At 34.7% G+C, this 576,716-nt stretch overlaps 3 protein-coding genes, 1 non-coding gene and 1 pseudogene across 9 annotated transcripts; 4 read left to right on the top strand and 1 right to left on the bottom strand.

Annotated features, from left to right (window-relative positions):
* Window positions 1-19,537: 19,537 nt before the first annotated feature.
* Window positions 19,538-47,938, top strand: LOC149568653 (protein CTR9 homolog; annotated as a pseudogene).
* A 1,574-nt stretch (window positions 47,939-49,512) lies between these two features.
* Window positions 49,513-53,018, top strand: LOC149568652 (kinesin-like protein KIN-8A). The gene is made up of 8 exons (XM_089816756.1): window positions 49,513-49,633; window positions 49,715-50,447; window positions 51,101-51,374; window positions 51,458-51,511; window positions 51,600-51,692; window positions 51,800-52,039; window positions 52,262-52,384; window positions 52,488-53,018. The coding sequence occupies exons 1-8, from the start codon at window positions 49,513-49,515 to the stop codon at window positions 53,016-53,018; spliced, it is 2,169 nt and encodes a 722-aa protein (XP_089672882.1).
* Window positions 53,019-217,785: 164,767 nt separating this feature from the next.
* On the top strand, window positions 217,786-217,858 carry TRNAR-ACG (transfer RNA arginine (anticodon ACG)). Its single transcript has one exon. It is a non-coding gene; the product is annotated as a tRNA-Arg (tRNA).
* Window positions 217,859-303,895: 86,037 nt separating this feature from the next.
* On the top strand, window positions 303,896-544,214 carry LOC149568649 (uncharacterized). Of its 6 annotated transcripts, none has more exons than XM_089821524.1 (22): window positions 303,896-304,031; window positions 305,736-306,008; window positions 306,168-306,596; window positions 328,060-328,314; window positions 348,941-349,065; window positions 349,241-349,285; window positions 381,451-381,532; window positions 381,644-381,712; window positions 381,809-381,979; window positions 382,082-382,147; window positions 408,376-408,444; window positions 408,592-408,738; window positions 408,906-408,982; window positions 409,401-409,673; window positions 428,674-428,777; window positions 428,888-428,958; window positions 477,531-477,653; window positions 477,763-477,814; window positions 477,933-477,994; window positions 543,248-543,309; window positions 543,400-543,451; window positions 543,596-544,214. In XM_089821524.1, exons 3-22 carry the CDS (start codon window positions 306,429-306,431, stop codon window positions 543,674-543,676), a joined length of 2,154 nt encoding a protein of 717 aa, XP_089677650.1. In that variant the 5' UTR covers window positions 303,896-304,031; window positions 305,736-306,008; window positions 306,168-306,428; the 3' UTR covers window positions 543,677-544,214. The 6 variants fall into 6 exon arrangements, 4 of the variants coding, with proteins under 4 accessions (XP_089677650.1, XP_089677649.1, XP_089677652.1 ...); XR_016362597.1 differs by having other exon boundaries at window positions 303,898-304,031; window positions 428,893-428,958; XR_016362596.1 differs by having other exon boundaries at window positions 303,898-304,031; window positions 477,523-477,653.
* Window positions 364,490-366,983, bottom strand: LOC149568650 (uncharacterized). The gene is made up of 2 exons (XM_089821528.1): window positions 365,167-366,983; window positions 364,490-365,081 (listed from the first exon to the last, which is right to left on the bottom strand). The coding sequence occupies exons 1-2, from the start codon at window positions 366,364-366,366 to the stop codon at window positions 364,593-364,595; spliced, it is 1,689 nt and encodes a 562-aa protein (XP_089677654.1). The 5' UTR covers window positions 366,367-366,983; the 3' UTR covers window positions 364,490-364,592.
* Window positions 544,215-576,716: the final 32,502 nt, after the last annotated feature.

Below are 576,716 nucleotides of genomic sequence, written 5' to 3'. Positions count from 1 at the left end.
ACAAAATCCATACTCAATTCATTCCATGGTTCAGTAGGTACTGGTAAAGGCATGTATAATCCTATATTCTATGAATGTCCTTTAGCCACTTGATAGATTTTGCACCTTGCCACATATTTAGTGATGTTCCTCTTTATCTTGGGCCAATAATACTTATCTTCAACCAAGTTTATTATTTTTTCCTTTCCAAAGTGTCCAACTAGTCTATCAGTATGAAATTCCCTGATAATGGTTTTCCACATGGATCTTCCTAGGATACATAGTTGTTTAACCTTAAAGAGATAACCATCCTACATTAAATAGTCACCCTTCACATGATTCAACTTACCAGAAGATGAAGCCTTTAGTTGTTCTACAATTTCTCAAAAATCATCATCAATTTCATACAAGGCCTTATTAACATCAAAGTCAATGACCTCAGTTTCCATTATGGTTAGTAGTGTAGCACACCTACTCAAGGCATCAACAACTTTATTTTGTTTTCTATACTTGTGTTTTAGGAAAAAGGTATGTCCCTGTAAGAAGGATACCCACTTGGAATGTCAACTATTCAACTTCTTTTGTGTGTTGAGATATTTTAGAGAAATATGATCAGTAGATAGCACAAACTCATGTGGGTCCAAATAGTGCCTCCAATGTCTTAATGCTTGAACAATTGCATAAAACTCCAAATTATAGGTAGAATATTTTTTTCTTACTTCATTCAATTTCTCATGAAAGAAGGCCACAGGCTTACCTACTTGGCTAAGAACAATGCCTATCCCAACATGTGAAGCATCACACTCTACTTCAAAAACTTTGTCAAATTTGGAAGTGTCAATATAGGAGCTTCAATTACCTTTTTCTTCAAGAATTTAAACCTATCTTCAAGATCTATTGTCCATGTGAACTCCCTTCCTCTGGTACAATCTGTTATGGGTGCTACTACACTGCTAAAATTTTGGATAAACTTTTGGTATAAAGTTGTTAGCCTATGAAAGCTTCATACTCATGTTATACTAGAAGGATTGGGTCATTCTAGGATTGCTCTTACCTTTTCTGGATCCATTTGAACACTAGGTTGAGAAATGGCAAAGCCTAGAAAGGTCAAACTAGTTTTCATGAACCTACACTTCTTCAAGTTTGCAAAGAGCTTCTCCTTCCTTAAGACACTCAAAATGATCCTCAAGTGTTTAAAGTGTTCTTCCTTGCTTCTACTATAGATCAAAATATCATCAAATTAAACTACAACAAACTTACCAATGTAAGATCACATCATTATATTCATCAACTGCATAAATGTGCTAAATGTGTTCAAAATCCCAGAAGGCATAACCATCCATTCATACAAACCATTTCTTATCTTAAAGGATGTCTTCCATTCATCTCCCTCTTGAATGTAGATCTAGTGACAGCCACTTTGGGGATTAATCTTGCTGAAGTACTTACCCCCCCCCCCCCAAACTAATTCATCCATCATGTCCTCTATCCGAGGAATAGGAAACTAGTACTTAATGGTAATCTTATTGATTTCTCTACTATCAATGCACATCCTTCATGTGCCATCCTTCTTTGGAGTCAATAATGTGGGTACTACACATGGACTCATGCTTTACCTGACATGACCCTTTTGCATCAGTTTTGTTACTTATTTATTCAACTTTGCATGTTGTGTTGGATTCAACCAATAGGTTGCTTGATTAGGTAGATTTTCTCTAGGAATAAGATCAATATGATGTTGAATATTTCTTTTGGGGGGGAGACAATCAGGTAGTTCATCAAGAGCAACATCAACAAACTCCTCCAACACCTTTATTACTTTGGGTGGTACCAAGTTTCCTTGTTCTTCTCCTCCTTTTAGTACTAATGCATAAAAATAGCCTATTACTTTCATTTCTTTGACAAATTCTTTTGTAGACAACATGGTTTCACCCTTCTTTTCATCCTTAAGTGATAATAGGACCACTTTAGAGCCATCCTTCCAAAATGTGTAAGTATTTGTATCCCCATCATGTATGACCTTCCTATCATACTAACATGGTCTTCTCAACAACATATGGAAAGCATCCATAAGGATAACATCATACCATATCTCGTCCTTATAAAAAATTCCTATGGTAAATTTCACTAAACATCTTTTATCAATAGTTACTTCATTCCCTTTATGAAACCATGCAATACAATAAGGAAAAGGATGCTTTTCACATTGCAAATTTAATTTCTCTACCATTTCTCTAGATACCAAATTCTCACAACAACCCCTATCAATAATAACTTGACATACCTTTCCACCATATGTGCAACTAGTTCTGAAAATGTTGGTCTGGAGCCATGAGTCATTAGAGTTCTTTGGAGGAACTTCATCTCTTTCTAGAATGATCATTGATCTTCTCATCATGAGGGTTTCTCCCACATCTGGGGAAACTTCTTGCTCCTCTTCCTCTTCTAGCTAAACCAGGTTCACTCTAGGTTTTCTTCCTTAATTTATTTCTAACATTTTATAAATTGAGCATTCAAAGGCTATATATCCTTCTTCTCCACATCTGAAACATGTAAAGGGTCTCTGTTGGTTTTCCCACCCTCTTCTACTACCATAACCTCATCCTCACTAAAATCCCTTTCATCTTTCCTATTTTGTAGGATCTTTTCTAGAATATGTATTTCTCTCAAATCCTTGGGAGGATTCTCCTCGACCGTAATTAGAACCTCCTCGAAACGGTGTTGAGGAACCCCTTCTTTCTCCTCTATTCCTCTAATTGTACTATCAATTATGTTTTTCTTTAGCCTTTAGAGCTAATTGGTAGCCTTCCTTCATACTATTAACACAATGCCTACTCAGCTCATCTTGGATAGAGAATTTAAGTCCATTCATGTATCTAGCAACCACCTGGTCATCATCTTCTTGATGCTCTATTCTCATAGATAACTTATAGAACTCATTTGTGTACTCTTGTACAAAAGACAAATTTTGCTTCAAATTCTAGAACTTATGAAATAAAGTTTGTGTGTAATCCAAGGGTAAGAACTTTTCCCAAAGCTTTTTCTCCATCTTGCTCCACGTTTTGATCATTTCCTTTTATTCTCTAGTCTATTCCTTCTAGAGGTGATCCCACCATATCATTGCATGTCCTTTTAATTTTGTGCATGCAAACTTCATCTTCTTTTCCTCGTGGAATATTGTCTCACAGGCTTTCCTTATGGATGTTAAAATCTTATCTATCTATGTGCTTAGTAGATTCAATCCTTTTAAACTAGAAAACTTCTAGTTATACAAACCACTATTCTATAATTTATTTTCTCATGCAAATCTCTTGTTTCAACCATTTGTATTTCATGAGTCAACAAACTAAGAGGAAATCCTTCTCTTGAAGATAAAATGCCTTGATTTCTATTACTAAAACATCCTTATCCAATTTGTTTGAGAAGATATGTCGTTTTAATAATTTGATATATTTGTGTCAGAATCTACATTAGTGTCATTCTCAAAGATCCAAGAAAAACCCAACGTAGAAAATGAAGCTCCTTTTCACCATTAAAACTAGAAACAAATCTTATTGAACATTTATTAAATCCATCTTGGTTGATATCAAATGATAATGATAATCTTCTATGATTATTCATTATTGAGGTGGATCATATCAAAATTCACTAGGTATATATATATATATATATATATATAACTAGTTCCACAAGTACAACTACAATGCAATGTGTATTGTACAAAGAAACCGGTACATTATTATATAGACCAAAATATGTAATGAATGATTGAGTTTATTTGAATAAAAGAAAGAAGAAAGGCATTGGCTAATCTCCCCACAAAATATACTAAAGACAACAATAGAAAATCAAACTTGTTTTCTTTTTCTTCAAGAAAATACAATGAATTATTTCCAATTTTGTTGTTGTTTTCTACCAAGAAATATGTAGATCACAAAGAACATGAAATGATGAAAATTTCAAAATAATCCACTGCATTTTTTATTTTTTGAAACTTAATCAATAGTACATTTTATATGGAGGATAGTGGCATTCAAAGAGAAAAGAAGATAAGCTAGACCTAGGTGTCGGACCATGTGATATTTAACACTTTTAGTATAAGAATCAAACATTAATGTGTGATATTTAAACAATCCGCTACAATGCAATATTTATGAGACAAAGGAAACCACTACTTTATAGACCAAACAAAACCCCAATATGTAATGAACGATTGAGCTTATTTGAAGAAGGGAAAGAAGAAAAGGGATAAGCTAGACCTAGGCGTCGGACCATGTGATGGTTATGGTCCACTCGCAATGCTCTCCATACGCCCGGAGAAGCATCCATGATATTGTTTTGGCAAGGGGATTGGAAGTCATGATCCCCATCACACCCAGAGAAAGAGTCACACTCGTCCACCACCATGGCCCGCGCACTTCTTCCATTCTTTGGATCGGTGATTTTGATATGCTTGTGGCACTGGCTACCGCCCGCATACCACCCGGTTGAAAGGGCCACTACGAGGTCGCTGTCCTTGTGGAACTTTCCATCACACGCGGCAGCTTCTCCTCCGTCCTCCTTCCTCTCGAACCCATTCAAAGTCAGCGTGCCTCCAGTCTTTCCTGTCACTCTCGGCGAGCATTTGAATTGTGGGTATCCAACCCCCGACCTGCAGTACTCCGAGTCGTGTTGCCCTTCAAAAAACTGCTGGGTTTACATGTTGATGCACCGCGCCTACCGCGTTCCGCCATTGTCAAGCTCGGCAGCAACGCAAATGCTATTGTTAACATCTTCCTCTTCATCATCTTCGCTGCATAAGCGGCCAAGACAAACATTTGAGCTGGAATTATTCAGAAGAGAAGAACAATGAAAAATGAAACATTTAAAGGTTGCATATTGAAAGCAAATAAGATCCATGTATAATCTGCATAATTATATTAGCGAAAGCGGAAGCAGCTGCAGTCCAAACTTAATACCCTTTGTAAGAGACAGATTCTGTGATGATTCTGCTTCAATGATCCTGTGCGAAACAGATTCAGTGATGATACTACTTGTAGCCAGAACCCCATATGTTTTTCTTCGTCTGCAACGCCTAATTTGATTTAATTATTGTTTTTATTAGTTTTAGATTGCTGTACATTTCTTGCTCCGAACGTCCGATCAATGCTAACTTTTATTGATATATTGGATGCAACGATTTCATGTAAAATGAAAGTTTTTTAGCGATCATACCGAAACCGTGAGTTGTTTCTTGGTCAAGGCAAGAATGGGACAGTAGTTGTAAGTTAAGAATTAGCTGTCATATAATTTGTTGACATCAATATAATAAATATGGAGCGTGATACTACTCATTTTTCGTTTGAGCTAATGAATCTCATTAATTGACAGTTATAAATGTGCATGCGTAGGAGAATCTCGATGCATCATAATTTGGATTTACGAAAGCGAAGAAATCTCTACGAATTACATATAGGAAATTAAAATTTATTATAATTTTTTGATCGAATTTCAACACAATAACATTCTTTTCCCCGGCATTTAAAAAATTCAAAGTGCAATTTTCATATATTTTTCCGTTAAGTTGCATTAAATTTCACCTCTGGTGGAGGATTTGTGTCAAAATGTAATAGAAATTGGCGGTACTGGCTGCCTTACGACCATCTCCGACAATTGACAAAAGCACTTCACACAGATGCAAAAAGATTTGGAGAAAACCTTCTCTGAAATATAAAATAAATCACGACTTTAATATTTTCACTCGGTACTAACTATTGTCGAGTGCCAGTTTTGCTCGGCACGTGAAGGTGCCGAGTGATAGGAGAAGGTGTCGAGCTAGCTTGGCACAAGAAGATGCCAAGTGAACTCGGCACTCAAAGGGCAACTTGGCACCAATGGATGCCAAGTAAGCTCGGCTTGAACTGTAGAAAAACTACTACCAAAGACACTGTCGAGTGACAGAACTTGTAACGTGAATGTTTCCACCATTAAAACCAAAGAGCCAAAACTTAAAATATTCAACAATAATCTTCTCAAATGCAATGTATAGAAGAAGAATAATGGATTTATGTATGCTTGCTTTCTATCTATTCAACTTTGAATTAAAACATTACAAAATCTGGGAGCATTCGGCTTCAACCAGAAAACCCTAAAATAACCCCTGAACTTTAAACTGATAAAACTTCACACTTGCAACTCTAATGGCTGCATACAATAACACCTAGAGAAATCACTGCTTCACAGGTCGAATCAAGCAATGATAAACTTATAGAATAACTAGAAAGGAAACACGTGCAACTACAGGCACAAAACAAGCTTCCTTCTGTCTTCTGCACGACTGATCTACTGATCACTTTATTTCTTCTTCTTCCTTCTCTACAACTACTAATTTTCTCAACTGGCTCTCTCTATCTGATCTGTTGAATCTAAGACATTCCTTTTCTCTTACTGGTAAAATGTTTTCCCTCTCATTTCTCAATTTGAAAACTCACCTACGCATAATAAAATTTTTGAACGTTCAAGGGTGGTAGGTGGGCATTTGGCTCCAGGGGCAAATGACTATATGCAATTAATGTTTCAACACCTTCAACTATTTGCAGGATTGAAGGATATTTGTATTATGTAGGACACTTGCCTTTTATAGGTCCAGGCAAGCACTTCATGTTGTTTCAGGGGTTAAATAAGAATGAAGTGATGAGAAGCAAGATTGAAGTGAGACAATCTCTGGAGAAAATTTCAGGTCAGAGGTTGCCTCTTGTGTCGATTAAGTCTGTTATGACTTCTCGGATTGCTCTTGCAGCGGCTACAACAAGTGGATATTTACACGCTGCAGTCTTCTAGAATAAAAAACATGGCAGTTAAAGCAGTTGTAATTGCTTCTGTGTGCCTTTCTTGGTTGCTATATAGAGCTCTACCAATATGGGTTTGAAGCATATATTATATTTCACATTATTCTAATTTTAATTTTGTAAATTAAACAAGGGATTAACATATTCCCAATCAATTTACAGGTGAAACAAATGGGAGTGGAACTACAATTTTCAATTCTCATTCTCATTCCCCATTCTCATTCTCATTTCCAATTCTATTTCTAATTCTCAATCCTCATTCCCATTTCAATTCTCAATTAATAGATCGGATTATCAATTAAATTAAACTATAGTCTAAATTCTATATATAATAGTTTTCCACTCAAGTAAGCCTTAAAAAATAAGGACATATTAATAGTATAACATGTCGGTGCTAATATACTCTATTAGGGTCCTTTTGGTTTGTGGAATTTTAAAAACAAGGATCTCTACAAATCTTGGTTTAGCCAAATCAAGGTTTTGCAAATCTTCTTTCCGATTTTTGGGATTTTACTTGAATCATTTGTTCCACTCGGAAGATGCATGTGAAGACACATTTTTATACGTAAGCTTGGAGTTGAAGGCAATTTTCAAAAAGTAGTCCAATCTAATGTTTTTTCACTCCTTAAAAAACATAACTGGGTTTTGATTTTCAATTCCTACTTGCTAGTAGGAAGTTGGAAAACTTGGCTTTGAGGCAAAATTGGAAGTCTGATATGCTAATTCCATTTTGTCAGTTTTGAAACAAATGCAAAAAAATTCAAATCCTAATTTTGGAAAAGCCAATTCCTGTCATGTTCCAACAACCAAATGGACCCTTAAGCTAGTGGATGTTAACTTGTCTAATTAGAGCAACATTCACACAAGCATGCAACAGAATTAGAATAGTTGCAACATAGTGAGAATAGTAGCATTAAATTTTTACTGGAATTTAAAAATAATAATTACAAGAACATCATAGAATATTAAAATTCACCATTAGAACATGTTGGATATTCAAGTAGTGCTATTCAAATAGAAATAAGTGATTATTAGGTGCTTTCAATTATAAAATTACAAAATCTATTTTGCTTTCTTCTAATGATAATACTAAGGAAATGTTGAAATGATTATATTACTTATAATATAGTTTATGTCGATCAACAAATTGTTATGTATATTAAAGTTGAAGATGACATTGTGATACATGTACATCAAATTGAGAAAACAGACTATGTTTTATAAATTCGATGAGAGTTCATGATGATAAATGTTAATACTTTATCTTTTGATGAATAATATGTAATATTTAAGAAATATGAGAATGCATCTTCCTACAATATCTATTGTTTCAATTCGATGTATCTAAAAATATAAATTCATTATTTAATTAGAATAAGAAGGGGTATAATGTGTACACATTATCACACATATACAACAATTTTAGAGAATACTCTCATGTGTTATAGAGCACATGCAATCATGTGACATGATAAATGTTACACTTTTATATTTGATGAATGATATGTAATGTTTAAGAGTGGCAAGAATAATTTTTCGACAATTTCCAATGTTTTAATTTGGTGTATACAAGAAATAGTAATTCATTATTTAATCAAAATAAGGAAAGGCATATGAGTAGGTAAATATAGCTCTCCAATAATTCAAGTTAACTTTTTATTAAGATTATTGACTTATTTATAGTATGGAATACATTGGTGGTCATCCAAATGATATGTAATGAAGATTTTCTAATTCATATGAATTGGGAAATTATTTTCTAAATAATGATCATGTGCATGATGTGTGGTCATATGCCCAATTTATGATATTGCATGGAGATGATATTTTCTTATGAGAACATATTGATGTATGATAATTACTATCATCAACTAGTAGTAGTACATCTATTTTTTGTTTGATTTTTTAGTTGATTATACATCCTTGAATTATAGTATATGCATGCAAATTAAACATAAGAATAGTAAATGACCTCATATTTTGATCCTACATTATGATGTCTTGAATATGTTCCTAAAGCCTACAAAATATTATCTCAAAATTCAAGGATGTAAGAATCAAACCTAAGACGATAAAATAGAAAATATTTTTATGAATACAATATTTGAGAAAAACTAGATAGATTATGTTTAAACTTGTGGTACTAAACTTTGCACATGTAGTTTTAAATAATAATTTATGATTTTTTTCATAATCATACAATAAACATTAAGTGTTTCATTTTTATTTTCTCCTAAAATTCAAATATTTTTGTATTCCTAATTCGTTGAGATTTTTTCTTGGTTTTCCATCTTATTACTAATTCGTCTCCATTTACAATTTTCTTCTCATGAACTTTACCCACATGCTTCTCCATGGTTTCAATTTTTAATTGCAACCTCTTTTCCTTTTTTATGTATCTTAATGCATATCTTGCATCTTCACTCTACTAGAGGCTTGCCTTCAATTGGATTATCCACAGGTTCAATGAATAGCTACTTTGAGGCTCATTCTATTTGAAAATTCTTGATCAATCCCACTTCCAATCTTTTTTCGTTTCCATATCATTTTTAATTTGTATAAATTATTTTTTCCCTTTCATCTTAGTGCACCATCGTCATCTTTTACATTCTCATCCAAGTTGATTATATCATTGTTGTAACTCTAGGTATTTACCTGAAAAACTTCTTCAAGTTCATCATGATCAAAGATATTGTTGAAAACAATTATTCAATTGTATGTTGTCTTTGATGTTACACAAAATGTTAAGCCTTTATTGAGCAATTAGTTATACTGAGCTTACTCAAGCATCAAAGACAGTTTCTTGCATATGTCAAACATTGAGTGATGACCAAGTTTAGATCTTGTATTAACTTATTTGTGCTGATTAACGTTAGAACTCTTGTTCTAACCAAGTTTGGTCGGTTAACAAAGGGATCCTTGGTGTTGACTTAGTACTCAATTATGTATTAGCCAACTATTAGCATACTGAGTTTGATAAATTTATTGGTTAATACAAGCCAACTTAAGGGTTAATATTTGATTAATTAAAAGATTATTCAAGCTAACTTGACAAGGTGAATCATATATATGAAAGGTCAGGTTGAGAATTGATGTAGAAATTGAAGACGATGAATTAAGGAAGAAAATTTGAAGGAGATCTGAAAAGAGCCAGAGGATTCAAGTTGACGTAGCTAGAAAGAACATTTTGATCAAGGAGGATCAAGTAATGAAGCTAGAACTAAGATCTAAATTAGCAAAGTTAGTTTCATCAACAATTAGGTCAAATCATTGTTACTCTTTAATAATAGTTACAATAAATCAAATCTCTTAACAGAGTCTATTCAACAAATCTTCTAACAAGGTGGCATTTCTAGATTGAAGTGCCTAAAGACCTTTAACAAGGCCACTCCTAACAAGGTGAATTAAATCCTTTAACTGGATCACACCTAAAAGTGTGTTTTGTAACCTTTTAATAGGGTTTGCTCCTAACAAGGTTCACTTTAGAAGAGTGAAAAATAGTAACTAATTACAATTGGTGGTTTTCCCAAAATGGGTTTCTACGTTAAATCTTGGTGTATCTTGTGTTCATGTTATTTCCTTTATATTTCTACAACTAAGTTAATAAAGGCTAATCATATTAATATCTTATGATCTAATTATATATGTGCTAACCGAGTGATAATAATATATTAAGTGTTAGCCAAGTTACGATAGAATTTTCAGTGTTAATCACATTACAACAGGATTTGGTTTTATATTGTGTTGACATCTTAAAAGGGACTTGAATTTTTTTTGTAGTAAATGATTCACCCATCCCCTCTCAATTACTCCTTTCCATTTCCAACAATTAGTATCATAGCTTTTGGTGCTTGCAAATAAGGTTTCAAGGACCTAAGCCAAAGATAAAGATTTCTTACAGAAGGGAGATGAACAAAGATGTAGTGGGAAGATTTTCCATAATAATCAATGTTCCTTTCCCACTTGAACCTTATTTAGTGGGAAGATGTTCCATTCTCAAATAATCTAAATAGAAAATTTATGAATCTTCATATCTAGATAAGAAAATAAAGTTGGTACTTTATGTACATGCTACCAAATATTGTGTAGACTAAATCTAATGATAGTAGTTCCAAAGACCCTGATGATTTAGATGGATAAAGTGAGGCTTTTCACTTCTTCGAAGGCAACATAGGATCTTAGAAGATTCATACTCAGAGGGAGTCTATAAATACACATGTCTAACTATATGATTTTGATGGGCCTACTCTCATGTATATCATGAGGAAGTAATGACTTACCACTAGAAAGTTAGAAGATTGATATCAGATTTAGAGGGAGTTCAAAATACATCCCTGAGTGAAGAGTGTTTCTATTGGAGTAAGTAGAGGACATGACTTCCCAAGATCATTGTTCAAAGGGAGAATTTCGAGGTGCACTCCTTTGTTAATGATATCTTCTCTATGAGGAGAAGTCCTATGCAAAATACCTTGTAATGAATTTTTTTCAGCGAGACAATTAGGTGAAAGCCTTTGTACCACCCTTTGACTAGGTTCATGGTGGTCACTATTTCACATATGATATATAATGAAAGGTGATGATCTTTCATTGACATATATAAACATAAGGTAACCATTAATATAAGATGACAATCCTATAAATGGTAGACTTGTTATCATGGTTCTTTGGGTTGGATTTTATTAGACACCATGATAGCAAACACTTAGAAGGTAACCATTATAAGATGAAAATCTTATAAATGGTAGACCTATTATTATGTTTCTTTGGGCTGGATTTCACTGGATGCCATGATAACAAACAGTTAGAAGGTAACCATTATAAGAGGATGATCTTATAAATGGTAGACCTATTATCATGGTTCTTTGGGCCATATTTTGTCGGACACCATGATAACAAGCAGTCAAAAGGTAACCATTGTAAGGTGGTGATCTTACAAATGGTAGACCTATTATCATGGTTATTTGGGGTAGATTTTTTCAAACACCATGATAATGAACTTGTTATAGTTCTTTGGGCCAGATCTTGTCAGATATCATAGTTGCTACTATAGACCACACTTAAGGTCGTGTTTTTTAAAAGTAATAGAAATTAATTCAATTGTATGTTATGAAAGGTGAGAAATTTAGTCTTGTTGTGAATTGAATATCATACTGGGATGATATCTCTTCTTATTCTTGAGAGCATAATGTGTTCTATTAATCCTCCCTAGCTAAGAGGGAGTGTTAAGGTTGTAGCTTCTATCGTATTGATTTTATCATGAGATAACTTGTTGATCGTAAATCATCTTTGAGATAAATATCTTATATATTATTATATAATAATATATTACATATATGGTTAATATATTAATATTACATATATGCTTCAAGATGAGTTATACATATAGTTATTTATTAACTAATGATGATTAACTATAGAGACATGTCTCTTCATGAGACATGTCTGCTCTCATATTTAGGGGTCTTCAAATCTACATTTGGAAGACATCAATCACATTGGCAGCGTCAATGCATTTGCAGAAAGTGATTCTAGTTGCATAACAGGTAAGAAATCTTGTTACATGGCTAAAGACTCTAATAGTAGTAATGAAGATGAAATGGTCTACATTGTTGTTAAAGGTGAATTTTAGATGATAAAAATGATAAGATGACCCTTATTTCTCATATTATAAAAAATAACACATGGATTATTGATACTAGTTGTTCTCACCACATGACTGGTGATAAATCTAAATTTGAGCACTTGGAACACTATGATGGTGGGAGTGTCAAATTTGGAAATGACAAACCTTGTTATGTAAAAGGAAAAGGTTACATTACATTGACTTATGAACTCAAATGTGAAAATGCTTACTAGGTTGAAGGACTAAAACACAATCTACTTAGTGTGGCACAGTTGAACAACATTGGATTCAAAGTAGAATTCATGAACGAAAAGGCCAAGCTACTGGATGGAAAAGGAAATCTAGTTGGAACTGAAAATCAAACAAAAGGTAATCTATTCTATCTAGATCTAATTGAAAGTTCATGTTTCCTAGCTCAAGTAGAGGAAAGTTGGTTATGGCATAAAAGGTTGTGTCATGGGAATTTTGATACTTGGTCAACATAAGCAAGAAAAAAAGAGTGAGAGGTATTTCAAGTCTAAAGAAATCTAATATGGGCATGTGCAAAAATTGTCAAATTGGAAAGATGGGAAAGACAAGTTTTAAAAGAAAGAACTATTATTCTAAATAATTTTTGGAGCTAGTTCATATAGATCTTTATGGACCCACTGGCATAGAAAGATACTGTGGAGATAAGTATTTCATTTTATTTATTAATGATTATTCTAGGATGATGATAGTGATGTACCTAAAAGAAGAATTTGAAGCCTTTCAAAAATTCAAGTGGTATCTGGTTGGAGTGGAGAAAGAAACATGAAAGAAACTAAAATGTCTAAGGTCAGATAGAGGAGGGGAATTCATCTTAAATGAATTCAATGAATTAACTGCAATCAAAGATGAATCAAAAGACATGTATCTGCACTTGGTACACCTTAGCAAAATGGCATAACAAAAAGAAGAAATATCTATCCATTATGGATTGTGCAAGAACACTGATGATAAAGAAAAATGTTTCAATAAAACACTGGAAGGAAAAATTCAGCACAACAGTTCATACCTTGAATTGACTTAAGCTAAAGAAGGATATAGATTAAACTCCTTATGAACTATGGATAGTGAATGTCTTTATTATAGTTAGCCACCTTTCTTCCCATGGTTATTATTCAATCAATCAATCTCCTCATTTGTTGGCACTCCCATAACCTATTGACTTATTCCCATGAGAGATTAGCAGCACATGCCATATTTTACAACATTAAATTATACCATTTTTTAATAAAAATATATTTATTATAGTAAATTATTCTTGCACACATGAGACACTTGGTTGTAGGAACATTTACCCAATAATAACTTACATTAAAAGATAATGAAATCATCAATACATATGCTATTGATTATCTTTTCATTCATAGCCATAAGTTTTGACTAAAGCATTATATCAACAAAATATCAAACCATGATAGGTACATAAAACATGAAACTTTATAAATGATAACATTTGAAAGAGTCTTTAGGTTCAAAATAATAGTGGTAATACTCACATTAAAACCAGAGAACTCAAGGCTTAAAATATTCAACAATAAACTTCACAAAATGCAATGAACAAGAAGCAATAGATTCATGTATGCCTGGTTGCTTGCTATTTAACTTCTATTGAAACTATTACAAAATCTAGGAGCATATGGCTTCTACAAGAAAACCCTAAAATAACCCTAAAACTGGTAAAACTTCAAACTTCATAAACTTTAAACTTGTAGCTCTAATGGCTACATACAATGGTGCCTAGAGCAAACACTATTTCATAGGACGCACTCAACAAAACAATAAACTTACAGAATGATAGGTAGAAGCATGTGCAACTGCAAGCACGACAACGATTCCTTATGTCTCTGCAACGACTGATCTACTGATCACTTCCTTTCCTCTTTTTGTTCTCTGCAACTCTCTTTTCACTTCCCATGTTCACATCAGCCACATTTTTTTGTCCTAACTGATCATTTTTCTTCTTCCAGTATTCACTTGCATAATGCCCATATTTATGACAGTAGTAGCATTCTACATTACTCCTATGCTCATGGGTTTGAAGAGTACCCATTACCTCATCCATTGTCATAACAATGAGGTCTTTTGCCTCTTCTATGGTCATGACCAAAATGTCATATTTATGAGGTAAACTCCTCAATATCTTTTCCACTATCCTCTTCTCTTGATAGTCTTCTCCATTTGGCTTCAGTTGGTTAATCACATTGGAGGTCCTTCAACTAAAATCTGCAACTGATTCATTTTCTTTCATCTGAAGGTTCTTTGTCATTTGAACTACTGCAATTAAGTTCTTGCCCTTTCTTTATACCATGTTTCTTGCAAAAATTTACAAAATAATTGGAGGTATACTTCCCTCCTCTATCTAATCTTAAGACTTTGATATAGTTTCCACATTCTCTTTCAACTTGAGCTTTAAATTCTACAAATTTTTCAAATGCTTCAGATTTATTCTTTAAGAAATACACCCATGTCCTATGACTAAAATCATCAATAAATGTCATGAAATAAGTACTCCCCCCAATGGATGAGGGTGGTAGTCAAGGGCTACAAACAGGAGTATGGCAGAGGTTATGATGAGACCTATGCCACGGTCGCAAGAATGGAAACCATGTGTGCTGTCATAGCAACTGCAGCTCAACACAAATGGAAGGTATTTCAAATGGATGTGAAGTCTACCTTCCTATATGGTATATTGAAGGAAGAAGTATATGTGGAGCAGCCACCTGGTTATGAAGTTGCAGGTGAAGAGAATAAAGTATATAGATTGAAGAGAGCTCTTTATGGGCTCAAGCAACCTCCAAGGGCATGGTACAATAGGATTGACTCATATTTGATGAGCAATGGATTTAGCAAAAGCAATGGTAATCCTACTCTCTACATCAAGGCAGCAAATGGAAATGTGTTGATTGTTCACTAGTAAATTTAGGCTTGAATTTCGACGCAAAAAGGTCAAAATTTTGACAAGAGTAGGTCGATAAGGTGACCAAGCTTGCCATCGGTCTTTTTTGGTTATCTTTTCACCACATACATTTCGTGTCAAAATTTTGACAACATAAAGGTCGACTTATCGACACGAATTTCGTCACTTTCCCTGGTCCAAGCTGAAGTGATATTACCTCATTTGGCAGCAGTGCTTGTCAAAATTTTGACGTAAACCTTTATAGTGGTGCGTCAAAATTGCAACGAATCCAATTCACATTTATCCTCTGGTGGCATATATGCAATGCCAAAGTGGGCCAGTTTTGCATCAAAATTTTGACCAAAATATTGCATTTTCGTCGAAATTGCGACGAAAGCGTTTTACATTTTTTTGCCGATGCCATACTCGCGACACCAAAGCGAACCAGTTTTGCCTCAAAATTTTGACCAAAATATTCCATTTGTGTTGAAATTGAGACGAAGATATGTAGAAATTTCGACGAGCTATCTCATTTATTGTAAAAGCTTTGCTCTCATAGGAGCCTTCTAAACTGCACAAAACTTGATTCTAAAGCATAATTTCTCGGCGCAAGAGTCAGGATATCGTGCACATTTCTACCTCCACACCATTGTTTCATTTGTCACATGATTTATTTCAACAAAATAATGGGAAGGAGGAAGAAATGTGCACGATATCCTGAGTCTCCACTGAGCAATTATGCTTTACAACTCAAATTTTGTGCAATTTAAAAGGCTCCTATGAGAGCAAAGCCTTTGCAATAATTGGCATAGCACCTCTAAATTTTGGTTCCTACAGGGAAGAATAAAATTAGGAAAGAATTATTTATCAGGAATGAAAGCCAATAATTTTATCTATTTTTCAAACAGATAAATGTGACAAAAAAAACTTACAGTCCCAATCACATCATCATAAGAGCGCATATATAACTATAACTATGTCTAAAACCAACATAATTTACAAATATCCACAAGTCAAATATTATCCTTTGACGTTTTCTTTAATGCAAAGTTTTAAGTCAACTATGTTATCGCCTTGGATGTAATACCAAACTGTCATTAGGCTAAAGACTGTAGCAAGATTTGTGATTTACAAATGCAAGGAGAACTACCCAACCAAAGTAGAAAATGACATGAAAAGTTAACAATCTATCAATTAACAATCTAGATGAAATATTTCTAGCAATTGAACTGTACATTATAGAAACAAAAAAATTGCCTTAAAATTGACACCTCACCAGTTGTTCATTTGCATCCGTAATGGCTTCACAAAAGTTGAAAGCTTATGATTTGTCAACAACACAAAAGGCACTCATAGTTTAGCTACATCAATAAAACTAAAGTAATTCAATTGCACGGTGAGGGCAAGAGACTGTCAATATCAATTGTGGAGTTGTAGATAGGTAAGCGATAAACATAAAAAGGTAGTACAAGATTTTAATAGCAATTGTGTTTATTTTATTATTTTATTGGATGAAAAATTTAGTGCTAATGTGTCATTTGTCTTGTTAGGTGTGTTGATATTTGATTCAGTTTAGTTTGGATCACTTTTCAATTCATTATTCTTGCATATAGTTATTGCATTTTTTTGCAACTAGAAAAAAAGATTTAGTAAACTAACTAAACCTTTCATAAAATGAAGAATTACATGGATCTTTTAGAAACTCAATAATTTCAATTAAATAGTTGAAACTTGGACATCATGTATCATTCAGGGATTGCAAATGGATTTAGAAATTATTCTAAAATATTATGTTCGTAGAAAAACACAAGAAAAGATGTGCAGTCAATAGACACTTAATAAAACTGATTTAAGTGCAAGTACTATGCAACCATTGAGAAATCCAAGTATGCTTAAGGGTTGAGGGTAGTAGGGAGGAATTATGTACGTAGTTAATAGTAGTGCAGCATAGACTAGTTATGAGGGGCACTATGTTATACAAAGTTCTACGTTATGAGCACTTTGTGGAATAAGCAATGACAAAGAATTAGGGCATCATTTAAGTATTCTAGGTGGTACTGCAAAATTGCTAAAATTGTTGCCACATGGTCTTGAGAGAGAAAGAAATTCGACATCCTTCAATCTAACCTTAGTTCTCTTTTGAAACTCTGAGTGGATTTGTGTGTTAAAGCTTTGCTAGCATTGATTGTAATAGCAAGAATGGATATTCAAAGACTATTGCAATGAAGGAAGTATGCTAGTAGAGATACAAATGGTTTTGGGGAATATCAATGAAGATGGAATACAAGCCTTATGATCCTCTCAAGGTGATGGGAGTGGGCCTTAAACTCATCTTGTACAATGCTTGAGAATATCCCAGTGTAGCTCCAATAGACCAACCAATTGATCCATACTACATCTGAAACTCATACCTACAAAATCAACATTAGAATGAATCATTCAACATTGACACAAGCCTTAATAAAAATAATGTCACAAATTACTGATTCTTCAAACTAAACCTAATAACCAATTCCAAATAGGGGCATAAATAATTGCAATAAATTGTAGGAACTATTTCAGCACAAATTTGTGACTTACAGGTAACAAGCTAGTCAGTTAGACAAATCATGTATTATAATATTATGAACTTTGTTGTTCAAAATTTTGTTGTTCAATAGTTTCTTGGTTAGATCAACATTTTAAATCATACACTATGATCCATCATCAAAATAAATGAGTCAAAAATTTAATTATATAAACTTTTGCAAGAGATTTTGCATTACCTGCATTTCTCTGGGAGTTTAAGCTTCTGGAAGTTGAACCAAGAGTCACTAGTTTCTATAATGACAACTATCTCATTTCATAGCATGGCCTACAAATAAGAAGTGTTTACTCATTAATCTATAGGAACAACAACAAAACCAAGGATTGAAGTATCGACTGAACCATAAGTCATTTTATGATATGTTGTGATTCTCAATAATTTTACCTGGATGTGTTTGAATAACAATTTGACTCTAAGAGCCTCATTTGGAGCACCTTTCAAGGGAACACCATGAGGCACAAATATTTGCTAATAATTATCGAAGGCCATTGTATTGTGCTTCAACTTCTTTGTGATGGCTTCTAAGAAGTCTTTCATTAATATACACCCAAAAGTAGGTCCATTTGTGATAGTTACCAGATTAGGCCACACAATTATAGCTTTCTCCTTCTTCAAGAGTAATGAATGTCCCATTGAGCTATATTCATTAAAAATGGGCCCTACAAATAAGTAATCATCTATAGACTCAACTATTTCAGCATAGAATGCAGTATTGACTACACCCCAGTAAATTCTTATGAAATGTGGAAGAGTCTCTGAAACTTTACCCTTAGTCGATGGCATTGCGGCCACAACATAACTTGAAGCATTTTTCAATTCCGTAAATGCATCTTTTGCCTTAACAACCCTCAGCTTTGGACCCCTGACCAACACTTGCTTAACTGTTGCATTTAGGAACTCTATAGTTGTTTGCACAGCTACTTCCAAACTTCTTGGATTGCTTAGCCTATGGTTCATGCTAGCCAAAAAAATGATTAAAAAAAAAGTTACAAGTGGCTTCAAATGCAATGAGCAATGCAAGAGTTTCATGACATACAAACCTTGCTTTCAATTTAATTAATGGATTTTGTGACCCACCAAGACCTTTCAAACATTGGAAAACTATAAGAACATGTCATGGTGAAACAAAACAAAAAGCACACTTCTAAATTCATTTTGCAAAGGGTACACACACATTAAGAAACAATGAAAAGGGAATAAATTTTACACATCAACCCAATGTCTTGAATGATAATTTAAACCTCACTACTGTCAAACAAAGTATTGGAAATAGTGTGTGTGGTGAACCTCGCATGCTAAAAGATATACACTAGATCAACTAAGGAAGAGTTGAATATAGTATAATGAGAAAACTAATCTGACAACATTTAAAATAATATGAATGAAAAGACCCTCAAATGTGTTTCATTGATTCTACAAATGAAAATGCTGATCAACCAAACCAAAGTAAACCTACAGACATTAAGATCTTGAAAATACAAAAAAGACAGGAGGCCAAAGACTAAAAAATCTTGATCACCCCTCAAAAGAAAATTTTTAGTCGAAAACAAGTGGCCGAGATCCACAACATGAACAACTCACACATTTAATACGTAGACATGTATGACATTGTACAAGTACAAAAATTAAAACTAATTCCAAATTAATCAAATTTCCACAGTCTATTTAAATATTATGTATGGCTTTTCGATTTTGATTGTGTATGTATTTTGTATTTTTTAATATCAATGGTTTAGATCATACTATGATCCATTTTCTGAGCATACAAAATATGTAATATGAGAAAAAAATTGCAATCTGCAACTACAAAAATACATTTTACATATTTTTATGTTCTTACATTCTGATGATGGATCAAAGAGTGAGATTCTAAATAATGATGCTAAAAAAAGTAGAATCAAAACAAAAATTCCATGTAGAAGAAACTAATTTACCTAAAAGGAAGAAAAAAGCCCACTTGGGAGTGAGCCATAATGGAATAGGATCATCATAGAACGTATGGTGTGGAATGCCAGGGAGATTATAGCTAATGCTGATATAAACTGGCTTACTCTCAATAAACACTACAGAAATGGCATGATCAGTACCTTCACAATTTTTCTCAGTAGTTTTGAGTCATTAAATTGGATAGAAAATTGATAGTAAAATGTAAAAGATAACACACATAATGTCACATCAAAATAAGTTTGCATCCTACATATGAGTATGCATCAAAACTGAATTTTTACCTCCTCAATCTATTTGTATCAATAAAGAAATAAGACGTTTTTGTAATACAAAATTCTTGAACCCTATTCGATTGTAATCTTTCAAACCTGCAAAATAAAACAAAAGCCATAAGAACTAAAATAAAGGATTTATTTCTAATAAACAATCACATATGCTTTGTATATACCTTAGGACATGATACAAGCTATTTCACAAGCAACACTAAACATTCCAATTTTTTTCTCGTTTACTAGAGTGATGATAAACTATATGCAAAGTAAAAATAGTGCAGCATAATAGATGATTAGTATCTAGAATTTTTAATACTGAAAATTATAAAGAATGTAATACTCACAAGTGTCGCTGCCTAAGAGAATGCAACCCAAGTTTATCATGATCTCTGTAGCATTCATTGCATTGGGAATATCCTACTTATTTGCAAACACCAGTAACACTGCATCTCATAGTTCATCTTGCAAGAACAAGAAACTTAAATGATAAAAAATAATTCTACAGATAACATGAAAATAATTGTTAAAAGAATGAGGCCAATTTTACACATAATAACCAAAGTTGCCACCCATGAGAAAGACATGAAATCTTCTTGATCCATTTTCCAATTGTGTTTATACAATCCTAAAAATTCACTTTGATAGTTCTGACTAATTATTGTTGGAAGGATTTTATTTGCTTCATCAAACAAGTGTATATTGTAGTCTTGGCTTCTTGTATTTTTCAAGATAGTATCATTACTCGTCTAGTATTGTTCAATCTGAAAGGATGATATTGATATGTTGTTTTTCTATAATAGCCAAAACAAGGGGTTGTTAACCTTTACACAAACAAGGGATGAAAGCATAAACATAGGGCATCAACAACACAACAAAATAAACCTTTTCCTATGCACTTGGACAAAAGTCTAAGCAACACTATTGTTAGGATTGCAACAAAGGAAACCCCGCTACAACCTGTCAACAAGGCCCAAGAGTGATTATTTAAGAGTCAGCATTATCAGTAGAATTTTGTTCAAAACAAAAGTGGGAGCAGTAACTTCAACAACATAGGCCACAAGGCTAGCGGGCATTGCACTTGAAATATGGTCTAACATCCAAAATTGTGACAAGAATGGAAGCGATGGAAGTCTAGCTCAGACCAGCAGCATGAGAAGCATCAATATAATCAAAAAAAGTTTCTTCTTCATTAGAAAACAAGTCCTCAAAAGGAAAATCTAAAACAGAATCAAAAGCTATAATTGCAAATGGTCATTTTCCACGGCCCTCCATCAAGTGATAGCACCTATCCAACACAAAATGGAAATCATTAGGCATGTATCCTATAGAGATGCAATCTCTACAACAAAATGGAAAACCCTCATATTCAATGCTTCACCTGTGGCCTCTCATCAACCATGATTGAAGTGGAGAGATCTCTATTTCAACTAGAATACAAACATAGAATAGCCCAAAATTGTACTAGATCCATCCAATTTTAGGAACTAGCAAAGGGAATTTCCAATGGCCTCAGGCAAAACAACTCACAAAAGTGAAATGAAAATGGGGAAGGAAAACCCAAACATAACTCACATAGGTATAGCTCAATGTCAGCAAACATTAGGGACTTCAAAGAATTAGTCACCCAACGGTGTAAATCTTAGAGGCACTAGAGACTCTAAGAATTTATAGACCATACTTTTGCACTAATAAAAGTTCATGTTATCACCACAAAATAGGACAAACTTTGCATAAGCCTTGACAGCCCAAGCATAGCTCCTTCAACCAAAATTTGACAAACAATTATCTAGAGTATTCAGCGGGTCTAGAACCACCAACAAGAGCAAATATCCTAGCACCTAGAAGCCTAGCTTAGCACTACACCAGGAGAGTCAACCCCCAACAAAAACCATCCAATGGATCTCTTCTGATGGGGTGTGTTACGAGTATATTAAGTTCCCCTCTTTCTCCAGAGTGGAAAACATCATGAATTTTGAGTTCAAATCTATGTTATGTAATACTGCTTTACTCATGTTTAGAGACCCTTAAAATATATTCAAAGATAATTATTATATCTACTCTATAATAAATGGCAATGTAATAGCATACTAGCATCAAAGTTCATAACCCACATCAAAAGTGGTTAGTTACACAAGAAGAAGCATCAAACATGGGACATGAGAAACAAATTTAGATTGATTTGTCCTCTATTATCAGAGGATCATAGTAAGGCACAACACAAATTCTCAAATATAAATAATAGTCAACTATCATTTTACCTAGATCCCTATGAAAATGTAGCACTAAAATACAAAATACATTGGAGTTAGGAATTTGGTTGACAACCAAAATCAATTGAATTGAAATAAGAAACTTCACCAAAGAATCAACTAAATATGTAATTTTAAGCATATTTTGCTACTCAAAATGTTACGACTTCTTCCTTCTTGACCTTAAACTTGTGACATTTTCTAGTTTTACAAGGGGAAACACGATCTCTCCAACTGTTAGTTCTAAATGGCTTCCACCTTAGGTGCATAGAGTCTTTGAACTAGATAGATAAAATACACAACCATGCTGAAGACCATGGAAATAGAGGATAACATGGAAAATACCAAACAACAAGTTGGATGATGATGAAGACTACAGTGAAGGTAGAAGATCCCAGACATCATCAATTAATACCAAACTACCAAATGGAGTATACAAACTTGAAAAGATAAGAGACACCTTACAACTAAATTAAACTCTAGAAGCTACCATCAAATGGCATGACATTGAATCATTACCAATAAATGAATACAACATAGAGAAGCTACTAGATATGGTATTTCTATTCATTTTTCAAACGAAAGAGTGCAGTAGCTATGCAACCACGACTAAGGAAAGTGCAATTTCACACCATTTGCCATGTTGATGTTGAGATACAGACTTGTGCAATCCAATCTCCCAAAGAATAGACAGCACCACGTATCGCCATCTTTGCCAAAACAAGATTTTTCATAAAGCGATGTTAGAATAGTTACTAAAATGGTCATAAATTATGTTGTTATAGTAAAAGAATACTTTAACTTAAGAAAAAAACTATACAATATTAAAACATGATATTGTGCTTTAAAAACTAAAAAGGTACCTGTAACGAAGAACTTTATTTCGACTTGCTAATTGGTTGTCACTATTAACTATAAGCTTTCATATTAAAGTTTGAGCTTCACTTGGTTTCAAGAATAGTTAAATATTCTCTACTTGGGCCAACCACGTGAAGGTGGAAGCTCATTTGCCCCCCCCCCCCCCCCCCCCCCCCCCCCCAAACATCACTCTAAATTCCCTATTAACATTTAATAACATTCAATTCATCCATTTTTGAACTATAAAATTCAATCATTATAATCACATGATAACATTCATTAACACATAAAATTCATAAACACATAACATTCATGAATAATTCAAAAGTAAGTCATTCATGAATAATTCATTAACACAATATTCATTAACACCTAATATTAATGAATAATATTCATTAACACAATATTCATTAACAATATTCAAGAGTAAGTCATTCGTGAATAATCATATCTTTTTTTCTTTCTTGCCGTATCTTTTTTTCATAAAATTTCTAAGAGGAATATCAATGTCCTCATCATCCCCATTAACATTTAATAACATTCAATTCATCCATTTTTGAAATATAGCATTCAATCATTATAATCACATGATAACATTCATTAACACATAAAATTCATAAGCACACAACATTTGTGAATAATTCATTAACATGCAACATTCAAGAGTAAGTCATTCCTAAATAATTCATTAACACCCAACATTAATGAATAATATTCATTAACACAATATTCATTAACAATATTCAAGAGTAAGTCATTCATGAATAATCATTTCTTTTTTGCTCTCTTGCCGTTTCTTTTTTTCATAAAATTTCTAAGAGGAATATCAATGTCCTTGTCATCCCTCTCCTGTACTAGTTCTAACACGTCTCCTCCTCATCCGTTCGGGAACATCATGAGGCCGTTGCACCAAAGGGGGGTCCACTGCAATAACAAGTACTCCATGAGTTAAATTCGCACCATTTTATATTAGTGAATTACAAGTTTTTATTTAATTAAAAGAACTATAAATCAATAAATTAATTTAAAAGAACAAAACATAGATTTTCTTTACCTGAATGTGCGACATGATCTACCTGCTAATCAATCTGAACATCCTCCAGCACTTTTTCAGCATGATATGATTCTATATCCTCAACACAAAAAGGTTACACCAAGTTCAATTAAAGATGTTAAATTGTATTAATAATTATATAATTAGTTTTAAATAACAAATGAGCACCTCCGTCAATAGTACAATGCACATCAAGGGCTTCATGATGCTACGTATGATCTGTGTCATGATTAACAGGCTACATTGCAATGTCATGCACATTATTATCAAATAAATTGTTGCTCAAGTATTCAATTTCTAATATATATGTTGGCATATTTACCTGTGCACATGATGCAGGAGACTATTCGATTGGGGCAATAGAAATTTGTCGTAGGCATTCAGCCACCGTTGCATAGCCTTGCTTGAAGGCAATTTTTTTGTGTTCTTCTATGGCCTCCAGATTAAAATCAGCGACCTGCATTTTTTTATTAATTAACAAAATTATTTGCATTTTATAAATCATTTTTCTTTGCAATTCATTTATTGCTACTTACAACGCGTGCTTTGATTTTTGAATATCCCCCAGAGCTAAGTCTATGCTGCCCAACCTTTTCCAGCCTCACCTTTGTTTCCTTTGATGTGTCCTACAACCTATGAAAAGTTTGAAATATATTAGATGATATAGATATAAAGATCAGTACTAAATAGTGGATTATTATATGGTATGAAGGTTTTAGCATAAAGTAGCATGTTCCACCAAAAATATGAAAAAAGGGAAGAAATTATAGCATCATACCTTTAATTGACATGTGTAATCATGCTATTTATCCATGGACTTCATGCTAAGTATTTATCCATATTCTGACATGCCTCTCCATAAAATTACACATCAATTTCAACAGTCTATATTATCCATTGTCACACAAAGTAAACGATAAGCTAAAAGTTGAAACAGCTAGTAGATTTTATAGATTAAATTTTAATCCCTACGTTCCACACTCAAAGTGTTTTTATCTCCAAGGCTACAACAGGTATAAACTTGAGGGCGAATGTGAAATTTTAGATTGTTTTAGTAGCATTCCTTTTTACCCGTAGCTGAAAAGTCAGTATTTTTTTGTTTTCAATTTAAAAGACATCACCTTTGTGCATCAAGTGCTTCTTTAGCCTCCACACTACATGGAACTGATTTTATAAATGGTGGTTGTAACTGAAACAAAATCCCCACTGATTTGCTAAGATAACTAGCAACTAACAGGAACTACCTAGCATTGTTCCAGTAGAAGACTCATGACTTAAGACTTGTCTTAATCTAGGTTAATTTTGATTGCTTCCAGCAGTGGAGCACCATTCAAAATGTTTGAGAAGATCAGAAACATTACATCATAGTTTGGAGGATGTTTCATATAGTTTGCATCCACAACAAACAATTTAAAAGCTAACACTTGGATAGAAAACTGTTTAGATGAGCTTCAACTATTCTTAAAAGTCACACAGTAAAAGAAAAATTAAGGATAGAAAAAAATAAAAAGTCAACTTTAACAATTTTACTGTAGAAATTAAGAAAATTAGTATGAGAAGGAATTCTCACAAGAACTACCAGTGGCCATTATAATGGTCTCTCCTCCCTCAAAGGATGTTCTTGTGGTTGTTGAACATCAGGGTGTGGTGCCTGACTAACTACCCCTATAGGATTAGTTATATAAGGAAATGAATGTGTGGCCAAATGCTCTATGTACTAGGGAGTGACACCATCATTCACTACATCTAGAAAGTAGTCCCACCTATAAATGGTAAGGCCACTAACATCTTCCATACATCTAATTGGGTCCAATCTAGGAGAACAACCTTTCTTTACCTCCTTGGTGAAGCAGGTGTAACTACAGTACTCCTGTGATATACTGTATTGATAGTTGAATTGTCTCTAGACATAGGTTAGCGGAAATATCTCTATCTTCAATGAAGAATGGCCATTCAGTGGCTAAGATACCAACATGAATCCTATCTAGGAGAAGACATCATCTTATGGCTATATGCCTAGCCATGGTCTATAGGTAACATACATAATGTCATCCAAATGAAGTCTCAAATAGTTTGTCTTACCTAGTGTAGGCTGGATCATCTCTCCACAATACCAATAAATATAAATCTTCAAGTGTTTTTGTCAGTCCTCAAAGATAGGAACGTGATTGTTGTCATTAACTTGTGTTTCTGGCATTGAACGTGATGCTTATTACTTTTAGGAGACTGACCATTAGTAAAATTCTTGCAAAGTTTTTCAAAAAAATTGTACTTGTCATTACAATTACTGAATATCATTTATCACCTATACTACTAACACATACAACTATGGTACATGTAGTTGAGCATTACTATATTTTCAAGACATAATATAGCTATATGTGAAGTTACAAGTGCACTATTTATATCTTATGTAGGATTTATGCCTAGATTGAGATATATACAGTTGTGTCAGCATTGAGATTGAGATTTATAAGAAATTGTGTCAGCAAATGAATTTAGGATTTATAAGCATTTGTGTCAGTTATATCTTATGTAAGATTTATGCCCAGATTGAGATTGAGATTTATAAGCAATTGTTTCAGCATATGAATCACATACCTTTCATCAATAGATAGATTAAACTGAGCTAGTTGAAATTGTTGATACTGAAGTTGAACCCTAAATTTGCTCATTAATGTACTAGTAGTTAATACTATTGCATAGCTTTTCGGATTTGTTGGTGTACTTTCTTTTGGATTTGTTGTTGTACTTTCTTTTGGACATTCCCTTTTCTCCTTTGCATCCAAAATGAACTCATTCTAGTCGCTCACTGAAACAAAGAGAGGACGCTCGTACTTTAGGTTTAGGACGAGGCTCTTTCTATTTGTGTCCCTCACAACCTTAAGATGTCTGGAAGATTTTTGTAACAATTTCTTATGATCAAAAATATTACTACCAAACTCATGCTCTATGTCTTTGATGAGCTCATCTTTTAATTTTTTATCTTGGTAGTTCCACCTTTTAAGAAAAAACACAAAATTGTTAGATATAGCTAGTATAAGAAAAGACCCAAATGAAAGGAAAAATGTTGCACCAATTAATGATATGAAAAAAAATAATGGGATAAAATTAGTTCAGTTATGATGTTCCACCTTTTACGTATGGTGGGCCCAAATCTTCACAACGTGAACTCATAAAGCCTCCTATAAAATGTATCATTTCCTACAAAAAATGTCATGGGATAATTAATAGTAAGAACCATTAAAATGAATCATGCAAAGAATACTTTTTATAGTGAATAACAAATACATAAAATGAGATACATTTCATCTTTTTAGTGATCTATTTCAAGGTTGGAGGATCAACTTGACCAAAATTGACCAAAAAAGAAGTTTGGAAAAAAATTTAAAATGTCTAAAACCAGTCAAACTCTACCAAGGTTCTATTGCTGATGTTCTAAAACTAAAAAATGTACTATGACTATATTAATTAGTATACCTTGAAAAAAAAATATAGTGCATAATACATATAACTTGCCATGACCTTCATTTTTTGTCATTCTTAATTGATGTTGTCACTGATCATACTTGGGATATTATGGAAAACAAATATGGCTAAAATAGACAGTGAAGCTAAAAGTGATAACTCTAAAACTCTAACAGGCAATAGCAATGATGTGGGAAATCATTGAAAACTGAACATTGAATATGAAAGAAGACTCCCACTTTTGGTTCTCTATACAAAAATTGGTTAGTATCTTCTACTAAAAGCATGAAATTGCAATGTACCGAATTACTAAACTAGAGAATTACTGGTATAGACAAAAGGTCATTGATAATTCAGATGATCCTATCATGTTTACGTCTTGCAAGAAAATCCTTATTACAATATAAAACAATATTATTTAAAGTACCTAGAATCTTAGGACATTTCAAAGGCATTGATTCGTCATCATCAATCAACAACGATGTATGCATAGCTACCATGCTAGAAATATAGGTAGCTCCAGGAAATGAAGGTGAATTATCACCAATACATGCACTATGATCCGCATTTGGTGGAGTACCAAACGGTGCATCTCCTAACACAAAAAAAACAATACACTATGTGATGCACCCAAGATTAAAGTACATATTATCAACTCATAATTAACACAAAACCAAATATAGCAAAACAAGGATTTACTAGCTAGACGTCCCCTTGTTGCCAACATTGCAGTCAGCAATCTCGTACGAGCATCTATCAACCTCTTAGGAGTCTCCTACATTGGATGACTTGAACAATACATTGTTAGCAAAGACATTCTGAAATAATAAAAGTAAGAGTTAAGAAGTTTTGAATGTTTGAAATAAAAAATTCCTTCTAACTTGTCAAGTAAAAGATTATTTTACCAGTGGCAGTCGGAGCTCTACTACTACCAGCCTCACCGTGTTGTCCTTGACCAAGTTGTGGATCAATTGCCAAAAATTCCTGTATAACAAGAATTTAGTAGTTAAAGTTTCTTACAACTCTTTAAAAAAATTGCATCAATAAAGTATTTTTGCCAATATTACATATTTTACTTCACAACATAAAAGATTATAAAATACAAATCTTTATTAAACCTTTCTTATAACTAAATATTCATTGGAGCTTACTTCATAACGATGAGCTTGCGCTCTCAAATCTGATAGCCTCTTCATCATCTCCTTGGATTCCATATTTGCCTCATCCAAAATTTTCATTGCTTCTAAATTATTATTTTTTAATTTTTTCTTCAACATTTTTATGAAATTGGGAGTTTCAGCAATATCCTCATCAGAAGGCATAGCTAGTGGCTCAGCACTTACTGATACTACTTTACCCTTATCCTGAACATCAAATTGTGAGAGAAATATCAGTTAAACTATCATAAAAACTAAAAAACTGTAAATAAAATAACGTAATAATATAACATTTTTCAACTATCTAATTTCTAAAATTTCAAAAAGGTTTACCCTCGTTGAAGAAGGGGTGGGAGTAGCATCCTGGTGACCTCTATCATCTATCGGATCCATATCGTCCTGTCACAAAGATTAAACATAAAAAATTCAGCTAACTAAAAGCAATAGACAGCAAAAAAAAACTTATTAACAAAATGGTAAATAGTACTTACATCGTAAATAAAATAACATAATATTATAACATTTTCAACTATCTAATTTGTACAATTTCAAAAAAGTTTACCCTTGCTGAAGAAGGGGTGGGAGTAGCATCCGGTGACCTCTATCATCTGTCGGATCCATATCCTCCTGTCACAAAGATTAAACATAAAAAATTCAGCTAATTGAAAGCAATAGACAGCAAAAAAAAAAACTTATTAACAAAATAGTAAAGAGTACTTACAGCCCTCATGATAGTAACTTTGTTTGTATATATGCGATTTAAATGGTAATCAATTAGCAGTTCTTCCCCTGCATTTATTGATTTTATTGCACAAACAAAAACTTCATTCCCCTCACGCACCTCAAATATGCAATTGGGTTGCTTACTAGTTGAAGAAGGTCACGTACTATTTATAAAACCCGCAATATTACCTATTGCTTTTGGTCTCCCATCAATGTACATAGCAAATCTTTTACTTTGATCATTTTTTTCTGTTGAATATAATTAGCTGATACCCCATACCTACGCATACTTTTTTAATACCGAACAATCTGCATCCAATCATTGTAATTGTAACATGGACTGACATACTTGAACAATTCAACAACTTTGTTGTAACCTACGTTTATCCCATCCATGGAAAATAGGCCCAAACCATGTAATGAGGATGGAGCAATGCGATATATCCTCTCATTAACACAAAAATCTGTGTTAATTGGAGGTAGCTCATTGGGTACCCATTCTTTCTCAATGTGTGAGTACCGAAAGGGCACCTTGATGTCGCCTTTGGTCTCATCATCATAAGAACATGACCCCCCATTAGCAAGGAAAAATTTTATGCGTTTATCAATTTTTTTTCTATTCTTTTGACCTCTAGTTGATCTCTCTATTTTAGTCGTACTACATGTAGAGCTTTCATCTACCAGTTCCTCATTTCCCTCATTCAATGTAGATAGATCCAACAACTACCTATTTGGTGGGTCCTGCAATCCATCAAATGGAAAGTGAAAGTGACAAATATAAAATGTAGTAAATTGAAAGTGATCATACAATTATATTTCTATACGGACCTTCTTTGTCTATATATACATTATATGATTATATAATATGTCTATTTATAACATACGTGCTCAATGATAAACAAGAAGAATATAAGAAAATTATGTCTATTTATTGACTTATACCTGCTGATCCGTGTCACTATGCACAATCCATGCCAAATGGGTCAAATTTCCTGTAGTCAATTGACTGTTTGCAAAAAGGGTGACAATCAGACACAATATAAACATTGGTAATTATAAATAACATATGTTGTAATCACTAGAAATGAACACAATAAATATGTAATCAAATTTCCTGAATATGTTAATCATTTACTTTAAGTTAGCTAAAAATTACATGATACACATTTGCTACAAATAACTTAGAAGACAACATGAACAATAGGCAACATCACAAACATGAACAAATTTCTTTATATATGGAATGCAAGATCGTCAATATAAGGGGTGACGATGTACCTGTAGTCAATTGACTATTTACAAAAAGGGTCATAATCAGACACAACATAAACATTGGTAACTATAAATAACATATGTTGTAATCATTAGAAATGAACACAATAAATATGTAATCAAATTTCTTGCATATGCTAATCATTTATCTTAAGTTAGCTAAAAATTACATGATACATGTATGCTACAAATAACTTAGAAGACAACATGAACAATATGCAACATCGTAAACATGAAAAAATTTACCTTAATATATAGAATGCAAGATCATCAATAGAAGGGGTGACGACGTTTGTAGTCATTGATTATCTTCTTCTTCATCATCATCATCATCATCATCATCGCCATCATCACCATCATCATCGCCATCATCATCGCCATCATCACCATCATCACCATCATCACCATCGTCATCATCATCATCATCACCATCATCATCATCATCATCACCATCACCATCATCGTCATCACCATCATCTTGATCTTCATCATCTGCTTCTTCATCATCTTCAATATCTTCTTTTCCATAACATTATACTTTATCAGCCTTCATCTTGGATCATGTCTAACAAAAAATGACCAACCCTGTTTATTTGGAACCTCTGAGTAAAACACTTTCTCGCATTGTCTTGGAAGAACATAGGGCTCATCTCCAACTGGCTCAAAGGACCTTGTATTGATCATTGTAAATCCATTATCATGTTGAATAACCGTCCTATCTGGCTCATTTTAATTTAGTCGTAACCTGTACCATTTGACGATGAATAGAACTACTTTGAAGGTGTTAAATTCACACTCAATTATATCATCCAAGATGCCATAGTATTGATTTTGAGATTGTTGAGGATGTATGTCGTTTCTAGATGATATATTGGTGACCTCAAAAATTGCAGTTATCCCAGAATCACAAGTTTTCTTTGTGTCATCCAACCTTTTTATGTGGAATTTTTGGCCATGATAGTACATAGCTTTGTGGTGCTTGACCTTTAATTTTTGAAGTGTGTGTAAATTATTTGCATCGTGAGTTGATATAAAACATACGTCGAGTTATGATAATTAATAAATTTCTACGTACCTCTCCACCTCTTAAACCCTTTACTAGATTAACTACCATCGGCATAACATTGGAATCTCCATTACGATGAGCTTCTGTAACCAATGAAGCAACACCTTCCCATGTTAATGAGCAACCATTTTGTTGACATCGTTCAATCCATTCCATCATCCAATCAAGATTGTTCGCAATATACAAATGTATTGCATCCCACTCTCGACCACCTATTTCAAAAAAATACACCAATTAAAAATAACTTATATTGAAGATTTATATGAATTAATTAACTACAATAACATCTTAGATTCACCTCTCACTTTCCTTGATCTACCTTTTCCCATCAAGTACTCCCCTTCAAATTTGTTAATTGAGTTGAGATCCCAAATACAATCTACATGGATGTTTGCTGCAAACTTAGGAAGATATTTAGTAATGTACACCATGGTCTGGTATACCATATATCCCTCCACCATAGAACCCTCGAGATGTGCTCTCTGTCGAACCAAGCCTTTCAAAAATTTCAAGTGCCTCTCAACCATCCAAATTGACCTGGTTGTACAAGTCCACACAATTCAATCTCCTCAACTTGATGTATGAGGTAGTGTTCTTGTGCATTGAAAAAACTTGGAGGTAGACACTTTTGCATTTCACACATCAAAAGAGGAATTTTTCTCTTCCAATATTTTATATCTTCTTTATTGATTTCTTTAGATGACAACCACCTCATGTATTTTCCAAGATCATATATAACTTATTTGACATTGTTGGCAAAGTGGTGTGGGAGAGATAGAGGTAGAACGTACTGCAATATTTGTAAAATGATCTTGTCAATATTTTATAAAAGAATGCAATTGAAACTACATGCAGTATATAAATATATAGTGAATACAAAATAACATGAATTACCTTAATAAATGTATGCCAATCGTGTGTTTTCAACCCTGGCCCAAATTCACTTTTATTTGATATGACATTGTTTATGTTCCCAGCAAATCCTGTGGGAAATCGTATTTTTTTTATGACTTCTTTTATAGCATTGCTCTGCTGCTCTGACAATAACCAACTAAGGGCACTTGTATCAATTCGGTCTTCATTATTATTTGGTCGAATACCATTTTTCATTGCATGGTTGGATTCTTCATTGTCACTACAAGTTTTGACAATTTGATCTTTGTCACGCATTCCATCCAAGATTTTCCATAATGTCTCTACTACATTCTTTCCAATATGCATAGGATCAAACAAATGCACAATTGGGAGTTGCTCATAGTATGGCAACCTAGTAAATTGCATAGGATAAATTTTTAGTCCTTTTGGAATTTGGACATTGATGTCTTGACGACCTTCACAACCATCAATCACATCATCAGTAAACAAAACACAATATCAAAATATAAATTTGAAACAAAAAGAATCAAATGGAATGACATTACCTCAATGATTTATTTTATTGTATGCCAACTTCCATAGGCGAGGTGTCATTCTTTGTAGCTTTGATGTAGTCTCTTCTAGACCATTGAAAAGATGTTTTTTGGTAATTCGGTACTTATGATTTCTGTGCAAAAAGTGTCTATTCTCATCAAACACCTGCTTTCTTAAAAATTTTGAATGACGAGATTTTTTCTTTGGACCACAAACTAGACATGCAAATTTACCCTTTGTCTGAAGACCTACAGGATCGTGTATAATTGGATTAAATGTGTTAACTTTGACATACCAAAAAAGAGGTGTCAAGAAGAGAACATACCACAAAAATGTGTTAGCCTAGGGGCATGGTGTATTGTCCATACAAGCATTGCATGAAATTGAAATTGTCTTTGTCCTATTGGTGTACAAATGTCATACATAGTAACCCCATTCCATAACACCACCAACTCATCGATAATGGGTTCAATATATACGTTGATATCTTTGACTTGGTACTTACCTAGTTGAATGAGCAAAAACATTACATAATTATTTTGACCATTTGATGGATTAGTAATGATAAATTAATTTAGATGACCACTAAATCAAAAAATAACTGGAACAATCAGTGTCAACATTATGTGCTCTCTCTTTATGGACAACCAAAGAGGTATGTTATTGTTGATAACAAAAATAGGCCATACTGAGTAAGTAGATCGCATCTCTCCATAAGGATTAACACCGTCTGCTGCCAATGAAAGCTTGAGATTATGAGGTTCTTCTTTAAATTATGGCCATTTTTCCTCTATTTTCTTAAATGCCGAACCATCTGTAGGAATTCGCATAATGTCATCTTGACTTCTATTGTGTGCATGGTAATCCATAAATTGTGCCAAGCTATTGCACTTGAATAATCGTTGCAGACGTGGAATAATGGGAATATGCCAAAGAACCTTGCGAGGCACCTTTTTTGTTAATCGATTTGATTGATATCTACTGATATGACAAGTAGGGCATTGTGTTGCAAATTCATGCTATTTATGATATATAATGTGATTGTTCAGACATGCATCTATTGTTTGATACTCCATTCCAATATCTTTCATGATGGTAGATAATTCTCGATACGAGCGAGGTAGAATGTTTGATGGTGGTAACAAAAACTCACCTATCAACCTACGACCAAAAATATAATTTCTTAATTTAAAGAATATTAATTGCTACACGAATCCAATGTTAATTGTAAGGGAACTACGAGTAAAATAATGAAAGAAGATGGCATACCTTAACATACATGTCATTGCTACATTGGATAAACCATTCATAACCTTCAAGTTCACCAATAGCAATACAGTGGCAAGAAGAGTTGTTTTGGAGCCTTCATATAGGGACTGGTGTGCCTTCTCAAGTAAAGGTACATCAAACTCTGCATCATCATCACCATCATCATCATCATCATTATCATCTTGATCATCGTGATCATTTTGATCATCGTGATCATTTTGATCATCATGATCTTCATCATCTTGATCTTCTTCCATGGTATCGTTACCTTCTACTTCAATATTCACACCTCCATGTTCCCTCGTTTGGAAATCTGCATTCTCTGAATTGTCATGTTCCATAACATGAAACTCAGGGATGTTGACCTATATGAAAATTATGACCTTATATTAACCGTGGCCATGATGTCATCAACAAATCATGTCTTATGTAATTTATAAACTATTAAAATACATACCAATGGGCGATACTCGTTTCCTCCTTCAATGTGACCATGTTGCCTACAATGTTGCTCAGCTGTTGTGATTAGATATCTTCGAGTCTTTAAGCCCTTACAAATTTTGCAAGGACAATAACATTTTCCATCACCTTTTCTTTTTAAGTTAGACCACAGTCTAGCAATTGTCTCCCTATTTTTTTATGCGTTGATATCGTCAGACATGGTCTTTCTTGAATAGAATGACTCGTTGGTGGAAGAAGGATGATTTGTTTGCAACCTGCAGATGGAGTAGTAAGAGGAAGACACATATAAAAAGGAGTTAGGTCTCTGAACCAAGTAGGAGTTAGGACATGTTGGAGTGGGGTCAGCCCAAGATATTTTAGAATCTTGAAGAACCTGGTAAATGGTATCTGGAAAGGTGAAAATAAACAAGTATTTTTACAGCTACAAAGGAGGAATCGAGAGCATTATAAATATTGAAGAAGAAACTTAAATCCATACAACTTTACCTCTATTTACAATTTGATCTTTCTGCAAGTGAAATATGACAATATACAAAATTTCCAATCACATTTTCACTTAAAAAAGAACACTAAATATACCTTTGCTATAATATCTTCTTCAAATTCTTCACTATCAGATTCTTGAGAACTGCAAGGTCCTGTGCAAAAAAAAGATGAGATGTAATAAGTAATTTTTGATGGGCAATATTTAAACAAATCAACTATCAAAAAAAAAATTATGAAATTCAGTTGCTTTATTATGTACTGAAGACTTGGCAAGATGTTCCCAAGTCTATTTATAGAATGCCTATCTTCATGGTTGTTTGCAAATAGTCTAGTATGGTGTCGCTTTTGAACAACAACAAATATCACTGGGGCTGGTAATTTGGCTCAAGAGATGCACAAGCCTATTGACACCACAGAATTTTTAGTTCATCATATAGCATTCAGCTATCTTCTTTAACAAAATCCAAAGAGAATACAAACAAACTAATGAGCCGTGTCTATCTCAATTGAATAGCAAGTACTATAGTGAGTATTAGGAAATTGACCTTGCGAATAGCATCTAGTTCATAAAGTATTAGGAAAGTGACCTTGCTAATTAGTTTAACATAGATTAGTGAACAGAAAATTCATAATAAAAATCTAATTTTTTTCCACACTTGTTCAAACCATATAATGAAAAGAAAAAATGAATTTTATACAAAGACCATATTGTAGGCTATCCAAGTTGAAAGTGAATAGATGACCTTTATGGGGTGTTGTACCAAGTGGAGCAAGTATGTGAGAGCTTGAAGATGAAGGGCTCCTATTTTGGGGCCAATATTTGGTGGTTTCGAGGTGCCTAGGGAGAACCTTTGATGCTAAGTCTTAGTTATGTAGACTTTGGCAAATTTGGTGAGCTTTCTACGAGTTTGTACCTGTTGCATCAGCAGCCACTGTGCCCTATTCTAGACCTTCAGCATTCTGATTGACATCAATTATAAGTGTGCATCTAGATGTTAGCTACAATTAATTGGGGTGGCTTTTAGTGTGTATCAGTCTAATTTGACATGTGTGATGGCAGTATCAATGTGTTATCAGCATCTTACATTATTTAGAAGAGGTGTAGTTCAGTGGGTAAATATTTGGTCATTGTGGGAATGGTATTCTATGCTTTCTGTTAGGTTAATTTGTGTTGTTGCAGCAGTCTGATTTTATAATTTGAATGTTGTATCAATTTGTTTCAATAATGTTCTTTTTATTTTTCTATATTGTAATGCATCTCACTATAATGTCCCCTTTTTGACATGACATTCAATAATAAAAATATAAAAAATTAAAATAACATGTAATATAAATATATTTAATTAAGTTTAGTGAAAGAATAAAATGAATGTAATAAAGAGTTATGAGTATTGAAGGATTAAGATATAAAGGAGAGACCATTCTATGAGAAGAGAACATGAAGGAAGCAAACAATCATTTGGAAATAAATTATTATTCTGTGAGGTAGCAATGAAGGGTGGTGACTCAATTCCTTTTGAAGGGTGGCAATTCTTTTATAAATAAAATATAAAGGGAAGATCAATAGAAATTCACCATCAAATGTCATTTCATTCAACTAGATACAAAATCAGAAATCTATTCAAGAATCAATTTATGAAATCATTACACACCAATACATCAAACCAGCATTCATTCAATCATCACTATCAACATTTGTTAAATCATCAATCCTAAATCCATCAAAGTAAACCATTCAATTGTCCACTTATCATCAATTGGGAATCAAATATCAAAATAACCAAACAATCAGACCAGCAAGCAAACAATCAGTCACTTATACAAGCAAATATCAACTATTCAAGTATCAACCATTCTAGCATCCAATTATTTAAATATTTATAATTAAGACATCAATTGGTTAAGCATCCACCCATCAATCCTTCAAGAAATGATAATAAAGAGAAATCAGACAATTGACAATGATCTATCAAATACATCAAGATATCAGTTTTGAATTCTAGTTAGTACTTGCAAACTGGACAAGTTCTAGGCCCATAGGGTAGGCTAAGGATTTGAGGCAATATTTATGATACATATTCCAAAAAAATTAGCATAATTGGTATAAATACTAGGTCCTTACTGCAAAGCATAAAAATTGGTTGATTAGGACATTTAGCAATTCCCGATTTGGGTACTCCATTTCAATTTGTTTAAATTGTTTTGTCCAATGTAGGTTGATGCTTTTTAGTTTCAACATTGAAACCCAAAGTGTCATATTTGGTAGGCATGTTTATTCTTATAGCCTTAAATTCATTGACTGTGATTTTAAGAAAAATCTACGAGCGAGACTTATTTTTCAGATGCATGATGAGAAACGATTTCCACATTGAAAAGTTTTATGAGAATTCCTAGGTTCAACAGCTATGTCTTTTCTAGGGCTTATATCATCTCTTCTTTTGAGCTTATGCAAGTGACAAAGTATGATAAGGGTAGACTTTAGAAATGGCTATTGCTTTTATTATTATTCCATTGTTTATTATTTTTCTTATCTCATATCTATGTTTATTTTACATTTTTTCATTTCCACATAAATTGTGGCCTGAGGGGCCACACCTTTTTATATTGATTTAAGAAAAAAGATCACACGGGTATGTGCAGGATCATGGTGTACCAAAAAGTGGTGATCTGAAAAATATGTAGTTCTGAAATGCCTCAAAGAATTTCAAAATCTATTCCAACTTTTTTCCCACCCATCCTAATACTAAATGAAAATAATTAATACCTTTATAATTCCTACTATATCTTTCGATACCAACCTTATATGGTCATCTTTAAAACATCCCAAAAATGTGTTTTTGGCATGTTCTTATGTGTTTTTTACTTCAAGCATGTAGCTGACGACTTTTTTTTAACCAAAATTTGATGTAATGAAAAGGGTTTCTTAAGAATGTTCTTAGCTTTTCATAAATTTAAGGCTTGTCAAATTACAAGTTCAATAAGTAATTATTACTTATTTTCTAATGGAGTTAGCTACAAAGTGTTGATTGACATACTGGTTGAAAAATAGCTATAACTTTCAAACCGTATAAGATTTGTGAAATCCAAAAGATGCGTCACATTCTATGCTTCAAATAGTATAAGAAAAAAATAAGAAAAACTTAATTTTGATTTTTTTTGAACTAGTTAAGGTGGTTAGACACAAGAGTTTTTAAATTCTAAAAATAGTATAGTAGAAAATTCATAATTAATTATTTATTTGGAATAAAATTTCTCAAAAATATGTGTCACATCCAAGCATGAGTCTACTTTTTATATCTAAAATTATATTTAAAAATATTATCATTTGATTATGATTAAGGTGGTCAGACATACACCTACTTTTTATTTTTGCCCTAAAAATTTTGTAGTACTGCATTAAAATCCAAACTTTTGACCAATTAAATAATTTTTTCTCCAGATAAGGCCTTGTTGTTTAGAAACTAAATTCAATTTTCTATAGATATTTTCTTACAACTTTTTGATATAAATTCTAGAACCACTTTAAAATTATGTGTCAAGTTGACATAACCCTGATTTGCTAGTTTTTCACTGCCACTTAAGGCCATAGTTTGGTACACCATGATCGTGCACATACCCACACATAAGGGTGCATCTATAGCTAACTACTTAAAATCTAGAATCATATTAACAAAAAGGTTCATATTCATTCTCAAACATATTAAATTGTACATCAGGATAGCCACCAAGGCTAGCCTCCAAAAGCAATCTAGAAAATTTCCACTATTCAGAAGGGTGACAAGAATCATAGTCCATCTTGCAAAAATCATTTTCCAGACTGATACATAGGCTTTCTCAAGAGTATAGAGAATAGCCCAAGCTTCCATCTAATTTTTAGAATGAGTACTTAAGGAAGTAGAAAAGAAAAACTTAAACAGGGCTTAAAGTTCCACTACTAGTACCACCCATTCCTGTTGGACATGGATTACTCCTTGAAAACCCATCTATATTGATTTTGAGGAAATAATTTTGGAGGGGAGTCACTAACCTAAATGGTTCACTTTCTTGACTTGCTAAACTTTGGGACCAAACCTATTTTGTGAAGAAAGAGAAAAGCATTGATCCAAGTGATTAGCAATGTGGAGATCCAAATGAACAGTTGACTGAGATAGCTCTTGTTTCGACAGACCACCCTCTCATGAAATCTCATTCATATTATAAGCTTGCATGATCTTATCATAGCAAAGGTGATTATGAAATTGCTGGCCTCTACTACATGGCATCAGTCAAGGAAAGCCAAAAGCCACAAGATTTTGTGTTGCCATACTTTGGGTTGGGACAAGTTAAATGAAATTGGGAGATCTTAAAAGTTCTCTCTCAAATTTTGAAAAGGTTCTGGAGGTTCACCCTCAGAACTGTGAGAGCTTGAAAGCTGTAGGCGATATATATGCTCAACAAGGGCAGCGAGAGAAGGCTTTGGAAATTCTTAGAAATGCAACTTGCATAGATCCACATGATGCTCATTCCTTTATTAAGATGGGTGAGTTATTGATATCATCAGACCCCAGTGCAGCCTTAGATTCTCTTAACACATAAAAGTCTCTTCTGAAGAAGAGTAGAGAAGATGCACCCATTGAATTGTTAAACAACACTAGGGTTCTTCATTTTGAGCGTGATGAACTAGAGTTGGCTCAGCAAACTTTCATGGAGGCATTAGGAAATGGCATTTGGGTTGAATTCATCAATAAAAGCCCCAGTATCAATTCAGAGGTTTTTCCTGTGTGTTTAAAGGACATGGAATTCTTCCATCAACTAGAAGAAGAAGGTGTTTCACTTGAGTTGCCATGGGATAAAGTGACAACACTATTTAAATTGAGTTGCTTTTTAAATACTATTTAAATATAATTTAAAATATGAATTTATCCATGAGAAATCCAATGAATAGGTGCTCCTGCATCGTAGACGGAGATGCTGATGCAAGGTATGATGTTACTGACTTCCCTCTTAGTGCCCTAGTCCACCAACTCATACATGAAACCATTGGAAAAACAAGAAAAAATGTTGGATTTAAAAGCTTTTCCAATCGGTTAGTAGGAGTATGAACGAGGTCTACATGTCAGATTCGAATGAAGCCCTAAGATTCATTCAAAGCCCCCACACCAATATCGGCATGGAGGATTCAAGTGAAGCCCCTTGGAACCTTCATTCAAAGATTTGGCTTCATTTGAAGCCCCTAAAATTTAGCTTCCCCACTTTCTATCTGATTTCTTCATTATGGAAAGTGGGAACCATTATTGTGGCCCTACCCAGGAACAAAATTTTATCACCTAATTTTCCTTTTGTTGACTTCATGATCTTTGTATGAAGCAAATAAAATAATAACTAACATTTTCTATGTTTCAAACTTCTATGTTGACTAAAAAAACATCTGCTGAAATAACTTTATTTGACAAATTCCATTAAAAAATTATAACCTTTTTCAACCTAGACTTATATTAGACATTTTATAAGTTACACTAGATTACCATGTTTAAAAGTAACTATACATATCTAAATGTGTGCACTACATAAGTGTGCGATAAAAATATATATGTATATTTCAATCTATCTTGACATATGTTCATAATCACTCGTATGGAAAGGAATGTATTCAAATATTTCAAGCTCATCTTTGTCATTTGGCTCCCCAAAAATGTGCATACAAGTAACAAAATATTATAGAAAGTCAAGTATTCAAACTATTTGCTAAATGTTACAAGAGAACGATAGATCGTTCGTTGTTGAATATATAAAATATTTCATATACCACAGAATAACTATTATATAAATGAAAACTTTCATACATGGGATGAAGCATTCTGGTTGTTTGAAAGTCTATTGGACATTGTGAGCTTGCATAAAAAATATCACAATAGTCCTTGAATGCTTGAATGTTCTTTTTTCACCTATAAGTAGTGGTGAATATAGAAATAATGAGACATTTTATTTAATCTACTATATGGATTTGAAGCAAACAAAATTATTATAGCAACTGAATGCAAAGGAAAATCAATATATTTAATTTAAAAGTCTAAATGTGTTCATACAAAAACTATAAATGATTATCCCTATTTAATTGATCTTTATATATTCCTAGTTTTTCAGCTAATGACCAGCCAAATGAAGCCCATAAAGACAACAAGACATGTAATTTATACCCAAATTAGAATTTTAGAATATTATGAGTGAACCACATTTCTTTCTTTGTAGCCTATTTTATCTTGGAAATAGGATACCAAATCATGTTGTTATCCTTGATTTATAATCTTATCCTGGTTGATATTTTCTAACAAAAAATTCAATAATCTATTTAGATAACTTGTCTTTTATAGTGTTAACCATTCTCCAAAAATACATATTTTTTTTCTAAAAATATCTTCGAACTCAATGGAAAGCTCATGATTCAACTACCTCTTGTCTCCTATTGAGGTATTTTGGGGATGATATAATAAATAATTCATTCCATCCTACATTGGTAATACTTCTTATTTGGTGAATACATCATTTCATCAAAAAGACTCTTTGTGTGGTGAAACTTTAGTATTTTACCTATACAGTAGATAGATCAAAAGCAACAACATATTTAAATAAACTAAATATCTCTAGAAACATATATGTATATATGTAATAATGTAAATCAAATCAATCTGGAATATTTTCAAGATATAAGTTAAATTCTCATGGATCATTTAGAAGTCATATGTCACAAAAATCTTCAAGTGGGTTGCAATTTCTTATTTTTGAAAAATAAATCAAATATTGAATAAATTTTAACCTAAGATTTATTTAAAATAATTTTAAGATATATATTCAATAAAAAAATAAAAGATAATAGAACTATATCATTGAACATAAGAGGAACAAAATTTCATCACTAGATTTTCCTTTTGTTGACTTCAAAATCTTTCTGTGAAAAAAATAAAAAACAAATAACATTTTCTATGTTTCAAACTTCTATATTGACTACAAAACATCTTCTCAAATAACTTTATTTGGTGAATTCAATTTAAAAGATTAGAACCATTTTCAACATAAACTTATACTATATTTTCAACAATTTTCAAACTTCTATTTTGACTACAAAAGATCTCTTGGAATATAGATCATCCATTGTTGAATATGTAAAATATTTCATATACCATACTATTTAATCCTGCCAGGCTATTTGAATAGCTACATGACACTGAAAAAGAAAATCTTTTGTACAGGCTAATATTGTTCAAGTTTCCTGATTATGTGGATGCATATCTACGACTTGCAACCATGTCCCAGGCTCGAAATGAGATCCAACTAAGCCTAGAATTGATTGGGGAGGCACTTAAGGTGGATAAAACCTCAGTAAATGCGATTACCATGCTTGGCAACCTAGAACTGAAAATAGATGACTGGCTTAAAGCAAAAGAAACAATTAAAACTTCACAAAATGTATCAGATGGTAAGGATGCTTATGCTGACATTTCTCTTGGAAACTGGAATTATTTTGCAGCTTCACGCAATGAGAAGAAGGATCCAGATGCAGAGGGAGTACATCTTGATAAGGCTAGGGAACTGTATTGTAAAGTGTTGGCTCAAAGACCTGGAAATGTCTATGCTGGAAATGGGGCAGGCATTGTGCTAGCCGAAAGGGGTCATTTTGATATTGCAAAGGAAATTTTCACACAGGTTCAAGAAGCTGCAGCAGGAAACATCTTTGTTCAGATGCCTGATGTGTGAGTAAATTTAGCACATGTTTACTTTGCACAAGGACAGTTTGGGCTTGCAGTGAAAATGTATCAAAATTGTTTGAGAAAATTCTATTTCGGCACTGACACCCAAATTTTATTATATTTAGCTCGATCACATTATGAAGAAGAATAGTGGCAAGATTGTAAAAGAACATTATTAAGAGCAGTACATTTGACACCCTCAAATTACATGTTACGCTTTGATGTTGGTGTTGCTATGCAGAAGTTTTCAACTTCAACACTTCAAAAGAAAAAATGTACTGCTGATGAGGTTCGTCAAGCAGTGTCTGAATTAAAGAATGTGTTTCGTGTGTTTAGCCAACTGTTAGTAGTGCCAAGCCCTCATACACATGGCAAGTTTCAAGGATTAATACAGGCCGCCCACGTTGCAGCCCTATATGATTGCTTTCACAACCTGCCATATCCGTGCATTTTTTCTATATGTATGCTAATTTGATTTAAGGAACTGTCAAGCTATGTAATTGTATGATTTGATCATGAGCAAAACTTTGTGGAATAATGAAATATGATACAAGAAACAAGGAATATGCACTATGTTTCAATGAATTTTTAAAAATGTCAAGGTTGATTTTGCAAGATGAGCATCATAGAACTTTACAAAATTATGAAGACAAGGCAGATTTTGTGTTGCTGAACAAGAAAGCATATTTCTAACTGAAGTATTGACATAAAAAGTTTAGTAACTATCCTAGAAAGTAATCTTGATGAAAGAGAGCATATTCTTAAAGTAGTGGCTTGGTAGAAATCCATTAAAAGTGTCCATTAAAAAACACAATACAACCTGAATATGTCAGTATATGGCAAAGAGTTTTACATGGCATTCCTGGGATAAATAGAATAGTAGTCAAGCCCTATTCAAGAATGAAAAAGCTTGTTATTTTCCAAGGAGAGGACTTCTATCAAGACAAATCATTAGATGTGGAGTGCACTTTGTCACAAACATAAAAGATTGCATGAAAGTTGTGAAAGGGGTGCAGAAGATGCTCACTTTTTCCTTGCAGAGTAACAAGTAGTTGGTGTTGTTGTTTCTATTAGTGTGAATTATGCAAAGTAGCCAATTGCATTTGATAAGAAACTCAGTGTCAATTTAGACGACATCCATTTCAAAGGAAGAAGACCTGATAAAGATAAGGCTCTTCAAGCCCTAAGGAGATCAAAAGCATTCAAAATTCTAGAACCCTACACAGTCGAGAGAAGACAGAGTGTGCAGAGTTTCCCCTAATAGTTGAGATCATGAACATAATCCAAATAGGTAGTTCATGGAAAGTCGCATAGTATGAGTGAAGAATCTAATGAGATGATACACTACATATCATAAAAAGTGGGAAAAAAAACCCCAAAAAAATATTAAAATACCATGTGATCGAAGCATGAAGGAGGTGGCAAGAACAAGAGCTAAAACAAAAGGGAAAGCACAAATGGAAGTCTACAATCATAGCAATAAGTCACAACAAAGTTTTATTACAATGTTCTACAATCAAACGCACCCATCAATGATCTGTAGCAAACATACCCTTGTGCCCTTTTTGATGGAGACCAAACTTTTTTGCTTCCCTTGCGCCAATGTTGATGGAGACTGGACTTTTTTGCTTCCCTCGCGCCAATGTTGATGGAGACTGGACTCGCAACTTCCCTCGCACCAATGTTGATGGAGACCGGACTCTCACCTTCGCCAAATGAAATGTGAATTACATTTTTGCCCTTCTTTTTTTGTTTTATGCTGTCGTGTGTGTTGCAATTCTGACGTAATTAATTTGTCGCAATTGCAACCAACACGAGCATGTTATTAAAAAAAACAAAAATTTTCTTTATAACGCGACCAACCAACCCATTTTAAAAACTTGGTCGCAATTTTTGGTCGCAATTTAGGGTGAAATGCACTAGTGATATAATGATAAACATCATAATGCATAGAAAACTCAACATGAACCCTACAAAATGTAATGCATGTATGATTTATCTTAACACAGAATGGTTTGGTCATCTCAAAATACCTTTGGCTGATTTTAATTTGAGAAAATTCTTGAATTAACATTTCATAAAAATGTGTTTGAGTCATATCAAAATAATGTTTTGCATGTGCCTCATGGTTTGTTTTTCCAATTAGTCTTTTGACAACATCTTTTTTGTTTGGTGTAGCCATTGTGTTGTCACACCAAAAGGTTTTCAATTAATGTTCTTAGTGCATCAACAATAACTTTATCCTTATGTGAGAGTCTACCTTGGAATGACCGAAAAGAAGTATCATTAGAACTCTCAAATTTCTCTCATCTCACTAAAGCTTTAGCTAATGATGTTCTACTTATCTTTAATGATTTACTTGTTTAGCTTACCATACAAGATTTTTCCATTTCATTTCCCATTATGGTTGATGTAAGGACATGTTGACTTGTATTATGTGATTTTAAACCAATGGATTGGTATGCATCAAAGAGATTTCTAACAATTCTTCTATCACTACTATTTTTAGATTAACCCCTAAATTCTCATTGTCTCTCTAAATTTAAGATTTTTAAGCACTTCAACAACAAGTTGGCATCTTCTTCTTTGATTTAATTTTCAAAATAGTTATTCCAAATATTTTTAACAATTCTTCTACAACTTCTTGCTGACATTTTATCATGTACTGGCTTCAAAATATTTTCATCAATGTCAATTAGAAACTTTGGTTTTCTACAAATTATTTGAGATGTTGATGTAGGTGCATGATCTATATTTCCATTACTTGCATTGTGTACATTCATCATTTCAACTTGAGATTTCACATTAGGTGCATTAGGTGGTGTATGTGTATTTGTCATAATTATTACAATTGTTGTATGTTTCAAGAACATTTTTGTTTGTTGAATTAGGTGCATTTGTGACATCAATATCAATAGTTGCATGCTCATGATTTTCATTTGCAACTTTAGGTGCATTGATCATGTCAATTTGAATTGGTAGACTTTCATCACTTACATTGGAGGTATTTGATGATGCACCTTCACATAATCTCCTCATACACTCTCTTGTTTCTGCCTTTGTTGCCTCTCATTTTTCAATAGTTCCTCTCTTAGCCTTTCCCATGATTGTAGATGCAAATCACCCTACAAAAAATAACATGAAATAAATACACAATCAAATACAAAATTAAACAAATGTGAAACACTATTTTATGCTCAGTCACAAGATACAAACATCTAATAACATGTGGACACAAGAAAATAGATCAAATTCATCATTTCCAAGAAAATTGCCATATAAAAAATAACATGAACAAAAATACACGATCAAATACAAAATTAAACAAATTTGCATCATTTTTTTATGCTCAATCACAAGATACAAACATAAAATAACATGTGGACACAAGAAAATAGATCAAATTCAACATTCCCAAGCAAAAATGACTGAATATTTGCATACCTGGTGTAGAAAGACATGTGAAAAAATAGTAGAATCTTGTGGCCCACAATGAAACAACATAATAATCACTAACATGTTCTTTTAATTACACTTTTTAGTAACTCGATTGGGTTATTGAGTCCTAACTACATTATCCATAGTATCTCAAAAGTCAGTCAGGTCTTACTAAACCTAATCGAGTTATGTAGAACTAGTAAACAAAGAGAGATGGGTGGTTAGTGAAAGGTAGAGGGAGGGAGTGAGGAGTTAGAGGATTAGGGGTTTAGGGATTAGAGAGAGGGCGTTAGGAGTTAGATAGAGATAAAGATAGAGATTAGGGGTTTGAGAGGGGGAGAGGGAGGGAAGGAGGGTTACTGATATCTTTGTGGGTACCATCCCCATTAGAATATTTTTCTTAACCGAGTTTCCCTAAAAAAAAAATATGGTGTTACAAGTTCTTTTATTGCTTGTGTATTATGTTTTAGTTTAATTTTGACATGTTTGATATGGTACTTGTGCAATCGGTTTGACATTATTAAAAGAGCTAGAATACCTTATTCACCCTTGCACTCTCACCCTAGCGCTCTCAGTATTCTTCAATCCTAACATTCCCTGAGGAATGGACATGATCTTTTGTCCTCATAAATTAAACAACTACCTAACTTGATAGGCAATTGTTCTCGATCTTGGTATGTCTTCATTCTTAATCTTCTGATGGGCTCTTCTATGCTTGTGTTGAAAACCCAAAAACAAAGTACCCAAAATGATAATACACAAAGGAATTGAATTGAAGAGTGCAATTTATTTTCTTCTTCTTCCCTTGAATTGCGATTGCTGCAAATTGAAAGAAGTCAATCTCATGAACAATGTCTCTCCCTAGGATGAATTATCCTTAGCCTGCATACTCAGTAGATCGCCAAACCGTAATTTACAAATAACAGGATTGGAATCAGTGAGGGCCAAGAAGGAGAAATTATTGAGGCATACACTTTTACATCCTTTCAGAATAAATCTTTGTGTATATTGAGTAGCTTGTTCATCGGCCAAAGATACATTGGTGAATCGGAGGAACCGCCCTGCCATTATAGCATTTGCACAGCTCAATGGATTCTGCCGAACACAGCTACTCAACCGGCACTTACGTGAATTCCACGCTTGATAATTTGCAGGATAGAATGCTTAATTACAACTACAGAATTCAATGTCTCTTGCACTGAAGCACACCCCATGAGCATAGCAGACCCCATGCACACCACATTTTAGTTGAGCTCTTGGAAAGATCATGCTCCATTGGCTCTTATCAATTCACTAAAACAACAGTTAGTATCCATCATAGTTTTAAACTTGCCTGATGAATATCGAACTACCTTCAGATGTATGCGACTATGTGTAGTAAATTCTTGCAGGAGAAAATTTCACCACTTCGTCCCCAAATGAGGACTAAGGAATCACATCTGACGCAGTGGTGTAATTAGTGTTGTAATATGAAACACCATTTTTGTAAGGTGTTCCAAGTGAGATGAAAGGGAGAAAAAAGTGATATATATACACCATGAAATTAGTAATGCGAAAGGATAAAATTATTATAGAGAATCATGTGGACTACATGAAAGTAGAGAGGGATATCTTGACATAGGTGGAACATCCTTTTATAGTTCAAATTCATTCAAGACAAAATCAAGATTGTATTCGACTCTGGATTTAGATCTCGAATAAAAGTATATGGCCACACATAGTATTGGATCTTTGTTCAAAAGAATTGTACAATAACATCCAAAGTTGATGAATAAATGTGGTCCAATTCTATGTGTGGGACAATAGTGTATATGGCACCTAGATTCATACTTTCTAAAGGTCATGATAAAATTTCCTATTGGTGGAGTGTTGGCATACTTCTTTATGAAATGGTTATTGGTCAGCCTCCCTTGAGCTACAATAATAGGCAGATCTTAGTAAGCCTCAAGGGCTTTTGCAGAAGGATCCTAGTAAGCGTCTAGGGAGCAGATTTAATCGCAGCAATGAAATTAAGTGTCACAAGTGGTTTAAAATTATTAACTGCAAAAAAAAGTGGTCTAAAATATTAACTCAAAGATTCCTTGTTGGGACTAGATTCATTGCTATCAAGTAGTTTTAGGGTTAGGGAGGAATTATGTGGATGACAGGTGAGAAAGCTCAAGGGAATGATGACAGTGAGTTTGGTTAAAAAATAATGTTTACTATAATCTAGCAATATTTTTATAGTAATATAATAAAATAATGTAAGGCAGTAAGAAAAATATAAGATCTCAATAACTGTGTAATTAAATTTTAAAAACTATATTGACACAATCTACATCAACACTCCACGTAACCATTGCATAATTTGCAGTCATATAAGGTTTCCCTAAGACAATTCACATCAACCACATAGAATGCATCTCAAAAGCCAACAACAAACGTATTTCTCAGTGTAACCAATGCACCTACTTTCACTGCAAAAACTAGTATTTAAGCATTTATAAAATTCAATATGGAGACAATGAAATGTATCTTATAGTTGGATATTACTTCCAAAATTAGATTTAAATGTAGTTTTATATTTATATATTCAATCACTTTAATGCTGTTCACTGTTCACTGAGAAATCAATGGAGCGATGAATGGCGGATACTCTTCACGATGGAAAATAATTACGGCCAGCAAAATCCGCAGACATTTTAACGTTCACTGCTAACTTTAAATTGAAAAGCAATTATGGACAGCAACATTGTATTGCCCGAACTGCAAGCGAAATCCTATTGTCAGACCTTGGAAGGCCCGGAAATAATTGAGAGACGTTTTCTATCAGCTAACTTTATGCTGTTTGTCAAAGATGGTGGCCGACTGATTATAAATTATGGAAAATGTGCTTCAAATTTCAAATTCTTCTTCTTTGTTCATTGACTATATGTTCAAGGACAGAGCGAGGCATTCTTGAAAATGAGCCCTGTTTATGATAGCATGGAATTCTGTTGTTTAAATTCTCTGGTTTTCCTGTTTCCAACGCTCTTCTTAGGTATCATATGTGCTTGTTCACTGTGGAGCTGCAGCACTTCTAAATCATCTCCGGAGAAGGCGAAGAGCCATTCTCATACGGATTCATATAAAAGGACATGTTCTTCTGCTTTTGCTCTTTTCAAGGAGGGGTTTAAGAGCTTGAAGCAGAGGCAAATTCACTCGGACAAAAATGCCGAGCCCCTCAGTGAAGCCTCTGAAGTAGCAGAACCTCCAAAGTCTATGCTTGAAAGAAGATTGGAGCAGAGTAGCACAAACATTTCAACGACAGTGGCAGAAAAGGAACTGTTGACTCCGCTTTGCAGCAATTCTCTCAGTGTGGAAAATTCAGGGCTCTGTTGTGACTCTACAGATGGACGATTTCAAGTTAGTGGCAAGAGTAGGAAGAGCAGAAGGGAAAACGTTTCCGAGCTTACAGAAAGGATTAAGGTTTATGTAAGGGTCAGACCTCTGTCGAAAAAAGAAGAAAAAATGGGTGCCCGTAGTTGTGTTGGTGCCGTGAGCGACAAGGACCTCTTGCTGAAAGAAATTAGAGACAAGGAAATTTCAAGCTCCAAGAAGAATAGTACTCAGACGTACAAATTCGATGCAATTTTCCATGAATCTGTTGAGCAACAAGAAGTTTACAATGCAAGGTAGTGAATTTCCTCATTTGCCCCACTTTCTTTGCATACTTCGCGTTGCATAAAATAGGCTTCATTTTCTCCAGGAAATAATGCATGCATTCCAACCATGCAAACTGAATTTTCTCCAGGAAATAATACACGCATTCGAACGATGCATAAAATAGGCTTCATTTTCTCCAGGAAATAATACAAACTGAATTTTCTTGGCCCTTTCTCTTAGTTTCTACTCTCCCGCCCTAGAGAATTTCTAAGAGCTTATTGAGCACCGTATATTAGAAGTTTATTGCCGGTTTTCTATGTTGAATTGATTTACATGTCAGAAATATCTGTGATACTTACACTAGAAGTGAATAATAGATTCCGACTAGGCTACTGTGTCGATAGTTGGTTAAGTGTTTGTATTTAATTGTCACTAATATATCTGATATTTCTTGTGATCTAATCTTGTTTTGTGACAAAATTATTTCAATTACTAAGTATGAAGCGTTTGAGAAAAGCAATTCAATTAGACATTACTCAATTCCTATTGTGGATAATACAATATGCAAACATGCAGGCTGTCTAAAAAAGAAAAATTCAGAATAGCTTGCATTTTAATATTGTTTGTAGTTGTACTGAATTCTATAGAATGTTGTGTAATTCATTGGAATGAATGTGTGCAGCACTGGAGAGCTTGTTGATGCTGTTCTCCATGGAAAAAATGCATGTGTGTTTTGTTATGGAGCTACAGGGGCAGGCAAAACTCATACAATGTTGGGAACCATTGAGACCCCAGGTGTGGTGGCCATGTCAATAAAAGATATCTTTACAAAGATTGGGCAGCAAAAGTGTTACCAAGAACCAGTGGTTGTGCTTTCATATATTGAGATTTACAATGAATCTGTGAAGGATCTCCTCTCCCTCGGCAGGCCTCTTGTTCTGAGAGAGGATAAACAGGTTTTCTTTAGTCCAATCTCAAGCTCTTTGTTTTAGCATTTGGGGTTTCTTTTATTGACCAAAATGAACTTTCGTTCTTTCAGGGCAATGTATCGTTGCTAGGGATCACACAATGCAGGACTTATTCAACTAAAGAGGTGTGATTTTCACTTTTCTGTTAAATTTGGATACACAATAGAGAATACAAATCATACAACAAACGTGTCTAAATAAGCTTGCATGCAGGTAATGGAATTACTTCAACAAGGAAATAAGAACAGAACTACAGCGTCCACTCGAATGAATGAGACTTCATCTCGATCTCATGCTATTATTCAGGTTTGCACTTCATAATAAAAGTCCTCTAATTTGGAAATTTTCAGTCTTCAAGATTATGTAGGATCATAACTTAAATTGTTTTTAAATTGTTTTGATTATTGTTGCAGGTTATGGTGGAATGGAAAGTGGATGGGGGATCAAACACTGAAACTTGCAAGGGTAAACTATCTCTGGTAGATTTGGCAGGGTCTGAGAGGGCTGCGGCCACAAATCAAAGGACAGTCAGATGTGTGGAAGGAGCCAACATAAACAAATCACTCTTGGCCCTTAGCAGCTGCATAAATGCTCTAGTAGAAAGGAAAAGACACATACCTTACAGAGATTCAAAACTAACTCAACTTCTCAAGGTATGAAAATTATTATCCTTAAGATTTTTCCCAATTTCTACTTTTCTCACTTGTAAGCTTTTAGAATGACATTATAAGGAATATGATGTAAGCCATTATAAGGAATTTGCACAACATATATCTACATAACAATTGAAAACGTTTGAATATAAAAAAGAAAAAACTATCTTGGCAGGATCTTTTAAGGGTCGACTGACCATGATAGGCATTGCATGATTGCAGGACTCATTAGGTGGAAATTGCCAAACTACCATTATTGCAAATATCAGTCCAAATAATTTAGCTTATACAGAAACAAAAAACACTCTTCACTGGGCAAATCGAGCAAAAGAGATTCCCACAAAGGTAAGTTATGACTAGATTTTAATCAAGCGCTATTTCACAGTTTAGTTTTATTTGGAACTGGTCAATAAAATGATCTTTGATGGGGAGTATCATGATATTACAGGTCAGCAGTATTGCAAATGAAGGGGAAGTCAAAATTGAACACTACGATCTTCTCCTTGAAATGCAAAAGGAGATTCAAGAGTTAAGAATGCAGAACGATCTATTCCAACAAAAGTTAATTGCCCTTGAAAACCGAACAGAGAATTCTACTCCATATGGACCTTACCCATTTCCCCTACTCCATTTTCCTTGTACTATCCATACTCAAAGGCCTGAGTTATCCAACAACAGGCATTCTACAGAGAAACACGCCAAGGAAGTTAACAGTCAAGGGCTGAAGATGAATCTTCATGCTTTGAAAAAGAAACAGCCCACATCCCACCCTTTGTCTCTAAAATCTGATCATTGTGAAAGAAAACTGAGTTCCCCACATGCAAAACTGAAGAGACTGTCTCCCTCTTCCTCTGCTGTGTCTAAGTTTCCCACATCAAGGAAAAAACATGCCTTTGGGGGAAGCACCAAAAGACCTGCAACTCTAAAAAGCACTACTAGGAACTACACCAAGGATTGCATTTTTTTTGGACATGAATAGTGCTTGCCGACTTATTCATTGCTCCTTGTACCCCAAGTCCATATGTAGACAGAAGCAGGGCAGGCCAGTAGACGGACTGGTTTATGCTAATCTACTAGTGGAAGATTAGCTCTTGAAGACATCGGTTCCATTTGTCCTCTATCAGGCAACATAAATTTACCAAGACACTTGAGGATTTGTGAAGGCGGCCCTTTAAAGATGAGGGTGAAAATTTTGAGTTATGAAGGATTTGAGGAGTGCCATTTATCATTTGTTATAGGTCCCTTGGTAAGGTGGTGATATTTAATCTAACTATGCCAAGTCAAAGAGATCAAAGATTGTAAGTTTTCTTGGAGTGGTTTTACGTACTAATTTTTAATAGTGATGATTATTTGTCTGCAATTGGTAAGTTTTGTGAGTACCTTTTCCTTGACATTTCTTTCAAGCGACTTTTTCTTCTTTGCATTATACATGTAAGTTTTCACTGTACTCAATCACCTTCTCACAACTAACTTTTTAAGAATTCGCTAGCTTGAAATCAAATGGCACAACAGATCAAGGATATATTCATGGTGTAAGCAGAAGTGCTTTTTGGGGCAAACATACAGATTGGCAACCAAAAAGATTCAAAGAATTGAAAGATCCCTGCAAGCCATCTTAACAGGAAATAATTATTTGTCTTTGCTTTGCTAGAAACAGTTCATAGTGAAAATAGTTTAATCTTGCATACTAGAAAGTACTATTTTGCAAAATGGAGAGGTAATTAGTAACTAAAAGACACTTTTGATTTATGAAGTTGGCAAATCCTGTGTTCGATTCGTGCAAATTTGGTGTGTTTAATTTTCTTTCAAAGTTCATTGAAATATGAGATCAGTATCTGTCGATTTCTTTTAAAGCAGAGTGCACCAATATAACAATAATTTGCATCTTAAATGGATTTCTGGTCATCTGTTAAAAAAAGCTCGCATGGTTAGAATTTAAGAGTACTCTCATAATCACTGTGAACTGTGAAAAATTCTGGTCTACTATTGCTACGATGGTATCTATATATCAAACTTCGAGAGAATATAGTATTCATTGGATTATGATTAGTTTAGATATATCAAATATGTAAATTCACAAAACCAAGAATTGAAAAAATTATATAACCATTCTTATCACTTGGTAACTAGATAGTGGAAGAATTTTTATATGAATTTTTTTAAATACTCAGAGATGCACCAGTTAACAGGGCAGTGCCATATAACTTAGCAATTTCATATGAGTGCCAAAAGAGGGAATATGCATAGAAGTTTACTGTACTATTGAATTTAAAAAAACAAAAATTTTGTTATAATGATAAATGGCTTCAACTTGGCTTCAACTAACTGCCAAGAATACAAAAATTGAATCCAAAAATTTCCTTGTACTATGAACTAGATAACCAAATTTGTTTACTTTGACCAGGTAGCACGGATTAAAATGATCATGAATAATCACCTAAGAAGGATTATCAAATATGAAAAATGTAAGGATCGTAATATGGTTGAGAAAGCATGAAATGATCAGGGTATCAATGTTTTCAACAATAGCCTAACATTTTTATTTAAAAATAATGGAAAGGTATATTTACAGTTATAGCAAGGATTTATCATATGTTAGTTTTAGGTAGCTTGGACAGTTGTTCGTCCATATGTGAGTAATTAGCGAATAATTGTTAGAGTTAGGACAAATAATTGTTAATTAATTGACTCCTTCTAGAAGCAACTAGAAACTTTTTGGTTAGGAAGCAACTAGAAGCTTCTTGGTTAGGAAGCAACTAGAAACTTCTTGGTTGAGTTGTCTTTATCAAGAAGCAACTAGAAACCTCTTGGTTAAGTAGTATAAAAGGGGATCAAGGGAGGCATTTGGAGAATAGAACAGAACAAAACAGAGAACAATAAGAGTTGTAGAAGCATTTGCAATGTTAGCAAATGAGTTTGCAGTGATAGCAAACAATCTTGTAGTGTTAGTAAGGGCGCAATGATAGTCTTGGGGATAGCAGTGGAGAATATCAACAAGACAAATTAGAAGGTTGTTTGAATTTTACCAATGAGAGGAAAGGAAGTTTGTATCTCTTGATTTGCTAAAGTTAATGTAATTTCCATTTGTAGAATTGGTTTTCCCTTAGGGGTTTTTCCAGGGACGATTTGTCCAAAAATATTGTGTTCTTTGTGTTCTGAATTTCTTTCCATATTTTATTGGTGAAGTTGCAGTTGTGTTATTTTTCGATATTAGTTGTGAATTTATTTTCGATAGTTTAAAAATAATTTACGATAGGAGATTAATAATCAGTGACTACAATAGTGTTAATTTTCACACAATCAACGACCTATCATATAATGATCCTAAAGAATTAGTATGATAATAACATAGGCACCAAAAGAAAATGCTTTATCCTACAAGATTGCAATTAATACGAAAGCAAGAAGGTGAACTCAAAAAAAAAGACTTATTGAAAGTTGATAAAAAGAAATAATGACGATACACACACACACACACACACACACACACACACAAAAGAATATTTTGCACACTTTATCAACAGAGGATAACCTCCACACATGGGGCCACAAGCACAAACCTGGTGGTCCCTCAACTGGGCAACACCACGATGGGGTGGGCAAGGGGGGCAGAGTTGGAACTCAAGACTTCTTACTTCTAAAGTTTAGCCAAACACCAAAACACCAGAGGCCAGTGTTGGTGATGGACCTTAGTTTCATTGGACTTGTATTCCTAGGCATATTTTTAGCTTTAGATGTTTTGCACACTATATCAGTGGAGGATAACCCCCTCACATGGGGCCATAGGCACAAACCTAGCAGTCCCTTAACCAAGCAACACCACGATGGGGGGTGGGAACTTGAGATTTCTTACTTCTAAAGTTTAACTAAACACCAAAACACATAATGATTTCATTTTTTTAATATATATGCATGAAAGTTTTACATATACAAATGCATGAGGCTAAATAATATCATGTATCACTTTGAAATATTTTATATTTGTAATGTCCCATTTTTTTTGAAGGAATTAATTATAAAGTTATCAATTAAAAAATATATATTACAAGGTAATTTTATAAATTAAATAAAAAAATCTTCTAGAGGTTGCTAGAAGAAGCGGAGAAAAATTAAAAAGGGAGGTCGACCTATCAAGGAAAAAAGAATAAATAGGCATTGAGGGCTCATTGCCTATCATCGAGATTTATTATTTCTTTTTGCTGATGTGCGTTGTGGAGCCTAGGGTTTCTGCAAGTAGTCACAATTGGCCATTGAGAACAAAAACTCTCAATTGGTACACAATTTTGAGGGTGTGAAAGATCACCTAAATTATTGCAGATGTGGGAAGGATATTTTAGTCCTTTCACTTGTGCTTAATTGATGGTTTGGAGTTTCAGTTGGAATTTCACTTTCATCATATCATCTTTAGCATTCAGTCTCCACCATTTGATCAATCCAGGTTCTTCATTTCAATCTATAGTTGCAACAAGTTCTCAATTGTATACAACCAGTTAGGGTTTCTCTCTAATGTGCTATGTCATAATGTTTTGGTGTTGAAATTTTCCATATCATTTGTAAAAACATTTGGTTTTCATTGAATGAATACATTGGCACTGTTATTTCTTTTATTTCAGCAATATATTTTAGCAGTGTATTAAATTTAGGGTTTTGTTTAGTGGCCTATTAGTACGGGTCATTACAGTGGTATCAAAGCGGTTTCCTACCAGCCTGATAGGGTTACCCAGCCACCATTTAATTTAGTTTACAAAAGAACCAACATAACTGAGAATATGGCTGAGAAACATTCTCAAAGCCCATCCAGAAGTGTGCGAGATGATGAGACTTTACAGCAACAGGAGAGGCTTCTACAGTCAATAGAGGCAAGTACATAGGCAATGATGGTTATGATGCAACATTTGATTGGGGAAAATAGGAGGAATAATCATAATAATGACCAGGATGATAGGAGCATAGCAGGATCACAACATAGGACACGGTCTGGAATAGTTGATAGACCCAGACGTCCTACATTCAGAGAAGAAACTCCAACACGCACACCTGATGCTATGGTAACAGATATTGTAGATGAACTCCGAGAAGTGAGGAATGAGTGGGATTCATTACCAGAATATGTACTGGATGGATGAACATTTGACAGGTACCTGAACTATAGAGTTGCCAGGCAGAAGCAAGTAGATAAACACAATGAGTTGCAACAGTTCACCAACAAGTTGGTATTACCCACATTTGATGGCAGTGGAAAAATGACTACTCATGCTTGGATTCATCAGGTGGATACTTTCCTATCTTTGAAGATGATGACAGAATTTGAAGCACTCAAGTATGCCACTTTACACTTAGATGGGGCAGCACATTATTGGTGGACACATGGCATGATCACATTGCAACACAATCAGCTAACCACTTATTAGGATTTTGTGGATAGATTGATAGAAAGGTTTGATAAAAAAAATCCTGAAGCTTATTTTCGGGAGTTAGCCCAGTTGAGACAGTTAGGAGGCTTAGAACAATTTATCAATGACTTCCAGAAGCTTGCAGTGATGGTGCCTGACATTTTAGAAAGGAGGCTAGTTATTTTATTCACAGAGAGATTAACTAAACCACTCAAGGGGTGGGTAAAGGCCTTTGATCCTCCTACATTATAGGAAGCCATGAAGAAAGCCCACAGTATGGAACTTGCAGCTCCAACAAACCAGTTTAGTTCAAAGAGTTCTTCATCATTTAGAGATATCAAAGGAGAATTCAGCAAGGGTAAAGAGAAGGTTAGTGACTCAAAAGACAAGCTAGCTACACCTTGGGATAAGGAAACACTTAATGACCTACGTAGGAAGAAGCTATGCTTCTTTTGCAAAGGTCCCTATGAGTTTGGTCATGATTGTCCTATGAAGCCTAAGGGGAAGGCTAATCGGGTGATGTGGGCTTATTACGAAGGTTCAAATTCAGACATCTCAGAGCACCATGATGAGGATCCTAATGAGGCAGAGGGTGAAAAAGAGGTAGATATTGCTGAGAAAAAAGAGGCTCTAGAGATACATTTGCAGGAGGCACGTTTGTCTAGTATTCAAAGAAAGGGATCTTTCAAATTTCGGGGAGTCTTGGTAGGACAAAAGATTATTACTCTGTTGGATACAAGTGCCAAGCATAATTTCATTGATGCAAAATTTGTGGAGAGGCATGGACTCATTACTGAGGAGTTCAAGGGACTAAGAGTTAAGGTAGCTGATGGATATACTCTTCGTTGTGATAGGATGGTGCAAGATCTACCTTTGCGCCTGAACAACTATGAGTTTAAGGCAGACTATCATGTGGTCAACATGGGTGACATGGACATAGTACTTGGGATGCAATGGCTATATTCTTTGAAGGAGGTTACCCTGAGATTTGGAGGATATGGAGATACGATTCGTGGTGGATGGCAGGACTCATGTGTTGAAGGCTATCCGTAATGGTGATGTCAGGACTATCTCATTTAGGCGGTTGGAGAGATAAAGCAAACATAATAATATAGAGTGGGCGGCAATATGCACTTTGATGCCTACCTAGGAGGGGCAACATAAGACTGAATATGATCCAAATATTCAGAAATTGAGAATCAAGTGTAGGAAGGTATTTAGTGAGATTCCACCAGGCAGGCCACCAGACAGAGGTATTGAGCACATTATCGAGTTGGAGGAAGGTGCTAAGCCTATCATGATCACACCATACCGACACCCAAAATGACTCAAAGATGAGATCGAGAGGACCATCAACGAGTTGCTAGCAATGGGACACATCAAAACAAGTAAGTCACCCTTTGCATCTTCTGTTGTTTTGGTAAAAAAGAAGGATAGTACTCTACGAATGTGTATTGATTACAAGGTGTTGAATAAGAGAACTATAAAGAACAAGTATCCCATCCCATGCATCGATGAGCTAATAGACGAATTGCATGAGGCTTGTTATTTCAAAAAAATTGATTTGAGATCAACCTATCACTAGATCAGAGTTTGAGGGCAGGATATAGAAAAAAACTACTTTTAGATGTCATTACGGGCATTTTGAGTTCGTAGTCATGCCTTTTGGTTTGACTAATGCACCTGCCACTTTTCAATCCACTATGAACAAGGTCTTCCACCATCAGTTGAGGAAATTTGTTCTAGTGTTCTTTGATGATATTTTGATCTATAGCAGGACATGGTAGGAACATTTAGAGCACTTAGAGACAGTATTAAGCATTTTATAGAGCAAGTCCTTGTATGCCAAGGAGTCCAAATGTGATTTGGGGATGACAGAATTGTTGTATCTTGGACACATCATTAGTGCAGAAGGAGTGCAAATGGATCCTGAAAAGATCTGTGCTATTTTTGATTGGCCACCACTAGAGAACCTTACACAGTTAAGAGGGTTCCTTGGTCTATGTGGATTCTATCGCAGGTTTGTTAGTTGCTACTCATGACATGCAGCACCCATGACAGATTTGCTGAAGGAAGGGGCATTTGTGTGGACTCGAGAGGCACAAGAGTGTTTTATGCACTTCAAGGAAATAGTGACTACATGCCCAGTATTAGCATTACCTAATTTCACAAAGCCATTTGAGCTTCAATGTGATGCTTTTGGAGAGGGAGTTGGTGTTGTACTCATGCAGGACAAGCATCCTATAGCTTATGAGAGTAGGAAACTCAAAGGGGCTGAGAGATCATTCAACATATATGATAAGGAGATGTTGGCCATCATGCATGCCTTGGCCAAATTCAGATAGTATCTTGTGGGCAAAGAATTTTGTATTAAAACTAATCATAATAGTTTAAAGCACTTTTTGGGACAGCGAGACTTGAATGATCGTTAGTAGAAGTGGGTGAGTAAGTTACAAGCATATGATTTTGATATCACATATGTTAAGGGGACATAGAATATTTTTGCAGATGCTTTATCCTGTAGGCCACACCTCACTTCTATGATTTCGATATTAGAGGATTGGCGACACTTGATTGTAGCAGAATATGCCAAAGAAACGTGGGCCTCTGCTATAGTGGAGGGGACAACAATCGACACTAGATACACTCTAATAGATGATTTGATCATTTACAAGAATAGGATTTACGTAGTCCCAGGATCAAAGTGAAGCAGATGATTTTGAGAGCATTTCATAATTCACCTACAGCAGGCCATCCTGGGTATTTCAAGACTTACAGGTTAGTATGGGAACAATTCACTTGGAAGGGACTTAAGGCTGATGTTTTGCAGTATGTGCGTGAGTGTCATGTTTACCACCAGAAAAAACAAAAGCACACTTATCCAGCAAGGTTTCTACAGCCACTTCCTATTCCTGACAGGAACTGGGAGTGCATCTCTATGGATTTTATTATGGGCTTGCCTAGGGCCCAAAGGCGCAATTTTTTCTATGCAGTGGTGAATAGGCTGACAAAATATGCTCACTTCTTCCCTATCACTACTACATACTCAACAACTCATGTGGCAGAGGTCTTCTTCAAGGAGATTTTTAGATTACACAATTTTCCTCCGAGCATTGTGAGTGACAGGGATAGCCGCTTCATGAGTCACTTTTGGTAGGAGATATTTCAGTTGTGTGGCATTGAGCTTACACCTAGTACCAGTTATCACCCACACACTGATGGTCAAACAGAGATTGTAAACAAATGGGTGGAAGGGTATTTGAGGAATTATGTGGCAGATCAACAGTGAGCTTGGGTCAGATGGATATATCTCTATGAGTATTGTTACAATACTACATATCATATGACTATACAAATGACACCCTTCATGGCACTTTACGGTTATGAGGCACCTAGTTTCTTAGATTTTTTGTTGGGAGACAGTCGAGTACCCCGTGCAGGTGAACTATTACAGGAAAGTAAAGATATAGTTGCTACTCTCAAAGACTCAAATGAATTTAAGTTGATAGGTTATACTGATAGTGATTGGGCTAGAAGTATAGATGATAGGAAGAGCACTTCTGGATACATGTTTCATATGGGATTGGGTACAATTTCATGGGCATCCAAGAAGCAATCTATTGTTTCTCAATCTATAGCAGAGGCTGAATATATAGCAGCAAATGCAGCAGCATGTCAAAGTATTTGGTTAAGGAGGATCTTGACAGACTTGAATGAAAGGCAAGAGGATGGAACCACAATTTATTGTGACAACATCTCATCAATTGCATTATCTAAGAATTTAGTCTTCCATGGGAGAAGAAAACATATAGAGATCAGATATCACTTCATTAGAGAGTTGGTGGAGAATCGAGATATCAAAGTAGAATTTTTTAAGTTTGAGCAGCAACTAGCAGACATTTTTACCAAGCCATTAGGGATTGGAACTTTTGTACACCTAAGAGAGTGTCTTGGTGTAGTTGATTTGGATCAGCAGTGATCCTTGTTTGTTTGGCTCGGGACAAAGGGGGAGTGTTGACATATTAAATGCAGTTAACATTTGTCCCTGGAGCCAAACGCCCACCTACCATCCCTGACGACCTGCACAATAGTCATAAACATTTATTATAGGTAGGTGAGTTTTCAAATTTGCAAATGAGGGGGAAAACATTTTTTGGCAGAAGACAAAAAGGAATGTTCTTTTCCATTTGACCAGTAGACAGAGTGAAGGTGAAGAAGAGAAGATCAGAGAGTTGTAGAGAACAAAAAGAGGAAAGGAAGTGATCAGCAGATCAACCATTGTAGAGACAGAAGGAATCATTGTCGTGCCTATAGTTGCATGTGCTTCTACCTGTTATTTTGTAAGTTTAATATTTTGTTGAGTGTGTCCTGTGAAGCAGTGTTTGCTTCAGGCACCATTGTATGCGGCCATTAGAGCTGCAAGTTTAAAGTTTATGAAGTTTGAAGTTTTACTAGTTTTAGGGTTATTTTAGGGTTTTCGGGTAGAAGCCATATGCTCCCAGATTTTGTAATAGTTTCAATCAAAGTTAAATAGCAAGCAAGAAGGCATACATGAATCCATTTCTTCTTATTCATTTCATTTTGTGAAGTTTATTGTTGAATATTCTAAGCCTTGAGTTCTCTAGTTTTGATGGTGGTAATACTCACATTGAAATTATGTCACTCAGTTTGCTCTTTATTTGAGTTTTTAACTTTATAGTTATTGCTGAGTTTACTCGGCATTTTCTTCTACTGAGCTCCACCCTCCTGTGGCTATCAAGTTCACTCGGTAATCACACTACCGAGCTCACTTGGCATTCATTGGTGTCGATTTGCCCTTCATTTTCTGAGCTCTCTCGACATCCATTAGTGACGATTTGCCCTTCATTTTCCAAGCTCACTTGGTACTCTCCTGTTACTCGGTTCCTTAAGCTACCGAGTAAATCCAGCACTCGGCAATAGTGAGTGTCGGGAAAATTTTTAAGTTTAGGGCTGATTTTTTAAAGTTGTCAATGATTTCTCACAAAAGTTAGGTGCAATATGGAGAAGGAAGATTTTTGCAAGGTTTCTCACTTGAGAAGGGTCTCATCACCAAATATCTGTTGTAGCATTAGTCTCCAACGTGGACATGGAGCACATTGCAAACCTAGTTCAAACACTTGGGTGCTCGATCCAAATCACAAAAAATTGGACATTCCTACTTGTCTCTATGATTCATCACCTCAACACAAGCCAAACAATGATACAATTTCACCCCGATCAAGCATCAGTAAGTAAATCCCTCGATTGCCACCTCCTTCTGAGTTCACATCCTTTGTGCATATGATGACTACATTGATTTGTTTCCATTTGAGGTAGCCCACAAAAAACTTCAAATGCAAAGGAGTGCCACTTGGCCTCATGACTATTCAAATCATTGTCTTCCCTGAGCTCCACTCCATATATGGAGGATGATGATCATGATGTTTTCCTCTCCCTATAAAGTAGACTACTCACAATCCACAATCCTCTGGTTTCAGGTAATAAGAAAACCCTTGAAAAAATAACTTTTGAGGAACGCTCAAGTGTTGCCACTCAATTTTTGTATCCGCATAAGAACAATAACACTCATCAAATGGATAGAAGGGAGAGACGCAAGTAGTCCAAGAAAAGGAGAAGATCCCCAATTCCTTTTCCTTCCATACCCATGAATTTTGCACTTCCCCAAAGAGTGGAGGGGATCTCGGCAATCTTAGTATCGGTTTTAGTACCTCATTTTGTGATGGGAGCAAACCACATTCTCCTAGGTAGGGAACCCAATTTAGAAGAGAGTTTAGCAAATCTTGGTACAAGAAGATGATTCCCTTCCCCACCGAATTCCCTTCTAATACAAGAAACTTCAAATTGTAAACCAATTGAAGCTAAGGATTCTAGGGAATCTTTGAGCTCCTACAAAGCATTGGCATATAGACAAGGGAGGAATAATATTGATATGGTAAATTGATGAATGATCTGTTTGCAGATTAGGTAAGTATAGCTCATATTGAATTTGATTATTACTGTATTGAATGCAATTCGAAAGTCTTTAAGAACTTCTTAGAAGAAGAAGACAAGATCTTCTTTGGAGGATCCCTATTTTTATGCTTTGATTACCCTACTTTCTTCAACCCTAAGGATCGTGTCATGCTAAGAAAGGTTGTTTAGTTCAATTTAGGGTAATCCCAATTTTCCTCCTTAATATGGATGTTCTACATCATATTGGCAATTGCTTTAGGAATTTTTAGGGCCGGTTATCCCTCGTTCCTCTTATGAGGGGTGCTTAATTCTTACCCTTTTTAACCCCCTCTTATGTCTTTCAATATTCACAATCCATAATGATCATACTTCCTTTAGTATTTTCTCCAAACCCTACTAGGACACTATAGAGGATAGAAAAGGTTCTTTGATTGATGATTTTCCCTCCCTCCAAATCTATTATGCAATCTTTCAAGTTCAAGAAAGAGATTCCTTCCATACCTCATGCAACTACGAAGCAAATCTTGGTGGTACAAGATGGACTAGTTCACAATGGAATGACACCCATCATCTTAGAGGAAAATTTTTCAAACCTTCCCCTATTGGTCAAACCTCCCCATCCCTAGCTATGCACCCCATCATCATTTCTAGAAAAATATTGAGATGGCTAGTTCTTCGCCCACTCCTTTAATTGACCTAGAAGATAATGAGATCACTAGACCCTGTAACCCTTCGAATCAGCCTCTCCCCTTTGGTGTCTCCCTCTTGGATATGAATTTCCCACTCTCGCTCCTCATATCATTCCCCCACTTTATCTATTAGCACATAATACTCCTCTTTCCCATCCCATTGCCCAGAGAAGCATTTTAAACACAACTACCAAAGAGGAAGCTAGAGAAATTATCAACTCCCTCCAAACTAGACTCCTACAGTTCTCAATGACTTAATAGGGGAATTTACATTCACCATTAAAGAAATTCAACAAGAACTTCTTAGGTGGAAAAAATTTTAAGCTAACGTGTTTGCCTTTGAATCTATGCTACACATAACTCCTTAGGAACATTCTAGCAATGAACAACTTCCCATGGAGCTTGAATCTATCTACGATATGATTGGTATAAAACAAATGGAAAATTTGGAAGATGTCATATGTTCCTCTCTAGATAATATGATCCAATCTATAGGCATGACATTTCTAGTCTCTCCCTAGATTCATAGCAAGGAATGGGAGATCAAATACCTGATTCAAGGAATGGGAGATCAAATACCAGATTCTTCTTCTCCCCTTCTCTGTCTTGGGATAGAAGAAACTAACCAAGGGGAAGATACTCCAGATTGTGGCAAAATATCTAGAAAATATGGTAGAAAATCTAAATTTGATCTTAGGAAAAGGGATGGTGAATTTGGGAATCAAGCTAAACTTACTTCATTATTTCAAAATGGGAAGGGGAAGAGCCTTCCACCCTCTCAATGATCATCACATCTTGGAATTTTAGGGGTGACATGCCCCAAGTAGAAAACATTTGTTAAAACACCACCTTAAAACTTAATTCAAACTTAATCCTCCTTCAAGAAACTAAACTCAACTTGGAGGAACTGAGGGCCCATTTGGTTGCTGGCATATGCATTGAAAATTAGAATGGAAAAATGGAATGAGAATGGAAATGGGAAATGGGAATAGAAAAGGGCAATTCCAATCTTGTTTGGTTCACTTGGAATTTGACTAGGAATATTTTAATCCATTGTTTGGTTGTACAAAAATGGAATAGGAATAAGTTTAAGTTTTGTATTTTTTAAAATATTTCCCTTAAATTTTTTTATTTTAATTTATTATTTTTTGGTTAACTTTTTCAATAATGGTTAAATGGTTAATTTATTTTTATTTTTATTTTATGCATTGAAGTTAATGAGAAATATAATTTATTTCTTTTTTTAAAACAAATAGATATAATAAAAAAATATGTTAAAGAAATTGTTTTAAAAAATTAAAAATTTAAAACATATATATGAGTAAAAGTACAAAGTTGTGTCACCTTTTAGGCTAACTTATCAGAATGACTGAATTTGAGTATTTTTATCTAAAACTCAATTTTGTTCAAACATATGATCTTCATAAATTTATTTGAGCTAAGTTATATCTGGTATCACACTTTTCCAATTGGAAATGTCTATTAAATGAATATTTTATACTAGTTAGTATCCAATTACTAAAGAAATATAATTATTTCAGAAAACTAATGTTTCAATAACTCTTACTATTTTTTATGATGTTTTTTTAATAACATATAAACACCATTTTATGAAGCTCAAAGTCAAGGATATTCATTTATAGAGTTCATAGTGTTTTAATTAGATATAGTATTTTGTAATTAAAAAATTCTACAAGTATGTATTTTAACACTCGGAAAGATGTCGATTTTGAGAAAGAAAAAAAAATATTAAATCTAATCAATAGAAATTAGAAATGATATGGTGTTCTAGAGGAGAGAGTCCTCTTTTAGAATCTATAAGTTTTCTTTTGGTTGGAATAGAATTATTTTGAAAAATGTTGTGGGAGATGAAAACTATTGATTTGAATAAGTTGAAGTTTGAATCGTTATAAAAGAGAAAATATAGGGGTAAATCCAATTTTTATTTTTGATTGTTTTAGCTATATATGTTATCTATAACATATTATGAGATCAAAGGGAAATAAGCTTATTTCCATGTAATTTTGTGGTAGGAACTAGAACCCTTATTTCTAGCATTTTTCAGCAACTAAAAATTTATCATTAAAAAATAGGAAAATATATCATTTCTTATTCTAAATAATTATTAAAAAATATAATCCTAACCTTCATCCATTTCTACACATTTCATTAGTTTACTTAATTTTCAAATTCTAAATAATAATACTAGTTTTATGTCACTAGAGGTGAACAATTATACTTTTGTTAGCCTTTTCCTTTGTAAAATGGTGACACAAGTTTTTGATAGGAATGGCCCATTCCAATAACAGATTTTTTAGCATAGACATATGCTCATTTTAGGGGCAAAATTGGAATATGTCTTCCTATTCCCAATTCTAATTGAGCATACCAAACAATGAATATAAAACATATTCTAATTTTTTCTTCCTATTCCAGCAACCAAACAAGCCCTAAAGAAACTTGATAGGAAACTAGGAATGTGGAAAGTGTGGGGCTACCCAACTATTTCAGCATCAAGAGTTTTTTTTTTTATTGAAACTCAAAAAAGGTTTTCTTCAAACCCATCGCTTCTCAACCAAATCAGATGTGTGGCCTAGCTAAAAGCTACTCTTCCAACCTAGCCTTCACCCTTCTCAATATTTATGGATCCACCTCCTCAGCTAGGAAACTTGTAGTATGGGGTGAAATCATCAATTTTCTCTATGTAAACTAGGAGAGAAATGCCATTTTGGGTGGGGATTTTAATGCCATCAATGATTTAGATGAAAATATTGGTGGTATTAGAAGCTTAAGCCAAGCTTCTAGGGACTTCAATAGTATGATCATGCCATGCAATCTCTTGGATATTTAAACTAGCAATAGATTGTGCACCTAGAATAATAAGAGGGTGAGCACAAAGTTCATTATAGAAAGGCTGGAAAAAATTCTATTCACTAGTGACTTGGCTTCTTTTAACCATAACCTTTTAGCTAAATTCATCACCACATCAGGATCACACCATCTCCCCATAAAACTAACCATTGCAAATAGCCAAACCAAGTAGAACCCCCTTCAAATTTGAAAACATGTGGTTTCAAGATGTTAGCTTTCCTTCCCTTTTGGAACAATGGTTAAATGAGGAAATTTTCTAGGGCTTGAGAATGTATTGCCTTGTCTCAAAACTAAAATATCTTAAAGGGGTGGAATAACAAGTCCTTTAAAAATATATTCGAAGAGCTCAATAATGTGGAATTAGACATTATGGAGCTTAATGAAGAAATATTGGATAAATTTATGGATAATGATACTTAGTTTTTGGAAACAGACCTTATTGCTAAGAAAGCAGACCTCCATACCAAAGAAGAAATATTTTGGAAGTGGAAATCTAGAGAAACCTTGCTATTTGAAGGGGATAGAAACACCAAATTCTTCCATAACAACTCCAAGATGAGATATTGCATTAATAGAATCTATAAAATCAAAAATCCACAAGGAATATTCATAGAAGAGCCTAAGGAAATAGCGACAAACACCATTAACCATTTTAGAGTTATTCTCAATAACTAGAACTCCTCTCATCTTACTGTCTAAACAACTTTGCTCAATAAAATCGCCAAAATAATCACAAAAGAAAAAAAAATCTCTCCTTAACAAAAATTTTACCAAAGAATAGATCAAAATGACCCTCTTTTAGATGCACCTTGATAAGGCCCCAAGCCCAAATGGCTTTTAGACAAGCTTCTTCCAAAAATGTTGGTATTTTTCTGGTGATAGCCTATGGAGAGCTATAGAAGGGTCTAGAAATTTGGGAAGCTTCCTAAAAGAAATAAATTATGCCTTCCTTACCTTGATCCATAAGAAGAATGAAGCCTCTCACACTTTGGGAATACATGCCTTTTTCTCTTTACAATATAGTGTACACAATCCTAACTAAAGCCCTAGCCAACAAACTCAAACTCATCCTCCCTTGCATCATTTTGGATGATAAATTTGGATATATCACCGATAGATCTATAATGGATAGTGTTGAGAATATATTGAAGAATATCATTAAAGAGGGAGATTATTGAGAATAGATTGATACAAGTATGATCAATATGCTTCAATCATTGTTTTGTCAATGATGTCAAACTTGCTATTTGCTGGTAAGACAACTACTTATATGATTTAATTACTATCACTCATTTGATGATGAAGAGGATTTGATCAAAAGATGTAACAATAGCACCTAGAGGAAAGGTTGAGTTATGATTATGTAAAGGAGTATAAGAATCAGTTAAGAAAATGATAACATGATGTATTGATAATCTACTTAAGGTTACAAAGGTTGGTTACACTAAGAAAGTTTAGAAGAAAAAGTTAAACAAAGTTTGTCTTCCAAACTTGACTAAGTCAATAGTAGGTGTCAAATAAAGTTAGTGCAAGCTAAGAAAAAAATCAATTTGAGCCAAGTAAAAGTCTATTCTAGTGTATGCTAAGCAAAACAATGGATGGCAAGTAAAGTTTAGTTGATGCCGAGCACTAGTAAACTTTAGTTCATGCTGAGTGATTTTACAAAGGATGCCAAGAAACGTAGTATGTGCCAAGCATCAAAAGAAAGTTAATGTTGAGTGGCTACATTATTTAAAAGATCATGAATTCGATGGATCTGAGCTGACTAGTTTGTTTTCTTGGATTGCATGAACTAGGTGGATGATAAGACTGATGAGTTAGTGGCACATTATTGAAGGTAAACCATTTTTAGGCAAATTCAAAGAGGATTGAAGAAGAAATCTTTAGAAGAGATATGAAATATGGGGTAGATTCATTGTATCCTACCTTATCCATCCTAACCCTAAATTGGAAGATGGAGAATGAGTAATAAAATATCTTAATTTCCTATTTATAGGAATGACTGGTCAAAAGCAAGGATTGTCATGTGTGAGAATCTAAGTAAGACAAGGAGTCAAGAGTTTTGCTTCATCAAGCGACCTAGAGAAGAGTCTGCAATGTCATGTTAAGCTAGAAGTCTTAAGGGTATGAATGCTTGAAGGGTGAACAAGCTATTAGAGCTAAAATGTGTGAAGGCCAAGCAGAATGTAGGACTGGAACAATAATCTATAATCTGCAAATGGAGTTGTAAGTTGTTATCAGATCAAGCCTTACTATTACTCTCTAATAATTGTATCAATCTAGGGTAAATCCTTTGGATTAAGGTTGACCTAAAAATCATTTGTAAATCCTTTAACCGAGTTACATTCCAAGTGAATAGTCTAAATTCTTCTAACAAGGCTCACTTCTAACATGGTGATTGAAATCCTTTAACAGGGTCACATTTAATAGTGTGTATTGTAACCTTAAACAGGGTTGGCCTTTCATAGGGCATCACTTCAGAAGAGTGAAAAAGAGTAGCATGTTACTGGTGGTTTTTCCCAAATTGGATTTCCACGTAAATCATTATGTCAAGTGTGTTGATGAATCTATTATGTTTCATGTTTACATTCCTGCAAGTTGATTTGACAATAACCTACATAATCTAATGCATGCATGCATGATGATAAATGTTTATGGATTCACTAAGCTATGAAATGTTTTATTTATACATCTGGACCTTGAAATAATTGATTCATGCCCCCCACCCCCAACCCACAGTTATTTTAAAGTATTCCAACAATTGATATCAAAGCCATCTGCTTAAGAGGACTAGTGGTGTATGTTGTAATGAAGTGAATCTAATGAAAATGAGACAACTATACTTGTTACTTGTGTGAACAAGAATGACAAATGGATCATTGATAGTGGGTGTTCACATTACATGACTAGAGACAAAAGTAAGTTCATTATCCTGAATTGTTATGATGGAAATAGTGTAAGATTTGGTAATAATGCATCATACTTGATAAAAGGAAAAGGTTATATCAAACTTACAGATAAGATTTTATGTGACAATGCTTACTACATTGAAGAACTTAACTATAAACTGTTGAGTGTGTCACAACTAAATAATTTAGGATGCAAGGTTGATTTTAAAATTAAGGTTGCTAAGATATATGACACAAATGGAAAATTGATTGGAAAGGGTGATCAAACTAGGAGTAATCTATTCTATCTTGATATAGAGGATGCTACTTGTCTAATTATAAAATCTAATGATGTGTGGTTGTGACACAAAAGGTTATGTCATGTAAATTTTGATAACCTAGTCAGTATCAATAATATGAGAAAAGTTAGAGGTTTGGCTAAGTTGAAGAAACTTGATAATATAATGTGCAAACAATGTCAAATAGGCAAAATGACAAAGTCAAGTTTTAAGAGTAAAATTCATACCTCTAAATGTATACTAGAGATTGTTCATACTGAATTATGTGGACCAATTGAAGTGCAAAGCTACAAAAGAGATAAGTATATTATTTTGTTTGTTGATGACTATTTTAGAATGATAACAATTATGTTTCTGAAATAGAAATCTGATACTTTCCAAATGTTTAAGTGGTACTTAGCAAGAGTTGAGAAGGAAACAGGTAAAAGTCTAAAGTGTTTCGTAAGATCTGATAGAGGAGGAGAATTTATATCAAATAAGTTTGAGATGTTCTGTAATAATAGAGGAATCAAAAGATAGACATCTACCCATAGAACCCCTCCACAAAATGGAATAGCTGAAAGGAGGAACAAATCTATAATGGACTATGCTAGCACACTCATGATGGAGAAAAATGTTTCTTTGAAATATTGGACAGAAGTTGTAAGTATAGCTGTCTATACCTTGAACCGTGTACAAGTCAAGAAAGGTACTCATTCAACACCTTTTGAACTATGGTATGGATACACGCCCAATGTAAAATATTTTAAGATATTTGGAAGCAAATTTTACATTCTTAAAGACTTCAAGAATGGTAAACTAGATGCAAAAAGTCAAGAAAGTATATTCTTGAGATATTCCACAAGAAGTAAAGCTTATAAGTGTTTAAATACTAACACTAACATAGTTGTAGAAAGTGCAAATGTGAATTTTGATGAATATATAGAAGTATATGAGGCTGAACCTATGAAAGAACCAAAATAATGTAAATCATTTGTATACTCTTATGAGGGAACACCTGCTGAAGAAGATGTTGTAAATCAAGCTACAAACCAACAACAAGTTTCAATGACTATCGACTTGCATTCAAGAACTGAGCTACATTCAAATGTCGAGTTACAAAATGAAGTGGAAGCACATTTTGATTCTAAGAATAGTGTACATGAAAGAGATGTTGACCTACCTAACAAAGATGTAATAGTGACTCTGAAGTTGAAAGAAAAAATGAAGAAACTAGAGTTAAACTAAGATTATCCAAATATGTCAAGAGACATCATCCTACTATAGAGATTATTGGAGATAAAAATGCTAGACCAATGAAAAGAAATAAATTGAGAAATGATACATGTTTGATGAGCATGAAAGAACCTAAATCAGTGAGTGATGCCTTAGAAGATGTGGACTGGAGTAAATCCGTGGAAGAAGAGATTGGACAAATTCAAAAAAACAAAACATGGATTCAAGTTTCTAGACTAGAAGACAAAAATGTGATTGGTACCAAGTGGGTATTCAAAAAAAAGATAAATGAAAATGGTGAAGTCACAAGGAACAAGACAAGATTAGTTTGCAAAGGATATGTGCAAGAAGAAGGAATTGACCATGGAGAGACATTTGCTCCTGTTGCTAGATTGGAAGGAGTAAGAAATTTACTTCCTTATTTTGCATACAAAGGTTTCAAAATTTATCGAATGGTGTTAAATTTGCATTTTTGAATGGCATATTAGAGGAAGAAGTTTATATAGAACAGCCAGGAGGTTTTGTTAATGTTAACAATAAGAACATGGTATTTGAACTATACAAAGCTCTATATGGTTTGAAACAAGCACCAAGAGCATGGTATGAGAGACTTTATAACTATCTTGTGAAGATTAGATTTGAAAGGACTGATGATAACAACAATCTATACATAAAGAAAGAAAAAGGCAAAGGGATTTTGTTTTCTGAAATTTGTGTTGATGATATCATATTTGGAGGTCAAGATGCTTTATGTAAGGCTTTTGCAAATGAAATGAGACAAAAAATTGAGATGTCTATGTTTAGAGAGATCAAGTTCTTTGTGGGTTTGCAAGTATATCAAATGAAATATGGTACATACATCACTCAGTCAAAATATGTCAAGGAAATATTGAAAACATTTGGATTAGAGGATTCCAAACCAATAAGTATGCATATGGTGACAGGACACAAGTTTTCAAAGAATGATGATTTAACTAAGGTGAATCTAACATTATACAAGTCTATGATTGACATATTACAATATGTAGTACATAGCAGACTTGACATTGCATTATTTGCAGGGATAGTTGAAAGATTCTCTACTAATCCCAGAGAGAATCACTTGATGGCTATAAAGAGAATAATGAGATATCTGAAAGGAACAAAGGAGTTTGGTCTATACTATAAGAAAAATGAGAAATTTGGATTAAGAGCCTATACTGATGTTAATTGGGCTAGAAACATTGATGACAAAAAGAGCACCAGTGGAGGAGAATTTTTCTTAGGCAAGAGGCTGGTTACATGGACTAGCAAGAAACATAATTACACCTCACAATCTACTACTGAAGCCTAATATGTTGCTACTACTGTAAATTGTACAAACATTGTATGGATCAAATAGTTACTTAAAGGTATGAAGGAAGAGATCATAGAACTAGTAACACTTTATTATGATAATACAAGTGTTATCAATATATCAAAGGATCTTGTGACACACACAAAGACTAAGCACATTGCAATCAAGTATCATTACTTGAGAGAATTAGTTCAAGATAAAGAGGTGAAGATGAAATATGTTAACACAAAAGAAAAAATTATCGATATCTTCTCAAAAGAATTACCTAAGGATTCTCATGAGTATCTAAGAGGTAAATTAGGGGTAATACCCCTGTCAAAGGTTAGCTAAGTAACAAAAGGAGTGTCCTGCACCAAATAAGTTGATTTCATATGTTACACATTGATGTAGAGGATCTTACTTTAGGAGCTGCCTAAGATAATCAAAAAGATGGAATTACAAATTAGTCACAATTAAGGTGATAGAGGGAGAAATTGAAGAAGTTCATATTTGCATGATTAAGATGACAATTCTTTGGCATTATTTTCAAAGAGGGAGATAATTTTTGATCAAGTAGTATATACAAGAAAGAGGAAGATAGTAACTGATTAGGAGAACAAAGAAAGAGAAATCTTAACATCTATCTAGTAAGAGGGAGATACAAGAATAAATTTAGAGGGAGTTATAAGGAAGAGTTTGGTAACCTATTTAGAAGATGGAAGTTACTGTTAGAGGGAGAGATTTCAATACAAAGATTTATTTTCCTTTTGGTATTGTCTTACTATTTTAACCTAGTCAATTTGGTTGATTAGTTTGGTTTTCCATCAATGTTAAAGAGGGATAGTGTTGAGAAAAGATTGAAGAAGATTGTTAAAGAGGGAGATTGTTGTGAACAGATTGAAGAAGATTGTTAAAGAGGGAGATTGTTGAGAATAGATTGATACAAGTATGATCAATATGCTTCAATCATTATTTTGTCACAGATGTCAAACTTGCTATTTGTTGGTAAGAAAATTGCTTATATGATTTAAGTACTATCACTTATTTGATTGATGAAGAGGATTTGATCAAAAGATATAACAATAACACCTAGAGGAAAGGTTGAGTTATGATTATGTAAAGGAGTATAAGAATTAGTTAAGATAGTAATAACATGATGTATTGATAATCTATTTAAAGTTACAAAGGCTGGTTACACTAAGAAATTTTAGAAGGACAAATTAAACAAAGTTTTTCTGCCAAGCTTGACCGAGTGGATAGTAAGTGCCAAGTAAAGTTAGTGCAAGCTGAGCAGAAAATTAGTTTGAGCCAAGTAAAATTATATTCTAGTGTATACTGAACAAGATAGTGGATGCAGAGTGAAGTTTAGTTGATGGCGAGCACCAATAAACTTTAGTTTGTTTCAAGTGATTTTACAGAGGATGTCAAGCAATGTAGTATGTGTTGAGAATCAGAAGAAAGTTAATGTTGAGTGGCTGCATTATTTGAAAGATCATGAATTTGATGGATCTGAACTAATAAGTTTGTTTACTTGGATTGAGTAAACCAAGTGGAAGATAAGATTAATGAGCTGGTGGCACAAAATTCAAGGTAAACCATTTTTAAGAGAATTGAAAGAGGATTGAAGGAGATGTCTCTAGAATACATATGAAATATGGGGTAGATTCATTATATCCTATCTAATCTATCCTAACCCTCAATTGGACAATGGAGAATAAGTAGAAAAACATCTTAATTTCCTATTTATACGAATGATTGTTTAGAAGAAAGGGTAGTCATGTGCAAGAATCTAAAGAAGACAGGGAATCAAGGGTTTTGTTTCATCAAGTGACCTAAGAGAAGAGTCCACAATGGCATGTTAAGCTAAAATGCTTAAGGGTATGAATTCTTGAAGGGTGAACAAGCTATTAGAGCTAAAATGTGTGAAGTTCAAGCAAAATGGAGGATTGGAACAATGATATATATTCTGAAAATGGAGCTATAAGTTGTTATTAGATCAAGCCTTACTATTACTCTCTAATAATTGTATCAGTCTAGGGTAAATCCTTTAGATAAAGGTTAACCTAATAGTCATTTGTAAATCCTTTAACTAGGTGACATTGCAAGTGATTGGTCCAAAATCCTCTAACAAGGCTCACTTCTAATAGGGTGATTGAAATCCTTTAACAGTGTTACATTTAACAGTGTGCATTGTAAACTTTAACAGGGCTGGCCTTTCACAAGGCATCACTTCAGAAGAGTGAAAAAGAGTAGCATGTTACTGGTGGTTATTCCCAAATTGGGTTTCCACATAAATCATTGTGTCAAATGTGTTGATGAATCTGTTATGTTTCATGCTTACACTTTTTCAAGTTAATTTGATAGTAACCTATAATTTTTAAGTGATTTCATAATCTAATGGATGCATGCATGATGATAAATGTTTATGGGTTCACTAAGCTATGAAATGTTTTATTTATACATCTTGACCTTGAATAACTGATTCACCCCCCCTCTCAGTTATTCTAAAGTATTCTAACATATAGTACCATCATTATTTAGGATCTTATACATTCAGTCCAAGATAACAAGTCCCCCTACATGTTGGTCAAATTGGACATTCAAAAGGGATATGATAAGGTAAATTGGAGATTCTCTTGAAAATGTATGGAGGCTTTTGGTTTCTCAAGACAATGGATCCACTTAATTTTTAGTTATATCTCTTCCCCTAAAATGTTTATCCTTATTAATGGTGCCCCAGAAGGCTTCTTTAAAGTATCAAGAGGAATCAAATAGGGAGACCCCATCTCTCCCTTCTTGTTTGTTATCATGGCTGAAGCCTTTGGTAGATTAGCCAAGGCATCCCATAACCTAGGCATTATTCATTGTATAAAAGTAATAAAAGGGACACAAAATATTACACACCAACAATTTTTTGATGACACTGTCAATCCAGCTAATGGTGTCATCAATAAAGCCAATGCTCTTAAATCCAAGTTGGAATTATATATGAAGGCCTTAGGTCAAGTTATTGAGGCATAAAAATTAGAGGTTTTCTTCATTAATTCCAACCCTAGCCTCAAAGATAGGACATGTAACATTACAGGGTCTAAGAAAGGAATTTTTCTCTATAAATATCTAGGAATGTCCATGGACAAAGGGACCTAAAAAAATAGTGGATAATCTCATATTATTTCAAACATGGACTCAATGATGGAAAGTTTGAAATCAAGATGGTTGTAAAGTGTAGGGTGTCTCACCATGGTCAAAGCTGTCATGTTTGTCCTTCCCTTCAATGAGATGTCATGTCTTCCCCTAACATTCAAAGCCAACATGGAGCTTGAAAACAAGATGAGGGTGTTCTTCTCACAAGGCATGTCCTAGGATAAAAAAATGTTTCTCTTGTAAAATGGGATACCATTTGCAAACCTACAAAGTATGGTGGACTAAGAGTCAAAAACCTTCTTAGGTAAAGCAAGGATTTTGGGGAAACACTAGTATGAGGCCTTTTTAAAGAGAATGATAGGAAATGAACACAAATAATTTACCACAAATATTTTTCCCCACAAGACCCTCTTAGCATATTTAGGATAGTTTCTCCCCCAAGATGGTCTAGGGTTAGGAATGTAATGTTGGATAATAGACATATTATTATCCAATATCTTACATGGAACATTTGAGATGGATAGTTTTCTAGATTCTAGGATGACTCATTGGGTGGCTACCCCCTTTTGAATCTTTGTTCTCCCCCAACATCATCAAAACATCAAAGCACTCTAGGGTCCAAATGTTAGAGACTATATCTCTATTATGAAAAACCACCATATAATTGAGTGGTCATGAAATTCTTGGGAGGATTCTTCTATTCCTCTAGAAGTTAAAACCTTCCTTACCAACACCTTAAAAGATAGACAAATCTTCCTCAAAACCAAGGTAGACTCCTTACTTTGGGCTACTACAAATTCAAGGACCTATAGTCTCAAAGAAAAATGCAAGGTTGTCTCCTCTAAAGGAACTAGGCCTTGTCTCAAATCCCCTTACACCTCTATTGGGACTAAGCATGCCTTCCCAAGGTGAGTATGTTCCTATGTGGTTTTTCCTACGAGAGAAATCTCAATGCAGATTAGTTTCAAAAAATTGGTTTTGAAGGACCCTTTTGCTATGTTTTATGCAAAAACCATGAGGATTTAATTGACCACATCCTCCTCCTCTAGCCATACACCCACAAAATGTGGTCCTAGCTTTACAACAAGTTGCACCTCCAATCTACCTCCCCCAATAATCTCTTGAGTCATCTTCAAGCCTGTCCCATTAAGGCCAATAAAAACACATACAATCCATTATGGAAAATTACTCCTTCTATTGTAATATGGGAAGTATGGAAGGAACACAACCACAAACTCTTCCAAAATGTGGAAATACACATCCCTTCCCTCTGTAACAAGACTTAAGCTAGCATAGTAAAAAATATTATTAACAATATATTCTAGGGGTTTAACTAATTGGAACCTGGCATCTTTTCTGAGTGGAACTCTCTCATGAATAAGGAATGGTTTTGTTTGATTGCCCCTATTTATGTTGTAAAAGGTAGGAAGCTCTCAAAGAAGGATAGGAAAAATTGTGTTTGGTCCCCTCCCCCCCCTCTTGATTCAAGCTTAGTTTTGATAGGACTTCTAGAGGAAATGGGATAGAAGGTATTGGCTTCATTATCCATGAATCCCAAGGAAACATTAGAGGGTGATATGCAAAACAAATTGATCCCACCACTAAAAATATAGCTGAAATAGAGGCTTTTGTCAAAGGTCTCAAATCTTGTACCTCCCTCAAGACTGATAATTTGATCATAAAGAGAGACTTACAAATAATTCTTAATGTTCTTCATAAGGAATCTACCCCAAATCATTCCCTCAACTCCATATTGAATAGAGCCCTAACCTTACTAAAATGTTTTAATTCCTATATTATTACCCATGTTTATAGAGAAAGAAACATGTTAGCTAAAACCCTTGCTAATCTAGGGGCTAGTGATACCATAACCCAAGACTTACCACATATTAATTAACCCTCAGTTTTCCCTTCTTCTTTAATCATTCCCTTGTTAAAATTTTCCATATTTAATCTTAGACCCTATCTCTATCATTATCACACTTAATCATGCTTTGATCACCCTATTTGTACCCCCAACCCCTCAAGAATTGCATTCAATTATATTTTCATATGTATGCATTAAGGCATGAGTGAAATCTTATTGTAGGAATTAAAGCATCATTGTTGGTAATGCTTCTATTTTTTGGTACTATCTCAGGGATAGATTGATATCTTACTCATTCTTCTTGCAACCCTTTATCTTTTTAATCTAACCCTCACCTCGTTTAGCATCAATGGAAAAATAGATACCAACATTAACATGTAGAACGGTAAATGATTGTTGCAATTTTGGGTAAAATAGAAATCCTTAGGATGGCCTAGGGGCTTGTTTTTGACTTCTTTAGATGGTAAAATGGAAATCCTCATGATGGTCTTTTACTTTGAAAAGTCAAGATCAATAATTTGGAAGTTATATATCTTATGGTTTTATTATTTGGAAATATCAGTCTCCATGGAAAGAGGGCTCCTCCTTACCCCAGAATAAGGTAGCCTATATTAGGGCCCTGAACCAACATCCTTCCATCTCCACATTCCAGCCCTCTTGTGAAAGGAGAGACTCTTTTATGGCTCTTGCATCAGTATTAGCAAGTAAATGGGTTTGGTAAATATTCCATGTTCAATTGGTAAAGTTTCATGGATATCATATCATGTTATTTCTTAAATAGCTCTGCCTTCAGTTAAGAAATATGGAGCTAGTTATCATGTAATAGATTTTCATGTAATAATGGATAGCATGTAATTTTTATGCAATGCCTCTCCCAACTTTGAGAACTTCCCCATTCCCTTTTTTAAATGGAATCCGATGAAATGGATGATTTTTGCATAGTTGATATTATATCGCCTACAAAATTCAAGTCTCCAGTTAGGGGACTCTCACTCAAGGGGGAGTCCATAATCACTCTTTATTCCTCTTTCCCCCCCCCCCTTATCTCACCCTCTTGAGAATATTTCTATTTTCCTATGGATCTCCTCACCCCTATGAGAACTTGCTATCATGGTTTTGTACATCTTTCCAACTTTTCGCTTTATCTGAGCCTTATGATTTCTATAACTATGCTTTCATTATTACTATGGGTTGGTCAATCCTAACCTGAAAATCCCACACTTTAGATTTGGATGCGCATTTTCTTTATGTATTTTGTGTAGGTCATAGATTGTGAGATGTTTCCTCTTTTCTCCTAGAAGGGCCCCTTTTAGTTACCTATGTAGATAATCATCCTTGTATAATGCATCTATTTATTTAAGGGTAGGTATACCTACCCAATGTCATCCATAGAGGCAATATGTAAAAAGTGTTATGCCACCTTCTCTATTGACTATGACAAGTGTAAAGTGAGCATATGACCTCCTAATATTTTAAAAGAGGTCCATTTTTCTACCTCTTCTTTTACACAAGGCTTCAACCCCATTCTACACTGAGGGTTTTCTTCCCTTTTCTTTTTTCCCTAGTGCCTGCACTTGAATAAGGTTAAATAGTAATTTTTTATAATATTAATAAAAGAGTCGTAAGCTCTTTATTGATTAAAAAAAAATTAGATGCAATGTATAAATCAACTAAAGAATATCAAATATTCTGTTGAGGCCACCCACAAGTCAAGATATTGATTATGTTTGAGGATAAATATGACATTAGATCTATGAAAGATAGATGATATTTATAAGACAATTTGCAAGTCAAGAATATTGATTATGAGGTAAAATATGATTTTAGTATTATTGTGGGAGAGTGGTTAGAGATGATAGTGAAATTTTCCTTTTAGTAGTGGCATGATGGGTATGTAGGAGTGGTCAAAGATGATACTGATAGGTTTCTTTTAGAGCTAAATTTTTCCTTGAGTTGTTAGACTAGGACCACTTTGTTGAAGCTATTGTAATCTTCCATAGAATAAGACATGCTAAATTTATTAATTATAAATTGGTATAGTTTGAAGTGGATTTCAATAATAATATATAATTCTTCAAAGATGTCCAATAATCTTCCTAGACCATTGAAATTTGGACTAAAAAAAGTTATTGGATATTGTCAACTTGTTTGACGAGGTGTTTATATTTCATTATTTTTTGTTAATTGAACATGGTCATCGAATTCTTTGCTAACAATGGGTTTGTGATTACAAATATTTTTTGTAGAAAAAGGAAAATAACATAAATGAGGAGGTCATTTATTTGATGAGGTGTGGCAAGACATGTTCACAAACTATCCATCTATCTATGGGTTAATTATATATCATGTTGCCAATGCTAGCATTTTTCTATCAATGATATGTTGATTCAATAAGAAGTCATGTGATATTTTTTGATATTATTTTTGTATCTTATCCCATGATTTATGGGTAATCTTTTTATATTACTTAATTTGTATTGATAAAGTCTTTAAGTCACTATGTGATGATGAGTGGCAATAGAAGAAGAATTTGAGGATTTGAGGAGCAACATAAAGACTTGGAGAATCCTAGTAGGGAGGAGTGAAACCATTTATTGAAAATATCAATAGATGGGATCCTAAGGTTACTTTCAATTTTGTGAAGAGTTGGAAAGATGGGAAAATTTTCCCATTTGAGAGATATTTTAATATTAATGAGAATCTTAGTGGAGTTCACTAACTTACTTCTAGATGGTACAAAATTCTTCAAGGAGAGAAAATTTTTAGATGTGGCAATCAAGAAAATTGCCTAAATAGAATAAAGAGGGAAAGAAATTGGTAAGGCTTCCAAGACCAACTATGAATCATCTCAAATTAAGTTGGTATAGTGTATATTACTTAAGGTAATTATGTGTAACTTTACCTTGGATGGTCATTTCATGAGGGCTTTTGAACACCACTTTGTGCTTCAGAAAGTGAGAATTTCATTTCCTTTTTTTTGCTTTCCTTGACAAATTACAGTAGTATGGAACATAGGAAGATCCCTAAGAGTAATTTTGTAATCCTTGAGGTTTTATTGTTTCTAATCTATGAGAAATTGAAGTCCCTTCCTTGTTCCTCTAACACATCCCCTATATATGTTTATAATAATGAAAAGTTGGGTACTAGCTATTAAAAGGAGGTGATGGCATGTGTTTCCATCATGTAAATTTTTTTTGAAAGATATTTTGAAAATTAGGTGATTGTGTGTAGGGGGTTTTCATGTATTGTAGTATGATGATTTTAGAAGAAAAATCCTAAGTTAATAAGCCTTTTCCCTATGTTGTTTTAACTTTGAGTTGTATTTTATAACACAAAGTTATGGCTTAATTTTTTAATAAAGGTGACCATGTCGTTTTCCTAGTTGAAAAAATTTCATACTATAGTCAACACATTACTTATTTCTCCTTGATATAATTCACAAGTAGGATGTCATAATTATCAAGTGGAATATCCTCTTTTATTCCCCAATCTCCTGATAAAATGTTGAGCATAAATTCATAAGTGCCAATCCCATATTATAATTCAAGTGTCTCGACCTTATGCCTAGGTATTGAGCATATCTCTGTAAATTTTTTACCATAGGCATAAAGATGTCTTCCAACTTTACATTTCAAGTATTGCACATAGGGTCATAGGTAACAGCTCCTAAACCTAAGTGTGATCTTCATTGTTACGATTAGTTCTTGAGTATAATTTCATAGGTTGTAATACCAATAAGATGTCAGGTCCTTCGATGCTATGACTAAGGGAAGGGGTAAGATCATAAATTTTTTTGCAAAGGTAACATAAAATTTCTTTGACCCTATAATAGGGTGATGTTGACTGCTAGCATAAGTTGACGACTAGGAGAGAGATGCAATAGTTAAGGCGTCCAACTTCATGATGGACTACAAAGAATAATATTAGAGGATTTCTAATTTCATTTATTTTCAAGATCACAAGGTTAAGAAGAGATTAATATGTGATGGAGTGTAATGATCAAAAGTGATAGGAGGGTTCAAGCCAATCAAAGAGTTTAATATAAAATAAAGGGAAGCTCAAATGGCTGTTAACATCACCAAATTCTAAAGTGACACTCATAATATGAATAATAAAGCCTCATATATGCATACTATAAATGGAACTAATGAAGTTGATGGAGCAACACCTACATAAAGACATTCCTTATGATAAAGAAGAGTATTAGTTGTCAAGTTAGAAAATCTTTTAGTTATAGGGTGTCCAAATTATCGAACTATTGAATTATTTCTTGTGAAATTCAAGGTTAAGGAAATCATTTTTTAGGCAAGATGTGTGAGGCTAGAATTGATGAGGGTCAATCTAAGGACACAGAGGTTTTCCAATTGTCAACATCAAAAGTAGTCAAAACTAGACAAAGGAAACCTAATAAGTATGCAAAAGAATAGATTAGACTCTTACCTGGATCATCAAATGGTATTTCAATAAATGACCATGATTTTAGGGATCCATATGTTTACTATAGATATTCTAAATGCCTGGGAACAAATTGATATGAACTATTCATGTTCTTTTATAGTAATAGATTCAAGAAGTCACTAAACTTGAATCTATAGGAAAGAAATTTAGCATGAAACTTATATTTCAGAGGTGTATGTGGATATGAATCTATTGAAGGCTACCATACCTTCTTACAACCCTCCAACAAAATATTTTCATACACAAGATAGGAGCATAAATGTTAGGTTTTATACTAGAAAAGTGATGTTGTCTCATATTCCCTATGAACTCAAGTCAGTGAGAAATATACCAAAGAAGGCAGAGAAGGTGCTCTTGATAAATTATTTCAGCAGTTATCTTCAAAATACAATCTATGGCTTGCATAAGGTTCTTGAAACTCATGGTCTAGATGTGGTATATGGAAGAATCCATCTCATGACTCTCAACATTCACAACCCATATAAAAATTTGAGTATGACTATGTGAGATATATTATTGAAAAAATGAAAGAACAAATTGAAGTTGCCCAGAGAGGAGATTGAGGAATTTAAAGTTTCACCATTACTCATTATTGACGCATCTGATTTTATATTAGAACATTGCCTACTTTAACTTATAATCCATTTATCAGACTTTAGACCTTAATGGATATTTGACAGATTATCTATAGACCCAGGTATGGGATAGAAACTATTCTTATTTTAGTTATGTGTCATTTTTCAATAATTTTAGTTTTGTTGTTATGAAGATGTTAGGTGCCCCACAAGTTAGGTTCCTAGATACTTTTAAAAAGACCCTCCTTATTGCATGATGATGGAAAATTAGACCATAACTAGGGGGATGTGTTTTTATTTCAAAAAAAAATAGTTTTGAGAGTTTTTTCTTTTACTCAACTACCACATATATTGCCAAGATACATACCTACTAGATAGGAGATAATAGAATTCATGTGGAAGATTATTATGATGGACATGGAATATTTAGGCCCTAAGTTATACAAAGAAACTTTCTTGTGTAGGTGTTTTAAAATTAGTGATTTCTCAATTAGGAAAGATGTCATAGATCAGATACATGGTTTTTTAAAACACTATAACCTATCCCCTACTCCTTATAGGATCTATGATTGTGAGAATGTAATAAAAAATGCTCTAAAAGAAATAATGAATTTCACTCTACCAAATAATAAGAAGTTGCACCAAGAAGATATAATAAGAAATAATCTAATTTCTTGAATGATGTGAAGGAAAGGTTGAGGAAGTATGGACATATTCAAAGGGTGAAAAAAGAATTGAAGAGGAATGATCCCACCTTCAAGGGTTTTGATTTGGATATTTCTTATCCTTTTGAATTGTAGAAATATTTAGAGAATTATGACCATATAATTTCTCAGCTGGTTGAGAACCCAATAGGAGAGGAGGAAAGAGTGAACCCAGATTCCCCTAAACCAGATGTAGCTCTATAGGAAATAGATGACCAAATTGGGGCATCTACCTAGGTGGCAGAAGGGAACAAAAGGAAGAAAATTATAAATATTCCTGAGAAGGTTAAGGAGAGAACTTTACAACTAATGCTTGAGAAAAGTAAATACTTTGCTGATATTAGGAAAATTTTCCTACAAGAAAGGATTAAGGAAGCTAAGAGATCTTTGACAGATCTATAGTTAATTGTTGTAAGACTATATTATAGGATCATTTAGGCTAAAACATTCCTAAAAGATGATGATTTCATTAAGTCAGAAGAATTTAAAAGCTTCTTGTATAGAGTCAAACAAAGTGAACTAACACTAACATTAAAGCCAATGGAGTCAAAAGAAAAGACTAAGGATCTTATTGAAAAATTGCTAGAATATGACTTTGATAGTGAGATGATTAAGGTAAATGAGGCAAGAGACCTTGTATAGAGGAGTGGAATGCTACTTGTACTTGGATGGGATCAAGGGACAACATTTTTTCTAGACTAAATCAGAAGACATGAGAAGTCAATTTCATATGAGGCATTTGGTGCACAGGGCTTAGAGAGGGGTTATGGTTTTAACATTGAAACAAAGATACTTGTTGTGTGGAACATTATTCCTGAATCAAATAAACATAGATTCATGGATGTGCAAGACACAACTTAGGGAAATGTGTTAAATTCTAGATATTATAATCAATTATTTGTAAGGAGATTTATAGCATAATGAAACATTTTTCTTTTTTGAATGAAGCCAAGGTTGATCAAATTGAGAATCAACTTGCACAAAAATTTTGGGAATATATCTAAGAGATTCCAGGAAGTTATACAAAGAAGAGCTTAGGAAGATTTGTGTATTTGAATAGAGGGTTAAAGAGCTTGAGGGTAAAGTACAATAACTAGAAAGAAGTTGTCTCTTTGAAGGAGGAACTCAAGGCTCAGGAGGAGAGTGAAGCAGAGGTGATAGCTTAAGAGCTTGAAGGGAAAGATGAACAAGCTGCCCTAATGTTCGAAGAAAAGCTAGTTGAAATTGTACAAACAATTTCTAAAATGGAGATTGATCTGCCAAGTCAAAGCATTCAATTGAAGGTGGCTATGTTGAAAAGGGATGCTATTTAATAGATTGAAGTCATTGAAAATAATATCCCAATAGGTTCATAGTATCTTCATTTCTTTACAAAATGAAGAACATGTCTGCAATGTGGATTTGACATGGCTTTCCCCTATTTTTAATCAATGTGGCCCTTACATCAATTCTTTGACAGACTACTTGTTTTGATGAAAAATAAGCCATAACCTCTTGATAAAATATTCACTATGAAGGAAGAATTAGAGATGGTGAGAGAAATAATTGGATTCTTTAAAATAAGTTTTAGATAATTCAAGCGAAAATGAAGATAATGAGTGAGGGTATTGAAATTTTCATTCCTTCCATTTCTCATGAAGAAAATAAGTTGAAAAATTTGTATGAGTGGCCAACATCTTTTGTTAATATTCTAGCATTAGAGAAAGTTACAACAAGTTTTGATAAGGATGTTAGTGAAGAATCATTTTATGATTTGATTGATGCTATCTTCAAGATACAAGTGGATATGAACAAATTTGGTGAAGAATTAAAGGGAATCATAGATGACATGTGGAGAAGGTTTTTTAATGATCTAGATGCAATTAGAGGCACCGAATGGCCAATAAAGAGAGAGGTTTCGGTGTGGGAAGCCATTGGTGAGATCAACGTTTTTCCCATGTGAAGTAATTAGAGGAGAGTTGATGAAGATGAATTAAATAAAAAATAAAGAAAGGGTGGGAATCATATTAGGGTATCTTATCTTTGCATTAACTTGCTACAAATATGCCTGCACTACAAACAAAGACTATACCTGAACATGAAGGTGCCAACTGTCAAATTTTGAACTACTTCCCAATTCAGTCTAGTTGCAAAGAATATTTGTAAAAAAAAATTGTTTTCTCTATGACTTATTTTATAGCAAGTCATGTAGTGACATGTGTCTTTCCAAATCGGAAGCTTGTTACAATCATTTTATATAAAGGGATTTAAAATATTGGAAAAGAGGATCCAAAGTCTAATGATAGGCTAAACATTGTCATTTGAGTAAATCCTATTTTTATGTTAAGTCTTGAGATGTTTTATCCTTTTTTCTTGGAATTAAAAAGTTAATGGAAAGTTAGTATTAATTATATTTTTTGTCATAGCCAAGGATCAAAATCATGTATATTTCTCAAAGATATTAATACAAGGAACATTGCAGGGTATCTATGTCTCAAAATCTATCTCTATTTTCATGCTTTGTGATTTTGAGGATGAATAAACATGTTTCAATTTGTTCAAATGCAACTTAAATGGGTTGTATATCATTTCAAATTGCTTCTATGGAATGATAGGGTCATTATAAGTCTAAGAGGTATATTGTAAGTAGATAATTTGGAGGTCAACAGTTGATACATTTATTTGTAAGTCAATTAAATAGATCTATTCATATTGAGTGATGTGACAGTGTTATGAAAATGGATTAGGCACTAGTCATTACTGGAAGAATCAAGCAAATCAGTCTTAGCTTTGCATGAATTAATCTTTAAATCTAAATCATTTTATATTGTTTCTAAAATTGGATATAAAGTTTGTCATCACTTGTTGCAATAGCATGTCAAGTTTATTGTTAGGTACTATAAGTTTATCAATGAATTGCAATTATGAGAAGTTTTAAGGCCAAATCTACTATGAGGGATTTGTGAAATAAAGTTTTATACATGAATTGTCAAAATCATATATTGACCCACCTTGGCTTAGTAGAGCCTAAAGAGTAGAAAGCACCAGTACTTTTTTAGTTGGCTTACACTCAAATAGGATGTACTAGGCATGAGAATTAGTAAACCCATATGTATTATTATATTTTTTGTCTCTTGGTATTACTAAATCTATCATATCATAATCCAACAAATGATGACTTTACTAGGGATAAACACTATAGAGGTACCATCAAATACTAAAATACTTGTTAGATAAGTTTCTTGTTGGGTAAATCAAACTTTTTTTGTTTCCAAATATTTGCTTCATAGGTGATCTCTAGTAAAAGAGAGTCATGTGTATCTTGTGATAGGTGACTTAAAAGACTCTCGAGGTTTTTTTATTTAAGGTCACAATTCCCATAAGTCGTGGGTCATGGCTCAAGAGGTTATAGAACCAATATCATTTTAATTTGAACTATGGATAGAAAGAAGAATACACAAGCTTTTGTTAGAAAAAATCTAGAAATAAGTCTTCAAAGGGAGCTTCCTCCAAGAGAAAGGAAGGGTTCACCGGCGAAGAGAAATGAATCACCAAGTATACCAAATCCTTAGGAATGAGATAGAATTAGTAAGCAATCACATCTTTCTTTGAGTGAGAAAGAGCCATTGTATAAAATATCTAAGTCCATTAGTGAGATTTGTGAAGATAATTTCTATGATAGCTTGGAGGTTATATGTTAGGAGAAGGTGATACATCAAGAACCATTGAATATAGAAAAAATGAGAAATAATAATTTGTTCCACACCAATCAAGCTCCATCTCTTTTAAATCCTCCTCATATGGAGTTTAGACATATCCATTCACTTCATGAGAATCCCATGGATATTAACACAATTTATGATTCTGAAGATGTTAAGCCAAACCCAAATGATTTGGGAATATTGAGAATTCAACTTGCTAAGCAATTAGCAATAGATAAATATCTCCAAAATGAAAGAGAGGAAGAAATAAAAAAAGTAATAGAGGAAAGGGAAATTTTACTCAAAATAATTGTTGCTCCTTGGAAACCAATAATGTTGGATGGCATTGGTGATCTTAGGAAGGAGAGGGAACACTTGTTGAACTACCAAGAATTTGAGAAGGAGGACCCTATTATTAGACAAATGAAAAGTTATAAGTCCACATCTATTGAGACTCATGAAGATAAAAATGTAGAATCCTCTACTATTGAGAAGGATAAAGGCAAGAAAAAAATGATTGGAATTATAATCAATGAGCTTGTCAAAATGAAAAAAGCTCAAGTTACTGTGTTGGCCTCTAGTATAGAATTGGAGAAGAAAAGGAAGGAGAGGGAGGATTTAAAAGGATTTAGAGAGAGCAGAGAATGACATTGCTATTACTAAAATTAGGATGAAGATCCAATTTATCAATAGTACTTCCAATGTCTAGATGACAACTACTCCTAGAATAGGTATTCTTTTAGGTTCCATGTCAAATACTACTACAAATAAGACTATTACATTTGATAGTCCTTCTTCATCTTATCCAAACAAGGATGCTAATGTTAATATAGCCTCAAGCTTTAGTACTAATAGAAATTTTGATCCTAGTAGTAATACTAGGGTGGGATTACAAAGAAGGCCAATCTAGTTAGAGGGATATAGGAAATTGTGTTGTAATGAGATTCATGGATATCCAAATGTTATTGCACAAGAATTGAGGAATAAATTGAATAAATTTTTTCTAGGAACATTATTGTTTCTTCTGAAGATCATTTGAGATTTTTCTTAGATATGATAAATGACCATGAGGTTGAGCATGAAGAGGTGATTTTGAAATTGTTTGTACAGTCATTGGCTAAGGATACAATGGTTTAAGAGATTACCTAAAAGATCCATATATTTATGGAAAGAGCTAGAGCATTTCTTTAAGGACCACTATGGTGATAAACCTAATGCCAAATATATATTGAACAAATTCAATAATATAAAAAAGCTCTAGAATGAATCTATCCCTGAGTTTAATGCTATATTTCAAAAGGGAATGTACAAATTGTTTCAAGTTATGAGGCTTGATGAAAAAGTTTGTCTTACCACTTATTTTAATACTTTTGATGGTTTAATAGGGTACTAGTTAAGAGATAAGGAACCAAGAATTCTCAGAGAGGCTTTTAGGACTGCACTTAAAATTGAAAAAAATTTAGAATCTTTAGTAAGTTAGGGAGTAAAAGAGATGACCCCAGATTGTTTGGGGGCAAGAATAGCAAGAGAGATGATCATAAGCCTACAAGGAAAAAATTTAGGAAGAAGATAAGATGGATAAAGTTCTTAGTGCCATCAAGGATCTCAATGGTCCCACAAATAGAAATGATAAAGGTCATTCCAAAGATAGACCTCAATTCCAAAATAACTTCAATAGACAAAATAAGCTTCAAAACTATCCTTACAAGACCCAATAGAAGGATAGTAAGCCTATTGTTCCTCCTCCCAAGAATATAAATGAAAAGATCACCCCTAATCCTTTGCAAATAGCTTTTGTCAACATGGTAGATGATTCAAAATGGTGCATTGTATGTTAATTATCCCATTCAACAAAGCATTGTGTTGTTGCAACATCTTATTCTACTTGTTAGAGTGAAGATGATGAGTGATCTAACAAAGAAAATGATACTAATGATATAGGGAGTAACATGGTTGAATCTTACTACGATAATGTGTCTGATTGTGATAATGTTGATAATGATGTATATGTGAAAAGATAGATTCATGATATTGTACACCAACAAGTTTTCTCAAATGAAGATGAATCAAGTGATGTAACTTGAAATATTATGTCTTCAAAAAATTAAGTGGTCTTGTGAAGACCTTCTAAGGAATAAATTCATAGGATTACTGATGTAGAGTGTTAGCAACAAAAGACAGTTTCACCCAAAATTGGGATGTCACACAAATGTTTGAAGAAATTGCTTGGTATTCCAAAGGTGTAAATGCAAATGTTTATAAGTTCCAAATCCTTGTCTACAATAATAATGGATCACCCTTGACAAGATCTTGCAATAAATTTCTTCACCGATCTCCAAATTGTGAAATTTAGAAAACTATTCTTTTAGGCCTAAAGCCCAATTAGTCATCCTAACTCGATGTTTCACACATAATTTGATATTTCTCCAAAAGACTTGGAAAAAAAATTAGAGATTATAATACCATTTTGGGAGTCCTTAGAGACTAAAAAGTTATAGACTTAAACCCTACTCTAGCATTCCAAATGGTTGCAAGACTCACAAACCCAATTGGCCTAATTAGATGTGGTTTCTTAAGGAACTACTCTAGAATAGGTACATGGGATTCGATTACTGACATTAATGGATTATTTGAACCAAAAATACATTGGTTTCATCACTTCTTTTCCAAATCAATACTTCTTATTCATCTAATCCTTCAAATTCAATTCCTAGTTGCTAAATATATAGGGATATTTAGCCTAGGGCAAGGAAGGAAAAATAGAAAACCATACTTCCTTGGTTTTTTCTTTTGAAAATTGTTTGGACATCATCCTAACTTGATCCCCCCAAGTAGCCATACAAATCCACTAGTGGGAAGTAAAGTTAGGGCTATATCTTTGATGGATACCCTAGATTTAAGGATTGAATAGACTAGTTTTGCAAGGATGGATGTAACTTCTACCCTACTTAATGGAATGACTTTAAATAAATTTATAAAACATGTTAACTCCTTACCCTATCCAACCATATCATTTTCATACTTCATAAAATTCTGTATGAAATCGTACCAAAAGCAAATACCTTGGATTTTTGCACAAAACAAAGTTTATTTTATTGATATTAGTAAATCTTCCATACAATGATGCTCTCCTTTCTAGAGAGAGATGAAAAAATCTTAAATGTCCTTCCTCTAATGGATACAATCACATTTTTGGCTGTTGCATGTAGTTTTCAAGTTTTTTCAACTTCTTGGCTAAGAGTTGATAATTAAAAACTTTTGTAAAAAGTACAATTTTTCTATATAAACATCAAAATTGACTCCTACACTTCCTATAATCTTTATATATATATATACACCTAAAACTTAATTTTTAAACCATGGTGGTCTTATTTAATCCAATACTAACAAAGACTCCTAACTAAGGGTCATATGGGACTAATGCAATTAGGATTTGTAAAACATCCTGAAGCAATGTTCTTCACAAGTCAGAAAGACCAATATCTAACATTTCTAAACATTATCAAATCATTGTTCTTATCATCTTGGTTGGTTGATGTAGACCCTTTCTCCTTGTCTTAGCATGGGTGCCTTGCACCAACTACTGCTAACATGGTTGCATAGGTACAAAATAGAGGTATGTTTCCTAGAAATGATGGTCGTAAAGAAGCCAATATCTTTGTCAAGAAAATTGATCATAAAGAGTAGAAGACAAGCAATCCAAAGGATGGTTATGATATCAAGATTAATAATGTGAACAAGAAGTGGGAATCCAAGAAAGAGGATGTTTCAAAATTTCCTAAGGCTCAAAACAATGATAGGCAAAAGGGAGAAGAAAAGTCATCCAATACAACTGTTGGGAATGAAAAACCAAAAAAAAATGGTGTTGTTGATGTTACTGAAACGGAGGAGGTAAAAGATATGTCAATAGAAGCTCCTCTAACCCCTCCTATTTATATGTTATCTATGTTATCACATATTATAGTGAAGGTTCCAGTCTTAGAGTTGTTAAGAATCCCATAATAGAAGGGTAAAGCCATAGCATAGGTTGGGAGTGTTAAGGAAAATGTTGAGCTTAATTGTAATTCAAATGAATCTTCTAAAGGAAAGAAATAACTAGTAGAAGTGGAGGGTTTTTTTTCTTGAACCTCACCTATGTACTTAGATGATTCAATGAATCAGTGTTTGGGGAATATTGACCCATTGTTTTAAGCATTATTGTAAATGAAAAGACACTAAAAAAATGTATGATAAAATTTGGTGCATCAAATACAATAATTCCTTTTAAGTTCATGGAAAAGTTAGGATTAAAGGTAGACACTACCCAAGGTAGGTGTTGTGCTATGGACCAAAGATAAATTGTTATGATAGGGACAATAATGCATTGCCTTTTAGAGTGTCCGCTTACCTTGTCAAAGAACTAACAATTAGTGTTTTAGTTTTGGACATCCCACCTCAGTATGGTATGTTGTTGTATAGAAAATGGAGTACACTGATGGGTGGAAGCCTCTAATGTGACTTGTTTCATGCAACCTTTCACATTGATGACAAATTGGTCAACATCAACACAAAACCAAAAAGTGTTTATATGATTGAACAAAATGTTACTAATGAGATGACATGTTTTGTAGATATTGATATTAGTGCATTTAGAATTGAAGTTATAGTTTTAGAGAAGGATTCTAATAAACCATCTATTGTAGTAGATGTTGGAATTTAAAAATTGTAAGATTTACTTCTGAGAGGGGGGGTGAATTAGAAGTAACTAAATTTAACCTTTTCAAAACCTTTTAACTGAAAACATCCACATGCATCTAATCCATCTAATAAACATGAAAGTAAAGTCATGCATGAAAACATATAACACAAGAATTTGGTAACCCAGAAACCCTCCAAAATGAGAAGGTAAAACATTGGTGGGGATGACACCCACAAAGTATCATTGCATTAATATGTAATAATTCAAGTTTACAAAGTCTGACCACTTCCAATGGTCTACCCTATGAAAGGCTTGTATTTTTAAGACTTTACACCCTATTAAAAGTGACCTAGTTAAAGGATTTACAAACACTCACTTGGAATGTTAACCTGTTAAAGGATTTGGAACCTTGTCTAAAGACTTATAATATGGCTATTAAATCAACCTATCATCATAGGATTTTAATTCCTAATACAATTTCTAGAGAGTATTAGAAAGTCTTGACCTGATGACATGCAATCCTTAATTGCTAATTCTAGATCCTTGTTTTGCTCTAACTGCTCTGATCTTTGCTTGATCTAATATGTCTCTTCTCAAAACTCTAATACTCTGTTCTTGATCAACTAAATTCTAGAATATTGTTCTATTCTTTCTAAGTCTTTACACCCCTCTGCACTTCACTATAATTCACCCATACACTTCTCACATCCATGCATACAATGGGGTATCATCCTCCTTTTAAAGGCTTCAAAGACTTAGGGTTAGGTATGAATCTATGATCAATATTTACTCTTCATTTCCTGCTTAATTCTTTCACTTTTCCTATTGGTTGCATGCCTTCTCCGTTTTCCTTATTGGTTGCATGCTAATTACATAGGTAATGCAAAAGATTCAATCTTATCTTCAAGATCCTTCGAGATTCATCCTAAGTTGGCTCAACAAATGGTTTACATTTGAGTTTGTGAAGACACATACTCATATGCTAATTTTGTGTTACTCAGCACTTATTATTTGTTCATGCTTAGCACATATAGAAATTATGTCTCACTTGGCTCCTATACAAATTCTATTTCACTCGGCATCTATACTTTGCTCGGCACCTATAGTGACTCACCATCACTTATCACTTGGCACTTGAACTTCACTCAACACCTAAAGTTTACTTAGCACCTAAAGTCCACTTAGCACCTATTGAATTCTTTGGCTCGACACACATTGTAGTTTAGCTTCTGTATTATACTCGGCATTATCTTGAAAATTGGTTAAGTGTGTTACCACTCAATTGTCAAAACCAATATGAGACCAACAATCTCCCCCTTTGACGTGAGTGGAAAAACACTTAAATAAACATTATGAATCTAGTCTCTATGAGTATACTACATAATATGTTCGACTTATGTACAAAAACTTCAAAAAGTTGTTCAAAATTCTATATACCTCAAAAATTTGTAACTCTTCCTGAGCTGATGTGCCAATTCTCAACCAAAGACTCTTGTGTTGAATTTGTCTCATGTTGATGTGTCTGATACTCTTTGCCTCTATTTTTGTGTACCATGTTTCTACTTTGTTTGTACTCTCCCTTTGTTTATGCTCCCCCTTTCACATGTTCTTGCAATTTTTGAATCCTTTTGGTTGTATCTCCTTATTACTTCCACAAAATTTGAATATCTCCCCCTTTGGATATCCTTTATTACCTCCATCAAAGAATGTAGTATCTCCCCATTCTTATTATATGCAATAATAAATATCTCCCCCTTTTTGACACATATGTCAAAGGGTCCTAAGAATGAATAGAATATTTAGCCAAAAAAGTTTTGTTTACCTCCATAATCATCTTTAGAGAAGCATCCCAACTGTCTAAAGCAATTTCTAGTGATTTGTGTTGGATGGTTGTCTATGTTGCAAGATGTACTAGGCCTTCTAGAGTAGAAAGATTAGGATCTTTCTTTAGAACATTTTCTGCATAGGCCATTTCCTTATGTAGAACTTTGAGATGTGGGGTAATAGCAGATTGAATCTGTATCAATTTGGCCTTGAAATTAGCCTCTTCTACTATCAATATAGCTAACTCTCTTTGGGTGTGAAGCGTAGTTTCAAAATGCTTCTCACTTTGAGCTGGATCTTTAGGTAGTTGTGTGCTAGAAATTTTGAGATTTTGTTCCAATCTTAGAATTCCTTGGCTAGTTTCTTGTGTGAAGTATGATGAGTCACATCATTTGTAGTACAATGAGAATATGTTCTCAAGTACTATTTTCACTTTTTCAACCTTCTTAACCAATTCAACTTGTGAAAGTGCTATCTCACTAGATATTTTCTCATTAACTTTCATTTGAAACTTCTTTTTTGACCACTCTAATAATTTAACATTTGTATCAAGGTCTTTGTTTTGTACCTGGTCCACTATGTTGGACAATTGCTCCATGATGGGTTGGGTTTCATTAGGTACTAGCAAGAAAAATGTATCAAGGAATATGTCTTTTATTTCAACAAGTGCTTGCTTCTATCTATACTCATTTTTTAGTATCTCTTACTTCTTCCTTCTCTCTAGTGCCTCTTGCACTTCATTTATCTGTGCTAGGTTCATTATCTTGGAGTCATAACTTGGTATGACTATTTCCTCATCAAGTATAAGGTCTCCATAGTGAAGTACCCTTGCTACCTTGGTGGAGCTTGAGCCTAGTGCTGAAATCTATAGTGGTACTACATTAGTGCTCGGTTGTTTGGTAGGAGTCCCCATAGTAGGAAAGTTTACCAATGTCTGTGTTGCCTCCTACTCTTTTTCCTTAGTGGTTTTCTCCTCTTCCTTCTCTTCTTCTCCACTTCCTTGATCAATAATGATGATTTGAGGAGGTGCACCTTGGCTTTGTGTTGTAGGAACATCTTGTCTTGTTTGTTCCTTTGTTGACTCATCAGCAGTTGTTGTTGTTGTGACTCTATGATCAACCCTAGAAATTATATCTTGTGCTTCTTGCTCCATAGGTTGATCCTCTATAGTTGTGGGAGGTTGTGAAGGTGGTTCTTGTGTGTTTACCTTCTCCCTTGTAATTTCTGTTATAGCCTTCTACAACTCTTCCACATTCACAAAAATAAGATTTGTGCATAGCTGTGATTGCAATGTAGTTTAGTGAAGGATCTTTTTGAGATTATCTACAATCAATGGATTGATGTTCTAACCTAAGGTGTCAGGAACATCCTTTACAATTACTATTTCTATAGGTGCTATATGTGGAGGACTTGGTGTTTGCAGTTGGGTGTCTTGGACACTCTGTTCTGGCTATTGCTCTTTAGTTGTTTCCTCTTCACCTTGTGTCTTCTCCACTATTACCTCTTCTTTTTCTTTCTCTCCTTCCTCATCTTTTTCATTCTCCTCTTCTTCTCCATCATTTCTTCCTTCAAAAGGTTCTTCCTACCCTTCCTTTACTATAGTCAATCCATAAATTAATTTCCACATCTATGTGGACTTTTGCACAACATCTTCAATTTGATTTTGCAAAATTCTAAAGGCTTTATATTTAGCTGAAAATTTGCTCCCATGTTTCTTGCTAGCCTTAGTTATTTGACCTTTAGTTAGGTCAGGCATTACATGAGCCAATGTAGACTCCCTTATTTCCTTCTCCATTTTAAGATAGTAATGCCATTTATTCTCTACAATGGATCTTAGCTCCTTATGCATTGAATTCTCTAGTTCAAGTGGGGTGGTCTTCCCATCATAGTGTAGATGGACTCTTCCACTATGTTTTGTTTTTTGCTGGAAAACTTATTAAAATAAATGGTCTTTAAACTAGTTAGATCTACATTATCTCTAATGTTATTACAAAAATTTTCCAATTTAGACTTGGTAGAATGCCTTACCAATCTGAACTGATCTTCATCAGACTCTGTCTTTTATTCATCTGATTCTGGAGGTGCAACATATTTTCTTCTCTTCTTTGGTTCTACAGGCCCTCCTTACTTTTTTCCTTTTGTTTCCTCTATTATTTTTCCACTTGGGTTGTTGCCCTGGTATCTGCCCTTGTAGTTGGCTTGGTTGGGCTTGGCTTTGTCACTTTCTTCTTCCCCTTTTGTTGTGCAACTAGTTGTTTTTGTGCTTTTCTTTTCTTTGGCTCTTGCTTTGGTGCTTCTTTCTTTACACCTTCCTCTTCTTCTACATCCTCCACCATTCCTTGGGTTAATGCAAGTGTTTCCTAACCTTGTTCTTCTTCATCATTCTTGGCTTCTTCACCTTCTTCTTCTTCTTATGTCATGCCTTCACCAAATTTTGCCTTTAACTTCTTCACAAGTTTGTTTTTCTTCTTTAGAGTGGAGGTACTCTTTAGTTCCATGTCCACCTTTGACCTAACCACATCATAAGTTCCAAAGTGTGGTGCACTTTTTTCTAATTCCTTGGCTAATAATGTTGTTATAGCTACTGATGCCTCATATATATTAATTTCATAATCAAGAGGTCTTAGCCATCTAACTCTTGGTATGGTAGCTTTTATATAAGTATAATCGATATCTACAAGAAAGCGTACATCATTTACATGTTTCTCTACCAAAGAAACTAGAATTCTTAGCCTTTTCTTTATGGTTTTCTTGAAGTCTTCAAAATAGCTAGTCATAAGGGTCTCAAAATTAGCTCCCATTTGTTCAATATATTCATTGACTTGAGCTATGATTGATCTATTTTCCTTCCAGACTACTTTACCAAAGGAAGGAAACTCATTTTGTACATAAAAGAATATATAAATCAAAATAGCCCCAAACTTGTATTGGGCTCCCTTGGTTCTCCTTATTGCTACTAAATTCTCATAAATTTGTTGTAGTTGTAGTTCTACAAGATCATAGGTATGATCCTTTTTCACCAATTTGTAGCCTACATCCACTGCAATGCAAGGCAAATTGTTAAGTCTACTATATTGATAGAATTTGTGTGCAATGACTCTAACATCAAAATCAACAAGAGGGTCTTGAATGGTGTATATTTTCATACCTCTCTTGTTCTACTTAGCACCAGTATTTTTCTCAATTGCCTCCTTAGTATCACACATAAGGGTCTTTGGTCGATCTAGGGTTGGGTACCCTATCACTCTATGTGCAATTCTCTTTGTGATTTTCATTGGGCCATCCTCCAACCATAAGCTTCCATCATGTATTTTACTAAGCACTAACCTGATCCATTCAGTCTTTAGAACTATAGGGAATTCTAGGGCTCACATCAAACCCTTCTTTTCAACAACCTGATACTCTTCCTTCAACACTCCATTTTCACACAACCTCTCATAGGCTTCCCTCATTTCCATGTCTCCTATGGCTCTAATTTTGCAATTGTAATATCGTCTAACATCCTGAACCATAACTAACTTAGGGGGTATGATAGATAGGGCTCTGGCTAGGTCATTTTTATATGCTACCTCTGGTATTGGCTAGAAATCAAGTTGTTTTACTTCATTGGACACTAGTTGGACTTCAAGAGGTTCATTTTCCTATGTTTTCCTAGAGCTAGAAGTCATTTGTGTGATCTAGGGTTTGTACACAAAGAGAATATGAAACTACATAACTCAGCACAAACATAAATATCTCAAAATTGATGAAATTGTGTTGAATCACTACTAAAATCTACTCAAACACTGGATTCTCTATTTTGAAGTTGTTTTGCGCTCTTGTTTGTCTTTGTACTTTGTTCACGATGAAGAAAAATGATTGAAAACATGATAATATACCCTATTTTCATTGCATTTAATGCTTAGTGCACTTACAGCTATCCACTCAACTTCTTGAGGATTTCTACATTACTCAGCTTCCATTGACTTTTCATCACTCAGCTTCCATTGGCTTTTCATCACTTAGCTTCCATAGGAGTATTGTTTAGTTAGCTTCAAATAAATTTTCCTCTTCACTCAGCTTCCACTACCAACTTGGCTACTACTAATCATTTGGCTTCTACTATTTTTTGGCAGTCAGCTCTAACATGTACTAAGATCTTACTCGGCATCTAAAGGCAACTTGACAACACTTATGAAAAATTGAAATTTTAACTTTGCATCTCTATTCATGCTGATCTCTTCTTTTTAGTACTTGCTTAATTAGGAACTAATTTATGATAAAGCTTTGTAAATCAATCCCACATGCCTTTTGTTGCTTAGTTTGATGAAGTGTGACCACTTGACCTATTAGGTGAAGTGATCCCTTCATTTGATGTGCTACACTCATCTTTCTTCTTCCATGTCTTATTCATTTCTCCTCTGATGTGATCAAAATCTACCTTCTCTTTACCTTTGTTTTTCTTTGAATTAGGTGCCTTTGATCTTGTTGGGAAATTCTTGCTGATATGACCAGTCTTCAAGAAACTGAAACATGTGGTTTGGCTCAACCATCTACTGTGGTTTCCTCTGAAATGTGTTCTTATGCAATTTTCAAGAATGTGTCCATATTCTTGATAGTAATGATAGCTATACCTAGTGTTATAGTCCCAATTGTAGTGATGTCTATGGTTATTTCCCCTTGCCGGTTGATTAGGTGTCCACATAGGCTTTGATCTACACTCAAAAGCTTTATGTCCATACTTCTTGCAATTATAGCAGTGACCCTCAAATCTTGGTGTTCTAATAGTCCTAGTCCTTCAATCATGTGCTTTATGTCCTTGCTTTTTGCACTTACAACAGTTACTCACATTCTTAGGTTTGTCATGTTGATGAGCATTATTTCTTTTGCATACATTAGAGGTATGTCCTTTTTTAGCATAGAAATGACAAATAGATTTAGTGTTCTTACCTTTGTTACTCCTTTCTTCTCTAGTCTTGGATGACTCTCCTTGTTCAGTGCTAGTGTATCCTAGTCCTAAAGTATCATTGTTATCCCTTGGTGATTTTAGTAGCTGCTTAAAGTACTTGATGGCCTCATTTGGTTTGTTGAAGCTCTCTACAATCTTCTTCTCTCTTTTCAGGTCATTTTGTAGTTGTTCATTTTGCATCTTTACTGTAGAGATCTCAATATCCTTGACATTTAGTTCATGGTGTGCATTCATCATCTGGCTTAGGGTGTCTAGTTACATGTTTAAAATTCTTGCAAGCTCAATTGACTTTTCTTCCAATCTGTTGGTAAAATTTCTCTTGTCTTCTTCTAGCATAGCCTTATCTTCAATGGCTCTTTTCTTCTATTTAGTTACCTCACAAAGCATCATGGCTTGTGACTCTTGTTCAAGTTTGAGTGTTCTAATTTATTCTACTTGAGCTCTATTCTTCTCCATTAGGTCTACTATTGTTGCATCAAACTCTTTGGAATTTCCATTTGCAAACAATTTTGAGGTGTCAATCTCCTTGTATTGTGTGTCATTCTTAGCTATGGCAATCTCTCTTCTTCTCTTTAAGGATTTTCTTAGTTCTTCTCTAGCTTCTTCCAAAGCATGTAAAGCAAGTTATATATTAATTTTCTAATTCTCTATGATCTTCCCAAGTTTGTAGACTTTCATTTCCAGATCTTTTCTCCAAGTTGTAAGGCTTCTCCTTGTGAGAACTTGGCTCTGATACTAATTGTTGGAATTTACAAGTAGGAAGATTTACTTCTGAGAGGGGGGGTGAATCAGAAGTAACTAACTTTAACCTTTTCAAAACCTTTTATCTGAAAACATTCACATGCATCCAATCCATCTAATAAACATGAAAGTAAAGACATGCATGAAAACATATAACACAAGAATTTGGTAACCCAGAAACCCTCCAAAATGAGAAGGTAAAATTGGGGTGGGGATGACACCCGCAAAGTATCACTCTAGCAATATGTAACTAATCAAGGTTACAAACTTTGACCACTTACTATGGTTTACCCTATGAAAGGCCTATCTTGTTAAAGACTTTACACCCTGTTAAAAGTGACCTAGTTAAAGGATTTACAAATGCTCACTTAGAATGTTACCCTATTAAAGGATTTAGCACCTTGTCTAAAGGCTTACAATATGGCTAGTAAACCAACCTATCATCATAGGATTTTCATTCCTAATACAATTGCTAGAGAGTATTAGAAAGTCTTGACCTGATGACTTGCAATCCTTAATTGTTGATTCTAGATCTTTATTCTACTTTGATTGCTCTGATCCTTGCTTGATCTAATATGTTTCTTCTCAAAACTCTGATACTTTTTTCTTGATCAATTGAATTTTGCAATTTTTTTCTATTCTTGATAAGTCTTTACACCCCTCTGCACTTTGCTATAATTCGCACATACACTTCTCACATCCATGCGTACAATGGGGTATCATCCTCCTTTTAAAGGCTTCAAAGACTTATGGTTAGGTGTGAATCTACGATCAATATTTACTCTTCATTTCCTGCTCAATTCTTTCACTTTTCCTATTGGTTGCATGCCTTCTCCATTTTCCTTATTGGTTGCATGCTAATTACATAGGTAATGCAAAAGATTCGATCTTATCTTCAAGATCCTTTAAGATTCATCCTGAGTCAGTGCAAAAAATGGTTTACATCAGAGTTTGTGAAGGTACATACTCATATGTTGATTCTGTGTTACTTTGCACTTACTAGTTGTTGATGCTCAACACATATAGAAATTCTATCTTACTCAGCTCCTATAGCAATTTTTTGTTTCACTTGGCATCTATACTTTGCTTAGCACCTATAGTGACTCAGCATCACTTATCACTTGGCACTTGAACTTCACTTGACACCTAAATTTTACTCAACACCTGAAGTTCACTCGGCACCTATTGAATTCACTGGCTTGACAGACACTGTAGCTTGGCTTCTATACTATACTTAGCATCATCTTGAAAATTGGTTAAGTGTGTTGACACTTAATTGTTAAAACCAATCTGAGACCAACAATAGAGGTTGATCTAAAGTTAAATAAAGGAGACTTATGGACTCCGAATTTTCATGGAGCATGTTGTAAAGATGGATCTGGGACAAGTATTCTTTTGATCTCTCATTATGGGATTACTTAGAAGTTTTATTTTAGCTTGAGTTTCCCATGTACAAATAATATTGTAGAATACAAGGCTTTGCTATTAGGTTTAAGATTAGCATATAAGCATGGAATTAAGTGTTTATATGTAATTAATGAATCTAAATTTGTTATTTCTCAAGTGAAATTAGTCTATTTTTCTAAGAATAAAAGGTTAAATTAATATAGAAATATTGTATGGGATATGATAGAGAACTTTGATGCATTTGGGATAGCCTAGATGGAAAAAAGCAACAACAAGATGGTTGATCTATTATAAAACATTTCTCTAAGCCTGATGAAGTCACATTTTCTAGCATATGAAAAGTAAAAATGCAAACTAGACCATCTATCCCTAATAACATTAATAATTGGCAAGTTTCTAAATATGGCAGAGACATATTGAGATTCCTAAATTGTGAGAACCAATTATGGGGTCAAGAAATTGATTGTGTCACACTGGTTGAAACAATATAGGGAAAGAAAACTATCTTTGGAAATTAAGTGGTTAATTTAGCTTAAAACAAATAAGATTCCCAAAGGATTAGTGGTCTTGGAAACTATCTTTGATAACTAAGATAGATCCAAGCTGAACATAAAGGAACAAAATACTAAGGATTTAGAGGAGATCAATCTTGGGACTAAAGATGCACCAAAAACAATATATATTGGTATGAGATTATCTCCCCAAGTGAGAAAGGTCTGATTGATTTTTTGAGAAAATATAGACATATGTTTTCTTGATCTTATGACAATCTAAAGGCCTATAGAGATGACTTATTTCAGCCTAAAATCCCACTAAAATAAGGTGCCAAACCTTTTAGATAGAAGAAGAGGCCTATTAATCCAATTTTGGCACCAAAAATGCAAGAAGAGTTAATGAAGTTGAGGGATGTTGGAATTATCAAACCAATAAGGCATTCCTCTTGAGTATCTAATCATATCCCTGTCAAAAAGAAGAATGTAGATATAAGATTGTGTTTTGACTTCAGAAACTTAAAAATTTCCTCATTAAAGGATAATTATGGCTTGCCCAATATGGAAGCCATGCTACATAAGGTTACTAGGTTAGAATTGATATCAATAATGGATGGTTTCTCAAGATATAACCAAGTGGTTGTTAAGGAATCAAAACAATATAAGACAAATTTTACAACACCTTGGGTAACATATGTATATAGTAGAATTCCATTTGGTTTAACAAATGTTGGTGCTACTTTATAGAGAGCCATGGATGTGGCTTTTGTAGAATTCATAGATAAATTTTTAGTAGTATATCAAGATGACTTGATAGCATATTCAAAGAAGGAAGATAATCATTGTATGCATCTTGAGAAGGTGTTTACTAGGGCTTTGGACTATGATATTTCCTTGAATACAAGGAATTTCTCTTTTGGGGTTACTGAAGGTAAAATTTTAGGGCATATAGTTGGAAAGGAAGGAGTGGGGATAGATCCTAAGAGAGTGGAAGCCATTGAGAAAATCTAGAAGCCAAAGAATGTGAAAGACATTCAGTCTTTCTTTGGGAAAATTAATTTTTTGAGAAGATTTCTTACAAATTTTATGGAGACAAGTAGACCTATCTCTAAGATGCTCAATAAAGGTTTTGAAATCAAATGGGAGGGTGAACCAACCATTGTTTTTTAGAGAATAAAACAATAAATTAAAGATGCCCCTATTCTAAGAGCCCCTAATTACTCAAATCTCATACACATATTTTCTTTTGCATTATTCCATAGTGTTGTAGCAATTTTGCTACAGAAAAATGAGGAAGGATTTGAGAAACTCGTTACATTTTTTGGCAAATATCTTCAAGATGTAGAGCTAAATTATGAAGTACATGAGAAACAAGCTTATGCACTGGTTAAGATTGTGAAGGCATTTAGATGTTATCTCATGGGAGCTATTGTAATTTATTTTATTCCAAATGCCATAGTAAAAGATATATTCTCTCAACAAGAGGTGTTAAGAAGGATGTGCAGATGGATCAATAAGGTCCAAGAGTTTAATATAGATATTCAAATTATTAAATTGGTAAGGGAACAAGCACTTGAAAATCTAATGGTAGAACCAAATTATTTTACAAAATGGGTTGAAGCAATTCCTACCAAGAGGGCAATTAGAAAGGTGGTCATGGACTTTATCCTAGATAATATTTTTGTTTGATTTGGTTGTCCTGATAAGATTATCATAGATAATGTCATGTGCTTTAGATCTAAAGAGTATGACCAATTTTTTGATAAATATGGTATTACTAGATTTATATCATCCTTATATCATCCCCAAAGAAATGGGCAAGAAGAATCTAGTAACAAAAGTCTATTGAAAATCATTAGGAGGACTTTAAATGAAAATAAACAGGCTTTGGATTCCAAATTACCCCTAGTAGTGCAGGTTGAAAGGGTAAAAATAAAAAAGGCAATAGATTGTGTACCTTGTGACCTAGTTTATGGAATACAAGCCAAACTACCACAAAAAAAAATAAAGTGGAATGTACAAGTTTATCCAATAATATGATGAAGATGTAATAGATGAGATGTAGGTAAGATTAGATGGTATTTTACAATTAGATGAAATGACGGAAGCCTCTACTAGAAATGCTAATTTTCAATTATAGGTAAAATATTTGTCTAATAAAAAAGCATCAACAAGGAAATTTGAGCTAGAAGACTTAGTATTACTCTGGAATGCCAAAATGTAGGATAAAGGTAAACATAAAAAAATTGACCCCATTTGGCTTGGTCCTTATCTGATTTATGAGAAGTAGGGTGAAGGCTCCTATTTTACTAAGGAACTATCAAGTGATATTTTGGAACTGCCAATTCATGGAATGTTCTTGAAGAAGTACCTATGTTAAAGGTATTTTCTTTTCCATGAATCGTAGCTTTAGGTCTCTATACATTTGTAAATCTTTTAGGTTTTGTTAAATATGTTGTGGTATTCCATAGTTTGATCAAGCACTTCTCTCTATTTAGTTTTCATTTTGTCAAGTGTTTGGTTTTCTCTCCTAGAAATTTTGAATTCTTACATAGATGTGTGCCATCCATTTTACCCAAAAAGAGACAATGATGGCTTGTGTTTTCACCACGTGATTTTTTGAAAGATATTTTGAAAACCAAGTGATTGTGTGTAGAGAGGATTTCATGTATTGAAGTATGAAGATTTAAGAAGAAAAACCCTAAGTTAACAAGCCCTTTCCCTATGTTATTTTATGTTTGAGTTGTCTTTTATTACTCAAAGTTATGGTTTAAGTGTTTAATAGGGTGACCATGTTATTTTCCCAATTCAAAACATTCCATACTATAGTCAACATCTTACTTATTTCTCCTTGGTCTTATTCACAAGTGGGATGTCGTAAGTGTCAAGTAAAATATCCTTTTTTGTTCCCTGATCTCCTAATAAAATGTTGAGCATAAAGTCTAAGTGTCAATCCTATAGTACAATTCAAGTTTCCTGACCTTATGTCTAGGTCTTGAGCATATCTCTGTAAGTTTTTTCCTATAGCCATAAAGATTTCTTCTGACTTTATGTTTCAAGTATTTCACATAGGGTCATAGGTTATAACTCCTAAACCTAAGTGTGAGCTCTGATGTTATGATTCGGACTTGAGCATAATTTTCATAGGTTGTAATACCAATAAACTATCAAGTCCTCTGATGCTATGAATAAGGGAAGGTGTAAGATTACAAAGTCTATTAAAAAGATAAAATTAAATTTCTTTGACACTATGATAGGGTGATGTTTACTACCAATGTAAGTTTGTGACTAGGAGAGAGATGCAACAGTTAAGGTTTCTAACTTCATGATGGACTACAAAGCATAATATTAGAGGGTTTTTACTTTCAGTTGTTTTTAAGATCATGAGGTTATGAAAAGATTAAGATTTGATAAAGAGTATGATTAGAAACCTAATAGGACAAATTACATAAGATTATTTCACTAAAAGGGAAGGAGCAAATTTACAAGAGGGTTCTAGCCAATCACAAAATTTAGTATAAAATAAAGGGAAGCTCAGCTAGTTGTTAATGTCACCAAATTTCAAAGTGACATTCATATTGTGAATAATAAACCTCATGCATGTAAAAGAAAACTTGAACTAATAAAGTTGATTGAGCATGTTCTTGCATGAAGACATTCCTTATGATAAAGAAGAGTAATAGTTATCGGGTTAGAAAATCATTGTGAGTTAGGGTGTCTAGATTACATAACTATTGAATTATTTCTTTTGAACTTCAAAGTTAAGGAAATTTTTTTTAGTCAAGATGTCTAGGGCTAGAAGTGATGAGGGTCAATCCAAGGAGAAAGAGGTTGTCCAATCATCAACATCAAAAGTAGTCAAAACTAGATAGAGGAAACCTAATAAGTATGTAGAAGAATGGATTTGACTCCTACCTAGATCATCAAATGGTATTTTATAAAATGACCATGATTTTAGGAATCCATAATTTTATTGCAAGGATGCCATTTTCCTAGGAACAAATAGATATGAACTATTCATGTTCTTTTATAATAATATATTCAAGAAGTCACTAACCTCGAACCCTATGGGAAAGAAATTTGACAAAACTAATTATATTTCTAGAGGTGTATGACGATGTGGATCTATTGAAGGCTCTCATAGCTTCTTACAACCGTGCAAAAAAATCTTTTCATAAACAAGGTAGGAACATATTATGTACATTGGATCATGCTTCTTTTATCAAAGCATTTTGACTTGAAGGCCAAATAAGTGTAGAGATTAATATTCAAGATTTCAAAGAGAAGTTTGAGAGAAATATCATGTTTTATATTGGAAAAATTATGTTGCATCATATTCCCTATGAACTAAAATCAATTGGAGATATACTAAAGAAGGTGGAGAAGGTGCTCTCAATGAATTATTTGTGCAATTATTTTCAAAATACAATCTATGGGTTGCATAAGGTAATTGAAATTGATGGTCCAGATGTGGTATATGGAGGAATCTTGTTGGAAGCATGAATTTTTATGATATTCCTATGGGGGAGGATTGTAGAAACATGATTATATCATTATCATGATGATAGGTTACATTCATGACTATGTTTGTCATTGATGCAAACATAGCAATTTTATGTGGTATCTGATAGAAGAATAGCAAAAAGATCAAGTTGGTATAGACAAATCATTGAGTATTTTCAGTAGAAAGGTTAAAGGGAGATTATACCATGTGTCTATTATACATAGCTAACCTCAAATGCATAAGATAATAAGTCTGGAAGAAGTTATGCAAGTTTTGGCGAAGATTGTTCTAAGATAGAGTTTACAAAGACATGTTTTGGTAAACTTTTTATATCTCCTAGCAAAGTTGTTATTATGAGAAGCTAAAGTTAAAGATGTGAAGAAGAAATTTTGGAGTTGGTGTAGCTAAGTTTTCTCATCATAATGGTACATGTACGTAAATATATTTAATTTGTTAGGCAAAAGATTAATGTTATCACTAAGTGTAATGTGTTCTTAGTATGGTCCTATAATAATTAATTGAGAAGGTGTAAAAGCTGACTTAGGGAATTTTTTTATGGATTCAATATAAAGGAAGGACATTTTCCTTTATCATGTATGATAGATGTATGAGAATGTGAATGATTGCAAGCAACACAAAGAGCGAAATGTGAAGATAAGTAGAGTAGAGCAAATATGAAGGAAACTTCATTACTAAGGTTTTATTATGTGATCTAAAGTTGGATACTTGGATCTGAGGTTCATGACCTGGTCTACAAGGTCAGACAGTGATTAGTCTAGTTGAGAGGATAGAGGACAGAAGTTAAAGTACATTACATACAATTATTCTACAAGAATAGTTAAGAAATAAGTTGGATAGTGAGTTCAGTGATCTTGCCCCATAAGCTATTTGGACAGTGGGTCCTTCTATCTTCTACACTCCTAAAAATGTTGGCACGACTCCTAATAGGGTCCATCCTCTAACAAGGAATATTTATATTAGTAGATCATCTTATGGGCATAATTCCCACTAGGGTTTTTCCTTTGATCAAGGATTTCCCTAGCTAGTGCAATTGCATATGTGCATCTTGTTATGGTTATTATTTACTTTGGTTGAATGGTTAAGATTATTTATGGTGGATAAAATTTTTAATTATTGGATAACTGATTCACACCCCACCCCCTCAGTTATCTTAGTGGACTATTATTTCTAACAATTGGTATAAGAGCATCAGGTCATTGAAGATAAAGTTTAACAACTTTGGGAGATACATGGTGAACATATTCAGGAAAGATAGTTTAAAGTTTGATGGAACAAATTATGATAGTTTGAAGGAAAAGATGAAGACACATCTATTGTGTATGGATCTTAGATATTGGATCTTGAAAAAATCAGAAAAGATAGTCATTGTTGAAAAAGATTTGGAAACTTGTATCGAGGAAGAGAGAGATCTTTTTATGTGCAACATGAGAGCTAGAGAAGCATTATTATCTACACTTTCTAAAATTGAGTACAACTAGGTAAAGTCACTTTTTACTTCTCATATGATATGGAAAGCTTTGGAAAATAGTTTTGAAGGTGATGAACATTCTAAGAAATTGAGGCTACAAAGTTGGATTTGTGCATTTCAATGTGCTAAAATGATGAAAGATCAATCTATAAGGACATATGTAAGCAAGATGTCTAAGATTACTACAAGCATTAGATCACAAGGAGGAACCAACAAAAATGATGAGGTAAAAAAGAAGATATTGAAGAGCTTAACACCACCATTTAAGCTAGCAGTTCAGATGATATAGTTGTTGATATCTTGTACCAAATATTTCACAAAGGAAACATTACTTGGAAGACTTGAAGCGAGAATGAGCTTAGATAGTTCAAAGAATTGACCAAAATAAAAACAACTTTCAATGCTTTGAATATTCAACCTAGTTTATCAAGGAGTACAAGTGCTAGAGGAGACTTTGTTAGTAGTAGTAGATCTAATGAGGATAGAAATATTGAAGAAGAAGTAGCCCATCTAGTAAGAATAGAAAAGGATCATAAGAAAAAATTTAAATTTTGAACTTGCAATGAATTTGGTCATTATGAATCAAAGTGTCCTATAAGAGAGAAAAAGTATAGAGGAAATTTTAGACCTAGAAAAGATAGGGAATGTTTTATGTAAATGAAGAAGATGATTTTGATGAAGAAGCAATAAGTACTAGTGATGATGAAATTTGATTTGTAGCTACTAAAGAAGAAAGTCCAAAGAAAATGGCTTTGGTATCACAAGTTGAAAAGAAATTTGATTGGATAATTGATAGTGGTTTTTCACATCACATGACTAGTGATATGAACAAATTTGTTAACTTCAAAAATCATGATGGAGGCACTGATAGAGTAGGAAACAATGCAGTGTGCCAAGTTAAAGGTATTGGATCTATAACTCTTGATGGTAAGACTAACACTAAGGATGTATATTTTGTTGATGGTTTGAAGCACAATCTTTTGTGTTTTGGACAACTAGTGGATAAAGGATATCAATTGTAGTTCACATAGAAGACACGCATGATCAAAGACAAAGATGGAAAGGTAATTGGAATAGAGGCAATGTATTCCAATTGAATCCTACTGAAATGGCATGTTTGGTTGAAAAGGTAGATGAGAATTGGTTATGGCATAAGAGATTTTGTCATATAAACTTTGATAGCATTGTGAAGACTAGTAGTATGTTTGAAGTTAGAGATTTTTCTAAGATTATAAAGCCTACTAACACATATTACAAGGAGTGTGTTTTGAAAAAGCATAACAAAACTTCTTTTCCTAGAAAGAAGTTTACTACTACAGCAAAAATGGAGATTGTACATACAGATCTCAGTGGTCTTACGAAGACTAAATGATTCTATGGTGAAAGTATTTCATGATTTTAGTTGATGACTTTTCTAGAATGATGTGGTTTGCATTTCTTAAAGAAAAATATGGGGCATTTGATAAGTTCAAGATATTCAAGAATAGAGATGAGAATGAATTAGGCATGAAGATTAGATTTTTAAGATTAGATAAAGGAGGAGAGTTTACTTCAAATGATTTTAACATCTTTTGTGAAGCTAATGGAATCAAAAGACACTTATCAGTTCTAAGAACCCTTGAACATAATGGTATAGCAAAGAGAAGAAAGAAGTCATTAACAAAAGCTATAAAAGCTATGTTAGCTGAGAATGATGTATCTAAGATGTTTTGGAGAGAAGTTGTGAATACAACAATCTACACTATAAATAGAGTGCAAGTCAAGAAAGACACAAACAAGACCCCTTATGAACTATGGTTTGGTCACTCACCTACAATTAAGTATTCAAGAATTTTTGGCAATAAGTCTTATATCAAAAGAGATGATGATATTGGTAAGTTTTTGATAGAAGTGATGAAGGTATGTTTCTTGGTTATTCATTAAAAAGAAAGGTTTATAGATGTTATAATCTAAGAATTAAGACTATTATGAAAAGTGCAAATGTGAGAGTTGATGAGAAATTAAGGATACAAGAAAGAATAGTTTATTACAATTTAAATGATGAGAATGTTGTTACTAAACCAAGGAATGATGAAGTATTCTTTGAGACTAACAATGATTTGTAGAATGAAGGAGAGCTAAGATAGGAACAAAGCTCAGAACCTTCAATAGAGCTAAGAGTTGAGATAGAAACTCCCACATTGGGTAAGAGCATGACAAAGGTGTGATGACAAGAAGCAAAATCAATGAAGAACTATGTTTGATATCTTAAGTTGAACCAAAGAATGAAGATGAAGCATGTAAAGATGACTATTGGATGCAAGCTACAAAAGAGGAATTGGATCAGCTAGTAAAGAATGAGACATGGGAATTAGTTCCTAGACTAGTAGACAAGAATGTGATAGGAACTAAATGGGTATTTGTAAACAAGATGAATGAACAAGGTGAAGTTGTATGGAACAAAGCAAGACTAGTATTTAAAGGTTACTCACAACAAGAAGGAATGGACTATGATGAGACCTATGCTCTTACGGCAAGAATAGAAGTAGTAAGGTTATTCTTAGCATATGCAGCATATAAGAAATTCAAAGTATATCAGATGGATGTTAAGTTAGCATTTCTGAATGAAGAACTTGAAGAAGAGGTATACATACAATAGCCTAAAGGTTTTCCTTTGATAGATGACAAGGACATAGTATGCAAATTGAAGAGAGCATTGTATGGGTTGAAGCACGCACCTATAACCTGGTATGCAAGGTTGGACAAGCATTTGACAAAGCTTGGATATAACAAAGGTATGGTAGATAGTAATCAGTATTGGAAAGAAAATGATGATGGATTGATGATCTTGGTAATATTTGTTGATGATATCATATTTGGAGGAAATGATGATGAAAGTGACAAGTTTGCAAAAGAAATGAAGAAGGAATTTGAAATGAGCATGATAGAAGAAATGAAATATTTTCTAGGATTACAAATTGTGTAGGAAAAAGAAGGAATCTTTATTTCTCAGACTAAGTATTTGAAAGATTTACTAAAAAGCTTTGGTTTGGAAAAATGTAAACCCATTGGAACACCTATGGTAATTGGAAACAAGTTATCTACAAAGGATGAGACACCAACTATTGAGAAAAAGAAGTACAAATCTATGATCATGGGATTACAATATCTGACCCACACAAGGCCAAATATGGAAAATGCAGTTGGAATTGTTGAAATATTTCAAGCTAATCCCAAAGAAGCACATTATGTAGCAGTCAAAAGGATATTTAGATATCTGAAAGGAACACTAGATTTTAGATTGTGGTATGATAGATCTAATGATTTTACTCTATATACTTATACTGATGTTGATTTGGCAGGTAGTATGGATGATAGAAAGAGCACCAATGGTGGAGCCTTCTTTCTTGGAGGAAGATTGATTTCTTAGCTAAGAAAGAAGTAGGATTGTAGCTAACAAAGTACAATAGAAGCATAATATGTTGTAATAGAAAATAATTGTAATCAAGTTTTTTGGATGAAGCAAATGCTAAAGAATATAAGGATAGAATTCAATGAACCTATTGTCATACATTGTAACAATACAAGCACAATAAATATGTTGAAGAATCTAGTGTTGCATATTAACACTTAGCACATTTCTATCAAGTATCACATGTTGAGAGAAAAAGTTCCAAAAAAGGAGATTAGATTGGATTATGTAAGAACTAAAGAGAAGATTGTAGATATTTTCACTAAGCCTCTTCCCAAAGAGACTTTTGATTATTTCCAAGGTATGCTAGGGGTTATGCCCTTTTCTACATTAGAGTAGATGATGCAAGAGTTCATCAATCATGTGTAATAGAGCAATATTATTTGTCTAGATTGAATGTTGATCCTTCCTATATGGAGGAGTATCTGTGATGGACAAAGTCATCTAGGACTCTTGTTAGATGTTGTTTTAACAGTATCTTTGGACACTTGAGCAAGTCAAAAATAGTTGCTACAGAGTTTGATGGTTGTTAAAACCATTGAAATTGATGTCAATGGGGGAGAAGTACAACATTTTCAAAAAATTAGTTGGAAAGAAGTATAGCAAGAAAATTATAGCATGGAAGAATGATTGATGAAGAGGATTTGAAAAGAATGGTTAATAGTCTTTTGCAGTTGGTATTCTTGGAACTAGATGTTTTTCATCTATGTTGCCATTAATGCCAAAGGGGGAGATTGTTGGAAGCATGAATTTTGATGATATTGCTATGGGGAATTATTGTAGAAACATGATTAGACCATTATCATGATGATATGTTACATTCATGTTTGTGTTTGTCATTAATGTCAACATAGCAGTTTTTTGTGGTATTTGATAGAAGAATAGCAAAAAGATCAAGTTGGTATAGACAAATCATTAAGTAATTATAGTATCAAGGTTAAAGAAAGATTATAATATGTGTCTAGTATACTTAGCTAACCTTAGAATCATAAGATATTAAGTTTGGAAAAAGTTATGTAAGTTTTGGTGAAGATTGTTCTAAGATAGATTTTATAAGGGCATGTTCTGGTAAACTTTTTATATCTCTTAGAAAAGTTGTTATTCTAAGAAGTTGAAGTTGAAGATGTGAAGAAGACATTCTGGAGATGGCATAGCTAAGCTCGCTGATCATAATGATATGTGTATGGAAAGATATTTAAGTTGCAAGGTGAAAGGTTAATGTTATCGCTAAGTGCAACATGTTCTTAATATGGTCCTATAATAATTAATTGAGAAGGTGTAATAGCTGACTTAAGAAAATTTTTTATGGATTCAGTATAAAAGGACATTTTCCTTTATCATGTATGATAGATGTATGAGATGTATGAATGATTGCAAGAAACACAAAGTGCAAAATGAAAAGATAAATAGAGCAGAGTGGAAGTGAAAGAAACTTCATTACCAAGGTTTTATTGTGTGATTTGAAGTTGGATACTTGGATCCAAGGTTCATGACCTAGTCTAAAAGGTTAGACAATGATTAGTTTGGTTGAAAAGATAGAGGAAATAAGTTAAAGTATAGTACATACGATTATTCTACAAGGAATAGTTGAGAGATTAGTTGAACAGTGAGTTCAGTGATATTGCCCCAGAAGCTATTTGGATAGTGGGTCCTTCTATCTTCGACAACTCCTAATAGGGTTGGAATCTTCTAACAAGGATTCAATGTGTCCTAACAGGGACTCATATGTACTAAATGTTTTAATAGACTCCTAATAGGTTCCATCCTCTAACAAGGAATATTTATATTAGTACATCATCTTGTGGACATCATTCCCACCAAGGTTTTCCCTCTGATCAAGGGTTTCCTTAGTTAATAGATTTGGTGTAATTGTGTATATGCATCTTGTTATGGTTGTTTTTTACTTTGGTTGAATGCTTAAGATTATTTAAGGTGGATAAAGGTTTTAATTATTGGATAATGGATTCATCGCACCACCATCCCCTCCCTCGTTATCTTGGTGAACTATTGTTTCTAATAAATCTATCTCATGACTCTCAACATTCATGACCCATATAAAAATATTGAGTATGACTATGTGAGATATATTATTGTTAAAATGAAAGAACAAACTGAAATTGCTTAGAGAGGGGAATTGGGGAATTTAATGTTCCACCACTACTTATTATTGATGCATCTGATTTTATATAAGAACATTGGCTACTTTCACTCAGATATCACTGATCAAACTTCAAACTTTAATGGATATTTTCCAATTTAGCTATGGGCCTAGGTATGGGATAGACACTATTCTTATTCTAGTTATGTGTCATTTTTCAATCATTTTAGTTTTGTTGTTATGAAGATGTTAGGTGCCTTGTAAGTTAGGGTCCCAAATACTTTTAAAAGATTTTTGAGACCTCCCTTATTGTATGATGATGGAGAATTAGATGATAAATAAGGAGATGTGTATTTTTTTTTTAAAAAATAGTAATGAGAGTTTTCACTTGTCCTCTCCACACATATTTCCAAGATACATACCTAATAAATTGGAGATAATAGAATTCATGTTGCAAATAATTATGATGGATAAGGAATATTTAGGTCCTAAGTTACACAAAGGAACTTTCCTATGTATGTGTTTTAAAATTAGTGATTTATCAATTGAAAAATAGGTCATAGGTTAGATACATGTTCTTTTAAGACACTATAACCTATCCCCTACTCCTTATAGGATCTATGATAGTGAGAATGGAGTTAGAAATGCTTTGAAAGAAATCATAAATTTCACTCTCCCAAATAATAAGGAGTTCCCCCAAGAAGATATAATAAAAAATAATCTAATTGAGAGTGATTTGGATGAAAGGTTGAGGAAGTATGAAGATATTTAGAGGGTGGAAAAGGAATTGAAGAGAAATGATCCCACCTTCAAGGGTTTTTATTTGGATATTGCTTATCCTTTCAGATTGGAGAAATTTTTAGATAATTATGACCATATAATGTCTTAGTTGACTCAAACTCCAATAGGAGAGTATGAAAGAGTGAACCCAAAATCCCTTGAACTAGATGTAGTTATAGAGGAAATAGATAATCAACCTGAGGCATCCACCAAGGTGGAAAAGGGGAACAAAAGGCATAAAAGTATACATATGCCTAAGAAGGTTAAGGAGAGGAATTTGCAACTAATTCCTATGAAAAGTCAATATTTTATTGATATTAGGAAAAGTTTCCTACAAGAGAAGATTAAGGTATTAGAGAGCTCTTTGATAGATCTATAGTTAACTACTACAAGATTGGATGACAGAATTATTTAAGCTGAAAAATTCCTATAAGACAATGATTTCATTAAGTCAGAAGAATTTAAAAGCTTCTTAGATAGAGTCAAAAAAAGTGATTTAAAACTAATAATGAAACCAAGGGAGTTGGAAGAAAATAAAAAGGAGCTTATTGATAAATCACTGGCATATGATCCTGATAGTGAGACAATGACAATAAATGAGGTAAGATACCCCATGCAGAGGAGTGGAATGCTATCTGGGGACAATACTTTTTCTAGACCAAATCAAATGATAGGAGAAGTCAATTTCATATGAGGCATTTGAAGCATAGGGATCATATAGGGGTTCTTTATTTAACATTGATACAAAGAAACTTGTTGTGTGAAGCATTTCTCCTAAATCAAATAAACCTAGATTAATGGATGTATAAGATACAACTCAAGGAAATATGTTACTATGGACATTACAATAAACTACTAGTAATAAGATTTCTAGCATAATGAAACATTATTCTTTTATGAATGAATCCAAGGTTGATTAGATTGAGAATCAACTTGCAAAAACATTTAGGGAATATACAGATATTGAGAAGTTGAATGAAGAAGAGCTCAAGAAGAATTATGTGTTTGAACATAGGGGTAAAGAGCTTTGGGGTAAAGTACAAGAACTAGAAAGTGAAGTTGTTTCTTTGAATGAGAAACTCAAGGCTCAAGAGGAGAGTAGAGAAGAGGTGAGAATTGAAGATCCTAAAGGGACAAATGAATAAGCTACCCTAATGTTTAAAGAAAAACCAGTTGAAACTGAACATATAGTTTCTAAAATGGAGATTGAAGCAAGAGTCAAAGCAATCAATCAAAGGTGGATTTTTTGGAAGGGATTCTATCTCATAGATTGAAGGCATTAAAAAGAATATCCTAATAGGTTCACAATTTCTTCATTTCTTTACAAAATGTAGAACATGTGTACAATGAGGCTTTGACATGAATTTTTTCTATTTTTAATCAATGGGTCCCTTACACTTAATTCTTTGATAGACTAATTATTTTGATGGAAAACAAGCCAAAACTGACTGATAAAATATTCATTGTGAAGGAAGCATTAGAGATGGTGAGAGAATCAATTGAGTTATTTATAAATATGTTGCAAATAATTAAAGGGAAAATTAAGATAATGAGTGAGGTTATTGAAATTTTCATTCCCTCCATTGATGATGAGGAAAATAAGTTAAAATACTGGCAGCAGTGGTCAACATCCTTTGATCATGTTTTGACGTTAGAGAAAGTTGCAACATTTTTTATGTGGATGTTAATGAAGACTCATTTTATGATTTGATTGATGTTATGTTCAAGATAGAAGTGGATATGAATAAATTTTTTGTAGAATCAAAATCCATGACAAATGTCAGGTGGAGAAAGTTTTTTAATGATTTGGATGTAGTTAGAGGCATTGAATGGCCAACAAAGAGAGAGGTTAATGAATGGGAGGCAATTGGTGAGATCAAGGCTTTGCCCATGAGAAGTAGTTAAAGGAAAAATGAGGAAGAAAAATGTAAGACAAAATAGAGAAAGGGAAGGAATCATATCAAGGTATATTATCTTTGCATTAACTTGCTATAGATACACCTACACTATAAACAAAGATTGTACCTGAACATGAAGGTGCCAACTGTCAAATTTTGAACTACTTCCCAAATCAGTCTTATTGCAAAGAATATTTCTAAAGAAATAATTTTTTTCTTTGTAACTTATTTTATAATGAGTCATGTAGTGACATTTTTCCTTCCAAAACTAAATCTGGTTGTAATCCTTTTCTAGAAAAGGGTTTCCAAGATTGGGAAAGAGGGTTTGAAGTCTAATGATAGAATGAACCTTGTCATTTAAGTTAGTCCTATTTTTATGTTAAATCTTGAGATGTTTTAGCTTGTTTTTCTTGGAATTGTGAAGTTAATGAAAAGTTAGAATTTATCCTATATATTTTCATAGTCTCGGATCAAAAAGTATGTACACTTCTCAAAGAGATTAATACAAGGAATGTTGCAAGGCATATGTATCTCAAATTTTTGTCTCCATTTTCATGCTTTGTGGTTTTGAGTATGAATGAGCATGTTTTAATTTGTTCAAATACAATTTAAAAACATTGTATATCATTTCATTGTTTCTTTTAATTCAAGGATTTAATTAATTTCTTCTATGGAATGATAGGGTCATCATAAGTAGAGAATTTGGAGGTCAAAAATTAATACATTTAATTGTGAGTCAATTAAAATAGAACTATTAATTTGAGTTATGTGACTTTGTTATGACAATGGATTAGTCACTAGTCATTAGTTGAAGAATCAAGAATATGAATCTTAGGTTTGCATGAGTTAATTTTTAAATCAAAATCATTTTATATTGTTGTCAAAATGGGATACAAAGTTGGTCACCACTTGTTGCAATTGCATGTCAAGTTTATCGTTAGCTACTATAAGTTTGTCATTGAATTGAAATTACAAGAAGTTTTAAGGAAAAAAAATTATTGTGAGGGATTTGTGAAATAAAGATTTATACATAAATTGTCAAAATATTAGGTTGACCCCCCTGGGCTTAGAAAATCCTAAATATTAGAAATCATCAATACTTTGTTAGTTAGCCTAGGCTCAAATAGGATGTACCAGGCATGTAAAGTAGCTAACCCCTAGGTATTATTATATTTGGTGTCTCCTGGTATTATTAATCTATTAAATCAGAATCCAATAGGAGGAATGGAATACCTAGATGGAATATTGGTAATCTAAGCATCAAAAGAAAAAGTGAAGTCTAAAGTGGAGAAGAACATATCCCCTATCTCTAAGAATATAACTACTTTGATCCCTTCTTCTCATAGAACCTAAAAAGATTCTCATCTTGTGACTAATAAGGGAGAAGCACTCAACCTTGATTCTCATTATCTTAACCTAAGAAAGAACATGCAAATGATTTTTTAACCCATGCCTCATAATGTTGTCATAGACTCTTTCAATTTTCACAAGTGGCCCTTCATTGAGATTAAGGAAATTATGTTTAAGCTCAAGAACTTACCAGTAAATAGGATAAAATAAATTATGGTCTATGGATTGAAGAGGAAAAGAAATCTCTCATTGAGTGTTTGAACAAGGTAGATAATACCATGAATACTATGAAGAAGGACCAAGATGGGAGAACAAAAGAAATATTTAAGGTGACTTTTAAAGCTTAAATGATGATCCCATTTCACTTATGATCCTAAGTGATGAAGTCATTAGGGTCATTTCAAATTCTCTAACACTATAGTCACCAAAATGGAAAGTACCCACTAAGATAGGGTTGTTCTTGATGTGGATGATGTTGATGAGGATAAAGAGGGTGAGGGTACTAGACCTAGAATGAGAACTAGGAAAATTTTGAAAAGGAAGGAAACTATAACTTCCTAGGACATTCAAGACATGAAGAGAGTTTCCCTTAACATGAATCAATTGGAGGGTGAAGTTGTGTAGGCTATAAAGAATTGATCTTAATGTTTCTTGGCATGTTCCATGTTTTGGTCTATTTACTAGCTTAATGCTAGTTTTTTTTTTTTGGTACTACCAATGTTAGATATATCTTTTTTTTCTTTGTAGCCTTTTTTTTCTTAGGGTTTTTATCATGTTTTTCTTCATGAAGATATTTTTTTGTACACAGGGTTTTGGGTCCCTTCAAAATCTATTTGTTTTGTAATAAAAGACATTAGAACAATTTAAAGAGTTTCCATGAAGATATAAAGGATTGATAATAGATATAAGTTATTTGTTGTTGATTGACAGATGTTTATAGTAGGTAGAAAAAGTTAAAATTTTATCAAAAGTAAATTTGTTTGAAGAGGAATGTGAACTTAAAAAAGCTATTCTTAGAAAATAAGTCTTATTAATTGTTAAATAAAACTAAAAACATTTTTTGTTAAGAGAAACAAAAATATTTGTAACATTTAATAAAGTACATACTATTTGTCAAAATCTAATTCTAAAGAGATGCAAACAAATTAGTAGATCATTTTAAATAATAGAAAATTGAAGACACACAAAAATGTCAAAGTAAAGTGATTTAAATAATTATTAGAGTATCATTTTAAAATATATCAACAAGGTGGGTGAATTTAAATGTTTTATTTAATGGGAGAGAGTGGTAAAAGGGAGAGCAAAAAAATGAGAATTTAATGTATGTGAAAGATGATTTGAATAATAATTAGCCAATATTAAAAAGGAATACGACATTTTAAAAGAATAAAATAGGTCACAATACAAATAAATACTAATCTTAGAGAAGAAATTAATTTTTGATCAAATGACTGAAGCATGTATGAAGGAAAATCAATTTCTAAAGTTCACATGAGAAACTTTACTCCATTCTATAATTTTACTATCATATTTTAACTAATATTTATGCTTTGACTTTTTTTAATACTTAATATTTTATTCCTTTTTTATTTAATGGTATACTATACATACATACATGTATATTTAAGTATTGTATTTAAGTTTGTCTTAGAAAGTAAAGTCCACCCACATAACTGGTGGGGTAGGGGGTGAATCAATTTTGAGAAATTCAAACTTATATATAACTTATTAGCTTTGATGTTAATAATTGAAACAATGAAACAAAACAATAATTAAACCATACATAGTGACACAATGATTTCTTAGCTAGGGAAACTATCAATTAGAGGGAAAACCTTAGTGGGGATAGCACCTACAAAATTATGTACTAATATAATTGTTCCTTGCAAAATGAAGTGACCCTATTAGGAAGCAATTACAATGTAATTAATACATTAATCCCCTAGGATACTTTGAACCCTTGTCAAAAGGTTTCAACCTTGTTAAAGGTGATATGAAGACAACTAAACCTACTGTCCAAATTGCTTTAGTCAATAATGAAATGTAGATCTTTAGGATAATATATCCAAAAGATTGATACATAGTTGTCACACAATAGCTATAATATCCAATTACTCTAACCACCAAGGAAAGCACGTTTCATTTATATGGGCTTGTCTTAAAAAATAATTAAGTCATCCTGTTAAGGAATATACACATTCTAATATAATAATAGTTTTCCCACATGCTACAATATATTTAACACTTTCCCCAATAAAGATCAACACATTTTAATAATAATATTAACTGGCAGTAAAACATATCACATATTTTGTGTATACAGCCTCTCCATAATGATCTTTAAGATATGTCATCATAGTAGCATCATGAACATGTTTTGAATCACAATCCAAGATTGCTAACCTTTGTTTCATCTCACTAATAAGATAAAACCAAATTACCAATAGTTATCTACTAGAATTTCCTACATATAGTCTACTACTATTCTTCACCAAATAAAGTGTAACTCAATATGAATGTAAGAAAACATACATGTAGAATCTATACTCATATGTGAAAATAATCCTAAGCTCGCATATCTTAACATGTTCTGTGCCAACTTTGTTGACTCATCAAATCTCTTTAATGTACAAAATATTTGTCTATCATGAACTCAAACATGTATGTTCTCATTAATGAAAAACTTGTCACTAGCAACATATCCAAGTGCCAACTAGACCTGTACAATCCTAAAAATATCCCCCTTTAGCATTGATGGAAACATATGATGAAAAACCATCAAACCAGAGATTTTTTGAAATTCTTTAGCATATTTAGCTTCCCAAACAATCTCTTGTACAAATACAATTTTATGTATATTTTATATATCAGTAGTTCCTCCCCCTTTGGATTTATCTACACCTTCAGGTTTATCTCCCCAATTAATTTTTTCATTACATATTTCCCCCCACTTTGGCATCAATGACAAATGTGTCAATATTCTAATTAGAGAATATGAAGTACTCACATTATTGGGTCAAGCCAATCTAAAAATGATACAAGGTACAAATAGACACTATTGTACTACAAAACATTTCACAAAAACACTTGTGTAATTTTTCCATTATGACCACTCTCCCATAGGAGTAGCAGCAGGAATCACACCTAGATGTATGGATAATGCTCTAATATTACTAGACTGATGGAATGCTACATCATTTACTCTATATCAAGTGGGGGCATTAACCCCAATCATACCTCTAAGGTACTCAAAAAAAAATTTAGCCAATGTTTTTGTAAATATATCTTCTATTTGTTCCTTTGTACTCACATACTCTAGTCTAATCTCCTTTTTTATAACACTTTTCTCTTAGAAAATGATACTTAATAGAAACATATTTAGTCTTTAAATATAAAACTAGATTCTTTGGCACACTTACAGTACTTGTGTTATCACAATGAATAATTATAGGTTCTAATAATTCAGTGCCAATATCATTCAACATTTTTTCATCCACATAATTTGATTATGTTTTTTCTCTACTATAACATATTATGCCTCTATTGTGGATCTTGATATACAATCGTGTCTCTTACCAAGCTAAGAAATCAATATTTCTCCTAAAAGGAATGCACCACCACTTGTAATCTTCCTATCATATACATTACCTACCCAATCAACATCAGTATATCCACATAGGGTAAAATCATTAGATTTTTCATACCATAAACCAAAGTCTAATGTTTCCTTAAAATATTTGAATATGTCTTTTAGGAATTTTTGCATTTATGGAGCTCTATATAGAAGTCATAGAGTGCAAAGTGGTTGAAAAGAGCTATTTTAAAATGTTCCCTAGGAACTTGTTACAATCACCGCCAAATAGTTACTCACAAAAAAAAAGTAATTTTTGCACAAATGGACCAATTAGCAACCAAGAAACTAAAAAAATGATCAACTATTAGTACATATGTGATCAAGTATTATAACATGTTTTATCAACTAGTATTACATGTATTATCATTTTTTGGGGGGCTTTTTAAAAGTAGTAATTAGGGGGATCTATAATGATATTGTATCAATCATTGGACCCCCGATAGCTACTAGGTCTCTTCCCCTAGGTAGCTTCTAGTTCTCTAGGGAGTTCAGTTATAATTGCACTAGCAACAATATTTATTGAAAAACTAAAAATAACGATAAGGTTTACATCAACTGTCGTACTCTTGAGAGGAGATATATCTAGAAGAATGACTACCTACATTACCACTCTGGTTGTTAAACACACATAACACAAATATATATAGTTGGTTAAGTGGTTGAATTTTCATTTGGATGGCTCAATCCCTTATGTCATGTCACCATTTGAGGCATGTAAATAATCCATAATTTAGGGAAATATCAAATCAGAAGTTGATGAAGATAATATTTTTGGTATGCATATGGGACGTAGCAACCAAGTCAGGGGGTAGATGACCACTGCCTATTTCTAGAATGTCATAAAACCTTATTTATGATGACAAATCTAGATGTGCCTCTTAAGATCTCATATGGTTGGGATAATATGAGATTGTATCAATTTTTTACAATGGGGCAATGCAACTCTCTACTATTGATCTTGTTTAGTTTAAACTTATGGTCAATAGTCATCGGATCAAGCTTTATTACAAACCTTATAGTAAAAAGGAGTTCCTAAAAAAAATTCAATTTAGAGAACATCCTACATATTTTACAACACAAGACTCTAGCTCACATGCTCAAATTATGGCCTCTCTTTGAAATTATTTGAAGGTTTCATAATAAACATTTCCCCTTATATATGAAAGTAAATTTCTTCATAATAAATGTCACTTCATCTTTTGTCCACACCACCTTCCACATCATATCATTATGCCAATGAAAGGAAAATGTGTGACAAATATAATTTCACATCAAGGAACCCAAAAGGATAAGACAAATTGATACAAATTTTTTTAACATCTTTTGCTTGCTAAGTTCACTTAATCATAGATGTAAAGTCCTAATTGATTCCCTAATGCCACCCTTAAACAACATTATTTAATTTCCTTCCCAACTTTTCATCCTTACTACTTAAGTTAATTTATCCATTAGTTTTAAATCTACTTAGGAATTAATACATTATCCATCCTAATATCCCTTTCCAATTTAGGAACTAATGTCCCAGTCCTTACAATCAAATGTATCTACTTAACATGCAATAAATATACATGAAATATATTTAAACCATCAACCATGCATGTAAACGAAATCACCTTCTACTTTCTAATAACATTATGAAGAGTACATGGCTCTTTATTTCATCATACATTCATCTAAATCCAAAACATACAATATTCAATATTTCTCCTAGAGATATCATTTACCCTCATTAAATATCTTTTCATTTCATTATATAGATACATTTGACTTGTTCTTTCTTCAAGGTTTTATAATACAATATTACATAAACTTCTTCCAATGAAATGCAACAAATAGAATTCAAAAATCAATCTTCAACAAATACTCAACAAGGATCCATATAAGCCATCCATGAAAAATTGACCACTACCTCAAAAATATCTTACCACCCAATCACGTGGAGCCATAAATGGTCCATTCATGTAAGCTAGGAGACAATACCATGATCCTCATAAGCTCTAAGATAATCTAAGGCTTATACCCCAAAAATCAAAGTACAAAGATATCATAAGGCCACACAATGTCCAAAATGAAATCATAAGGCAAATAGATGACCAAAGGAAAAATCACATGTGAGAGGTTTGACCACATCTAGGTGAGTGTCATCATAGTTTCCTATATGTTGGGATTAGCCTTCTAGGGAGCCAAATCATCATGAAACATAGAATGTCCCTACATGAGTACTCCAATGGGGATATGTATGACATGCCATAGTACATTTCTATAATATTAGGATGAACCTTCCAATCAGCCAAACCATCCTACAACACAATGTCCCTACCCAAGTACTCCAACATGCATGATATCTAATTATCTTGATTAATGTGAATTATTGAACCCCCATAACCCATTAATTTTATTAATGTTTCCACTTGATTACAAAAACTCACATGTAGAGCTAACCTACACACGACCAAGTAGTATCTAAAGCATAGGATCCTCTAGTGGCCACTTTTGTACCCCAACACTTATGGTGAGCCACTCACCTAGAGCATATACCCTAATCACAAATATAAAACCACAAACATAAAAGAGTTTAGGGAACAACATTCCTAGGGTCCCATACCCCTAGTTTAAACAACGCCCAAACTCATCATATATCCATCACAACACATAAACAATCAAAAGACACGTTGATGATAAACATATGTCTTTACTATATTTTTCAATGATAAATATAAATGGTATACATCACATAAAAAATTACATGCCTCTGATATCTTAAACAATAATTAAGAGCATGAAAACCCAAGTAAGAGGTCAAACCGGTCAAAACCTCCTAAATCAATCACATAAAATTCCAAAGCTTATAATAAAAATATATTATATGTACAAGAAAACATAGGTAGAAACAAATGGAATTTATCATAGTACAATAATGTATGCCTCTAGGTATCAAAAACCCTCTAACATAAAATAACATATTCCAAAAATAGTAGCCAAATACCATAGGAAAATACATACCTATTGTCACAAAAAGGAACTTAAAACCTTTAAATAACTATAGAAATTAAATGTACAAATATAATACATCATGAGAACATATAATTAGATCCATATTTTATAAATAATAAAATTAATAAGTTCAATCCATACCTCAAGTCCTACAAAGATTTAATGGAAGCAGGAGAAAGGAGTCAAACATAGAAAAGTAAATCTAACTTGAGATACATCATTCAAACCCACTCCAATATCACAAATCGCCATGGTAAAAGAAGAATGAATTCTATAATTATAAATACCTCTATCAGTCCTTGAAACTCTCACATATAACTCTCACCACAAAAGGAAAGAAAATTACAAATCCTTACAAAATTATACTCATAAACCCTCCATCACATATCATTAATTTTTCTCTATAAAAATAACAATGAAAAATACAACCAATCTCCCATCTACCTTTTAGCCATCCTCCCCCTATATTTACATTTTACACCACATATATATGTTCTTGAATAGATTTCCCTTTAGGTGAAAAGACACCACTCTTTTAAATTAAAGTAATTATAAAATCCAAAATTGTCTTAATTTATGCAATTAACTACCATTTCTACAAGTTATTTAAGCATATTAGGGGTAAATTAAGGATGTTTTAGGGGCATATAATGAATAAATGATGTAAATAGCTTGTCTAGTGTTTTATAACCCATTTTTTATGCCCATCATTATATTTATGATTTGGTCTCATATTCTTCCATATGTATAACACATATTTCTTTTTGCTCTTGAATGTATGTTATTACTTCTCTTCTAAATACTTGTGTTTTTTTTTAATCCTTTTTTTAAATTATAATAAATTTCTCTTTATATCTTTAACAACAACAATTGTGTTTTTTTTCCATCTCCTTTTTAACAACAATTGGTTTGAGGATTTTTAGGCATGCTCAGCCCTGTGTAGCCCAATGGAGTCAATGCCTAGTACTTGCACCAACTTGAATCAACAACCAAAAAGATACAATGAATATGCATACATATAGACAAACAATAGCATGCAAGGAAGGAGGAGTGTGACATTGTGTATATCTCTCAAAGAATTGGCTATGACTTCCTTCCCTCATCCTAAAGACACACCAAGTAGAGTAAGCACACACACACACACACACACAATGGGTTAGTTGGGTTAACATGAAATCAAATAATTAGAATGTTATAAAAAAGGTACTAAAGTCATAATAATGAATTTAGAATAGTATACAAATAATTATACAAACTAGCTATAATATAGAGTATGCAAAGCAATATATAACATCATAAGAAAGAATGGATGTATATGATAAGTATAGAAATGTTTATACATATATAATAATATAAGTACCTAGTTTATTATCAATTTTAGAGTAAATAGGTAACATTATTTGTGTTAAGAGTGTAGACCCAAAATTAAAGCAAGAGGTTGGCTAAATTATCTTTAGAGGCTTGTGGCATATGATGAAGATGTTTCAATTCAATTCTTGAATGCGTTAGGGTATGTGTAGGATCATTGTCAACCAAACTATGACCTTAAGTGGTAGTGAAAAACCAACAAATCAGGGTTATGTTAACTTGACACATAATTTTAAAGTAGTTATAGGATTTATATCAAAAAGTTGTAAGATAAAAATTTGTAGGAAATTGAATGTATTTTCTAAACTACTAGGCATTATTTGGAGAAAAAATTATTTGATTTGTCAAAATTTTGGATTTTAATGCAGTATTACAAAAATTTCAGGGCAAAAATAAAAAGTAGGTGTATGTCTGACCACCTTAATCAAAATCATATGACAATATTTTTTAATATATTTATAGATATAAAAATTAGACTCATGCTCGGATGTGACACATATTTTTAGGTATTTTTATTCCAAATAAATAACTCAATATGAATTTTCTACTATAATTTTTTTAGAATAAAAAAACTCTTATGTCTGACCACCTTAACTAATTGAAAACTTTATAATTTTTATTTTTATTTTTCTTATACTAGGTGAAGCATAGAATGTGATGCAACTTTTGGATTTCAAAAATGTTTTACTGTTTGAAAGTTATAGCTATTTTTCAATTAGTATGTCAATCAATAATTTACAAACATCTTCATTGAAAACTAACTAATAAATTATTATCAAACTCAGAATTTGATAGCAATTATATCGATGGAATCTTGAGAGTGTTATCAAAAAACCCTTTTCATTTCATTGAATTTCGATGAAAAAAATATTGTCAGATGGCTTCTCGAAGTCTGAATGTCACTTAAACATGTCTCAAACACATTTTTTGAGTTGACCAAAGAGGTTTGGTAAAAACCAAGCCTAATTGGGTACCTAAAATGTGGTGGCAAAAAAAATTCAAAAATTGAGAAGGTGGGAAATAATTGTACATTTTAAACAAAAATTTAACAAACATGTTTAAATATGTTTTCACATCTAGTTGACAAACATATTTAAATATATTTTCACATTTAGTTAACAAACATATGTAAATATGTTTTCACATTTAAAATATAATGATATATTTGAATGTTATCATTTTATATATTTTTATTTTTTATTATATAACTAATTTTATGGTTATAATATTAAATATGATTAGATAGTATATTAGTATCATACTACTATATATTATTGTATAGTATTATATATTATCTATAATATTATATATATTATCCATATATTATTATTATATTAAATATATATTATTACATAGTATTAGAAATTATTGCATAGTACTATATAGTTTATTAAACTATAATATGATCGATTACCTTATGTCCCTAGGACCCCTAGGGACATAGGGTAACCAATGTTATGGGTTGAATGGGTGTGGGCTAGCCCATGACCCCATTTGACCCATTGCATTGTGACATGTGTCCCTAGAGGTCCTAGGACCCTAGGGACATAGGGTAATTGGTGCTATGGGTTGAATGGGATCATGGGCTAACCCACAACCCAATTGGACCTATTACATCACAACGTGTGTTCATAGGGGTCCTAGGACCCCTAAGGACATAGGGTAATCGATTTCATGATGCAATATGTCTCTAGGACCCCTAGGGACATAGGGTAATTGAAACCATGGGTCGAATGGGGTCATAGGCTAGCCCACGGCTTAATTTAACCCATTGCATCATGACATGTATCCCTAGGAGTCCTAGGACCCCTAGGGACATATGGTAATCAATGCAATGGGTTTTCCATGACCCCATTCAACCCATTGTATTGTGACATGTGTCTTAGGGGTTCTACGACCCCTAGGGACAAAGGGTAATCGATGTTATGGGTCTAATGGGGTTGTAGACTAGCCCATGACTTGTAGACTAGCCCATGACCCCATTGGACCCATTGCATCATCACATGTGTCCCTAAGGGTCTTAAGACCCCTAAAGAAATAGGTGAATCAATGCAATGGGTCGAATGGGGTCATGGGCTAGCCCACAACCCTATTGGACCCATTGCATCGCGACATGTGTTCCTAGGGGTCCTAACAAGGTAATCAATGCTATGTTTTGAATGGGGTTGTAGACTAGCCTACCATCCCATTCAAACCATTTCATCATGACATGTGCCCCTAGGGGTCCTAGGACCCCTAGGGTCATAGGGTAATTGATGAAATGGGTCAAATGGAGTTGTGGGCTAAACCATTACACCACTTGACCCATTGCATTGTGACATGTGTCCCTAGGGGTCCTAGGGACATAGGGTAATTGATGTTATGGGTTGAATGGAGTCATAGGCTAGCCCATGACCCCATTCAATGCATTACATCACAACATGGGTCTCTAGGGGTCCTAGGACCCCTAGGGACATGGGGTAATCAATGTAATGGGTCAAATGGTGTTATAGGCTAGCCCACAACCCCATTCAACCCATTTCATCATGACATGTGTCCCTAGGCATCCTAAGACCCCTAGGGACATAGGATACTCAATTTTTGGAAGGTATCAAACAAAGAGATTGCAACATATAGGAAAAGGGACAAGGTAAATCATCAAAGAAAGAGACAAGGTAGGTTAAATGTAAATCAAGTTGACAATGTATTGATCGAAGGTGAAATCATAGAGTCAAAAATTGAATATGTTTAGTTTGGGAATGAAAAGTACCAATTGATAATGATAATGACAAGATAGAAAATTTGGAAAATAAAAATTTACCACTTCATAATGTAAATGCTATGATTGACCATGTCAAAAATGAAAATTCACAGGAATTTTACATATCTCCTAATTATAATCGACATGAAGGTTCTAGAACACCAAAATGGATAATTGAAATTGATGAAATGATTATTACTAATTTGGGAGGAAAAAAATCACAAATAACCATTCAGATATGGGCTTCAAGGCTATATAAGATGTTTTTTAGCAACAAGACAATGGTGGAGCAATGTCAATATTTTATGCACTTATTAAAGATGCAAAATATGAGATGTGCTTTCCAAATTGAAGATTCATTTCAATAAAAAAATAAAAATAAATGTCATTATTGTGAAGAATCTTTCCAGTGCTCTCAATAGCATTGGAAAAAATAGCAAGAAGAAGGATAAGAGAGATGCTCAAAGAGTTATTACAACCTCATTGGTAAGTCATCAATTGAGAAAGGGTAGATATATGAGACAAACTTGTATTGACTTGAAGCTAAATCATACTGCTTTGAGAAGAGCACTTACTAGATAAGAGAGAATTGATGATCCTCTTCAAAATGATACATGGGCTTTTGGTGGGAGACTTCCACATTTTGATAAGAAGATAACTAATGTTGTGAATTAAGAAATTACATAGTTTTGGAACTCTATATCAAGAGTATCACCCAATGCTAAATACATGTTGAAGTTGATAATTGGCATTGGAGACCGCATGCCACATCCTAAACATTAGTTGGAGGTAATTCAAAATATGTTGTTCAAATAATTTAGAGAGAGTCATCCAAGATTGCATATATCAGAAAGGGATTTTGAATCCTTGAAGCCATTTTATTGTGTGCCACTTAATATTTGAATTACATGTTGTTGCAAATATCATGTGGAGTTTTATATGCACCATAACCTATTACACTCCATCTGTTCTACTTTGCATAGTAAAGAAATGTTGGAGAATTGTGAACCGATGATTATCTTGTTTAATACAATTATTTACTAATATTTGTTATGATATTAGAATGTAGGTAATTCATGAAGAGTAGCCATGCATGAAGATAAAAACTAAATAAGGAGCATAAAGAAGAAAAATATATTCTATTTTTCACACTACAATTTTTGGTAGTTGTGTATTGATGTACTAATGATGAAACACTTGAGATGTTGTGAATGTAAACTTTTTGATTTAATGTAAGAAACAAAGATGTCTTTACTTAATGTAATTAATGTGGAGGGACCTAAAAAATGATGATTTTAACTAATACTAACACCAAATTTGCACTGTGCCCAATGAAAAAATCTTGAGGGATCTAAAAAATGTTTTTACTTAATACTGAACCTAGTGACACCCTTGTTCGAGTCACAGAGAGCCTCAAAAATTCATGGTCACCCCGTATCAAAGAATCTCTAACGTGCTCTAAGTGCGTTTGGATGTCCATCTTCTGATGGTTGTAACTCATATCTCATTGGGGCTATCAGTAAAATGTTGAGCACTATAGGATGGTCATGTCAAGGTCTACCATAACCTATCTCATTTCAAAGAGATCAAATTTTGTTTGAATTCGTACAACAATCTCACTCGATGCCAAAACTTGCAGTGTGTCTCAGTTCATAGGTGCATCATTACATAAATTTGAAACTGTTGATCTTGGCATAAAATCATTAGCACATTAGCTCTAGATAGGTAGGTAAGCCCTAGTAAAACCACTTTTTTGGCCGTAGAGAGCCTCCAATGTTTACAGATACCCCGTACCAAAGAGTCTCCAAGGTGTTCTAAGTGTGTTTGGAGGTCAATCTTTTGAGGGTTGTAACTTAGAGTGTGTGGGGGCTATGGATGAAACTTCAAATATTATAGGATAGTCATGTTAAGGCCTACAATAAACTATCTCATTACAGAGAGATCACATTCTGTTTGGATTCGGCACATCGATATCACTTGATGCCAAAACTTGTAGTGTGCCTCAGTTGATAGGTGCATCATTGCATAACTTTGAAACCACTAATCTTGGCATTGAAACATTAGTGCCATTAGCTTTGGATGGTAGGTAAAACCTAGTGACACCCTTGTTCCAATAGTGGAGAGCCTCCAGTGTTTGCGGCCACCCCATACTAAAGAATCTCCAAGGTGCTCTAAGTGCATTTGGAGGTTGATCTTTTAATGGTTGTAACTCGGAGATCATGGGGGATATCAATGGAACATTAAATGCTACAAAATGGTCATGTTAAGACCTAAAATAACCTATCTCATTTTGGAGAGATCAGATTCTATTTGGATTTGGCACAATGATCTCACTCGATGCCAAAACTTGCAGTGTGCCTTGGTTCATAGGTGCATCATTGTGTAACTTTGAAACCATTGATCTTGGTATCAAATTTTAGTTCCATTGGCTCTAGATGGGTGACACCCTTGTTTTGGTGATAAAGCGCCTCCAACATTCACAACCACCCCATACCAAAGAGCCTCCAAGATGCTCTAAGTGCATTTAGAGGTCCATATTCTGAGGTTCATAACTTAGAGCTTGTGGGGGATATCATTGAAATGTTGAATGCTATAGAATGTTCATGCTAAAGCCTAAAATAACCTATCTCATTTCAGAGAGATCGCATTCTATTTGGATTCAGTACAGTGATCTTGCTCAATGCCAAAACTTGCAGTGTACCTCAGTTCATTGGTGCATCACTGTGCAACTTTGAAATCGATGATCTTGGCATCAAATTATTAGCACCATTAACTCTAGTAGGGAGGGTTAACCCTAGTAACACCCTTGTTCTAGCCACAAAAAGACTCCTTGCGACCACCCTATACTAAAGAGCCTCCAAGGTGCTTTAAGTGTGTTTGGAGGTCAATCTTCCAAGTGTTGTAACTTGGAGCTTGTGGGGATATCCGTGAAAATTCAAATGATATAGAATGATCATGTCTAGGTCTACAATAACCTATATCATTTGAAGGAGATCATATTCTATTTGAATTTAGCACAGCAATCTCATTCAATGCCAAAACTTGTAGTGTGCCTTAGTTTATTAGTGCATCACTGCGCAACTTTGAAACTAATGATCTTGGCATCAAATCATCAATGCCACTAGCTTTGGATAGGTGGGTAAACCCTAGTGACACCTTTTTTCCATCTATAGAGAGCCTCCAATGTTTGCAGTCGCCCTGTACCAAAGAGTCTCTAAGGTGCTCTAAGTGTGTTTGGAGGTCAATCTTTTGAGGGTCATAACTCAGAGCTCATGGGGGCTATTAGTGAACCATAAAAAGCTAAAGGATGATAATGTCAAGGTATACAATAACCTATCTCATCTCGGAAGGATCACATTCTATTTGGATTCAGCATAATGATCTCGCTCGATACCAAAAGTTGTAGTGTGCCTCAATTCATTGGTGCATCACAACACAACTTTGAAATTGTTGATCTTGGCATTGAATCATCAACTCTATTTGCTTTGAATGGGCAGGCGCACATAGTGAAACTCATGTTCTATCCATGGAGAGCCTTCAACATTTTTGGCCACCCCTTATCGAAGAGGTGCTCTAAGTGCATTTGGAGCTCAATCTTTCAAGGGTTGTAACTCAAAGCTCATGGGGGCTATTAGTGAAATGTCAAATGCTATAAGATGGCCATGCCAAGGTCTACAATAACCTAGTGACACCTATTCACATCTCCATTTTGATCATACAGCCCCAATAATGTTAGTGACTAGTACATACTAAAATGTCACATAACACCAAAGATGGGCTCCTAAGACCAAATTGGCCATGGATTTGGATAACTATAGATATCATAAGGGATTGAAAAGATCATTTCAAATTAAACATATATGATATAATTTCAAACTAAACATTGCATCAAAATTTGATAATAAATATTGTTAAAATGTTCTTCACAAATTATTGCATTTGAATCGAATATAACAAACATGAACAATACACATGATCCATAATAAATTGAATAATAGTATACTAAATTAATATGTATATCATTGTGCACATAAATGATATATATCAAAATACATTTTTCCATATATAAATTACACAAATACATGTCAAAGTTCATGTGTCCATAGACAAATTACACAAATACAAATCAAAATAAATAGATCCATATACAAAATATGGTTGATCATGCCATCAAAATGTGTATAATATCAATGTTTCTGTATACAATGTGGCATATGCCATCTCAAAATGTCTAATGACGCATCCTACGACAACTATATTATCCTATGCTACTAGTAGATGATCAAAATGTAGCCTCTTTGCTGAACTAGGTGGATTAGATGCCTCCTACATAAACAGAAAAGGAAAACCCAAATTTACACTACCAAATTTATATGATTCTATGTATCTAACATTAAATTACTCAAATGCATAATGATCCTTTTATTAATGAAGATTTATGGTATTGAACTTTCATCATAAATACCTCTCTCATCGACCTCTAGTGCTAGTCAAGAGTCCTCTCATATGTCAAGATACCTAGATAATTCATAGCATACTAAATTTATAACATATAATCAAGAGTTCAAACTACAAGTTGTCTCTGCCGACTCCTCCTCTAGATATAATGGCTACATGAACAAAGATACAAAACTCTAACATCAACTCATGTGCATTAGATGTTTCCTATGAGACACAATAGCCTAGTTGTTAATATCATGGAAATTAGTTTTGAATTTTTTTATGAAAATAAAGAAAATAAAAAATAAATGATACTTATAGATATGATAGGGCTCTTACTATGAATGGAAATGCTAGAGGGTTTGTGATGCCAAATCTTCCCAGACTCATCACTAGCAGCCACACCTTGTACAATAAAGAACATAATTAAATTTCATTAGCACAAATATTTACAAGAATTTATCGATATTTAATCACTTTAAAATAATCTAATTACCTTCCCTTGTCAATGGGCTCCATCTCACCCCCCTGCACTTTGCCTCCCACTAACAAATGATACCTGCAAGAGAAAAGAAATATTAGGAACCATATATGCTCCAATATCAAATAGAAAAACAATGAGAACACAACATAATAACAAATAAAATAGCTAAGAGTGTGACATTATCAACTTTTTTGAGCTCCTCCTCAGTCATCAACTAAATATGAATGAAGATCACATACTTCTATAAGTCAATATGGGTTAGAATTACTCTATTACAAAGATTAACTTTGAATCACATATTTTTTAACAAAAAAATGTATACACGTATGAACACAAAAGGATCCCATGCCCCTTCTCTCTCACATCATGGTGTGTAGCCTCTATACACATGTCTAGTGTACCATCCTCCTAAAATAAAAATCGATACTTAAGATCACTTATGGGACCTAGACAAATATTCTTGCATGGTATACAAGTATGGGGAACACAAACATGTGATGAGCTCATCGATGATGAACTTGTGCCAACATCATCAACATGGGGAGGCAAAATTTACTTAGCCTAGGATATCAATAGGCTACTAAATTTATGGATGGATCTAACAGTTTGAGAGCTAGCCCCTACAATTATATTAGGATGTTACACTAGAGGAGGGGGGGACATTAGTAGTGGGAAAAAAGTGCTAGCTTTCTTCTATTGGGAAAAGGGCCTATCCTGAGGAGCTACTCCTCCTACACCCATGTTGGACCTCATGCTCCAGTAGTTGACCTTGAGGTACAACATAAATTTGGCATACAATTTTCTAATGAAATAGAATGGAGCCTCTAAATTGTTGTGTGGAGGTTCGTCAAAAACCATCTACCATTGATCCCAAAAGTTATCATGTATAGCCTCATTTTTCACCATTTAATTGATAATTTGGGATTTTTGTGGTCTACTATTTTAATGGTTTTTGGTTTTGCAAAAGGGTTAACTATGTCATTTTTACTTATGTTTAGGGCCACAACCTCATCATAGTTGAACCAATCATCAAACATGGCATGTATTTTCTTATGCCAATGAAGAGCAACATTTTGTTCATTGGTAAGTGTTTGAATACTATCCACTATGGTGTTTAACATGGATAACATAGGAGCCAATGTAGGTAAATTGTTATATGTGGTTTGCAAAACCTTTAGTTCGGTGAGATTTTTTTCTATCAAATATTCAATTCGAGGAGGGTTTTGAGGGGGTAGGGGATTGTTCGGTGGATGGTTTGAGGGTGTACTAGATCATTTGGTGGAGGGTTTCAAGGAACATTGTTTCTTAGCTCAGTGTCATCATTCGAGTCAACCATACCTATTAAAATGAAAAACAACATTTCTATTTTAAAAACCTAATTTTCAAGAATTTATATTTAAAATACTAAATTTATATTAAAATTCATTTAAAATCATAAAAAAAAAATTAAAAATGTTACCTATGTCCAATACTTGAAATGGAGGAAACACAAACCAAACTCAAATGCAAATGCCTAATATCCAATCTCATATGTTTCAGGTATTCGATCTCATATCAGATACCTGATATTATATAGGATACCAAATATGATATCAAGTACTCGATAATGGATTGGATACCCAATAAGGTTTGGCCCAACCTTTTTGCCTTGGTATCAAGATGGGTGGAAAAAAGTCAAAGTGGATTTTGAAATGCTTTTAGATGTTTTTAAACTCCACTTTTTTCACATCACCACTTTTTGGCACAACATGATCCTTCACATACCCATTATGTAATGGGGAAGTAAGGGTAAAATTTTTTAAGGTTAAGTGACCAGTGTGAGTACTAGAGCTAAGGTCTTAGGATTTCTTTAGGAAGGAGAAACATTCACAAAGGATATGGACCCTCATAAACATACATCACATTTCCTCTCCACATAGACCCATGGTTGCAAGTCAATAAAAAATAAGGGACAAAAAGAGTTTTTGTACCAAAACTTACAGATAATGTGCATTGTACATCATATAATAACTTATATGTGAATGTTGACATGCATATTTGCATGGGATGAATTTTAAATTTCTTACTTATTTACATCATGACAATAGACTATTAAATATTTTGAATTTTCTATTTCATCTATTAGAGAAGCATGTAGGCCGAATTCAAAAAGATAAGCCCAACTTCATTTCCCACCATTTTTTGATAAAAGATTGCTAGTGGAAAGAGATTTATGTAAAAAAATATATATATAGTTTCTTGGTATGAATTTCTTCTATATGATCAATTTGAACAAAGACTAGTAGGCTGAATAGAGGTAGGGGTAGGGATGCAAATTCACACTAAACAAGGTACTATGAATGTGATAGAAAGATTTGATCCCTCTTCTTCTAGTTCTCCTTCTACCAACCCTAGGCCTACCCAGGTTAAAGAACTTCTAGGGTCTACTAATGCTCCAATTTCTGAATAATGTAAAAAGAAAATTGTCTCTTCTAAAAAAATTCAAACCCCTAAATCCACTATTATAGCTAGGGATTATGATAAAAAGGAAGAAGGGAAATCAATTGATAGGGAAGATCTTCTACAAGAGGAAGAACTACACAAGGATAGGGAAGAAATTCAAAATATATATCTTACTGTTGACACTCATCTTCTCTCTAAATGGAAACAAGTCTAGGGAGAAACTCCTAGATCAACTGCTATAGGAGAATACTCTCTCAAAAAGAAGAAGAAAGATCCTAATCCTATAGAAGAAAACCCTATTAGAGGAGTAGTTTCAAAGAAACCCTAGTCAATATGTTTCCTAGGAAATTTCAAAAATTAATGTTGAATCCTCATAGTCTATGGAGCATAGGATGATCAAATTAGTAGTAAACATTGAGGTTGACGAAAATTATGCACTGAGAAGTCTACAACAAAGGGGTGAAACTATAAGGCAAGAGTAGTTAGCAGAGAAATGATGAGGGCATTCAAAGGGGAGATGAGGGAGAAAATATAGAATATGGAGGGACTATTGAAATTATAATTGAATTGATCCAAATAGTATAGATACAGAGAAACAAAAAAATTATTAAAAAGAAGAGGAAAGCTTCAATGAAAATGGATGTTGATCAAGATTCCTCTAGTTCCCAAGAAGATGAAAATATCATAATAGAAGAACTAGTGAAAGGGAGGACTCTATGTTTGAAGAATAAAACATCTGGGAAGACATTCCTTCTACTGTAGGTGGGCATCTTTTTGAAGAAAATCTTGATATTGATATGGATTGTATAAACAAGGTGGTAGATCAAATTTTTAATGAAGGATCGAATACTTTAGCTCAATCTTCACAACAACTTGAAGTTGATAATCTAGAGAGGGAAATTATATATTAGACAAGAAAAACCAAGTGGGAAGATACAAAATAATGAAAAACCTATCAATCTTGGACCTAATGGATTAATATTGAGAAATAGGGACCTTTTCCACCACCAAACATGTCTATGCCTTTAACTTCTAGTCTTAGTTTGTACTAGAAAATGATCATAGAAAGGGAAGTGTGGAGAGAGAAGAAAATTAAAGAAAGATGTAGAAGATAATTGATAATCAATATCACGAGACAGTTGAGAGAAAAAAAGAAATAATTGTGCTAAAGGAGAAGGTTACCCAAATCACATCTATGATACTAGAGTTAATTCAATGTAGGTCACCAACACAAGTATATGCATTGTACCTAAAAGAGAAATTTTTGAACCTTAAGTTGACTTATATTATTTAGGGACAATCCATCCCTTGACACTACACATGAGTTTTACTCTTCTTTTCAATCTTCTCTTGCTACCATTAAAACTTGATTGTGAGAGCTATACCTACACAACCATGCAATTCCAAATGACATGGAATAGAATCCCCTGTTGGAAACAATTATTCAATTATATGTTCTCATTGACATTACACAATTGTCAATATTAACCAATTAGTGGAATTTTTCAATATTAACCTTGTATATCTTAGTATTAACCAATAACTCAGGTAAAGAAGGCATTCCAATATTAACCAAGTAGTTGGTTAAAGAAGGAAATTTGTCTTACAGTATTAATTGAGGGATCATACATTAGAGGAATCATAGTGTCAACTAAGCATTCAATCCTAGTATTGACTGAGTGACAACATAATGCATTTGTCTAATATTTAATTGATTTAGGTCAACTATTTGGATGTTTATTGATGTTTTGGAAGGGTATTTAAGCCGACTTTTCCTAGCTCATGATATATAAGAAAGGTCAAGTTGTGAGGATAAATATCAAGAAGTGGAATATGAAATAAGATGGATATGCGAGCAAAGGCAAAGGCAGAGAAGGAAAGTGTGGAAGATAAGCTACAAAGAACATCTAATTAGGAAGGATCTAGTATTAAAGCTAAAATAAAGATCAATCTGAATCTACAAAGATAGTTGCTTCATAAATAAGGTCAAATTTTTGGTACCTTCTAACCATTGTAGCAGTAAAGAAATATTTTAATAGAGTTGACTTAACAATCATATTGTAAATCCTCAAACAAGGTGACATTTCAAGATTGAAGTGTTTGAAGACCTCTAACTAGGCCACTCCTAACAAGGTGATCTAAATCCTTTAACAAGGCCATACTTAACAATATGTTTTATAACCTTTAACAGGGTTGGCTCCTAATAGGGCTCACTTCAAAACAGTGAAAATTTGTAACTAGTTGCATGGTAGTTTTCAGAAATTGAGTTTCCATGTTAAATATCGGTGTCATCTATGTTCATGTTATTTTCTTAATACTTTATGTTTCTACAACTAAGTTACTAAAGGTTATAGTAAATTAATAATCATAAGATTTATTTGTTAATCGAGCAACAATAATATTCTAGTGTTAACTGAGTTGGTCAGCATTACATAATTAGTGGAAAGTTTGAATTAACATCTAGGGACAGGAAATTATTTTTGTGGTAACTTATTCACCCTTCCCCTCTTAGTTACACTTTTTATTTTTGTTAGAAAGGTTAATCTTCCCTTGGATGTATTTAATTGGGATATTCCAAGGATCCCTAAATGTAGTTTGTCCTATTGTACACATGTGGAGGACATGTCATTATTTGTCCTTTATTCCACATGTGAGGACAACTCATTTTTATAATTCTTTTATTAAGGAATTTAGTTTATCCTCCTTAAGAGGATTATGGCACTTTGCACACACCTATTATGAATGTGGCATTCATAGAAATGGGAGTTACACATACGAACACATGCAACTCCTTTCTCATCTCTTTAAAAGAGATGCTCTTCTCTCTTTCTTCTCTACACACATCACTTTCATGTTATTGTATTGAGCTATTTTGCTCCACCACTCTCTCTCTCTTCTCTAGGAATTTTTCTTCATTCATAATACTCACAAGGGGTTTTCTTTGCTTTCCCCTTATAAATCCTTGTCTCCATTGTTGAACCATCTTGGTGTATGCTCTTGGATTTTGCTTATCTCATGGTAACATTGTTTCACACTTATCTTACTTGGATTATTTTTCGTTCCTTGCTCTATTTTATCGTTTCTTACATGGTATCAGAGCTTGGTTACTAATCCTCATTTTAAGTTTTGTGTCGAAGTTTGCCATTCATTAGAGCACACCTTATTTGGAGATGTTATTGAGAGAAGAAGTTTGTGTTGTGGTTGTTTGCTCATTCTAAATCTTTTGTGTGTAGGTTTTATTTTATCATCTTGTATCATTTTTTTACTAACCCTCTTTGGAAGGCTTGCCGCCAAAGGGTTTTCCTATCAAAAAAATAAAAAAATTGCTCTTCTTTTTGAAGGTGTGCCACCAAAACAAGGAACATTTATCATTCATATTATAGCACTCATTTAATTTACTTTGTGCATTTTTTTAATTTTAAATATTCTAAATATTTATTCTTTCTTTCGTGTCGGGCTAGGGTTTGCTAAGATCCGATTTAATCTGACTTTCTATTTTTTGACTGGCCCAAAACTTGGTGTTTTCACCTTTGCTGTGATAAGCTTTCAGCAGGGTTTGAACCTACATTTTATTGTTGATGTGACCCACCCCGACCCATTATCGTTACCTTTGCCATTATCGTGACCCAATGTATCAAGCTGAAAGTTTTCAATTTTGTAGAGGAAATCGTAAGAGGCCAGGGTAGGCGAGATTTTTTTAAGTCTTTTTAAAATGTTTTATTAGTTTTGTGAAAAGCATTTCCTTTTGAAAGTTGTTTAAGTCATTTTTAGATTTAATATGTGTATTGCATTTTTTTTTCAAAACTAGTGTTTTACGATTTAAAAATGTTTGCAGGTTTCTTGTGGTGTATTACAAAGTTTGGGTACAGTCTTTCATTCCGTTTTTAACAAAGGCAGTATTTCATTTTTTTTTAAACTATTACGTTTTTAAAAATAGTGTACTACGTAGCACGATTTCTCAAAAGTATTTTACCTTTCTTCAAAAAAGGTGTATTACGTTTTCATACAAGCATCTGAAGGTTTTGCGTTTGAAGTTTTTTTATTTTAAATCGCTTTCTTGGTTCTATAATAACGTATTTTTTGTAGGCTTATTAAGCTTTAATTTTTTTTTAAACAGTATTCTATTTTTTTTTAAAGTGTTACGTTTTTTAGAGTTTGAGTATTGCATTTTAGTGTATTAACGTATGTTAAAAAAGGTGTATTAAGTTCTTTTGAATTTTGTTTCTTTTAAAACTTTTAAGGGTTGTTAAAAAAAAAAATTAACTCTTAAGACTTATTATCATCCTTTTTAATCCTTTTTTTTTTAAATCAAATTTTTTTTAATCAAAGCTTTTGCCTTTGATTTCAAATCAATTTTTTAATAAATTTTGTAATCAAATTTTTTATATATATAACTTAAAAATCTGACCTTTAATAATTCTTTATAAGTTTTTTTTTTCCATCATTCTGTATCATTAGAAATACTAATTATAGGTCGTCAAATTCATTTTTTTAAAACATTATTATCATTTAATCATTCTAAAACACCTCTGTATTATTCTTTTCTTACAGATTAATAATTATTTCTAATATCTGCTTGCAAGGTTCTATCATTTTGTTTCAGACTAATAATTATTAATCATTAGTCTAACATTTCTTTGCAGGGTTGTATCATTTTTTCATAAACTTAATCATTATTTCCTCAGCAAGTTTTTTAATTCATTCTAGTTATTTTTTGATTCATATTTCTATAAGGGGGACTTTTTTTTCCCATAAAAATGTCAACCTTAATTCCAGAAATAAAACTTAATCATACTAATTACCATTCCTAGAAAACACACATTTCATTTATTTTTCGTTTTAAGCACCTATTCGAGATAGCCACTGATCCTTCTGTTGAACCTAGTTCAGTGGCTACCCAAGATGAAAAAGATACATAGAAACTTAAAAATGAAGAATCTTTAGGGTTAATTGGTATTTCCATTATTCCAAATTTATATGTTTTAATTGCACATTGTTCTAAAGCCCATGACACCTGGTCAATTTTACAAACCAAATATGACAGTGCAGATGAATCCCGTAAAATGCAATTGTAGGATCAACTTGAAGATCTCATGTATACAGATTTTAAGACCATGGATGAATTTTTGTTAAAATTTGATTCTATTAAAAGTCAACTTGTTGCTTTAGGTGTTCAGTTAGATAACATTCGCTTAATTCATATTATTCTTAAAAAGTGTCTTCCTAGACAGTTTCAACAATTTATAACTAATATTCATGCTCAGCTTGCTATTCCTGCATTAACTGCTCAGTTAACTTATGTTATTTTTCAAAATTTATTGAGACAGGAAGAAGCTAAGCTAATTCAGTTTGGTACTCTTAAATCAACTGAACATGCATTTATGTCTCAGAATTCAAATAATAATAATTTTCGTTCAAATAATAATAATAATAATCATAATAACAAACACTACTATAATAATTCTAATAACTTCAATAATAAATCTCATGCCAAATATAACAATAATAACAATAACCATAACAATCATCATAATAATAATTAAAGGAATCATTCAAATTCCAAACCTCATTGTTCTTATTGTGGCAAAGATGGTCATGTTGTCATTAACTGTTTTAAAAAGCAAAATGATAAAAAACCTATGAATAACAGTAACCATAATAAAAAATCAAATCATAAAAAAGGTAACTCTAATGGTTCCAATTCTCGTCATGCTTTTACTTGTAGCTTTAATGTTTGTAGACCTTTAGAGTGGATTGTTGACAGTGGTGCATCACAACATGTAACTTCTCATAAAGAAATTATTGACTCTCTGCAACCTGACATTGCTAACATTCCTATTCAGTTAGCTAATAATCAGACTTGTAAAGTTGAAGGTTTAGGTGATGTCACTATTCCTAATGGTAAATTGCATGATGTATTGTATGTACCTAATCTAAAAACTAATTTGGTTTATGTTTCAAAGTTATGTCAGGACTATAAAGTTGAATTCGATAAAGATACATGTTATGTCATAGATCCTCAAACTAAACAAATGATTTCTCATGCTAAAATGGATAATGACAACTTATTTAAATTCAATGAATTTGCTAGTTCACGATATTCTTTACATACTTCCATTGATTTCAATAAATGGCATGAAAGACTTGGCCATTTAAATTCGGATTATATTACTTTAATGCACAAAAGCAATATGGTTGATGGCTTGCCTCACATTATTCCTTCTAAGATTGCTTGTACTGGTTGTATGAGTGGTAAGATGCATAGGGAGCCCTTTCCAAGTGGTAAATCATGGCGGGCAACTCATAAGTTGCATCTTGTCCATAGTGACCTTTTGGGCCCCATGAAGAATAACTCCATCCAAGGTTCTCAGTATGCACTTACCTTTGTTGATGATTTTTCTAGATGAACTTGGATCTATTTTTTGTATAGCAAGGATCAAGTTCTCAATATATTCATTGAATTTCAGTTATATGTTGAAAGGCAATCTGGTTTTAAACTTAAAATTCTTAGAACTGATAATGGAAAAGAATATGTGAATAATGCTTTTCATTCTTATTTGAAATCATGTGGAATTAAACATGAGCTTACTATTCCTTATACACCACAGAAAAATGGTGTGGTAGAAAGAAAGCATCGGACCATTGTTGAAATGGCTAGATGCATGTTGCATGCTAAGAATCTGCATTATAAATTTTGGGCTGAAGCCATGTTTTGTGCAACTTATATTCTTAATAGGACTCCTACCAAATCTTTCAAGGATATAACTCCAGAAGAGGCATGGTCTGGTAGGAAACCTAATTTACATCATTTGTGGATTTTTGGATTTGTTGCTTATGTTCATACTCCTAAACAGAAAAGGCATAAATTAGATGCTAAGTCTTCTCCTTATATTTGTGTTGGTTATGATGAAAACACTAAGGGTTATCATATTTATGATTCTACTACTAACAAAGTTCACGTTGCTAGAGATGTTTGCGTTGCAGAAAATGGTGTACATGATTGTTCTACTACACATGATGTAGAATTCAGTGGCACTAAAATTGTGCTAGTGGAGGACCAACTTCCTTCTCTTAACCCTACTCCTTCTCTTAACCCTATAGCTTAAACACCACCTATTATTTCTGCTTCTATTAGTAATGATACTCAAGTAGCTACTAATGATGCTTCTATTGATAATGATTCTTCCTCTAGTGATGATTCTATTACAACTAAACGTAAACCTAAATGGGCTCAAAACTTAATCAATGAAAGTGATGACTACATTTCTAGATTTGGTGGAATTAAACATAGAAGGATTAATTATTGTAATTATGCTTTGATGACTACTATTATGAATTCTAATGATCCTAAGTCTTTTGATCAAGCTAACTCTCAACCTCATTGGCAAAAGGCCATGCAAGAAGAATATGACTCTTTAATTGCTAATCAAACTTGGGACTTAGTCAAGTTATCTCATGGCAAGAATATAGTTTCATGTAAATGGTTATACAAAACAAAATTGAATGCTAATAATGAAATTAGTAAATTTAAGGCTAGATTAGTTGCTAGAGGTTTTTCACAAATTGAAGGATTAGACTATAATGAAACCTTTGCTCCTGTTGCTAAAATGCCTACTATCAAATTAGTTCTTTCTTTAGCATCTAAAATGAATTGGCCCATTCATCAAATGGATGTTATAAGTGCCTTCTTAAATGGTGATTTACATGAAGAAATCTATATGGCTCAACCTCCTGGATTTTTTAAGAAAGGTAGTGAAAATCTGGTTTGCAAATTGAAAAAATCTATTTATGGTCTTAAACAATCACCTAGAGAATGGTATTCTAAAATTAATTCTTCCTTTATTTCTCAAGGCTTTTCTAGAAGTAAGAATTACCCTAATTTATATATTAAACATACTGAAGATTATATTATCATTATTATTGTTTATGTGGTTGATCTAATTCTCACTTCTAGTTCAGATGCTTTGATTTCTGATATTAAGTTTCAACTTAAATAGAAATTTTAGAAGACTGATTTAGGTATTTTACATTACTTTTTAGGTATGCAAATTTTCCAAACTCCTAAGGGTATCTTTCTTTCTCAAAGCAAGTATGCTCATGACCTTTTAGAAAAATTTAAGATGAATGATTCTAACCATGTTTCAATTCTAGGTGAATTAGGAACTAAATTAATGGCTAATATGAATACTCCTTTTGTTGATGAAACTTTGTATAGGCAATTGGTAGAAAGTTTAAATTATTTAACTCTTACTAGACCTGATATTGCTTATAGTGTTGGTTTAGTTTCTAGATTTATGTCTAAACCACAACAAACACATTTTAAAGTTGCTAAAAGAATCTTAAGGTACATTAAAGGAACTATTAATATGGGATTATTTTATGATGCCAATTCTAAATTTATTTTACATGGCTATACTGATTCCAATCTAGGTGGAGATCCCAATGATGGGAAATCCACTTGTGGCTATTGTTTCTTTGTTGGTTTAGGTGCAATTTCTTGGAAAACTAAAAAAGAACACTCTATTTCCCTTTGCTCAACTGAAGCTAAATACAAAGGTTGTACCAATGCAACTAACGAAGCTTTATGGTTTAGAAGACTTCTTGAAGATTTGGGTCTACCTCAAAAAACACCTACCCCTCTACATTGTGACAATCAAAGTGCTATTGCCTTGGCAAAGAATCTAGTTTTTCATGCAAGGACCAAACATATTTCACTTCAAAATCACTTCATTTGAGAACAAGTTGAAGACAAGCAAGTTATTCTTCTTTATTGTAAAGGTGAACATCAAGTGGCAGATATTTTGACAAAACCACTTTCTAAAGAGAGATTTCAATTTCATTGTAAAAATTTGGGTTTACAACCCTTTGATGTAAACTCCCCAAGTAAAGATTAAGGGGGGGTGTTAGAAAGGTTAATCTTCCCTTGGATGTATTTAATTGGGATATTCCAAGGATCCCTAAATGTAGTTTTTCCTATTGTACACATGTGGAGGACATGTCATTATTTGTCCTTTATTCCACATGTGAGGACAACTCATTTTTATAATTCCTTTATTAAGGAATTTAGTTTATCCTCCTTAAAAGGATTGTGACACTTTGCACACACCTATTATGAATGTGGCATTCATAGAAATGGGAGTTACACATGCGAACACATGCAACTCCTTTCTCATCTCTTTAAAATAGATGCTCTTCTCTCCTTCTTCTCTAAACACATCACTTTGATGTTATTGTATTGAGCTATTTTTCTCCACCACTCTCTCTCTCTCTTCTCTAGGAATTTACCTTCATTCATAATACTCACAAGGGGTTTTCTTTGCTTTCCCCTTATAAATCCTTGTCTCCATTGTTGAACCATCTTGGTGTATGCTCTTGGATTTCTCTTATCTCATGGTAACATTGTTTCACACTTAACTTACTTGGATTATTTTTTGTTCCTTGCTCTATTTTATCGTTTCTTACAATTTCCAACATCCCCTTCTTTATGTTGGGGATATTCAATTAAGAGCATGCATTTCTTGGATACAAAATGAATTAAATAGGAAAAACCAAGCTTTCCCATACAAAAATGAGGAGGTAGATGTCCCTTTTCGCCAAAAACTAGAGGTGCTTGTAATTACTATTATGAATAGCTAAAGATTGCTAAAATTGATGCAAGAAGTAAGAAAATATATCCCCTTAGAGAGGTTGTATATAGGGATTATGAATAAATGGTTGGAAGAGAGGTATAAAAACTATAAGGATCTATTACCCAAAGATGGATTAGATTTCTTGAGAACCTAAAAATTAAGGAACCACACTCTATTAGTTTGTGGTGACTAATCAAGAAAGTACTATATGTACTTCATAAATTCTTTAGGGCTCAAGCCATCTCCCTGAAGAAGAAAAATGTGGGCCCTATTTTATCAAGATTTGGGGTCGACATTTAATTAGATAACCCTAAAATGGTAAAAATACTTGTATAAAAGGGCTTAGGGTTAGGGATTGCTTCAGTGTGGTGATGCAAAAATTAGTTCTTGTGGTGATATTGAGTTGTAAGGGATTACGGATTGTAATCAAATTGTAATCACTGGATCGTAATAATATCAGACTTGATGTTTGGTGGGCATAGCCCAAGGATTGGGTGAACCATATTAAATCTTGGTGTCTTGTATTCTTTTTTGTGTGATCTATTATTTGTTAATATTGTTTATATCTGCATGTAATTGTTATTTATGTTTTTGGTTTAATCCTAACAAAGTGTATCAGAGCAAGGTTGTTTTTCAGTTATCCTCTACATGAAAGTCTCACAGCTGAGTGGGAGTCTCACAGTTGACTGGGAGTGATGGAAGATGAGGGTAAGCAGAGGGTTGATAGGTTTGATGGACAGAACTTTTAGTTATGGAAGATGCAAATGGAAGACTATCTTTATCAGAAGGATTCATGGCAGTCGTTGGAAGGAAAAACTAAGAATCAAGGATCTATGTCAAATGACTATAATGGAGCATGCAAGGAGCATGAGGTTGCATGTTGGGTTTCCCTTACACATGTGGGTAGAGGCTATCAATACTATTGTATATTTAATTAATAGAGGTTCCTCTATTCCTTTGGGTTGTGGTATTCCAAAGAAAGCATGGACTGGTAAGAAGGTGGGTTATTCTTTTCTCAAAACCTTTGGTAGTGAAGCATTTGCTCATATAGCTTCTGAAAATAGAACCAAGCTAGAAGCTAAGTCAAAGAAATGTGTATTTGTTAGATATGGTATTAATGAATTTGGTTATAGGCTTTGGGATTTTGAAAATCATAAAATTGTAAGAAGAAAGGATGTCATATTCAATGAGAAAGTGTTGTACAAAGATCTGTTGAAACAACATGAGAAGAAAGAAGATGATTATGTAGTGCTAGATGATACTCCAAAAGATGATGTTCCAACCATTCCTCATGATGTGTAGTAATCATAATAATAAATACTACACACCATTGAATTTTAGATAGTCAACAAGGAAAATTAGATCTCCACAAAGATTTTCTCCCTCTTTGTATTCTATTTTACTTACTAATGTTGGTGAACCTGAATGTTATGATGAAGCTATGTAGGTGGATACTAAGATTTAATGGGAGTCTGCAATGAAAGATGAAATGGACGCTTTGCTGATAAATAAGACTTTGGATTTATGCAAATTGCCTATAGGTAAAAGGGCTTTATAGAAATGGAGGTAAGAAAATATTTAAAGCCAAGTTAGTTGTAAAAGGGTTTGCATAGAAAAAGGGCATTGATTTTGATGAGATATTTTTTTCTATTATTAAAATGACTTCTTTTTGTACTATCTTAAGTATTGTGGCTACTAAAGATTTGCATTTAGAGTAGCTTGATGTTAAAATAGCCTTCCTTCATGGTGATTTGGATGAAGAGATATATATGGCTCAACTACAAGGATTTTTGGTCAAAGGTAAGGAGAACTTAGTGTGCAAATTGAAGAAAAGTTTATATGGCTTGAAGCAAGCACCTCGACAATAGTATCTAAAATTTGATAGTTTTATGCATTAGCATGGATATATTAGGTGTCATTTAGATCGTTATGTTTATTTTAAGAGATTGGATGATGACAGGTACATTATTTTATGATTATATTTTGATGATATGCTTGTAGTTGGGTCTAACATGGATCACGTTAAGGGGCTAAAACACTAGTTAGCACATGCATTTTCTATGAAGGATTTGGGGGGAACAAAAAAAAATCCTTGGTATGAAAATTTGTAGAGATAGGAAGAATAGGAAATTGATGCTATCTCAGACTGATTATGTTGAGGACATGTTGCAACATTTCTCTATGAAGAATGCTAAAGTTGTCAACACACCTTTACTTGGTCATTTGAAGTTGACTAAGGAGATGTGTCCAAAGACACAAGAAGAGGGGCATAAGATGTCCAAGTTACCCTATGCTTCATCTATAGGAAGCTTGATGTATGCTATGGTATGTAAAATTTTAGATATTGCACATGCAGTGGGAGTCGTTAGCAGGTATATGAGTCATCCAAAAATTGAGCATTCGAATGCAGTCAAATGGATTCTCAGATATTAGAGAGGAACATCTAGTAAGTGTCTACACTTTGGGGTCTCTACTACTGATTTACAAGGCTATGTTGACTCAAATTTGGTAGGGGATATTGATACCAAGTGGAGTAGTACAAGTTATGTATTTAATATTGGTGGGGCACCCATGAGCTAGGTTTCTAGGTTATAGAAGGTTAATGCTTTATCCACTATAGAGGCAACAAAGGAGATGATATGAATTTAGTTCTTCTTGAAAGAATTGGGATGCCTTTAGAAAGATAACTATTTTTTTGTAGATAGTCAAAGTGCCATTCATCTTGCAAAGAATTCAACTCTGCATTTAAAGACCAAACATGTACAGTTGCAATACCATTTCATTCAGTCAGTTTTGGATGATGGATGGTTAAAGCTAGACAGGATACATATAGATGAAAATCTAGCAAATATTTTTACCAAGGTAGTGACAAGGGAGAAGCTAAATTCCTCTTCAGCTATGATTGGTCTTGTAGACTGAACATGAATAAAAGAACAATAGAATCCATGGTGTTTTCATCCAGTGGGAGCCCCATGTGGTAGCGGTATTGCTACAGGATCAGTCCCCAAGTGGGAGATTGTTGTTTAGTGTGTAGCCTAATTAGTCCCCAAGTGGGAGATTGTTAGTTTGTGGTGACTGATTAGGAAAGTAATATACATACTTCATAAATTCTTTGGGAAAAAAAATTGGGCCCTATTTTATCACAATTTTGAGTTGGCATGTAATAATTAATTATAACCCTAAAATAGTAAAAATACTTGTATAAAAGGGCTTAGGATTAGGGATTTCTTTAGTGTGGTGATGCAAAAATTGGTTCTTGTCGTGATATTGAGCTATAAGGGATTATGGATTGTAATCAGGTTGTAATCACTGGATCGTAATAATATTGAACTTATTGTTTAGTGGATTTAGCCCAAGGATTGGGTGAATCACATTAAATCTTGGTGTCTTGTGTTCTTTTCTATGTGATCTATTATTTTTTGATATTGTTTATATTTGCATGTAATTGTTATTTTTGTCCATGGTTTAATCATAACACAATCTCCATAGAACTACATCATGGCTAGCAGAAGATCACCTTGGTACATCATGTTAGGAAGGACTAGACTAAGTTTCTAGATTCCCTTAAAGTTCCAACCTCCACTCCTTATCTCTCCACTTCTTGGAATGAAGATGTTGATAATCATGATATGGTAGCAGAAGTATGACAATGGGAGAATTTAAAAGAGAGCAAAGGATACTATTAAAGCTATGTCAATAGATGTGTAGGATAGAGTTTTCCTATAGATTTCATAATAATGGTTTGAGTTAGGAATTACATAGTTGTTGGAGGACCAACATGGATCTAAGTTTGGGGAATGATGTGGTGAATCTATGACCTATATATTCCTTAGTTTAGATGATAGTCTAAGTGTTTTTTTTTTTTGTTTCCATGAGAATATTTCAAACATTATCTGGTATAAACTTTCATGGTGCATGTACCTATCATAGTTTGATGTTTTTTTGATATATTGATTTGGTCAAGATTATGGCTATAAATGAAAAGATAATAAACTGTATACATATTAATGAATTTATTATATTTTAAACTAAGTTCCTACTGGATAAAAAAATTTGCAGCCGAGTGTCTCATGTGTGCAAGAATAAGTTAGCGAGTTATGGGAGTGTCAACAAATGACGAGATTGATTGATTGAAAAATAATCACATGAAGAAAGGTGGCTAACTTTCATAAAGACATTCACTATCCAATGAGTGATTCAATGCAATAACTATCCACCTAGATGTAAATCCAACACCATGAATTTCTAATTCTGGTTAATTAATAGTAGAAGGATGCTTTCTATGGAAATGAGAAGAAATATCATATTATTTACGATAAAAGTAAAAAGTTGTGTCACCTTTTAGGTTGACTTATCAGAATGACTAAATTTGAGTATTTCTATTCAAAAAATAATTTTGCTCAAACATATGATCTAGATAAATTTATTCTAGGTAATTTATATATGTTCTCACACTTTTCCAATTATAAATATTTATTAAATACATGTTTTATATTAGTTTGTTTCCAATTACTAAAAAATAAAATTATGAAAATATATCAAATTGTTATTCCAAATAATCATTAAACATAATAATTCTAAACTTCATCCTTCTCTACACATTTCATTAGTTTACTTTATTTTCAAATTCTAAATAATAATACTAGTTATATGTCATTGAAGTTGAATAGTTATACTTTTGTTAGCCTTTTCCTTTATAAAAGGGTGGCATGGGTTTGTTTTTTTACCCATTTAACTTGTTCAAACTCTGTTATATCCTCGTGGATGGAAGGATCTTGAATCTAGGAAGTTTGTTTGAGATATTTTGTTATAAATAAGATGCCTCATGAGCTTCTATTAGTTAGTCATGAGAAGTCATATTGTAACTTGAAGTAGCAATAGTCTATAAAGAATTTTACATTTCAGTTTGTAATTGATGTCTCAAGTATGAATAAAATGAAGGTTTTAATCTCCACTAGTTTATGTTGAGCACTTTTTCTATTTACTCATCCAAGAGGGCCCACTTAGTGAGTGAATTTTGTTATTATATTTACTTTCCTACTTTCTTAGGAGTAACTTGGCACTCTGTTGTTCCTACAACCATGTGGAAATAAAGCCCATGGTTGTTCCTTTAGAAAGGTAGGAATAGTAAAATCATGTCTATAGTTGAATTTCATTCAATAGGGTAGATGTTTCTGTTTTCCAAATTTTAAAATGGGATTAAAGTTCTAGATTTGAGCTTCAAGCATTTTGTTTCCATGGCATAGTGATGACAATTTCCTTGGCTTAAAGCATATACTTTGCTTCACCATTTCAATTTAACGTCCTAAGTATGATACTATAAATGATCTTAAGAAGTCAATTGGTAGCTACTTTGAGGATGTCCAATGCACAAGTAATGAATAATTAACTCTCATTTCAAACCTGATTAATTTAGCAAGCACTAATATTGCAACTTAATTTCTAATACAATTCCTTTGAAGTTCAAATCCAACATCCAATCTCTATCCCTATTCCACTTTGATTAAATTCAGATCTTCAATTCACAATTATCATACAATAGCTATAATATCCAATCACTTTAACCACAAAGGAAATATCTTAAATTTATACCTAGTCCTAACAACTAATTAGGTTAATTTATTCAAGCTTTCCTATTATACAATGATTACATAAGATTGCATTAAGGAAAAACACATTCTAAGAAACCATTACAATTTTAACAGTAATGTTCCCACATACTATAATAAAATTAACACTTTCCCCAATAAACGTAAACATGTTTCACTAACACTATTAACTGCTAGTAAAACATATTGCACTTTTTGCATCTGCGACCTCTTCAGAATAGTCTTCAAGATATGCTATAAAAAAATAACACCATGAATATGTCTTCAACCACAATCCAATCTTGGTAACCTTCATTCCATCTTGTTGCTAAGATACAACCAAATTACCATCAACTATCTCTACCAAAATTTCTTGTACACTAGTCTGCTACCAGTCTTTCCCAAATGAACTATAATTTGAATCCAATGCTCAATCTAAATGTAAGAGAACATATATGTAGCATCTATACTCATTTGTGAACATAATCATAATTTCACATATCTTAACCTATTTTGTGTCAACTTTGTTGACTCATCAAACCTCTGTGATGTATAAAATATTTTTGTATCATGAACTCAAACATATATGTTGTCATCAATGATAAACCTATCACCAATACAACACATTACCTGTATATCCAAGTGCCAACCATACCTATAATCCTAGTAGATTTATATTTTTAAACTTAGCCATGATGCAAACTTCAATTTATGTTTTTTAATCTAGTTTGTTTTATATTGTCTGTTATATACATACTTTGTGCAAACCATAAGGCATGTTAGTGGTATAGGAATATCTAGACTATTCTACAATATGATCTTCATTATGAGACTAAAATTTATTTATATCTTCAAAGGAGAGTCCTTCACATGGCTTAAGTTTTTTTAATTGATGTATGGTGTATTAAATAGGTATCATAGTACTTGAAAACCTTGGACTAGGCAACAAAACGATATTAAAGACATATTTTATTTTATTTATGTTACTACTGAGAAAGACAAATGATTAAGAGAGATATATTACTATTCTGTAATAGTAACAAGACTTGACTTCTTGAAGATAAGAATAATAAATAATGAATTGCATTATTTGGATATAGGTTACTCAAATTGGAATTTATCATAAAAAAATTGAATAAAAGAATTAATTAGTCCTTAGAGATTGTAATGGGAAAGTGTTAGCATTTACAACTACCCCCTATCAGATGGTATGAATAATTTAGCAAAAGCTCAAGCTTTGTTTGCAACATTAGTCCTTGCCAAGAAAGGAATTTTTTAGTGAGTGTAGATTGAAGGTGACTCTCAGGTAATTATTAATGTCTACATTAAAAGATAGGCATATACCTATTAGCTTAAGTATATCCTCCATTAGATTTAAAACCTATTAGACTAGTGTTAGGGAATATGTATTTATCATACTCTATAGGAGGGAAACAAAGTTGTTGATTACCTTTCAAATTTAGGGTGTGAAGGCATCATGATTTCAAACTTTCAGCTAAGTTCACTCATTGATCAGTACGAGGAGCTACAAATATTGATCAAGTTAGATATAGACAAGTGTTAATGCTAATTATCCTTCATTTAGGCTCTTATGTCATGATTGCATTGGTAGTGTATGCAATAATCTGGTGTCAATTTTCTTTTCCAATGCAATGGATTTATAACAGTCAGTTACACTCTTGAAGATTCATGTAGCCAAAGTCATTCACCAACAATTTTGGAGTGAAAATAAGCTAAAAATTGAAATACAACATTATGATTTTTGGGTAGATCATGCTTTTTTGGGAGGTTTGTTCCTATGGTCTCAACTTCTATAGAAACATGAATTCATGGCAACTTATGATGCACTCTAAAAATATTTTGAAAAATAGAACCCTTGGTTCATGAAATCCACCCTACAAGCCACTGTGAGGGCTTTGGGTTTTCAACTTGAAGAGCACATAAAGTGTACAAGGTTTGCATTGTTGGACCTACTAGGGCTTCCAAATAAACACTTCTCACTATAGCCTAGTCATAGGAATTCATCTCGGTCATTACCTAGTTCATAGGGTGTGGGTACAATAGCTTCACAAGGCCAACACATTGAGACCTTGGGTGTGCATGTTGGAAGCCCTCCCAAAGTTGTTCATATTACGTGGTGCTCAAAAGTATGGATGGGACGTGGTAACTATTGCCATACCTACTTTCACATGGGGTGCAATTCGTGGGTTGGGATGGGATTCTTCACCTTAGCCCCTACCAAACTCTGGTTGGGCTAGTGTTGCTCAAGCTTCAAATGCTTCAGTTTCATGTGATAAGACTAAATGTGTAGAAATGGAGTGAGATTTCTTGACTACTAAAAGTTAATCAATTTTTGAAATTTTGATAATTAGTCATTTAAAGCTTGATTTTATAATTGGAGGAAGTATTGTCTCCAAATTGTAAATAGGGTATCTTTCTTCCATTGATATGGTAATTTTGTAAATATCAATGTTTAAATCTTTTTGTATTCAGCAATGATTCTAGGTTTTTGTACTAATTCTTTCCCGATTGAGCTTTTGAATCAATTTTATTTAATAAATATATTCAATAGTTATCCCACTTTTGCCAAAAGAGATATAAATTATGTAATTAGTATACCTTCAAAAATATAACATTAACACATTAAATATATTCATACTTAATAATTTTATTCCACTATTTTTTAGATTGAAATAAGAGTTCGATGGAATGAACAAATTTTTCTTTCTTGAAACCCATTTTAATTGGAATAAGAAATGCTCAATTATACAGTTATATAAAATATTATTAAGAAAAATAGATTTGTTTAGATGAATAATTGAAATCTATTAAAATAAACATGAAGTTGGGGCTATTACTAGGTCCAAAGTACATAAACAAATTATAATTTACAAAGTTCTATAAAGTTAAACTTGTGTTTAATTTGGTTTTATGTATAGTAAAAACTACTACTCAAGAATGTTACAATGCTAAAATATTAAATGTTCAAAAATTAGGTGAAGGTATCATTTTAATCAATATGCATCCCATTTACAAACATAATTGAAATTAGTACTTATTAAACAAAATTAATTACATATAATGCAAAATATATATAAATAGATTTATGAGGCAAATAGAATGGAAAATAATAGAAATGTTTCTTAGAAAAATTAAGGAAATAGTATTTTCTCTTTACTTATTATATAGAATACTATCCAATGGTATTGTGATTACTAAATATAAGAAATAATTATCACAATAAAAAATAATTACTATTACAATTTCCTAGAACTCAAAACAAATGTTTTATGACTTGAAAACATATTAGAATCTAATGAAAATGGTCTAATTAGGAGGACATGATCAATTTTAAAAACTAGAAAAAATTGAGTGAAATGTAAATCTATAGTAAGACATATTAACACTAACATTTATGTGTGGGATAGTTTAAACAAGGGGTTGTGTAGAATGTTTCTTTTTCTTTTTCTTTTTTCTTAATAGAATGGGTGATAGTTGTAATTACATTGGAGAAATAATAAATATTGATAGTTTGGAATTTTATTTTTTGGATCTAATAGAGTGTCCAGATTTTCATTCATAGAAGATGTGGCCTCTAATTATTATCATGACATTATTTTATAAAGGTATGACTTTTTCCTTGATCGTAGTCATAATTTTACTAATTGGTTCATGAACATCATGTATGGTTCCAATCCTTCATATCGTGTTTTACAAGTCTTCAATTGATATTTGATTCAATTATGTTTTCTTGAATATATTTATACTTTAGTATTTATAAATAAATTGATAGTCATCCATTCTAATTAATTGTCTTTAAAATTGTCCAAGACATGTTGTCAAACTTCAAGATACAATTTTGAATGAACTTCATAACTTTTAGTTGAATGATCTCAAACTCTCCAAGATACAATTTTGAATGAACTTTATAAGTTTTAGTTGAATGATATAAAAGATATAATAAAGAAAAAAAAATTCTAAAATTTTGAAAAAAAATAAATTAAATTATCCATCCTACTCATCCACCATTATGATGATCAATTTATGAGATTCATTAGCTCAAGGGAAAGAATGACTGCCATCACTATTATCATCAAAAAGGTCATACCAAAAGAACAAAATCTATAATTACCAAATCAATGACAATAATTAACGTGACAATTAAACCTTAGCATACATCAAGCATCTGATTCTTGCCTTAGTAATTCAACAAATGTAAGAATAGAAAATAACTCATAATCTCATCTATAATTTGTGATCACTTAGGTTCCATTTGGCAATCGAAATATGAGTGGAATAGGCATATGTAAATTCTTAAAACTATAAATCCTCTGTTTGGGTGCACCAAATCAGAATTGTGAATAGGAATACGTATTCCAATTTTGGTCCAAAAATGAGCATTTGCAATTCCACCTAAATAGGTGGAATTGGAATATGTATTCCTATTCCTATTTTATTTATTTTAGAAAACATAAATTTTTGGGTCCGTGAATTCCCATCTAATTCTAACTGAACCAAACAAGAATAGGAATACATCTTCTTACTTTTTATTCTACATTAACAATTCTAGAATACATATTCCTATTCTCATATTCTTATTCCCATAGCCAAACAGACCCTTAGGGCTCGTTTGGTTGCAAGCGTAGGAATTGAGAATTAGAATAGAAAATTTTAATGAGAATGGAAAATGAAGAATAGAAATGGAAAAATGCAATCCAATCTTGTTTATCCCTTGTTTGGTTATGCAAGCTTAAATTGGAATAGGGTTAACTTGCAATCGGCGCCATTTGAAAATATTTTGAAGATGCAATCGGCGCCATTGGAAAATCATTGAAATATTTGAAAATATTGAAAACAAAGTTCCCGTGCTCACCCTAGGTCAAAGGGGATTTGAAAATTTAATCAAATTTGAGAAAGTGAAAATGAATGCAAGAATAGCAATTCCAATTACAGGGATTTTTTGGAATGGACAAAAGCTCATTTTGGGGCTAAAATGAGAATATGTATTCCTATTCCACGCACCAAACAAAGAATACAAATCATATTCTAATTTCCTATTCCTATTCCGGTTGTATTCTAGCAACCAAACGGGCCCTTAAAGAATTTCATGTTATTTCAAATCAATGTTGCCAATATAGTCCATCTAATTTACCATTCATTGGATTTTCTGAGTGAAAAATGTGTATCAATGTAAAACTAATAATACAAACAATAATTTAATTAAATTAGGCATTGTAGATGAAGAAATACATATGGTGTCTTAGCTATAAGTAGTATCATCAATTAATATGCTATGTAGAGAATAATTAAAGCATGTATTGTATGACAAACACCCTCCCACATGATGGGAGGTGCAAGGCCAAAAGGTTTGAGGGATTCAAATTGATAATCTATGCTCTAATACCATGTAAAATTTTCCATCACACCAATAACACATACTAGTGGTGGAGAGGGATCTCACATAATTAAATCAAATTAGACATTGCAGATGAAGAAATACATGTGGTGGCCTAGCTATAAGTAGTATTATCAATGAATATGTTTTGTAGAGAATAATTAAAGCATAATCATCACTAATATTTCTCTCATATTATATATTAAGTTTGGACATCTAGAATTGCTTTTCCTTTTAGTAATATTATGCAAATTATACATGATTTTAGAGATCTATAGTTGCTTTTGCTTTTGATAATATTATGGAGATTATACATGATTTTAACTTTTTGATTTCAATAAAATAATGTGTTGGATTCCTTTGTCTAGTAGCCATTCCATTGTCTAGAATAATTTAGCTAGGGGTCCCATGAGAGGGGGATGGAGGTTTATTTTTAGGTCTAAGAGGTCCCATGAGAATTTTTTGGGGGACTACAAGATTAATTAGAATATTATCCTTCAAAATAGGAGCTTCACTTTTTTAAGCCTCTTATTTTGGGTGAGTGAAAATGGGGTCGGGCTATAAATAGCCCCATGCTCAGGGAAAAAAATTAGCAACTTGTCAAAAAATGACACTTTATTCTCATCAAAAATTTTAAAAAAACAAAATATAAAATTTAGAAAGGTTTTCCTTAAACATAGGAGCTAGAACTTCTTAGTACAAAATTCACAGGGCCACTCACTTTACAATTTTACTAAAAAATCTTAGTGGGGACAACTCTATTTTTAAGGAAGATGTCATCCAACTCAACTTTAGTTCACCATGAATTTATATTGAAAATAAATGCCACGTAGTGGCATGTACTTGCTAGTATAGTTTTAATTAATAGAATGAATGTGTATTTTGTATAATTAGAAAAGAATTAATAAAATTTATAATTATAGTTAATAAAATGAATTTGTATGATTTGCAATTAGAAAAGACTATTAAATTTCTAAAATTTAAACAAATTCAATTAAGAAAATTTTAACTTAAAATGGTTTTAAAAAACTATGACAATTACAATTATCTAAACAAATAGCTACTAATATTTATTTATTTTCTTAAGAATCAAATGTTTATTTCAATTTTGATAAGATATAATTGATAAATCATAATTTAGAATTGATTTTAATTTTTATAAGATATAACTAATAAATTAAAATTTAGAATGCAACATTTATACACACCATATGCAATTTGAAAATGTTAATAAAGTAGTTTAGCACATAAATTTCCATATTGATTTTGGCAATGTGGTAGAAAAGAGTATTAATGAAATATTAACAAGTTGATTGACAATGTGATAGAAAATAATATTAATCAAATAATGAACACTACAAGATGTATACAAGTTGATTTTGTTGGAAATATTCAAGACTAAGCTAAGTTACTAAGAGGGGAGGGGTGAATCAGTAACTTCTAAAACTTTAACAATTTCAACCTTTAATCCAACCATTCAATCAGCATTTATCCATAATATAAATTATGATCTAATTTCATGCATAAGAAACTAAAAGCATTCATAACACTGAGACACAAAGATTTGGTGACCCAAAAACCTTCCAAATAGAAAGTAAAATCGGGGTGGGGATGATACCCACAACTTTAGTATTGCAGTATAAAGTTAGCCTGTTAAAGCTTACATTGACCACTTCTAATGATTTTCCCTGTTACGAGCAATAAGGACTGCTAGGTCCACCTTGTGAAAGGATTTACAAATATACAATCAAGTATGCACCTGGTAAAGAGATTCACAAAAAACTATTAGGTCTACCTTGTGAAAGGATTTGACTGATCCACCAGTTAGGATGAAGCGGTAGTAGATCTCTAATCTGTAACTTAGTTTGTTGAATGATATTCCTTAGTGTACTAATCACCTTTCTATGATAGTTATGTCTCTGTTGCCTTCTTTTGGAGGAGTTCACCAAATGTCTACATTTGTTCTGGAGTAAGCTTATAAATATTCCAATTGGTGATTACTATTTCCTCATCTAAATCAATGTCTTCCTCTATCTCCTTTTCTTTTCCCAAAAATTTTGTGCTCAGTTGAACCTTGGACTCAACTATCCTTGCACTTATTGCTTTTGTATCCGGAATAGAAAGAATGGTAGAGATACTAGGGCTTGCAGTCAAAACTAATACTGTACTAACTAAAGGAATACTTATAGAAATGCTTGAGGAACCCAAAATTGATGAGTTCAAAATTGAAGAAGTCAAAACTGGTGTACTTACAACTAAAGAAGTCAAAATTGGAGAAGTCAAAATTGAAGTACTCAACTTGGTAGATGAAGGAAGAATCTATAGCTCAGTGGATGAAGTTGAATTCACTTATGTTAGTGATTTTCTGAGCTAAGTGGGAACAAAGAGTGATTGGACATTTGATATATCACTAGTGGTCATAATCAAACTTGTTGATGTTGTCCCCAAACTTGATGTTGACACTGGCTTGCTTGAAGAGTGAGGAAGTGAGGCAATGACTGTTGTAGCTATCTTAACTAGGTTAGTCTCCTCATCATTTTGATTTTCTTCCCTAGAAGCCTCTTTTCCTTGATCCTCTTCATCTTCTTCATTGTCAAAGTGAGTTACTTCTTCAACATTCTCTCCTTCATCTTTCTCCTTATCTTCTTCTTCATCATCATCTTTGACATTGACTGGAAAATTACTTGGTTTACATAACAAATATATATTCTTCCAAGTGTTTTTTGAATTCCTAACAACATGCTCAATGTCCTTGATTAAAACTAAACTAGTATTAACTTTAGAGTCAATTTTTCTTCATTTTTCTTCAATGACTCTTTTACCTCAACATCTGATATGCTCAGTAATAATTTCCTCAAGGTTTGTCCATATATGTCCTTGATAGTTTGCATAGCAAAATCTCATCTTGGCTTTAACTTTTCTAATAATTCACTAAGAACTTGAGAAGCGAGCTGATCTGGTGAGTATTCCCATTTACCCATTTTATTCAACACCAGGGCTTCAACTTGCTTTTGCTCTTTTTCTATCCTAGTCTCATATTTCAATGATTTAAAAAAATTTATGCCTACTCCTTCTACCAATTGCTTTAACTTGTCCTAGAAGGTGGGTGGAGATTTTCTAAATATGATGTCTTCTCCTTCTTTGTCATCTTTCTTTCTTGACCTCCTTGTAAAAATTGCAGTGGATGGTTTTGTTGGCTTGCTGATGATCACCTTTCCTTTTTTCTTTAGTGGCTCTTCTTCCTTAGACTCTTCCTCATCCTCTACTTCTTCACCTTGCTCATCCTCACCTTTTCCCTTGGTTAAAAAAAGGGGTGAACTTGATTTCAATTTCGCGATCCTTCTTTTCCCTTTGTTGACTACCTAAGGGAGCTTTATTTCAAGTTCAATCCTGACCTTTGCTTCATCATATGTTCCAAAATATGCAGCCTTAGGATCAAATGGTTCATTGATAAGAGCTTTAATGATATCTTTTGCTTCATCAATGTTGACCTCATATCCAAGAGGTTTTACCCACACTATTCTAGGCTTAGCTGCTTGAATATACACCTTGTCACTATCCACCATGAAACATATATCATCTTTGTAGTCCTCACCTAGCTTCTTGGGGATTCTAAACCTATTGTTCATTTTCTCCTTAAATACATCAAAATAATTGTCCATCATACTATTGTAGTTCTCACCCATCTCTGCAATATACTCATTGATTTGATAGAGCACAGGAATATCTTTCCTCCATACAATAGTGCCTTTAGAAGGAAAGAATTTATGTACATAAAAGAATAGACAAGTCAACAAGGAACTAAACTTACATGGATTTTTCTTTGAAGTTCTTATACTTTTCATGTTCTTGTTAAACTATCTTAGCAATAGTTTGGCAAGGTCATATGATAAAATTTTCTTAACCACCTTGTAAGCTAAGTCCACATCTTCACATGACACACTATTTAATCTACTCAAGCTGTATATCTTATGTGCAATGACATGAATACCAAACTTTAGTTATGCATCAGTGATATTGCTGATTTTCATTCCTCTTCCATCCCATTCAGCTAGGGTTTTTTTTAAAAAAAAATTTGGCCCGATCTATGGGTTTTTTTCATTTTGGCTTTGGCTAGCATAGAGAGGGTAGTGATTCGATGAATCATCTTCTTTGTTATCAAAATTGGTCTTTCTAGCCATAGCTACCCATTATGCACCCAATTGAGGATAAACCTAATCCATTTGATTTGAAATTCTTGGGGCATGTGAGGGATGTGTGTCAACCCTTTGGTTTCTAGATGTTGATGCTCGACTTTTAAGAGTCCATTCACACATAACTGACCTATGGCATCATCCATTTCTAGAGTACCAATCTCTTGAATAGCACATTTGAAATAAGTGCAAATATCATCAATAAGAAGTACCTTGGGAGGAATTTAGGATTGCGCACCGCTTGGATCTAGGGTTTCAACAACCATAGGAGTGAGCTTGAAATCTAACACCTTTCACTCAACTCCACAAACCAACATGTCAGATCATTGCTTAACCTTGTTGCTACTGGATGCCATTTTCACTCGGTATGGTTTGAGAGAATTCGAAAATATTTCACTAGAAATTCGCTCAAATCACTTTGATTGCACTGAAAATCACTCTTTGCAATATCACTCAAAATTTCACAATAAGAAATGATTTCAATTTTATGCCTTTTGTTGAAATTTTGACATTAATGCTCAGTACATAAGTAGATATGTTGACAGACTGTCATCCACTACTTGGCATTGAACACTCGAAAAAGTCTTCGTGACTTGGTAACCATATGAATCTTCATTACTCCCAACCTTGCTCGGTAGAGTCTATGACTTGATCTCATTTAGTAGAGAAGTAACTCGGTAGTAACTGATGCTAATCTAACTCAGTGATCCCTTTATATCCTGAATACAGATTGGGTCTTTGCCACCTTTCAATTAGAACTATTTTGGATGTCATCTTTGATAGCCTAGATCCAATTCTTCTATGAGAACTTAATTAGAAATGGTAGAGTCACCCAATTCTTGAGTGACTTGACCATCATTGCTTGAACTTTTATCCTCGATAGACTTAGGAACCCATTGCTGCCTCATCTGCTTTCAAATGTTATTAGCTTTTTCCTTCTTTTCATCTTCAATTCTACCGGTATTCATGCAGTTCTTGGTAAGATGACCAAGTTTTGTACAAATAAAACATCTTTTAGTGGTATCTCTTTTCCTCATATGATGTTTAACACAATTCATACCAATGTGTCCAAATTCTCCTTAGTAATGACATATGCACTAGGTGTTGTAGTCCCATCCAAATATTGTTTTCACAATTCGCTCTGCTAGATTCAATACCTTGGTTTTGCATTCTAATGACTTGTATCCATGTTTCTTGCATTTGTGACATTTTCCTTCAAATCTTGGTTTCTCTTTGCATTCATTAGCTCTATGACCATGTTAATTGCAATTGTAGCATTTTCCATTGAATTTTGCTTTTCCATTACTACAACACTTGTTTGATGTATGACATATCTTACCACAGTGATTGCAAGTAGGTCTTTGGTTCTTTTGAGCTCCTTGCTTGGATGATTCTCCTTCTTTTGTATATCCAATTCCTACTTTTCCTTTTTGCCTATAGAGGTTTTTCTCATTCAATTGATTCATGTATTCTTGAGATTTCATCATTATTTCATTGATTTGTTTCTCAGAGTTTAGATCATTCCTCAATCTTTCATTGATTTGTCTTTCAGATTTAAGGTCATTTTTCATTCTTTCATTGATTTGCTTCTCAGAGTTTAGATCATTCCTCAATCTTTCATTGATTTGTCTTTCAGATTTTAGATCACTTTTCATTCTTTCATTGATTTTCCTTTCATAATTTAGATCATTCCTCATTCTTTCATTTTCAAATCTTAGGCTCATGATTTCTTCATTTGCATTGGAAAGCTGATCAACAAGATCTTCTTGCTGAAGGGATTGATTATGGATTTCATTGTTCCTTCCATCCATCTCTTCTTTTAGCTTGTTTCTCTATTTCAAGACTTCACATAACCTTACTGACTAAATTTCTTATTCTCTTCTTAGCTTTCTTACTTCTTTCAAGGAACCATTCTTTTCTAGGAGTTCTTTGATTGCTTCATTGGCTTCATCTGAATTTCTTGAATGAAGGTCTTCAATTCTTTCTTCAATGTAGAGTTGATCATTCATTTGAATTGCAAGTTCTTTTCTTCTTTTCAAGGATTAAGAGATTTTCTCCTTTGCTTTCTTGAGTTGGGCAATGGCCATTTCTAAATCCAACTTTTCATTGTCAATGGCTTTTTCAAGTCTTAATATTTCCATGGCCTTGATCTTTTCTTAAGTTGTTAAGCTTTCTCCTAAGAACCAAAAAGCTTTGATACCAATTTTTGGAAATATTTAAGAATAAGCTAAGTTACTAAGAGGGTAGGGGTGAATCAGTAACTTTTAAAACTTTAACAATTTTAACCTTTAATCCAACCATTCAATTAGCAATTATCCATAATATAAATTCTGATCTAATTGCATACATAAGAAATTAAAAGCATTTATAACACTAAGACACAAAGATTTGTGACCTAGAAACCTTCCAAATAGAAAGTAAAACCAGGGTGGGGATAATACCCACAATTTTAGTACTACAGTATAAAGTTATCCTGTTAAAGCTTACATTGACCACTTCTAATGATCTGCCCTATTAGGAGCAATAAGGACTGCTAGGTCCACCTTGTGAAAGGATTTACAAACATGCAATCAAGTATGCACTCGATAAAAAAATTTACAAAAGATTGTTAGGTCTACCTTGTGAAATGATTTGACTGATCCACCTATTACGATGAAGTAGTAGTAGATCTTTGATCTGCAACTTAGTTTACTGAATGAGATTCCTTAGTGTACTAATCACCTTTCTGTGATAGATATGTCACTACTGCTCCTTATGTTGTTATGGACTTTACAATTTGCTCCTTTTTCTTTTCTCTGATGTAATTCACAGTCATATTTCCACACATTACATATATACATCATGCATACATTGGATGTGATACAATGCACTACATATATATCAATCCAATTATACAAATTACAAAGTTGACCATCATTCAAGTTAACACAAATGTTACAAAGTTGGCCCACATGAAGACATTCAGGTTTTGAAGAATGACTCAATAAGGTTCTAATACTTAGCATCCACTATCAATACTCGGCATTTTCATGCACTCAGTTGATGTAGAAGCTTGGTCCATATTGATCACTTCTAAGTAGTCCTAAACTCAGTCTGCACTGGTGACTCGGTAGACATTGTGAAACTCGTCATATAAACTAAGTCTCTTTATTTACTTAGTAAACATTCTCAACTTGAGCTCGGTATAAACTGAGTCTATTGGTTAACACTGGGAAACTCAGTTGACACTGGACTCTCATCACATAAACTATGAACTTGATGAACACTCCACTGCTTGGTAACCATTGAGATGTGTCCAAAGGACTCGGTAGTGACTGTAGAACTCGGTCAACAATTGAATTACATGGCAAATGTTATCAAATGTACAATGAGCTCGGTAACCATATAGAATCTAAATAAGTGTGAGTCACTAATAACAAACTTGATTGATATGTCATTAGATTTGACAATGCAATAGAAAATAATATTAATCTAACATTAATGAACACTATAAGATGCATGCAAGTTGATTTGACAATGCAATAATAACAAGTGCCATGTAGAGGCGTAATTGCCTTACTTATATGATAATAAGATGAGTTGCTCATCCTGATAATATTTAAGTAGTTTGATTAATATATGATTATTATTATAAAAACTTTAATAGATAAATCTTTTATACATAATTCATAATTTTTAATTTTAAAATGATTGAAAATTTATCATTCCATGTTTTTATAAAGTACATACATATGTAAATATCTAGAAAATAATATTTTTACTAGAAAAAATTTATGATTAAAAATATTTTCTAATTTAATATATAAATGTAATTTTACAATATTATATTTTCTTAAAATATTAAATCACTAAAATTTCATTCATATTCATGTGTAGCTATTTTTATTTATTTGATCCTATCTTTTATGTGTTTCATATATATATATATATATATATATATATATATATATATATATATATATATATATATATATATATATATATATATATATATATATATATATAGACACACACATGTACGTATACATGTACATGTATATGTATATGTATCTAGTAGTGCTTCTTGATAGAATTGTATTAAATATCACAAATGTTTTTTTTAATTATATTAGACATTGTTGTGAGACTAATCAATTACAAAATGGGAATCAATTGAGTAGCAACATATATTTATATTGTTTATTAATTCTTAAGCTTTGCTTTGAATATATTTATAAAGAGTTTTCATACATACATATTAATAATATTAGGTTTTCTTGATTATCATTTTAATAGATTTTAATTTCTAAATCAAAAATTTTAATTTAATATAAATTTTGACATCTTATGTGTCATTATATACATATATTTTTGTTTTCAGAAAAGGAAAGAAAGAAATTTTTGATTTCTTAATTCAAAATTTAAACCCAGCTATTTTGAAAAATTATGAGATATTTTTATATGCTTCATATTCTTATATAGTCATTAAGTATATTGCACTACTTCTCAAAAGTGGCTCCTATAGCACCAAAAATATATCAACCAATTGTTGGTTAACAGTTTATCTTCCTGATAAGTAGGAGATGATTTCCACAGCTAGTCAAATTGTGATGTGAATATCAGAATTTAACTGTGTGATTTTGAGTCAAACTCGATGCCCCATGTTTCATGAGTAGTGATTCAACATGAATCCATCTCTCATGAGAATAAATGGAACACTTAGCACTCATTGGATCTAGGTGATGCTCACAGGGGTGAAGCACTGGGACTTCTCGGGAGGTCACCCATCCCAGTACTACTCCAACCTGAGTGCGCTTAACTACGGAGTTTCCTCCACAGTTAAACCCAAAGCTTGCAACCCCATTTGCAAAACCTTCACTAAGTGTTGTGCCTTATGAACCATTCATTAGAAAGCCCCTTAAGCTCATCAATTGATAAGTAGGAGATTCACATCACAATTTGACTAGCTGTGGAAATCATCTCCTACTTATCAATTGATGAGCTTAAGGGGCTTTCTAATGAATGGTTCATAAGGCACAACACTTGGTGAAGGTTTTGCAAATGGGGTTGCAAGCTTTGGGTTTAACTGTGGAGGAAACTTCGTAGTTAAGCGCGCTCAGGCTGGAGTAGTACTGGGATGGGTGACCTCCCGGGAAGTCCCAGTACTTCACCCCTGTGAGCATCACCTAGATCCAATGAGTGCTAAGTGTTCCATTTATTCTCATGAGAGATGGATTCATGTTGAATCACTACTCATGAAACATGGGTCATCAAGTTTGACTCAAAATCACACAGTTAAATCCTGATATTCACATCACAATTTGACTAGCTGTGGAAATCATCTCCTACTTATCAATTGATGAGCTTAAGGGGCTTTCTAATGAATGGTTCATAAGGCACAACACTTGGTGAAGGTTTTGCAAATGGGGTTGCAAGCTTTGGGTTTAACTGTAGAGGAAACTCCGTAGTTAAGCGCACTCAGGCTGGAGTAGTACTGGGATGGGTGACCTCCCGGGAAGTCCCGGTGCTTCACCCCTGTGAGCATCACCTAGATCCAATTAGTGCTAAGTGTTCCATTTATTCTCATGAGAGATGGATTCATGTTGAATCACTACTCATGAAACATGGGTCATCGAGTTTGACTCAAAATCACACAGTTAAATCCTGATATTCACATCACAGTTTATCTTCCTATTAGATTTTATAACCTGACTCTTTGATACCCACTATTTTGAAGAGACAAAAGGATGTTTACCAACAAATAGGTCAGTGTATATATTCTATCATTGCCCTCTAAATTACTAGGTACATCTCCCTTATGATTTGCAATGATATGCAATGAATATGTTTTTATGAGATCAAAAGTTTTTGACATTATAAGCTCTTAACCTGAGAGCAGTAAAGGATAACCAAATTATTTATAGACACAAATAATTTAGGCAAAATATATTTGAATAACCTATCACACCCAATGGAATGATTGTAGTAGATTATCTTGAGACTTCTAATTCTTACTTCTATTCTAAATGCAGATTAACCATCTAAATGTAGAAGAAAAATGGAAGATGAAATGCATATGAAGACAAGTGGAATTATTTTTAACTATCGGCCTTGAATGAAATCGAATCCAACAAGTAACTAATAGATTCATACACATTTATCTGTCACTTCCCAATGAAACTATCCAACATGTTATGAAACTAGCAAGAGAGGAAACACAACTAGATATGAAGAAAGTAAATGGAATCACCTTCACTGTAATTACCAAAATGAAATGGAATCCATATGATTATCACAAAATCACATATGATTTTCTTTCAAATCTTAATGCAAAACTAATCTATGCATGGGAAATAAAACATGATAAGAAAATAGGGTAAATAGAATTACAGGCCAATTCACCATTAAGTTTGTCGACCTTTATATTGTCAAATGAGATTACATTTATAGTTTTTTTGTCATCCCTTAGTTCAGTAAAGCAATAGTCATAAAATAGAAAATAAAATAAAATATGAAATTATCTAATAATATGAACACATGGCATCTTTTCTATTGATGATTACGAATCCATGGTACTTTTGAAAACACATGATGAATATTTAGCTTCATGCAATCTCAGAAATCCTATAGAAAATCGTTGTTTTCTTCATATTCTATTGTCTTGCGCCAAGTCTATATAATTCATAATACAACGGTCACTGTAATTTTGAATTTCCATTGTTGATCTCAAATAAATGGTCAAGATTTAATCATTATGAACCTTTTTATCTTTTCCTTTACATTTTCCTTTGTGGGTCCCTTTGTGCACACATGTTGAACTATCGTTATGTCACTATAACTAATAGTCAAGAAACTTTCCATGGTGATATAAAAACAAGCATTGATTTCAAGTTTGATCTACGGTGATAATTCTTCTAGTGATGTTACCTTCAGTTGGATCTTGTAGACAGATGTCAACTCATTGCTATGTCATTATAATTATCATCCGTGCAACTCTCCATAGTGACATAACAACGAGTGTATATTTTAGAAGATCTAATGGCTAGGAATGATAAATCTGAGAACCATTATAATTACATCACAAAATGCCATCTGTCGATTTGGTCATCATTTGATGATCTAGATTTAATTTCTGATCCATTTGACCTATCAACTTTGCAACATAGACATGTAGATTAAATATAAGCCATTAATTTCATTATAAAAAGAGTCATACCACCTTTGACTGGGTTCTTTCACCATTTATTTTCTTCTCTTCCATTCAATCTTTGATCATCTACAATATCTTCCATGAAAAACTATTACATGAAATGAATCCTTGTCTTCAACATGATTAGGGACAAAGAAATATGGATCAATAGAATATCCAGACCTTCTTCTCATTAGGGAAATGCAAAACAAACCCTCCAAAACCTAATCACCTAGCCATTGGACTTGTGCATTACCCATATGATTTCCTACATCTAGTTATCTCAAAGGAATGATGAGAAGGGGAGCCATCCTATAGGAAATCTAGACTCGTACTAAAGACATTGACATTAACATGACTCAAACCTAAGACAAGAAGAGATGAACTAAAACTTGGGCGATAGTTGGCTCTCTCTGGGGATTTGAGAATGATAATGATTGAAAGAACTCTACCAATCTCTGGTTCCACACAAAAGGTGACAACTTGGAAACAAAAAAATAGATTAAACTAGGAAAACAACAAAAAACTACCTAGGGAAGCAAGCAACTAAGCTAAAGCAAATTGCATAAAAGGAAAAATTACCTATCTACCTAATATACTATGCAAGGGTTACCTGCTTTCAATTTGGAATTTGATACAACTTCAAATCCATCCCATTATAAGATAAATAGTAGGGTTTCTCCAGTAGTATATGCCAATTTGAAATAATTATCCTAATTCACTTGTATGATTTGAAAATGTACTTTCCACAAAGACTAAACTTAGAATGCATACCTCTTGTCTCATGTCTCTTATCCCATAGCAATACCAAATCACCTTCCATGAATTTTCTAGGACTTTCTCTTCTATTAAACAACTTCTTTACGCTTCCCCATTGTTCAATTATTTTATCAACCATCTCTTCCCTCTCTCCTTGCAATTTGGTAAGATACAAGATCCTCTTTTCCAATCCATCTTTGAAAACATCCTCTTCAATCACAGTCTTTAGTTTACATGCATCAAGTTCTAAAGGCAATGGAAAATTAGCTTCCACTCCACAGACCAATTCAAAAGGTGAGATACCAGTAGCTCTTTTAGGTGTGGTTCTATTAGCCCATAAAGCATGATGTATCTTCTTATGCCAACTCTTATGATTATCTAAGACCAATTTCTTCAAAATATTAATTAGATTTTTATTACTAGACTCAGCCTACCCATTTCCTTGAGGGAAATAATCAGAGGAATACCCAACTTGAATACCATTATCATAGAAAAATTCAATAATTTCTAAAGAAGAAAAATAAGATGCATTATCCATTATCAACTTTACAGGAACTCCAAACCTAACTAGATTATGTTCCTTGAGAAACTCACATATCACTTCTAAGGAAGTCTTCTTCATTGGCTTTGCTTCAACCCATTCACTGAAATAATCTATGGTAGTTAATATATATGAATGTCCTTTATTGGAAGGAGGATTAATTGGACATATAAAATGCAAACCACATTGATGGAAAGGAGATTCAATTACCACTAGCCTAAGAGGTAGGGCAGCAAGCTGAGGTTTACTAGTAAACATCTTTCATTTCTCACAATTAGCAACCCACTTATATGCATCTTTAAACATGCCAGGCCAATAATAGTATTTCCTAAAAAAATTTAATGCAGTGACAGTAGAAGAGAAGTGTCCTCCACATGCCTCATTATGAAAAGATGTCAACAATTTTACCTATTTCTTCTTATCCACACATCCTCGAAATGTTCCATTAATTTCTCTCTTGTTTGAGAACCAAGGATATTGAAGACCAAGGTCTTAGTAGTCAATCCACCAAGGCATTCACCATATGTCAAAAAATAAGCAATGTTTGAGAACCAAGGATATTGAAGACTTACCATTAGAACTTTTGGAGTATCTTCTTCTTTGAATTACTGATCTTCTGCTAAGGCTTTACAAAGTGCATTACCTCCTACAACACTGGTTGGCTTAATTTCTATATCATATTCTTGGAGTTTTTCTATCCAAACTCCTCTATTGTTACAACCAACATCTTATTGTGTCAAAATACTTTTCACTACAAGATTTAGCACATATATTGCTGAATGAGAATGCAACCCATAAAACCTTACATTTTTAAGGGCTCTCACCATTGCATATGCATGTTTTTCCATCTATGAGTATCTCAGTTCTTGATTATTTAATAGTATACTCATAAAATCAATTGGAGCTTGTATTCTTTCTTTATTTTCTTGCATCAATATAGCTGACATAGTATGTTGTAAGGCATAATAGTAAATGATGAACTCTTTAGTGTAATTAGGATGGACAAGCATAGAGGCTTTGGAAATGGCACCTTTGATATCTTCAAAACATTTTTTCACAATATCACTCCATTTGAAGGTTTTATTACCTTTCATCATATCAACTATACATTTAACAATTTTAGAGAAATTAGGCAAAAATCTCCTTAGGAAGTTTTCTTGGCCAAAGAAGGACTTTGCACTAGTTTTACTCAATGGAAGACTTAATTGATGGATGGCTTTAACTCAGTCTAGATCAATCTTGAGATACAATATGAGAAATCAGTTTTCCTTCTATCACACAAAATACCATCTTCTTTGGATTTAGTGAGATGCCATGATCTCTACATCATTGTAGCACTTTTTCTAGATCTTTGACATGATCTTTTCTCTTCTTAGAAAGACTATCAAATCATCAAGATATATGACAATGATTCTATCTTTCAAATCACCAAAAGCCAAACTCATGCCATGTTGAAAGGTTGTAACTACATTAATTAAGCCAAAAGGCATCCTATTATAAGAAAAAGTTCCCCATGGTGTGGTAATTGCAATTTTTAATTGATCTACTTCATTTACCTGAATCTGATTATACCCTAAAAAACCATATATTGCTCCTTCAACTATAGCGTTATAGTTTCTTTGTTTCTACCTAAATGATGTTGCTTCTAGTTTAAGAGGGATTTCATGTTTGAACTTTCCACCCATGAAATTTTTAAGTTCTTCATAGCTCCAAGAAAATACATCTTGAAATGCAATGAGTAATTTCCTAATCTCTATCTTCTCTTCTAGTGTTCAACACTTTCTTATATTAATCATTTTTGGACTAACCTCTATCCCTATATTGATTCCATCATATTCACCACAGGTTTTTCCTTTCTTATCTCTTTCTCTCTTTATGTATGCATCATGCCTATCAAAAATCCTTTCTAAAATATTAATGAGGTGGAATCGTATTACCCTTCAATTGAATTATATAAGGCTGTGATTTACTTTGTCACCTGTCACTAGATCACCCTGAGAATTAGTGCTTCCTTCAAAATAAAAGCCTTCAAAAGGTGTAGCCCCTTCAATGAATTTTAGTATGTTCTTATAATCTTTTAATACATGCCTCAAATCTTCATTATCAGGGACATTAGGCTTGGATAGAACTTCTACTTTATAAACTTGATCTTTGAAATCAAGATGTGGTAAGAGCAATGATGCAGAAACTGCCAAAGAATCATCTCTTGAATTGAATTTCCTTGGTACTAATATAATTGAGAAGGCATCCAAACTCTTAATTTCATCCCACACCTTATTACGATAGTTCCTCAATCTTGAGTTCTTTACTGCATATTGGTTTTTGAATTGTCTCACCACCAATCTTGCATCTCCTTAAGCTTTGAGTATCTTGAATCCTTTTTGTTTTGTTGTCATTATACCAAGGAGAAGGGATTCATACTCTATAGTATTATTAGTATTTTTTAATCTAACTTGTAAGCCAAGAAAGTCATTTCCCCACTAGGTGATGTCAACACTATTCCTACACCTAAACAAACATTAGCACAACTACCATCAAATTCCAAAATCTACGACTAATCATTTTTAGTTAGTTCTGATTCTTTTGAAATATTAGGGGTGTCAAAGAACAACATATAATTACAAAACTACATTTCATGATATAAGATTTGAGACCTAGGATCATCTAATTTTAGGACAATAAATTTTTCCTTTTCTTGTGATTCTAGCTTCACTTTTTTATATCCAACTTGGATAATGACACAAGACCGATCTAGTATTATCTCTCCCCCCATGTCTTTGCAAGAAAATTTTCTTAGGAGCATTCCATAGCTTGCAGGGATGTCTGCCAATAGAATAGTGAGTTTAAGTCTTTTGGAAGGGTAAGCAACAAGGGCAACTTGAGCATCTTTTATCTTTCTAAGCAAGGGCACTTGTTTTGAATCCATTGAATAACATCTACCAAAAGTTATAGTCAATGGAAGGCCTAAAACCTTGGCTACAGAAGAAGGAATTACATTATTAGAGGCTCTTGAATCTATGATGTAGTTACTCAATCTATTTCAATTGATAAACAAGGAAATGTAGAAGGGGTTTGGTTTTTGATTTGGGCATGTGGCTAACACAACAGGTTATTCTTCTTCAAACAACTTAGGGAGCACAAAATCTTCATTAGTCAAAGAAGTTCCACTAGTGCTAGCTTGATTGTGATGATCAACATTAGCATTAATATTGACATGGCCCCATCTTTATTATTGTAGTGTTCCACTAATCTTTGCAATTGATTAGGATTAGACTTTTAAGTAGTCCAGTGGAGATATTTGAATTCTTACCTCTTCATAATATTGTATGATGTCAAAGGAATTAGTTGACTTACCTTTGTGTTCCTTTTGTGAAGATGAATTTTCCATGCCACTATCTTTATCAACTTTTTTTGATGGTGCATTACTTTTGATAAGAACTGAATTGTTGGTCTAATTTTTATCTTCTAACCTCTGGTCATCACTGTTAACTGATGTCCTTCTATAGTTGCAAAACATTCATCTCCTACTTTTGAATCTGATTCATACTCCAAGAAAAAGCTTTTAGAGTCACCACGAGGAGTATGATCATCCTCACTTTCAGGATATTCAATTGTTTATTCTTTATTATCCACCATCTTCCTATATCTGATCATATTAGTACATGTATCTCCATCATGATCTTCTTTTAAGTGAAAAGCACACATATTTTGTCTTTTTGGGGTAGACTCAATTGCTAATCTCTATTGGATAGGTGGTATTTGCAATGTTTTACCTCCATTTGGATTTCTAGAACCTTCTTGTTGAGGCTAATGGAAAGAATGAGCAGGTCTATTGATTTGTTTCTTTAATGAAATGAGCTCATTAGACAGTTTTTGAAGCATGGCTTCTATATTGTTTGAAGTACTAATTTTATTACTCATGGTTCCAAATTGGAATTCTCTTTTTCACTTACCAGATGCTATCATGTCATCCTCCATCTCCATAGCTAGGGTCCAAGCAGCTTGTAAATTTTCTACATGTGCTCTTCTAATTTGATATCCTAGATCAAGTGGCACAAAGCTAATGTAGAAGTCTTCTTATTATCATTTATAGGTGCACTTTTAGTAGGTATTCTTTTGATGAGTTTATTTAACCTTGCATTAAAATCTCTCATAGAAACTAATGGTTCTTTCTCTATCTATGTCAATTGCAACAACAATACTTGTGCATCCTCTATACTTTTGTAACATTCCTCAAACCTTTGTCTTATAGTATCCCAATTTGTGATGTATTTTGTAGGTAAGTCTTGAAACCAATCAACAAAATTTTCTACAAGTGTATCTACAAACATTCTAATAGCCACATCCTCATGTTGAGGATTTACTACACCACAGGCTTTATGGAAAGCACTTAGATGTTGTTCTACAAAGATGGTACCATTGCCATTAAATTTTGGAAAATTCTTCCTTAATTCTCTTGGAAAATCATTATTAGCTCCAAGGGCAAGAGGACTAATAACATTTCCCCAAGGAAGTGTCATAGTTGTTGGTATAGTATTCTAGTTTATCTAAAAAGTAACAGAAATTGGAAGTGTTGTACCAATCAACAACGAAGCATCAAACACAGGAGGAATAGAAGTCCTGGATATAAGGGGAGAATAATATTGATTTCTCTATGCTCAATGAGGAACAACTACAAATAGGTGAGTATCTTGGAGTTGCTTACTAACAGATACCCTTGCATGCCTTCTTCCTCTTCTGCAAAGATCTTCTAGGATAGGAAAGTTGTCTTTCTTGAGTTCTTTGTATATGGGGTCAATCCTTCCTCTTTCCTTGGAACTCCTAGTATATTTGGAATCCAAGATGTATCAAATGTTTAGAAAAATAGTATTTTTGAGTTTACAATAATCCTAGTGATCAAGGAAACTTTACTAGTCTTCAACTTTGAATTTGCTTCTTCTCTTTAGCAGGTTGAGGCTGTAAAATTGGTATCAGGATCTTATGGAAAACACCTGATTTCCACAAGACCTTTTCTTGTACCTCAAATATGTAGAGTTAGGGTACAAATTAACATGAAGGGAAATTCTTCAAATCTTTCACTTGAATTTCCTCGACAGAGTCATCAAAAACTGTTGGTTAACAGTTTGTCTTCCTATTAGATTTAATAACCTAACTCTTTGATACCCAATGTTTTGGAGAGACAAAAGGATTTTTACCAACAAATGGGTCTGTGTATGTATTCTATCACTACCCTCTGAATTACTAGGTATAGCTCCCTTATGATTTGCAATGATATGCAATGAATATGTTTTTATGAGATCATAATTTTTTGACATTATAAGCTCTTAACCCAAGAGCAGTAAAGGATAATCAAATTATTTGTAGACACAAAGAATTTAGGCAAAATATATTTGAATAACCTATCACACCCAATGGAATGACTATAGTAGATTATCTTGAGACTTCTGACTCTTACTTCTATTCTAAATGTAGATTAACCATCTAAATACAAAAGAGGAATGTAAGAAGAAATCCATATGAAAAAAAGTGGAATTGTTTTTAACTATCAGCCTTGAATGAAATGGAATCCAACAAGTAACTAATAGATTCATACGCATTTATCTTTCACTTCCCAATGAAACTATCTAACATGTTATGAAACTAGCAAGAGAGGAAACAGAGCCATATATGAAGAAAGTAAATGGAATCATCTTCACTGTAATTACCAAAATGAAATGAAATCCATATGATTATCTTTCAACTCTAAATGTAGAACTAATTTATGCATAGGAAAAGAAACATGATAGGCAAATAGGGTAAAAGGAATTAAAGACCAATTCACCATCAAGTTTGTCAACCTTTATATTGTCAAATGAGATTACAGTTGTAGTTTTTTATCATCCCTCAGTTCAGCAAAGCAACAATCACAAAATAGAAAATAAAATAAAATATGAAATTATCCAATGATATGAACATGTGGTGTCTTTCCCATCGATGATTATGAATCCATGGTACTTTTGAAAATACACGATGACTATACAGCTTCATGCAATCTCTAGAATCCTATAGAAAATCATTTTTTTCTTCATGTACTGTGTTGTTTCACACCAAGTCAATATAATTCATAATAAAATAGTCACTGAAGTTTTGAATTTCCATCATTGATCTCAAATCAATGGTCAAGATTAAATCATTATAAACCATTTTGTCTCTTCCTTTACATTTTCCTCCATGGGTCCCTTTGTGCACACATGTTGAACTATCATAATGTCGCTATAAATAACAATCAAGCAACTTTCCATAGTGATATAATGACAAGTTTTGATTTCAAGTTTGATCTACAGTGATAATTCTTCTAGTGATCTTACCTTCAGTTGGGTCCTAGGGACAAATGTCAACTCGTCACTATGTCATTATAATTATCCTTTGTGCAACTCTCCATACTAACATAATGATGAGCATAGATTTTAGAAGATATAATGGCTAGGAATGATAACTCTAAGAACCATTACAATTACATCTCAAAATACCATCTATCAATTTGGTCTTCATTTGATAATTTGGATTTAATTTCTGAGCCATTTGACTTGTCAACTTTGCAATGTGGACATGTAGATTAAATATAAGCTATCAATTTTATTGTAACAAGAATCATACCACCTTTGACCGGTTTCTTTTACCATTTCTGATGATTTATTTGCTTCTCTTGCATTTGATCTTGATCATCTGCAATATCTTTCATGAAAAACTATTACACAACATGAATCCTTGTCTTCAACATGATTAGGAACAAAGAAAGATGGATTAGTAGAATATCTAGACCTTCTTCCCATTAGGGAAATGAAAAATAAACCCTCCAAAAAACCTAATCACCTAACCATTGGACCGATGCATTGCTCATATGATTTCCCATATCTATTAGCTCAAAGGAATGATGAGAAGGGAGGCCATCCTATAGGCAATCTAGACTCAGACTCAAGACATTTACATTAACATGACTCAAACCTAAGGCAAGAAGAGATGAATTGAAACTTGGGCAACACCAACCAACTTAATGTGAAATGTTTTTTTCATGATTTTAGAAAAAAAAAATCTTAAAAAATCAAAACTTAGAATTAAAAAATTAAAACTTCTTACATCTATTTGCTCAATTGAAAAAATTAATCATTAGATAAGAAAAAGTGATTGCAATAGTATATTGTATACAATAAATACAATAATATTAATCAAATATTAATGAACAATATAAGATGCATGCAAATATGCCCAATAGAGAAACATACAGACATATATATAGCCTTAGATTTGATGAATGCAATGCACATATCTCTTCTATGAAAGGATTTGAATTATCATATACTTAGTCGAGAAGCACACATTTTCAATTTAGTTAAAATTATTGCTCAACGTAAAAAAAATCTTTCAATTTAGCTGTTAGCAATGTCAAGGTTTCTTTTAGAGTGGCCCCTAAGTTTTGTTAGAATATTTCTCAAGAAAATCCTCCAAGAAGGATGAGTGTTTAGAAGATTATCTAATTTCACTCTATAACATGACTAGGAAAATAATTCGTATAGAACATAAAATAAAATGGCAACAACAATGATATTTTGATGATTGTTTCTGTGGGTGGACATGTTGGGATATGGAATTTGTGATCATGACATGAGACTTTGTCATTAATTTTTCATTTTTTGCAATGGGATTTTGATCTTAATTGTATAATAAAGGGAAACACTTAGAACCATCCAAAATAAATAATCTATTATCATGCAAAGATTAGGGTTGTTGGCAATGGTTTCCTTTAGCTAATGGTCTAATGTTTGTTTCTTTGGTATTGCCGCCTTCAGCTGATGGTCTAATGTTTTTTTTTTGGTGTTGTTGTTTGTTGTAATTTTCTTTATGAATAGACCTTTTCCATTAATTTAAAACTTTAAAGATACATATTCACATAAAAGAGGCTAGGGGATACAGGATCACCCCACGAGTTCAAACAGCCCAAGGCTAGAGATCAACTATTCATCAAAACATATATATAAATAGAAATATAAAACTTTAGGCTACAAGAGTAGTGCCAGCCAAATGGGGGTCTTTGTCATCAGAAACCCTAAAACTTCTTGGGCTTATTGGTTGTTTTGATGGAAGCCCAACTATAAGTAGCAACAACATCTTTATCCTTGTCTTTACCTTCTTCTGTCCTAGGAGGAGAAATGGATAAATCCAGTTGGGGGAAAGCCTACATGGGGTCATGGTTAGCAGATGGCCAACCCGCATTAGTACCAATAGGGGTATCCATCGGGGACCAACCTGAGCCTAACCTTTGAGGAGGCGAGGTTGAATGGTAATGGTCACGAGAGCCACCACTGAGAGAGCGACGATGAGGCTACAACCTAGGGGTCTATGAATGGCAAGAAAAACTACTCTGGCCTCTCTGACATCCATAAGGAAGAGTACAATCACTGAAAAAGCATCCAGAGGCACTCGAGCAACTGTACAAGGGGCATTTCCCTAGTGAGCAAATAGCTCCTGCAGGTGAGCCACTTCCATCGTGACTTTGTCAGTTTCTACTCGAATCTACATCATGACATTATTACATGTATGCTCTTCAGAGTACATTGCAACATAAATATTAAGAAATCTATGAGAGAATAAAACAACATTGTGATTTATCTAGATCGTGAACAATAACTCCATTCTAAAAGCATGCCAAATCTGGGCATATCTAAAAGGGATTCTGGGAGCATCATCTAGAACTACCATATTCCAAGTGAAGGCCTTAGGATGAAAAGGCTTGAAGAAATCAAGAATCTAGAGCCAGTAGTTTTGAGCTCTTCTACAAAACCAAAAAATATGCAAAAATCTTTCAAGTTGGCCACAAAAAGGGCATTTAGGATTAGGAACTCCTAGAAGCTAGAGCTGAGGACCCAAAGGAAAGCCCTAGAAGAGGAGACACCAAGTGAAGTGAGCTATCTTTTAGCTTAGTGATAGCATGCTAGATAGTGGAAAATCTAAGACTCCAAGTCTTGTGTGAAGAATGCAAATGCCAACATTGATTGAGGGTATCACCCATCGAAAGATGGGGCACTAGCCATTGATACCCCAATTTGGGCTTATAACTGGCCATGGAAGTAGCAAGGTACCACTTCCAATCTTTCCACCAAGGGTGGGATGAGTGAATTCCAAGCTTGTGTAACAAATTGGGAGGAATCGCAAAAACTAGAAGATCAATTGTTTGTCGATCTCGACGGATAAGCCAAAACTGCACCTGTAAATCCTCCCATGAGAAAAGGCTCATTGTAACCCTAGAGAATAAATCTTTGGGTGTTTTGATACCCCTATGAAATAAACACAAAGCACTGGCTCCTTGAAGCTTGGCTAAAGGCAACCTGTGAGTGGCAAACAAGGATGACCGCCAAAGGTTTTGATGATTCATAGAGAGCCAATCTCTAAATCCATTACCAGCCCAGTGAAGCCAATGTTTGATGGCTTTCCAAGATTTCTAAATGCTATTAGCAAAAAAAGTGCCTTGAATCTAAATAGGTTTAGAAGTCACAAGAAGGCTTTGAAAACCAATCCCATTCCAGGTCGGGCATTTGACTGGAAAGCCTAAAGAAATGCAATGATGTAACAAAATTTTCTAGACCTCATCTCTGGTGAGAGCCCATATGACCCATTTGGCACAAAGGGCTATCCCTTGCTTGTGGGTGGAAAGCAAGACAAGACTACTAGAATTCTTGGGTAAACAACAGAAGTCTCAGGCCACTCTGTGAAAGCCATGATACACAACATCATAAGCCTAAAGAAAGTCCCTAAGAAGATTTTCAAGCTTAAAGTATGAGGTCTTGGAAGGATCCCAACAAAAAGAATAATAAACATGAGTACCAACAAGCACTTTGGACCATATTTGAAACTTTTCTGAAAGTGAAAGGGGCTTAGTGATCTAATATTCCAACTTCTTCTCAATTTTAGCAACCACAACTCCACAGGAGATGCTTGAAAAGCAAAGGGAATGCCCAAAAATTTAAAAATTTTCCCATGTTAGACCCATTTCAATCCATATTGATGCAACCAGTGAGGGCCTGGCAAAAAAATTGTTAGTAGCAAAGGGTTTTGTGCCATTGAATAGTCGACCCTGAAGCAAGACAAAAAGTATCTAAACACTACAAATCATTTGTAATATTTTCCTCATCCTTAATCAATGTGAGGAAGGAATCATCTATAAAATGGCCATTAACTAGCTAAGTGATCGACTCTAGTAATGAAATACCAAACACCAGACTTCATGAGATGGCATTGGCCAACAGATAACTAAAGCCCTCGGTTGCCAAAAGGGTCTACTGTTTGGATTGCCTAGCCCATTCCATTCCTTCCTAGACAACAATGATGTTGTCCAAGATATAGTAGGACATAATGAAACTAGTTTATTTAGGTTGAACAGTTTGAGGGGGAAAATGTTGAATTTTAAGAGAGAGGGCTTTGGCAATTATTTTGTAGGAGACATTCAACAAAGTGATGGGCCTCCAATTACAAATTTCTTTAGGATCTCCAGCTTTAGGTATGAATTTAATATTCCCTTTGCTAATGAAGTTTTCCAATGAATTAGAATTGTAAGCTTAAAAATAAACCTAAAGCAAATAAGGGCCAATGTCATCCCAAAGAGTCTTGTAAAACTCACAAGTGAAGCCATCACATCTAGGGGCTTTGTCATTAGCCATGGATAAGATAGCTTACTTTAAGTCTACAAGAGTAAGCTTTTGTTCAAAAAAGCCACACTACTCAGGTGCAAGCCCTTTGGGAGTAACATCAAGGTAGGCTTGCAAAGCATGATCATGCACAATAGAGGGCCCCTGAGCCATAAAAACCTTCTCATAATGACACACAAAAGCCTTGAGAATATTCGGTAGGTTAGTGAAAACCTGTTGGTCCTCTTGGATGCGTTTGATACCAACAATAGAATAAATAGCCCTCAAAGCAGTAAAAATTTCCTTAGAAGCCTAATTGTCAACATCTAACCAATGGAGATGGGCTTTGATCCGAGCTCCCCTAGCAGCATAACTATCTACAACCTATTTTTGGTGCTAAAGGTTGGCAAGATGAACCTGGAGATTTGTAGAAAATAGATTCATGGCAAGACCCTCAGAGGTTGTACACAGATTAAGAGTAATGGCTTCATAAGATCTCCTATGGTACATAGCTAGCTATCTGCCATAAATGCAAAGAAATCTCGCAATATGAATGATAGTTTCATTCCACCATTTAATCCATCCATGATTATTAAAGGGCCAAGGCTTAAGATTCTAGACACATAGGATGTGAGTAATAGTTGGTAGATGGGACAACAAAGATGTGTTGAGGTAAATTGGGTTTTATTTGGGTGAGGCTGAGCTGATTGTCAGGTGATGGAAAAGAGGATGGGGGAGTGATCTGACAATGTCACATTAGGCAAAGGAATGACAGGAAAGGTATGCTTTTAAGAAAAGAAAAAAAAGGGTTGCATAAAACTTATAGCCCTATCAAGTCTTTTAAAAACTTGGTCAGATCTAGCTTGAAAATTGGACCAAGTGTACCAAATCCCATTAGTGCAGTAATGAGTAACATTAGGATCAAAAAGTCCTAGTTTATTCCACATGTAAAACTAGGCCTCCCATTCACTAGCAACCCATCTAAAGGGTGGAAGGCCTTCTTTCTCAAAGGCCAGCTCAACCATATTGAAGTCCCCACAAAAAACCCATGTCGCAAGTGGCAAATGATCTGCCAACCAACACCATAGATGTGACCATTCAACAGCATCATTGAGAGTATAAATGTTAACAATACCAAAAGAATGATTATAAAAAGATAGAAAAATCCAAACCAGCCTATGCAAAGGGTCAAAACCATGTAAAACAATAAAGGAAATTAAAAGATGGGAAAGAAGAGTAACAACACCACCTCGAACAACTTCATATTGAGAAGAAAAAATGACACTATCCAGCCAAATAACATGACAAGCTGAGTTAAGAAGAAACCCAACAACTTTAACTTCTTTGAGGCAAAGCACATCAAGATCAAACTGACACTTGGTATCACACACAGAATATTTTCTAGGGAGGTTTTTTAGCTCCCACACATTCTGTCATATGTAATTCATGGTAACACATCTTGCATGTTATCCTCATCCCCAAGAGAGAAGAAGTTGTTGTGCAAAAAAGAGGGAGGCTCAAAAAAGGGGTCATCAATAGCAATGACCCTTCAAAGCTTCTCCCCATTGTCAAAAACTCATCATGGCCATTTGGGCTACGAGATTGATGTAGCTTTTTCTGGGCAATCATTGACGTTGCTTACGGTGCTCGAGTCCACAAAGGGTGCAGATCTAGGGTATGAATACCCACTGTCCCCTGGCCTCTAGGGTTTGAAATAGGAGGCAAAGGGAGCAATAGAAATGGGCATTCTATGAGTATTTTGCTTGACCTAGATTTACCATGATCCATAAGCACAGAGCTCACTTTAGCCACAGCTGATCCTTTCCCTTTTTTCACCACCATAATCCATTCATCTTTCTTGGTGGTTAGAGCAGGCTTGGTTTCTAAAGCAAAAGGATGGTTATGGTCCAACAAGGGACAATCTCTAATCTTATGCTCATCTGACTGGCATTGGTTGTAGGTATTTGGAAGATTAAGGTAAAGCACCTTCTGAGTAAAGGTGGTACCACATATCTATATATCCATTATATCTTTGAGGTCCCTAGAGGGGTCGACCTCAACACAAACCCTACATTGGAGATGAGTGTTGAAAAACTTGTCTAGTTCAAGACAAACAACCATGCCAACAATTTATGCAATAGCAAGTAAAAAAGACTAGAAAAATGGGAAGCCCAAGGAACTCCACCCAAATGAGTACCTTAAGTCTTTGATCGTCAAAGGCAAAAAAAATCTTGTGACCAGCACTGAAAAACCAAGAGGAAGGACCTTACAATCTAGGGGCCTCACACAGAAATATGTTCATCTTGGCCTGCATTACCAAAGTGAAAAAGAAAAAAGCCTTTGGTAAGGCTTTGAACGTCTTCAAAGTAAACACCTTTAGGTGTCCATACCTTGGAAACCCATTCCCGCAACATGCTTTTAGATGGAGTATGACCCACAAAATACCCAATAAGGGTTTGTTGTTCTAACTAGGTGCATGTACTATCAAACTCCTTGGCATTCAAAATAATATTAGGAGAGGAATTACCTCATGGAACACTTTGGGAACAAGAGCCATTATCTCCACTAGTAACAGCAACTCTAGCACCAGCATCAACTGTTGGGCCAGAGAAGGTCAAACTCATTATAAATGAAAATATTCCTATAGTAAATGTGGTATGAAAAATAGTGGAAACTAGCAAGAATTTAGATGGAGGTCGTACAAATGCTAGCAAAGCTCATTTTTTAGTTTCCACCTTTGTACTTTGACTAAATTAACCATTGCATTTTCTTTAATAGATCAAGCTCATCTGTGTTGGAAATTTTTTGTTTTAATTTGAGTTTAGGACTCTTTTCTATTATTTAATATTTATTATTTATATAAAAATATATGTAAATATTATATTATTATCATTAGATTCTAAATAATGTAATGTGTTTGGTTGTAACAATGTAAATAATGTAATGGGTATTTCTAACCCCCTAGTTTTGTAGGATAATGGCAAGGACATGATGGAGGGAAATTTGGGTGGTAAGCTAGAGGATACCAAGGAGACCCACAATTTAGAGGTTAAAGACCTAAGAGAGAGGATGTAGGCTTTTGAGGAGAGGGTTAGATTTTTGTCAAAGTTCACCATTGAGGTGACACACATGGCAATCTTTACCCTAGACCTACTGAAGGACATCTAGGAGAAGGACTTGACCCATAAGGACTCCAAAATTCTTTTTGATTTCCTGGTAGAAGATTGGGCCAACATCCTCCTCAAAGGGAAGGATGAGAACAAGCTTGATTAGGGCATGCTTCTCTCTATTTTATGTGTTTGTTGGTTTTCTGGTTTAAGGAATTAGTTAGTTTTAGAGATTACTTTAGCAATGAATCTTTTCCATTTGGAAATCCCATCTCATGGGTCAATCATCATTTGATGAATAGTGCATATAACGTAGGTCAAATGCATCACTAGATATTTATCAGATTTGGGTCCAATGCCCATGGTAGTGGCCCATTAGTTATCACATGATTGGTCAAAAATATCAGTCCAATCGCCAATGTAATATACATTTTGGATACATTTCATCATCCTTTGCATATTGTTTCTTATTGGACAACGTTCTTTCACCATTACTACAACCAAATAATTTTGTCTTGGGTTGGGTGTCACCTACCATTTTCCTGACATGTGTCAACTCCTAGTCCCATTTAGCCAATTGTTTCCTATTGTGGGCTTGTATAGGAAGGTGTGTTTTGCCTACATTTGACATTCTTACTTGTTAATTCCACATAATTTTCCAACCTATATTGGACTATAAGATATTATTATTCTACATAATTCACTCTTTTTTGGTATAGAGACTGGCATTTCTTATTGTTGTCGAAGTTTCAGAGTGTTGAGTGCATTGCCCATTGACTTGTGGACCATGGTTTTCATAAAAGGCAAGTGATTTTTAATTTATTTTTATGTGGATAGAGGTACTGGTACTGGTTTTTTTTTAAGTTTTAATATCCATTATCCACTAGTGATTGGACATTGTACATGCTAAGATAGCCTATAGGTTTGCAAATTTTATTGAGTAGTACCATAGTAGTAGTACCCTTTTTATGAGAATGAATCATATTATTGTTATTATATGTAGTCTAAGTAGTCTACTTTCATTGTTTACATTCTTTGACTCATAACTATTTGAGTCTTTTGTTCAACAACTAAGTTGATTTATTTTTTGCAACCTTTATCGGTTTGTAATTTCAAACAAGAGGGGTAATAGGGGTACTTGTAGGATCCCTAAAATCCAAGAGAGGTCACCATTACCAAAATTCAAAACCATATCCACATATTTTGGTAGTGGAAATGTTGGCAATCTACAAGATTCACAAGTTAGATCTCCAATGCTTATTGAAAAAGGACATTCATCACAATTTGGAGACCATATTGAAGAATTTCAAGTTGGTAAACCTAATATCTCAGTTGAGGATGAACTTGAACACAATTTTGAGGCACTTCCCCTAAGTAGGGAGTCACAAATTCATATTATAGAGTTGGAGTCAATTAATGACCATTCGGGTGAGAAAACCAAAAGTGATTCCATAAGTCATGTTCATGCATAAAAGGGGAAAAGCAAATTGGAATCAAAAAATATTGATCTCGCTAGGATCTATCCAAAAGGAATTTTCAATTATAATGGGTCAAACAATACTGGTTCATTGAACTAGTGGTCAATCCAACTGATGGTAAGCCTCCTATAGAATGCAGATTTAAGATTTGTATAGAGATAACAAAAGAAGGAGAAGAGATTGCAGCTTAAACTTGATACCATAGAAAAGCATGTTGGTAAATACAAAAAGGAAACTATAGATGGAGTTGAAAAATCCATGCTAACTTGGAAAACAAAGAACAACTATCTACATATTAGAAATGGAAAAATATATGAGTTACACAAGCAATTATGGGAGAATCGTTCTACAATAAAAGGTTCCATTGAAGATTTCATTAGGAAAGCAATGGAAGTGAAAAATATAGAAAAAGTAGTTCAATTAAGTGTGATCTTTTATATTTTGAGCAGAGGACATCCTATGATGGGCTACCCTTCAATTACTACCTTATTATGCTTTTTTAAAATTCAAAACTATCTGAACAATCGCTGGTCAATAAACAACAGGTAGGAATGGGCTAGTTATCTTGCACAGGTTGAAAAAGAAGATATGAAGGAAAAAATAAAACACTCAAATTTCATTCATTGTCTCTAGATGAAGTTACAGTAATTGATAATACTTCCTTGGTGTGCATGCATGTTTATACTCTAAATGATCTTTTTTGTCAACCCTTTCTACTATCTATTACTAAATTGAATTACAATGCGACAGCTGAAAATTTATATGATTTATTAAAGAGTATTCTAATTGAATGTGGAGGTTTGGATAACATAGAGATTGCCAAAAAGTTGGTGTGTGTTGGAGCAGATGGAGCTTTGGATATGCAAGGTCATAAAGGTGGTCTTTGCAAAAAGATCAAGAATGATTTAACACCCTACGTTATTCCCATTCATTGCATGCTCAATTGAATGAATCTATCTTTTGGAATTGTCAGTGATTTTGGTTGTGTAAGTAAAGTGGAATCTCTAATCAAAGAGATTTACCAATACTTTTGTCAAAGTCCAAAATGAGTCTGGGAATTTCAACACTTTGCTCAAAGACTTATTGTTGGGAGGAAGCTTCTTAAAAAAAAATGATACCAGATGGATCTCTTTGGATGGACCAATGCATCAAATATTCTTTGAATATCCATCATTGTTTAGACTAATCCACTATGTGTGAGACAAATTCCCTCAGCTACATTCAAGTCTAACTCATGTTAAGATACTCTTAACTTTAGCAGCTATTCTCCCCATGCTATAGGACATGAGAAATATTATAAAGAAGGTTCAACAAAGAGCTATGTACATTGTAGAATATAATAAGCTGCGTAAAATGACATATAGTAGCCTGAATACTCTATATCGATTACTACCATTAGATGAATCAAAGTTTGAAAAGTGGATAGAAATCATAAATTTGAAAAATCCTAGGAAGTTTTTACATATTAGTGCAAATGATGAGGTATGTTCTAAGGTATGTGGAGTTGTGATCTGATGGACAGATCTAGACTAATTACAGTATTGAATGCTTAAATAAAATCAAATTAGCGGAAGTCTTAATACATTTAACATAAATAAAATTAAGCATCACAAACTTAAAAGCTTGAGGTGAAATAAACAGAATTGAGAGAGAGAAGAAGATAGAAAGTGCAAACAAAGTTTGATTTCAGAGTTCGCCACAAATGTGACTACGTCTTCGGGTCAACTCCAATAGAGTACGACCGATCTGATTAATCTCCAAAAATCAATTACAAATATGCACCAAAGAAGACCATTTCTTCTAGCACTTCGATAGCATAACAATACTTTGAAGTACGAAAATGGCTCCAAAAAATCTCCTAGAAAAATCTCCCTATTCCTTTAAAAACTTCATCAAGAGCAATTTCTCTCAAGTCTCCCTTAATTTCCTGTTGCCTCCAAATGACATCCTACCCCCCTTTTTATACAAAATAATTTACTTAAATTGGCTCAAAACCAATTAATTTAATAATAGGGAATAAAACAAAACACCCCCCCTCGAAAATCTCCTTTGCCATTTTTACATTTTGGCATTTATACAATTTTGGTGGTTAAATAATTAACCAAAAAGGCTATTTTAAGGTGGGTACGGCATTTGGTTATAGGTTAAATAAAACATTTGCTATCAATATCTTAACTTGCATAAATGGCATGTAAGCACATGCTTATTTTAGAATCCGCGGGGTCGGGGTTTCAAACCCCATGGGCAGCCATTTAAAAAGTCTTTGGTGGCATGCATGGTTGAAATAGAAAGTTTGACAAATGTACTTTGAATACTTTGTGTGGCCTAATGGCAAAGTCTTATTTTGGTAGAAGGGTGTTGGGAGTTCGACCCCCACTGACCCAAGTCCTCCATCCACTTGCCAATGATGTGTAAATGCCACCATGATGTCATGATGATGTCATCAAAATTCAAAATGATGTTTTTTACCTCCAAAATTCAAATTGCCATAACTTTTACATATGAAGTTCATTTTTGACAAAATGAACGCCGTCGAAAAGCTTGTGATGAGATCTTTAATTTGAAATCCATTGTTGACCACTTTTGAGTTGGTTTGATTTTTCCCTTTATCTAGCCCTCTGGTCTACCTATTGACCAAAACTTTGACCGAACGTAACTTGCACAAACGGACTCCTTTTTGCTCCATTCAAGTTGCGTTGGAATCAGGATGCTGAGATATTTTTGATGGTGCAAAAATCTAGAGATTTGAAGATACTTAAATTTTCATTGAAATTATCCACCGGATCAGGCCTCCCCACTGAAGACCTTTTGGACCTCCAAAAGTGACATTTACTCTGACATAAAGTGAGGACTTGGCCTCCCCACTTGTCCTGTATCATCTGTACATCTAAATACCTGGCTCAAAAGCACAATGAAGACTGCAACAACATTGTTGATCATAAACATTATTCTATCACTTCCATAAGCATCTATATCAATTGTCATAGCCACTAACCAACAAACATTGACTAGCATCAAGCTGAACAATAATGCAGAAATGAAAGAGAATAAATCAACAACATATCGATCCTTCACAACAGGAACATTTTTACCTAAGGAACCATCAATGCTTTCATTCATCATTCCCTCATGCTGTACTCTGGGTGCATCCTGCAACATCTAACCCTGGTTAGCTATTCCAAGTTCAAGTGTAGAACCACCTGTACTGACAGACATAAGAGTTAACTCTTTACTTGCATTAATTACTCTCTTTAACTGCCCTGTGTTTGCAAAAGAACGATCAGTCTTAATCTTGTGAGAATGTACAATATACTAAATTCTTTAAACAAGTGATAATGATTCTTCTCCCTATAGAAAATTGATTTTCTATCATAAAGATAAGGGCTACCAAGCACTATCCCATAGATATCCAGTGGAACCACATCAAACTATACTTTATCCACAAACTTACTAGTGATTGTGAATCTTAAGGTGCATTGTCTTGTTACTTGCAACTTATCATTTTCACAAATCCAGCCTAGTGGATAAAGTTTCTTATGTAATGTAGTTTTCAATCCCAAGTTTCTTACAAGACTTTCAGAAATCAAGTTCACTTGAGAATGACTATCTATGAGTGCATCAATTTTAGTGTTCTTAGCAACAACCCTTAAATGAAACAACTCATTCCTTTTCTTATCTTCAAACTAATCATTTACTGTAGAAGTAGAAGCACAAGTAGCAATAGAAACACCAGAAATAGGAGCTTTACCTTTTAAACCCATAGTTGTTATCTTAGTCTCATCATCTAAATCTAAACCAAGATCCATAACAACATTTGTTGCATTCTCCTTACCTTTCTATTTCTGATCAAATTTCTAAGCCCACTTAGGCTTCAATTCGGGATGCAACTTCCAACAATGTTCTTCATCATGACCCTTCCTATCACAATGAGTGCAAGAAATTTTCTCATCCTTCTTAACTGTAGCTGCCTTCTTTCCTTTCTCTGTCTCTGCATTCTTAGAAGATTTATTTACATCATTATCAAACTTATCAATAAATGATCCTTTACCCCTTGACTCTAAGTGTGTAGCTTGAATAGACACTTCATCCAAATTACAAGGCTTCAATACCAAAATAGAATGTCTAAGGTAGGAATGAAGACCTCCTATGTACTTCAACAAAGTATCTTGGGTGTACAAAAGAACATTCAAAGCAATAGCCCTTTTCCTAAATTCATGGGTGTATTCTTGGACAGTTTGATCTTTCCCTTGCCTAAACATTTTCCAATCCATCATTAACTGTTGCATATGTCCTAGGGGATAAAATTGCTTCTTAAGAGCATTCACAAACTCTACCCAAGTTAAACTGACTCTACCATGTTGTGAAACTTCTACCTTAGTCTTACTCTCCCACTAGGTTAAAGTTGTACCTCCTAACTGAAGAGTAGCTAATTGAATCCTATCAACATCATCTAATAGGTTCTGGACTCTACAATAGACTTCTACTTGCTGAATCCAATCATCCAATTTTTCAGCATTAAGTTCACCACAATACTTAGGCAAGTCAAATTTTACATCCAGTTTGATCTTAGGCTTATACCCACTCTTGAAAGGATTAAAAGAAGTAGAATGAGGAGAAGATGGAGAAGAAGGAGAAGAGGGAGGAGAAGAAGAAGAGGATGGATCTTTTTTCTTATCACCATCTCCATGAGGTTTCCCTATCTTGTCTTCACGATCTCCTTGCTTCAACGAACCTCCTTCATGTTCCTTCCATTCTTGTCTCTCTTCAAAAAGAATGTCCACCTTAGCCTTCATCTCAAGGAATGCTCTTCAAAATTCCTGCTCGCTAATCTCATCAGCAACCTCCATTCCAGAAATAGACATCTTCGAAAATGTCCTACACTTCCTAATCTCAGGATTAAATTCTTCAAGCTTGCCTTTGCCCTTTTGAATCCTAGATCTTGTTAGCATTCAAGAAAACAACTGCAATAATAGTCAACTGGGCTCTAATATCACTTGATCTGACGGATGGATCTAGACTAATTGCAGTATTGAATGCTTAAATAAAATCAAATTAGCGAAAGTCTTAATACATTTAACATAAATGAAATTAAGCATCGCAAACTTAAAAGCTTGAGGTGAAATAAACAGAATTGAGAGAGAGAGAGAGAGAAGAAGATAGAAAGTGCAAACAAATTTTGATTTCGGAGTTCGCCACAAACGTGACTACGTCTCTGGGTCGGCTCCAATAGAGTACGACCAATCCGATTAATCTCCAAAAATCAATTACAAATATGCACCAAAGAAGACCATTTCTTCTAGCACTTCGATAGCATAACAATACTCTGAAGTATGAAAATGGCTCCAAAAAATCTCCTAGAAAAATCTCCCTATTCCTTTAAAAACTTCATCAAGAGCAATTTCTCTCAAGTCTCCCTTAATTTCCCGTTGCCTCCAAATGACATCCTACCCCCCTTTTTATACAAAATAATTTACTTAAATTGGCTCAAAACCAATTAATTTAATAATAGGGAATAAAACAAAACACCCCCCCTCAAAAATCTCCTTTGCCATTTTTACATTTTGGCATTTATACAATTTTGATGGTTAAATAATTAACCAAAAAGGCTATTTTAAGGTGGGTACGGCATTTGGTTATAGGTTAAATAAAACATTTTCTATTAATATCTTAACTTGCATAAGTGGCATGTTGGCACATGCTTATTTTAGAATCCACGGGGTCGAGGTTTCAAACCCCATGGGCGACCATTTAAAAAGTCTTTGGCGGCATGCATGGTTGAAATAGAAAGTTTGACAAATGTATTTTGAATACTTCGCATGGCCTAATGGCAAAGTCTTATTTTGGTAGAAGGGTGGTTGGGAGTTTGACCCCCACCGACCCAAGTCCTCCATCCACTTGCCAATGATGTGTAAATGCCACCATGATGTCATGATGATGTCATCAGAATTCAAAATGATGTTTTTTACCTCCAAAATTCAAATTGCCATAACTTTTACATATGAAGTCCATTTTTGATGAAACGAACGCCGTCGAAAAGCTTGTGACGAGATCTTTAATTTGAAACCCATTGTTGACCACTTTTGAGGTGGTTTTATTTCACCCCTTATCTAGCCCTTTGGTCTACCTATTGACCAAAACTTTGACTGAGTGTAACTTGCACAAACAGACTCCTTTTTGCTCCGTTCAAGTTGTGTTGGAATCAAGATGCTGAGATCTTTTTGATGGTCCAAAAATCTAGAGATTTGAAGACACTTCAATTTTCACTAAAATTATCCACCAGATCAAGTTGACATATCAATGCAGTACTATGCCCGTGTCAACCTTGACTCTAACCCCAATGAAGCAAGAAGCAAAGTAGAATTAGAACCAGAGAAGATACTTTCATGTGTTACAAGTGAAGACTTCAAGAAGATCAAAGACTCTATTCTTGACTCTATCAAGCGAGTTTGCTACAATATTTCATCAAAGATTAGATTTAGATTCCCTCCAAAGGAATTGCTCAAAGCAATGTCTATTTTTTCCCTCAATATTGGTCTCTAAACTATCTAACTGATTTTTGAAGAAGGATGATGACTTTGATTTAACATTTTTTCAAATCTAAAGTAATCAATGGAGTAATTATAAATAGAATTTTAGATGAATCTTGACTAAGAGATCAATCATATTCTTTTGCAAACATAATGATGGAACAATATGATCTTATGGAGAATCCAAAAAAAGAGGGAGTGGTAACAAAGCTTTAGAAAAACCTTGGTCAGAGCAATTAGTTGAGAGAGTCAATACCAAAATATTTCAAGCTTACCGATTTACATTTGACAATGATATTAGGTTCAGTGGAGGATGAAAGAGTTTTCAGCACTTTGGGCTTCTTGAAGTCAAAGGTTAGAAACAAATTAGACAAATAATTGGATAATTGTTTGAGGCTCTATAATTCTAGGTATGAGGTAGATAGTTTCTCTTATGAAAGAGCTCTCGGTATTTGAAGAAACAAATGTGGAAGAAGAGGGATGACCAACATTTCAAACCCAAGTAGTAGTGTCAGTGGTGGTGGTAGTGGCGATGGCAGTGGTAGTGTTAGTGGCCATGGTTCATGTCCTTGTTGACATATCAGTCAAGTTTGTTATTAGTGACAACACTTATTCAAATTTTGTATGGCTACCGAGCTCATTGAATAGTGTATAGTATTTGTCATGTAATTCAGTAGCCACCAAGCTCCAAAGTTGCTACCGAGTCTTATGGACTAATTCTAAGTGGCCACCAAGCATTCTAGTGGTTACCAAGGGAATTTAGTTAGTGTGAAGTCTAGCTGTTAAACCTGAGCACTCCAGTGGTTACCGAGCTTTGTAGTTTCTACTAAGCCAGTAGTTCATGGAATACGAAGCTAGTGTAAACCAAGTTGTATGACAACTAGTGTTTACCGAGTGATTCATTTTATGGCAAGTAACACAGTATCTACCAAGTCACCAGTGTAGACCAAGTTTGAGACTACTTTGAGGTGATTAGTATGGATTGAGCTTCTACTTCTATCGAATGCATGACAATGCCAAGTAATGATAGTGGATGCTAAGTATCAGAACTTCACCAAGTCAGTCTTCAGAACTCTAGTGTCTTCATATGGCCCAACTTTGTAATATTGGAGTTAACTTGTATATTGGTTGAATTTGTAATTTTGTAAATTTGATTGGTATATATATGTAATGTATTGTATCATATCCAATGTACTATGTAAGATAATGAACATGTAAGAATGCGAGTGTGATCAAGAAGCAAATAAAGTATATATTGAAGGCCATATTAGGAAAGGAGCAATAGAGACATATCCATCACAAAAGGTAATTAGTACTTCAAAGAATCTCTATCGGAAATTTAGTTATAAGTCAAAGATCAACTATTTCATTCTAATAGGTGAATCATTCTAAATCCTTTAAGCAAGGCAAACTTAAGAGTTTTCTCAAAATCTCTTTACCAAGTGCACACTTTACTATGTGTTTGTAAAACCTCTAACAAGGTGGACCTAGCAGTCCTAATTGCTCCTAATAGGGCAGATCATCAGAAGTGATCATTGTAAGTCTTAACAGGCCAACTTTATTCTGCAGTATTGAAGTTTTGTGAGTATCAACCCCAACCCAATTTTACTTTCTATTTGGAAGGTTTCTGGATCACCAAATTATTGTGTTCAAGTGTTGTGGATACTTTTATGTTTTCAGTTTCTCATGCATGCAATTAGATCAATAAATGATAATTAGTATATTGCTATAAAGTGTTGAAAATTGATAAAGTTTTTAAAGTTACTAATTCACCCCTCCCCTCTCAATAACTTAGCTTAGTCTTGAATATTTCCAACAGTCTTGATATTGGAAGCAATGAAGATGATGTTGATTTTGGCATGCATAATGACACAAACAATCTAAAGAAAACACAATGAAAAATAAAATTTTATATACAATAAATGAGGAGGATTCTGATGATAGTGATGCTAAGCTAGTCCAAGAAAAGTGGCAACTATAGCAGCTTCTCAACTTCAAGTTCTAATTTCTGTGTGAATCAAGTAGTAGGCTAGTAGTTTTGATCTAAGACCCTATCAACTAATTAATTATGTGTGTAGAAGTTAATTTATAGCCTTCATACATTGTCTTTTTATAGATGCTTTATTTTTTTTTTAAACATGTTGATGTTACAAACTTACATGTTAAGATTTTCATTGAAACTAGTTTTTACTTTTAGAGTCTACACATGTTGAGATTTTCATTGAAACTAGTTTTTAGTTTTAGAGTCTACACATGTTGAGATTTTCATTGATTGTATTTTTTAAACATGTTGAAACTTGAGATTTCCATTGATTCTAGTTTGAATACAATAATACATGTTGAGCTTGAAATTTTCATTCATTCTAGTTTTTAGAAATTTTTACTTTTAGATTTTCATTGATTCTAGTTTTTTTAAGAAATTGTAATGTAATACATTTAACAAAATAAGTTGTATTTTTTTTTTCAAAAAATGTATTATAATTTATAATTATAAATCAGTCGGTAACATAATACATTTAACAATTACAAACAATTACAACTCTTTACAAATGACTCAATGTCAAATGACCCTAAATTCCCTTTTACAAATACAAGGGAGCAACAATAGTTGTAGGTTGGCTTGTAATTGTATGTATAATCAGATTATTACTACATAAAACATTATGTATGTACAATCACATTGCCAATTGTACAATTTTTTCAAGTAGGAGTAGGGAAAGTTTTTTCATCTAATTTGTATAGTAATAGTATGCCAGTGTCTGGCTATCCAACTATCTTGATATGTTAGCTCTTGATTCTTGTAACAATTAACATTAAACAAAGTTGAAAATAAATCCAAATTTTGAAATTAAAGAGCAACAAGTAACAAAACAATTATAGTACTATCACTTACTAAATTGTTACTTCTTAGTGCTATTAGCTATGACTATCACTGATAGCAACAGTAACATTTTGAGAAGGTGACCCAACTCCAATGATGTTCTTTAGGGCACTCCATTTTGCATCATTTGGAAGCTCTCTTTTTTTGAGATTGTAGCTAAATAGTTGTAACCTCATCAATGATGAATATTTTGAAGAGATATTTTTAAATGAATTAAAGAATTTATCTATAACTGCATTCATTGTTGATAGTGGTTTGATGCAACTTGAAATTCTCTCTAGAGTGGTTTCCTCAAGAAAGTTGCCTAAATCAGAATTCATGGTATTGTGCAACTTTTTTATGTAATCTTGTTTTTTAATAAATTTGTCATCTGAGTAAGCTAGATTTGGTAATCCAATATTTAACAAGTTCAATATGTTGTGATTCATATTCATCAAGTCTTTGGAAGCATATTTGAGAGCTTCATCTATTTTCATTACTTGTTCACAATTGTGACTGATAGAAAAGGTCATTATAGAGGCATCTAAGCAGTTATTTATTCTTTGGTTTGTCAAATCCTTGTCACTAGATCTCTGTACTTTATTCAAAAAAAATTTAGCAAGATTTTTTAAGTAATTGGTGAAGATACTTATTTTACCCTCAACGTATTTTTTTACATTTTCAAAGACAAGTCTGAGATTGATATTTAAATCAAGCCATCAAACAAACTATCACTGTTCTTTATTATTTTTTCCCAATTTTCTTGTTTGATAAGCTTAATTGTTTATTATAGTATCATTGACATAATGGTCTTCAAAAGATGTCATTATATTTTGTGCAATTACATTCTCATATTTTTCTTCATTTTAGACATCTCTATTTCACTCTTTTTTTTGTATTTCCTCTAGTTACCCTTGCTAATTAGTTGCTCTCTTCCTCTCATCCTCAAATTTCTTCTTCAAATCTTGGATTGTCTTTGAAGTAGTTACCTCTTTTTCTTCTCATTTTTGAGTTCCCTTTTCAAATCATGGATTGTCTTCGTAGTGGACTCCTCCTTTTTCTTTGCATTGTCCAAATCCTTTTTCAAATCATGGAGTGTTTGAATAGACTCCTCTTTTTTCACATTCTCCAATTCCTTCTTCAAATTCAGGATTTTCTTTGCAGTTGACTACTATTTTTTCTTTGCATTTTCCAATTCATTATTCATATGGTGGATTGTGTTACTATTTTTAGTAGCACTATACTCTATTTTCTTCATATTCTCCAATTCGTTCTTCAAATCAAGGATTGTTTTTGTAGTTGACTCCTCTTTTTTCTTCATATTCTCCAATTGCTTCTTCAAATTGTGGAGTGTGTTTGCACTAGACTCCTCTTTTTTCTTCTCATTCCCCACTTCCTTTTGCAAATTATCAATTATTCTTCCCTTAGACTCCTCTTTTTTCTTTCCATTCTCCAATTCTATCTTCAAATTATTATTTTACTTGACAGCAGAGTCCAGGTCAGTTTTCAATTTATTGTTGACCTGTGCACTACTCTCTACAGACTTGAACAACTATGTAGTAGAGGATTTTTCATGTTGAATTCTTTTTTTGCACTCATCCAATTCTTTAGTCAAATTTTTTAGTTGTTCATGCATCTTTTCTTGCTAGAAAATTGCCTCTATTAGAGAAGAATTCTTTATCCTATTTTGTAATTCTTTGAACCTATTGTTTGTTGCTTTCTCCTTGGCCTTCACATTATCAAGGTCTACCTATAACTTTTCTATTTTCTTTATAAGCCTTTTATTTTCCCTCTTCGCTTTCAAAAGTGTAGAGTAGATTATTTTCTTTCTCTCTTTTGATATATTCATTTTGTCAATATTTTTCACTTTTGAGAAATCTATTTGAAGAATGGTAACTTGTACATTGTTATGATTTATTACATTTTCTGGTGGATTATTATCTCTAGCTAGGGGCATAACAACCATGAAGTTCATCATTTTGGTGTTTGGAGCATATGTTGGAAATATATTGTTAGTAGATCCCTGACATTTAATAACTACATCACTTTTCAAAGTCCCCATAATTTGCCTATTTCTTTTTCTTGTCTGATCAAACTTTGATGCAAACTCCTTCAAACTAAAATCTGGGTTTGGTGACATAATTGACTGTTTGAAAGGTCAATTAGCAGTTGTATTGGTGTATGCTCCTACAACTCTAGTTAAACTTACTCCACCTACAATTGTATTTTGAGGATTTTCAACACATTGAAGATGGCCCATTCCAAATCCTGGCATTTTAGGACTATTTTTAGGGTTTTGTATAGAAGCTACATAAATTTTTTCTTTTTTGCACAAGGTTCATCCATGCTAGTGCCAATGCCAATGCCAGTGAGATTAACTACAACTAGATTTGAAGATTTAACAAATAATGTGTTGGGATGACCTTTAGAAGTAGAAGTATAATATTTTTTTCCCTTTCTAGATGAATCATCTTCAATCTCATTGAAGATTCCAATGATTGGTTTACTTCCTCTTTTGGGTGGGCTTGATACTGGAACTGGATTCCAAATCCCTTCACCACTTGCACCAATGGGCCCTATACCTACATAACCTATTTTTTATATCATAGTTTCCCCTTTACTATACATTTGTTTAATAGAATCACTCATTTGAAGATTAACAATATGTTTGCCCCTGGTTGACCCAAAATCCTAAATACCTTGAATATCTCCATCACACTTGAGATCCTTCTGTCTTTGAATATCACTGTCACTACAACTAACAAAATCATATAGTATAGTTGGATGCTCTTTATTCCAATAATTGTTGAAAATTTCATCCTCCTCAATTTCCTCAAAACCTAATGATATATTTGGTTCACCCAAATTTTGCCTCATTTTCCAAAAATCAGTCATCTTGGTTTGACACCAAAATTCATATGTGCATGCCTCTTTAATTGCTTTCAACAAAGACCTATTAGAAGGTTGAGATGCTTTCTTGTAGAAATTTAAGTAAGTCAGAGGCTTTGATTTGTGTGACTCTAATATGTGCAATGTCATAATTTGGGATGATAATTCTTGCATTGAAATATTATTCTCTGTTGAATGTTTCTCCATCTCTTTCTTAACTTCATCCCACAAATCCTTTTTTTCTTTTCTTTTCTATCAATGCATCTCCTTATGCTGATATTTTCTCGTAGAGTTCTCCATTGGCAACTAGTCTTGTTTTTATTATGTTTAGTGGATCATAATTCTAGTGACTGATAAAATCAAAGCCAAAAAAGTCATCAATTCATTTGCCACTTTGAAAGCCTTTCTCTCAAATGTGAGGCCTCCAATTATAAAATGTAAAGAAGGAAATATCATTTTCTTTTATTGTATAGTGAAAAGTTCATCTACACTCTCCGTCTATCGTACATATTCTAGTACAAAAACTCTTTCTGTAACATGCATTGGAAGTTTGCATAGTTCAACTACTCAACCATAAAACCTTAAGATAGTGTACTATTCCATGAAGAACCAATCAGCCAAATGAATTTGACTTCCTAGTTGAATGTAATCTTTACAAGACACAAGAAATCTAGGCATCGAAGTGTCTATGATTTTTTAGTAAATAGGTGCCAAAAAGAAGTCTACAAAATGGTTGTAGTTATTATTGTTAGCAGTCATCCTCATCTTATGTGTCCACTCATATACTGGACTTGGAGTCTCTGATTTCTTCTGAGTTTTATCATCCAACTTATAGACCTCAATATGAAGCTTGTTATTCTATGTCTCAAATATTGGGTGATGCTTTGTTAAAAGAAGGTAGCACAAGTAACTTGTGAACCTAAATATATTCATCTTGCCTATAATTGTACTTTGTTTAATCATTTTTAATTGTTGTTGCATAGATTCAACAATGTGATGAACAAAAGTATATCTTACATCTACCTTCTCAAATGACTAACCTCAACAATGGATATTATAAATCATTTCAAGAACATTGGTCCCCACTTCCTTGTTACTGTCCAATCCCAAATAAAATGATAACATAGAAATAGTATTATGAACCCATGGCACAAAAATATCATACTGATAAGGAGGATTATGGTCTATGTCTAGTGTAATAGTAACACTAATAGATGACTCTAAGTTTATCCCTTAATATATGAGTTTTGAAAAACTCTTTCCAATTTGTCATAAGCATGTGCTAGTTTATCCAAGTCAATGCACTCGTTAAAGCTTTCTGGTTTAAACTCTAGCCCTAGGTCTAACAAAGTGAAAAATTCACTCTCACTTATGGATAAAATTTCCTCCTGAGTGTTTTAGTTTAAAATTTCCTTTTTGTTTTCATCATAATTCTGAGCACATAGCATTAAAATTTTAGGGCAAAGAAATACTTCGAGTATAACAAGGTTTGCTAATCCAATAACCAAAGCAATTAGTTTATTTGTATGTACATGAATACTGTTGTTATATTTGTAATAATTTTTCCCCTTTTGTGGATCTTTCCACTTATTAAACAATGAATGTCTAATTCCCATGATTCCCAAATCTCCATGGATAACATGATTAAAAATATCATGACATTCATCGATGAAACTTGGGGTTTGTAGCACTTGCTTGAGTTCTATAATGTCTTTCTTTTCCTTTATGCTTGCACTCATACTAGAGGTTTTTGACTTTGTTTTACCTATGCCTGCTACTAGTTATTACGTAAAATTATTCTTCAAGCCCTATTTTTTAAAAATTGTAATGTGTAAACTTAAGACAATAAGAATCAAGATTTCTATTGTTGCAAATTACACTGAAAAAAAAATAAAAAATTTAAATACCCAAAATCAAGAATCTAGATTCAACAATTCTAGTGCTAACAGATACTCAGATAATTGGTATTGTCCTGTGATGCTCAAGTTTCACATTTTCAGTCTTTAGAACACAAAATGAAATTCACTTAATCTTTGAAAAGTTGAAATTTGAAAATCCTATCGTATCAAACTCTCAACTTGGAGAACTCTGAGCTTCATACTCTAAAAACATAAAACATTAATAGTTAAAAGTTAAAATGTAAGTATTAAGTAATTAATAGTTTTAGGCACTTTACTAATACTATGTACAATGTACATATAAATGACATAAAGACTCAATAATGTACATAACTATAATAATAAAAAGTAAAAATTTATTACATTAAGATATATTTAAATTTTAAAATTTGTTCATTTTAAATAAATTAATTAATAATAATTGATATGATTTTCGAATCAATTTGTGGAATGTTATAGTTGTTTTGAAGAGTCGTCTAAAATTGTGACACTTGTCAAGGACACATGTCAGGATTCCAGTTGTTTCTTGACAACAGTGATAGCATTCCCAAAATTTACCCCAAATTCATCTCGGGTCGTTGATCTGTCTTTTACTTAACAATCACAGCATTGTTGAGTTAGGATTAAGCAATAATTTTTAAAAGACTAAACATAACTATTATTAATATTAACCAAGTCCTAACACTTAATAGAGCTTTGCAATGACCAGATACATGTCACAATTCTGGATGAATCTAGGCACATGGAAAAATATTCCCCAAATCAGTCTTAAATTCATCTCGGGTTGTTGATCTTTCTTTTAGTCAACAATCAAGAGTCAAGAGTCGAATATAACTATAACTTATAAGAAAGAATCTTCAACTACACGTGTCTCGATTTTGGATAAAAATAGAATTTAACTTCAATCTTTTAAAATTTGGCCCAAAATAGAGCCATGGTCATTGATCTATCATTTATTGAATGGTCCAGATCAAATTGTGAATTGTTAAACCTTTCGCATAACTAATATTAATTATTTAAATTATGATCACCCTATCATGAACATAGAATCCAATCTTCCAAAATATTTTTACTATAATAATATATATTGTAATTAATTGAACTATTTGACATATTAGAAAATCCAAATGTTGATAAAAAAATATACCAATACTTGAACACATGAAAACTTATAAATGTTATAGAAAAAATAAATATATGAATTCATTAATGAGTGAAATAAATAACTTTTTGTTTCGAATAAAAATTAAAATATCATAGCTATTTCATATATGTGTGTCGCTCAAAACATAATATGCTCAATTAAATAAACATTTCAATATCTTAGTGTACAAATTTTACTCTTACGTGTACAATTATTGGGGTAGCAATGTATATGCATAGAGTAAATCATATCAATAATATGTCTCACAAATATAAAAGGTGAATACTAATAAATGTTTTGTATTTTCTTATGAAATGTGTGAGATTGTTAAAAACTTTTAGTGTTCAACTAATGGTCCCTTTGTGTTGGTTATAGGTTTTATTTTATATAATAATGTCTTATTTTTATAACAATAAAAAAAAATTGAAGCATTTTTCATTTTGTGTTATATATAAAAAGTATATATAACAAATATTTGTATTGATAATAACTATTTGGACCAATTAAGTTACATATATATTACATTCCATATAGTTATACAATATTCTATTAACAACAAATAATAATTTTAAATTTAATTATTAGATATTTTTAGATTAAGTTTTGGTTGAACATTTAAAAAGTCATTTTTTGGACACATCTCACTAGGTGCACTATTTTAACAAGTTGTGTGATGAGTCACAGCTATAACGCCTGGCCATGTGACCCAAAAGAAGTTAACCTAAAGTTTTACTAAGTCAAAAGAAGTTAACCTAAAGTTTTACTAAGTTTGTCAAATATTTTTTTAAGTTAAAGATAATAACTTAACAACAATAGTTATAACATAGCGGAAGCAATTAACATTCATGTAAACACATACCATGAAACAGATTACAATTCTTAAGGGTCCCATAACGTTGAATCACATTTAAGTTTAATTAATAATAAATATAATATATAATAAATCCACATCAAATAATAATATACCAATATGAAACCATTTAAATAATATACAATTATATATGATGCCACTTGGCAATAAATAGAATGCACAATCATCCACTGTATAGATCACAGGGTATGAAAGGCTAAAATAATATACATCATGAAATAAATTACATCATCTCTTAAGATCTTATGAAATCAAATACAATACAATAGTACAACTATCCATCGTAGAAATACAAGAACAAATAGAAAGGAACATCTGCACAAACACATCCAACAGTGGCATCTAATATCGGATCTCAATGGTATAAGAAAAAGCACTATAACCTAACCTCGTGGAACCCAAAAAGGTCCACTCCCACCGTGTTGAGGAGATAATCTCAAGTCCAAAATAGGATAACAAACTCAAAAGTCAAAAACCAACATCTACGTTCAAGGAATCACCTGAAAGCAAACTATCTCAAAGGGTACTAAGACACAAGTATCAACTAATCTCAGAGGCAACACAGACACGTAGGAAATCTACTATGAAAGCGGGCAAATGTCATCACATGAATCAATGCTAGAGTTACCCTGACAGTCTAACTTGACCCTAGGACCCCGGCCCCCTAGTGACTCTATGCAGCACTAGTATCTTTTCATACTGACAAGGCATACTAATGACGCATGGTCGCAACAAAGTGTTCTCTCTACTCCCATCTTAGTTTATACTAGCACCCAAGGCATGGGTGAGAACATACAAATACTCTTATTAGTTTCATTTTATTCTCATTTAGTGTAATGTTTTCACTTATTAAACAACTTACAATGGGTTACCCTAGCAACCACTTTGGGCCCTGCCTCCATTGCAAGCCACTTCATAACATGACATATAGATAACCTACCTTAAGCTTGGTAAAATCAAAGGATCACAAAAGACCACATACCATACATTAGTTCTTAAACAAGCAACTAACAAGTATTGAAAAATAATGAATATAATCATAGATTCCACTAATACGATCATCCTAATAGGACTGATCCCAAAATCAAATATACATAAACCAATCCATGTCATAACATGACATCACCAAGAAAAAATCATACAAACACCTCAGTCCTATACAAGCAATTGAAAAACAATCCAAATACAATTGATTGAAGACTTAAAAATTATATCAGATAGGTCACACCATTCACCTTAGTTTCACACAAGAACACTGGAAAGCAATAACAATCAATGCATCAAAACATCTCATAGAGCATACCAGACACATTACCATGGTTGAGTATAAAAAATCAAGATCAAAACATCATCATGACATCACAAAATAGAACTCTCGAGCCTTTGGTAAACATCCTAACTGGCCAAAGCTAAGACAAACCCAAAAACCCCAACACCAGTAAATCACACGTCACATAAAACACATACAAAAGTGAAATTCATAATTCATTAAGTTTTGAAAACCCTAAAGTTCAATATTTGCTATAGATTAAATCACAAACAATTCTATAATGAAAATCAATTTTCTCAAACAAGGGTTTCAACCAAGAGAAATTTTGAAAATAAAAACACAATAGACACGAAGAAATTAGGAATTCAAAGAATGAGCAATTACTGCTCAAATCCACAAGATCCTACCTGGGTTTGATGCTAAAACAATGAACACACAAACATGCAAGAATCTTCTTTTCTTTCAAAAACTCTCTTTTCAGAAATTGGCTCTTCCAAACTTGTGTATCTAGAAATGAGCTCTAATTTGCTTAATAAAGAGTTTTCCCCCAAATCAAGGCTTTGATCATGTAATCATGTGAAAACCCTTTGTCTTTAATTACTATATTTTAATTTTCATGTACACACTTTATGAAATTTAATTAGAATAAACTTTATTAAATTAAAGCTTTCTCTCCCTTATTAAATCATGCAACATTTTTATATAATATTTATTAATTTAACTAATTTAATATTATTTAAAGTTTATTAAAGATGAAACTCCTAAATAAATTATTATTAAATTAAATAAATATAAATACGCCTAAATTAGAAATCTTATCAAATATTTTAAATTTAATTCTTTCATGCACATTTAAAGAACTTTTTAATTAAAATATTTTTTTATATTTTTTTCCTCCACTTATTAATTAGTGTAAGCACTTTTTTGAAGTATAGTTTATTATTTAATTTAATAAGAATAATTAAGGCTCATTATTTAAATACAACTCTAATTTAATAATTATTAATTAAATAATCATAATAAAAAAATATTAAATATTTAATCTTTTAATATTTTAATTATCTTTTATGTTTTCATACACACTTTTTGTGATATAAAATATCTTTATTAAATTTATTTGCTTTCTCTTTTTAATTAATTTATTATATTTTAATTTCATGCATAAGCTTTATGCAATTTAATTAAAATAAACTTTATTAAATAATTGCTTACTCTCTCTTATTAATTTATTATATTTTAATTTCATTTTTTACGCTTTATGCAATTTAATTAAAATAACTTTATTAAATTTATGTTTTCTCTCTCTAGTTAATTATGAAATGTTTTAATAATATATTTAATAATTCAAATAATAATTATATTTAGAGTTTATTATTTAAAATAAAACTCTTAAATAATTATTATAAATATAATTACACCTAAATTAGAACCAAAACTTTATCTTTAAGTTGAATTCTTTTATTTAATTAATTCACGAGATATTTTTTAATAATATATTTATTAACTTAATTAATAATATTATTTGGCATTTATAATTAAAAGAAAACTCCTAGGGCGAGGGCTCTAGCTCGGTTGGCTAAATCTTCCTTGTTGCAGGGGGTTGGTCACGGGTTCTAGTCTCCCTCGTCCCCATGGTACCAGTGGGCATGTCGCATCAGCACTACCAGTCACATTAAAAAGTTTATCCTGCGCACTGCAGTTTATAGGGGGGGTCGTGTTGCACGCGATTCCTGTAGTCTAATAAAAAAAAAAAAAAACTCCTAAATAATTATCATTAAATTAAATAAATATAAATATGTCAAAAAAAAAAATTTAATATAATCTTATAAATTCAATTCTTTTATTTAATTAATTAAATATAATTAAATATTGAATTTTCTTTATAAAATTTTCATGCAACAACTTTAAGAAATTTAAATTTAAATATCTTTATTAAATTAATTTTCTTTTTCACTTAATTAATCATGAGACGTTTTTAATATCATATTTATTAATTTAACTAATAATATTATTTAGAGTTTATTAATTAAAATAAAACTTTTAAATAAATTATTATTAACTTGAATAATTATAAATATGCCAAAATTAGAACTATAATTTTATCTTTAAATTTTATTCTTTTATTTAAGTAATTCACAAGACATTTATAATAATACATTTATTAACTTAATTAATAACATTATTTAGAGTTTATTATTAAAATAAAACTCCTAAATAATTATCATTAAATTAAATAAATATAAATACATCAAAAATAGAACTTTAATAAAATCTTTAAATTTAATTCTTTTTATTTAATTAATTTTTCAATTAATTAAATATAATTAAATATCAAATTTCTTTATAAAATTTTATTTAAATTAAATCATTAAATTTTAATGATAATTATTTAGGAGTTTTATTTTAATAATAAACTCTAAATAATGTTATTAATTAAGCTAATAAATATATTATTATAAATGTCTCTTGAATTACTTAAATAAAAGAATAAAATTTAAAGATAAAGTTATTTTGATTTAATTATAACAGAAAATCACCACATACCCTCAAAACCAAAAATGACAACTCAACTAAAGGAAAAGAACATCCAAACTCTAGAGTCAAAATCACAAATTCATGTCACTTGACAAATTAGAATGGGTAAACTAACTCAGATACTTGTCCTATTTTCTAAGACAATTGGCTTAAGGCTTAGGATTTGGACTCAAGAGTTATCTCCCCACTTATACCATTGAGATACTGCAATAGGGTATGTTCATCCTAACAATTCAGGGAAGTTGATACCTGGTATCTGCAATCTACATAAAATCTATGCATGTACAAATACAATAGTCTAAACTAAATAGGCAATGATAGGAAATGGTTCATTGTAATGGACACCCAGGAATGCCCAAAAGCTGAACCAAGGCTAAAATTGTATTAATGTTGTGAATGTTGCAATCAATTACAAAGAGATGTATTCCAAAGGCCAAAACCTAAGAGAATGATGTCTAGAATGTTACAACAGAGAATGAATGTCCTCTATTGCCAAAAAAAAGAGTGTGATTCACACATCCAAGCTCTTATCAAATGCAAGTCATAACCATCCCATGATCAGCAATATGACTTTTAGCCCTATTTATCCTTTTCTTCATCCTTCTGGAAGGATCTAAAACATTAATTAATTGCAAGAGCTAGAAGCTTCCTCCTTCCAACAATTAATGTGTTCTCTAGAAATCTCTCCCTGGCAAATTAATTAAATCACGAGAGGCTTTCATCCTTCTAATAATTAATACATACCCTAGAAGCTACTCCCTTGTAAATAATGAAATTAATTAAATACAAAATCACTTTTAATTTTTAATTGAATGACTTTATAAGAAATTAATTTGATTTCTTCTTATCCTCCACTTAGACTTTGGAGAATGTGAAGGCCAAAAGATGGGATCATTACATTCATCGTGTAGATCCTAACTAATAGGTGACTACGACTCCCTTCCTTAACCATATCAAAAATGTCAAACATAAAGAAAATATACATGCACACCATACACATGCAAGTATGAGGTAAGTATCAATAGAAAACACATAAAAATCATAAATTGTCTAACTAACATCATTCAGTAACTGAAATAACTGGCACTAAGTACCTAAACATATATATATCAACTAAATATGAAATACAATTTTGGTAATCCAACACTGCTAATCATAAAACATAATAATAGAACAGGCCTAAAAGAATCCAGTCAAAACAAATTAGAAAAGTCAAGTAGGGGTAGGCATTACAACAGCTTCAAACCTTAGTTATAGCTTGTAGGTAGTTCAATGTCCATTTTACATTTCTAAAAAAAATGAAGGTCTTATGATATCCCATGTACTGGCTACATGTTGACAAAGTTAGCCCTCACATCTACTCATTCCTCTCCCATGTCTTATTGTTGCACCATGCAAATTAAAACTTAAATCACAAAGTGTAGTAACCAGTTGCAAACATACCAAATATTTGAAGTTCTTGACAATTTATAAAATCCATGATTTGGATGAATAAAATTAAACATGTAAAATTAATTAAACATTGAATTTTCAAAAATATAAAATTGTAAATTGTAAATTGTAATCAATTATCATTCATCTATCATTAATTGCTTGATAATGATAACTTGATTTAATAATCGTAGCATTTTTACTTAATTGAAAGTGATTTAGATTATTATCAATATTTGTTAAATTGCTTCAACTTGATAATGATAAGTGATAATTTAATTTGAATTTAAATAACTTTGGAAATTCTCATTTAATTCAAAATATGATAAAAAGTTAAAAATATTATGGTGATCATGATAGTTAAATTAATTTACATTTCAAAATAGGAAGAAATAAATAAATTAATTAATATTCAATATTTTATATGAACATTTATATATAAGTTATAATTTGAACTTTTTATTTTCAACTCAAATTTTAATATTATCTATACAATTTAAATTGCATGATCATTGATCAGGATTCATGATTCGTGATTTATGATGTTACATGTATCATACATTTAACTTTAACAAACTATTTTCTTATTTATTTAGTATTTTTAAATAAATTAATAATAGTTAAAACTATTATAACTAATAACTACTAACTTGCATGGCCCTGGTCCCTACGTTCATATATTATCAAATTTTATAGGTTTTGAAATTTAAAAGACATACATATACATATTACAAATTTACAAATTTTTATTTGATAATTTTTATTTGATAATTTTTAATTGAATAATTTTTTACTATCAATCGTTAATCAAATATGAAACCATAAAGGGATTGTTGAAACCCTTTTTTTGTTTCTAACTTTATAACTATTAACAGTTAATTTTTTATAATAGAAATGCAGACTAACATTTCAACAGTGCATTGAGATGCCAAAAACAAAGTCATAGACTAACAGGAACAATGATTTGAGAAGCCAAAAAACTATTATTTTCATTGATAATACTTTATAGTGTACAATGTACATAATACTGATTCATAGCAAAGATATTCAAAATAGCTAATTAAATCAGCCTGAATTTACTATTTTGTAATTTATATTAAAGGGCAAGGTCCAATCTGAAGATGAATAGATATCTTTAAAAAAAAAATTCCCAAAGGGCAAGGGTCAATTAAATAGGATTCAAGAAATAGGGAACAGGGAACCAGGGAACAGGGAGGCTAGAAGCATCAATGGGCTAAGAGGCTGAGGGCTTGAAGCCTTCAATCAAAAAAGTCTTTAAGTCCCTCTACGAGGAATCTATTAGAGAAGATGATGTCATTGAACTCGTCCAGCCATGTGAAGTCAGTCTCACTGACATCATCCAACAACAACCACTTTCGTAGAAAATCCCTTCTGAGCCACTCCCACTTCCGATAACGAGTCAATTATCGTTCATTCATGCCAAGCAGGAAGGTATGCTTCTACACAATGCTCCCTATGCCTTGCTGCTAGCACTTATCTACTACATCTGCAAAAGGGATGTCAATGCTTGGCCTCGGTACTTGCTTGACTAATATAAGAATTTTGACGTCTTCTTCTAAAATTGTTTCCTTAAAAACATTACGTAGAAGCATCTAAATTTCTACTTGATTTCCTCCAAGGTTGAGAAGAGATGCGAGGAAGCGGGAGGTAATATCTATGGACACACAGTACCTCTTATCATTTCTTAAGAATTCATGTCCGGGGACCATGAATAAAGCATGACAAATAAAAGGACCTTGGGCATCTACCTTGCAAAGCATGGCTAGGACATCATCAAGTATCATGCCCAAAATGGGCTTTTCTAGAGTCATTTAGTGCATTTCAGGTGAATTGGTGTATCTATGACTAAGAAACTCTGTAAACCGAATTTGGATTCAAGAATTTGAGAAATGATAATGAAAGAAGAATTGAAGAAACTATTTAATGGCAGTTGTATTAAATTTTTTGGCGTTCCCAATCTTTCATATCTTATTTTTTTGTATTCCTATTAATTTTCAAGTGTGTGAAATGTACTCACATTAATGTTGGACAGTCAAAAGTGCCTGCCAAGGTGGTTGTAAATGGAATTTAATAATTGTAATTGTCAGTACCACATTTATGATTTTAATCTTAATGTGATGTTCACTACATTGAGTATATCCTAGTTAATGGTTTCCATGCAAAACTTTCCACATGTCTCTATTCTGGAGAATTTCATGCAACTCTAGGTCTTTTCAAGCGACTGGTCCCAAAATGCATCTTTTGTCATTGATTTCTAATTAATCAATGGTTGATAAAATTATTGTATTAACAATATGAAAGTGACGGTAACTGACTTGGTAATGGTGACACTAACATAATGACATTATTAATAATAGACCTAAGATAGTACATAAGTTGAAGTGACTACTTAGCAGTCAGTATAGTCACTAGCCAATACATATGCAAATTCGCTTTCAGATTAAACAATTTTTTGGTTTACCACTATAGATTAGCCAAGACCATTATTATTCATTTTCCTACAAAACAAGTAATTCACCTCTAACATTATTAATTCATTTTTGGCAAGGAAAAAAAAACCATCATTTATTTATCTGTTAGCAAGAAAAAACATTAATTCACCACATTTAAAATGATTTTTGCTAGGGCAAGAAAAAAAATAGCCAACATTTAATATTTTATTTCCCTATATGGAACAAAAAAATTGCCCTCGACATTAAAAATTTTCAGCCCACAAAATGTTAGATTCGCCAACATTTTAAGCATTTTTTTCAGGAGGGGTTTCTTAAAGTTATCCCTAGTCAGTTTAAAGATTGTTTTGCCTTTGTTTAAAAACTTCTTTCTTTTAAATAGTATTGTTTCGGGTCACCTTAATAGGATGCCTGGTAGATTTTATTATTATGCTCCTTTGAATGATGTTTTTGTTTTGATAAGTAGTAGTAGGGGGCAATCTTTTGTTTGGATGGTAATTTGTTGGTTGTAGGCCGATTTGTCTTATGTAAGGGCCAACCCCCTTGTTTTGGTTGCTTTATTATTCGAAAATAATGTAAATTTTTTTGTTTCTTCTTTAATAAGGTGTGATTGATTAAAAATTAAGAGTTTAAATTTTATTATATTTGTGAGAGAAAGTAAAACAAGTGCCACATAGTGGCTAGTACTTGTTGAAACTTTAGTTAAATTTTTACTATAATTATAGTTATAATATTTGAGATTAAAAAGTTTTACAACAATTCATGAATATTATAAACATTGTACATTTAAACACTCAATTCACATGTTAAATATTATGGTAAACATAAATGTAAATGTAGACAAAAAAATAATTTAAATTTATAAAGAAACTAACTTTAACTTGTAGTATGAGAATCTTATAAAAAAACAAAACAATATTTTGATTTTGAAAAATAAATTAATTTAAGTGAAATTAATGAAATATTAAACTTATCTATAAAGCCTTGAGAAACAAAAAAAACTCATCCAATCCTAAATATGAGAAAAATGCATTTGAATGAGAAAATTATGTTTTAACTATATGATGCTCAAAATGTATGTTTAAAAATTAAAACATTAGATAAATATCAACAAAGTAGTTTTCTAAAGATTTTTTTTATGTTTAAAATATATAAAATTAAGTTATAATTTTATATGAATCATATTAAAACAATTAGAAAAATAGTACTACAAAATATTAGAAAATAGATAATATGTAATTTGTATTTGAAAAATTAAAAAATCCAATTCTAATTGATTTTTTTATTTTTTAAATAATAATTAACTTGAAGAATTTAAGATAGATTAAGTTTTGTGAAAAAAATCTTAGAATAAGAAATTAAAGCGTTTTAAAAAATTAAAATACTAAAATATGTTTTAAACTTTTACCTAAACTTTTATGTAATTTTAGAAGCTAGAAAATAAATTTATAAATCTAAAAAAAAAATTCAATGGACAAAGACTTTTATATGGCCAAGCTTATTAATTATTAAAAAGTCTTATATTGTTTTAAATTTCTATTTAAACTTAGGCAAGAGCCTAAAACACATTGGTAAATCGTGAGTCTCTTATCAAGGAGGTCTTGGGTTCAACTCTACATTAAATTAACACATAATAATAATTAATCTTAATCATAATAATAAATAATCTAGGCTTCGACCGATTACCTATCAAAAAAAAAGTTCTATTTAAACTTTAATTAATATGTTATTAATGTGAAGTCATAATGTAGTGGACCCAAAAATATTGCTTCATTTCTATAAAATTCGTGTATAAGACTCACATTTAAAATCCAATGAGTGTAAACATAAATAATTTTGATCTTTTTTTATTTAAAAATTTTTTTAACAATTATCAGATTGCTGCAATTCAGAAGTCCATCAGACAATTTCTTTGGTCTGATGGAAAGGGTAATAATAAAATTCATTCTGTTAAGTGGGCTTGGTGCCACACTAACAAGGCCCTTGGGGGACTTGGGCTGAAGGACTTAAGAATTCAAGGTATTGCCCTGTCTGCCAAATGGATTTTTCAATCCATGGAGGGTGACTGTCCTTGGAAAGAGTTAGTTAGAAATAACATAGAGAGGGGTGTGCCTAAGAAAGCCAAATCTTGGACTAATCTCCCCTTTTGTGACCTCATTATTGGTAACTTTCCTATCATGGTCCACGGTTCCACAGTTTTTAGATCTATTTGGAAGGCTTGGGACCATGTTAGGAAATTCATCACTAACAAAGATTTTCATTGTAATGATCAACTCCATGGGGAAAGATCAATTTGGTGGAATCTTCACCTAAATGGTAAACCTTTGGCCCTTACCCAAGGGTGTTCTGCCAAAGTGTGGGCTAAGAAAGGTATTAAATAGTTCATAGATCTTTTTTAGCAGAATCAAATCACTCCTTGGGATGAGCTTAAAAATATATATGATATCCCTGATTCCCATAAAAGAACTTATAACATGATTGTGCAAGTTGTTAATGGTCTTCCCACTATATGCCATGTTGATTCTAAAAGGCACCTTAATTGTAAATGGCCTGGTGGAGTTGTCACAAATCTGCTTAAGGCCAAGAATATATACAGAATCCTTGATTGTAATATTGATATTATTGATCATGTCAATGTTGTTTGGTACTCTTCTTATGATGTTGATGCTTGGAAAAAATACTTTGATATCTTGTGGAAAAATTCTGTGGAGCCTAAAATTAGATGCTTCGGATGGTTAGTCATGTTGGACAAGTTGCCTATTAAGAGAGATTTTTCTAATTCTTATTTTTGTAATTTATGCAGAGTTCCTGAAACTGGTAGACATATTCTTTTAGATTGTACTTTTGCTAAAGAAATATGGATAATGTTTGGCATTGTTTATCCTATTGATGTTAATATTCTTGATATTATCACTGGTCATATTAATGGTCTTCCTAAAGATACAAATTTATTTTGGAATATATTGTCATCTAACATTCTCTGGCAGATTTGGAAGTGCAGGAACGAGAAAAGGTAACAAGGTAAGCCAAGGGATCTTACTGAATTTTTTTAAAAACTCACTTATTTTAAAATTTCTTTGCAGGTGCAGGCTACTATGCTAATCGAGCGGGACAAGATGAGAAGGTTCCTTCATGATGGGCATGCTGCTTTTTCTACTACAAGTTGAAGCAAGGATACCAATGGCGTAGAACCCTGGATGATCTGCAAGCTTTTGAGCATGCTTGCATTGGGCTAAATAGAGAAATCAGTAAGAAAGTGAATGCTAAAAAAGAAGATTTATTCAGGTTGATGCAGATTCAAGAACCTAAAAATATCGTTTGGATGGAGGGTCCCTTTGGTTGGACTGCTTGGGTGGTCAATTACTATGATGTTCTTAGTTAGTTAGTCTTTCTCCTCTTTTTGTTTGTGTGGTACAGCTGAGTCTGTTCTTCCTTTGTGAGGCTTGGCCTCCTTGATTTTTGTGGTGGTACTTTAGTTGTTCTGTATTTTCTGAAACTCTTATATCTAATAGAAAAAAAAAAATTGCATGTTACATTAGAAAATTAATGTAAAAAAATTTAAAAATTAAAATACTAAATTCTAATTGGTTGAAATGAATGTTGGATGATAACTAGTTAAGAAAAACTCAATAATAGTATATGTCTATTGGCAAATACTAAAATTGTTGATTTAATAAAATACATCAAATTTTAAATTTACTCAAACATAAACATATATATATATATATATATATGTTTGAGTAAATTTAAAATTTGATGTATTTTATTAAATCAACAATTTTATATATATGTATATATGTATGTACGTATATAGATATGTATATATATATATATATATATATATATATATATATTGTATATGTATGTATATACATATATACATATCTATAAACGTACACACACACACACACACACATATATATATGTTTGAGTAAATTTAAAATTTGATGTATTTTATTAAATCAACAATTTTAGTATTTGCCAATAGACATATACTATCAATGAGTTAAGAAAAACTTATTATTAGTATATGTCTATTGGCAAATACTAAAATTGTTGATTTAATAAAATACATCAAATTTTAAATTTACACACGCGCACGCACACACACACACATAGATATGTATATACATATATATTTCATTCATGATAAAAATAAAATATGTATATTTCATTCATGATTAAAATAAAAAATAAAATATGCTTATTTTGGTTAGTATCTCAGTTGTGTGTGTGTGTGTATATATATACATACATGCATATATATGTATATATTTATATATATATATAGACATGTATATATGTATATATACATATATGTATATGTATAGATATGTATATACATATATACATATATGTATATACATATCTATACATATACATATATGTATATATGTATATACATATATGTATATGTATAGACATATATGTATATGTATAGATATGTATATATGTATATACATATCTATATATGTATACATATGTATAAATGTATATACATATATACATATATGTATACATATATGTATAAATGTATATACATATATGTATACATATATGTATATATGTATATACATTTATACATATGTATACATATATAGATATGTATATACATATATACATATATGTATATATGTATATACATATCTATACATATACATATAAATATATATAAATACATATATGTATATGTATAGATATGTATATACATATATACATATATATATTTATATATATTTATATGTATATGTATAGATATGTATATACATATATACATATATGTATATACATATATATATATATGTATATATGTATATACATATATGTATATATGTATATACATATTTATATATATACATACATGTATATATACATATATACATATCTATATATATATACATATAAATATATACATATATATGCATGTATGTATATGTATATATATACACACACACATCACTGAGATACTAACCAAAGTAAGCATATTTTATTTTTAATTTTAATCATGAATGAAATATACATATTTTATTTTTTAACATGAATGAAATATATTTTTAATATATTATTTTAATGCCAGTTTAAATCTACACACAAAAAAGTATACAAAATTAGTATGATATTTGCATATTTCTTTTTTTTTTAAATCTAAAAAATATATTCATTCTATTTTTTAAACTGAAAAATAATTGAGATGCTAAGAAATATAAGCATGAATGAAATATGCATATTGTATTTTAAGCATGAATGAAATATGCATATTATATTTATGTCGAAGGCGTACTATACTGAAGTTTTCAAACTTCAAAAATATATCTATGGTCAAAAAATCAGTACAACCAATGCAAGACGATCCAAACAAATTTGCTTGTCTATCAGATGGCATAATGTGAAATGAGACGAATGACAAATTAAGTGGAAGTCATCCCTTCTATCATGTAGTTGATAGATTTGTTTTTCTGCTAGGTATTTCGGTATACACATGCATAGGCCACAAAGTTGTTTGCTAGGCCATAGGGATGTTAATTGGATTTCCATGTGGAAAAGGGTTTTATTTCTTGTCATGCTTCCCTCCCTCTTCTCCAATTGTAATTGACAAGTGTGAAAAAGTATTTTCTTTCCTTGCAATCTGTAGTGGTTTCCTAATTTTGCACTCTCTTTTGATGTAGTCTATAAATAGCATCCTTTCATCTTCAAAAAATTATGTCCATGACTCTGTGAGGTGATAATTTGGAATTTAACACATTCACTGGATTTTGTATGCTTGTTTTCTGGGGTTTCATAGTTGTTTATGAATCTCAAATTTTGACTTTCAATAAATTGGCATCCTTTTATTTTGCTTATTGTCTAATTCCATAGTTTCTCACGAATGGCCTATATTGTCATTTGAAATTTCTCATAGGCAAAATTGTATAGTCGGATAGGCTTTACTTGTGAGGTTTCTCATGTACAGTAGATGCAAAACCTGTCTTATGTGTGAAACCATCTTTTAGCCAGTATGAAACTGCAAATCTAGTTTTACTCATCCAACAGGCTGGGTTGACTAGTGTGGGCCCAGTTCCTTTCTTCGCCTACCTCCATCCAAAAATTCAATGTTGTTAATCTTCTTTTGTTAATGTGGTCTTGATAATTTGATTTCATTTATGTAGAATTAATAGTGTATGTTTGAATCAATGGTGAATCTTGGTGAGTTGGGAAAATTGTTGACGAGTTGAGGTAGGACTCAAAGGAGAGCTTTGTCCTGCTATTGGATGTTGCTCTACTTTGCTGATCACTACAAAAGGGTCACTACAGAAGTATGTTGTCACAGTTTTGGTTGTGAATCAAATCAACAACCAGATACTGCTTGGATTGGCTTGAGTTCAAAATATTGGAATGATTGCTTACTGTTCACATCGAGCAAATCTATGTCAACTCTCTATGTGAATTTTACATTACCGACGAATATAGTGAGGGAGTGCTTGTAGTCATATTTTATTTGCACTCAGTTTTTTACATTTCTTTAATTGTTGTAGTTTAGTTTAGATACTTAATATTTGGGATTCGTGTATTTATAATATGTATTTATTTTTTGTTGAAGTCAAATTTAATAATTTAATTTAATCTTTAATTTTTGTTTTACAAAATAGTATGCAACTTTTATTTCTCATTCATATGATTATATGTGTTCTATTATATCTTATTGATAATAAATAAATATATTGTGATAAGTAAAAATTATTTTTGGAAATAATAAAATAAGTTCACTTCTTCATTCTATAAATTGACAATAAGTTATAATAAGTATAATTTGGATGAGATGTTTTAGATTGAAAATAGATCATATTGAAGTATAAAAAAGAGATTTCAAAGATAAGAGTATTATTTTCCATTTTATGAAAATGATCATAATTTTTATTTTCTATATCTATCATAAAGAAAAAAAATCTAAAATTACTTGAATCAATGTGTTAATAATAAAATAATTTAATTTATTATAGTATACTAATGATTGTAAAATATATTTTTCCCTTCTAACATTTTTAAAACAATTTTCACAACGATTTCTCATTAATCTTAAATCTAAAACTTTTTAAGATTTAATGAGTGACTTCAAAATATTATATCTTCAAGTGAGATTGATTAAAATAATAATTTTTAATATCTTTTAAAGAATTTAACATTTCTATTCTTCAAATTAATTTATCTTTATTATAACTTATGTTTTCAATTAACTATTTATGCACACTTTAATTCACTTTTAAAAAGAAATTATTACCCTATCAAATAAGAATTTAATTTAAGAGCTTACAATGACATAATGGTAAATTATGACCTTATCATTTGAGAAGTCTTGGTTCAAGTTTCTTTGAACACATAAGTTATTGCAACTAAATCAAAATAAAACACATCTTTTAAGCTTCTTTCACTTTAAAGCATAAGTAATATATAATTTATAAATTAAGAACAAATAATTAAAATTCAATTATTATTTATTCAATTCACACTCTACATATTTTGGTTGCCTTTTATGCTTTAACTATGTTGGAATTAAAGTAAACTTACCTTATACATCTTTTTTCAAAATTTTAGCTAATAGAAATTATTTTGTAGTTTTTTATTCTTATTATATACTTATTTATTCTAGAGATATAGATAGAGGAACCCATTAAACTCACTATATCACATAAAATATTAATTTTTAAAAATCATATTTAAAATGTACTCATTAGTATAAGTAAAAATGAACCATTTAAAAAACTTAAACATAATTAATTCATTATTATTAATTACATACTTATCACTCTTGATTAAAATAAAAATAAAATAAAGGTCTTTTATAGCCCATTATTTTTAGAGCTCAAAAGGGATCAATTATGTTGATGGGGTAGCATATTTCATGACGTAATCTAAAAAGCTTTACTTGTCAAATAAAATTTAATCTTGTCAAAAAGCATCCTTGTTCCCTATTTAGTTTCTCTTATATATTTTTTTAATTTTGTTTACAAGTACAATATTTTTTATTGTGTTGGAATTAATTGAGATGGTACAAGCCACCCTTCCATAATATCGCATCTTTTTAAAATATTGCTTTCACAACAACGTATCGGCTTACCCTTACCATCCTGTAATGGGAAACTTACACTATAAGCATCCATTGATGTGATATAGTACTTTAAGATAAGAGAAGCTTGGAAATATTGAGATTGTGCAGTTTTAAAATCTTCAGATTATGCAACTTATATCAAGGAAACTAAATAATGCCTTATTTTCTCTTACCAATTGTGTGTGTTTATATAAATGTTGTTATTTATTTGACTTTTTATTATTATGAATTCAAATTGAAATATCCATCCCCAACCCCATGCAATAATGCTCCAAACAATTGCATAACAGGGCCCTTGTCAGCAAGAGTAGCCAAAAATTCCATATTTCTCCTATTGTTTATTGTGGTGGCATGCAGATGGCCACAGTGACAGTGATGGAAGGCATACTTGAAATAATGATAGCCTACGAGATTTGTTTGAAGGGTGGTTTCCAAAAAAGATGCCTGGATAGCCAAACACTCTAATGAGCATTTTGAAGAGCTTGAAAGATCCTTGCATTTGTTAACGTTCTGCATGAACTTTTAAAGAGGATGACTATTGTTCTAGAGGGTTTACTTTCAAAACATTTTGACACAACGAAGCTTTATTATTTGAACATATAGATTTTATCTAACAATCAATGAAGTTTTCTTTAACCCAATTGGATAGACTTTATTATGCTAGCTTAGCCATTTCTCAATCCCCAAACATCCAATCCCCAAGCATGCAATTAAATAGGGGCACCGAATTTCTTTTCGAGAAAAAATAAGACAAGTAATAAGTAGTAAATACTAACCAATGAATATTGGTAGCATAATAATGAACCAAAAGCATGATAATGAACCAAAATAGGGATTTAATAAATAGTAGAACTTATACTTTTCACCCATTAACTTCTATATAGTGAAACTAATGCATTCCTTCACTAAATATGTATGCTTGAACTTTAATTTTTTCAACTTGTGATGTTGAGTTTAAATCTTGAAAATGAATTGGATGTTTTTTTAAAGCATTACTTTTGGTTTTTATTTTCCAAGCATTAATGATCTGCTTTGTCAACAACACGTTTGAAACTAGAGGGTTGTCAACAAAGTAACATTGTACGTTAAGAATTATGTTTTCTATTTTGCATAAATCCTTAATCAGACATTAAGAAGGTGGAGATGGATATTACTATGTCATAGTACCTCACCTACAAAACAAAACTATATATAATTCCCAATTAGTGAATTTAGGAAAATTAATTTACAACACTTAATGTTTTCCACTGTTTTTAAAAGTTTCAAAGGTTGTTTTCAGATTTTATGTTTTTTTTTTTAAATAATATTCTGAATGAGAGAATTTAATCAAAAATCTATACAATATTTGGTTGGAGTTATAATTTATAGTTTTGTCTTAGAAGATATAATTAATATTAATATAATATTCTTTATATTTTTAAAATAAAAAAGTGTCAATTAGGTTTTAAAATGTAAAATATTCTAACAAATTTCACCAATAAAATTACTTTTTTTTAATCAAATTGTTAATGTATTGTTCAAACTATATTGCAACATGACTTAGTTATGAGTATTTTACTTTAAATTCAATTGTTTAATATATTCTATTTCTGTGAAAACTTCAACAACAAAAGATATAGAAATCATTTCTATAATGAAATTCATTTTCTAAAATCATTCTTAACTTAATTATAAATAACTGCACATAAAATTAATATTTGTTCATAAAATTATATCATATTTTATTATAATTCGACGTATTTTAACATCATTTTAAATGTGCCTCGTTGTCGTTTGGTTGCTGGAAGATGAGGGCCAAAACTAGGTTATCAGGGGTAAAACTAGGTTTTGCATAAAAACATGGGCGTTTGGTTGGTTAAAATTATAACCTGGTTTTCAATTTCATCTTCCAATTTTGGTCAAAAATTGGAAGATGTTTCCTCCAATAAAAAGGTGGAATTCGAAATTAAAATCAGGTTTTGAATTTTATAACAGTTTTTTTAATAATATTGTGGAATTCACGGTATATTCATCTTCCGTGTCAACCAAACAGACCATTGACTTTCCAAACCACAAAACTAGATTTTCGAAAACCTGGTTATAAGATAACTTGGTTATGCCACAAATTCATCTTCCCCAACCAAACGGGACCTACTCTAAATGATGTAAGTATAGATGAAGATGCTTATCAGGGCCATAGTAATTAGTTTGAATTACCATCTCAGAGATTAAGGGAAAAGAATCTTACAACAAATTCATCGCTGTTCATCCCGAAGGTCCCCGTTTCGAACCTGAGCAACAAATTCTCACTTCAATTCTAGTTTTCCTTCCATGAGACCAGGGAAACGATAAATCCCAAGCCAAATTTAATACACATGACTGGGCAAGCAGCCAGATAGAATCAGATTAAATAGAAATATAGTCAACATGTGCTCCAGACGACTCTGTGGCCCAATGGATAAGGCGCTGGTCTACGAAACCAAAGATTCTGGGTTCGATCCCCAGCAGAGTCGTATTTGGCCTCAGCTTTGCATTCGTATTTTGAAATTCAGAGATTGTATGTTCTTTTTTCTGTTATTGACATGTTTAACAATATGTTAGTTCAATTCGCCCTTCATTCTTTATGTATTTGAGTCTGTCAATATTGACTATATTTGATGGAATAACTTTGTGGGTTGGCTGAGGAAAGGGACGTGTTCATTAAATGGGACGGAGAATGGCGAGCGTTGACCAACATAATGTGCAGCTGCAAAGGATTATGGCCATTCAACTTTGAAATTAAGTTGACAATGGCGAGCAGTGAAGAACATAATGTGTTGTTGGAAAGAATTATGGTCATTCAACCTTACATAATGTGTTATTGCAAAGAATCGTGGTCATTCAATTATGAAATTAAATGAGAATGGCGAGCAATGAGCAACATAATGTGTTGTTGCAAAGAATCATGCCATTCAACTATGAAATTAATTGAGAATGGCAAGCAATGAGCAACATAATGTGTTGTTGCAAAGAATCATGATCATTCAACTATGAAATTAATTGAGAATGGCGAGCAATGAGCAACATAATGTGTTGTTACAAAGAATTATGGCCATTCAACATTGAAATAGACAAGAATGGTGAACACATAATGTGTTGTTGCAAAGAATCATGGTCATTCAAATTTGAAATTAAAACATCTAGTGAGGAAGTGGGTGGCTTAAACATCACATACTAAGCTTCATTCCTAGACTAAAAGTGCTAAATAGTCAAAGTTGACTTATTTTTTTATGCATAATTTCTTCCTTAGTGTGTGATGTTTAAGGGTGGTTGTGAAGGTGTTGGATATTTCTAGGGAGAGAAATGGATGTCCTACTCACGATAATAGCCTAGACTGAAACACCAATGAGAACTCTATAGACACATGGAGCAGATAGATGAGTGTAACCTCTACTTTGTTGCATAATACTATCTATATGGATGTCCTAAATTCTTTGTCCAAGACCCTAAATCACCTTCTAAATGTGGTGAAGGAGAACATGCCCCAACTATCAATGAATCGGGAAAAAGTTGGACCAAAACACACTAACATGGTACATATGGAAAATGTTATGCAGGATGTTGAAACTTACTACTATGAAATAGTTAATGCTATCAACTCCAAAAAATGGCAGCCCTCTATTGAAAATGATCACCTTTCAAATTTGAAGCAATATGCTTTCAGGACCCAAAATTTCTTATTTTTGTGGAACAATGGTGAAAGGAGCCCCCCCTTCGCGTATTAGGTACAAAAGGTGTTAGGTTTCTTCAAAAAAAACTTCAATACATCAAACCTCATTTCAAGAATGTTTTCGCTGAAAAGGCCCATGTCGAAAAGCAACTAGAACTACTCAACACCAAGGTGATTGAGAAAGACACGAATGAGGAATATTTCAACGAAGAGAAAGTCATGTTGAGTGAGATGTTGGAGTTATTACCTTGTGAAGAGGTAATTTTGGAGTTAGAAATCCAAGGAATGATAGCTAAAAGTAACACAAACTTTTTTCATTCATTGGTACAAGCTCATTGCATAAAGAATATAATTTTTTAATAAATGTTGGGGATCAATCATTTATATTGGGTAAGAAAGGCATTGACAAGGAAGCAAATAGTTATTTCTCCATGTTGTTGAATAGTGAAGCCAATCTAGAGTTGGATTTGGATGACATGGATCAAATCACACTCAGATGCATAATAGGAGCCTACTTAGTCCTATCACTACTGAAGAGGTAAAGGTTGCCCTATTTTTTGTTTGGGAGAGACGAGGCATTGGGACTAATGTAGTGTAAGGCAGGAGAATCCCCAAAGAAGATGTCTTATCCCCCAACAAATAACCACACAAGGGAAACAAAAAAACAATGCAAGATCCGATACCAATTCACAATACTTGATTCATAAAAATAACTGGTTACATGCAATGTGCTAGGTTGTAAGGCCTTCACAGTTACAACCAAATACAAAGCAAGTAATAGTTCTAAAAGGTCCCTCAAGACCCAACCCAAACCCTAGCTAGTCTAGATCGACACTCTAATATAAACATCCAAGGATGATCTAAACTTGTACGTGCAAGCCCACCAAGCAATCTCCTTGTTTTCCAAGCCTTAGCTACTAGCTCTTCAAAGTTCGCTCCTCTACTTCATCCTCTTCTCCAAGTTGGATGATTATTCCCTTAAGACTCCACAAGACCCCCTACTTATACCCAACTAAGCCACAGGTCAGCCTAGTAAGTTGCAAATTAAATTAACCCTTACATTAAATACACGTTGAGCCACAAGTCGACCTCCAACAAATATTAAATATCAAATGCCTCAAAAGACTTAAAACACTTATTAAATACATCTAGAACAAATAACCAAGACCCAAATAGGTTCACACAAACTCCAATGATTGATCCATGTCATGATCTCAATCCTCATGCAATTAATGTGCCAAGTCATCCGAACAAATCCACGAGAACTCCATTCTACAAGTCACACTATTGAGTATCAAAAACCACTACAAGCATCATTGAGCTCCCCCAAGCATTGCCAAGCAACAATATATGTCAAGCACTTTCAGCGACCGAGCACCTCAATCAACACTACACCCAATAATGACCAAGCACCACTCTTTTGGTGATTGAATCCACAACTCTAAGCCAAAATCCCTCCAACATACATGATTGCAAACTACCCTAGGATGCTCCTACATCAGACACCCCAGGTGTGAAAAGATGTTCTTAGAAGCTCGAAGAACATCTTTTGGGATTCAACACATAAATCCCAAATTGGTTCTTCACATACATTGCAATAGTCCCCTTTGGTATTGAGATTTGACATTAAAATGCAAATCATCAACATCCTTCTTCAAATAATTAAGAAATAAATTATTTACTAAATAAGAACTAAAACATTTCACTATATAACATATTGACTATTCACTAAAATAAACAATAAAGATTATGAAAGTAAAATAAAAAATAAATCAATAAATATATTAATATTACTAATATCATTATTTAAATCAAATCCTATGTCGGCATTGACCTATCAAAGGTCCTAACCCTTTGATCGGTTTGGAGTACCTATTTAAAGTCTATGCATGAGTTTAGGGAAAGGGAATGGAATGACGAAGAACCCAGTATAAAAAGAACAAACATTCAAAATTAAAATGGAGCCACACATCCGCCATCCCATGTGGATCATCACAAGCGGTAAGTGAAGAAAATACGGTGAAGGAAAATATAGTACTTTATCGGGCATCACATCTATTAGCAAGAAAACAAAAGAGGTGGGAGTTAGCAAGTTTTAAGGGAGAGTTAAATTATCTCACACCCACCGAATAACAAGAGATATTTAGACCCAAAAATTATGGGGTTGACCAAGAAAAAGGTATGTTGTATAAAATGTAAGAAAAAGGTATGTTGTATAAAATGTAAGTATATTTTATTCAATTTAAAACCAATTCAATAAAGAACTTTATTAAATTATATATATATAATTTAATAAAGTTCTTTATTGAATTGGTTTTAAATTGAATAAAATATATATATATTAGTCATATGGAAATAATAATATATATTAGAATATTGAATTTGTATATTATTCAAGTTAAGGATTATTTAATAGTATTTAAGGGTAATGTTATTTTCTAAGTCATATAATATATTATATTTATCATGGATATGAGATCCATTGAATGATATTTTTTTATTATTATTATAAGATAAATACAATTCTATTTTATATATATATATGGAATTACTAATTAAGGTAATAAATAACTATTTCAATTACTATGGACTTCTATAATGAATTAAAAGATTAAATGAAAAACATGATCCAAGTATGTCTTGGTGGAGGGCATTTATTGCCAATGTCATAAAATGATCCAATTTAAATTTGTGGAGGGTTTTTATTGTGAATGTCATGGAATGATCCAAGGTTATCCTTCACACATTTGTATCATAGATGGGTTCATTCCCATTTGGCAATTACGATGAAGTAAATGGCAAACTCTTAGTGTCAGTATTAGAGATAGGTATTACTACCTATTTGGTCAACACAATAGAGATTGATGTAATGTTGGTATCATAAGGAAATTTTTATGTGTTGGTATCAGAGGTAGGTATCATAACTATTTACCCAACTTTTAAGGAAAGATATGTGTGTTGGTATCAGAGATAGGTGGCCAATCACCAAGAGATATTGATATGTATAGCTGCTCCTGCCTATCAACATACTTAAGGAAATATTATGGTAGAATATTCTAATGGTGTCAACATATGCATATGTGAACCTTAAAGGGTGCACTCTAGAAAACACGGTTGAATAACTAAAGGTTAGGTAACCCAATCTAGAGACGTCTTTAAGGCTGAGTTAGGATGGAGGGTAAGAATAGTAAAATATATTATATTATTTATGAATTCTAACATTTATTTTGGAGGTATTAATGTCCTAGTTAGAAGGGACATTACATACATGTCCTCCAAGTCCTCAACTTGTGCACTCTTTCCCTTGTTCCACTTCTGCTTCTTCACATCCATCCTCAATGTGCTACAGGCTTTCTTTCCATGTTGATTACTAACCCTCTCAGAAAATTTCAGCTCAACTCAACTGCCAATAATGAATTTCCTCCTATCAAGTTCTTCATTCTGCAAAGGAATCAAGGAATGCTTCCTACCACCTTTCATAATTGTAATCATATTCTTGACACAATCATTCACAACCCTACAATCATACTACCAAGGTCTACCAAGTAATATGTGACAACTAGTCATATCCACAATATCACACAATACTTGATGATTATATTGCCCAATCTGAAAATCAACAAGACATTGCTCCCTCACTTCTAAAGCATGTTCATTTTGTAACCAGCCAATCCTATAAGGACAAGGATATCTCTCTTCCCAAACCAAGTTTTTGAACCATCTTGATGCAGAGATAAACTCAATAGAAGCAAAAACAAAAGGAACCAACACTAGAAAGAGATAGATAATAATACTCTTCAAATTAATTCATCAAATGAACAGTATATACACTTGCTCTCCTACATATTTCTTCTGCTTGTAACTTTGTATCCAAAAAAATTATCTAGAGCAACTTCACTCAAAAAAACCTATCCAACTCTAAACCCAAAGAGTCCATTTAAACAAGCCAAAATGATCTAGGGAACATTTTAGATTATTACATAGGCAAACTGACCCTATAAGACCAAAACGGCTTATAGAAAGATCTAGATCCTTATCTCTTACCAAAATGACTTATAGACTTGTTCCAAAACAATATAGAATAGGGTAAATTGACCCTACAAGGACCTGTACAAATCCCAAGATAAGCTCCCCTAATCGGCTTGTGCAGAACTAACACTCGGTAGTGACTAATTGACATATGTACATTCTTTATTTGGGTGCTTCTTCACCACATCTCCTCAGCAACAAGGTTGTTAGTACTACCACTATCCACAATCATATTGTAGATTTTTACCACCAAACTTACAACGAGTCCTGAACAAATTACTACTCTAACAAGATTCCATTTCTCTCTAACCAACTAGTACTTATTGAGCTAGCAAACTCTCTCATTGCTCATGTTCACTGATATGGTTTTCTGCCTCATTCACAATAACAACTCTTCTATTACCAGCCTTAGGACTTTTTGTTTGGTTGAGTGATTTTATACCTAGTGTTTTGGACCCTTATTGTTATTTTGTAGACACTAGGATTCATGTAGAATCCATACTCCCAGATTGAGGCTAGTTGAGTGAGTTCATGATGTTTGGTCTTGTTGCATCATTGGGGTTCATGTAGAATCCATACTGCCAGATGGAGACCGATTGAGTGAGTTTATGATGTATGATTTTATTATTTTGGGGATCGTGTAGAATCTATCCTCCCGAGCTTGTATTCAATTGAGTGATATTTTGCTTGTGTTCTCATCTAGTCCTTATGTTATGATCTTCGTGATGGTGGTGTTCCACACACCAATACATGTGCATACATTATCAAGTGACTTACGAGGCTCAATCTCCTATTTATACTTCGGTATAGTTATGATCATTTTGGGTTGGCTGGGAATATGCATGCCTAAGGGCACTCATCATTGGATGAGCATGGGTAGGGTAGGGTAGCACATGGAGGGGCTTCTATCTCGCAACTTGGTGACTATTTCTCATGGGTTGGCAAAGGAATTTTTATATAAGTGATAACTAAATTAAAAAATTGGGTGGTAATAAATTTAAGATAATTAAAAAGTTGGGATTGTGCACCTTCCATTGGGAAGAGTTGCCACTCAAAGTGTGCGCCTTTCATTTGGGAGTGCAACTGCCAATACTAGCTTGGGCTTGTCGATGCCAAACAACTCGTCATGGTGTTAGTCCCTACATAGTAGCCAATTTAGTGTCTGGCTAGGACCTATTGTACTTGCATTATCTCATGATCTTGGTTGTAGTCCTCTTACTGTTTGGTGTGAGTGTTAGCCATGGATGTTTGCTTAATGTGAGTGTGGTTGGATCATTACATCCATCAACATGGTGAGAGTGGAGCTATGGATTTCATGTGGTTGGGAGGCATAGCTACCTTCACCACTGCTAGGGACATGTGTACAGAGACATTTTATTGTTCCAGTGCGACCGTTGCTCAATGTTTTCACTTGATACTTTAGGTTCCAAAGTATGCTTTCTTACGATTTATGCTTTCATTAAAATGATTGGATATCATGTTTAGATGATGTTGGTTAGTTGACACATTTCCTTTTTATGATGTTTGGCATATGATTTTGATGATGTTAAATGATTAGTTGGAATACCTAATGCTTTACTTTTTAGCATGTTAGATTTCCTTATTCTTATGATTTAGTATGTTTTAGTAGTGACGTCCTCATAAGATAGCTCTAACGATCTGGTCATGTTACACATGAGCGATGGCTAGGACCATCGCAGTCTCATGATGTTATTATGGTTGGGAGGAACCGCACATGAGTTTTTTTATTCTTGTACATTGTGATGTTGCTTCTGTATACTATGATGTTACTTTCAATATGTTCTTTTACTGCTATATTTCAGATGGTTGTTGTAGTTTTTGTCCTGCAGTTTAGTGTTCGAGTGTTTATGCCTCATTTTTTGGATCCAGTACTCCCCAGTGTGAAGGAAATTCATTTCTTATCTTTTTACCTTAATATTTTTGGGCTTTCTATTTTGGTTCCTCATGCGAAATTGCACTTACTCACACGAGAGTGCAAAATTTTGCATGGTGTGCTGAGTTTTCTCATGCAGTTCTTGGTACATTCTTGTGTGAAACTCCACACCAGTTTTGGGTGTTTTGGCTACTGGACCAAGTACTTCCTCATGTTGTTTGGTTCATTTCCTTGCATAAATGGCAGATCCTCACATGGCATGTTGTGCTTCCTCACACAAAATTATGTCAATTGTGTTTCCTCACATGAAAAACGGGAGGCATCTCCACTAGTTTTCGGGGAACGTAGTTTGGTGTTTTAAGTACCCTTTGGGTTTGCTTAATTTTCCATGTTTTGACAGATCTGATATTCTTTGTTCTATTGTTGTCTTTGGTCTTTGTTTCTTTATTTGTGTGTGTCAGTTTGGTAATGGCATTTAGAGATTCATTGGTTGGAGGGATTATGGCTAAGTTTTATGTTGCAATCTTTGTGATCCTCGTATGTTGAGTGTTGTGTACATCCATACAAGTTTTAAAAAAATATCTTGGATTGTATTGAATCCCTCTTCAAAGGATCTTCGGGCAGGGCATTACACATCGCTCATTTCTATGTCAAGATTAGGCCTTCTTTTTATAGCAACAGAAGATTTCGCTATATTCTATAGTGATGTAGTACCCAAAATCTCTTTTGACCATACTCTATTCGCTATAGTGTATCCCGACTGATGAAGCCTAATTTTTGTAAGTATAGTGGTATATGAAACATCAAGCGAAGAAACAATATTTCTATCAATTGAGGTTTTCAACGTGCCTGTGCAAAATAAATCTCATTAAGGTTAAACAAAATATCAAATGACAAAATCTAATGCTTTTTCATAGTCATCCTACAAAATATCATGAAACCTTCATACTCATCCTAAAAAATATCGTTTAATAATGTTAAGGAGGCATGATGATTTAATAACACAGGAACTATTGATTTATGTATTTTAATCACATCATCATCACCTTCATATCTTTCCATTCCAAGACAAAATCAAGATCAGATGACTCATTTTCTTTGGAGAAATACATAAAGGGTGCCATGTTCTTTATTTTGAACTATCTGCAAAATGGTACCCATTTTTTGGAAAAGCTCAAAGTTTCTACAAGAAAGTAGAAAGTGATGGGAGATGCACCATCACCTAAGATGTAACAAGAAAAAATTTCTACTAGATAATCAAGTGCAAGAATAGAAAGAACTGTATTGATAGTTATCAAAGCAGGCTCCTTGAACGGATCTATAGTAGTGATAATAACATCCATAATAGGAAGCTTGGAAATAGATTCTCCACTATACCTACAATATAAAAACATAACACAACACCCAAGTTTTTGTAGTGTTTCAAAGAGGAATAAACATTTAAGACCTTCACTCATAGAGAAATAAACATATAAGACCTTCACTTTTATGATATGATAATAAAACAAATGTGTAACTAAAAAACATTTATTTCTACCTCCTTCTTTGGGTATGTATTATATCCTACAAACTTACATGCTATATTGTGATAAAGCATCCACATGAAAGAAAACCAAAGCTCACATGCAAAAGCTATCATCCAAAAATTCTAAGAAAATGTAGAAAATGTTTTGGCTCTCAAAGTCATGAGAAAAGGGAAGGAGATAATCAATGATCTCATAATTCACATAAAACAACGAGGAAGATGAAAAATATTTGAAGAATGGAATTGAAGTTTATAGACAAACCAAGATAATTCCTTGAGGAATGGAAAGATGAATCAATCCTCCCCCATGAAGAAGAGGACCAAGGAAGAAAAGGGAGATGCTTTGAGAAATCAAAAGATAAAAACATGCCTTCAGTTCACTGTAAAAACAAGTCGATCTTGTTGTAGGAGGAATAAAATGATTAAATAAAATGTTTTTCATTGGCTTAAATAGGTCGAGTTGGCCTTCATAGGGACACACATCATCAAGGTATTCATTTCCTATATTAAGGACACATGAATTCATCATCATATATACATACTTTTTTAATTAGCAGCAACTTCTCTTGTTAGCAGTGATATCTCTTCATCTAAAGTGGTGTTCTCCTCCCAAAATTGCAATGAACTCATCCTAAAAGAGCAATAATCTATCATTATCCAACAAAGTTTATCAAAGGGCATTTTTTGTAAATCATTTCTTCTTTTTGTTTTTCTTAGCTTTCTTAAGGTAAAGGTTGATAGAAGCATCAATATCTTCCTCATTTTCATCCTCTTGTGCCACATGTAATGTCAAATTATGATGCCTCCTCCTATTTTGAGGAGCACAAGGCTATTGAACTAAAGGGGGCTCTATTGTAATAACAAGTAAATGGGTTAAATTGGCATACTCTTTTTCTTTTTTTATTGTTACAAGTATTTCATTAACCACTAGAATATAACATACATTTTTCTTACTTGACAATGCCACATCATGTACAATAACATTTTGATCTACCACCACTTCAACATGTTGAACACTTCGAACATGCTTCACCCATTCACTGTAATGCTCAACATGCTCTAAAATATTCAAAAAAAGGTTACACATCAAATTGAAATTGAAGATGATATATTCTATTCATAATTGTGTAATTAATTTCCAATAGAAAATTAATACCCCAACCACTATGATGCACATTGTGGCCTTCATCACATATGGGTTATGTGATAGGATTTGAAAGTTGCAAGTGAAATGTTATGCGTGTTGTTATGCAATCAATTTATGTTGGAAAATAACACCAAAAAATAAATTTCTCAACTATTTAACTTGATTTACTTTTCATTTGACCCATTTACCTGTGTCCCATTTGGTGAACCAGATTATTGGGTATGGCTTTCAAATTTTTGGTGTAGGCGTGTAGCCACAACTTTATAGCCTTCCTTCAAGGCAATTTTTTTATCTTCATCCATGGGCTCTACATCGAATTATGTGTCGTGTATTTTTTTCTTAATATCGTCAGTTTTTCATGTATGATTTGATTAAACAAAATTTTTTGCAACATTATATTAAAAAATATATATGAAATTCCATTGCTGCTACTTACAAGTCAAGATTGAAGATTCATATAGCCACCAAAGCCAAGTTTGTGTCGACCGACCTTTTGTAGTCTCGCTCCTATAACTATTGATGTGTCTTGCAGTCTATGAAAAGTTTGAAACATATTAGATTATATATTTACAAAGATCACTAATTAGTGCACAACTACATTCTACTTAATACTATCATGACATACCTTTTTTTTCCCTTTTCTAGTTCAATTCCTTTACCATGTAGCCTTTTCTCTTTTACATCTTCTATTATTTCATTCCACTCCATCGGTGTAATCATAAGAGGATGCTCTTACTTTGGGTTATCCTTTAGACCCATTCTAGATTGGTCCCTCATAGTCTTTACATGTTTGGATGCTCTTTTGAGAAGTAGGGCATTGTCAAAAATAGTTTTTCCAAAGAGGTCCTCAAAAGATGTAATGAGTTGTTTTTTTTAATTCAGGACCCTATTCATTCTACTATTTTTTTTAAAATATTTTTTTTAGATCAATAACTTTAATATAGTACAATAAATGAAAGAAAAGAAAAATATTGTAGCAATGATATGAAACTACATAACTTTTATGTATGGTGGGTCCAAGTAGCTTCAATGTCATTTCAAAAAGATGATCATAGAAAACAACATTTCCTACAAAAACATCATGGGATTATTAGTCCAAAATGAGTTATGTATAAGTAAATTACTATTACACTGTAAATAATAACAATATTAAAGCACCTAGAAGCTTTGGTAATTTTAACAGAAACATAGTTCTATTGTTCAGCAACAATGTCCCTGCAAATGAACCAGTACTAGTCACATGGGTTGCTCAAAGAAATGGTTCAGCTTCACTAGTAATGGTCTCTATTGTTCTATGAACTGTAGGTGTATTTATTGGTGCACAAAATAGGTCCATGAGTCTAAAATCCACCCAACAAAAAAAAATAACACATGATTAACACATTACAAAATATAGAAAGACAAGGTTTTACCAATTATACACAAGCTCCTTGTTGTTGACAATATTGGGGTGGTGACTGAAGGAGGCGTTCGCAGTTCATCATGAGCTAAAGAATACATTTTTAGCAAAGACATTTTCAATGGATTAAGTGTAGTGCCTACCCCTAGTTTATTTTTAGTTATTATTGCCAAACTCTTTTAGGCCAGTTTATGTTTATGCTTGATGATCAGTGACATTATTTTCCAGATTATTGGATATTATTTTCATACTTAGTTGATTATATGATGAGACTACTTTGGTACCAGTTAGTTCATGTATGCATGATTATACTTTGATGATGATTATTTATAGTGATTTCAGTTATTTAATGATGTTTGTTAGATGGATTATTTATATGTGTTCTCTATGGATACTTACCCCATATTGCATGTGTATGGTGTGCATGTATGTTTTCTTTGTGTGTGATGTTTTTGATATGGTTAAGGAAGGGAGTCGTAGTCACCTGCTAGTCAGGATCTACATGATGCACCACTTCCTGCCATGTTTGTTTAGTTTAGAATATATGTGTTTGTACATGCATGGATTTTATGCAGATTGGAGGTACCGTGTATCAACTTCCCTAAATTGCTAGGATGAGCGTACCCTATCACAATATCTCAATGGTAAGAGAGGGGAGATAAATTCTTGAGTCCAAATCATAACCTTATAACTAATTGTCTTAGAAAATTAGGACAAGTATCCAAGATGATTACCCTTCTGAATTCATCAGATGACATAAATTTGTGATTATAACCCTTGAGTTTGATCTTGTATGTTGTATTTTATAATGGGTTTCTATATTTCATCTTGAAGGTCTTTGGTGATTTTCCTGTTAATTAAGTCAAATTAAAAGAATAATTAAAAATTTAATTTAATGGAAAATTATTAAGATAATTTTAATATTTAATCAATTGAGAAATTAATTAAATAAAAAGAATTAAATCTAAAGAGAAAATTATAGTTCTAATTTTAGAGCGTAGTAATATTTATTTAATTTAATAATAATATATTTAGGAGGTCATTTTTAAATAAATGCTAAATATTATTATTACTTAAGTTAATAAATATTTTATCAAAAAATGCTTCAAAAATTAATTAAAGAAAGAAAGAGATTTAATTTATTAAAGATATTTTAAATTGCAAAAAGTGTGCACGAATATCTAAAAAGTAATTAAAGAGTTAAAAGATTGTGATCAATGATTTACCTCATGTGATCGCACAATCAGTGCCCCAAATTTAGGGGAGAACTCCTTATCAAAGATTGAGAGTTCATTTTGTAGGGACCAGGATTTTTGGAGAAGGGAATTTTAGAGAGAAGGTATTGGGAGAAAAGAAAATTCTCTCACAATCTTCAAGTGGTTGTGTATTACCATCAGATTTAGGTAGAGTCTTGTGTTTTATTCGCACAATGAATTATGTTTTTCAAAATTCATGTCTACATTGTGTTTGTTGAATCTGTTTTCCAAATTTTGTTTGCGATGAATCTTTCAATCCTTCATTTTGAATTTACTAGTATTCATATTGAATTCTATCTGTATATGAGGATTGAAAGATTAGGAAACCCTCATTCTATAAAATTGAATAGTTGTTATCTTAATTAGGAATAGTTTTGAAATGAAATCAAAATTTAGAATGAAAATTCGATTGGTTTATCTAGGTTTCCTTATTAAATTAAATTTACAATTATATATATATATATATATATGTTTTGGGGTCTTGTTTTAACAACAAACATTTTATATTAAACAAGAAAAAAAAACATATTATAAGGTCGATGGGCAAGCCTTAAAATGCAGGGTTTTATTTGTGTTTTTTAAAACTTTTTTTTTAAAATAATTTTTATTAAATTAAAATTTTACTATTCATTTTTTAAATAGTTTTATTAATTATTAAATATTAATAATTAATAATTATTGTTACCATTTAGTATTTATTAATTAATTTAATTAATTTATATTAATTAAGTTTTAATTAAGAATAAATATTATCTAATAAAGTTGAAATTTATTTATTTTATTATTATTCTTAATGATTTTGATTTTTAATAAAATTGTAAATATTTTATTAGATAATCAATCATTATTATTTTAATAATTTAATAAATAATTGTCTTTAAATTATTTTAGGATATTTAATTGTGATCCTTGTAATCTCACAAGGGTAATTGTGAAATATGTTTTAACGTGAGAAATGGGTTAAGTTGTAAGGGTAAAATGTAAATCTTATCTACTCAAAAACTTATTGAAACAAAAACTTAAACCTTACTGTTAACTTAGACTGTGTATCTTCAAAATCAAACAAAATTATGAAACTACATTGTTAACTATATGTTGTCTTATGTTTTGGGGTTTGGGTTGACTAGAGTGTTGACTAATCCTAGGATGTTTACCAGAGGCTCAGGAGTTTTGTTTTTGTGATATTATGATGATATTTTGATCTCGATCTTTTATACTCAACCATGGTAATGTGTCTAGTATGCTCTATGAAGAGTTTGGATCTATTGTTTGTTATTGCTTTCTAGTGTCTTTGTGTGAAACTAAGATGAACAATGTGACCTATTTGACTTAACCTTTGAGTCTTCGATTAGTTATTTTTGGATGCTTTCCAATTGCTTGTAAAGTAATGAAGTGTTATTGTGAATTGTCTTTTGATGCTTTCTAGTCACCTGTATAGGGCTGAGGTGAAAGCTATGATTCTTTGATTTGTACTTTTATGAGCTTAGGGTAGGTTATATGTATGTAATGTCAGGAAGTGGCTTGTAATGAAGGCCAGAGCCCAAAGTGGTTGCTTGGGTAACCCATTGTAGGTTATTTTAATAAGTGAAAACACTACACTAAATTAGAGTAAAATGAACCTAATAAGACTCTTTGTCTTTCCTCACCCATGCCTTGAATGATAGTATAGACTAGGATAGGAATAAAGAGGACACTTGGTCGTGACCATGCATTGTTAGTATACCTTGTCAGTACGAAAAGATACTAGTGTTGCATAGAGTTACTAGGGGTCGAGGTCAAGTCAGACTTCCAGGGTAACTCTAGAGTTGACTCATGCAATGACACTTACACCCTTGCATAGTAGATTCCCTAAGTGTCTTTGTTTGCCTCTGGGTTTAGATGTCATTTTATCTTGGAACCTTTAAGTTAGATTACTTTTAGAGTTTTCCTTGACCTAGATATTACTTTGATTTTTGGGATTGTTATCCTATTTGAGACTTGAGACTATCTCCTCAGCACAGTGGTAGTGGACCTTTTTGGGTTGCCACAAGGTCGGGTGGCAATGATTTTTACTTTTACCATTGAGGTCTGTCCATTGATGTCGTGGCTGGAGTTCCTTGTTTTGCATTTCTTTTCATTCTATCTTTGTGTATTATGATGGATGGTTATATCTATATGAAGGATGATTTTACTTATTGTATTGTACTTTTTTTCATGGATCCGAAAGGGATGATGTAATCTATTTTATAAATGTATATTCTTTCAGCCTTTCATACCCTATGACATGTATAGTGGATGATTGTGCATTCTGATTATTGCCAAGTGTCATTCGGAACAAATGTATATTATTTAACTAGATTTGAACTTGTAGTTATTCGTTTATGTGGATGTGTTTTTTATTGGACTTAGTATTATTTAAATTGAAATGTGATTTAACATCTTGGGATCCTTAAGGAATGTAATCTATTATGTGTTGCTTATGGATGATTGTATGTTATTGCTTCTGCTATTTTATAATTGTTGTTATATGTTATCTTTAAAGAAAATGTTTGGTAAACATAGCAAAACTTTAGGTTAGTTCTTTTGGATCCCTTGGTGGGTTGTTATATAAAAATCAAATGGGATACTAGCTAGAAGTATCTGAAAATCAAAGTCAAGTGTTATAATGTTGATGAAAATAAATAATTTTGCACTAGTAGTGCCATAATCTTCTATTCTTGCTCATTTTATTTCACATGTAGCCAGTGAACTTCATGTACTGATTCCTTCGTTTGGAGCAACAAATCCAACTCTCTCATCATAGCAGTATGAAATTATTGTTTTCTATGGGAGAAATGGATAGCTTCTTATTATGGTTGCATATACAGATGGTATGTATGGAATGATGGAAATTGTAGCTATGATTGGTTTCTATGGCTGGAAAGATATTGTGGTTGCATATATCGATGATGATTATGAGAGAAATGAAGTAGCTTCTTTGAATGATGTGCTAGAAGATGTTAATCCTAAGATTGTTAATAAAATACCATTTCCTCCTAGAGTTAGTAAAAATGATATTGGAAGTGTGTTGGTGCAATTAGCTTTGATGGAGTCAACGGTACTTTTAACACATATGAATCTAGACATAGGTATTGATCTATTCTTTGAGGTAGTGTACCTTGGAATGTTGAACAATACCTATGTTTGGATAGCCATGCATTGGCTCTCTTCCCTTCTAGACTCTGATGGACTTGACTATGAAACCATGAATTAAGTCCAAGGAGTCCTTGCTATACATAGGCATATTCCAACTTCAAACCAGGAGCATGCTTCCGGAGTAAGTTGGAACAATCTTTACAAAACTAAGATAATTGATTTCCACTTGAATGTATTTGGACTATATGCTTATGATGCAATATGAACAATTTCTTGTGGAAAGGAGGAAATTTTCATTTTATAGGTTAGCCTCAACTCTCCAATTTAAGTGGAAATGAAACAAAATTAGTAGAGTTAAAGGTGTTTGTAGGAGGATCATAGTTCTAGAATATATTGCTACATAAAAATTTCATTGGCTTAACTAGTCCTATAAAATTTGATAAAATTACAAATTTTCTTGGTTCTACTTTTTAGATCATCAATATCATTGGAATGGGGTTTTTCAAGGTAAGTTATTGGGCAAATCAATCTGTGTTGTCTGTTATTCCTCCAAGAATCAGAGTTCCCAAGTCACACATTTAGCAAACTGTGGGTCAAAAAATGATTGATATAGTATGGCCAAGTCAAGACAAACTAATACCACATTGGTGGGTATTTCCTAATAATGGAAAGAATCTTTTGATTTTTGTGCCCAAAAAGGTTGGATTTCAAGAGCTTGAGCATATAGTGGAAGGCAAAACCAACATGATGAAGGGATTCATTAATAATGTGTTTGTTGTTGCAGTGACCTTGTTGCCTTATGTCCTTCTGTACAAATTTGAACCTTTTGGAAATGGGAAATCAAACCCTAATTATGATGAGCTTCTGTAATAGGTTGCCTCAAAGGTTGGTATATAGAATTGTTCTTATATCTGCTACTATACTTTAGGATAATCATCTACATGTTATAGCTCTCATATAATTCTCACATTGCATTTTTTGGTGCACTAGAGTTAAATTGCATAACATACTAGGTTTATCTTTGTATGAGTATAGTAGTGCAGGAATGTGGTGTACAACTATTGCATTCTTTCTTCTCATAGGAGTTGTTTTATGGACTTTGGAGCATAAATCAAACCGTGATTTTCAAGGACATCAAAAGGAGAAAGCCACATTGTTATCAAAGACATTTGCAACATTGTTTTTTTTTTCATTTGCAATGGATAAAGATCAAAGTTAAGTGTTATAATGTTGTAAAGAGAAAATTTTATTTACATGAAGGTTGTGCACTACAACCCTCACCATATTGACCACATGGTCTCACGGGTTCACAAAATCCTATAAGAAGAACCCATAATATTTTAGATCATGATCCATAAGATACTATAAAATATAAACATTTGTTGAACTTTTATTATTGCTTAAGATTAATTACTACTTACCTTCAAAGAAATGACTCTAAGTATCAGTTCTTCTTTCAGTGCCTCTATCTCCTCGGTTATGTTTCAATCGAGGACATGGTTAAGAAATTTATCACTATATTTTTTATAAGTCTATGGACCATGAATACAAGGTTAGTGCTACACATAATGCCATCTACAAATGATGCCTGAGCTTCAAATCGCATTTGATTTGTTGTTATTTTTTCTTTTTCCTATCCATAAGTATCAAGGTGTGACATCAATATCAATAAAATTCTACCAAAATAACTCTAAAGCCATAAAGAAAAGAACCTAATAATATGACATTTGTTTCTATATAATTTTTACAATTACACTAATTAATTTTTACCTTTGTTGAAGAAGGTGTGTGAGGTGCACCCTCACATGTGCCTTGTGGTGTATACATGTTGCCCTGTGAAAGTAATTCTTAGCAATTGGTAATTAATTAGTGTGCAAAATGAAAGTAATAGACAATCAAAATTTAATGGAACAATCCATTTCATAACTAATCATCAAGTTATATGAAACAATCAAGATTTTATGAAGGGAAAAATTTGAGACCAAATTTTGATTCAATCATAAAATTATAAGGTACATAACTCATACTTATTTGGATTTGTGATGACCTCATTGTTAACTTAAGAACAAGATAGAAATGAAACACATATGTGGTCAAGGGGTGGCAAATCTTGAGCATCTCAAGATACTAAATATAAATTGCCAAATTGTACATAGTAGTTAGAAATTCAAGAAGGTAATTTGTATGCTCTTTCAATAAATTCAATAGCATCAAGGTCTCATCAAGGAAAATTGTGAAGTATTATATATATGATGATTCTCCTATCTAGCTTCAAGTAAGTGCACAAGAGAATTGAGATCAAATGATGTGAACTAGGGTTGAAGATATCAAGTACCTTTGTCATCATAAAACCAAAGTATGATCCAAACATTGAGCTTACATGTTATCAAGTATAACAATCATTTGGATGTCTGACACCTACATTATCAATATGTGAATCATGAATTTAGTAATAAATGATAATTCCATAATCTATCATGTCCTTAAGATGACATCCATTATCAATCATCATTGAGAAAACATAAAGTATGATTCCTAATGAAGATATGGTTGTCACATCATAGCATCCATTGATTGATCATATATGAATATAAATCCTTATCATTAATCATACAAAGATTACATAATAAGGTTTAAAAGCAACATGATAAGTCAAGTAACATGATCATCCAACAATTATTATCACTGAGGAAATAACCAAATAGAACATCAATTACCAAGCCAATCTACAATAATTGGTAATGTTAACCATGAAATATCAGTTAGCAAGCATACAAATATTATCACCTTATGTATTTCTCAAATGGTCATCATAATCACCCATCAATTATAACCATTACAAGAGGTATTGATTAAGAAGATTGCACATCAAAGGAAAGAATTTGTCACACCATTCAAGTGTTCTCATGTTCACATCAAACAACGTAAATGCACCCATAGTTGAGTGTGTGTGTGTGTGTGTGTGTGTGTGTGTGTGTGTGTGTGTGTGTGTGTGTGTGTGTGTGTGTGTGTGTGTGTGTGTGTGTGTGTGTGTGTGTGTGTACGTACATATGTATGTAGTTTCTTGTCAACAAATAGATAGTCACATTATCAACAATAACATAATATTGTCTATATCACCACCTATGGAAGATTAATCAAATAATGACAAGTGAAGTGAATAAACTAATCAACAGTAATTATTCATAACTATGCAAAGATAGTGATTAACCATTAAATGCCCATTTCTGAAAAACAAAGGTGCTATCCCAACCTATGGGTGCAAGTATCCAATAACAATGAGATCTATTATAAGAATCAATCCCATTCTCAAAGACATAATCGAGTATTTCTTATCAAATATTTATCCTAATTGGATTTCTCAAGGGAGTACTTGCCTTTCAAAAATCAGTTTGCAAATACTGAAGGAAAGTAATCATGAAGAGCCCACTATCTTGTATATTTCCAAAGACAAGGTATACGTAAAAATATCATTATTGTAAGCAATATTGATGATAATTGCATACGTATAAGGTACAGATCAAAATTATCAATATCATCATTATAAGTGATGTTGGAGACAAGTACAGATAAGAAACAACTATATCAATGCTATAAGTGATATTGATATATTTGTGTACTTATAAGATAGATCAGGAACAACAAGATACATCATTTCTATAAGTGATAAAAGTAGACTTCAGCATATTAGTTCCATATCAAAGTCGTCTATTAGCACATTAAGAAGATTTGTAGTATATCTTATATTGATATATTAGAAACAAACAGTAGCAATTGGAAGGAGACTTCACACAATTCATATTGTTATAATAGAAGTGCAGATATGATATACAGTAGAGATTATCTTGGCATAAATCTCATCAATATATTTGAGATAGTTGTAATAGTTTATTGATAAGTAATATATCTTATAGCATCATATTATAATCAATATCAATTGTAAACCATGATCTTTCATTCTTACATTAATTGGTGTCAATTATTGTCATTACAAGTCTTGTAAAGGACTTTTAGAGGAAGTTTCTTGCTGATTTTTGTGAGTTAATTGTCCCTAATTGTACTAAGAATTAATAAAAGGGGATATTACAAGATTGATGTCCTTGTCACTAGGTTGTCACACAATCGTCAGAAAAAGATTTAAATTTAATCCATTGGTTCGTGATCATATATTCAATCTAAGATTGATGTCTCATGTTGGTTGTCGTCTACTTATCATAAGTGATTCGTTATTATTTTGAGGTTGATTGTCTCGCGATATTTCCCATCTTGGGTTTTCACATAAGTTTGTCGCTCTTGTGTACTTGTGAAAGATTTTATATTTTGTATTTGTTATAGTTTATGAATAATAGCTATATTATAGTTAAATTAAGATTAAAATTGCATATATTGTTTCACTCCCCTGTCTCCCTTATAGTTGGTATTAGTGTAGGTTCCTTTGAAAAGGTTTAGCAACTTGAGTTAGATCTATGATAACATATGATTTTCTTATATGGTGATATTGATTGCCCATTCGCCAACATGCTCTTGCACCAGACATGTCAAGTAGTTCATATATTTTTTAATCTAATTTTACTACTTTCCATGGAAACTCTTCCATTCTTCTATCTTTGACCAATCTCAAGGACACTATATATATATATATATATATATAAGATCTCTATGTGCTTTTTGTGTGTGTGTGTGTGTGTGTGTGTGTGTGTGTGTGTGTTGTAAGGGAATGTGTTTGAATAATTTTGTTTAGTATAAAAATATTTATGCATCCATTACCCTATGTTAAGGGGAAGACTTTCGGTGAAGCTGCAGAAGAGGAGATAAGTAGGCATTGCCTTCTCATCATTAGGGAAGTGTTAATTTCCTTATAGTATTAAGTGTCCATTGCTTGCTAGCACAAAGTAGTTTAATTCTCATACCTCTAATGCACCATTGTGGTGCGGTAGGAAAACTCTTTTCTTTTGTTATGGTTGGTTGATTCCTTTTTTGATATTTGGCTTTGCTTTGTGTATGAGAAAGTACATGAGATGTGTGTGTGTGTGTGTGTGTGTGTGTGTGTGTGTGTGTGTGTGTGTGTGTGTGTGTGTGTGTGTGTGTGTGTGTGTGTGTGTGTGTGTGTGTGTGTGTGTGTGTGTGTGTGTGTGTGTGTGTGTCGTAGGGGAATGTGTTTGAATAATTTTGTTTAGTGTAAAAATATTTATGCATCCATTACCCTATGTTAAGGGGAAGACTTTCGGTGAATCCACAAAAGAGGAGATAAGTAGGCATTGCCTTGTCAGCATTAGGGGAGGGTTAATTTCTTTATAGTATGAAGTGTCCATTGCTTGCTAGCAAAAAGTAGTTTAGTTCTCATACCTCTAATGCACCATTGTGATGTGGTAGGAAAACTCTTTTCTTTTGTTATGGTTGGCTAATTCCTTTTTTGATATTTGGCTTTGCTTTGTGTATGAGAAAGTAGATGAGAGCTTGCAAAACAAATCTCTTGGTAGGTTTGAGAAGTTTTTATTGTTGTTTTGTATTGATACCATAGTGTTGAGCAAGTGATTTTTCTTGAGCCAATAGATTGGCAACTTGCTCCATCCTAACTTTAGTCATATCCATTGTAAGATGAAATATCTTGATCAAGTCTTCCCTCTACTATTGTTGAGGTAAAACTTAATCTATAGCTTATTGACTCTTTTCCTATATACACCATTCAAATCCTTGATAATTATGTAGGTTTTTTTGATATCACTAAGATCATTCTTGATCTACTCACATTGTATTTGAAAATTGGCTACTACATGGCATGTCACTATAGACAATATTTGTAGAAGATATTAATTTCCTCCATACATGTTTCAATCTTACTGATAGCAAGGGACCATACCTATACTAAAATGTTATACTTCTTATCCATTTCCTTCTCAACACACTGATAATAAATGTCATATTGTAACAATTATTTCCCAATATCTAAAACTAAATTACTATACTGCACTCCACAAATATGAGATACCACCACATCATTGTCAATCATATGATAAACAACCAATAACAATGGTTGGGGGGCATTTTATATTTCTTCTTATTTTAACATGAAATTTTGGTAATTATTATGACACTCCACAAGGTTCTATTTGTTGTGATATCCCAATCTAAGGACTTGAGAGGACAACCATGACTAAAAGGATGCAAAATCATCATATTTTCCTTGATTTTATTGATAAGGGCCTAAGAAAAACCATTGTCATCTTTCTATATTTCAAAATCATATTTTTTCTCTCTTTCCAGATAGACCAACTACCAATCCAACTCAAAACAAATGAAATAAACTATTCATAATGATGTAAAAAGAAACTCAAGGAAAACTCTTAATAACTTACCTATGTAAAATATTGTTAGAATGTTGCAGTAACTACTAATTATAGCAGCAATAAACAAATCTCTTGCAACCTACAAAGTTCAAAATTTGTATTTTGGAATCCACATGACTTGAATTTTAGTGGCTGAATATGATATAAGATTGTAGGAAAGAACATTATATAAGAAAATAAAATTACCATAAGGAATGTCTTGACATCTTTCCCTACTGCAACATTTTGTAGAAAGCTTAAGAACCAATTAATTCATTTATGATAGTAACAACAACATCAATAAACTCTAGAATAGAAATTCGAGGAACACTTGGAACAAACTTGAAAAGAAATAAATATGAAGCTTAAATATTTTTTAAAGCACACAACCCATTAAAGATAGACCACATTGTGAGCCACTACATAGAAAAAAATAGCCTAACCTATAATAAAATATGAAAATAAGTCTAACTTGTTAAAGCAAAAAGCATCATTCGACCAGAGAAATAAGATCGTCATACAAAATACAAGGCAAATGTAAATTAGTGTGAACAAGTAGTACTCCAACCACTCTAAAGGAAGCCATATGAATGTGGCACTAGAAAGAACACTCAAATAAATTCACTTGTTTCTCCACAATAAGACATCGGCAGCTGAGGAAAAATAGCTTAATGAAAATTTCAATTTTATTATTGGGGACAACAAATGCCTTCGCCCCTGCCCCTACCCCTATTTCAAATGAGTGATTCTTTACAATTGTACGAAAACTCTTATTTTTCATTATTGTAAAGAAAAAATTAGTGTAAAGTTCTTAGGTATCTAATTTTTTATGATCTATAGAAAAATAATGAAATTCCAAAAATCTAGATTAACTTAGGTGCTTTGTTTCTAAATTGAAAAAAAAAAAAAAAAACTTCCCCCTATAAAAACACACCATTGCTCAAAATGTTAACAATAGGGACTTAGAAAAAAAATATTCTTACATTTTCCTCTACTGAGTAGATGATGAATGGGTTTCTGGCATCCAAAATATTGATTAAATGACTCAAAAATTGATGATCTTTCGCTCCTTTCAAATAATGTTTCTGAGCTTTATTTGGGAATGCTCCTCCCAAAAAAATGAATTACCAGAGAAATGAGCTTTGTTTGTTAGGTTCATATAAAAAAGTTTTGAAAATAGTTGGAACATTCACGACCATGAACTCACATGCTTTCACATTGAAAAAACCTTCTTTCATGTCTGCCAGCTTTGAGATCTTTATTGGGCTATACCAAAATGGGACTTCTAGAGATTTAGAAAACTTGATAAGTCTTCTTCCATTGTCTTCTAGGTCATCAAAATTCACACCAATAGTTGTGATCTTGAGATACTTAACTATAGAAGAAGAAGATCTCATGGAAAGGGATTGAATCAATGTCATCCATTGACACCTAGTTCAAATTCCCAGATCAATCACATGAGTTCACTACCCATGCTTCACGGCATCAATGATACCTTAGATAGCCATAAATTGTATCACTTTCAAAAAGGGAAGTATAGTAGTATAGAAACCAAGTAAAGAACAGAATTCAATTTTTGCATTATCACTACGCTAGTTCTCAGTGAAATTATTCTTGTAGTTATTGGTGAAATTGGGGGTTTTTTCTTTCACCTCATTATCTTGCACATTATCCCTCCTCTGGTGCCCATGAGCTTGTAGTGAAAATCCATCCTTCCGCACACTTTTCTCTTTTGTTTTGTTAATAATCCATGTTGGTCAAAATTTTGACCAAACAAACTCATGTTGGTCGAATTTTTTACCAACTCGAGATCTTAATAAAAAAAAGTTAAAATAAAAAGGAAAATGGCATAAGGTTGAAAATTAACACCAAATATACTATTGAATCTAAAACTCACAGGAAGGAATCTCCATCTGTGTTTTCTCATTCTTACATAGATGGCATTAATTGTTCACACTTCTCCCCAATTGATATAACTCAATATTTTTCCACATTGACATCAATCTATCCATGAAAAATTCTCCCCCATACATTCATCAATTAGATACTACTAGAAGATGTTTTTCATGCAATCTCTCCCCCATTGACATCAATGAAAAAGGCATCATTATGTCAATCAACTACTCAAAGTATTTAACCAGCTCAAGTGTCCATAGATATTACTCTATACTAGCTTCCAAGAGTCCTTGATGACTCTTCTCATCACATATACTCCCCCATATAGATAGCATCAACATTCAATCCAGATAAACAATAGTGATTTGTACCACTAGACTATTGCACTCTCTACATCATCTACTCAAAAGTAGGTAAGGGTGTAACCCTAAGCATACCTCACAAATACTAAAATGTATCCTTAGGAAAAGGCTTCATAAGAATATATGCAATATGTTCTTTTGTATTCATATACTCTAGTCTGATTTCTTTCTCTACAACTTTCACTCTTAGAACGTGATACTTAATGAATATATTCTTAGTCTTCAAATATAACACTAGATTCTTAGACATACTCATTGTATTCATGTTATTACAATGCATGAGAATAGGTTCTAAAAACTATATCCTAGTATCCTTAAACATTTGTTTCATCCACATTATTTGACAATTGTTTGTTGTTGCTACATACTCTTTGTATGTTGTACTCTATAAGATACAACTTTGTTTCTTGCTTAGCCAAGAAACCAATCTTCCTCCAAGGAAAAATTCTCCACCATTTGTTAAAAAAAAATCATTCATTTTTCCTACCCAATCCACATCAATATATGCACATAGTGTAAATTCATTTGATCTATCATACCACAAGACAAAATCAGGTGTACCCTTCAAAAATTTAAATATTCTCTTTATCAATGCATAGTGTAATTCCTTAGGATCTACTTTAAATCTTGCTACTATACAAATTGCATTTTCTATATCTAGTCTGGTGTGAGTCTGATATTGAAAACCTCCAATCATGGATCTGTACTTCTTCTTCTCAACTATAGGTGTGTCATCTTCGCTAGATAACTTGTGATCAATTATCATAGGTGTTCCAATAGGCTTACAACTTTCCAAGCCAAATATGTTCAACAATTATTTCAAATACTTAGTCTATGATAAGAAAATACCATCACTATTATGCATGATCTATAGACCTAAGATATATTTCATCTCGCCAATCATACTCATCTCAAATTCATTCTTCATTTCATCAAAAAATTTGTCACTTGCTTCATCATTACCTCCAAAGATTATGTCATCCACAAATATCACAATCATCAACAATCCATTCTCAATTTCTTTCAAATACAAATTATAGTCTACACTACCTTTAGCAAATATTAACTTTGCCAAATATTTGTCCAACCTCACATACGAGGTTCTAGGTTCTTGCTTTAGTCCATACAATGCTTTCTTCAATCTACACACCATATCCTTTTCTTCTATCAAAGGAAATCCTTCAAGCTTCTCAATGTTAATTTCTTCTTCAAGTTCTCCATTCATAAATGATGACTTTGTATCCATCTAATATCCTTTGAACTTCTTACTTGTTGCATAAGCCAAGAACATTGTTATTGATTCAATTCTAGCAATAGAAGAAAATATTTCTTCATATTCTATACCTTCTTATTATGAATATCCTTTTTATACCAATCGTTCTTTATTTCTCATAACCTCAACTTGTTCATTCATCTTATTTCTAAAAACCCATTTAGTTCCAATAACATTCTTGTTTTTAGGTCTAGGAACCAATTCCCATGTATTATTCTTCACAATCTGGTCTAGTTCTTCCTTCATTTCTTAAATCCAAACATTATCCTTGCATGCCTCATCTCAACTCTTTGGTTCAACTTGAGAAGCCAAACACAATTCTTTATGTACAATGTTTTTTTTCATAACTCCTTTTTCTTTGCTTCCAATAATCTGGTTAGCAAGGTGATTCTTTTTCGAAATCCTATTAGGTGAAGGGATTGGTGACTCAACTCTTACTTCTTCTCTAGGTTCAAATATTAGTTCTCTTTGTTCAACAAATTGAATCTCATTCTACAAATCTTTTGCAATCTCATGAAATAATTCAACATTCTCTTGATTAGTCTTCGGATTGGACTCTTCATCAGAATTATAATAATCAATAATAGTTACTAAAGTTATCTCTTCTATTACTTCCTCTTTCTTATTCAATCCAAGTTCATGATCTTCATCATCACTATCACTCAAAATTATTTCTAGTCTTTCATAAAATTCCTCATCATTAGAAAAAGGACAATCCTTTCTAGTCTTTCTTACTCTCTCTGGACACATGGATGAAAAATGACCAAATTCTTTGCATGTTCAACATGCAAAAAAATCCATACCTTTATCTTGCTTCCCTTCTTCCTCTTTCCAACTGCCATAACTAATTCCATAAAACTTCATAATTTCTTTTTTGAATGAGCAGCCATAGATCTCTTTAAGTTGTTGAGTTTTTCCTTCAAGGACCTAAAGCTCTTATACAAATTATTAGAAAGTAAAGTCCACCAAGATAAGTGAAGGGGGGGAATCAATTATCCAACTAATAAAACATTTATCAACCTTATTAATCCTTTACCATGTGAACAATATAACTAGCAACCATAAGAAGATAAACATATACAATAACACCAAATATGTGATATTGCTATCAAGATTTAACTATGTGATTTTTAGTCAAACTCATTGACCCATGTTTCATGAGTAGTGATTCAACATGAATCCATCTCTCATGAGAATAAATGGAACATTTAGCACTCATTGGATCTAGGTGATGGAACACTTAACACCAAATATGTTAACTAGGGAAACCCTTGATCAAAGGGAAAACCCTATTGGGGATGGTACCCACAAAATGATGTACTAATATAAAAGTTTCTTGTAAGAGGATGGGCTCTACTAGGAACCAATGAAATGCATTTATTTCATATCAGTCCATGTTAGGAGACCTTGAATCCTTTTTAGGAATTTCTAACCCTGTTAGGAGTTGTAGAAGGCATATGGACCCACTATTGAAATATCTTCAAGGGCAAGACCACTAAACTCACTATCCAATGGATCTCTATATTATTCCTTACAAAATAATAGAATGAAATAACTTGAACTCCTTCTTTGTCCTCTTGACCAGACCAAACCTTTTTAGATCTCAATACCAGATCTTCAAACCCACATCACTTTGATCCCTTTGATTGCTTACACACATTTACCAACTATGCATATCCAATACAAATTTTCTTCCCCATTCACATATTATATGAAATCCACACTTCATTAGAAGGAAAATAAACTTCCTTTATACCATATACTCAAAATAATTTACTGATGTTGGAAATACAATAGGGAGAGTAAACTCTTGCGGGGAGGGTGGGGGGTGTGAATTAGTTCTTCAAAACTTTAACCATAAATTCATTCACCACACATCCATCTCATAATTGTGCATGTAAACTAAAATAACTAGCTAAACACATTCATCCATAATATGAAAACAAATAGCATTCAACACATGTATGACACGAGATATTTGGTTATCCAGTAACCCTCCAATGAGAGGGTAAAACTGGGGTGGGCATGACACCCACAAATCTTCACTAATATAGTTGTAAAGTGTATCCAATGAAGGTTACAATGTTTGATCATAAAACATTATCTACCTTGTGAAAGGTTTGCCCTATTAAAGGCTTACAAGATTGTTAGATCTTACCATGTTAAAGGATTTCAACACCCTATTAGAAGTGTTCCTAGTAGAAGGAATTTGAATTACAATGAAGTAAGTACCCTATTGAAGGATTTACAATAGCCTATTAAGACTACTCTATTAAGAGATTTAATTGATTCACCTATTAGAATGTATCAACAATGAAACTACAGTTAGCACTCTACTACTAGATAATAAATCACCTCTTTGCATGTATCATTGATCCTCCTTTGATCAGATGTATCCCTTCTGTCCTCTAACTCTTTTCCTCTATTCTCCTCTAATTGATTTTGCAATGTATCTCAACACAATACCTTAGTCACCATGAATGCTTTGTTTGTGCATGCAATTTTCTCTCTTTTCTCCTTCCACACTTGTACAAAGTATAGGGTTTGTCCTCCTTAAGAAGACCTAGGTGACTTATGGTTAGGTATGAATCAATGATTGTAATTCATCCATCTAGCTGCTTAATCCTTTCCTTTTTCTGATTGGTTGCATGTTTTGCATATGGATTATATATTAAGATTTGTTCTTATCATCTAGGATCTTAAAACAATCCTCAAGTCAGCTCCAAAATTTTTTACATAGTAGTTTGTGCCATTACAAACAACTATGTCAAAAATGTATCACTTGGCACTTGAAGTCCTTGATGCTTGACATCAACTACAACTTCAATGTTGTAACTCAGCATCTAAATGACTTGGCATCCATTGGTTACTTGGTATCTAAATCACTCAGCATCATCTATTTGCTTGACACTTTGGGCAACTTGGCACATACTAAGTATCGCACTCGACATGCACTATCTGACATGTTATGCTCGGCATGGATTCTTGTTTGACATTAACTAAGTTCTAACTTGTAAATAAATTAAGTGTATAGACACTCATATGTCAAAACATATCTGAGATTAACAATCTCCCCCTTTGACATAAGTGGAAAAAACACTTCATCATGCATGAATGATCTTAAATTATGAGCATAACTCAGATACTCGCTATCTATGTTAACTTAAAATTTTGCAAAACTTAACTTAACAATCATAGCTCAAAATACCTCCCCCTGAGTTGATTATGTTTTTCTGAATCTGAACCTATACTCCCCCTGAGTAAATATGCATATGTTGAATTGTACTATACTTTATTTCTATCTTTGACTTCACCCTTTGTTTGGTCTTCCCCAAAGTTGTATTCACTCTTTCCTCGGAGTCATTGTCCCTCTCAAAAAAAAACTTATTACTCCCCATTTTTGACACTGATGTCAAAGGTTTATACACTTATAGTGTGTTAACTTAACAATCATACCTCAAAACCTTATAACTCCCCCTAAGTTGATTGTGTTGTTTTGGATCTAAATATGCATATGTTGAATTGACTCCCCCTTTGTTTAGTCTTCCCCAAAGTTGTATTCATTCTTTCCTTGGAGTCATTGTCCCTCTCAAAAAAAATATATTACTCCCCCTTTTGACACTGATGTCAAAGGGTTATACACTTGTAGTGTGTTTGTCCAAGAAAGTTTTATAGACCTCAAGTATGATCTTCAGAGCTACATCCCAATTATCACAAGTTACCTCCAATGATTTGATTTGGATGGCTAACTTAGCAGTAAAGTGAACTAAGCCTTCACATGTAGAGAGATGGTGATCTTGCTTCATCACTATCTCTGCAAAGGCTAGTTCCCTATGTAATATTTCCATGTGTGGGGTTAGCATGGATTGAATGTTTATTAGTGTAGCTCAAATATTTGCATCTTGAGCATATAGGGCTACCAACTGACCTTGGGAATTCATCAAATTTCTAAAGTGCTTTTGAATTTGAGCTGGAGAATTGGATAAAGTAGTACCTATCATCTTCATATTTCCCTCCAAATTTTCAATATGGTGCTGCACTTCTTGTGTGAATAGAGTTGTATCATAGTTGTATCATACAACTTGGTGTAAAGTGAGTAAATGTTCTCTAAAACTTTCTTTGCACTATCAATCTTGGTTTCGAACTCAACCTAATTAAATGTGATGGCACTTGATATATTTTCATTGAATTGGTGTTGAAATTTCCTCTTAAACCATTCAAGTAGTTTAACATTTGAATCTAGGTCTGTATCATTTACTTGCTCTACTATATTCACCAACTACTTCATGATAGGCTTGTCTTCTACAGGTGCAGGCAGACTGAATGCATCAAGAAATATTTCCTTGATATCTTGTAATGCTTACTTCTACCTATGCTCCCTTCTAAGTAGTTCTTGGTGCTTTTTCCTCGCAAGAGCATCCTGAAGTATGCTTATCTATTCAATAGTGATTGTTGCAAGATCAAATTTTAGCAACACAATTACCTCATCCAAGTTGACATCACCATATGATGTAAATTCATCTACCTTGGATGTGCTAGGATTGGGTCTTGATGAGTATAGTGATGTAGCTTCTACACTTGGCCTATGAAGAGCTTGACTTGGAGGAGTAGTAGTTTCTAGAAAAGTAACCAATTTTTGTATTAGTAATTGCTCCTTAGGCTTGGTAGTCAAGACTAACTCTTCATTCCTAATTTTTTCTTGCTTTTCAATCTCAATTGCACCTTGAGTTTGTGTTGTAGGTATAAAAGTATGTTCCTTACTTGTTTGAGCTTGTGTCCCTTCTTGTGCTTCTGCAGAAACTTCTTGTTCTGACAAATTTTGCACCATTGTGCTAATATTTGTCATTGATGTCTCTTTCCTTTGGTACACTACAATGGGCATTGTATGTTGTACCACAGTAAATTGAGGAGTTTGAGTTATGTCCTATTTTCCTTCCTCTGCAATTTTTTTTTTCTCCCTTCTCAAGTTCATCTATACTCACCAATATAGGATGATTGCATAATTATGCCTTGTTGGTGGTGTCTAGAAATATCTTCTTCATGTCCTCCTCTATTATGTGATTGATGTTCTGAGCTATAGTATTAGAAACATCCTTGAACTCTACTATATCTATGTTGGCATATGTTACATGTTGGGGACTGGCACTCGACATTTGTATATTCTGTTTGTTGCTCATCTTCAGTTGTTTCCCATGTATCTACATTTATCCCAGTGCCTTCCACATGTGCATCTCTCTTAGTTTCATTTTTAGTAACCTCATTTACTTCTTGTTCATCTTTTTCTTCACCTACCGCAACGAGTGTCTACTCATTTACCTTGGGTGTTGTCAGTCCATATATTGACTTTCATATCTGAGTGGACTTTTGAACAACACCCTCAATGTCCTTTTGAAAAATATTGAATGCTCTATATTTAGAATAAAATATCCCTTTATATTTTTTAATGGTCTTTGACATTATGGCCTTATCTAATTCTGGCATCACTTGAGCAAGTGCAGTCTCTCTAATTTGCCTTTCTATAGCAAGACTATATTGCCATTTTTGCTCAACTCTTACATATAAACTTTTAGGTATAAAGTCGGCAAGCTCAATTAGAATCTTCTGGAATGTTTCCATCATGGCATATATTGACTCTTCCACTTAGTTCATCTCAGTCTTTCCAAGTTTTTCAAACTCAACATGTGTGAATCAACACTATCTTTATATTTTCACACAGGTTGTCCAAATCAGAAGAAGGACTATGACTTACTACTTTAAATTGGTTGTTGTTATCAAATTTTGTCCTCTCTTCACCTAACTCAACTAGAGAAATATAATTTCTCCTTTGTCTCTTCTCAGACTCATCTCCATGTGTAATTGTCTTGGTTCTCTTCCCTTTTGGCTTTTTCATTTCTTGAACTTTCTTAGTAGTAGCCCTTGTGTTGGACCTAGTGGCAGGAACTATAGGCTTAGGTTGTGTAGGTTTTACAACCTTATTTGGTTTGCTAACTACTGGAGCTTTAGCTTTTCTTTTCTTCTTTTCTTTGGCTAAAGGTGCTTCATTGTCTTCTTCTCCCTTGACACCTTCATCAATATCAAATTCCTCTTCACCTTGCTCTTCTCCTTTAACTCAAGTAATGGCCAGTGGTGCTTTGGTAGGTGCATCTTCACCTTCTTCATCATCATCATCATTTTCTTCTTCTTATTCTTCTTCTTTTGTCCCTTCACCAAATTTTTCTTTGTGTTTCTTAACAATTTTATTCTCTTTCCTTATTATAGAGGTTGTCTTCAAATCCATGCTTATCTTTGACTTGGCTATGTCATAATTACCAAAAGTTCTAGCTTCCTTATCTACTTCCCTTTCTAGTAAAGCAATAATTTCTGCAAATGCCTCATCCACATTTATCTCATAACCTAGAGGCCTTAACCATCTCACCCTTGGAACTGTAGCCTGTACATATGTGAAATTAGTATCAACTAGAAAGAAAACATCATTGAAGTGCTTCTCAACTAGTGACACTAGAATCCTATGTCTTTGCTTCATTGACTTCTTAAAGTCTTCAAAGTAACTAGTCATAATAGACTCAAAGTTTTCTCCAAGTTGCTCAATGTATTCTCCTATTTGTATTATAATAGATCTATTTGTCTTCCATGCAACTTTACAAAAAGAAGGGAATGTGTTCTGCACATAGAAAAATATACATACAAGTATTGAACCAAACTTGCATTATGCACTCTTGGTTTTCCTTATGGCTCCCAAGTTTTCTAATAACCATTGTAACTACAACTCGGCAAGGTCATAAGAATGATCCTTCTTGACTATCTTGTAGCCTACACCAATAACAATACAAGGTACATCATTTAATCTATTGGATTGAAAGAATTTATGTGCAATTATCCTTACTACAAAAGAAATAAGGGGATCAGTGATGGCGTCAATTGTTATTCCTCTCTTATTCCATACTACCCCCATGTTTTTCTCGATAGCCTCTTTTGCATCACTCCTCATTGTCTTAGGTCTATCTAGGGTTGGATACCATGTTACCCTCTACACAATCCTCTTGGTGATTTTTATAAGGCCATCCTCCAACCATATAGAATTGTCATGAATTCTACTAAGAACCATCTTTATCCATTCTGTTTTGAACATGTTTGGAAAATCTAGGGCACGAGTATAATGTCTCCGTTTTGGCTGGCATCATTTCGCATGCCGAATCAGTCTATCACATACTCTCGTAGGTGGGTGGTTGTGATGAGAGAGTCATTTTGGCATTTATTTGGGGATTGTATGGTTTATTATGCTCTTGGAGATATTATTTATATTTTATCATTACTTCTTATATTGGGCCTACATGTTATAATTCTAAGTTGAGTTGCACTTTTTATTTTATAAATTTATTTTATTATAAAAGTGCATTATAATGGGATTTTATAATGGATGTTTCTAGAAGTTCTTAGTAACTTCTTAGAAAAGGATGCTTCTAGAAGTCCTTAGTAACTTCTTAGAAAAGTAAATAAATAGAGGGCTTGGCCTCTCAATTGGACAGACGAGAATTGATTATTCTACTACCATTCTCTTTGAGCATTTGTGGCACCATCCAGGTCTATAAATATTCAGCATAATCCTTGAGAATGATACCTCTCAAGAGATTGCATAATTGAGGAAGTGAAAGACCTTCTAAAGGGTTTCACTTTGGAAGTGGTATTCAACCTTTTCAAGTTGAGCTTAATTTGTATACTCAGACTACTTGAGGGTTTGAGTTTTAAAAAGCAGTCCAAAAAAATAGTTTGAAAAAGAACTCCGAAAAAGAAGATCCGAAAAAATAGTCCGAAAAAAGAAAATCCAAAAAAAGTAGTTCAAAAAAGCAAGTGAAAAAGCAGATCCAAAAAAAGCAAGTGAAAAAGCAGAACTAAAAAAGCAAAGCAAAAAGGCAGCATTGGAGAAAATTATTACAGCCATCTACAATCAGGTTCCTTTGGATATTACATGCATTTTTCTTATCATTTAGATGCATATTAGGAGGTATGGCTATAGGTGAAAGTTTGTAATAGATTTAAGCATTATTCTTGCGGATGTAAGCCAAGAGTCTTGGTCATTTCATACTAGCATTGTAGTTTAACATTTTATGTGCAATAAAGGAGACATAATTTGCTGGTTTGATATAGTGCAATTGAATATGTATTTATCATTCATGATTATCTTATTAGTTTGCATGCCAATTGTTTGACAAAATGTCAATTTGTTATAGGTTCTCTTTTTTGGCATAAATAATGTTATAATTCTGCATACCAAGTGTTTGTCAAAATTACTAGTTGTTGTAGCTGCATATTGCAAGTAGTTTCAGTCACATATATGCATTGAATATTGTCAAAATAAGTTGCACATTCATGTTAGGACATTGTTTAGTCAATTCAGAGTCTTCTTGCAAGCATTCTTATTGATGCTAAGTGAAGGAAAGAGCCATAAAAGCAAACTGAAATTTTATATCAGTCATATGGCCCTTGTACGCAAAGTGTTTTCTTGAACCTTTATCAGCATTTTGGGATCAGATTTGAGTAGAGTCATTAAAGTGGTATCAGAGCCAGATTATCCTGCCATCCTAGTGGGTATAAACACAATGAAAAGGTGGTGATATGACAAATTGGAATGTTCAATCGTTAACTCATCACTATAATTTAAGAAGAACCAGGGCTCATCTAAACATAGGACAAGAGGAACAGGGAAATCTAGAGGATCATATTGATACAGGTGAACAGGTTATTGGCAATATGGGAGACAGGAATACTAGGGATCCTGGAGAGGATAGATTTTTACAGTTACTAGAGACCTTGACATAGGGACAGCAATTAGCAGAACAAAGGGCACAAGAACAAAATTAGAGATTGGAACTTATGATGCAGATGATGGCTTGTCAAATGGGATTGAATGCTAACATGGGTGGTGGAAATAATCAAAATGGTAATAATCCAAATGGAAATAACTAGGATGGGACACAAAATGGAGGTGAACAAGTTGGGAACAATTTCGGTCATGTACCCTAGCAAGCTAGGATAGTGAGTTTGAGGCCTATGATTCCCACCTTTCCTCCTAGAGCTCTAGAGCATCTGAAATCAGAGCCCCTAATCACTGATATACAAGATCAACTGAGGAGAGATTGGGAAGCTAGAGGACTAGAATTTACTATTGCAATCACCTTTAGGGAGTATATGGATGTGTGGATGAAACATATGCCACGTGGACATGAAAAGAACCAAAATTATGAGCTATGGAAGAAAGTAGGGAAACTTCAGTTACCATATTATGATGGCTTAGGGAAGTCTACAGCAAGAGCTTGGGTTCAAAAGCTTGACACATCTTTTCAATTGAACCCAATGCCTAAAGAAGAAGTTATTAAGTACACAGCAATTTATCTGGATGGGTTAGCACATGAGTGGTGGCATCATGGTATGGTCACTATGGGTCATGCACACATTACCTCATATGTGGAGTTTACGGAGAGACTGATTGAAAGTTTTGATAGGAAGGATCCAGAACTCCATTTCAAGGAGTTAGCTCAGCTTAAATAGTGGGGATCATTGGAAACATACATTTCAAAGTTTCAAAAACTTGCAGTGTTAGTAACAGATGTATCTGAATGGAGGATACTAGTTCTATTTATGGATGGGCTAACAGATCCATTGAGAGGGTAGATTAAAGCTCTCAACCCTCCCACTTTGCAGGAAGCCATTAAGAAAGCTCATTACATGGATTCCTCTTCAGGGGCTAAAAATAAATTCTAGGCAACGAGTTTCCCTTTGAGAAAAGATAAGGATAGGAAACCTTTTCATAGAGAGGCTCAGCTACCTAAAGAGGAAAGTAAGAGGTTGGAAAATGAGACACTTAATGACCTGCATAGGAAGAAGCTATGCTTCTATTGCAAAGGTCCCTATGAGTATGGCCATGACTATCCTATGAGGCCTAAAGGGAAGGCCAACCAGGTGATGTGGGCTTATTATGAGGGTTCAGATTCAGATAGCTCAAAAAACCATGATGAGGATCCTGATGAAGCAGAGGGTGAGCAGGAGATAGACAGTGCAGAGCAAAAGAATTAACTAGAGCTACATTTACAGGAGGCACGTCTGTCTAGTATCAAGAGAGAGGGATCTTTCAGACTTTGGGGAGTCTTGGCTAGGTAGAAGGCTATTACATTGTTGGACACAGGTGCTATGCATAATTTCATTGATGCATGATTTGTGGAGAGGCGTGGACTCATTACTGAGGAGTTCGAGGGACTGAGAGTCAAGGTAGCTAATGGATATACTCTTCATTGTGATAGGATGGTACGAGATCTACCTTTGTGCCTAAACAATTATGAGTTTAAGGTAGAATATCATGTGGTCAACATGGGTGACATGGACATAGTACTTGGGATGTAGTGGCTACATTCTTTGAAAGAGGTTACCCTAAGATTGGAGGATATGGAGATACGATTTGAGGTGGATGGCAGGACTCATGTACTGAAGGCTATCTGTAATGGCAATGTCAGGACTGTCTCATTTAGGCGGATGGAGAGATTAACCAGGCATAATGATATAGAGTGGGCAACATTTTGTACTTTGATGCCTACTAGTGATGAGCAGGGAGGCAGTTATCTTTCCTTGATAGAGACCCACTCTTTATGGGAGGCTATCCAGATTCTGAGATAGAATTATATGCAGTTGGTAGCCGACAGAGATTATCTTATGGAGTGGGGCAGTACAACATATGACGCATTATTGGTCAAAGAAGATGAGGTGAGTGAGCTTACTCAACAGCTTGAGGTGGCTTTTGAGTTCCTTGAGGGTACACAGTTGGCTTTCGAGGAGTCACATTTTCATTTGGTTGACGTGACCATGGAGTTAGAGTGACTTCAGTCTTTACCAGACTTAGTATAGTCGCAGGTCGCGGTGTCTAGTGATCTGAGGATGTCCATCGTCAAGGTTGATAGGGGCAGTAGAGATGAGGATATATCTATCCTCAATACTAGTATTGGCATGTTTGGTTCATTTCCACTGGAGGTAGGATCAGTTGAGTTGGGCGTTGCAACTGAGCATGGTGGTATGTTTGACTTGGTGGTGGTCTCTACTATGGATGACAAGGAGGCTAGTGATGTTGTATCGGAGATCATGTGTGATGTTGGTGAGTCGACAGTTGGCATGGTTCCTACTAGTGACACTACTCCCTTGGCAATAACTTCAGAAGTAGTCGTTAGTTCCAACTTGGTTAGTGATCAGTTGCAATGGGTTGCATCACTTGTGTATGGCGAGCTATCGATTGAGGTTAGTTCTTTTAATCAGCATTATACTGTAGGGTATGTTCATCAGTTTGCATTGGATCCAAGTGTTGAGGACTTGACGGCCGTCAAATTTGGTTTGGGTTCTAGTTCTTGCTATTCATCATGTGATGACTATTTGCCATCAACGATGCATGGGAGTTATGGTTATGAGATAGTGGCTGGTGATTTACATAGTTGTGTTGATTGTAGTAGGTGTATAGTGTGTGGATTCTCTATATTTGGTGCAGTTTCATGCGAGAGTGGTCACCATTGTAGCAGAGTTGGAGTGTGCATTTCGCATAACACAATGGGTTGTGTGGATGGTGTTGGCAGTTTGAATTGCTCACTCTACTTGGGTTTTGATGTTTTTAGAGTTTGTGGCTTGTGGGTTTTTTATTGTGGCAGTAGTGAATTTGGAGTTCAGTTGCGCAGTGGTTCACAATCCATTCATGGTTTCCTCTTGGTTATATTTCAGAGGTTGTTGTTGGAGCCTACATTGACTGAGAATAGTATGGTTCATGACTACATTTGGGATCCAGGTGGATTGATTGGTTTGTTGTTCAGCCATTGCTTGGGGACAAGCAATTTCAGGAAGGGCGGACTGTAATGTCTCCATTTTGGCTAGCATCATTTTGCGTGCCAGATCAGTCTATCACGGACTCTCGCAGATGGGTGGTTTTGATGAGAGAGTCATTTTGGCTTTTATTTGGGGATTGGACGGTTTATTATGCTCTTGGAGATATTATTTATATTTTATCATTACTTCTTATATTGGGCCTACATGTTATAATTCTAAGTTGAGTTGCACTTTTTATTTTATAAAGTTATTTTATTATAAAAGTGCATTATAATGGAATTTTATAATGGATGTTTCTAGAAGTTTTTAGTAACTTCTTACAAAAGGATGCTTCTAGAAGTCCTTAGTAACTTCTTAGAAAAGTAAATAAATAGAGGGCTTGGCCTCTCAATTGGATGGATGGGAATTGATGATTCTACTACCATTCTCTTTGAGCATTTGTGACACCATCCAAGTCTGCAAATATTCAGCATAATCCTTGAGAACAATACCTCTCAAGAGATTGCATAATTGAGGAAGTGAAAGACCTTCTAAAGGGTTCCACTTTGGAAGTGGTATTTAGCCATTTCAAGTTGAGCTTAATTTGTATACTTAGACTGCCTAAGGGTTTGAGTTTTAAAAAGCAGTCTGAAAAAGCAGTTTGAAAAAGCAGTCCGAAAAAGTAAATCCGAAAAAGAAGTTTGAAAAAAGTAGATCCGAAAAAAGCAGTTCGAAAAAGCAAGCGAAAAAGTAGATCCGAAAAAAACAAGTGAAAAAGAAGAACTGAAAAAGCAAAGCAGAAAGGCAGCATTGGAGAAAATTATAACAGCCATCCACAATCAGGTTCCTTTGGATATTACATGCATTTTTATTACCATTTAGATGCATATTAGGAGGTATGGTTGTAGGTGAAAGTTTGTAACAGATTTAAGCATTATTCTTGCAGATGTAAGCCAAGAGTCTTGGCCATTTCATACTAGCATTGTAGTCAACATTTTATGCGCAATAAAGGAGACATAATTTGTTGGACTGATATAGTGTAATTGAATATGTATTTACCATTCATGATCAACTTATTAGTTTGCATGCCAATTGTTTGACAAAATGTCAATTGGCTATAGGTTCTCTTTTTTGGCATAAATAATGTTATAATTCTGCATACCAAGTGTTTGTCAAAATTACTAGTTGTTGTAGCTACATATTGCAAGTAGTTTTAGTCACATATATGCATTGAATATTGTCAAAATAAGTTGCACATTCATGTTAGAATATTGTTTAGTCAATTCAGAGTCTTCTTGCAAGCATTCTTATTGATGCTAAGTGAAGGAAAGAGCCATAAAAGCAAACTGAAATTTTATATCAGTCATATGACCCTTGTATGCAAAGTGTTTTCTTGAACCTTTATCAACATTTTGGGATCAGATTTGAGCAAGGTCATTACAACGAGTTAACCCTTTTCGCTCTATAACCTTAAATTCTTCTTTCAATAAACCGTTCTCACACAATTTTCCATAAATCTCTCTTATCTCCATGTCATCTATGCTACCCACCTTCCATGAGTAACAACATCTTACATCTTGAATCATTAAAACTTGTGGTGGTATCATGGATAATGCACTAGATGGATCTTGTTTTTATCCAATGCCAGGAATTGCTTTAAAGATTGGTTGTATGATCTCATTATTAATTAATTTAACATTCAAAACTTCCTTTCCCTCTTTAACCTTAGAAGTAGAAGAACTAGATGTCATAATTGAGACCTAGGGTTTGCACAAATTCAAATAGCATAGCTCAGCACATGATAAATACCTTCTCAAATCTGATGAATGGTGTTGAACAGGTTGAATTTGGTCTAAAAATGCTTGGAAAATCTCTCCAATTCACCTTAAGGTTTTCATACTCTCTCCAAATTCAAATGATTGCAAATGAATCAAAAAATTGACCATATAGCCCTTAAAACTTTGCAAGTTTACACAGTTGTAAGTGTAAGAATTTGCCTAAGGGAAAAATTCACCCAGGAACTAAGAACTCAAACACAAGCACACAGTAGACCAAAGAGAGAGAGAGTATGATCAGAATAACAATGTATTCAATAACTGGTTCATTAAGAGTACACTAGGAGTACCTAAATATAAAGGCCTCTAAGATACATCTAGAATGCCTCATAATCAGCACCATGATGTGTCAACAACCAAGCACATGTCCACCAGATATGGATTATCCTCCATTAAGCACGAAAGTATGTGTGATGATGTGAGGATAAGCCTACAAGGTTGTGACACGCAAATCAGTGTTGTAGACACCATGTGCTTAAATAGAGTTGTGTACTCCCATGTTGCCTACATGACAACTAAAAATGTGTGAAAACTCCTAAGTGTCTCACAAATAAAAATAATAAAAATAATGCAAAATAATAAGCTAATGCATTAACCTAAGTAAACTTAAGTGTAATAAGTAAATACGTATTTACACCAACACCCCCCCTTAAGTGCAACTTAGGGAAATGCCCTTAAGCTTATGAACTAGGATGAAGATGCATAATGGGTCCTGGCTACTAGGCCATGTTAGGTACCCATGTACATAATGAAGATGGAAATCTCCCATAAAGCAGGGAAAGAGGCAAAACCTCATGGGAAAAACCCTCCCCCAAAAAGAGAGATAAGTAAGGATGCATTAATGGATGGAGTAATCAAGACGCCCCCATTACGACATACATCCAGTATATACATAAGAGAATGAGAGAAGGAAGAGAGACAGAATAGGCTCCCCCCCCCCCAAAAGAAGAATGCCAACTAGTGAAAGCCGCTCTGATGAAGAAACTGGTCCAAGAATGCAAAATGGTGTTCCTCCCCTTAGGAAGAAACAAAGGCAAAGGTACACTCCTGAAGATGTGTGCTGGCCCTGAAACCTGCTCTAGTATCCCTATACTAATGCTGAAGTTCACCCCTTCCAACTGTGCTAAAAAGAATGAATGCAGATCTATCAAGGATGTATGTTGAACCTGTTCCACTGAACCATCTGTCTCCTCAACTGACAAAGAGACCTCCACTAATTGCTATTCATAAGGATCCACAATCATGCCAACCTATGCAGATTGATCATGTAGAGAATGGACATGAGGGTTAGAGTGAGCCCTCGCAACAACTGTAGAAGTATCATCATCAATGAGAAGACATAAGTTCGCAAGTCTGTCTCCCAAGTCAACTGAAGCTGGAGCTAAAAGACAAGATGTACCATGTTGTGTTGGACCTTTCACTGTGGCAATACAAGCACGTGGACTAGACTGTGTGACCTCTCACTGCAACTGTCGATAGAACCCCACATGTCTGAACCTATTGAAGCACTATCGTTGGTGTCACTATAAGTTTCCACTATGTATGAAGTGCGAAGAGGAGTAGAGGATAAGCTTGGTGAACTTTCCTCAAAGTGAACATCCTTCTCAACAAAAATTTGATGTGTCTCTGGATCCAACAGTTTGTAAGCCTTCGCATTGTCTTCATAACTGATAAAGGTACAAGGCCTAGGTGTCGGTGCCTTGCAGCTCCTATAAGATAGGTTTTCCCATGCTGGACAACCGAAGACTCTAAGGTGACTCACAACTAGTTTTCTACCACACCATGCCTCAAAAGGAGTCTTGCCATCTAAGGCTAGATGAGGAGATCTATTAAGTATGAGAGTAGCACTGCTAATGGCTTCAACTTCAAGTGTAGGATTGAGAGACTTGGCCTTTATCATACAACTTGCCATGGTCTTGAGAGTCCTAATCCTCATTGCTGCAATATCTGTCTTGTGCGGACTGAATGCTGGTGAGTTCTAAATATCAATCCCCTCAATTCCACAAAAGTTCTTAAGTCTTCTGTCAACATATCTGTTCTCATTTTCCACCCTTAGTACTTTGATGGCTTTCCTTGACTTGTGTTCAACATGAGTCTTGAAGTCTTGAAGCTTATGAACTACTTCATTCTTGTGATGAAGGAAAAAGACCCAAGTGAATCTAGAAAAGTCATCAACAAATGTGAGTATGTAGCAGCCTTGGCTGACTAAAGTTACTGCAAAGGGTCCTGCTAATACCATGTGAACTAGCTGAAGAACAACTGGAGCTCGAGAAGACTTCCCTTTATCATACTTCTCCTTGAGATTCATATCCACTAAACAAGATGAACACTCTCCCTTAGAAAAGCCGACATTGGGTAGACCTTTGACCATGTGTTTTGAGCAAAGTTGTTGAAGAGAGCGGAAGTCAAGGTGACCAAACCGCTCATGCCATAAGTTATTTGAAGTAGAGTGAGTTAACAAGGCTTGAGAAGGACTCTTAGGCACAAAGTGGGAGAAGGAATAAAGCCTCTTGTCATCATTGACTTTCCCCACTGCTACCAATGAATCATCTTTTAGACTTCGCACCATCACTAAATTGGGAAGGAACTCAACTTTATGAGCATCTCCAAGGTGAGTGATTTGGTAAACTGATAGTAGATTGAAGCTTAGATTTGGAACGTAGAGAACATCTTTGAATTCCCCATCTTCCATTTCAGCATGTCCTTTCCCTTCAACTTCCATCTTAGTATCATCTCCCACGAAGATGTGTGGTACCTTTGACTGCTTCAATGAAGAAAAGTCTTCCTTTGAAGAACCCATGTGGCAGGAGGCACCTTAGTCAAGTATCCATTCCGAAGAAGAATTTGAGTTTGTCATAAGTGCTTGACCTTTACCCTTCAAAGAGGTTGGAGTAGAATCCTTGGAAGTACCTGGCACTTGAATCTTATTCTTCTTGAGTAGATTTTCTAACTCTTTGATTCTTTTTGTCTTGCAATGATGCTCGTCATGATTTGGCTTTTTGCAGTATGCACAAAAGAGTTTGTCCTTCTTTTCATTACTTCCCTTCTTGTTTGAAGAAGAATGGCCTTGTTGAGAGGAGTCATGTTGTGTCTCAGATTGTGTTTTCTGCTTTGACTGCTTCTTTTTGTTGTTGTTTTTTCCCCCTTGACTTGATTTGGAATCATCACTAGCCACGAAGGCTTTGGTCTTGGATGACTTGAGAAGTCCAAAATCCACCAAGTGAGATTGTTCAACAATCAACATGTCTACAAATCCATCAAAGGAAGGCTTCTGGTAAGCAAATCCCATGGTCAACCTGTGAGTATTAAAACTCGAAACAAAGTTGGCGTACTCAAAAGGTAGCCTCTTCAGGATGTGATGAATCAACCTGTCATATTTCATGGGATTTTCACAATCTTTTAGAAGTGCCCTATACTCATTGACTTTAATGATATAATCATGAATTGTGTCATAATTCTTAGGATCCAAGAGAAGTAGATCATCCTCAATCTGAAATCCCTTTTCTTCATTCACTTTACCATACAACTATTCAAGTTTATCCCAAGCTTCTTTAGATTCTGAGCAATTTTTAATGTGAAAGAGAAGATCCCCATGTACACAACTCCTAATTACACCTAAATCTTGTCGGTCTTGTCTTTGCTAATCAATGAGTTCTTTAGCATTAGTAAGTTTGGTAATTGTACCATCAACATAAAGACTATATCCTTTTTCCATTAATCTACTCCATGCAATATCTTTCCATGTAGAATAGTTGTGTGAAGTTAGAGGAGGACATTTGAAACCCATGATGCAAAAATGAAAAGAGCACAATAGAGAGACACAAGAAACACAGTACACATCCCCCCTTTTCACTCAATCAAAAGACCCCCCCAAAAAAGATGCTTTGGAACTTTATAAGTAGTGCGTTTACAATGGGCCACTTGTCAAAAATGAACAAAGTGGAATTTTTTATTTTTCTTTTACAACTGCCTTATGAGGCTGAAATTTGTCACTTAAGCACTGTAGCTTAGTTTTACAACAATTTTGAAAAAGAATCAAAGCTTTACAATGCCAAAGAAGGCCTAATTCTGAAAGTGAGAAATTTGTCCACACAACCCTAGAATCTGACTTCAGATCTAGAAAGTAGATTAAAAAACACACACTTTCAAAAAAAAGGGAACCTGAAAAAGTGACCAGATGTGCCCGTACGAAGCTTCTGAAGTTGCAAAATGTAGGATTATGTAGGTACAGTCTCCAAAAACTACAATTTCATCAAAATTTGGGCACCAAAACCAAAAAAAAACACTACCCCTGGAAAATTCAAGAAATTCTACCTGATTTCAAAAAAAATTGCACCTGAATCGGAGTCCGGATGTCTGAGATATGAGCTCACAAAGTCAGGCTGCCAAATTGAAAAGCAATCTGCAGAGGGGTCTGGAGGAGAAATTGCGAGTCTAAATTTGACGATCAAACAGCTATCAACATAGTTATAAAATGGCTAGGAATGACGGTTAAATGGCCATTAAATTTAACCTAGCATTTTACTGACGTCAGCAATAATGACAGTCCCTCTGATGATGTATCAGCTGACTCAGCTATCCGTATCGTACGAACGAGACATGTGCCAATATCTATACTGATGATGTGGCACTAGGACTAGTTTCCACATGGCAAATGTGGTAGTACTAGGTGGTCTATGTGGCACTGATGACTGTGCAGTCCACCTGTACGCCTGCATGGCAGAATGTGGAAAGGAAAATATGTCGCGTGGCAAACTGTGATTCGCCCAAGTGTCTGCTCGCGTGGGTGGGAATTTTAAGGGTGCCAGGGGTCATTGATGTGAGCTGCCAGAAAATGAAAATGTGACTGCCAAAGATTTTTTTTAAATGCGTCGAACTATCTCGTCTAACCGGGAAACTTGCTTGCGTCGAAAACGTAGCAGTAGGCCGGAAAGTGCTAAAACTACATCGAAAACTGTAGATTGTTGTCAAAATTTGGAAAAAGCAATTGCAGATGTGCTTTTCGTGTTGTTGGGACTGTTTAGCGTGCATTGAAAAAGGGACTAATTAGTCCCACATTCACAATGCGTAGGGTCTACGGACTGTTTAAATAGCAGTCCCCACACCAATTAAAACAAAAGGCCACCGAAAATTATGTTGAAGCCTATCGCGGGGTAGTGCTTCGGGCCGGGCCAATTGGGGAATTTGTCTGTTGGAATATGTGAACGCCACTTTTCTCTGAAGTAGCCAGATTTTTGTTAAGTTTGGTCATTGCGATGTGTAATACGGCCACAGATATAAACTAAATATATCCTGCGACAATAAAATATACCCGCCACACTAAAAATAATAGAGCTGAGCCAGGGTGTCACTGCCCGGTTCAGAAAAAAAATTTCTCTGCTAAAATATTTCAAAAATTTAACAGAAATACAAAGAAAAAATAGTAGATCCAAAAAATTAATTAAAAGGATCTGCAAGAGACCATACCCATACTGCAAATTGGGGCCTCCGGGTTCCGATTTGCAAAAAAAATTTGCCTCACGGTAGACTTTGGGCCAAGGTAGCCAAGTTTATAGTCAATTTTCACCGGTTCAACATTTCGAACACAATGGCAAGGTCAGATTTGATGCTAGACACTCTCAATTTCTGCAGCACTCCGAATTCAGGCTGAGGTAATGAAGCAAGCATGGTCTCGAATGGGTATGTGATGAGAAAATCTCCAAGTTGCTCTAATACCATGTAAGAATTTTCCTAAGGGAAAATTCACCCAGGAACTAAGAACTCAAACATAAGCACATAGTAGACCAAAGAGACAGAGAGAGTATGATTAGAATAACAATGTATTCAATAACTGGTTCATTAAGAGTACACTAGGAGTGCCTGAATATAAAGGCCTCTGAGATACATCTAGAATGCCTCATAATCAGCACCATGATGTGTCAACAACCAAGCACATGTCCACCAGATATGGATTATCCTCCATTAAGCACAGAAGTATGTGCGATGTTGTGAGGATAAGCTTACAAGGGTGTGACACATAAATCAATGTTGTAGACACCATGTGCTTAAATAGAGTTGCATACTCTCATGTTGTCTACATGAAAACTGAAAAGGTGTGCAAACTCCTAAGTGTCTCACAAATAAAAATAATAAAATAATGCAAAATAATAAACTAATGCATTAACCTAAGTAAACTTAAGTAAGTGTAATAAGTAAATACTTATTTACACCAACAGTAAGCTTAGCTCAAATAGAAATTTTGACTCACTCCACTTCCGTATAGTTTTCTCCATGCTCGTCAACCACTACGAGCTCGACCAACACTATCACTTACGATAGCTCAACATCAACTATCGTTCACTCAGCAGCTTAGGTGAAACTTTTCATGTATGGCAACAACATGAAAATTGACAAAACTTAAAGATTTGTTCTAGGTTCTAAACAACACTTTGCATCTTTCTTGATGCATGTGTAATCTTTTCATAACTAAATCCTTGGAACTAATGTATGGTATATCATTTAAATATCAGCCCCACACATACCTCTTGATTGCATAATTGGTGTTGGTGCGATCACCTGATCCATTGGATGAAGTGATCCCATATGAACTTGATGTACTACAATCTTCTTCTTCCATGTCTTGTTCATCTACAATTTGACTTATTCAATGTCTGCCTTTCCTTTTCCTTTGTTGAAATCAGTTCTTGATGCCTTTGAGTTTCTTGGACAATGTCTACTTATCTGACCAATCTTAAAGAAAATAAGCATGTAGTCTGACTTAACCATCTACTATAATCACTTCTGAAATTTGTTCTTATGTAGTTCTCAGGAACATGTCCATATTCTTGACAATAGTGACAAGTATACCTAGTATTATAATCCCAATTATAAGAGTTGTCATTGTGCTTTACCTTTGTCTACTTGTTTGATGACCACTTGGGCTTGGATCTATGCTCATATGCTCTATGTCCATACTTATGATAGTTATAGCAATATCCTTCAAATTTGTGTGTGCTTATGGTCTTGGTTCTACATTCATGTGCCTGATGTCCTTGCTTATTGCACTTGTGGTAGTGAACCATGAACTTATGCTTAGGATTCTGATTTGCAATCTTGCTTCTGTAAACATTAGTAGTATGTCCTAATTTTCCACAATTATGATAAGTAGGTTTGAATTTCTTACCATTTATATTCCTCTGTTCACCATTTTTAGATGATTCTCCCTCTTTAGTACTGGTGTAACACAATCCAATAGTATTACCATTGGATCTAGGATATCTCATCAATTGCTTAAAATATTTGATGGCTTCACTAGGTCTATTGAAACTTTTAGCAAATTCTTTTTCTCTTTTCAAATAATTTCTCAGTTGTTCATTCTACAACTTTAGTGTTGTGATTTCAATATCTTTTCCATTCAATTCATGATTGGAAATCATGACATGATTCAATGTTTGTAGTAAAATGTGAGAAATCTTATTCACCTCTGGTGTCCTCTTTTTTGGTTTGTTGGTTAGTATCCTTTTGTCATCCTCAATCATGACTTTGTCTTCTTCAGCTTTCTTTTTCTACTCGATCACCTCACATAGCAATATTGATTGGACTTCTTGTTCTATCTTGAGATTTTTGACCTATTTAGTTAGGGCTCCATTCTTTTCCATCAGATTTTCCACTGCTACATCAAATTCACTTATGTTTCCATCTGCAAATAATTTAGTAGTGTCAACCTCTTGGTAATGTGTGTCATTATCTTCAACAGCTATATCTTTCCTTATCTTCAATGATTGCTTCAACTCATCTCTTGCTTCATTCAGCTAATGTAGGGAAAGCTAGATTTCAATAGTTTGGTTCTCTATAGTCTTTCCCAACTTGTAGACTTTCATCTCCAAGATCTTTCTGCAAACCTTGAAAGCTTTCCTTTCCAAAGAACTAAGCTTTGATGCCAATTGTTGGAATTATAATAGGGAAAGTAAACTTTGAGGGAGGGGTGAATCAGTCCTTCAAAAGTTTAACCATAAATTCATTCACCACACATCCATCTCATAATTGTGCATTTAAACTGAAATAGCTAGCTAAACACATTCATCCATAATATGAAAGAAAATAGCATTCAACACATGTATGACATAAGATATTTGGTTACTTAGAAACCCTCCATTGAGAAGGTAAAACTAGGGTAGATATGACACCCACAAATCTTCACTACTATAGTTGTAAAGTGTATCCAATGAAAGTTACAATATTTGATCATAAAACATTATCTACCCTATGAAAGGTTTTCCCTGTTAAAGGCTTACAAGATTGTTAGATCTTACCCTATTAAAGGATTTCAACACCCTATTAGAAGTGTGCCCAATAAAAAGACTTCAACTTACAATGAAGTAAGCACCATGTTAAAGGATTTAGAACAGCCTGTTAAGACTACTATGTTAAGAGATTTAACTGATTCACCTGTTAGAATGTATCAACAATGATCTTGCAGTTAGCACTCTATTGCTAGATAAAAGATCACCTCTTTGCATGTATCCTTGATCATCCTTTGATCAGATGTATCCCTTATATCCTCTAACTCCTTTCCTCTGTTCTCCTCTAATTGATTATGCAATGTATCTCAATTCACAAAACCTTAGTCATCATGAATGCTCTGTTTGTGCATACAAAATTCTCTCTTTTCTCCTGTAATGGGCACCCCTGGATGTCCCAAAAAACTAAACGAAATTGCTGAAAGGAATTATGTCAAACAGTTTGCATTCAACTTCTTATTTCTCCATTTAATGTTTTGAACCCCTTATAACTCTGAAAATCAAACGTTTATTGTTTGTTGTGTTTTGTGCATGGAATTGGTATCATACAACATAAACAAGAAAGAAACTACAATGATATGCAAAGTGGAAATGAACTGCTGATAATAAAATGTTATTTTCAGAATTCATAAAACCAAATACATGGCAGATTTATCAACTCACTAATTACTTCAGCAGTATTGACATAATACTCCAGCCCATGCTTACAAACTTTCTGCTACAATACTTTGTCCTTCAATCAATCCACTACCTTCATAATACCATTCCCTCCAAGCGGCATAAGTGTCGGACAAGTAGTGAAGAAGATATGAGCAAAATACCAAATCTACCTGTAGTCGGAAATGCAACTAAACTGCCTGATAATGAAGCCAATAACAAATAATTCCAAAGGCCAAACCCCAAGGGAATGATGTCTAGAATGTTACAAGAGAGGATAGACATCCTCAAATGCCAAGAACAGAGCTGCAACTCACACACCAATTTCTTCTCATATTCAACCTGCCTAATGAAGCCACAAATGCTTCCTTTTATTCTATTTCCAAGGGTCCGCTCAACTCATATGGGCAATGTGGGATAAAAGATGTGTAATATATAAAACATATATTAAAATACCCCTTATGTCTCCCTTGGGTACACATCACCATAAAATAAATATTAAAGTAACACTTTAATATTTTACAATTAAATTAGATGTTACTTTAATAAAACTTCAGGCATTAAAATGTATTAGCAATCGGACTCTGAATAATGCGAGTGATAGCTCATCGGAAAGCTCTCACCAAGGAGTATCGAATCCACTCACCAAAATTGACCTGCACTGTGTCCTGCCGACTTACTAAAAATAGTAAGTATGCCTGAAACTAAGTAAATCAACTTCGTTTTGGCCCAAACTGGAAATGACTAGGCCAAAACACTCCAGGATCCCATTAAACCCTTCGTTAGCCCTCGGGACCATGTAGAGCAAGGCTAACGCACACACACTTGGTCAACTGCTAAAATGGGGACATTACATCTCCTTCCACACTTGTACAAAGTTTAGGGTTTGTCTTCCTTAAGAAGACCTAGGTGATTTAGGGTTAGGTATGAATCAATGACTTTAATTCATCCATCTATTCGCTTAATCCTTCCCTTTTTTTGATTGGATGCATGTTCTCATAGGGATTCTAAATTAAGATTCATTCTTATCATCTAAGATTGCAAAACAATCCTCAAGTCGGCTCCAAAATAGTTTACATAGTAGTTTGTGCCATTACAAACAACTATGTCAAAACTATATTACTTAGCACTTGAAGTCTCTAATGCTTCGCATCAACTGCAACTTCAATGTTGTAACTTGGCATCTGAACAACTGGAGATCCATTGGTTACTCAACATCTAAATCACTCAACATCATCTATCTGCTCAACACTTTGAGTGACTTGACACTAAGTGTTTACTCGACTCATACTAAGTATCTCACTCGACATGCACTATCTAACATGTTATGCTCAAAATGCATTACTTGTTCAGCATGAACTAAGTTCTAACTTGTACACAACTTAAGTGTATAGGCACTCATATTTCAAAACCAATATGAGATCAATAACCGAATCAGCCTTGAGGCTTTCCCAATTAATAATAATAGGACCTCATTAAGATATTACAATTCATTACATCTTTTCACAATTACAAAACATTGTTTTTTCATAGTAAATACAACTTCTGACACGTGCAACCTATGACCTCACACACTCATTGACATCATCATCAAGTTGTCTAACTTCTCTCATCAAATTATATCCCTATTAAGAGATAGAATCCAATCATCAGAAACTACTTCTGAGGTACTCTATCTTCACACTCTCCTTTGTAATTCTTAAAAAACTCTTACATGCTTTCAAGTCTTTGTATGCACAAGTGTCCACTTCATTAGGACACAATATAGAGTATATCCTCAACTGTCCCTGATCTTTATTATCAATACATAGTCTGTACAACCTCATTCTTTGTCTACTACTCTGCCAATCTTTATAGAAATAATACTACATTGACATAAATGACAAACACACTCATGAATGCAACATGTCAATCTCCTCAATTTCTATATCAATGCTTAGGATACTCCCCCAAAGGAATAGCATCAACACTCATGCTAACAAGATCATGTGCTAAGGATACCTTATCCAATGATTTTAAAAGGTGAAATGGTATTCATGCTTGGATTCACAAAGATTATGAGGCTAGTCTGACTCCATCCCAAAGATCATGTGTAACTTATCCAGTAATTTTAGAAGGTGAAATAGAATTCATGATTCTCTCTTACCTCCAAATGAGTACATGGCATATGCTACCAAGTTATTATTCAAGAATGAGATTGAAAATATTTCTAATGCAAATAAATCAAAAGTTACTTTATACATTAATCTAATCCTCTTGAGGTAGGAAAATAAGGAAATATAGCATTGAAGTTATGGAGATGAGATACAAAAGACAACAAATACGCACTACTACATTTGAGGCTCTTTTTTTACAATTCTCTATTGATATTGTGGCACCTACCATCGGATAGTCAACATAGAGAGACATCAAATCTAATCCATTACAAGTGTTTGACAGTTGGTCTCACCATCGAGTGTTTGATGTAAAAAAAAAGATATCAATTCATGGGTAGGATGCCAAAAATGTGTGATACATAAAATTTCACAAAAAAATATCTTATGTCAATATTGAGACAGCTAGGCATCACAATAGCTAAGCATATTTCTTGGTACTCATCATCTCTTGGGTCAAGTTCATAACACCAATTTTGATGACGATATTGTATGGTCATTGGCTAGCCATTAAAAATGTTTGATGACTAGTCATTCATGGTTACATCGGTCATATAGCATTTCCATAAAAAATGTCATTGCAAATGTTTCATCTATCATCAATATTATGATGAATAGGCATGATTATAAAAAAAAAAAGATTTCAAGTTGGATTTTCTATTGTGTGATCACAATGGGAATAAACACGCCTAGGCCTAGCTATTGTTTATGATCATAGTATAGTCTATGCATAGTATACTATTATATGTTGACTATACTATGATCATAAATAATAACTAGGCCTAGGCCTATTCATGTCCATCATATGATCATGTAGAAGGAAATCAAGATAATCCTTTATTGATCTTACCTATAGCCCCAGAAACTCCATTTTGTTCATTTGTAAATCCTTTAATTAAGGCTATGTTCTATTGGAATGTTCTTAAGTCCTCTAACAAGGCCACTCCTAATAGGGTGATTAAATCCTTTAACAATGTCACACCTAACAGTGTATTTTGTAACCTTTAATAGGGTTGGCTCCTAACAAAGCTCACTTTAGAAGAGCACAAATGTGGTAGCATGTTACTAGTGGTTTTTTCCAAATTGGGTTTTCATGTTAAATCTTAGTGATCAACATCATGTGGATGTGTGTTATGTGTTTATGCTACTTACTATTTTTAAGTTTAAGTTTACTATTGACTGTGATAAGTTTCTACAAGTCACAACATATAGAATAGTGAGCTATAATGAAATGAATAAATTAGATTACTGTGAATATTTTTTATTAGTGAGTTATTGGGTTAAGTTTGAAATTTTTTTAAGTGTTTGATTGTACATCTAGACTTGGGGATAACTTGTTGGAAATTTGTTTAGCGCTCCCCTTGGGACTCATGACAAGGGCTTAACCACCTCCTATGTACTATAAGTCGAGTGGTCATATCGAGCATTAAAAAATTGATCTTTTGGTGTAACAACAACCCCACTCTAACAAACTGGTATCAAAGCTTGGTCATAGGTTTGAATCCTCAGACTCTCGAGTAATGTTGAGTGGGAGATTGTTGGAAATGTATTCAGTGATCCCCTTGGGATTCATGACTAGGGCTTAACTCCCTCCTGTGTACTATAAGTTGAGTGGTTATATCAGGCATTGATAGGTCAGAGTTTTGATGCAACACAAACTATTGGAAATGTAGATGGAGTAACTGAGAGGGGGGGGTGAATCAGTTATCACAAAAACAAATTCATAGATCCCTTAGATGTCAAACAAGTTACTTACTACTGTCACTCGGTAAACATTCACAAAAATGATATAACTCGGTAGATTAACTTGTTACTGGTCTTTAAGCATTCACAATTATTAACATGCATGCAAAAGTAAATAACATGAACACAAGAGACACCAAATTTAATGTGGAAACCCAATATGGGAAATATCACCAAGTAACTAGCTACTAATTTTTACTCTTCTGAAGTGAGCCCTGTTAGGAGCCAACCCTGTTAAAGATTTACAAAATACACTGTTAGGTGTGACCCTGTTAGAGAATTTATTCACCCTGCTAGGAGTGGCCTTGTTAGAGGTCTTTAGAACAATTCAATGGAACTGTCCACCTTGTTAGAGGATTTACAAAATGGCTATTAAACCAACTCTATTAAGAGATTTAGGAATTACTGTTACAATGGTTAGAAAATAACAATGAAATGACTTGAATAAAATGCAATTTAATTTGTTGATTTCAGATCTCTATTCTGCACCATTAGATCCTCCTTGATCAAATATAGCTTTGCTGCTCCTTAATGATCTCTAATCATCCTTCAAAATTCACTCTCATAATAATCAGTCCACCTCCACATCCATATCACATCAAATTCATCACTCTTAAAATTTGTAACTTTACCTCTCATATATACCTTTTAGATTATCAAGTTGGCTCAATTACAAGTTACAATCACCTATAATCATTACCATAGTCGGCTGGAAATAATACTTAAAACAATTAAGCATTAAATCATAGATTAACAAATTCCTTTACTGACCGACCCTACTCGGTAAAAACTACTTCAGAAATAATTTCCTACGTTAACCATCTCAACTCAGTTAACACTGCAAATTTTGCGAAATCCTTTGGCTGCTAAGTGAACTCAGTGAGAACTGTATTTCCTTCGCTGACCATGAGAGCTTGGTAAGAACTGTTTTCTACCACATTTTCTTTTGATGACCAAGTGAGCTTGGTAGAAATTGAATTTCCTTTGCTAACCTTGAAAGCTCGGTAACAACTATCTGCATAAAGTAAAGTCTGAGAATGCTCAATAAACACTATAAATCTTCTTGCAAACCAACTGAGCTCAATAAGTGCTAACAGATGACTTGTATGACATTTGTGTAACATCAAAGACAACAAACAATCGGATAATTGTATCCAACAATCTCCCTCTTTGACATTGATGGCAACACAACATGTCATACATAATGAAATTTGAGAACAAGACATTCTCTAGTGGAAGGTTTTCTCCCTCTAGAATTTTACACCTCAAACTTCAGTTATCTACAGGAAAACTCTCCCTCTTTCATAGTAATCTCTCCCTCTTGCATAAACTCACTTTCTTGCAAATTTCAGAAAGGTATGACACTAAACTCTCCCTCTTTGACAACACATGCCAAAGACAACACATCTCAAATGAATTTCAATGTACCTTAAGTACTGATTCATATGCAATGTCTTCATTACTTTGCTACATCAACTGTTAGATCTTCAACTCTTTTCCTATTGATGCATCACTAAAACTATATTTTAGTGAGCTTTAGATATGGGAATGGCCCCTAACTTACCTCTTAGATACAAGAATGCATCCTTAGGTAGTGGCTTAGTGAATATGTCAGCAATTTGTTCCTTTGTATGGACACATTCCAATCTGATCTCCTTATCCTGCACTAATTTTCTGACAAAGTGATACTTTATAGCAATATGCTTGATTTTGGAATGCATCACTGGATTCTTTGAAATGTTAATTGCACTTGTATTATCAAAAAACATGACAACTGGTTCTTTAATCTCTACCTTCATGCCTTCCAATAATTGTTTAAACCAAATAACGTTTGAACAGTTTACTGCTACTGCAACATATTTTGCCTCTGCTATGGACTGGGATATACAATTTTGCTTTTTACTTGTCCAAGAAACCAACCTCTTTCTAAGAAAGAAAGCTCCTCCACTTGTACTCTTTCTGTCATCAATGTTTCCTACCCAATCTGCATCTAAAAACACTTTTAAATCTATATTTCCTCCAAGTTTATACCATAATCCATAATCTTCAGTGCCTTTCAAATATCTCATGATCCTTTTGATTGCAATCATGTGATTTGCTCTTGGTTTTGCTGAAAATCTTCCTACAATACCAACTGCAAGGGCAATATCAGGTCTTGTATGAACTACATACTACAACTTTCCAATCATAGATTTATACAATGTTTGATCCACTTCCTTTGATTCATCATCCTTGGTAAGTTTCAATCCAGTACACATAGGAGTTCCAACTGGTTTGCAATCTTCCATACCAAGCTTTTTTAGTATCTCCTTGATGTATTTTGATTGAGTGATGTAGATACCATTCTTATTCTACTGAATTTGAAGACCAACAAAGAATTTGATCTCACCAAACATTGACATTTCAAATTTCTTGTTCATTTTCTCTGAGAACTCTTTGCAAAGATAATCATTTCCTATAAACAAAGTATCATCCACAAATATTTTTGCCAAAAAAATCTTATTATATGGTCCTTCCTTGATATACAAGCTACTATTATCATTAGTTCTTTGAAAACTAATCTGAATAAGATAGTTATGCAATTTCTCATACCATGCTCTAGGGGCTTGCTTCAAACCATACAATGCTTTATGTAATTTGCAGACCATGTCCTTCTTGTCTGAATGAACAAAACCTTTAGGTTGTTCAATGTAAACCAGTTCATCCAGTATACTATTGAGAAATGTTGACTTGACATCCATTTGATAAACTTTGAATCCTTTTTATGTAGCATATGCAAGTAAGGTTCTGACACCTTCCAATCTTGCAATAGGAGCAAAAGTTTCTCCATAGTCTATTCCTTCTTCTTGAGAGTATCCTTTGCATACCAGCCTAGCTTTGTTTCTTGACACCTTACCTTTTTCATTTAACTTATTTTTGAATACCGACTTAGTTCTAATCACATTTTTGTCTTTAGGCCTAGGTACAAGAGTCCATGTCTTGTTTTTCTCTATCTGCTCTATCTCTTCATTCATAGCCTCAATCCAACTTTCATTTTCTAATGAATCTTTTACACTTCTAGGTTCAAAATTAGCAAGTAAACAAGTACCTTTCAACTTACTTCTTGTCATAGTTCCTTCAGATCTATCTCTAATGATCTGATTTGGTGCATGATGCCTCCTGACATACTTAGCTAATACAGGTTCCTTGCCTTTTCAATGCTTTTCATTTTCATCCTCTTGTACTTCATATTCTGACTATTCTGTCTATAGCTTGGGTCCTTTAGACTCAGTAGACATTGGCTTCGTAGCATTAGAATGTGACTCGAGTTCCTGTAGCTCGGTTTGAACTTCCTACAACTCAGTAGTTATGTTGGGCTCAGTAGGCACTATCCTTTTGTTGATAGATGTATCTGGTAATGTGTCAATAAAAATAAATCTTTTGTAATCTTCAGGTTCTTTCCTGCTTTCTTCTCTAGTTCTTTCTACAAACTCATCAACTTTCACATGTGCACTTTCTATGACTTTGTGAGTAGACAAATTCAAACATCTATATGCTTTACTCTTGCAAGAATATCCCAAAAATATTTCTTCATCACCCTTCGCATCAAACTTACCTTTTCTAGATTCTTTCAAAATGTAACATTTGCTTCCAAATACTTTTAGGTAACTTACATTGGGTTTGTAGCCATACCATAACTCATAGGGGGTTTTGAATGAGTCCTTCTTTAGTTGTACTCGGTTCAAGGTATGAACTACAGTACTGATAGATTCCTTCCAGTATTTGATAACAATGTTCTTTTCAATCATTAAGGTTCTTGCACAGTCCATGATAAATCTTTTCCTTCTTTTAGCTATTCCATTTTGCTCAAGAGTTTCAGGTGCTGAAACATACCTTTTGATTCCTCTTTCAATACAAAAGTTATTGAACTCATGTGAAATGAATTCACCACCTCTATCTGACCTAAGCATTTCAATTTTTTGCATGTTTCATTCTCTACTCTAGCCAAATACCATTTGAACTTCTCAAATGCTTTTGATTTCTCTCTTAGGTACATGACAGTCATCATTCTTGAGTAATCATCAACAAAAAGAATGAAATTTTTTTCACCAGTATAGCATTCAATTCCAATAGGTCCACACAAATCAATATGCACAATTTCTAAAACTTCTTCAGACTGATAGTTCTTACTTTTAAAACTGGTCTTTCCCATCTTGCCAATTTGACAATTCTTGCATAGACCAACCTCAGGTTTCTTTATGTTAGGAATGCCTCTTACTTTCCTGAATTTACTTATTTTCACCAAGTTATCAAAGTTCACATGACACAACCTCCTATGCCATAACCAACTTTCTTCAACTCAAGCAATAAAGCATGAACATTCACCAAGTTCAAGATAAAACAAGTTACCTTTTGTTTGAATGTCTGATCCAATCAACTTTCCTTTGCCATCTAACATTCTTGCTTTTCTATGCATGAATTCCACTTTGAATCCATTATTGAGTAGTTGTGCCACACTCAACAGATTGTGTTTAAGTCCTTCTACCTAATATGCATTATTACATACAAGTTCTTTGGTTAGTGAGATTCTTCCTTTTCCTTTTATGCAACAAGGTTCATTATTACCGAACCTCACACTACCACCATCATAGTCTTCAAAATGTTCAAACTTAGTTGTATCACCAGTCATGTGATGAGAACAACTACTATCTATAATCCATGTATCATTTTTGCTCACATGAGAAATAAGTGTCATTTCCTCATCATTATTAGACTCATCTTTTACAGCAATGTAAGCAATTTCATCTTCTTCTTCATCATCAGAATCATTAGAATCCTTAGCCATGAAACATGTTTTCTTACCTTTGTCCTTGAATGATTTGAAGTCTTTCTTGTCATTGCACTTGTGACCTTTCTTCTCATCATTGTTCTACTTATTTGGGCACCTAGCAGCAATATGTCCAATTTCTTCACAAGAAAAATAGATTAGAGGAACCTTACCTTTGTATTTCCCTTTGCCTCTTGAATATTTCCTTGCTAGCAGAGCTTCAACCACCTCAAGATCACTATCTGAACATTGTTCTAATTCTTCTTCACTATCTAACTGAGAATCCTTTATCTTCTTGCCTTTCTCCTTGAGTAAAAGCCTGGCTTCAAATGTTGATTCAATGTTCTTGGCAACTGGAACATAATTATCATAGTTATCTAGCTCGAATGCAGTCAATCTTCCAACTATGGCCTCTAAATTTATCTTATGATTTGCTTCACATCTTCTTTCTTGAATTGCAGAAACTCTGATTACATAAATGGGAAGTAGTGTTCTAAGAACTGTACTTATAACTGTTTCCTCTTTGATATCTCCTCCAAAAGCTTTGATTGCACTAACACTTGCTTTGACTCTTTCAACATATTTTGCAATGTTTTCGTCTTCTCTCATCCTCATCTGATCAAATTGACCTCTTAAACTTTTTGCTTTGGCTCTTCTCACATTATCATCTCCTCCATAGATTTCCTTTAGCTTGTTCCACATTTCAAAAGTAGTTTTGTAATCCTTGATATCATCATATTCTTCATAACTTAGGGTAGATGCAATATCTATCATCATGTTGTTGTAAGTCTTCTTTTTAGCAATATCATTAACAGATAATGTGCTAGTAGGTTCTACATATGCTTCATCCAGATATTTCAGTCATGTATCTCCAATGGAAGCCAGATGAAGTTTCATCAATCCCTGCCATGTTCAGAAGTTGTCCCTGTTAAGTCTTGGAATTTCCCTCTTGTAAGACATCCTGATCTTTAGCTTAGATCCTTGAAATCTTTTCCTACAAGCACCAAAAGCTGAAAATGTAGATGGAGTAACTGAGAGGGGGGGTGGGGGGGGTGTTGAATCAGTTACCACAAAAACAAATCCACAAATCCCTTAGATGTCAAACAAGTTACTTATTGTTATCACTCAGTAGACATTCACAAAAATGATGTAACTTGGTAGATTAACTTGTTACTAATCTTTAAGCATTCACAATTATTAACATGCATGCAAAAGTAAATAACATGAACACAAGAGACACCAAATTTAATGTGGAAACTCAATATAGGAAAAACCACCAAGTAACTAGCTACCAATTTTCACTCTTCTGAAGTGAGCCCTATTAGGAGCCAACCTTGTTAAAGGTTTACAAAACACATTGTTAGGTGTGACCCTGTTAGAGGATTTATTCACCCCACTAGGAGTGGCCTTGTTAAAGGTCTTTAGAACAATTCAATGGAACTGTCCACCTTGTTAGAGGATTTACAAAATGGCTGTTAAACCAACTCTATTAAGAGATTTAGGAATTATTGTTACAATGGTTAGAAAGTAACAATGAAATGACCTGAATAAGATGCAACTAAATTTGCTGATTACAAATCTCTATTCTACACCATTAGATCCTCCTTGATCAAATATAGCTTTTTTGCTCCTTAATGATCTTTGATCATCCTTCAAAATTCACTCTCGTAATAATCAGTCCACCTCCACATCCATATCACATCAAATTCATCACTCTTAAAATTTGCAACTTGACCTCTCATATATACCTTTCATATTATCAAGTCGGCTCAATTACAAGTTACAATCACATATAATCATTACCATAGTCAGCTGGAAATAATACTTAAAAAAATTAAGCATTAAATCATAGATTAACAAATTCCTTTACTGGCTGACCCTGCTTGGTAAACACTGCTTTAGAAACAATTTCCTATGCTAACCATCTCAACTCGGTTAACACTGCAAATTTTGCGAAATCCTTTGGCTGCCGAGTGAACTTGGTGAGAATTATATTTCCTTCGCTGACCATGAGAGCTTGGTAAGAACTGTTTTCTACCACATTTTCTTTTGATGACCAAGCGAGCTCAGTAGACACTAAATTTCCTTTGCTAACCTTGAAAGCTCAGTAACAACTGTCTACACAAGGTACAGTCTAAGAACGCTCGATAGACAGTGTTGTAAATCTTCTTGCAAACCAACTAAGCTTGGTAAGTGCTAACAAATGACTTGTATGACATTTGTGTAACATCAAAGACAACACACAATTGGATAATTGTATCCAACACAAACCCCACTCTAACATAATTGATTCACCCCACCCCCCTCTAAATTATTCCAAATATTATAACAGTTGACATCTAAAATTTTCATGCAATCATTTAGTCATCATAAATTCATTTCAAAACCTGCGAACCTCTAGCTCGAAGACCTGATCCATGATATATCAAAGACCCAACTTCCACCTATACCAAATAAAACTCATCCAACTAGAAAACTTGCATCAATATATCTTGTCCACATGAGCATTGTGCAATTTGATTTAGCAACACTTCTTTATAGTGACTCCAGATACACTTGCCCAAAACTGTATTCACATTGAGATTCAACAACTTGATTCATCATTTCCTTCTAATGAGAAGTATCAAGTATTGATTTCTAGCTTGACATTTGCAAATCCACAAGAGGATATTTCTTGTTTGATTTGGCTTGACATTTGGTACTACCACCTCATCAAACTAGACCACATGACACATTTGACCACATTATAATCACCTATTTCTCCCTATTGCCACATCAAAATCCATTCTTAATGGTGCAACTAATTAAACATGGAAAGGAATATGGCAAGAAGAACAAAAAGTGTGAATTGCACAAAATATATAGCAACCCACATACTTTGAAAAAACAAAGTATACCTTATCGAGTGCTTTACCAACCTATAATCACTTTGATATTCTACAAGAAGTGCCAAACTCTCCAACCATTGGCAAGGTCACAATCTTGAACTATGGAAAGGACATATTTTCTTGTAAATAGGAAGACAAAGTGAAGGATCCCCTTGAAAAACATACAATATATTTCTCCAAAACTAAGTATTCTAAAGCAAGAAAAGGAGGATCTTCAAATTTCCAAGTTTCTCAAAGAATGATTGCAAAAAGGAAGTCTTGGTATTTTCCTCAAAGGGAAAAGGTATTCCCTCAGAATAAACTTAGCAATTCATTCCTAGAATAAAATTTAGATGGGGAAAAGTAGATCACCATAATAAATCAAAGAGGAAATTAAAAAATACAACAATCTCATTATCCCTAAAACTGTAATGGGCACCCTTGGATGTCCCAAAAAAACTAAACCAAATTGCTGAAAGGAATTATGTCAAACAGTTTGCATTCAACTTCTTAAAACCCCTTATAACTTCGGAAATCAAACGTTTATTTGTTTGTTGTGTTTCATGCATGGAATTGGTATCATACAACATAAACAAGAAAGAAACTACAATAATATGCAAAGTGGAAATGAACTGCTACTAATAAAATGTTATTTTCAGAACTCATAAAACCAAATACATGGCATATTTATCAACTCACTAATTACTTCAGCAATATTGTCATAATACTCCAGCCCATGCTTACGAACTTGCTGCTACAATACTTTGTCCTCCAATCAGTCCACTACCTTCATAATACCATTCCCTCCAAGCGGCATAAGCGTCGGACAAGTAGTGAAGAAGATATGAGCAAAATATCAAATCTGCCTGTAGCCAGAAATGCAACTAAATTGCCTGATAATGAAGCCAATAAGAAAGAATTCCAAAGGCCAAACCCCAAGGGAATGACGTCTAGAATGTTACAAGAGAGGATAGACGTCCTCAAATGCCAAGAACAAAGCTGCAACTCACACACCAATTTCTTCTCATATTCAACCTGCCTAATGAAGCCACAAATGCTTCCTTTTATTCTATTTCCAAGGGTTCGCTCAACTCATATGGGCAATGTGGGATAAAAGATATGTAATATATAAAACATATATTAAAATACCCCTTATGTCTCCCTTGGGTACACATCACCATAAAATAAATATTAAAGTAACACTTTAATATTTTACAATTAAATTAGACGTTACTTTAATAAAACTTCAGGCATTAAAATGTATTAGCAATCGGACTCCAAATAATGCGAGTGATAGCTCATCGGAAAGCTCTCACCGAGGAGTATCGAATCCAATCACCAAAATTGACCTACACTGTGTCCTGCCGACTTACTAAAAATAGTATGCCTGAAACTAAGTAAATCAACTTCATTTTGGCCCAAACTGGAAATGACTAGGCCAAAACACTCCAGGATCCCATTAAACCCTTCGTTAGCCCTCAAGACCATGTAGAACAAGGCTAACGCACACACACTTGGTCAACTGCTAAAAGAACGTGAAGGCCAAAAGATGGGATCATTACAAATCCGCCCTCCTTGAAATTGCTTGTCCTCAAGCAATTAAGTAACATAATAGACTCCAACCTCCACCTGGATCCCAATAGGTGATATCCATATGGAAGTTAAACCAACTGCAAATCTGCATCATCAGGACCAACCCTGGTAGCCTAGCATTCAAACCTTGTGCTGATGAGGTCAAAATGTCACCATAAGGCAACTCCATAGAAGATCTATGAAACGTCTTCTTCCCTTTATCCATCCACATAATATATATTGGACTGGAATGCATATTATCACCATCATGCATTGAAAAAGATGTAGTTGTAGGTGAACCATATGTACTCATGCTAACTGTATCAACAATAGGTGTTGCTGCATCGAAATATATGGACATAGGAACAACATTAACTGCTGCAACAGAAAACTGAACTGAATTTGTAGTTGATGAAAACTCATAATCATTAACATGTGTGGCTTCATTTGAAAATGCATCAACCACTGCATTTATACCATTAAACTCCTCATTGGATGCTTCAACTGACATAGAAGTGGCTGCTGATATGATAGTATCCTCGCATTCTCCTAATTCCACTATTGCTACATCATCATCCCCTGACAAGGCTTCATATGTGGTCTCCTGACTTCGCATGCATGTCTCTACTGACTCTGCCGAAATGCCCACATCACCAAAATCATAGCTGGCTGGCTCTATACGTGTCTCAATCCCACCTGAGAAATTGACTACCTTCTGCTCTGGAGCAACATACAAATCATCAATGTTGATGCCCATCTGTCTAGCCATAAGCTGCAACATCATATCCATTCGCCTATTCTGCTCCTGTTGCATATGTTGCCCCTTCTCTAATGTACCCAATAACTGTCTGAACATCACATCTTGATCTGAACTAATATACATCTTTATCTAGCTATCAATATGATCTCCACAGGATGGCAGGACTTATAGCTCTGATACCACTGTAATGGGCACCCCTAGATGTCCCAAAAAAACTAAACCAAATTGCTGAAAGGAATTATGTCAAACAGTTTGCATTCAACTTCTTAAAACCCCTTATAACTCCGAAAATCAAACGTTTATTTGTTTGTTGTGTTTCATGCATGGAATTGGTATCATACAACATAAACAAGAAAGAAACTACAATAATATGCAAAGTGGAAATGAACTGCTGCTAATAAAATGTTATTTTCAGAATTCATAAAACCAAATACATGGCAGATTTATCAACTCACTAATTACTTCAGCAATATTGTCATAATACTCCAGCCCATGCTTACGAACTTGCTGCTACAATACTTTGTCCTCCAATCAGTCCACTACCTTCATAATACCATTCCCTCCAAGTGGCATAAGCATCGGACAAGTAGTGAAGAAGATATGAGCAAAATATCAAATCTGCCTGTAGCCGAAAATGCAACTAAACTGCCTGATAATGAAGCCAATAAGAAAGAATTCCAAAGGCCAAACCCCAAGGGAATGACATCTAGAATGTTACAAGAGAGGATAGACGTCCTCAAATGCCAAGAACAAAGCTGCAACTCACACACCAATTTCTTCTCATATTCAACCTGCCTAATGAAGCCACAAATGCTTCCTTTTATTCTATTTCCAAGGGTCCGCTCAACTCATATGGGCAATGTGGGATAAAAGATATGTAATATATAAAACATATATTAAAATACCCCTTATGTCTCCCTTGGGTACACATCACCATAAAATAAATATTAAAGTAACACTTTAATATTTTACAATTAAATTAGACGTTACTTTAATAAAACTTCAGGCATTAAAATGTATTAGCAATCGGACTCCGAATAATGCGAGTGATAGCTCATCGGAAAGCTCTCACGGAGGAGTATCGAATCCAACCACCAAAATTGACCTACACTGTGTCCTGCCGACTTACTAAAAATAGTATGCCTGAAACTAAGTAAATCAACTTCGTTTTGGCCCAAACTGGAAATGACTAGGCCAAAACACTCCAGGATCCCATTAAACCCTTCGTTAGCCCTCAAGACCATGTAGAACAAGGCTAACGCACACACACTTGGTCAACTGCTAAAAGAACGTGAAGGCCAAAAGATGGGATCATTACAAAAACCCTTATCTCAAGATACTCGCAACCAAGGTCCATTTCTAAAATCAATAGAGATCCATTAAGAATAATCGAAAATAGGAATGTTGAGGAACAAAAGAAAATCCCTTACCAACCTTTGCAAATGAATAAGTCCAAGCCTATGATCGATAAATAAAATGCAGGTGTACATATTCTATCACATACACTAGTGATAATTCCTTCCTCAAACTAGTACGATAGGTACTATAGAAATATTTTCCAAAATACAATAAAACCCACAATCACCAATCTTCAGGTTGGATCTAGGGTAGAGAACAAAAAAATAGAAACACAAAAAGTCAAAACTAATGATCATGAAGTATCTATATGGGTTACAGTCCCTCCAAAGAGCTCACCTATTGAGTCAAGAAATATCCTAGTCATTAGTGATAAGATTAGTGAGAATAGGTGGAAGAAGTGCCAACATTAGGGGGATTATGCATATCGGAATGGTATAACATCTAAAAATTCTAACCTAACATCATGGTTAAAGTATTTCTATGGTGAATAGGTTCACTAATGACTTGTTTTACATTCATTGAAAAAAGTTAGGGATTATTTCCTTTCAGCTTCATATTGCTTCTTTAAAGGTTTTACAATTAAATTTGTTAAATGGGAACCAAACTTTAGTGAATCTTTGGCTAAAAATTACCAAGCACCAATATGGATTGCTTTAACATCTATAATAGCACACCTAATTCATATCCAAATTCTTGAACAAATAGGTAATTTTATAGTTCATAGGCATTCAAGCTAATTATACAATCTCTAATGATATCAAACTCCTAATTAATTTAGAATTAGGAAAGCAAGAATTCAAACTAGTAAAAATCATAACTAATAAATCAATTATGATTTAAATTATACAAGATATGTACATCACAAAAATCATTAGAATGGACCATTATCACACGATGAGCTTTAAATATATTGATACAAACTATTCTCTCAAGGAAACCTTCCTATTTATGGTAATAAGAAATAAGATATTAACAAGGGAGGTCAAGCCTCTAGATAAGGATCATTTAGAAACTAAGGAGCTGACAAGAAAGAGTAAAAATCTTGCACCGAAGTCTTGTATAACAAGAGATATTGATAGCTCAAAAGAGGAAATTGAAGAAGGTGAAATAGTAGAACAAAGCTATGAGAACACAATCCAGTATCAAGGTCATCAAGTGAACAAAAATCTATTAGAAGTCAAAAATAACCAACCATCAAAGAAGGATACAAATACAAAAGTAATGAATACCATTAAGGAAAACATATATAGACTTCAATAATGCGAATATTGCAAACAAGAGAATATTTTCATAAAAGAAATCAAGAGTAATATGATCATTCATAATAGTTGATCCATGACCTAATATTAATTAACAATGGCATTAGTGATTAGTTGATCTTATGGAAGAAAGCTTATAAAGGTCGCCTCCAAGACCCTAGCCAGTCTAAGGCAATAGAAAATAGACTAGAGTAGAATTAAACATCAGAAAAAAAGAGCTACACTCAAATAGATGTTATGAAAGATCAGATTTTAAACAAAATAAAGTAAGACATAAATCAAGTACTCTTTACAAAGAATAATACAATTGAGACATCAATAACAAAAGAAACTAATTTAGACACACATAAAGAGTGTGATAATTTGGTAAAAGACATATTGATAGAGAACAAGTCTAGAAATGAGGTACAAGGTCATACAACAATAATTGAAAGTAAGACAAATAAAGAACAAGTGGATAACATCTCAACTAAAGATCTAGCAACAAGTCACACACAGATCAAGGATGTGGGAGTTGATAGTTATTCAAAGGAAAAATTGACAACAAAATATCCTATAGTAAGCACATCATAGAGAAAGGGTAAATCTTGATCTTTAAAAGAGGAGATAGAGTTAATAAATGCAGAAAAAGAAGATTATGTCTTAACCAAAATGCAACAAAGGGGTGATTTAGAAATTGAAAAAGAACAAACAGGGAAAGATAACATGGAAAAGGCTAACAAAGTTGTAGTGCCCACCCATAGTTTGTTTTTCTATAATATTTATCAAACTCTTTTATGCCTATTTCATGGATGTGTTAGTTTCAAGGATATTATTTCATAACTTGGACTAGAGATATATCAATGATGATTACTTAGTTGATTATATTTCATGTGTTTTTTAATGATTATGGTTACTGGTGCATTAATAATGCTTTAATGATTCGTAATTAATAAATGTGATTTCTTTCATAGTAATGACAGATGATGCTTTAATGATGATTTCTTCATATTTGTAATGATGCATTATTTTATCTAAGCATTTGATATTTGACTTATAATTATTATGGTACTTACCCCATACTTGCATGTGTATGGTGCGTGTGTCTGTTTTATCTTTTTATTTGTCATGTTTGATGTGGTTAAGGTAGGGAGTCATAGTCACTTGCTAGTCGGGATCCACATGATGTACCACTCCCTTCCATTGCTTGTTTAGTTTTGATATATTTATATACATGTACATGTTCATCTTTTATGTAGAATGTAGGTACTAGGTATCGACTTCTCCGAATTGCCAAGCATGCCCTATCACAATAACTCAATGGTAAGAATAGAGAGATAATATTCAGGTCCAATCCCAGCCATAGCCTAAATACTTGTCTTGCAAGGAGGACTTGTAACTGACTTTTCACCATTTTTAAACTCATGAGTTTATCTTTGTCTATGTTGTTTGATTTTGAGCTTTGGTATGTTTTGATAATGTTACTTTTATGTGGATTATGCTACGTAAATGATTTCATTATAATATTTGGGTCAATCATATAATATTGAGAATTATTAAATTTTATTTGATTAAAAAGAAAATATTAAAGCATGAGAATATTTAATTAATTAAAAACTAATTAAATATGTGATTTAATTTAAAAGTATTAATCTAAATTTAGAAGTCTAAATTAAAAAAATTGGTTAAAGAGAAATTAGAATACGATGATATTTAATTAATTATTAATTAATTAAATATGTACTTCAGTTTAAAAGATTTAATTTAAGAAGTTGGACAAAAAGAGAATTAAAATATTAAAATTTAATATTACTTTATTATAATTATTTATTTAATAATAATTAAATTAGAGTTGCATTTAAACAATGAGCTTTGATTATTATTATTAATTTAAACAATAAACTAGGTTTAATTAGTGCTTGCACTAATTAATAACACTAATTAATAAACTAGAGGAAACTAAAATATAAAATAATAAAATTTAAAGATAAAATTATAGTTTTAATTGTGGCATAGTTATATTTATTTAATTTAATGATAATTATTTAGAAGTTTTATTTTAATAATAAACTCTAAATAATGTTATTAATTAAATTAATAAATATATTATAAAAAATGCTTCAAAAATTAATTAAAAAGAGAAAGCTAATTATTTAAATGAAGATATTTTATAATTAAATATCTAAAATAGTTGTGCATGAAAAGGTAAAAGGTAATATAGTAATAAACAATAATTGATCAATGAGTTCCCTCTTATGATTGCACAATCAGAACCCCAATTTAGGGGAGAACTCTTTATTAAGATATTTTAGCTCATTTCTAAACACACAAATTTTGGGGAGCAAAATTGAGAATTAGATCAAAAGAATTGTTGAAAGTTTCAAGAGGTCAAGATTTGTATGCATTCACAGATTATCTCAAATTTTAGTTGTGGTTTTGAGGTAGAGTTTGAAAACTCATTATAAAATTTTACTAAAAGATGTTTGTTTGTGTCTTCCTGTGTGTTTGTATATTGCTTATTAATTTACTGTATTGATTGTTGAATAAAGAATTATGTTGTAGATTTTGAAAATGAAGAGTTATTAATGAAGAAAATTTGATTGAGGAAAATTATGAAAAATTTATAGAAAATTATTATGATTGTATTCTTTTAAAACCTTTTTAGATAATATAGGGAATATTTGATTATGAAAAATTTAGAAGAAAATAATAAATTGAATAGTTAGGATTTCAACTTTAAATTTGTCATTAGAACCATGAGATTATCATGAATTTTCTAAATATAGATAAATATTATTTTTATATCTAAAATAATTTAATTGTAAAATTTATTTTTAAAAAAAGATTAATTGAGAGGAAAGTATGTTGTAATAAAACTTATGCATGCATGTGAAAATAAATATGCTAAAAATAGAAAGTTAAGTATAGTATGGTTATATGCATGTGAAAACAAATATGTTAAAAATAAAAGCTAAGTATAGTATGGTTACATGCATGTGAAAACAAGTATGCTAAAAAAATAAAAAAAAATAAGTATAGTATGGTTGCATGATTTGAGAGATCAAAGACATGTGCAAATACTAATTGCATGTGTATTTTTTATTTTATATAATTTAATTTTCAAATTTATTTATTTAAAAAATAATAATAATTTATTAATTTCTAAAATTAAATAAATATTATTCATTTAGTTATAAAGTGAATGTTAGTATTAGTGATTATTTAAGTTTAATTAAACTCTTAATTGCATATAAATAATTTTATAATTATTAATGCAAAAGGGAAGTTAATAAATAAATATTTAAAATTTTATTATATTTTAAGAGAAGTTGTGGTAGAATTCACTTTCTAATCATTTAGTTAATAACTATTTGACTTTATGAGAGATTTATAAATAATTAAATTAAATTTATAATTTTATCTCTAGTTGCATTATGAATTAAAGGAAAAGTAAATATTAATATTAGACTTAAATAGAAGTCATATTAATACTTTAGAAATGAAATTGATATTAATATTTAATCTAATAATATATATATTTATGTTATTGATTAAACTATTTATGATTTAAAATAATTTAAATTTATAACATGATAATATTGTGTGTTATTTTATATGCACAAAAAGATTAGATATTTAAATACTTATTTATTTAAATAAGTATATTAGCATGACAATTTATATTAACATGTATTCTTACTTTATTTCTAAACACATCCTTATACCCAAACTAAACAAGAGAAATTGGTGGAATTAAATCATGCGGTTGAAAATTATGTGTTTTCTAATATTCTATTTATAATCTTATGATGTTTATTTTCTTGATAATTTTTCTTTGTGTGTTATTTAGTTGGCCAAGTTAGGATGTGCACTAGAGGTGTTTTTGAGATTTTTTTAATGATTATTTGACTAGATGTCATGATGAACTTTACGATTTGAATTGAGATTTATGTTTTATGAGCTTTATGCTATTAAACATTTTTTTTTTGGTTCAATCAATATTACTCTTGTTGTATGAGACACTATTGTGGTTTGTGATTTGTGAAAAGGTAGTCTAAGTGCATGTCTATGGGAGTGGCTTGCAATGGGGGGCGGGGCCCAAAGTGGTTGCCAAGGTAACTCATTGTAAGTTGTATAACAAGTGATGATATAATAATTAAAATAGTTTGTCTAGCCCTTTCCTTGAGATACATTTAAAAAATAAGTTAGAGATTTTTCCTCGTCCATGCCTTAAGTGCTTATATAGACTAAGGATGAGATGGAGATGATACCTTGAGAGGTATGACTAGTTTCATCGTCATCACGAGAGGGTATTCTAGTTCCGCATCGAGTCACTAGGGGGCCATTGTCTTGAGAGATTGCCAAGGTAACCTTAGAGTTGGCTCATGTGATGATACTCCATAGTATGTAGCCTGAGTCTCCTTCATGGTTTTTTTTTATATTTGCCTTTAGTGGTGTACTTGTTGGATATTAGTTTTGACAATTTATTTATTGATTTATTACTCATTGATTGGATGTCATTTATTGTTGACAGTTGACTTTTATTAATAAATGATCAGTTATTAATTGGTGGTGTTTTTATTGTTGGAGTTAGTGATTGGTAGTTTACTTTTATTGATGACAATTGTTATCTATTGGTTATTGTGCTTATAACACTTGACATTGATTTCGAAGTGGTTGTATATTTTTTATCTTGGTATTTGTACGTTGACTTGGTATGAGATGTTAGTATTGGAATGAATGTCTTTTTTTATTTTGATTATCTCTTCTTCTTGAGTAGTTTGTGTTACCCTTGAGTTAGTTTTGGCTATCATGATTTTTGTCCTAGGATTATTTTATGATTTGATTATCTGTGTGTGGATCATACATTATCTCTCCTGCACGGTGGGAGTGGGAGCCTGATTAGGTGACCAAACAGTTGGGAGGTAGTATATTCTTACCATTTGGGTACCCCTCAAATTGACAGATGTTGGATGCTCCTTGATACAGTGGTACCATTATCATTAATCCTCTTATCTTGAAGACTTTTATTCATTTTATGTGTCTATGTATCATGTGTTTTGAGATCCTATGAGATATTGTATTGTATATTGATCTACTTGTATCTATTTTCACATACCCTGTGACATGTGTAGTGAATGTTATTCATTAGATGTGCTTTCATATTATTAATTGTACTTATACATTTGCTTATATGACTATGTATGTGTTTGCTCATTTTATGAGTATGGACATTGTAATTGAGACTTAAACTTATTAATAAAACTTTCTTAAATGTAACTCAACGTGAAAGAACTCTTGAGGAATTGAAATTGTATTTGTAATTGATTACATGTTCTTGATGTGTATGTATATATTGCTTCCGCATTATTATTACTTTGACATTGCTTAAACTTTAAAAAAATAGTTCAATAAACTTTGTAACATATTAGGTTTATTTATTTTGGATTCCTGAGCGGGGTGTTACAAAAGCTAGGGACCCAATATTCTAGGAAGTATATAACAATAAATATAGTCCCAAATCTATTTAGGGAAAGGAACAAATGGAAAGTGTTGAAGTAACTCCCAAAAAAATGCAATGACCACTCAGGTAATAGAAATACAACTAGATATTGCAACAACTAATCTTAAAAAGGAAAAATCAAAAAAGAATTAGAACCTATATAAAGACTGTAAAATGAAAATAGGAGGTAGACATCCCCTCAAATAAGAAAATATGCTTCGAAACCAGGGAGGAATAGAAGGGAGAAAGGAGAAAAAGTTTACTTCTAGTCTTGAAAAGAGTGAAGTTAGAGAAAAAGATGTTCAAAACCAATTAACAAAAGTTGAAAAAAAAACATTGAACAAAGTAAACATAGAGGATCGACCAATGTCCCCCATTCCTTTGGATGGAGTTGACTTAGATGAAGAAGACTTCCTCGAGGATCATGACACTAATGAAGAGGATGAAGAAAGTGAAAAAGTGATGAAGGAAAAATGATAGCTAATTGAAAGAATCGTAGAAATGAATAAGGAAGAATTTGAAGATAAGGATTTGGAGGATAATGTAGAAATACACAATTTTAAAAATACCAAGGGAGATAGTGAATCAATATTAGATAAAAACATATTCTTATGGACCTTAGTAGGGAAGATAAACAATTTGATATAGTAACAATAAAAGAGTATAATAATGTAAAACAAAAGGAAATGAAACCTAATCCACCTTCCCAAGAGAAAAGAGAAGGTGATTGTAGATACATTCCTATTGAGTTGGAGACATTTCTAAGGGAATATAAATGTTAGAGTAATTAGATCTATTTCCTAATTAGCTCTATTTTTCTTAATCTAAACTTTAGCCATCTGCTAATTAATTGTTTTATTAATTATTATGATGCAACCTAGGTTAGACCTTTCTTGTTAGGATTAAATCATGGACAGAGATAACAATTACATACAAATATAACCAATAATAGATCACACAGAAAAGAACACAAGGCACCAAGATTTAACATGGTTCACCCAATCCTTGGGCTATGTCCACCAAACAGCAAGTCTAATATTTTTATGATCTAGTGATTACAACTTGATTACAATCCATAATCCCTTCCAACTCAATACTGCCGCAAGAACCAATTTCGCATCACATCTTATGAAACAATCCCTAACCCTAAGCCTTGTTATACAAGTATTTTAACTGCTTTAGGGTTATAATTAATAATTACATGTCAGCCCAAAATCTCAATAAAATAGGGCCCAAATTTATTTTTTTGAACCCCAAAGAATTTATGAAGTATGTAAAATACTTTCCTAATTAGTCACCACAATCTAATAATCTCCCAATTGGGGACTGATCAGGCTCCACACTAAACAAAAATCTCCCACTTAGAGACTGATCATGTAGCAATATCGCTACCACATGGGGCTCCCACAGGATCAAACCACCCTGGACTCTACTATTCTTTTATTCATATTCAATCTAGAAGACCAACCGAAGTTGAAGAGGAGTGCAGCTTCTCCCTTGTTAAGACCTTTGTCAACATATCTGTTGGATTGTCATTCGTATATATCTTCTCCAGCTTTAACTATCCATCCTCCAAATTTGACCAAATGAAATGGTACCGCAATTGTATGTGTTTGGTCTTTGAATGTAGAGTTGAATTCTTTGCAAGATGAATGACACTCTAACTATCTGTGAACAAATAATTAGCCTTCTGAGGATGTCCCAATTCTTTCAAGAAGAACTAAAGCCATATCATCTCCTTGGCTTCCTCTATAGCAGCTACATACTCTACCTCTGTAGTGGATAAAGCATTAACCTTTTGTAACTTAGAAACCCAACTCAAGGATGCCCCACCAATAGTAAAGACGTAACCTATAGTACTCTGCCTGGTATCAATATCCCCTGCCAAATCTAAGTCAACATAGCCCTGTAAATTAGTAGTAGAGCCCCTAAAGTGTAAACACTTATTTGATGTTCCTCTCAAATATCTGAGAATCTATTTGACTACATTCCAATGCTCAATTCCTAGATGACTCATATAACTACTAACAACTCCAGCTGCATGTGCAATATCTGGACTAGTACATACCATAGCATACATCAAGCTTCCTATAGCTGAAGCATATGGTACCTTGGACATCTTATCCTCCTCTTCCTGAGTCTTGGGACATATCTCCTTAGTCAACTTCAAATGACCAGGTAAAGGAGTGCTAACAACTTTAGCATTCTCCATAGAGAAATGTTGAAACACCTTCTCAACATAATCAGCCTAAGATAGCATCAATGTTCTATTTTTCCTATCTCTACAAATCTTCATACCAAGGATTTTTTTTTTTGCCCCCAAATCCTTCATAGAAAATGCATGTGCTAATTGGCTTTTCAGCCCCTTAATGTGATCCATGTTAGACCTAGCTACAAGCATATCATCAACATATAAACATAAAATAATGTAGCTATCATCATCCAACCTCTTAAAGTAGACACAATGATTTGAATGACACCTACTGTAACCATGCTCATGCATAAAACTGTCAAATTTCAGATACCATTGCCGAGGTGCTTGCTTCAAGCCATATAAACTTTTCTTCAATTTGCACACTAAGTTCTCCTTACCTTTGACCGCAAATCCCTGTGGCTGAGCCATATATATCTCTTCATCCAAATCACCATGAAGGAAGGTTGTTTTAACATCCAGCTACTCTAAATGCAAATCTTTAGTAGCCACTAGACTTAAAATAGTATGGATAGAAGTCATTTTAACAACAGGAGAAAATATCTCATCAAAATTAATTCTCTTTTTCTGTGCAAATCCTTTTACAACTAATTTGGCTTTAAATCTTTTCTTACCTCCATCCTCTTCTTTTAACCTATAAACCCACTTATTCTATAAAGCCTTTTTACCTATAGGCAACTTGCACAAATCCCATGTCTTATTCTTCAGCAAAGAGTCCATTTCATCTTTCATTGCAGACTCCCACTGAATCTTAATATCCACCTGCATAGCTTCATCATAACTTTCAGGTTCACTAGCACCAGTAAGTAAAATAGAATACAAAGAGGGATAAAATCTTTGTGGAGGTCTAATTTGCCTTGTTGACCATCTAACATTCACTGGTGTGTTTGGTATTTGTTGTTGCGGTTGTTGCACATCATGAGGAATGGTTGGAACATAAGCTTTTGGAGTATCATTTAGCACTACATAATCATCTTCTTTCTTCTCATGTTGCTGCAACAGATCATTGTACAACACTTTCTCATTGAATATGACATCCCTACTTCTTACAATTTTATGATTTTCAAAATCCAAAAGCCTATAACCAAACTCATTAATGCCATATCCAACAAATACACATTTCTTTGGCTTAGCTTCTAGCTTGGTTCTATTTTCAAAATCTATGTGAGCAAATGCTTCACAACCGAAAGTTTTGAGAAAAGAATAACTCACCTTCTTACTAGTCCATGCTTCCTCTGGAATACCACATCCCAAAGGAGTAGAGGGACCTCTATTAATCAAATATACAATAGTATTGATAGCCTTTGCCCACATGAGTAAGGGCAACTCAGCATGCAACCTCATGCTCCTTGCACGTTCCATTATAGTCTTGTTCATGTGTTCAGCCACTCCATTTTCCTGTAGAGTCCTCAGAACAGTTTTCTATCTACAAATACCATTAGTGGAGCAATAATCTTCAAATTCATGACTACAATACTCACCACCATTATCAGATCTGAAACATTTTAATTTTTTACTAGTCTCATTTTCAACCAAGCATTTTCATTTCTTAAAAGTTTGAAATACATCAAATTTTTGTCTAAGAAAATAAACCCATATTTTTCTAGTTGCATCATCAATAAATGTAACATAGTAATGAGAGCCTCCAAGGGAAGATACTTGAGCCGGTCCCCATACATCTGTATGCACAAGTTCTAATTTCTCCTTTTTATTTTCCTTCCCAATCTTTGCAAAACTCACTCTCTTTTGTTTTCCATACACACAACTTTCATAGAAATCCATATTAACACATTTTAGACTTGGTAAAACTTTATTTGAATGAAGTACTTTCATACCTTTCTCACTCATGTGCCCAAGCCTGTTGTGTCACAACACTGTATCAGAATCTACAACAGCTATTTGTTCTCCCTGCTCAATTGCAACAATTGTTCCTGAAGATTCATTTTTCTCTAATACAATTAAAGTAGAAGCAACAATATGACCTATACAAAGATATAAGATGCCTACTTTCACACCTTTTGCTACTACAAGGGAAACTTTTGAAACCTTCCAATTTTTATCATTAAAAGTAAATACACAACCCTCATCACCGAGTTGCCTTGCTGAAATTAAATTCCTACTCAGCCTTGGAACATATCTTACCTCATGTAGTAGCCAATGATTCTCATTCTACAACTTAATCTTAATTTTTCCCTTTCCAACAATCTGACAGGGTTCATTATCCCCCAAATAAACAAGCCCAAAATCCCCTTAGACATAATCAATGAGATAACCTCCATGGGGTGTAGCATGAAATGAAGCACCAGAATCTAAAACCCATGAATCATCAACACTTTCTAAAGATAGAAGCAAAGCATCCTCTTCGGATTTGTTACTTACCACATTTGCCTCCTTGTCTCCATTTGATTTATCTCCTTCATTTTTCTTTCGATTCCAGCAATCTTTCTTTTTGTGCCCTAGTTTTCCATAGTACTAGTAGTCATTCGGTCCTCTCAATTGAGACCTCCTCCCCTTTGACTTTCCTCTTGATTTTCCACAATTTCTAGAATTGCTTCCTCTCTTAGTCATTCTACCCCTGCTTTGTGCATTCAAAGCACTTTCTGATGTAGATCCACCTAAGGTTTTCCAACGAGTTTCCTCACTCAAAATAACACCGATCACATCATCATATTTTAGGGTACTAGATCCATGAACATAATTACTCACAGCCATTACCAAGTCGTTCCAACTTTTAGGCAAAGAACACAAAATTAAGAGAGCCCCAATTTCTTCTTCAAAATTGATACCCACTGAAGATAACTGACTAGGAATAGTATTAAACTCATTTAAATGATTTGTAACAGATCCACCTTCTACCATCTTCATATTAAATAAACGCTTCATGAGAAATACCTTGTTTGAAGCGGAGGGTTTTTCATACAGCGTCGCTAGGGTTTTCATCAATTCTTCTATTGTCTTTGATTTTGTAATATTAAATGCCACCGATGGTGCCAGGCATAATCGAATGCTTCCAAGTGCCTTCTGTCCAAAAGATCCCATTCATCATTTGACATAGATCCCTGATTCTTGGCTTTGCCTTCCAACGACTTCCATAAATCCTTCTGATATAGATAGTCTTCCATTTGCATCTTCCATAACTAGAAGTTTTGTCCATTAAACCTATCAACCCTCAGCTTACCCTCATTTTCCATTGCTCCTGCTCAATTGTGAGACTCCCACTCAATCGTGAAACTTTCCTATAGAGGATAACTGAAAAACAACTAGGCTCTAATACCACTTGTTAGGATTAAACCATGGACATAAATAACAATTACATGCAAATATAACCAATAATAGAAAATAATAGATCACATAGAAAAGAACACAAGGCACCAAGATTTAACATGGTTCACCCAATCCTTGGGCTACATTCACCAAACAAGAAGTCCAATATTTTTATGATCCAGTGACTACAACATGATTACAATCTATAATCCGTTACAACTCAATATCGCCACAAGAACCAATTTCGCATCACACCTTATGAAACAATCCCTAACCCTAAGCCCTTTATTACAAGTATTTTAACCGCTTTAGGGTTATAATTAATAATTACACGTCGGTACAAAATCTCGATAAAATAGGGCCCAATTTTTTTTTCGAACTCCAAAAAATTTATGAAGTATGTATAGTACTTTCCTGATCAGTCACCACAATCTAACATTTCTAGGCTTTTGATCTCCTTTAAGAACAATCCCTGATTGTACGATTAATTCACTTTTAATAATAGCAATTTCTCTTTTTTCCTTGTCAATAATGTCTCATATGTGGATCTGGAAATTTCAACCTCCACAACTTTTGCTTCTCTCTTTATGTGGCAGGTGTTTGCATGCAGGTGATTCTTGGGAGTTATGGGGTTGATCTTTCATCAACTTTAACATGGTATCATAGCTCCATATCTTCATACCCCTATTTTATTTGTGAAAGATTTGGCATTGGTTTTTAGACATGTGGCTTTCAAAGGATTTTGTATTGGATTTGGGGGGGGCACCTAGTTTTTGGATCACTTTGAGCCCAAACTAACATCACCTTTGAGCTCATAGTGCTCAAAAACCCTCATTTTTATACAAAATACATCCTGTTTGAATGTTGTTGAAATTAGAGACAATTTTTTTGCACCTAGGCTATTTTGACCCAAGCACATAAATCAAGATAGAGTCAACTTATTTATTTATTTATTAATAATTTTTGTGGGCATCTTCCAAAGCCCATGTTGGAAATGTAATATAGACCAGGTGACTAGGGGGGGGGGGGGGGGGGGGGGGTCAATCAAGAACCAATAAAACTTATACTTTATTTTACCAATTAAACATTCACCATGAAATCTGATCTAAATGCATGTACGAAAGATTGAAAGCAATAAACATTCACAACACTTGACACAATATTTGGTAATCCAAAAACCTTCCAAATAGAAAGTAAAATTGGGGTGGGGATGATACTCATGAGTTTTATTACTATAGTATACAGTTAGCCTATTAAAGCTTACAATCGATCACTTCTAGTGATCTGCCCTGTTAGGAAAAATAAGGACTATTAGGTCCGCCTTGTGAAAGGATTTACAACATACAATGAAGTATGTAGTTTGTTAGAATATTTAGAATGAGACTGTTAAGTCCACCTTGTGAAAGGATTTGACTTATGCACTTATAAGGATGAACCAATAGCTGATCACTGATCTACAACTTGGTTTGCTAAATGCGATTCCTTTGAATAGCATTGATCACCCGGTTGTGATAGATAAGTCTCTACTTTTCCTTATACTTCTTGTATCCTTCTTAATTCGTACTCACCTTCTTCTTCTTGATTACATTAATTTCATTTGGATATGATACAATATATTACATATATACCAATCCACTTAATTATCTTCTGGAGTAAGCTACAATACCTAATTCAAACAATATTCACAAAGTCTACACACTTGTTGTAACTCAAGTTCTAAAGACCACTCTTGTGATGTTCTGACACTCGACAACACTTGTCAACACTCGGCAAGCTCTGGCACTCAGTTGATGTAGATGCTTGGTCCATACTGATCACTTGGGGTAACAGGAACTTGATCAACATTGGATGACTTAGTGAACATTGGAGAACTTGGTAGACTTGGTTGACACTATGATGCTCAGTCAACACTATGTTCTTCATCACATATGTTGAAAGACTCGATAGACTTTGCTATGCTCGGGTAACATTGAACTTTGCCTTTGAATCTTGGTAGGCATTGTAATGCTCGATAAATACTGAAATCTATCTCAAATACTTGGAAAACACTATGAAGCTTGGTATGAACTATAATTTGTCTAATTGACTCAGGAGCAACTGAAACACTTGGTTTTCTCTACTAATATTGTGATGAGCTTGGTAGCAACTATAGAGCTCAGTAGCAGTGTAACCAACTGATTAAGTGTTAAGTCACTACTAGACAAAAGATCCAACCTTAATGCCAATAATATCCCCCTTTGGAATTACTACCAAAAACACTTATACCAAAAATCTAAATACAAGTCAAAACTCCCCCTATCAACAATCTGTTTCTTCAACCTGGTTTTGACTAATGTCTATTGTTGTAGCTCAATAACCTCTTACTCTATTTTTTTTATTTTTCAAAATTTCTTTTGTAAACAAATTTTCTGCTTCATATCTACATCACTTATACATTGTACATGGGTTTCCTTATTACAATTCCCCCATGTATATAACATATCTCTGGAGTATGATAATACAACTCCCCCTTTTTGACACAAATACAAAAAATACAAAAAATATTTACAAGGTGACACCAAAATGTGAAAAAAAATCATTGTGTACCTTCAAAATGATTGGCATGGTCTTGTCCTAATTGTCTTATAATACCTTTGAGCTATGCAATCCATTTTGTACCTTGGTTGATAGCCCCATCATATGGTCTTCTATGGAAAAATTATTGTCACAAATCAATGATTTTGCATGTGCTATGTGTTTTTGCATTGCATCCATGTTGGGAAGGATCATTCCTTGTATCTCTACTAGAGTTTCCCTTATCTTGTCTTCTTCACTTAACAATTCAGTCTGAAGGTCTATTAGAAACCTGATCTTTGTAAAACATGTAGAACTGCAACTAGGATCAAGTGACAATTGATGTGCACTTGCCTTCGTGTCCTCGTCTATCTTAGCTATCTTATCCTTTATTTCCTTTGTAAAGTTAGATACATCAATTAGATTTACAAACAAAGAAACAACATTATTTGCAGATGTTTCAAATGTATCAAGAATAGTAGACAATTCTACTTGGTCAATGGTTATCTTCTATGCTACCTTTTCCAAAACTTTGTTCTCAAATTTTCTTTTTGCCATCTACAGAAGTTTGTCTTTCCCATTGATGTCCTCATTGTATTTGTGAACAATTTCAACTAATTAATTTGAGATAGGTTGTTTCTCATCAACCTCAATATTCAATGTGTCCACAAATATGCTCTTAATTTCTTCAAGTACTTGATTTTTCTTCATCTTCTCTTCTTTGAATTTTTGTTGCTTGGCCCTCTTTTTCCAAAGATCACCTAGGGTATCCATTTAATCAAGAGTTAGATTGGAAAGATTCCAATCTAGTATCATGATGTGCTCCTCTAGATCAATCTCTTCCTTAGAGGCTTCTACCTCCTTACCCTTTCCTTTTGAATCAAAGGAACAATTTCCTTACCTTTACTCAATACATCAGTTCTTAGTTGAGCTTAACCTCAACTGTCATTGCACTTGTCATGGTGGTAAGAATAGTCGAAATAGTAGAAAAAGTAGAAGAAATGACAAGAATAGCAACAAATGTGGAAGAAATAGCACTAATAATAGGAATGATTGCAATACGTTTTTGTGACTATTTTAGGCTTGATGCTGCAGAGATCTAAGCATACTACTCGACAGATGAAGTGATGGCAACTTCAATCATCAAAGCACTCAATAAGATGGCTCTAATGGTTACTTGAGTGCTTGTTGAAGAAATATTTGTCTCAACTAACTCGGTAGCAGCCTTCTCTGAGCTAGATGACACTAAGGCTTTTCTCAGAGAGTTGAGAAGAGAGGCCTTTACCTTTGTTGCTATCTTCTAAGGATCCGAGTCTTCAATGCTCTATATTTTAGAAAGATCACCTCCTACAGCTTCTTGATCCTCTTCTCCTTCAACATCATCTCCTTCCATATTTTCAATATCGTCAATTTCTTCATCATCTTTCTCAATACCTTCTTCATCATCAATTTGCACTACCTGATCACTAGGCTTGTGCAGCCCATAAATATTCTTCCATGTTGTGGTGTTGAATGGCTCAATGTCTTTAGATAGGATCATAAATGCACTAAATCTAGGAGTTATCTTTTTTTCATTCTCCTTCAATGATTTCTTCACTTCCTTATCAATGAGACTCGACATAAGTTGTCTAAGGGTTTTCTCTCAGATGTCCATAGCAACACTTAATGCATTTTCCTAATGATGTGATAACTTCTTTAGTATATTAGCAAGGACTTTCTTGACTGATCATCAGGAGAATATTTCTATTTAGCCATTTTAGCCACTAGGGATTCCTCAATATTTTTTTGCTCTTCTTTGCTCCTTGTTTCATACTTAAGAAATTTAAAATCTCCAATTCCTACTCCACTCTACAATCTAGATAACCTTTCTTCAAAGGTAGGGCATACCTCTTAAATATGATATGCTCTGCTTCATCTTCATCATCTCCAAGTTTTAGTTTCCTCCTTGGCTTGGTTCTTCTGGTGAATACATTAGGGGATGATTTTTTAGGTTTTGTTATTATTACCTTTCCCTTCTTCTTGGGAGATTCTTCTTCTTCAAATTCCTCTTCCTCTGCATGCTCTTCTTCTCCTTCTTCTTCATCTATGTCATCTCCTTGTCCTTCAGTTAACAAGAGAGGGGAACTAGAGGATTTGGTGGCCTTGAGTAACTTTTCCACCTTCTTTCTTCCTCTTTTCATTGCTTGGGGAAGCTTGATTTCTAGAGTGTTTCTGGGCTTAGCTTCCTCATAAGTACCAAAATAAGGTGCCTTGGGGTCAATAGGCTCATTCAAGAGAGCTTCAATGATCTCTCTTATATCATCAATGTTAACGTCATAACTCAGGGGCTTCACCCATGCCACTCTTGGTCTGGCTGCTTAAATATGTACTTTGTCATAGTCAACTAGAAAACAAATATCTTGCTCATAGTCCTCCACTAATTTTTTAGGGATTTTGAATCTACTTTTCATTTTCTCCTTGAAAGACTCAAAATAGGCATCCATTATGCTTTCACAGTTATCACCCATTTCTTCTATAAACTCATTGATTTGATATAATACTGGTGTATCCTTCTTCCATACTACAGTTCCTTTGGAAGGGAAGAATTTTTTAACATAAAGGAATAGAAAATTTAACATTAACCAAAATTACATAGATTGTTCTTTTAGATTCGGATGCTCTCCATATTCTTGCTGAATTGAATCAATTGCATCTCAGAAAGGTCAAAGGATAAGTTATTCTTCACCATCTTATATGCTAGGTCAACAACTTCATATGGAATGTTGTTCAATCTGCTGAAGCTATAGATTTTGTGAGCAATCACATGGATCTGAAACTTTAGCTCCATGTTTTAATTCCATTAAGTTTCATGCCTCTACCATCCCACTCAGAAAGAGTTCTCTTAGATAGTTCAATGCAACCTAGGGTTTATGTTGTCTTTGTCTTATTCAACATTGGCAACCCTATTATCCTATGGATGACCTTCTTTGTAATTTGGATAGGGTGATCTAACCATAGATGCATTTCGTGGACTTGGCTCATAATGAACCTAATCCATTTTCCTTGAAAATTTATTGGCATGTACAGGATATGGGTTAACAATTTGATTTTCAAATGCTTGTGCTCAAGTTTCAAGCTCTCATCCACACATAATCCATTGTCTTGGTTATTTTCTAGGGTTCCTAGTTCTTGAATAAAACAATGATAAAATGACCAGATATCATGGATTAATAGTACCTTAGGAGGAATTTGCAATTGTGCTTCAACAAGATCAAGCTCCTTTGCAATGGTTGGACTCAACTTGAATGTGGGAGCCTTGCAATTAACTCCTCGAATCAACATTTCTAAACCATTCTTTGTTTTGCTACTTAACAATGTCATGTTTTCTCAGTGATGCTTCTATAAGAATTTGCCTAAGGGAAAAATTCACCCAGGAACTAAGAACTCAAACACAAGCACACAATAGACCAAAGAGAGAGAGAGTATGATCAGAATGACAATGTATTCAATATGCCATAATTCATAGTACACTAGGAGTGCCTGTTTATAAAGGCCTCTGAGATACATCTAGAATGCCTCGTAATCAACACCATGATGTGTCATACAACCAAGCACATGTCCACTAGATATGGGTTATCCTCCATTAAGCACGTAAGTAAGTGCGGTGATGAGAGGATAAGCCTACAAGGGTGTGATGTGCAAAACAATATTGTAGACACCATGTGCTTAAATAGAGTTGTGTACTCCTGTGTTGTCAATGTGACAACTCAAAAAGGTGTGCAAACTCCTAAGTGTCTCACAAATAAACATAATAAAATAATGCAAAATAATTAAATAATGCATTAACCTAAGTAAACTTAAGTAAGTGTAATAAGTAAATACTTATTTACACCAACAACTTCAAACACAAAAAAATTCAATGGCAATAGCTTTGAATCACTCAGGGCTCAGGAATGCTCTTAGCTCTTAACTCTAAAAATTTGTAGTGAAACAATGCTCTTTGTTTTCTCCTTTTAACAAAATTTATTCTTCAAGTCTCCATTAATACGTCATACCAATGTTCACTCGGTGACAGGTTGTCTTCCACTTGGCTATGTCTTTGATCACTCAGGAGACACCTTCAACTCAAGAACAACTCTTTACTCGACAGGAACACGAAACTTGAACTTGGTAAAGTAACCAACTTGACAAAACTTGCTAATGACATGCAACCCGACCTTGTTCGGTAAGGTCTTGTGACCTGACCTTGCTCACTAAGGTCTTCAGTTGTCATCTCAACTCGATGATCCTTGTGCATCTAGAATATTGATATGGATCTTTTGCTTGCTAACTAGAACTAATGTGAAATGTCTCCTTCATAATCGTAGTTCTAGTAATATTCATAGGTAACTAGTTTGAGATGGTTGAGTTACCCAACTCATTGACTTCGGTATCAACACTTGATTCCTTAGGAGATTTCCTTACCCATTTATGCCTTATTTGACTTCTGATGTTGTCATATTTTTCTTTCTTTTCATCTTCAATTCTACCTCGATTCATGTAGTTCTTGAAAAGATGTCCAAGTTCTATACATACAAAACATCTCTGTAGTATCTCTTTCCCTGGTGTGATGTTTTATGCAATTTTCTCCAATGTGCCCAAACTCACCACAGTAGTGACATTTGCACCATGTGTTGTAATCTGAACCAAATATAGCTTTGACAATTTGTTCTATTAGGTTCCACTTCTTGGGTTCTACATTCTAAAGATTTGTGTCCTTGTTTGTTGCAATTGTGACATTTTCCTTCAAACTTAGGTTTCTCTATGCATTCACTTGCTCTATGTCCATGCTTATTATAGTTGTAACACTTTCCATTGAATTTTGGCTTACCATTGCTCCAACACTTGTTTGATTACATGTAGGCCTTTTGTTCTTTTGAGCTCCTTGCTGAGAAGATTTACCTTCTTCTGTATATCCTAATCCATCTTTACCTTTGTGTCTAAATTGAGTTTTCTTATCTAGTTGATTCATGCTTTCTTGTGAATTCAGTATCCTCTGATTGGTATGCTTATCTATGCTGAGATCATTCTACAATCTTTCATTTTCTGTCCTCAAGTTGATAAGCTCTTGATTTGCATCATTAAGTTGATCAATCAGACTTATTTGCTGAAGAGATAGTTGATTAATATCATTGTCCTTTTCTTCTATTTCTTCTTTGGCTTTGTCCTTTTGTTCCATAACTTCACACATTCTGACTGATTGAATTTCTTTTTCTCTTTTCAACTTTCTAACTTCTTCATGAAGAGTAGGGTTCTTTTGAAGTAGATCTTTGATTATTGCATCAACTTCATCTGAACTTCTTTCTTGACAAATGCCTTCAATTCTTTCTTCAGTGTAGAAATTGTCCTTTGTGTATGCTGCAAGATCTTTTCTTCTTTTCAAGGATTGAGAGAGTTTCTCCTTCATCTTCTTGAATTGATCCGTGGCCAATTGCAGATCCAATTTTTCATTCTCAATAACTTTCTCTAGTCTATAGACTTCCATTGCTTCTAATCTTTTCTCAAGCTGCTAAAATTCTGATGTGAGAACCAATGCTCTGATACCAATTGTTGGAAATGTAATATAGACTAGGTGATTGAGAGGGTGGGGAGGGATGAATCGGGGACCAATAAAGCTTATACTTTATTTTAACAATTAAACTTTCACCATGAAATTTGATCTAAATGCATGTATGAAAGACTGAAAGCAATAAACATTCACAACACTTGACACAATATTTGGTAACCCAAAAACCTTCCAAATAGAAAGTAAAATTGGGGTGGGGATGATCCTTGATGCTTACAAGGCTTTTAAGAATAAATTTATTAGATCTTGATTGATGGACTCCAACAATTAGAGATTTTAGTGATCAAATGTATATTTCATGCATTTTTGATGAATTTTGGCTTAAGTCACAATTTTAGATGTTTTCCTTGTAGGTTATTTTTTGCAAGGTTAATTATCCTCATGAGAAACACTTGATTGGGAGGTAGTTATTAACCACATAACGTGTAGTTAAATGACTTCAAGTCTATATAAGAGATCATTTTTCTTTGTAAAAAGGACCTTTTGAAACTTTATGAATTGAGAGAACAACTTTATCATCGAAGTAATATCACTTCATGTATTGAAAACCAAGTAAATTTGAAAGTATTTTCAATATATATCTTTGGTTATTCAAATTTTACCAATTGTATTCATCGTATGAGAATATAACATTTCATGATTTGTCTTTTGTGATGGCAAATAATCAATTGAAATTTGTTCAATGTGATCAAGTACCTTTTAGTGGTGTCATGAAAGCATGCCTCTGATATAGAAAATCATAGTTGCTTCATTTGATACTTATATGCGTAGCTCATCAGTATTCTTCATGGAGTGTAAATCTTTCTTGATTTGAGTTCTTGTTAAAAGTTTGTACATTCTATTTGTAGGAATGAGTGTGATAAATCTTAGTACTCATTTTTCCCTTAAAGCTTTTAAAATCTAAAATTTACATCTTATAAGGGAGCTGCCCCTCTAAACATAGACGAAGGTCGCATATCAAGGGCCTATCCAAATGTTGAAAATAGTTTGCCACACACATTTCATTATGCTGAGTTATGTAATTCATAAGTGACAAATTTGATTACCAACAAGTAGTTAACAATATAAATAAATAAAAAATTACACATATACTCATCAACAATAGATAATATTCCCTTTAAAATCCCTTCAAATGCATTGAAAATAAAAAAAATAACACGATTTTTCCAACTCATTGCCTAGTCATTTCCTTGGAAAGTTATTTTCAATTTTTAGATTGCTAATGATTTTTCCCTATTCTTCTTACGTGTTTCTGCATATTGTTGAATAAAAAATATTACTAACATTGTATTCCTCTATCAAATTAATAAAACCCTAACGTCACTATTATATTTCCAACATATTACATCAGAAATTAGGGATCAAATATTCTCTAGTATGAACACATGATATAATATTTTGCAACTAGCGAAGTCCTCGTAATGCAAAGTAGTAGAGATGGAGTGATATAGATAGAGATATATGGAGAGAGGACAAATAGAAGAGATAGAGAGAGAAACACAATAGGAGAGATGGAGTAAATGAGAGAGGAGGGAGGAAATGACAAATAGATAAGAGATATAAAGAGATGGAAACGTAAAGAGATTGATAGAAATAGATAGAGAGATGTAGGTAGAGCAAGAGATATATGGAAATATGAGAGATACATGAGTTAGAGATGGAAATAGAGTAGGAGAGATGGAATGAATGAGAGAGGAGGAAGGGAATGCCATAAATAGATAGAAATATAGAGAGATGAAGATTGATAGAGAGTGATAGAAATAGATAGAGAAAGGTAGATAACACTAAATAGATATGGCTAGAAAAAGATAGAGAGATGTAGCTAGAGCTAGAGGGAGTAGAAGGATAGGGAGATATAAAGAGGTAAATAAAGTTATACAAAGATAAATATAGTTATAGTGAGAACTATGAGGTAGATAGAGTTAATCATAAAGAACAATCTCACTGTTCTTTATGTACCACTCTCCTCTTTATATTTTCTCATAATTGATCTTCAATATATCTTTAACATACCCATTATACACTAAGATACAATTACTAATAACATAAAACTATCTATGTTCTCTTCTCTTTTAATATCTAAACTACATAACTACAAAATTTCCTAAATTTGTTATGAACCACTCAAAATAAACTCAAAATTAATAATACACTAAAATGATTGCTTTCTTGATAATTTAGGAGACTAAGACTCCCAACCCATATTTGCCTAAATAATGATATTAATCACCAATGCAGGAAAAAACTGAAGAAAACTATGAAAAAAGATAAAATATAAAGGTTTCAACATAAACCCAACCACAGGACCTGATACACCAAGTTTAACTACAAATGTTATTTCCTAACCCGTGGTTAATAATGGAATTTTAGCGTGGATATAATTCTTACGTTTTTCTTCTGCTTTTCCTTTTTCCTGGGCTCTCTGATTCAGCCTTCCCTCTATAAATTCTAGATATGACCGGGGTTTCGAACCGCGGTCCATGATGGTAGCTCCCGAACCCAAATTTATGCTATGCTAAGTTTCCGGAAAATCAGTTACACGTAAGTGCTTCTAATATTTTTCAGTAATGGCCAATTCAGAGCAGTTGGTTTTGAATTATGTATATTTGTACTCGGTATTTTACAACTTTTGGGGTATTATATCGAAGCTGCACAGAAAGAGTGTTTTATGCAGTTAAATGCAGTCCGATAGGTTGTACAGAATCAATTTCATCAATTGTTTTGTTATAAGTCATCTATTTCACATGAATTGTAAAATATACGCGGGAGGCGCCTCATATATATGAAAAATATTCTCTTTGGAAATAATTCCCTTCAACTGTCCTGAGCTTGTGAATGCTATCCCCGTATATTTAGCAATTTCATTGCTAGTAACGTAACTTCTTCATTGGTGTGGATTTTGCAATAGAGCACGTTTCTTTATGGCCTCAATTTTTGGAAAGCAGAGGATTACTGGGCCGTTTGACAATTACTTCATTCTAGTCATACGAAAACAAAAAGCCAATTGGGGTATAATTTGTCAAAGTTTTGCTTACATTTGGTGCCTGTGAGGATCGACATTCAAGAAAATGATTCCTTAAGAAGTTATCATCTATTTAACTAGATGACAAATTAGTCCAGCTTCTTGAGGTTCATTTTTAGCACGGAAAGCAGGAAACTCCGGTTTAGGGACGGGGACCTTTTCTTGTACGAGGCTCACTATCTGCTGTGATTTTGTTTACATTTCATATAATTTTACCCCTAGCTATATTCTTGTAGACATTGTTTCAAATGATGTCATCGATCATGACCTAATTGCTGTCTCTGTATCTCATATTTTTTGTAGTCACTATGGTTTATCAGTAAATTCAATACCTGGTTCACTCCCGAGTAGCTATAGAGAATGCATCATGTAGCTTAACCTATTGCTTGAGGGTTTCGATTCTACCACATTTTGGCTGGCACTCGCTATCAGTTTTATATTCGCCCCATAGTAATCTGACTACATAAACAGGGGAGCGTGCCCATGGGACTTGGCTTTAGGCCACCTTAATAGCTTTGGCTAAAACACCCCTTTTTAGACAACACGAGGTTAGGTCATGAGGTCAAAAGTGGAGGAATTCAGGTAGAGTGTCCCTGTCCTAAGGAGGGGTTTATAAAGCACCTGTAAATCCAAGAAATTGCCTTTGCGCTGTTTGCTGCTAGACGAAGGTTCACAGTAGTAATTCAACCTCTTAGTGACGGTGCTTGAGGTTTTCATTTGATCACGATTGTTAAAGGTGAAACTAAGTTGCTTTGACTGAAAATTTGCATACAGGCGCTTTTCTTTTTCAGCATGAATTACATGTAGATTGATGTGTTCTGGAAAATGGGACTTATAGAATTCAACTCTGGTTTGATCTATTCCACTTATATGGCACAATTTCGTTTTTTCACTGACTAGTTGGTAAGTTGGGAAGCTTTCAGTTTTTGAGGCAAGTTGAAAAAGGATCCGTGTCTGTAGTGAGGAAAGTTATCTGATTCATTTCCCTTCTATGGCTAGAGAGGTTGGATCAAGCATTGAATGAGAATGTTTTTGTTGTAGACTTCCTCTCATATATCGATGACAGCCTAAGAATGTTAGATGTCTGTGACCAGTCAAAACAATGCTTGGCTAGTATTTTAAATGCTTGTAGTACTTCTTAATTTGTAAACCCTTGCTTGGTGTTCCCTGCTTTTTTATTAACAATGTATTCCTCACTTAATGTACTTTTTTTATGATAACAGGTGGTGAGCTTATTTGATTCTCGCTGTGCATTCAACAGCTAAGAACTATATTTATTTTACTGCTGGTTAATTGAACATATATAGAGAATATCACACCTGATATTTTATCCAAGTTTTGCGTCTCAAAATTGTAGTATCATGGATTTGGGCTTTGTACATGGTGGATGGCTTTTGCTAGTGAATGGTGATCCATGAACTATTGGGTTGATTGAAACTATGGAAGTTGATGTGGAGGGAATGGAATCTACCTACCAAATTAAATTGAAATTCTAGGTAACCAGTTTGGTTTTGATGGATTTTTCTTAGTTAGTCTAGACCAGTTTCATTTTCAATGTATTCACAGAGGCTTGCAAATCTAGTTTACTTCATGATTTTTTTTCACACGGTTCTGAGATGACAAAAATAACTTTGAAAAATTATTTTTCTGGCCAGAGGAGTGCAGCACCTTGCCAGATGTCAATGTACAGTAATTGTTTGTGTGAGAATCAAGACTGTCAGCAGACAAGGAATCAAATGCAAGGATCAAAATTATGTCCCATGCAGGGAAAAATGAAAGATTCCATCATGCACGGCAGATGTAGCTAGTCTAGATTGAATTAATTTTATGACAGATCACATGTCTTTTTTCATCGTCGAGGTTATTTTTCATTTTGCCATAACTGTGATCAGATACTAGCACAAACAAGGAAGAAAATGGACCAGAAAGCTCTGAAAAAGTATCCACTCAGGTCAGCTGATTACAAGCTATATGAGGAGGTTGGTCAAGGTGTTAGTGCAACTGTATACCGTGCTCTTTGTATCCCATTCAATGAGATTGTTGCTGTTAAAGTGTTAGATTTGGAGAAATGCAATAGCAATTTGGTATGTATTTGTGAACCTCTATTTTCATCTGAAAATGTGTCATTCGTGATGAAGCTCCTTAGTTAAAGATTGTGAAACATAAGCAGTTTTTATGTACATGTTGGGCATTTAATGTATGTTTTGGAACTTCTTTTGAAGGGAATGTATATTTTTTGTTCAGTGATAGAGTTTTTGTGCAAACAAAATATGCACAAGACAATGCTAGAAGTACTCTTAATCATTTACCATCAAATCGATAACTGTGGATCTAGATGTTATGTTTTTACAATGATAATGAGCTGTTATTTTCAGTCATTGCAAGGTTGATGGTACTCGAGGGTCCAATTTATATCATTTTGAAATACTCACAGTACATTTGTTTAAACATTTGTAATTCAAAGCTTAAGGTTACATGAACTCTTTTGAAGAATTCAAGTTTGTTTTTGTTCAATATCTATGAGACATAAGCAAACATTTACACTAATACAAACAAATGGGCTTTATTTTCAATACATCAATATTAATTAATTTCAATATTTGTTTATGCATTTGATTGTGTATGTATTTTTAAGCATCACAAATGTTTTGGATCACATTCGTGATCCATCATCTTATGATTTTACTTATCCTGCATTCTCTCTTCATTCTGATAGTCAATCACGAAGTGTGATCTGAAATGCTTATGATGCTAAAAATAACACACACAATCAAAGCCAGAAACGAATATTGACTTCAAATGGATTGTGGAATGTTGACAACAATTTGTTTTATCATCAATACACTAATACAAACTGATGCAGGAGCATCCAAGGTGTAATGACAATCTTGCATCACATAAAAAAATGTGTTTTTGATTTCAGTTTGCTTCGGTGCATATTCATGATGCTTTTTTTCTTTTTAAAGTTTTCAAGGACAAATTAGAACTATCAATGTTCAAAAGACAGCTAAAAGTAGGAGGGTTTCTATGTTTATTAAATTTGCATATGAGCACATTGGGACTTGAAATTTTCGTCAAAACTCGAGAATGGTATATTGTACATTGTGGATGACTTTCAGTCAAGATTAGTTCTAGGTTTGAAAATATTAAGTTTTCGAGACTCATGGAAACTCCTTTGAATTAACTTTGGAGGATTTCCAAAGTCATATAGCACTTCAATCACTTATATTTAAAATGAAATGGGCTCAATTGGGTGCATGGATAACAAATTATGGTTCCTGGAAGTTGAGCTATCTTGGGAGGGAGTAAAAAATCTTAATTTTTTGCTTGAAAGTGCATAAGGGCTATATATGATCACTGTTTGTTCATTATTTCTGGTAGTTGTTTGATGGCGGGAAGGTGGTAATGAGCGAGAAAGAATGAAAGACAAAAACTAGAATTATATTTGAAGATACAATAAGGGGGAAAGCTCCAGAGACTGGAAGAAAGAAGCTGTAATGTGTTTCAGCGCATTGGAGATTTTATCCTTATTTTGTTACCCATTTCTGCAATGTAATTTGTTTTCAGTTCAATAAAAGAACATTCGCATTTTCCTGTGAGCAATCTGTGTTGTTGTGTATTGTGGGATTTATCCATCATCACAAACTGATGGGCTTTGTCTTTTATGACATGCAAAGTATTTTTATGTCAGTTTGGCCAGTGGTAAGTAGGTTTCTAGTGCAGACAAGGATAGGGGGTCCAATTAACATCAGCCTTGCCCTTGCAACCATGTCCTAGGTTGCAATAGTTGATCCAAATTAACAAAGATCACATTAAAAAAACTTAGATTTCTTTATTTGTTACACCAAAGCTAAAATACAATAGACAGATTCCATATAGATTGTCGTCGGTAGAAACTGTGTCAGCCGATGGAGTGATTGTCGTCGGTGTTTCTGTAGCTGACGGGGTGATTGTCGTCGGTGTTTTTGTATTCTGTAGCCGATGGGTAAATAGTTTGTAGCGGACATAATGTTTGTGGCCGACGGACTCCTTCGGGAAGGTTCGGCGGATAGTATTTATATCCCGTCTGGGATCATTGTAAATCATCATTTATCTTCTTATCTTATGAAGCATAATATAATGTTCTGGCATATGCGAATAATCTAAGGAATTCTGCTGTTCATTGTCTGTGTGCATTTCTTAATTAACCTATGTGGTAAACATATATAATGTTCTGGCATATGCGAATAATCTAAGGAATTCTGCTGTTCATTGTCTGTGTGCATTTCTTAATTAACCTATGCGGGTGACCCGGGTTCGTTCCCCGGCAACGGCTCCAAATGTTTACCGCATAGGTTAATTAAGAAATGCACACAGACAATGAACAGTAGAATTCCTTAGATTATTCGCATATGCCACAACATTATATTATGCTTCATAAGATAAGAAGATGAATGATGATTTACAATGATCCCAGACGGGATATAAATACTATCTGCCGAACCTTCCCAAAGGAGTCCGTCGGCCACAAACATTATGCCCGCTACAAACTATTTACCCGTCGGCTACAGAATACAGAAACATCGACGACAATCACCCCGTCGGCTACAGAAACACCGACGACAATCACTCCGTTGGCTGACACAGTTTCTACCAACGACACAGATGCTCTTTGTCAGATGAGTTCTCCTTTTAAACTCTTTCCCATCTCTCCAAGAGTCTTACTTCTCTCAAAGGGCCCCTTCTATCTCATTAACAAAAAACAATTTATAGATCAGTTTTTCTAAAACTTAATCTCTTGTCTTGTCACATTCTTGCTTACTGTTTGCATTTGGGATGATTCGCTGCATTCTTCTTCTGCTTCATGGGTTGAAACTTTTGTTGTACTTCTAATTACAGCAGCAATGATGTGGTTGGATCTTGAAAAAAATACTACTGTGATATTTCTAATCACAGCAACAATGATGAAACTGCTTTTTGGTTGTCTGGTTACTATTCTTTGTGATAGTGCCCAGTTGCATCTTCATTTTCTAAGTGCTGCATTTGCATATAGTAAACAATTTTGAAATCCTCTTTTGTTACTGCTTCTGTGTGAAGTCAACAACTGTCCTGTTGGTACAAACGACTTCTTCTTGTGGGGTTTTCATACCATCACCCCATTGCAAATGGGGACTGCCTCTTTTTGCTTTAGCAAGGATTTGTTGTCTTATGTGGTTATAGTTGGCAACATTTTCAAGTCTCCCAAGTTTGAGGGCGAGTTTGAACAATTTTGGGGGCGAGTTTGAACAATTTTGGCCTGCTAGGAAGTAATATTTGTTCGGGGTTTGCACAAGTGTTTTGATGTCCTTTTTAGGCAATTTCACAACCTAAGTCCTAGTGGAAGAATCAAGTCTTAGTCTAAGTAAGAAAGGTTTACATGCTTGGGACATGGGACAAGGATTTTGAGCAAATTTGGAAAGTGATGGATTTCCAGCTATAATTTCTCCCCAAAATCTCAAGATTGTCTTAGGACAATGGGTTGTGAGGGATCCTTACAAAGCTGACAAATTGATTAATGCAATGTTAAAATGATGAAGATAAGGAAGAATGGTAATTTTCTTAAAGATAAAATCTGTATATATGAACTTGGTAGAAATCCCCTGACTAGAGGATTCCTACTGTGGAAATATTCTCTCCTTAGGATTTTCATCCTTCTCATCAACTCAAAATTGATCCAAAATTATGTTAAGGCATGGCAACTTGAAATTGAATGGCATGAGGGGTGCGAGATGGTGAGCTTTGGGAAACCTAAAGGGCCAAATCATGCAGGATTCCCATTGTGGAAATCCTCTCTCCATTGGATTCCCACCACGTTAATCCTCTCAAGCTCATAATTTCACCAACCTTTCAAGGCACTCAAATCTGGTTTAAGGCACGAACTCAACATCATGAGTGAAAATGGAGCAAGAGATTGTTAAGGAGAGGTCGAAATGGGATACATTTTGGTAATGGCATTTCAAGGAAATCATGTTTGGTTGATAGTTTTGAAAGAGTTGATGAAAGTTAGAAAATGTTTAGTATCAACTTCAAGAGATATTTTCTCTTTATTAAAGGATTAAATAGATCTACAAGATAAGGATGATGAGGTGGCAATTGGTTGTCTCCTCCAATAAAAAAATTTCAAATTCAATCATAGTTAATCACAACATGCCAAGTGTCCTTTCTCATTGGTTGGAAAAATCATTGTAATTTTCTTATTGGCCCATGAATTGGTGCCTTAATGTAATTGGTTGTGAACCTGGCAACCCTAATTAGGGGTTGTGGGAAGAAATATCAACCCTTGACCTTGAATTGATCTTGGCCATTCGTTGTAATGGAATTGCTATAAAAGGCCAAGGGCTTCTCTTTGGTAATTCACGAGCTTAGGAGATTAGAGTAGGAGAGAGCTATTAGTGTAGGAGACTAGAATAGATTAGCTAAGGGAGAGACTTGATGAAGTTGTTGCTATAATGCTTGTCAAAGTAATTGATAATTCATTGTTGGTTTTTCATGGTGGATTACTTAATATTGCTTTGAAATGTTGCAAGGTTTCCTCAATCTTTCACTTGGAGTAGATTTCTTTTTATGTTGGAGCAGTTTAGTTTAATGGAAGTTGTTGTGGATGTTTATTTACTCAACTTGAACGAATCCGGCCACAAGCCTCTTGCTAATAGTAGGAGTGCCTTGTTGGTAAGCGAATGATGGAATGCGCTTAACTTCAATTGATGTTGAATCTTTTGTTTGCATCTATTTAATGGGATTGGAGAGGAGATATTGATTTGAAAACTATTCAAGTGTTTCTTAGAAGCTTGCACTAAATGGGTGGATTCATTGGCAAGATTACATCTAGTAAAGTTCAAGTCATCCATGATTCCTTACACTCACAGTTAGGAGTAGAGGTTAGCCAATTTAAGTTTGGGTTGAAGTGGAAAGGTTTGAAGATCAAAACTATATTTTGATTGCACGTTGTAAAGCCAAATCTATAAGAGAAATAGTTGATATCCATTGAATGAATAGCATAAGTCCCTTTGTGATAACCAACATTTCACATCATAAAATTGAGTGAAGTCCACGTTTAAGAAGGAACTTTGAAGTCATTTTATGATCTTACGTTGCAAGCTTAGCATGAGAGATGACCTTATATCAAGAGATGATTGAGTAGTTGATGATTCATCTTTAAACTTTTGGTATTTGATTTGGCATATTGTAGTTCAGATAAAACTCACACCAACACTTCTGCAATACTGTAAGGCTGCCACTGAACAACTTTCTCTAATGCCCCCTTTATGAAATAGGATTTAATAATAAATATTTATAGAACTAAAATATAAAGAATAAATAAATAAATAATATAATATAATTTCTTACAAGATTCTAATAACTAGTAATACTTAATAATCCTCCCTTAATATATTTCTTTGATTGATAAATGGCCATAGCTTTAATAATATTTTATTAATATTAAAAATTATTTTACACCTTGTTCAAATGCAGGTACTGGTAAAAAAAGAATGGGGTAAGAAAACTTCCACTGTAGCCCGAGACTTATGCAGTTCTGAACTCATGAGTACAACAGATACCCACTCTGGACTAGTGGTTACATAAAGCCTGTATGGCCTTAATACAAACATGTGCAGCTGTATAAATGCAGCTTAACTTAACTGCTTACATATGCATTGCGCCTGCAGGCAATGGCTGAGTAGAGATACAGAAGTATGCATTTATAATTTCAAATACAATTACAGTGCTTCATCTGGGGCTCGTATACTCAGTGTGTTCTGATGTCATGTCTGATAATTCTTTCTTCAGGATAACCTTGTCTTCCTGCAGCAAAACCTGTTCTCAACCATCTAAGATCAAGTTGTTAGAAGTGATAATGAGAGTAATGTCCACTTGAAGGAAAAATATCTGATAAAAAAATCTTTAGTCATTTATCATAGTGTAGTAACTAAAACCCAAGAGAGGCTATCATTTACCTTCCTCTGCTCCACAGTTAATGCATCCTTTACATCTCTTATTATTGGGCAAAGTGTGACTAAATTACCTTAGAGTAAAAGAATATGATGGCGACACCAAATGACAGGTAAAGTTGGTCTTAACCTGCAGAAAATCAACACTGTCCGTGCAACTTCAAATTGAATAAAATGATAATGGCAGAAAATAATACTTCAATACTATCAGGATGTTAGTATTACAATTTGTATTGTTCAGATTCATAAACATCCTCAATATATTCTAAAGAGAAGAAGATCACAAAGCTAAACAGTAATGAATGTAAATTAGAGCATAAACAGAATCCTTTACATTCACTTACTTCCTTACAGCCTCGATATCTCTTATCTTGGATTTATATGATATTCATGAAAAGGATCCAAGGTAAGATATTATGAAGGCTATAACAAGGTTAGAGCTAGAGAAGGATAGGATAAAAGTAAACAAGAATAAGATGAAAGCTCCACTGTCAGATATTAGAACAGAAAATGATACCATTCAGAATTTCAGAAGTTAACAGATCTACAGTAATAATTAGAAAGCAAATAGCCTTTTGGGACAGATCTTAATTTAGGGTGAAGCCAGGTTCTCCTGAGAGAACAGAGCATTCTATTTAACTTCTTCAAAATAGAATTTAGTAATGACCAGAACTAATAACCTAGAATTTAGAAAACATAAAAGTACTATCTGAGCATTTAGCCTTTAAACTGCTTCTATTTTAAACAGGGCCACACCTTTCCATATATCCTCTCAGCATGTCTAAGTATTAAAAAGAGTAACTTGTGATCTATGTAATTTTCTATGTTCCCCCAAGTTTCCGGTACAGGGACGGCGGGATGGGTTTCCGGGATGGCAAACTTTTTTGGCAATTTTTGGGACCGGGGGGGGGGGGGGGGGGGGGGGGGCGGCAAACGGGGACGGCTATATATATATATAGGAAAATTTTAAAATATACATATAAATTTGCAAATATACATGTCATTCATATGAGCATGTCATTTAAACATTATAGATTTTAGAACCATAACATACAACATTTGAATGCTATCTAGGAAATAATATCCGATTTTAGTACCCAATTGTCAAAATGCATATCAATATCAGTGAACACTGAACAATGAACATTAGCAATTGTCAATATCATAATGTCATAATGATAAACATGATAAATTTGAAAATCAAAATCAAAATATGCCCAAAGCTATAGGCCCAAAGGGTAGAGGGCTGCCATAAAGTAATAAGTATCAATGTATCATAATCATGTTCATGTTCAACATAAAAAACAAAAAATAGAAAAATGAAGCAGCTTGCTGCTCCTATTCTGCCTCTATTGCCTTTTAGGGTATTTGGAGGGGTGGGGCCAACCTGGCCGACCAAGTTGGAGGCTTAAAAATATTTTTTTATGTTAAACTATTTTAATTTTATGCAAACAAAAAAGGGGGACGGCCAGCCGTACCTGGTACGGCTGGCCGTCCCCCTTTTTTCCCTCTGCCGTCCCCAAGTTTCTAAGACGTCCCCTGCATTTTTTCACTTTTTGGGGATGGCTGGGGGACGTCCCCTACCCGTCCCCCCATCCCCAGGACGTCCCCATCCCCGAAATGCCGGGTTTTAGGCCGGGTACGTGTCCCCAGGGAACATAGGTAATTTTATTAAATTTATGTCAAAAATCACAATGAACAAGAAAGTTTGTATCCTTGCCAGATTAGGGAAAGTACATGGAATTAATGTGACGAGTTCCCTTGGAATGGATGCCTATTTCAATGAATGTACAAAATTGCCATTCATACCTAATACAAAAAATGGGAGCAAAACAACAAAATATCATTTATTTTACCTCCACGCTCAATATTAAGTATCAGGGGCATTAAAATAGATCCCATTGGGGGAATGGTATTATAATGTACATGATCTTTTACTTTTGGCTTTGAGGATATATTCTACGAAGGGAGCACCATTTGTCAACCCCTTCCATGCCTAAATTTGCTAGTTCATCCGCTCTCATATTACCTGCTCTATAAATGTGGTTGAAAGTGTTTTGTTTAAAGAGAGAAACTAACTGAAGTGCTACTCAAAAGTAATGTCCCCACTATTAGGGTTAGCTTGGGACAAGTATTATCTGCAAAATAAATGCTAGAATCAAACAAGAACAAGTATAATTATACTATTCTACCCTCTATTTTAACATCAAACCTCAAAGACGTCTCTAGATTGGGATTACTAACCCTTCGAAGGATCTTTGGGTCCCAATTATATATCATCGATTCTATTGACATCCTTAGTTACTTCTCCGCCTTCTCTGGAGTGCTTCCTCTAAGGTTCTTCTTGGAGGAGGTAACCACTTTCCAAGGCCCTTAACACATATAAATATGTTGACATCAACAAAACATTTCAACCATTATATCATTCTCATCTAGCCATTCATATGAGGGCGTCCTAATATCTCACACTAGCACAATAGCCATTCATATGAGATTGTACTAACCTCCGGGACTGGTACTATGAGGTTCCATTTATCCCGTCTTAGCCATTCTTGCAGAGACTACCCCAAACCCTATACTGGCACGTAGCCAATCATGTAGAGTTTAGCACAATCTCTATACTGGCACTATAGGCACTCAATAATTTACTTCTTCCATTAGAAAATATGTTGATCTCTTTGTAGAAAGTAACTAACTCAAATTTCTCAATACCATATTTATATAAATATAAATATAAATATACCTTATCAAAACTTTCAATAACATAATTGCAAATTTAATATCTGTGAATATATATATATATATATATCTATTGTCTCATTACTAATAGAATGAAAGATGAAAAATATATACAATAGTTATGGACGTGGCTAAATTAATTCTATATTTCACTTACCTTTTAGTTGCGGTTTAGCTTATCCTTTATCCACTCCCACATCCTCTCCTTAATTCATTTGAAGAGGGAATAATTTTCCCTTTCCTTGATTAAATGCCTGCATGTCCTCCCCAACCAGTGATTGGACTTTTTATGTCTTAGGCTTCCCTTCTTCCTTTTAAAATTATTATTATTTCTTTTTCTCCTCCCGCAATATGTCTCATGGATCCACATTTAATATCACTTTCTTTAAAGGGATGTGACCCCACATGCAACTTCTTGTTGCTTATAGTTTTGGTTAATAATAATTAGTTAGTAGTAACATTCATCTACCCTTTATAGCATTTGTTATTATAAAATGAAAAAGAAGACGACAATTTGATAGTAGAATGACGAGGTCTCTGGAAATAGTAACCCCACAAAAAATGGAAATTATTCAAAGTTGTTATCCTATGTGGAGGACGAAATGACATAATAAAACTTTATATCAAGCTTGCTAATGTATATAGTTACGTTAGTCACTACTTTGGAAAGAACCAAATAGGAAGGGCATCGAGGCAGGTTTGTGAAGTCTGAGACAACACAAATATAACTTAAAAAATTGTCTTCTGTGTGTTTCAGTTGTATAAAGGTAGTTGCAATATAAGAGTAAGGCACGTTAAGATCTTGCCTACATAAATGTGGTCTCACCATAGATGGAAAGGATAGGATATAGTTAAGAGAAGTATTAAAAGCAATTTAAAGTTGTATAAGGGACCGATAACATTATTAGACATTTTCAAACAAGTAGACAGGTGAAATCATATCATTAAACCGCTGAACATAGTAAATGGCATCAACTGGACACATCAGTAAGGTAGATAAATATATTGCCACATAGACACAAGAGAATCATTCCCTTCAAACATAAAGTCAAGGTACTAACTGATAGCATGGGTTGAGATCAAAACAAAGAAGGTGACAAATTATTATTGGAGAATAGGGATTAATGACAAGTATGTGATAAAAGTGGATGAAGGCCTAGCGAAGGTAGATACATCTATCGAGTTAATAAAGATACAAGGAATGAAATTAATCATGTATTTATGATCTTGGAGGTTGGAGCATTAATTTATCACTAGTGCTAAAGTAGGTAATTATTATCCTTTGATTACAAGAGATAAGTATTTTCTTTATTTTGTATCTTGATAACTACTTTCATTTATTTTTGTAGTTATTTTCTTATTTATATTTCTTTACATATTATAAGAGCTATTTTCCTTGACCTCTTCTGCGAGAATGTTATTGCAGGAAAAGGGAGATTAATATCACAGATTTAGAGGGAGTCATACACTTCTATTTAGGAGCTCCGAAGGTTGATGTTTAGAGGGAGTTTGACACATCCGTTTGAAGGAGCAAATAGAGGATATGTTTCAGTTGATCTTTGAAGATCTTGATCATATCAGATTCAGAGGGGGTTTTAACCTTGAATGTAAACATTTGGAATCATGCGTATGATTGCATGATTTGATCGGCCTATCCCCTGTGTACATCATGAGGAAGTGATGACTTCCAAATGATGTGACTTGTATTTGTAGAAGTTATTAAAAGGTGACGATCTTACAATAACTTAATTTTGTATTATGGTGGATATCTTATGATTTCTATGTAGATCATGATAGATTATACTTTGGAAGTCATGTTAAGAATTATGAGAATGCATGTGCACATACCTTATAAACATTTTTTGAGTATATGGTGAATGTTATGCAGCTTGATGTTCTGGAAGACCCTTACTCATAGTACTTGGTGAATGTCTTGCATCTCGACATTTTGGAGACCATTACTCAAAAGAGTATTTGGTGAATATCATATGTTGATATTCTGTAGACCAATACTCAAATGTTATATTAAATGGTGAATATCATATGTTGATATTTTACAGACCATACCTTATTGAGTACATGGTGAGTATCAAGTGTTGATACTTTGGAGACTATTACACAGAGTTTTCGGTGAATATCATATATTTTGGAGGCCAATACTCATGATATCAAATGTGATATCAAAATGCTGAATATCTTCTAATCAAAGATATTCTTATATTTCATTGAGGTAATATATGGTCATATGTTTATCCTACCTAACTAAGAGAGAGTGTTGATGTTTGTTAGCTTTTGTATGGTGAATATCATATGTTGATATTCTGCAGACCATTACCTTATTGAGTACATGGTGAGTATCAAGTGTTGATACTTGGAGACCATTACTCAGAGTTTTCGGCGAATATCATATATTCTGGAAACCAATACTCATGATATCAAAATGCTGAATATCTTCTAATCAAAGTTATTCTTATATTACATTGAGGTAATATTTGGTCATATGTTTATCCTCCCTGCTAAGAGGGAGTGTTGATGTTTGGTAGCTTTTGTATTATTATATTAATTCCTATTAATCGAATGGGACATGTCTCTTCTTGGCTTATAAATAAGAGATCACTGCCATTTGAAAAGAATTTACCGAAGAGGCAATGCAAATACATTTGCAGCGATCTGAGTAAAACAACACCTCTCCTGCCCATAATGTCCAAAGAAATGAAAATGCATTGTTATACTTTATTTAGTTTTTGGTGGATATATTACTTGTATTTAAAAAATAAAAATTCTATAAGAGAAATTTAATGCCAATTTTTGTTTCCTTGCTGAATTCGATCCAAATTTTACTGCCACCAAACTTGAATTTAAATTCAAACCTTGTGAATTAGTCTGAATCTGTTATGACAATGAGAAGTGATTTGCTGCTCTTTATATATCTTTATGAATATGCAAATGTATGACTTAGCTTATAGAGATAAAATGTTGTTTCAAATGTGTCTTTCTAAACGTGCAACAATGGTGTTCTTGCTGATTTCGTACCTTACATATATTCAACCAGTTTATGCCAATGGCAATTGCTTACTTAAGCAATCCAACAAGGATGTAAAGAGGAATAAGAAATAATTGATCATGCTTGATGGAATAAATTTGATCGCCCTCGTGTATCTTGTATGATGGAATGGTTGCATTGTTTTTGTATCAATAGACATGTCTTTAATCAGAACAAATCTCCTCATAACATTTGGGTTTCGACAAACATCATACTTAACGATTTTTTTTTAGGCCTTGAATGATTGTTGTTTTTTTATTATCGTACTTCCTTAATTGCAGCATTTAGTGGTTTATACAAATCGGCAAATGCAAATTGGTTGTTTCCTTATCATTTTTTTCTGTCAAACTGATATTCATTCTCTCTTTCTGATATTAAGATAGTTTAATCATTTGATACAATCATTTCAGCTGATAGTATTCAGCAAATAGGTTAAAAAATACTGAACTTGTTCTAGTATCTGGACAGCGTAAGTATAAACAACTGTAACAGATCATATCTTCCCATAGTAACAAAATGGGAATAAAAAATTGGCATGATGAAATAACAGTAACAGAATCAACAATCGAGCAGTTCAAAACTTAACATCATTGGCCTTATAAGGAAGTTATATAATCATCCTTCATTAGGACCCCACCCATCGTTAGTTTTTGGAGATTCAAAGAAAATCAGTAGGGAAAAGTTCATTATTCCAGCCTGCGAGCACATAATCATTTGGAGCATCATCTGCAGGTCGTGTAACATCCTTGGGTTTACCACTATCTGGAGCAGAGTTTTGAGTATCAGTAGAAAGATTAAGATCTTTCATCATCTTTTCCAGCTGATTTAATTCTTCAGGATCCAGCATATCTTTGTATTGATTTAGATAGCTAATGGATTTGACATCTTTCTTATGAATAAGTAGTAACCCATCATGGACTAGCATCATAAACTGAGCCATAGAAATCTCTAATGAAAGAGAGACCTGTGACATAATGAACAAGGGGCGCATGCGCCAAAGTTCCTGCCTTCATGTTTTTATGGTTGAGTGAAGTAGTATTGCATGAAGGGGAAATTAAATTAGTTACAATTTTTAGCAAAAACTTGTTGATAAACTTTTTCAGCTACTTAAATAAAAATAAATAAATTTTTGATTACTTAAATCAAAGTGCCAAAATATGTAGTAAGTTTGAGGGGTAGTATTAATGGTATAAAAAATAATTAAGCAAAATTGTAAAATAGTAGCTAGTAAAACATAGTGTAAACTTTAAAAAAATAACATTTTACAATTGTCAAAAAATAAACATCAATGTAAAACTAATAAGAGATATAAAATAAGAAATAAAAAAACACTTAATTCTATATCTGAACTTGGTGAGATAGCTAGTAAAATATAGTGTAAACTTAAAGAAATAACATTTTACACATTACAAAAATAAACATCAATGTAAAACTAATAATAAATATATTTAAAATAAGAAATATAAAACATTTAACTCTATATTTGATTAAAATATCTAAATTATACAGTTTAAAAAGCATTTAATTCTATAAATCCATATGACTTCTTCTTCATAAACTATCTTAAATTAATAAATGTATTTAAAATAAGAAATATAAAACATTTAACTCTATATTTGAACTTGGTAAGAAAAATAGATAGTGATAATTAATATTGATTAGACATTCATTTGTGAGGTGGAAGATAAAAATGATTGTTTTTTAAAAAGTTAATCCACTTGTCACAAATGTGGAAAAGATAAAGTTGTAATTAATGCATTCATTAATAGAGTTGTTAGAAAATAATTGTATTTCTGTTGGAGAAAATTGAATTTTTTCATTGCGTTTTTTTATCATGGGCCAATACAATTTTCAAAAAATTGTATTTTTCAATTTCAAAAAAACATGCAAATTAATATAGCTTTTGCAATCATTAGTATATCTTCAAATTTTTTGATTTATGTAACTAATATGGAATCTAAAGATTCCATTATTTTCCTGCCAAAGGCAGGAACTAAAAAATGTGTGAGTTTACATATAAACCCAATAAGCCTTCTACCTTTGTTCTGAAAGACCTCTTCATTTGTTGTTTTCCATAAGAACCATAAAATGTCACTGGTGAGAGCAGACCAGAAGTAGTTAAGTTTAGAATCAAAGATTTCAACATAACCAACTAAAATCTGAGTTCAAGAAAGAGCAGGTTTTGTACTCCATAAAACCGGACTTCCTATAAAAATTGACTAAATCATAATGACAAAATCACATTGAAATAAAACATGTTCAAAAGATTCCGGGGTAGCACAAAGATTACATTGACTAGGACTAAGACCTAAAGATTCCATATTGGAGCCTAAAGCAAGTTTTTTAATTAACAAGAGCCATCTAAAACACAACTTTTTGGGTTCAGCTTTGGATTGCCAAAAATATTGAAAAAAGAAAGAGCAGTCAGAAAAGGGGGATCAAAATCCCCAACCCTGGATCACTCTCTGATAAATGTCTGAATCTGAAATAAGCATATTGTATATTTTCTTTTTAGTTACTTCACTAATCAAAGTCCCATCACACTACTTCATCTGCTTTAAGAAACTATCAGAATCAATCAAGTTAGAAAATTTACCATTGATCAAAGTATAAGTTTTCTTTTGTGTCTGAGGAATACCAAATAAGTCTCTATTTTCCTCCTAGGCTCCTAACCGATTATTCACCAATAAGTCATTGATTAAAGAGATGCCGAGATCATTCCAATGTTTAGCTAAACAACTTTGAGTTAGTGCCAATGGTTTTTCATTTAAACATAAACCTTACCAAACTGATTTATCAACAACAAGATAGGATGGAGAAGTACCAACAGCAGACCTGTCTGAGAGGAGTATCTTTGCATGAGACCAAGCCTTCCATAAGGTATGAAAAATTTCAGAGCCAAATATCTTAACTTCAAAATCCCCCTACAACATATCACAAAATGGGATATTTTCCATTGTTTACTCTATATATAGAAGAGCATTGGATATTATTTCTAATTAAAACTTTCCATTGCTCATTGCCATGAATGGCCTTTATAATCCACTTTGAGGCAAGAGCAATAGCATGTTTTTTGATGTCCTTCAATCCAAGCCCCCCATACTGTTTGGGTTCACACCGTGTCTTTTCTTATTACCCATCCCATTAGACCATAAAAAAGTGTTGAACAAACATGTTAGACAGGATATTTACAGACAGTATATTACCACTACCTGGAGTAATCCCTTGGGAGGTCTGTGACCTAGGATGGCCTTCTATGCTAAGCATTTTATTGAGATTCAGGATGGTATTATTGTTTGCCCTGCTTATCTCTATCGGCGCTGGAATCATGCCTTATGGTTTTCTTTAGGCTCATCAGAGTTGGTTCTCACTGCTTCAGGGCTCGGACCGATCACCATATGGATCGGGCTAATTGGATATGTCAGTTGTGTACTTTGGTAGAGTTTGAGACCGAGATCCACTTCATTTTTCTATGTCCTCTTAACTATGAGATCAGAGGGAGATTTTACTGTCTTTTCAGAGGTGGTTCTTCTCTTTCGATGTTCTTCAGCTATATTGATCAATGGTGTCTTGCACTTTATCTTCGGGAGGCTACCCATCTTTGAGAGATTACCCTGCAGTCTTTTATACCTCAGGGGCATACTTCAGACCAGCTCATTACTGCCTTTTTCTCTCCCTTGTCTCCTCCATTTAGTTTGAAAAGGCCTTCCAGTACTTCTCAGTCTAGATTGGTTAGACACTGTACTAGTCTCTCCAGGCAGCAACAGTTCTACAACGGTTTTACACGGCATTCTAAGACTATGGATCGTTCACGGGTTTATCCCTCTATTATTGATTTTTTTGTGACAAAGAAGGACCCTTAGTCCTTACCTTGTCTTCTTTCTTGTTTAGTTTCTTGCTTTTGTTTCTTCTCAGACACTGTTTGGTGCTTCTGCTTTGACCGACTCTTTTGTTTGTATGCTCAGTCCCATAAACCTTGTTGTTTTTTGTGGACATTAATATTAATATCTTATCTTATCTTATCTATCTTATCCATCTGATAGTTAGCTAGCAACCAAGTAGAAGCAAAGTATAGATGGTGAGAAGACAACACTTTTTGAACAACTTTAATTCTACTAGCAAAAGAAAGATGGCGAGTTTTCCATTTAGTATGTTTCCTCTGAATCTTGTCAAACAACCATTGCCACATGTCTGGAGTAGAAGGGTCAATGGATGAAGGAATACCAAGATGCCTAACAATGGTCTTGGGGCCTTCCCATTGCCAATTCAATAAATGAATCGAGTCAGGGGGAGAGTTAGACCAACCCAAAACAAAGGATTTATGAGGGGCAACCTTAGCACTTGAAGCTAAATAAAAGAATGAAAGTCTATCCATAGCATTGGAAATTATTGGAAATATTATCTTTATCTAGTTCTAGAAACAGAGCAGTATCATCAGCAAATTGGGAGTTAATAAGTAGATCTTCATTGTGGAGGATAAAACCTTTAACAGGAGGGCCAAGAGATAAGTCTTTGAGGATATAGTACAGAGCATCAGCAGCAATGACAAAGAGGGAGGGGGCAATATGTTGCGTAACCCTGTCTAATTGATGTCTTGAGAGGGATGGGTTCAGTTAGATTGCCATTCACATCAATGACTGTAGAAGAGTCTGTCAACAACACTTCAATCCAATTGCAGAAGAAATCAGGAAAATCAAAAGCCTTAATCATTCCAATGAGAAAAAGGCTACCCTTTTCTATCATAAGCTTTTTCAAAGTCAAGAAGGATCATTGCCACACTCTGATTTCTCTTTTTAGCCTAGTGCATTGCCTCCCAGCTTGTTATCAAGTTCTCCAAAATATACCCACCCTTAATAAAACCTGTTTGTGTGACTGAAATAAACCTATTAAGCATATCCTCAATTCTTCTAGCTAAGAGTTTGGCAATGATCTTTTATGAAATATTCAATAATGTAATTGGTCTCCAATTCTTAATTTGAGATTTGTCACTTGCTTTAGGATCAGTTTTATCATTCCTTTATTGATGGTCTCACTTAAATATCATCTGTTGTAGGAATCTTCATTAAGAGCTAGGAGATCACTAGAGATCCATTCTATATTAGCTTTGTAAAATTCAGCACGGAGTCCATCAATCCTGGGGGATTTGTTATTAGCTAGAGAGCTAACTGCCCATTTGATTTCTTCCAGAAGAATAGGTTTGTTTAGTCTAACAAAGTCCTCTTTGGAAACTTTCTTAGGAATCAAATGGAGACACTTAGCAAGAGCCACTTGGTTCTTAGGATGAATTTTAGAGGAAAAAAGCTTCCTTTATAGATTCTGCATTGAAAGTGTATTCATCATTAGTCTGAATGGTTTCAATAAGCTCTCTTTTATTTTTGGCTTTGATGATGTTAAAAAAATACTTGGATCCCCGATCTCCTTTATGAATACAGTGCAGTATGGATCTAGTTCTCTGACCTTGGATCTTATAGTTTTGAATCTTCGTCAAAGAATTCTTTGTTTGTATCATTTTAGATTCTAACTCTAAATCATCAATTCTAACTTGGAGATCTTTTTCAATTCTGTATAAATTGGTTTGGGCCCAAGTCTCTTCCACATTCATATCCATACTCTATTTTTCACCTACTATTTGAAAAATCTTCTGCCACGCCATAACAAGACCCTCTCAAGTCTCTCTTGGTTTAAGATTTTGGTTGCTCAAATAAATATGAGACCTGCTGAATAGCACTAGATGCATCTTGATCCTAAAGAATAGATAGATTCAATTTAAAATGTCTGCACACAGATTTTTTGGGAACAGGACCATCACTTTGAAAATAAATCTGAGCAGAGATAGGAGAATGATCTGACATTGAAGCAGGAGTAACAAATAAAGGGGATTGACCAGGATCTGAATGAAGGGAGAAAAATGTGGGCTCCACTTATAATCTATGAAGTCTACAATATACTCTCTGAGATCCTTTTTGGTTATTACACCAAGTGAACCAAATGTCTTGAAATTCCGATTTCCATTTTTCTAAAGGATCTAGAACATTAAATATCCTTTTGAATTTATTCCAAAAGAATAATTCATTTCCTTTCCAATTAAAAGTATTATCTCCCGCTTTATCCTCCCTATATTCAACCATATTAAAATCACCTATGAAGATCCAGTGTGTATTAGGAAGATTAGATGTGACCCATAGGGAGGCTCTATCTCTATAGTCATTGCTGCATAGAAGTTGCATATCCCAAAATTAAGTCCATTCTTGTTAACAAGAATCCAGAGAGCTCTGTGACGAGGTGAGACTCCCCTACTGACAATAAAATCAGCCCAATTAGGCCCAACTAAAATCGCTACCCCACCTCTACCTCTTTAATGGCTAGAGGAAAAGGCAGTTGCCTAATCCCAAAGCAATTTCATAATTGTGTGAGCTTGAAACCCCACATCCTTAATCTCCTGAAGACATATGAAATCATTTTGCCTAACTTTATTACACCACCTCTGAACTATGTACTTTCTGTCTGCCATTTCCAATCCTCTAATGTTCCAGCTGTGATTATTAATCATAGTCATTATTTTGGGGGGTGCTTGCCACTATTATATAATCTGTTAAAGCAATTAGGGATGTCTCCCTGCTTACTTTTAAGACCACTAGAATTAGTCAAATTCTGACTGTCATTCTCTTTCCTCTTTTTGTTGTGTTTACTGATAACTTCTATGAAAGGAGTTTCTTTATCATTCTTAGGGGAAATGTCCATCCCTATATGTTTGGGACCATCCAAAGACATGCTCTTCACAGACAGTGACTGGTTGGCAATCTTAACCATCTCATCCTCTCGGCTAAAGTATTTAGGGCTAACTGCTGGGCATTAAGTCTGGTAGGGGTTTCAAGCGAAGGCACTGGTTCACTATGGTCTTTTTGGCATATTGCTGAGTACATTCAGGTTGGGAAACTAGGAGAGCACTTAGAGCCATAATTGGGATTATTAATTGAAGGAATCAAGTCAGAATCATATAAAAGATTGGCAACTGTAACAAACTCTTCCTCAAGGGGAGAGGAAACATTCTTATTAGTGTCAAGCTCTCTTGTCACTGTAGGCAGAGGTATGGGCTCGAGATTTATAGAATTTAATATTGTAAACCTTTTCTTTTCTGTATTATTCACCTTATCAGTGTTTCCTTTTGTAATATCAAAATTAGCAGCTTGTGTTTTAATTTCACGATCATGTCCATTTCTTTTACAATGATAACAAGCTCCTAAATTACCAAGCAAAGAAATATTCCATGAAAAAATTTCACCTTTGACAGCTAGAGAGATAACATCTGGAAAGGAAATTTCAGGCTCAAGAGCTACAAGAACACTAGTATTCAAATGAGGAAGAGTTGTCTGCAATTGTTCAATTTGTAAGACATAACCAATAGGTTTTAAAAGCTGATGAATAAAGGGCCAGAATGCGAGAATAAAGGAGAAGCCCTAGCAGAGATTTCTATGACATTTCCAGAAGGAGACCATGGAAACGCATGAAAGAGAAACTTACCAACAATGCGGAGTTTTTTGTTTAAAACCCTTTCCTGCTTATTAAGAGTTTTAACAAATAGCACAAAAATCTCTTTCTGAATCATTCTACAAAATGAAACATGAATGCCAAGCTTTATCCCCCATACATTAGCAATCCAATCATCAAAAAATCTGTGAGAAGGCAGAAAATCTTTATCCAAACAATTAAAAAAAACTGCTATGTTCTTTAACTGATATTGCTTTGCCCTAATGGCTCTTATCATGTCCTCAATTGACGAGAGGGAAAGTGTCTTCAGTCTATGGGATGAAGACTTACTTTTCTTCCTCCCTCCTCTCTCGATAGTTTTGGCATGTTCTCCATTACCATGTCTAGGTCCATTGGTTGGGGTTTCGACCGTTCGGCTTCCATTTTCTAAACCCTGGCAAATTTTCCCAGGAAAACAAGCAGAAGGCGGACAAGAAGCTGTTAACTCCTCAGTAACAATAGCCTTCTATGAAGGTTTATTACCATCATTCATATTCATGGCCTGAGTCTGAAGTACGTCTTGGTTATTATCACTGTTCCTATTCTCGCTATCCTCCATCATCATAGAAACTCACTCATCTCCTCCCATCTCACTAATAATTGCAGCCAAGATTATTACATCTTGCTCGAACAATCCAGGGTGGGGAAATAATGACAAGACAAGGGTTTGGGTAGACACAGAGAAAGTCAAACACACACTTAGGAGAACAAAAGGCAAAATATGTCGATAAATACCAACACCGCAGAAGGAATCAAAGAAAATAAGACCACAAAACAGCACACAAACCAGTAGAAGGACAGGGTGCCAGCAAAACCAGTATGGAAGCTGAAGCACATAGTTGTCTGGCCACCATACAAGTTGCAGAGCTGCTTTTGTTCCTGCTTCGGTGAAGTAGTTATGAGTTATATTCATTATCTCTTTTTGACAATAGTTAGTGATGATTGTTGCCATTATGGTAATCACTGATTGATTTCTCTTTGGTAGCGGTAACCAGTTTTTTGTATTTATGATGACATTCTCCTTTGGTCGACATGATCAACCTTTGATAACAGATATGCTTGGCAGTTGATATTACTTAATTGATATCTATTGGATAACTGATGAGTAGATCCTTGATTGATCCTTAGTTGGGTTTTCTTATACGGTGAAAATGTGGACAATCCAAAGCAATGTTGATTGATGCTTATGATAACTTCCTTTATCTGATAATACTGTCTTCATAAATGAATGAGCTACTTAATGCCGACTGTTTGATTGAGATTGATTCAAGTAATGCAAGCATCCTTTGGGTGATCGACATATTATAATTTGCTGATTTTATCTTTCTTTCAAAATGATGCTCTCCTCCCTTGGTACCATTGTGATATATCTTTCATCTAGTTGGTATACTTCCTTAATGTTATCGTGTTTGAACATGTTGCTTGCTATTTATATGAATACTCTTCATGTGTGATGGATGCATTGTGATAGTATATCCATAGTCTTGATGATGATTGACATAGGATGCCATCTAATCTACATGACCGATTATGGGTTTGTTATTCATCATATTGATTGGATTGTAGAATCATGATTTATATGTTTGTAAGGTGGTTGTCCTCCAGATTGTCATCCTTGATAACATAGGAGCTCGGTGGTGCTTGGTGGAGATAATCAATATCTGTTATCCTGGATGTTGACTCAATATCACATCACATTCTCTGATGCTCTCTTTGATGCTAAATAGGAAAGTCACCTTACTGATTAGACTTCGCAAGTTTTCCCTGATACACTTAATGCTTGTAAACTCGAACTGTCTATTTGAACTCTTTTTTGCTATTATCAGTTAACCATCTATCTTCTGTCTGGGGGTGCTCAAGTTCTGCCACCTCTTGACCACATATGTGATTTATTGCTATTGTGTTATTAGGGTAAAGATGCACATCACATGGAACAATGTTGATGAAAATAAATTGCTAGTGTCCCTACTGATTCTTTTGAAGACAATAATCTTCTTTTGAAAGTAAACATTCCTTAATATTCACTAGTTACCAGGTTTGCATTTTTTTTATTCTTTCATGTGCTAGTAAGAAACATGGTTGTCTGCTGTTGCATTTAGAAGTGATTTTTAATTATTCTGAATGGTGAATTCGTTATGCAAAAAGAGATTTATTTTATTCAATTTAATGAGTAGTTTTTATTACTTTTCTGGAGGCTATACTTTTATACAATTTATTGGTTAGTTATTTTTCCCAGAGGCATTATTGTATTGTTTTTTCTTCCTTGTACAGGATGGAATTCGTCGTGAAGTGCAAACAATGAGCTTGATTGATCATCCAAATGTTCTGAGAGCACATTGTTCTTTTATAGCAGATCACAGTCTTTGGGTTGTAATGCCCTATATGTCTGGAGGTTCTTGTCTTCATATAATGAAATCAGCCTACCCAGATGGATTTGAAGAACCAGTCATTGCAACATTTTTGCGGGATACTTTAAGGGCTCTGGATTATCTACACAGCCATGGACACATACATCGAGATGTTAAGGTAATGATTGCATGTCAATGACTGATGATAATTTTTGGTTGCATATAAATAAATGGTATTCATAATTGGCAAAAACTAAATCAAGATATAAGACTATCTGGTAATTATGTGAAGAGAAAAGATACCGCAATGAGATCAAAGTAAGAAAATAAATCGATTATTCAACAATGAAGCATCAGTGGAATGTGAACCAAGGTCACTTTTTTTGAAAGATGTCTTGAGAAAACTAGTTTTGATTAAGATTTGATTTTATTATGATAAGAAATTAAAACTATCTTATTCTGGGAACTTAATATTGATCATACAGGAGTTTCACGATTCTCCTGAACTTACAGAAATTTTAATTGAAGTTGGTCTATTTTATGGACACAATCTATAGGCAATTTCTATTTCAAATGTTTCTGTTGTCTCAAGTTTCTGTATGAAAAGATTTTAATATATACTATTTTAAATGCTTAGTGTATGTTTTCACCTCACAACCTATGAGTTGATACACAGGGCCAGAGAACCCCTTCCAGTGAGTTTAATTGAAGAGTACAGTTTCTTTAAGGATGCTTGTTAACAGTCTGTTTGTATGCATGCATACATCCATTCATTTATGTATGACCAGTATGCATCCATGCAAGCACTAAGTGAGAAACACTATTTTAGCTCAAGAGAATTGTGCTTTAAATGTGCATATTTGAGAAACAAGGCTGATTTGCATATGTCCTTCATTGATAATAATCTCATAATCTACCCTACTATGAGGAAGAATTAAGGGTTGACATGACTCAACATGCATGGGTACTGCTGAATCTGCATCTAGCATAGCTGCAAAATCATTCAGATTTTCCATTAAGGTGATAATAGCTGAAGTGTATAGGATACCACAGAAGAAAGCATAATTTTATATACCTTTAATATAAGATAAAGGTGTATGGTGCTTATCTTGATCCTATGTTGGCTTCCAGTAGTTAAAATTAAAACAAAGGACAACTTCAAAAAAAAGGTGTGTGTTGAACATTAAATGCAATTTTTTAAAAAGTCGTTGATAAGGCTAATAGGCTAATAACGTGTCAGAAATTTTGGTGCAGTTAAGTCTACAATCTATGTGTCTCAAAGAAAACATGGTAAGTTTATAATATGAATGTTTTCCGAAATATAAGCCTTCAGTTCCATCATCCTTCCTTTCTTCAGCGAGTGATCTTTGTTGGTCGAGAACTTTCGTGGCAGCAGTATTAGTGTTCTTCTATTTCCATTATTCTGCTCTAATATTCTCAAACAAGTTTTTGATCTTTCCTCAGTCATTAATTTGTGGCAGCCTCGGCTTTCAATTTTATCTTTGAGTTGGAGTGACCCATTTACATTGATGTTCATATTCTGGTTATCTGAATCATAAAGCCATTTTCTTTCTTGACACCATTCATTTTCAGGAATTTTGCTTCAATCTCTCCTCTCCTCAGTTTAATATTAATAATTGTTGCTGCATTTGTTAGATTCTGCAAGTAGTAAGAACTGAGCTAGGATTTGATGTCCGTCGTAAATCATAAACAACTCCAATTTACGGATAATTGAATATTAAAATAGGAGAGAGAATACTGAAAGAAAGATAATTAGAAATTTAGAACTCTAGTAGAATTGTGAAAATACTCACATTACACTCATTGAACTATTAATCTAGGTGAGAGGAGAGTGCTGTATATATAGCAAAATATGAGCATATACGTCGTAGTGGTGCATTAACATTTAACTTCCTCCAAAAGGTGAGAGGTTTTACCTACTTGGTAGATGCTGACTGCAAGAAGTCTACTAGTTACTGGGAGAAGTGGCCAACTTCTCACAAAGAAGTTCAGAATTTCTCAGCAGGAAATCTTGGCAAGAAAAACATGTTACTTCTCGTTTTGGGAAACTTCTTGTGAGAAGCAGAGATATTTGCCACTTCTTGGCCAGAATTTGAACTATGGTCCCAACAACAAGAACATGAAGATCATTACTAAAGCACAAAGAAGATGTAGACGACTATCAAATGATGATTGATTTAGTGCTCTAAATTGAAGAACCTCCTCTAAAATTGGATGATTATCAAAATAAAAAAGATGATAGCTTGTATGAGTGCCTGAAATGACAGTATTTGGACAATGATGAAATGGAAAACAAAGGTATTAACATTTGTCAATTGAAAATACAAATTGCATTTGAATCTGCATTAGTGACCTCGAGCATCACTACTCAACTAATCCAATTTGAAAATACAAGTGCTGATAATTTGAAAAACATTTATCATCCAGGATTAAAGATTGCATCCACGTAATAGGAATGCAAGAGTGTCTCACAAAACTCTCCAAGTGATACAAAGGAAGCATTTGCACCATAATATAACACCCATCGTAATGTTGAGTAGGGAGAGTCTTGATAGTTTCACTTAAACTGTGTGTCACCAAGTAGTGCTAAAGGAGAAGATACAATATTTGGTAACCAAGAGAGTTCTTGCAACAGAAAAAGGGTGTACAATAACAAGGCACACACACATGAGGCAAGAATTGTCGATATACATTGTTGTTGTAGAAGGATGCTCACTTGACAACATTGTGATTGACAAATTACAAAGCCACTACACAACCCCCATGACAATTATTATACTATAGTGCAGACACACTAATACGATATAATATTTGTGCAAAATCCCTCAAAAACTTGTACAGGTGTGTCACTTTATCTCAATGTGTCTACAAAAGACATGCATACTAAAGATGTTGAAAGAGCTTGAAAAGAACAAATGCTACTTACTCATATGAAATAATGCAAATGAAGTCATCACATGCAAATAAAAGATTTAAGAGTGAAAACAACTGCATAATTAACCAATGTTAAAACAGAAAAATCTGTATTAAATATTTGGGCCATTTTTTTACTTCAAAATCAACTTTTTAAAAAATTTACAGACTTATAGTCAGAATTCGTTCTTGCCCAGTCATCCTAAATGCAATGGGAAGGCTTGTTTGTGCCAATAAATACCCCCTAGAAAAACTATTCACCGAGTCTGAGCTTGAATCCTTGTTTTCCCTTTTCGCAAGTGGTGGCCAAATTGAGTGAAATAAAAGCCAAATCTGGTGTTTCTTTAGCGTCCTAGATGCAATCTAAAATATTGCCACTAGCTACAAGTGCCAGAATCATTAGATCTAACAAAAATAATTCGTGTAATATAGGATTAACATATTTATGTAAGCCGTTTTCAATTCTCAAGATCATATGTAAATGCAAGAAGAGTATAGTGGGTGTTCACAAGATAAAAAGATCTCTAATCATAATGAAAAAACTTGATGATGGAAACTCTTTAAAAAGGAAGGAGTTTGCCAGATTCAAAATTTTGATGCTGTGTGAAGTAACCACCCCTAATCGCTAGTTTGCAGCCCCAAAGACCTCCACAAGACAAGAGAGAAGCAACAGCAGAAGATGCTATTCAACTAAAACATGAATACAATATGATGTACAAATACGATATTGCATAGATATATTACAATGTTCGAGGTATTTTCCTTATAGAGACAAGTTAGGGGCATAAGAATAGAGAAGATCACGATGTGTTTTAGATATGATTAAAAAAGAAACTGATGTGTTTTAATCTTATGACACCGACAACTAAAATAATAAAATATTAAATGCCTATGACTTAAAAAATAGATAATGATAAGATAGATCTCATTAGACAACTAAGACTTCTATACATATTCATAGGAGCTTAGTAAACTAAGTTATGAAGTCTCCTTCTAGGAATTAGCTAGGCATAGGACCTTTACTAGGTACAAAACCTTATTCACACCAACACCCTCAACAAATCTTGTAGATGATCTTGCTTTCTGTGAAGGGTTTGGTGAAGATGTCTACATTGTGCTCTGATGTAGGGCAAATTCAGGTCAATGATGTGTTCTTTGTACAGTTCTGCAAATTTGTGAGCCTTGAATCAAACTTATAGTGCAGTTCCAAGATGCTGAGAATGATCTTTAAAACAATATGTGTATTCAGATTTTATTGATGCAGATATAACTGATGTTTTGCTGCATGTACAGTCTTCTATACTCGATCTTGACTGATGGAGAATATCTCAAGTTATATCTTCGTTGGAAGGAGAATGCTTGGAGAATCAGACTGCTGTGTATGTGTGTTCTCCAAACTACATTCTCAACCCTACATATATCCGATCTAGAGGGTATGTCCCTCAAGGGACATGACCCTTAGTTTAGGCAATAAAACAATATTATTCCTAAATCGGCGACTCAAGGATTATGTTTAGAATCAACAAAACTAATCATTAGTTTAGTTAAATGCAAAACAAGAATACCTATATGGGAATCGCCGGCACCTGTAGGGAAGATATAAATGTATTTCTTGCCAATCAGTGGATATATTTATCCATAAAAGAAGGTACGACCTGTACTAACAGACCTGTAGAATTATCCAGGTTACTTTTTTAACACTTCCTCTTAACTTGATAATCCTACAGAGAGATATCATATCTAGCAACATCAATACATATGTTAAGCAAGAATTAATACTCTATATCTGTCTATCTCTTCTTAGTATGTAGTATCATAGAACACATGATACAAAGTCATATTACTAAACCTGTGATATGACAAATCACTGCTACTAGTGATAAGACACATGTTGTGACTCATAGAAACTGGTATTTCTATATCACAACGAGATCTTGAATTTAAGATCTACTAGAATACAGGATAAACCTAGAGAATTTCTAAAATTCTTCCTTTATCCAATTTGTGACCCATGAACATAGCAATGTCAATGTCACAAGACGATCTAAAACTCATCTGGATCTTATAGTAAAATCTATTGTTTAGTACATTATCTAAGAGATCGTCATCTCTCATAATGCCTTTTATACAAGTATTCATTATTTTGGAGATCGTCACCTCTTAAATAATGATTACACATGGTGGAGCCCATAACAGTCAATAGCTTGACAAAAATAAAATTTATTATTTTATTAATAATCAAAAGAGTACAAATGAATTACAACTCAACCATACCAAGTCTCTTTCTGAAATGTTCTATCTTTATTCTAGATAGAGGTTTGGTGAGTATGTCTGCTGTTTGATTTGCAGTACAAATGTATTCCAATTTTACAGAATTCCTATCTACCATATCTTTTACATAATGGTAAGGAATTTCAATATGCTTGGATCTGTCATGGAAAACTGGATTCACTGAGAGCTTGATGGAACTCTGATTATCACAATGAATAATTGTAGGATTCATGGCTTGCCTAAATAATCCCACAAGTAACTTCCTCAGCCATAATGCTTCTCGAGAGGCCATCACTGCTGCAATGTATTCGGCTTCTGTGGAGCTCTGAGCTACTGAAGACTGCTTTTTGCATATCCATGAAATCATAGTTGATCCTAAACTAAAATAGCATCCTGAAGTGCTTTTCTTGTCTTTAACACTTCCACCCCAATCTGAATCAGTGAATTCATGCAAATCTAAAGCAACTTTCTCATATTTGAGTCCATAATTAAGAGTGCCTTGTAAGTATCTCATAATGTGTTTAACAACAACTAGGTGAATCTCCTTAGGTTCACACATAAATTGACTTAAGGCATGAACAACATAGCAAATATCAGGTCTTGTATTTACTAGGTACATCATGGACCCAATCATCTGCCTGTAGAGAGTAGAATCTATTGGAGGTGATTTTGTAGCTGCTTCTTTAAGTTTATGCAAATTGGTTTCCATTGGAGAAGACATAGACTTGCAATTCCACATTCCAAATTTCTTCAAGATATCTGAAGTGTACTTTCCTTGATTCAGTATGATACTATCAGCATTCTGTCATACTTCCAATCCTAGGATGTAGTGGAGAAGACCCAAGTCTTTCATCTCAAATTCTCTAGTTAGATCTTTCTTGCACTAATCTGTAAGATGATCATCACCTGTGATTAACAAATCATCAACATACAATATCAATACTACCATACCATCTTTATCTCTTTTATTATATAAGTTTGTATCAGCTTCATTCTTAGAGAACCCTAAGCCAGTGATATTTATCAATCCTTTAATACTAGGCCCTGGGAGCCTGTTTAAGCCCATAAAGAGCTTTCTTGAGTCTGCAAACAAAGGCGTTAGGATCATGGATTTCAAATCCTTCTGGTTGCTCCGGATAGACTTCTTCTGAAATCTTTCCATTGAGAAATGCTATCTTTACATCCATCTGATGTACCTTCCATCCCTTAGATGCGGCAATTGCTAAGACAACTCGAACGGTAGTATATCTAGCAACAGGAGCAAAGGTTTCTTCATAATCAATCCCTTCTTTCTGAGAAAAACCTTTGGCTACAAATTTGGTTTTATATTTCTCAATACTCCTATTAGCAACATGCTTTATCTTGAATATCCATTTGGAAGAAACAACATATTTTCTTTTTGGTCTTGGAACTATTTCCCAAACATCATTTTTCATAATTGATTGATATTCTTTTGTTATAGCTTCTTTCCAGGTTGGATGTTTAATAGCATCAGAAGGATTGGTTGGCTCTGTTTTGTATAAATCAATCGTATTTGTTGTATAACCAGAGAATCTTTTAGGTCTTTTACTTTCTCTGACTGATCCTGAAGGTGCAGCAAAATCTTGAGCTGCTTCAATTGTTTTTATGGCCCAAAGTGGTCTTTTCTTTGAATTTTCCTCAAGGTTTATATTTTCATTTTCGACCTCTTCTATGTTCTCCCTCTGGGATTCATATTCACTAATTCTTTTAGAATTTGATGAAGGAGAAGGTTCATTGGAACTTAAGGCTCTTTTGAATGTAAGATCTTCCTCAAAGATTACATCTTTGCTAAGTTCAATAGTTTTCTATCCAGGTTAGAAAATTCTATATGCTTTAGAAGTTTCACTATACCCTACAAGGATACCTTTCCTCCCAGATGGTTCTAATTTGGTTCTCTTTTCTTTTGGAACATGAATGTATATAGGACATCCAAAAATTCTGAGATGACTTACATTGGGTTTTACTTTAGTAAATACTTCTTCAGGGGTTTTCTCTTTAAGATAGGAGTAAGGGCTTCTGTTTTGAATGTATATAATAGTATATAAGAGGCTTCTGCCCAAAGATAGTATTCTAGATTTTGGTCAAAAATCATAGCCCTAGCAGCTTCTATAATTGTCCTGTTCTTTCTTTCAGCTACCTTGTTTTGTTCTGGGTTATAAGGAACAGTGTACTCCCTCTTGATCCCTGATTCTTTATAAAACCTTTTAGACAAGTTTGAGGTATATTCTCCTCCATTATTTGTTCTAAGGGTTCTAATTTTTTGTCCTGAAAATTTTTCAGTTAATGCTTTGAATTCTTTAAATCTCTGTAGGATTTCTTCTGATTCTTTGCATTTAAAAAAATAAATCCATGTTTTCCTAGAGAAGTCATCTATGAACAAGACATAATACCAGAATCCTCCAAGGGAGGGAACGGATATAGGTCCACATAAATCTGAATGAATTAATTCTAGTACATTATTTGTTTTTCTAGTACTATCATGAAAAGGACTTCTAGCACTTTTCCCCAGGGCACACCCTTTGCAAATACTAGGGTGATCTTTGTTTAATTTTGGTAATCCGGTAGCCATCGTTTCCATAGTTGATAAAGTTTTAAAGTTTAGGTGCCCTAATCTTCTGTGCCATATTTCTTTTGAATCTTTAACTTCGTGAACTAGGGCTTGAATGGATCGATTGGATTCTGTATTCAATTCATACAAATATCCCTTTCTTTGACCAATTAATTTAGCTTTCTTGATGGAAGAGTTCTTAGCCCAAGTTAATACTTTGCCATTCACGAACGCAACATTGTGTCTATCATCTTCAAGTGCTGTTATTGAGATTAGGTTTCTTTTAATCCTTGGTACATAGATTACACCTTTGAGAAGAAGAGTATTTCTTATTTTTAGTTTCAAAGTGCAGTTTCCAATTCCTTCAACTGAGTGTGCATAGTTATCACCAATAGTAACTTCACTGTTAACTTTCTCTGATAAGGAATCTAGAGTTTCTTTGTGTCTCGTTATATGTCTGGAAGATCCACTATCTATTACCCATGCCTTATTTGAGATTTTATTTGATAGAGAGAAATACAAAACACGATTTTCCGGATCATAAGTCTCCTATTCTCTAATGACATTTGTACAATTTGCTTGTTGTTTGGAGTTTTCCGGACAATTAGATCTATAGTGTCCAAATTTTTCACATTTGAAACACTTTATTTTAGATAGATCTTTCTTGGGCTTTCCATTCTTCTGATTTCCCCTTTTCTTCTTGAAGTGCTTTTTCTTGCCTTTATAGGAGTTTGCATTAAGAACGTGAAATTCTTCATCTTTTACTTTTGGTTTTCCTCCTTTCTTTAGTTTTCTTGACTCTTCTTGAAGACAATCATTCTTGAGCCTGTTAAAGTCTGGAAGTTGATCTCTAGCACTTATTCCTTGTGCAAAAGTTTCCCATGATTCTGGCAAACCATCTATGGCCATGAGCGTTAGTTCGGTGTCATTAATGATGGTTCCTATGCTTGACAATTCATCTCTAATGCCAACAACTCTTAGGAAATAAGAGTTTATTGATTCTCGTTTCTTTATCTGGATGTGATTCAGTTGTCTTTTTAATGCAAGGACCCTAGTTGCATTGTTTACTTCAAATGCATTCTGTAATGCATTCAGCATATCGTAGAGAGTTTGGTGTTTCGTATGCATAGGTATGATATCATTCTTAACTCCATCCAAGATGATTTGAATAGCTTTTCTATTTCCATTGGTCCATATGGATTTGTGAGGTTCAATTGGTGGCTGTTTGGATGCTCCATCAACAAATTGTTTAACATTGTTTTCTTCGAGAATCATCAAGATTCTGAATTTTCATGCTTCAAAGTGTTCCTTCCCATCGAATCTGTCCTCAGGCCTGATTGTATATGCCATTGGAAATGGAAGACAACTACTGAATATATAAAATGTCTGATTACTGAAAATTTGTAGAGCCCTAGATCTGATAACTTGGCTCTGATACCATGTACAGTTCTGCAAATTCGTGAGCCTTGAATCAAACTTATAGTGCAGTTCCAAGATGCTGAGAATGATCTTTAAAACAATATGTGTATTCAGATTTTATTGATGCAGATATAACTGATGTTTTGCTGCATGTACAGTCTTCTATACTCAATCTTGAGTGATGGAGAATATCTCAAGTTATATATTTGTTGGAAGGAGAATGCTTGGAGAATCAGACTGCTGTGTATGTGTGTTCTCCAAACTACATTCTCAACCCTACATATATCCGATCTAGAGGGTATGTCCCTCAAGGGACATGACCCTTAGTTTAGGCAATAAAACAATATTATCCCTAAATCGGCAATTTCAAGGATTATGTTTAGAATCAACAAAACTAAGCATTAGTTTAGTTAAATGCAAAACAAGAATACCTATATGGGAATCGCCGGCACCTGTAGGGAAGATATAAATGTATTTCTTGCCAATCATTGGATATATTTATCCATAAAAGAAGGTACAGCCTGTACTAACAGACCTGTAGAATTATCCAGGTTACTTTCTTAACATTCTTGAATTGGCTCTTAAATGTAATGCTTATGTATGTCAATGTGTTTCATTCTATGGTGATGAATTGAATTCCATGAGATTTGTATTGTATTCTGTTTATCACTAACAATTAGTATAGGCTTTCTGAATGGAATTTCAAATCAGACTATTTTGAAGCCATATAGCTTAAGTGGTGGTATTTACTGCCTCTCAATGCTCGACTTTTGTAGATGAAAGTGCAATTGCTGATTGCTTCTTCATCAGCCAACAAACTGGACCAGACTAAGGTGAGAAGCAATACCTTGAAGTAGACTTATGATCCCAAGATTTGTCTGCCCAATCTACATTTGTGTGTACTAGCAAGTAAATATCCACATCCACTTTTTTAAATCCCATGATTTTGAGTACCATGAATGTAGTAGAGGATCTACTTCATGGGGTTGTTGCATGAATAGCAAGATCATGCCCATAACATATGAAATGTTGAGTCTTCTACGAGTCAAGAAGATGTGACTTCCAACAAGCTATTTGTAATATGTATAAGGTATCATCAACCAAGGGTGAAGTACACTTCACCTCATGTTTCACCCTTCCACAAAAATTGGGTCGATTTAAGCTTACAAGCAGCTGTAAAATTTGGAGAGCATGTCAAGAGCATGCTTATGTTGTGTATGATGATACCTGAAGATTATTGAGTGATCTCAATCCCTAAAAAGCAATGCTAAAGACCCAAGTTTGACATTGGAAACCTGTCATGTAAAACATTTTTCGTTGCCATTATGGTGGATAGGTGATTTCTTGTGATCAACAAGTCAGTAATGAATTAAATCTGGGAGTTGTCTTGTTACAAAATGTTTTGCTTCAACTGCGATGCAGAGAGGCTTTTTGAGCACTTAATTAATTTCTTCTGACCAAACTAGATTGCGGACTTTACTAAGAACCTTCCAACCAAGATCCCTACAACCAAGATTTGCTTCCTTGATTCACAAGTGGTTTTCTTTGCTCATCCACAACAATCCTTCCACAATCTAAGGTCACCAAGCTCTTTACCCTACCCCTTGCCAATCGGACTCTATCGATGACTTCCAGTCCAAGCCTTGTGGACATGCTCTTTGGTCTTCTCACAACATAATATGACCAACTTGATCACTTGGTTTCAATGCAAACACCCTAAGTCTTCCTTTCTACAGATTTGGCCAATTTTTAATCCTACTAGGAATCAGGCCTCCTAATTGGATAATTTGGATTTCTTTCCAAATCCACCCACACATCCTATAGATTAAATCCTAGTTTCGGATACTCTTTCCCTCTTATGTAGGATTCCAAACTTTTACAACTGGGTTTTGTCTCCTTAGTACCAAACTCCAGTTCCCTCACTTTGATGCCCTAGTAGGCCTAGATCCTTGGTTTACAAAGAAACCTATGTATAGATTTTGTTTCTCCTCGAAACAACCCTGCAGAAAGTTCTGTCTGGTCATTCAATCATCCAATCCACTCTCAGATTGATTATTCCTTCATGACTTCATTATCTGCACTCTCATTTGCTGTCAAACTGGTTAGCCACATAGAGATTCTAGCCTTTAATAAATTAATTCTCTCCTAAATCTACCATGGGTACTACTATTATAAGGAAACTCTTCATCACATTGAGAATTGGAATTGGAATTTTCTAACGGTGGAATGAAGAGCTATGCCACATTTTTTCCCCAAACCCTATATTGTTAGGGCTTTGAACCTCTTAACAGATATTGGATGTTTTCTAGTTTTATCTTCACCCAATTCAATGCAAATACAAACAAATGAAAGGAGATTCACTATGTTTTCATGTTCTATAAGTTGCAGAGAATAATGATTGCAAAATCAAACAAAAATATTACAGATCACACAGAAAATGCATGGGATTTTTGAATCAGTTTGGTTCATTTCACATAAATCTTCAACAACCTTCTCCATACCACATCAATCTGCCATATAGGTTATTTCCTAATTCCCTAACTACATTCTAGCCGGCCATTAGAAGAATTTGAACAAAATGACTATTGGATTGCAATTTTCACAAAATGTTAAGCAACATTGAGAACATTTCTTGCACTTTTTGCATATTCAACATTTAGAGTTACAAGACTACTCTAATTACATCTAAATAAGATCATCTTGACCCATTGACATCAAATGGACGAATTTGGGACATTTTCCCCAAGAGTTGACCATGGTTGACCACCCATGTTGAAATATCCCTGATACATATTTACACGGTTGCTTTCTCAAAATAATATTTGTAACAGCCACTTTTCTCGGCTCTTAACAAACAACTAACATATCAAAGAAATACGATTATTACTTCATATTCATAGGAAGACAGTTATATCAGTTATGTTCATGTGAATGAGATTAATGGTTACAATCACTTAAACGGAAATCTCACAAGTAACAATTGAAGATACCATTAATGAATTTACCAAAGAATTTAAAATCTACATACCATAGAATTCAAAACCGGAAAACCGTCTAGGGATGCTTCTGCAAAACCCAGGTTAGTCCATAAAGTACCTTTTAAGGAACAAATAGCTATACTACTTTATTGTAATGACAAATACCAATATATCATCTAGGGCATCAAATACCACTGTATCTTTTAGGGCATCAATACCACTGTATCATATAGGGTGTCAATACCACTGTATCATTTAGGGCATCAAATACCACTATATAATTTAGGGCATCAATTCCGCGGTATCATTCTTTTCCTTTCTATTGTTAACTATGGCAATAACATTCAGTCAGAAGGTGCGCTCATATTCATTATTCAAATAAATGAAGACAGAAATAATAATCCATCAAATAAACCTATCTCTTGCATATAGTTATATTTCATGTTTAGTTGGTAGATCAACTGATTTAACTAGTTACCAATTATATTAACGAGAAAAGTTGCTTTCAATAAAAGAAAATAATTGAAACGATGATATAAATCAATCCATCTTATCTTCTTACTTGAATAAACATCATAAAAGTAAATTACTTGTTACCAATAAATGTTTGAATGCTTGACTTGTCTTTGTCTGATGCACGTCTTGACATCTTGTGGAGAGGGGAAAGATTGTCAGGGGCTTAACCTCCCAACCACGGACCTTAAACTTATCCCCACACTTTCTTTAACTAGAAAGACCCTTCCTGCTCGGAATAGACATGGAACATCTTGTCCAGCCACTGAGCATCCTGACACTTAATTCCACCAGTCGATTTGACAACAGGATAAATTAAGTGGACATGCATGAGCTATTTAATGATTCTTTAAAAATAATAAATTTATTGTATCACATCTGATTCTGTTTTTGTGTTCTTGCAGATCTTTCTCTCACCTCTTCACCCTCTTTCTTGGCTATCCAGCCGGGTGAGTTGTAGGTGTTAAATCTCAGAGTAATTCAACTCCCTTGCTAAATGTAAGCTGGTGGATAATTATAATTTCATTACTGTCATAATACAACTCCTATGACCTAAAAACTTCTTAAGAATTTACAAAGAAAAATAGATTGAATATGGAATTCGATTGAAAACGAGAGGCGTCTTGGCATAACAAATACATTTGATTCAGACTTAATCAGGGAGAGATGGATTAATCGAATATACTATTTGGTATACAGTCAAACAATGAGACATCGAATTTCTGACTCAATTCTTACATCTGCAGTTTCGAGTGCATACATAATGCAATATGAAATGAGAAAGCTGACCACAACCTGATCAATAAAAGTATGAAGCTCGGGCTTAATTTCCGTACAGCCTGCTCTTCTAAAATGTGTATTCCAAATGCAGAGCTCAAGTCAGATAAAGACTTTGACTTGGATTTGTCCTCAATCCAACCGCAGCAAATAAAATGATGAGAAAAAGAGGGAGCAGAGGTAATAATGCAGAACTCCGGTTTTATGGTTCTTCCGACTTGTATATGTAAACGAAGACATTCGAAGGAAAAATATAAAGGCTTCCAAGAAACTGTGACTCTTTGGGCAGTTATAAAAAAGAAGAAAACCAACTTCTTGAATCACCGATAAAAGATGCCAATTGTACATTCTCGCCTCTTATAAAGACAAATAATTATGAGGAAGAATTCAAAGGTTACTAAATAAAAAAGGATAATTTATTAAATTATACACACACACACACACACACATATATTTGCACATATATATATTATTTTGAATGATGACATTATATTATTATTTATCCAAGGCTGTAACTACTAAGGTATACATATCTAAATACGTGTATTAATTGGAAGATTATTTTATCTTCATAACTTCTCAAGGTATACACATATTTAGGTATACATATTTTAATAGATATAAGCTTGTATAAATTAATACTATGGTGGCACCATATTTTTATACCTATGTGTGTTAAATTTTATGGATCTCTGATAGATAAAACAATTACAATAAATATGAGAACAATAGGTACTCTTACTTGTATTACAGTGGTGCTGAGTATTTCTTCAATTAATGGTGACTTTTATATTGCTTGAGATCAGTATCTCCTTTCTTGTAAGTCGCTGATAATATGGATTGCATGCCAAATATTCTGATGCTCCTGTAGGTTAGACTTCATAAGAAATGTACTGAAAAATATTAATAGTGTTATACTTGTAGATCGCTGGGTCTGAGATGCTGTGTATTGATGTCGTCCCTCAGTGATCTGCCTTCCCTTATGTATAGAGATGGAGGGTCATGACCCTCGTAGAGTCATGACTCTATGGAGCCTTTGGCCACGTAGAGTCATACCTCTATGGTGGCATGACTAACAAACTGTCAGTTTAAAGTAATCGCAACATAAGTAGTGCTCCCGATAACAAATGCAGCAATCACATGCTGATACAAATAGGGACTGCCTATAGGCATTGTTGTCTCCCGATAATTGTATTGTGAGTGTATTAATCCAAACACACATACACACACACATATATATTTAATAAACATTAATAACAATTTATTTGAAGAACCAAAACACAAATCTATATACGTATCAGATGAGCATCATTACTTCTACTGATGCTATACATTAACAATGTGCACATACATATATACGTATTATTTGAAGTGATGAGACTGTCAATATAAACCATTGAAGGTATGTACTTTGATTAAGTTAAAATGTCTAGTATTTTAATGATTGTCCAGTAGCTCATTTGTGTCCAATGTGTGTATCTTGTTATGCAGTCGCTAGGTCCTCAACCATGGTGATTCAAGATTCATATCAATTTGCCCAGTGATGGTGATGCCCCTGTGCCCAATTTTTTTTTGACAATGCTTCCACCCCTTTGATGTGCTCCTTACAAGGAATTCTCCACAGTTAAATCATATCACTATAACAAGTCCTTAATTATAAATGATCATAACGGCTAATCGCCTTTTCAATTCCCATGCATTCATTATAAATAACCAACTATTTGAGATAACTTTAAAATATCATCATAACGATTAACTAGCATGTCATCTTCATATGCAATTATAATGATTAACCATCTTACTATTTCACATAATTATAACAAATTTTAACTATCAACTAACTTCATGTGAAACCTCAACAGCTATATGAACATTTTAAATTGGGTCAAAAATTGGGATGTAACAATATTCATAACTTAAACATAGGTAGATGTATTATGGAACAACAATAGAAACCAGTAGATTCTCATAAAAATACCATAAGCAAGTTATTGCATTATACAACAACAATACAATAACTATTATTCGAAGTCCAATCCTAAACACAGTTTTACAGTCGGATTGGAATGCTAAGAGAAGAACCTGTAAGCGCATGTGAGACACCTGAAGTGACGTCTCCACAGACAATGGGTTTGTGTCCACTATTTGCTGGCACGAGGGGCTACGTCCTCACACTGGCTGAACTTTCCAAATAACTCTCGCAAGAGAGAAACTGAAATTTGAATCATAAACCGAGAATGCCCAATGAATGAGTCTCTTCTCCTTTTATCCTCTTAGTTGTGACTGTTCGATTCCCTTCTTGGCTTTTCATATTATTTCTCCTTTTCATTTTTAGCCCACCTTATAATATTAAAGTGACCCTTTATAATTTGAATCTACGTTCTCAATGGCCTGGTGGAGGCCACAAATAAAATTCTGGTGGCCATCATATGCAAATCATGTAGCTTCGAACAAGTAGAGTGGGAGGAAAAGTTGCCTTCGGCGCTATGGGCCTACCGTACCACATTCAAAGTCACAACAGGACAGACGCTGTTCCAGTTGATGTTCGGCCAAGAAGTTGTGGTACCAGCTGAATTTATGGTCCAAAGTCTGTGAATTGCAATTGACAATAGACTCAGATATATGGAAAGTTTACGAGAACGCCTATATCAATTGAACAAACTGGATGAGTGTAGATTAACAACGGGCGACAGAGGTGGCATAGACTCGTCGAAAGATGTGGCATGAAAAACATTTGAAAAGAAAAAGGTTTCAGACAGTCCAACTCGTGCTTCGGTACAACAGCCGCAATGAGATAAAACCAAGGAAATTCAAGGTTAAATGGTTTGGACTGTATAAAGTGAGAGAGGTCGGCGACAATGGATCCATAAAATTATGGACACTCGACGGGCGAGAAATCCTAACGCCATCGATGGGTCTAAGCCTAAAATTTATTGCCAATGACAACAAGGCAAAATGTGGGTAATACTAGACGGGAAGAATAAAAACAAAAATATTTTAAAAAAAATTAAAAAAAAATTGCGGATAAGTGTCTCACAGAAACAAGTGTCCCACGGACCCATGTGTGGTTGCGGAAATAAGTGTTCCGCAAGTTGAGATTAATTGTATTCCGTGGAGGTTATTATAAATAAATGCTGCTGATAGATTTTTTTTAATTTGCCAAGGTTAAGCCACGGGGAGGGACAAAGAAGTCTACGCTGAGGAGAGAGGCAGTCTGTGGAAGCAGTAGTAGTGACAGTATACAGGAAGAGCATCCGTAGGAAGTCATAAGAAGAGTATTTGTTGGAGAAAAGAAAGAGGTCACGTTCCGAAGGAGCGAAAACATATTTCAAAGCATAGCGTTTGCAGGAAAAAGAAGAATATACACAGATAAGTGAAAGACAACAAGGGTATTCAACATGGGAACCATTGCCAACGGAGACGCACTGCTACAAAAGACAAAAAGAGAGAGTAAACCCTAATCGTTTCTTTTGGTTACATTAAAAGACAAAACAAGAGACCGTTACTATGGAGTCTGCAGGGAAAAGAAAGCAGTGGAAAAATCAGTGGAAGGCAAATATGGAAAAGAATGCGAGTGTTGGCTTCCGGAGTCTAAGTTGCAGGGCAAACAGCATCCAACAACAAGAAACAAAAGGTGAAGGCTGACCTATCACACCTCACAATTCAGTTTGAAGGGTTGAATGGCGGTGAGTGCCGGAAGTGGTGTCAAGAGACTGCAGATACAGATTTAATCAAACAAATTCTGGTACGAGCTCAAGTACATTGGGCAATACAATTTTTGGTATTTTCCATTTAGTTGTTTTAATTAATCTTGCGAACTATGATAGATATGTACAACAAGAACATCAAGACTAGTACATTTTTTTACAAGAAGCACCGTATGACAGTCTCTTTCAAACCGTGAGATTTCAGTAGGGTTTTTGGCATTCTTGGCCAAGGAGGTCGCAAAGTGGAGACAAAGAATCACAATTTGCCGCAAGAACGCAAGGAATATTGGGTAAAATTGGTGGGACGCGATCTCACACCAGAGGAAGTGGAGTCTGTGGTGAAAGGTGCCAAGAGTTGAGGACTACGGAGAGATTTCATTCGAGAGGGCTATTGGAGATGTATTATGGATGTAATTAAAAGTAGGTTGACGGGGGCAAGTAGGGCCTCAAATATCGCCTTGCCTCAGATTACATTCATGAATGACATCATGAATGGTATCGTGTATGATTGGGCCATGGTCCTCGCGACAAGATGGAGGAGTTTATGACATTATAGCATAAGACTTTTTTCATGCCACATCATGCCATTGGCTTGTTTCTGGAAGCAACCCTTTATCAAGTTCCAGTAGACGACTTTGAAGTTCCACTGAGGGGGAAGTTGGCGCTAGGAGAACCTCCAGTATTCTACTGGAGACATTTAGATATGGGTGGAACTGTGGCTGGTTAGAAGAAAGTATTGTGGGGACTGGAGGCATACAAGGACATAGACAGCGAAAGGGAGTAAACCACAAAGAGTAGTGGAGCCAATTCCGAGGAATAGAGTACCTCGACGGAAGTTGGGAGCGACGCGGCAGTCTAAGGGTCCACATTTTTCATCCCTCCCCAGTTGCCAGCTTTAGCACACTTGATAGCCACTACCTCGCTTATTCCTCCATTTGGCCAGAGGCATGCACCAGTTATCATGACTTCACCGACGACCACGACGGATGTTATGACTCCATCGATGGCCATGACAGATGTTACGACTCTACTGATGGCCACGACAAATGTTACGACTCCACAGAGTGTTTCACCAGATTCGGTTGCAGCAGCAGCAGAGATAGTAGAGATACACGCGCCAGAGTCCGAACCTCAGGTTCGACTAGATGTGATTGGCATTGATGCTGTGGTCACCATATCTTCGTCTTTGTTGGCCTAGGCCCAACCAAGATAGCCAACACGACCAGTTTAGAGCATTGAGACAACATAGGCAACACAACCCGAGAAGATTGAAGTGATGGATAGAGCCAATGCATTTCTACAATAGTAGTTCCAACTCATTCCTGTAGAGGTCAGTACCTCCATTCAGTCCCCGAGGCATGGAGAGGTATCCCCAGGAGTAGCTGCTATATTAGAGCCACAGGAGGTGGGAGTACCACAGTCTGAGGATGCGCCTGGAGAGGAGGAGGTGGCACCGGATGTAGACATGGCTACTGCAGGAGAGGCAGAGATGGATATCGATAGGGAGTGGAATATCAACGATGTGGGAAAAGAGGATTATGGGTCGGATGAGGATAGATGCAAGACATACATCAAAGCTATGCAGGTTGTGATGGAGAGAGGATGCATCGTTGCATATCAGGCTTTGACTCGTAGCAAGGAGTTATATTTGATCCGAGCCTATATTCGGGGGGTCTGTCCTGAGTGTTTTTGCTCCTGCTTTGAGGCCAGGGGATGGCCAATCGTGGAAACACCAGAAATGTTGGCTGATTGGGCTACAAAGCCTGAGTTGGGACCGTGCAACACTCTTATAGAGAATCTGGCACACGAGATAGTGGGGGCATATAAAGGCGTCTACTATGCTCATAGGCGGATAGGGCATTAAAGAGGATCATAGCTGAGAGGTCTATGACAGTTGATAGGGAAATTAGAGAGAAGTTAGTTGTTGAATTGGTTAGCCAATAGACAGCATGGGCAGTCAAGTGCGTAGTGCTCTTGCGAGATAAGGAAAAAGCCGAACAAGGATTACAGTTGGCTGAACAATAATTGCAGACAGCTAAGGCCTAGGCCATGGGCGCAAACACTTCTCATGAAGGAGGCAGTGGAGGTTAACACACAGATGCAAAAAGATTTACGCATCTGCACTGATCAAGTCTATGAGTTGCGCCGACGGTAGAGCACTTTAGGGGTGCAACCTCCTCCTTAGTCTATATTGTTTGTATGTTTGTATGTTGTCTCCTAATTTTGTTAGTTTTTGAGTCGCCAGGAGATGACTTTTCTTTTTTGGAGGGGATGATGTTGTCCGGCAAAAGGGGTAGTTAGATAGTTACCGGTGTGGATACGGTTGCGTCGTTTTCATTGGCACCGTTTTGGACATTATAAATGTCGTGAACACTTATGTATTTTGGCATTATTATCATTGTATGAAATATCATGTTGTATATGGAAAGCATTGGATAAATGAATAGTATTTTGCATTGATTATATGTTTCTTTCCTGTTCACCTACGGGCTGAACAAACACATTTATTAACCAATCTTCTGATTAAAAAGATTTTCCAGAGGCTGTTTGATATCTGGCAAACAAATTTGGCACTTTTGAAATCAAGGAAGAGATGCAATTCATTCATGTTTATAATTGGCTTCATGGGATTACTTGTGGAGAGAAAATAAGGAGTGGCAGATCTCTCCATGGGACTGTCTTAATATACCTCCAGACAATATTGACTGAATTATAATGTATGCAAATTTTATTTTTAAAAAATTTGCACACCTTGAAACCAAAATGCACTTTCTAATATACACGTGCATATACAGCTGAGGATATAGATAACATCAGTCATTATTGAACTGGGCTGGTGAATGGAGAAAACATCAGCTATGAACATCAATTTTGTGATTAATTTGCTGTAAGACTAAAGATTGAAAGCAATTAAATTCCGAGGAAAATGATTAGAGGAATCAATCACAGATCCAAGAAACATTTTTTATACCAAAGATCACTTATGGAACAGTTAGATCTCTATACACGGGCCACAATGTGACTGAAATAGATTTTTCATTTTTCTGGTGAGGATGTAACTGAGCTTTTCTAATTTTTCTTATTTCAACATATTCTCTAAATTCAACCTGCTTCCAGTATGCAACACGGACAACCTTTCACAAACCGAGTATATGCCATTGCTATGGAAGGATTTGCATACCATGGTTATGAATTTCATATCCTACAATAGGGCTCTTATCTCTAAACTCTCCGTAGCTGCTATGATCTTTTTTTGATTGGTCTAATCATCATACAATCTTCTGGTTTCTGAAAAACTTCATGGGACAATATATATGATCCCAAAGTGGCCAATTGTCTATGCAACATTTTTTGTTAGTTTTTCCATGACCTTCAATAATTTTTTTTTCATTAGGTGATCTGTGGGTAAAACCTAAATAATTTTGTCAAACTCTATCCATTGACTTGTTTTGAACATCTTTAAGCTGGCATCCTTATGGTTTCACTTAGTGAAATAAGAGATCGTGATACATGTTAAATTAACAAATCTCTCTCTCTCATCCACATACTTCTATACACATGCACACATACACACGCATAAAGTGGCAATGAAATGGTAGGCATGTATTACACAAGCTTTCTCTTTTGATTTTACAGGCTGGCAATATCTTAGTTGATGCGAATGGTGCAGTTAAACTTGCAGACTTTGGGGTCTCTGCTTGCATGTTTGACTCTGGTGATAGACAACGCTCAAGGAACACTTTCGTGGGGACTCCATGCTGGTTCTTGTTTCTTTCTGTTAACTTTGTTATGGTTTGATACTTCCTATTTGTAGAAATAGTAGTAATAAATAGTGTTATGTGAAAAGTGTCTGTTTATAGAGAATTTTTTTGTCTTACATGTGCGAAATTAGAGAAATAAGAGAAACACACTCTATTATTTGTCTTTGATGTACAGGATGGCACCTGAAGTTATGGAACAAATTCATGGATATGATTTCAAGTGAGCTTCTTGCGCTTAAATTTTGTAATGTAGCAATCTCACGAATCCTTTTTAAGCGTTTGGAGAATAATGTTTGTACATGGCATCCACCTCAGGCTACCTATAAACATGTGTTTTTATTCATGTCAGGCTACATATATTTGCTGCATTAGTCAACAGAAGCTATATTCTCTAAAATATTGTCAGTCATTATATGAGCAACCTATTACCCTTACAAATCCTTTGCATGAAGTCCTTTCAAATTAGGAACTTGAAACATACACACTTTCTTTTTTTTGAGTGTTTCTTGTTGTAGAGAGATTCACAATTATAAAACACTATATAACAACTCAGAAAATGGCAATATTCTGAAAACTCCCTAGAATGATTGAACTCAAATTTAATATCAAATTGGAGAGTACAATATGCCATCAGAATTGAAAATATCTCGATAGCTAAAATGATTTATAAATACTTTTCAAGCATATCATTTAACTCCTAGCAATTCATAAGTCTGATCTGGCGCTGAAATCAGCAAACTAGCACTAGGAAACTTGGACGCTACTCTCCAATATTACCTCCAAAGGCCACAATCATGTTTGCATTGATGGTGCAGGACCAAAATGCCTCCAAACTGCTGCAAATATGCTCCCAAAGCTCTAGTGGTCTCCTTCCTAACTCACATGCCACTCCTAGGGCCATACGGCTGGAAAAAACAATATATGGTCTCCTCCAATGCGTTCCAAAGATTGTGATGTCCCATTTGCAGTTTTTCTTACACTATATTAGCCACTTTAGTGTATTAGCCACTTTAGTGTCCATTCCTTTAGTATTTTTCTAGGTCCATTTCAGCCTTTGCATTGGCCTTTTTCCCCGCAAGCTGCTCAAGGTCTTTTATCAAATGCTATCTTCCAGCATTAGTTTTGCATTAACCGTGTCTTTTTGTTGCCACTTGTCACTTTTGAGCCTGATTCGGTTGGACACGAGTGCACTACATGAATGTCCATGCACCATGCATTTTTCCTGCTACATCTTAATGTTCAAATGTCAATTCTGAGCGTTTTCACAATTGTCACCTGCCTTGGTGTGAATGGCTCAAGATCTTCTAGAACAGCTTGGAAGTCGCTTTCCCAACTTTTTCATCTTTTGAATCTATCTTCTCGCTTCATTCAAACTCTCTTGCTTCTTGCACACAAAATCTCTTGCATTGTCTTGACTTTCACAACTCTCTTGCTTTCTCACTTTCTACAACAACCTCTCATAGTAATATCCAGAGCTCTCTTGCCTTTCTCAAGCTATTTGATGATATCTTTCTATCCCAGTGATATCTTTCTATCCCTCTTGTATCTTTGATCATCTTGGAATTTATCATACCCTTATCTAACATTTATCTCATATAATAAAGGTTTTTCTCTATTAAGTGAGGTTTATTTCTATTTGCATTTCTCATGTAATAGGAGCTTTCCCCCATTAAGCTGGGCTTTTTTTTTATTGTGTCATCATTCATACATTTATTTATCTTTTCAATCTATATATCTATTTGGTTGTTGTGGAGGTGGAAACACCAAAACAGGGGCTTGACTGGTTCAAGTCTCAATACAACCCCAATCAGCTTGGAAGCCGCTTTCCCAACTTTTGCATCTTTTGAATCTATCTTCTCGCTTCATTCAAATTCTCTTGGTTCTTGCACACAAAATCTCTCGCATTGTCTTGGCTTTCACAACTCTCTTGCTTTCTTACTTTCTACAACAATCTCTTATAGTAATATCCAGAGCTCTCTTGCCTTTCTCAAGCATATTTGGTGATATCTTTGTATTCCTCTTGTATCTTTGAACATCTTGGAATTTATCATATCCTTATCTAACATTTATCTCATAGAATAAAGGTTTTTCTCTATAAATTGAGTTTTATTTCTATTTGCATTTCTCATGTAATAGGAGTTTTCCCCCATTAAGCTGGGCTTGTTTTTATTGCGTCATCATTCATACATTTATTTATCTTTTCAATCTATATATCTATCTGGTTGTTGTGGAGGTGGAAACACCAAAACAGGGTCTTGACTCGTTCAAGTCTCAATACAATCCCAAACTTTTTCCTTCTCTTGTATGTGTGTAGGTTCATTGGAAGCATTTAAATGCACGAAGGTTTGCTTGTACTGTTTGTCTTATTTATGCTTAATTCCATTATTTATTATTCGCTGCTACAATTAATGATTTTAGGGTTAGCAGGTTATTAGAAATTTAGAAGTACTAACTTTGTGTTCTGCCATATTCTTAGTTTATTTGTTTCAGTCCTTACAGGGCTACAATTTGCCACATAGCTTTTCGCGCACTGTGCTGGTGACTCTGGCCATGATGCTTAGATTTGGACTGAAGACTCTGTTGTTTGGTCTTCCCATTTTTGTAATCAGAATATTCACTTTCTTTATTTGTAATTGTAAAGAAGTTTAGTAACAAAGCAACTTCCTATACTAACCCTAAGGGAAGGATAATGCAAAAAATTTATTAGATCTTTTTTGTAGTTTCAAATAATTAACATAAATAATCATAAGGATAAATAACATTTGTACCATGACACAAAGATTTACATGGTGAAAATCCTTTTGGGAGTAAAACCCCACGTTCCAAAAGAAACTCAATATATTATTTGACAATAAATAACAGATTACAATATATTTGCAGAGCAAGCAAGTTTATCAGCAGCCAAAGATCCAAAGATATCTGGAAAGCTATAATACTCTTGTACAAAACCTCCATCTCATGCACCTAGTATATAGGAGATACACTACATGAAAACGTTAGATGATATTACAAAACCATGGGCTAAAACCACTCAATAAGGTGGTTCCCATCTTCTCTACAATATAAGATAACCAATGATGTGTCAACACATACACAAACATGTGTAATTGCATTATGTGCTTGGTTCTGGTATGAAAATTTAGGTTCTTTGCTAGGCAAATTGCACTACAACTGTCACAATAGACTGTTACTGCTCCTTGTTTTATTCCAATCTCTGAACATAGTTTCTTAAGCCAAATGGCTTCTTTACAATCATAAGTGGGTGCCACATACTATGCTTCAGTAGTCAACAAAGCAACCACATCTTGTTGCTTACTCATCGAACTTATTGCACCACCAAGTAATGTAAACACATAAGCGCTGGTGGATCCTCTGCAATCAATATCACCTTTCCTATCTGCATCCACATAGCCTTGAGTATCAAGGGAAAATTTATCTCCTATCATATTACTATGATAACACAGAATACTCTTATATTTGAAGACTTTTGATTGTATCCCAATAAACTCTACAAGGATTGGACATATCTGGAAAGAAGTGCCATTGCTTGGGCAAGGTTTGGTCTAGTATAGACCACATCACATCAAACTTCCAACGCACTCTGGTAAGGTACTCTGCTTATGTTTCCAGTCTCTGATAGAGATGCAGGACAGTCTTAAAATAGATGATTTTGTTCCAACTGTAAAAGGATTACGTAATGGTCTACAATTCTGCTTTTTGAAACTCTGAATCTGAGTTCACATACTTTGGCCTAGCCACAAATTTCTGTTCACTCTATCTACTTTAATTTCTATCCCAAAAATGTGTTTAGCTTCACGAAGGTCTTTCATATAAAATTTAGCTGCAAGTAAGAATCCAGTTCCACAATCATAACTTTTCCTTGACCAATGATAATATTCATCAACATATAATCCAATGTACAGGAAACAACTACCATGAAATTTATAATGATCACAGTGATCTGATTTAGAACACTCTAAGTCTCGAACTCAACATGTATGTATCAAATTTATAGTACCACATCCTAGTACTCTTGTAAGGCCATACAAAGATTTCTTCAATTTGCAAATCAAATTACTTTTACCTCGCACCACTTAGTGCTCTTTGTGTCATGTAAATATTCTCCTTCAAATCACCATGAAGGAAAGCAGTGTTCGCATCCATTTTCTTGACATCTAAATCATAAGCAGCAACAATAGAAAACAAAAGTCTAATGGATGTCACTTTTGCAACTGGAGAGTATCTCACCATAATGAACACCCTCAACCTGAGAATAGCCTTTTGCAACTAACCTTGTTTTACGCTTCTCAATGCTTCCATGTGAACCAATATTTTTCTTGAACACCCATTTGCAACCAATAGGCTTTTGTCCTTCAAGCAATGGTACAAGGTAACCATGTATCTCTTTTTCAAAGCTTCCATTTCTTCATCCATAGCAAGCTTCTAGGATTCTGCACCATTCATACCTAATGCCTCTTCTACAGATCTAGGTTCATCAACGCTAGTATCCAAAGCAAAATTACTTCTCCAATCATCCTCAAGATCTTTGCAGAGAACTGATCATGGATATTGATTAAAACATAATCTACCACATTCAATCTTTGGTTTTACAGTCCATAACAACATATTTAGCAGCTTCATTCATACCTATAGGTTCCATGTCAACCTCATCGACAATCTCCCTCAGATCTTGATGTATTTGATTATCCTCCATCTTCAACCTCCACATTTCAAAATTATTTCCAAAACAATTCTCCACCTGTATTCTCTTTGATGAACTAACCATCTGAAATTCATGTAACAAGATGACACAGCACCTTCTACACAAGCTCCTACTCAAATCTGGATTAGCTAGCTCAAAAAACCCAATAACCCACAGTGGAAACTAAAGGTGATCAAGGTTTGATACCACTTGTAAGGAAGTTAAGTAGCAAAACAACTTCCTATGCTAACCCTAAGGGGAGAATAAAATAAAAAACTTTCTTAGATTTTTTCGTGGGTTAAATAAATTTAACATAAATAAATTAAATAATCAGAAGGATAAATAACATTCATACCAGAACACAAAGATTTATGTGGGGAAAAACCTTTCAGGACAAAAAGTCCACTCTAGAAAAGTAGTCCAATATATTACACAACAATCGAAAACAGGTGACAATATACTTGCAAAGAAAACTTCTTTTAAGAGTATCACTTATCAGAGTCCTAAAGGTATCTACAAATCTACACTCTTGCACAAAACCTCCATTTCATGCACCTATTATATAAGAGTTACAATACAAGAGATTGTCAGACGGTATTATAAAACCATGGGCTAAAACCACTCGATAATGTGGTGCCCATCTTATCTCCTATACAAGATGCGCAATGATGTGTCAATATACACACCAGCACATGTAACTCCCCTTTACAACTCATTTACATGTTTGACACATCTTTTACATTTCCTATTTCAAGAGACTCGACTTCTGAAGGCCATAATTTTTGAATGGTGTCTACAATTTTCTATTACAACCACTTTTTGGAAACCTCTTGAAGCACACTATAGTTGGTACAACATGGTGCTGTCTCGAACAAGTTTGATTCCTTTGGGAGCCTCTTAAGGTATAAAAAGTTGAGTTCAAAGTTGTACACCACCTAAAAATAGTTGCCACCTATACTACATGGTTTAGACACATTTTTCCAAAAGTAAGTAGATATTGTCACTAGTTTAGCTGGTGGGAGATATCTAAATGTGTCTTGTGAAACTAGCTTTTAAAGGAACATAGTTTACTTTCCGTAAAATCAGATTTACTCCACTATAGAAGTCTTATGATAAAGTTTATTGAGATAATCTTCTACTTTTGACTTTTTGAATAAGTATGTAATCAAAGAAGGTAAATTGTTGTTTACCGGTATATGGTAAACTGAATTAATGCATACTACAATAACAAGATATGCGGCATAACACGAAGTTACACAGAATGCTTCAAGTACCAAAAATACAATTCATTGATGCTTCAGTGCTTCAAGTACATCAGATGCCAATACCCAAGATAGATAGCAATGACTAATACTGAATGAATCCTCTCTCCCAATGGAGAATGTACAAAAAGATCCCGAAGGGAACAGAACACCCTTCGGTTACTAACACACACCCTTCACACATGTTTTACTAATCCTGATGGCATAAAACACTTTTGCTGGCAACAAAAGCTTGCATAATTACTTTCTGAAAATCTTGTTTAGGTAAAATTGAAAAGTACTAGATGCATTGCAGTATAAGAAACTCAAAGTGATCCGAATGACATCTAAATGTTGATTTCTCAATGTTGTCTTTGACACTAATTGGAGAGTATCGAGATCTCAAGTCTATCTTAGAAAAGTAAAATGCTTCATGTAGCTCATCTCTTTGTGGGATGGGATAGTGGTTCTTAATGGTTTTCTTATTCAATGCCTTGTAGACACATGGGCATGGTCCCTTCCTTCACCTACACAATTGAAGAAGTAAATGGACTCTTACTCTGTCTAATGTGCCCAATATATAAAAGCGTTTTAGTTGCCTTTTCTATCTCATCATTGTGCTTCTTAGGAGACCTGTATGGTGAGGTGATATGTAATGTCTTATATCAGAACATTAAATTACTAATTTAATTATTGTTATTTACATGATTATATAAACTTCATCATTGACCGATTGTTTAAGCACAAGTTTAATGTTAACTTGGTCGATGGTTTGCATTAGTAATTGTTGTGTTTTAATTGGCACTGTGAGTCACGTGCGTGATGGGACGTGACTCCACAGTGGAGTCACTTCCCATCGGGGACATTGACTCCCACCCCTTATATTTGAGTAGAGTTCTCCTGCGATGTAAAACATGTGAACACAAAAATAAATAGTCTTTAAACAATTTTATTGCAGTGTGCTGTTCCCTCATATATATTGCTGTATCGATTTACTTCAAACACCAAATTTGATCTCTATTTCAATAACAATAAGCTGTCTTTCTCTTGTCTTCAGTTTGTCTCAATTCAATACAATTACCATAGTGATATAAGGTATAACTATATAAGAATATCACTAACATGAATTTATTTAGGATATATTAATATTTTCTCCCTCAGACTAAGTCTGATAATATTAACATGGTGTCAAAGTAGGTCTAAGAGATGATCCTGTTAACACCCAAATAATTTTAAATTCCATCTCCTTCAAAATGCTGAATGGTATGAGGCTAGAAGATGGGTTGTAAGGTGACTCGAACTTTGCGGGATGGAAATTGCGAGTTAACCTTGAAAGAAAATGGTCTAAAACAATTTAAATTTGAACAACTACCCAAAAGAAGTAATGGATTAGAGAAATGGGAAAGCGATAACACCAAAGCCATGAAATTAATTGTGGACGGTGTTAAAGACGCAACACAACACATGAGATGTACAGAGCTCGTGAAGAGATGTTTGAGATTAACAACACTATTAGAATTATCACATTAAGAGACAAACTCTCCAACATCAAAATGAATAAAGGAGAGACCATTTCCTCATATTTTATGAGAATAACTGAACTGAGAAATTAACTATCTACAATAGGTCATATTTGTGATGGTAAGGAGTTAACTATAATGGCCCTAAAAGGACTCCCAACATCATGGGATAATTTTAGACAGGGAGTACGTGAGAAATTAGAAACCTCCATCTTATGCTTCAGCTTCAACTGAGATCCAGGTCTAGCAAACTGGCTAGCCCTAGTTCCAATAGGTCTCTCCACACGATTAGTTCTATCCTCACCACTAGATCCAGCAACTTAAATGTCTTCAACAACTTCCTCATAACTACCTTCAGTACCCACATGCCTAGGTACACCACCTAAAGCACTTACAATTTCAGCAATCACGTCACTCTTCGTCAATGCAATCTTAGATCTGAACTCTGCTCTAATCTTCTCTAAGATCCTTTTTTCCACAACATCACCAAGATCATTAATTGTCCTAGGGTCCAATCTTCTTGGAGGCATCTTGCAAAATTTTAGCAAACCCTAAGCAATAGATCCACCAATCCAGAAGATCAATCAACCACAAGATCAACCTTCTCTGCAAGTACTGGTGTAAACTACCACAACTTCGATGATCTGTCCACATACTTAGGAACAACTAGGTTCTGATACCCTCTGATGTAGTGCAAGGCAAGAGAATCCCCAAAGGAGATGTCCAAACCCCCAACAAACAACCACACAACGGAAATACAACAACAAAACAACAATAATGCAAGATCTGATACCAAATCACAACTCTTTATTCATAGATATAACTGATTACATGCAATATGCTTGACTGTAAGGCCTTTCAGGTTAGGGCCAAATACAAACAGTAATTACAATACCAGTTCTGCAAGATCCTGCAAGATACAATTACCACACACCAATTCCAGCTAGTCCAAGTCCACAACTGGATAAGAACACCAAGAAAATCCACACTTGTATCCTCAGGTCCACCAAACAATCCTTTGCTTCCTAAGCCGCAACCCTAGCTCTTCAAAATTTGCATCTACGCTTCATCCCCTTCTCCAAGTTGGAATGAATCCTAATACCTAAAGACTCTACAAGACCCCTTACTTATACCCAACTAAGCCACAAGTCGGCCCAACTCATTACAAACTAAATTAAATCCCTTACATTAAATATAGGTTGAGCCACAAGTCAACTAGAACACAAAATTAATACCCATACATAAATTAAATGCCAAAAGTCGGCTCACAGACAACTCAACACCAATAGAAACCAAGACCAATCTGAGTGTTAGCAAAACCAAGCCGAGCACCAGTAAATTCCCAAGCATTGCCAAATTCCAAAGACCATGCCGAGTTCCATAGAGCATGCCGAGTTCTACAGGCCATGCCGATCACCAGTATCTACTGAACTCCACAACTTTAAGCCGAAATCCCTCCAAACATGCAAGATTACAAGCAAGCCCAGGATGCTCCTACATCAATTAGAAGGAGTTTCAATGTATCTTCCAATATGTCCTTAGTATATTTAAGTTCCACAATGAGCTTATTGACATCATCTTGTTTTCCTTCAAATGCATTAGCATACATTTCAACTACCTTTACGATGTGATCTGTATCCGATAATAGCTGCAAATGATCGGATTTCATCATTTCAAAAGTTTCTTTGAAAACTTGCAAATCAACAAGATAAGACTTGCCTTCCATCCCCTTATGTTTCCCCTCAAACTGAATCTTCCAATAGAGGTCTTCTATGTTCTTGTGAATGTCATCAAAATGTACCAAGGCTGCAATAATCATTGGCGACCTTCAATTGGCTCTTCAAATCATGTTATCATATGGTCTAACGCTAAAATCAACTCCATGTAATAAATTTTCTGATTTGTGCTCAAGATGATGCCATGCTAAAAATCTTGATCAAGCTCAACAAAGTGACTTCGATTGCCACTCATTAAAATTTCTGATTTGTCTTCACTTGTAAGATCAATACCACCATCAAAGACATCCAACTTACTAGTTGAGGCTTTACATTCCCTGGGTATGAATGGTTGGACAGCACTAAGGGAAATCAAAGAATTATTAGTGGAATGCATACCTTCTTGTGATTCATTGTTGTCAAGCCTTAAATCAATATGTTCTATGCCAATGGAACTCATGAATACCTCTTGTATAGATGAAGCATATGCTTCTTCTTTACTGGTTTGGTCTGATTGCATGGTTAAAGCTGCTATTATGACATCATGTACATGGTATTCTTTGTCATAAAAAGATGCATGTTCTTCATCAAAAGTATCCCAGGACTCCAACTTATTCACATTTTGTATTAGATCATCTTTTATAAGAACTATATCAGCAATATTACAATGAGTTTCAATGTATTCTTCAGAAGGCAAGGAGGGACAAAATTATGCTCCCTCCAAGACTCATCTGGAGAACTCTTCACAGTGCAAAATTTATCTATATCAATCTCAAGATCATCCACGAAAAAAATAGAATACTTCTCGCCTGAAACAATGTGTCCTTCCCTTTCAAGAGTGTTGTCAATATCTTCATATTCCCCAAACTCTTTGTTGGAGTGATTTGATTGCCAAGTTAAGGCTTCTTCTATGTTATAGTGAGAATTAACTATCTTACTAGAAGATGCACTGTGATCACTCAAGGAATTCATACCTTCACGATCCTTACCAATCTTACACTCTACATCAAGGAAACTCATGTTTATCTCTCCTTTAGTATTCTCTTGTGAATCTCCTCTCAAAGATGATGAAGCCTTGTGTGAGTCACTCCCCAATGCTATCATTTTGTTCTTGTGACCTGAACCTGCATGTTTGTCCAACTCTTCATGAAGATTTTTGCATACCTCCTTTTTTCTTCCTTTTCTCTTAAGCTGCTGATTTGAATTTGTGGAGTCCAAATCATCATCATCCTCTTTTGGTACACCCATAAATTGTGCAAAGTACAAATGGTCACGTATCTTCTAAGGAAGAGTGCAATACATATGGTGGCTGCTCGTAATTACATCAATTGATATCATGGCATGAGGTCTCTTGCACTTGTAGATGAAGATGAAACCTTAGGACGTCCAAATTTCTTGAAAAGTGTCACTTTGAGTTGTCTTGTTCCTTTGAGGTACCACCCTCTTATGTCAACACAATTTCTTTTGGCACTTTCCAAAAGGTCCAACTTCCAAGGCTTTTCTAGGCCTTTTAGGACTTTCCCTGCCTTCTTCCCAAGGGTTTCACACTAGGCAATCCTATCCCACTTCATACAAGTGATGCTATCACACACCCTCACAAGGATACCTTCTTCAACTCCCAACCCTAGCATATCACGATCTTGGATTCTTCATGGATTTGGCTTGTGGCGAGTTCCCAACAAACTCCTTTGACATCCTACACAACCTCCTTGTACTTCTGTGAGGGGTTTGCATTCATTTCTCATCCCAATTGCCCAATGTCCTACTAGGAGACCTATTTGAATTAGCCCTCCAAACTCAGTTTTTCTACCTCTACTCCCAAGTAACCTAAACAAGGGTATGGGAAGATGGTAGATTTAGACACCTATTTGGCTCCTTCAACAATATCTCAAAATGGTATTTGGGTTTCTTTGGAAATTGGGTAGACCATAAAACCATAGTTACGGGACTTTGCGAGTCCGAGGCAGAGTTCACAATTCTGAGGCACTTCGGACTCGTTGAGTCCAGAGCTTAGGACTCCTCTTTTTAAAAAAAATAAATTTAAAACTAAATTTTAAATTTTTTATTGTTTAAATATTTTTACAGCAGCACACATAAAGTGAAAAGATTAAATAAAATAAAAGGTTTAGGGATTTTTTTTTTGCTTTGGAGCTGTAGCTGTGAGGTAATCTGCTCTTCAAGAATGTAGCCTCAATACTTTGCCAATACAGGCTCCTATTTTGATTTTTAGGGTACAAATAAAGAGGTCATATTATCATATTCAGGAAAAGTCATCCTAGAAGATTGTAGACATCACTATGTAAGCCAAAGTCTTGAAGAATGAATCTGCAGCATATTCAGCATATCAGAAGACACACGAGTCTCCCTTAGGCAAGCTGTGATATTTGTGAAGCTTCAATACATCACTCCAATATTCTTCAACTGGCTCGAATGATTCGTTTGTTGATGGTGATGCCCATATTCTTCAGCAAGGATGAGACTTCAAAAGGTATGGCACTTAAAACACCCACCCAGGCTTCATATTACCCAGTCTATCAATCTGGAAGCACTGCCTTTGAACATTGAAGGGTGAGCAACATCACTAACAAATATTACAATTGCAAAGCACATGTCTTCAGGTCTCACCCCAGCAATCATCTGCTCAATCAAATATGAAGAATTCAAATCCAGCTCAAACTAATGCATAGTTAACATTATCACATTTCCACAATCCACATAAATGATAGCATTCAGCAGTAAACAACAATGGTGAAGACACAAAAACTGGTACAAAGACATATATTAAACCATAAACAACGTTACTAACAAATAGTACAATTGCAAAGCGCACGTCTTCAGGTGTCACCCCAGTAATCATCTGGTCAATCAAATATGAAGAATTCAAATCCAGCTCAAACTAATGCATAGTTAACATTATCAGATTTCCACAATCCACATAAATGATAGCATTCAGCACTAAACAACAATGGTGAAAACACAAGAACTGGTACAAAGACGTATATTAAACCATAAGCAACATCGCTAACAAATAGTACAATTGCAAAGCACATGTCTTCAGGTCACACCCCAACAATCATCTGCTCAATCAAATGTGATGAATTCAAATCCAGCTCAAACTAATGCATAGTTAACATTATCAGATTTCCACAATCCACATAAATGATAGCATTTAGCACTAAACAACAATGGTGAAAATGCAAGAATTGGTACAAAGATGTATATTAAACCATAAGCCATATATATATTCCTCACACAAACACATAAAAATCACAGTTAGATAAAGAGTGTATACCCCAGTTGCTGCCTTGTTTCCTTCATGTAAACAGAAAATTCCAGATGTCTTACTCCTAAAGATTGAATGTAAAATGAAAAAGGTTGCAGGGTATGCCTGAAATTACCATGTTGAAAACATTTGATAGGCTCGAGAAATCAAATGCAAATAAAATTGTACTTCATAGATATAGTTGGAAGAAACCAATACATTAAAAATAGTAGCAGCAGATGAAAATTTGATCATGCACAGAATAGAAGCAGCAGATGAAAATCTGATCATGCACAAAATAGTAGTAGCATATGAAAATCTGATCATGCAAACAAGTTATAATTGGAAACATTTGATAGACTAAAGCAATCTGATCATGTTGAAAACATTTGATAAACTAAAGCAATCAAATGCAAATAAAATTATACTTCATAGATATAATTGGAAGAAACCAATACATTACAAATAGAAGCAGCATATGAAAATCTGATCATGCACAAAATAGTAGCAGCAAATGAGATTCTGATCATGCAAATAAGTTATAATAGGAAGAAATCAATACACTAAAATAGTAGCAGCAGATGAAAATCTGATCATGCACGTAATAGTTGAAGCTTCCACAATTGCAGAAGTGTGATAAAGTCAAATGGAAACACAAACTAAACATGGAATGTCATGCTGGGAAATCACTGCAATCCTTCAAATTTATGTCGGACATACTCTTCTTTCTCCTCTGGACTCATCTCTAAGAACCCCTAGGCTTTTGTAGGTTCTAAAGTAAAAGTGTCATAAGCCACAATCATAGTTTGTTGACGAAGTTCAGGTATGGCCTTGAGGGCTGCAAATGCAACTGATATATCTTGCTTCGTTTCTCCTTTATCAACTTTTACTAGTTGAGACTCCCTCATGCCTTCCCGTATATCTTGTATGCTTTCACATATCACATCTAAAGAAGAAGCCATGCTTGCCTTCCTCTTCCTTGTCCTCCTTGATGATGGTGTGGAAGCATTTTGTCTAACATATGTACTAGAATCATTTGTCCCAAGGAACCCTTCATCGAATTCGGAAGTGCCATCCATAGGCGTAGTGAAGCCTCCATCATCGTCAAGATCAACCGCTTCATCAAAAAGGTGCCCATCTTCGTTCTTTTGGGCCATTGCAGCTGTAGTTCCATCAGCAATGTCATTCCAAACAATGATTGCTAAGTCATTGTAATAGAGGAATGGTTGCCTCTTGTACACCCTAGCATTCTTGAAATCCGTTTGCTACATGAAGGCAAAATTAAGGTATTAGATATTTATCTTTCATTAGTATTAATTAAGAGATATTTAACTTAACTTACAAAAATTGTATAGAGTACATTACCTTTAACAACTCTTCTCATACAACATCATCAGTGTCCACGCACTGAGTAGTCTCGTTCCATGCGAAGCCGCTCATATTTCTCAAGTCTTTTATCATTTGATAAGCTTGCTTCCATGTTTTCAATTTATTCTTGAAGTTGTCTCTTACAAGATTCATCTTCATATCCAAATTGAACCTCCTTTCAATGCTGGTCCAAGCTTCTTTCCGAAACCCCCCTTCTCCTTTTCTTCCTAATGTGACTTGCTCAAGGAGTATATCGAGCGATTTTCGCTCCATATCTTGAGTCCAAACAACTTTCACATTTCTAGGTGAGGAAGCAACAACAGTGACACAAACCCACTCATCAATGCTGGTCAAGAGATTGGTGAATGAGATTTTCAGCAATTGTTAGCTGGAAAACAATATTTTAGATGAGTAAACCAAGATGAAATCTTATGACAGGATATTGGAGTATTAGACTATGTTCTTTGAAGACCAAAATTATCAAAACAATGAAGAGGCAGAGCTGAGATATACAACCAAGGACTTTTTTCGGGGTGATGGAATTATCATTGATGTACAGAAGAAAACTGTTAATAATAATACAGAAAATTACAGAATAATACAGAAAATTACAGAATAATACAAAATAATATAGAATAATACTGACATCTGTATGGTTAACATATATCAAAGAATAATACTGATATCTGTATGGTTAACATCATAGTTTAAAAATTCGGTATCGGCAATATCTCGGCTGACCTAAAAATTGTGAAAATATCGGAATCGGCAAAAACTCGGCGAAGTATTCGGCAATAAATCGGCACTTTTATCGAACATTTGAAAATATACAATTTCTTAAAATATTCTTAAAAATGCATACATACACACTACATTTGTACAACATATAATGATTTGAGATATCTACCATATATGAAGCAAAGTTCTGAGTTAAACAATAATTCATAATTTCATAGCAATTAAAACTTAATAGATTAACATCGTAATAGAATCATAAACCGAAAAACAAGTATAACTGTATAACATCAAAATATAGATAAGTTCAATACATATAGCAATCAAACTCCATGAAAGTTTGAAATAACAACTTCTGAATACATATTAAGTTCAAGTTTTAGTATCAATGAAAACTAAAAGTAGCAATCATAAATTGCGTCTACGAGTAAAACTCAAAAAAGATCGCTGCTGCTGGTTGAGTGGTGTTGAAGTAGTTGCCGTAGCAACATCCTCAACAGGGGCCCTAGTAGATGCCTCATGCTCCACAGAAGCCTCTGATGGATGGCCAAGCTCAGGTTCCACCTCACGTGCTGCTACATCTGCATCCCAGTCATCTGCCTCCATCTCAAACTCAGCTAGCTGCTCATCTGTCAATAAAGGTTCGCCCACATCCTCATCTGCACCCTCACCATCAGGAGGAGCAATCCAATCTGCTGAATATGGATCAATGTCATCCAAGTCTAGTGCTGCACATGAAGTTTTCCCTTTCACCTTCTTCTCGTGCAAGAGAAGTTTGTACTTCACATAGACCAAGTCATTTAGGCGTTTTTGAGTCAACCTATTACGTTTCTTTGTGTGTATGTTTTGAAAAGTACTCCAATTTCTCTCGTAGCCAGAAGCACTACAAGGCTGCGATAAAATTCGGATGGCAAGCTGTCGAAGATTAGGCGTTGTGGCACCATAATCTTCCCACCACAGATCTGCAAGGTTTAAAAAAATCATTTATGATGCGGTAAAACTTCCAATAAACTTCACAAGCAAAATAAATGGTATGATAAAAGTAAACGCAAGTTCTTTTTTACCTGGTTGCAAGGTGTATCTCCTACGCTTGCAATCAGGAGAAGAGAATAATGGCCCCTCTTCCCTTTTGTAGCTCTGCAACTCATCAAGTATGATGTCTCGGAGGTCCGTATCAACAACCAATCTTCGAATACATGTGTCCAAGCCAATTTGAACCTCTGCATCTGCTTTAAAAGTGTCGGAGAAATAGTACTTGGGGTTCAAGTAGTAGGCAGCTGCATGAATGTGTTGGTGGAGTTGTCGGTTCCACCTACGATCAATGATGTTCCATATGGGTCTATATTTTGTCTCATTTGACCTATACAAGTGCTGAATGGCCTCTTTTGCGCTATCCATAGCCTCATATAGAAACCCCATGGGGTTTTTATCCCCATCCACAATTCGCAGAACCTTCACCAACGGCTTTGATACCTAGACATAATAAAACATACAAAATCAGCCAATGAAAATATTTCAAAATTAAATTCTAATCATCAATTAAGATTTGAAAACTTACTTTGAGGGTCTCCTCCATTAGCTTTTCAAAGCTACCATCAAACACAATCCTCACAATCTTCTCTGCTTCAGGCTTCTTGGCATAAGGACTCTCCAACCATTTCTTATCAAGAAACATGCGCCTAGGGTCTAACAATGTCTCTGATATGCTTTGCAAATTTAGAAAATTAGTAGCAAAGCGTGTGACCCCTGCTCGTACAAGATCCTTACCACTAGTGTGCTTTCTCATAAGACTCAAGACCCATGTATGATTGTAGATGTACTTCGCAATATTCCTGCCATCTTCAACCACCTTCTCCACCCAGCTCAATTTCCCTAGATCCTCAAGAAGCAAGTTGAGACAATGGGCAGCACAAGGGCTCCAAAACAATGTGGGATGTCTCTCCATCAGAAGTCTACCGGCTGCCACATATGCAACTGCATTATCAGTCACAATTTGGATGACATTAGCCACTCCCACTTCTATTACCACCTCCTCCAACATGTTACACAAATTTTCAGCATTTTTCACTTGATTAGAGGCATCAACTGATTTTAGAAATACCAACTGCCCCCCTGAAGCAACTAGAAAGTTGATGAGCGTCCTATTCCTGCCATCAGTCCACCCATTAGAGATAATAGTGCAACCTTTATGTTCCCAAACTCTTCTTTGCTCTTCCACAAGTTGATGAATGTTTCTTACTTCGTCATCTAACAACGGCCCACTCACCTCATAGGGAGTTGAGGACTTGAACCCCTTACCAGACAAAGAAATGGAAGTTACCACTTGATCCCAATATGGACTGCATAAAGCATTGAAGGAAAGATCATTCTGGACCCAAAATCTCATGATTGCCACTTTTGTCTTTTCGTGCATCTCTTTGTTCCATGCAGTACCTAGTAAGCCGGGTTGAGCACCAGGAGTGTTACGTGGAACCCAAAAATCTGCTAAAGACCCACTCACACTTTCCGATCCTCGTATCCGAGGCCCAATAGAAGAAGAACTTTCTCCACCTGTTTGTGATCTTGTAGAACTAAAAGTCCCCATTGGGGCTGCCATGGCCTCGAATATCCTCTTTTTTGCTGCCTTACTTTGTGCATATTTTTGAAGGCTTGCCATAGCCTCTCTTGTAGCCTCTTCTGGACACTCTAGACACGGTGTAATATCATTGCATGGAATTTTTGCAAGATGATATTTCAATCGGCTTATACCTGAAGTCATGCATTTAAAGCAATGGATACACTAGATATCTCCTTTGTTTGCTCCTGGGATACTATGTTTCCATAAAGGTTCCTTTGCTCTGCCACCACCAGTCATCCTGTTTCAGTGACACACACAAGTCCACTGTACAAAAACGAAAAATCAGATCAATCAATAAAGATAGAAGCAGTGGCACATAACAGATAGAGTTAACTAGCACACGAGTTATGCACTTTAGATAGAAAACAAAACAAACATAGAGTCAAAGATTCAAAATACAAAACAAACATAGAATGATTTAGAGCTTCAGATACCTACTGGTTTCCCACTTTCCCTCGATTAAAATTATTAGTCAGGTTCTTACAAGGTGACAATTTAATGTTTTTTTGTTTCAAGACAAACTTTCTAGAGATTCTTCACCTATGGAAAACTCCATAGGAGATTTAGATAACCCTGGTATAATATGCAGCTATTCTAAATTTCTAACTAGCATTCCATTTCCTAGTTTCAAGTTTCAACTATTATACTATTACTTCCCCAACTGATAAGAGAGTATCTTTGAGTCTTTGACCTTTCCTAAGCTAATCAAACATCTTTCTATTTAATTTGAGGTTCATTTCTTGTCAATATAACCTGAACAAGTCAAAAAAATAACAGACACACAATTCCAATTAAATGTCATTCTCCATAGGTTGGCATGAACCTTCCTCAATATACCTGTAACAGTTCTAAAGGCTAATGGTGCTAGAGTGATTGTCCACTGCCTGATGTAGTTCCACTGGTTCACAATCCTCTGGCCACAGTAGGACCTTATTAATGTCAATAATGGAAATCATAATTCAATTTTCTGGCAACAAGAACATGCCATTCAAGATGGAACAATTTAAAGAATGTTAAACAATCCTGATACTAACTTTATTTCCTTCCACAATCTATAATGGTAAAAGAATAGTAATCGGGACTAGGAGAATGATCTGAATTTTAATAATGAAGATGGAATTGAATGATAATTGTAATACATGTTGACAATTTGTTTCTCAACTCTTAATGGTGGTACAATATAATATATTTTCTTCCTAATTCCTCAGGAAAGTGCATGTTGATGTTACTAATGTGTCTCCGAACTCCTGAACCTAAATGGTGAAAATATCACAGCACAATAACTTAAGTGATAATTCTTCTACATGGGAAAATCATCAAGTCACAACACCTCAGGTTTCAACCCACCTCCGTAGAGCACATCATCAGATCGTTGTAATTCGGATCAGTATGCTTTTGCATGTAAAAATTATAATTTACATTGCCAAGGCATACTAGTGTAAGGATGAGTATCAAGATATACCAAATTACCAATAATATGAAATGCTACTGATATCATACTGATATCAGAATCAAGATATACCAATAATAGGATCAGTATATCTTATTTATATCTTGGTATATCAGTATACTAGTGTAAAGCAAAACTTGATTCTTAGGGCGATATCTTCTACTACTGCAATCACATACGTTGGAAATCCGAAATAGCATGTACCAAAATTAAAATCAGCTATGAGAATTTTTTTAGATAGAATCAGATAGAAAATTGTACATTGAAATCACAGTCCAAATTCCAAATCGCACTCCAAATCGAGTCCAAACTTGAAATCGCAGGTCACCGTCAAATGTTGTTCAAATCGCACTGAAAGTCGCAGGTGAAGGTTAGGGTTTACCGCGGGAGAGATCGTAGTTGAAAAGGCATTTTAATGAGCCCGAAAAACCCTAAAACGGAGTCACGACATGGCGAAAAAGTCGACGACTTCATGCGTTGACTGTGGCGACCGATTTTCGCTAGAAAAACCCGCGATTTTATGCGGTATCATGTGTTTTACTCGCGGCGATATTAATCCATTATCCGCCGACGATTTTTTGCTCGTTTTTAACGGCTCTGCAAATAACACGCGAGAACTCGCGATTTCGGCGATTTATCTGCGTTTTTTTAAACTATGGTTAACATACATCAAAGAATAATACAGACATCCCCTTCAAACATACATCAAATTTCCATATACAGATTGTTGCCTCTACTTTTCACCCTGTAACCATTTTGCAAAAGTGGAAAATTTTGTGTCTCAGTTAAGCCTAAGTTTGTCTAGGTCTAGTTTTAATTCCTCTTAGGTGAAAAGAGTCTCCATTGGATTTTTCATCTTTCCCTTCTCTCACATTTTATGGCTGGGTGGTTTTCCTTGATGTTGCGAGTTTACGGGTAGCTTAGTACCTAATTCAATGGGGATTCTTACAAGATGCAAAAGTTATTCACAAAGCTAGGCTTGTTCGCAGCTTATCATGTTTTTGATGAAAGAAGGAAGCTTGTGGAAAAATGAGTATCGCCTTCTCATTAGCGGGTTTTCTACCCATGAAGGCGATTTCCCGCAAAGAGCAACAAATGAGGCTCACAGATCGATGTAAGAAGATAATGAGCTATCTTATGGAAAATCCCTATTTTCACTACCATATTCTACCTTGGGAGACATTCAAGATTCATTATAACGCTTAGAATCATCTTATTCAGAAAACTCAAAACTAACTTGTCCTTGGTGGGCTTTTGACCCATGAAGTCCGTTTTCCGCCAAAGGTAGTTGTAAAGGAAAGAAACGAGAAAGTGAGCCCCCTTTCGACTTTTGCAGTCCTTTTAAGCCTTTCTAAACCCAAAGGAAATATTAACTCAAAAGACAAAGTTTAAAGGAAAGCCTGGATGGAAAAATGAGAATCGTCTTCTCCTTGGCGGGTTTTCAACTCATGAGAACGATTTTCTGCATTCAAGAGAAAATCAACTTTGTAAACGGATTGGGCCCACAAATTACACACAAAACATCTTAAGATGATAATGGAAACAATCTAACCATTGCGGAAAAGGTATACTGAGTGGAATTTAATTAGGCGGATATTTCCTTATGGGGTACTTTGTTCCTAATTCTTCGAAACTTAATGGGAAATAGAAAAGTAAGTATGAAAGAAAGGAAAGTTACCATTGGGCCAACGGAAACAGTGAAAAGACATTGAAATATCCGTTAGAGCTCCCACATTTACCGTTTCAAAGGATTTATCCTTTAATTCATTCGTGTGGTGCAAATCTTGAAGATCAATGGATGAATTGAGACTCCTATATAGATGAAAACATAATAGTTATTCAAACTACCGCCTTTTCTTGAACTGCTATTTTGTTAAATTGCACAACGCTTTCAAATAGTCTGTATTTGCGAATTCAATATCTTGTTCTTCATCTAGATTCGAAATTTCAATTTACTTCATTCTCAAATAGAATGGCAACCAAGTTTGTGGGTTTTGATGGGCTAAATGGAATTAAGTCCACATTGCAGAATTTCATGGATACTTCACTCCGTTTTTATGATATGCAAGATTTCCAAAGGAGGCTAAAGTCGGAGCCGATTCATCCCATAACTGAGAAGCTCCGAGGAAGTGGACTAGTAGAGGCAGCTGGTTTCCCGGTGGCAGTCCAAGCTCCAGAATTGATTTATGAATGCATAAATCACTACAATCTGGATACCAGACAAATTGTGTTACCTGATCATACAGTATTAATCTCCATTGATAGGCAAACTGTGGTGAATTGCCTCCGAGTTCCAGAACAGGAGGAGTGTTCAGACTTGACAGTAGGAGCAGTCTTTGAGTTCTCCGCAAAGAAGATGGTGTGGAGGAAGGAAATTATGCAGTGCTGGTTTCAAAAGCCGCGGAGCGCCAAGAGTAAGGTCCCCAAAACTTTATTTGGTACTAATCTCAAACCTGAGATTGTAGATATTCTAGTTCTCCTGCATAAACTGAAAGGTGATGTAGAAGCTCTAAAATTTGTTGAACAGTATTTCTTTTTGGTACAAGTTATTTGTTCAGATACGCAATATATTGATTGGGCTCATGAGGTAAGTGAAAATATTTCCAATGCTCTCAGCGCTATGAAGTTTTACAACACTTTCTATATGTCTTCCTTTCTAATTTACATGCTAGCATCTCTACAGTTATGGCCGGGCCTTCCAAGAATAGAAAACTTCCCTGATGATGTGAAGTGTTATGAGTTCTATCCATGTTTGCAATTGCAAAATAGTTATGCAGAGTATGTCAAAGTTAATGATGCATTCACAATGAGAATTTGCAGGGAACTCCAAGGATGCTTGGAGAGGAGATTTAGTCCGGAGGCAATGGTAGCTATTAGTCAATTTGGAAGCTATTTTATCCAGTTCTCATCTTTCTCATATTTGCGTCTTGCAACTTTCGATGGATTCCCCTTGAAGCTGCCCAGGTATTCGAACTACATGATTGTGCTGATAGAGATCGTGAGGTAGGCAGTCCAGGTGAATGTGCTAAGCGGAAGCTTGAAGAAGAAGGGATATGAGTTCCCTATGAAAGTAGGAGCTTACAGTTGCGAGTCCCGCTCTGATGCAAAGAATATGCTCGAAGTGTTCGAGATGAAATACAAATTGGAAATGTATGAGGTCTTGAGACCTATGTTTGATCCAAATGGATATGCTAGGGATGTGTTGCAGATTGGGAGTGTGATCAAACACATTACCACTATTGAAGACTATTGGGCGGATTGTAAAGATGAATTTGAAAGTCGAGATCGTGCTTTCACCAGGCTCGTAGTGGAGCAAATAAAAACATATAATATTAATCATAATGTTGAATGGGGACAAATGTTTACCGTATGGGGTAAATAGATTAATGCATACAGACAATAAACAAGAACAGGTAACAGCAGTACTCCTTTTATTATTCACATATATGCCAAAGAGATTACATAGTGCTTACAATGATGATTACAACTATGATCCAAAGTTGTACATATACCTTACTGAAGAACCTTTTCGAAGGGGCCCGTCGGCTACATAAAAATTACCGACTACATGCTAATCTACCCGTCAGCTGTTTTATAATTTTACCGATAACAGAAGGATTGGAGGATGATGGGCAATATATGTATAGTAATACATATCTGACTAAGTTAAGAAACACTCCTATCAGTTCGGAGCCTTATGAGGATGCTGAGGAAGATTTAGACACTATGATGGCCCGAATCATCAAAAGAATTGGGAAGTGGGTCGAATGGACAACCAAAAGAAGCCGGAGTAAGGGCACAGCCACTCAAGCTTCTCCAGCAACTACAACTCCCTCTTCCTCCCAGAGTGCTACACCAGGCGTAACACTAGCTATCACTCAAGGACTGACTCAACCTTCAGGAGGAGGTGACTAGCCTCTAGACAAGAGCATTCCCATAGCTAAGACGTGTCATGATGGATCCCTCCCGATTATTGGAACCCAAACTGATGCTGAGGAGAAGAATGCGAAGGAGCCAAAGGATAGTGTTGTTACCTTAGTTCCCTCTCCTCATGTTACACCAGTTCCCTCTCCTCATGTTACACCAGTCCCCTCTCCTCATCATAGCCCAGTTCTTCCAGTAAGTACTACACTTTTGCAACCAAGTGGCTCCCCAATACAGATAGTAGATTTGGGAGATGGAAAGAGCAGTAGCAGTGAATCTACTGAATTTGATGAGGCAATGAAGAGAATCTCAGAGGTGGAGAAAGGCCAGAGCTCTTCCAAACTCATTTCTTAGGCCCCAAAGAATCCCTTCTCTTCAACTATGATGGCTATCACTCCAGTCAAGAAGAAGATGTTTAGCATAGATTCACTTGGGACGACCTTCAAGGTGATAGGCACTGATTCCTAGTTAGAGGATACTCTGGAGAGAAAGAGAAAAAGGAAAGATGAAAGCGCCCTTGCTAAGGATACCATATCCCTTGTAGTTCGTTCTGGATTTGCATTAACCAAGGTAAAGAAGCAGAAAACTTTGTCTATACTTGGGCAAGATCCAGAAACAGGGCACCTAACAATGGAGATAGCCAAGCCCAACAAAGAAGGAAGAATTGAAGATATGACTATTGATGATTTTACTCTGCACTCGATGGACCTTGGAGGGGCCAGACATGACACCAAGGTTGGCTTGTGGAAGTCAACCAATGAAGTAATTGAGGGACAATTGGAAAACCTGAAGTTGTCAATAGCTAGGATGAAGGCTGAGATAGAAGAGTTGAACAGATTCATCAGAAAATTGGTCACTCCATTGGCAACTATCTCCGGAGTATCAATAACAAGAAATCCTACTGCTGCCGAAGTTCAAGCCCTTATCTCTCAACTTTAGGAAGATAGGCACTTTGGCCAAATTGGTAAAGACTGGATTGGGAAGCTCAAATTAGAGGGAGTTGCTATTATAGAACAAATTGGCAATGTTATCTTAAGATTAGAAACAGAGAAGGATAACATCTTAGCAAATAGCAGTACTCTGGCCGGAGAAAGAGCGAAGAGCGACGATTGTATCTCTCTTCTGAAGATGATCATTCAAATGAAGGCAAAGGAAGCCTTTGAAGCAAAAATCTTGCCAAAGGGAGAGGAACCTCTATTTAAATGGCTTCAGAGCATGCAGTTCAAGTCAGAGATGATCTTATTAGCAAAAAAAGGACTTAAGGAAATAGAGGATAAAGTGAACAAGACTCAAGACAGAGGATTTGAACTCATGAGGGGACTACATATAGATTCATAGACTAGAGGCCAAGGGAAAGCACTCATTGGGGTAAATGTCATGAAGGAGAATTTCTCCAAATTTTTAGATAGTCTAACTGATGTATCTTCCAATAATCAAAACAGAGTTGCGGAACTCCAGAAACTCAACGAATGCATACACGTGGCCATGAAGGAATTGCCAAATCAATTGAATGCTGTGAAGGAGTTGGGCAGGGAACATTCTAAGTGGCTTTTGAGATACACCAACATACACGTGCCTAGGCATGAAGAGCTAATCCCAATCATAGTTGCCACTAAGGCCTATAGAACAAAAGTAGAAAAGGGGAAGAAGACGAAGTGATTCACATTCCGCCCTCTTTTCACTTTCTTATGTAATTATTGCAATATGACAAACTGGTTTCTTGCCATTTGTCATTCTTTGAGGAGATGAACTGATTGAACTTCTATTGTAACGGTCATCTCAGAATCCTATATGTATGAAATTAAAAGATTAATAAAAGGCCGGCAAATTTTTGGTATGAAGTACTTGATGTTGCAGAGTCAATTGAATGGTATTTTGTATCAACTATTTTCTGTTCCATTTTTGTTAGTTGTAGTTACATGTTTTCTCTTTTGTCTGGATTGAAGCAAGGAAAGAATGGAGTTTCATTCCCTTGTTTCAAGGCAGTGGACGGATGTGATAAGTAGTGTCATTGCATGTTCAAAGAGGAATCCCTTAAATGTTTTTCCATTTTAGTTAACATCTTCTTCTGTGTAGTTCAGATCCTAGTTAATTCAGTTCAGTATTAGTTGTTATGCTATTAATCTTTGTGAGCTCATAAGATGTGTGGGTTCATAAACTTAATCAATTCCTGATAAATCTTTTTCTGCGTGAGTTAGATCCTGTTTAGGTCTGGCTCAGTTTTACCTCTTCTGTTCTCAGGTCAAGAACACACCCCCATATTAGTTTAGGAATAAAACATAATTCATTGCAAATCCACCATAGGGAGCTGTACCTATTAATTCAGAGAAAGGCCAATCTATCTAGAAGTGGCTTTTCAACTGCTTGTAATCAGATATTGTTCTTAATTTGGGCATTCAAGAGTCATAATAAAAAAAGAACAAATCTGTTTATCAACACAGATGACAATATAGATGACAATCTATTGTTCTAGAATTGAAATATAACAAAATTTATTGAGAAGATAGTACAACACGCTTACATCCCCTTCAAACATGCATCAAACTTAGATAATACAAATAAAAAACTACTCATATCAAATCTTCATATAAATATTTCTTAAACACAACAAATGTCAAGGTAATTTAAGCAGATCCATATTGTATGTCATAGTAAATTTCCCTGCCTCTATTTAAGTGCAAATAAATGTTCATGTTTTGTGGTACAATTAAGTGCGAGAGTTGTAGTCGTCCCACATCCTTCGAGCTATTTCATCTCGAAATTTTGTCTAGTCATCTCTATCTCGTTGATTCATCCCATAAGTCTCAAGAATTGACACATTTATCGGAGCACGACCATCATTGTCTTCTAATTCCACTTTGGATGGAACACCCTCCTCCATCGTAATGAAATTGTATAGTATGGTGCATGCTAATACAATCTTTGTTTGGGTCATGATATTATAGGTTGTCGCATGCTTAAGGATAGGAAATCGTTGCTTCAAAATACCAAATGTACGCTCTATTACATTCTTAAGAGAGGAGTGTTGATGGTTAAATAACTCTTGAGGACAGCTGATTGGGTTCGCTCTACAAAAATCTTTTAGGTGGTAACGAGTACAACAATATGGAGCAAGAAACCTAGGTACATTTGGGTATCTGACATCAAATTAAAAAAATTTTCCTACGCAAATAGAAAAAACATTATAGTCAAAATATATCATAGAAGTTTAGATATCAAACAATCATATAAAATATGAATTAATATACCAGGAGGAACCACAAGTGGATCTTCTCTAGAGAGAGCCGAAGAAGCACCCGACTATCTGCAGTAGACCCTTCCCAACCAGCAAGAATGTATTGAAACTTATAGTCAAATGAACAAACACCTAATTTTGTGACAAGTTGCCTTTTTCTATCATGATATTTTGCTTGGTTTTCCACTTCAATAGTAACTGGCACATGGGGGTTCCATCAAGTGCACCAGTACAATCCTGTAAAAATAAATAGTATTAGCCAATACATATTAATATTATTGATAATATAGCAAAGAAATACATGTCATTATGATGTTTACCTTGAAGAATGGATCAAAATGGTCCTTCCCTGTGATTGCTAGAGGAGTGTTTGGAGTAGGTTGTAAAAGATAATCTTTATGTAATGCTAAGATAGCCTTCAAGACATTGTGGAAGTATCGACTCACTGTCTCTCCCGAGTGACCAAAGTTATGGCCAATCTTACGATTCCTTAATTTGTGGCCAAGTGTATGCAAGAACATCACAAGTTGTTCTTCTAATATTATGTTCACTGTATCTTGAATGCTCCCTTTTTCTCTTAGAATTTCAGCCAAGTGAAAGAAGGCTACTCTAGTCATGTGTATTTGGTCATGGCAATCTGTGTGATTAGAATGGATAATACGCTTATAATAAGGACATGCGGCTCTTCTTTGCTTACGCCCTTGTCTTCTACCTTCTTTGTAAGATGCTACTATGTATACAACAAGGGTGGCAAGCAAAACAACAAGCAAGCGCATGACTTTCAACTTCCTAACATTGGCTCCTTGAACTTCAGCATCATCAATAGGATCCATAAAATACCTAGAATCACAATATGGACTACATATTTCAGAAATATACAACACAAACAGAGAAAGATTATGACAGTAAGGAAGCATAACTTCTTCTCACAACATCCAACATCCACTATAACTTATTCTCTCATGGACACCAAAAATAATGATAATATATGAAACAACAATAATATGAACTTTCTACTATAAGTGAATCTTTTAATTGGGTTTCTTACAAATTGCAGCTACTGATCAAAGGTGCATGATGAAGTAATGCAAGGTTGGATAGGTTAATATCTATAATGATACCATGGCATGTGGGAGGTACAACACTTGAGAGAATCGAGTTGAATAGGACAGCCATAATCAAGTTATTGGTGACAGCTTTGACTGTAGCTTTGCATTTCAAGGTTACAAAGAAAATCTTCAAGGTGAAAGACGATTACATAGAGTTTTGTTCCACTACAACATACTAGATTCAATTAATGAGATTATAGGAATGACACAAGTTGGAGAGACAAAAATTGACATGAAGCTGCTCCCTATGGATAAAGATATCGTACCTATTACCTTCCTGTTTGGGCTCTTTCACTGTTCCCTTGCATGGACTGTAGACAAAGAGTGCACCTTTAAGCTTAAAAAAAAATTTCAATCTTTCGCAAACTGTGCCATCCTCTTGTAGGCCTGCCCATGATCAGCTCTACAAAGCCATTGACTTATACCTCAAGGTAAGGTTTGCTACATTTTCTTTAAGTTGATATTTTAGTTTTACCTAATGTTCTTTGATGAAGCTAGATAATGATAAACCATTGTAGCAATCATAGTCATGGTCTCTATGTAATTCCTGACTCTAATTAACATCAAATGATGCCGTGTGAATGCTAGTGCACTAGTGACCAAAGAATTCCGTAGGGAACACAGTTGCAAGTTATTCCAATACTTTATAAGGAAGCTAAAGAGGGTTGGTTCTGAATGTTGATGCAATTTATCCCAATACTTTGCCAATACAGGCTCCTATTAGGATTTCCAGGGTACAAATAAAGAGGTCATATTATCATATTCAAGAAAAGTCATCCTAGAAGATCATAGACATCACTATGAAAGCCAAAGTCTTGAAGAATGAATGTGCAGCATATTCACTTTGGTTATCATGTAATGAGACAACAAAACTTGTCATTGTCTCACTTGCTCCTCTGTACTCACCTTGTTCACATAACCAAGGTACAATCTAGTTGATCCATTTTATTATATTCTTTATAGGAATACAATTTATTCTTCTTGTATTTTCTCTTGCTATTATGCTTTCCATTCGGCTTCTAGATCTTGCATGGCTATCTCGACCATATCTTACAGTGTACCATAGCCCATTGAGTGCCTTAGGTTTGCAATTAGAGAGAATTTTGGTGCAATTTTGGAGTTTTGCAGTTCGTAGCTTTCTATTGCTGATCAAAATCAGAGCTTGTTGGGCCAAATTTGAGCCCACCATTGGGTCAGAAGGTTGTTTTCAGTCAACATCACCTTTTATCTCATCCAAGTCAGACATTGGAGGTCAAGTCTACATCTCGTTGAAGTATGGATGTGGGGACAAGACCTAGGAGCGATCTGCAATTACTGAGCATTTTGAGCCAAAACAGACCTTGTGATCGTGCTTACAAGGCCCAAATCAGCTAAATGCTTGTTCATTTGTCCAAATCAAGCATTGTTACCCAAAGTTTGAAAAAAATCTTCCCCCGTCGGTGATACAAAAGTTAATTGAAAGGTGCAATTTTTGAATATTAAACTTTTTTCAGTTGAATTAGATTGCATTTTATTTTTTATAGAGTTTTTTTTTTAATTATAAAAAATCTAAAAAAATTCCTTGCATTGAGTGTAGTCCACACAGTGCACTATTGTATGGATGCTTTTTAAATTTTTTAAATTTGTTTAAATTATGTTAGAATACTTATCTAATAATTTTTTTAATTATTGATTTTTTTAAATATTGATTTTTTTAAAATAAAATGTTTTAATCAATTTTTATTAAAAATAGAACTTTATTTTCTTTACTAAATTTATAATCATGTTTTTCCTAAAATAAAAATACTTTTTGTTCTTTATTTTTTTAATAAATTTTTTTAATTGCAAAAATAAAACTAATATTTTTCTTTAATATTTTATTAATGTTTTGTTTATCATAAAATGTAAAATTTCTTACCTTTTTTTAATAATTTTTTTATAATAAAATTGTTTGTTAACTTTTAATAAGATTTTAAGAAACAATTTTTTTCAATCAACAACAAACCTTGGGAATAATTATTTTATTTGCATATGAAAGTTGTCTTGCAATGCCTTCCAACTAGTAGCCAGGGGGGCGAGGGAAGTTGTTTTGATTGAAGGACATCATCAGTAGTCATTTGTAGGGCATCCTTGGTGGCATCATAATCAATGTCCACATTGACATTGTTAAATCATGTTTTTTCCTCTTACATGAGCTTTGTTGCACACACAAATATAATTAATATGAAGTGCCATCCTTCTTTGTACTTTGTCATTGATGACATAAATGATGTAATCCTTCCAAATTTAGTAAATTAGGAACTCTTGTAACTCTTAGTGCCCGCCTTTAGTCAAGATCAAAATTTACCAATCTTCCATTTGTGATCATCCAGTTGATGATCCTGTTGGTGTCTCCATGCTTGATCATAATCATATATAAGTAGGTGATTCTTCAACCATTTTTCATCAATATTGGTACCTGGGTTTGTCACACTTTGACATTCTTGGTGCAATGTTGGATCTATTTCTTCTTATGGAGGAGTGTAAGTCATTTATCTTGAACCATCTTTATAGGAGATTCTGCATTGAGGGGGGGCTTCATGTTCTCATTTCTCTCTTATTGAGGGGGGGGGGGGGGGGGGGGGGGGGCGTGGGTGCTATTTCCTAACATGAGGTTTTGTTCTTTTCATACCGTTTAAAGCATCTTGTGGTTTCATCTCTCTTTTAAAGGGGAGTTTTCTCCCTCATGGTTTTCTCCCTTTCTCCGTTTGTGAGAGATTGCAGCAGGAAACCATCTTGCATTGTTATTTTTTATACTTTCTCCTTAAGTTGCATTTTAGGGGGGTGTTGGTGTAATTATGTTGTTTTACCTTTGGTTATTTCTCACCTAGGTCCCGATTACACTTTACATTTTCTTACATAGGGAATTCCATAGTAGTTGGAGCATTTCCACTTTAGGTGGACTTATCATGTTATTATTTTATTATATCCACTTATAGCAGATAGACTTTTCCTCTTTGGAGGGTACCACCATTACTGGACATTTGACTCCATCTTTAATGGGTGATCCACCTTTTGTAATGTAATCACACTATCACCGATCCACTTTCTGTGGGGTGATCACTTTTCATGTTGGTTACGTTGTAATGAGACAATAACACTTGTCATTGTCTCATTCACTCCTTTGTACTCACCTTGCCTATATAACCAAGAAGTCTCCTATGTAATGATCATCCATACAATCCAGTTGATTCACTGCATTGCATTCTTGATAGGAATACAACTATTCCTATTATATTCATTCTCTCTTGCTATTGTGCTTTTCATTTTCCTTTTAGACCTTGGGTGTCTATCTCCATAGCCAAATCTTACAAGAGGCTTACAAACCATAGATGTGTACTTGTAGAAGTTTGGAGAACACCTTAAGAGTTTGAAAAGAATTTTGAAGTATCATTGCTATCCATATTGCTAACTGATCTCACTACCATCTATTGTGCTCTCTAATATATTTGAAGTCTCCTTTCCCTTATTAGTTAGCCCATGGGAACTCAAAAATAGGCTAACTGTCACCAAACTTAGCAGGCCTTGAATGGGGACATCACGTTGTATCTCTTAGAGGTTTTTTATCTTGGTACCAACCATAAGGTCTTTGTAACACCTTTACCTTGAATCTTGAATGCCTTATTCTTCATTGGGATTCCCTCTGTGGACTTCCTCCGTTCCACATTCCTTCTTGGGATATTCTTAGTCAACCTTGACCCTTGAGATTTTGATCATAGGTATATGGCATGAGTTACCTCTGACATTCAAAGTCTAAGATTCTTGCCCATTTTTCACTTGTTTTCTTGCAAGTCACTAGAATTGGAAAGCCATGCAGTTGCTGGAAAAGGAACTGACAAGCTAGAAAAGGCACTCATAGTTGACAACGACTTTTTCATTCTTTATGTAGGGTGAAGTGGTGTTTTGATGCATACTTAAGCAATTTCAAAGGTTGCTTGCTAGTAGTAGTTAGGGGTTTCACTTATTTGTCCTGTACCTTCTAGAGTACCCAAAAGTGCTCGTCTTCAACCAAGTCTCAAAGATTCAATGTCCTATGGTGCCATGGCCATGCCAAAGTTAGGTAGTGGCTAAATAACAAACCTAAACCTAAACTATATAAAGGTGATTTGAAAAAAAAACTAAGTGTCTTCCTTGGTAAGATACACGTTTTAGTTTTCTGTTTAGACCTTGCCCCAATTTTATTATACCAGATCAAATCTTGTAAGGACCAGATCCACACACCGTCATGAAGACAGATTTTCATGGCATGATTTTGATTCTGGTTGGCATGTTCATCAAACTCGTAGATTATATTGTTAAGCAGGATGCAGCTTGTTAATAGATTTTTTTCGCATGTTCTATCAACTGTGTTTTTCATGCCCTAATTCCAGACTATGTAAGGGCATTTGTTATACATTGTAACCAATTGGGGATTTTGCATCTATTTTGAAAAAGTTATTCCAGTGGAGTGGCCTTTCATGTATAACTTCTGTGTATGTCATTTTGTATAAGATCTCTATTGTGAAAATCTTTCAGACTGGTACATGAAATTTGAAAATTATTTATGGATATTAGGTAGAGATTGTATTTCTAGGTATAAACGCATTTGAGAGTTTGAGCTCTGCAAGACAGAGCCAGTAAATCAAATCCTTACCGAAGTGTCCATTTAGGGTAGATTTTGTGTTGTAAAAGTAAGAACTAGTCTCATAGTAGGAGGATGACCACCGCACCATTATAAATCAAGTGAAATCATTTTATACCTTTTGTTTATTTTCTTTTTTTAGATGTACCATTATTCACAACCCATTGTAGTAAATCTTTGTTAAAATTACTGTGAGCCGTCAACTTTTAAATTCTTGGAGTACTGTGAATAGTGTAACTTTGCAAGGTTGATTGTGTGGTAAGAAATTGCTGTTGGATATATTTGAAGAAATTTCTGACCATATTTATCTTCAGTTGCATGATGAACTTGTCTCCCTATAGGAATAGATATCTGAATCAAATGTACCAATCCTTAACACAGAACATCAACCACAGCTAAAGCATATGGTCATATTTTGTGAGGCTTTCATTTTGAGCTTTATTTTTTTAACCTTTACAGATCTTTGTGATCATCTTCCTGAGCTTGGCATGACTCAAAGTGCATAAAAGGTCTATAACCTTCTCCGTCATTGGCTTTTTCAACCTTTAAATTGAGGATAGGTATTTTCCTGTATGACAAATTTGGTCACCTTATCTGTATTAAAGTAGGAATCTTTAGGGTTAGGGGTTAGTGCAGAAAAGAACACCAATATGGACTTTATCTTTTTCTTCCTTAGCATGGGTTCCTTCACTTCATGTTAATTTTTGGATCTCTCCTATCCCTTGAGATTTACTGGGCAGTCCTGCTGTCACTATGCAAATTGTACTTTTTGTTCAACCTTTGTCTAATTTAAATATCACTTTAAATTTAGTATTTCAATGTATTCAACTTTGACATTCCTGAATTCTCTAAATAACTTTCTTTGCAGAGCTGATATATGGTCCTTTGGGATAACTGCACTAGAACTTGCCCATGGTCATGCTCCATTTTCCAAATATCCCCCCATGAAGGTAAAACGTGTCCTCTTTCAAAAATATAGTCTGTCAGATTTAACTGTAAGGACTCATTTATGTAATAGTTTGCTCTTTTTTAAAATAATTTGGGTAGGGTCTATGATGCAGGTTTTGCTTATGACCTTGCAGAATGCACCACCAGGGTTTGACTATGAAAGGGATAAGAGATTTTCAAAGGTGAATTGAATCATATGTTTTTTCCCGCTATATATTAAGGCATTCTGTATCTTACCATATTTTCTACTATAACCCGTTGGTTTATTGTTATATTAGTCTTTCAAGGAAATGGTGGCTATGTGCTTAGTAAAGGATCCAACAAAGAGACCTTCAGCAGCAAAGCTTATAAAACATCGCTTCTTCAAGCATGCCCGTTCAAGTGACTACATAGAGCGAATGGTGTTGGATGGTTTGCCTCCACTTGGTGAACGTCTTAAGAACTTGAAGGTCAGAGGTTGTAATTTATAAGTAGCCTTAATTTACATTTAGCTGTCCTCAATGGCTTTGGTATTTCAGTATTACAATTAAGCTTGATTTCTTTTGGTGTAGCTGAGAGAAATGAATAAAGTGGCACAAAATAAAGTTGCATTTGAAGAGAAGGAAGAGAGATCACAGGTTTTTTTTCTGTGCCATCCTACATCATCATTTTTCAGCGTTGGTAATGATTTTGAGTCTTGACTGAAGACAGTTCATAATAAATTTGCAAAGCATTTTTTTATTGGGTTAGTATTTGAGCTTTTGGTAGGGACTTAACTATCATTATTATTTTCTACGTATGTGAAAATTTGGAGGTGGTGGCACAAACAATTATATTTAATTCGATAGCCATTTTTTTAGAATTAATAAGCTAAAAGCATTTGACTCTTTCACATAATTATTAATGGTCTATGTAGCTACTTCTGGTTTGGGTTTGTGGGTTCAGTGTGCAAATCCAGCATTTTTTGGGGGGTTGGCTTTGTTCCTAGTAATAGAAACCAAAATAATTAGAAAAATCATGAAATAGTCAAACTTTAGCCTAGAAATGAAAATTATGTTCAGACAACCCATAATAGAAACATAATAAACAAAAAGTTCATAAATTGTAACATGCTAAATTTTCCAATCCTACTTTAATTGATTTAAACAACAAAATAACAATTCCTTTCAGATTCATAAGAAGGACAGTTATAACAAACATTGTATCATTTACACATGAAATACAAATTATTTTCAATTTATATATTCAAGTAAAAGGAATAACAGATTCAACTATTTCTTAATCCAATGAAAGGGAAACTAACATAACTATATTAACCATTTAACAATACATAATTTAGAATGCGGAAATATAAAAAGTAAAATACCCAAAACATAGTTATCTTGCATCCAAATTTTATCCTTGAGTTGTGAAAGCCTTGGCATCCGGAAGAGAGGAGAATCATTGCCAAGGGCTTAACCTACTAACTGCTGAGCCTTAAGTATCCCCACACAATCTTTACCGAGAAAGGCCTTCCCTACCATGGGATTAGACTTGGGACACCACTGTCCAATCACTGAGCTTCCTTGTGTAAGAGTGTTGGCTAGACGACTGGCTAGGCTTAGCATACCTTCTTTGCACCTATCTGCCCATTGCTAGCAACACTGACCTCTAGTGATCACAGTAGCAAGCATGCCGCTAACCTACCTTGGCCAAGGATTTGAATGGGCACTATGTACCCAATCACCCAATGCTCAACTTAACTACAAGACCTATACAATGGAGTCATGGACTACCATGAGCTGACACAGTTTAAAACATCTTTTATTATTTGCTTATTGTTACTGATTGTTCTTTCTGTTATAATGCATGGATATCCCGTAGTTCAATGGTTATCAATTCACACCCTTAATCTCAACCATGTTGGTCTTCCTTGATGAATTTTTGGGGTGCTTGTATAAGCATTATATAATCACAACCATTGCACTCTCTGCTCGACCTAGGTCTATGGGATTATAAAAGATTCATAATTCTTGCAATTCATTCTTGACTTCATAATGGTGCTGTCTCTTATCTCAGAGAGTATATAGCAGATACCTCTTTATAAGCTTGCACTTTTGGATATTACTTCACTTTATTATAATTCTGAAAAGAAAATTTGTGTATGTGAAGTGCCACAATTTTTGCTCGATCTGGAGTATATTTGGAATTCTTAAACAAATGAAAGAAACATTAGATCATTTCGGATCAAGGCTCTAACAATGTTAACGTTGCCTTTTAATTCCAAGCTAAAATTGAGTCTCGTTATATCAAATTTAAAGAGCATAATTTAGCAGAGATATTTTCATGACCTGACTATAATGTCGCCTCTTGAAGTGCTTGATTGGTCTTGAGCAATGCTGGTAACATAGGACCAATGTTGCTAAATCGTAGTTCAGGAAGTATTACAATTAATTTTTGATGCCTGGTACAGGAAGTTCGCATTGTATATCAAATATGAATAAGTGACTCTTGATTAAGGTGGAAGAACTATCCGTGACAATATGGTAATATCAGCTGGTATGTGACAGTAAGAAAACGGCCAAAACTAAAACCATAATACCAGAAATATCCTGGGAAAACCCTTCTAGAATGAAGGGAAAAACCTAACTACACAACAAAAATATCATTTTATTGACCATAAAAGTTTGAGTGTACAAATGCTATCACTTGGTGCGATATATATAACTTAAGGAGAGACTCTTCACATTCCAACTGAAGGTCTTTCCAATTTCCCAAAACGACTCTTTATAACAATTATAATTACAACTCTTGGAATTTCCATGCCTCAATGCATACATGTCATTACATTTAATAGTACAATTCAACATAAGTGTCATTTTCAGCTGAAGGTGACAATAATGGTAATAACGTCTATATTTCCAGAGATAAAGATTTCTATTGCAGCTATAATCTTCAACACTCCCTTTTAGCTAGAGAGAGATCTTTAGTTGAACAATCGCACAAGACTACAACCAAAATGTGAATGATAAAATCGCATCATATGGATCCTATAAAATTCATGAAATACTCAACATGAAAACCTATAACAATTACTCATATTCATGGAATCACTAAACATGAAAACCTGTAACAATTACTCATTGTTTATAATCATGGAATCACTCAACATGACAGATTTGTAAGACTCACAGTAAGCCTATCATAATGGGCTCTCTCAACGTGAACTGACATGGAATCTCTCAAAATGACATCCAACTCCCATCACGGAATCTCTCAACATGATGAAATCATGGACTCTCTCAACATGATGTTCATGGACTCTCTCAATGTGATGACATCATGTAATCTCCGAACATGATGTTCACTAACGCATAGTGAAAGAGTTATCATAGCTAATCCTACAATCTTATTTATATACACAAGAATAGAAATAGGCATAACAAAATTAAAACTTAGTTCTATTTAAGTCTCAAATTTTACAAATACCACAAATTTGAAAATGATGGGGATTTCCATAAGCACTCCCTCTGAATAAAAAATTTCCCTATAAAACTCAACATCTCCCTCTAGAAGTATGATCCATATGTTGTTGCATCCTGCAATCAATAGAAATATTAATAACTCATAACATCAACTATAATAAGAATCAATAACAATACAATATGACCAATACTCAATATAAAATACTTATCTCTTTGGAGATTTGAGCCCAACAAGAGATGATGACACAGAGATAATGCTCTGACTTTACCATCCTTTGAGGACTGTAAGTCACAACATCAAAACACTTCAAATCATTCTTCTCAATAATCTTGTCTCAATCCTATATTATTTCCGTGGCTTTTCGTAGAAGGCACTTTTAATTTAGCCCTTTCTAATAACCAACGAAAAATTCAAACATAAGACGTCTCTTATTTAGACGACTATCCACAATGACAATATGAAACACTTTAGTTACAAAAATGATGCCATTACAAACACATGAATGCATTTGAAACAAACATCAAAGAATATAACATAATCTATTGCTGAAAGAGAAAACAACTGCACATGATATACTGAAAGCTGAAGTGCAAGACAAGACTCTTTCTAGTTACAAACATTCGTAATCAATAACGATGAGTCAGAAATTCTGTAGGTGAAGGAGAATGGTCAAGATTGTTCCCCGTAGTGGCAAGAATTTGCAGAGATGCTATTCGAATTTCAAGAAGATGCACTTATTTCCAACATTGATACTTTGATAAATATAAACACAACTTGCTTTCTTGTAGTAGTGACTGCAACTAAGCTTACACCTATTCAAACCTCGACTGTACAAAAGTGGAGGGCAATTAAGTAGGAGACAGTGATCTGGCAACCGAGGCACTCCCCGAACAAGACATAAAAGTATAATGGATTCTCTGATATATTTATTCTTTTCTCTGTCGATGCAGGAACATGAGAAAGATTTCCATAGTATTTGATTCTTTTTTGCTTGCCAACCCATACTTCTGCGTGAAAATTCGTGGAATCTAGATATAGGCTCTTTCCTTTTAACTAGGATAACAAAGCTTTAGAGTTGCTTTATGAACTTGGGCAATAATTTTAGAAGTTGCGAGTTCCAAAATTAGAATGACATTATCCAAAATAGAGAGATGGTGATCTATAAGCCAAAATTTACAATCATACACCATAGCAAAGAAATGAGAATACGACATACTTATCAAAACAAAATCAGTTAGAAAATCGAGACAATATCAGTTACATGGCAACCATAGCATGTAACAAAGAACGATCATTATGAAAAAAAACAACTAATTGTCTCCCATCACAGCAAGTAAAAATAAAAGAAATGAAATGACTGTTATTCTAATATGGACTTACAAAATTATACATTGTCTACAAACTGAGCCTTGAGAAACGCTCATTCAAAGTTCTTTGTCTCTGAATCTTCCAAATTCGACAGCCAGAAGCCATCATTATAGTGCACTTACCATTCTATCCTCCTCAATTGATTATGACTCCCTGCACGAAGGCAACATTATGTTTGATTATCCTGAAATGGCTTTGCAATTTCATCTTGATTATTGGTGACACGTGAGAAGAATCTTCACATAATCTAAAATGGGAGAAAGATTGATCTCAGCCTCAATCAAGGGGCCCAATTGACCTGAGAGACTAAGGCACGACATGTAACAAAACAGATTATGAATAATTAGCTGAAGCTTTGAGAAGTAACCCATCAGCAAGAAGGTCGAGAGACTATTGGATCCTTAGACATGCAAACCATGGGAACACATTTAATGAGATTCCGCTTTGAGAAAACCCAAACAATGTCCGAGCGATGCATTGATATTTCTAAACTCACTCTTCTACAAACCGTGGTTATACCTCCATAAGCTAGTGACCATTGGCTTTGATAAATGAAAGAGGCTGAACAATAGATATAAAATAGAGATAGAAGAGATGTTGTTATCAACCTAGCTCTAATACCATGTTTAAATTTGGGCCTAGAAAACAATGATATTAAACAATAATAAGAAAAGGGCCAAAACTGAAACAACAAACACTAGAAATATCTTGGGAAAACCCTTCTAGAATGAAGGGAAAAATATAGCCACACAACAAAAATATCATTTTATTGATCATAAAAGTTCGAGTGTACAATTGCTTGTCGCTTGATGCAATATATATAACTTAGGAAGAGACTCTTCACATTCCAATCAAAGGTCTTTCCAATTTCACAAAATGACTCTTTATAACAATTATAATTACAACTCTTTGAATTTCCATGCCTCAACGCACACATGTCATTGCATTTAATATTATATTTTCAACATAAGTGTCCTTTTCAGCTGAAGGTGATAATAACTGTAATAATGCCCATATTTCCAAAGATAAAGATCTCTATCGTAGCTACAATCTTGAACAATTTAGAATTCTTAAACAAATGAAAGAAACATTAGATCATTTCAGATTAAGGCTCTAACAATGTTAACACTGCCTTTTAATTCCAGGCTAAAACTACGAGCCTCGTTATATCAAATTTAAAGAACATATTTTAGCAAGATATTTTCATGACTTGACTGTAATGTCACCTCTTGAAGTGCTCGGTTGGTCTTGAGCAATGCTGATAACACAGGACCGATGTTGCTAAATCGTAGTCCAAAAAGCATTGCAATTAATTTCTGATGCCTGGTGCAGGAAGTCTGCACTGTATATCAAATATGAGTAAGTGACTCTTGATTAAGGCGGAAGAACTATCCGCGACAATATGGTAATAGCAGATAGTATGCGACTGCAAGAAAATGTGTAGGATTCACAGAGAATATGTGAAGCAATGTGAAAGTAAATAATTTAGGCTATATGAAATGGCAATCACTCTGCCGATGATGTGTGTTGCTCAATATGAATCATTGTAGAAATAGATCTTTGCCTTCTTGGCTGCATGTTCTGTTACAAGCTATAAGTGTGAAGGTGGCGAGGAGTTAGAAACAAAAGCCATTGGCATAAGCATTGCAATTATATTTAAATGACTATTGAACATTATAAGGCCCAATGACTTAATATAGAAATATGTCCGCTCAAGAGAAAATATTAAAATTATTGCCGAGTAATAACAACTCATGCTAATATCTCATTATAAAAACATAATACTATACCTACCTATACTTGTGTATATATGTACACGTGTATACACACACATACACTCATTTATACACACGCACATATATATATGTGTGTGTGTGTGTGTGTACATATGTATACGTATACATGTGTGTGTGATATTCTAACAACGTATCTAGTGTATACATCTTACATCAAGTGGGTATATATGTACATCTCATTCAAAATTACACATACATATATGTGCATATACATATGTCAGCATATGTAGATACTATGGTATTGTTATATTAAGTTATGACAAATATCATAGGAAGCTCTGAGATCATCCAATTTATAAGGTAACACATGAGTTCTTAGCTTTTAATTTAATGCTTAGTGATCTTTTCTTTAATACATATTTGTTGACTGGTTAGCTTACGGTAATCCATACTATACTCTTGCTTGCCTAGCCATTTACCCCTAAGCCTTAATGGTTAGAATTCATATTTGTCGACCCATACGTGGATTGGTGTCCCTTACCCAATTCCCTCTTTGGCATTGCTTTCCCCCCTTCAACGTGCTCCTGCAAAAGAAAATTTTCCACAATAATAACATATTAAATGAAAGTTACAATAACAAGTTATTATTTTATAAAACATCATAATGGCTAACCACCATGAATTTATAGCAATTAATCAACTTTTTAAGATAACAAATAATCATAATAATATCATAACGATTAACTAACATGTCATCTTCACATGAAACTATAACAAATAACCATATTTCCCTTTTCACACGATCATATTGTTTAACTAATTTTTCTAGTCAACTGACTTCACATGAAATGTCAAGGGCTATAAGAACCTTTTGTAAAAAAGGCAAAATTTGGGATATAACTTACCCTCCCTCTTGTGTTTCATTGTCCTCGATGAACTTTTCAAACACAAAAAAAAATTCCAATCATAACATATATATCACTGTATTAGTTTTGAATCAAAATTTATTCATAGTTCTACTTTTTTTAAAAAGATGTAAAAATTTCTAGAAGATTTCATCACAATCTTCCCAAGTAGCATTCTCTTTAGTATGCTAGTCCCATTGAATCTTGCATTGGATGAAATCTTGATTCTACAAGCGAAGCTTACATACCTTGAGTATTCTAGGTGACTCTATTTCCACCACTCCTTGATCTTGCACCTACAAGAGATTCTAGTCAATAATATGTTCATGGTTGGTTGCATATTTCTTAAGATAACAAACATGAAATACATTATGCATTTTGGCAAGGGTTGTAGGTAGGGTGATTCTGTAGGGTACATGGTTTACAACTTCCAACACCTTAAAGGGCCCCACCTATCTTGGGGCTCATTTGGTATTCCTACCAAACTTGATAGTACTCTTTTGTGGTTTAACTTTCAAGAGAACCTTTTTTCCCACTGAGAATTCCCTAGGAATCCTCTTTGCATCTGCATAACTTTTCTGTTGGCCGTTTGCCTCCTTCAGCCTCTGACGGATCTGAACTACCTAATCCTTGTTGTTGAGAAATGTATAATGTAGCCGATGGGTAGAATAGTATCCGAACGGGCACGTGACGCTTGAGTCACCCCTTCGGAAAGGTATATGTACACGTCCGAGATGGACTTTGGAATCATCATAGATCATTGTAGTCATTGTAATCGGATTGTAATCTGCAAGTGCATACATGAATAAAATACCTGTTCTGAATTGAATCGTGTTATACATGTGTTAACTTCTTACCATATGCGGTAAACATTTGGCGCCGTTGCCAACGACCGAACCCAGGTCACCCGTGTGACAAGCGAGAATACTTACCACTATACTACAACGAGAAGGAGAGAAGGAATTGGGAGAGGTCGGAGAGATGATGCAGTCGGCCCTAGAGCTCCAATTGGAAGCAGAAGTAGAGCTAAAGATCAGGAAAGAACAGGTCTACAAGCTAAGGGCAGAGGTGAATGAGTTACGAACGCGGATGGCCACTACGCCAGGGATGCATCCCTCTGTCTAGTACTTATGCATTGATGTATTTCGTTAGGAAATTTTGTTAATGAATTTTGTTGTATTGTCGTCCGGAGATGACCTTTTCTTTTGGGGGGGATGATGTTGTCGGTAAATGTATAATGTAGCTGATGGGTAGAATAGTATCCGAACGGGCGCGTGACGCTTGAGTCACCCCTTCGGAAAGGTATATGTACACGTCTGAGATGGACTTTGGAATCATCATAGATCATTGTAGTCATTGTAATTGGATTGTAATCTGCAAGTGCATACATGAATAAAGTACCTGTTCTGAATTGAATCGTGTTATACATGTGTTAACTTCTTACCCTATGTGGTAAACAATCCTCAATCTCTAGGAGCATCTCAGGCTCGATAATGATTTGGTCCTCAATTTTGTCCCAACTTACAAGAGTTCTACACTTACACCCATAAATGGCCTCAAAAGGTGGCATCCTAATAGTAGACTGATATGAGTTGTTATAAGCAAATTCAACCATGGGAAAATACATCTCCCACTAATACTGACAATCCATGCAATGCACTTTTAAGAGGTCCTCCAGCACTTGGTTTACCTTTTTAGTTTGATCATTAGTCTTTGGATGGTAAGTTGAATTGATGTTTAGCTTTGTTCCTAAAGCTGAAAATAGAGTTTGCCTATTTCGTGTCATGGGTAACCCTTGGATAAAATCCATGATTATTTTCCATTTCCATTTGGGAACCTCGTTTGGATGTAATAGTACAGCTGGGTACTAGTGCTTTTCCTTAACCTTTTGGCATTCGAGACATCCTGCCACAAATTTGGCTATTTCCTTTTTCATGCCTTTCCAAAAGTACAAAGGTTTTATGTTAGCCAACATCTTGGTTACTCCAAGGTGTCTTGAGTAAGGGGCGGCATGGGTCTCCCCCAAAATCATCTTTCGAATTTGTGAATCCATAGGTATGTACACCTACCTTTATATCTTAAGAGTCCATCTCTTTCCAATTGGTATCCTTCATACCTTCAGGATCCCTATGGAGTGCTTGATGAACCTCATTGTAAAAGTCATCTCTTGGCAGACATTATAGTACTTGTTCCCTGTGCCCAGTATTTATTGCTACAATGGTTGAAATATGTCTTCATTGACTTAAGGCATTGGCCACTTTATTCTCTTTACCCTTGATGTAATTGATCTCAAAATCATAATCTGCTAAGAATTCTACCCACCTTCTCTCGCGAGCATTAAGGTTGGGTTGGGCGAATAGGTACTTCAATCCATGGTGGTTTGTTCTGAGCTCAAATGGTTTCCCAATTAGATAATGTCTCCACATCTGTAGAGCATGGACAAGGACTGCTAGCTCCAATTTGTGTGGTGCATAATTTTGTTCATAGTTTTTCAACTTTCTAGATTCATAAGCAAGGACCTGATCTTCTTGCACCAGGACACCCCTTAGTCATTCTCCCAATGCATCTATTATAACCACAAATTGACCCTCAGGATTTGATACCCTAAGTATCGGTGGAGAGATCAACTTACCCTTTAAGTATTCAAAGTTTGCTTGACATTTTTCAGTCTAGATAAACTTTTGCCCTTTCCTTTGTAGGGTGGTGATGGGATGATCTATCCTAGAGAAATCCCTAATAAATTTCTTGTAAAAACCTACCAAACCCATGAAGCTTCTGACTTCTGACACATTCCTAGGCATCAACCATTCTTTGATTACCTTGATCTTGGTAGGGTCCACTGATATTCCTTTGCTGATATGATATGCCCCAAATTCTGGATTTCCTTCAAGTAAAAAGAACACTTAGATAGCTTTCCATACAACTTATGTTTACGTAATCTTTCCAACACTATCTCAAGATGCTTCTAGTGTTCTTCCTCATTCCAAGAGTAGATGAGAATGTCATTAATAAAAACTAGCATTAACTTGTCTAAATAATCCCGGAATATGCTATCCATGAGATACATAAAAGATGCAGGGGTGTTTGTTAGACTAAAGGGTAAAACTGTGAACTCATAGTACCCATAGTGGGTTTTGAAAGCGGTTTTTTGAATATCCTCTTCCTTAATTTGAAGCTAGTGATAAGCTAATCTCAAATTGATTTTGGAAAATACTGTTGCTCCCCTCATTTGGTTGAATAGGTCATCAATCCTAGGAAGTGGATATCTATTCTTGATGGTGACTTTGTTAAGAATTATATATTCCATGCACAACCTCATAGTTCTATCATTTTTCTTGACAACTAGCACTAGGGCTCCGCAAGGTGAAACACTCGGTCAAATGAGTTTCTTTTCTAATAAATCCTATAATTGTTCCTGTAATTTCATTAATTCGGTAATGGTCATTCGGTATGGTGCTCTTGATATGGGCTCTGCTTTGGGTACCAAGTCTATGAAGAGCACATGATTATACTTTGAGCAAGGGTGAATCAGTATAGTATCAATTTTGCCAATTTAAAATTCAAACAATTTATTTGATAACTTTAAATTCTGAAATCAATAATTATGCACTTGAACACAATGACACATGATTTACGTGGAAACCCAATGTGGGAAAAAAACCACAGCAAAATAATTGCTTTATATATAAACTATTCTTTTACAATGATTTGTAGGCTACGACCTACAAGAGGCTCCAACCCCTATGTTTATGAGCACCGATTCACTAGAAGCTCCAACTCCCACACTTCGTAGGCATCGATCTACTAGAAGCACCAACCTCCACTGCTATCTTTGTGAGCACCAACCCACTGCACACAAACCGTTTTTTCCACCTTGATGATGTTGTTTGTTCAACTGATGATGAAATCAATTTTGTTGCACAAATCTGAATACCATTCTTATTATTCTGCAATTTGTAATATTTTCTTCATACAGTGCAGAACATCCAAAGTTTAGAATATATATATAATTTTTTTTCCAGAATATATACTCTTCTCCACATTTGAAAGACCTTCCAATCTCACACTACTTACTTTAAAACTCTAATACATTTATGCATCTATATAAATCAGATATATATATATATATATATATATATATATATATATATATATATATATATATATATTTCTTTACTGTACTTTACTCCTTTTATTCTTCATTCACAGTTTACTCACAACTTTTGTTTTCATTCTTACTATGTATTTATATATTCCAAACCATCATGTCCTTTGACAGAGAGACATGCCCAAATGTGCGAATGTGATCGCACATTTGAATTGAATTATTGTCTTAACCTCTAACTTTTAACTAACTTTGTCTTGCTTCATAAAACTTATTCTGAATTCTTTTACAGGCACTCACTTTATTGTTTAGTTTTTTGATTCCTTCGATAAGAATTCCTGTCACATCTAAAGGCACAAACTTTGCCTTTCAATCTCGCTAATGCTGATACTGGCAGTAGAAGCTTTTTTATTACTGTCGACAGGTATGACTTTTAATATCTGCGTTGGCTCCTAGCAATAGACTTCACATCCATCTCCAAGTTTGAAGGACTCTTTTACATTGCTGCCTTTTCTTCTCTGCAATGAATCAATCACTTACTCTGAAGGTTTTTGCCATTGTCGCATATTCATACTTGCCGCTGCACTCCCAAGCTATCTGTTTTAAATTGAAGTATGTTACCTTATAGCTGTATATGGTTATTGAACTTTGTCATGCATCATTACCATCTATCATATATACAGATATCGTTGTCTTTTCATACTATGCAATCTTTAATGCCATCGAATGTGTATACTTTAGATGATGTTTTTATTTTATTTTAAATCTGCTCTCAATACTCTTTACACCTGTACAATATTACCATTCACCATGATGTCTTATCTTCCAGACGGTCAAACAGTCTTATTCTATCATGCCTCTGATTGTTCTGTAGTTTCTGCAGATTCATTATCTACTGTAATAATTGCCGTTCCTGTAGAAAATCATTGTCAACACCTACGATGCCTTAGAGCAGTTGATCATTTTATCTTGCTGTGTGCCTGTGTTCGAATACCCATTATAATCAATGCATATCATTTTAATTCAAGGACCATTTTTTAAATTGCGATACATATGATTCTTTAAAACTCTAGATGTCACCAAATCAATTGCCTGCTCTGATGTATTTGTTTAGTGATGTCTGGCTCATCTAAATAATTGAAGGCATCTCAAACAATTATTTTTTGATGTCATACTGCTGCTATATATGATCCTTCAGTATATGGTTTGCTGCATATGAATTATTCTTACTCCATCATTACTCATAGTTTCTTGTCATGCTTACTGCTGCCTTCACATGTTTGCTTGATGCTGAAGCAGAATCTTCATTTGTATGATCATTGTTTCTGCTGTTAGTCTCTTTCTAAAGTAATATATAATCATTTAAATATCTGCTATTTATTGTTGCAGGTTTGACTGTACTATTATTGCTTCTTCGTTATCCCTTTAATTTCCTTATTACTCTCTATCAATGGTCTTTACAATATTTATTGTTGCTGTACATATATACTTCGATAGTCATCCGCTATCTCTATCTTGTGAGTCTGCCCTTGAACCTACTGCAAGTATTTGACTGTCAAACAATGCCTTACTATATATGCTTCTTTTAGTTGTCTTCAATGTTGTAAGCACTGCTCTGAGTCATTAAATTCTCTGAAAGCTGTTCCCACATTATTGCTTACTGAAACATTCACAATTTATATTTATATTTTCAACCTTATATGCCACTTCATAATTTGTTTATTTTTAATCATTTACTAGTGCTGAAGATTACTCTTTATTAGCAATTTTAAATCTTTAATTTAAACTTTATTATCTTCATTAATTCTTTGGTGTTAATTAGACCTTTCTTATGTACCTTTGACATTGATGGTGCTGACACTTGTAGATTTGCTCATGTTCATGAAATCGTTTGACATCAATGACAATATTTCCATCAGTCTATAGTAAAATCAAATATCCTAGAAGGGGGTAGGCTAGACAGTTCCTCTGGAAATACATCCTAAAGATATGGATACTTTTTGCGAAGGGTTCTTTTAACCTTTCTCTAATCTCCCCATCTTCGAAAATATAATCATCCTAATAGGCAATCTCTAATGGTTCCCTTAGGTCTTCTATCTTTACCGCAAAGATTTCACACCCTTTTCTCCTACATCTCTTAAATTGCATAGCTGAGATTTGATGAGTTTTTACCTCATGTATTATTCCTTGAATGCTCACAGGGTTTACCCGGTCATCTAGGCATTCTACAGCCTTTGCGAGACAATCTACCTTTGCTTTGTGCTCACTGAGCCAATTTATTCCCATGATGATGCACATGACCCTAGAGGTGCTACGTACAAATTATGTTCAGTAGAGAAATTTGAGAAGTCTACCTCAGCCTCAAACACACATTGATCTACCCGAGCCTTTGACTAATTTGCATATTCAACAATCTAGGGTTTTGCCATAAATCCTGTTCTTTTGGTAAATCTACATAATTTTGGGGAGATGAAACATTTTATGGCTCCAGTATCAATTAAAATAGAGGTGGGGTTTCCATAAATCTTACCATTCTATAGGTCCCAGTTTTTGCTCTGCCTGACAGTTATCCAAGGCTGCGTGTTTCTTCTGCTAGAAGACGACCTGCTGAGGAGGTAAGGGAGGTCGAGGTTGTTGGTTAGAGTTTCCTTTACTGGGACACTGGTTGGCATAGTGGTCTCCGCCACATGTGAAACAACCCTTAGGCGGTCCTTTTCTCTCACTTTCCTTGTCGCCACAATTACTGTTGTAGTTACCTTTAAACTCTTTATTTTTATTCCCCTTGTATTCAGTCTTATTGGGCCTAAAGTTTTTAAAACTACTTTTTGTGTGTCCCTGAGTTAGAACTATTGGTGCACTAGTTTGCCTTCCTTTTGTTGTCTTGGATGGAATCATCCCCTTTAACCTTATGTTCTTGTCGAATGGGCCTCTCAAGAGCTTCCTCCATGGTTCGTGGGGCAAGAACATCAACTGCTTTCTCGATCCTGTTGTTTAACCCCATGACAAATTTCCTAACCTTTAAGTTCCTATCTTGTTCATATGGAGGAACATAATTTAGTGGTCGAGTTAACTTCCCCCTGTTTTGTGTATTAGATCTCCTTGCTTAAGGTTCTGGAAGTCTAGCAACTTCTAGTCATAAAAAGTCTGGGTTAGCCTTCTGTTCTTAAAAATACTAATAGAGACAAACCTGTTCTTGGTGACATTGGTAGTCTTAATATTTAGTTCTATCTTGGTGTTTCCCCATCAATTGGCTGCCTATCCTGAGAGGTTATAAATTCCCTAAATTGCGTTGGAGGTTTTAGAGAAACTTCTGATCTTGAAGTACTGTTCCATCTCTGTTAACCAAGCCCCAATGACTTCGTTGGATTTAGATCCGGAAAATCTAGGGGGTTTGATCTTCTTAATGTTAGTTGATAGATCATTGACTATTTCTTGTTTCTTTTTCTTTTTCTTTTTGGACTTTCTTTTAGGAGGTTTGGTTTCGTGTGTGCTATGAGTAGATAACTCTTGCTTAGTTCTAGGAGGGGGGCGGGGGAGAGGAGTGGGCATCCTGCTATCCTTGCCCAAGTTGAGCTACTAGGGAATTTATTATTTTCTCCATGTTTTCCATCCTAGTTTGGGTTTCCCTCAAGACTTGAACCAAGAAGTCCGTGGGGTTCGGAGGAACAGAGTTTTGGGGAACAAAATTCTAAGGAACGAAATTTTGAGGAATGGTCCCATTGGACATCTCATTCTCTACATTGTTACCGTTGTTTTCCATGGTGTTTGTTTTCTTGAAATATACAATTGGTTCCTTTATCAATATTATGTTTTTATACGTATGCTCAAAAAGAGAGAAGATACAATTATTTGCTCAAAATAAATTAATACAAAATGCCATTTGTTCTCATTATCATTTGAAAAATAGAAATACTTCTCTTGTTGCAACTGCAACCAATCTTATTTACAAAATTTTCCTCTTCCGAGGATATAACAAAATAGCTTAACATAGGAAATTGGACACTCTATTCTTGGGTATTCTATCAGTTTCCTTCCATAGGTGTGTGCTGCCCTTTACAAGGTTTATGATAGATCATGAATGGATTTGTTTTCTTGGCTTTCCAGGCCTCAATGAGTTCAGTTCTCAAAATTGCCTTCTTGGTAGGAGTCCACCTAACTCTCTCCGTAACTCGGAGCAAAGCCCCTGACACACTAAGGTTGCCTCGAGAAGACCCATAAATATTTATTTTATGCCACCCAAATAGTGGGGATAATCTCTTTGCCTTGCCATGTTGCCTGGGTTCGGGTTCGAGTTCGCATGGGTCGGGGTTTGCGCCCAAGTTTGCTGTAGGTCCGGACAAGGTCCTTAATTGACTGTGGGTTCTCCTGGGTTCGCGTTGGGCCAGGCGAATCTGGACGAACCCACGACAAACCCAAGAGGACCCATAAGGACCCATGATGAACCCAAGAGGACCCATGGGTTTCTCTTTTTTTTATATATATATATATATATATACTCACAAACCCACCCACAAACCCAAATGGGAATTTTTTTTTTGGCCTGAACCCACTTACCTGAAGCTCGAACTCGAATCCATCCTCAAACCCGAATTGACAACTTAGGTTACTAGAGGCTTCAAAACCCATCTGTTTGCCATTTTTGCACTCAAAGACCTTGCGTTGCTGCTGTTATAGGCATTGCTAGGTTTTGATAAAACCAAAGTAACGTGACTTGGACTCGGCTTGGACTCGACAAGGGTAACTTGACTTGTGACCCGGCTCGGACTCGAAAGTGACTCGGCAAAGTGATAAAACCTTGAAATTTTGAGATTTTTTAGGATTTAAAGAACATTCCATGCACCCATTATTGAATAAAGCTTAAAGACACAATAACATCATTAAATAGAAGATAATTTGATCATAATGCACATACTTAAAGTTAAAAGTCAAACATACATCGATTACATAAGTGTAATACTACAAAGGTAAATTGCTAAATACTATATTACTAGTAATTAAACAGTAGCTGAAGGAAATATTATAAAAGTAAAACATAGAATCATATATAAAATGATAAATCCATTCAACCCATCAAAATGTATATGTATTATGAAATCCAACACATCAAGATTCAATAGTCATCATCAAATGTTCCAAATTCTGATCATATGTTAAGTTAAAAAAAAAAGTTAAAAGAAGACTATAGCTATGGCTCCTAGTCATCGTCATCGTCATCCTCATCCTCATCCTCATCCCCAACCTCACCCTCAACCTCAGGCTCAGATAAAATGCCTCTTAGTAAGGTGTCTAAGGTAGGTCCTGGATGACTGATTAGCCATAGCATCAGCCTATGAGGTGCCTCTAGGATCAACTGTAGTCTCTGGCTTTGCCAATGCCTGTGAGGCGCCACTAGGATCAACTGTAGTCTCTGGCTTTGCCAATGCTTGTGAGGTGCCACTAGGAACAACTGGAACTCTTTGATCCTCTACTGCCATAGCCACAGCCTCAGCCTGGCCCTCTCTATCTGCCTGGTCAACCCACTGTAGGTCCTCATCATCAAAGACAAGATTAGTAGCCTCAGTGATCAACTTAGACTTTGGATAAACCTCCTCTAGAGTAATTGGAGAGGTGTCACTATCCAAAATCTCCTTGGTCCTAATGCGTAGGTTGTAATGCACAAAGACTAGCCTATTCATTTTCTCCATAGACAACCTGTTACGCCTCTTCGAGTGGATGTGCTTGAACATGCTCTAGTTGCGCTCACATCCAGAAGTGCTACTTGGTTGGCTCATGATGCGGATGGCGATTTGCTGAAGGTTTTTGGTTGAAGGCCCAAACATTTGCCACCATCTATCTGAATTTTGAAAAAAGGAAAAGAAAAAAATATTAGTTTCATTTCAAAATTTGAATTTTAAAGTTTAAAGCTAGAAATTTAGAAACTAGATTGTATAAGGCTTAAGCTGCAATTTTGTACGACCACCTTTGCAAATTTGACTTGAAAAAATGGGCCCTGATGGATTATTATAGGCATCCATCTCAAGCAATATATCTGTGGCATTAGTGGCCATCTTCGATATCACAGTGTATACGCCACTAAGAACCTCCTCATTTGCCTTGAAATCTTCATGGAAATGGTATGTCAGATTGAGGTAATAGGTTGCTACGTGGATGGGCTTATGAAGCTGATTTTGCCATCTCCTATCAATTATGTCCCAAATAGGGTCATGGTTTTCCTCAACTCCTACATATTTGGCCTTAATAGCCTCCTTGGCCCTATCCATGCCCTCATATATGTAGCCCATAGAGGGCTTCTCCCCATCAGCAACTCGTAGGAGGGCTACAAGGGGCTAAGCGATCTACAAAACAATTAGACAAAAAAACAATTTAGTGAATGATGAAACTTTGCAAAGTTGCACAATGAAAATAAAACAAAAATATGTATGAGATAAATTAATTTATAAAATTTTAAGACTTAAGCTTTTAAAATTTAAATTACCTCCACAATCTTCGAACATGGCTCCCAAAAACCTTCATCATCATAAATGCATTTTGTTGCATCTATCCCTGCAGGGCTAGTGGTAAAGGAGGAGGAACTCCATTCTGAACCAACAAACATCCACCTCAAAGCTAACCTTGAACTCAACAAGGATTTTAGTGCAATAAAATTAGAGGTAAATCTTGTGATACCGGGACAAGCCAACTCCTTTCCCTTCATGTATTGCCTCATAGTGTTGAGGACCAAGGCATGATTATAGACGAACTTACAAAGATTTTTGGCCTTAACAACACATGATTTCACCCATACAAGCTTGCCAATATCCTCTAACATGAGGTTGATGCAATGGGCCGCACATGGAGTCTGAAAGATTTTTGGGTGTCTCTTCATCAAAAGTTTTCCTACAACAATTTTAAATTAGTTAGTAAACAATGAAATTTTTTGATGTATTAAAAACTTTTAATTTTCAAAATTTAATGAAGAACTAAAACAAATTTTTTAAAACTTAGAAAGTTAGAAGTTAAAATTTTACCTGCGGCGACATAATTAGTTGCATTATCAGTCACGACTTGGGCAACATTCTCTTCCCCCAACTCCCTTATGACCTCCTCAATAGCCTCACATAAGAATTTTGCTATTTTCACATGTGAGGAAGCATCTATAGACCTCAAAAACATGGTGGATCCTGAAAGTGGAAATTAAAAAAAATAATTATCATTCAAGAATCAGTAGTCAATAAAACAAAATTTTTGCTATTCAATAATACATTAAATTTTAGACTTAAAAAAGTAGAGGATGATGAATTACCTCCGCTAGAAATAAGAAAATTTAGGAGGGTCCTATTCCTCCTATTTGTCCATCCATCCGTCATAATAGTACACCCCTTTTGGCTCCAAATCTTTCTATGGTCCTCCAACTCAAGTTTCATCTCCTCAACCATATCTAGTAAGAGGGGGCCATTCAACTCATCTTCAGTGGGGGCTTTAAACCCCACACCACAGATGGAAACTGCATCAATCATCCCTTGCCAATAAGGAGTCCTATTACATTCATAAAAATATTTTAATTTAGCATATTTCAAATTTTCAACATCAAGTTAAAATTATAAAAGTGAATTTAAATTTTAAAACTTAAAAGTTTAAAATGTAAAACAACCAAATATAAATGAAGTTGAAGTACCTAGCTGCTATAAATGGAATGTTGCAGAAAAACCAAAACTTGCAAATTGCTCTTATTTCAGCTTCATATATCTCCTTATTCCAGCCCAAGCTCTCAAGTGAAGGTTGTGCACCAGGAGTATAACGTGGTACAAAAAAATTGTCCAACCTAGATTTTCTGACTCTAGGACGAAAGGTAAAGCTAGTACTACTAGAAGAGGCAGCAGCCGCAACACCACTAGCCGTGCAAGGAATAGATGTAGAAGAAGTACGACTAGCAAAAACACTAGGACGACAGGGGGGAAGGGAAGAACCTTCTCCAACACAACCTACTGATTTAGAAACATTTCCAAATGAGCGTGGAAGGGAATTGGAACCAATCTGAGCTAACTTTGCTAATTGTTTTTTTTTAATTCCTTTTCTTGTTCATATTTTTCTAAGGCAAAATAACAAAAATGTTGAGCCTCAACAGTTGCAGCTCTATAAGGCTCAGTATCATGACCACATATGCCAGCAATTTGGTATTTCAATCTATTTATTCCCCCACTATTAACGGTTTTACAAAATAAGCATTTTGTTTGAGTTCTAGCTCTACCTGGATAGTCTTTGGTGTACTTCCAACACTCATCTTTTTTATTGCCTTTAGAGAGCTTGGGTTTTTTTACCTGCAGGAGCCATTACGAGTAAGGAAAAATGTAAAAGTTGCTGCAATAATACATTTTAGACCAAATATTACCAATTAAGTATTGTGTTTTATGAAGATCTAAAGTTAAAAAAAAAACCCATAAACATACAAAAAAAATCATCCAAAAAACCCATAAGCATAGAGAAAAAAATCATCAAAATCTAAAAAATCAACTCTTACCTCTTTCAAATGCTTTGGAAAGTGTTGAGAAGAGCTCCTATAAATTCCTTGATGATCCAAATGCAAGCTCCAATGTCACAAATGCAAGTTTTTCTCCTCTTCTTTCAGCTGGTTGCAAAACAATGACACTCTATTTCTCTTCTTCCTCTCTCTCTTTCTTCTCACAAAAGAGTGTTATGAAAGGCCTTTTAGGGTTATAAGCATAACAGAGAACAAAAATAATATTAAAAAAAAATTGTTTGTGTCATTTTTTAACCCAACTGGGCATTTGCTGCCGCGGCTAGGTCAAGTGGCTTGTGACCCGCAAGTCATGACGTGACCCACAAGTCAGGCGAGTCACGTCACTTGACCTGTCGCTCACGGGTCATGGGTCATTCTGACTCGGCAAGCAGGTGGTGACTTGCTGACTCATGTGACTTGCCCGACTTGTGGCGAGTCACGTTACACTAGACAAAACCCTAGCCACCGAAAGTTTTGCATAGAGCGCCATTTCTCAGATTTGATATCTGGAAAACATATTATATAGCTTAGATATAATTCATAACAATTTAAAAACTAGAAAATTTAAATGAACATTTAAAGTAAAAATTAAAACTTAAAAATTCCAACAACCATACAAATTTGATATTTCAAAAGTTAAAACCGAAAACCTAAACGTCAAATGTAAAATTGTTTAGAACACATATAACCTAACACTTTTTCTGCCAAGATAGAAGCACATTTAATCACATGGGGGTGATAATGCTGAAATGATAGTTGAGAATACATTTTTGCCAAAGGAGATCTTGGCTAGGAAGACATAGGTTGGTGTGTAGGCAATCATTTTTGCACATCACCCCATCACAAATAGCTCTCCTATTATGCTGAATAAGCCAAGTATTTTGTGGTTAGTATCATCTCCAGACCCTTGAAATACATTGATGGTTTGTGCTAAGTATGTAATTGAGTGTCTTTTGCCTTTGACTCTAAAAAGGAAGTTTTGTGATGCTGAAATGACAATTGAGAATACATTTTTGCCGAAGGAGATATCGGCCAGGAAGACATAGGTGGGCATGTAAGCAATCATTTTCGCACATCATCCCATTGCAAATGGCTCTCCTATTACACTGAATAAGGCAAGTATTTTGTGGTTAGTATCATCTCTAGATCCTTGCAATACATTGATGATTTGTGTTAAGTCTACAATTGATTGTCATTTCCTTGACTCTAAAAAGTGAAACTTAATATTTTTAGAAAATTTCTCTTTTTAGTTTCACTGTCATATTCTGGCCTAATTTTGTGTTTGGACAAACTTAGTATTTTTAGTAGATTTCATGGTATCTCCAATTAGCCTAATTTTGTGTTCGGACAAAATTACTATAGTTAGTAAGTCTATTTTTTGGCAATGAATGAGCACTAACTAAGAGAAACAAAGAGTATCAAAGTCTAAATTCGGTGGAATGAGCGACTAAGGTAGCTGATCAAAATGTGGCTAAAGGTGGACAAATTCTTCTTTGTACTCCATTTGTGCCCAAGAAGAGGAATTTCTTAAGGGAAAGGATTTTTTCCAAAATGGAAAAATCCTTCTCTATGTTTATTGTCACGAGTAAACTAGTTTTGATACTTGCTGCAGCAATAATGGGAGAACATAACATAGAAAGATATGTAACACCTTTAAGAAACTAGATTGCTCATTCCATTAATGTTTATCTCTAGTACATCACATCACAATACATAAGACTGAATGATATCTTTCTCGTTCAAGACAAGTATACAAATAGTACTCGAAGGGTTACGATTCAACCATTGTGTCATAACGCCTTCGGTAATGGTCTTGCTAACATACGATTAATTATTCCGGAAACATAATTTACCCAACAACATCATCCCCCCCAAAAAGAATGTGTCATCTCCTGACGACAACAAACAAAATGGAGAAAATGTTTTACATTATATATAGAAGAGAAGACAACTAAAAAGAAGATGAAGGAACCGTCCCTGGAGTTGGCAGAGCTGCCAATGGTTTCTTCACCTGCAACTGGTACACCTGTTGTGTCCGCGCGTCCAAATCCGCTTCGACTTTCATTTGTGCCTCTACTGACTCTTGCAACATTACTACAATATTCCTTAGCTTGACCTCTTTTCCCTTGCACTCTTTTATAGCTTCGACCAACTGTGTCTCCAACATGCACTTATCCTTTGTAGCTGCCTCCAATTGGTTCATGAGTGCTGCTCGCTCTTTCTCCCAATCTGAATGTTGGGTGGCTAGGTGGGTAGCCATCTCCTCCCGAGATCACTCTGCAACTACCCTATTCACCTCACTTCATTGCTGAGCATAGTAGGTGTCCTTGTACACCTCTGCTATCACAAGGGTGAGGCTCTCAACCATTGTCTTTCCAATAGTCCACTTCTGAGACATCTCAGGAGTCTTTATTGTGGGCCATCCTCTTGCCTCAAAACAAGTTGTGATGTTAGAGGGACAACCAACTTGCATAAATGCATGGACATGCTCCAACTCTTTGACAGCAGCCTCTATGGTCCTTGCCTATGTTGTGACCACTATCTGACGACCGCTAACTATCAGTATGCTAAATAAGCCTCAATATCTTCACTAGGAATACCCTTCTACGGCTCTATGCTTGCCTGCTCCTGTATCTGTACCATGGCATGAGGATTCTCAACTCTAGCTAATCCCTTCATCTGTCATGTAGGACACCCTTTCGCTGTCGTATCAACTCTGGTCGTAGGTGCTGCTATCTTCCCTCTCCCTGCATCATTTGACTCCATAACCCTTGAAGGTATCCTTACAAGGGTGACTGAATAGAAGGTCCTCCTGCAACTAGTGTGATTTGGAACTACTGCATCAAGTAATTCACATGTCCCTCTACTGGACGTCTTTGCCTGGAACTCTCACCTCTCGATTCAACGACAACCACCTAACTATACCTCATCAACTCAACCAACAATGCAACATCTACTTTCACCACAGCATTTAACCCTACTACCTCAAGTTTGACTTGTAGCTCACGTGGTTCGTTGCCCTTTCCCTTAGGAATCTCCATAACTTTGACCTCCTTGGGTGTTGCTATGGGTGGTGAAGACTAAGACGCTAGAACCACAACTACTACTGTCTGTCCTTGAGTAATCTCAGGCATCATCATGGGGGCTCTCTGTATTGTCCTACAGTTGGAGTCATCTCAATGGGTGTTTTGACTTGGCCAAAAGTAGGAATGAGGGCTATGCTGGTAGTGGGGGTCAAATATGCGTAGCAAAAAGGATAGGTCATGCAAATAATATCGGAGGCTCAGTAACTTCCTCAACCTCATCCTTTCCTAAAGCCTGAGAGCAATCCCCATCCTTTGTGGCATTCTCACTGGCTGATGTGTCCTGGCATTTAGTGTCTATATTTCCATGATCAGAGTTTGTGTCCACCTCCTACCCTGACCGCTTTTGGCCTGTGGCTACCTTTTGTCCTCTTGGTGTGTCTAAGTAGTGCCATCGCATGATTAGAGGTTCTCTAGGCACTATAGGTCGCTTGACCTCAACTATACCTTGGGAATTTGTCTAAGTGTCGTGTCAAGGAACAACTTTATAACATAATGTGGCATGTAGAAGGTCTTATGATGCAAAGTCATAAATTTGTTCATGCATTCAGATTATAATCCTGTCTTGTCATATGCCTGACCACTTGTTACATGGATCCGGTGAGTTTGCTCTTGACCACATCCATAAGGCATCGCCAGTGTCCTCTAACGAAGGACTTCTTCACTCCTTTGCATTGGGAAGACTTCTTGATAGAGTCTTTCTCTACTTGCGAGAGCTCGTCCCTGCCTATCAATTGTATATAAAAGTCTTTTGCCTCTGGGCTTTTTTTTTCCTTTTTTTAAAATTTTAGATCAATCTTATGCCCCTTGCTAGGTATGCCAAATACCCTTGTAAATTTTGTTGCAGTGAATGTAATTTGGACATCGCAACCAAGGTAGGGGACTATGCTGATTTTCAAGTGCTTGTTATATGTTTTATTCATTGCTTGCAGGGGAGCCTCGAAGTCCTTAGTACAAAAAATGGGCATTTGAATCACCCACTATACTTGAGCCCATGTTAAACTTTCTTTTATTGGATCACTCTCCCACATCTCCTGCCACCAGTTCCGCATTCTAACCCATTTAGACCTTCAAAGGTTATGGTTTGAGGCATTACATAATCGTTGGAAGAAATTGTAGATGCCATCTGCTCTTATACTTTCAATCTTACTTTCTTTTTGCCTGTGTCAGTGTGGCTTGCAATTTGCACACCGAAGGGCAATACTTGTGCATTCCGACTCATATTCATACCACTATTATTGAAATTGTTTGCTATCTTTTTCCTCTAAGTGTGTTTTCTTGTTGATTGCATAACAATTTTGTGGATAGTTGTTTTCCACGGAAGAAACAAACCGTTAGGGCTTTTTGTGTTTCTACCGGATGACTATCTTAGCTTCCCTACTCCTCTCTTGCTCTACAACATTACTCCTTCCCCTGACTTCTTCTCTACAATGCCGCTGGTCTCTCTTAGGATGTACGATTCAGGATGAATGCCCATTCATTTTTTTTGGAGATATCTAATGGTATTATTGTTTGTCCAAGCTATCTTTCCTGGAGGTGGTCTCATGCTTTGCGTATCTCTTTGGGGTCTTTCAGAGTTTGTTCTCATCATCTTTGGGTTTAGACTAACCATCATATCGGCAATGGAGAGCGGATCTGCAGGCTTTGTACTTCGGGTGAGGTGGAGACTGAGACACACTTCATTTTCTGTTGCCCCATTTATTATGAGATCAAAGGGAGATTTTTTTGTCTGTTTCGGGAATGCTTCTTGCTCTATGATTTCTTTAGCTATTATGATCAGCACTGTCTCGCACTTTATCTTCTGGAGGCCACTATGCTTTGTGATGGCATGATCCAATCACTACTTTCGCATTGACACTCGTCTACACTATTCATTATTGCCTTTTTCACCCCATTATCTCCTTTGCATGGTGTGAAAAGGCCTTCTAGCTGCACTAGATCTACCAGGCATTCCAGATGTGTCAGATCCCGGACCGGATATTTGCACCAGTGGCATTCCTCTATGAGTGGTCACAGATAGAGCAGGGCCTTTACTCTTCCGCATACTTATCATTCAGTTACTGATTTCTTTTTGCCTAGAAAGGACTCCTAGTCTCTCTCTTGGCCTTTTCTCTGGTTTTCTTTTTGCTTTCTCTTGTTGTTGTTTGTTTTTATTTTTCGGACACCCTTGTGTGCTCTTGCTGTTGGCAGTCTCATTGTTGTAATCCTGTAGTCCCATAGACCTTTTGTTGGACATTAATATCATTATCTTATCTTATCTGCTTTTTCCCTCTACTTGTGATCTTCAAGACGACCTCCGTGTATGATTTGTCTCTGCTTTGATGACATTCACTTCTTACCCTCTTTTGCTCCTTCAACCATACGATATCTAAAATGTTGCCTTTCTCTATTATTTGATTCAACCCCTCCTGTTGTGCGGTGAAGGCATGAGTTTCAAACCCTCCTGGTATGCAGTGAAGGCATAAGTTCACGCTTCCTCCATTACTGTCCACACAATGAAACTTTCTTTCTTATGCCAGGGATATTGTGTTTTTCCTCATGGATGTTTGCGCCTCCAAACACTTGCATGGTGCTTTTCCAAATATCAACGACATATTTGTGTTTCCCTTCCGTGCGTAATATGAAAATGTTGAAAAAATGGCTAAGTGCAAGAAAATTCCTCTTCCATGTCTAGTATGCACTCCTGAATGTAATATCGCAGTGATGAGAGATCAAGGACTTGAAGGATAATCATTCCAGTTTCTACCTATCTCATATGTATAAATGGTGGGGAAATGACATGAAGCTTTGAATTTAGTGTCTAAGGTGATATTTTTATGAAACATGGTGCCCTGACAAGTTAGAAGGTGAAAAACATTAGTGCAAGAAAGATCTACGATGAAGATTCCAGTCTAACAAAGTACTTATGCCATTGCACTTGCAGCTCCATTTTCATCTTGATTTGAAACTTTAAACCTCTTCTTTTGATTGGCATGCCACTTGAAATTGCCCTTGGTTTTGAAATTTGATGTTGATTCTTGAACCTGCAATCATCTTTCATGTTGATATTAAGTCTCCCTTTTATTGATATTGGAATCCACCTTGTATTGATCTTGGAATTACTGCATCTTTTGAGTCTAGAGATTTCTACCTGTTGTGACAAGAAACTGCCTGATATAAATAGCAACATGAACTGTGAAACTATTTATCTGGTACCCCTTTCAATGTAAGAAAATCTGTAGTATAATGCTCACAAGGTCTCGTAATACCCTTTGTCCTTCATGAATTCTCATCCTTGATGAAATAAATAACAAGCAGTGATAATGCTTCTAATCTTAGCTGTCTTTTGCTTTGGAATACATGCATTTTCTATTCTTCAAGAAAAATACATATATGTGTGGATGTTTTCTTGTTTTCATCTATGTCCAAGTATATGCTTTGTTCTTGATATGATTTACGAATTGGATGGTTTCAAACTTGAAAAATTCAGGAGTGAGTGAGTTATCTTTCTCTGCCAATGATTTTATAATGCTGATTGTTTGAGGAGAGCAGTCTTGTTTTTTACATAATTTGTGTTAATAATATTTTCCTCTCCGTGTAACTCAATATCTTACATATTTAAAATGTTTTATTTGTCTTTCTATTCTAACATGGTAGATGAAATTAGAAATTAAAGTCTGGAGAGAGTTATACTGGTTCTAATATACCAAAGTAAATATCTTGTGTAGAACCAATACATCCGTGGGATCAGTGAATGGAATTTCAATTTAGAGGATTTGAAGGCACGGGCTGCTTTGGTATGTTTTAAAGAAACTTTGCATCCTTATATTTGCTTGCATACACAAATTTAGTAAGTCATTCTTGACCAAGTAGAATTTACTTTTGCTTTTCCTACATCGTGATATTGTGCCTGGTATAACACACTTTCCTTTCTATTCTGTTAGATTGAAGATGATGACGAAGTTCCTTCTTCAGAGGAACATCCAATTGATTCGAAACCCACCGGAAAAAAATTGGAATCAATGGAAGTGGTGCCAAGCTCTGACCCTTCATTGGCCATTCATTCCCGTAAAATAGAGTCAGCTTTTAAGGTAAGTACATAATGACATTACGTATGACGATGGACAAGAAGTATTGGGGCAGATACTAAATCAATACTTAATCATTTGTCTTGCATATAATGTGAATTTTTGTCTTTCACCCTGTGGATGAAAGTAGAAATGCTTCCCAGGTAACCTGATAAATGGAGATTTGGCAGGATGGAGATGATGATAGATGTGTTCAGCCAGCCTCTCTCTCTTCTCCTTTATCACCTCAGGCAGCAAATTTTCTCAAGTATGTCTTCTGTACTGACAGTTTTTACTTAAGCCTATGTATTTTTGTCTCATCTTTCATCTGTCGATTGTTTGCTTTCTTTTATTTTTTCCAATGAAAGCCAAGGAAACCTATCATGGATTTAACTTTCTCCGAAGAATTTATGAAATTTCCTTATTGTTTCAATTGTATATTATATGCCATTCTTATGGATTCATGATTATTTGGGCCAAATAAATTTCCTATGAGTTTAATAGTTGTCATTTATCTTTTTAACGGTTAATTAATTTTCATTTTGAATTGTTCTTGCAAATGTATGGTTTTACTTTAGAAGTTTATGCATACTAGTTTTGAATCATACTCCTATTGTTATCAAAGTAAGAGATACATGCTATTTTATGATATCTCTTGGCATAGAACTGATTCCTTTTGTTTGCAGGGAATCCTTTGATGTTATTGATGATGGGAACAATGCATGCAGCCCAAGTGGGAAGGAGTCTATGACGCCTTGGAATTCAGGATTGGAGACTATGCAGATACAGCAGGACTATTCTGATAGTTCCAAGGTTAGAAGGAAGATTTCTGATAAAGATTGCAAGCTTAGAGAGGACATTTTCCATAGTCCTGTACATGGTCACAGAGTCTTAAGTGGGCCACTTGTTCCGGAACATGTGCTTGCATCTTATAAAGTGGGACCGGGAGATGGAGACAGGTTAAACTTGAATTTTAATTTTATATTTGTCAGAATTATGGAATATGCAATTTCTAAATAAGTAGTGCGCTGTCACATAATTGAAATATTTTGGCTGATAACTAATAAGCCATGCTTGAGAGCTATCTCTTCGTGTCCAGAGTTGGCTGTTCTGCTTAGTTGTGCTTCCCCCTAACCACTGAGGGGGACCTTTGCAGAAAAGGAAGAATCTTAGTTTTCTTTCTAGCTCTTTTGTATAAGAGGACATCGATGCTTTCAATTGTTTGGTGAGGTTCTCAGTAGTAATTCCAGCCTATCTGTTAAACTTAAATGTATTAGAATGAGTAATTTCCAACAGCACATCATCTACATGCTGGATACTATTTTGTATATACTGAAGGCAAAATATATTTAAGCGTTTAACTAGGTTTCCTATTTTCTGCATGAAGAAATCTACTGATTTTTAATAGTTTTCACTTCATGTTAATCCTGATCTAAGGCTTATCTTCTTTGTTTGCAAACATCTTTTGTTACAAGACACAACCATTGAAGTGTCCATTCACCAACAATTCATTGTAATTCATTGCTTATAAATCACATCACTGATTACCTGACACTTTACATTAAGCTGTGTACATCCGAACTTCCTCACAATATTAGTTATTTAGGACCTTAATATAGTTTAAATGACATATAGATAGCATAGCCATGCTTGCTGGTTATAGTTGCATGTATTTTAAGTTAAAACCTAAGTCACTCACTAAAGAAAGTAAAGATCCCATTCTGAACATCCATTCAACTGCACTTGAACCCACAATTTTGTTGCTTTGGCTTACACTGTCTTCAACTTTTCCCAAAAACACATGCATGCATTGCAGCTGAAGTTGAGCCTATTTTGCATGTGAAACTAATGTTGTTGGAGTGGTTGTAGCTCTCAACATCTCTTCCAATTCCTTCTAATGGTTTGCTTGCATCTATTAGCTACTTCTTCAATGTTTTTTTTGAAGTATCTAAACATTTCACACTTCACCAATCTTCTCGATGGAATGCTTGCACTTGTAAACTTATTTACAAATGTCGTGTTTTCCTGATATAGTGCAAAACTGGCTTGAAGTCTGTTTTATATTTTGGTCATTCTTTCATTTTCTTATTTAGCAATGCATTTTAAAAACCCGCTCTCAATTGGTATTATTTTTCTCCTTTCTTCTTCTGTCATGGTGAGGGTGTCTATTTGGGAAGTGTTGATGTGAGTCTTATTCCACTATAACATCTGTAATTAAATATTCAATGTTTCAGAGTGAAACACCTGCTATTCAATTCTCTCTTGATATAAGGTCATCCCTCATGCTTAGCTTGCAAAGTAAGATCATGACAGCATGACAATGAGAAGGGTGCTGCCTATGCTAGGTTTAAAGAAAACAAGCTCTGTAATATGAATTATTTTGAAGAATACTATAAGGAGCAATATGTGAATTTCTATATGTCTGGTCAGATTAATAAAGTGCTTGGATGGATTTCCATTTCAACTCCAAATGTATTATAGGGAGAAAATTCTGACTAGTGTCTTGAATGCTCCACTTCCAGATATGACTGTAAATGATGTCACATTCCCACAGATGGTTCAGTATATTCGGGAATTAAATGAACTTTGTTCCAAAAAGCAGGAAAGAAAACAAAAGAAATCTGTTCTTCCTTTTCTTAAACAAGGTGTTTGCCATTGCTTGCATAAAGATTATGGCTATTCTCATCAAAAGTAACCCAATAAAAGGAAATTTGGCAAATACAGGAAATGCCATAAGTACAAACCTGAGAAAGGGGATTACTCCTAAAAACCTATGTATAAAAGATCCTATCTCAGAAAGAAACACAGGGTTAAGAAGAGAGAATTCCAGCCCACCTGTTATATCTGTAAGGGATCAGACTATGCCAATACGTCTGATAAAAGCACGACTCTAGAAATACCAAGAGAGTCTGTGCATTGCATGAAGCTGGTCTTGAATATTTGCCCCTTACCGAAATACATTCTCCAAATTCTTCCAACTCTGAAGATATCTGCCTAGAAGAACCTCTCTTGGATAATTTACTTTCTTCTGACAGATCTTATCATTGTCAATTTTTTTATGATGAGCATGAGAATGAAGTTTCCTCTATCTCTGATTATGAGACTTCTTGTCATTACATGGTTGTGCTTATTCACCCTTTGGTAGTAGCTATGATGAACATCATGTTGAGATGACAATTAGCACTTGTGGTTTATCTGATCTCCTTCTGTGGTAGTAAGTCATGATGGACCAACAATTGTTACGGTTGAGATCATGTGACTTGGTTGTTCAAAAGGAATCCGCCCTAGCTAAGAGGGAGTGTTGATTTTTTGTAGCTAGGTTGGATCCCTTCTTGGCCGACTTAGATATTATAACGGTTGTGATAAAGTGATAATATGATTATCACAATAATTATTTTGATTATTGCGATTGATAATATAATAATTATATCGGTAATATAATTATTATATTGTGAGATAGTATAATTATATTGTATTAACTGCATTGAGACAAGAAGCAACGAGGAGCGAGGAACGAGGGCAGCAGGGCAGCAGCAGTGTTGAATGAGGGAAGATTCTGTTTGAAGGGAAGATTTGATAGCAGCAATGTTGAACGAGGAACGAGGACAGCAGAGGAAAAAGGGCGCGTGGGGAACACCAAGCGATAAGGGGTGATTTCAACTGTAGGAGCAGACAAAAGACCACCAAGGGCCCCACTCTTCAGAAAAGGAAAGCAGTGGAGGGTCTGGCTTTGGTAACCAGCCAAGGTTTGAGCAAACAACAAGGTTTTCCGAGGTAGGAGACAAAAGCCCACACAGGGTCCCACACTCCAACCTTTCAAAGAAGAGAGACAGGAAACTGCGGTGACAGGATTTTATCGAGATTCTTTTTTTAATACACCTTTTTTCTGTTTCAGACAGTTTGAAGGTGTGTCATCTCTCTTTTCTTGTTCATTCCTTGTCTTTGCTTTTGTCTCTTTTGATTCATCTTGTAGCAATGGGTAAATTTCCACTGGAAAAACATGAAATGGAACAAAAAATAATATCGCTAACAAAAAATGGTCAGAACATCCTTGCTCACATTGAAACCAACCATCTGGGGCAAGTAAAAATTGCCTCACTAGGCAACATAGGAAAATATATTTGGGTCAATGTCAAACAATTTAAAGGGATTCTAAAATGGAGATTGGCCCACATGAAATGGTCACAAGAAAGGAAAAAACAACAATGTCAGAAGGTGGTCAAGTAGGGGATAAACCGTAAAAAACATGCTACTTCTCATATAGGTGATAGTAATCTGTTATGTGGCAGCAGTAACTTTATGGACCCTATTATGTACAACCCTACTTCAACTCCTCGCATTTGGTGCCCGGAGCTATATGTGCAAGAATTATTGATGGCCAAGGAGAGGCTTGAATGTTTAAAGGTCAAAATGCAAGAGAGAGACCTCAAAATACATGTTCTGATGTCAACAAATAAGTTTCTGACAGACATCAACAATGCTCTAAAAGACTAAGTGTTAGTGTTACAACAAACATTCTTGGCTGGTATGCTTGAATGGCAACACATGACAGATGAATGGAAAAAAAATAAAAGAAGAATGACAATGTTTGAGAGTCTCATTGGCAACAAACAAAGACACAAAAGATACAATAGATACTTTGGCAGCAAACAAAACTACAGCGGATACATTGGCAACAAACAAAGCTACAGTAGATACTGAGACATCTCATAGCAAGGAGAAGTTGTTATATCACTATAGTTTGGTGAGAAACAGGGAGGTTGAAGGAGGCAAAAAGAGTTTTTCAGAGGTTACCAAGACATGGGATAAAAACAACAAATATCTGGCTCGGGTGGAGTTGGAAGAAAATAACCACATGAATAATGCACATGATAAGGAAGTCAAGGAAAGACAAATTAGGGCACCCAGTATAGTCATCAAAGGAGTAAAAGACTATGGTGAATGAGAACACACTCTGGAGTTAACGAGAGGATTCTTAAAGGAAGTGATGCCTTGGCAAGGTCAAATCTGCCAAGCGTGGAGATTTGGAAAGATATTTGACAAGAGAGATAGGCCCATTAAAGTGGTTATGCCTAATAGTCATGACAAACAAAATCTTTTATGCAAAAAACAGCTTTTGAGCGGTTCTCGTTTCTTTTTAGAGGACCTAACATTGAGATAGTAGGAAGAATGAAGGATGGAAGTTGCAAAAATCAGAGCAGCTAAAGATGAAGGCAAAAGAGCATGGTTGTTCAAGGGAAAGACAATTATTGCTCAATATGGCCACTCTTCTAATCTAAAACAGTAGGTGGGCAGCAAAGAATTGGTAGAAAACTCCTCACTAGGCAACTATGCATCAGGATCAGCATTCATTTTGAGGGATAGAAACCCAACTTCAAGTATACCACACCAAAATGGATAGCAATCAAGTTCATTGCAGGCCTCTCTAAGCATAATTTGCTGGAATTGCAGGGGTTATCCTTGCAGGCGTGGGCCTGGGTTGGGTCCTATAGCAGAAAGCAATGACATTATTTGTCTAGTGGAAACACATGAACATGAGGTATGCAAAAATCCCTTGTTTGAAGGCTATTGGAAGGTAGTAATGTGGAATGAGGTAGCGAGTAATGGTAAGGGGCATGGAGGCATAATGGTGCTTGTAAAAGAAAAGGAAGGTTGCGTCATCCATTTGGAAAGGAAGATACTAACAAGTAGTTCATATGGTTCAAAATCATGGAAAATAACATTCTTCTTAGGATCGCAGCATATTACTTTGCTCCATAGGTCTCCAAAATATATAAGAAGTGTGGTTTAGATCACAAAGAGCCTTATGCAGCTCTAAAGAAGGATGTCGCTATATTTTCACAATGGGGAGATGTTCTTGTTGGAGATTTCAATGCTAGAACAACAAATGGTCAAGTTAGCATTTTCAGCGAGAAAGCAAATGATAATCCTATTTGGCTCATAGAAAGGAATAAACACCAATGGGAAAGAATATCAGACGATGCTAAAGGCTACAATCATTTTGGGGAAGAAATAATCACCTTATGTGGCACTTTTGATTTAATTATTTGTAATGGTGTGACTAGATGGGCACACTCAGGCAATTTCACTTGCAACACCTACAATGGTGCAAGAATGGTTGATTTTGCATTATGCTTACACAACCTATATGAGAGAATCGAAGAAGTTATGATTGGGGAACACATATGGGAACTTAAATCAGATCATAGAGCATTGCACTTAAAATTGTTGGGCAGAGAATGGGCAGCTTGAGGCAAAAGGCCAATGTCCTCAAAAATTTCCATCATAGGGCAGAATTCTTTTGACTTCAGAAAATAGGGACATCTTCAGAATCACACCTGAGAGAATATATAAGGGTGAGAGCATGCACAAACATGATGTTAATAGCCAGGTGTTAGCAAATCTCATTCACAGGGCTCTTTCCAAGTGCACAAGATCAAAACAAAGAAAATCTGAAACAAATTGTTTTCCAGCCAATGCGTGGTTTGATAAAGATTGCAAATTAGCTAGGAGAGTTAAGAGAGTCTAAGAAAACAAGCCTCGACATGAAAGTGTACAAGCAGATCCTAAAGAAGAAAGAAACTAACTTTATGTTCACAAGGAGAGGAGCTAATCTCTCTTGGTAAAAATAACCCCAAACTTTTTTGGAGAGAATTACAACCAAGAAATAAACAAACTGAAAATATTATTACAGCCAATCAATGGTTTGAGTATGCTAAGAAACTTTATGAAAAAGAGGTTGAGGTGGATTTTCCACCCTTGATCAAGAACAGGATAGAACTTTTCACTGTCCAAGAGGTTGAGTTGAGTATTAAGAAGTTGGGTGTTCATAAGGAAAAAGACTTGGTTGAACTTCAAGTAGAGTATCTCAAGTGGGGTATGAAAACCCTTGCACTACACATTACGAAAATCTTCAATAATATCAGCCAACACGGATTTCCTAGAGATTGGATGATTAACCTTTCGATACCCCTTTTCAAAAGCGGTGATGTTAATAATCCCTCCAAGTTCCAACTACAGAACCATAATGATCAACCCACTGCTTGCAAAACTTTTTTGTAGCATGCTAGAAAATAGAATCAACAAATGGGCTGAAGAAAATCATAAATGCGCAAAGGGCAAGCTAGTTTTAGGCCAAAGCACTCAACAATTGATCACTGTATCACCTTGAGGCATATCATCGAAAAAACGTGGGAGAGAAAGCAAGGGGTTTTTTGTTGCTTTGTTGATTTAAAAAAGGCTTTTGACACTGTCTCTAAGGACAAGCTTTGGCTTAGGATGGAAGATTTGGGATCCCTACGAATCTCAGAGCTGCTGTTCATGGAATGTATGAAGAGGTAAAAGTCAAAATTAGAACTTCAAATGACATTTCAGAGTGTTTTAGGAGTGATATAGGGGTCAAACAGGGCTGTCTATTATCTCCTACTTTGTTTGGCTTATATATTGACAAACTTGGGGAATGGTTAGACATGCAAAATGGCGAAGGTATCCAGTTAGGTCAAATTTTAATAAGGCTGCTCCTTTATGTAGATGATCTCATTTTGGTTGCGAAATATGCTTGAGGTTTGCAAGAACATCTACTCTCTCTTGAGCACTTTTGCAAAATGGTTGGGATGTAGGTCAATATCAACAAGACTAAAATCATGATTTTTTTGAAAAATAGAAAACATCAGCATAAGTTCTATTTTGAAGGCATCATACTTGAGGAGACTACAGAGTATAAATACCTTGGGATAGACTTCAACAAAAATCTAAGTTGGGAAGGTTGTAGAACGAAAAGGTTTATTGGGTGGGTGGAAGGCACTTTATGCGTTTCAAAATAGGTGTTGGGAGGTAGAGGTTTGGGATTGGAAAACTAGTGAAACTTTGTTTCATCTTCTTGTGCTACCAGTTGTTCTTTATGGATGCGAAATATGGGCCAGCAACACTATAGCTTTACAATTGAAACAAATTGAGAGCATTCAAAAGCATTGGATTACAAACAAGTTTAAAATCAAGAACAACGTCTCATATGATATTATGTTAAGTGAAGTGGGGGCTGCATCTATTGAGGCAATTGCTATGGTTCACCTCATTAGCTACCTAAAAAGAACTGAAAAAATGTGTGAAGATAGATGGCCTAAAATGGTCTTTAATAATACTTTGTGCAAACGTAAAAAGACATGGATGCAACAAAACATCAAGTGGATGGGGAAATGGAATATCCATTTTAATACGTGTCCCGCTAATAATAAAGAAATAAAGCTCTTTGTTATGGAGAAATTTTATAAGAAGATTTGGGGTAATGGACTTAGAAGGAAAAAAGCTTATTATATTAGTGAGTTCAACCCCACATGTGATCAACTCCATAAGGCATACATAGGGGCCAACATTTCTTGGAGAGCTAAAAGTCTCATTGCACAGCTCAGAACCAACTCGCATCAAATCCGATGTGAGACCGGTCGATGGAAGAGGCCAAAAGAGTCTTGGGAAGAGAGAATTTGCATGTTTTGCAATGCTAGGAAGGTGGAAATGGAAAACAAATTTATGTTAGAATGTGATGTGTACACGGGCATCAGGTTCAAATTTGCGGATATTATATTTGGAAGCTCTTGGCACAATTTATTCAACGAGGAGTACAATGAGAAGTTAGGGGAGCTCATCATTAGCTTGCACAAAAAAAGATCTGAATTACTAAAGCTGGTTTAGTTGGAAGGCTGTCCCATAGGCTATTCTTAGCCTTGCGGACATTAAAAATCTATCTATCTATCTATCTTATCTTGTAATATGATTACATCATTGTAATTATGATTATTGATTAATAGTAATATAATAGTTATATCCATAACCTAATTATTATATTATTGTGAGATGATGTAATTATGTTCTCTGATGATTACTTTATAGTATAATTATTACATTACTATATAATAATATAATAATTATTATATGTTTTGGAAGGAGACTACTTTATTATATTATTATGGGCCAGTTTTATTATATTACAATAATTATATTATTATTATAATATAACAATTATATTATTTGAGGACCCGAGCTTTGGAAGGGGTGCATCCCTCATTGGGTCCTATTTATTTCGTATAAAGGAAAATCAATCTTGCTCTATTTGATGTATTGTAGGATGGAAATATATGATTTGCTTTATCAAGCAGATATAGTGCTCGAGGGAGACAATTAGAGATTTTCTATGGTTGGGAGGGCAAATCATTGCCGATGGTAATCGAGCACCTAAAATTAACACTTTTGAACTTTCCTTTATGTCCTATATATATTTTTTCCGAGGGGAGACGCCAATATAAGCTTCCAATTAAATGACGAGGTAAATATATTCCTAATCCTTATGATACTAATTTGCCCATCAAATATTAGTCCTCAGATCAAGGTGAACAAATCCAAGAATTGGATAACAAGGTTGACCAAATAAGGGATAAAATGAAGGGATTCTTAACCCAATTCTAGCACAAAATGGTGACTGCAGATCTCAACAGGTACGCCACAGAAAAGGATAATTTGATAAATGAAAATCCTAATCTGTAGAAGAAATATTGTTCTTTAGCAGCTGAATATAAGATCAATCCAAAGGCATAGCAAGCTTTACAGAAAGCTTTAGAGAATGAATGGTTACAAAACAGACTAGCATTACCATTTTCTGTAAAAGTGGGTGTAGAAAGAGAAATCAAAATAAGACCCTGCAATATAATTCAAAAAAATTTGACAAAAAATTTGCCTTATATAATTTCAAATATATATAAATATATGAATAAAAGTAAGTAATGTAATTAAAAATAAATTAATAAATAAGAAGTAATGTAATAATAAATAAATTAATAATAATAGATAAACATACAAAATATTAATATTTTACTAATAAAAAACATAAATAAATATAGATAAAACATTAATATTTTTCTAATTAAAAAAATGTAAAAATGTTTTTCTATTCATAAAGAAATAAAAATTACATACAACTTTTTTTTTTTGATTGGTAAACGGCCAAAGCCTTGAATATATTTATTAATTTAAATAAGCAAGTTACAACAGCAATTCTCCGTTCAAATGGGCACTGGTAGGAAAGAACGGAGAAGAAAACCTCCAATCTAGCCCGGGACATATGTCCTATATTATCACATTATAAAAGGGGCATACCCCAGTCAAAATTACATCATATTTAATTGTAACAATTAAAAGATTACAGAGTCGATCAATACACTTGTCAGCGGTATGTGCCTGAATTAGTTGGATCCAATCTTGCCATTGCGCTATACATTCCTCCTGAACTGAGCAAGGCACTTAACCCTTCTTCTTAGCTTAGCAATCAATCAAGGTTAGAAGAAAACTACAAACATCTGAGCTAGTTAAAGAAAGCCTTGGATATACATCACATTCTGATCTATCTGTATTAGATAAAATAATTCATCCAGCATAAAGGATAACAGAACTTAAATAACTAGTTAAAAAACTAACACCCTAGTAATTTTAACAATAGTCAAAACTTAATAAATAAATTTAGAAACCTTCCTCCAAAGCTGTTACTTATGTAAACTTAACCCTGAGGAATTACCAAACAGATCAGAATTAAGATGAAAGTACACATTCAATTAATATACAAAGAGTTCCAACTCAACATCTCCTGGGAACTAAGCTGAAATGATATAGCTCAGAAACCTTACTTCAATTCCTTAATATAGAAAAGAGGCCCGAAAAACTAACATACTACATGAGTTAAGAATGGAAATACACACACAATCAAGAGGGAGAAAGCCCAGTTCCTAACACTTACGACAGAACAGCATGAGAAAATTACAATAATTGAAATACACCAGCTGTCTATTCAAAGCTCAACTAAACGTTACCTCAGGAGACGAGGGGAAAACTGAAAACTAACTCTTAAATATAAATAATATATCAGTTCAAAAAATCTAGTAAAGTCGTGGTCTCCAGAAGAGAGTTTAATATCAATCTGACTGAGCGATTAACATGAACAATAGACATCATCTGACAAAAATCGAGAGTGCCATCACGCATAAATCAAAATAATTTTCTAAGCAAGCAAAACCAGAATAACACTAAACATCTTTATCACTTTAAGCAATATACACCAGAAAATTATATTTAAGACTACTGCTCTAAATCTGCAAATAACATCAAACAAGAACCATAGTCTAATACACTTCAGAGTGACGTAGAAATATCTGATAAAAAAACATCTTAGCTAAACAATGCTCCAATTAATTGACAATTAAGATTTAAACATTAATCCTCCTCATCCAGTAACCCCACTACGTAACAGGATGCAGGAAGATTATTCGTTGAACCCTACCAAAAAAGCATACAGACTCAAATCCAGCCAAAAACAATATGAGCTACCATGCAAATAAACGAAATCATTACTGCATAATAGCCAAAACCAGACATAATCTTATAATTTGAAACAAACCATATTAGGTATAATACTACTTCAACCGATATGCATAAAAGATTTACAGTAATTTGTCCATATCCAGAATATTAAAAACCTCCTCATCTTAACATAACCATGCCCAAATGTACATGGCACTGAAACATAAGCCAGTATACAGCATAGATAATCCAAACCAAAATTACATACAATTATAATAACATTATAAACCATCGAAATCTAAAAGTAAAATGAAAATTTTGGAAATCTTCATTGGGGCTTGTTATTTGCCACTATCACCGCTGGGAGATCTTTGGGACCCTGCAACTTGCATGTTTACCATCGTTGCGAGATCCCAAGTGGAGAGTCTGGCCCAGGTGGGCGACGGGCTACAAACTGCAAACACTGTTTATAATTGGCTATAACATACGCCATTTAAATGTGGCTACAACCAGGACGCATGATCCACGTGCTGTATACATTTGGCCTCCGATGAACAACAAGCAGAACTGGAAAGCGACAACTGAATTATTGGTATACGATTTTTTGCCGAATTTAAGCAAATATATTTCGTTTTTAATTTGTTTGCTGAATTTCGAACCTGAAGCTGAAAATTCGGCGAACCTTGTGGCTTAGGACTACAACACATGGAGACGCCATTTCAAAAATTAAACAGCAAAGCGAACATCTGCCCCAGTTGAAAATATTTAGAAATGGGAAAAAGATTGTCTAGAAAAATTGCAGTGACACTGCTTGGAGAGCCATCCTACTTGAAGTAAATGAAAAAGGGAAAGAGGAGATTGTCAGATATAGATTTGGAAGTTTTAAAGGATCTGAAATAAATTATCATAACACCCATAAGGAATTATTGGCTGTGATTAATGCTTTAACCAAATTCCAGTTATTTATTGCAGATCAAAGGTTCCTGCTGAGAAGTGATCGCTGAGAAGTGATCTCAAGTATCTTTCAGGATTTTTCAAGCATGAATCCCAAAATCAAATTGTCAGAGGAAGACTTCATAGATGGGCACAATTTTTAGGAACATTTGATTTTGAAGTAGAACATATCCAGGGAATAACATTTTTTCTAGTTGATTTTCTTAGCAGAGAAGGACATCCAAAAGATGAACATTGTGTCAGATGCCTAAATACCATTCAACAAGGAGAAGAACAACGACAAGTGGTATTTCGACCTGTACTCTTGAATGTACAGGAATAATCATAGGAAGATATAGTTCAAAAGTTAAATTGTAGTTTTTTTGAACAATCAAAAGAAAGATTCTACAAGCAAAGAAGAAAAATCCTGATTGAAGAAGTAAAAGTTGCAAGAGGCCAGAGTTTCATGTTTGAATGATCGTAGAAAGACCAGTCAACACATATTGGCAAGAAAATCAATGAGAAATGGATTGGTTAATCTATCTACTACAAATAAATGATCTTTTTGCAGCCTCCATAAAGTTAACTACAGACAAAATCATACAAAAAGACAACAACAACAGAAGCTGTATTACAATAAAAAATAAGCATATTTCAGAGCTGTCTATCCACATGATCATCGAATACTAACAACAACTTGTTTGTATGAATATTTATTTTAGCTAACCTTTCATTCTTTCCAGAGAAATCCAATCAATCAATATATATTCACACATTATGGACCAGATTAACAAGAAGACAATACAATTGAACTCTGAGGACTCTATGATTGGGTGCCCCCTAGAGTGAGAAAGCTGGTCTGGATTTTCACTACTTATCAGGTACAAGCCAAGCCATGGTTTGCAGATACAAAGCATCCTTACTCTAGAGTAAAGATGACAAGAAAAATCCTTTGGAAAAAAGAAAGACTAGAAGCTGTAATGGTTGATGTCTCACAATCATTAAACTCTGAATTTGAAGATGAGTTGGACCCAAAAACACACTCACCGGATTATCAATGTAACCAGTAACCTAAGTTTGGAGGGACAAAATTGGGGGTGGACCAAACAATCGTTCAAAGGGGTTAACCTGATAACTTAACAAGATCCATGGTTACTCTTGCCAATGGGGCATAAAGTGATGTGTATGTGAGATGGTCCTTCATGTTTGTTGACCTTTTGATGTTAATGTAGATATTGGGGTCCATCTAGATTCATCGCTATCCAATTACAGATAAATGATCACATGTGCATATATTGTTTCACTTTTGGTCTTGCTAGGTATCATTTCTTCAATGACAAATTTCAAAGCTTATTTAATAAAGAACGAGATGAAGTCCGCTTGGAAGGCTATAAATAAGACCTCAATCTCTTTGTTGAGGCAAATGTTCAAGAGTTCAAGAGCCAGTCCTTAGGTTTGAGCAATCTTGGCAAGTAGAGAGTATGCTCTCACCCTTTCGGGTAATCAGCAATAAGACTTTATTAAGAGTGCGTAATTAATGTATGAATACAAGTCCAATGTCTAGTCCTAGTATCCACCGAAATAAGTACATTGTATGTATTCATCTTAAGCTTTTATCAAAAGTTGTTATCAAAGTCATGTTCTTGTTTTCAGCTTCTCCTCATGTACACTCTTTAATGAATAAAAATACTTGTCCTTTTAGATCTAAGCCCTAAATATTGCATCTCTGAGTTTTGTGTTACATCCTTACTTTCATCAAAGTGTCACGTGAAGTCAGTCTGTTAATATCCTCTGTTAAACCTGTGGTAAGGTGTTGAAGGTGAGAAGGAAGGTAGCTTGATCCTCTTTTCATGTGATTGCTGCGCAAATTGGTTGGGGTGGAAATTTGATGATTTTGGGAAGAAATTCCCAAGAAGAGGTGGAGTCCCCACTCTTTTGGGAATTACATATTTTCAATTACAACTTTGCCCCACTCTTATTAGTTTTTAATCGAGATTCAAACTACCTCCCTCCAAATTTGATCATGTTTTTAAACTCTCCCTAGAATCTCATGTTGGAATTCAATGTTGATGGGAAATTAATCCCCAAAGAGGGTTAGATTGCTACAAGTTTTGGGAAAATTTCCCCCCACTTAACCATTTTCCATCCAAATTCCAGCCAGTTAAGGCGTCCCTTCTTCATATTTTGCTAGGTCTTCAATGATTTTTTGATTGGCACTAAAGAATTTGCTTGAAATTGGTGGCGGAAATCTACCCTAATTAGGAATTATTTCCCAAGAAGGGTCAGAATCTGACTTTCCTTGGGCATTTTCTTAAAACTCAACCTTTTTCTACCTAACAATTGAGCTTGCCAAGTCATTACCTCTCAAATTTTTGCTAAGTATTTAACACTTTCGACTGATGCCAAAGAATTTTGCTGTTTAGAGGGGGTGGATTTTTTCTCATGATGGGAATTATTTCCCAAGAAGGGGCAGAATCGAACATAGTTTGGGGAATTCACTTGCAGATTAACTCCGCAATTCAGCAGTTAGTCATTTTCAGCTCGGGAGTTGATATGATTTATGCAAATATAACATTTAGGTATAAGTTACATTACTTATTCTCTAAGTTTTATCTGTATAAGTACTTTCAGGATGTTTGAGATAGTTTCAGCTACATAGGAGTTATAGTAAAGATTTTAGATTTGGGGTTTTCAAAAAATTCCATACTTAGCCAAATTTCAGGATTCAACATTACGTTAGCCAAATTTCAGGATTCAACATGCCTTACGTAATGTTACCTCCTTCAAAGTTCAACCTTTCTTGACTTTCTAAGGTCAAATTGAAGCTGGAACAAGGATTTCTAAAGGTTTTAACTCATTTCATCCAAATACCTTAGTTTCAATTCTATATTTCTTAACAAACTTAGCTCAATTCTTGCTCACACCCCAGACAAACATTACTTCCCAGCAGGCCAAAATTGCTCAAATTCCCTCTCGGACTTGGAAACTTGAAAATGTTGCCAACTAAAACCACATGTGACCACTTAAGACCATTACTTCTACTGGTAAAGCCAAAGAAAGGGCATCCCCATTTGTAGTGGGGTGATGGTGTGAAAACCTCACAACAAGAAATCTTTCTAAATTCTTGTTTGCTTCCTTGATTCTTTTGGTTAGAGCATTGGCTTCTCCAACTCCTTCTAGATAATGTTTCCTTGCATTTCTATTTCCATTCTTGTACATGGAGAGAACCAATGACACAACCAATATAAATTTGAGGACTAGTGACCTTCATATATTATTGGCAGTCACAAGTACTTACGTATCCAAATGTCAGGTTCAAAACAAAGCACACAGTATAAATTGGTTAATTTAGATTTAATAACAAGATTATTATTCCTTAGCTAAAACTCAGCATGGCTTTGTTAGGAGTAGGAACTTATTAATAGGTTTTAAGCAAGCTTAGTTTCCCAAGCAATGTCCATGAGTAGTGAATGAATGTTAATTAAGGTATACACTCCAAGTATATCAAATGACAATTTAAACATAGCTTGAACTGGTCAACTTCATTTTCCAAGGATAGTGATAGATTGAAGAGGAGATATATTAGAGTCCTCAACCATGAAAATCAGAAAATTATATGCAGCAACAAAAAAGACCACATTAAAAATTGACCAACTGAATAAGAAAGATTGACGACAATCAAACAAATAAGAAAAGAGCCCAAAAGGGAAGCCCTAAAAATGGGAACAACCAATCCATAGAGACGGCAACAACCCAAAGAGAAAGCAAAGACTTTGATAAATAAAACACACCATACAAATGATGGTAAAGGATTAACCAACAATTTTAGTATTTTCCAATCTTAATTTTATCTAAGATTTCAAGATCATTCAGAACCGACTTCTCTTTCTCGTTACGGAAAGTTAATGAGAAACGACAGTTCATTCCCTCTCTTTTAAAGCTCCCTTAGAAGACAAATATAGCAAACAAGTAGGAAGAGGGGTGAAGGATTAAACCTCTGAAGAAAGATCATATTAATGGTATACTATAGAAGAAAAGCTACACTAGGAAATGTAGTAGATGGATTACTATCCAAAGGAGAAGGAACCACATTACGAGAACATGGTCCCCTAGTTTATGCATGAGCTGAAGTCCACACCTTAGCTCAAGCTTGACGAGAAACAAGATTAGGAGGAATAAAGGACTTATAATTAGAAGTGGCAACATTAAGAGACAACAATTCACCTAAAACAAAATAATGGTGATGCTTACGATCTCAACGCCAAGAAGTTGGACCAAGGACTTTGTGCTTTATCCTACTACTTGCTTGCTCCTATTATCTTCTCTCCAATCTACTACCATCAACTAACTTTACATGGAGATTCCCAAGCCTTATAGAGATCTCCCATTTACAAATGAAGGGCCCAAATTGATTCTAAATCAGCAGCCAAGATAATTCAATGAATTCCCAATTGGGGTAGTTATAACTACCACCTTCATACATCTAATTCCATCCACTGAGAAAAGTACAAGTTTGTAATTACATATCCTTCCAAGGATGAACCAATGAGAAAATTGATTGTAATATTTGCTTTGAATATCTTCCTCATGTCTAGTTGGTTTTGAGTCAAGTTCAATTTGAATTGGACACATTCAATGTGTCTTGGACATGTTGACGTGGAATTGTTTGATTGGTTGAAGATGAGTAGATGCTAACTCAGGTTGCATATCTTGTAAACTTTATCGCAAAGAAGTCTTTTCTAACTTTGATTCTCTTCTAAGACTATCTGCTTGCAAAGTTTACCATCTTCTCTTGATCTTGTTGTATTCATTGAGTCCTTCATGTTGATATTGGATTTATAAGGGAAATCCAAGGTCATTGTAGCATCCTCTATATGTAGAACAATCATTTCCTTGTATGTCTTGATCTTGAATCCCATCTCAATGTGACAATGTTGTCCTTTCATTGTTGCCTTCATTGCATGGAATTCTTTACATGAACATGTTGAGCTAGTTCTTTATCCATTTTGATCATCATCAGTCCTTGCATCAAACCTGAAAAAGAAAAAGAAACTTTGGATTATGATAGTGAAAGAAAGGAATGCAAGTTTGGAGAATCTCAAAATATTTTCATGACAATCAATACTTCAGGGAGATCTTGACTTCGAATCCATAATCATGGACCGGAATTAGTTTTGCTTTTGCATTTTAAGATTTGGAATTTGGGTTTTTTAAGTTAGGATTCTGGATTTTTGAATCTAAATTAGGACTTCGGAATTGGAATCATGGGAATTTGCATTTTGGGTTCTAGAATTTGGATGTTGAAAATGAGATTTCCTTTGATCCTTCAGGTGTTGATTCTGGAAATTTTATCCTGAAAACCACTTGTATGGCTTGATGTAATTCTGGAAAGATCTTAATTTTATGATAAACTTGCCCAAATCTGCTCCAAATTGCCCTCTTCATGACATTTCACACTTTTTTCTGTCAGGAATTTAGTTCACTCTTTGATCTGGAAATTCACCTTTGAATGCTGGAATTTGTAATTTATCTGATTGTAGCTTTGCTTTGAATCTGTTTCTTCCTTCAAAAATTTGCACCGCTTGCTGATAAATTGATCCTTGACTGATTTGGACCACTAGGATCTTCTTTTTAATCATGATTTGAATTCACTTTTATCCTGATTCTAAATTCTCCCTTGCTGAGTATTTCACCTTTCATCTGCCTTGGATCTGGTTTAAACCTGATGGAAATTTTCACCTCAATGGTGGAGTGCTGCTGGAATCTGATTTAAATTTTGCTCTAAAGGTCTGCCTTAATTTGCCTTGCTGCTGATGTTTTTTGCCATTGATTTGTGTTTGATATTATTCCTTTTGTCGTTTTATTTTGTACATCTGACTTGGCCTTTCAATTCCTTCATCACGGTCAACCCCTAGAGTCTTATGTTTGCAACTCAAAATTATGTTTTCATTAAGAATTGTTTTGGAAATTTAAAATGAAGATCTAACAGTCTTTATTAGGTGTCCATTGGGTTTGTGTATGGAGAAAGGTGGCCGCTCAACTTTGATAATACCAATCTTTGTTATTGCAAGTAAACAGGTGCCACTTGGAAAATCTTCATCTTTAAAATGAATTCAATGATTTTCATAAGAGTTACTTTTTCTTTTCGACATAAAACTCCATAAATAGGAAGGCAGCACCAATATATGCTTCTGTCTATTTGTGAGAAAATAAGTGGTAGCTGCTCTAAGGGACTGCAGAGCTTGATTGTGAAGTAGTGCTGCCCTTAAAGTAAAGTTTGCTCCATCCTCTGAATAGTAATAACTTGAAAATACATAAGTACTAAACAACAATCTTATCACCAGTAGGGTTTCTACATCAGTCAAAGGTGTAAATTAGTAAGATCATCATGGAAAAGATTTCGATACATATAGTTTTAACTCATGGATTGGTGTAATGATTAACAATGTCTTTTGGTGAGTGTTCCTTTTTGAAAGTAACTAAGTGAATTTTTAGAAAGCTTTGTCAAACTTTGTCAGAATGGAGGAAGACATTGTCAAATTAGAACCATTTATAGCTGCACTTCTAAACAATCCGGAGCATATTCTGGCATAAAGCTATATGTAAATACAATCAATTAAATAGTTTTTCTATATTTAGCAACTAGGAATAGAACAGAATTAGCTACTGATAGTTTGTCTATCTAATCATGCAAGAGATGTAAGAATTAAGGGAAAAATTGTAATGACTTGAATCATTTGTTGAGAGACCATTTTAATCTTTTACACTTGTGAAGTCAAAAAAGTATTAAATCCTTTGCCTTGTGTTCAAAGAGCATTTTAGTCTTTTACTCTATGCAAACTCAAAAAGATACATATTTAATGTTTATTCAACATGAATGTGAACTACCCCAAAAATCATATTGTAAAGATTGTAAACTGCAAGTACATATTGTCCAATGCTATCTTAGATTTTTAATATATAGGAAGCTTCCCCTTGTAATTTGGAAAATAGTTATCATTCATCTATATTGTATTTTCTGTCTCACCTAAAGATGTGAATGGGAGGGTTAACAAAATGTTCAGTGAACCTTGAAAAACTTTCACAGCCAATGCAAATCTGAAGTGCATCAATGGCGAAGTACACATTGTAAATACTGAAACATCATTCCAGAAGCTCTTTGGAGGACCTTGGGTTAGAGTCTCAACCAAAAACATTTCTACCATTTTAATTTTTGGCCTCAACATTTAATCTCACAAATGTTTAATATCCAAATGGTGCATGACCAAAGTTTCTGTCTTCTAGACCATCTAATGCTTTTGACATCCAATGGAAAATCAAAATTTCTTTACTTGAAGATTTTGTTAGGCCATGTTTCAACAAGAAGCCTCTGAATGCAGATGGAACATATAAATAGGCCAGTCTAAAGCTTTTTAGGCCATTGTCATTGAGTTTGCATGGTGCTAAAAATTTGGGATGCAGATAAAGCATCATATGATTTATGTGTTGGTTTATATCTTTTTTTCAATTTAAGTTTCAAAAACTTTTAAACATCTGAATCTGAATTTCTACAAACATGTTCATGAATACAATGAAGCTTGTTACTGAACCTTGCTTTAATAAGCTTGTTCATGTATAATTCTTGACTTTATCTTCTTTGACTCAATCAGTCTTCTTCTTGTTAACATACCTCTGAATATTTGTCAGGGAGAAACATCAAAGACAACTCCAGCAGAGAAATTTTAGTGGGCCATTAGTGGCCCACAGTACAAAAAATACTGATATATCTTATGACTCTCTAAAGCCATTAGGTATTTCCTCTCTTCTTTTATTTTTATTAGCATCTTTCCATCCAATATTCATTTTCGTATTCAAGCTCTGCATCTTATTTGACATGAGATTCTTTTGTATCATTCATAAGATAAGTCAATGGGGCCATCTGTACAGCAAAAGGGGCGCTTCAAAGTTACATCAGAAGATGTAGATCTGGAGGTGTGTTTCATCACTGTTTTGGAGTTTCTATCGTCAAGTCATGAATTTTATCAGATGTGTTAATTTGCAACTGATTTATAACATCATTTAGATATAACTTGTGATTATCATTGTTCAAAAGTGATATTTTATTTGAATGAAATGCTTTCTACATTCTATAATTATTAGTGGATAATAAAGAGCAATTGGATAGCTCTTATTTTAGAACATGAGGAGTGTTATAGATTCAAAGCGATGTCTTCCATACAGTGAACATGGTGGAAGATGAGTCAGAGTGCAATAAAAAGGGAATTTATGGCTATAGATTTTAGGGGCGGTAATCCAAATTGCTAGAATTAAAATATTTTAAATTTTGAAGCAACCTAAAATAAAGGAGAAATAACACTTTTCCGTAGAGAAATTTCCATAGAAAAATGCAAGGCATTGAAGCTAGACAAATGTTTTTCTAATCTGATCATTCTAGATGACATTCTCTTGGCAAAAATGAATATTCGTCTCTTTTCTTTCCAAATCCAGCAACACATATATTAATTATTATACAACAATCTACAGTAAGAAATAGATGGAAGGTGAAAAGATTCATCTTCCAACAGTTTTTTGATGGTTGCTACTTAGTAGAAATGTTTTTTGAAAGTAGTAATGAGAGCTCAAACTTTCTGATAAAATGTGTTGCTTTGATGCTTGTATCTCAGTTATCATGATTCTTTGAGTTCTTTTTTTAAATTCATGCTCGAAGTTTCTTCCAATCACAATTAGAGGGATGATGATGATTTGTCATTTGTGCAACCCCGTCAGTGCCCAAGTTTTTCACTGCTTGTCCATAAATTGTGAGATAATGTCTAAATATATATTCGTAAAATGTCCTCAGCCGAGCATATCAAACCAACACTTAGTGACTCATAACTCAGGAACTTCACAAGTCTGTTCAGATTACTGGACTTGGTGAATTCTGATGGGCGGTTTCAACTAGTTCAATGAAATTTAGGAAAACAATGAAATTTTTTAAAATATAAAAGCATGAAAGTCATGTTTTGTGAAGGTTTGAAGAACTTAAAAATATGGTTAAAAGGGATAAAATTATGAAAAATGACCGCGTCTCAAATGCACTGGTAGCAGCCCTATATTCCTGTGAGGGATGTTATATCTGTGCTAATTTTTGAAAACCTATAAAAAACAAAAAATCTTTGTGTGCCAAATTATTCTATATGAAAGACTTTGTGTGCCAAATCATTCTTTCTCTTATCAGGAAGTCTGATGTTGCTATTACAGAGATCCTAGAATGTATTGAATGGCTGGAGGCAGAAAACGTGACTCTTAAGATCTCTCTGCAGTGCTTATCCGATATGTTATCTGTGTTTGCTATTGAGAATGCTAATCTCAGGAAGTTCGTGGATGCAAACTCAGAGCAGGTTACAACTGAGGATTCTGATATTCTTGCACTCAAAGCTAAACAACCCTTTGTTACCAGATTCGCGTATCAGACCCCGGATCCGGATCTGCGATCCTGCCTGTCGATGTAGGATTGAGGATCATACCCGGATCCTTGAGGATCCACTACGGATCTGTGGGAATCCATGTCAAAGGAGGCATAAAAAAGTGGGCCCAATCAAATTTTTTAATTTTTTTTTTGTCCAAACCCTAGAAACGACCCTCTAAGTCATTATGCAAGTTCATTTACACTCACATTTGCTCTCTATTTTGCTCTCTCATAGTTGCTAGTTTGAAGTAAAGTGCTTGGATTCGAAGGAGATCGGTTATGGAGGTCCAAATACCTTGCAAGAAGTGTTTAAGGTATGCATCTCAACCATGTTCTTGAGTTCTTTCATAGATTATTGATTTATTTCCACTTTTCCAAATTTTCAAGTTTTTGTGTAAGCGTGAAGCATGGTTTTTTTTCATTTTTTTTCTAGATTGCAAGAATAGAACAATGGGTAGTCAAGGCTCAGTGGGTGGGGTTGGATCACCAAACTTCAAAATTTATAACAGGTCTCCTTTATGGAGACACACGACAAGAGTCACACAATGTCTTGGGGGTGGGGCATACATATGGAAATGTAATTATTACAGTGTACAACATAAAAGCTCCTATTCCCGAGTGAAACTACATTTTTTGGGCCCTGTGGGTGAATGAATTAACATGTGTTAGGTTAGTGATAAGAAGGGGTTACTAGCTACACAAATAGTAGCATTAGCAAAAGAGCAGGAAGATGTTGATAGAGCAGTTGCAAAAGCAAAATGCAGTGCTTCCAAAAGAGCAAATACACCAACACCACCATCCAATCAAACAAGCACAAGAACACATCCTTTTTTGCCTATGCCAACTACAAATGATGAAGATGAAGGCCCATCTCCACTCACCCGCAAGAGAAGCCCACTAGATAGGGCATTCCCAAATCAAAAGGGAGACATTGCTGATCACAAAATTGAACGTTGTTTAATTGCAAAGGTGTTTCATTTAATTTTGTGAGATCACCTTATTTTAGGGAGATGCTGGAAGCAATAAATGAAGCACCCCGTGGTTACAGACAGCTTGGTTATGAGAAGTTGCGCACTACCATATTACATGATGAGAGGAGATCTGTAGAGGCTGAACTTCAACCAATAAGAGATTCTTGGGTTTAATCGGGTGTCTATTATTTCAGATGGGTGGAAAGATTGTAGAAACCGTACATTGATCAATGTTATTTCTCTATGCCCTAATGGGGCAGTGTTCTTGAAGGTAGTTGATTGTATCTATGGCATTTTGAGGATTTTGTTGTAGTTCTACACGCTTTGAGACTAGATGCAATTATGATCAGAATTTTACAACCTACAAATGCAATGATACTGCATAGATTAACATGGAATCTAGGGATCTGGTTGATGGATGGGTTGCAATTTGACACTTTGCTTCGCAATGTGTTACGATTTGTTTTCACATTGGGCTACAGAGCTACCTATAGATTCATATGGGATCCTGGTAGTGATTACTTGAGGACAAGCAATCTCGAGGGAAGATTTGTATTGTCCCCTTTTTGGGACATTAGAAAATTTAAAGACATTCATATAATATTAAAATCGACTATGAGAGAGTGGGATAAAGTTACAAAAGGTCAATTTGGAATTATAAAGTGGGCTAAAAATGACAAGGAAAGATAAGACGAATAGCCAAGAAGGGACTTGAAGAGTCACAACTTAGTGGATTAAAAGGAGAGAGACTCGTTTATTCAGGGCAAGCTTGTTTATGATTCAGATTTCAGTTTCTCTCTTGCGAGAGTTATTCACAAAGCTTCAGCTTTCAGCCAATGTGAGGACATAGCCCCTCATGCTTGTAGACAACGGACACCGACCCATTGTCCTTGGAGACATCACATCAGGTGTCTCATGTGTGCTTACAGGTTCTTTTCTTAGTGTTCCAATCTAATTGTAAAACTGTGTTTACAATTGGACTTTTGAATGCTGGTTATTGTATTGCTGATATATAATGCAATAGAGTATTTCAAGGTATTTTCTGAGAATCTATGGTTTATATTATTGGGCTTAAAATTTTGAAGTAAATATCTATTGGGGATATTTCATGACATTCATCTTGAAGGCTTTGCGTTTGCATCTACAAGACCTCTGACTATAATTACTGCCTTGCGATCTGCTATAAGTGCTTGTGTTTATATATTGAGGCCTAAGATTTCTTATAGAGAGAGAGGTCTCCAGTTGCTATAAGGGACTAGCGGTTCATTATTTTGGGCCAGCATCAGTGACTATTGAAGCCAGGTTGACCATGGTGGTTGAAAACTATATTTTGGAGGCAATAATCAGTTGGGTGTAGAATTAATTTGCTCAAGTGTTATGTGGACTTGAAGGGATCATCATTGCGCCTTAAATCAAGTTCCTCATTCCATCACATTTTGATATTTGTAATTCCAGTTGCCTTTTGTTATGACAGCAATTAGATTTGCATTGAATTAAAGTGGTTATTAGTTTATGGAATTTGTGTAATTGAGTTTGATAATGACATCTAAGTCTTAGTATTGGAATTCACTTAACTTATTGCTTGCAAAGTTATTACACTAGTAATGATTTCAATATCTTAAAATTCAATGTGTGTGTATATATATATTATAGTAATATGGGGACACGTCCCCTCCTTTTTCCCCCATGTCCTAGAGACGGGGATGCACCAGGGATTTGGGAACTTAGTTTTGCCATCCCTAGCGGCGCCACCAGATTCCACGACCTCTGCCGAGGATGGGGGGATGCCCCAGTGTTGACTATTTGCTGATTCGACTATTTATGTTTGACGTTTGATGCTCCAATTCAATGCAATGTTCAAGTATTTACTCGTTTACAGCTTTCAATAACTAGTATTTTAAGTACCACATGTATAGTATATACAACCACCATCCGTCCCTTGCCACAGTCCCCAAATTAAGGTCCCTCTGTTCCCCCATCCTGGAAACTTGTCCCCCCCGTTTGCCACCCCCTCGCCCCCCAGGGTGGTGTAACTATATATATCTGAAGCATCATATAACACCCCATTATCATACAACACCATATTATTGAATACAACATTTGTAAACAGTTAATAACTTAATACAAGAAATCAAATCACATATGATATGAGATTTCCGAAGCAGAGTTTTCGTTGCAGCCTGATCCTTGTTAATTCAACACTACATTGCAAAAGAGTCGTAATATTTTTAAATACCTGAAAAAAAAATGTAAAGTGCAGAAGTTTAAAAAATAAACATTCAAACCAACAGTTGTCAACCTTACAGAAAGCCTATTTATTTTCAGTGAATCAAATTCTATGTATTTGTCAGAAGGATGACATTTTTCTGAGCTAATCCATAATAAAACGTTCCCTTTTCTACATGTGGCTTTTGCAAGGTCATCTGGTCCATTGATGTTATATTTTTTCTATGTTGCATGGGTACTCATACGCCTAACTCTGGGACACTTACTGGGTACTGGTACACGTACCCAAGTACTGTATATGCAATGGGTACTCAGTGAACAGCATCATAGCTAAGGACCTTGATTAAGATTTTTGATTTTTGTTTCAGTTTTTTGTTTGTATATCAGCTTGTTGTTTATCAAGCTTAATTCAATATCTAATCAGTTTGAAACTTTGATAGAATACTGATTATGAGTAAAATTTATCAATGTTCGATTCAGAAGTTTACCATTTGCAATATGTCATATAATTTATGATCTTGTTCATGTTTAAAATTTGCATTTTCTGATATGCATCTAAACATTAAGTATATGTTATTATTACAAACATATTGCAAATGTGAAATTGAAAACAATACTCATCTGCAAACTTTATTATTACTGTTCTTGATTTGAAAACTCTATGTCATTACTCATATTTTCAGCTTTTCTATAAAATATTAAATTATATTAAAAACTAGCGCTTGCACCAAAGGAGGTGCAATGGTTTATCCAATAGCAATAATACATAATTTGGCATTGTTGAAGAGGCAGAGAAGAACAATGAAAAAATAATTGCACAACAATGAAAAATAAAGTTCGAAAGGGATTTGCATAAAATATAATTTTTATAGGAGAATGAAAAATAAAATTGGAAGGCCATTGTATTAAAGATAATTTTTATAGGGAACACATGGAAAATTCCTTTATATTATGAAATATCAACTCCCCTCCTCTAACTTCTAAATTTTTCATAATTTGATATTAAGTAAAAAGAGCAATCTAAATAGCTAGACCACTTACAAAAAATAAGATATGGAAGCATTTACAAAGTTAGATTGAAGGTTGTGGGATGAGTGTTTAAAAGTAATCAAATATTTTATTTGTTTTGACACAAAAATCTATAACAACAATAAAATAAATTTCCTTGACAAAATCCCTTTTTGGGTCCATAAGTTACAAACACCATAACAACATTCACAAATTGTAAAATTAAGAAAATTATAAATAGAGCCACAATTGAGCTTGACTTTGGACTTAAATTTTTTCAAGTTTTTAAATGAGTAAATGCAAATGTATGTATTCAATTGATGTCAAATATATATTTTTTTAACAAAAAGTAAACCACAAATTTGAATTGAACTCATCTCTCCAATATGCATAGAAGTGAAAGTTTTGAGTATCCACCAACACTGGAAAAATGACAAAAAAAATCACCTAGCACTACTTATTGGTATACAATCACACACCTTTTTATAAAGCATTTTTATACTTTTTGGCATGATGTCCTCCTCTCCTAATAGTCTCCTGAACTTCACCTTCCCCTTCTAAATTTTTACCAAGGGTGTATCCACACTCAAAGTTACCTTCCAGTTATTCCCATATTCATTTATAGAACTCCATCTGTTCAATGCCTCTTCAAAATAATCTATACATTTTATTTAATTATGATGATTTATTGTATTAATTTCATTATATGTAATTTAACTTTTATAGATTTTTCTTTATCTTCTTTTCTTTGTTCCATATATAAAAAATGGTAAGATTTACTTAGACTATACTCTAAACTTTTTTTTATCTATCCACAATATTATAAGATGAATAGTTTTTAAAAATAATATTCACAATAATTATAATTCAAAAGAATTATATCTACTTTTAAAAGTCAATTCAGTTCAACACCTAAGCTCACCTAAATTTATTATACCATTCCATTGGAGTCATGTGAAATGTGATTGCAATATTTTTAAAGCTGTAGAACGAAGAGTTATAAATAATCTTTTTGGATTTCTACAATTTATTTTTGTTTTGATGAGCAAGAGCCGAGGCCACATATTAAATATAAAAAAGAGTACAACCCAACTCGTGAGGCACTAAAAAGGACGGAATTGGGTGGTGGTCCCTCAGTTTAGCCCAAATTTTAAAAATATATCCTTTATTCCATTCATTGGTTATAATTTTCCATCTTCTCCAAAGAGGTCCACTGTTGTGTCTTAAACTACTTAAAACGTCATAGAAACACTAACCAAAACAGAGAACTCCATATTTCTTTGTTAGGGTTAGAAAACTTAAATAAAGATACTATTAAAAGATAAAAACAAGAAACTACAGAAGGCCAACAACCAGAGATTGAGGAGCAGAAACCCATAAAGTCTTAAAGAAGCATTTAAATAGAAAAGCAAGACATCAAATTGAATAAACATAAACACACCCAAAGATGATTAATAACATCACAAAATACCTTTTTAAAATACTTCTACATACCAATTAGACTGATACATCTCAAAATCTGATTAGATAGAGAGTAGGGAAAGCAAGAAGCTTGAAAGAGGGGAGGCTTCTACCATTTTACTTATAGGGTGTAATAAAAGCCTCCCTAAGACCTCATATTTCCAACTTCACGAAGATTTAGAGCTTGCGAATGTAATCATTATTCAGTAATGGGAAGAGTGCAAAAACTAATGATATCTCTCTTTTTCTACTTAAAAGACAATTTGTACTTACTATCTTTTTTGAGCCTAGTAACTAAAAATGAATAAGGAAGATAAGACAATAATTAAACATTCAATGCTAGAAAGGCATTAATCCCCAAATTAGACAACTCATTTGCTCGCTTATTACCTTCCGATAGATATGATTGAAAATAATTTTGTTAAAATATTTGCAAAGTTCTAAAGCTGTAGCTAATTTTGCATCTATTCGCTAGTTAGGAAGGGAACCTTTTTTAAGGGCGTTAATTATGATGGTGGAATCCCCCACAATTTGTAAAAAATTAATGTTCAAGGATTTACACAACCGAAAGCCCTCCAGTAGAGCAGAAATCTCTACCCAATTGTTAGTAGCTTCACCTATGTATTTGCACAAGTCAGCTACTTCAATCCCTTGATCATTGTGAATGCAACACCCTATACCTTCTTGACCCTGATTTTCTCTAGGCTCCATTGAAATTGAGTTTGAACCAGCCATCTTGTGGAGCTTGCCAAACACATTCCAATCCCTTTGATTTACCTAGAGTCCATGCATCACCCAGAAAGGGAGGATTTTTTAGACCAATCCAACTCTCATCCTTTCATCCTAATGAGCCATCTTCGTGTGTTTGGGGAGAGAACTAAACAATCTATTGTTAGTTAATTTAGTCATAGAGATTTCAATCTTTTGCTTTAATTGATCAACAAACATCTACTTATCTTGGAAGATACTACGGTTCCTCTCCTTCCATAGTTCCCATAGAATTATGGAAGGAGACATAATCCGAAGGCTATGATATATCCTATCTGTTCTTAGCAAAGGCCAAGAAGTCAACATACTCATTGAATTCAAAAAAACCACCATAACTCTTAGATGCGAACATAGCCAATACCAACATGACCTTGAGTAAGGGCAGTTAAGAAAGAGGTGATCAGCAGATTCCTCATCAGTTTCACATAGTGGGCATTTGCTAGGCCCCTGAATCCCAAATTTTTTAAGCCATACTACTATAAGGGCCCTTTGATGAAGGACAATCCATGAGAAAAATCTTGCCTTGGGAAGGTAAAGCTTATCCCAACACACACAAAGAGGGAGAGTAGACGGAGAATCCTTGAAGAGATTTAAGATACAAATAGCCCATTTTTGAGATGTACTCTCCATTTTTGCTCCCATCCCATATGAGTTTATCAAACCCCTCCCTTAAAGATCACTTTGGATCTTAGAATTGAGTGAAGAAGAAATTTCTCTTCTAAGGGAATGTCTTCAACATCCAAATTTCTCCACTTCCAATGCAATCCATTTTAAAATATCACACAGTCCTTCACCATTGTTTCCCATCTCTCTACCAAATAAGATTTGGCTTTCAGAAGGGATGGATAGTGAACAAGTTCCTTATAGCCACTCCAAGAGTTTTCCCAAAACAAAGCTTCCTTTCCATCCCCTAGATTCCATGCGAGATTATTTTGAATAATATTTCTGCACTTCAAGAGGAAATTCCCAATTCTTAAGCGTTTAGGAGGGTTGACCTTCCTAAAGATATTGATTGGATTAGGGGATGAAAGGTATTTGTGGGAAAGAATCCTAATCCATTTGAGGTTAGGGAACTTAACCATCCTCCATAATAACATTTCTCCTAAGGCCATTCCTTGATGTCTGCTATTTTTGGTACCAGCTCCACCTAGACTTTTAGACCTACAGATTTGGTCCTAGGAAAGAAGGGATAACTTATGCCGATTTGCATTATCTTGCTAGAAAAAGGTTCCAAGTAGACCTTCAATTTCTAAAACTTTGCTATTTTGGGGATTCAAACATGAAGCCTGGTAAATAGGTTGCGTTGACAAAACAACAAAAACCATAGTCTTCCTACTTGCTGAGGAAAGCCACTTACCTTTCCATCCAACCATTTTTACTTTTAATTTTTTTTACTAGGGGATCCCATAGTTTAGAAACATCGTGACCCGAATTGGAAGGGAGACCAAAGTATCTACAAGGCAAGTTACCTTTGCTAAATTTTAAAATGACACAAATTTGAGCTTCCAAATTGGTGGAAATGTTGAAGAAAAAGATCTTTGATTTATCTCTATTAATCTTCTGACCTGACGCATTGGTATAGTTACCCTAAATATCCTTCCAGGCACAGGCCTTTGTAGTTGATCCTTCTTTAAATAACATTGTATCATCTACAAAATGCTGATGTGCAGATGGTTCCTCTGTAATGACCCTGCTCAAATCTGATCCCAAAATGCTGATAAAAGGTCAAGAAAACACTTTGCATACAAGGGTCATATGACTGATATAAAATTTCAGTTTGCTTTTATGGCTCTTTCCTTCACTTATCATCAATAAGAATGCTTGCAAGTAGACTTTGAATTGACTAAACAATGACCTAATATGAATGTGCAACTATATATAATCTAAGCATGAGAAATGAACACCTACAACCAACTGGCATTTTTACAAACAGTTGGTATGCAAACTAACTAGCTGATAAATAATGATATTGAATTTCTCAAATGACACCAGCAACTATTTATCTCCTTAATTGCAATGAAATTTCTAATACAATGCTCATGAAATATGGCCAAAACTTTTGGCATTTACATAAATTACAAAAATGATAATGTTGGTTTAATGCACACCTACAGCTGAAACTTATAACACCTAAAATGCAATGCTAACAAAGGAACCTGATTGTAGATAGCTGTAATAATTTTCTCCAATGCTGCCTTTCTGCTTTGCTTTTTCCGATCTGCTTTTTTTCACTTGCTTTTTTCGGATCTGCTTTTTCGCTTTGCTTTTTCGAACTGCTTTTTCGGATCTGCTTTTTTGGATCCGCTTTTTCGGACTACTTTTTCAGAGCTGCTTTTTTGGACTACTTCCAAAATGGGGACATTACATCCTCCCTGCTGGTTATTAAGATACCTTTGATGGCTCCTTCCATTCTTGCTCGCATAACTGACATCCTAAATGCATCAGCCTTTAGAATAAATAGCAAGGTAGAAATAGGGTATCCCTGTCTCAATCCACAAGAAATACTAAAAAAGCCTACAGGGGTGCTATTTATTAAAACATACATTTTTAGAGTAGATATACATTCAAAGATTAACTCTATCCATTGTTTAGAGAAACCATAAGCTTCAAGACTTTTGCATAAAAAGCGCTAGTTTACCCTATCATATGCTGTCATAGTATCCAATTTGATGAGCATATTGGGTAACTTATTATTCTAAACCGAATGAATAGTCTCCTAGGCTAGAATGAAGCCATAATATATCGATCTTCCTGGGACAAAACCTATTTGTTCCTCACTTCTAAGACTAGACAACATGTTTTGAAGTCTGCTGGCTAGAATTTTAGTAAAGAGCTTGTAGAGAGTATTACATAAAGCTATGGTTTTGAAATCGTTGAAAGATTCTACCTTATCCATTTTCGTAGTAAGGGCTATAAAAGTATTATTGACTACTCTCAGTAGTTTGGTGGAGTTCCTAGCTCCTGCCAAGGCTTCCGTTACATCTTATCATATGAAGTCCCTAACATTTTTGAAAGAAAAAAGGTTGGAAAAGCATCAGGACCTTGAGACTTCTCCGGATTCATTTTTTTGAGGACTTCTTCAACCTCTGGTTTGGAGATCTTTTGCAACAAGATTTTGTTTTGTTTTGCGGAGACTAATCTTGGGATGTTAGAGAGAACACTCCTTTGAGCTGTTCGACTAGAACTTACACCATTGTCATAAATAGCTTCAAAGTAAGAAATGGCTTCTAAGTTGATATCCTCAGCCGAGTTCTTTGGATTTCCATCCATTACTTTAATGGAAGTAATTTGGTTAATAGCTCTTCTTTGCTTAGAGCTATTATGAAAATATTTGGTGTAATGATCCCTGACTTCTAATCATGTTTCTCTCAACTTTGTCTCCAGAAAACTTCTTCTTTAGTTATAACTTCTTCATATTGTTGCATAAGCTTTCTTTCTTCAAGGAATTGAGCTTCTCCCATTCTATTTTCCATAATTTCCTTGTTTAACGATTCTAGTTTTCCTTCTAGAGTTATCTTTATCCTCAAAGATATTTTCAAAGAATTTTGAGTTCTACTCTTTTAACTTGCATTTGATTACTTTCAATTTACTAACTGCCTTGAACATCTTGGATCCCGAGACATCTGTTCCCTCCCACCATCTCTTAACAAGATTAATACAATTATTGTTTTTTGGCCACATTTACTCAAATTCGAAAGGACAATCTCTAGGTTGTTTATTTTCCAGAATTTTAAGCTCCACAGGAAGTGATTCGATCCTGACATTGGTTTAACTTCAGATAGAAATGAAACTGATATCGTGGATAGATCTCCATGACAGAAAAACTTGTCTAATCTTTCTGCAATATTATTGAACCCCTTGTATTGTTCCAAGTGAAGGTGTAGTCCGATCTAGCCAACTCCATAAGATCTAACCTATATACCCAATTTAAAATTTCTTTTGATGCTAATGATAGGGTGTTCCTGCCTCTCTTTTCTGAAGATCGAAAAATAGCATTAAAATCTCCTCCTAGAATAGATAGACTTTCCTGTTTTAACATTAGTTTGTCTTTCAGCTCTTTCCATAACCTAACTTCATCTCTGTTGTGAATTGGACCATAGACATTAAACAACCTATAGTGGAATTCAGATATGATTCCTTTCACCATACCACTCATCCAATTTTTATGGATTTCTATAGATGAATCAATACATTTCTAGGATCCCATATAATGGTAAGACTTCTAGAAGTCCCTTCAGTAGGGGAATCTTTTATCTCCCTCCAACCTAATGTTCTTTTGAACTTACTTATTTCTTCACTATTAAATTTTGTTTCTTGAAGAACAATTATGTCAGTTTTAGTGTTAGTAATGCAGTGTTTTAGGAGCTGATGCTTGTTAGGGGCATTGATGCCCCTAACATTCTAGGTTAAGACATTCATTGTGCCTGGGGAAGGAACTTCCTCATCGTAGCATTAAGAATATTGGTTAATTTAATCTGACCCTTAGCTCCCCCATTTTTCAGATAGAGTTCTTGCAAGGATTTCCACCCTCGCTTTCTTAATACTTCCACACAATTAGGACCTTGCCTACTTGGGAGGATGAACTCTAATCCTAAAGGACTATCAAATCCTTAGCCAACTCTGCTAACCCTTCTTTGATGACAATGGGGCTTTTCTCCCTTTCCATGTCCTCTACTTCCTAGATTTTAGAGATCAAAATAGAATTTTGCAACTTGAGTTCCTCCTCATCACAAATCTCATCAATGAAATGATTCATAAGATCTTCAACTACCATATTATTTAGGGCTTCTATCAAGATGTTAACTTTTGCTTCCTTTCTTTCTGGGGTATCACTTCGATCTCCTTGAGAATGTGTTGCTTGACGTAATAAATCTTTGCTTTCCATAGTAGTTTAGTTACTGTGGCATACTGGTGATTGGGGTGAAACCTCTTGAGGGTCAACTACCTCATCAAGATTTGAAACAACGATGACCGAGTTGAGGTGGGGATGAAAGTCTCTAATTTCCCTTTCTTCTTCCCCATCCTTTTGGTTGATCGACAATTTATCCTCTTCATCACTCCTTATAGTTTGAGTGTTTTTTGTCTTCTTAGATTACCCCCAAGATGGGCTTGAGACGAACCTAAATCCTAATAACTATTGAAGAGGCCTTCAGCTAATCGTCGTTTAACAAAAATAATTTTATCATCAACATTAATATCTAGGGTTTTAAATGTTGATGTTTGATAGCTTCTTTTGGATAAACATAAATATAATTATATGAGATATAAATATATGAGAGAAATATATATATATATATATATAATTATTTGATTATCGAACAAACATGTCTATTCATTACCTATTCTCAATGTAAATCTGAGAGGATGTTGCATTCGGGTCACACATACCAAACACAATGGTAGTGCTTAATACATTTGCAGTAGATCCTCAAAAATCTAACATGGTATTAGAGCTTCGTTCCTTCTGTAAAGCCTAACAACTTGAAACTAGATCAACACATGAGAAAAAAGAGAAAAGAAAATAATTAATGTAGAATCCTTTGAAAGAACGAGAAATTAAAACATTGTCATCCGATGAGTAAGAGTGTGATTGGAGACACATCAGGGATCCCCATGTGCAACAAAGAAAAAGTCGTGGGCTGTTGTTGAGTAGCAAATGGAGGCTGTGGGTGCTCTATTGTGGGGTGACTACTTGGAGTCGAAGAAGAATGCGTAGGGAGTTTGAAATGTTGTGTGTGCTCAACGCTAGAAGACACACTGTTGGAAGGTCCAATCAACACATTCCGTTGAGAGATGAGTAGAATGAGGAGATGCTCAGTGGGAGTCAAGTCTAGTAGACCGTGTACATAATAAAGATTGTTGAAGCACTTCAAATGCAACAGAGCGAGTGAAAATCATGAAACTTATGGTAGTCTAAGAGTCTTCAGTTACAAACGAGAACATGACTCCAATTGATTAATATTCTTTGGTTACAAGCGCACAGTAGAAATCCGATGAGGTATACACCGACACAAAATCAATAAGGTGACGTGGGCATACAAACCCCCTACGAAAGTCTAGAAGGAAGAATGATAAAAAAAAGGAAGGCATTGAAATTCAGTGCACTTGAATAAGGAAACGTACCTACCCAATTGGTGAGACAACTCACGTGGAGGACAAACACACCATTAGTGAGTTTATTAAGTCATCTGTAAATATTGCAAGTGTCCGATGTGGAGAAGACTGCACGTAAAAGAAATAGTCAAAGGGGAAATATCAAACCTTATTTTACACCCGCTGACAATGAACTGACAATCGTAGAGTGGAATGAAAGACAAGTACATTTGTTATCCAAATCGGATGACATAAGTGCAAGGTTATAAAGTGTTAAGAGCCATCAGCCATGTAATGTGCTATAAGGTTTGACCATGTTAATAAATTATTCCTTTTGACATTAACATTTGTTTTCACTATAATAATTTGTAATGTCCCCATTTTAGTAGTTGACCAAGTGTGCGCGCGTTAGCCTTGTTCTACATGGTCCCGAGGGCTAACGAAGGGTTTAAAGGGATCCTGGAGTGTTTTGTCATAGTCATTTCCAGTTTGGGCCAAAACGAAATTGATTTACTCAGTTTCAGGCATACTTACTATTTTTAGTAAGTCGGCAGGACACAGTGCAAGTCAATTTTGGTGATTGGATTCGATACTCCTCGGTGAGAGCTTTCCGATGAGCTATCACTCGCATTATTCGGAGTCCGATTGCTAATACATTTTAATGCCTGAAGTTTTATTAAAGTAACGTCTAATTTAATTGTAAAATATTAAAGTGTTACTTTAATATTTATTTTATGGTGATGTGTACCCAAGGGAGACATAAGGGGTATTTTAATATATGTTTTATATATTACACATCTTTTATCCCACATTGCCCATATGAGTTGAGCGGACCCTTGGAAATAGAATAAAAGGAAGCATTTGTGGCTTCATTAGGCAGGTTGAATATGAGAAGAAATTGGTGTGTGAGTTGCAGCTCCGTTCTTGGCATTTGAGGACGTCTATCCTCTCTTGTAACATTCTAGACGTCATTCCCTTGGGGTTTGGCCTTTGGAATTCTTTGTTATTGGCTTCATTATCAGGTAGTTTAGTTGCATTTCCGGCTACAGGCAGATTTGGTATTTTGCTCATATCTTCTTCACTACTTGTCCGACGCTTATGTCGCTTTGAGGGAATGGTATTACGAAGGTAGTGGACTGATTGAAGGACAAAGTATTGTAGCAGCAAGTTCGAAAGCATGGGCTGGAGTATTATGTCAATACTGCTGAAGTAATTAGTGAGTTGTTAAATTTGCCATGTATTTGGTTTTATGAATTCTGAAAATAACATTTTATTAGCAGCAGTTCATTTCCACTTTGCATATTATTGTAGTTTCTTTCTTGTTTATGTTGTATGATACCAATTCCATGCACAAAACACAACAAACAAATAAACGTTTGATTTCTGGAGTTCTAAGGGGTTTAAAACATTAAATGGAGAAATAAGAGGTTGCATGCAAAATGTTTGACAAAATTCCTTTCAGCAAATTGGTTTAGTTTTTTGAGACATCCAGGGGTGCCCATTACAGTGGTATCAGAGCTATAAGTCCTGCCATCCTGTGGAGGTCTTATAGGGAATTTGGAACAGCCGGATAGAGGGAAAAAGTGTTTGACGAAATGTCAAAACACTAAAATCAGAAATAAATAAAAAACACGGGCTAAGCATTTATGTTTGAGCATGCGACAGGGGTCTTATAATTTTCGCGATACCAGAGCAAGACAAAATAGGATTTCAAACTTGCAAAGCAAACAGTCTAGTACATCCGTGCAGGGGGACATTGAATCCAACCATACAGACACAGAGGAGATATTCTGTGATCAGGACAATAATATGGGTGATCGAGATGATAGGAATACAGGATTAGGCGGAGGCGGAAATGCTGGTCCAGATCAGGGGGAGGTATTGTTCAGACAGTTACTGGATACATTAGAGCAGGGGCAGCGTATGCAGCAGGAGCAGAATAGGCGAATGGACATGATGTTGCAGCTCATGGCTAGACAGATGGGTGTCAATATTAATCCAGGTGATGCCAACAACAGAAACAATAACAACGAGGGAAACAATAACAACGGGGGAAACAATAACCATGGAGGCCAAGGCAACAACAATGGTCCTGAGAATAACATTAATGGTAATAATGGACACGGCAACAATGGGAATGAGGCTGATAAGTTTAGACACGTTGCACGCCCAACACGGACTGCGAGCTCGAGACCTCTTCTACCCACTTTCCCACCCAGAGATCCGGTTCAACCAGTAAACGAACCGCAGATTACTGAGTTACAGGATCAGTTCAGGAGGGACTGGGAGGCTAGTGGACCGGAGTTTCAGTCGGATATTTCCCTTAGAGATTATATGGACTTGAGGATGAGACACATGCCTAAAGCAGGAGGGAGGAATCAAAACTTTGAGCTGAGGAAGAAAGTTGGAAAACTTTCTTTACCTTATTATGATGCTTAAGGGAAGATGACTGCACGAGCTTGGGTGCAGAAGGTAGATACATACTTGCAGCTAAATCCTATGCCTGAGGAGGAGGCTATCAAGTATGCGGCTATGCACTTGGATGGCGTTGCACATGAATGGTGGCATCATGGCATGGTGACTTTGGGGCATAATCAAATTACATCCTATGAGGAATTCACTGAAACATTGATTGAGAGATTTGACACTAAGGATCCCGAGTTACATTTCAAGGAGCTAGCACAGTTAAAATAGTCAGGTTCTGTGGATGCTTACATTGCCGAGTTTCAGCGCTTGTCTGTACTTGTTACTGATATCTCTCCTAGGAGATCGGTGGTGTTATTTTGTGATGGTCTTGCTGATCCATTACGAGGTTGGGTGAAGGGACATGATCCACTCACCTTAGCTGAAGCAACTAAAAAGGCACGAGATTTAGCCCCTTCGGTATACAAAGGAAAAAATCATTCAACAGATTCTTCCTACCGCAAGGACAAAGACAAAAAACCGTTTCAGAAAGAGTATAGCAAACCCAAAGAAGGATCAAAGGGACTAGACAATGAAACCTTGAATGAACTTCGAAAGAAGAAGCTGTGCTTCCATTGTAGAGAGCCTTGGGACTTATCTCATAAATGTTCTCTCAAGGGTAAGGCAAATCAAATGGAGTATTTTTCAGCAGAAGAGTCAGAGTCAGAAGGGGAGGATCAGCACTCCGATTCAGATGAGGGTAACACTATAGAGGAGAGCAACATTCCTAAGGATGATAGATCGTTGGCACGCTTGACAGGGGCCCAAAAGGCAATCACATTTAAGGTCAGGGGTACTATCCAGGGGCAGAAAGTGATATCTCTTATTGACACTGGGGCTACACATAACTTCATAGATGCATAGTTGGTAGCCAAGAGAGGGTTACAGACAGAGGAGCATGATGGGTTTAGAGTCATGGTGGCTAACGGTGATAAGTTATTATGCACTCGGAAGATATCTAATCTTCGCATCAGGTTTGGAGATGGCTACGAGTTGGAGGATGAGTTCTATGTTGTGGACATGGGAGATTATGATGTCATCCTCGGCATGACATGGATGGCTTCACTAGTTGAGTTCACACTCAATCTAGCGAAATTGGAGATGAGATTCCAGCATGAGGGCAGAACTGTGGTACTTAGAGGACTTTCAGATGGAGGTTGCAGAGTAGTGTCCTTAAGGAGAATGCAGAGACTTTTTCGTCATGATGACATAGAGTGGGCGGCAGAGTGCTACATTATGCCAACTTCACCAGAGCCACAAGAAAAGAGTCATCCACCAGATATCCAGAAGATACTTGATAGACACGCTAAAGTATTTAGCGATATTCCTCATGGGGTTCCTCTTGACAGAGGGATGGAACATGTTATTGAGCTCGAGGAGGGAGCCAAACCAGTTATGATTACTCCTTATCGTCATCCTAAGAAACACAAGGATGAGATAGAGAAGACGATTAAGGATTTGTTGGAGATGGGGCATATCAGGCCCAGTAAGAGCCCCTTTGCTTCAGCAGTAGTATTGGTAAAGAAGAAGGATGGGACGATGCGCATGTGCATCGATTACAAGGCACTGAATAAGAAAACAGTTAAAAACAGGTATCCCATTCCTAGGATTGATGAGCTGATTGATGAGTTGCATGGGGCATGCTTCTTCACCAAAATTGATTTGCGATCCGGATACCATCAGATCAGGATGAGAGCAAAGGACATTGAGAAAACAGCCTTTCGATGTCACTATGGCCACTTTGAGTTCATGGTTATGCCATTTGGTCTAACCAATGCACCTGCTACATTTCAAAGTTGTATGAACCAGGTATTCAGGAAGCAGCTGAGGAGATTTGTCTTGATCTTCTTTGATGACATCTTGGTCTTCAGTAAGACCTGGGAGGAGCACTTACATCATCTGGAGGAGGTGTTATCTATTCTAGAGAGAGTCATTGTATGCCAAGGAATCTAAATGTGAGTTTGGCATGACTGAGCTCCTTTACTTGGGGCATATCATTAGTGCAGATGGCGTTTGGGTTGATCCCGAAAAGATTAGAGCTATTGTAGAGTGGCCTACTCCCACAAACCTTACACAGCTTAAGGGATTCTTTGGTTTATGTGGTTTTTATAGGAGGTTTGTTAAGGGATTCTCACAAATTGCTACACCCTTGACAGATCTTACCAGGAAAGGAGCCTTCGTGTGGACAGGGGCAGCACAGAGGTGTTTTGAGCATTTCAAGCAGGTAATGTCTTCATGTCCAGTTCTAGCTCTACCGGATTTCACGAAGCCTTTTGAGCTTCATTGTGATGCATCAGGTGATGGGATTGGAGCAGTATTGATGCAGGAGAATCATCCCATTGCATTCGAGAGTAGGAAGCTCCGGGAAGTTGAGAAAAGTTATTCTGTCTATGACCGGGAGATGTTGGCCATAATGCATGCATTGGCCAAATTTCGATCATATTTGGTAGGTGGACGTTTTGTGATCAAGACTGATCACAACAGTATTAAATACTTCATGAGCCAGCGTGATCTTAATGACCAGCAACAAAAATGGGTGACTAAATTGCAAGCTTATGACTTTGACATAGAGTTTGTCAAAGGTAAGAAAAATGTGGTGGCTGATGCCTTATCTCGGAGACCTCACTTATGTGCTCTAGCAGAGATTTCAGGAGATTGGAGAGATCGGATTATAGCAGAGTATGTCGGAGATGCTTGGGCTTCTGGATTGATTTCAGATACCATACAGGATGATCGCTATGAGGTGATAGATGGATTGATCAGAGTTCAGGACAGGGTTTATATGATTCCGTCATCACATTTGAGAGAGGCGATACTGAAGGCATTTGATGATGCACCCACAGCTGGACATCTGGGGGTCTTCAAGACCTACAGGCAGATCCGAGAGCGGTTTTCATGGAAAGGGCTCAAGGATGATGTTCAGAGGTATGTCAGGGAGTGTGTGGTTTGTCAACAGAATAAGGGAGAGCACACATTTCTTGAAGTTTATTATAGCCCTTGCCCATTCCTGATAGGAAATGGGAAAGTATTTCGATGGACTTCATCACTGGTTTACCACGAGTGCAGGGAAGAGATTGCATCTATGTGGTGGTGGACCGCTTGACGAAGTTTGCTCACTTCTTTGCTATTCCGTCCACTTACACAGCAACACAGGTGGCAGATCTTTTCTTTAGAGAGATATTCAGGTTACATGGGCTGCCCAAATTCATTGTCAGCGACCGGGATAGTAAGTTTATGAGTGTTTTTTGGCAAGAGTTGTTTAGGTTGTGTTGTACAGATCTTACACCTAGCACTAGTTATCATCCGCAAACAGATGGGCAAATAGAGATTGTGAATAAATGGGCGGAAGGATATTTGAGGAACTATGTAACTACACAACAAAAGGCTTGGATCAGATGGTTGCATATGGGAGAGTATTGTTATAACACCACTTATCATATGTCCATCAAGATGACTCCTTTCATGGCACTCTATGGTTATGAAGCACCTAGCTTCATGGATTTAGTTTTGGGGGACAGTAGAGTGCCCAAAGCCAAAAGCTTATTGCAGGATAGTCAGGACATCCTGAAAGTGCTCAAAGAGAATATACAACAGGCCCAAAATCAACAGAAATTGTATGCTGATCAGCACCGAATAGAGCGCAACTTTGAGGTAGGGGATATGGTTTACTTGAGGCTACAACCATATAGACAGTCATCGCTCAAGAAGAGCGGAGCTGAAAAGTTGAAACCTAGATTTTATGGTCGCTACAGGGTGATTCGCAAAGTGGGCAAAGTCGCTTATGAGCTTGAGCTTCTAGAGGGCAATCGAGTGCACAATGTGTTTCATGTGTCTAGGCTTAAGAAAGCCATTGGTCAGAGTGTAGTGCCTTATGCAGATTTACCCCGTTTGGATGAGGAGGGGAAGCTTGTGTTAGCACCTGAGGCTATTCTGGACACCAGAGAGAGGAAGCTTAGAAACAGGATAGTGAAGGAGTATTTGGTCAGATGGAAAGACCTGCCGGAGGAAGATTCTACATGGGAGAGTGAGCAGGTTATTCAACAGGCTGGACTGAGATTGCTTGAGGACAAGCAATTTCAAGGGGGGCAGACTGTAATGTCCCCATTTTAGTAGTTGACCAAGTGTGTGTGCGTTAGCCTTGTTCTACATGGTTCCGAGGGCTAACGAAGGGTTTAAAGGGATCCTGGAGTGTTTTGGCATAGTCATTTCCAGTTTGGGCCAAAACGAAATTGATTTACTCAGTTTCAGACATACTTACTATTTTTAGTAAGTCAGCAGGACACAGTGCAGGTCAATTTTGGTGATTGGATTCGATACTCCTCGGTGAGAGCTTTCCGATGAGCTATCACTCGCATTATTCGGAGTCCGATTGCTAATACATTTTAATGCCTAAAGTTTTATTAAAGTACGTCTAATTTAATTGTAAAATATTAAAGTGTTACTTTAATATTTATTTTATGGTGATGTGTACCCAAGGGAGACATAAGGGGTATTTTAATATATGTTTTATATATTACACATCTTTTATCCCACATTGCCCATATGAGTTGAGCGGACCCTTGGAAATAGAATAAAAGGAAGCATTTGTGGCTTCATTGGGCAGGTTGAATATGAGAAGAAATTGGTGTGTGAGTTGCAGCTCCGTTCTTGGCATTTGAGGACGTCTATCCTCTCTTGTAACATTCTAGACGTCATTCCCTTGGGGTTTGGCCTTTGGAATTCTTTGTTATTGGCTTCATTATCAGGTAGTTTAGTTGCATTTCCGGCTACAGGCAGATTTGTTATTTTGTTCATATCTTCTTCACTACTTGTCCGACGCTTATGCCGCTTTGAGGGAATGGTATTACGAAGGTAGTGGACTGATTGAAGGACAAAGTATTGTAGCAGCAAGTTCGAAAGCATGGGCTGGAGTATTATGTCAATACTGCTGAAGTAATTAGTGAGTTGTTAAATCTGCCTTGTATTTGGTTTTATGAATTCTGAAAATAACATTTTATTAGCAGCAGTTCATTTCCACTTTGCATATTATTGTAGTTTCTTTCTTGTTTATGTTGTATGATACCAATTCCATGCACAAAACACAACAAACAAATAAACGTTTGATTTCTGGAGTTCTAAGGGGTTTAAAACATTAAATGGAGAAATAAGAGGTTGCATGCAAACTGTTTGACAAAATTCCTTTCAGCAAATTGGTTTAGTTTTTTGGGACATCCAGGGGTGTCCATTACATAATTGGACTGGACGCAACCAAATCTGATTCTACTAAACCTAAATAAGTTCCAAAACTAGATCCCATTGTTCTATGAATGTCCTCATACAAAAATTCAATTGGCAAATTTGGTAATAAGATACCTTTTTCTACCTCAAATTTAGCCTCTTTTTTTGGGTCAAAAAAGGGACTCCAATCTAGGAATTCAACAGGATAACCTTTAAAAAATAAAGCATTACCATACAAAAGTTTATCCTTAAGATCTATTTTATTGTAGGCTAAATAAATAAAATCATTTTCTATTATTGCTAAGCTAACATGCTTACCCAGAATGCTTTTTAGCCAACTTACCACATGATCTGCCTCCATCTCTGGACATGTCCAAGAAGCAAAATGGCCTTGGTCTTGACATCTCTGAACGTATCCCACCAGTTGTCTTGATAAATGTATTGCCTTTTGGTTATGTTGCGATACTTCCTTTTGGCATCTAAGATTATCCGTAGGTCCTTGAGATAGGGCATCCTTCCTATTTTTGGATTGTCGTGGCTCTGGCAATGTTCTTTCTTACTTCCTCCATTTTCTCTCAAAGAGGGCCAAAGGGGTTTGAAGACTGTTGTTTCCTCTATTGATTTTTAGGTTTCGCAGGGACAACATGTTTATGATTTGTCATGGATCTGCTCTATCTCTTTCTTAACCTATAGGATTGGACCATAGTACATCCATCATTCACATCTTCTCCCACCTGGATCTAAAGCAGGGATTTGTAAAAAGAGAACATTTTTTATTCTCCATAAATGTTCACTTTATCTTCGAAAACGCCGAGAGTTCCCTTGATTTGCTAAAGCAGGAGCAAAGCGCATTTTTGCTCGATTATCTGAGATCAAAATGGTGCAATGCCAAGTGCTCCTCTTTGTGAATTAGTACCAAGGTACATTAGAAATGATCAAATTGCTAAGACTTTCAAAACAACCAAATCCTTCCTTGAATTTACAAATAAATTTCTGTTGAGCTCATTGATTTCTTAAGGATGTCTTGCCCCCTGATTTGTTGCAAATAGAGGAAATGGTGATTTGAATCCACAAACTGTAGGGAATGGAGATTTGAATCCAAAAATATTTCTAAGCAATTTGAATGCAATGTTGTTTTGCCAAATATCATATATTTTCTCGACTTCTTATTTTTGCTTCTCTTCGGCTTTATTATTTTTTGCTTCACTATAGAGACCATAATGTGATGGAATATATAGTTGTTCGATCAATAGATATGTTTTTTTGTTTTCTCCCTGCAGTTGCTGACTCGTCCCTTTTACTAGTTCTTGTCTACAATGAATTCAACTATTTTCCTTCTTTGGCTAATGTGGAGATCGTGAGAACCATTGGCTTATGGGTATTTTCTACCAAGGAATGTCTTTTGGCATCACTTATCTGTCGTCTAAGATTCCTATTGTATGCATCTATTTTATTGAATACCTCTATGACCGTAATTCAATCGTTGCTCTTATTCTATCTTCGCCCGCTGATTATCTACCTTTGTTTGCTCTAATTTTGATTTGGAAATTATAATTAAGGATAATTTTGACTAGGATTTCTAGAAATTTATTAATACTGTTAATTATAAATTTATTGTTAGAAAGAACAAATTTTTTTTTTGATAAGAGGCTGAGGCCATATATTAATCATAAAATGTATATCATGTAATGGTCTTGTTCCCCTACGTCTTCTTTGTGCCAGTATTTCTCTCGTTAATAATTGATAATGTCAAACGATGGCACAATTGTAAAGGCTGTACGGTTTGATTAGGAAGTAGTATGGTTAGAATAGGAGCTGTACGGTCAGTTAGGTGTAGGGCCAAATTGGATGATGCACGGTCAGAGCAAGAGGCTATATGGTTGCAAGCCATTTTGGATGGCGTACGGTGAAGGTGGACGAGAGGGTGTTCGTATGGTAGACTTAGGATGTTGTACGGTGGAATAGACTTGACCTTACGTTGTGTGAAGGGAGGTATGAGGGCCGTACGCTATAGGGAAACAGTGATGTACGGTTTGATGTGGAGGGAAAAATGGAGAGGGGTCGTACGGACTGGGATTTGGGGCGTAGCTACATACAGAAAATACATAGATTCAACTCTGAGATTTTATTAATATTGAATATAATCAAAGTAACTTGATCACCACAAACAAAATGTAACTCCAGAAGACAATGATATTAGCAAACAAGATTAATGCTCTGATTTGCCAGATCTAAGCCAAGTAGTACACAGACGGAATACGGTGAGGGTTGAATCCCACTGAAACTAGAATAGCCAAGTACGGAAGATCTTTCGCTTTTGAAATGACAAATGATAGAGAATCCCAACTGGAATTCATAGTACAAAGAAGAAGAAAACAAGTCTCATATGAACTACTACCTACACGCTGTGCTTAAATACCCTTTGGAGAAACTTTCCGATGGTTTACAAAGATAGCAGACGGCCACAGCTACCTACAGAAACAATTAAATAAAAATGGGTCCGAGATATACTACTCAATCGGCCCATTAACAAAAGTTTGATTAATTATTTATTTTATGACGAGAACATTATAGTCCTTCATGTCCCAAAATTTGCTTGTCCTCAATCAAATGCAATACCAGATGCTGCAGAATGTGTTCACTTTCCCAACTCGCGTCGTCCAACGGCAAGTGTTTCCAGCGTACCAAGTATTCCCTCAAGGTATGGTTCCACAGAGTTTTCTCATGTACATCAATGACCTCAATCGGTTCCAATATGAGCTTCCCATCTTCATTGAGCGGCGGAAGATTTGTGGTTACTGTGATCTTTTGTCCCATAGCTTTCTTCAGGCATGAGACATGAAAGACGTTATGGATGCGGCTTCCTTCTAGAAGTTCCAGCTCATAGGCAACTTCACCGATGTAGTGAGCTACACGATAAGGGCCATAAAACCGTGGCTTCAATTTTTCTTTCTCTTTTACCTTCAATGAGAACTGCCTGTATGGCTGGAGTCTGACGTAGACCAAGTCTCCCACTTCAAAACTTCTCTCGATTCGGTGTTTGTTGGTGTACATCTTTTGTTGATTCTGCACCCTTTTTAAGTTCTCTTTCAAGAATCTCAGGATGTCTTGCCCTTCCTCAAGCTAGTCCCTTGCCCTTGGTGCATGATTGTCACCCAACACCATGTCGATAAATGAAAAAGGTTTCATTAATTATTTATTTTATGATGGGAACATTACGCATCCCAACTCGTGAGGTACTGAGAGGACGGAGTTGGGTGATGGTCCTTTAGTTTAGCCTTGATTTACAAATAGAACCATTTATCCAAGAATCGTAATTGCCCAATTCACAAAGGAATCTGATTCTATTGACTTGAGGTGCCTGAAAGCCACAAAATACTTAAGAAGCAAACCAACTTATGTATCATAGTTAGGGGTTTAGAACCTTGAGCATCATATGCTTATGTCATGAATTAGTAACAAAACCTGTTAGGATTTATCAACAAGATATTGAAGAGTAATTCCATTAAAATGAAAAGCATGAATCAGAAGAGAAAAAGTAATCAACACATCCATAATCGTTTTATGATACTATCCAAAATACAGCTTGTAAACCCATTATATCATAACATTAAAAAAATAGCAGAGAAGTTGTCTGCATTCAAACATTCAGTATCCAGGCTGGATGAGATTCGAGCTTAACATAGAACAAGAAGATAAAAACAAAAAGAAGGGACATAACTATTAGTCTTCTGGCATGTAAGGAGGGGGGGTTCCTCTGCCTCAAAGACAACTTCTTCTTCAGGCAACGGTAGTTCTAGACATTCTAAGCTTGCTTCATTATCATTTTCCCATGCCACAATGCGCTCCTCAGCTACGTATAGTTCCAGCCAATTACTCACCATGGTCCTTTTGACATGCTGGGGAGCCATTCGATTAACTTGGCTGGATCACAAGATGTAAAAACACAGAAGAGTGGGACCAGTTGCCTGCGATGTAAGGGGATGTCATAGTGGCATGCTCGACACATAACTAGATCCTTTCTCAAGTTAGCTATGACCTTTCCCAAATTACCCAAACATTCAGGTTTAAAGAGGCCTCTGACCATCATATTCATACTGCCTTTATCTATTTCCACCAGGCTTGCCATGGCTATGAACATAGTCAGCATATCACTAGGAACACACTACGAGTCAGAATTCATAATGAATTCTTTACCCTGAATTCTGAAGATAGCCCTAACTACTATAAAATGTGTATTAAGGAGGACTTGCTTAACTTGGGTACCTGTAATAGGTTCATCTAAGGCAACTTGGCTAGGGGGCCTTTGAGTTTTTGATAGTATCCATCTTGAAGTCTGCCTAGAGATCATACTGGTTCTTTCTATGTAAAACTTGTCCCCGGCACTTCAATACCTACTTGGCATTCTATATACCTTGAGGCTTTTGTTTTACAAATTGAGGGAAAAAGGGAGGATGAAGCCAGAAAAGGAAGAGACATGAGAAAAACACATCATACAAAGACTAGAGAAAAAAATTGATAACCTAAGTCTAGCAGATATATGTTTTAACCGTATTTCAATTTACTATTAGGCTTACCAACAATCTGCAAATCAAATCATAAGACGAGTGAAAAAATATCAAATTCAAACCTTCAATCTGAATACCAAAATGCAGCAGTTAAAATACTGAAAAGTCTAAATTACATCAGGCCTTTAATTTTAAACACACCATACTAAATTCTTAGCCTTAAATAGTCTTAAAGGTCCATAAGTATGTGTCTTAGATCTTTAAATTTCGTAAATTAAATTTATCTTAATAAATTTGCGAATATCATAACCATACTACTATGTTGAACTTGACATTTCCGTTTCCCTTAGTTTCTAACATCTAAAGATGTTTAACAGAGAGACTTAACCAGAAACAAAAAGAGGGTTTGAGGACAGACCAACATTTTCCCAGTTCTTCTAAATTTTCGGGATACTAGAAAAAAACTATACCAACCTATTATTAACCCAGTGCTGACAGAAACCTAGACCAAATTCTTCACTACCTAGCTACATATTGATAGAGACAAGACCATACCCTTAGCTTCCATAAAAAAACCTTAAGGAGGAAAACCTGAACTGCTTCAGGTCACCGCCGGTCCCTTTTCACTGCCCTCCTTTCCAGTGCATTTGTTCGTTGACATTCCTTCTGCAGCTTTATTAATTTTCAGCTTTCGTAGGAAAGTTTCTTCCTCTCCACTTCTTCCTTGGAATCAAGAATTCTTACATTCGCATAGTTCGGGGTATCTTCATGTCTTTCTACACCTTCTTTTAGGTACTTGATGAACCAATTTGTGTCATTTGGCCGGTTAACATGGAAGAGAGCTAGCAGGAAATTGAGGTTCCTAATTGGCATCTCTGTTTTCTCCCAAAAGGTTTCCCAGTCATCTATAGTTAGGATAGAGAACTTCAGAACTGGTTTCCCATCTACCTCCTTTTTGTTATAGTTCTTTGCTCTCTGGGCCATAAGATTGGAGTCCATGTTCCTTAAAACTGTATCCATGTTAACCAAATACTTGTGGAAAAAGTTGCTGCATAGACTCAGCACCACTATCCCTCTCAAAGAACATGGTAATAGCTAGGAATATTGAGGTGATATCAGAATCTCGAGTTTTGTTAGTGTTCTCCAGATATTCTTCCCCAAATATCCTCATGACGACATCTATTACCAAGGAATGGGGAAAACACATAATTCCTCTCAACCTCTCCTTGGTAACAAAATCCTTAACCTCCATCCAGCACTTCTTTCCTTGCATTCTCAGGATGGTCTCCATTGTTTCTTTCTCTGGGTTTACAAGCAATGCTTCTTGTTGGAAGAGCGAGGATGAGAAATAAATAGGATGAATGACAATAAAAAAGGAAATAAATCCTCTTACTTGCTTCGTAATAATGGAAAGGTACCCTTTTTATTACATGGAGGAGAAATGAATTAAAAGTAGAAATAAAAGCCTTGCTGTGGCCTCAATCTCCTTTCTCATAGAAATTTATTACGTACAATAGGGATCATAATCCGGAGGGCAGAGAGCACAAACATATCAATTAATCATAGATATTGCCAAGTACGCAGGACATCCCCTAATTAATTGAAGAAGGGAGGGGAGGGGGCAATGTAAACACTAAGACTCTAAGGCACTAAGAAAGTGTTAATGCCTAAGTCAGCTAACTCATCGACCCTTTTATTTCGTTCGCAGTAGATGTAGTTTTATAGTTTTATCAAAAAATTTACAAAGTTCTAAGGCAGTAGCCAATTTTGCATCCAACCTCCAATTTGGAAGGGACCCCTTTCTAAAAGCATTTATGATTATAGCCGAGTCTCCTTCCATTTCTAACTTTTTGATTTTAAGGGATTTACTTGTTTGCAAACCTTCCACTAAAGTAGATAATTCTGCCTAATTGTTAGTAGCTTCTCCCATATATTTGGATACACTTGCCACTTCTTTACCTTGGTTATCAGAAATGTTGCAACCTATACCTGTTAACCCAGGGTTGTCCCTAGATGCTCCACCAAAGTTGAGCTTGAACCATCCAGGCTTTGGAGGCATCCATACACATTCTTTTCTTTTAAGATTACTCTGTGATTTCCCCTGTCCAATGAAGGGTGGAATTTTTAAACCAATCCATCTGCCTCTCATTTTTTCATCCCAATGAGTCATCCTAGCTGATTTAACTTGAGAATTAAGCAACATGTTTGTTAGTTCTATGATTGCAGAATCAATCTTGATCTTGAGCTAAGAAGAGGGTATTTGTTTTTCTTGGAAGATTCTGTTGTTCCTTTCTTTCCTTAGTTCTCAAAGGACTATGGAGGGGGAGGAGACCCAAACACTATGGTAGATACTGTTAGATCTTAGTGAAGGCCAAGAAGAGAGCATACTCACAATAGAGCTAGGGAAGGCCATACTAACACCTAGTTATTGGCAAAGCCATTGCCAACATGAACTATCATACGAACATTGAAGGAAAAGATGATCTGCTGTCTCTTCTGCTGACTCTTATAAAGGGCATCTTCTCAGACCACTAAAGCCTAATTTCTTAAGACGTTCTACTATGAAGACTCTCTGATGGAGGACATTCCAGCCAAAAATACTAGCCTTAGGTAAGCAAGATTTGTCCCAACATAGTTTAAGTGGCAATGCACACTTAGGGAGTCCAAGAAGGGATTCTAAATACCTATAACCTAGTTTAGAGCTATATTCTCCATCTTTACTTCCATCCAAATAAGGAGGTCCTTACCTCCTTTGAAGTATATAGTCCGAAATTGGAGGATGGATATAAGAAGGGACTTCTCAGGCAAGGGGAGAGCTTCAGAGTCAAAGTCTCTTCACTTCCAATTTAGCCCATTTGCATCAAAGACTACATAGTCACTGACGCTAGAACCCCATATGGCTACCAGAGGAATTTATATCTAGCCAAGGGAGGGATAATGGGAAAGTGGCTTGTACCCTCCCCGTGAGTCTTCCCAAAATAACGCCTCCTTGCCATCTCCAAGTCTCCATGAGAGTTTATCTTGAATGATAGATCTATAATTCAATAGGAAGTTCCAAAATCTTGATCCCTTCGGAGGATTAGGTTCTCTAAAAATATTGATAGGATCCGGGTAGGATAGATATTTCTTGGATAAGACTTTAACCCACTTAAGATGGGGAGATCTTATCATTTGCCATAGTAGTCTTGCCCCTAAGGCAAGACCTTGAAGTTTAATGTTTTGGATACCCACCCCACTTAAGTCTTTGGATCGCATACTTGGTCCCATGAAAGCAGAGAGATCTTTTTCTTGTCAGCAGTACCTTGCCAAAAAAAGGTCCTTATGTGCCCAATAATATTATTAAGCTTATTTCTAGGTAGGTCTAAACAAGAAACTTGGTAGACAGGTTGGGCTGATAGAACTGAAGAAAACATTGTCTTCCTCCCAATTAATGACAACCACTTGCCTTTCCATCTAGCCATCTTTGATTTATTTTTCTCCTCTACTAGCTCCCATAGCTTAGAGACTTTTTGACTCAAGTTAAGAGGGAGTCCAAGATATTTGCAAGGTAGGGATCCCTTATTGAAACCAAGAATGTTACAGATGGATACCTCCATATTGGGGTTAGTTTTAAAGGAAAAAATGTCAGATTTGTCTTTGTTTACCTGTTTCCCTGAAGCATTGATGTATGTATCTAGAATGTCCTTTAAGGTAGGTGCTTCCTTAATCAAGCTCTTCTCATGAAACAACATGGTATCATGTACAAAATGTTGATGGGTGGAGGGGTCCTCACCACTAGTAATGGGAATGCCTCTAATTCGTCCTTCCAATTTTTTATGCAAAATAGATCTCCCTAGTGCATTTGCCATTAATATGAAGAGAAAGGGAGAGATAGGGTCCCCTTTTCTAAGTCCACCGAATCTACAGAAAAACCCTACTGGAGTACTATTGATTAGAATTGACATTTTGGGGGTCGAAATGCATTGATAGATTAATTTTACCCATTGCTTAGAGAAGCCAAATGCTTCTAGACATTTACATAAAATGTGCCAATCTACCTTGTCATATGCTTTTTCAATGTCCACCTTGATGAGCATGCTAGGAGATTTATTAGATTGAACTGAATGGATAGCTTCTTGGGCTAATATAAAACCTTCATAAATTGATCTCCTAGGGATAAAACCGGTTTGTTCCTCACTAATGAGGCTAGATAGGATCTTTTGAAGTCACCACAAGCTAAAACTTTAGTAAAAAGCTTGTAAAGGGTATGCATAGAGCAATAGGCCTAAAATAATTAAAGGACTCCACACTGTCTTTTTTAGGGATTAAAGCTATAAAGATATAATTGACTTCTCACAAAAGTCTACCTGAGCTCCTTACACCTTCTAAGGCTTTGGTACCATCATCTCCCAGAAAGTCCCAACAGTTCTAAAAGAAAACAACAAGAAAGCCATCCATTCTTGGTGGCTTATCCGGATGCATTTGCTTGAGAGCCACCTCTACCTTAGATTTCGTGATTTTCTGCACCAGAAGTTTATTTTGATCTTCTGTAATTAGTTTAGGGATATTGGAGAGAATACTCTGTTAAGAAGGTAAGTTAGAGTTGACTCCGTTATTGTAAATGCCTTCGAAATATGATACTGCTTCTAAATTAATATCTTCAGGGGTATTTTTGGTACAACCATTTGCCTCTTTTATGGAGCTGATATATTTTATTGCTCTTCTATGTTTGGAGCTGTTATGGAAATGTTTTGTGTTATTGTCCCTAGCTTCTAACTATACCTCCCTCAATTTTTGTCTCTTCTTTGGCTAGGACTTCTCGTATTGTTGCATCAACCTTTTTTCCTCTAGAATTTGTTCTTCTCTCATTTCATTTTTCATAACCTCCTCATTAAGGGTTGCTAGTTTATTTTCTAAAGTCAACCTATTGTCGAAAATATTACCAACAAAGTTTGAATTCCATTCCTTCAATCTCCTCTTAATAACTTTTAATTTACTTACAACTTGGAATAATTATGATCCTGATACCTCGATTTCCCCCCACCGTTGTTCAATGAGTTTTAGATAATTTTCATGCTTGAGCCACATTTGCTTGAATTTAAAAGAACAATTGCTAGGGCATTTGTCTTTCAAACTTTCAGTGCTATAGGGTAGTGATCTGATCGTGATATTGGTCTAACTTCGTCTTAGAGCCAAATAGGGATGGAAGGTAAGTCACCATGGATCAAGAATCTATCTAATTGTTCCGCAATGTTGCTAAAGCCTTTCCTTCTATTATTCCATGTGAAGCTATTATCTTGAGATGCTACTTCTAGTAGACCTAACCTATTAACCCAGTTGAAAAACTCCTTTGATGCTAGTGGGAGAGAGTTGGAGCCTCCTTTTTTCTTTGAGAATTTAAGGATAGCATTGAAATCCCCTCCTAAAATGGAGAGATCATCTTGTCTAGAACCTACCCTAGCTTCCAATTCAGTCCATAACTGGAGTTTGTCAACATTGCTGATAGGGCCATATATGTTGAAAATCCTATATCTGAAATTTGACCTGATACCTTTGATTAACCCACTCATCCAATCTTTATTTACTTCTATTGAGGAGATAGAAACATTTTTGGGGTCTCATATTAACAGAAAACCACCTGATTCTCCTTCTACTGGGGAGTCTCTAACCTCCCTCCACCCTAAAGATCTACGTAATTTGGTCATTTCTAAGCTACTTAATTTGGTTTCCTGTAGAAGAAAAATATCAGCTTTAGTATTTGATATGAAGCGCTTAAAGAGCTGCTGATTGTTAGGGGCATGAGGCCCCTAACATTCCATGTGATGACATTCATGGCCCCTTGGGAAAGAATTTCCCCTTCCCAGCTTGTAGAAAATTGGTGATTTTGATTTGGTCTTTGGCAATCCCAACTTTCTAGTGTAATTCCTGCAGCGATTTCCTACCTCTCTTTCTCACTATTTTAGCATGGTCTGGACCTTCTCTACTAGATAGGATAGCTCCTAGACCCAAGGGTACTGGGGAATCATCATCCATATTTACTAAAGCTACCTTATTCGTAATGGGGGTTTATGCTACCTCTTCACCATCCTCGCCATCTTCCTCCATAATTCTGGTAATCAATAAAGACTTTTGGAGTTTAAGCTCCTTTTCGTCATGGATTTTATCAATAAATTGATTCGTAAGGTCCTCTACAATAATGTTGTGAAGAGCTTCAATTAAGATTTTTACTTAAGCTTCCTTCCTCTCAAGGGTTTCACAATGTGTCTCATCAGGATTTCTACCCACTCGGCTATCTATCTCAGGAGATGGGGGTAGAGGGGAATTTTCCTCCCTATTGTCCTTTTCTCTGATGATGACTAATTTAAGACAAGGGAAGGAGGCCATAATTTCCCCTTCTTCTGGCTCCTCCCTAGGAATGGTCGTAAAACCCTTGCCATTCTCATTTAGGGCAATATCAATATCTTTGAAACTTCCCTATCACTCACAATGTAGTAATGAGGTATTCCTAAATCTTGATCCGTGAAAAAGCCTTCTGCTAATCTTGGCTTGATTGAAATGATATTTCCATTAACATAAATATCTAGGGTTTTGAAGTTTATAGTATTGACATCCATTTTGATTATGATAGTAGGGCTTGAGACTGTCAGATTCGATTCTACCATACCAACAAAGGTTCCAAGTTTAGATCCAATGGATTTGATTAAATCCTTGACCAAAAATATAATTGGTAGCTTAGGGATTAAGACTGACTTCTCTACTACAAAATTCGTTGATTTATGAGGATTAAAGAAAGGGGTCCAATCTAAAATTTTAACCGGATAACCATTAAAGACTAAGGTGTTTCCATAAAGAAGCCAATCCTTAAGATCTAAACAATCACAGACTAAATAAATAAACTCATTTTCCATAACTGTGACATTGATATGGTTACCAAGGAGGCTTCTAAGCTAATGTGCAACATTGGTTACCTCCATTCTAGGTTTAGTCTAGCAGGCAAAAAGGCCATTGTCGTTGCATCTCTGTTGAGCATATTTGATTGCATGTTTTGAGAGTGATATTCACCCGATCTTCCTCCTGAAACTCAAGTCTATTATGTATTGATGCTATAGGTCCATGAGGGAGGGAAATTTTTTTGAGTAGGCACCATGGAGGGCTATCAATGCTGGGATCTTTTTTCGTGGGTTGGAGAGTGGCAAAGGAATTAAATTGCCTTCTGTATCCCATTCTCCTCTGATCTTTGATAGTTGGGATCCGATTCAAACCCTTTCTGCAATTAGGATTTATGCGTGATTTGACTTTAATCCATCCTTTATCTAGATTCTCTTTATCTGGGCATCGAAGAAAAGAATTGTGAAAAGGTACTGCATACTTTGTACACCACAAGTGTTCGCATTGTCGATAAAATCTTGGTTGATTTGAGAAAAAATTTGCTCTATTCGCATGAGCAGGAGCAAAGCCCATTATTTCTTAAATACAATCGTATATTATCTCAAGTGATTTGTTATCCACGTTTTGTGCTTGTCTATTCTTTTCTGATCTTTGCTTTTATTGTCGGGATTGCTCTTCTGCATATTTGGAGACTATAGATATAAAAACAAATGTATTGATATTAATTCATTCTTAATCTTGATCCACCAGACCTTATCTTACTCCAACACTCCTAGAAACAACTTGTAGTCCAATTATAAATTTGTTGCTATTCAAAAGATGTTTGCTAGTCCAAAATCATTGTTTCTTTCAGGCTAATTTGCTGCTCCCTTTAATGTCAGTTTTTTGCTAATGCTGGTAGGAGCCATTGTTATAATTTCTCACTACGGTAAGAAAATATTGTCCATATTGTGGTCTATTTTTTCGCAAAAACCTTTGTGATTCCGGAGAACACGACTAAGATCCCAATTTGGAACAAGCTAGCCTAATCTGAATTGAGAAACTGTGATTCGACTACCAATTTTGACTGAAGCGGACGGTTAAAATGCTATTCACTGCTATGGCGCACAATTTTTTTACTCAAAGTGTCTTTGGATATTTATTCTGTAATGTTCCCATCATAAAATAAATATTTAATCAAACCTTTGTTAATGAGCCGATTGATTTAGTATATCTCAGACCCATTTTTATTTAATTGTTTTCGTAGGTGTGGCCGTCGACTATCTTTGTTAATTGTCAAAAAGTTTCTCCGAAGGGTATTTAAGCATGACATGTAGGTAGTAGTAGGTATGCGATTTGGATTATTTTCTTTATACAGCAAATTCCAATTGGGATTTTCTATTGTTTGCCATTTTAGAAGTGAAAGATCTTCCCTATTTGACTCTCTTTGCTTTCGATGGGATTCAACCTCACCCTATTCCGTCAGTGAATTACTTTGCTTCGGATCTGGCAAATTCGGAACACCATTTTAGTCTGGAATATACCTATATCTATCTGTGTTTATTATACTTTGGTGCCTCTAGTACAATTTCTTGAGTTATCCATTCATCCAGAGGGCTTAGTGTTAGTGCATTTGAAGATCAACTCCGTGTTGCATTTTCCCTCGCCGAACGCTTCAACCCATTTCTGTATGTTAACTTCACCCTCACCATATGACCTCCTAAGAGAAAGCGTACAGCCTTCAATCCCCTCGTATGACCTTCTATCTCCACCATATGGCCCCATATCTCAACCTTATGGACTCATATCTCAATTGTATGACTCCCTTGCTTGAGCCGTACAACCCATTCAAACTTTGCCATACGGCCTACCATCTACTACTGTACGGCCTAGACACTCCTCTCTCCAAGCCGTACATTGCCTCCAGTTCATTCTGAAATGAAATTGGGTATACAGTGGTATCACATCTTCAACTGCGGGGATCAGAACATTACATATTCTGGTTGCCAGCTTGACATTTTTCTTCAAATTTGGTAATTATATGTTGTATTGATAATGGAGCAGATAAAAATGAGACTAGCAAAAAATGCAGGAGCTTCCACTTGCAGGTTGTTTTCATTCGCTCTGATGTTTGATTTTAGAAACAACAATTAAGCAATTTAGTAACAACGCTTATTTAATAGTTAATAACATAATTTTTTTCCAGTTATTTTAATAAATTCCTTAAAGCATGGGGTAACTTTAGTGAACTTTTTAATATTCTCTTTGTAACGTACCTTAAGTCTAATGGAAAAGGGGAAAAGTTTGATGACAAATACAATAAAATCATATTATTTCAAAAAGTCTAACCACATTAAAATTTTAGTTTTTTTGGCTCCTAAAGATTATAAAATTTAAAATATACAACTACCATGTCAATACTTTTTTTTAATCTAAACCTTTATACTTACGCATAATAAATTATATAACTAAAATCTAAACAATGATAATGATAGCATTCATTATGAAATAATTTTAACTTCAATTAAAACAATATTCAAAATATAATATTATAAATATTTTAAACTAAATATATAAAATTAATTAAGCTAAAAAAGTAATCATGGGGAGAAAAGAAAAGCAAAAGCAATTACCGGAAATTTTACATGCACCATTTTGGCTTCAATTACTATAGGTGAATGTTGAAAACTTACTGCCACGTAGGTCTACTGTATGGATGACTATTGTCTATCTAGTCCCTAAGTAGGTTTTTAAAACATTATTTATATATACTATTTATCTATAACTATTATTTTGATCTGTTCTCATAATTGAGAAATCCAAATATGGGCTTTGGTAGACAAAAGTCCAGTCCATTATATTTATAGACAAATACATAATAAATATTGTTTACACTGTAGTAGAAAGTTATCTGAAATATTTATAATGAGCAGTTGAGATGGACAGTGATTGACTGGTTGGTCTGTATTGGACACATGCAGAAATTTCTCCTTGGTCTGTGCTGGGTGGCTGGTCTGTGCCGATCATGCCTGGGATAATTAATTTATTTTCTAACATCCCCCCATAAATTAATTATCAGATTCTTGTAGATACCCCCTCATAATCTAGAGTGTATGGGTCCTGGCCTAAATCCTTGTTAACCCATTTACAATCACTTATCAAGTACCATCATTCTATTGTTTCCCCGCACCACAATCACTTTGTCTTTTCACTGTTTACTGCTAACCAATGCAATTATCAAGTAGTTTCAAGCTCACCACAAACATCACCTTAAAATTTGCACTAAAGTGGTTTTGGATTACCGCAAACGAAGAACTCATTGCTCACAAATCATCAAAGCGGGGAAACCATCATCACTATGGGCTTTTCTCCTTTTGTACCTACATTAAATAACTGATTATTGAGTCCATATAAAAAGAAATCCATTTACTTAGATACATGGGTACCCAGCTGTTGTATTCGCCAATTGTATAGGAATCCTTTTCAGATACATGGTTTATTAATATGTTAAACAAAACTCTAGGGTGTTGGGTACAACCTCTAATGCACCCCTTACAATAGCCCATTAATCAACCATCCAATAATTCAGTCTTCATGAACAGTCTCCAAAATACTATTAACAACAATTTCTTGAGGGGTATCATTTCAACAATTTTCTTTTACATAACTACTATTGACAGTAACACATTTAGAGAGACCTTTGCACCATGACAACAATCTCTAGCACACCATCTCATTTTCTAATCAATACAACTCCCACAGCTAATTTAATACTGGACATGTATACAATTTATTGACAAACCCTATATACTTCATCTAGCACCTAAGTTAAAAATAAGATCATTAACACCTAATACTAAGCCAATAAAACCAGAGATTTTTAGAAATATATATTAAGATCTTTCTTTGTAGCAGCTGCTGCAACTCTTATTTGTCCTTGACAGTCAACATCATTTTCATACATTAGCAACAATCTTCTTCTCTCACATGAATTGTGCACACACTCTCTGGCACTCCCACTTGCACAAAGGTGCTCCACAGACCATTAATCTATGACTGGCAGCTTCACACAATGCTTATTTATCTTTGATTGTCTAACTCCAATTTCACACATCTCTAACAATATCACACTTTCAATTTTCTTTTCTTTCCAGTGGTCCCTGTCTTTAGCATGAGCTATAATCTTCTGCTTCATTAACTGGATATAAGACAACTCACATTCTTTGGCCAAATACACCATCAATCATTTTTCATTCAAATACACTCTCAATCATCTTGCCAGAGATTCTTCAATGATCTTTTGATCTGACACCACCGCTCCAAATCAAAACTCTTTCAGATTCTCCTAACTCTCTACACTCTGTTGTGTATTTTTTGGGGCAGCAGCAACCTTGGTTTCTATGCTTTGAAGGTAAGTCCATCTGCAATACTCCACTCTCATCTGCATACTACGTAAACAGAATAGCACAAGGAGAACCATATTGGAAAACAGCTTACTTTTATAATTGGGGCACAAAGAACTCTACACCAATGATTCTTTCTTAATAGCTCATTGAGCAGCAGCTAACCACTTCATATCCAAACTGAGCTCTTTGAAACCACCACCAATTCATCTCGAAACAAAGCACATCAGTGGGTTTGTATTTCATGGACTACAACTTTCATCACTCAGACTTGTAGACAGCTGCAATACTCTTGCATAGCTGATAAACATGTCAAACACCGTACAAAGATAAACACACAAAAGCACATTCATTTAGGACACTCTGATTTTATCCCCGAGTGGAAATCAATCCACAATAGATCAAAAAAATAATAACTCACACTTGACCAGATCAGATTGTAAAGCCAATCTTTCCTTTGGCTCTGATACCAAGTTGAGAAACCCAAATATGGGCTCTGATAGAGACAGGCCCAGTCCATTATATTTATAGACAAATATATAATAAATGTTGTTTACAGTGCAGTAGAAAGTTAGCTGAAATATTTATAATGAGCAGTTGAGATGGACAGTGATTGACTGGTTGGTCTGTATTGAACACACGCAGAAATTTCTCCTTGGCTGGTTATGGGCGGCTGGTCTGTGTCGACTATGGCTGGGATACTTAATTTATTTTGTAACACTCTTTCCATATACAAAAAATAACTATGTATTAATATTAGTAAAAGTGAGATGATTACAATAAAAAATGCAATTATCAGTTCCATTCGAAATAGTTTCTTGCATAAATAACCAGTCAAAACAATCTTATTTTATCTATCAGACATTCCACAATAAGACATAACTGGCGTATGAGGCCAATGAAATTCAGCTCGTTTTTCCATCCCACTGGCAATCTCATGTGCCGCATTTCTCCATCTACTGTTGCTGAAAACAATCCTTTTAACTCTCCTTTCATGACTTAATAGCAGGTGAGATCATTTGGTAAGTCATTTTGCCAGATTCAATGGACACTTGACAGAACACATTCATTTGATAAGAAAGAAGTATTAAATGCAGTGCCTAAACTGCAGATTTTTTGTCAATTGGCAGCATCACTGAATATTTCATTCACTATAATGGCCCATCTCCCATCAGTAATTTTCTTCACCACAGCCATACGTTGATTGATATTTGAGGGCTTCAGTTTGAGTCCCAGTTTGAATAACATCATTCAATTTCAAAATGGTTTATGAAAGACATTAGGCACTACGCAGCTTCCCTCTCTTCCATTGAATTTGATACACACGATTCCTCCATTTTATTCTTTTCTACGGTGGAACACATTTGCGAATGGCAATGGCAATGCAGTGTAGGGCCGAAAACCATTGAAGTCGGTCTTCAAAAGCTATATCTTAGATCGATTTAATTACCTTTCAATTGTGCGTTTACTGGTGAACGGAAAATTTAATTGCGCGCTATTTTTTAGCGCTGGGTGAGACATCCCCACATAACTAGCCTATTGGCTAATTAATTCAGCTTCTGTTTGTACAACTGATAACTCCTTTGGTGTTGAATCTCTCCATTTATTGAGATTACAGAGATCTTCAATGTCAATACTGCACACATAACTAATACTGCACACATGACTCTAGAAGTGTAGAAAATCAGTTTCACCAAAGTAGTTATCACTAGACTGCTTCCTAAAAAATAAATTCCTTCGTGACCTTGAAATCTATATAGAAAGCTTTAATATCCTTCACTGTTCGCTAAAATTTCTTTCTCATATCATCACAACTTTTGGTCTGGTTTCGTATTCTGTGAGAATTGAGCTTAAAGGGAATTACAAAATGGCAGGTTTTGGTGTTCACATTGTTTTAACTTTGTCATGTCCCCTCTTTAGCTTTGTCTAGCAGTGACATGAGAGTTAGCTTATTATGGAGTCTCATGGGCTGGCAGTGGTGATCAGGGACTCAGTCAGGATTTTCAGTGTCTAGATTTGTTATTAGAGGTAGTAGTAGATCAGTTGAGAGCAATTCCTTGATTTTAGGAGGCTGTTCCTTGATTGTAGGAGATTCCTACCTTTTAGGAGGTGGCGACGTTTTCCAGAGTTGAGGTTCTATGAGATCAGATTTGGGTGTGTTACCTATTTTTAGGAGTATCCCTAGATTTGAGGGTGAGATTGCCATTTGGCCTAGGTTGTCTGTCATCAATCATAGGTAGGTGACAAACTTAGTTTCATGTTTTGGAAGTGTTTGGGTTGTTCCTTGGCTACTTCGGAAATATTTTAATATATTTAAATATTCTCCTAAGTTAGCATTTAATAATTTAAATAAGGCTAAGTGTTTAGCCATTTTGGAGTAATAAAGAGTTTTTTTTGGCTCCATTTGGATTGATTTGCCTATGTGTGAGAGCTCGTTGGAAAGAGCTCAGTCTCTACTATTTGATTATCACTTGCCAGGACTTATTTGATGCTTGGAGCTATTTGTCATTAATAAAGTAATGATTTATCTTTATTTGGACGCCTTTATTGGGGAAATAATTTTATATTATAAAGTCCAAATGAAATCCACTTTAGGGTTCGATTTGCCTTGGAGAGGGGATATAAAGAGATGGTAACCTAAAGGTGAGTATCTTTATCATTTTGTCAACCTATTTTGGACACCATTGCTTTGGAAGAGCATTCCTCACCTAGGACACAAACCCTAGTGTTCAGAGTAGATTTGTTGGGTATCCCTCAACAAGATCAGATTTGAAGGTTCTTATGCATACATTTTGATCACGGTAGAGGATCAATTTCTAGTATTGCAGTCACTCTTTGCAGGTAGTGGATTTATAGGGAAGGCGACCACTTTTGTTTAGCTTGACTTTTCCTTGTAGCAGCTCGCTGGAGGAATTCTGGAGTGTTTATTTGTAGCAAACTGGAGTTGTTTTATTGCAACGGCTTGGGCTCTATCATTTGAACTTGTTTGGCTGTAGCCGGTTCCCATATTCAACTGGCGTCAACTTTGTTTGAAGTACATCTGTATTGTTACTATTCTTATATAAATTAGACTCTACTAGTACGGTTTTAGAATCATTTCCAGAATACTATGTATTGCTGCATATGATTTCTGTCATTTCTATTTTATTAGTTACTGTTATTTATTCATTATAATGACTATATTCTGAAAAATACAAAAATAAACAACCTTATTCTGCAACTTCTGTCTAGCTCTATAAGATCAAAGAAAAATCTATAAGAAAATATAATTTATATAATTAAACAAATAGCAGCAGTAGAGAAAATATCCATTTGGGATATTTCAACTTTTTCTGCTTTTTTAATCATTTTAAGTGCGCCACAAAGAGCCACACATTGTTCTCTTGTGTGTGATAATTTCCAATATTTGCATTCTTAAACTATATTTCTGACATGTCAGTGCCAAGTAAAAGGATGTCTTGGCTTATATTCTAGAGACATTAGTTGCAATGGCTAACCCAGATAATAAAGGATTTGAAGTGGTCTTCTTACACAATTAGAGAATTAAGACGAAATCTGCAAATGGGAGAAGCATTTGATTGTAGAGCTCTTGTTCTAATCACCAATGTTGGGCGTGTATGTGAACCACAGTTGAGTTCTTTGCCTTGAATGGATCCAATGTACTTGATGATAGATTTAGGTGTCTTCACCTTCACTGGCTTTGCCGAAGCAAATTCTCATTGGCATGTCGGTCCTCAATATAGTTTTTCCGCAAACACCCTATTTGATGGACTAAACCTACCATGGGCAAAACAAAAATGACGGACACTTCAATGTAATGTACATACCTGAAAGCACAACTCAAGAACAGTATGGTGGGGAGGTATGGAGGTGAGCAGAGATGCTTTTGTTCTTGATGAGCTAAACTGAAGGGTTCCCACATATATATCCATCTACAGGTTGGTAAACTATGTCATCTGTTGTGAAATTAAGATCGTTTCTGCAAATGTTATAACATTGCCATTGTGATTGTGAAAGATCCCCAATACCAGAGGTGTTGGAAATTGTTGTTTGTTTCACAATTTGAGCCTTTGGCTAGCGTTTGGCATCTCTGGAAGACTGCCCAATTCTGAATTTTTTGTTTTCTTGCTGGTTTTTCAATTGTTTTTGAATTTTTGAAGATATATGCAAAAATAAAAGATAACTAACAAACAAATCTAAACTACATATAATAAACAACATTCATTATTGAAAATACTTGACAATCTGGAAATGCCTCATACCATACTAGGAATAGTAATCAGATTTTTGCATTGAAATAGAAAGACTGCCAATGTTGATCGCTACCTCAAATACCGATGCCTCAACTGCAAATAATGGCTGCCCAGCTGAAAATGAGTCTCCCACAAATGCAAAGTTGTCTAGGAAGAAATCGATTTCTCCTCTGATCTCACTATTTCCAATATCTCAAAATTCAATCACCCAAATACTTGTTGAGGTTTGCATCCCAACAATCCAGACTCGAGGGTTTTGTCCCAAGCCACAAAATCGCTTTCCCAGAGCAATTCCAAATATCATAAGATTTAAATGTCAAAAGATAATGAACATTTAGGTCTTCATCTCCTTATAACTCCTCCCAAGTGCAAATCGAACCCTAAATGAGAATTACACTTCACATTTTATAATAAAATAACATTTTCCCAAATAAAGGCATCCAAGCTATTGGAAAAACATTACTTTATTAAAATGTCACGACTCAAAGTGCCAAAATGTCCTCGGATAGTGAAAATAGTTCATAATAATTCAAGACCTTTCCAACAAACTATAACAAAAGGGCACATCTGACCAAACAAAGCCATATTCCCCTTATTGCTTTGAAATGGCCACATAAATAGCCTTATTATAAATGATTTAAATGCTAACTTAAGAAATATTTAAATATATTAAAATATTCCCCATTTTGCCTCTGAAAGCCCAAACCAACCAAGTAAATGTGAAACTAACTATGTCACATGTCTGTGACTGATACCAGATGAGATGGGTTAACTGGCAGTCCCATCCTTATAATCTAGTGATGCACCTAGAAACTACAGAACTCACCCTATCATCCTGAAATTGAAACCATGGAATAGTCCCGTTGAACCTCACATCTGAAAACTACATCCTCCTCCTAAAATGTAGGGATACCCCCTAAAATCAAGGAACTGCACCCAACTGGCTCCTAAGTGCCTGTAAAGTCTAGCCCGATCACTGAATATCCTGTATGAGTCTCTATCCACAATTGCTAGCTTACGAGACCCTCATGATAGACTCACTTACATAACTCTGCTAGTTAGACTAAAGAGGGGACATGGCAGATTGATGTATTCCAAATGCAGATTTGGATCTCATATAAATATGAGAGGAGACATGTCTCATGAAGAGACATGTCTCTAAGGTGTAATCATCATTTAATAATATTATATTAACATAAATAATAATATATCTAACAATATATATGTATTATATTATATATCTATAACATAAGAAATATATATAATATAATATATATTAAATGCTATTATATACAATAATATTATTTAACATGGATAAGTATATATAGGAAATGATGATTTACCAATAACAATAATGTATCTTAGATCAAACCAATCTGACTGAAGCTACAACCTTAACATTCGCTCTTAGCTAGCGAGGATTTGTAGAACACATTATGCTCTCAAGTATATGAAGAGATTGTTTCAGAATGATATTCTTGGAATGACATATTTAAGGATATCAAAATATATCCGTCAATTTAGATGTTATCTTTCAATATAATTCGAAGTATGATTCAACAAGAAATGTCAATCATTTGATATTCATCATACTTATATTCTTTTTGATATATGCACTGATATCAAATAAGAGATGTCTATCAAGAGAATAAGTTATCTGATTTTTAGCTCTCCAGGACAATTAAGTCGATCAGATTAACAAAAATCACAATGTCATGAAATCATCATGACAAGTATTATGATCTCCGGCACTTCGGGACAACAACTCAATGAAGCCTGATCATAATACATTCGTTATCATGAATTTCAACACTCTATGACAACAACTTAATGAAGTATGTCATGATAACAAGTCTACCATTGAAAAGACTGTCACCTTACAATGGTTACCTTCTGTTTATATATGTCAATGAAAGATCATAACGTTTCATTACATATGTGAAATAGCAACCACCGTGAAGTAAGTCAGAGGGTGGTACAAAGGCTTTCACCTCAATTCTCTCTCTCACAGAGAAGAATGCATTACAAGGAATTTTACTTAGAACTTCTCCTCATAGAGAAGATACCATTCACAAAGGATTGCACCTCAAAATTCTCTCCCTAAACAATGATCTTGGGAAGTTAGGTACTCTAGTTACAATTTACTCCATTAGAAGCTTTGTTCGCCCAAGGATGCCTTTCAAACTCTCTCCAAATCTAATATCGATCTTCCGACATTCTGGTTATAAGTCATTACTTCCTCATGATATACATAGAAGTAGGCCCATCAAAATTATGCAATCACACACATGTATTTTTAGACTCCCTCTAAGTATCAATCCTATAAGCTCATGCGTTGCCTTAGAAGAAGTGTCATATTCCTTCTTAATGTAGAAGGATCTGATAATCTAAATCATCAAAGATATTTGCTTCAAGAGCCTCACTTTATCCATCTTGATCATCAACATCTTTGGAGCTACTATCATAAGATTGGGTTTGCACAATATTTGGTAGCATATGTCAAGTACCAACCTTCTTTTTCTTGCAAGAACATCCTTAGACATAAAGGAAAAAAATCAAGGCAAATAACTCTTATAGTATGCATAGGATTATAAATAAATGAATATATAAATGTAAAAGATACGAGTACTTATCTGCCCATTAGGGTCATGGAACATCTTCTTTCTAAAGATGGTTCAAATGGGAATGAAACATTGGTTATTATTCCCCCACAATGTAAAATTCCCACTCTTATATTGTTGAACGCTTTTGCATCATATCAAATATGCCAACTTCTTTTTAAGTTCCAACTTGCTCTTTTCATCCATTAAAGGTTCAAACATTCATTAAGATTAATAGTAGAAGCAAACATATCCTTCCATTCTCTTAAACTTATCCACAATACGCCAATATCTTGATTGAATATGATTGTGCCACATGAATGAATCTACAACTCATATGTCGAGTGTCATTCATCAAATAGAGACTTGTAGATGGTTCAAATGAATTCTTAAAAGCTTCATTAACCTCTTACAACAACAACTCAAATTTCCTCAGTTCATGCAAAGGTATTTGTTTGATTTTTTGAATAAACCTATATTACACACATCTTGCAATCTGTGTATTCCAAATTTATATCATTGGTGAATCCATCACAATGTGGTTTACTCCCTCTAAATTAATATGATCAAGAGCACCAAAGGTTGATTGAATCATATCCTCTATATGCTCCCTCTCTTTTAAGGTTTACACAAAAGTCTTGGCTTTCTAGAATACCCAATGTATGACTTGGTGATCTCAATGATCAAAGTATTATTGTGAATGATAGTGTTGGTACAATATATAGAGTATATTCATGCTTCAAAAGCTTGTATTTGTACATGAATGACACTCTTATGCATATTTACTTGTTTGATTTCATACTAACACGAGTGAAAATTATAGAAGATAATATACTTCCTGTCTAAAGCTTCAAGTATACGTAGTATCAAGATCTTGTCCTCTTTGTCCAAGGTTGCCTCTAATTGACTATCAAACTCCCTCTGATTCTCAATAAAATTCTCAGAGGGAAAGCTTAAGGCATATGACTCATGTAGAAATAACAATGTTAACATTAATTAGAATTTTAGTAATTTAACTCATCCTTATTACTAACAATATCATAAATGATAATAACACAACTCTTTATTTTTTATTTTCAATAATGGAAATAAGATAACAAAATACTTAAATTTGTTACTTATCATACCCTGATAATAGATCTCACAACCAACAAATTATTCAATCTCATTTTGAATTAAAATGTCATCATTTCCTAGTACATCATGGTTATTCATTTACTTTGCATATAAATAGATATCATTCACAAAAAGAAATATTCATGCCTTCCTTATAAATAATCTTTGTTAAATAAATAAATAATCTTCCTTAATAAAACATTCATAAATTAATGAATTAGAATGTTCTCCTACGTTCTTACCTTCCTTAGTAATAGTGGAACATTTGTACCTTAATAGTTGCTCAAAACTTGTGCTTGGTGGGACACAATCTTCTATTAATGCGATGCTCTTCCAATTCGCTTCTCCATATTTATCTATGTTTAACTTTATTTGTCAGTTACAAACTTAAAAGTATTCAATACATTCCCATTATTGGTGAGTTGTACTTGCTTTGGATTCTCCGATAAGTGAAATGCACTCTCTCTCATGCTGACTGTGTCTTCTTAATGACATATCTCACTTTGATTACTAGTGGCACCACTAAACTTAGGAAGATTTATCAGATAATATTCTTAAGATATAAACGATGGTATTTGACTTTGGATCCCACAATAGCGATAATGAAGAGCTATAAGACTATTCCATACAATCATATAATAATGCTTCCTTAATCAATGTTATTAAAATAGAGGGTGACCTGAGAACATGAGCACATGTTTGCTTTTCCTCCATCATTGCTGACTTGCGCTCAGCAACACCTTTGGATATCGATAGCAACATTTGTGCAAGATTTACTAATCCTCTTGGATACTTAGCATCATTCATCATAGCAATTCTTATTTGTGGTTATATCATCATTGCAGAATCAACATGTGGAATAGTGATGCACACACATCAATTCATTACTCATTAATATTGTATTCAGGATTACATTAGCCAAGAGGGGAATCTCAAGCTTCATCTCCATATTGTTGGTGAAACTATCCATAGAGGACCATTGTGTGTATTTCCATTCTGAAAGTCCCAAGAAGGGGATTGATAGGGTTGTCATTTGTACTTGTGGATGTAGACAACTCTCCTCCTTTGGTTGCACTCCCAAACCCCACATTGCAGTCTGCAAGTTTCATTCTGTCTTTTGCCCAATTCAAATCTCTTCTCCAGCAATTTTCTACCACATTGTATTAGGGGACGAAAGTAGACAGGGTCACCTGAATGATCAATACTATCATGGAAAAGCCAGCCATACAGAATCTTCGGTCCATGAAGATGATTGAAAATATGTGCTTGAACAAATAAATAAGATGCCAAGTCTGCCAGTGCACGAACGAATCAAGGATCAATATGAAGTAATAAATCCATAATATCCACGTTGCAACGAAGATGCAGACATTTACAGTCGGTGTCCTTAGATGTATTCTTCTAAAAGAGCACCAACTCTCCTTATCAACTAACTTGTTCTCTTTCAAAATTGACTAGTTAATACGAGTGGATGACAAAGTGCATAAATTATGTTTGCATTGGGCACAATTATAAAATTTGCATATTGGTTTGAGCCATTACTCAATTACCTGGCATCGCACGGAAGGTTCATTCTTCTCTTGTAGGTGTATTCAATTGTCATAAATTATAGTAATCTCTCTTAGAAAACCTTAGTTAAATTCCCTATGAGAAATTCGTGGATTACTGGCAACTCCCATGATATTTTTTTTTAGTAGACAATTCGGCATTCCCAACCATTCTACAATATTGCTGATGAGACTGTGACAATAATTATCACCGTGTTTTCGTTATATCACAAACATCTGGTGTCCCCCTCTTCGCAGAAAATGAACTCTAACAGTTAGTTTAATTACTTTAGCCAAATGCTATTGATTTGAGAAATGAGTCTGCGATCTCCAAGCTTGTAAACTAATATATCTGATGTTTCAGTCTTCTATTTGATTTGGTATAGAAAAATTCTAGTTCGACAAGAATCAATTGGTTTGTCATCCATGACAACATCATCCAACCACTATTTCTAGATTAGAAGTATCCCATGCCTTTAATTACTTTCTTATTATCATTGCTAATATAGATTGTTCTTTTAATTCTCATCCCTTGTTTCTTTACATTTGCAGTTTGGCTCTGATACCACTTTGTGAAATTAAGATTGTTTCTGTAAATGTTATAACATTGCCATTGTGATTGATGTGTTCCAAATGCAGATCTGGATCTCATATAAATATAAGAGGAGGAGATGTGTCTCATGAAGAGACATGTCTGTAAGGTGTAATCATCATTTAATAATATTATATTAACATAAATTGTATATATATATACATACTATTTAACATGGATAAGTATATATAGGAAATGATGATTTACCAATAACAATAATGTATCTCAGATTGAACCAATCCGACTGAAGCTACAACCTTAACATCGGAAATAGGTAGAGAATGAGTTCGTTGTGAATCTGATCGCTATCATGATCTGTTGGACAGTTTCAACGTAATATCTGTGTGCATTTATTACTGTGTTCTTCCCAGTTTGGAGCTTCTTCATAAATTATAATGACTACCTGCTCTCCCACTTTCTGGCGAATTCATAACTGTTGGTATTCTTTTAACAGGTTAGACATCTTATTAAGTGATCAAAGTCTCCTATATAATATCCTATCAGCTAAAAATAACATTTCCTGTTTAAAAAAATAGTTGTTCCCATATCTTAAGTACCCAAGAAACCCCATCACATGCAACCTTGATCTTTTTGCTTTTAGGACATTATAATAAGCTCCATTTCAATGCAGAAAGTAATCATCCATAATGTATAAGAGATATTAGAAGGACCTTGTTTACCAATATATATGTTTATGTAATCTGGGTGACAATTGACAAGCAATGCATATTGCATTCCTTCCTAACAAAGATAAAACAGTTTTACTTGTTTTTAATATGTAAATTTTGAGGCCCGGGATTGGTTACAAACCAGAAGATCATTTGTGTGTGTATCTTTAGTGTACATAAGTAGTAACATATTTCTGATCTGCGTGCAGTGGCAACAGGAATGTCTTTGATGAGGTGTGATTATTGATTGCAAATAAGTTTTGATATAGATGTTACATAGGAATGACTCCTTGATTATGTTTTCAGTGAGGAGGTTGGCTCTAAGTTTTTCATTTCTTTTTCTGGAGATATACAGGCCTTTTCTGAGTCAACTCTGAATCCTCCATCTTTTGTACGATTGACTGATGTTAAAAGTGTGCCAACTTCTTCTATCCTTCCACCATTGCAAAGTATTATAGAACATAATAATATACAAAAGGTGAGTCTACTTTTATTTAACTTTATTGTTTTCAGCATGACAATGTATGGCTTGTTCATTAGGTTAATCATCAACCTCTCAGCTATTTCAAACTGTGTTCATATTTCAGGAAAAAATTATCAATTTGATAAAAGATGTGAAATGTGGAGAAACACCTTCAGGTTTAGTTCTGCCTCATTTTTTATTTTATTTCTCCCCCCATAAAACATTAGAGTACTTATGAACTGTTTTTCTTTTGTCATTTAAAGACTTATTATCCTCTGTTTTGTGTTATGGCAGCTCAACAATATCAGAATGTTAAATTACAATCCTCCAAATTGGGTACTACTGCAAACTTAATGGTGCGTTGTATATATGACAGATTTTTAATGCTTGCTCAGTGTTGCTGATTTCTTTCACCACATCCTTGTTCTTGATGTTGAGAGGGCATCGTATGCTGTGGTTCCTGATGTACTAAGTGATTAGTTTTCTTCTGTTGTGGTTATATTTTTTATGTTTCAATTCATGCAAGTTGTTTCTTATGTCCTAGTGTAGGCTAAAGTGTCATAGAGATGTTTTACTTCTGTCATCCTAATTTTCTCACTGGATCTAATGTAATTTTAGACATGGTTTTAGGCTGTTGATGTTGACTTATATATTTTATTGATGTAATGACACGATATAGCTGTCTCAGAGCTAACTTGTAGCTTCTCCACTCTTTCATAAATACAAGAGCACACACAAGGAATTGAGTGCCATTCAATTTGCTCAAACTGCATGAATTCATTCTTCTAACTTCTAGCAGAGAAGTGAGAAAGCCCTAGGTAATATCTATTGATTCAAAGTGAGAAAGCTTGAGGAAGTTTACATTGATTCAAAGTAAGAAAGCTTTTGGAGAAGGTATTTAGGAGGAGAAAAGCTGGCTGAAGAGTAACTATGATAGGGGCTATAATTTTTTGACCAAGGAGAGAACTTGTGGCTCAAAGCAAAAAAGGTGCAAATAAGAAGTCTGTGGAGTTAGAAATTGTATGGTCTTTAATTGTGTAGTGTAGATGAAAAGCAAAGAATATGGATAAACGACAACTGGTACATTCTATGGATGAATAGTGAATTTGAACGTAAACAAGAGAGATAGCAATTTGTAGATGAGTGACTTGTTAGGCTAGAACCCAAAACAGCAAATCAACATGATTGGAATGAGAGGGCTTCCATCAGGGGTCGCAATCAGAGTGCATGGCCATTGCCAAAGGAGGACAAAGATGGCATCGAGGACAAAGGATGGATAGGTTGATATAATGGTACCAAATCAAAATGCTAATACTATCAGTAACAATAATATGCTAATAGTAATAATATACAGGGAGCCTTATAAGAGTGGCATGCAAATCCAATAGTATGCTATATAGTAATATTTTTCCCGCTTCATTTTTAAATGCATTCTTTTTGTGGACCCTAGTGATGCTAGATGGCTCGATAACAATGCATACTGGAGGGGTATTTTATAGGAGTGGGTTGATTATGGAATCTGAGATAATATAATAGTAACTGTTTGCTGAACCAAAGAGTAGTTGGGGATGATCCTACTTTTCTGGTTGCACCTGATGATAATTCTGATTAATGTTGTAAAATTTAGCAACCCTGGTATTTTAGCATGGAATAGCCTGATTGAAAATTGAGGCAAGTTTTGCAATTGGTGTTGAGATTGTGTTCATTACTGTTTGTGGTAACCATCAAAATTTATTCTAGTACCTTGCTCATGGGTGTGATATGGTGGTGGTTATAGATGAGATTTTGAGACTGCTAAAGCCTACTCGAACAATTGGTCAATCTAAGGAGAGTTGCCTCCTAATGATCACAACATAGTGGCATCACACTATGTAGATGGATAGTTAAAGCAAGGACTCGGTACACTTCTCAATAAATGTGTAGCCAAAGTCATCTATAGATAAGAAAAGATAAGATAAATTTATTAATGTCTAACAAGAGACCAACAAAGGGTCTAAGGGATTGAAAACATACAAACAATGAAACACACCCCAAAAGGAGCACGAAAAGGTGTCGAGGAAAGAGCAAACAAGAAAGCAACAAAAGGGAACAACAAAAGGACTAGAGGTCCTTTCTTTGCAAAAAGAAATCCAATACCGAAGGGTAATGCCTAGGATGACCAATAGTACCGACCCGTCTTTGAGTACCATTGGAGGTGGAGTGTCATTGTCTAGTAAGCCCATGATGGGGCCTTACGGATCTAGGGTGGCTGGAAACTGGAGTATCAAGCGCTTGCTTCAAGCCCCGGGCAAGGGACAAGAGTAGGAAAAGGTGGTGATGAACTCATCCGAGGCCTGGCTCTAAGGAAATAGGAGCTGTAAAAAAAGGACAAATGACCCAATCTGTTTTTTTTCCCTATTTTGCAACTTCAAATGGACAATGCATGCAAAATTTACATCATTTGATCACCAATATCATGATGTGGGCATGTTGAGCATATGGTGAAAGGTAGATTGATTATTATAGAAAAAGCTAGTTGGCTGCAAATCACACAACTCAATATAACAAATGTTACAAAAATGTTAAGTAGTGTTGTACTTTTTGGTATTAATTATTAAGTCTTCCAGTATAAATACAAATACTAAATCTAGTGAAGAATTGCTCATATTATTAGTGTTCCTCTGAGTTTCTTGATGGGGAGATGGGGAGACAGTTTTTGGGGATAGGGGGACCAAGGGCTTGAATTTGGAAATGGTAGGGGGACGACAACCCAGGTCCAACACTGATATACATATAGTACTTAAGAAAATAGTAATAAACAAATGTACAAAAATTACAATTTTGAATTGTTTATAGAGACACTGGAAAATTAGTAAAATAGTAAATACTCAGTATTACTAAAATCTATAGTGAATACTCAACATTAACAATTTAACATTGAAGTTTGAACAATGCGTGTGTCAAATTCAAGATTTCATAAAGATGATTATAATATGATGTCAAACCAATAGAATTTATTGAAAGGAAGCCTTTAATCATCCCCAAACTCCTTGTCACTAGAACTATTGGACTCCAAATTGTGTAGCTCCAAACTTATACCTACCGACCCGGAATCTGTAACCGTAACATCCTCATCAATCTATGCTAGCTCCTTTAGCTGTACATCCCATGATGCTGCTAGATTATATGTACTCAAGTGGCTTGTGGTCAATGATATGCAAAACACTTTTTAAAGCCACAAACTTCTCTTGCTTTCCTAGAGTTAAGTTTGGCCCACTCAAGAGAGTGAGTGATGGTATAAGTAGACTAGTTCCTTTTAGCAGCTGAAGAACTAGAAACTTGAGATAGCTATTGAATGGATAGATTGTTGGTCAAAGTATTTGCTCCATGACATTTCCACCATAAAATTGGGTCCTCCTATGGCATAGTTGTCATATTCATCTTAGCTGGCTCAAAATAACCCGTAAGAGTGGCGAGTTTGGTTCACTCAGTGAAAATGATGTTGGCCTCTATACGTTCATACATCTTCTCGAAGGTCCTAAAGAGCCTTGCCTTTAGCTGAGCATCTTGTATCAATGTAACTACACCAAACCTATGCTTGTACCACCTAGAATTCAATGCATGGGCAGCCATGTGCAAGGAAGAGTTGAGCTTTTCCCATTTCCTATTAATGATTGGCTGAATGTGCAAAGATTAGGGTTGGTACATTGTATAAAATTTTGGATAGATGCCCAATCACATAATGGATTAGCATGGTTCTCATCGATCTAGAGGTAGAAGCAATATGTTGGGTATAGTTTTCAGAAATAAATGTCATTACCATATGATAGAGGAGCATTACTCACAGCCTTCTGACTTCAAGACAATTTTCTACTTTGACATGATGCAGATGCACCACCAAACGTATAGCAACTAAAAAGGATATGCACTATCTTCTAGATGAAATATGCTTTTGTGTTGTAAAAAGTCTCATAAAAAATCCTTTTCCATCTACCTGACATACTGAAGTGATTTCTATTTTATGTCATGATCATTATACATGAATTGATTTCTTTATAAGTAGGACAACGTAGAAATGTCTGATTATCTGATATATATTATAGGCTTTATAAGATGTTTTGTACTGTGGAAGCTACTGCACAAGCCGTTTTCTTTGTTGCAGAAGACATCTTTGCTATGAAAGGTAGCTATTGAGTTATACAAAATATAGCAGCAAAAACTGTTTTTGGCAAAAATTGGCAAACCAAAAGAACAAGATTTTTTTTGAAAAAATCAGGAAAAGTTTTGACTTTTAAAATACTAAAACACTTGTAGAAAAAGAAACTTTTTTATATTTAACAACTTAAAGGCATTTCAATAGCATAGATATATTGAGAGTAAATAAAATGGGGTCTATCCCATGAATTGTAAAAAACAGATATTCTTGTTATCATATGGCTGATTACATAGGAAAATATTCAATTGACTTGTTAAGAGTGTAGTCACCCTTAATAACTCTCTAAGTCTAAGATCAAATGTTAGCTAAGTCTTTGAGGTCACTGGGATCCATTAAGATTTTTTTATTAATGTCCAACAAATGACCACTAACTAGTCAATGAGACTGAAGATTACAAACTAGGGCACAGCCACCGACAGAGACACCAAACTGTGATCAAAGAAAATCACTAAAAAAAAGGACAACAGACGAAGGATGTGGTAGGGGTGAATAGGCAACCCCAAACCACCAAACAACCATTGAGGAACTAGAGCAGTTGAGAAGAACTTGAAGACCAAGGGGTAAGCACTAAGGCTAGGTTGCTAGGTTTACAAAGTATGATTGGAAAGAGAGGGCCACAGTGAGGAACTTCTGTGAGGCCAGAAAAACCTACGAAGACAAGGAAAAGCCAATTGTCCTTTGGTGGCATGCGCTAGTAGGATTTAGGGTGCAAGGGGTGCTAAAACAAGTGATCCTTGAGTTTGAAAGTGTTCTGGAGGTAGAGAGAAAGGGGCCCATGTATTTGAAAAGGACGAGAGAGATTGGGACTTTCTAATAATGTAGTAGAATCTCCCTTTGATATCATAGTATATAGGGCAATGAAAGATAACATTGGCTTCTTTGTCTCAACCAGCCCAAGGCTATATAGGTGAGAAACCCCCTCATCCCTCTGCAATTAGTGATCTATCTCAACTTGAAGCCAGTGCTAGCCCTCCCTAAAAGACCAAGGCGAGTTCAGAAGCAATGTGACTAGTGACAAGAAATATGAGAATGGACAATGAACCCATCCCATAGCTCAAGAAAGTGCTCTGCATAAAAATGCCATCTTTGAGCAGAGACCCTTGTGGGGGTTAACCCATTCCCTATGAATGAACTACCTATAAATGTTTGTTTTGACAAACCTGTACAATTCCTTACTAGAGGGGTGAAGATGGTGGGGGGTATGAAGATGGTACTAAAACATTGAGAGATGATTAATCTGAATCTCGATAGAACCTAGGAGCTTTGAAGCCCCAAAGAGGCAAAAGATGCAATCAACTTTGAGGAATAGTAAACAAGGTAAAGGAACATGTGGCACCCCAAATTGGAATCAACAAAAGCAAGGAGGCGATGCAAGAACTAAATGAGATCACAACTGCCTAAAGTCTGAAGGGGTGGGCACCAAACTCAACAAGAATGATATCGTAAGGAAAGTACTGCTTACACTTGATGATGTGCCAGTGGAGAAGAACCTAGACATACTCAACAAAGGTTAAATTAGACTCCAACAACAAAGGCCCCCATACCACAAAACCATCAAGAATAGTAGGCCGAATGGGAGTGTCCAAAAGTGTAATCATGAATGTGGTATCTTGTGAGTGATGTCAGAAACACCATCTCTCAAGAAGAGCGAGCCATACCCCTTATTGCTATGGGGTTGGATGGTGGGTCTCAACTCTCAAAATGAAATGGGGACTAGAAAACTTAATCCCTAAATAGGAGTAGGAAGAGGCAATCTCAAACAAAGAAGTGAAGATGAGAGGTCTTGATGCTATTAAAAGACCATCACCGTTGTCTTCCCCAAATTAACTGTCATATGCCTCAAGTCACAAAAAGAAGCCAAACAGCCAAGCTGCCTCTGTAATCCCTTTGGGGTCTAGGGTAGGAGAACTACATTTTCCACAAAAAAGTAGGATAGAAATCAAGACTTAGTGGAGAAGACAACCATCCCCATCTAACAAATGCTCATGAAGAAATCCCTCCAATTCATCAATGTAGATCCAAAACAAAGTGGGAATAGGGGGTAGCCCTGCTTAACTTCGATGGTACTATTGATGAATCTGAAGAACCTAAAAGAAACCCTAAGACAACTTGCAATGATCTTGTAAAGTCTCATGATGGTAGTTAGGAGGACCTCCAAAACACTAATGTCTTGAAGCCTCTGAAAGGAAACTCACCGTGGAACCTTGTCAAAAGCTTTGTGGAAGTCAACAAAGCAACAATAAGCCTTTGAGGAGCAATGATGAGCCTCCTAGATGATAGTTAAAGAGTTTAATATTGTCCTTAATTTGGTAGTCTTGTTTTGAAATTGACCTGAATCGTGGCGCACATATGGCAATGATCCAACTCCCTTGAGAAGAGAATGTTGAGAGTCATGGCATAAAGCTTGGAGAAAGTGTGAGCAACCATGATGGTCTTATGATTGTTGGGATTAGAGGCGGAGCTTGCATCATGCATTAGATGGATAATGTGGTGGGACCAAGAGAGGGGAACCCCATGCAAACCACTTGATTAAAGAGGTCAGATAAGTAGGCACTTAGCACATTAGAGAGATGTTTGAAGAACTCGGTCTGGAAGCCTTCCTCATCCGTAGTTCTTTTAGTATTCAGGATTCTCAGCACTTCTCTAATGGTCATGCAAGTGAAAAGATGACAGGAGTAAGGTGGAGTGATCTAGAGGAAGAGCTGGTCGAGGATGTCATAGAGGGCCGAAATATGAGAGATTAGTGTATTGTGTTCTAAGTCGAGGGGGAGAAGGGAGTGGGGGGAATAAAGCAGTTTTTGTGGAGCAGAAGAGGCAGGTCCTAGCAATCCTACAAAGGGAAATGAAGACATAATGAATTGTAGAAAATAGATTTTGTTGTTTATATTCATACTCAAAGGGCTGATTACATAGGCAAATATTCAATTAATTTTTTAAGAGGACAGTCGCCAAATAACTGTCTGATCAAATATTAGACAAGTCTATGAAGAAATTGAGATCAAAATTTATCAGACTTTGAAGGGTCAGTCATCAAACTGTTGTCTAGGTCTGAGGTCAAATATTAGCTAAAGTCTATGAAGTAATTGAGATCAAAATTTATCAGGCAACAATCTAGCTACTGTTACGAATTTAGTAAAAGTGGAAGCCATTTTAAAGTGCTCCAAGACTTTCATTGCAATTGATGCAAGAAGTTCTGTAGGGGTAGTTCAATATTTGAGAAAGCTTATCAAATAATATCCCACAACTGCAATGCTTTATCTTCCATAACGACAATTGGAAGGTCTCTATATAGGTTAGAATTCAACAGAAGACATTTGCCGAGTTGAAGTAAAAGATTAGAAAGCCACTGGGTTTGGCAATACCTAGCTTGCAACTACTGGTGGAGACAAATGTTAATAATGAAATTAAACTTGTTTATTTTAAATTAAAATTAATATATATTAGTTATATATTTCTCTATTAAAGATAGCTCACAAAGTGCATCATATATGCTATATCAGCAATAGTTCTTTCAAAAACAACTGTAAATCAATTGTGCACAACAAAAAAGTTAAGTCTATGGAATCCTATCAGACAACTACTATAGAAGTATTACATAATCAAAATAGAAATATCGAGAGCCCAGATTTTAAACTAGAAGAGTTTGGGTCATCATGCATCCCATGATCCAATGATGTTATTACTGCTCTTGACTTTATCAGCATCGAACCTCCCCAAAGTGGGTTCACTGTCATGTTAAACTGTATCATCCCATCTGGGAGCATCAGGGACTGGTAGCCTTATTTTTAGCATCAGTATTTTCTTTAGAGATGCCTTCATCTTTCATAAATTGGTCGAGTTGCTCAACCTGGTTTGGATTCAACATATCTTTGTATGCATTTTAGAAACGGACAGATCTGATATCTGATTTGTAGATCAAAAGAGAGACTTCTTGTGCTAGAATCATGATCCCGCTCTTTGGGATATCCAGCACCGCTGAAACCTACAGCATTATTGTAAAATGTGTGAGTTCAAGGTTAAATTCAGTACGGCTCCTCTTTTTGCCATGGAAGACTTCTTTGTTCCTCATTTTCCACAAGAACCACAAAACTGCAGTAGAGAGAATAGACCAGAATTTAATCAATCTATTATCAAGCAAATTGACAAAACCAGCAAGGACTTCAATCCAAGACAGACCTGGATGAGATCTAACTCACTGGGTTGCCAAGAAACTAAGACCAAACTAGTTAAGCAGATCAACATTCAAAGAATAGATTGCTCAATAGTCTCAGGGACCAGATACAAGGGCCAAGAAAGTGGGGAAAGACCCATAGAAGATAAATTAGCCCCAATAACAATCTTTCTAAGCAACATAATCCAGCTTAAGCAAGTCTTTTTTGGTCCACTCGGCTCATGCCACAAAAGTTTCAGGACAAATTGCCATTTGGAGTCCGGTCAGTCAAGATCCCAACACCTATTAATCTAAGAAGGATTTTAGAATCATTTCTCACTAGTCTATACATTTGTTTTACTGAGATATCAAGAAATGAGGATCCATCTTACCATTTGAACTATTACATGAACTTAGTAGTAAACAAAATCTTGCCTCAAAGAAAAAAGACCAGTAGCTTTGAGAATTAGTGTTTAAGTGTTCTTGTGAGGAGGAGGACAATGCAGAGGCAAGGGATCAAACACAACACTTTCTCATTCACACAATTGATCTCTTTACAATCTTCAGAATGTTCTTACAGACATCCTCAGTTGGCACTTCAAGGCCATCAAATCAACTTGAAACACTATCAAAACAACTTCACAACAAGTTTTCATGACTAATTCTTCAAGCAACAACAGGTCATTCTAATGAGGCTAACAAGAGAAAAACAAGGTGACAATCCTTTGTAATTTAAGCATCAGGGGTTTCCAAACATGCAATCACAACCAGTAGCTCACACCCAAAACAAATTCCAATAGCCTTCCTTCAATATGCTCATTTATGCCTACCAACCCTATCCAAAAGGTTTTCAAGCAATAAGTTTTAGGGTTCTCAGTTTTGGCACAAATTAAAGTTGTTCAAGGTACCCTTTTGGGGCTTATACAACATATCTTAATATGACTAAGAGTTAATTTCGAAGGCAGAGACCAAATTTGGACTGATTTGCATTTGTCTAGGCCTTTAAATAAGCAGAAAATGAGGCATTTTGGGCATAATGGTTTTATACAGAGGTCATAAACCAGATATAAAACTATTTTGCTATACCCATTCGAGTTCTACACAACATATGTCAAAATCAATGGTGGCTGTTTTGCAACACATGGCTCGAATAATGACTAGTAATTTAGAAAATAGACCAAAATCATTGATTTACCAGCCTAGGGCATCATCATTATGACCAAAAATATTGTCATTCACGCCTAGAAGTTCCAAGACCATAATCTACACTCCTTAAGCCTTCAAACAACCAATTTTATGCTCAAATGAACATTTTCTTTTCAAAACCCGTGTTGAGGGTTTCAGATCTATTCTTACAAAAAATGTCATAACTTTGGTTATACTTATGAAAAACCCTCAAACTGATTCAAGTCAAAGGTGATTCATTGCTCTTTCAAATGCATCCATTTAGAATTCACAACTCTTCCTTACGGCCAGTGCTAAAAAATTGCAACTCGACTGTTGTAGGAAATTCTGGGAAGTGGCAGTCACTGAAACAAGCATAAATCCTTCAAATCTGAATGAAAATTAATACCACGAAAAGAAAATGAAAACTAATCTAATGTACTATCTTCTACCAATGAGTGCAGGTCAAAATAATATCATACAAGATCACATAATTCTCGGCAACAAGGAAAAATGGGAAATTACAAAATTGTTACACTGTATTGATTGTTTTCTCATCCCAAACTCCCCAAAACTTCAACTCCTTCTCTTACAACTATGGTATCAGGTTTATATCACCCTGACAACCTTGTATCAGTAGCTACAATCAAACCAAACTAATTCATGACCATTAAACTATGATTTGACAACATTGTTTTTGCATTTTTTGCACTTTCTGCAATGACAACTTTGATAAGTTTTTGATCAACTTGACAAAATGATTCTAAAGCTTGCAGTCTCAGCCTAGACGAGGCCAAATAGGCTCAATATGGCTTATAACATCAATTTTATCCATATTGGGCAATTTCGGATCCCTTTGACCAAGATTGACCACATTAGGACCTTGTAGGTCTACATAGGATTAATGGCATCATATAAATATATTTTTATTGGTTACAATTGGTCCTTTGGATCTTATTAGACACAAAACAACACTATTCAACATAAAACAAAACACAAATTTGATGTTTGTCTTATGGGGGCATGATCACCATGTTGGGTGCAGTTGCACCATACTTCCCATGGAAGTGAAACTTAAGTTCATCGAGTGAGGGCCTGCAACAAACTTGTGTTTGATCTTTCCTTCCTTTGGTCTCTCATGTAATGTCCCCGATTTAGTAGGTCTCTGGAGTATGGTTTTGTCAGCTCATCATCATGATCCTCATGAGCTGATGTATGGATTTGGAGGTCTTTGTCGGGAGTTTGCTGTTTTAGGACTTACTATTTTTAGTAAGTCACTCATGGCCAGTTGCTATTTTTGGATTGAGCAGTTTAGGCAGGATGATCATCTGACTTTGGATATTTGGTCTCTCTCTGGGTTTTCTTTGTTGAAATCGTATTTATTGGAGAGCATGCTGGCTTTAATGATTATTAAATACATGTTTATATATCATTGTGCTTTATATTTTAAAGTGTTAAGACTTTATATTATAAAGTTGCTTTTTAAGTGAAAAGTGTGTGGGTGAAGTTGAACGGCTCAAATGGCATTATAAATATGGCTTTTTGGTGAGAAGAAAAGAGATCTTGAATATTATTCTTCTTAATTATCTGTCCAAGGGTTTTGAGAAATTCTGAGTATTGTGAATTTGCTGCAAATCGTTTCTGAGGTATAACAATTGGCAAATCTCCTTCTGTTCATACTGTATCTGGAGATTGATTGATGGTGATTGGTTGACATTGGAAAAAGGTATGAATTACTCTTCATTCTGGTACTTACTGCTGGGGTTTCGAATTTTGCTTTGAATGAGACTCGTGTATCATCTGGGCAGCATCTCCAGTATTGGCACAAGAGACCTGTCCTGTAATTTTGCTGGTGAGTTGGATGACAATCAGTTGGGCCTGCGAATTGTTAATCAGACCATGTGATTGGTCTTAGTGAAGCGGTGTGTGCATTGTAAAAGGGTGCGTTCATTGTGTTGGGCAGCACGAGCAGGAAATTGGAGCCATTAATATTTAATTCAGAGAAATTGGGCTCCCTGAAGGGTTTGTGAATATATCCTAATGAAGCCGCCATCTATCTCAGGCCTGCGATTTGATCAACTCATTGCTGCAGTCATTTGGAAGTCATCTTCAATTTGGTGGCGGGTAGTAAGCGAGTCTTGTGGGATGATTTCATATGGAGGCTCTTTATAAATCTGAATGGTGATGTTACTATAATTCCAGTTATATTGATGCAAGAATTAGCTGCCAGGTTCTACTCTATATGCTTATTTCAAAATTATTTGTGAATTTTAATTTGGTTAAACTTCTATTGCTGGTAGTTTTAGAGTGTGCTGTTAATTCATACTGGAGTGTTGGCATTGTATTCATTAAATTCAAAAAAATACCAAAAGGCATATATACAAAATACAAAAAATCAGAAAAGACATAAACCAAAAAACATTTCTCATTTTCAATCAGCAAATCAGTATAAGAAAAGAAGGGTTTTTACATCCCAGTATTCCTTTCATCATGCCCTTCCAATGTATAAGGTACTGGGAATGTGCATCAACCCTGGTACTTGCAACATCTTTATACTTCATCATCACCCTTGGTACTTGCAATTACACAAGGATAAAGCAGAGGCATGAAAGCACACGCACCCAAGGAATACTATAATTAAAGATTGAGATATCTAGATACAAAAGCAAGAAGCAATTTCTTCTCTACAAACATTTGTTCATCTCCTTCCTGTAAATTATTTCATGAAAGATTTCAGCATGACAGATGGAGAGGATTGAGCCTACTTGGTTTCCTCTGCTCCTTCCTGTAAATTATTTCATGAAAGATTTCAGCATGACAGATAGAGAGGATTGAGCCTACTTAGTTTCCTGTGCAAGGTTGTAGATAGTGTCCCTGTGTGTGAGCCTCAAGTTTCCTTACCCTCCACACTGGTCCGGTTTCTTCCTCCCCAGATTTCTTGGGACTTCTTTGTGCAGGGTTATTCAATAGTTTGACTATAGTTTTTGCATTCAATTTTCTCAATATTTTCTTTGTCAGGAGTGTTCCTAATTTATAGGAAGCCAATGTTGTTGGAATGTTTATGTCTGTTGTAACCAACATTTCAACCAATGTTTTATTTAATAAATCAACCTATTTGTTTATGTTTTGCAAATTGTTTGATCTCTCCCACTAGTTGATAGTTATCCAAGTGTTCAAGAAGGTTCAATTCCAAACATGTCCTGTGGTGTATTGGTTATGTTCTACCATCTCACTACAAGTCATGGGTTCAATTCTCACGTCCTTTTGTTATCTTAAGCCCTCTACATGGTCTCGCGAAGTCATGAGTAAAGGTTATTTCCCTTTAGTGATTAATGAAGAGCTTAATGTGTGAGTTGGTTGTGGGTGAAATTGAAAGGTAGAAGGTTATGTGTTCAAAACTCTTATAAACATTTTAAATTTCTTTTATTTATTTATTTAGTTCCTGTAACAACCCCTTTTCTTGGGACTTAGCTAACAACTAGCATATCATCAAAAATACAATTACTAGTTCACATTCATGAGAAGGCAATTGTGATGTTCCTGACCTTTTTGAGTGATGGTATGGTAACAATGTTTTGTGGATCGTAGGGTAGTGCAGGTTATGGAGGGCCGTATGATGTTGAATTGAAGAAGAGATATTGAGGTCGTATGGTTACAAATAGGGTTGCCATACGGTAGATTCCTACAGGCTGTACAATGGCAGACAGGGTAGCTGTACGGTAGATACCTGTAGGTCGTATGGTGGCTTGAAGACAAGCTGTATGGTGGATGACTGCAGGCCGTACAGGGAAGTGGATGCGAAGCCGTACAGTGGTTTGAATTGCAAGGCCGTACGGTATGTAATCGGGTGATGGGTAGCTATGGAGGCCGTACGTTTAATGGTTGAGTCGTTGCCAAATGGTTGTACGGATGAGGGACGAAGCTGATGATGTATGGCAATGTAGATGACGAAGAGTAGGGACGATACACCAATAATGCCAGAGAACACAAATGTTTGCTAGAGATTGAACACAAGAGAGTAGAACAGATTAAACAACTTATTAATCTAATTTGCAAAATGATGGTGCTCAGATTTGCCAGATCCGAGCGAAGTGTTACAGGCAGCAGAGTAGGGTGAGGGTTGAATCCCATCGAAACCGGAAGAACCAAATAGGGAAGGTCTTTCACTTCCGAAATGACGAACAACAAAGAATCCCAACAGGAATTCACAGTGCAGAGAAAATAATCTAGATTGCATACCTAATGACTACCTATAAGCCATGCTTAAATACTCGTTGGGGAAAACTTTCCGAGGGTGTACAAAGATAGTTGTTGACGACGCAAACTATGGAAACCAAACAAAAATGGGTCTGAGATATATTAAATCAATCGGCTCAATAACAATAGTTTGATTAATAATCTATTTTATGACAGTGATAATACAGTCCTCCTGTCCCAAAATTTTCTTGTCCTCAAGCAAATTCAATGCTGGATGCTGTAAAATGTGCTCGCCTTCCCAAGTTGCATCATCCAGTGGCAAGTGTTTCCAGCATACCAAATATTCCTTCACTGTCTAGTTCCATAGGGTCTTCTCATGTACTTCAATAATCTCTGCTGGTTCCAATATGTGTTTCATTGAGCGGCAGAAGATCTATAGCTACCATGATGTTCTGTCCTACGGCCTTCTTCAAGCATAAAACATGAAAGACGTTATGAATATGACTTTCCTCTAGAAGTTCTAGCTCGTAAGCGACTTCACCAATGCGACGAACTACACAATAGGGGCCATAAAATTGTGGCCTCACTTTTTCTTTTCCCTTTTCCTTCAATGAGGATTGTTGATATGGTTGGAGCCTAAGATAAACCAAGTCCCCTACTTCGAAACTCCTCTCCATTCAGGGTTTGTTGGTGTACATCTTTTGTTGATTCTGTGCCTGTTGTAAGTTTTCCTTTAGGTATCGTAGGATGTCCTATCCCTCCTGAAGCTAGTCCCTTGCCCTTGGTGCGTGACTGTCTCCCAACACTGTGTCTATGAAGGAGAGGAGTTTGTACATATTCAGAGCTTTGAATGGTGCCATCCCGATGGACATGTGATACGTGGTATTGTAATAATATTCTTCTAGGTGTATCCACTTGACCCATGCTTGTTGTTGTGCCGAAACATAGTTTCAAAGGTAACCTTCGAGCCACTAGTTCACAATCTCTGTTTGTCCATCTGTTTGAGGGTGGTAACTACTAACTAGTACTTGGTGACAATTCTGTCCCTGCCAATCGAAACAGTTTTGTCCAAAAGATACTGATGAATTGCCCATCTCGATCACTGACAATGTTTCGGGGCAACCCATGCAGACGAAAGCCTTATCTTAAAAACAGATCGACAACTTGTACAGCTTGAAAATTTGAGGGGATGGTGAAGAAATGTGCGTAATTTGTCAATCTATCAACCACCATGAAAATACAATCCTTTCCGTTTACCTTGGGACGTTTGGTTATGAAATCCATCGAGATACTTTCCCACTTATGTTCTGGAATTAGTAGAGGTTGCAATAACCCGAGAGGTAGAGTATGTTTGGATTTGTTCTGTTTGCAGACCGCACACTCTCTTACATACTGCAATACATATCCTTTAAGTCCTTTCCATGAAAACCTCTCCCTAAGACTTTTGTAAGTTTTGAGGAAGCCCGAGCATCCTGCCAAGGGTGAGTCGTGTACCTCCTTCAAGATTTTCTGCTTCAATTTGGATTTTGGCACTAAAAATATCACTCTTATAGTAAATGATGTCATCCACCATTTTGTACCGATCATCCTGGGTGTTGCCATCCATTAGCTCACAGGCAAATGTGTTTTTGGAATATTCTACCAACAAATGTGCCTTCCAGTTAGCTAAAATCTGGTTTAGCGAGCAGATGGCGGGTTTCCTGGACAAGGCATTTGCAACCACATTGTTCTTTCCTTTCACATATTCAATGTCAAAATCAAAAGCCTAAACCCTTGCTTACCCATTTTTGTTGCCTCTCATTCAAGTCCCGTTGCTCCAAAAAATATCTCAGACTATTGTAATCCGTACAAACAACAAACTTGGCACCTACTAAATACTGCCGAAACTTGGTTAGTGCATGTACGATGGCAACCATTTCTTTGTTGCAGATGGAATATAAGCGTTCTGTTTGCGTAAGCTTCCTGCTCTCGTAAGCTATGGGGTGTCTATCTTGCATTAGTACCGCGCTAATGCCTTCTTCAGATGCGTTGCACTCTAGATTGAATGGTCGAGTGAAATCAGGTAATGCAAGTATGGGACAAGTGCTCATTGCCTCTTTCAGCTTATCAAAGGTGAGTTGTGCCTTTTCATTCCATTGGAAAGACCCCTTCCTTGTCAAATCCATTAAGGGTGTGCTGAGCTGAGAGAATCCTTTAATAGCTACATAGTCCAAAAAACCCTCACAAATCTGTGAGTGATTTTGGGGGAGGCTAATCAAGGATAGTCTGAATCTTCTCCTGATGAACTTGAACTGCGTATTTACTGACATGCCCTAGGTACAATATTTCTGTGATACCGAATTCACACTTGGATTTCTTGGTGAACAAAGACTGCTCCTTCATGATTCTTAGGACTTCATCCAGATGCTTTAGATGTTCCTCCCATGTCCTGCTATAAATAAGATCATCAAAAAATATTAGTAAGTATTTACACAATTGTTTGTTAAAGATGCAATTCATGCATGATTGGAATGTAGCAGGTGCATTTGTTAATCCAAATAACATGACTAGGAACTCATAATGTCTGTAGTGACAACAAAATGCCGTCTATTCTACATCTTCCTCCCTCATGTGGATTTGATGGTAACTGGAACGGAGATCTATTTTTGAAAAAGATTGCGCCGTGTGATTCATCCATCTCCTCATCTATCCTTGGAATGAGATATCTATTCTTTATTTTTTTTTGTTCAACGCATGGTAGTCCACACACATGCGCAATGTCTTGTCCTTTTTGACCAAAATCACTGATGACGCAAAGGGGCTAGAATTGGGACAGATCCATACTTTCTCTAGCAGTTCCTAAATCATCTTTTCAATCTCATCTTTGAATTTCTTGGGACGACGGTAGGGTGTGGTTATGACTGGCTTGGCTCCTGCTTCCAACTCAATAGTATGTTCAAACCCTCAATGAGGTGGTATGCCGGGAGGAGTGTCTATAAAAACTTTATTATGGTCACTTAATCTTCTGGAGATCATCATCCTGGGGAGTTGTTCGTTGCCCTTTTACAGGTTCTGCTGAAACAAAACAATGCGCAACCCAAGCAACGTCATCACGTTGAAAAATTGCCTCCATCCGATGTGCAAAAACTTCCTTCGAACCCTCATTTGCCATTCTGCGAAGAACAACCTTCTTTCCATCGCAACAAAAGTTAAATCCATCCGTTTGAAGCTCTGAGTGTATTCATCAAGTGTCTCCATCCACTGTATGGCCAAAAGAACCTCCATGTCATCAAGGTTAACTATGAAGAAATATTCGATAATCGTGTGATTTTCCATTGTGATACTTAGCCGAGGAACAAGGTGTGTGTAGGGAAAAAGAGTTCCTCCAGCAACCTTGACCTAAAATCCTGCATGTGTCTCCGTAGGTAGACCTCTTCATTTTACTAGAGATGAGTTTATGAAGTTAAGGGTAGCTTTGTTGTTGAGCATCACCATAACCCTTTGTCCTTGAAGGGTTCCTCATACACGAAACACTGTGCACCTTGGGCTACCGGCTAGGGCAGTAGTTCCTCCACGCTGTACCAATGCTGCAATTCTTTTCGTACGGTCCAAACTAACCATTTTAGTATCCTAGTGGGGTTGGTTATGTTCAGTGGGTATATCTTCCTGTTCGTCCTCATCATCAAAGATGACTTCAATGTAGTGGATCTTTCCTTTCCCGAGGCATTTGTGCCTAGGTTCCCATGGTCCCTTGCAATTGAAACATAGTTTCTTCCTTTGGAGTTCTTGTCTGCTAGCTTTGTCCAACGACGGCTTCCTTGGTGGAGGTTTATTATCTTTGTCCCTTAGAAACATTGGTGGTTTGGAATGTGAGTAACCTTGAGAGGATGACACTGATGATGATGCCATACTCTGTGCCTTCTTAATGGCCTCAGACAGGGTGGCAGAATTGAACCCTTTCGCTCAACCTTTTAGGAGTTCTGTTAGTCCATCCATGAAGGGCACTATCCTTCTTCTTTAAGAAATATCTGTGACCAAAATGGAGAGTTTTTGGAATTCTGCAATGTACTGGTCAACCGATCTAGTTTACCTCAGCTGTGCCAAATCTTTGAAATTGAGTTCCGGATCTTTACCATCAAATCGATCTATCAATCTCTTAGTGAATTCTGCATAGGTATTTATTTGATCATGCCCTAGTGTGATGGTGTCGTGATGCCACCATTCATGTGCTACTCCATCCAAGTGCAATGCTGCAGATTTAATTGCTTCTTTTGGCATGGGATTAACCTGGCGGTAAGTATTGACCTTCATTACCCATGCTTGCGCAGATATGGACCCTGATCCATCAAATGGAGACAAATTTACTTTACTGAACTTTCTCATGAGATCATCGTTAAAATATCATCTGTTTCTGCCTCCCGAATATCTCATTCTTAGATTTGCATAATCTTTGAGGATATATCTTCTTCAAAATTTGCATTCTTCCAGTATTCTCTCAGCTATTTTTGCATTTCTTCAAAAATCGGTTGCTTCTCTCTAGGTGGGTTCTCTGTTCGTGGGGGAAAAGACGGCATGAAAGGTCGAGAGTGTGCTGTATGAGGGTTTTCTTTACCTAACGCCGAGTTCGTGCTGTGACCATTCTGTTCTCTGGATATTTTATTGTCTACCAACTTCTTGAGTCTCTTCCATGAGTCACTGAGTATCATTGATCTGTGCCTGATTCTTCGCAAGTTCTCTTAGTAGTGCCACGAGTTCAACGACTATGGGTTCCAATTCGGCAGCCATTTTATCAACGGAGTGGGTTCTTTTTCCCTTCCGGCAATAAACTCTCATTCATTGTCCACAGGCTGGTAGGATTGAAGCTCTGATACCACTGTGATGTTTGAGACCTCTGTGAGTGACAGTACGATAATAATGGTCTGTGGGTTGTAGGGTAGTGCAGGCTATGGAGGGTCATACGATGTTGAATTGAAGAAGAGATATGGAGCTCGTACGGTTACAAATAGGGTGGCCGTAGGGTGGTAGACAGAATGGCTGTATGATAGATAGCTAACAAGCCATACGATGGCTTGAAGACAAGCCATACGATGGCTTGAAGACAAGCCATAAGGTGGATGATTGTAGGCCGTATGGGGAAGTGGATACGAAGCCGTACGGTGGTTTGAATTGCAAGGCTGTACGATATGTAATCGGGTGATGGGCAGCTATGGAGGCCATACGTTTAGTGGCTGATTCTCTACCAAATGGCCGTACGGATGAGGGATGGAGCTAATGATGTATGGCAATGCAAATGACGGAGAGTAGGGACGATACACCAATAATGCCAGAGAACATAAATGTTTGCTAGAGATTGAACACAAGAGAGCAGAACAGATTAGACAAGTTATTAATCCAATTTGCAAAATGATGGTGCTCTTGTTTGCCAAATCCGAGCGAAGTGTTAGTAACGGAGTAGGGTGAGGGTTGAATCCCACCGAAACTGGAACAACCAAATAGGGAAGGTACAGAGAATCCCAATAGGAATTCGCAGTACAGAGAAAATAATCCAAATTGCATGCCTAATGACTACCTATAAGCCGTGCTTAAATATTTGTCGTGGAAAACTTTCTGAGGGTGTACAAAGATAGCCGATGATGACACAAACTACAGAAATAAAACAAAAATGGGTTCGTGATATATTAAATCAATCGGCCCATTAACAATAGTTGGATTAATAATCTATTTTATGATGGGAATATTACAGCAGTTATAATGGTTATTTTACATTTTCATATGAAAGAGATTAACAATTACAATCAATTTAACTGAAATATCATAACTAACAATTGAAGGAATTAATCAAATAAAACTAAATTGGAAATTGTAAGTTTGCAATACTCTACATTCCAATACTAGAATTTGCCTAGGGCATCATCTGCAAAGCCCTGGGTTAGTTGCATATACCGCTTAGGGCACAAAAGTTACACCATTGTATCATTATAACCAATACCATTTAAGGCAACAAAATCACAGTAACATCTTTTTTTCCCATTGCTAATTATGACAATTAAGTGCAAATAAATGATACGTTTATGTTTATATTCACATGAATGGAGGACAATTATAGCAACCATCAAGTAAGCCTATCTCATACAGGCAGTTACATTTCATAATCAATTTGTAAAACAAACTGATTTCATTGATTTTCTAATACATTTAAAAGGAAACAATTTTCTAATAAATTGAAGAGAATAACCAATTAAACAATATTAACCATCTAACATTTCTGGAACTTGAGTTTTCAAATATCATTAAAGTAAATAGCCATCACTAGAAGATATTGAGTGTAGATTGCATTTTGTCTTGTGTGAGCATTGGCATCTAGTGAAGAGGAGAAGCATTGTCAGGGGTTAACCTCCCAACCGTGGACCCTTAAATATCCCCACACAATCTTCAGTGAGAAAGGCCCTCTCTACCCAAGAGTAGACATGGGACACCTTGTCCAGCCACTGAGCATCCTGGAATTTAGAGTATCAACCCACTGCTTTACTACACAACAAGATCTAAACAATGGATTTCAATGAGCTGACTTGGTTTTAAAACTTTTATTTCTTACTTCTTTGTTATTGATTGTTTTTTATTTTATCATTTAGGGATATACCCATAGTTCAATGAATATCAAACACACCCTTCATCTTGACCATGCTGGTCTTCCTGGATGAATGTCTAGGGGTGATTTCCTAACATTATATATATTCACAGCCAACGTATTCTGCTTGACCTAGGCCTATGACTTCACAAGGGATTCATGTTACTTGTGAATTATTTACTAGTTCTTCTTGAACGTGTTGTCTCTCATCTCAGAGACATATGGAAAACGCCTCTGTATGGGTTTTCAATAAAATGAATTCTTTCTAAGAAAAGTTCTAATAAGAAAATCAATATTTTGATGATAATTTTCTCTTCAATTCTTAAGCTTCGATATGGCCATTATTGTCAGTAAAATCCATATTGTAGTCGACGGGTAGAGTTGTATCCGAAAGGGTGTGTGACATTTGATTCAACCCTTCGAGAAAGTATATGTACATCGTCTGAATGGACTATTGGATTATCATTATCATTGTAATCGTTGTGATTGGAATTACATATTGCTTATGTGAATAAAGTATCCTGTTTTGTGCTACATTCTAATACTTTAATGCGATAAGTATCCATTTATCCTGTACGGTAAACATTTGGTGTCACTGCCAGTTGAACCTAGTATACAAGAGGTGTTATGAAGATTAATGCTGAATCTACTTAATAAAGATAGGAATAAAATAAAGAACAAGGATGATATATGCACAACAAGAGAAGCATTAATTTTAACACAACAGGTGAAGCACAGATAGAAGTTTCAACAGATTACCGACAAACATCGAGGGGATGGAGCACTAACGGAGGGAGTGTATTCACCTAGCAGATTGAGGAGTGTCGTGGACTTACTCGAAGAAACGCAACAGAGATTGAATTTGGTAGAAGAGACAAGGGAGGAGTTCCTAAACTTGTGTATGCCAAGGTTAGAGAATCCAAATGGAAGGGAAGGAACTCGCATGGCTCGAAGTGCCAAAGGAGCATGAGTGTGGGGTGAAATCTTCATTCCCGATACACCTGCCGAACAGGTACTCAAAAAAATGCGGGTACATAGAACAATCTAAGACACTATAAGACATGTGATGCAATTTGGATGGCCAACAGTGTAACGGACTAGGATGATTGGGTCCGACAACTTTCGATGACCCTACGGGGTGTAGCGATTGAATGGTTTTTGGATGTTGATCCGCAGAAGTTGACTTCATGGCTAGAAGTCAAGAAGGAATTCATAGCAGAGTTTTGACTACCGAGGGATGATAATGAGATAGTAGTGGAAATATACAACACTAAACAAGGAAAGAATGAAACGATCCGCATATATGCAAGGAGGTTGAAGGAGCTAGTGGGGAAAATGGAAAGCCAACTGGCTGACGGGTTCAAGAAAAGATGGTTTATTGAAGGGCTATGACCAACATTGAAGAAAAAGATGAAAATTATACCTGCAGCGTCATAAATAGATGCATGTAACAGGGCGATGGATTTGGAGAGTGAGTGGAAAATGAGCAAAAGGAACAAATCATTGGACTTAGACGATTCATCTTCCCAAAGCAACAATAGTGACGAAGAGTCAAGTAAGAAGGTTCGAGCATTGCAGAAGGACATGTTACGGATGATGGGGGAGGTCAGAAATCTGAAAAAGAATTCTGACTTAGCAAAAGTAGGGGAATTTTGGTGTATGGATTGAAAGGAGGGCCACACAAAGGGCTCCTACCCGAAGAAACAATTTTGCGACATCTGCCAAATTGTGGGACATTCCACCAAGGAATGCTCGTTCAATATGAAGATAAAGGGACACCAACAACTATTGCTAACACAAGAAGTGTCCACCTCAAGAGTAGTTTAATGTCCCCAATTTTGGCAGGTCTACACTGTTGATAGAGTTAGCTCATCATAGTGATCCTCGTGAGCTGATAGGGTGTTTTGGAGGTCTCAGTTTTGGACTTACTATTTTTAGTAATAATATTTTCGTTGGTTGCTATTTTTAGTGGGTGGCTCTGGCTGTTGGTTGTCACCTGCAATTGATCAGGTTAATAATTATATGAGCTCTTGTTTAGTTATTTTTCATTGAGTTGCATTATTATAATATTGTTTATATTATTAGAATAATGTCTTCAAAAGATATTTCTAAAAAGTGTGTTGAAAAGTTTCTAGTGTTGAGTTCTTTTGGGAAACTTCCACAATTTCTGAAGTGGAGCTATTTAGGAAACTTTGGCAAACAAAAGGTTATAAATGAGAGCTCATTTCATTGGGAAAAGCACACTTGAATAATTTATTTTCTTTTGTTGCCTTTGTGGCTTTTCCTGAGTCCTAATATTTTGTGGCCCTTGTTGAGGTATAAGGGTTGAGTTTGAGGAGTTCTTGGCAATTGTGCTGAGGTATACAATTGGCCAATATCTCCTATTGTATTCGCTGTGTCTTGGAGATTGGTTTGAAGTGTTGTTTGGATTCGAAGGGAATTGAATCGGCCCTTTATTTTAATGATTGCGAACTGGGGGAGTGAAGAATTGATATTGAGGGACTGTAGAATTCCATTTCGAGGCATCATTCTTTGCATTTTAATCATGTTAATTGAATCCTGAGCCGAATTCATCCATCAAGAAATCAGATAGCTTTATCATTGGATCTGCGATTTCATTTCCAGCCGTGTGGACACTCACCTCCAGTTTCATGAGCTCATGAGGGTCTGCATTTTTCTTCTTGTTGCTTGGTGGTTGTAAGAAGGTCAACTTGCAAATGTATTAGTTGTAAATCATATTGGATGAGCAAGCGATCAGCATAAGGGCCAACCTGTGTATCCTTGAAGACCTCATTAGTGTTTCTATGCCCTGCGATTTGAGCTTGGGACCAGCAGCCAAGCTCTATGGCTCGTATATTATACAAGATGGGCTGGGTGTTTTTGGAGACCTCTCAAATATAATTCATATCAGTATTTCAACAGTGGTTCAGCCTAAAAGCTTAAGGTGACAGCATTGTGACTTATAGTAAAGGAATTTTGTGCACACCAATCTGCTCAACTGGAGTATTGCTCCAATACATATCAGGTTCTAATTATTTGTATGATGATTTCGTTTGCATATGCACTCGAAAGAAATAAAGTGTTTGGCTATTTAAATTGGTTGTGTTTAGAATTTCATTGAAGCAATTTTGTTATTATAAAATTTACGTCCCAAAACCTTGAAAATTTGAAATACAAATACAAAGTTCCAAATTGTGCATCATCATTTTAGTCGGAAGCTAGTCGGGGTTTTTACAGTGGTATTAGAGTGGTTTCCTACTAGTCTACAGGAATTGGGTTCAGTTTAGTCAGTGTTTGATTTGATATTTCTATCATGTCTAATGATAGGACGTTTGTGCGAAGAGGACGTGCGAAGAGGACGTACTTCTCCACCTAGGGAAGGTGAACCTGAGATATAGTTTGGTTCTGTTGGTAGTCCAAGTTGTTTAGGTGGGTTCGAAGTTAGAGATGTTGATGTTAGTAGAGAGGCTATGCAAACATTTAGGAACCTGGCAGCCGGACAACAACAGATGACAGGTGTACTACAATAGTTGTCTAATACTCTACAACAGATCGCACTTCCTCGAGGACGAAGTAGGGAGAGAGCTTGAGATGTTTTTGTTGGTTCTCATAGATCTCGAGTTGATGATAGAACCTGAGATGGTGATAGATACAGAGATGTAGATCAGGTTCGATTTGAGGATCGTGGTGGATTAGTTGGCAGAGCTAACATACATACTGGCACTCATGATAGGCTGCAGAGGCTCACGTTTCTGAGACTTGAGGTGAATACAGTCAGTATTGAGTCTGAGGCCGCTCCTTTTGTTAATGATGTGTTGGTGCACTTTATAGAGTGGGATGCTTTAACATAGGCTATTAAAGATCATTTGAATTTTGATAGATTCTTGACTCAAAAATGGGAGCATTCTAGAGTGAGGTCGACCCCTAAGAGACAACGACCTCGACAGACTGAGTTACAACAAGTTGCTAGTAAGATGACGTTGGAGCGCTTTGTTGGCACTGGGAGAATTACAATTCGAGATTGTATTCATAAGCTTGACACATATTTGGCTTTGCATCTTATGTCAGAGGTGGACGTTATTAGATTTGGAGTGTTGCATCTGGACGAAGCTGCTCATGACTGGTGGTACCATTGGTTAGTTTCTTTGTGACATGATCAGATCACTTCTTATCAAGAGTTCGTGGATCACTTGGTCAAGAGATTTGATAGGAAGGATCCAGAAGTGTACTTACGTAAGTTGGTTCTGTTGAAGTTTTCTAGTGGATTGGAGAGTTACATTGGTGAGTTCCAGAGGCTTTCAGTTATGGTTTATGATATTTTAGAGTGCAAACGAGTTATGTTAGTTATGGAAGGATTGATTGAGCCACTCTATGGATGGGTGAAGTCCTTGGACCCATCTTCTCTCCAAGTAGCGATGAGGAAGGCACGAGACTTGGAGTCCTCTTCTCGAAGCAAGGTTGCTTTGAAATCTTTTGCTCTTCTCACCGATGATGAGCCCCCACCAGTTGTTGAGGACAAGGGCAAGTCAGTAGGGAGCTTTGATGACACTTCTAGAGAGGATTTGAGGAGGCGTGAGCTTTTCTTTTGGTGCAAGGGGCCTTTCTCTAAAGGTCATACTTGTGCGTTAAGGCCAAAGGGAGTAGCGAATCGTGGTATGTGGGTTTGCATTGATGAGATTGAGGATGAGTCATCATAGCAACATGAGGATGTAGGTGAAGATGATCATATTGATGATAGAGTTTATATTGTGATGAGCATTTATAGTTTTGTAATTGACTCACATGTTCAGAGTTGGTTTGATCCTAAGCTGGATTGTCTACAGAATGATTGGGTAGCTACAATGAAGGAGATTGTGTTGAGATCTCCTAGGGATTTGTCTGTTAGTAATGTTTCGACCTTTACATCACCCACACAATTAGTTGGTGTTGTGTTGCAGGTCATGCTATTGGTTTTGTTGATGGTTTTAGCTTTTTGTTGGTTCAGTGAGGACAGGGACATCACTTGTTTCTTATGGGATCTCGGTGGAGGGTTTTGTATGATGCCAAATTGCTTGAGGACAAGCAATCTTGGGGAGGGAGGACTATAATGTCCTCGATTTTGGCAGGTCTACACAATTGATAGAGTTAGCTCATCATAGCGACCCTCGTGATCTGATAGGGTGTTTTGGGGGTCTTAGTTATGGACTTACTATTTTTAGTAAGTATATTTTCGGTAGTTGCTATTTTTGACAGTACAGTGGGTGGCTCTGGCAGTTTGTCGTCACCTGCAATTGATCAGGTTAATAATTACATGAGCTCTTATTTATTTATTTTTCATTGAGTTGCATTATTATAATAATGACTTTAAAAGATATTTCTAAAAGGCATGTTGGAAAGTTTCCAGTGTTGAGTTCTTTTGGGAAACTTCCACAATTTCTGAAGTGGAGTTTTTTTAGGAAACTATGGCCAACAAAAGGTTATAAATGAGAGCTCATTTCATTGGGAAAAGCACGATTGAATAATTTATTTGTTTTTGTTGCCTTTGTGGCTTTTCGTAAGTCCTGATATTTTGTGGCCCTTGCTGAGGTATAAGGGTTGAGTTTGAGAAGTTCTTGGCAAATGTTCTGAGGTATACAATTGGCCAATATCTCCTAGTATATTCACCATGTCTTGGAGATTTGTTTGAAGTGTTGTTTGGATTTGAAGGGAATTGAATTGGCCCTTCATTTTAATGACTGCGAATTGGGGGAGTGAGGAATTGATATTAAGGGACTATCGAATTGCATCTGGAGGCAGCGTTGTGTGCATTTTAATCATGTTAACTGAATTCTGAGCCATATTCATCCATCAAGAAATCAGATAGCTTTATCATTGGATATGCGATTTCATTTTCAGCCGTATGGACACCTCCAGTCACGTGGGCTGATTGAGGGTTTGTGTTTTCCTTGTTGTTGCTTGGTGTTTGTAAGAAGGCCGGCTTGCAAATTTATTAGTTGTAAATCATATAAGATGAGCAAGTGATTAGCATAGGGGCCAACAGTTGTATCCTTGAAGACCTGCGTTAATGTTTCTATGTCCTGTGATTTGAGTTTGGGACTAGTAACCAAGCTCTATGGCTCGTATATGATACTGGATGGGCTGGGTGTTTTTGGAGACCTCTCGAATACAATTCCTATCAGTATTTCAACAGTGGTTCAGCCTAAAAGCTTAAGGCGGCATCATTGTGACTTATAGTGAAGGAATTCTTTGCACATCGATCTGCTCAGTTGGAGTATTGCTCCAATACATATCAGGTTCTAATTATTTGTATGATGATTTGCTTTGCATATGCACTCAAAAGAAATAAAGTGTTTGGCTATTTAAATTGGTTGTGTTCAAAATTTCATTGAAGCAATTTTGTTATTATAAAATATACATCCCAAAACCTTGAAAGTTAAAATACAAATACAAAGTTCCAAATTGTGCATCATCATTTCAGTCAGAAGCGAGTGGGGGTTTTTACAAGCAGGAATGAACACGAACAATGATGCAACCTTAGGAGGGTACCGTAACAATAACCGACATGGAAGGGGCGGTAACAATAAGAATAATAACAATAATTGGGTCTGAAGTTAGATACAATATGACTTGAGTGGACGACTAATGATTCAATACTGTGGGTGCAACCTTTGGGGACACTTAGCTAGAGATTGTACCACGAAGGAAACATCACAGCCGTTGTGCAGATGGTGTGGTTCGGGAGACCACGAGGATTCAAAATGCCCTAAGCAAGGGGTGAACTTGTTAAGTATAGAAACATGTGAGGAGACATTAGTCATCACTCGCGAGCAAGCAAAGAAGGCAACGTATCCAGATGCAAAAGAGGAAAAGAAAAGGTTGCAACAAGTGCGAGCGGAATTAGAAAAACAAATGGAAGCCAAATAGTCACAAACAAAAGACACTATCAGCACCTCAAAGAGGAACCTGGTAGAACAAAATATTATACGACAGGTAATGTAAATCGAAGTTCCTATGAAATTGAATATAAACAACACTTCAAACCAATCTTTATGTAATATAAAGATGTGTCTGCATGCACGTAGAAGGACTTGAATGGGGTACCACCGGAATTATGCATCCACCGAATACCACTAATAGGAGCAGTACCCGTACAAAAGCGACCGTACTAGATGAACAAAAATTATGTCGCACGAGTCACTGACGAGATCAATCGAATGCTTGAAGCAGGCATTATTTTCAAGGTGCAGAGGAGTGAGTGGGTATCACTGATTGTGATATCTCTGAAGGACACCACTCAGATAAGGATATGAGTGGACTTTCAATGCTTGAATGCAGTAATGATCAAGGATCCATTTCCAATATCATTCATCGATAGTATTTTGGAAGAAGTTGTGGGGCATGAAATCTATTCATTTGTGGTTGGATTCTCTGGATACAACCAGATATCCATCATGGAAGAAGATAGACTTAAAACAACCTTCATAGTTGAAGATGGAGTATATGCCTACAATAGGTTGTCGTTCAGACTGTGTAATGCTGTGACAACATTTTAGAGAATTATCTTGCACATATTCGATAAGATGTCAATCAGGAATTTCAAGGCATTTTTGGACGATTGGTCAATTTTTAGTGCGGAGGACAAGCATATGACCACACTCAAAGAATGCATGGAAAGATGCAGATGGGTGAGACTGGCACTTGATCTGAAGAAGTACAGATTCATGGTACCGCAGGGGAAGCTATTAGGGCACATAGTATGCAAAGCAGGATTAAAGATGAATCCTGACAAAGTCTGAGTAATCTTGGAAATGCCACCTTTGACGGATGTGACGGAGGTAAAATCGTTCCTGAGCCACATAGGATACTACTAAAGGTTCATTAAGGGCTTTACAAAAATATCCTACCCACTTCACAAACTAACTTGCAAGGGAGAACCCTACAAATGGGATACATAGTAGAATGAAGCCTTTGAAGGACTGAAAAGAAGACTAGCTACAGTGCCTATTCTGGCTTATTCGAACAGGGATAAAGAGTTTCATGTTCATGTCAACGCATCGAATTACACAATTGGAGCAACGTTGGCACAGACAGGGGATCACAGATTGGATCATCAGGTGTACTTTGCCAGTAGACTACTATCGAATGCAGAAAATAATTACGGTACAATAGAGTGTGCAACACTCGGGATGGTGTATGCTGTACAAAAGTTTAGACATTATCTATTGGTGACTCCATTTGTATTTTATGTAGATCATCAAGCACTGTTATATCTCATGAACAAGTCGATCATCTCGGGATGGATAAGCAGATGGCTATTACTATTATCGGAGTTCACATTCAAAATTGTGGTATGGCCTAGAAAAAGCCATTTAAGCACAGACCATTTGTCAAGGATCAAATCAAGAGAACCATTGGAGGGAGTTAATGATGATTTTCCTGACGCAAAACTATTCAGGATTGTTGTACTACTGTCCTAGTATGCAAGTATTGGGGAATATCTTTTGATGGGACAATTTTTGAAGGAAATGCTGCTGAATGAGAGGAAGAAATTGGTGCTAAGGAGTCGAACATTTCAGTTGATTAGTTGAAGGAAGCACATGAAGGACCAACAGGCGAACACATGGGGCCGGATACAACTACGTTGAAGATACTTCTGGCAGGTTTATGGTGGTCAATTGCGCACAACGATGCTAGGGAGTGGGTCGTTGCATGCGATACATGTCAGAGGGCTAGGAAACTAGTCAAGAGGGATTTCATGCTTCTGAAGCCTTCATACGCACAATAATTATTTGAACGATGGGGATAGGACTTTGTTGGACCCCTCAAGGTAAGTAAAACTAGGAGATGTAGGTACATTGTGGTAGCGACAGAGTACCTTACCAAGTGGGTAGAAGTGCAAGCCTTACTAGAGAACTCTGTAATAAGCACAACGGAATTCATTTATGAGAAAATCATCACAAAGTATAGAATCTCGCTACAGTTGACAAGTGACTGTGGGGACCATTTCATCAATCACGTCATCTGACTACTGACCATAGAGTTCAAGATACATCATTCCTTACCGAGCTTGTATTATCCGAGAGCAAACGGACAAGTAGAAGCTACAAATAAAATCTTAGTCAGAGTAATTTATAAATCTTGCATAGTCAAAAGGGAGGATTGGGAAGAAAAGCTACCATCGGTGTTATGGGCGTACCATACTTCATACAAGGTAACCATGGGACATACTCTGTTTCAATTGATGTATGGACAGGAGGCCATGGCACTGACAAAATTCATGGTACTGAGTTTAAGAATTGCGATTGAAAACAAACTTCGAGATATGGAAAGTCTGAGGGAATGATTGTATAATTTTAATAAACTTGACGAACAACAATTGTAGGTACAATGGGCCATTGAGGTTACAAAGTACAGATGCATGACAAGCACTTGAACAAGTTTCAGCGGGGCCAACTGGTGTTGAAGTATAATGGGTGTTTAAGGTGAAATGGGTAGGACCATACAAAATTCCTGAAGTTGGCGATAATGGAGCAATAAAACTATGGATGCTTGACAAGAAGGAAGTACTCGATGCAATGAATGGGTCGAAGTTGAAAGTCTATCATGAAAGAATTAATGCGCCTCCACCGACGAACAACTTAGAGTATAAAAATAATAATTAGTAATGTATATCTCTAAGATAAGTAAATATAAATAATTATAATAAAGATGTGCAAAATAAGAAGTCAAAAGAGGAAATTATAATATGTTAAGAGAGCACGACAAAATAATAGTAAGTTGAAGGATATACCATTTATTGTATGGCTAGAGATTTAAATAGCATAACCGTACGGTTTAAGGAGAGAGAGCATTAATGGAAACATAAGAATGATCACTGTACAACTACGAGCTATCAGCATAAACAAGGTACCATACGACAAGGCAAAACAGGGGCAAGTGGCACCTATTGTACGGTCCGTACAGAGAGGAGATTGATAAAGGGCTAAACATTCACACCGCACCACCAATAGGAGTGGGTACTGTACGACGAGGAAGGTTTGATTGACATTACCATACAGACACACAGGAATTAAACATCCAAGATACTGTAAACCGTATAGACACGTAGGGAAGCACAAAGAATAAAGCCAAGGTAACGTACACTAGCTACCGTACGACCTCAAAGATAGAAGAGGAAGTATCATACAGACTTAGGGGTTCACCACACATACAACCAAACATGAATACTGTATGGTATTGAAGAGTGACCAAAGATAGAGTGCAAATCGTACAGTTTTCTTGACAAGAAACTAGACACCGTACGACTTTTTTAATAGAGAAGAAACCAAGTAATGTATGGACTTTTCAAGTAAGCTTTAAAGCTGAAATTGGGCACCTCGTATGGACATATGGGCAAGAGATAAACTAGTGATAACACTGTATGACCTTGAAAGGAGGCTTAGCAAAAAGCACGACTGTCTAACATAGGATACTAAATTGCACTTGCAGGCACCACCGTACAACGACGAGCAGAAGATTGCAGGGAATAGTTATTGTACGGTAGGTCCTAGTTAGAAGATCACGGCAAGGAGACAGGGTGAAGCAGTATAGCCATACCAGCCAAGCAGTCGGGATAAGTTGTACGGAGGATTGCAACAATTGACCTAACCATTTTTTGTCTTCTTCACACAAAAAGACAAGGATGTGACAAGTATGAATTTAGCCGGAAAGAGAGCGTAGAAGAAGAAGTTAGAAGAAGATTCATCAAGCAACACAATGAACAGGAATGTGCAGTCTTTACTATCAAGTGTACGTGTTGCAGGAAATATAGGTAAAAAGAAGGCAAAGGCACAATCGGCTGCAACAACACATCTCACACCTCAGAATGTGACTTTTGAGGGTTTGAATGGGCTGGAGTGTAGAAAATGGTGGCAATTGGCCCCGAATGATCACATTGTGAGGGACAACATATGGAGGGCACAGGTGGAATGGGCGCTGCAGATGCTAGTATTCTACATTCGGGACTTCGAGGGTATTCTCTACACCATGTTGGAAACCTATGACAGATTCTCGCGAACATGCTCATTTCCTTATTTGGGACAGAATTTGGTGATATCTTTTAGAGTCGTAGACTTCACCATGGTATTCGACATACCAGGTCATGCGTAGGGAGGAAGGAAAATCAATAACAAGCCAAAGAAACTCAATCGGGGAGTCAAGGAGCAGCTAGTAGAATTAGTGTGGCCAACGGTCGGAGGCAGAGAGCGAAGCCTTAATTGATTCTTCGAAGGGAAGGGGATTGAAGAAATCTGATGTTCTAGAAGGACATTAGCATTGTCTGATGGACTTAGTAAAGAGTAGACTCGTTGGTTCGAGTAGGGGAGCGGACATTTCATTTCTGCAGGTAACTATGATGAACGGTATCATGAATGATAGTTTATAATTGGGCTTCCTTACTTGCTGAGCGCATATAGGAGTTCATGACATTGCATTACAAGACGTTTTATATGACATCAATGAGCGAATAAAAGATACTCCTTTCGGAGGTATAGTTAAAAGATTTGACCTTCTCTTCCATTCAAGAAAATCAAAGCCTCTTATAACTAATTGGAAGAATATTAAAAAGAAATGCATGACCTGTTAAGATCACCACCTCCTTGTTGCGTTAACTGGTTCCTTGTACTACCAGGAAATAGGTAAGAGATCTTACACTTGTTGGAAGCGTGAAACGAGGGTTGCGTTTGAAATTCAACCTTCTATATTGCTCATGACATTGTCCGGAAAAGTATGCATTAACAATGGTGCACGTTGCTAAAGTATGCAACTATGGAAATGGATCCTTGTAGTTGTATGTAACTATGAAACAATAAGGTACAAATTGTAGGCAAATGCGACTGTTGCTATAGATGTAATGATCTTTATAACAATGCACGATTGGGCATTCAATATGCAAATGGATCTACCACATGCAACTATGCTTTCGATATGCAAATGTGAACACAATAAATGGCTGTGATACATTGAGCAATAGTAAATACAATATGTGATTGTGTCACGGATTAAAGTTGTAGAGCTATAAGCAACTGGAAAAATTGTTGTTGAACTCACATCATTAGCAATAAGAACCATCGTACATGGAACTTGCTAAGGAATGTAATACCAATGGTAAAAATCTCATCATATCCATAAGTTGTCTCAAGCTCTTTAAGAAGAACAAGAAAGGTGGTGGTGAAGGAGTTATAAAATAAAACAAAGAGCCATTGAACATGTGGCATATATTCAAATAAAGGTCACCGAAATCACATAAAGTCCAAAGAAATAATTAGCAAGGTGACTGCTCAAGGCAAAATAAATAAGACTTTGGCCAAGATGAAAGAAACAATAATATTGTCTTAAAATATAACATCATGGTATCTAAAATACCTATATATGTATGTATGTATATACGTGTACATGCATAAAGCCCAACCATATATTTCTTACATATATGCCAAATATCAAGTATGCATATACGTCCTTATATATATATATATATATATATATATATATATATATGGTTTGCATATATAGTATACACATACATGTATATGCATGCATAAATATTTAGGTATCATGGTGTTGATATGTTAGGACATGCTTAAAACACTAGAGGTTCCAACCAAATAACACGGTTATAAAGGTACCAACTTGTTCATAATTCAATTTATGCTTAGTAATTTATTTTGATATATATAATTTAATTGATTAGCTCATGGTCATCCAATGTACACTCTTTCTTTCTAGCCATTTTCCTTAGCCATAAGGGGTTCACTGTTGAGTAACATGGATCGTTTATTGCAAATGTACTAATAATGCCATTGTATTGATTGTGTTGCAAATGCAAATGAAGGCTTATAGATATAAGAGGAGACATGTCTCATGAAGAGACATGTTTCAACGATTAAACAACGCTAGTTAACATATTAATATAATAGTAATAATCATATATGTAACTCATCTTAAGCATAAATGTAATATTAATATGTTAACCATATATGTAATATATTATTATATAATAATATATAATATATTATTATATTACATATATAATATATTATATATAAGATATTTATCATAAAGATGATTTACCATTAATAAGGTATCTCATGTTAAACTCAATCTAACAGAAGCTACAACCTTAACACTCCCTCTTAGCTAGAGAGGATTTATAGAACACATTATGCTCTCAAAACTATGAAGAGATATCATCTTAGTATGATATTCAATTCACCATGAGGCTAAATTCCTCACCTTTCATAACACACAATTGAAACAATTTTCATAACTTTAAAACACCACCTTAAGTGTGGTCTATAGTCATAACTATGTCATGGTATCCATCAAGATCCGGCCCAAAGAACCATAACAAGTTCGTTATCATGGTATATGGCAAAATCCAGCCCAAAGAACCATAATAAGTCTACCACTTATATTATCGCCACCTTACAATGGTTACCTTCTTTTTGTTCATTATCATGACTTCTAGCACTCCGGGACAACAACTTAATGAAGTTTGTCAAGACAATAGGTCTACCATTTATAAGATCGTCACCTTACAATGGTTACCTTCTGTTTATATATGTCAATGAAAGATCGTCACCTTTCATTACATATCATATGTGAAATAGTAAAAACCATGAACCTAGTCAGAGGGTGGTACAAAGGCTTTCACCTCAATTCTCTCTCTCACAGAGAAGAATGCATTACAAGGAATTTCACTTAGAACTCTTCATAGAGAAGATTTTATTTACCAAGGATTTCACCTCAAAATTCTCCCTATGAATAATGATTCTGGGAAGTCAGGTCCTCCAGTTACTCCCTTAGAATCTCTCTTCTCCCAAGGTTTCTTATCAGACTTACTTTGAATATGATATTTAATCTTCCAATTTTCTAGCGATAAGTCAATACTTCCCCATGATGCACTCAAGAGTAGAGTAATGCCCCCATTTTTAGCAAGTTCCTACAGTTGGCCAGGTCAGTTCACCATCATGACCCTCACGAGCTGATAGTGGGATTTGAGGCTATCAGTTGTGTGGTTATAGGCTTTCTAGCAGCCTATGGTGTGTTTGGTTTCATTTGAGGGACTTACTATTTATAGTAAATCAATCTATTGGTTTTGATAAGCTCAGTTGAGTTAGAGGAGTTGGATGATGCTCTCAATTTTTATTTCGGGCTTCTGGTTTGGGCTCCAAGAATCTTGAAGGAGTGTTTATTTATAATAAGTCACCCCTTCAAGTTCATTCATGGTCTTTAACCATCGGGATCAATTTGGTGTTGTTAGATTTCGATTTTGATGCTTCTTTAGTTGTTTTCGCAAGACGGGTGAATTATTATTATTCATCTAAATACGTGGAGGTTGCTATTTTTGTTGGTGTTTAATGTTGGTTGCCTCAGTATCATAGCTCGTTGGAACCATGATGAAAAGTTTCAAATTGTGGGCACAAGAAATAGTAGCCTTGAGTGTCAAAATATTAAGTTATGGTGGAAAAGGTCATTTTTGGGAGCCAAAAGTAATTAATAATTATATTATATGGCACTTTGTTATATTTTAATACTATGTTGAGGAAGGTTCTTAATTGAAGTTGCATTTGGGAAACTTTGGGTCATTTGGAGATTATAAATATGAGCTCATTTGATGAGTAAAGCATCTGATTATTTGATCATCTTATTTGCTTTTGTTTCTTTGTGACATATCTGAGTCTGGAGTTTGCACCCTTGCTAAAGTATAAGGGTTTGGATTGCCTGGTAATTCATAGCTGAAGTATTGTGAATTATTCTTTGAGGATTAATCTTGCAAATTGCGCTATGGTAAACAATTTGCCATTCCTTCTACTGTTTTTGCTATGGCTAAGGAGAGGTTGGGGTTTGACTGAATTGTGAAGGGATTCACAGGAATTATTATATTAAATTGTGCATTGGTTAATTTGGAGTTGGTTGAGCCCATATTTATATTTGCTGCTAACCATTATTTTCTTCTTACACTTTGGGAGAAGCATTTTGCACATTTGTAGTTGCATTTACTACTTGAAGAAATAATTTGCTGCTGCTAGTCTTCATTTCAGAGGGTTTCAAGCTATGTCTTACCTGTAAGTTCATGGATTGGAACTTCCAATTTTTTTGGGTATTGTTTATTTAGATGATAGGGGATATTTTATTAATTGGGTTGTTGGTATTTTGTGAAATTATTCAATATATAAGTTGGTATTGAAATCTGGAATTTTTCAGCTGTATATTCCTTATGTAGTATCCAAATATTCAAATTGAAATTATTATTGCAATATCTTCTATTTTGCTGCTATATTGTTGTATACAAAATTGTAAAATCTCAAGAACAAAAAAAGAAATCAATTCTTCAGCACAAATTGTTTGAGAACCAACAGGTTTAATTACAGAGTATCAAAGCTTGCTTGCAAAGTGTTTGACGAAATGCCAAACAACTGAATTATAAAAGAATTTGGTGTTCGATGAAGTTATAACCGGTTGGGGTTATTATAGTGGTATCATAGTGGTTTCCTGCCACCTTGTAGGGTAGGAAATTTTAATTTTAATTTATTTCAGATCTTCTCTTATATTTGGAGTGACCAACACTAGCATTTTCTAGCCATGGATAGACATAGGAGGACCGATAGTTCTAGAATTCGGTGGAGTAATGAGGAAGTTAGCATGAAAACGAATGCTCTATAGGAGAGTATGGAGAAACCTAAGCTTCATCAATAGAGGATGGCGAAGAGCTTGTTGAAGCCAGAAACTGTTGAGAGGGCAACAAGGTATATGGTTTTCGCCTTTAGAAGGTTAGGGAGAAGGATGCTTGAGTTCTCCGTGACAGGTGTCTATGATGCAAATGTACCTATATTTAGTACGACACTTGCTAGTCCTATCCGCGATATTGATGATGGACTTATTTCACAAGGACATGTGGTTGTGGCAATGGCAACGGAGGATAGCGACACTGAACGTCGACAGGTTGAGGCTCCTAGAGCTGTTATTGCAGTTAGTGTAGAGACAGTGGATGTAGTTGTTACTATTGATACTTCACACTCTCTGGAGGAGGGGATTATTATTAAAGATTTGTATGTGAGCTGTCATAGTGTTGTCTTGGTGCAGGAGGTAGTTGTTTCCTTAGGTGGGATTGATGCATGTATGGAGTCACCCAGCTATGATGTTGGTGATTTGGATGTTACAACGGAGTCAGTAGATGTGGGTTCATGCTCTAACATTATTGATTCACAGCCTGGCATAGAGTCATGTATGCAGAGTCAGGCGATGACAATTAAGACTTTGTCAGGTGGTGGGGATACAATTAGTATGGACACTTCTGATGATTTGTTTGATGATGTTATGGGTTGTACTTGGTATGACACCCCTTTGTCAGATATTGGGTGATGACTCTGAGGAGTTTTTGAATGGGTCCCAAGATCGATGTTTATAGGATCTTACTATTGAGGTGGAAGTTGAGGCATGCGAAGAGATTGATACTGCGAGGGCTTCCATTTCTTTGGATGAGGAGTTTGTTGAGGTACATAGAAGTTGTATCTCGGATGTAGAGTTGTGTGAGGCGATAGCAAATGTATGAGCGATCTTGTGGTGGGCAGTTCTGATTTAGTTTCCTATCACAGTGTAGTTACTAAAATAGAGAGCTTGCATAGGATTTAGGGGTTACAGAGGCATCATGTGACTTGCTTGCTGAAGGTGAGTGATCGTGACATTTCTTTAGCTCTTGAGCATTATGATGTTGTTCATTAGATGTTAGCTACATTTGGTTGGGGTGCTCTCATGTCAGATGAGCACGGTAATAGTAGTCTTTCTTTGGTAGAGGTTCATGCGCTTTGAGAGGTTATCAGGATCTTGAAGCATAGTTACTCTCATTTAGTTGTTGATAGGGATTACCTTCTGGAGTGGGGTAGCACCTATTATGAGACGTTTGAGAAAGAGGGAGAGCTAGTTGAGCTCACCCAGGAGCTTAAGGTGACTATGGACTCTCTTCAGCATACTCAATTGGCTCTTCAAGAGTCACAGTTACAATTGGATGAGGTAACCATGGAGTTAGAGTGGGTCAACACCAGCCCCAAACCTTGTTTAGTTACATATTGTGATTGGTGGTGAGTTTTCTTCCACGGTTGGGGATGAGGGATGTGATGATGTGGCTGACACATCCGTCCAGCATATGGGTGCAGTAGGTATAGATGGGGTGAGAGCATCAGGGGAGACAATCTCTCATGGTGATTTGCTTCCTTTTGCTGAAAGTTTTAATGTTTCATTCTAGAGTTGCCTTATGAAGTCCTGTGGTATGGTTTAGGTAGTTTGATTGTGTGCTCCAGGTAGTATCCCTCATTGCTTTGGGTGGCCAATGCTTTAGGTAGTTCTCCCTCAGTGCTTCGGGTGGCCAGTGCTTCAGGTAGTTTTCCCTTAGTGCTTTGGGTCACCAGTGCTTGAGGTTAGTCCTTCAGGTAGTTCTCTCTAAGTGCTTTGGGTGACCAGTGTTTCAAGTTAGTGCTTTAGGTAGTTCTCCCTCAGTGCTTCGAGTGGCCAATGATTTAGGTAGTTCTCCCTTAGTGCTTTGGGTGGCCAATGCTTTAGGTAGTTCTCCCTCAGTGCTTTGGGTGGCCAATGCTTCTAGTAGTTCTTCCTTAGTGCTTTTAGTGGCCAGTTCTTCAAGTCAGTACAGTATTACCTTGATGGACGTACGATAGAGTGTATGGTTATAGTGTATGGCCGTACGGTATAGAGTGGAGGGTACAAAGTGAAGATCAAGTTGTGAAGTGGATGGCGTACGGATGGTTCGAAAATGACTAGTAATGTAACTAGAACTTAAAGACCCAAATTCATCAAATAAAGCCAAAACACGATTGGAGATAGAAGATATATAATCTTCAAATAATATTTTCCATAAAATGGTGTTCTAATTTGCCAGAACTGAGCGAAGTATTACAGGCGATGGAATAGGGTGAGGCTTGAATCCCACTGAAACCGAAAATCCAAGTAGGGAAGATCTTTCACTTCCGAAATGGTGACCAACAAAGAATCCCAACAGGAATTCGTAGTACAAGGAAATATAATCCAAATCGCATACCTATGACTAGCTACAAGCCATGCCTAAATACCATCGGGATAAAAACCTTTCCGAGGTTGTACAAAGATAGCTGACGGCAACACTTACCAACGGAAACTAAAATAAAAGTAGGTCCGAGATATATTAAATCAATCGAAACCACAAATACAAATATTAACTTGGGCCCCATATTAATTAATTAAAGTAACTAATTAAAGGTCCTTTTATTATATTATTTAAATTCTTGGACTAGTTAATTAATTAATTAAATTAAATTATTACATTAAAAATTTGGGAACATTACAGAATTGGATCTATTTCTTCATTTCATACAGATGGTATCATTGGACAGATGTTAGTGCCACATTTTCAGAGGGATCAATTGTGGGTTGTAAGGGAGCAGGTTGATGCTTCCACATATAATTTCTACTGCACAGAGTCTTTCATGGAGTATCTTTTGGAGAGTTTGGATGTGCAGGAAGATTTGTACAGAGTGTTTGAGGGTACTCTCATCCGAGGCTCTCATGCTATTCAGAGGTTGGTGGGAAAGATTGTAGAGACTAATATGCTTCCCCAAAGGGATTTTGAGGTTGGGTTTGCTGAGAGGATTGACCAAGATCCTGCCTAACTAGTAGTTAGAGTCAAAGATTGGAGCCACCTTCTGATTCGCAGACTGATACTGATGAGCCCTTGACAGAGATTGAGAGTTCTTGACATTACACTATGAGAAGTGCTCATCACTTTTATTTTGACTCATAGGTAGAGGATTTGGTTTCATGTCGGTGTGGGTTGGCTCTAGTTTCATACCATCCACTATGGGATGGGTTAGCACCATCTTTTGCAGATGGGATTGATAGATGCAAATTAGACCCCTTGCAGTATCTACACACCCAAGATAGTTTGATAGAGGTTGGAGTTGGTGGTAGTGTTTCAAGTACCTATGGTTATTACCATCTCCACAGTGCAGTTGGGTGTGAGTATTAGTTTGATGGGGATGCAAGTGTTGATAGAGTTGTAGTTTAGTTGGGTTGAATTCCGATGGGTTGTTGCATTCATCAGCACTCCGGGTCAGTTTTTAGATGATTTTGATGTTGATGTTCATTATTTGGGTGTTGGTGCTACAGGATTTGCTTGTACACAATAGGGATAGTACGTAGTTTTGTCTTTGGGATTCAGGGGGATTGTGATGTTCGTTTTGCTCCAAGATTGCTTGGGGACAAACAGTCTTAGGGAGGGAGGACTATAATGTCCACGTTTTTAGTAGGTTCCTGTAGTTGGCCAGGTCAGTTCACCATCATGACCCTCGTGAGCTGGCACTGGGATTTGAGGGTCTCAGTTGTGTGGTTATAGGCTTTCCAGTAGCCTATGGTGTGTTTGGCTCCGTTTGAGGGATTTACTATTTACAATAAGTCAATCTGTTGTTTCCAATGAGCTCAGTTGAGTTAGAGGAGTTGGATGATGCTCTCAATTTTATTTCAGACTTCTGGTTTGGGCTCCAAGAATCTTGGAGGGAGTGCCTATTTATAGTAAGTCACCCCATCAGGTTCATTCATCGTCTTTTATCAACAGGATCACTTTGGTGTTGTTAGATTTTGATTCTAATGCTTCTTCAATTGTTTTCACAAGATGGGTGAATTGTTATTATTCATCTAAATATGTTGAGGTTGCTATTTTTGTTGGTGTTTAATGTTGGTCACCTCAATATCATAGCTCGTTGGAATTGGGATGAAAAGTTTTAAATCGTGGGCACAAGAATCAGTGGCCTTGAGTGTCAAAATATTAAGTTATGGTGGAAAGGGTCATTTTTGGAGCCAAAAGTAATTAATAATTATATTATATGGCACTTTGTTGTATTTTAATATTGTGTTGAGGAAGGTTCTTAAGTGAAGTTGCATTTGGGAAACTTTGGGTCATTTGGAGATTATAAATATGAGCTCATTTGATGAGTAAAGCATCAGATTATTTGATTATCTTCTTTGCTCTTGTTGTCTTTGTGACATATTTGAGTCTGGAGTTTGTGCTCTTGCTGAATTATAAGGGTTTGGATTGCCTAGTAATTCACAACTGAAGTATTGTGAATTATTCTTTGAGGATTAATCTTTAAATTGTGCGAAGGTAAACAATTTGCCATTCCTCCTACTGTTTTTGCTATCGCTAAGGAGAGATTGAGGTTTGACTGATTTGTGAAGGGATTCACGGGAATTATTATATTAAATTGTGCACTGGTTAATTTGGAGTTTGTTGAGCCCATATTTATATTTTCTGCTAGGCATTATTTTCTTCCTACACTTTGGGAGAAGCGTTTTCCATATCTATAGTTGCATTTGCTGGTTGAAGAATTAATTTGCTGCTGCTAGTCTTCATTTCAGAGGGTTTCAAGCCATGTCTTACCTGTAAGTTCATGGATTGGAACTTCTAATTTTTTTGGGTATTGTTAATTTAGATGATAGGGGATATTTTGTTAATTGGGTTGTTGGTATTTTGTGAAAATACTTAGTATCTAAGTTGATATTGAAATCTGAAAATTTTCAGCTGTATATTCCCTATGTAATATCTAAATATTTGAGTTGAAATTATTATTGCAATATCTTCTATTTTGCTGCTATATTGTTGTATAAAAAATTGTAAATTCTTAAGAACAATAAAAGAAATCAATTCTTCAGCACAAATTGTTTGAGAGCCAACAAGTTTAATTATAGTGGCATCAGAGCTTGTTTGCAAAGTGTTTGACGAAATATCAATCAATTGAATTATAAAAGAATTTGCTGTTTGATGAAGTTATAACCGGTTGGGGTTATTACAAGTGGGCCCATCAAAATCATGTAGTCACACACATGTATTTCTAGACTCCCTCTGAGTATCAATCTTCTAAGTTCTTGCGTTTCTCTAGAAGAAGTGTCATGCTCCCTCTTAATGTAGAGGGATCTCATAATCTCAATCATCAAAGATGTAGATGTTTGCTTCAAGAGCCTCACGTTATCCATCTTGATCATTAGGGTCTTTGGAGCTACTATCATTATATCGAGTCTGCATAATATTTGGTAGCATTTGTAAAGTACCAACTTTCTTTTCTTGTAAGAACATCTTCAAAAACATAAAGGAAAAGATCAAGGAAAATAACTCTTATAGTATGTATAAAATTACAAATAGAAGAGAGATAAATGTAAAAGATAGGAATACTTATCTGCACATGAAGATTCAAAAATTGTCTTCTTAGATTATTTGAGAATAGAACATCTCCCCTTTAATGAGGTTCAAGTGGGAATGGAACATTGACTATTATTCCCCCCATAATGTAAAATTTTCACTCATATTGTTTGAGCAATTTTGTATCAAATATGACAACTCCTTTCTAAGTTCCAACTTGCTCTTTTTGTCCAAACATTTATTTAGTTTAATAGTAGATGTGAACATGTCCTTCCATTTTATCAAACGCGTCCACAATACGGCAATATCTTGATTAAGTATGATTTTGCCACATGAATGACTCTACAACTCACACGTCAAGTTTCATTCACCAAGGAGAAACTTGTAGATAGTTCAAATGAATTCTTTAAAAACTTCATTAATGTCTCACGACAACTCAAATTTCCTTACAGTAACTTCTGTAAATACAAGTGACATCATTAAGAAGTCATCACTTCGTCACGATGTACACAGGGGGTAGACCCATTCAAATCACATGATCATGATGTATGAATCACTGTCCTCTTGATAGCAACAATTTATTGATCACTAGAGAAATCCATCTCAACATAGTTTACTCCTTCATCAATATGATCGAAAACACCGAATGTTGATTGAATCATATCCTCTATCTTCTCCCTCTATTTCAAGGTTTGCTGAAATGTCAGCCTCCCTTTGAATTTCAATCTCCCTCTTATCGCTACAAGAGCATTCTTGGAGGAAAATATTAAGGTATATAGCTTGTATAGAAATAAGAAATAGACTATCATAATACCCTAGGATAATAATTCTGCATAATAAGACCATTTCAATATCATATAGATCTAACTTAAATCTATATTTTCAACATATTGTTTTAGTACGAATGATGCATATAATAATCTATGGTGATCAATTTCACTCAGTGTCTTTACAAATAAAAAATTTGTACTTCATGTATAATCACCAATCATATTATTCATTGATTTAATAATGTAGAAGAACCTCAAATAAAATATGTATGTTATTATTCAATAATAATATCAAAGAGAACATACCTTATACCCACTTTTATAATCAGGTGTCTTCATCACATTGGTATCCTTTGCAGTGACAATTGAGATTATATTATATATTACAACCATTTCCCATTCATTCTCACCTTCGACAATGTCAATGTTATAATAAGTAATTCTTTCTTTTCATTAACGGTGACACCTTGCCTTAAATATTATTATTCACTTTATATAAGTTGGTGGGCCCATCGAAAGTTGTAAAGGTATTTGACTGTTGCACTGCTAACATGGTGGAATCCTCGTGGAATTTCCCCTACACACCATATCCCTTTATAAATGGTTCATCACTAATGCAGAGATAAGAAATGGCTTGTGTTTTCTGTATCTCAGTCGAGTACCATATTTCTTACACCTGCTGTAGGTGTACAAATATGGTGCAAAGATTAGCTTCAAAGGATGTTGCAGATGACTAGAATGCCGAAACTCATCTCCCACTTTAAGCACCATTTGCAGAGTTGTCGATACCTTTAAAATAAAAACCACTATGTCTAGGTTTAAGGCTCGTTTGAGGCTCAATAATTTGTTGATAATTTGTTGAGGACTGAACACTTATCATTAATCTTCAAAAACAAGATTTTAGAATTATCATATTTCATGTGCCATGTAGCAAAACATAAAAGAATGGAGGGGTGAATGCAATGTCTTCCCTTTGTTATAATTTCTTTCTGACAGTCCATCCACATGACTTATCCCAACAATGTAACTTGCAATATCTTCCACCAATCTCAACTCCATTCATGTACGATTTTATTTAATGCTTCACAATATCTTTTGTGTCTCAAAGTTGATGATTTTATGACTCAGGGTGAGAGAGGCTTTCAACAGCGATTATATGGGGGCTTTTGATATCACAAGACTATCGCTATATTTGTGGTCGCACATAGATAAATTTTGGCAAACCTTTCATTTTCTTTGTGGAACTCGTCTCTGCATACCCTATTCATCTTTCAAACTTGGGTCCCTCAATTCACATTAGTATATAAAATCTATGTTATGAACAACAATGGGCCTTTGCATGGTTTCAAAATAACTTGAGGAACATAGTATGGTTGATCTTGAAGTTTTACTTACAGTATTTGAATTGCAATATTTGTCAAAAACCAATATGAATTATCATCCAATAAAATGCTGAAAAGACTATTGACATTATCGAGATACAAGAATATATGGGACTGTATTTTTATGTACATTCAATACCTCATTTACAGTGATATAGAAACATATCACATGCTCCATTGATCACCACATATTCTCATAAAATAACTATTTCAAGACATTTATTTACATATCTATTGGATCGATCCTCATAACTGACTATCCAGTTTGCAGATTGAGTCTTTCCACTTGTTAATTTAAATTCTTGATTAATATTTTGCAGTCCTGCTCTAATACCATGTTGAGTAACATGGATCATTTTCTGCAAATGTACTAATAATGCCATTGTATTGATTGTGTTCCAAATGCAAATGAAGGTTTATAAATATGAGAGGAGGAGACATGTCTCATGAAGAGACATGTCTCTACGACTAAGCAACACTAGTTAACATATTAATATAATAGTAATAATCATATATGTAACTCATCTTAAGCATATATATAATATATTATTATATTATTATGTAATAATGTATAATGTATAATATATATTATATATATTATATTACATATATAATATATATTATATATATAAGATATTTATCTTAAAGATGATTTACCATCAATAAGGTATCTCACGTTAAAATCAATCCGACAAAAGTTACAACCTTAACATTCACGACTCCTACCTATTTTCCCAGTGATGGTGGTGCCCCTCTGTACTCAATTCCTTACTGGTAATGCTTCCCCCATTTCAACATTCTTCTACAAGGGAAGAAATTTTCTGTGATAATATCATATTCCTCAAATCATAATTTCTATAACAAGTTATTGTTTACAAGGCATCAGAACGGCTAACTACCATTTCACTTCCTAAGAACGAGTAACCAACTTTCGAAGACTCCAAGATAATAATATAATAAGTTATTACACTTCTATATATTTTCATTCAATGCATACCACATATATGTAGGACTGACATATCCAATACTATAGGAAACTCCTCAAACTTCTGTATAAATTGAGTTGTTTTATAGCTCAACACATTCGTACTACTATTACACTAAACTGTTTAACAAACTATAACAAACAGATAAAAAACATATTTTATGCATCTTATGATGCAATATTTCCAACACTTCCATATTGCATCATTCTCTAAATGGGGATAGTTGACCAACAATACTTGATGTCCACAATCAATAATTCATCATCAGGTATGAGTTAAGGACATACTACTCCTAACAAACAATAGTGGAACTAGTCTCAGCATACTCACCATATTTTAATCCTAGGGCAAGTGCTAATGCATCTACCCATTGAACCAAGGATATGGTGTAACACATCTATATAAGGTCTTTGTACAGGGATAAACACATTTATCCAAGATCAAGGTTATGGATAGGGAAACACAAATCTGCTCACACCAATTATGATTGGGAACAAAAACATCCAATCATAATCACCAACTTTTGTGATTAGGTACAAACAGCCCCAATCACTTACATCATCAATGAATGAGAACAAACACTTCCATTCACAAACAACCAACAAGAGTAATTAGGGACAAACACATCCAATCATTTAGATCACCTTGTGAGTGGGGACAAATGCATCTATTGACAAATAACTAACAATACTAATTATGGAGAAACACATCCAATCACTTAAAAACTTTTGATTTAGTTTAGAAAATATATTTCTCAATATTTTCATGTATAGTACCTTCAACAGCCACCTCAAAAAGCTACTCTTTATCATAATCTGCAGCCAATGCCTTATGTGTATTTAGCTTGCCATCAAGTATATCCTTGGTACACTCAATGCAATTCATAATAACGTGTTCCTTCTTGCAATGGTAGCACACAATTCTGTCCTTGAATAAACAATTTCTCTTTGATGTATAAGAACTAGATTTTGAGGAATGGTTAGGACCATTTTTCGCCTACATTGCAGTTCCCTTTATAGTTGGCTCAATTTTCTTTGTTCCATCAATCAAAGTAGATATCTTTTCCTCTAGGGTAGCATCTACTTTGTTTAATGTGAAAACAATGTTGCCATAACTTGGAGGCATTCTATTTAACAAAATAGCCTTTGAATCATTGTTGTCTACTTAAGCATTAATCCCAACGAGTTGATTCATTAGGGAGTGAAACATACGTATATGTTGAACAATGTTATCACCTTCCATCATGTTTAGCCTCAACAATTTGCACTTTAAACTTACCTTTGCACTTGTTTCTTTTGTTCCAAACATATTATTCAAGCTTGTCATACCTAGGAGATGTGCTATTTAACAAAATAGCCTTTTAATTGTTATCATCCACTTAAGCATTAATCCCTATTAGTTGATTCATTAGGGAGCGAAACATACTTATATATTGAACAATGATATCACCTTCCATAATTTTTGGCCTGAACAATTTTTTCTTTAAAGTCATATTTGCACTTGCTTCTTTTGATCCAAACAAAGCATTCAAGTCATCCCACACTTCCTTTGATGTCTTTGTTAAGTTCATATAGTGGAGGTATGCATACGATAGTCCAAGACCAATCCAAGTTATTGCTCTTTGATCTCTTGCAATCCATTTGTGCTTTAATGAACATCAGTTAACCTTGTTGCCCCACTTACTACATCCCACAACTCCTTTTGAATAAGGATGAACTCTAATTTGATTTGCCAAGTGTGGAATTATGAACCTTCAAATATTTATATTTATGTGATTTTTTCTCCATTAAAAGAAATACTAATTGACCCCCCTCCCCCCCCCCCCAATCTAAATAATGTTGAAGGTGTCAGGTTCCATTGATAATGCACTTTGGGATAATCAATTATTTAAATTGACTTTGCAAATGTGATAAAATTATCCTTGCGAAATGTTGTTACCATTTTTTATTCAAGACCCGCTTCAAAATGAATTTGAAGCTTTCTACACACCTTTGTGAAAAATTACATTGTAACCACCAAAAAATAAAAAAAGAGAATATTGTATGTAAAGTATTATTCTAATCTTATTACTGCAATAAAAGGGTATTGAGATTCAAACCTTGAATGCCTGACTCAATAATACGTTTTACATTGTGGTAAAATATACATTCTACTTGAACATGGACACAATGTGATTGATTGCTATAATAGTGGGTACTCATCTTGGAGTGGTGGGGATCTTGTCCTTAAAAACATCAAAGCTCTAGAGATAGTTGATTGGAAAAGCATTCATTCCTCTCATTTTTGGATGTCGAGAAATGCTCACCACAAGTGCACAATCACCATCATAGATGAGATCTTTTGGTTAGCCATGGATGAAATTATTGATGAAAACTTTGTTGGTATTGGACAAAAAATTTCAATGTTCGGCTTTGCAATCAATGCTACCCTTGCATTGGAGTGAAAATGAGACATGGGAACCAAAGTAGTAATCCATGCAAATGGTTTCCTTTCCTACAAAATTTTCTTGTAAAGTTAAATGATTCTAGCTTGAATGAATGATTCTAGCTTGGATGTAGTGCAATCTAGACTAGTTTCACTATCACTAAAAATCTACAATGTGCTGATTGTGCAAATCAATAGCATTTAAACTCTGTAAGATATCTTGTAAGATCCATTCAATAAATTCTTTATTCAAAATTGGATTCATTTTATGTGATATTATCAATCTCATCTTTTTCTTTTTGATAATTTTCTTGCTTTGATACCATATAAGAAAATATAGAGGAAGTTTATAGGAGCATGAATAATATCACACCATATACTATGCTTCTATATTTTCATCCAACACATATTACATATATATAGGATTGACATATCCTATATCATAGAGAACTTCCCAAACACCCTTCCTAAATATACTGAGATTATAACAAAGCAATCAAGCTTGAACAATTTCTGCTTTAAACTCATCTTTGCACTTGTTTCTTTTCAAATTCGTGCCCTAATACTCTTTGTCCTCTTGGACACATTAGCTTCGTTCTTTGGGCTTACTATTTTCATTTTTTTTTGTGAATGTGTGTGCTTGTTTTGTCTAGTGTCACCCAGATTCTTTTCAACTTGCCTGGGGTTTGACCCTTTAGAACCAATACCCTATTTTACTTGTGTGGATATTAATGGGTGACATTGTGATGCTCAAAATGTTGAGGATATAAAAGAAGTGTTTAATTACAATGAAAAATTGATAACAATATTCAAAAATTGTCATACAAGTGTGTTCTATCTGCAAAAGACAAACAAATAGAGTGCTTGCCTACTGCAATTTTCCATGGAAGAATCATGGATGTCGATGGAATGGAACTAGGAGGATTACTAGGGACTGATGGAAACAAATCATGAGATGGAGGCGTCATAAAAAATGGGGACCTCGAAGGAGGAAAAGGTGGCAAGGTTCCTCCTTCTACCCTTCACTTACTCTGAATGTAGATGTAGTAAAGGGAAATTAAAAGTGAACAGACTAGATAAATGAATAATGCTATCTTTTTTGTGTTTATGGACCTCAAATGTTTGCCTTCAAGAAAGTTTTTTGATTATTGGATTAATAATAGTGAAGCCCGATGACTCACATCCCCCCTCCTTCCCTCCACCAAACCCTTGAAGTACCTATCCCCTGGGTACTTGGAGTACTCGAGTACCCCAACCTCCTCCATTCTGCAACAATGTCGCCACTGGGATGGGTACCTAAATTTCTATTTTGATTTTGATTTTTGAGTGTTACAATTGGGTATGTACTATGTTACTATGTTCAATGTTCAATGGTTTTGGTTTGTGTTATAATTTTATCTATGTTAGAGTATTTCAACATCATGTTATACTGAAACATCATTTCATAACTAGCATTTCAAGTTCTATATGTATAGTATAGTATACAACACCCACCCCCCATCTTCTCGAAATTGAGGCCTTTTGTCCCCCCGTTCTAGAAACTCATCCTAGCATCATTGTCTCCCAAGGTACCCCATCGTTGATGATACATTGATTAATAAGGTTTGGGGCAAGAAGCTTGGAATCTATGTAAATTTATGCATAATGATGTAAATCAGTTGTTTTAAAAAATCACAAAGGGGTTTTCAAATGTTGGTTAGTCTCCATTTGGAAAATTTTCATGGCCACCCAAGGGGAATCTAGAAGAAGTCATGAATAAGTCATTGCAAGATCTTCTCTAAACTAGTTGGAGATAAATGAGTTCCTAGCAAAGCTTGGTCCTTTTTGCCCCATATTCTAAAACCTATTGGTAATGTCCTTCAAATTCAAGAGTCAAGCATTACCCTTCCTCACGTTAATGTTAGCATTTTAATTGCTTTGAATCCAGAGGTCGAACTCCCAGATATAATTTTGTTGGCTTGAAAAGATGAGACTCTACTAGGACATGGCCGTTTCTCGACAACCTTAATGCTTGTTTTTGTCAGCCGACTGGATTGTCGTCAGTGTTTCTGTAGCCGACAGGATGATTGTCGTTGGTGTTTCTGTATTTTGAAGTCGACAAGTAAATAGTTTGTAGTGGACATAATGTTTGTGGCCGACGGACTCATTCGGGAAGGTTTGGCGGATAGTATTTATATCCCGTTTGGGATCATTGTAAATCATCTATCATTAATCATTCATCTTATCAAGCATAATGTATGTCTGGCATATGTGAATATAATTCTGCTATTCTGTTCCATTGTCTATATGCGTTCATTTATTTTACCTGTATGGTAAACATTCGGCGTCATTGCCTTATGAACCTGGAAGGTGGGAGGAATGAAGATTAATGCCAAATCAGCTTAACAAGTGTTGGAATAAGGTCAAGGGAAAAGATGGAATCTGTACTGCGCAAGAGAATTTAATTCTGGCATAGCAAGCTGAACGCGGACGGAGATTTTAGAAGATTGCCGACGGAAACCGGAGCGCCAAAGAATTGTTGGAGGAGACTCGGCAGGGGGTGGAATTGGTGGAAGAAGCATGGGAGGAGTTTTTGAATTTGTGTTCGTCGAGGGAAGAGAATCCAGACGGAAGAGCATCGACTCACACGGCTCGGAGTGCCGACGGAGCAAGAGCGTGGGGTGAACTCTTCGTCCGAGATATACTTCCGCAGGGGACAACTTTAGAACACCCTTCTTCACCAAGGTTCGCAGTTGTTGAGTTTGACGGTGTGGGAGTGCAGATCGCCGGTGTGGGAGTGTAGTCCGCCGGTGTGGGAGTGTAGACCGCCGATGTGGGAGTGCAGATCGCCAGGTGTGGGAGTGTAGACTGCCGATGTGGGAGACCAGTCCGCCGGTGTGGGAGTGCAGACCGTCGGTGTGGGAGACCAGTCCACCGGTGTGGGAGTACAGACTGTCGGTGTGGGAGTGCAGACCGCTGGTGTGGGAGTGAAGAGTGCCAGTGTTGTAAGACCGAGCAACTCCTGTTTACAGAAACCAATTGTGATGGCGTTACCCAAAGAGAAATTGCCGAAGTTCAATGGCGATGGTACGGCCGATCCCATTTGACATTGCAAAACATGTGAAACGATTTGGAAGGCAAATGGGATAATTGATGAAGACGACTGGATAAGGCAATTTCCGGCCACCCTACGAGGCGTAGCAATTGATTGGTTCACTGATTCAGATCCACAAAAGCTAAACAGTTTGGATAACATTAAAAAGGAGTTTCTGGCAGAATTTAAACTGTTGCGGGATGATAATGAAATTGTAGCAGAGATCTTCAATACTAAGCAGGGGAAGAACGAAACTGTCTGTGTTTACGCCAGGAAATTAAAAGACTTGATAAACAAAATGGAAAGTAAGCCGGCAGATGGACTTCAGAAAAGATGGTTCATGGAAGGCCTACGCTCGAAGTTGTGGAGGAAAATGAAAATTGTGCCACCATCATCATACACGGAAGCTTATAACAGAGCATTGGACCTCGAAAGTGAGCAAAAAACAAAGAAGAAGAAGAACACTAGCTCATCTGATTCGGATGACAACAAGCCTGTCGGAGGTGATAGCAGTGACGAGGAAGGCAACAGTAAGAAGGTTCGTGCCTTCCAGAAGGACATGATCCGCATGGTGGAGTTTAAAAACATGCAGAAGGAGCCAAAAGGTAGTGAACTGTGGTGCACGGAGTGTAAGACTGATGGTCATACTAAAGGATCGTGTCCAAAGAACCAATTTTGTGACATTTGTCAGATCATGGGCCATTCGACAAAAGAGTGCCCCTTTAACATGAAGACAAGAGGATCTCCGCAAGTGCTTCTTACACAGGAGGCTTCCCCGTCGGGTAGTAGTGGAAATACGAATAACGCAGGTGCCACATCCGAAGGGGAATAATAGAGGGCAAAATAACAACAATGTGAACAATAACAATAATAATGGGAGCCGAAGTCGAACCCAGTATGATGCAAACGGACGGCTGATTGTTCAATGCCGAGCATGTAATTTGTGGGGTCATTCTGTGTGGGATTGTACAGCGGCAAACACACCGAAATTATTATGCAGATGGTGCGGACCCGGCGATCACGAACGGCGATCACGAAGATTCCAAGTGTCCAGAGTTTGGAGTAAACTTGATCACTATCGACACGGATGTAGAAGAGGTTCTGGCAATTACACGGAGGCAAGTGGAGGAAAAGAGAAAAGTGGGGGAAGTGCAGGCGGAAATTGCAAAGGCATCGTCGACGGGGACATCTCAGTTGAAGGACATCACCGACACCTTGGCAAAGAACTTCGCAGAACAAAACATTGTATGATAAATCTTACAAACGGAGATATCGATCAAGATAAGTGACCTTCTCACAATGCCCCAGTTACAAACGGCCATTTTGAATCATACACCGTTTCCGAAAGCAACGGAGGACACAGGAAGGGATAGTAGGGAAGCGATGGCAACAGATCCAATGCTCTTGGCACTCACATTCGGACGGCATCCGGCGGTTGTCGAGATGGGGATTTTGGGAAATGTTCTGATAGACACAATTGTCGACGGAGGGTCCGGCGTGAATGTGTTGCCGGAGGATACTTGGAAGAAGTTGGGAAAGCCGACGCTGTGGCCACCTACATTCCAGTTGCTCACGGCGGACCAGCATGGGATCAAACCATTAGGAACCTTGAGGGCGCAACCGGTAACCATTGGTACGCAACCATTTTTATTGGATTTTGTAGTTATTCCATTGAAAAGAAAAGGATATGATGCTATTCTGGGACGGAATTGGTTGGTGCAAGCAAAAGTAAAACATGATTGGAAATGAAATACCTTGTCAATGGAGCGCGGAGGCAAAAGATTCATAATTGACTTGCACACACAAATGGTAGGTGAGGAGGTAGCATCGTCAGACTCAGAAGGTGAAGGTGACAGTGACGACGAAAGAAATGACGATGAAGGAAAAAGGAGAATGGAACCGAACGACGAAGGAGTATTGACACTAGGAGGATCAAATGATGACGACCTAGACTCAGTGAATGGCCTTTACTACTGGCAGATAGAAGACTATGAATTGTTTCCAAGTTGTAATATGCTAAGGGTCGATGAAGGTGAGGAAAAAGAGGAAAATGAGTGTTTGAAGGAATACAGAGCAGCGGAAGAAGGAAAGGCGGTTACGCCTGAAGCTGAGGGGAAGAACATACAGTCCAAACCTAGAAAAAAGAAAGATCCCACCATTTGATACACGATGAATGGACCGCACAGGAAGAAAAGAAGGCATCACACCATAAAATTACTTGAAGGGTACCGACAACAAAGAAATAAGCTAGATGCATGACGATCGCAAGCACAGTGGGTGACGGAGGTGACACAGAACAGACGTAAGGCGTGGCATGACAAACCTCTCAAACTCAACAGGTTTCTGCCGGGGCAGTGGTACTCAAGTACGACGGATAGAATGAAGTCAAACCGCAAAGGTTTAAGGCCAGATGGGTTGGACTATATCAGATCTGAGAGGTCGGCGATAATGGAGCGATCAAATTGTCAACCTCGCACGGCGAAGAGATACCTCATGCAGTCAACGGATCTTATCGTGCTAGGAAGATGCTGTTGTCGTCACCATCGCAGAATGATCAGATGATTCCCTTGTCGTCGTCGTTGTAGAATGGCGACGCCTGGAGGCAAAATTGAGGTGCTACTTTTTATTATTTTATTTTTGTCAAAAAAAAAAAATTGAAAAAAAAGAATAAAAAAAGAAAAAGAAAGAAAAAAAAGAAGAAAATTTTAAAAAAAAAAAAGAGAAAAAAAAAAGAAAAAGTAATAAAAGTCCCGTGGGCAGATGCAGCTGTCCGCGGACTGTCCCACGGGTAGATGTCTGCGAACTGTCCCGTGGCAGATGTCCGCAGATTGTCCCATGGGTGGCTCCCGCGGACATGTCCCGCGGGTAGCTGTCTGCAGATTGTCCTGTGGCAGATGTCTGCAGACTATCTCGCGAGTAGCTCCTGCGGGAGGTCTTCCGCATCGTGATCTATCTGTTATCTTCCCACGGAGTTCTTCATCGGGCGCCGGCGGAGTTGTCCGCATCTCTCAGTAGAGTCTTTTCATATTTTCCCATAGACTGCCTCGTAGCTTTGCATTTTTTTCCCAGGTGCGTTAGCTCTGCGGTTTCTGGAGAAGCCCGGATTTAATGCGATTTGCAACAAGAAATTTCAAAGGAATAGATTGTTTGATTGTTTTCATTGTCGGAAGAATTGTTGAGCTTCTCATTGCTGGAGGAGTTGTTCTAGCGAAAGATTGTTGGAGTTTTGTTTTTCATTTGCAGAGGAGAGATTGTTGAGTTTGTGTAGAAGATGGGTGTGCGGGGTTTTCTAAAAAAAAAAAAAAAGATGACAGATTCAAGTTGTTCGGAATGAGTAGCAGATGATGCCACAGGGAAGGGGAAGCATCAGTGGTTGCCAGAAAGTGTAGAATCGACAAAAAATGACAGAAATGGTGTGTTCCGTGCAGTTTTGTGTGGGTTTCGGAGTGCTAATTTGGTCTTGGCGGTGCACTTGGGGCGTTGTCCCTCGACCCCGCCGGGGGCGTTGCCCCCTGGACCCCTAGTCATTGCGGATATCAGTCATGGGAGTCTGACCAATTGAGAAGAGTTGAAGTTGCTGCAAGCATGGACTTTCTGTGTACCAGAGGCACTGGGAGTAGGTGTTGGTCGGGAGGCTGTCTTGGTGGATGCGTAGAGAGGTTGAGAGGAGCTAATCATCCAGTTGGAGGCAGTGCAGTGACACTTGGCTCAAGGTACCGAGGAATTGAAAATAGAGAAAGCAGCACAGGTGGCTATCAAGGTCAGCTTCATTGAGGAGGCAGTGTTGCGTTAGTAGAGGCTGCAGGCACGGGACGAAGGTGACAGTGATGTGTCAGAAGCAGATTTATCTTGTTGTAATTAGTCCGTTAATGTATTTTGTTTATTAATTTGTTTCAGATATTTTGTAATTGTCGTCCGGAGACGACTTTTCTTTTTGGGGGGGATGGTGTTAGCCGACTGGATTGTCGTCGGTGTTTCTGTAGCCGATGGGATGATTGTCGTCGGTGTTTCTGTATTCTGTAGCCGACAGGTAAATAGTTTGTAGTGGACATAATGTTTGTGGCCAACAGACTCATTCGGGAAGGTTTGGCGGATAGTATTTATATCCCGTCTGGGATCATTGTAAATCATCTATCATTAATCATTCATCTTATCAAGCATAATGTATGTCTGGCATATGCAAATATAATTCTGCTATTCTGTTCCATTGTCTGTATGCGTTCATTTATTTTACCTGTACGGTAAACAATTTTTGCTGTAAAAGAAATGGACACACCAGACGAGATTGTACATTGTTAAAAGAAAAAAAAAAATTGGAATAGGACATTCAATGTGGTTACCCCAATTGATCCTCTGGATGGGTGAAACCCTAAACTGGACAATAATCATGTTCTTGAGCCTGTTGACATAGACATCCCAACCCCAAAGTACATTAATTATGATAGTAATATAGAAGACGATGGTAGGTCTTATTGTGAAGGGAAGGAAGAGCTAATTGTGTACAACATTTGACTATCCAATTGTTTGTTTGAGGATGGATTGGAAGTTGTCATTGCTAATAAGGTGGATGATGAAGACTCCATTGGCTTGACACACCCAAAGGCTTCTAATGGAGATGACAGTGTAAAGAAGGTTAATGCCCAACAACTTGCTCTAGCTACTATTAAAGACAGCAAAGTTATTTAAAAAAATGAGACAAACTACCCTCTCAGTGCAAGGGCTCTGTACTAGGTGATATTGAGTCCAACCTAATACCCAGTAATTAAGCCTATGGCAAGATACATGGGCTTTCTAATGGTGAGATCGAAATGTTAGAGGCCAATCAGTTTGGTAATCTGCAACCATTCGTGAAGGTGAGTAAGAATGGGAAGAAGAAAAGAAAGACCTCGAACATACAATCCCTATTCAACTCAACCCTCGAAAAGAGTACTCCTAAGAAAGAAGGTGATATGTCAGATTCCTTTAATAGGTTGTACATGAACAAGCAAAGCCCTCCACAAAACAAATAATAGGTTATTGAACATTGCAAGTTGGAATGTTAGAGGGCTTGAGATGAGTGACAAGAAATATGTAGTCAAGGATACTGCTGAAAATTGAAAGAGGACATTATCTGCCTCCAAGAACTTAAGGTGTTGGGGTTCCATGCATCCATCACTTTTAAATTCATTTGGAATCAAGCTACTTATTTTGTTACCAATCATGTCAGGGGAAAAGGAGGAGCTACTTTGATGATTGGACACAAGTGGGCTTATAAGATTGACGATACTGGCTATTCCCCCTGCAAGAAGGCTTGCTGGGTATTATTGAAGCTTAAGGCATGATCACAGGCATATGCAGCATTTAAGGTCCAACTGATTATAAAGAGAGGTTCTGCTTGTTAGAGTGGTTGGCTAGATTCCTCCCTAAAGCTCACTACATCACATAGGAGACTTTAATATGGTTGAGAATAAAGAGGACAAAATTGGTGGAACCAAGCCTGCCTGAAAAGGAAATGAACAATTCTTCTAGTCTAAATGGAAGAGAAGACTAAACTTGGTTGATCCCCTTGAGAAAAAGAAGGAACTCTCCTTGGGCAGTTGGTATGCATTGTTTAATATGCAATTAGCCAAACAGAGGACTTATTGCAGACTTGATAGAATCTATACAGACCCTACTTTTTTAAGCTTTCGGAATGATACTGGTATTCGTCTTGTTACTGTGGCCCCTGCCACTGTGTCTGATCACTCGCCCATTTCTGCAACTATCAGTATTGAGATATTCCAACAGATTAAACTGGGGGAGAGGGTCAAAAGTACCTTCAAACTTAAATGCCTCTCTCTAAAGGATGCTAATACTCAGAAGGTCATTAAAATGGCCACATGGTTATCAAAATTCTGTAATAAGATCATGAGGCCAATAGAAAAGTGAGACTCCTTAACAGATTTATGGAGGAAAATGTTTCAGTTTGTTGGGGAAAATAAGGCCATAAATAGAAACAAAGTAGAGGATGGATGAACTTCAAAACAGGCTTAATATCATGGAAATGCAGTTAGAAATCAAAGGACAAGATGAAGCTATGGAAATTGAACTTACTAAAATTAAGATGCAACTTAGAAAGATTCAGAATTTCAAGTTGCAAAGGATTAGAGCCAAAATGATGTGGTTGAAAGAAGGGGATAAAAGCACCAATTATTTCTTCAACCTGATTAAACACAAACAAAAGAGGGAAATGATTGAAAAAATCCAACTTAATGGAGGAATATCCAATGACCCTTATGAAATCAGGAAAGCATTTTGTGAATTCTATGGGAACCTCTTAACTTCAGAGCATAAGGAATAGAACAGGGAGAAGCTGCTTAATTGTCTAAAACTGATTCCGAAGAAATTTTTTAAGGAAGAGGCTGAAGAACTTACTAAAGAAATTACTGTTAATGAGATTAATGAGACAAAAAGGTCTCTTGCCAATGGGAAGTCTTCAGGAGTAGATGGATTCCCTACTGAATTCTACAAGAAAAATGCTGAATGGATTAGTCTGCAACTTCAAAAGCTATATAATGATGCCTTCTCCCAGGGAACCCGTGGAAAGAACATTAATAAGGGAGTAATCAAAATCATCCCAAAAGATGGATGCAAGAATCAGGTGAAAAATTGGAGGCCAATCACATTTCTCAAGTTCTCATAGAAAATCATTTTGAAGACCCTTGCTAGGAGAATCACAGGGACCTTGAGGAAAATTATTGCTGTCAGTCAAACAGGATTCATTAAGGGCCGAAATATATTAGAAAATCTGATTACTAGAGAGGCCATGCATTGAACCAAAGAGGATGGACATCATGTTTCCATGCTATTGTTGGACGTTTAAAAGGCTTACAAAAGAATTGAATGGCCTTTTGTTATTGGGATATTTCATGCCTTTGGGCTCCCTTCAAACTTTTGTTGATGGATTGAAATTTTGTTTGAAGACTCCTCCATCATGATTGATGTCAAATTGTCAATGAGAAACCTTTACAACCTATTCAGTTGCAGCACTCCATAAGGCAGGGGTGTCCAATTGCGCCAACATTGTTTGTGATTTTTGTTGATGCCCTTTACCACATTCCTAGATGCTTAGAGCAACCCCTGGTTAAAGGAGTAAGGCTACCTAATAATGCACGTTTTCTTAATGCCCAATTTGCTGATGATTTGGCCTTATATCCATAACTCTCTGAGATTAAATTTAATAATGTAATGGATAGGCTGCATTTCTTTTGTACAGCCTTAGGGGTAAAAGTGGGCCCCCACAAATGCATGGGGTTAAATCATTAGTATCCCAACCACATAACCTTAAACCAACTTTTTCAATTAAACCTTTAAACCATAGATCTGAATGTTAAGCATGTAAGCAGAGAACCATCACATTATATGAACACAACAACACCAAGATTTTTGATGTGGAAACCCTGTTATGGAAAAAACCACGGTTGAAATGACACCCACAAGATGTACTTTGTTAGAAGCACTATACCTTGTTAGAACTATTACAAGGGGAATAAACACGCATTTAAGCGCATTGCCTAGAGCTCACTGCTCATTTACAACAAGGCACACCGGTCCAAACACTGTCATTGAGACTTTTCTTGAACACCAAAAACACCAACCTCTAATAAATCAGCCATAAATGTAATGCCACCTTGCAATATCATTTGAGATCTGTTTTGAGATACTAGATTTGCTTCTTATGCTTTATGTTTGTGGTAGGTGGCTAGATGATACTTTACATGATGTGTTTTGAGATCCACTTCCTATGATGCACTTCATATGCTTTCAAATATGAATTATGGATTATAGATTTCTATGGACTTCTTACCTGACTAACCCATTTGATGTTTATACTATTGTATGATATGCTCATGTTATTTGTAGACATGCATGTCGGTTTGGCTGGTGATGCAAGTGTGTTTAGGAACAAGTACTATAAACCTCTATATTATCTATTGATCCGGAGATTGATCCATGATCCATATAGGCACCTTGAGCCTAGAAGTCCTATTAGGGGGATTCAACTACCAAATTTGGGAACTTATGGACTTTCATTCTTGTTTGGTTTAATGATGTTTTATTTATGTCTTTATTGTAATCTTAGTTTTATGATCGAAAGTCTCTCTCTCTTTATATATATATATTTCAGTATATATGGGTGCACACATATATACCTGATGTGTGTGTGTGTGTGTGCGTGCTTGAATGTGATGTTATCCCTGTTAGAAGCTACAGTTGCCGTTGCACCAAAAGATCGACCTATGAATGCTGATACAATCACTAGACTTATAGAACACAAGAGGCGGTTAAACTATGTCACAAATCTTGAAGGGGAACGTTGGCGGTTAGTCCAACAATCCCCCCCTTAGCATTACCCGAGGAGATTTGAACCTCTGACCAAGCTCTGATACCACTTGTTAGAAGCTAGAGTTTCTGTTGCACCAAAAGATCGACCTGTCAAGGCTTGATACAACCACTAGACTTATAGAACACATGAGGCGGTTAAGCCAGGTCATGAATCCCAAAAGGGAACATTGGTGGTTAGTCCAACAATCTCATGTAATTAAATTGCAATCTTTTATAATAAGTGAGAGAGGAACTGTTACATCCCAATTTTTGACTCAATTTAAAAATGTTCATATAGCCATTAAGGTTTCATGAGAAGTTAGTTGACTAGGAAAAAATACTAATGATAATGTGAAATGGTAAGATGTTGATCATTATGATTTCATATGAAGATGATATGTTAATCTTTATGATATTATTAGTGTAGCACTGGTACTAGGGTATGTTGGGACGTCAGGACGGGGGAAAAATGGGCCTAATTTTTGGGATGGCTAGGGGACGACAAGGTAAGGAGGGGTGTTGTGTAGTATACATATAGAACATGAAATGCTAGTTAAGAAATGATGTTTCAGTAGAACATACCAAATTAAAATATTTTAACATAGCAAAATTGCAGCATGAACTAGAACCATTGAACATTCAGCATAGTAACAAATTATATACCCAATAGTAACACTCAAAAATCAAAATTTAAATAGAAATTCAAGTACCCATCCTAGTGTGGACACGGTTGCAGAATGGGGAAAGTGGGGGTACTTGGGTACTCAAGTACCTAGTGCAGGGATGGGTACTTCGAGGTTTGGAAGGGGGGTGTGAGTGATCGTGTTAGACTGAATATACATGACATTCATATTAAAATATGGATAAAGTATGCCATTTAAACATCATAGAATCTTAATATACAAGTTTACAACATTCCATTGTTTCAAAGCACAATATACATTCAAAATCCTGAAATTGGAAATCAATGTTTATTGGCAATATCATATATTCATGCGATAACAAAAAATTATGTAAATAAGTTCAATAAACAAAACCAAAATGCCCAAATGTGCAGCCATATCGTTTCATGTTCAATGTAAAAATCAAAATATATAAAAACAAAGCACACTGTGCGCCTATTCCAATTCAACCAACTCTGTATCAGAATCATAGTCATTTATAGGAAGAGAGGGTCAAAATAATTTAGAATAGTTCTGTTTGAAGCAGCAAGTATTGAATGGGCAGTTTTGAAAAGAATCTATTCTAGCTCATGAGCGTTTGCAATGACTAACAACTTGGTTTACTAATGTTTATGTGATTGCAAAGCCAGGTCTATTACTGTATAAAGAGATTAATGGTGTGACTATCATTTGTTTTTGCTTGTTAACTTGATTATCATCTGTAATTCTTGACCCATCTCCAAATCTACTATCACTAAAGTCATTTCTACATTTCTATATCCTTGTTGGCTCTTGTCATTGAGAGAATAGAAGTGAAAGCTTGAAAATTTTATGCATGTATAAAGAATGGAGAAGATGCAAGTGTAAGCCATGTTTCGGCTTTTTAGGGCATGTAAGAAGATGTGGTCTAAAAACCTGTTAAGAAGTAAAGTCCACACACAAGTGAGGGGGGTGAATCAATTGTGAATAAATATACTTAAATTCAAACTTACAATTTGATCTCATAATTAAACAATGATCCACAACAAGAAGAAACCATACACCATAACATAGTGATTTGTTAACTAGGGAAACCCTTATCTGAGGGAAAACCCTGGTGGGGATGGTATGCACAAGATAATGTACTAATATATAAATTCCTTGTGAAAGGATGTGACTCTATTAGGAGTCAAATACAACTCATTTAGTACAATAGTCCCTGTTAAAGGACAAATCCCTATTAGGAAACCTTGAACCTTTCTTAGAAGGTTCTAACCCTATTGAAGGCTGATAGGAACAAATAGAATTACTGCCTAAATGCTCCAACAAATGTGAAAGAGAATACTTTAAGAATGAGATATCCAATTACATGAATTGACCGATCTGCAATTTGCCAAAATAGTTCCACTGACGTCCACTTCAATCAACCATTATCATCTCTGCTCTGCTCTGATCATCCAACAAGAAAGCATGCATTATATGTATCAAGACATACCACACACATGTACCTTAGCCAAGGAAAACATCTTTCTTTTATACCCTTACAAATAATTAATTAGGTCAGAATGTTAAAGATTCCCAAATGTACAATTAATTACATAGGACCATGCTAAGCCACGAGTTCCTTCATAAGCATAATTACATTATATATCTCTATGTGTGTAAACTCATGTGCCTATTTCTATGGTTGCTACCTTATGTTTTAATAAGAAGAAAATATTTGGACCTTATAGGAAACAATCTTATCAAATACAAAATCAGTGTAACATGGCTCTTACATTGCTTTTCTGTTTTTAATTGTGGGAAAAAACTTAAAGAATAGCATGTTCCTGTTATTTTTAAATGTGTGTGCACATGTGCATGTGAGTGTAGAACCTTGAATTGTATAAGATAGCCTTATTCAATTATTAGAACATTATACAGTGGCCCTTGTATTGTCTTTATGTTTTTAATCATGGGAAGAAAGTCTTAAAGAGTATCATGTGCCACTATTTTATAATGCAGTTTTTGGGACGAGGCTGGGAACCATTTATTGGCTCGAATCACAATGTTGAAAACAAAAATTAGACCATATAAAAGTTTGGGCGCTTCACTCAAATGGAAGATTAGATACTTGAAAAATGCAGTTACGGAAATTTGAAATAGAGAAATGAAAACTTCTTCAGTTTCTAGTCCTATCCCTTGTACTTGAACACTAATATCTTGTGTGAGCTTTAGCATTGTCAAATCTTAATGAGAAGTAGCTTTTGGTTATAATTCTGTTTAGTCTGTGCATAGACCTATGATGCCCAAGTGAATAAAATTTAAAAAAAGCTTGATAATGCACAAATTTCGGAGAAAGTTTGTTCTAATAGGCAGTAGAATTTCATGTCACATATCAAAGCAAATTCAGTTATAAATAATAAACATCGGTATGATTGTTGTATTGGATGACATTCTTGTGTAGGGCTTCTAGTCTCTTGCCAAGTTCAATTATTCTCCCCCACACTTCAACGAGAAAATCACTCAAATGGAGTGCAGGACTGCATTCACAGTTCTGCATGATTAGTTCAGATGGCATACAAATATTCTGTAAACTTAAAATTTTCATTCTTAGGGTCATCTAATGTTAATTTTATTTAAATAATCTGTTCTTTTTCGGTTTAGAATGGGAGTGGGCTGGTATGGTCAATTATGACAAATGGTATGGTGATTAAGTTTGCTGAATGGAACAAATTTAATTGCGACAACTTTCTTATCTTCAAATTTCAAATATTTCATAGTTTTTTGGCAGGTTAAGCAATAGTCATGACTCATAATATAAAGTTTACCTACCCATTGTCCAAATTAAGAAATTTCAGGTATATTGTTGAAACTTGAAGTGCTAATTAGCTGGATTAATGATTGCACTGGGTTTAGAAATGCTACCCGTTGTTAACATTTTGGATCATTTCTATGTCTGGTTTCTCTGTGTTGCCTATCACTAGCAACTTCAAATTGGTAATTGACTAAGATATGGCTCAAGTTTCTTTGTAGGCTGCAGAGATAGTGCAGTAATTTATAACAGACATGTTGTCTACCATAAAAAATTGAGTAATTAGTTGACATTCAATTGGTTATTTCTCTCATGTCCTCATCCATTTCATATATGATGAAAGTAATGAAAACCTCTCTCCATTTCCTATGTTTTCTCATTTCTTTGTTGGCTTTTGATTCTCTCTCTTGGTGTCAGAGCTCTAGGTATGAAGATTTAGGAAGATAGGTGAAGATGTAGAAAAGGAGTTGTTCGGTCAAATTCTAAAGGAATAGACATCTAAGTTCAACTGATATGAAAATCGGAATGAACATTCAGTTGGTTATTTCTCTCATATATTTATCCGTTTCATATCTGATTAAGAAAGCGAAGCAAACCTTCCTCTCTCCGTTTTCTGAGTTTTCTCCTTTCTTTACTTGATTTTGGCTCTCTTTCTTGGTATCCGAGCTCTAGGTAAAGATTTTAGGAACATAAGGAGAGTTGTAATAAAGATATTGTGGCATCATTGGCTTAGTTCTTGACAACAGGTTTGCATTAGATTGTATGGAACTTTATGGACTTTAAAGCTAGGGTTTCAATCATTTGGTTGCTGATTATTTGTTATTACATTATTTAGCAGTTTCTTTCTGCACAAAGCAGCATTCTGTCTGTGCATAAATAGGTGATTTTTCTATTCCATTCTCTCAACCTTGATGACTGTCTGGGGTACAAGCTGCTTAGAGCTTGTTCTTTAGTTCCAGTTTACTTTAAGTGTTGAAATTCGAGGTACGGTTGAAAAATTTAAACAAGTTTACCATTCAGAATTGCCTCTTAATAACTCTTTTCAGTTGTCTCTCACTCGGCAATCATCAGACAAGAAATAATGCAATATTTTAAGGGAAAACCTGACAAATTCTCCTAACATTCAAAGAGTGAATCTGTAAAGATTTTCCAATACATGCATCTACAACAAAAACTACATAACAAGAGGAAAGAAATTGTTTTGGTGGCTTTTTGGAGATTTTCCTTTAGATCATATTCATGTTTTAGTATTTCCACCATTACAAAAGCTTTTTTTTGATAAAATTTGAAAATAAATATGAAACAGTCATAGCTAAACAGAATACTAGAAAATTAGAATGACAATGCAAATAATCCTAGATGCAAAGAGGCTGCCAACTTTCTGTATCCTAGAAGAGATTGAAGGAAGCATGCAAGAATAGTATCACCTCCAAGTCTTGAAGCACCCAAGAGGGACAATGTTGGTTTGTTGAAGTTGCTACCACATCTCCAAAAACTTAGGAAGCACAATGAGAAACTCCAAATACCAAGAATGCAAATACAAAGAGCTTCACGATGATGGAGATGTTCACTGTTTTGTCAATGAAGAGCTTGAGAATAATTTTTTTTTCAAGTGATAGAATTGAGAGAATGGATATTTGAAAGAGACCAAAGAGAGGAACCAAGGGTGCATAGTTGTTCCAATCTAGTTGGGAAAGATACCTTCCAAGTGCAAATTGTAGCAGGGAAAAGGAAATAGTCACAAATTCAAGAACTGTCAGAGGATGCTAGTGGGTCACATGCACATCCATGTGTAATGGTCCTGTCCAGACAATTTGGACAAAACAAAGGATTAGAACTTTATAAAATATACAAAAGCAAGGAAAAATACAACCAAAATGTGCTAACACTTCGGCGTCAAGATAATGCTAGCTAATGTGCTAGGATGAGCGCAAGATACAACATGAAATTGCAAGAGTATGCTAACCTTTTAGATTACAATACTCAATCCACAAGAGTTGCAGATTACCAATGCTAGCTCTTTGTAAGTTGTTGAATGTTTGAAAGCAGAGTCCTTAGGATTGCTGCACCTCTCCCACTTACAGATGCCATTTTGTTTAAGGAAAAATGGAAATAAACCCTAGCAAAAGTGGGAAAACTGAAAAAAGTTGACACAAAACTTTTGTGAGTACTACAAACTACGCCAAATTAAAAAATTAAATTGTAAAAATTTGGTTCCTAGCACTAGAAAATAGAATGAAGGTGCCGAGAGAAAAACAAACTGAAAAAGTACTACATACTTGTCAAATACAGCTAAATCAGAGTTGATAAGCTCACCAGTCTTGTTCAATACTACTTCCAAATATTTGCAAACATGTGGAAAGATCCAATGCTAGAAAAAACAAATTTGAAAAACCAAGCAAAATGAGGTTTTCTGGAGATTTGTCAAATTTATGGAGTGTCACCCGAGTTTTCCTTCTGATATTGCAAGTTATTGGCCAGTTTTTGTCAATATTTTTCCTGCAAGTTTTTCGGGTAACTTGCCAACCCTAATTAATACATGAATACTCACAAGTTGAGCAAGAGTTTCAACTGTGATATGGAATGCTTCAGCATCCTAATGTTGTTCACATCTTCACATAAACCTTGTATGGAAGAGTATGACAGAGTATGGAGGGAAGTTCATTGTCATCCTTCCATACAAGTGGAGATATTGACACACAGCTTGGCTTCATAGCCTTCACACAGCTAGCATGCACACTCAGCAAGGTTAATCAACAAACTTCACATTGGGTACACCTTTACAATATCATACAAGTCCAACATATCCCTTGCTATTACATTGTGGATGGCATAATACAATGCTGTAAAATATATACAGTTCTTGTATAAAGTGCAGATTTACAGTAGTACAATATAATTAAAATTGTAGATATTATCTCTCAGTAGTATTGTGCATACTTATTACAAATTTTGCTCTCCAGCCATCTAGGGTTCATTCAATTACAGTTATGCTTACTGTTTGCCTTATGGTGCATCTTTAAGTTTGAGCAATTTAATGTGTCATCTGAGTTTATCCTTGGACCCACATTACCTTATTATGGTCAGCAGTTTGAAAGCTTTTATATATAAAAAGACATTTATTTGCATTGTGATGAGTCGAAGGGGTTTTAACTATGATATTTGGTTTTTATGGTGGGGTTTGATATCAGTTTTCTTTATGTTTTTCAGTTCAATTCTAGTGTGAATTAACCTTGACATTTTGAGTGTTTATACTTATAAAGAAGAAGCCTTTCTTGGTACATCTGGTTTAGCATACATTTATTCATGCATATTCTGGGCAACTGAAACATTCTTCGGTATCTTTCCATTTAATTTCTACATCTGCCAGTCGTGAGGCTGGCATATCCTAGTTTGAGTCCATTAATCAAGTTCATGATTTAATTTTCTTTGAACATATCCAAGCTATTGTAGGTTTTTGTTCTTATAATATTTTTAATTTGTGGAGCTCATTATTTATATCTTTTAATTACTTATAAGACATTTGCAATGTAGTTTCTATTTGGCTAACCTTCAAGAGATTGACTTGCACCATATGATTGTTGAAAACCATAATAAACCTACATTTAAAACTCTTTTCCCCAAAGGTTTCTATTTGTCAGCAACACAGCATGCAAAAGACAATGTTTGAAGCTGCTTTATCTGAAACAGGGGGGAGCATCTTCAGATCGAGAGTGTGAACTTCTACGGCAGATAGCTGAGTTGGAGCACAGGTAGATCAAGAAATGCCAATATGCAGAATTGTTTTTAATGTTCGTGTTTAAGATCTTTACGAATATGAACATATCTATTGTTCCTTCCAGGGTTGTGAATCTCACTGACGAGTTGAAAAGATTGAAGATCAGAAATATTAAGGTTGAATTTCTCTTGGATACACATCACAGCTTTATTGTATGGTTGTTTTTAAAGTTCACTTGGAGTATTCTTTCATTAATGCAGTCTTTTGACTTTTATCTTGTATGCATACATGGAATTTTCAATATGACTTCTGTTCTGCAGCTTGAGCAGCAACTGAGTGCTGCATTAAGGAAGAGAGAGGATGGAAGGAAGAGAGAGGAGGTTTCTTATGACCTGTTGTAAATTAATTAGATATACCTTCTCTCTCCATTTGCCATTTGTTGTTGGGGCTTCAATCCCAAGGATAAGAAGCAATATTTTGAATCCTTACTTCAGGCAAGTATAGCTAGGTGTTCATGTTTTGTTGTCAATTTGTTGAATATGTTTATGGTTACCTAATATTGAGTGGCTGTCATTATAATTTATTGTATGAAGTCCTACCGATCTACTGATCATTCATGGGCATTGGTGTAATCTTTATGTATGTGTGCACGTACACCAAGCTTGCATATATGTTTGTCCGTGTAATTTAGCTTATGCATTAAAATTATAGAGCAGAGAAGGTGATCACAAGTTTGTACAGAGAATTTTTTTACAATGTCCCCTCAAAGTTGGCATGATTTGCCTTGGACCAGAATGTGTATGCATATGATTTAGTTTCTCCTCTGCCAAAAACTTTGGGAAGCATAAGTGGCTTCCTTCCCAATGAAGTTGTATATTATTTATTATCAATTCTCATTTGTAATTAGTATAAAAAACTATAAATCCATGTTAGCTCTAAGCCACTTCCATCAAGCTATTAATGTTTTATTTCAAATTATGCTGCTTAGTTTTTGTTAATTATTAATTGGATTATGTTGAGTTGGGTTAAGCGTATCAGGCCTACCAAGTCTACTTAACGTCTTCTCGTCTTCATGGGAATTAGTCTAGTGTTAGGGTTTTGTTTAAATCATAGTTGCACCAAAATGCATACCCAATTCCTTGGGGTGTGTCCTGGAGACTAGGATATGTGCCCCATCTTAGATATTTTTGCAGATACTTTGCAGGCTTCATTTGTGGAATATCTAATTGTTTTGGACACCATTTCAGGGTTAAGAATTTAAGAGCAATGGTAATAGTGGAAGTGAGTGGGGACTTAGCATTGGTAGGGGATTTTGGTGTTAGTATCTCTAAGTATTATTAAATTATAGTAAAAGAATGGTGTCTCCAAGCACCTTGTCTCCAATTTTGGAAAAATAGTCATGATGGTACCAGTATTGGTCTCCAAAGTACCCCCCACCCGACCGCCTGCCCCATTGACCTCCATTTCCCCTATTCAACCTTGTTTTAAATGTTATTTACTATGCTTTCAATTTTGATACTTTTTGGAACTCAAAATTCACCATTATTGAACAAGTCTAAAATATTTGGTGCAAGAGAATTTTTTGTTGAATATCAACTAAATCTTATTAGTCTAGTTTATCTTTAAGGACCTTTGGTGGTAGCATCATGTTGGAGACACTATCATATTTTGGAAGAGTTAATATGTTATTGACATATTGTGATGAACAAGCTTGGAGATGCCTTGCCAAAGATTTGAAACTTGTGAACACCAAACTTGGTCATATGGACTTGTAACTGACTACTATTCTTTATATTTTACGTAATTTATTGTGAGAAATGCTAAGGTGTCAAACATTCCTATATCTGTTGCCTTCTTCTCATTCATGTTCATATCATGTTGGAGTTGAACTTGGTATCACACTATTGCCTTATAATTTGTTATATATTGTCATAACCCCTTATTGACTCATGGCTCTTATAAATACCTCAAAATATATGTAACTAGCAGTTGCATACTTTTGTGCATGCAACAAGGAGCTGATAGAGAATTTGATTTTGTACCCTATAAAATTGTGTCATATAAAAATGTAATTGTGATAAGAAAAAAGTTGGTAGGAAACATTACAATATATACGAGTGAATTTTCTTTTTTGATGTCACTCACAATTTCATTTTATAATATATACTATTTTAAAGTCTCTGATTACATTTCCCAATTCTTTGTCTATTTCATTAATCAAAATAAAGAAATATCAGTTGCAACTAATTTTAGAAACAACTTGAGCAATACCCATTAAAAAATAAGGAGACGCAAGCATCAAAGTTCTTGCCTATAGTGTGATGTTTTGGTATGATTTTGCATATGTTAACCAATTATTTTTGTGTATAGGAAAAACACCAAGAACAATTAATCTACTCATTTAATTCAAACTTAAACATCTAACGTCCAAATTTACAAAGCTTCAACCCTAATATTGTTATGATTTATGTTCCATTTATCATTTATTGCATACATGTTTAACCTCCTAATTACTAACTTTAAATAATAAAAAAGATATAACTAAGGTTCTATTAATAAGTTTTAAATGTACGAATGATGGTCAATTTATACTTCATTATAATTTAAATTTGTAATTTTACTCAAACAATTGTAAATTTTACTTAAAAATTTATAAACTTTATTAATACCCATATTAATAACCATTAGAAATCTATTCTCTATTTTTCAGTACTATCACATCTTCAGAATTAGTTTTAAATTAAATAATAATAATAATGCCCTCCTCATCATCCAACAATTCTTAATGGCCAACTCCATAGAGGTAAAACAGGAAAAAAAAAAAAAAAAACAAAATGTTAGTATGATTATATGGAGCTACCTTCTAGATTAAATGAGCTTAGCTACCTTTTAGATTAAATGGACTTCAATGCTCCATTGACACATGGTGGTGTTTTAACTAATTTTAAAGACACTAATTAATTATAGATAAGGAGGTGAGAGTGAATTAAAATTTTATAATATTTCAATCATAATTATCTTATTCGTTCTTTTTCAACACTATTTGAATTTTAAAATGTGTTAAAATCTAGTATTGTAATTGCTTACATAGATATCTTGTTAAATTTCTATAAAGTTAGGCAAGAGCCTACAACACAATGGTAACTTCTGATCCTCTCATGTGGGAGGTCTTGGGTTCAAGTCTACTCAAGCTTAACACATAAAACATAATAATCATTGATTATTGCAACAACTAATAATAATTCTTCTAGGCTTTGGCCCATTACTAATAATAATAAAAATTGTATAAGTTTTAAAATTCATTATTTGAACTATTTCTTATTAATTATTTCAAATAATTTCTTAAATGAAACAAGAGTCGCGTGCAGCATTAGTCCCTGGTTGGGACAGGTTTGGTGTGAGGAAGTGGTGAAGGAGAGTATGCAGGCTGGTTTTTGTGGTTTGTTCAACTAAACAAATAGAAACAAATCAACAATGAGGGGAGGAGTAAGATGGGGCTAAACTGATACTGCAGCAGGGCCCTATAGCCTAGTCAACAGCGAGAATAAGTTTGGTTTCATGGTGAATGAACAAGCATAGTGTTTGATATACTGTTATGAATAGACAAGTTCACAACCGCAATCTTCCTAAGGTTTCTCCAATAGTATCAAGCATAGGCTGGTAAGCAGATTCTTTGAGGGGTCGGTCAAAGAAATCTAAGCTGTTGGGTATTTCCTTTGCCAATTCATGCCGGCTAACTTATGACAACTCTTGTGCAACTCTAGTCCTTGTCAATGGTAGGTCATGAAAATAATGCCCATTATAATGAAGACATATCTGGTTTGGTGAAAGAAAGCATTTCTAAGAGTCTTGTAGTGCATCAAAACAATATAGTATATAGTAGTTTGTATGACATAGAAACCATACAATAGCATATAGCCTACTTGTAGAAAGAAAATAAACATAAGAAAAACTTAGAAATTTGCAAACTTTGAAAACATTAAAATTGAACCATAGCTCTACATAGAGAAATAGGAATGCAAATTGCACGTTGGACAACTACTAGTTTGATAAGAGAGCATATAGGTACATATGAAGTTAATATCCATAAACAGGACTAGGCACAATTAATTGAAGATTCTATAATTCCCACTGTTAATGCATCTATTGATATACTGAGCATACAATAAACTACTACTGTTTCATATCATGTGGTGGGATTCTGCCAACCGCAAAGAGTGTAAGATACATTTAAGCCATCAACACAGAACAAAAGAATAAATTGTTGTACTTGGAAAAACAACAATAATCGACCATGTAAATACAGTAGTGCAGTTGAATTTGTGAATAGAAGCATTGTAGTCTGCAATCAATGCATGGAGCCAAATCACAAGTAGAGGGTGAAAATTTGGAAGAGTAATCATGCATATGTTACCTTTGACACAAAGCAACCAAGTTTAGAGAGAGAAGTGAGCACGTTATAATAATAGAGAATATATTGTTTAATATTGTTGGTTTGAAATTTTTACAGAAGCTTCCAAATAGAGTGAATTTACATATTAGTTGGGTCAGACTGCATTGGTATACTAAGTTCATTTGAGGTATATTTGAAGTGGAGTCTAGTTACATACAATAGATAATCATTGTTACCAATGGAAATTTTTTGATCAAGTTGCGATAGAAAAGGGAAAAACGAAGTGCTCTTGAAGGAGATTCTATCTGCAGATAGCTGGTTCTTCTTTTCATATAATTCTAAATCAGTTTAATCTCAACTATATAAGGCCTTTAGCAAGCGAAGCTTTTGTCTTTCCTTTCAACAGAAATATCTTCATTGGTGCATATTCACCGAATCACTGCATGCTTTTAAAGAAGTTATGCCTGGAGTAAAGGAAAGAACATACAGTTGAATTGACATATGAATAACAATAGCAAAGAATTCAATCACGTGCAAATAGCTGAGGTAGATTTTTGAAGTTGAGCATATGCTATGAATCATATTTCTAGTTTCTAAATAACTTCTTACACCCATCACCCTACCTCAAAGGCTATTTTGGTAAAGTTTTATATGCTTTTTGAGTGTTGGGAGCATCCAAATTACCCCAGTTTTAATAATGACAAGCTAGTTTTTTTTTAAACATATTCTTCTTGCCAAGGGACACTAGGTCTCTAAATCATTTTAGGAAGAAAATAAGTATTCACTTAATTAAGGGAAAGATTACATCAACATTTTTTCAAGACCTTCGACACAGAACAACCAATAATTTGGCTTAGATTGACAATCTTAGTTCAGAATCGGGAAAGCCAACTAACAACATTATCATCAAGAATTGATATGCTTTGCTTCACATTAAATTATTGCAGCCAAGATAGCTGAATGCCAAGACTATTTTAGAAATAGCAAAGGAGCATGAAGGAGATAAACCAAGGTGGAAGGATAATCTTGGTAATCTACTATTTTATACATTCGGTTTTTTAAGTAGATCTTATAGCCAGGCCTTATAGTCAATCCTCGACCAGAGAAATGAAGACCAGAAGAATGTAAACCAATTTTTTTTGACAAGATGGAAGATTAATTTTTTTAATGAACACTAATCTAGAAAAATTCCAAAAAAATTGTCATGCACAACAAGAAATACATAAAAAATTCCTCTTGTGGTATTGCAAAATGTGTATTGGTCAAGGATAGCCATTTAGGAGAGGAAAAAAGGATAGTGAGCAATTGTATTCACAGATTACAACTTCGTAAAAATACTCTGAGAGCTGAAACAACCACCCAAACAATCTGAGTGTTAGGAAACCAGTCTCATAGTACACAAAGTTTTGAAATGTTCTTAGCATTTTTACATTCAGACAACGTAACAAGTTTATAATGTGCCTCTAGTGACATCCCTTTATCCCATATTTTTTCCACCTCTCCCCTGCAATCATGGCTACAACTACAATAGAGCAATAATCAACTATACATCGCACATGGTACTTAGTCAGAAAGAGTAGTGTGACACATAAGATACACAAAGTTCCCAAGAGATGTAATATAAAAGTTCAAGAGGAAAATAGTGAAAAATAGAAATGGAGTATGCAGTCCAATTTTGTGGCATTACTTTAGGGCGCTCTATAAAACGTTAGGGTCAGGGGAATGGCTATACAAGAACCCTTCCTGGGGAAGTGAGTAGAAATTTCCCTGTAGGGGCTTGATAGGGGGCTTTGGATCTAGTGGATTAGTTCTCAAGGAGTTGCCCTAGCATCCATGCAACTCTGATAGCTGTGGGATGGCAATCCTTCTCGTAGCTATCCTCCTCACTCTAGGGTGATTGTGGAGTGATTTTGAATGGTAGTGCAGAACGGAGAAATACTTGATTATTATGTCCCTTACTACCATTACTAGCCTGGAAATGGATTGTAAACAAAAGTCATAAAATAAAATGGAATAGCATTGCAGGAGACGTGTCAAAAGGCCATACCTGATGATCTGCAACTGAAGGACAAAAGAATTGGTGCAGTGGAAAAGTAAATTGGTTTGTGGTAATTAAGGAAAGCTATTAATAACATGCATTTCAAGGAAACAAGCAGAAGCCACACAAGTAAGGAAATCCAGGTGGAGACAGTAATGTCAGCAAAACATGCAAAGAGGCACGTATTGTAGGTTGTGGAAAGGACAGGTGGGTTGTAGACTTTTTTTCGGCTGAATTGTTTTGCACACATAAAAGAAAAGACTACTGGAAAATGGTCACCAGACCAATCGAAATGCTAGAAAATTTGCAGGGAAAATAATGGTAAATGAAAATAAAGGAAGAAGCTAGGATTTTGTGGGATTGATTTTAAGTTTTCTCGACTATCGAAGCACATGTTAATGCAAAGAGTGATGTGAAAACATTAGTCCTCGCCTATGGGCGGCGGCGACTAATAAACATTATAGAATTCTATCAAAAGTCTGCTATGTAGTTTTTCAAGTCAAATATTTTGATCCATAATATATATCATCGTTGAATTTTAATAAAACATTAAAATAGTTATCATAATATTAAATATTCAATCTAAAAAGATATACAAATATCTTGTAATACTTATTTATAAATAAAATTTATCATACAAAAATTTAAAATATTTTAATTTAATAACAAATAGATTTCTACAATCCAAATGATGTTTTGCAATTTGATGTTATAAATGTTATAAATTTTATTATTTAATATACTACAAGATTTTACTTATCATTAAATTAAATATTTAATCTAAAAAAGATGTTCAATATTTGTTAAATTTTATACAAATATATTGTAATATTTATTGACAAATAAAATTTATCATAAAATATTTCAAAATGTCTTCTATTATAAACTATAATATAAACTATTATAGTTTATAATGTTTAATTTTGATAGTAAGGTTAATATAAAAAAATGAAAGAAAATATAATTTGAAGATATTGATGTCTTGTCTATAACTTTATAGAATGAAAGAATAGATAACCATCCCCAATTTTAAATGACTACATGTATATGCATATTAAATAAAATATCAATACAAATGAAATTTATAATTACACCTATAAAATTAATTAGCAACTTTCTAATTTTCTACTAATAATATTGTGCACATGTTTTTGTTAGAAGATTAAGTTTTTCTACAACTTTCTAAAAATTTTATTGTGTTTTTGGTAAACAAATTAAAATTAAGAATAATAAAATCAAAAATAAAATGAAGGAAAGTAAGATTAATTTTTTTATTATTATAGAAATTTTATAAAATATGATAGATTGTTGTTTTTCATTGTTGGAAAAAAATTATTAGTCATGAAGGGCTCACAATTTTTTGGTGAAGAATTGGAAAATCTGGAAGCAAAGCTCCCATAGATAAGCCTATTGGCTTAATTATAAATAAATGTCTTCATTCATCTACCCTTGATATGTAAATATTATCAGATAAATAATATCAAATATAAAACTAATTATATTATCTAAATAATAATATTGTTAATTAATAAATATTTTAATATAAATAGATATATACCATCCACAATATTGAATTAATAATATTAAAATATATTTATCACTCAACATATATTATGATCCTTAATTAAAAAGGTCAGTAAGCTCACACCTCTTTATTAATTTATACGATCTATATATAAAATTGGGCACATTTAGAAAGAAAGAACAATATATATTGCAAAATTATTATACAACTATGGTGCTAAGTTGCATCAACACAAAAATGTTTTAGAAATTAGCACAACTAACCATAGTGACATCAAGGACCCACATGCCCGATAAGGGTGTTGCCCAGAACTAGACTAGACGTGGAACTAGGTCAACATGTCAAATAAAAACTTTGGAAAGAGAACATTAATAAGGGATTCACCTACCCATGAGAAAACCTTCAAAGAAAACTATGTTGGTATTAAACTTTTATAAAATTGGTAAGTATAAGGCCATCTCATAATAAGGGATAAAATTCTCGAAAATATAGGGGGAAAGCATGTGAAGTAAAATGTATTATAAGTAATGGACTTTATTAAATAGGTAATCCTGTGTTTATTAGTTTATAAAATTATTATTTGAATTTTCCACATATAAGCATATACTTATGATCGAGGTTTGATGTTATTAAATATTAAAAAATTATTTTAATGCAAATAATATTTAAATATTAATTATTATAAGGAGTGAATCTACATGCTATAAGATACTTTCATGATTTCTTATGAGAGGAATTTTTTAGTTTCCTATAGTGCCAGTGTAGAATTTGCATCCATCTCTATATGAATGGTTATGTGTCGGTGTAGAGTATGAAGTCGTCTCTCTCTGAATGACTAGACATGATGTCATAGTTTTAGTACAGGAAGTGACATCCTTGTATGAATGGCTATTGTGCCATTGTGAGAGATGAGTAACCTTGTATGATTGACTAGATTAGAATTAGATAGTGGTCAGAATATTCTAATAATGTCAATATATGCATATGTGAACCTTAAGGGGTGTAATCTAGAGAAGATGGTTGACTAAGGGTTAGGAAACACGATTTAGAGATGTCTTTAAGGTTGGGATTAAGATAGAAGGTAGAGTAGTATAGTGAGTTATATTATTAGTATGGTTCTAACAATTGTTTTGCATTTTTTTGGCTAACCCTAGAAGTATGGACATTATAGTGGTATAGAGCGTAACTTTGTGATCCTATGGAAAGTTTACTCGAAGGAACTATGGCCAAACCATTAGCCCACGAACTAAGAAACTTTATAGCACAAACTAATGAGAGATTTGGAAGGATTGAAAACTACAATAAAGTACTAATCAAAGCTATACAAAAATTAAACAATAATAATAATTAGGATGAAAGACCTAACCCATGGAGGTACCATCATTCTACTAATGAGGAAAATGAGCCCTCATCACAAAGTTCAGTCCCATGAGAAACTTTCCCTTCATTCATCCCAAGAGAAGAACATGTGGAGGAGGAAATGATCAGTAATGTGTGGAAGAAATGGTACAAATGAATGTCAACTTGGATCCCAATCTTCGACAACTTATTTCTTTTAAAGAATAATATGAATCTAAACTCATGAAAAATAGAAAGAAACATCATGTAGATGAAGACCTTGAGGAGAAGGTAAATAAGGTAAAATTGCCATCTTTTAATGGGTCATGAGAAGAAACTACTCAATCATGGGTCCAAAAGTTAGATACATACCTATCCTATAGTCTTATGATAGAAAATGGTGCTATCAAGTTTGTCATACTCCATTTAAGAGGACCAACCCACAAATGGTTGCACTATGACCAAAATACCATAGGGCTCAAAAAAATCACCTCCTATAGTGAATTCACTCAAAGGTTGATGAGAAGATTTGATCTAAAAGATCCTAAATGGTATTACCAAGAACTACCTTGCCTCAAACAAGAAGGGTTAGTAGAAGAATTTGCCAAAAAAAATCAAGACCTACCTGTAATGGTCCCAAATTTATCCCAAGGGCAACTCGCATACATATTCATAAAAAGGACTTAAAGAATCCATTAAACAACAAGTAAAACCCTTTGAATCCCAAAATTTGGAAGAAGCTATTAAGAAAGAAAAAAAGGGGAGTCTAACATACCAAAGGAAAAATTTAAGAATTACATGGCCAAAACATCTTTTCAAAGGGAAGGATCAAGAAGAGACCACCAAGAAAGATTGTGCTATGTGTGCAAAGAAACTTGGAGCAAGGAACATCTATGCCAAAAGAGAGAGGACTTAATCAAGAAGAACGTATGCCTTAGATGTAGAGAACCTAGGAAGAATGAAAATCGATGTAAAAGAGGACATATAAATAGAATCAAAGGAACATATGAAGAGATATCCAACAAAAAAGAAAAATTAGAGGAACAAGAACATGGAACATTAGGTATCCCTTTTGAATCAATGGAGCACTCTAAAAGGAAAGGAATCCATGAACTATGAATCACCTTGAAGATCAATTTTGCTTGAGGAAAAGAAAATTCAGGAGGGGTAGATTGTCATAACCACATATTGACATATGACTCTTATAAATATCTCAAAATATATTTAATTATAAATATATATCTTCAATTCATCTACCCTTGTGAATATTATCCAATAAACAATATCAAATATATCTCTAATTATATTATCTAAATAATAATATTCTTAATTAATAAATATATTAATATAAATATATCTAAAACATCCACAATATTGAATTAATAATATTAAAATATATTTATTACTCAACATATATTATGACCCTTAATTAAAAAGGTTAGCAAGGTCGCACTTGTTTATTAATTTCTATGATCTACATATAAAATGGGGCACATTTAGAAATAATGAAAAGCATTTACTAGAACATTATTATCCATCTCTGGTGCTAAGTTGCATCAACATAGAAATATTTATGTTAGAGATTAGCATGACTAATCATAGTGACATCAAGGACCCATGTGCCCAATAAGGGTGTTGCAAAGAACTAGACTGATGAGGAGCTAGGTCAACATGTCAAATAAAGGCTTTGGAAAGAGAACTTAAGAAGTGATTGACCTACCCACAGGAAAACCTTCAAAGAAAACTATGTTGGTATTAAAATTCTATAAAATTGGTAAGTATAAGGCCATCTCATAATAAGGGAAAAAAAATCAAGAAAATATAGGGGGAAAGCATGTGAAGTAAAATGTATGATAAGTTATGTACTTTATTAAATAGGGATTATTAGTTTATAAAATTATTATATGATTTTTCCATATATAAGCATACACTTATGATTGAGGTTTGATGTTATTAAATATTGGATAATTATTTTAATACAAATAATATTTAAAGATTAGATATTATAAGGAATGAATCTATGTGATATAAGATATTTACATGATTTCTTATGAGAAGAATTTTTATGTTTCCTGTAGTGCCAGTGTAGAGTGTGAAGTCATCTCTATCTGAGTGATTAGACATGATGGCATAGTTCTACTACAGGAAGTGAGATCCTTGTATGAATGGCTATCATACCAATGCGAGAGATGAATGACTCTATATGAATGGCTAAGATGAATGAAACCTCATAGTGTCATGAATGACTATCGTGCCAGTGTGATAGATTAGTAACCCTATATGAATGACTAGATGAGAATTAGATAATGGTCAAAATATTTTGATAATGTCAACATATGCATATGTGAACCTTAAGGGGTGTACTATAGAGAAGATGGTTAACTAACTAAGGGTTAAGAAACATGATCTAGAGATTTCTTTAAGGTTGGGGTTATGATAGAAGGTAGAGTAGTATAGTGAGTTATATTATTAGTATGGTTTTAACAATTATTTTGTAGGTTTTTTTTGCTAACACTAGAAATGGGGACGTTACATATACTTTCAAAATTGACTATCACTTTTTCTTTATTTCTCATAGTTATTTGAGGCAAATGTAATAGTGCCATTAGATGTGTTTTTAAGTCTCGTACTACTAAGAGTATATTGAAATGATGCCTAGTTTTGTAATAGTATCACTAAAACAATGTGTGGTTTCAGAATAGTAATGCTTATGGTTTCATGATAACAACTATGTGAAATTCAATTTAGTCACTTCATAACAGTAATGCTTATAGTTTCGTGATAGTGACACTTGGTGAGACCAATGTTGTGGTTTCATGATGGCTACAACCAAAGACAAAAGACTTACTAAAATTCACTCAATGTATGGTGAATATTAAAGCAAGAAGGGTGAAACTAGTCTGAACACAAGAGTCTTGTCTACTTGGCAAGTTTGGTCAAACTTACTGAGTTTGAGAAACTTCATTGTTAAGACCTAGTTATCTTGGTTGGAAGTAAAATTAGAAAAGAAATAATAAAAACTAAACAATCATAAAATGACTTGTAATATTCATAAAACATATTTATTTCATTTGCAAGCACAAGGAAGAGGGAAAATGAGTATTTGGCTTAAAATCAATATTCATTAAAGTAAAAACTAGTAAACAAGCATAAAAATTGAGAAACAAATATTGATTGGATACATGTTGAGTAGGTTTGTCCTCTCAGTGCATGTAAAGGAGCATTGGAAGAGCCTATTGATTTGGAGTAGCCCGGATGAAGTGAATTTGGCAATATTTTTTCTTGTTTTGATCCTCTGTTTTAAATTTTTTTGGGGATTTTTTTTCTCCATTTAGATTTTTATGGAGCAAACCATAGTTGTTATCACCCACTTCAATAAACCTTAGTTGTTTTCTCAAATTTTTGTAATTATATTTTACCTACAAGCTTTTAGCTAGTTTTTGAAAATCTTCACCTTAAAAAATTCAAATGGCAATTATGAATTACTCTATTGGAAACATGTCATCCTATATACAAGGGGTAGTTGACATGCATATGTTTTAGAAAATACTTATTAGGGTAGACATTAATCAATTGAAATATTACTTAATTTAAATTTCATATCAAAATAGTAATGAGTGATATTGCACGTATTGATGTTTTGTATAAAAATTAGTTTATTAGAGATAGTTCACTAGAAATAGGAACTTAATAAGTGCAAGGAGGAGAGGTAGTAGCCATTTCAAATGTTTTTTAGACATTCAATACTATTGGTGTTAATACGTATTTACTATTTACACTTACTTAAGTTTACGTAGGTTAATGCATTATTTTATTATTTATTTTGTGAGACACTTAGAAGTTTGTGTACCTTTTTGAGTTCTCATGTTGACAACACAGAAGTACGCAACTCTAATTCAACACATGGTGTCTACAATACTGGAATTTGCATCATTCATTGAGTTGTCATGTAGACAACGTAGTTATTCACACTCCCTTTTTAGCACATGTTGTCTACAACATAAATTTGTGTGTTACACCTTTGTAGGCTTATCCTCTTATCATCACACTTACTTTTGTGCTTAATGGAGGATAACTCATATCTGGTGGACATGTGCCTGGTTGTATGACTTATCATGTAGCTGATTCCGAGGCATTCTAGATGCATCTCAGAGGCCTTTATATATAGGCACTCCTAGTGTACTCTTATGAGCATATTGAATCAAATACATTGTTATTCTAATCATACTCCTTTTTGATCTACAGTAGTGCTTGTGTTTGAGTTCTTAGTTCTTGGGTGAATTTTTCTGTAAGGCAAATTCTTACATGGTATCAGAGCTGGGAGATTTTCTCTTAACATAGCTATTTGAGACAATTGTTGCTTCAGCACCTCGGCCCAAATATGGAGTACTACAAAAATTGGGAGTGTCTAGAGTGAGATCTGACCTCGCCATTACATCCGGAACACTGATTCGATGAAGATCGACTATAAATTCGGCTACCTTAGCCCAAAGTCAATCATGAGGCAAATTGTTTTGCAAATCGACACCCGGAGGCCCAATTTGCAAGTTCGGGTATGGTCATTTTTAGATCTGCAATTTATCTTTTCAGATCTATTATTTTAATTATCTACATTTTTTAGATAACTTTTTTTGAAATTTTTTTTGCCTAGTTAGGCTAACAGAGAAATATTTTTTGCAAATCTAGGTAGTCACACCCCGACCCTACAATTTTGGAGGAATATTCTATTTTATTAGTGGGATTCTCCATTTATTCAAGCAACATAGATGCACACTGATAATTTAATTTTTGGCACTCACAAATCTAGCATTTAAACTGGACTGACGGTTCTTTCTACACATTGGTGGAAGGAAAGAACTCTGGCTAGCACCCATAACCTGGTGGGCCTTGTTTATTTACTCACTATGGCCTTCACATTATAAATAATGTGAAGGGTGTTCCCATGAAAAATGTGGGATTAAACCCTCCAAACACTAGTGGTCACAAAACAAAATTCGGCACTGCAAATTCAACAAACCAGCCCCCGCGGATTATTTTCGGCCTGGAACTCCAATCACTGACACCTACAGAAAAGCTCTGATGACTAAATTTAATCTAGTGCACGTCAATAGATTCCTAGCCCCTTTCCAAAACTAGCAACACCAAAGGAAAACTGGCGGATAACATAGCAATTGTAGGACTCACGACTAAATCTCATTCATCCACACCGCACTTCCCAACCTGCCATTTGCGCAAATCAAAACCCACCACATGGACATCTTGCCATGTCCCACTATGACGTTAGAAGCACACAAGCAACAGTCAACACCCTGTGACTCAATAATATCTAGTTAGCATCCACCTCATTTGCCTATGTGGACACATGTTAGCATCTGTATGCCTATGTTAGTAGGACACATTTGAACATTCCCTATAATTTTGCATGACATTATGTAATCATGACATCATGCTAACATCATCATAGGGCTTGGAGTCACCAATGTCATAAATTCTATGAGTGTAAATTTGGTGGCTGTCTAACTATCATTTCTAGGGATTTATAACTACTGTGATGACTGTTTGACCATTAAATTTATACATGCAATTTTCCTTCTAGACCCCTCTTCAGATTGCTTTTTGATTTGGCAGCCTGACTTTGTGAGCCCATAACTCGGTCATATAGACTCCAATTTAGGTGCAATTTTTTTTTGAAATTGGGTAGAATTTCTTGAATATTTACAAGTGGTGTTGTTCTTTTCTAGTTTTGGTGTAAGGATTTTTCAAAAAATGCATTTTTTGGTGACTTTACTTGTTCATTCCTATATTTTGCAACTTCAAACGCTCCGTACAGGCTCATCTAGTCACCTTTTCAAGTTCCATTTTTTTGAAAGTGCATTATTTTTTGTCTACTTTCCAAATTTGTAGTCAGATTTTAGGGTTGTGTGGACAATAATACCACTTTCAGAATTAGGGTCTTTTCTACATTGTAATGTTTTGATTACTTTTCAAAATTGTTGTACATCTGTGCTATAGTGCTTAGTGATAAATTTCGGCCTCAAAAGACAATTGTAAAAAGAAAAACCAAAAGTCCACTTTGTTCATTTTGACAAGTGGCCTATTGTACATGCACTATATATAAAGTGCCAAAAACATCTATTTTGGGGGGGTCTTTTGATTGAGTGAAAATGAGGGTGTGTATTGTGTTTTGTGTCTCTCTTTTGTGTGCTCTTTTACTTTTCTGCATCATGCATTCACCTAAATGTCCACTTCTAACTTCATGTAATTATTCTACATGGAAAGATATTGCATGGAGTAGATTAATGGAAAAAGGTTACAGTCTTTATGTTGATGGTACAATTACCAAACCTACTGATGCTAAAGAACTCATTGATTGGAAAAAACAAGACCAACAGGCTTTAGGAATTATAAGGAGTTGTGTACATAGAGATCTCTTCTTCCACATTTCCAATTTCAGGGAATCCAAACCTACTCGGGACAAACTTGAATAATTGTATGGTAAGGTGGATGAGGAAAAGGGATTTTTGATTGAGGATGATCTACTTCTCTTGGATCCAAAGAACTTTGACACAATTCAAGATTATATCAACAAAGCCAATGAGTATAGGGCACTACTTAAAGATTGTCGAAATCCCATAAAGGATGACAAGTTGATTCATCACATCCTAAAGAGGCTACCTTTAGAGTATGCTTCATTTTTTTCGAGTTTTAATACTCATAGGTTGACCATGGGAAGTGCTTACCAGAAGCCTACATTTGATGCATTTGCAGAGATGTTAATTGTTGAACAATCTCACTTGATGGATTTAGGAATTCTCACGACATCAAAGACCAAAGCCTTGGTGGCTAGCGATGAGCACCAATCAAGTCAAGGAGGGAAAAGTTCTAGCAACAACAAAAAGAAGCAGTGGAAGTAGAAATCACAATCTAAGACACAACAATCCTCCTCACACAAGGCAATTCTTCTTCCAACAAGAAGGGAAGTAATGAAAAGAAGGATAAACTTTTTTGTGCATATTGTAAAAAGCCAAATCATGATGAGCATCATTGCAAGACTAAAAGAATCGATGAGTTGGAAAACCTACTCAAGAAGAAAAAAATTCAAGTGCCAAGTACTTCCAAGGATTCAACTCCAACCTCTTAAAAGGGAAAGGGGCAAGCACTTATGGAAAATACAAGTTCTTTTTTGGAATGGATACTTGAGTCCAGTGGCTCCTATCATATGGGTTCTTCAAAGGGAGACTTTTCTTCATTGAAGTAGTCACAGGTATCACACATCTTCGTTGGAGATGATACTAAAATGGAAGTTGAAGGAAAAGTACATGTGGAAATGGAAAATGGGGAATTCAAAGATGTTCTATATGTTCCAAACCTTATCTCCAATCTCCTCTTAGTTTACCAAATCACTCACCTTGGAGATGGTCATAAAGTTGAGTTCCTTCTAGATTCAGTGATGGTACGAAGTCTTAGAGATGATTCATTGGTTGTAGTGGGGAAAGTCAATCATGAAAAGAGGCTTTATTCCTTCTCCCACTTTGTGCGTAAGTCTCCTTCACAAGCCTTTTTGACTCACTCTAATTCACACACCAAACTATGGCATGAGCAGTTTGGTCACCTTGCCTTCCATCATCTTAAGCAACTTTTCTCAAAACACATGGTCAAAGGTCTACCTAACATCAACTTTTCTAAGGGTGAGTGTTCATCATGTTCAACAAATATGCATCTCGAGGAGAAGTATGATAAAGGAAAGTCTTCTAGAGCACTAGTTGTTCTCTAGTTGGTTCACATGGTTTTAGCAGGACCTTTTGCAGTGACATCAGTCAACCAAGGCTGCTACATCCTTACTTTTGTTGATGAATTTTCACATTTCACATGTGTCTACTTCCTTCATCACAAGAATGAAGTGGTTGATAAGCTTCAATCCTTTAAGACTCATGTTGAACAAAAATCAAGGAAAGCCATCAAGGTTCTATGGATGGACAATGAAAGCATATATGTGAATTGATCTTCATAATCTACCAGCATTCATCCGCATAAGACAAATGTTGTAGCATGAAGATTAGAACTCTTAAACCATGGCAAGTTGCATGACAAAAGCCAAGTCGCTTGATCCAACACTTGAAGTTGAAGCCATTAGCAGTGTTACTCACATGCTTAATAGGTCTCCTCATACTACCTTAGATGGGAAGACTCTTTTTGAGGCATGCTATGGTAGAAAACCAGTTGTGCATCACCTTAGAGTCTTCAGTTGTCTAGCATGGGAAAATCTATCTTCAAGGGGATGCATGACACCAGCACTTAGGCCTTGTACTTTCATTGGTTATGAAGACAATGTGAAGGCTTACAGACTTATGGATCAATCAGGAGACTCATGAGATCTTTGTGGAGAAGGATGTTCACTTTGAGTAAAGTTCACCTAGCTTATCCTCTAATCCTCTCTACACTTCATACACTGTGGAAACTAATAGTGACACCAATGATAGTGCTTTAATATATTCAAACACGTGGGGTTCTATTGATAGTTATAGTGAAAGGTCACATCATCAGTATAGTCCACATGCATACGTAGCCACAGTGATAGGTCCAGTAAAGTAGGGTACATCTCATCTTCTAGCTCTAGCTTTAGTTGATGACTACATGGCAGACATTGCAAGTTTGTTCATGGAGTCACACACTGCAGATTTGGAGTTAACCTTGATGATTTACATCTTCTCTTTGATGAAGATGATCCTTCTATAGTAGTTGCGAGGGCTCACTCTGACCCTCATGTCCATTCTTTACATGATCAATCTTTATAAGTTGGCATGATTGTGGATCCTTATGAACAATAGTTGTTGGAGGTCTCTTTATCAGTTGAGGAGACAAATGGTTCATTGGAGTAGGTTCAACAAACATCCTTATCAGATCTACATTTGTTCTTTTTAGCACTATTGGAAGGGGTGAACATTAGCATTAGCACAGGGATGCTTGAGCAGGTTTTAGGGCCACCATACATCTTTAGAATTGCACCTTTGCCTTTGTTTCTTCTAAAGGGGATGAACATATTCTACACTCTTGGACCAACTTCTTCCTTGGAGCAGTAATCACTGGTCGACATTCTTCAATAGGGGGGGTGTGAACTACCTTGTCTCTCTTCCTCTTCTTTCTTATGGGGGGACCTTTTCCTCTTATGAGATCTTGTTCTTCTCATTCTTCACTCTTGTATATACTTGATGTATGTCATAATGGGGGGGTCTTGATTACTCCATGCATCCATGCATCCCTATTCATCTCTCTTTTTGGGGGAGGGTTTTTCCCATGAGGTTTTCTCTCTTTCTCCACTTTATGAGAGATTGCATTTTCATTATGTACATGGGTACCTAACATGGCCTAGTAGCCAGGACCCATCTTGCTTTTCATCCTAGTTTTCATGCTTAAGAGCATTCCCATAAGTTGCACTTAAGGGGGGTGTTGGTGTAAATACATATTTACTATTTACACTTAGTTAAGTTTACTTAGGTTAATGTATTATTTTATTATTTTGCATTATTTTATTATTTATTTTGTGAGACACTTAGGAGTTTGTGTACTTTTTTGAGTTGTCATGTTGACAACACAAAAATATGCAACTCTAATTCAGCACATGGTGCCTACAACACTAGAGTTTACATTATTCACTAAGTTGTCATGTAGACAACACATTTATTCACACTCCCTTTTTAGCACATGTTGTCTACAACATAAATTTGCATATTACACCTTTGTAGGCTTATCCTCTTATCATTGTACTTACTTTTGTGCTTAATGGAGGATAACCCATATCTCGTGGACATGTGTCTAGTTGTATGACTTATCATGTAGCTGATTCCGAGGCATTCTAGATGAATCTCAGAGGTCTTTATATACAAGCACTCTTAGTGTACTCTTATGAGCATATTGAATTGAATACATTGTTATTCTGATCATACTCCTTTCTGGTCTACAATTGTGCTTGTGTTTGAGTTCTTAGTTCTTGGGTGAATTGTGCCCTAAGGCAAATTCTTACAAATACAATATTTGACCACAATTGTTATTGATAGACTTGTTAATGCCAATTTTAGATCTGGACTTAAAGTTAGTGATCTATACTGGATTAATATATAGACAACATATATTTAGGGCTTGAGAGCATAGTTTGTGTTAAAAACAAACATAATGTGGCAGAGGGTCAAATTAGTGACTATAGCTCCTGATATTATTTATTTCATATAGTCATTATTTTTCTGTTAAAATGTACAATCTGATTTTGTATCCTTTGAATCTTAAAGTTAAAATAATATATTAATTTTTAAAATAATTTTCTTTGAAGTATATTGGAAAAATATGATAGATGTCATTATTATTTGTGAGACAAGACTCAAAGCTCTAGAAGGTAGGGAAGATAAAAGGTTTTGTTTTCAATTTAAAAGGTCATTGATGTGAAGGCCAAGCTCGAAGAGTTGTATTAAGAAATGAAAAATATTTTAAGTGTTTGTTTCTTGAAATCCATTGTGATGATTATTAAAAGTTATCATTTATTTATTGATTAACAATCAAATTTTGATTTCATATCTTTCGAAGTGATACATTTTCCTTAAAATCCATTTTTACTTTATTATATTCAAAATACCGATTTTCTTTGCAAGGTTTTAGAGGAGCGGTGACATGGGCGATAAGTATGTTGTTTAGATAATAATAAATAATGTATTAAATTACATTATTGCAAGTAAACTTGTCATAAGGGTGAGTGAGTAGCCGAGCTAGTGTGAAGGCGAGTCGTGAGGCGTAGTGTTAGGCTAATGATCCCGGTGCTACGCATCAACTCCGGTTCGAGTCACACTAGGTTTACCACAAACCCTTTTAAGGGTGAGTGAGTAGCCGAGTTGGTGTGAAGGTGAGTCGTGAGGCGTAGTGTTAGGCTAATGATCCCGGTGCTACGCATCAACTCCGGTTCGAGTCACACTAGGTTTACCACAAACCCTTTTAGCCAATAGTGGCATGTTGTGATGGTTAAGTTGTTGCGTTGTTATCCTTGCTATCTAGGTTCAAATCTCATGGGGATGAGGTCCCCCATTTGTGGCCTCACTGGTTCATAGCTCCAGGTCAAAGCGTTGGTGGTACCGGTGGGCGTGTCGCGCCAGCGCTACCGGTCACGTTAAAAAGTTTACCAGACGCATTAAAAAAAAGAAAAAAAAGAAAAAAAAAGAAAAAAGTAAACTTGTCATCGATATGCATCCATTCTTATTTGGAATGCTTGTTTTCTCATTGCATTAACTTTGAGTTGAAGAATTTTGATAAAAATGTCCAGTATTGGAGCAGGTGTAGAGCATCGTAAAGATATTCATAACTAAATTTACTGTTGTTGTGTCAAACTAGGAAGCATACAACAAAAAAGAGTCAACTTGTCCTATAAAATCCACTTTTCAATAGATATCATATTGTAATATTTGTTTTAGTCAATGGCTACGTTGAGATGCATGTCTCATGTCTCTAAAGAAGGAATGTACATTTTTGTCTACTAAAAGTAATGCAAGAACTAACATAGTTTATTGTGATTTCATGGAGCATAGTTAATGCGATTTGAGCAAAGAGATTATAGATGTATGCTCATATTTTTGTTTACTTTATTAGTTTATCATTTGCAATAGTTGTATTTGTTTATAAACTTATGATACCTTCTGTTCTAGTTAACATAGCTTAGAGTTGTCTTCCTTTGAGTTGAGGAGGACAAGCATTCAATAGATTGCATCACGAGGGCATGAATAAGACTAAGAAAGAAAGAAGTTCCATCTATAGCGGACTTAATGAGTAGTTGCATAACAGACTCTTGATCAACGATGGTGAAATCAACTTTGCCTTTGTACGCAACTATTTGTTTCATGGATTCAATATTTTAATTTTATGTAGATCTCAAGTTAGATAGAGGCTTAAGTGGGCTCTACATAATCATCGAATGGATGGAGCTTGGTCCTAGCATGAAGCGAAAATAATATCAGAGTTTAGGATCTATAGATTTACACAAACGAACCTTTTGGATGATAAATGTGAGAAAATATTTTATTTAGTAAAAGTCTATTAAGATCATAGTTTAATTGTAGAACATTTTATTTTCTATTAATGTTGATATTGGAATATGAATAGTGAGATACACAATGTGAATGGTTTACAGCTAATGTGTCAAAACTTTAGTGAATTTAAATTACGATTGGAGAAAACCATGCAGTGTTATAGGATACATGCACCACTGGAGTATGTGTGAGTCTATACATTCTAGAACTTGATGGTTGATCCAAAGGTTGAATGTTATTATTGTGTTAACTAAAATTCTTTGTCTTCTTTATATTCAAATGTTGGGTATTGGTTTATCTGCCATCACTTTAAAGGAGTTTTACTTATAGTTAGAATATATCATTAAAGCTAAGAATCTTGTCTTCAATGAGGATAACTTGGTCCGAGTTGCTTGTATCCCCTACATTTTCACATTTTGAGATGCAATGTATGTTGGAGTCTTTGAGCTACATGTATAATTCATCATTTAGTTCTCATAAGTCATGGAAATTCTTCAAATTTTTGTGACCTTAATTACTAATCCCACTATATTTTCTTTGAAATGTGTTTAAAAAAATCATCTATTCTTAAAGAAGGAAACATGATGAAGAAAAGAACAATTATTTTAGAAGAAGAGAATATGATGAAGGTAATACCCCATTTTTACTAGTGTGCATAATCCCAGTTAAGTGTTATTTTGTTTATAGTAGCTATATTGATGTAGGAGCATCCTAGGTGTAAGAGTAATCTTGCATCAACCAAAAATGTTTTATTTTAGTTGTTTGAATAAGGGTTGTATTTATGTAGAGTTGTTGTCTATGGAGGCTTGCTACTTAGTAAGTAAGTCATACAAGCTCAAAATGTCCTAATTTCAAAGCTGGATGTTCATCTTATATATATCTGCCTACTAGTTGAGGCTCAGTGGCATATAATGAATATTCATGGATTTAATGTGGATTTTTGGTTTGTAATTTTGGTGAAAAAACTTTAGGCTCGTTGTTGAAGGCCTAAATGTGCCCAGATGAGGCCCGAAAGCTCAATGGGTGGGTGCTTGCATTGATATGAGCTTGTAGATCAAGAGCTGAAGATTCTAAAAAGTGGCTATAATAACTAGTTAGAGCAATGTTGAGAGTTATGGCCTTCCAAAGTTGGGCTGACCAAAATAACCAAAATTGTCATTTGGTCAACTCTATATGTATTGTTACGGTCTGTTGGCCTTAGGTATTAAGTTTGAGTGTCTAGAACCTTACCGGGCGGCATAAAATTTCCTATTTAAGAAATGCCCAAACATTGTCTAGGAAAACTTTGGGTGATAGTTCACAACTTTGTCTTGCATATTACTAAAATGAAGACACCCATGTGGGTTAGCATATTATAATTTTGAATTTTGTAATTCTGCATTTGTGGTGATAATATAAAGCCCATATTTTATTCTTGTAAATTGTTGTTATTTTTTTGTTTATGTTATGTTTTTATGGTATTAAGGGGAGCACCCTGCATCATATATGGAGGGTGCCTCCCATTTCAAAGAGGAAAAGGTTCTATAAAAGAGTGTGTGTTTCATACCTTCTTGAATGAAATACTCATCATACTTACTCATGTGATCTGATAGATTTGGTGCTATGCACTCTCTCTATGCCTTAAAAAAAAAAAAGGATCAGTATCATACAACTCCTTCATTTCATCATAACCAAGAACTTCAACCTTCATCTTCGTCAATAAAGAACATCTTCTATTCAATGTATTAACAACTTAGTTAGTGACTCCACTCTCATGCTTAATCACAAATTTGAAACTCGACAAGTATTCAACCCACTTTATATGTCTCTAATTCAACTTATGTTGACTTCCAAAGTACTGTAAAGATTTATGATCAACATACAACACAAACTCCTTAGGAATCAAATAATGTATCCATTTCTTCAAGGCTTGAACAATTTCTTCAAGACTTGAACAATAGCATAAAACTCTTGGTTATACACATAATACTTCCTTTTAGCATCTTTCAAATTTTCACTAAAGAAAGCAATATGTTTACCTTTTTGACTCAACACAACTCCTATTGCATTGCAACTTGCATCACATTCAAATTGAAATACCTTATTGATATTAGGCAAAGATAATATAGCTAACTCATCAACCTTTTGTTTCAAAGTCTCAAAACTCTTATTAGCTCCATGTGTCCACTTAAAATGCTTTTTATCTCCTCTCATTGTCTCAATCATAGCATTCCAAACAAAATTGAAATTCTTTATAAATTTTCTATAGAAACTAGCCAAACCATGAAATGATTTTACCTCACTCACATTTTTAGGTGTAGGCTATTCCAAAATTGCTTTAACCTTCTCATGATCCATTCTCAAACTATCAATTAAAATTTTAAATCACAAATACATAATCTACTCTTGTATAAAAGAACACTTTTTCAAGTTAATCATTAATTTCTCCTCTTTCTTTCTCTACAATACTTGTCTAACATGCTCAAGATGTTCTTCCTTAGTCTTACTAAATATCAAAATATCATACAAATAAACAATCACAAACTTACCCATAAATCTCTTTAGAACTTCATTCATCAACCTCATGAAAGTACTAGGTGCATCAGTCAAACCAAAAGACATTACTAACCACTCATACAAACCATCTTTTGTCTTAAAAACAACCTTCCACTATCACCTTCTTTGATTATGATATGATGATAACCACTCTTCAAATCAATCTTGGTAAAATAATTTTCTCCACTCAAATAATCCATTATGTCATCCATCCTCAGCATAGGAAATCTAGATTTCACTGTAATCTTGTTAATAGCCCTGAAACTAGTGGACATTCTCCATTCTCCATTCTCCATTCTTCTTAGGTGATAATAAAATAGGTACAATACATGGACTCAAACCTTCTTGGATCAAACCCTTTTGCAAAAAACTCATGCACTTGTCTATTAAGTTCTTCATTCTTTTTAGGTGTCAATCTGTATGGTGCTTTATAGATGGCACTCAGTTATTACTAACCTCTATCACTCAATTATTGCTATCTATCACTCGATCACCACTAGTTTTTCTCATCCCATTATTATTGGCATAACTTAGTCTCCTAGGAATTATGGAAAAATATATTTGATTATTCTTTATTTCCTTTTAAAACTTCTTTCCATTAACCATGCAAATTCTCAAGTAACACAATTAACCTCATTTGGACTTTCAATCAACGAAAATAATAGTTTCTTTCTCCCATTCAAACAAAGAGTATATTGATTCAATTTTCCATCATGTACATCATATCTATCATATTGTCAAGGTCTACCCAAAAAAATATGACAGAAATCCATAGGCATAATATCACATAGAACTGTTGATAACAATTATTCAATTGTATACTGTCATTGATGTTACACAAATGTTATGCTCTTATCAAGCACCGTTAGTTGAAACCGAGTTTAGAAGACTCCAATATCAGTCGAGAAAGTTCATGAATCCATGTATAAACCCAATTAGGTTGGTTACCAAAGGATTTTAGTGCAAACTGAGTTAGGTTGGTTACCAAGAAACTTAGTGGTAATCGAGTAACCCAATTTTAGCTGACCTTTGGCAGATTAGTTTTATTTATTAGTTGGTTTATGCAAGTTGACTTAGTGCTTGTTATTTTTTATTTGAAATGATATTCAAGCCGAATTGACATTGGATTTCATATATATGAAAGGTCAAGTTGTGGATTAAATAACAAGAAAGAAAAGAAGAAGATAAGATGCAAATAGAGAAGGACATCTGATTTAGAGTAGAGGATCCAAGGAGTTGGAAAGAATATTATGATTAGGGAGGATCCATAGGATAAGCTAGAATAGTGATTTGAATATGCAATTCAGTTTCTTTATTAATCAAGTCAATCATTGTTACTCTCTAACAATTGTAGCAGTGAAGAAATCTCTTAACAAAGTTGAATTAACAGTCATTTTGTAAATCCTCTAACCAAGTGGCATTTTTAGATTGAAGTTTCTTAAGACTTCTAACAAGTTCACGCCTAATAGGGTGATTTAATTCCTCTAATAGAGTCACACCTAATAGTGTATTTTGTAACCTTTAACATGGTTGGCTCCTAATAGGGCTCATTTTAGAAGAGTGAAAATATGCAACTAATTGCATTGGTGGTTTTTCCAAATTGGGTTTCTATGTTAAATCTTGGTGTCTCATGTGTTCATGTTATTTTCTTGATGCTTTATCTTTTAACAGCTAAGTTACGAAAGGTTAATACACATTAATATATGAGATTTCTTTGTTAGCTGAGTTATAGTGAATATCTAGTTCTAACCAAGTTGTGAGTTTAAGGGAGGTTTGTATTGACATCTAAGGGATTTGAAATTATTTTAGTGGTAACTGTTTCACCCCTCCCCTCTCAGTTACTCTTCTTATATTTCCAATAATTGGTATTAGAGTTGTTGGTGCATGACAAAAAGGTTTTAAGGACCTAAGTTAAAGATCAAGATGTCTTATAGAAGAGAGATTCCCAAGTTGAATGGAGGAAACTTCAAAGCATGGTAGGAACTCATGAGGTTGCATCTGGAAACTATTGGAGATACATGCCTCAAATTCTTAGAGAACCAATATGTGCCACCTCTTGATCCTTTGATAATGGATTAGATGGTAGGTAAAAAGAATCACAACACAATGATGCTTGAAATTGCTTTTTCTCTCAATTATGCTAAATTTGATGAAGTCAAATTTTTTTCTACTACTCATTAAATGTGGAACACACTATAAAAGATATATGGAGGAGATGCCGATGTGAGGAGAGCCAAAGCAGAAAGTTTAAGAGGTCAGTTTGATCAGATGAAGATGAGAGAAGATGAAAACATTACAAAATATAGTGAAATAATCAAAGAAAGTGTGAGTGCAATCAAAGCTTTAGGAGGAAAAATAGAAGATGAAACAATAGTCAACAATGTATTGAGAACTCTTCTTCCTACTTATGCGATTATATTTTCAACTATTCAAGAGATGAGATGTGATCCCAAAAGTGATATAATTTAGGAAGCACTAGTGGGAAGGTTAACAACTTTTGCATTGGATAACTTTGATAACTATCTTCCTAGATCTCACAACATTGAATTAGCATTCAAAGAAAAATAACCTTTGGTAAAAACGGATGAGACTCAAAAGGAAAACAATCTGATAGTGAAGAAGAAGAAGAATTTGATGATGATCTTAATCCTTTGAAGCCCTACTTGCAAGAAAGTTACCAAAAGGAAAAGGTAAATATAAAGAATTTTTTTTATTGATTTATTTTTCTTGTGAAGAATTTGGTCACATTGTTGCAAGGTGTCCAAAAAAGGAAAGTAAAGATGATAGAAAATCTAGCAAGTTCAAAGGAAAGAAAGATTTCAAGAGCTACAAAGACTACAAAGACAAATGTAATAAATCTTGTTATATTTTTAAAGTAATGAGAGTGATATTAAAGATGAAATGGTATATATTGCTATTAAAGATGAATCAAATGATGAGGATAATGAAAATATGGAACTTATTTTTCATGTTAGCAAGAATGACACATGGATAATAGATAGCGGTTGTTCTCATTACATGACTGGTGATGAAACTAAGTTTGAACACTTGGAGCACTATGATGGTGGAAGTGTTAAATTTGGAAATAATGAACCATGTTATTTGAAGGGAAAAGGTTGCACTGCATTAATTGATGGAATCAGATGTGATGGTTGAAGGACTAAGACATAATATTCTAAGTGCTGCACAACTAAATGACATTGGATTCAAGGTAGAATTCATGAATGGGAAGGCCATGCTTCTGGATGGTAAATGAAACCTAGTTGGAATTGGCAATCAGATAAAAAGTAATGTTTTTTACCTAGACTTCATTGAAACTACATTTTTTCTAACTCAAACATAGAAAACTAAGTCTCAGATAGAGAAACCCAAGTCATAGACTATGGGAACCAAGTCACATATAGAGGAGACTGAGTTATAGCTAGTGCAACCTGAGTTGCAGCCAATGCGACTCGAGTTAGAAAAAATTCTAACCAAGTCGTAGATAGAGGAACCTGAGTCACAGACCGTGGGAACTGAGTCTTAGATAGAGGAAGCTGATTTGCAAAGATAGAATATATTGAAGACCTTCGGAATGGAAAATTCCAAACCTGTTGGAACACCTATGTCTACTAGACATAAGATATCAAAGAATGATGATTCAAAATAGGTAAATCTGAGTACCTATAGATCTATGATTGGGAAACTTCAGTATGTTGTTTATACAAGACCTGATATTGCATTAACAGTTGGTATAGTTGCAAGATTCTTTGCAAATACCAGAGAAAATCATATGATGGAAATCAAATTGATTATGAGATATCTCAAGGGTACTCAAGACTCTGGTCTATGGTACAGGAAAGGAGGAACCTTTGAGTTGAAATCCTTTACTGATGTTGGTTGGGCTGGAAGAATTGATGATAGGAAGAACACTAGTGGAGGAGCATTCTTTTTTGGAAAGATATTAGTATCTTGGACAAGCAAGAAGCAAAATTACATCTCCTAGCCTACAATAGAGGAAAAATATGTTGCTACAACAACTAATTGTTGCAACATAATGTGGTTCAAGAAACTGTTATTAGAATGAAGGAAGAAATCAAGGATCTAGTGGTTATCTATTGTGATAAAAAAAGTGCAACCAATATATCTAAAAACCCAGCAATGTACACCAAAACAAAACACATTGCAATCGAGTATCATTTTATGAGAGAATTAGTTCAAGGCAAAGAGGTTAGATTGGAATATGTTAATAAAAAAGAGCACAGGTTGCTGACATATATACCAAATAATTACCTAAGGATGCATTTTTGTACCTAAGAGGAAAGCTGGGGGTCATTCCCCTATCTAATGCTCACTAGAGTATAGATTAGTGATGCATCAACCAAACTACTTTGAAGATCTATCAAGTTGATGCAAAGAAGTTAGAGTTCAATGCATATTAATTAGTACATCATGTACATTGTAAAATCAATGTGTCAAGTCTTTGGAATTTGATGTCAAAGAGGGAAAGAATCATGTCATATATTCATTTAGAGAGATTGGTGTAATCAAAGAAGAATCAGAGGTAGTAATTTGCAAGAGGGAGAACTTGATCTAATGGAGTCTAAAGATAAGATAGTAGAGGGAGAATCTTAGAGGGAGTTCTCATGGATGGATAGAGAATCAGAACGAAACTAAAGATTTTATAAAATCTTATAAATTATTTTGATTTCTCTAAAATTTCTTTTCTTAATGACATGTTGTGTTGTTATCAATTCCAAAAAGGAAGATTGTTGATAACAATTATTCAATTGTATATTATCGTTGATGTTACACAAATGTTATACTCTTACTGAGTACTATCAATTGGAATGAATTTTAGAAGACTCCATTATTAGTCAAGAAAAGTTTAAGAATTCCTATGTAAACCATGTTAGTTCAGTTACCAAAGGAGTTTAGTGTAAACCGAGTCATGTTGGTTACCAAGAAACTTGGTGGTAACCGAGTGACCTATTTTTAGCTAACCTTCATCATATTAGTTTTATCTATTAGTTTTTTTATGGAAACTGAATCAATGGTTGTTATTTATTTATTTGAAAGGGTATTCAAGCCGAATTGACATTGTATTTCATATATATGAAAGCTTAAGTTGTGGATTGAATAACAAGATGAAAAAAGAAGAAGATAAGATGCGAATAGAGAAGGATATCTGATTTAGAGAAGAGTATCCAAGGAGTTGCAAAGAATATTTTGATTAGGGAGGATCCATAGGATAAGGCATAATAGTGATCTAAATCTACAATTTAGTTCCTTCATTGATCAAGTAAATCATTGTTACTCTCTAGTAATTGTAGCAGTGAAGAAATATCCTAACAAAGTTGACTTAACAATCATTTTGTAAATCATCTAACTAGGTGGAATTTCTAGATTGAAGTGTCTTAAGACCTTTAACAAGGACACTCCTAATAGGGTGATTTAAATCTTTTAATAGGGTCACCCCTAGTAGTGTGGTTGTAAACTTTAATGGGGTTGGCTTCTAACATGACTCACTTCAAAAGAGTGAAAAGTTGTAACTAGTTGCAATGGTGATTTTCCCAAATAGGGTTCCCATGTTAAATCTTGGTGTCTCATGTGTTCATGTTATTTGTTTACTACTTTATCTTTATGCAATTAAGTTACTAAAGATTAATACACATTAATATATCAAATTGTTTTGTTAACCAAGTTATAGTGAATATCTAGTTCTAACCGAACTGTGAGTTTAAGGGAAGTTTGTATTGACATCTAAGGGATTTGGAATTATTTTAGTGGTAACTGATTCACCCCTCCCCTCTTAGTTACTCCTCTTATATTTCCAACAATAACTTCATCAAAGTAATATCCAATCGTGAACTTCACAATACATTGTTCACTAACCCATATCTTATGTTCACCCTTGATCCATAAAGCATGATATGGTTTAAGATGCTTTAGCCTCTACAATTGTGACTTTGTAACAATCTCTTTTGATGCCAAATTTTTTGAAATTATACTATCAATGATCAACTTGTAACATTTTCCATCCATCTTACATCTAGTCTTGAAAATACTTCTCCTTAGGATAGGTTCCTGATCAACTCCCTTACTACACAAAGTTCTTCTCACTATCACATTTTCTCCAGCCTTAGGTCCACTTGGTGAACCCTCAATGTATCCTTGAATCATAGAATCTCTTTTACCTTGTTCATTCTCAAAGGACCTACACTCAAAGGATACATGCCCTTCTTTTCCACATTTGAAATAATTATTGTGAAAAACCACCTCTAGAATAAGAATTACTTCTTCCTCAGTAAGAACTAGTATCTCCTCAATAATATTTACCACCTTTCCATTCTTTCTTGCCTTTGTCATCATATTTTCATTTAGTTTCCCTTATCTTGCACAAAAGTGTTAGCTTTTTCACCTTCTCCGTACGATCTACCTCTACCTCTCTAGAATCTACCACCTTTACCTCTTTGTCTTTGTTTATTATTCTTTGTCAAGATCTCCTCAACTTTCAAGGCATATTGATATGCTTCTTCCTCACTTTCCAATTTCACAAAACTTATCTACTCTTGGATTCTAGATCTCAATACATTTAGATACCTTGCAACTTTATCAACATCATCACCTACATATCCATATGTAATGTCCAATTTATAGAATTCCTCGGTATACTCCTTCACAATCATGTCCTTTTTTCTCAAATTTTGCATCTTCCTCAACAAGCTAACTTGGTAATTAGTAGGAAGGAGTTTCATCTTCACTTTATTCACCATTTTCAGCCAATTCTTGATATTCTCCTTTCCTCTTTGTTTTCTATCAGTTTTCAAATGCTCCCACCATAGTGAGCCATGACCTTTCAACCTAATGTCTACAATTTCACCTTCCTATTATCATAAGTGTTTTCATTCTCAAATAAATTCTCCATATTAGAGATCCAATCCAACATAGCATTGGTGTAAAATTTTCCATCATAAGGAACAACTTCTACAACAAACTTTTAATGTGCCCTAGACAATACTCTCAACAATGTTTCCTCATTTTGATCTTCTTTAGGTTCTGGATTAAGGTTTGGTACTATTGCTTCATCATCACTCACATCTTCAAGATGTGTTACTCTCCTCTAGGATGTCTCCACAACATCTAATCTAGTTATAATTTGTCTCAATGTATCCAAAATGGTATTGTCAACATTTCTAATTAGGTTCCTACAAGATTGTAACCCTCAACAAATTATAGGTTAAATCCTCAGATTTGCCACCCTTTAACCAAATTCAACTTAGGGTTCTACATGATCCAGTCTCCACAAGAATGAATCTCAAGCTCTTATACCACCTGATGCAAGGAGGGGATCGAACAACAAAGGCCAAAGGTGCACCCAGCTATCCAAACCACCTTGCAGAGTAAACATAATAAAAGAAAACACATAGAGAATAACACCATGGAGAGAGATCAAACACTTTTATTGATTCATTAACTTTTCAACATACATGCCAAAATGTTAGGCCTTCTAGGTTACAGATAGATACAAAATATAACCTCAAGGTCTACAATCCATCTTCAAATTTGCAATTCTAGGAACATCTTCCCTAACTATCTAAGTCTTTACCTCTAAACTAAACCAAATACCTCTACTTATACTTGCCAAAATGGCTTACAAAAGATTCTAGAACATTAAATAAAAGAAAGGCTAACCTCAAAATGGTCAACACTCATCCATAGACAAGACAAGATCCTATCATTAACTCCATGATCTAAATTAAATACAAGATTTAGCTCCAACTAAGAACCAAAACACAAACAACTCAGTCAAAGAAGGACTCGACCATTAGAAAACAACATGTTCACTCAACACATGATGGGATACTTGGTCATCTCTAAATAACTCAGTTAACCCTAGAGGAACTCGGTCAACACTAATTAAATTAGTTAACACTATAGTCACTCAATTGACACTGAATAACTCAGTTAACATAGAAGGAACTTGGTCAAACTGACAAAAGTGAAGGATTGCAAGACAACGCATGATGCTCTTGCATCATGGATTGTTGTCATATTATTTTGGGTAGACCTTGGTAATATGATAAATATGCTATACATGATGGAAGATTGAGTCAATATAATCTTGGGTGAATGGAAGAAAGAAATTATTGGTTCCTTTGATTGAATGTCCAAATGAGGTTAATTGTACTGCTATTTGAGTTTGTGTGGTTAGTGAGAAACAATTTGAAAAGGAAATGAACAATCAAATATTATTTTCCATAATTCCTAGAAGACCAAGTTGTGCTAGTCATAACTAAGTGATAAATAGTAGTAACCAAGTGACAAAGGTTAGTAGTAACTGAGTCACAAAATAAATTGGTCGTATTGATAGAGTTCCTGTAGAAATTGAAAAATTGTTAAATGAGTATAAAGACATTGTTGCCAAAGATATACTTGATGGTTTACCACCAGTAAGAAGTATAAGTCATTGTATGGATCTAATTCCTGGATCTAGTTTATTGAATAAAGCAGCATGTAGATTGACACATATAGAGAATGAAGAACTTAATAGGCAAGTGTATGTGTTGTTGTAGAAAGATTTGATTAGAGAGAGTTTGGGCCCATGTTTTGTACCTATTGTATTAACACTTAAGAAGAATGGAGAATGGAGGATGTGTACTGATTCCAGAGCTATTAACAAGATCATAGTGAAATATAGATTTCCTATGCCAAGTATGGATGACATAATGGATTATTTGAGTGGAGCAAAGTATTTTACCAAGATTGATTTGGAGATTGGTTATCATCAAATCAGAATTAGAGAAGTTGATGGATGGAAGATTACTTTCAAGACAAAAGATGGTTTGTATGAATGGTTGGTTATGCCTTTTGGTTTGACTAATGCATCTAGTAATTTCATGATTTCGATGAATGAAGTTCTCAAGAGATCCTTGCATAAGTTTTTGATTGTTTATTTGGATGATATTTTGATATTTAGTAATACTAAGGAAGAAAATATTGAGCATGTTAGAAAAGTATTGCGGAGATTGAAAGAGGAGAATTTGATTGTTAACTTGGAAAAGTGTTCCTTTATGTAAGAGGAGATTATGTATTTGGGAATTGTGATTTCAGCTAATGGTTTAAGAATGGATCTTGAGAAGGCTACAAAATTTTTGGAATGGCCTACACTTGAGAATGTGGGTGAGGTAAGATCATTTCATGGTTTGGCTAGTTTTTATAGAAAGTTTATAATGAATTTCAGTTATGTTTGTAATGCTATAAATGAGACAATGAGAGGAGATAAAAAGGATTTCAAATGGACACATGATGATGATGAGAGTTTTGAAACTTTGAAACAAAAGGTTTATGAGTTACCTATATTGGCTTTGCTTGATTTCAATAAGGTATTTCAAATTGAATATAATTCAAGTGGCAAGGCAATAGGAGTTGTGCCGAGTCAAGAAGGTAAACCCATTGCTTTCTTTAGTGAAAATTTGAGTGATTCTAAAGGAAGTATTATGTGTATGATTAAGAGTTTTACACTATTGTTCAAGCCTTAAAGAAGTGGAGACATTGTTTGATTCCCAAG

Source organism: Cupressus sempervirens, chromosome 3 (assembly GCF_028749045.1).
Source record: "Cupressus sempervirens isolate cs-2001-9-10 chromosome 3, ASM2874904v1, whole genome shotgun sequence".
NCBI lineage: Eukaryota > Viridiplantae > Streptophyta > Pinopsida > Cupressales > Cupressaceae > Cupressus > Cupressus sempervirens.
This window is presented reverse-complemented; position numbering and strand designations above follow the sequence as displayed.

What these genes read in the sequence shown, in the direction of transcription:
- LOC149568652 (XM_089816756.1), top strand. Translation starts at nt 49,513, where the DNA reads ATGGACAGCAACATTGTATTGCCCGAACTGCAAGCGAAATCCTATTGT. An exon ending in TATGCTGTTTGTCAAAGATG is followed by an intron (nt 49,634 to 49,714) that starts GTGGCCGACTGA and finishes TATATGTTCAAG; the next exon opens with GACAGAGCGAGGCATTCTTG. An exon ending in CAAAAGAGATTCCCACAAAG is followed by an intron (nt 52,385 to 52,487) that starts GTAAGTTATGAC and finishes ATGATATTACAG; the next exon opens with GTCAGCAGTATTGCAAATGA.
- LOC149568649 (XM_089821523.1), top strand. Translation starts at nt 306,429, where the DNA reads ATGGACCAGAAAGCTCTGAAAAAGTATCCACTCAGGTCAGCTGATTAC. An exon ending in ATTCATGGATATGATTTCAA is followed by an intron (nt 349,286 to 381,450) that starts GTGAGCTTCTTG and finishes CTTTCTTTGCAG; the next exon opens with AGCTGATATATGGTCCTTTG. An exon ending in GGACCGGGAGATGGAGACAG is followed by an intron (nt 409,674 to 428,673) that starts GTTAAACTTGAA and finishes AATATTTGTCAG; the next exon opens with GGAGAAACATCAAAGACAAC.
- LOC149568650 (XM_089821528.1), bottom strand. Translation starts at nt 366,366, where the DNA reads ATGACTTCAGGTATAAGCCGATTGAAATATCATCTTGCAAAAATTCCA. An exon ending in TAATGGAGGAGACCCTCAAA is followed by an intron (nt 365,082 to 365,166) that starts GTAAGTTTTCAA and finishes TATTATGTCTAG; the next exon opens with GTATCAAAGCCGTTGGTGAA.